At 40.0% G+C, this 576,716-nt stretch overlaps 2 protein-coding genes across 5 annotated transcripts; both read left to right on the top strand.

The window, feature by feature from the left end:
- Positions 1-263,427: 263,427 nt before the first annotated feature.
- On the top strand, positions 263,428-568,724 carry LOC128664000 (leukotriene C4 synthase). 4 transcript variants are annotated; one of them, XM_053718636.1, is made up of 7 exons: positions 263,442-263,585; positions 382,675-382,772; positions 450,180-450,327; positions 475,167-475,266; positions 489,225-489,295; positions 509,463-509,544; positions 566,788-568,724. In XM_053718636.1, the coding sequence occupies exons 3-7, from the start codon at positions 450,246-450,248 to the stop codon at positions 566,897-566,899; spliced, it is 447 nt and encodes a 148-aa protein (XP_053574611.1). In that variant the 5' UTR covers positions 263,442-263,585; positions 382,675-382,772; positions 450,180-450,245; the 3' UTR covers positions 566,900-568,724. The 4 variants fall into 4 exon arrangements, with proteins under 4 accessions (XP_053574609.1, XP_053574611.1, XP_053574610.1 ...); XM_053718635.1 differs by having other exon boundaries at positions 382,675-382,793; XM_053718634.1 differs by lacking the exon at positions 382,675-382,772 and having other exon boundaries at positions 263,428-263,585.
- On the top strand, positions 342,049-344,434 carry LOC128663999 (putative nuclease HARBI1). Its single transcript, XM_053718633.1, has 4 exons — positions 342,049-343,005; positions 343,291-343,369; positions 343,947-344,248; positions 344,338-344,434. The coding sequence occupies exons 1-4, from the start codon at positions 342,339-342,341 to the stop codon at positions 344,340-344,342; spliced, it is 1,053 nt and encodes a 350-aa protein (XP_053574608.1). The 5' UTR covers positions 342,049-342,338; the 3' UTR covers positions 344,343-344,434.
- Positions 568,725-576,716: the final 7,992 nt, after the last annotated feature.

Below are 576,716 nucleotides of genomic sequence, written 5' to 3'. Positions count from 1 at the left end.
TTTTTGGGGGGATTAAAAGAAAAATGGGTATGGTTCACAGGCATGATAGTACCAAAAGATAGTGGGATAACATATACAGGAATTGCCCTGTACTTGTGTTGCAAACTTTGAAATCAGGGTAACCTTTCGAATTGAGTTTAATAATTGGAAGACATGTGGTTTACTCTTATTTTTCGGTGGTTGTTTCTGTATTTACTTATCATTATTTGTCATCTGTTTTTTAGACATGAAATGTATGTAATTTTTTCTCTTATGTCGTGTGAACTGGTTTAATAAAAGAATTAAAAAAAAAAAAAAGTTATAGATGGTTCCGGGGATGTTGGAGGTAAGTGGCTAGGAGCCGGAGGTGATGCTGGAAGAGGAATAGACTGAGCTCTTCTCTGCTCACGCAGTAAACGTGCAGTGTTGCTAGCTTGTAAGTCCTGAACTGCTTGGGCCATAGTTGCCATTTGTTGAGTTAATGCAGAAATAGCTTCAGCTGTTCCTGTGAGTTCCATAGGTGGCTTGGTTATTATATGACAACCCCCAAAGGGTCTTTTTTTATATATTGGAACCCAGTTGCAGTGGAACAGCACTTCCTTACAATCATGACCCTCAGGAAACCCTAGATTTGGGAACAGGGTCCCTGAAAGGTCAGTGGTGGCACAGAGGCCTTTAATAATAAAAGGGCAAAGACAGAGACAAAGTCAACACAATCCAAAGTCGGGGCAGGCAGCAAGCAAGCAAGCAAGGAAACAAGGACAATCCGAAGTTAGGTACCAGGAAATCTGTATAACGAAATCAGAGTTAACACAGATGAAATGCAAGGGAAGAACTCCAGAACCAGGAAGCAAGGAAAATAACCAAGCACTGACGGGGGCATGCTGAGAATTTATAGGGAAACTAAGTCACGTGACCGGTCTCCTGCCCCCAGTAGGTGGACCTGGCAGAGTCAATAAGAGGAGGCCAGGGACTCAGCACCATCTTGGTTTTTCTCAGAGTCCCTGGCCTGCTCTCCTCCATCAGACCCAGACCCCTTCTTCCTTCCTATGTTCAAACGCTGAGTTTGCGTGGCGGCCGCCATTCTACCGCGACGGCACACTCGCCGCAAAACTCAGTGGCAAGAAGGAGAGGGGAAGACAGTGGAGGGCCAGTGATAGGAGGCCCGGGAGGCAGAGACCATCACCGCACCACCTCTAGGATGCCACCGGAAGCCAGGAGCGGGTAAGTGACCGGCTGTGCCGTGTCAATGCCCTACAAGAGGCCCTTTTAAGGGATATTGGTAGTTTATTGTAGGCTAGGTTTTTTTTTTATTTTGGGTGGGCTTTTTTTTTTTATAGGACTATTAGGTGTAATTCTTTTTTATTTTTGATCATTTTGTTTGTTATTTTTTGTAATTTAGTGTTTGTTATTTTTTGTAATTTAGTATTTTTATTTTTTGTTATTAGATATATATAGTAGTGTTAGGTTTTTTTTTAATGTGTATTTTAGTTTTGTTTAATTGGTAGTTAGCTTAATTTTAGTTTAATAGTTATATAAGTTTAATTGTTAGTTTAAACTTAGTTTTTTAATTTGACAGGTAAGTTTTAATTTAATTTAAGATAGGGAAATTGTAATTTTAATATAAAGTTAGGGGGGCGTGGGGTTACTAGTTTAAATTAGTTTATTGAGATGTGGGGGGGGGCTTTCGGTTTAGGGGTTAATAGTTTAATTTAGTATATTTTGTTGTGGGGGGCTTGCGGTTTAGGGGTTAATAGGTTTATTATAGTGACGGCGGTGTTGGGGAGCGGCGGAATTGGGGTTAATAACTTTAGTATAGTGGGGGCAATGTGGGCAGACGGCAGATTAATAATATTTAAATAGTGTTTGCTATGCTGGAGTGCGGTGGTTTAGGGGTTAATATCTTTATTATAGTGGTGACGATATCGGGGAGCCGCGGAATAGGGGTTAATAAATTGTATTAGTGGCGGCGATGTCAGGAGCGGCAGATTAGGGGTTAATAACTTTAATATAGTATTTGCTATGCGGGAGGGCCTCGGTTTAGGGGTTAATAGGTAGTTTATGGGTGTTTAGTGCACTTTGTAACACTTTAGTTATGAGTTTTATCTAACAGTTTTGTTGCGTAAAACTCATAACTACTGCCCTCAGATGGCAGTACAGATCTTGTCGGTATAAGCTGCAACGCAAGCTTTTTAGCCTCACCGCAAAACTCGTAATGGCTGTGGAAGTACCATGAAAAAACGTAATTTTTACGCGTGCGGGACTGATGTTGCATTACATGCTAAGACTTGCGGTACAGCTATACCGACAAGACTTGTAATGGCTGTGTTGCTGTTTTAACACTGACATTTTTTCAGCGTTAAAACTCGAACACACAACTCGTAATCTACCTGTATGTTAGATATTTTCATTGTGTATTGCTCATTCACAAAATAACTGTTTAATTCCAAAATGTCTTCAAATACTCACAAATATGTTGAAAAGGCTAGTTTAGCATTTTCTGAAGTGCCTTTATCTGTCAAAATTGATAAGTAAGACAAAAATCTGTTGATAAGTATCCAGAAATTGGATTTTGATAACCTTTAGCAGAACTATTCCATGTTATTTATAGAGACTTTTTTCACCAAGCCTATAATGCATGTCCAGGTCTGAAAAAACACAAGAAAACAGTCAGCAAGATTACAAGTTTTGAGCCCTATAGGGAAATTAACGGCCGCAGCATTTTCGGCAGTGTTTCACTCCCTATAGTGCTAGTATTACGAGTTTAAAAAAAGCCGGCGTTTGCGGGCGATATTGCAGTGTTGAGCTCCATACCGCACACAAATACCAGCGCTGCTTTGAGCTGCTGTTACGTGCTCGTGCACGATTTCCCCATAGACAACAATGGGGAGAGCCGCCTAAAAAAAAACCTAACACCTGCAATCATGGAGCGTAAAGCTCCGTAACGCAGCCCCATTGATGTCTATGGGTAAAAAGATTTTTATGTTTAAATCTAACACCCTAACATAAACCCCAAGTCTAAACACCCCTAATCTGCTGCCCCCAACATCGCCGCAACCTACATTACTGTTATTAACCCCTAATCTGCTGCACCCAAAATCGCTGCCACCTAACTACACTTATTAACCCCTAATCTGCTGCCGCCAATGTCGCCGCCACTATACTAAAGTTATTAACCCCTAAACCTAACCCTAAGTCTAACCCTAACCCTAACACCCACTAACTTTAACATAATTAAAATAATTCCAAATAAAAATTACAATTAATACCTAAATTATTCCTATTTAAAACTAAATAAATACTTACCTGTAAAATAACACCTAAGCTAGCTACAATATAACTAATAGTTTTATTGTATCTAGCTTATGTTTTATTTTTATTTCACAGGTAAGTTTGTATTTATTTTAACTAGGTAGATTAGTTATTAAATAGTTATTAACTATTTACTAACTACCTAGTTAAAATAAATACAAATTTACCTGTAAAATAAAACCTAACCTGTCTTACAGTAAAACCTAACATTACACTAAAATTAAATAAATTACATTAATCAAATACAATTAACTAAATTACAAAAAATAAAAAAGATATTATCAAATATTTAAACTAATTACTCCTAATCTAATAGCCCTATCAAAATAAAAAAGCCCCCCAAAATAATAAAACCCCTAGCCTAAACTAAACTGCCAATAGCCCTTAAAAGGGCCTTTTGCGGGGCATTGCCCCAAATATATCAGCTCTTTTACCTGACAAATAAAAATACAAACATCCCCCCCAACAGTAAAACCCACCACCCACACAACCAACCCCCCCAAATAAAATTCTATCTAAAAAACCTAAGCAACCCATTGCCTTGAAAATGCATTCAGCAATTTTACATTGCCCAAACCCTAAGCTAAAAATAAAACCCTCCCAATAAACCCTTAATAAAACCTAACACTAACCCCCGATGATCCACTTACAGTTTTGGAAGACCGGACATCCATCCTCATCCAGCCGGCGAAGTCCTCATCCACGCGGCAAGAAGTCCTCAACAAAGTGGGGAGGAGTCTTCATCCAAGCGGCAAGAAGTAATCATCCAGGCGGGCAGAAGTCTTCATCCAGATGGCACCTTCTATCTTCAAGACATCCGGCGCGGAGCATCCTCTTCATACGGTCCCAGCCGTATATACTGTATATACTGTATACAAGATGGCGTCCCATGAATTCCGATTGGCTCATAGAATTCTATCAACCAATAGGAATTAAAGGGTAAAAAAACATATTTGGCTGATGCAATCAGCCAATAGGATTGAGCTTCAATCCTATTGGCTGATCCAATCAGCCAATGGGATTGACCTCACATTCTATTGGTTGTTCCAATCAGCCAATAGAATGCAAACTCAATCCCACTGGCTGATTGGATCAGCAAATAGGATTAAAGCTCAATCCTACTGGATGATTGCATCAGCCAATAGGATTTTTTTACCCTTTAATTCCTATTGGCTGATAGAATTCTATCAGCCAATCGGAATTCAAGGGACGCCATCTTGGATTTAAATCAGTGTTTATTTTTTTGTAATTTAGTTAATTGTATTTGATTAATGTAATTTATTTAATTTTAGTGTAATGTTAGGTTTTACTGTAAGACAGGTTAGGTTTTATTTTACAGATAAATTTGTATTTATTTTAACTAGGTAGTTAGTAAATAATTAATAACTATTTAATAACTAATCTACCTAGTTAAAATAAATACAAACTTACCTGTGAAATAAAAATAAAATGTAAGCTAGATACAATATAACTATTAGTTATATTGTAGCTAGCTTAGGTTTTATTTTGCAGGTAAGTATTTATTTAGTTTTAAATAGGAATTTTTTAGGTATTAATTGTAATTTTTATTTGGAATTATTTTAATTAGGTTAAAGTTAGTGGGTGTTAGGGTTAGGGTTACGTTAGGGTTAGGGTTAGACTTAGGGTTAGGTTTAGGGGGTAATATCTTTATTATAGTGGTGGCGACATTGGGGGCAGCAGATTAGGGGTTAATAAGTGTAGTTAGGTGGCAGCGATTTTTGGGTGCAGCAGATTAGGTATTAATAACAGTAATGTAGGTTGCGGCGATGTTAGGGACAGCAGATTAGGGGTTAATAAGTGTATGTAGGTGGTGACGACATTGGGGGCAGCAGATTAGGGGTTAATAATATTTAATTAGTGTTTGCTATGCGGGAGTGTGGCGGTTTAGGGGTTAATATGTTTATTATAGTGGCGGCGATGTCCGGAGCGGCAGATTAGGGGTTAATAATTTTATTTTAGTATTTGCGATGCGGGAGGATCTCGGTTTAGGGGTTAATAGGTAGTTTATAGGTGTTAGTGTCATTTATAACACTTAAGTTATGAGTTTTATGGTACAGCTTTGTAACGTAAAACTCATAACTACTGACTTTAGATGGCGGTATGGATCTTGTGGTTATAGGCTGTATCGCTCACTTTTTGGCCTGCCAGGCAAACTCGTAATTCCGGCACTGTGGAAGTCCCATTGAAAAAGGATTTTTTAAAAAGTGCAGTACTTACGTTGCGTAACGGCCAAAAAAGTGTGAGGTACAACTATACTTGCAAGACTTGTAATACCAGCGGTAGTGAAAAAGAGCCCTAACAATGCTTTTTCACTCATAACGCACAACTCGTAATCTGAGTGTTTGTGATTGGCTCAAATTTGCTTTTTGATAGATGAAGATATGCCAAAAATGATTGGATTATAGATTGTAACCAACCTCTTTTTTAGGAGCACAAAGGGCATTTTTATGTATAAATAAATCAATGTTATAAAAAGATAATACAAGGAATAGATTAATATTCACTATAGAACAGAACAACTCTGTTGAGACTTTAAAATGACATTGTAATTTTAAATGATGATTCTAATTATTATTATTATTTTTAAATATATCTTCTGATCTTTATAATTCATGTGCAAAATATAAGAGATTTCCTTATCCCATTATATGGCTGCTCCAGCAAATCAGGTTCTGGATAAATATGTTTGTGTTTCTAGCACATGCACTAACAAACGGAGACATAACTTGTGATATCACCATGAATGTTATGGCTCTGGGCCATAAGGCCCAATAAGCAATGAGCAAAATGCTTTGAATTAATTTATTATGTGATGGAGTAGCCTTCCCTGAACAAAAATTTATTTAGGGAGTGTTTAAAAGAAAGCAGGTTAGGGGACAGCTTGACAGTGAAAGGAAGTGTGTTCCAGAGGGTTGGTGCCGCACAAGAGAAGTCCTGCAGTCTAGCATGGGAAGAGGTATAGAAGATGCAAGGACCAGGTCATTGTTGGAGAGCGGACTGGAGTATATTTGTTGATTAGTGAGGACAGGTAGTGGGGAGCAGTGTTGGTAAGGGCTTTGTAGGTCAGAGTGAAAATTTTTAATTAAATTCTGTTGTGAATGGGGAGCCAGTGAAGTGCAGCTGATACAGAGCGACAGGAAATGTGGATTAGCATTAGGCATTTAAAATGAATTGAAGGGGGGGGGGGGAAGGGAGGGAATAGGATATTGCAGTAATCAAGTTGGAAAATTAAAAGGGAGTGAATTAGTTGCTTAGTGGTGTGAACTCTCAGAAACGGATTAATTTTGGAAATATTGTGTAGGTGGTTGAGGCAGGATGAAGAGAGTGACTGGATGGGAGGGAGGAAGGACAGATTTGAGTAAAGTGTAACTCTGAGGCAGCGGAGTAGAGCTAGAGGGGGGATTGGAAGGAGCTCAGTCTTGGACATGTTAATCTCTAGGTGGTGAAAGGCCATCCAGTAAGAAATGCCACAAAGGCAGTCGCTGACATGAGAAAAAACAAAAGGTAGAGAGAACAGGGGTGGAGAGGTAGATCTGAGAGCCATAAGCTTAGAGGTGATATTTGAAGCCATAGCTTTTGATACATTTACCTAGTGAAGTATACATTTAGAAGAGGACCTTGGACAGAGAGTTAAAGTACTCCAACTGACAAAGGCATTGACAAGGAGAAGTTGTTAGCAAATGGCACAGAAAAGGACCTGTTAGAAAAATAAGAGTGTATCCAAAAGCAGACATCAAGTAAGATAAGTATAGAATAATGGCTTTTAATTTTGGCAGAAAGAAGATAGAAACCTTGCTGAGGGCAGTTTAATTTAAGTGTTGGGTTAAGTGGTTTAGCACTGATTCAGCTTAGTTAATTAATAATAATAATTTATTTATTTAACCAGTATTTAACCAAACATATATTTCTAATCTCCATCTAATAAATATGTATATATACACAATAATATTCACACATAAATTACCTAGTATGCCCACTGGTTTTGCAAAGAATGCTTTTCCAATCATGATTGATGATGCAAAACTGATAAAAGATCTTAAGAGAGAGACATAAGGGGCACGATGATCTAAAGCTCTCTAGAAGGTCTCATTAGTATAGTGAGGTCCCTGAAAAAATGTAGAAAGGCAAATTATATACAGTTGTATGCAAAAGTTTAGGCACCCCTGACAATTTCCATGATTTTAATTTATATATAATTGGGTGTTTGGATCAACAATTTCATTTTGATCTATCAAATAACCGAAGGACACAGTAATATCTCAGTAGTGAAATGAGGTTTATTGGATTAACAGAAAATGTAATATGCATCAAAACGAAATTAGACAGATGCATAAATTTGGGCACCCTTGTCATTTTGTTGATTTAAATACCTGTAACTACCTAGCACTGATTAATTGGAACACACAATTGGTTTGGTGAGCCCATTAAGCCTTGAACTTCATAGACAGGTGCATCCAATCATGAGAAAGGGTATTTAAGGTGGCCAATTGCAAGTTGTTGTTCTCTTTGACTCTCCTCTGAAGAATGGCAACATGGGGCCCTCAAAACAACTCTCAAGTGATCTGAAAACAAATATTGTTCAACATTATGGTTTAGGGGAAGGCTACAGAAAGCTATCACAAAGATTTAAGCTGTCAGTGTCCACTGTGAGGAACATAGTGAGGAAATGGAAGACCACAGGCACAGTTCTTGTTAAGGTTAGAAGTGTCAGGCTCAGTAAAATATCGGAGAGGCAAAGGCAAAGGATGGTAAAAATGGTCCAAAACAGCCCACAGACCACCTCCAAAGACCCACAACACCCTCTTGCTGCAGTTGGTGTCATTGCACAAGAAGAAGCTGTATGGGAGAGTGATGCGGAAGAAGCCTTTTCTGCACACACGCCACAAACAGAGTCGCTTGAGGTATGCAAATGCACATTTGGACAAGCCAGCTTCATTTTGGAAGAAGGTGCTGTGGACTGATTAAACAAAGATTGAGTTATTTTGTCATAACAAGGGGCATTATGCATGGCGGCAAAAGAGCACAGCGTTCCAAGACAAACACTTGCTACCCACAGTAACATTTGGTGAATGTTCCATCATGCTGTGGGGCTGTGTGGCCAGTGCCGGTACTGGGAATCTTGTTAAAGTTGAGGATTGCATGGATTCCACTCAATATCAGCAGATACTTGAGAATAATGCTGAGGAATCAGTCACAAAGTTGAAGTTACGCTGGGGCTGGATATTTCAACAAGAAAACGACCCAAAACACTGCTCAAAATCTACTCTGGCATTTATGCAGAGTAACAAGTACATTGTTCTGGAATGGCCATCCCAGTCCCCACCTGAATAGTATTGAAAATCTTTGGGGTGATTAGAAGCAAGCTGTCCATGCTCGGCAACCATCAAACCTAACTGAACTGGAGATGTTTTGCAAGGAGGAATGGTCCAAAATACTTTCATCCAGAATCCAAACACTCATTGCAGGCTATAGGAAGCATCTAGAGGCTGTTGATTCTGCTAAAGGAGGCTCTACTAAATACTGATGGATTATTTCTGTTGGGGTACCCAAATTTATGCACCTGTCTAATTTCATTTTGATGCATATTGCACATTTTCTGTTAATCCAATAAACGTCATTTCACTACTGAAATATTCAGTTATTTGATAGATCAAAATGAAATTGCTGATCCAAACACTCAATTATTTATAAATGAAACTCATGGAACTCAGGGGTGCCTAAACTTTTGCATACAACTGTATATATATATATATATATATATACAGTATATATATAAAATTTTATATATATATATATATATATATATATATATAAATATATATATATATATATATATATATATATATAGGTATTTGTATGTGTGCATGTATATTATGTATGTATGTGTATTCATACATATATACACATGTATACATACACACACACACACACACACCTTTAAGCCCTTCCCAGTCAAACACCTTGTCATATACTTTATTCTTTTAAAACAATGTTAACACCATTTCTTTGCTTTTTTAATAGAAATAGTTGAAATAGCATTGTTGTTCTTTACGCAGAAGAGAATGTTTTTAAATCTTGGGCCAGGGTGCCTGCAAGTTAAATCCATAATCCAAAAAGCAATGAGCTGGCACTAATTGCTCTTTTGTAAATTCAGTGTTTAATCTTGTGCCAGCTCATTGTTTATTATATATATATATACTGTATATGTTTTAAAGGGATATAATAAATGACAAGGTGTTTGACTGGAAAGGGCTCAGATGCACCTCCAGCTTTAGTGAACCTTCGCATTAGCATTCGAATAAACGCCAGAACAGGGTTTTGTAGCACACTCCATATAAGTCTACGGGGAGAGGGAGTTAGTGCAGCTGTGCTATCCGACATCCATATGTTAACGCACCTGAGCCTATCACTTGAGCAAAACGTTTTACTTTTAACTTGTAATATGAGACAATATAAGAGTGCTTTGATTTAACTTGAGCCTTGTTAGTGCTCAAAAGCACTAATATTTTCACACTCACAAATTTGAGTTAAATGGCTCTAAAAAAAACAACAACAAAAAATTGATTAATGGAGGTTGGTCCAGGCATTTGATGGACAGTATTCAGTATTGTTAGAATATTTTTAGGGAAGATTTTAGACTCATTCCAGCGATGCAATTTATTAATTATTCTGTTTTATTCTCTTGACCTGTAATATGTTTTCTAATACATTTCCAGCTACCTTTTCAAAAGAGCTAAACTGAGAGCTTCTAAGTACGTTTTTAAACAGTTTTATACTGGATTTTTATATCAGTATCTGTGCATCTTATTCTTTATAGTAGTGTCTATTACATGCAGTTATATGAAAATGAGTGTATACTGTCCCTTTAATGCTGGGACACTTTTTGTGTATGCAAGTTGTAGAGCTGGCTTGTCTGCTGCTCTTAGTCACTGCATTCCTCTGCTTTGTTTTCCTGCCAGCAATCACTCTTCCCTGCAACTGAATGTGATGTTCAGCAGATCAGGGGAGAGGTCATGTCTTCCCTCCTCCTCCTTCTATCAGCCTGCATTGCCTTCTGTTTGGTCTACAGACAGGGGGAGGGGATCTATTAGTATATAATGAATGTGGGAATTTATGCATAGTTGCCAACATTTTAAGAAAATAAATCCAGGGACACTTTGCAGCAGAGCAAGCAAGCAGCAGCATTGCCAACCTTCTGTTCAACTGCTCCGCCCACTGAAATCTGCAATCAAAACACACCAATTTGATAATAACAGTATAATTATCTACAGTAGTAGCCAAGTAAACCCTAATCATTTACAACACTCCTTACCTAATATGGAGGAGCTCTTTGTAAGAGTTTTTCTTCTGATCTGTGGCAGTTTAAACATCGATCACTCAGAGAATGTGCAGCAAGGAGTCCCTGCCCAGACCTGCTCTGAGTGATCAAAGAGAGTGCTTGCTGCATGCACAGATTCACCAGCAGCTTGCCCCAGCTCTGCTCGCAGCTCTCATAATTTTCTGGAGGGGACATTTCCAGAGACAAAAAAACAGGGACATACAACAAAATCCAGGGATTGTCCCTGGAAATTAGGGACAGTTGGCAATTATGTTTATAGCTACTGATATCACTACAGGGGTCCTGGAGGAGACATAACCACCCCTACATACTGTCTTTCCCTCTGTGTGCACCTTCCTGAAATTTGTACTACTTTAAAGCAAGATTAGAAGAGATTAGAAGAGAACCTCTCCACCCGGAATTGCCTCCAGTGATGCAGCATAATTTAGTAAGATTTAGGATTGCACAAAATCTATCTTGTGCAATTTCATCCCCTGCTTCAGCACAGCCAGTTGCATGAGAGCAGGGCCTGTCAATCATCATGTTCAAGCAAATTCAGGTTGATTTATCTCTGTCACCTCAGAGGATGTGAATTAAGAAGCAAGAACTGCTTTTTAAACGTGTGTTTGAAGGCTCATTTCTGCAAGCCTGCTCCACAAAGTTTCAGATGCTGCAAATGCTGCTTGATAACATTTTTCCCTTGGGGATATTAGGAGGTGGTGTGAGAAATCTTTCAGCCTCCGTGATGCACAATTTGTTTTTTACCCTTCTGATCACATGGCTACACACAGTGGGCAAAATTTGTCATGACTGTAGTAGCCAGAGAGGTTTGCAAATAGAGAACCTGTCTGTGTCCGACTGCAATCCCCACTTGCGATGCTGCATTGCATGGCTAATTTTAAAATTGCACATGAGCTTTGTACAAGAGCAGGGCATATTTATAACACCAAACAAGCCTGTGTTAGGTGATTAATCTTGCTACTTTTTGAATTTAGTATTACATTTGTGGCTAAAGGCTCGCTAATGCAATCCTGCTACGCAAAGTCTCAAAAGCTACAAATGCAGCTTAATACATTTTGAGAGCTGGAACAACCACTGCAGAATATGCTCTGTATATAAATAATCTGTGGTCTTGAACCAAATAGGAAGACTGGTCACAAATGTTTACATTCTGGAGTAATGCAGGAGATTAGTTAGAAGACAAACTAGAAACAGGAACCAAGAAAGTCAGCAGGGTCCAAGCATCATAACAAATGTAACAGGCAGAAGGGTAGTCCAGATAAAGTTGAAAGGGTCAGAATCCAGATAGGCACTCTAGAATAGGCAACTCAGCAGTGGAGCAGGCACGGGACAAAATCCAGGAATCAGGCCAGAGTCATAACAGGGAAGACAGATCAAGAACAGGAAAACAAGGTTTTTCATAAGTTATTATTATTATCAGGTATTTGTAGAGCGCCAACAGGTTCCGCAGCGCTATGAACATGGGTGGTATATAAAAAATGATTACAGGGATCAAATGGGTGAAGGGTCCTGCCGAGAGTTGCACTGTTGTAGTCGGCTCTTCTGAAGGTGGACTACAAACAGCTGGGCTCATAGGCTTACATGCTATGGGGTTTAAGGGGATAGCAGTGGAGATAGGAAGGTTAGTGTAGGTTGTAAGCATCCCTGAATAGTAGAGTCTTCAGGGAGCACTTGAAGCTTTTAAAACTAGGGGAGATTATTGTGGAGCGAGGCAGAGAGTTCCATAAGATGGGAGCCAGTCTTGAGAAATCTTGTAGACGGGAATGTGAGGAGGTAACAAGAGAGGAGGAGAGTAGGAGATCATGAGCGGTGCAAAGGGGGCGGGAGGGAGAGTATCTGGAGACAAGGTCTGAGATGTAGGGGGGAGCAATGCAATTGAGGGCTTTGTGTGTCAGAGTGAGAATTTTGTGTTTAATCCTGGAGGCAAGAGGAAGCCAGTGAAGGGATTGGCAGAGAGGTTCGGCAGATGAAGAGCCTGGCAGAGGCATTCATTATGGATTGTAAAGGAGCTTGGGTATCGTCGGCATACAAATGATATTGGAACCCGTGGGACTTTATTAGGTAACCTAGTGATGACATGTAGATTGAGAAGAGAAGGGGACCGAGGACAGAGCCTTGCGGTACTCTGACAGAAAGTGGTGACGGGGGAGAAGAGGCCCCAAAGAAGGCTACACTAAAGGTTTGACAGGTAGGAAGAGAGCCACGAGAGGGCTGTGTCACAGATGCCAAAGGATTGGAGGGTTTGGAGCAAAAGAGGGCGGTCAACAGTGTCAAAGGCTGCAGACAGATCAAGGAGGATAAGCAGAGAGAAGTGGCCTTTTGATTTTGCTGTAAGTAGGTCGTTGGTAACCTTAACAATTGCTGTCTCTGTAGAGTGATGGGGACGAAATCCAGATTGCAGTGGGTCAAGGAGGGAGTTTATTGTAAGGATATGGGATAGACGTGCATAAACTAGTTTTTCGAGATGCTTTGAGGCAAGAGGGAGGAGGGAAATAGGGCGGTAGTTGGATGGGGAGGTAGGATCAAGGGAAGGTTTTTTGATGATAGGTGTGACCAGTGAATGTTTCAGCGATGAGGGAAATATACAGGTGCTGAGGGAGAGGTTGAAAGTGTGTGTGAGTATAGGGGTAAGGGTAGCAGAGAGGGAGGGGAGTAGCTGTACAGGGATAGGGTCAAGGGGACAGGTAGTGAGGTGAGAGCGCAGTATAAGTGCTGAAACTTCTTCCTCAGTAACAGGGGAGAATGAGGTAAGTTTAAGGTTATGTGGGTTGTGGTTGATTGAGAGCATTTGAGGGGTGAGAGAATGGAATTATATGTTATTTCTGATGGAGTTGATTTTGTTATTGAAGTGGCTGGCAAAGTCTTGAGCTGTCAGAGAAGTTGTATTAGGAGGTGGGGGAGGGCGGAGAAGGGTATTGAAAGTGGAGAACAGATGTTTTGGGTTTAATGAAAGATTAGAGATAAGAGTAGAGAAGTAGTGTTGCTTATGGAGATTAAGGGCAGAATAGTAGGAGTTCAAGATAAATTTGTAATGTTGAAAATAAGCTGAACTCCTAGATTTTCTCCAATGCCGCTCAGCAGTACGGGAACATCTGCGTAGGTATCGTGTCAGAGGAGTATGCCAGGGCTGAGGATGAGTGTTTGATTTCCGAGCTATGGTAAGAGGGGCCAGATTGTCAAGGACGGATGTAAGGGTGGAATTATAGTGGCAGATAGATTGGTCAGGGCAGGAAAAGGAGGAGAAGGATGAGAGGAGAGGTTTGAAAGAATTAGAAAGCTGTTGTTGATCTAATTACATAATGCTTCTGTGAAGTTTGGTGTGAGGAGCAGAAGGAGGGAGAGTTGTAGGGAGGGATGATATGTTGCAAGTAAGGAGATGGTGGTCAGAAAGAGGAAAGGGGGAGTTTGTGAAGTTTGAGAGAGTGCATCGATAGCTAAAGATCAGGTCAAGGGAGTGACCATCTTTGTGAGTGGGAGAATCAGTCCATTGTGACAAACCGAAAGAGGAAGTGAGTTGCAGAAGTTGTTTTGCAGAGGAGGCAGTGGTATAAATAAATGCGGAGTACAACAAAACAATTTTAGGGATCAAATGGGTAGAGGGCCCTGCCAAGAGTTTTTACTGTTGTAGGTGTACCAGGGTCCCACTGGTTTCTGCTTATTCCAATTGCAAAGAGAAGTAAGCATGATGTGTCTTTTAAGTTTAATTGAACAACCACAGTGTCTACATTCCTCAATGTTGCTTGTTTCTTTGTTCTTTTTCAGAAGAGCTTGACCAGCACATTTGGAAACCCCTGCCTGCCTTAAAATGTTTGCCTTGGAGAGACCTTGCTTAAAGGGACAGTCTACACCTCCCCCACACTTCCATGATATCCTGCCCTGCCCTTGCTATAACCCTCTATAACAATACTCTCTCCTCTGCACTTGACACTCTCGCTCCGCCCCAACTTCGCAAAGCCCCACGTCGTCAGCTCCAGCCCTGGCACTCCCAGCAAACAAGCCACCTACAAAAATGCTCCCGCATTTTTGAACATGCCTGGAGGAAATCCCGCTCTGAACCTGATTTCCTGCACTATAAGTTCATTCTTTACTCTTACACCTCTGCCCTTCACTTAGCTAAGCAAACCTACTTCTCTTCTCTTATATCCACTCACTCCTCAAACCCTAAAAGACTCTTCCTTATTTTCAACTATCTCCTCTACCCAGATAAAGAAAAAGGGAGGTTCAATGGCACTACCGTGTGATGTGATGCACTATGCCTGTACCGTCCTAGTGTTAAGTAGCTTATATGCTAAAATTCAACTGGGGTCAGTGGTGCTGGGCCTGCAGCAATCTGGGCCTGCAGGCTAACCAGCCAAACCAAACATTAACTGCTGACGTACGTGCAGCTATCATTTAAATTCAAATCCAGATGCCTTAACTTTGCAATTAAACAAAGTATCTAAAGAGAACTCTCAATGTTGCCATTTTAAACCTATAGTCAATCGTAAACATACAAGTTTTATAAACACAATACGAAGTGACTAGGTTTTCATACAGCGAGTACTGGTATTAGGATCTTCATATTTTGGTGTTTAAATTTGGTTTGAACTGCAGGGTGGAAGACAATTTATCTTTCATTTAATTACCCAGGATTGTATTAACCCTATATAGGATTCATAAGCTGTGCAAATACCATTATGTATAAACTCTCTGCTTATATTTGACCGCTAGGTATCAACAGGTGTTAAAGCAATTACATAATAATACTTGCTAACAGGGATACTATCGAGCAATGTGCCAACACTCCTGATACTTAGTTAACAGTATTTACATAAGCATCCCACGGCCAAGTCACGTTTGATCATCCAAGTATGCACTAACACACTATAATTTGATACCCAAGTATTCAGCCAGCACCCCAATCACTATTACCTCAAGAAGATATCCAAGTATGTCCAATACTTATACTGATCTTTAAATATTTGTTGTGAATGAACTAATTTTACTTGATATTTGTTACCTATACTAATAGTCTATAGACTCTCTCAATCCACGAGGTTTATAAGTGTTACCACTGCCTACTCAGTGCAGCTTATACACGTGATTTGGATCAACTATACTTAGAGATCAATACTGGTTCACACTTTATATATAGGTAACTGAACCTCTGGAACCATTATTTGTGTCACATAGGTACTATATAACCCTAGTATGAGCAATTGTTTTTAAGTTGCACATCCCTTTATTTTAAACTCCATTTTTATGTGTTTCTAATAAAAGTTATGTTTTATTTGACCTGAGACCTTGTATCTCCCTTTGTTGTTCATTTCCAAGTTTGAATATTATCCATTCCTATGCCTATAATGAGTGCTATAAGTGTATTCTAGAATGGGACTCTTCCCATTTTTCTTTTTTGTCTTAATATCTCCTCTACCCACCTGCACCACCCCCTCATCTGCAATCAGTGCTCAAGACCTGGCTGACTACTTTTTCAATACAACACTTACCATCCGAAGAAACATCCCAACACAAGCCTGAATTCTCCCAACTTCGCTCCCAGACACCCCCTCTGCCACTCTCTGCACCCTCCTCCCAACCACTGAGAGTGAATTGGCTTCCCTATTGTCTTCCTTACACCTCACTACCTGCCCACTTGACCTTATTCCTTCACATCTAATACCTTCTCTGTCTCCCACCCTCACTCCGGCTCTTACTCACATATTCAACCTATCCCTTTCTACCAGTTCATTCCCTGCCTCCTTCAAACATGCAAAGGTTACCCCCATCCTCAAAAAAAAAACTCCTTTGACCCTAACCCGCCTGCAAACTACCACACCATATCACTGCTCCCGCTAGCTTCAAAAATCCTTGAAAAACTAGTTTTCGATCGCCTAACCCACTTTCTGTCCTCTAACTTATTGCTCGACCCCAACACTCAACTGAGACTGCCCTCACAAAGGTTACTAACAATCTCCTTTCTGCTAAAAACAAAGGCTACTACTCTATACTCATCTTACTTGACCTCTCTGCTGCCTTTTTTTTTTTCAAATAATTTTTCTTGAAGTCATAAACATATACAACAGAAAGGGTATGCCCCAAGACATTTACAAAAATGTGCATATACAGTATCGTTAGATAAGAATTTACAAAAAGCACCCTGTAGTAAGGGCATTACATATCCATATAGCGCAAAAAGTATTATAAGAGTTGGGCAATCTATAGCAGGACTTCAGTTTTATAATAAAGGCAGTAAAAACAAAAATGGTCCTCTCTGTGCCATATAAAAAGTAAAGTAGAGTATCTATTCAAGTAAAATTAGGGCCAGGGGGGAGTTAGCTTTATAGTTTTATGGGGGGGGGGGATTCAGCGGGCGAGAGCCGCTCAAAATAGAGTGGGGGGGTGGGGGTGGAGATGGAGGGCGGAGCCAATCAGCATGTCAGGTTAGTAAATATGGGGAACTATGTAAAAAGAAGTATGAGTTATAACGTAGTTATTGGGATGGGAATATATGTGAACATCATCCGTCCTTTGGAGGAGTATGGCGTCAGGGCTAGTAGGACATAGCGCTGTTGTATAATATGTATAAACAGATAAGTGCCTGAGATCAGCAAAGACAAGTCCTAAGTAGTGTAAGCCTGTACACATAAAGAACAGTGCTGAAGAAGAAATACAAACATTCAAAACTTCCTATAAACTTCAAAATCTATTAACCATTAAATGCCATATAAACTGCAAAGGCTTTGGAAAAGAACATAAATAAGCTAATTAGGAAGATGTAGCTACCATCTCTATCTTAGTATTAGAATTTAAACAGCTGCTGAGAGGAGGAAAGTCACCACAGTTATTACATAAAGGTCCGTAACCGAGAGGGCATGAGCTCTTAATCACAAAATGTAAATGATGCAAATAGACTATTATTAGCCAATACCAGACCGGTGCTATTCCAAAGTAAATAAAGTTAAGCTCTATGTGGAAGGCTAATGGTAATAATATTACGTGTCTCACTAAAAGCAAGCACAAAAATACACAGGAGTATAGTATAAATATGTAAGGTTGAGCTCCACTTAGAGATATAGAAAATGTACACATAATCCAACATTAGTGAAAACAGACAAAAATTGCATGCTTAGGGAGTTATGAAGTGTCAGAAGGATTTCTCTTCATGGCATATTGAGTGCATACATCATTCTATAACGTAGATAGATTTAGTGAGACATTTAACAAAATAACATATATAGCCCAATATATACAGTAGTTAAATAGCATCATTTGTCAGTAACCTCAAGAGTGGTGAGACATTATATAAAAAGAAGCTGTAGAAGTTCTCTTGCCTCCTGTACTTAGGCAGGAAATCGCTAGCAGCAGCATCAAAGCATAAAGAGGGTAATAGTAAGGCATATGGCTAAAATTCTGTGGTTTTCAACCCTATCTGAAAATATGAGTATGTGGGGTATCTCCAGAAATCAAATGTAAACCAAAAACCTAAAGTACTGCGTAGGGAAGAGGGGGACATGTTATAGAGACAGTAAGGGGGAATTGCTGCATGGTGTTTGTATAGGGCTGAAACAAGTAAGCAATAAGCGGGTAACCAGGTACCCCGTTGTATTGTGCCATTAGTTGCAGTTTGACCAGGATAGTTTGTGGAGCAAGCAAAGGTAAAGAAGCCTCCCTGGGTCCCATGTCAGCCTTCTCGATACAAGCATGTAAGAACCACACTGGCCCGGCCGCAACCAGCAGAACAAGCTTAGATTAGCATACAGGACCCCTCTAAATAAACATACAGTAGCCATATATATTGCAGCATCTTGATATACAGTTAGCGTGTCTATAGTGGGCTTTCCAACTCAGAATGAATTGAAAATATATACAGGATTTGCCTCTATATGGTTTGGGAGTCCTTAGTAAAAATCTAGATCTAGATATAGGTTATAGGAGCAAGTGTCTATAGCGCTGGCATTTTTATACAAATAGGAATCAATAAGCAGGTCGACTCCTGCTCACAACATAGACTTCTATAGGTATATATCAGTGTGGGTTGTATAATGTGACTATACCCTGTGCTAAACTAAATATATGTGAACTGTAAAAGATATTTCTTCAGTGCGATATAACTTATATAATGCATCTTCACCCCAGTCTGTAATAGTGACAACATAGTAAGCATTTAGGGAATTGGTATATAATAGACTAAAATGGAACAATCAGTTATAAACTCAATAACATTCAACCTTAACATACAATCCCCATATAGTCAAAGTTGTCAAAAGAGAGGTAACACTGTAATAATAGGTATAAAAACTTGGTGTACAAACGCATACAGTGCATAATATACAGACAGAGACCTCTGTACGTTTAATTATACCGCATGCCTCAGCATTCTAAAGCCACTCAGTTTTATGTCTGGTGTATGATGAAGGTAAACAGAAAACAGGCAAAGGGCAGTCACAATGAAAGGGGAGAATCCACTTCATAATCTCTGGAAGGTAGAATATTATGCAGTGTGAGACTTTAAAATGTCACTATAACCTCAAGTATTTCTCCTGCTATGGGAGCTAAAGCGATGGTCTGACTAACCGATGCCTGTCAGATCATGCCCCAAGTTAGTGTCTGTGATATTAAAGCTCTCTAGCCATTCTGGGCTCCGGGGTAAAATATTGAAGATCACATGCAGCTCTATCTGTGACTTAAATTCTGAGTAGAGAGTACCTTGTAAAGACCCTGCAAAAATGAATGGGTTCCATGCGTCATTCTCTCCCAGCACTGAAGTCGCTATAATCACACTGTCCGGGGTGCACTGCAGGTCAGCCAGAGCAGATAGGAAGACCGGGGTCCAGCCTCCGGTGAATAGTGCAAGTCCTCTGTTGAACGTACCTCAGCAATGATCCGCGGTGCTCTGTCTCCGTCCACTAGCTCACGAGGCTCCTCTTAGCGACTGTACATATAGCCTGCGTAGAGAAATCCATGCCGGTCTGTGGTGTTTGCAGGGCTGGCGTTGGCACTCCATTCTTAGGCTGTGCGGTTTCGTTGCACTCTTTAGGATCGTTGGTAGTCGCCATTTTAGGTGGAGGCTTACCCTTTTCTCCGCACTGCTCCCTAAGTGTGAGCTTCAAATTATAGAAGTTGTGGTCTAGTTTCTGCATCAATTTCTCAAACGATGCCTGTAGTAGATCCGAAAAGTCTGCCATAATTAGAGGAGCAGTATAAAACCCAAAGTAAAATTGTAGATAAACAAATATCCAGCGATCTCTGCTGCCATGTGGGAAGTCAGATAGGTCGCTGCTTTGCTGAAGTCTTAAAAGATGCTTAAGACCTTATTCCCATACAGTTTGAGTAAGATTACTTATATGAAATAAACTCAAGAGTTAAGTTAATGGATGTAAAATCATATTATATTGCTTTGTTATGCTGTTTTGGCAGCAGAGCTGCAGACAAACACGTCTGCTCGCTCTGATAGTTGGCTCCGCCCCCTCTCTGCTGCCTTTGACACTGTTGACCATTGCCTTCTCCTACGGGCTCTCAGCTCTTTTGGGCTCTCTGACACTGCCCTATCCTGGAGTCACTCATCTCTATAACAGATCCTTCTCTGTCTCTTTTGCTGGTGACTCCTCCTCTCTATTGCCTCTGTCTGTTGGAGTCCCTCAAGGCTTTGCCCTGGGTCCTCTACTCTTCTCAATTTACACTTCTTCACTGGGTAAACATATCAACAGCTATGGCTTCAACTATCACCTCTATGCTGATGATACCCAGATCTACCTTTCCACCCAGGGACGTATTATGGCCTAGACCAACAAGGCCAGTGCCTAGGGCAGCAGATTTGGGAGGGGCAGCACATCTGCCCTATCCTCTATCTAAAAGCCACCACACAGTACAGTGAGCAATAAAGTGCAGGCATTTACAGAGAAGACAAGGCACATGCGCTGATTAAGGTCACTCTTCACAGGTAGTGCTCCTTTAAACCGTTGCTTCATTTAGATCTGCCGGCATTTTTGCAGTGGAAGTGTTCTTAGTGAGATTCTTGCCCGGGGATATGTTAACAAGGTGAGGCTGGAGGAGAAGACCTTGTGCTTATATGCTGCCTCCCTTTGTCAGCTGTGGTGGTTCTGCGAGCACAGTGCTTATTGCAGGTCTTAGTAACTAACAGACTGGATGCGTATGTGCACTGCTTAGATCAGCTTTTGATGTTTAATTATAAACTCTCAGTGCTAATGTATGTTATGTACTAATAGATACCTTTCTCTGCATTCATGAAGACACAGAGTAAATAGTAAACAGAGACTTCAAAAGTTTCATTACTTGAATGATGGAATTACTGTATGTTGTTGCATGTAAAGGGCAGTGATTGTTTCAAAGTGTATTCTTCTTTCCCTCCTTTCCTCTCTCCCTTCCTCCCTCCATTCCTCCCTCAACTCCCTCCATTCTTTCCTTCCCTCTCTTCTTTCTCTCAACTCCCTCCCTTGCTTCCTTCTTTCACTCCTTTCTTTCCCTCCCCCTTTTCTCCTCTCCCTCCCCACTTTTCTCCTCTCTCTCTCTCTCTCTCTCTCTCTCTCTCTCTCTCTCTCTCTCTCTCTCTCTCTCTCTCTCTCTCTCCCTCCCTCCCTACCTTCTTTCCTTTCCCTCCCTTTTCTCCCCTCCCCTTCTTTTCTCTCCCTTCTCTCAGGGAGAAAATGGTATGAGATGCGTGCAATTCAACTCACCTGTTTGCAAGTGTTTTGCTAGCCCATTTTCTTTTGGATTGTTATGAAGAAAATAAACATTTTACACACTGACCCATGACCCAACAAATATTAAGGGGAAAAAGGCCTAAAACTTTGGGGGGGTGGGCAGCAGAATTTTGAGTGCCTAGGGCAGCACAAAACCTTAATACGCCACTGAATTCCACCCCTGCACTCTCTCCTTCTGTCAATTCTCACATCAGCGACTGCTTATCTGGTATTTCCTCCAAGTCCAAGACTGAACTACTTCTAATCCTCCCCTCTAACTTTACTCCAGTTTCTAATTTTTCCATTACTGTTGGCGGCACCACTATCTCCCCATCACCCTAAGTCTACTGCCTTGGAGTCACACGTGACTCAAATATGTCCTTCATTCCCCACATCCAATTGCTCTCTTCATACTGCCGCAACCACCTACGCAATATTTCCAAAATGTGTCCGTTTCTGAGTGCTGAAATTACTAAACAGCTAATCCACTCCCAGGTAATTTCCCGACTTGACTACTGTAATAACCTACTAACTGGCCTCCCTCTCTCCCACCTCTCTCCAAATCAATCCATCCTAAATGCATCTGCCAGGCTAATCTACCTCTCTCGACGCTGTTTCTGCTGAACTCCTGTGAGTCCCTTCACTGGCTCCCCATTCACAGCACAGTTAAATTCAAAATTGTCACCCTGACCTACAAAGCCCTCACCAATGCTGCCCCACCCTACCTGTCCTCACTCGTCAACAAATATACTCCAGCCCGCCCCCTAAGATCCAACAATGACCTGTTCCTTGCGTCCTCTACCATCACCTTCTTTCATGCTAGACTACAGGACTTCTCTTGTGTGGCACCAACCCTCTGGAACGCACTTCCTCGAGCTGTCAGACTTTCCCCTAACCTCTCCTCCTTTAAACGTTCCCTAAAGACCTTTTTGTTCAGGGAAGCTTATCACCCAACTCATTAACAAATGAACTTCACTTACCTAACAGTTGCCCTCATCTATCTCCTCACTAATATCAGTCTCACCTTTGCAGTCCCCACATCCTGTTTCCCATCCTTCTACCCATCTAGATTGTAAGTTCCCATGGGAATAGGGCCCTCAATTCCCCCTGTATTTGTCTGTAAAAAATTTTCTTTTATTGTATTGTTTCTCCGTTGTACTTTTATCCTTGTACCCATGGACAGCGCTGCTGAATTTGTTGGCACTTTATAAATATAAACTATAATAATAATAATAATGCAGTATTACTACCTTATGCCTTGTTGCTGTGCTCAGTCTTGCCATGGTGTATGACTTTTGACATTAAACTGTCTTCAGCAACCTCGCATTTTTAGCAGAGTTTAGCTTTTCCTTAGCACATTTTATTCCTTCTACACAGCTGTTTCTGTTTCAGTTAATGATTGTGTTTCAATGCATACTAAATTGCTGATCATTGTGGTTATTAATGTATCTGGATTTTTAAATTTAAACCGCTAAATATATAATTATATGTTAAAAACCATTAAACAATTACAACTAAGTTAAGTGAAATAAAAACTGTAAAAGGGTCTCCATTATTTCCAAAGAATTTATTAGGAATCAATATATGTTGTAGTAAGAGAAATATATATTATTGGGCACTACTTACTACAGGAGTTTGAGCCTAGTATCTTAGCACCAACATCCCTAAAAGCACTACTACACTTACAAGTATCTAAATTGCCAGAGATAGTGAACACAATGATAACACTAACAAATCCAATCATAGCATGGCAAACAAATTGCAGATTATTAAGATATACCCACACTTTTCAGCGTACCTCCCAATCATGGGTAACCCTGAGTTTTGTGAGGGCTTAAGTTCCAAGGTTTTTTCTAATTGGAGAAGAAACGGGCTAGAGTTTATTATCCAATTAATTGATATAAATGGAATATTTAAAAGTTTTGAAGGACTCAAGCAAGAATATAATATTGCTAACGCAGATCTTTTTGCTTATTTGCAGATAAGAAACAATTGGGAGTCACAAAAGCATGAACTGCTCAATAATACTGGGAATCCTTTAATTAGTGGAACCAAACTATTTAATGATGGATGCTTTTCTATCTCTTATTGGTATGGTATATTAATGGAGGAAGAAGTGAGAGAGAATATTTTAACCTTGCTCAAAAATGGGGAGAGGACGACTGTGAAGTAACACTATGTTAATCCAGAAAAGTATTTAGTGAGCATGGAGGGCAACACCTCTACTCTCCTGGAGAGAATCTCATATTGAATTACCTATATCACCCCAAGTAGTATAGCACGATGGGGTGGAAATAGGAACGTAGACTGTTCTAGATGTAACTACCCGAGGGCTAATATTGTGCATTGTATTTGGAATAAGGTCTCTTTTTGGGTAACTAAGATTATTAAACAACACATTTCCCTTAAAAAGGAAGATATTCTTCTTCTTATGCAAATTTGAAAAGGTTAGTGTCAGATTTATTAATCTTTGCCTCATGGAAATCTAAGAAAAAAACTAGCTTTATCCAGTTTCTCAATAATATAAAAGCAAAATTAACTATAGAACAATATGATTTTATGATCAATTCTGACCTTGATATACAACTGTTTTTTGAGAAATGGGGACATTTCATTCTGTCAATGCCACCTAATCTACAAATACAATACATATATCCCTTTTTCCAAACATCTTATGTACAGAATGCAATGTTAAGTGGAGAATTTAATATGGACTAAGAGAAGAGAGAAACATAGGATGTGTTTTACGTTAATCTTTTTTTATATTATTTTAAATTTCTTCCTTTTTCCACTTTTTTTGGGGGGGGGGGGGGTGGTGATAGGCCAACATTTAACATTTAGCATTTAATATTTAAAATGTAACATTTAATATTTATCTAAGATATATAGTATTTATTTATTTATTTATTTATTTTTTTAAATTTTTTTTTTTTTTATTTAAATTTTTTTATTTGTTTTAACAAGTATAACACTGTCTGGGGATTCACAGATCCCCTACACATTATAGTACAAAGTAAACCATAGAGTGCTAGAATGAAATACAAACAAACAAAAGGAAAAATCCATTAGAAAGGATACAACTGAGTCATTGAAGTATCCGAGATAGAAGTCAGTACATTACGCGAGAAATTATCAAGAGAGGGGGGGGGGGGAAGGGGGGGGTGGAGGGGAGGGGTTCATCCTTGTGGGTGGGGAGGGAAGGGGGGATTGAAGGGTACCTATCGGAATTTGTCTAAGGTGGGAAATATGTGCATTACTATACCCTGACCTGGGGGAGCCATGTGGTGTCGTGTATTTCCGTCCAGTCTGCCCAGACCATCTCAAACAGGTCACTTTTGTCTAGACTATAGAATATATCCCTTTCCATGGTCTGCAAATAGGCCATGTTCCTAAGGATATCCGACCAGCCAGGGGGGGAAGCTTTCTTCCAGCATCTAGCAATACAGGTTTTGACTGAAGATAGAAGGTAGACACAAAAGATCTGTTGGTGTTTGGGGAGGGCTTGTAGGTTTAAATGTAGAAGTGCTGTGGCAGGGCTTTTGGGCAACTGTATCTTGAGAGCAGATAGAGTGCGGAAACACAGATTCCACAAGTGAGACAACCTGGGGCAGTCCCACCAGACGTGGAGCATGGTCCCCTGAGCTCCACATTCCCTCCAGCATTGTGGGGAGGACGTCGGGAACATCTTGGCTAATCGCACTGGGACCAGGTACCATTGGGAAACAACTTTATAGTGCGTTTCAAACATTGTCACACAATGCAAGGATTTTTTGGTCAGGGTAAGAGATCCTTGCCAGGCACTAGCCGAGATTCTAGTGTGGAGGATAGCGTCCCACTTGTTCAAATGCGGGGCCAGGTCCGGGGGTGCCGTGCCCTCTAGCAGACAGTAATGTCTCGACAGAGGTTTGAAGAGTCTGCGCCCACCCTTCCAAGTAGATTCCCATGGAGTAAGAGGGCGCGAAGCAGAGGGGGAAAAGCCCCAACTAGATAGGAAACTATTAATCCTGGTAAGCTCGAAGTGGAGGTAAGGTGGGACATCTTTACCAAGGCTGTCCCTAGACAACCTGAGATAGCCATCTCCACTGGCCGCAGACCAGAGATCCGAAACTTGTGTCACCCCCATTCTAGCCCATGTGTTGGGGTGTGTATCCGGGAGGCCCGTAAATAGGCCAGGGATAGAGGTAATTGGGGAGGGATGCGGCGCGATCAGCTTGCGGTGCCGGATCTTATCCCAAACCGCCAAGCACTCTACAATTACAAGGTTTTGGATGTTCAAGGTTCTGCGACTGTGGACCGGGGTCCAGATTAAATCTTTTAGATAGATATCAAAGGGCAATGAAGCTTGTTCGATATCCCTCCACCTGTCTTGAGATTGCAAAACTCCCCACTGGGAGATATGCGTGAGCATGGCTCCCTCATAATACTTAATTATGGATGGGGAGGCCAAACCCCCCAAGTGAACCGGGAACTGGAGTGTTTTATGGGCTATCCTCAGGGTTTTATTCTGCCAAATGAATTTGGTGCATTCGCTTTGGAATTGCAACAGTAAGTGGGAGGGTACTCTAATTGGTAGGCACCTAAATAGATAGGTGAGCCGTGGGAGGAATGACATCTTGAGAGAGGCTATGCGCCCCATCCAAGAGATGCTCTTGTGATCCCAGGTATTTTTTAACGCTCGCAGATCTGCCAGCAAGGGTGAGAAGTTATCTTTGACCATCTGTTTCAGGTCATTTGATATTTTAACACCAAGGTGTGTGATATTTTTATTAGACCATTTGAAGTCGAATTGCCTCTGGAGGACCGAGATGTATTTTTGGGAGAAACCCCACCAGTAAATTTCTGTTTTGGGGACGTTAAGTTTGTAAAAGGAAAGAGAGCCAAAGGCCTCAAGTATATCCAGAAGTTTAGGGATGGTATGAAGAGGGTCTGCGGAGAACACAGTCACGTCGTCAGCAAATAAGGCAATGTTATGCTTAGAGCCCGAGAGTGTAATACCCATCAAGTCTTTGTTAGTGCGTATAGTTTCTGCAAGTGGCTCTACCGCCAGGGCAAACAGAAGTGGGGATAGAGGGCAGCCCTGCCTCGTACCATTACGGATGGGGAATGGAGTTGAATGGAACCCCATTCCCCTAACCGTAGCTGTAGGGTTGGAATATAGGGCTTGGATAGCTAGGCGTATATCAGAGGGGAATTTGAGGACGTCTAGGGTCTCCCAAAGGTAACTCCATCTAACCCTATCGAAGGCCTTTTCGGCATCTAAAGAGATAACCGAAAAAGGCTTGTTCATTCTTGTTGATTCACAAACTATATTAATGAGGCGCCTGGTGTTATCAGGGCCCTCCCGGTTATGTATAAACCCCACTTGGTCCGGGTTGACCAGGGCAGGAAGAAGTTTGCAAATTCGATTCGCGATAAGCTTGGAATAGATTTTTATGTCCACATTTATAAGCGAAATAGGCCTATAATTGGGGCAGAGAGAGGGGTCTTTATTTGGTTTTGGGATCATAATGATCTCAGCCTCCAAAAATTCCCTTTTAAAGCTTCCTTCTTGCCTGGCACTGTTAAAAAACCTAAGGAGTAACGGCACTAGTTCTTGGCAGTAGGTTTTGTAGAACTGTGCGGGGAATCCGTCAGGGCCAGGGGCCTTAAGAGGTTTGAGTCGCTGGATGACCCGTTTAACTTCCAACTGAGTGAACGGATTAGTCAAGGACTCTTGTTGTTCCGTCGATAGGGAGGGTAGGTTTAAGGAATCGAGAAATTCTCTGATCTGGTTGGTGGAGGCAGGGGCCTTGATCTCAGTACCCTCAAGATCGTAGAGCTTAGAGTAGTAGTCTGAGAAGCAGTCCCCTATCTGTGAGGGGAGCTTGTGAGTCTGGTTGTTGTAAAAGATTTGGTGTATGCGGGACGAGCTGTTCCTCCGGCGTAGTTTGTTCGCCAACAGTGTGTCTGCCCTGTTACCCTTGTAATAGAACATCTGTTTGAGCCTTGTGAGGTTCTCTTGGGTACGTCGCAATTCTAGATGGTTAATATGTGAGCGCACCGCTGAGATCTGAGAAGACAATGCTTCCGTGACTTTGGTTCTGTTAGCAGATTCCAGTAGTCTTAGTCTACAGTGGGCTTGGGCTAGGGAGAGGCCAGCTAATTTCTTAAGGCGGGCTTGCTCACGGATGATATAGCCTCTGGTTACCGCCTTAATGGCACCCCAAAGTGTGTCATCGGCGGTCTGGCCGTTATCGTTGAGTTGGATGAGATCTATAAGATCTCTTCATAACTCCTCCCTGAAAGGGATGTCCGCTAGTATCTTACGTGGGAGAGACCATCTGCTTTTGTGGGGACAAGGATCACTGAGTTGTAAGTCCGCAAGTACCGGGTCATGGTCAGACCATGGGCATAGAGGGATATTGGACTGGAGCACTGAATCCAGAGTCCCGGCCGAGCAAAAAATATGATCCAACCTAGAATAGGTTTTGTGGACCTGGGAAAAATGAGTGAAGTCTCTATCCATGGTGTGTAGAGAACGCCAGATATCGTAATATCCAAACTCGGACATGATTGCTTTGAATCGTGTAGAGAGGAGGGTCAGTTGGGGAGAGGGCCTATTTGGGTTTAACGTCTTACGGTCAAGGTCAGTGTCCCAAATCATGTTGTAGTCCCCTGCTATTATGACTCTGCCTTGTTTATGTTGGTCAATCAATCTCAGAATTTTCCTGAGACAAGCAGGCTGATGGGAGTTGGGTAAGTAGATCGAGACAAGGGTGTGTGTGACGTGGTCTAGCTTACATACTACAACTGTGAATCTGGCCTGAGGGTCTCTTAGTACCTGGATTTCCTCATAAGCTATCCCCCTGTGAATCATGATAGCGGTCCCTCTAGCTTTCTTTGTAAATGAGGAGCACTCAATGGTCGTGTACGATCGAGAGTGGAATCTGGTGGGGGAGGCTAACAGCCAGTGTGTCTCTTGTAAAAACACTACGTCAGGATTGTGGTGACGTAGCATACGGGAGAGTAAGCTCCTCTTGTAGGGGGAATTTAAGCCTCTGGAGTTATGTGTGAATAGTCGTAAACGGGACATTCTCTACCTCCTGTCCAGGAAAGTAAATGGGCAGGGGAGATATTTAGGAAACCTAGAACCCCTTCTCTGTGGGAGGTGTGGGGGGGCTGGGAATTAGGGGAAGTGGTTAGCACGTGAAAAGGAAATGTACTGACAGCACAGGTGGAAATAGTCCACCTAGTTGGAACCCTGGTGTGGGTTAACCAGTGGGGGGGGGGGAGCTAAGAGCGAAAGTGTAACGAGGGGGGCTGGAAGGCCAGCCCCACTCCAATATCTATATAAATAAGCAATAAGAAGGTAAACAAAAGTGCAAGTGATTGAGTATCAACCTGTTCGCCCGTTAAGGGCATAACCTAAACAAAAACATCAATTTTAACATGGAAACCTGACAAGGAACAGTAAATGCAATAGGGTCAAAACACATAACCATAGTATATAGGATAGAATGGAGACAAATATGATTATACAGGTGCATAGTTAAGTCTATGTAGGCCCCACTCAGTATTACATTGGTGTAACCCCCAAGAGTAGGGGGGGGGAAGAGGGAACACATTCCACCACGTCACGTCCGTGTGACCCCAGGCATAGTAAATACTAATGCCGGGTATATTGCGTTAGCTGTAAAGGTAGTAGAAAGCACCTAGGTCTGTAATGAAGTGGTGGAACGCGGTCCCATACAATTAGTAGTTACAATTGCCAACACAATACCCACCCTATTCCGTAGCCTCAAAGTGTATAGGGTATTAAAGGCAGAGGTAAACATATATAGTCGTATCAGGCCTGTGAAGTATGGTGGACCTGTAAATCTGTAAAGATAGAACAATGATCATAATTAAATTTCTGAACACATAACCCTAACATACATGGGTCCATAGGGTATGGCCTAAGGGACCTTAGGAGGGGCGTGTGTGGGGCCAAACCATCTCAGTTTCTCTGCCCTACTGCAAACTTAACTAATAGGCAAAAGTGGACATTCTGTAGCCTATCAGGTTCCTGAGGTGTGGCAAACAACCATAGCCACTTATCATGAGGACCGAGTCTCCAATTGAGTAGGATCTGGAGGCTGGAGTGTTTTAAGTCTCTTCGGTCCTTGTTCTGTCACCGACCACTCTGGGGCCGATACTCTCAGTTTAGATTGGGTCGCGGGAGGTCCCCTGGAGTCCACTGCCATAAGGCCCCATTGACCCAGGAGGGCAGTACCCTGAGCCAGAGAGGCCACCGTAAATGACTTATTGTCCTTTGTGATTATTAATTTGGTAGGGTAACCCCATCTGTATTTGATGTTCTCCCTGCGGAGGATCTGTGTGACCGGCTGAAAATATCTACGGTGTTGTAGAGTGTGTGCAGATAGGTCGGGTAGCAGCTGTATGTCTTTGAACTTCTCTGAGATCTGCGGTTTCCTGAAGGCCGCCTGCATGAGCTTGTCTTTGAATGGAAAACTATGAAAACAGACTATGACGTCCCTCGGTTTCTCCTGTGAGACAGTTCTAGGTCGTAAGGCTCTATGAGCTCTTTCCATGTTATCATTGAATCCGTCTGTCGGGCCCAGCAGGTCCCTAAATAGGTCTTTCAGGAAAGCTTGAAGTTCTGCAGGCTGGATGTCTTCCGGAATTCCTCTGAATCTTACGTTGTTTCTGCGAGACCTATCCTCCACATCAGCTAGTTTAAATTCCAGTTGGCTGATCTGGTCTGCCAGAGATTCGGAGTATGCCAGCAGGTTGGTATGGTCAGTAGCAAGGTCGTCCTGTTTTCTTTCCAGGGAGTCCACTCTGTCCCCAATCTCAGAGATGTCCTTGCGGAGTTCAGCGTGATTGCGCTGAATTTCCTTAGTTATGGAAATGGTTTGATTTGCTAACATTTTTTTGAGGGTATCTTCTGTGATCAGGTGTTGTGATCGGACCTGAGGTGTAAGGTCGGGTTGAGATCCATCCCCAAGGGATTCAGAGTCACTCTGATCTTCCAGAGGATCTTCATTGCGGTGTTTATTTGGTTGTGTGAAGTGGTCTCGGACCGTCTTCTGCCCCTGGCCTGGTGTTTTCGAGTGTCTCTTAGTGTTGTTAGGCATTTTTAAATCAGGAAAGGATCCTGTTCTGAACAGGTAAGCCTGGGATTTAGAGATTGCTAGGGAGATATGCAGGTCCTACAGGTTGACAAATTGGGAAAAGGAAAATACACTTGCAAATTAGTATTACATGACTGAGTGGGGCCGGGCGTCCACTTATGACCTCTATCTCCACATGGCGGTGCCTAGGAGCAGAATACTGCTCCGCAACTCTGAGCAATTAGCTCAAGACACCGACCCACACAGAAACAGGGGCCCAGTGGGGCCTACTGTTATTTACCTTTGCTTTATAAAGAAAAACCTTAGTTAAGCCTAGACAAGGTATTCCCCCTCGGACCCAGGGAAAAGGGGGTACGACCTATTGGAAGGGAAAAGGGATAGAGGAGGTGACCAGCCTACGTGAGCAGGCCGGAAAGGGAGAGTCCGAAGGGGAAGGTTTAGTAAGAGCAAAAATGGAGAACACTTAAGTGGATTAGCAAGCATACACTACCAGAGTCTGTGTCTCCTGTCGATCCACTCACTGGGCAGGAGGCTGGGTTTGACCCCTCCCCTACCCCGCAAACAACTTATGTGCAGTCAACAGACAGGAGAGGCTAGGGTCTGAGCAGTGTGGGTCCCCTTGTACTGAAAGGAAGACGTACAGGTTATATTATGGCAAAGCACTTAAGTAAATTAAAACACTCCACTCTGTGCAAAGGGCCACAGAGAATCATAAGCTGGCGCAGCAGCACAAACAATCACAGTTCCAGATCAATACACTTTATATATACAGTCTGTAGTAACCTGTAGCCTGGGCTGCCTTGTGGTAGTAAGGCCACATGAGGAGCTTATGAATGTCCTGGAAGAAGGTGGCAGGAGAGTGGTAATTCAGGTGCCTGCAACATGTAGGTGTAAGTTTATCAGTGCCCTTAAGCTGTTATTTACTGGGATGGCAGGTTGATACAGTCTAGTGAGAGTTAGTGAGTGTGGACGGTTGTCTGTTCTTGACAAGGACACAGATGCTTAAACTGTCCCTTAAGCAGGGATACAAGGTGTCAGCAACAGCAGCTTACAGGCAGAGGATCTAAAGGCCCAGTTCTGATGTGGCTACCCTCCTAGGTAGGAGACTCTCTCCCCAAGGGGAGTTAGGAACGCAGCAGAGACTTGGCTCTAAATGGCTATGAGATGTTGTGTTGCGTCTCTTAGAGTGATAATGACACCCAAACTACCAGGGGGAACTCAAGGCAAACCTGATTAAGTTGAGGGTCTGGTGGGCCTAGTGGTGCGCAATAGAGGCCTCCTCAGGGTACTCCTCTCCCAGCCCCCAATGTGACACCCTGACTAGGGTAACAAAGTAGTAGTTTCAAGTGTTAGTTGTCCCCCCTCAGTTAGGCACTGTAAAGTCACAAGTAAGGGAATCCCTTGTATAATAAAGGAGTGGCGTGGTTAGGGCTGTAACTCACCAGGTCCCTGCTGAGGTCTCGGCAGATGGCTGCTCCGGCCAGGCCTATTTTATAGGCAAGGTCCTCTCCAGTGTCTCCTCCCGAAGTTAAAAGGGGTAATCTGGGCAGCAGCCCTGCTCAGGTTTCTGTGTCCTTTCCGCTTTGCAGCTTGACTTCAGAGAGAAAGGCCGGGATGACGAAGTGGTGGCAAGATGGCGGCTATTCCCGCCGCTTTCTTTTCCAATACAACCGCCAGGCTGAGCGGGGATCCCAGGCTGTGCCCCGTCCGCGATGATCACCAGTCTCCTTCTGCTGGTCGGATCGGGTCACCCCTGAAGGCCAAACGTGGCTCGCTGCTTTTCCACCAGGGCGCGCCGGTCCCGGCGCCCTGTCTCGCTCACCGTCGACTGCGCTTCCCACCGCTGGCTGCCCGGCTCTCACCCAAACAATACGGCCGGTCCAGGTCAGTGTCGCTAGTGCCGGAGCGGAGCCCCGACCCTCCGGCACAGTCGACAATCGCAGATGGGTAGATGTGTTGAGGGCAGGTAGATGTAACAGCTCCGGTCACTGCCCAAAGGTGTAGATAGTTCTGCAAATGCCCCAAAGCAGGGTGCCTGTCAAGGGTATAGGACAGGACACCTAAGGCTAGTCAGATAGTATTCTTCTTTTTTTTTTTATTTCTTTAGGGCAAAATAGGCTTTAATTTAGTTTTAAACTAATAAGTTGAGAGGAGCTCTAGCCTGAGACGTCCACTCTGCTCGGCAGTTAGCTCCGCCCCCTTTTTTAAAATATTTTTATTGAGGTTATACAGGACAATAACAAAAATACAAAGTACAGTGGGTAATATAATGAACACATCTTAAAATGAGTTGGCTATGTCTCTGTAACCTGAAAAGAGAAAAGATAAGGGAAATATAGTACTACAAGGTCAGCAAAAAAGCACTCATTATATTTTCCATGTCACGTCTCCACCAACTATCAGATTGCAGCTTTCTGGGTTGCTTGACTTTAATGGCTGTGTACGAAGTGGCAGTCTGCAACAGCTCCGGTAGCACAAAAATAATTATCCAGTTATATAAAAACTGGTTTGGTAACCCAGTGACCTGGGGGGGTATTAGTGCGGAAGCCCCTACAGCACTAACAGTCAGACAGGAGAGGCCTCTCGACCTCGTGGCTAATTGTAGTGGAGTAAGCTGAGGAGCATAGGCAGGTCCGGGAAATGCCGTAGATTCCTGAAACTCTCTTCAATAATACAAGATTGTTTATCTTGGGTTCCTCAGCAAGAAAAATAAAAGTTGAAACAAGTTCTTAAATATAGTTTAAGTGTAGATTAAATGCAGGAGCTCCCAACAAACACGTCCTGCCGCAACAGCTATAGGCTCCGCCCCCATATAGTATTTATTTATGCATTTGTGTTATCTTTTTTCATTCTGCACAGAGGAGAGACTGCAGAGATTGATTTAAGTTGAAGCTTGGAAACTACGTCTATGTGTTGTTTACTCTCTTTTTTGATTGTAAGAACGGACAAAAAAAAAGAAAGGTAATAGGAATATATTTACAGATATATTTACTTATATATATTATATATAGCAAAACAGTCCAAATAATTAATACAGGGCAACTCTACCACAACCCCAATTTGTGCAACACTGCTAAAATAATCACATAATTTTATCCCAGGAATATACTAATGTGTGCTTTCTCACATTGTCCAAAATCAGCCATCTTCAGCAAGAGAGGGAAAAGAAAAGAGAGAGAGTGTTTGCCAATTTTAATCTTAATTCAAAAGGGTCTGGCCTATCACATGCCAGTGAAAGGCTAATGGGAGTGTCTTTAAAACCAAGATTAAACATATTAAACAGATTAATTTTATCTGTGCATTCCTTTCTGCTGTGTTCCATTAATTTTAACTGACGTTGTAATTTACCTATCTGTATGCTGTTGGTTAAAGCGGATATTTGTATACTATCTCGTGCTATCATACATTTTCTTTTATCATTATAAATCTGTTTAAGAGTTACTACCTGTGTTAATACCTCTAAGAAACTTTCCCAGTTGGGTTCCTTAGCTTCTGGGATGAGGAATGGGTCATTATATTTATGGATATAATTGTTAAAATAATCACATACCTCCTGTGAAATATAGTTTTTCCCAGACATTTTAGCAGATAGCCGTTAGAACTAAAAAATAAAAATAAAATCTAACTATACTTTCTAGTTCTCTTTTAAAATGTGTTTAACACAGGATGTACAAGGTACTATTGAAATGCTAATTTTACACAACAAAGGGCGTATAGCAGTTTAGCCATCTAGTAACATAGTAACATAGTAGATAAGGTTGAAAAAAGACTGAAGTCCATCAAGTTCAACCTATACAAATTTAAAATACTTAAGCTTAAATAACCCCATTTAAAGGTGACCCATTTAATACTAGCAATCATATCCATGAATTTTGTTTATATACAGAAATGTATCCAGACTATTTTTAAATGTATCTATGGTATTGGCATTCACTACCTCCTTTTGTAATGAGTTCCACAATTTTCTTTTTTTTTCTTATTCTTTTTCTTTTTTTATTAAAAGGTTTTATTATGTCATCAACAAAATACACAGCATGAAAAACAATGTACAACCAGTGACAGACATCCATTCCTGTCTGTCCTGATTGTTTACAGCTGCAACATTTTACTTAACACAGAAAGAGACATGATTAATAGAAACAAGAGTGAAAAAAAAAGGTACATCAGAAAAACAAGAGAAAAAAAGAAAAAAAACACACCAGGGAAATAAATTTAGCTACAGATTTAGAAACAGAATAAATTATCTATTGTGCGACCATCTTATTGTACACGTCAAGCCATCTACTTAATCTCTTACATGTAAGGGTCATTGCTATCATCCTAAGCTAGATTGTGGTTAATAATTAATTCTGGCTACCTCTCACCTAACCGGTATTATTAAAGCTTCTGTTTCCACCCTGCTTGCCAAGGAGATCATGCAGTCTAATTATCAATTTTGCTTGCGAGGCCTCTTGCTTATGTCCTACCTGTCAAGGGTAGCTAATTAATTCATAATAACTGCGGCAAGCTCTTGCCTGCTTGGGACCATCACAGGGTTGCTCTCCATCTAATAATACCCTGACTGCTAGTTGATGGTTGGAGCGTAGATAGAAAGGAAAAAAAAAAAGGAAAAAGAAGAAAAAAGAAGGAAGGGGGGAAATCCTCCTTCTCCTGCTCCCCTCCCATATTTCCCCCCCAATGTTAATCATCTTCAAACCAATCGCTAGGAAGTGACCCCTGATCAATCTGTTGTTGCACCCAGCTAGACGATTTAAACGGCCTAGTGAGTTGATATTGGGCTTGTCTCGGCAGAGAATAGATGTAGTTCTTCCATTTGTTAAAAAAACAGGCAATTTGTTTGTGGCTAGGGTTTCTCAGATTGAGCTGGTCCATGGCGCTCTGATATTGGATAGCATTTAAAAACTCGGCCAATTTAGGGGCTTGCTCGCCCTTCCAGGTCTTTAAAAAAAGTTCCTCACAACCAATATTAGGAGGTTTATAAACTTAACATTAGGGAGTTCTGGGGAGAATTTGCAAAGGAAGAATATCTGCAGCATTTCCAATTTGACTCTTGTTCCCAAAATCTTACTGCTCCAGAAGGAAATTTTTTGCCAGAATTGGAGGATTTTTGGGCATGCCCAAAAACAGTGAACGATATCTGCTCTGATAAAACCACATCTAGAGCAGTTTCCTTGGTCCCTTACCCATTTCACCATTCTATCTGGAGTGAGATAGGCCATATTAATTATCTTCAAGTGTGATTCTTTATGGCTACCTGATACTGTTGCTTTAGCGGCTAATGTCACACTTTGCCCTATTCTGGTATTGTCAATCTCTACTCTAACCCTGGTCCACTTTGCCTTGATATCTACCATATTGCTTTCGCCCAGGTAGTTCAAGAGCAACCTGTAAATTGGAGAGATAGTCCCCGCCCCTACCTGATAATGCTTAATCAGGGCCTTCAATTCTCTGCTATCTAACTCCGGTCCAGTCTCTTGTCTCAGTTCCCCTATCCAATGCCTAGCTTGGAGATAGGCATAGAAGTGCGTTTTTGGAAGGCCATATTCCTGAGAAATGTCAACAAACATCTTGGTTGTAAGTGACTGCTCTTCACATAATTGTGCTAAGTATTTCAATCCCCTCTCAGCCCATGAAGAGTATATCGTTGTACTCACTCCAGGAGGGAAACCTGGGTTACCTATCAGAGGGAGGAACTCTGACTTGACGAAATTTAGTTTGATCTCCCCACACAGTTTCTGCCATGCGGCTATAATAAATTTAAATGAGTAGAGTTGAGCAATATTGCTAGGGAGTTTAGCTACAGGATAGTGTAGAATTGCCTGTAGCGAAAATGGAGCTACCAGGTTAGATTCTATTTCCAAAAATGTCACTCGCTCCCTCCCTACTATCCAGTCAACTGCATACTTACATAGAGCAGCGTAGTTATAGTATTTAATATTTGGACAGGCCATACCACCAAATCTTCTAGGTAGAGTTAATTTAAAGAGAGATATACGGGGTTTCTTATCCTTCCAAATAAATTTATTAAAGATTCTGTTGTGATATATAATATCTTTTTTATACTAAAGAAGGGGAATGTTCTGAAGGTAATACAGTAGTTTGGGGAATAAAACTACTTTAATTAACAGGATCCTGGCTGTTAATGTTAATGGGAGATCCCCCCATAAAATAAGTTTCTCTGCCATATCTCTAATACACTGGTCAAAGTTTAGAGCATACCATAGTTTGGGATTACATGTCAGAACAATCTCCAGATACCTAATTTGTTCCGTTTCATGGAATGGGTGCGGTATAGGATTAGTGGGTTTATTTATCCATAACAGTTCTGATTTCTCAGAGTTAATTTTGTATCCTGAGAAGGTGCTAAATAAATTGAAGATTGATAGTGTTCGTGGGACCGTAACTGCCGCATTGCTCAGATAGAGGAGTAGGTCATCTGCGAAGAGTGACAATACTACCTTTTGCCTCCCTAGATAGATACCTGGTAGCTCTTGCCTCAAAAGAATCGCGAGTGGTTCAAGAGCGATGTTAAATAGTAGGGGCGATAGTGGGCACCCTTGTCTCGTGCCTCTTTTTAGCGGGAACCTATCCGTAGTGTCGCCATTCACAATGATCGATGATAGTGGGGTGAGGTATAGCTGGCGGATAAATTGCTGGACCACTCCGGTCAAGCTGAACCTCTCCAAGGATGTAAAAAGGTAGTCCCAAATAATAGTGTCAAACGCTTTTTCAGCGTCGACCGTAAGAATGGAGATGTCCGGCTTTTGACGCGATCTCTTACCCTCATATTTATTCCAGAAGTAATCCAATACCAGCTGAACCCTACGCAAGTTCTTAACTGGGTTCCTACCTGTCATGAAACCTGTTTGATCAACATGTATGATATGCTCTAAAGACGATTTTAACCTGTTCGCTATAATAGCGGTATCTTGTAGTCTTGATTGAGTAAGGATATTGGTCTATAGGATGTGGGTGACTCTGGGTCTTTATCTTTCTTAAGGATTAATACGATATTAGATTCCGCAAATAACTGTGACTGCGTCTGGCTATTAATATAGTAGTCATTTAATAGTGCGCATAGACTTGTGGGTATCGAATCAATTAAGAGTTTATAGAACTCTGCTGGTAGTGAGTCTGGGCCCGGAGCTTTTCCTATTTTAAGTTTCTTTATCGTGTTAATAATTTCTGCTGTCATAATAGGTTGGCTTAACTTCTGCAATTCCGTTTGTTCTACTTGCGGCAAGATGATTTTCCGCTAAAATTGCTCCTTACTCTGAGCGTCAATAATTTTGTGCGCATATAGATCCTGAAAAAAATCAGAGAACGCCTCCCTAATTCCTGAAGCTTCAGTAAGCCTCTTATCTTTATATTTCAGGGCTGTGATGAAGTTCTTTGCTTGTCTGATGTTGGAGATTTTTGCTAAATACTTTGCTGAGTTTCCTTGGGCCCCTGTGAAAAATGCTTAAGTTCTATATCGCGAGCTATCTTATTATCCTTGTATTTTTTCCATGTAATCGTAGATGGGTCGTTAATATAATCCCTGTAGCTGTTTCTAAGGGTATTCGAGAGTTGTTCTTCTCTTTTTATCCTAATAGTCTTGGCCCTAACCAGGAACTCTTTGATCTCCCCTCTAAATACTGCCTTGGCAGTTTCCCAGAATATCTCTGGTTTGTGACTATACTCTGCGTTCTCCGCCGAAAACTGCCTCCATCTGTTCTGTAACCATGTTTTAAATTGCGTATTATTAGCAAGATAGTGTGGGAAGAATAGTCTGGAATTACATACCGAGAGGGAATCTTTTAAACCTACTTCTAATGTAATGATAGCATGGTCCGACACGACGATTTCCTGAATGTTAGATTAAATACCCATCCGTGTTAGTTGTTTAGATACTAAGAAGAAGTCTATTCTGGAAAAGGACTTATGTACCCCCGAAACACACGTATATTCTCTGGTATCTGGGTTTTGTGCCCGCCATATATCTTGTATCGTGAGTTTCTGGCATAGTCTTCGCAATATTTTCATTTCACGTGACTTCCTAGGAGTGTTCCTTACTCTAGACCTATCTAAAATATGAGAAAAAGCCATATTAAAATCTCCTACCATCACTATTTCTTTCCCTATATGGGGGAACAGTTTTAAACCAATAACCTTCCAAAACTGGATTCCCAACCCCCAGATGTCTAATCATTAGTTTCCTTTTCATAGGTGTAGAGATCCCACCTATGTTCCAAGTGGCCAGCTTTAGTTTAACCATCTATCTTAGCGGGTGTATGAGAAGAGAGCCGGGGAGGGGGAGAGAAAAAAAAATAAAAAATAGGGGAGTACCCCTTCCGAGCCCACTCCTTCCTCCTTGGCCCTGCAAAAGTGCGTATATTGGTATAAACAGTATTGGACTTGAATGTTTAGAGTAGAGTCCTGGGACAGTTTATTTGTTACTCATCTGTTGAGTTCTGCGCCCTAATGGTCCTAAAAACAAATAAAAGCTCCCTTCTTGGGTCCACACTATGTTATGCCATATCTCTTTAGCTATCATTAACATAAACATAATCTCTTTAACAATCATTAACTTTGTTATGGTATTTTATTAAACCCCCATATTCCGACAAAATTGTTGGATATCCTCCACTTTATTGAAAATATTGATTCCAACTTCCCTATCAATAACGATCTTGGCCGGGCAGGGCCGGTGCTAGGATTTTTGGCCACACAGGCGAGGATACATTTTGCCGCCCCCCCCCTCCCCCCAATTACATACCACCCTAGTTAAAGGGATATGAAACCCACATTTTTAGAGCATGACATTTTAAGCGAATTTTTAATTAACACCTATTATCAATTTGTCTTCGTTCTCTTGGTATCTGTATTTAAAAGCAGGAATGACACAGAGACAGTGACACACACACAAAGACGCAGTGACACACAGATACTGTATATAAATACAGATACAGAGACATAATGATAAACACAAACTCAGCTTCTCTAACAGAACTGCACGTAAAGAGATGGTAGAGGAGGGAATGGTTACAAGAACTCTGGGGATTGGCTGCTAAAGCTACAGAAGCATGTCTGGGAAATTTAAATATGCATTGTTGCCATTGAAAGCCTAAACAACTGCCAGATCTGGAAAAGCAAATGCATTGTACAACTTTTTTCAGGTCCCCAGTTACAGCTCCCTCCAACACAAACAAAAAGCATTAACAATTGCTTAGTAAACATAATCTAAAGATAAACCCCAGGTTTGCCACTGTTAAAAAAACAACTTTCTTCCCTGCAGTTGCTTTTTTTAGAAGTGGGCCATAAATCATAAGCACACAAAGTGTGTACAAAACTCACTGAGCTGTGCAATAACAGCTGCTGAGACCCCACATCTCCTCCTGAAAGCTCTTTGATCTCAATAAACACCATTACCTAAGTGGCCATGTTTTAACTCAGTGACTTTGCTCAATACCTTAATCAGATTTCTATTTATAGGTCATGCCATTTACCAATAATTCATAAAAATAAATACGTTTTTTGGAAATTGTTAGTAGAACTTTTATCAGTTCTAGTTAAATAACGTAGAGACAGATTGTTTCCAATGGTAGAAAGAGAATAAGCCAAGGGTGGGAAGTAATTGTAAAAAGAGCAGAATAGATACTAGAGATTTAAGATAAATCAAGAATAAAAAGTACCAACTGTTTATTTGAAATGTATGTTTATTGTGCTGGTGTGTAATGTGCTGGGGTAATTAGTGCACAGCATTTCTACCAGTGTGCAAGATTTCTGTGTGATGGTGCAAAGCTGTCTCTGTAACCATGCAGCTCTCTGTACAATGGTATTATTCTATATATTGATTCTGACTGCTATGATTCACTGCCAGTGCTGCTGTGCCACCCATCCATGATTTTTCCTACCGTAAAGTTAGTATTCTGGAATTTCTGGCTGCTCTCTCTCTCGAGACGAGTCCTCCAGCTCCAGTCACAGTCTCTTCTGCCAGTGCCTGGTGGTCATCTGAATCATCGGGCTCACACGCACCTCGACCTCCTCACGTGGCTCAGAGATGGTGGCTGGCTGCCGCCTGCCTGTGTCACATGGAGACGTTCCGTCTCACTCAGAGTGAGTGACGTGACTTCATCAGGTTAGGCGGCAGTCAGTCAGACTAGAGTCAGCCACTCACTGGCAGATTGCAGGCTGTGTGCTGCGCAAGGCAAGTGAGCTCCGCTTCCGCCTCCCTCGTCATCACCACCAGACCAGTCCTAAACTGAGCTCCTCCGTCCGTCGCGGTGTCTGTGTGATGTTGGAACTTGTGATCATCATGATCAACATGCTATGTCTCAGTGTCTGTCAAGTCAATCACCAATCACATAGGGCTATAATGCAGCGCCGGGGGGGGGCTGAGGGGGGGCTGATTCGGCACATGAGAGATCAAATAAAAAATAATTAATTTTTTTTATCATAGGGCAGCACAGTCGGCAATTCAGCACTGCTCTCAGCGCCCCCCTGCTGGTGCGCACCTAAGGCGGCAGCCTATACTGCCTATTATAAAACGCCGGCCCTGTGGCAGGGTAAACCAATCTGGCTTTGTAATTGGCCTTGATCAGTTTAGAGCAGAATGGTGCCATTTGTCTATGCTTATTCTGGGTCTCTACAGAAAAATCCTGAAATAGAAGGCTCTTGTGTGGGCCCAGCATTATGTTGTTATTTTTACGGTATAGCCTCAGGATATGGAATTTATCCTGAAAATTCAAAAACCTAATAATGACCACTCTAGGTCTAATTGATCCATCCGTGTTCTTTCTAACAGCTCCCATTCTATGGGCTCTTTCGATTGGTAACCTTACATTTTCAATATTGCTACCGACCAACTGGGGCAGTCTGGTAGAGGTGAAGCTAATTAGGTCCTGATATTCTCCTGTCTCTGGTAGTCCCACAACCCTAAGGTTGTTACGACGGGACTTATCCTCTAGTTCTTCTATCTTTTGACTAATTAAATTTAATTTGCTCTCTTGTGAGGTGGTTACTTGCTCCATGACAACTGATCTGTCCTCAAGGTCTGAGACCCTTGCTTCTATTTCGCTCATCCTGGCAGAAAATTGCTTAACTTCACTGGTCAATGTGGCAATCTCCTGTCTAAGTGAATCAAACTGTAGGGTAATTAGTGCTGAAATCTGTTGTAATAGCAGAGTATTATCTTGGTTACCCATACCTACTTCATTATGAACCTCTATGGTACTATCATTAGATTTGGTTTTCATCTCTCTCTGCTTAGGTGGCATGGTGGGTGAGTTAGACTTAGAGTGAGAGATAAACCTTTCCATAAGGAAATCCTTGTGATATATCAAAACTTCTTTGGCTCTCGCCACTAATGTGCCCTATCAATTAAGCTGTGACGAAAAAACTAGTACAGTGCAATGTTATTCTATCAACACCTAGTTCTCATAATAAAGTATATGTGCTGAAAATCAACAAAAAACAAAAACAAAAATCAAACTTGTGATGAGAGTGACTGAAAATCTACTATTGTGTGACCTATCAATTACTACATAAAATTCTCTTTTAGAGCGTGCAAATATTTGTAAACTAAATAGGAGAGATCAAAGAAAGCCAAAAAAGTATTACAGATAATGTGGCAGACTTTGTAGGGTTTAAACTAGTATGCGTCACTTTCCACTATCAAATACACTGTGTGCAGAATTTTTAGGCAAATTAGTATTTTGACCACATCATCTTCTTTATGCATGTTGTCTTACTCCAAGCTGTATAGGCTCGAAAGCCTACTACCAATTAAGCATATTAGGTGATGTGCATCTCTGTAATGAGAAGGGGTGTGGTCTAATGACATCAACACCCTATATCAGGTGTGCATAATTATTAGGCAACTTCCTTTCCTTTGGCAAAATGGGTCAAAAGAAGGACTTGACAGGCTCAGAAAAGTCAAAAATAGTGAGATATCTTGCAGAGGGATGCAGCACTCTTAAAATTGCAAAGCTTCTGAAGCGTGATCATCAAACAATCAAACGTTTCATTCAAAATAGTCAACAGGGTCACAAGAAGCATGTGGAAAAACCAAGGCGCAAAATAACTGCCCATGAACTGAGAAAAGTCAAGCGTGCAGCTGCCAAGATGCCACTTGCCACCAGTTTGGCCATATTTCAGAGCTGCAACATCACTGGAGTGCCCAAAAGCACAAGGTGTGCAATACTCAGAGACATGGCCAAGGTAAGAAAGGCTGAAAGACGACCACCACTGAACAAGACACACAAGCTGAAACGTCAAGACTGGGCCAAGAAATATCTCAAGACTGATTTTTCTAAGGTTTTATGGACTGATGAAATGAGAGTGAGTCTTGATGGGCCAGATGGATGGACCCGTGGCTGGATTGGTAAAGGGCAGAGAGCTCCAGTCCGACTCAGACGCCAGCAAGGTGGAGGTGGAGTACTGGTTTGGGCTGGTATCATCAAAGATGAGCTTGTGGGGCCTTTTCGGGTTGAGGATGGAGTCAAGCTCAACTCCCAGTCCTACTGCCAGTTTCTGGAAGACACCTTCTTCAAGCAGTGGTACAGGAAGAAGTCTGCATCCTTCAAGAAAAACATGATTTTCATGCAGGACAATGCTCCATCACACGCGTCCAAGTACTCCACAGCGTGGCTGGCAAGAAAGGGTATAAAAGAAGAAAATCTAATGACATGGCCTCCTTGTTCACCTGATCTGAACCCCATTGAGAACCTGTGGTCCATCATCAAATGTGAGATTTACAAGGAGGGAAAACAGTACACCTCTCTGAACAGTGTCTGGGAGGCTGTGGTTGCTTCTGCACGCAATGTTGATGGTGAACAGATCAAAACACTGACAGAATCCATGGATGGCAGGCTTTTGAGTGTCCTTGCAAAGAAAGGTGGCTATATTGGTCACTGATTTGTTTTTGTTTTGTTTTTGAATGTCAGAAATGTATATTTGTGAATGTTGAGATGTTATATTGGTTTCACTGGTAAAAATAAATAATTGAAATGGGTATATATTTGTTTTTTGTTAAGTTGCCTAATAATTATGCACAGTAATAGTCACCTGCACACAAAGATATCCCCCTAAAATAGCTATAACTAAAAACAAACTAAAAACTACTTCCAAAACTATTCAGCTTTGATATTAATGAGTTTTTTGGGTTCGTTGAGAACATGGTTGTTGTTCAATAATAAAATTAATCCTCAAAAATACAACTTGCCTAATAATTCTGCACTCCCTGTAGTATAGCTGTAATATATTATCACTACTTGGTTCTAATGCTTCTAGGGAACTTTCTCTCTTGTGTCTCCCCTGTTTCTGTGTTTGGCCACAGACACCAGTATTTACGGTGTATACATGTGTTTCTGCCACAAAACCTCAGTGGTACTCAGATATCCTGGGTATTATGACCCCTTTTCAGTCTACCTCGAACCTTTTACAATGTTTTAGTCAAAACAATAGTATTTCCAATAACAAACTAGCAGTAGTGTAATCACACAATCTTCTTGGTTAAAGGTAAGCAGGAAGGGGTAAGTTTGCACAAGCATGGATAGTATAGCAGTTAGGGGGACATAAAAAGGAGCAGGTTAATTCAAAACAGTATCACAAAAAAAAAACACCCCTAGCAACATTAATAGTTCCTTTCACCAATGGCCCTTGTACAATATCCCCTGTAGCCAATTAAACCAAACAAAGTTAGTAAAAATGGTTAGTACAGTTCCTTATTGCTTGAACGAGTAGTGTCTCAATGTCTCTCCCTAGCCCTTTAACTAGTTCTGGGTGGCTTTACAGGAGCTATACAATCTGGAGGGATTTGAAAACCCCAGATGCAGACTAATAACTCAAACGGTTTCCCAGGAGCCGGGGCCTTGTTAAAGTTTACTCCTATATGCTAAGACCAGACACCTGTTGATTGTAGGACAGTCACTTAGTTTGGAGCAAGCTTTTAATGTTAGTATATGCAGATTGTTAAAGGCCTTTCAGGTTAGGCAGTTATCATAACAGCAGCTACAAGCTATTAGCGTTGTTCCCAAGAGACTCTGGTCTATAGTCACCCATCTTAACTAGACTACTCCAGACACCAGATATACTTAGCAGAGTCTTTAGCGATGGTCAAAGCTTGTCAGGGTAAGGTAGGTATGCAAAAGCGAGAAGAGGGCCGGTACAGAGTGGTAGTGCAATGTTTATAGATGCAGGCAACTTCCGTAGTTCTCCCTTACCCCAATTAATTCAGTGTGTCCTCAACCAGTGCTGCGTTATCTCTCTTATAATATTGCTATTAGGGGTAGGCAGTTCTTTAATGTGGGGCCATATTCTTTGTATTGGATTTGAGCTAGCCCCTTACTTTTAATACAGCAAAGTTCTTCTTGATGTACCGCCAACTTATTCCCATCCAGCAATGTTTCAATATGGTCAAACAAAACGACTGCGTTAGTATAAAGTATTAGGATCGCTCCCCCTGCTCCTCCACACCGTCTAGACAGCTTATATAATTAAGTAACAAGTGTCCGGTACCTTAATGTCCCGCCTCAGCTTCCACAAAAGTGTCCAGGTCCTGGCTGTACCTATAGTACCTTAGGTTCTACCGTCGGCCTTTTGCCTCTGATCCCTGCACTCTGATGTTTGCTTTGATGTGAAATCAGGTGCGGAGGGCTGCAGACTGTTCCGTCTTCGGCGTTAGTTCCGCTGCCTCCTAGGTGCGTTCAATCTGAGGTCCGGGTGGATCCTTCCGCAGCACTTCAGTTCCTGCTGTTCGGGAGGCACCTGAGTCAGGGCGAGGCACTAGTGTAGAAGGTGAGTAGACAATCAAACGCCGGACGGCGTTATGGCTCCGCTTGTGAGACCAGTTGCGATGCAGGATTTCCAGCACTGCCAACTTATAAAATCCAGGCTCGGTGTGTGCCAAACCGGCCAAGGAAACTGGCAATCTTGAGGGGCTGAAAATAGCTCTTCAGAATAGAGCCTTGGGATAGCACTCCACACCACTGCTAGCTCCACCCCCGGAAGTCACCTTTGTTGTGTTTCTTAGTACATATGTGTACCAGACTTCATCGAGTTCCACAATTTTATTGCTCTTACAGTGAAAAAAGTTTCCGTTGCAGGAGATTAAATCTCCTTTCCTCCAACCTTAAATTATGACCTCTTGTCAGAAACAATTTTCTTGGAATAAACAGAGCTTCTGCCATCTCTGTATATGGGCCTTGAATATATTTATACAAAGTAATCATGTCACCTCTCAAGCGTCTTTTTTCTAAAGAAAACAGACCCAGTTTGGCTAGCCTCTCCTCATAGGTTAATTTCTCCAATCCCCTTATTAGCTTTGTGGCCCTTCTCTGAACTTTTTCTAGTTCTGCAATATCTTTTTTTAACGATTGGTCCCCAGAACTGCACTCCAAACTCAAGGTGAGGTCTTACCAGGGCTTTATATAATGACAGAATTATGCTTTCCTCCCTTGAATCAATGCCTCTTTTAATACATGCTAGTATCTTATTAGCCTTTGAAGCCGCTGTCCTGCATTGTGTACCCATCTTTAGCTTGTTATCTATTACTACTCCCAAATCCCTTTCCTCCTGTGTTTGGCTAAGTCTTGTCCAATTTAAAAAATACGTAGCCTGCTTATTTTTACTTCCAAAATGTAGAACCTTGCATTTTTCCGTATTAAATCTCATTTTCCATTTACTTGCCCATAGTTCTAATTTTAGCAAATCCATTTGTAATGAGAGTTCGTCCTACTCTGACCTAATGACCTTATTTAACTTAGTATCATCTGCAAAAATAGAAATGTCACTATTTAATCCTTGCTCCAAGTCATTTATAAAAATATTAAAAAGAACAGGGCCCAGTACTGATCCCTGGGGGACGCCACTGATTACATTTGTCCAATATGAGTATGATCCATTTACTACTACTCGTTCATTAATCTATCATGTCGCACTGTATCAAATGCCTTTGCAAAATCTAAGTGTATCACATCAACTGATTCCCCTTTATCTATATTTTTACTTACTTCCTCGTAGAATCTAATTAGATTAGTTTGACATGATCTATTTCTCCTAAAGCGATGCTGATTAGAACTCATAATCTTGTTTACACGAATATGCTCATCAATATAATCCCTTATAATCCCTTCAAATATCTTCCCCACTATTGATGTCAGACTAACTGGTCTATAGCTTCCTGGATCATCCCTACTTCCCTTTTTGAAGAGTGGCACCACATCAGCTTTACGCCAATCCTGGGGTACCATGCCTGAGGATAATGAGTCTTGAAAAAGTAAGAGTAAAGGTTTGTCTATAACAGTGCTAAATTCCCTTAACACCCTTTGGTGTATTCCATCTGGGCCTAGAGTTTTATTTACCTTAATATTTTCCAGTAGAGGTGGTAATTAGATCTGTTTAGAAGCAGGTTAGCTTTCCAGCAGAGGTGGTAATATAGTTAAGTTTTTAAAAAAATCCAAAATATAGTTTTTAATCAATATTTTCCTAACCACTGCTCAATATTTTTTATTTTAAAATTGTTTTTAAATCCATAATGTAATCTGGGGAACAGACTCCAAATAGTGTGTCTCACACAGCATAATTTGCCAGACTATTTTACCCGCCCCAAATGCAAGGAATTAACAATAGCATATATATAGGACAATGAAACACCAGACTAAACAGAAGTTAAATAAAAAAATATAATTATTTGGTTTACCAGTAACAAAGAATTAAAGTCTAATTTTTGTTAGAAAAGTGCACATTACATGTAATTTAAATTGTAATTTTATGCATAGACAGAGAGCAATTTAGACTTCCTGTAAAGTAAATCATTTTGTATATAAGGAGCAGAAATCCAGCATTTAAAAAAACATTTGAGTCCTAAAATATAGGCCAAACTGAAAGTGCAGGCTAAATTAAACACCCTAATTTCAGAGAAATGCAATCTGGAGAACATAATCTAAATAGTGTGTCACAAACACAGAATAACTTGCCAAACAACCTGCAATCCTGCACTTTCCCCCAGCAGGAAGGAATTCATATTAGCATATGTATAGGGCAAGCTACAGCTAGGTGTAACGCATTTACAGAAATGAATCAGACAATACCTTTGTAAAAAAAATTGTGCAAGAAAATTACAATCTTTAAAAAAATGGACATTATATTCAAAATGTGTCTGATATATTTATAAAGAAGCAGAAGTCAATCATTTTAAACTGACTAGGACAAACATTTAAAGCCCATACCAAGCTTAAAGGGACACTGTACCCAAATTTTTTCTTTCATAATTTAGATTGAGCATGACATTTTAAGTAACTTTCTAATTTACTCCTTTTATCAAATTTTCTTCATTCTCTTGGTATCTTTATCTGAAATGCAAAAATGTAAGTTTAGATGCCGGCCTATTTTTGGTGAACAACCTGGATTGTCCTTGCTGATTGGTGGATAAATTCATTCACCAATAAAAAAGTGCTGTCCAGAGTACTGAACCCAAAACAAGCTTAGATGCCTTCTTTTTCAAAAAAAGATAGCAAGAGAACGAAGAAAAATTGATAATAGGAGTAAATTAGAAAGTTGCTTAAAATTGCATGTTCTTTCTGAATTACAAAAGAAAAATTTGGGGTACAGTGTCCCTTTAAACAAATTGATACCCAAAATATAGGCCTAACTGAACTTCCTGACTTAAAGAGACAGCCTACACCAGAATTTTTATTGTTTAAAAAGATAGCTAATCCTTTTATAACCCATTCCCTAGTTTTGCATAACCAACACAGTTATATTAATATATGTTTTACCTCTGTGATTACCTTGTATCTAATCCTCTGCTGACTGTCCCCTTATCTCAGTGCTCAGTTGGAGTGAGCACAATGTTATCTATATGACACACATGAACAAGTACTGTCTAACTTTGAAAAACATTCAAAATGCTCTGAGCTAAGAGGTGGCTTTCAACGGTTTAGAAATCAGTTTGAGCCTACCTAGATTTAGATTTTCAAAAATACCACCAAGGGAACAAAGCAAATTTTATGATAAAAGTCAATTGGAAAGTTGTTTAAAATTGCATGCCCTATCTGAATCATGAAAGTTTAATTTCGACTAAACTGTCCATTTAAAATTATTGTTTAAACAAACAGTGTATAAATCCATGCAGTGACCACCAATATTATTTGAAGAAAAACACACACCACATATAGGCCTAGATTTGGAGTTTTGTCGGTAACGACCCGAAAAACTAACGCCAGCTTTTTTCTGGCCGCACCATAAAAATAACTCTGGTATCGAGAGTCCACATAAAGGCTGTGTTAGGCTCCAAAAAAGGAGCGTAGAGCATTTTTAACGCAGCTTCAACTCTCGATACCAGAGTTGCTTACGGACGCGGCCAGCCTCAAAAACGTGCTCGTGCATGATTCCCCCATAGGAAACAATGGGGCTGTTTGAGCTGAAAAAAAACCAAACACCTGCAAAAAAGCCGCGTTCAGCTCCTAACGCAGCCCCATTGTTTGCTATGCGGTAACCCTTCCTACGTCTGCACTTAACACTCTAACATGTACCCCGAGTCTAAACACCCCTAACCTTACACTTATTAACCCCTAATCTGCCGCCCCCGCTATCGCTGACCCCTGCATATTATTATTAACCCCTAATCTGCCGCTCCGTAAACCGCCGCTACTTACATTATCCCTATGTACCCCTAATCTGCTGCCCCTAACACCGCCGACCCCTATATTATATTTATTAACCCCTAATCTGCCCCCCACAACGTCGCCTCCACCTGCCTACACTTATTAACCCCTAATCTGCCTGAGCGCTACTATAATAAAGTTATTAACCCCTAATCCGCCTCACTAACCCTATCATAAATAGTATTAACCCCTAATCTGCCCTCCCTAACATCGCCGACACCTAACTTCAATTATTAACCCCTAATCTGCCGACCGAATCTCGCCGCTATTCTAATAAATGTATTAACCCCGAAAGCTAAGTCTAACCCTAATACTAACACCCCCCTAAGTTAAATCTAATTTAAATCTAACGAAATTAATTAACTCTTATTAAATAAATTATTCCAATTTAAAGCTAAATACTTACCTGTAAAATAAATCCTAATATAGCTACAATATAAATTATAATTATATTATAGCTATTTTAGGATTTATATTTATTTTACAGGTAACTTTGTATTTATTTTAACCAGGTACAATAGCTATTAAATAGTTAAGAACTATTTAATAGCTAAAATAGTTAAAATAATTACAAATTTATCTGTAAAAGAAATCCTAACCTAAGTTACAAATAAACCTAACACTAGACTATCAATAAATTAATTAAATAAACTACCTACAATTACCTACAATTAACCTAACACTACACTATCAATAAATTAATTAAATACAATTGCTACAAATAAATACAATTAAATAAACTAGCTAAAGTACAAAAAATAAAAAAGAACTAAGTTACAAAAAATAAAAAAATATTTACAAACATAAGAAAAATATTACAACAATTTTAAACTAATTACACCTACTCTAAGCCCCCTAATAAAATAACAAAGCCCCCCAAAATAAAAAAATGCCCTACCCTATTCTAAATTACTAAATTAAGGTAGGAATATTCAATCGGATTGAACTTGATTCTGATTGGCTGATTCCATCAGCCAATCAGAATATTCCTACCTTAATTCCGATTGGCTGATAGAATCCTATCAGCCAATCGGAATTCGAGGGACGCCATCTTGGATGACGTCATTTAAAGGAACCGTCATTCGTCGTTCAGTCGTCGGCCAGGATGGATGTTCCGCGGTGGAGGTCTTCAGGATGCTGCCGCTTCGCTCCGGATGGATGCCGCTTGGATGAAGACTTCAATCGGATGGAAGACCTCTTCTGGCCCGCTTGGATGAAGACTTCAGCCGGATCATGGGCCTCTTCAGCCCCCCGCTTGGGCTTGGATCAGGACATCGGAGGAGCTCTTCTGGACCGATCGGTGAACCTGGTATGGTGAAGACAAGGTAGGATGATCTTCAGGGGCTTAGTGTTAGGTTTATTTAAGGGGGGTTTGGGTTAGATTAGGGGTATGTGGGTGGTGGGTTGTAATGTTGGGGGGGGAATTGTATGTTTTTTTTTACAGGCAAAAGAGCTGAATTTCTTGGGGCATGCCCCGCAAAGGGCCCTGTTCAGGGCTGGTAAGGTAAAAGAGCTTTGAACTTTAGTAATTTAGAATAGGGTAGGGCATTTTTTTATTTTGGGGGGCTTTGTTATTTTATTAGGGGGCTTAGAGTAGGTGTAATTAGTTTAAAATTGTTGTAATATTTTTCTTATGTTTGTAAATATTTTTTTATTTTTTGTAACTTAGTTCTTTTTTATTTTTTGTACTTTAGCTAGTTTATTTAATTGTATTTATTTGTAGCAATTGTATTTAATTAATTTATTGATAGTGTAGTGTTAGGTTAATTGTAGGTAATTGTAGGTAGTTTATTTAATTAATTTATTGATAGTCTAGTGTTAGGTTTATTTGTAACTTAGGTTAGGATTTCTTTTACAGGTAAATTTGTAATTATTTTAACTATTTTAGCTATTAAATAGTTCTTAACTATTTAATAGCTATTGTACCTGGTTAAAATAAATACAAAGTTACCTGTAAAATAAATATAAATCCTAAAATAGCTATAATATAATTATAATTTATATTGTAGCTATATTAGGATTTATTTTACAGGTAAGTATTTAGCTTTAAATTGGAATAATTTATTTAATAAGAGTTAATTAATTTCGTTAGATTTAAATTATATTTAACTTAGGGGGGTGTTAGTATTAGGGTTAGATTTAGCTTTAGGGGTTAATACATTTATTAGAATAGCGGCGAGATTCGGTCGGCAGATTAGGGGTTAATAATTGAAGTTAGGTGTCGGCGATGTTAGGGAGGGCAGATTAGGGGTTAATACTATTTATTATAGGGTTAGTGAGGTGGATTAGGGGTTAATAACTTTATTATAGTAGCGCTCAGGTCCGGTCGGCAGATTAGGGGTTAATAAGTGTAGGCAGGTGGAGGCGACGTTGTGGGGGGCAGATTAGGGGTTAATAAATATAATATAGGGGTCGGCGGTGTTAGGGGCAGCAGATTAAGGGTACATAAGGATAACGTAGGTGGCGGTCGGCAGATTAGGGGTTAAAAATTTTTTTTCGAGTGTCGGCGATGTGGGGGGACCTCGGTTTAGGGGTACATAGGTAGTTTATGGGTGTTAGTGTACTTTAGAGTACAGTAGTTAAGAGCTTTATAAACCGGCGTTAGCCCAGAAAGCTCTTAACTACTGACTTTTTTCCTGCGGCTGGAGTTTTGTCGTTAGATGTCTAACGCTCACTTCAGAAACGACTCTAAATACCGGAGTTATAAAAATCCCATTGAAAAGATAGGATACGCAATTTACGTAAGGGGATCTGCGGTATGGAAAAGTCGCGGCTGGAAAGTGAGCGTTAGACCCTATTTTGAGTGACTCCAAATACCGGCGGTAGCCTAAAACCAGCGTTAGGAGCCTCTAACGCTGGTTTTCACGGCTAACGCCAAACTCTAAATCTAGGCCATAGCGAGCGGAATCTGTTGGCGCTCTACAAATAACCAATAATAATAATAATAATAACAACATGCCTAGCAGGGACAGCTCTGCTAGAGAACTGGCCCATCAATAACAAAGGAGTATCCATTTTCCAAAAAAAGCAAGAACACACAATGATAACAAAATGCAGGTCAAAAGTAATATCTCTAATTTTCAGAAAAGAGACAATGTATAAATCCCAACATTTGTATACAACCATTCTAAAAATTACTAGTCATACAAAGTTTACCAAACCTAGTAACCAGAAAAAGGCCTCAAATCCCCTATACACCAGGGCTGTTGGGGCCAACCATGATGTGCTGTTTAAATACAACAAAATAAAATAACTTTGCTGTAAAACACCAAATTTACCTTTACTGCACTTACATTTAAATATTTTTGCAGTAACACAATTTTCTTTGACTGAGGCCCAAGCCTGAGGTAAATTAACCATCACCGATGAAACTCTATGGCCTAGATTTGGAGTTTGGCGTTAGCCCTGAAAACCAGCGTTAGAGGCTCCTAACGCTGGTTTTAGGCTAACTCCGGTATTTGGAGTCACTCAAAATAGGGTTTAACGCTCACTTTTCAGCCGCGACTTTTCCATACCGCAGATCCCCTTACGTCAATTGCGTATCCTATCTTTTCAATGGGATCTTTCTAACTCCGGTATTTAGAGTCGTGTCTGAAGTGAGCGTTAGACATCTAACGACAAAACTCCAGCCACAGGAAAAAAGTCAGTAGTTAAGAGCTTTCTGGGCTAACGCCGGTTCATAAAGCTCTTAGCTACTGTACTCTAAAGTACACTAACACCCATAAACTACCTATGTACCCCTAAACCGAGGCCCCCCCACATCGCCGCCACTCGATTACATTTTTTTAACCCCTAATCTGCCGACCGCCACTTACGTTATACTTATGTACCCCTAATCTGCTGCCCCTAACACCGCCGACCCCTGTATTATATTTATTAACCCCTAATCTGCCCCCCACAACGTCGCCGCCAGCTACCTACAATAATTAACCCCTAATCTGCCGACCGCAAAGCGCCGCCACCTACATTATAGCTATGTACCCCTAATCTGCTGCCCCTAACACCGCCGACCCCTATATTATATTTATTAACCCCTAATCTGCCCCCCACAACGTCGCCTCCACCTGCCTACACTTATTAACCCCTAATCTGCCGAGCGGACCGCACCGCTACTATTATAAAGTTATTAACCCCTAATCCGCCTCACTAACCCTATAATAAATAGTATTAACCCCTAATCTGCCCTCCCTAACATCGCCAACACCTAACTTCAATTATTAACCCCTAATCTGCCGACCGGAGCTCACCGCTATTCTAATAAATGTATTAACCCCTAAAGCTAAGTCTAACCCTAACACTAACACCCCCCTAAATTAAATATAATTTTAATCTAACGAAATTAATTAACTCTTATTAAATAAATTATTCCTATTTAAAGCTAAATACTTACCTGTAAAATAAACCCTAATATAGCTACAATATAACGAATAATTACATTGTAGCTATTTTAGGATTAATATTTATTTTACAGGCAACTTTGTAATTATTTTAACCATGTACAATAGCTATTTAATAGTTAAGAACTATTTAATAGCTAAAATAGTTAAAATAATTACAAATTTACCTGTAAAATAAATCCTAACCTAAGTTACAATTAAACCTACCACTACACTATCAATAAATTAATTAAATAAAATACCTATAATTATCTACAATTAAACCTACCACTACACTATCAATAAATTAATTAAATAAAATACCTACAATTATCTACAATTAAACCTAACACTACACTATCAATAAATAAATTAAATACAATACCTACAAATAACTACAATGAAATAAACTATCTAAAGTACAAAAAATAAAAAAGAACTAAGTTACAAAAAATAAAAAAATATTTACAAACATAAGAAAAATATTACAACAATTTTAAACTAATTACACCTACTCTAAGCCCCCTAATAAAATAACAAAGCCCCCCAAAATAACAAAATGCCCTACCCTATTCTAAATTAAAAAAGTTCAAAGCTCTTTTACCTTACCAGCCCTGAACAGGGCCCTTTGCGGGGCATGCCCCAAGAAATTCAGCTCTTTTGCCTGTAAAAAAAAACATACAATACCCCCCCCAACATTACAACCCACCACCCACATACCCCTAATCTAACCCAAACCCCCCTTAAATAAACCTAACACTAAGCCCCTGAAGATCTTCCTACCTTGTCTTCACCCTACCAGGTTCACCGATCCGTCCTGAAGAGCTCCTCCGATGTCCTGATCCAAGCCCAAGCGGGGGGCTGAAGAGGTCCATGATCTGACTGAAGTCTTCATCCAAGCGGGAGCTGAAGAGGTCCATGATCCGGATGAAGTCTTCATCCAAGCGGGAGCTGAAGAGGTCCATGATCCGGATGAAGTCTTCTATCAACGGCATCTTCAATCTTATTTCTTCCGGATCCATCTTGCAGACCTCCGACACGGAACATCCTCTTCTCCCGATGCCTACTAGCCGAATGACGGTTCCTTTAAGGGACGTCATCCAAGATGGCGTCCCTCGAATTCCGATTGGCTGATAGGATTCTATCAGCCAATCGGAATTAAGGTAGGAATATTCTGATTGGCTGATGGAATCAGCCAATCAGAATCAAGATCAATCTGATTGGCTGATCCAATCAGCCAATCAGATTGAGCTCGCATTCTATTGGCTGATCGGAACAGCCAATCAGAATATTCCTACCTTAATTCCGATTGGCTGATAGAATCCTATCAGCCAATCGGAATTCGAGGGACGCCATCTTGGATGACGTCCCTTAAAGGAACCGTCATTCGGCTAGTAGGCGTCGGGAGAAGAGGATGTTCCGCGTCGGAGGTCTGCAAGATGGATCCGGAAGAAAGAAGATTGAAGATGCCGTTGATAGAAGACTTCATCCGGATCATGGACCTCTTCAGCTCCCGCTTGGATGAAGACTTCATCCGGATCATGGACCTCTTTAGCTCCCGCTTGGATGAAGACTTCAGCCGGATCATGGACCTCTTCAGCCCCCCGCTTGGGCTTGGATCAGGACATCGGAGGAGCTCTTCAGGACGGATCGGTGAACCTGGTAGGGTGAAGACAAGGTAGGAAGATCTTCAGGGGCTTAGTGTTAGGTTTATTTAAGGGGGGTTTGGGTTAGATTAGGGGTATGTGGGTGGTGGGTTGTAATGTTGGGGGGGGTATTGTATGTTTTTTTTACAGGCAAAAGAGCTGAATTTCTTGGGGCATGCCCCGCAAAGGGCCCTGTTCAGGGCTGGTAAGGTAAAAGAGCTTTGAAATGTAGTAATTTAGAATAGGGTAGGGCATTTTGTTATTTTGGGGGTCTTTGTTATTTTATTAGGGGGCTTAGAGTAGGTGTAATTAGTTTAAAATTGTTGTAATATTTTTCTTATGTTTGTAAATATTTTTTTATTTTTTGTAACTTAGTTCTTTTTTATTTTTTGTACTTTAGTTAGTTTATTTCATTGTAGTTATTTGTAGGAATTGTATTTAATTTATTTATTGATAGTGTAGTGTTAGGTTTAACTGTAGGTAATTGTAGGTATTTTATTTAATTAATTTAATGATAGTATAGTGTTAGGTTTAATTGTAACTTAGGTTAGGATTTATTTTACAGGTAATTTTGTTATTATTTTAACTAGGTAACTATTAAATAGTTCTTAACTATTTAATAGCTATTGTACCTGGTTAAAATAATTACAAAGTTGCCTGTAAAATAAATATTAATCCTAAAATAGCTACAATGTAATTATAATTTATATTGTAGCTATATTAGGATTTATTTTACAGGTAAGTATTTAGCTTTAAATAGGAATAATTTATTTAATAAGAGTTAATTAATTTCGTTAGATTAAAATTATATTTAACTTAGGGGGGTGTTAGTGTTAGGGTTAGACTTAGCTTTAGGGGTTAATACATTTATTATAGTAGCGGTGAGCTCCGGTCGGCAGATTAGGGGTTAATGTTTGAAGTTAGGTGTCGGCGATGTTAGGGAGGACAGATTAGGGGTTAATACTATTTATTATAGGGTTAGTGATGCGGATTAGGGGTTAATAACTTTATTATAGTAGCGCTCAGGTCCGCTCGGCAGATTAGGGGTTAATAAGTGTAGGCAGGTGGAGGCGACGTTGAGGGGGGCAGATTAGGGGTTAATAAATATAATATAGGGGTCGGCGGTGTTAGGGGCAGCAGATTAGGGGTACATAAGGATAATGTAAGTAGCGGCGGTTTACGGAGCGGCTGATTAGGGGTTAAAAATAATATGCAGGGGTCAACGATAGCGGGTGCGGCAGATTAGGGGTTAATAAGTGTAAGGCTAGGGGTGTTTAGACTCGGGGTACATGTTAGGGTGTTAGGTGCAGACGTAGGAAGTGTTTCCCCATAGCAAACAATGGGGCTGCGTTAGGAGCTGAACGTGGCTTTTTTGCAGGTGTTAGGTTTTTTTAAAGCTCAAACAGCCCCATTGTTTCCTATGGGGGAATCGTGCACGAGCACGTTTTTGAGGCTGGCCGCTTGCGTAAGCAACTCTGGTATCGAGAGTTGAAGCTGCGTTAAAAATGCTCTACGCTCCTTTTTTGGATCCTAACGCAGCCTTTTTGTGGACTCTCAATACCAGAGTTATTTTTATGGTGCGGCCAGAAAAAAGCCGGCGTTAGCTACGCGGGTCGTTACCGACAAAACTCCAAATCTAGCCGTATGGAAATACAAATTTATACAGACAAAGTACACCTGAAATACAGGTTTTCCAAACCATGCATTTTCTTCATAAATATTTAAAAAGAAATATGTATGATATAACCTGTAAAGTTCTAAAATCAAATCAACATATTATCTAATTCCTGCATATTGGCATATGGATTTGTCTAAACTTTGTGGTCGCGAAAACATGGTTATTAATTTATCTGGATTTTTAAATTTAAAACACTAAATATATAATTCTATGTTAAAAAACATTAAACCATTACAACTAAGTTAAGTGAAATAAACACTGTTAAAGTGTCTCCATTATTTCCAAATAATTGATTAGGAATATATGTTCTAGTAAGAGGAATATATTTACAGATATATACACATATATTTTACAGCAAAACAGTCCAAATAATAATTACAGGGCAACTCTACCACAACCCCTATTTGTGCAACACTGCAAAAATAATCACAGACTTAAACACCCAGCTAAGATACAAAGTTGTGTCTGGGGGAAAGGGATTTTAATATCAGCTAGATGAGTATTCCAGGGATAAAATCTGTAAGCTATGTCACCACAATCATAAGCACCTATTTGGTATAATTGTATAATCATGTACTTGACCACAACCCCAAGTTGGGACAGTATGGAAAATGCAAAAAAACTAACAAAAAGAGTCATTTGAAAATTCAATTCACCCTGTACTATATTGAAAACATATTATTAACACATTATTTTATGTTTTACTTTTGAATTTAATGTATTTTTGAAAAAAACTAAATGTATGCTTACCTGATAAATTGATTTCTTCTATGTTAAGACAAGTCCACGGATTCATCCTTTACTTGTGGGATATTATCCTTCCCTACAGGAAGTGGCAAAGAACACCACAGCAGAGCTGTATATATAGCTCCTCCCTTAGCTCCACCCCCCAGTCATTCGACCGAAGGTACAGGAAGAAAAAGGAGAATCTACAAGGTGCAGAGTTGACTGAATTTAAATCAAAAAATACAATCTGTCTTAAAATGACAGGGCGGGCCGTGGACTCGTCTTACCATAGAAGAAATCAATTTATCAGGTAAGCATAAATTTAGTTTTCTTCTATAAAGGTAAGACGAGTCCACGGATTCATCTTTTACTTGTGGGATACAATACCAAAGCTACAGGACACGGATGAACGGGAGGGACAAGACAGATGGTTAAACAGAAGGCACCACTGCTTGAAGAACTTTTCTCCCAAAAATAGCCTCTGAAGAAGCAAAAGTATCAAATTTGTAAAATTTGGAAAAGGTATGAAGTGAAGACCAAGTCGCAGCCTTACAAATCTGTTCAACAGAAGCATCATTTATAAAATCCCATGTGGAAGCCACCGCTCTAGTAGAGTGAGCTGTAATTCTTTCAGGAGGTTGCTGTCCAGCAGTCTCGTATGCCAAATGGATGATGCTTTTCAGCCAAAAGGCAAGAGAGGTAGCCGTAGCTTTTTGACCTCTACGTTTTCCAGAATAGACAACAAACAAAGAAGATGTTTGACGGAAATCCTTGGTCGCATGCAAGTAAAACTTTAAAGCACGCACCACGTCCAAGTTGTGCAACAGACGCTCCATCTTAGAGGAAGGATTAGGACACAGAGAAGGAACAACAATTTCCTGATTAATATTCTTATTATTAACAACCTTATCAGCATGGAAAACAAGATAAGGCAAGTCTCATTGCAATGCAGATAGTTCAGAAACTCTTTGAGCCGAAGAGATAGCAACTAAAAACTAAACTTTCCAAGATAGAAGCCTAATATCTATGGAATGCATAGGTTCAAATTGAACCCCTGAAGAACCTTAAGAACTAAATTCAAACTCCATGGCGGAGCAACAGGTCTAAACACAGGCTTGATTCTAACTAAAGCCTGACAGAACGACTGAACGTCTGGAACATCTGCCAGACGTTTGTGCAGTAGAATTGATAAAGCAGATATCTGTCCCTTTAAGGAACTAGCTGATAACCCATTCTCCCATCCTTCTTGGAGAAAGGACAAAATCCTAGGAATCCTGATCTTACTCCATGAGTAGCCTTTGGATTCGCACCAAATCCATATCTTATGATAAATTTTCCTGGTGACAGGCTTTCAAGCCTGAATCAAGGTATCTATGACCGACTCAGAAAACCACTGCTTGGATAAGATCAAGGGTTCAATTTCCAAGCAGTCAGTCGCAGAGAAACAAGATTTGGATGCTGGAACGGACCTTGAATCAGAAGGTCCTGTCTCAGTGGTAGAGTCCATGGTGGAAGAGATGACATGTCCACCAGGTCTGTATACCAAGTCCTGCGTGGCCACGCAGGTGCTATCAAAATCACAGAAGCTCTCTCCTGTTTGATTCTGGCAATCAAACGAGGAAGGAGAGGAAATGGTGGAAACACATAAGCCAGGTTGAACGACCAGGGTACTGCTAGAGCATCTATCAGTACTGCCTGAGGATCCCTTGACCTGGACCCGTATCGAGGAAGTTTGGCAGTCTGATGAGACGCTATCAGATCCAATTCTGGTGTGCCCCATTGCTGAATCAATTGTGCAAACACCTCTGGATGGAGTTCCCACTCCCCCGGATGAAAAGTCTGACGACTTAGAAAATCTGCTTCCCAGTTCTCCACTCCTGGGATATAGATTGCTGATAGATGGCAAGAGTGAGTCTCTGCCCATTGAATTATTTTGGTAACCTCTATCATCGCTAGAGAATTCTTTGTTCCCCCCTGATGATTGATATATGCTACAGTCGTGATATTGTCCGACTGGAATCTTATGAATCTGGCCGACGCCAGCTGAGGCCACGCCTGAAGCGCGTTGAATATCACTCTCAGTTCTAGAATATTTATCGGGAGGAGAGCCTCCTCCTGAGTCCACAATCCCTGTGCTTTCAGGGAATTCCAGACTGCACCCCAGCCCAAAAGTCTGGTGTCCGTCGTCACTATGACCCACGCTGGCCTGCGGAAACACATTCCCTTGGACAGATGATCCTGTGACAACCACCAAAGAAGAGAGTCTCTGGTCTCTTGGTCCAGATTTATCTGAGGAGATAAATCTGCATAATCCCCATTCCACTGTTTGAGCATGCAAAGTTGCAGTGGTCTGAGATGCAAGCGAGCAAACGGAACTATGTCCATTGCCGCTACCATTAAACCGATTACCTCCATACACTGAGCCACTGATGGCATAGGAATGGAATGAAGAGCTCAGCAGATGGATAGAATCTTTGATTTCCTGACCTCCGTCAGAAAAATTTTCATGTCCACCAAATCTATCAGAGTTCCCAGGAATGGAACTCTTGTGAGAGGAATAAGTGAACTCTTTTTTACGTTCACCTTCCACCCGTGAGATCTTAGAAAAGCCAACACGATGTCCGTGTGAGACTTGGCTAGTCGATAAATTGATGCCTGGATTAAGATATCATCCAGATAAGGCGCCACCGCTATGCCCCGCGGCCTTAGAACCACCAGAAGGGACCCTAGCACCTTTGTGAAATTTCTGGGAGCCGTGGCCAACCCAAAAGAAAGAGTCACAAACTGGTAATGCTTGTCCAGAAAGGCGAACCTGAGGAACTGGTGATGCTCTTTGTGGATAGGAATGTGTAGATACGCATCCTTTAAGTCCACGGTGGTCATATATTGACCCTCCTGGATCATTGGCAAAATAGTCAGAATAGTCTCCATCTTGAAAGATGGGACTCTGAGGAATTTGTTTAGGATCTTGAGATCTAAAATTGGTCTTAAAGGTCCCTCTTTTTTGGGAACCACAAACAGATTGGAGTAGAACCCTTGCGCCTGTTCTGTTTCCGGAACTGGGCAGATCACTCCCTTGGAATAAAGGTCTTCTACACAGCGTAAGAACGCCTCTCTTTTTATCTAGTTTACAGACAATTGAGAAAGATGGAATCTCCCTCTTGGGGGAGACTCTTTGAAATCTAGAAGATACCCCTGGGTTACTATTTCTAAAGCCCAGGAGTCCTGAACGTCTCTTGCCCAAGCCTGAGCAAAGTGAGAATGTCTGCCCCCTACGAGATCCGGTCCTGGATCGGGGGCTACCCCTTCATGCTGTCTTGGTGGCAGCAGCGGGCCTCTTGGCCTGTTTACCCTTGTTCCAAGTCTGGTTAGGTCTCCAGTCTGACTTGGATTGAGCAAGATTCCCCTCTTGCTTTGCGGCAGGGGAAGAGGAAGAGGGACCACCTTTGAAGTTTCGAAAGGAACGAAAATGATTTTGTTTGGTCCTCATCTTATTCGTCTTATCCTGAGGAAAGGCATGGCCTTTCCCTCCAGTGATGTCTGAAATAATCTCTTTTAGTTCAGGCCCGAATAGGGTCTTACCCTTGAAAGGGATGGCTAAAAGCTTAGCTTTTGATGACACATCAGCAGACCAGGACTTAAGCCATAACGCTCTGCGTGCTAAAATGGCAAAACCTGAATTCTTCGCTGCTAATTTAGCCAATTGAAAAGCGGCATCTGTAATGAAAGAATTAGCTAGTTTGAGAGCCCTAATTCTATCCAGAATATCCTCTAATGGAGTCTCAACCTGAAGAGCCTCTTCCAGAGCCTCGAACCAAAAGGACGCTGCAGTAGTTACAGGAACAATGCACGCTATAGGTTGGAGAAGAAAACCTTGATGAACAAATATTTTCTTATTTTTTATCCATAGGATCTTTGAAAGCACAACTGTCCTCAATAGGTATAGATGTATGCTTAGCCAGGGTAGAAATAGCTCCCTCCACCTTAGGGGATCGTCTGCCACGAGTCCCGCACGGTGTCTGATATGGGAAACATTTTCTTAAAAGTAGGAGGGGGAGCGAATGGAATACCTGGTCTATCCCACTCCTTAGTAACAATTTCCGAAATCCTCTTAGGGACCGGAAAAACATCAGTGTGGGCAGGAACCTCTAAGGATTTGTCCATTTTACACAATTTCTCTGGAACTACAATAGGGTCACAATCATCCAGAGTAGCTAAAACCTTCCTGAGCAATAAGCGGAGGTGTTCTAGTTTAAATTTGAAAGCCGTCATATCTGAATCTGTCTGAGGGAACATATTTCCTAAGTCAGAAATCTCTCCCTCAGCCAGCAAATCCCTCACTTCAGAACAGATGGTAACAAAGTATTTATGTACACTGAAATGGAAGCAGCACGTATAACCACTTTAACCAGAGGATCTAGAGACTTTTTGAAAACCATACCCATTCAAGACCATGAGAAGAAATTTGAAAATCTAAAGAGCAAGAATGTAGCCTGGGATCTACATATCACAACGCTATCTGAATATCACAGGGTTAAAAGGATTCCGAGAGGCCTACGGATGAACACCCGCCCCACATTACTACGTGAGAATGAGGAATACTGTGATAAATTTGAGGCAATTTTGAACAAATGCAGTTATGATCTAATAACCCTGACCGTTGAGTATCTACTTAAAGATGTGGAAAGACAAGAAAAAGATATAGAAGCCTGCAGAAATGAATTGGTAAAATCGTTAACAGCTGAAGCCTTGGACGAATTCCTGAAAAAAACAGATGAAAAAATATCTGACCTGAAAAAGCAGATTCAGGAAAGGAAGCGGTTAAAATTTGTCCGGGATGAAGACGACTATATGAAAGGCAGAGTTTACAAGTGGAGGTCGGGTTACTTTGAATCACAGAGGGGATTCCCCAACACGTCACAGCGACGCCAAGGGCGGTACACCAATCAGCAGCAGAGGCGTAAGGAAGGGGGCGGAGCTACAACAGATACGTCATCCGGATCATCATCACCTTTTTTATCCAGCAGCGAAGACAGAGCCACAGAGGTGGGAGGAAACACCGGCGGAGAGCAGTCCAAGCGGATGAAGACGAGGGGACCAGGCAATCGGAAGCCCCCCAAACAGTAATTAACATTTCCAAAACCAAACTGGAGAGCAGTGAGTACGAACTTTTAGAAAAAGGGTTATCCTTTTGTCCCTATAAAGACCTGGACTTCTTTGAACTGAACAAAGATTTATTTAGATTTTTCAGAAGTATAAAATTGAAATTGTTTTTTGGTAATAAACATATTGGCATAAATGACAACATGCTAAGTAAATCTGACAAATGCTGTGCTATCACCCCTAAAAGGTATAATCTACACAAAAAGAGTACATTTACACCTCAGGTACACAACAGCAGTCTAGATACATTCATGAAATTGGTTATGTCTGACATTAAAGAACTAGAAACAAAAGTAACCAAGGACAGAAAAAGAAAAAACTTGAATTTATCTAAAATTGAACGAGAGGCCATTAAGACTATTAAACAAAAAGATAATGAAATCATAATTAAAAGAGCGGACAAGGGCGGAGCCACCATAGTCCTAGATAAAGAGTACTATATAAATGAGATACTGACACAGTTACAAGATACTGACACCTATCAGAAATTAGACACCAACCCTATTTTTAAGATTCAGAAAGAAATCAAACGTATTATAACCAATGCCATTAGAGCAGGTATCATTGATAAAACTATGGGAGAATATTTATATAGAGAACATCCAAAAACCCCTATTTTCTATACTGTACCTAAAGTACATAAAAATATGCAAAGTCCTCCGGGGCGTCCCATAGTTTCCAATGTCGAATCTGCATTTTCTAATATTGCTGTTTTTCTGGATAAATTACTACAACCGTATGTAGAAAGGATGTCTTCATACATTAAGGATACTAGCGATTTTATTAGTAAGTTATCCACATCAGAATTAGATTATTCTAAATGCATAATCTACACATTAGATGTAAAAAGTTTATACACCTCAATAAAGCATGAGAGTGGCATTGGTATAATAAGACATATGCTAATAACATCAGGAGAATATAATTTGCAACAAATTGATTTTTTTGAAGAATTACTGAGAGTGGTGTTATTCTATAATTATTTTATTTTCAGGGACTCGTGGTATATACAAAAGAAGGGAACAGCCATGGGGTCTAATGCTGCCCCATCATATGCCAACCTTTATATGAATTTTTTTGAAGAAAAATTTGTTTATAGCAACCAGCTTTTTCAAAAGTATGGCGCCACCTGGTGGAGATTTATAGATGACATCTTTGGCATATGGTGGGGCAGCAGAGACTCCCTGGTCCGCTTTGTGGATGAGATCAATCATGAGGTAGCAGGCCTAGAGTTCACTTTAAATTTGAGTGAAGAAAGGATGGTGTTTCTGGACACTGAGGTTTACAAAAAGGGTACTGAACTGAAAATTGATATACATTGTAAAGAAACAGATCGCAACACCCTTTTAAGGTACGATAGTTTTCATAACAACAGGTTAAAGGACTCATTACCTAGGAGTCAACTTATTAGGGTGGACAGAATTGTCAGTGAGCAAGAAATCAAAACAATTAGGTTTAAGGAAATGGGCAAAAAGTTCCTTGATAGAGGGTATCCAGCAGTGCTTATTAATCAAGAGATACAAAATGCACATAAAGTAAGGGATAGAGATAAAGCAAGACAAGCTAAAGATGATAAATTGATCTTTATATCCCAGCACAATGAGCATAGCAATAAAATATCTAAGATTATAAGAAGGCATTGGCACATCATCCAGGATTGCAATAAAGAAATAAAAGTATTACAGAACAAACCCATTATGGCCCATAAGCGAGTTAAAAATCTTGGAGACTTTCTAGTAAAATCTGACTTAGGATCTAAACGACCAAATAAAGAAAGATATATCACCGAGAGGAATGTTGGTTGTTATCCATGTTTAGGGTGTGGTAATTGCAATTCTGTCATCAAGGGCAAGGAATTTGTACATCCTATAAATGGTCATAAATTTAAGTTGAAATCACATTACACATGCGAATCCACATATGTGGTATATATAATTAAATGCCCATGTGCCCGTATTTATGTTGGTGAAACGACCCAAAGCATGAGAAATAGACTCAATCAGCATAAGTCAAACATTAGAAAGAAAGATGATAAGGCCCCAGTAGCTTGCCATTTTGTGGAATTTGGCCATCAAATTAGCCAGTTACGTTGGCAAATTATAGATCAAGTAGGAGTGCTCAGAGGAGGAGGAGACAGAGAAATGTTTCTGAAACAAAGAGAGGCATTTTGGATCCACAGATTGGATTCTATGTACCCTAAGGGGTTAAATAGAGAATGGGATCTGTCGGTCTTCCTCTGAGCGAACTCACTTTAAAATTCTCTTCTGGTATTATGATGTCAATAAAACTTCCTGTTAAAAAACCTGTTTAAAAACTTCTCAGTTTAAGCCAGGGTTCCCCTCTATTTTCACTCTTGATTGTTTTATCTAGAGTGTATTCCTCAGGTTAGGGCCATTAATCTATGTATAGTGTATGCAGGACCTTTCTTATATCTAGTTCTCTGTAAGATTAATATAAAGAGTTCATACATTGTACAGAATAATAACAGTGTTGTGTTTAAAGGCTTTGAATCAAAAAAGTTGTAAAAACAATATGTAATGATATTTTTGTAAGTGTACATCAGCTTTTTACCTGTATTTTGTAATCTACCTGTTCTTTGTGTAAATATATTGTTTTTATTTGTGTCTCTATTTATGGATGGCAGAATCTATATACCAAATCACAATTGTATATGCATGTATAAATAAGAGATGAAAAGGTTAATCCAAGCACAAGGTGTGTCATTTTGGATTCTGAATGTGATTGGTTGACACTGCCTTTAAATTAAGAGACAGGTGCATTACTGTGTATGCATGATTAAGAGACTGCGGTCTCGAAACGTCGCATACCTGTCCTGTATGCTTTTAAACATTTAATAAAGAAGATTCGTTTTACTCCATTGGTGCTGTGGACAGTTTGTTTGTTTCACTTCAGAACATTGTGAGGGTACATCGGATATGGCTAATAAAGCATTTGTTGCTTCCCCTGCAACCCCGGTAGCTTAGATAAAACCTCAGTGAGGGTAGTATTCATAACTGCGGCCATATCTTGCAGAGTGAAAGAATTAGACGCACTCGAAGTACTAGGAGTCACTTGTGCGGGCGTTGACGGTTGTGACACTTGGGGAGAATTAGATGGCATACCTTGATTCTCTTCTGACTGAGAATCATCCTGCGACATACTTTTAGTAGCTAAAATATGTTCTTTACAATTTATTGACCTTTCAGTGCATGAGGGACACATACTAAGTGGAGGTTCCACAATGGCTTCTAAACATATTAAACATTGACTTTCCTCAATGTCAGACATGTTGAACAGGCTAGTAATGACTTCAAACAAGCATGAAAACACTTTATTTAGTGAAAAAAAATAGCAATCTTAAAAAACGGTACTGCGCCTTTAAGAGAAAAAAAGCATACACGTTCTGCAAAACAGCCTAAACATGCACCAATTTTTTTAAAATTTTGTATTTAGACCCACTATAGGTAGTTAAGATTGCACCACAAACATTTTTAACAATTAACCCCTTAATTTCCAAACCGGATCGAAAATAGGCCCAGATCCAGAAAAAGACCCCTCAGCACCTTGCCACAGCCCTGCTGTGGCCCTACCTGCCCTCAGGGATCGAAAGTGTGGGGTAAAAGCTTCAATTTGGCAAAAAACATACACTAGGGCCCTCAGGAGATAGAGCTTGCTGCTTGCTGACAAACTAACTGCGCATCTGAGGCGCGAAAATAGGCCCCACCCATCTCACCCGATGTTTCCTGAGCCTTAAAGAACCGCACCAGAGCGGTTATAACTGACCATGTGGGTTCTAAGACCCAAAAATTAAGCCATGTGTGCCCTAATAAAGTTGCCCAAAACGTTTATTGCCCACAAAAACGTTGAAGCACTCCCATCCAAAAAACGTTTGTTCACAAACATTTGCCATTCAGTGTCAACCATATTAGTAATTGGCCCCATATGCAAGCTAAGTAATGTCCTTCTTTTAGCTCTAGGATTACTGCTTACCCTTACCCTCCTGGGTATAATGTCAGCCTTTCTGAAATACACAGTCTCTCCAGAAAAAATATGACTGAACATACCTCATTGCTGCATAGCATGAAACCGTTCCTCACACTGAAGTTTCCTGTACTCCTCAGCTTCTGTGGGAACAGCAAATGGACCTTAGTTACAAATGCTAAGATCATCATCCTCCAGGCAGCAGTCTTCATCCATCTGCTGCCTGAGAGTAAATAGTACAAACCGGTGCCATTTAAAATAACAAACTCTTGCTTGAAGAAATTAAAAACTAATATTTTATCACCTCTTTCACTTTACCCTTCCTAGTACTTAGAGTAGGCAAAGAGAATGACTGGGGGGTGGAGCTAAGGGAGGAGATATATAGACAGCTCTGCTGTGGTGCTCTTTGGCACTTCCTGTAGGGAAGGATAATATCCCACAAGTAAAGGATGAATCCGTGGACTCGTCTTACCTTTATAGAAGAAATATACACTCTTTTCAAATCTGATGACTTCAACACACTCCAGAAAAATTGGGACAGCCGACTGTTTACCAATGTGTAACATTCCATTTTCTTTTAATAACACTTATTAAGTGTTTGGGCACTGAAGACACCAGTTGGTTAAGTTTAGCGAGCAGAATTTCCCCCCATTCAACCATTATGCATGTCTGCATGTCAGCTGCTCAACTGCACGGGGCCTTCGTTGCCTTATTTTGCGCTTCATAATGTGTCACACATTCTTAATTGTAGACAGATTAGGACTGCAGGCGGGCTATGCTAGCACCCACACTCTCTGCTTACACAACCATGCGCTTGTAATCCAGGCAGAATGTGGTTTGGCGTTGTCCTGCTGTAAAATGCAGGGACACCCTGGAAAAGACGACGTCTGTATGTCAGCATGCAGTATCTCACCAAAGTAAGTACACCCCTCACATTTTTGTAAATATTTTATTATATCTTTTCATGTGACAAACATTGAAGAAATGACACTTTGCTACAATGTAAAGTAGTGAGTGTACAGCCTGTATAAAAGTGTAAAATTGCTGTCCCCTCAAAATAACTCAGCACACAGCCATTAATGTCTAAACCGTTGGCAACAAAAGTGAGTACACCCCTAAGTGGAAATGTCCAAATTGTGCCCAATTAGTCATTTTCCCTCCCGGTATCATGTGACTCGTTAGTGTTACAAGGTCTCAGGTGTGAATGGGGAGCAGGTGTGTTAAATTTGGTGTTATCGCTCTCACACTCTCTCATACTGGTCACTGGAAGTTCAACATGGCACCTCCTGGCAAAGAACTCTCTGAAAATCTGAAAAAAAGAATTGTTGCTCTACATAAAGAGACCAAGATAAACGTATTTGGTTCAGATGGTGTCAAGTGTGTATGGCGGCAACCAGATAAGGAGTACAAAGACAAGTGTGTCTTGCCTACAGTCAAGCATGGTGATGGTAGTGTCATGGTCTGGGCCTGCATAAGTGCTGCCGGCACTAGGGAGCTACAGTTCATTGAGGGAACCATGAATGCCAAAATGTACTGTGACATACTTAAGCAGAGCATGATCCCCTTCCTTTAGAGACTGGGCCGCAGGGCAGTATTCCAACATGATAACGACCCCAAACACACCTCCAAGATGACCACTGCCTTGCTAAAGAATCTGAGGGTAAAGGTGATGGACTGGCCAAGCATGTCTCCAGCCCTAACCCTATTGAGCATCTGTGGGGCATCCTCAAACGGAAGGTGGGGGAGCGCAAGGTCTCTAACATCCACCAGCTCCGTGTTGTCGTCATGGAGGATTGGAAGAGGACTCCAGTGGCAACCTGTGAAGCTCTCATGAACTCCATGCCCAAGAGGGTTAAGGCAGTGCTGGAAAATAATGGTGGCCACACAAAATATTAACACTTTGGGACCAATTTGGACATTTCCACTTAGGGGTGTACTCACTTTTGTTGCCAACCGTTTTGACATTAATGGCTGTGTGTTGAGTTATTATGAGGGGACAGCAAATTTACACTGTTATACAGGCTGTACATGCACTACTTTACATTGTAGCAAAGTGTCATTTTTTCAGTATTGTCACATGAAAACTTAAAATATTTACAAAAATGTGAGGGGTGTACTCCTTTTGTGGGACACTGTGTAAATATATATATATATATATATATATATATATATATATATATATATATCCCTGAGCAAATTGGAAATAGGAACAGAAAAATGTACATATCAAATAGGAGAAAACATATGATGGATGCAGGGACCCAAAATGGTTTACAGAGTGCCAGGGAAGTACAAAAGTACGGAGATTCAAACGATATATATACAGATAAAGATCTATGTATACAAGTAACTTCACAGTAGGTAAACATAGGTAAGTATATAACACAATATAATTTAGTATATTTCAATTTAAAGAAGAGGGGAAAATAGGTATCACATACGTATAATGTGAGTGTAATAGCACTGCTGAACGAGTAAAATTGCAACCAGGACATGGTTGGAGGATGTTAAGCCTGGATGCTTTAGATGTAGTGGGTGTACCACCTGTAACGGACTGATAACATGTAAATTCTTCCATCAACCAAGGAGTAGAAAAAAGTATACACACAGGCACAGGATGACATGTACAACAAGCCATGTGGTCTATCTGCTACACTGCCCATGTAGTCTATTCTACGTGGGCAAGACCAGCGACAACCTACGAATACGGATGGCTAATCACAAAAGTTCAATAAGAAGGGCCATCAAGAAGGGTGAGTCGGATCAACCGGTTGCTCGCCACTTCTTGGAGAGTGGGCATAATGTCTGTGACCTGAGATATACATTGATAGATCATGTCCCTGCACTACGAAGAGGTGGTGACAGGGGTAACATTCTACTGCAGAAAGAATCAAGATGGACATACGAATTGGACACCTTGACCCCCAAAGGCTTAAATGTGAAGCTAGACTGGCAGTGTTTCTTCTAAGTAATCTAGGAGTAATCTAGGGGGATGGGTGGATATATGCAGTTGGTCCATTCCATTCCTGTATTATGGTCTATTTGCATTGTTTACATTGCCTTTCTAGCTTAGAGTTCAGGGTTGCTCTTTAGCTTAAGCTTTACCTATGTGTTTATTTGCTATTCAGTATGCTCTTTATGATGATGGTTTAATACATACAGTACATATAGTAGAATTTAGTGATGGTATGTCATTAGGTTTGGGGGTTAGATCCTATCTTTACCTATGTGTTTACCTATGTGTTTACCTATGAGTTTATTTCAGTGTTCACCTATGTGTTTTCTTACCCATCTAGGCTATTTAACCGAATAAGAATAACAGCCTTTAGACTTTAGGTTTTGTACTAAGTGTAATAACGATAACATATTTAGCAGAGATACAGGCTGTGTCTCATCCTAACAGATGTTGATGGTAATGTGGGTAATGTTGCTTATGTTTTTAACTTGTATTTAACTTGTATTTCAGTTGTATATATTAATAACGTATTATCACATTTTTGATTTCACAGGGTTGTGGTGTTTACTATTCGATCACTGACATTTGAGCCTCCAGCCACATACAACGTCTATGATGACGTATACCTGCTGTGGTTGGCACGGGTAGGTGATTGGCGGCTTCCGGGGGTGTGACCCAGTAGAGTGCGGTGTCTCCTCTCAGATGATGTAATTGAAGCGCCGGGTATGCACCGCTGTGAGCCGGATCACGGTGTTGAAGTTTAGGTGATTGTATCATATAGTGATTATTACATTATTTTTCTAATGAATGCATAATTGGTGCGGGGTGGGGTATAAGTATGTCACAGTTCTTTTTTCACTGTTGTTGTAAGTCTGAGGACGGGGGTGAAACCCCCGAAACGTCACGTAGTAAATTATTTGAAAATTAAACGGAGAGTGCCTGCTTCTTTTTGGGATTGTTTGTAGCTTGTGCTGTTCACTCCAGACTATAATTGAGAGTGCTTCACCACTGGACTTTGCTTTATATATATATATATATATATATATATATATATATTCCTGAGCAAATTGGAAATAGGAACAGAAAAATGTACATATCAAATAGGAGAAAACATATGATGGATGCAGGGACCCAAAATGGTTTACAGAGTGCCAGGGAATTACAAAAGTACAGAGATACAAATATATAACACACTATAATTTAGTATATTTCAATTTAAAGAAGAGGGGAAAATAGGTATCACATAAGTATAATGTGAGTGTAATAGCATTGCTGAACGAGTAAAATTAAATAGAATAGAATAACAGGTGAATATTAGAGTGCAATATATAATATTATTCATTAGCACCAAACTGGATACACAAAACTGCCTGTCCAAGATAATGACAATCTATAGAGGACATAGGCATAAAGAGTAAATAGTTTTGTATAATGTATTCAAATGCATAATGATGCAGCAAGGGAGACTCTAATACTCAGTAAAGCAAAAAGGGTTAGGTGTAATAATGGATGCTAAAATTATATTAAGATCGAATATTACTCCCAGAAATTAATAAGGTCGATGGGGTATATTTTCAAAAATACATTAAATTCACAAAGTAAAAGATCAAATGATGTGTTTTCAATATAGTACAGGGTGAATTGAATTTTCTAATGACTCTTTTTGTTTAGTTTTTTTTTTTGCATTTTCCATATTGTCCCAACTTTTTCGGAATTGGGGTTGTGTATACCTACTTCATCCCTGACTTTGCACAAGTGTACCAAGTAGACTTTATGCGGTCTTGAAGGCAAAGGGTGGTCACACCTAATATTGCTTTGATTTAGATCTTTCTAATGTTCACTCACTTTGCATTTTTTTTAATTGATAAAAAATAAACTATAAATATTTCTATTTTTGAAAGCACCCACGCCTAAAGCACTTTCACAGTACTGTATATATACTGTATTTCTCTTGTTAAGTGTATCCAGTCCACGGATCATCCATTACTTATGGGATATTCTCCTTCCCAACAGGAAGTTGCAAGAGGATCACCCACAGCAGAGATGCTATATAGCTCCTCCCCTCACTGCCATATCCAGTCATTCTCTTGCAACTCTCAACTAAGATGGAGGTCGTAAGAGGACTGTGGTGTTTTATACTTAGTTTATTTCTTCACTCAAAAGTTTGTTATTTTTAAATGGTACCGGAGTGTACTGTTTATCTCAGGCAGTATTTAGAAGAAGAATCTGCCTGCGTTTTCTATGATCTTAGCAGAAGTAACTAAGATCCTTTGCTGTTCACATATTCTGAGCAGTGAGGTAACTTCAGAGGGGGAATAGCGTGCAGGTTTTCCTGCAATAAGGTATGTGCAGTTAAAATATTTTTCTAGGGATGGAATTTGCTAGAAAATGCTGCTGATACCGAAGTAATGTAAGTAAAGCCTTAAATGCAGTGATAGCGACTGGTATCAGGCTTATTAATAGAGATACATACTCTTATAAAAGTGTATTTTAAAACGTTTGCTGGCATGTTTAATCGTTTTTTACATATGTTTTGTGATAAAACTTATTGGGGCCTAGTTTTTTCCACATGGCTGGCTTGAATTTTGCCTAGAAACAGTTCCTTGAGGCTTCCCACTGTTGTAATATCAGTGGGAGGGGCCTATTTTGGCATTTTTTTGCACAGCAAAAATTGCAGACACAGACATCCAGCTTCTTCCTGCATGATCCAGGACTTCTCTGGAGGGCTCAAAAGGCTTCAAAAGTCGTATTGAGGGAGGTAAAAAGCCACAGTAGAGCTGTGGCAGTTGTTGTGACTGTTTAAAAAACGTTTTTGTCATTTGTTATTCCGTTTTTGGTATTAAGGGGTTAATCATCCATTTGCAAGTGGGTGCAATGCTCTGCTAACTTATTACATACACTGTAAAAAATTTGTTAGTGTAACTGCATTTTTTCACTGTTATTTCAAAATTTGGGAAAATTTGTGTTTCTTAAAGGCGCAGTAACGTTTTTTATATTGCTTGTAAACTTGTTTTAAAGTGTTTTCCAAGCTTGCTAGTCTCATTGCTAGTCTGTTTAAACATGTCTGACACAGAGGAACCTGCTTGTTCATTATGTTTGAAAGCCATGGTGGAGCCCCATAGGAGAATGTGTACTAAATCTATTGATTTCACCTTAAACAGTAAAGATCAGTCTTTATCTATAAAAGAATTATCACCAGAGGGTTCTGTCTAGGGGGAAGTTATGCCGACTAACTCTCCCCACGTGTCAGACCCTTCGCCTCCCGCTCAGGGGACGCACGCTAATATGGCGCCAATTACATCAGGGACGCCCATAGCGATTACCTTGCAGGACATGGCTGCAATCATGAATAATACCCTGTCAGAGGTATTATCTAGATTGCCTGAATTAAGAGGCAAGCGCGATAGCTCTGGGGTTAGGAGAGATACAGAGCGCACAAATGCTGTTAGAGCCATGTCTGATACTGCGTCACAGTATGCAGAACATGAGGACGGAGAGCTTCAGTCTGTGGGTGACATCTCTGACTCGGGGAAACCAGATTCAGAGATTTCTAATTTTAAATTTAAGCTTGAGAACCTCCGTGTATTGCTTGGGGAGGTATTAGCTGCTCTGAATGACTGTAACACAGTTGCAATTCCAGAGAAATTGTGTAGGCTGGATAGATACTATGCGATGCCGGTGTGTACTGACGTTTTTCCTATACCTAAAAGGCTTACAGAAATTATTAGCAAGGAGTGGGATAGACCCGGTGTGCCCTTTTCCCCACCTCCTATATTTAGAAAAAATGTTTCCAATAGACGCCACTACATGGGATTTATGGCAGACGGTCCCTAAGGTGGAGGGAGCAGTTTCTACTTTAGCAAAGCCTACCACTATCCCGGTTGAGGACAGTTGTGCTTTTTCAGATCCAATGGATAAAAAATTGGAGGGTTACCTTAAGAAAATGTTTATTCAACAAGGTTTTATTTTATGGCCCCTTGCATGCATTGCGCCTTTCACTGCTGCGGCGGCATTCTGGTTTGAGGCCCTGGAAGAGGCCATCCAGACAGCTCCATTGATTGAAATTATTGACAAGCTTAGAACGCTTAAGCTAGCTAACTCATTTGTTTCTGATGCCATTGTTCATTTGACTAAACTAACGGCTAAGAATTCCGGATTCACCATCCAGGCGCGTAGGGCGCTATTGCTTAAATCCTGGTCAGCTGACGTGACTTCAAAGTCTAAGTTACTCAACATTCCTTTCAAGGGGCAGACCTTATTCGGGCCTGGCTTGAAGGAAATTATTGCTGACATTACTGGAGGCAAGGGTCATACACTTCCTCAGGACAGGGCCAAATCAAAGGCCAAACAGTCTAATTTTCATGCCTTTCGAAATTTCAAGGGAGGAGCAGCATCAACTTCCTCCGCTTCAAAACAAGAGGGAACTGTTGCTCATTCCAGACAGGCCTGGAACCCTAACCAGTCCTGGAACAAGGGCAAGCAGGCCAGAAAACCTGCTGCTGCCCCCAAGACAGCATGAAGGAACGGCCCCGTATCCGGAAACGGATCTAGTGGGGGGCAGACTTTCTCTCTTCGCCCAGGCGTGGGCAAGAGATGTTCAGGATCCCTGGGCGTTGGAGATCATATCTCAGGGATATCTTCTGGACTTCAAAGCTTCTCCTCCACAAGGGAGATTTCATCTTTCAAGGTTATCAGCAAACCAGATAAAGAAAGAGGCATTCCTAAGCTGTGTGCAAGACCTCCTAGTAATGGGAGTGATCCATCCAGTTCCGCGGACGGAACAGGGACAGGGGTTTTATTCAAATCTGTTTGTGAATCCCAAGAAAGAGGGAACCTTCAGACCAATCTTGGATCTAAAGATCTTAAACAAATTCCTCAGAATTCCATCATTCAAAATGGAAACTATTCGGACCATCCTACCCATGATCCAAGAGGGTCAGTACATGACCACAGTGGACTTAAAGGATGCCTACCTTCACATACCGATTCACAAAGATCATCATCGGTTCCTAAGGTTTGCCTTTCTAGACAGGCATTACCAATTTGTAGCTCTTCCCTTCGGGTTGGCTACAGCCCCGAGAATCTTTACAAAGGTTCTGGGCTCACTTCTGGCGGTTCTAAGACCGCGAGGCATAGCGGTGGCTCCGTATCTAGACGACATCCTGATACAGGCGTCAAGCTTTCAATTTGCCAAGTCTCATACAGAGATAGTTCTGGCATTTCTGAGGTTGCATGGGTGGAAAGTGAACGTGGAAAAGAGTTCTCTATCCCCACTCACAAGAGTCACCTTCCTAGGGACTCTTATAGATTCTGTAGAGATGAAAATTTACCTGACGGAGTCCAGGTTATCAAAACTTCTAAATGCTTGCCGTGTCCTTCATTCCATTCCACGTCCGTCAATGGCTCAGTGCATGGAAGTAATCGGCTTAATGGTAGCGGCAATGGACATAGTGCCATTTGCGCGCCTGCATCTCAGACCGCTGCAATTATGCATGCTAAGTCAGTGGAATGGGGATTACTCAGATTTGTCCCCTATACTAAATCTGGATCAAGAGACCAGAGATTCTCTTCTCTGGTGGCTATCTCGGGTCCATCTGTCCAAGGGTATGACCTTTCACAGGTCAGATTGGACGATTGTAACAACAGATGCCAGCCTTCTAGGTTGGGGCGCAGTCTGGAACTCCCTGAAGGCTCAGGGATCGTGGACTCAGGAGGAGAAACTCCTCCCAATAAATATTCTGGAGTTAAGAGCAATATCCAATGCTCTTCTAGCTTGGCCTCAGTTAGCAACCCTGAGGTTCATCAGATTTCAGTCAGACAACATCACGACTGTGGCTTACATCAACCATCAAGGGGGAACCAGAAGTTCCCTAGCAATGTTAGAAGTCTCAAAGATAATTCGCTGGGCAGAGTCTCACTCTTGCCATCTGTCAGCGATCCACATCTCAGGCATAGAGAACTGGGAGGCAGATTTTCTAAGTCGTCAGACTTTTCATCCGGGGGAGTGGGAACTCCATCCGGAGGTGTTTGCTCAACTGATCCATCGTTGGGGCAAACCATAACTGGATCTCATGGCGTCTCGCCAGAATGCCAAACTTCCTTGTTACGGATCCAGGTCCAGGGACCCGGGAGCAACGCTGATAGATGCTCTAGCAGCTCCTTGGTTCTTCAACCTGGCTTATGTGTTTCCACCGTTTCCTCTGCTCCCTCGACTGATTGCCAAAATCAAGCAGGAGAGAGCATCGGTGATTCTGATAGCACCTGCGTGACCACGCAGGACCTGGTATGCAGACCTAGTGGACATGTCATCCTTTCCACCATGGTCTCTGCCTCTGAGGCAGGACCTTCTAATACAAGGTCCTTTCAATCATCCAAATCTAATTTCTCTGAGACTGACTGCATGGAGATTGTACGCTTGATCCTATCAAGGTGTGGCTTCTCCGAGTCAGTCATTGATACCTTAATACAGGCACGAAAGCCTGTCACCAGGAAAATCTACCATAAGATATGGCGTAAATATCTTTATTGGTGTGAATCCAAGAATTACTCATGGAGTAAGGTTAGGATTCCTAGGATATTGTCCTTTCTCCAAGAGGGTTTGGACAAAGGATTATCAGCTAGTTCTTTAAAAGGACAGATTTCTGCTCTGTCTATTCTTTTGCACAAGCGTCTGGCAAAGGTTCCAGACGTCCAGGCATTTTGTCAGGCTTTGGTTAGAATTAAGCTTGTGTTTAAACCTGTTGCTCCCCCGTGGAGCTTAAACTTGGTTCTTAAAGTTCTTCAAGGAGTTCCGTTTGAACCCCTTCATTCCACTGATATTAAACTTTTATCTTGGAAAGTTCTGTTTTTGATGGCTATTTCCTCGGCTCGAAGAGTCTCTGAGCTATCTGCCTTACAATGTGATTCTCCTTATCTGATTTTTCATGCAGATAAGGTAGTTCTGCGTACCAAACCTGGGTTTTTACCTAAGGTGGTTTCTAACAAGAATATCAATCAAGAGATTGTTGTTCCATCATTGTGTCCTAATCCTTCTTCAAAGAAGGAACGTCTCTTACATAATCTGGACGTAGTTCGTGCCTTGAAGTTTTACTTACAAGCTACTAAAGATTTTCGCCAAACATCTTCCCTGTTTGTCGTTTACTCTGGACAGAGGAGAGGTCAAAAAGCTTCGGCAACCTCTCTTTCCTTTTGGCTTCAGAGCATAATTCGCTTAGCCTATGAGACTGCTGGACAGCAGCCCCCTGAAAGGATTACAGCTCACTCTACTAGAGCTGTGGCTTCCACCTGGGCCTTTAAAAATGAGGCCTCTGTTGAACAGATTTGCAAGGCTACGACTTGGTCTTCGCTTCACACCTTTTCAAAATTTTACAAATTTGATACTTTTGCTTCTTCGGAGGCTGTTTTTGGGAGAAAGGTTCTTCAGGCAGTGGTTCCTTCCGTTTAATCCTGCCTTGTCCCTCCCATCATCCGTGTACTTTAGCTTTGTTATTGGTATCCCATAAGTAATGGATGATCCGTGGACTGGATACACTTAACAAGAGAAAACATAATTTATGCTTACCTGATAAATTTATTTCTCTTGTAGTGTATCCAGTCCACTACAGTCCTTTTAAGGCAGGTCTAAATTTTAATTAAACTACAGTCACCACTGCACCCTATGGTTTCTCCTTTCTCGTCTTGTTTCGGTCGAATGACTGGATATGGCAGTGAGGGGAGGAGCTATATAGCAGCTCTCCTGTGGGTGATCCTCTTGCAACTTCCTGTTGGGAAGGAGAATATCCCATAAGTAATGGATGATCTGTGGACTGGATACACTACAAGAGAAATAAATTTATCAGGTAAGCATAAATTATGTTTTTATTACTTATAATTATTAAAATGTATTATTAACAAAAATGTAATTCCTATAAATCATTCATTAAAAATAAATACAAAATTATAACTGTATAGTATACTTATAATTTTCATTTGTAGTTATGTGTTTGGATGAAATTTTGTAGTTTTACTAAAACTGATTTTAGTGTCTCAAAACAACTAAGAAATATCGGTACGGTTAGTTTCACTGTAACTTCAAAACTATTGAATGGATTTTCTGTTTTTTCTTTTTTGGAGTTTATAGGTGCTGTCAGTCTTAAATGTGTTTTGTTTGAACATAACTAAGGCTGCTTTGTATATATATATATATTTTAAAAGGACAGTCTACTTGATTGTTATTGTTTAAAAAGATAGATAATCCCTTTATTACCAATACCCACTCCCCAGTTTTGCATAACCAACACTGTTATATCAATATACTTTTTACCCCTTTTTAAGCCTCTGCAGACTGCCCCTTATAACTTGCATTTCAGCCAATTAGTGCTGGCTCCTGCATCGGTCCACGGGAGTGAGCACAATGTTATATATATATGGTATACATGAACTAGCACTGTTTGGCTCTGATAAGTTAATAAAATGCACTGAGATAAGAAGTGGCCTGAAGGGGCTTAGAAATCAGCGTATCAGACTACCTAGGTTTAGCCTTCAACAAAGAACACCAAGGGAACAAAGCAAATTTGATGATAAAAGTAAATTGTGAAAGTTGTTTAAATTACACGCCCTATCTGAATCATGAAAGTTTAATTTTGACTTTACTGTCCATTTAAAAAAAAAAAAAAAAAACAGTTTTTGCTCATGGGAACCATCACTTATTGTTTTTAAGAACATTCCTATTCAAATGGACTGACCCTGCAAAAAAGAAGACCTCCTTACCTTATCTCTCTATCTACACAAAGGCCTCATTCTCACTCTCTCTCAAGATATCTATCTATATATCTATCTATTTATCATCTATCTATCTATCTATCTATCTATCTATCTATCTATCTATCATCTATCTATCTATCTATCTATCTATCTATCATCTATCTATCTATTTTTGTGTGTGTGTATAACTCAGATGTGCAACTAGCACTGCTGATTGGATCAGCGGGCGGGATCCACTCCAAACCAGCAGTTCCCCGCTGGTCCTGAGTGTCACTTCTACTTTGTGTTTAACCATTTTGCTGGGGTTAAACACACAGTAAAACAGGGTCAATAGTCATAAAATTACATGCTTTAATGGATTAGAGTATGTCATTTTCTTACTATTATGGCTTTTTAAGGGATTTAATATTTAAATAACATTACTTACTCATGATCTACCATGCCACATTTTAAAAGTTGCTGTATCCACACAATCTGAAAGACGATGGTTATCACACACAATAACTGTTTAACCAGCTGTGTATACAGCTGTATGCAGACCCTTCTGTAGAATCAGGGAAAGGTAAAATTTGTAATAAAAATAAGCAACGAGGGAACTTCCTAGGTTTGACAAGTGCAGAAGACAGTGAGATTTACAAGAGATCAATCCATTTTTTTTGTTGGTATATTAGCATAAAAAACTAGAGAGGTGGTTCAGCATAAAAATGACAGGGAAGTAAAAATTAAATATCAATAATTCAGTTTTAAACAACTTTCTGATTTACTCCTGTTATCAAATTGACCTCTTTCTCTTGCTATCCTTTGTTGAACTTAGCTTGTTTCTATGATATCACAATGAGGTAGTCTCTCAAGCATGTTTATGACTTGTGCATTCTTTATATAACATTGTTGTAAATACAGTTGCCGTTTAGTGCTCAAGGGCCTGATATTCAAAATCTCGCCGACATGGCGAGAAATCATGCAAAATCTTTGTTTATTTTTTTAGACCTTGTATTTTAATGTAGGAGTCTCTGTTTCACATAAAGAACACTACATAGCAACATAAACATTTCTCAAGTTAACATTTGTGTTTCTAAAAATGTTTAAGGGCCTCGTCATTAGGGATGGGCAAATGTGTAAATTTCCAAATTTCGAATGTTAGAACGAATGTTATTACCGAAATTCAAATTATAAATCCGAATGTTAATAAGAACGAATATTCTTAAAAATTCTATAATCGAATGCTATTTACAGTTTTCGAATGTCACTTTCGAATTCGAAATATTTATAATTATATTGAATGTCCACATTCGAAATTTCGAATTTAACATTCTATTTAACAATTACTATTCAGAAGTTCAATAGTTCATGTGGTAGGGAGGGAATCTAGTAAATTGATACATAATAGATACAAATATATCATTTCGAATGTTTCTATATAGAATATTGCATAATTCGAATATTACATTTAAATAAAACATTATAGAAATACTATTACAAACATATAAATTCAAATTTTTCGAATTCGAATATTGCATAATTCGAATATTACATTTAAAGAAAGCATTAGAAATACTATTACAAATATAAATTTGAATTTTTCAAAACGAATATTTTCTAATGTAATCGTAAAATTCGAAACTAAACATTCGAAAAACGAATGTTAGAATGTTATGTAAACATTTGAAATTCGATTTGAACGAATGAATGTGTTAAAATTTACTTCATTTTTCAAATGTTGCGAAACATTCGCCCATCCCTACTCGCCATACCTACAAGGCTTCTTAGAATATCTTGCCTGAGGGGCAATATCAGGCCTCAAGGCATGTGCATGCTCCAGACCCTATCTAGATATGCTGTCATGGAAAGAAACTAAGTTTAATGATTTAATAATATTTTTAAAAATGGTTCACTTTTGTTTCACTCCCTCTGAATCATAAAACTTTTAATTTTGATTCCCATGTCACTTTTAAATTTAAAAATGGTTTTAAGTATATGCAACTATAAAAATCTAAATGAATATAGAAAAAAATAATACAAATTTATTGTATATTGAGGCTTTTATTTTAATACTATTTAATTATGGCAGTGTAACTTTCGCAGTCTAACTTTTTCTACTTATTATACCCCCTGCAAAACGCAGCAGAATCTGTTGGCGCATTGCAAATAAAGATAATCCTAATAATGAATTACAGCCTTGTAAGCTATTTGTGTAGACGTTTCTATAAAATAGTGGTTCAGTGGTAGGTATACAGCTGACATTCTTGCTATTTTTATTACCATGGAATCCTGTTGCCTGGACTATGGATGGGGTAATAAAGCAAGCCATGAAGTCCAAAGGTTGCCAGGCAGCCAAAGGATTGACACGCATTAAAGGGGCAGTAAACACCTTGTAATAAATAAGTTCTATGCAATAAATTGAAACACTGGATGAGTTTAAAAACTTTTGAATGCATTAATCCTTGTTTGCTGTAATTGTCAAGATTTTACAATTATAAAGGTGTGAATTGTTTGGAGGTAAATACTCTGTGGATCACTAAAGAGCAGAGTTGATACTGTGCATGTTACTCACAGCAGATTCTAACTTCTGTATTAGCATTTATCTTATTTTCTTTTGTAATAACATTTCATGAATATGAGATTCAAAATAGCAAACTAGTATGCAGAAATTTGCTACCTACTTGTCCATAATCATTTCTTAATTGCTAGATGGAAGTGGAAATGAAGAAAATACTAATAATATTCATACATTCTCAATAAAATCTTATTATGCTGTTGTAAATTACATTGAATACATTTGTCTGAAATGGACTGCATTTTCCCACACAGTCTATAACTTTTATGCCTTTTTATTTATTTATTATAATTTCTTTACACATTCTTTCCAAACTCTAACCTTTTGTTTCCTTAACTCTCACCTAATTTTAGTCACTGTTTCATGACTCACTTAGGAGTAATTGCACCACTGTATTAAAGGGATATTACACAGTATGAGATTGTAACATAACATGTTTCATTGTTTATTTTCTCCCCTTTTTCTGTAATTTGACTGAAAATTGTTGGTTTTCTTAATTCCACTGAGTTTTTAATAAAGTAATGGGCGCAGCCATGTTTGAATTTATTTTCCCCTTATCCACATCTCCCGCTGAGGATAACTAGGGACAGATAAAAAATGGGGACTAAAATAGACAATGCAAACAATGCTATGTGAAACAATCATAATGTAACAGGGTTTATAAACAGTTTTACATGCATAGATATTTTATTGTCTGTTTTATATGTAATTTTATATTAGTGCCTAATTGCTTTCAACAGGAAAGATAGATAAGGTGAAAATTTAAAGGGACATTAAACATTAAATAAACACTACATAGAATGTTGCATTCAAAGAAAATATTAGTCTGAGAATGACATGTAGATGTATTTTATAAAGTTTCATCAGCTGTTTAAATAGTGACAAAATCAGTGTCAAGTTTTAATGCCTATAAAACAATGGGGGCTGCCATGTTGTAACTTAGGTTACCTTATCTGCTGTGTCTGATTAGGGACTGTTATAAACAGGTGTTCTGCACTTCCATTTCTAACAGGAACTGAAAAGTGTTTAATGTCATGTTTTTCATTGCGGCGTCCATTACTTTATAGAAACTAAAGTACTTTATAGAAAATAAACTGTTACACTTATATCTGCAATATTTAAACAACTAATATAATTGTGTATAACTACATCTACAAACTATTCTTAGGCTACTCTTTGCTTTGAATGCATCATTATACCTAGAATGTTATGAATATTTCATATCCCTTTAATTATGTTTCTTTGTTACAACACTGAATTGTCATTCTAGAAAAAAAATGAGTTTAAGCCTTCTGTGGCAACCAAAGGGTTAAATAGCACATGTAACCTCTCATGTAATGCCTGCTCATTCTGTAATATTATAAATAAACGTTATACATGTTTACACATTGTAGGTGATTAATAGACAATAATGCTGTCAGTAGGATCTAGGCATGACACTAGCAAACCATTAATAATCCTCTGCTGCTCTCTAGTGTAGAAATGTTGTTATTGTTTTCCATGGCATAAAATAAGTCTCAAGACATAGGGCTAAATTATACTAATGATAGCGTGGGCACAATAACCAATATCTGAAACAACACACGAACAAAGGCACTACACAGGATTTTCCTCTATACTTACTAAATAAGTAAGCGTGTTAAGTAATCAATTTCCCATATATGGAGAGAAAATGGTGCTAGTGCATAAGAATCAAACATGAACACAAAGAGGGATGGCACAAAGAAATAGCGTGCCTACCCCTATCAGGTATGCACATATAGCACTCTAGGCCCAGACTATTGGGCACTCTAAATCCACACGGGTTATTAAAATGTAACCTTTATTAATATAGAATTAAAATAAACAATGACACACACATTAAAAACGTCTCAGACATTGGTTGCGATTGTTTGTGAACAGTAGTAGTCAGGGGAATAAAAGTATCAGTAGGTCTAGCCTATTAATTACTATGATATTGGATACCCCTCAATACTGGTAATAGAAGCTCAATGCAAAAATAATGGATCACCCAGATTGAGTTTATGTCTCCACCGCTGTGATATACTCAATATAATAATGTGCTGCTTGTGTATCACTATTGAGTCCATAAGGTACTCAGTGTAAAGAACAAAACACTCCTGGGTTGAACTCTATCATGTAAGTTAACATTTAGACTAAATAATTCTGATTCTGAACATTCCAGGATTCACCAATGTTCTGTGTTCACTCGCTAATTATATAATAATCACTGGCCAATCAGAATAATCTTACAACGCTCTGTGGTAACAGACCCAAGTAGTGAATTCAGTATACTTTTTGGTGTGATCTACACACCTAAGGTCCAATATCGCATTATATTCAATGCGTATGCACCCACACACTCGTGGTCTAGCCTAATATATCTTGGATTATGTGTCAGATGGATTGTTTTCGCTATATATTGGTCCAGTGATATTCTAAAGCCATATGTTGTCAGCTATTCAAGGCTTTCTTATAGCAAGAGTACTTAGATGTATTATACATCGAGTTTAAATCATTAGGTTTCTGTTCCTTTAAATATTATGGTACTATGTATCTGGCTATCATAGATTAACACAATATATTTTGTATTACAATGCAATTACAGTGCAAAGTCATATCGCCATTGCATGCATTAATATGTGTAGCAAATGCTGTACAGCACTATAATTGTAACAAATTGTAACAAATCTTTACGCTGTATAACTGTGTGCAGCTGTGAAATTTTAAGCATGTGCGCTCTGTATAATACCACTACGTGGCTTAAGTCGTGGGATCCCACTTGCTGCTGAGTCTATTATAATAAAGACCCTTTACCACCGGATATTAACTCAAATTAGGGCAAGAGACTATATGAGTGGCTCTTTAATTAAGTTTTTCTTGGACAGGAATTCTGAGGAAAATGGACAACATGATCATTTTATCTTAAATCTACTGGAATTTGTACTCAATTACAATTTCTTTGTATTTGATGGACAATTTCTCCTTCAAACACGAGGAACAGCCATGGGCACTACATTTGCGCCAACATATGCCAACTTATTCCTCGGGTGGTGGGAAACTGAATTTGTCTTTACAGAAAATAATTAAAACTATACTAACCATATACCCTTATGGATTCGCTTTATTGATGACATCTTCTTCATTTGGGAGGGTACATATTCTGAGTTACAACAATTTCTTGTTAATTTAAATCAGAACCCACTTAATATTAAATTGACACACGAAGCAAGCCTTACTGAAATTAATTTCCTGGATATAACAATCAGTAAAAATACTGAAGGACTGATCAGTACTGATCTATATAGAAAACCAACTGCTACAAATAGTTTATTGCACAGTACGAGTGCACATGCTCCTGGCACAATGAGAAGTCTACCCACAGGGGAATTTTTAAGACTTTGTTGAAACTGTTCAGAAGATCATGTATACAAAATGAGAGCTGCAGAATTGGAAGAAAGATTAATCAAAAGAGGGTATAGTAAGAGATCTTTTAAAAGAGCTAAATATAGAGCCTTACATACACAGAGACAAAATCTTTTGTCCAAAAGAACTAAGACTGATCATGACGTATAATGCACAAACTCCTCAAATCGTAAACATTATAAAGAAACATTGGGACATCCTGATGATAGACCCCACATTAAAAACTACACTGGGAGAAAGACCTTCTTTTGGATTCAGGAGAACTAAAAACATATATATAAGGACATTGTAACAAGTAGCCACTTCCAGAGGAAGAAACCTTTTTTGGCTTTCAATCCAGGAGCACACAAGTGTGGCAATTGTAGTACTTGCAAGTACATACGCAATACAGAAACAATTAGAGATAGATTTGGCAAAAGTCACAAAATAAAACGCTATGGCCTAGATTTGGAGTTCGGCGGTAAAAGGGCTGTTAACGCTCCGCGGGTTTTTTTCTGGCCGCACCATAAATTTAACTCTGGTATCGAGAGTTCAAACAAATGCTGCGTTAGGCTCCAAAAAAGGAGCGTAGAGCATATTTACCGCAAATGCAACTCTCGATACCAGAGTTGCTTACGGACGCGGCCGGCATCAAAAACGTGCTCGTGCACGATTCTCCCATAGGAAACAATGGGGCAGTTTGAGCTGAAAAAAAACCTAACACCTGCAAAAAAGCAGCGTTCAGCTCTTAACGCAGCCCCATTGTTTCCTATGGGGAAACACTTCCTACGTCTGCACCTAACACTCTAACATGTACCCCGAGTCTAAACACCCCTAACCTTACACTTATTAACCCCTAATCTGCCGCCCCCGCTATCGCTGACCCCTGCATTACACTTTTAACCCCTAATCTGCCGCTCCGTAAACCGCCGCCACCTACGTTATCCCTATGTACCCCTAATCTGCTGCCCTAACATCGCCGACCCCTATGTTATATTTATTAACCCCTAATCTGCCCCCCACAACGTCGCCGACACCTGCCTACACTTATTAACCCCTAATCTGCCGAGCGGACCTGAGCGCTACTATAATAAAGTTATTAACCCCTAATCCGCCTCACTAACCCTATCATAAATAGTATTAACCCCTAATCTGCCCTCCCTAACATCGCCGACACCTACCTTCAATTATTAACCCCTAATCTGCCGACCGGAGCTCACCGCTATTCTAATAAATGTATTAACCCCTAAAGCTAAGTCTAACCCTAACACTAACACCCCCCTAAGTTAAATATAATTTTTATCTAACGAAATAAATTAACTCTTATTAAATAAATGATTCCTATTTAAAGCTAAATACTTACCTGTAAAATAAATCCTAATATAGCTAGAATATAAATTATAATTATATTATAGCTATTTTAGGATTAATATTTATTTTACAGGCAACTTTGTAATTATTTTAACCAGGTACAATAGCTATTAAATAGTTAAGAACTATTTAATAGTTACCTAGTTAAAATAATAACAAATTTACCTGTAAAATAAATCCTAACCTAAGATATAATTAAACCTAACACTACCCTATCAATAAAATAATTAAATAAACTACCTACAATTACCTACAATTAACCTAACACTACACTATCAATAAATTAATTAAACACAATTGCTACAAATAAATACAATTAAATAAACTATCTAAAGTACAAAAAATAAAAAAGAACTAAGTTACAGAAAATAATAAAATATTTACAAACATAAGAAAAATATTACAACAATTTTAAACTAATTACACCTACTCTAAGCCCCCTAATAAAATAACAAAGCCCCCCAAAATAAAAAATTCCCTACCCTATTCTAAAATACAAATATTACAAGCTCTTTTACCTTACCAGCCCTGAACAGGGCCCTTTGCGGGGCATGCCCCAAGAATTTCAGCTCTTTTGCCTGTAAAAAAAAACATACAATACCCCCCCCCCAACATTACAACCCACCACCCACATACCCCTAATCTAACCCAAACCCCCCTTAAATAAACCTAACACTAATCCCCTGAAGATCTTCCTACCTTGTCTTCACCATACCAGGTTCACCGATCCGTCCTGGCTCCAAGATCTTCATCCAACCCAAGCGGGGGTTGGCGATCCATAATCCGGTGCTCCAAAGTCTTCCTCCTATCCGGCAAGAACAGGACATCCGGACCGGCAAACATCTTCTCCAAGCGGCATCTTCTATCTTCTTCCATCCGATGACGACCGGCTCCATCTTGAAGACCTCCAGCGCGGATCCATCTTCGTCGTCTAGTCGTCGGAAGAAGAATGACGGTTCCTTTAAGGGACGTCATCCAAGATGGCGTCCCTCGAATTCCGATTGGCTGATAGGATTCTATCAGCCAATCGGAATTAAGGTAGGAATTTTCTGATTGGCTGATGGAATCAGCCAATCAGAATATAGTTCAATCCGATTGGCTGATCCAATCAGCCAATCAGATTGAGCTCGCATTCTATTGGCTGATCGGAACAGCCAATAGAATGCGAGCTCAATCTGATTGGCTGATTGGATCAGCCAATCGGATTGAACTATATTCTGATTGGCTGATTCCATCAGCCAATCAGAAAATTCCTACCTTAATTCCGATTGGCTGATAGAATCCTATCAGCCAATCGGAATTCGAGGGACGCCATCTTGGATGACGTCCCTTAAAGGAACCGTCATTCGTCGTCTAGTCGTCGGAAGAAGAGGATGGATCCGCGCTGGAGGTCTTCAAGATGGAGCTGGTCGTCATCGGATGGAAGAAGATAGAAGATGCCGCTTGGAGAAGATGTTTGCCGGTCCGGATGTCCTCTTCTTGCCGGATAGGAGGAAGACTTTGGAGCACCGGATTATGGATCGCCAACCCCCGCTTGGGTTGGATGAAGATCTTGGAGCCAGGACGGATCGGTGAACCTGGTATGGTGAAGACAAGGTAGGAAGATCTTCAGGGGATTAGTGTTAGGTTTATTTAAGGGGGGTTTGGGTTAGATTAGGGGTATGTGGGTGGTGGGTTGTAATGTTGGGGGGGGGGTATTGTATGTTTTTTTTTACAGGCAAAAGAGCTGAAATTCTTGGGGCATGCCCCGCAAAGGGCCCTGTTCAGGGCTGGTAAGGTAAAAGAGCTTGTAATATTTGTATTTTAGAATAGGGTAGGGAATTTTTTATTTTGGGGGGCTTTGTTATTTTATTAGGGGGCTTAGAGTAGGTGTAATTAGTTTAAAATTGTTGTAATATTTTTCTTATGTTTGTAAATATTTTATTATTTTCTGTAACTTAGTTCTTTTTTATTTTTTGTACTTTAGATAGTTTATTTAATTGTATTTATTTGTAGCAATTGTGTTTAATTAATTTATTGATAGTGTAGTGTTAGGTTAATTGTAGGTAATTGTAGGTAGTTTATTTAATTATTTTATTGATAGGGTAGTGTTAGGTTTAATTATATCTTAGGTTAGGATTTATTTTACAGGTAAATTTGTTATTATTTTAACTAGGTAACTATTAAATAGTTCTTAACTATTTAATAGCTATTGTACCTGGTTAAAATAATTACAAAGTTGCCTGTAAAATAAATATTAATCCTAAAATAGCTATAATATAATTATAATTTATATTGTAGCTATATTAGGATGTATTTTACAGGTAAGTATTTAGCTTTAAATAGGAATTATTTATTTAATAAGAGTTAATTTATTTCGTTAGATAAAAATTATATTTAACTTAGGGGGGTGTTAGTGTTAGGGTTAGACTTAGCTTTAGGGGTTAATACATTTATTAGAATAGCGGTGAGCTCCGGTCGGCAGATTAGGGGTTAATAATTGAAGGTAGGTGTCGGCGATGTTAGGGAGGGCAGATTAGGGGTTAATACTATTTATGATAGGGTTAGTGAGGCGGATTAGGGGTTAATAACTTTATTATAGTAGCGCTCAGGTCCGCTCGGCAGATTAGGGGTTAATAAGTGTAGGTAGGTGTCGGCGACGTTGAGGGGGGCAGATTAGGGGTTAATAAATATAACATAGGGGTCGGCGATGTTAGGGGTAGCAGATTAGGGGTACATAGGGATAACGTAGGTGGCGGCGATTTGCGGTCGGAAGATTAGGGGTTAATTATTTTAAGTAGCTTGCGGCGACGTTGTGGGGGGCAAGTTAGGGGTTAATAGATATAATACAGGGGTCGGCGGTGTTAGGGGCAGCAGATTAGGGGTACATAAGTATAACGTAGGTGGCGGTCGGCAGATTAGGGGTTAAAAATTTTAATCGAGTGGCGGCGATGTGGGGGGACCTCGGTTTAGGGGTACATAGGTAGTTTATGGGTGTTAGTGTACTTTAGGGTACAGTAGTTAAGAGCTTTATAAACCGGCGTTAGCCAGAAAGCTCTTAACTCCTGCTATTTTCAGGCGGCTGGAATCTTGTCGTTAGAGCTCTAACGCTCACTGCAGAAACGACTCTAAATACCGGCGTTAGGAAGATCCCATTGAAAAGATAGGCTACGCAAATGGCGTAGGGGGATCTGCGGTATGGAAAAGTCGCGGCTGAAAAGTGAGCGTTAGACCCTTTAATCACTGACTCCAAATACCAGCGGGCGGCCAAAACCAGCGTTAGGAGCCTCTAACGCTGGTTTTGACGGCTACCGCCGAACTCCAAATCTAGGCCTTAATAAGCTGTAACACAGAGATTGTTATATATTTACTTCTATGTACTTGCAATTTATTTTATGTTGGGATGACTACAAGAAAACTCAGTTTAAGACTCATGGAGCATCTCAGAAATATAAAAAATGCTGCCAAAGACAGAGAAGAACATAAAACACTGACAAGTGTGGCTGCACATTTTCTAAAATTTCATAATTCAAATCAGAATGATCTCCAATGCTGGGGGATCGAAAAAGTCAGTCTGGTATGAGAGGAGGGAATTTAGAGTCAGCTTTATTAAAATCTGAAAGTCGGATATACTTACTAAAAACAGTCCAACCATGGGGTTTAAATGAACAAAATAATTATTATGTCTATTTATAATACTCCAATAGAATAACTTGTGTATATTTTATACACAGTAATAAGTTTCAATACAGAATTTACACTTTAATTACTAAATTAATGGTATAAATAATTGTGTGATTTTGAATCCACTAGAAGAATTAGATCTACTCTATGGCCCCAATTTATCAAGGTCTGGCAGACCTGATCCGACAGTGTGGATCAGGTCCGCCAGACCTCGCTGAATACGTCGAGCTATACGTTCGCCGTATTCAGCATTGCACCAGCAGCTCACAAGAGCTGCTGGTGCAATGCCGCCCCCTGCAGACTCGCGGCCAATGGGCCGCCAGCAGGGGGTGTCAATCAACCCGATCGTACTCGATCGGGTTGATTTCCGGTGATGTCTGTCCGCCTGCTCAGAGTAGGCGGACAGGTTATGGAGCAGCGGTCTTTGTGACTGCTGCTTCATAACTGCTGTTTCTGGTGAGCCTGCAGGCTCGCCAGAAACACGGGGCATCAAGCTACAATCGGCTAGATTATGAGTCTTGCGTTATGAGGGGTGCGGTGCTAATTTGCACGTTATTGTCACTGCTCACTTCCCTACAGCGCTGGTATTACAGGTTTTTATAAACCCGGCGTTAAAAGACAAGAAGTGAGTGTAGAGCAAACTTGTGCTCCATACCGCACTCCAATACCAGCGCTGCTTAAGTCAGCGGTGAGCTGGTTGTATGTGCTCATGCACGATTCACCCATAGACATCAATGTGGAGAGAGCCGGCTGAAAAAAAAGCCTAGCACCTGCAATAAAGCAGCGTAAAGCTCCGTAACAGAGCCTCATTGATTCCTATGGGGAAACTAAATTTATGTTTACACCTAACACCCTAACATGAACCCCGAGTCTAAACACCCCTAATCTTACACTTATTAACCCCTAATCTGCAACCCCTTACATCGCTGCCACCTACTAGACATGTGCGATTCGTTTCGTTTCGATTCGGAAATTCGGAAAATTCGGCAAATTCAGCGATTCGGATCAAACCGAATTTCCGAATTAAAATTCTGCCAAATTTTCCGAATCGAACCGAATCGAATCGAATTGATTCGTAAATTCGGATGGCCATTGGGATTACACTAGACATGTGCGATTCGTTTCGTTTCGATTCGGAAATTTGGAAAATTCGGCAAATTCGGCGATTCGGATCGAACCGAATTTCCGAATTAAAATTCTGCCGAATTTTCTGAATCGAATCGATTCGTAAATTCGGATGGCCATTGGGATTACACTAGTATTGTACAGTATGTTAGGTTAACACCTAATATACAGTATAATACTAGTCTAATCCCACCTAACACTTACCGAAATGCCGAATTTACGAACCGAATCGAACCGAATCGAACCGAATTTCTTCGAATCCGAATGAATCCGAAACGAATCCGAAACGAATTGATTCAGAATTTTCCGAATTCTAATCGATCCGAACCGAACTTCGAAAAATTCCGAATCGATCCGAACCGAACCGAATTTTTTCGCCATGCACATGTCTACCACCTACATTATACTTATTAACCCCTAATCTGCTGCCCCCAACATCGCCAACACCTACAGTATATTTATTAACCCCTAATCTGCCGCTCCAGACATCACCGACACCTACATTATACTTATTAACCTCTAATCTGCTGCTCCGGACAACGCCGCCACTATAATAAACATATTAACCCCTAAACCGCCGCACTCCCGCATCACAAATAATAGTTAAATATTATTAACCCCTAATCTGCCGCCCTTAACATCGCCGCCACCTACCTACATTTATTAACCCCTAATCTGCCACATCCAACGTCGGCACCACTATACTAAATTTATTAACCCCTAAACCTAAGACTAACCATAACCATAACACCTACTAACTTAAATATAATTAAAATAAATCTAAAGAAAACCTACTATTAATAACTAAATATTTCCAATTTAAAACTAAATACATACTTACCTGTAAAATAAACCCAAGCTAGCTATAACTAAAATTCTAATCTAATAGCCCTATCAAAAAAAAAAAAAAAAAAAAGCTTTGCCTAAACTAAACTACCAATAGCCCTTAAAAGGGCCTTTTGCGGGGCATGCCCCAAAGAAATCAGCTCTTTTACCTGCAAAAAAAAAATGCAAACAACCCCCCCAACAGTAAAACCCACCACCTACACAACCAACCCACAAATAAAATCCTAACTAAAAAAAACTAAGCTCCCCATTTGTAAGGGCATTTAGCTCTATTGCTGCCCAAACCCTAATCTAAAGCTAAAACCCACCCAATAAACCCTTAAAAAACCCTAAAACTAACCCCCGAAGATCCACTTAAAGTTTTGAAGAGCCGACATCCATCCTCAACAAAGCCGGGAGAAGTGCTCAGTGAAGCGGCAAGAAGTCCTCAACGAAGCCGGGAGAAGTCTTCATCCAAGCCGGGAGAAGTGGTCCTCCAGACGGGCAGAAGTCTTCATCCAGACGGCATCTTCTATTCTATTCTATTATATTGGCTGTTCCAATCAGCCAATAGAATGCAAGCTCAATCCTATTGGCTGATTTGATCAGCCAATAGGATTGAAGTTCAATCCTATTGGCTGATTGCATCAGCCAATAGTATTTTTTCAACCTTAAATCCGATTGGCTGATAGAATTGCTGCTTAGAAATCCATTACAATAGGAGGTGGCTACTGAGGAACTTTTGAGGTAAAATATCTTTCTTTTTTACATAGAGATGTTCAGGTGATATTTTCTAGACAGCTTTTTACAGCTATGCTGCATCACTTTCAAGTATTTAAACATTTGGGTATTATATCCTTATTTGAAGAAAAAGCAATGCACATGGGTGAGCCAATCACATGAGGCTCCTATGTGCAGCAACCAATCAGCAGCTACTGAGCATATCTAGATATGCTTTTCAGCATAGAATATCAAGAGAATAAAACAAATTAGATAATAGAAGTAAATTAGAAAGATGTTTAAAATTGCATTCTCTTTCTAATTCTTGAAAGAAAAAATTTGGGTTTCATGTCCCTTTAAAGGTAACCTAAGTTACAACATGGCAGCTCCCATTGTTTTATAGGCATTAAAACTTGACACTAATTTTGTCACTATTTAAACAGCTAATGAAACTTTATAAAATACATCTACATGTTATTCTCAGACTAATAATTTCTTTGAATGCAACATTCTATGTAGCGTTTATTTAAAGGGACACTGTACCCAAAAATTTTCTTTCATGATTCAGATTGAGCATGAAATTTTAAGCAACTTTCTAATTTACTCCTATTATCAAATTTTCTTCATTCTCTTGGTATGTTTATTTGAAAAGCAATAATGTAAGTTTAGATGCCGACCCATTTTTGGTGAACAACCTGGGTTGTCCTTGCTGATTGGACAGCAATAAATAAGTGCTGTCCATGGTCCTGAACCAAACATTTGCTGGCTCCTTAGCTTAGATGCATTCTTTTTCAAATAAAAATAGCAAAAGAACGAAGAAAAATTGGTAATAGAAGTAAATTAGAAAGTTGCATAAAATTGCATGCTCTATCTGAATCATGAAAGAAAAAATGTGGGTTTAGTGTCCCTTTAATGTACATGTATAAAAACAAATTATTATCAACCTCTGTTGATCAACAGTTCCCTTATTTCAGAGAGTAGGAATGTTCACAATCCCCTCGGCGGGTTTACCGCGTCTAGAGGGATAATATGAAGAATGATGTGCCTTTATGTGTGTGAAATATTAGGTTTAATCTGCAATACCCTTATAGAGAATAAGAAAGTACACAATCCCCTCGGCGGGTATACCGCGTCCAGAGGGATAATTGTAAGAACTCTACCACCTTAAGCATTATCTGTAAGAACTCTACATACCACCTTAAGCATTGCTCCTCCTTTTCCTTGTATAGCCTTTAAGGTCACTTCTGGCTTCCTTTTACTGCTTGAATATTTTGTTGCAAACTCTAAGTTTTAGATGATCCTTGTCTAAAGTTATTTCAAGCTTCCTGCTTTATCTTTGGAAATTCTATTTACCAACTGCAGCTCAACCACCAGCTGACACTCATCATATCTGGATACCTTTCAGCTATCTACAACGAACCTGCAAGCTCCTCTCTGTTACTAACAGCCATCACTGGACCAGCTGCATTTACAGCTTTGCTTCCTTTAAACAACTTAAACGCAAGTATATGTGTCAGCTCTGAACTTTAACAACTTTTTACTGTTGCTACATAAGCTGTCTGCTGCTACATAAGCTGTCTGCTGCTTCATAAACTGTCTGCTGCTTCATAAACTGTCTGCTCATAAGAATACCTTTTGCTGTTAAGAAACAAACACCTCTAACTGCTTGCTGCATTAACCCTTGAAGTGCATGTTTGCCTCTCATGTTACTACTTTGCTAATTAACGTTTGCCACAGTAAAATCTACTTTCCACAAAGTAACACTAAGGCTTTGTCTAAATCAAACTACTGTACTTAGACTGTTAACCTTGTATATTTATGGGATATCTTATTTAAACCCCATCTGTTTTGCATGTGCTTGCTTTGTACACTAAACTGCAGTCTTCATTTATAACTGCTCATATGTCAGCCCTTTACTCCTGAAACAGAGTTCTTTTTGCTTTTCATAACCTGTTTTTCTATAAAAAGGATAAACAAGGCAAACCACAAGCTCAATTGTAATAACTGCTATTTACCTAATTTGCCCATTTTATTCACCTATGTAATTTGGGTTCAAGGTTTATATCTACAAAAACACTATTTAATCAGGGTTCCATTACAGAACCTTACATAATATTCAAGCCATTGTATACTAACCATTTGTGCTCACAATGGATGCAAATGAGATTAGTAACCAGTTTGCTATTAATCAAAAAATAGATTATTTGGCCAGAGCCCTCACAGAGGTACAAGCAGAAACCACTGCATTAAAATCATTAATTAAAGATATAGTATCTCCAAGACCCATTGATATCCCTGAACCACATATAAATCCTCCAACACCTTTCTCTGGTAAAAGGTCAAAATACAGGGATTTGAGAAATGCATGCTTGCTTCTTTATTCTATGAATCCATAAACATATAATTCAGAAAAGATTAAAGTCTGTACAACAATATAATTTCTTACAGGGGAGCCCAGAGCATGGGCCAACAGATCCTTTGAAATAAATGATCCTATACTGGATTCTTTGGATAACTTTTTTTGTAGCCATGGCCAGCCTATATGAAGATTCTGACAAACGGATAAAAGCTGAGACCAGGTTACGTGCTCTAAAGCAAGGAAAACGCCCAATAGAGGAGTATATCACAGGATTTCAGATGTGGTCTAGTTATTCTCTGTGGAATCAGATACGCCTAAAAAAATCAATTCAGATTGGGGCTGTCAGAGTCCTTAAAAGACGAACTTTCAAGGTTAGACATGCCAGAAACCCTTGAAGCTTTAATAAAATTAAGCACTACTCTGGATAGACGTTTGAGAGAGAGACGTGCTGAAAGAATGCATACTGATCTCATACAAAAGAGACCCATTACTCATTACAGCGAAAGAACAACTTCAGTAACTACCCCCATGGAAATTGGTATGGTAAAATGGCCACTCTCACAAGAAGAGAAAATTAGACGACGAACATCAAACCTCTGCCTCTATTGTGCTGATAAAGAACACGTTGTCTCCATGTGTCCCATATTAAACAAATAGAAGAAGGGTAAGATAGAACTCTTAAGCACTCTAAAATCTAACCAAAAGACATGTCAACTCACTCTCTCTTTCTCATTACAGTGGGATCATCAAGAGGTCAGGAGTAATGCCGTTATTGATTCTGGTGCTTATGGCTATTTCATTGATTCAGAATATGTAAAAATCAATAAAATACTGATTGTATTGAAGCAAACTCCCATTTTAGTAAAATTTATTGATGGATCCTTAATTTGAAATGGTCCTATAACTCACCATACCATACCTCTCTTACTCACAACCCAACAGGGACATACTGAGTTTATTACTTTTGATGTTATTCCCACTTCAATGCACACTATTATCCTTGGTTACCCCTGGTACTCAAACATAACCCTTCCATTGATTGGTCATTAAACACCAATAACCTTCAATCTCATTATTGTTTAACAACATGCTATCCATATTCCACTATAGGTCACATAGTAGTCGTTTTACCTCCTGAGTGTCATGACCTACAAGATGTTTTTGACGTTAAGGAAGCTGAAACACTTCCCCCACACAGAATCTATGACTGCCCCATTGACATCAAACCTGGTTCTGACATACCTTTTGGCCGAATTTTTCCTTTATCACAGAAAGAACTCCAAAAACTACGCACATATCTTGATGAAAATTTAAAAAAAGGGGTTTATAGAACCCTCTACATCTCCATCTGCAGCAGGGTTTTTCTTTGTCCGGAATAAGGACAATACACTAAGACCGATAATAGATTATAGAGCTCTAAATTCTGTGACTATAAAGAACCGATACCCACTTCCACTCATCCCCGACCTTCTGGAACGTCTTAATGGGGCTACAATCTCCACTAAGCTAGAGTTAAAAGGTGCCTACAACCTGATTAGAATGAAGGAGGGGGATGAGTGGAAAACTGCTTTCAGAACAAGGTATGGTTTGTTTCAATATAAAGTAATGTCATTTGGACTTTGCAACGCCCCAGCCACTTTCCAACACTTCATTAACAACATTTTTAGAGACTTGACTGATATATGTGTTATCTACCTCAACGATATTTTAATATTCTCAAAAAACAAACGGGAACATATTAAACATGTTCGCTGGGTCCTCACTAGATTACGTGACCACAGACTATTTGCAAAGCTAGAAAAATGTCATGTTAAGAAAATAAAATTCCTTGGTTACATCATCACCCCAGATAATGTACAGATGGATCCAGAGAAGGTCTCCGCAATTGTAAATTGGCCTAGAACAACATCAGTCAAATCCATGCAGAGGTTTATAGGATTTTCAAACTTCTACAGGAAATTTATCCTCAATTTTTTATCAATAGTGAAGCCTCTAACCACGTTAACCCAAAAGAATCAGAGATTTCAATGGACACCTGCCGCAGAACATGCTTTTCATCTCTTAAAACAAAGTTTCACATCTGCACCCATCCTAAGACTATCGGATCACACATGTCAGTTCGTGCTAGAAGTAGACGCTTCCAATACAGGTACTGGAGCAATATTGTCACAACGGCAAGGCGAATCTTCCAAATCAAATCCTGTGGCTTTCTACTCCAGAACCTTACAACCAGCAGAAAAGAACTGCTCCATTGGGGACAAGGAGTTACTGGCCATAAAATCTGCCCTGGAGACATGGCGACACATCCTAGAAGGGACCTCAAGACCTTTTTGTTATATTTACTGACCACAAAAATCTCGAATATTTAAAAACGAATAAAACCCTTTCTTCACGACAGGTAAGATGGGCACTATTTTTGGATAGATTTGACTTCCATATCACATATTTTAGAACTATGAATGTTAAGGCAGACGCCTTCTCAAGAATGAATGATGACATCCCAGTTCATGAAATGGATAATTACATCATACCCCCCAGCAAAATTATAGGATCCTTAACATCCCTCAAAAAAGATATTCTTAAAGCCTTGGAAAAAGAGGATCTATCTCCTCTATCCTTTCTGACAAAAGCTTCCTCTGGACTTTATTATAATAAGCATATGATATATCTCCCAAGCAACCTCAGAGACTTAATCATGTCTCATTTCCATGACTCGCCGATTTCTGGTCATCTCGGTGTACAAAAGACCATGGACTTAATCAGACGGACCTTTTTTGTGGCCTCATATGAATCAAGATATTTACGAATACATAACTTCCTGTGAAGTTTGTGCCAGGAACAAAAGTAACCGCAAGAAACCTTTTTGGGTATCTAAACCCTTTACCAATACCGGATACACCATGGAGCACTGTATCTATGGACTTTATAATAGATCTACCATCTTCACATCAATACAACACAATATTAGTCATTGTTGATCATTTAACGAAATTAGCTCACTTTATTCCGCTAAAACATCTTCCCACTGCTAAAGAAACTGCCACAGCTTTTCTAACACACATTGTTAAACTTCATGGTTTACCTACAACCATTATAACAGATCGGGGGACTCAATTCACCTAATTTTTCTGGAAGGCATTGTGTAATATCTTGGAAATTGACTCCCGACTCTCCACTGCCTTCCATCCTCAGACGAATGGACTTACTGAAAGGATAAACCAAATCCTAGAACAATATCTTAAATGTTTCATATCCCACTTGCAAGATGATTGGTTCCGATTGTTACCTATGGCAGAATTTTTGTATAACAATTCACTCTCCAGCTCCACCAAAACTACACCATTTTTTGCTACGTATGGTTACCATCCCAAAACCCTACTCATTCTGAACACAGACAGTGTATCACCTGCTGCCACTGATTTTGCTACCGAGTTAAAGGAAGGAATTGATCTCCTGAAGACTCATTTATCTATTGCCAGAACCAATCAGAAATATTATTATGATTTAAGACATAGACCTACTCCTGCTTATAAGATTGGGGATTTAGTTTGGCTCAGTACAAAACGCCTGAAATTAAATGTACCCTCCAAGAAGCTTGGAAATCAGTTTGTTGGTCCCTAATCAATTAAGAACATCGTTAATGCATGCACCGTCACTTTGGATTTACCAGCCTCCTCAAGAGTACATCCTTCTTTTCAGGTCTCCCTCTTGAAACCCTATATTCCGAACCAACCGTATGCGTAACCCTCTACCTCCACTTGACATTGATGACCACGAAGAGTACGAAGTCAGTCCATCCTTGACTCCCGCATAAGACGTCGTAAGCTTGAATATCTGGTGTCCTGGAAGGGTTACGGTCCTGAGGAAAACTCTTGGGTGGCTGTAAAAATTTTACATGCACCCAAGTTACTTTCAGCATTTCATAGATGCTATCCTTTGAAGCCTTTTACTGCTTGAATATTTTGTTGCAAGCTCTAAGTTTTAGATGATCCTTGTCTAAAGTTATTTCAATCTTCCTGCTTTATCTTTGGAAATTCTATTTACCAACTGCAGCTCAACCACCAGCTGACACTCATCATATCTGGATACCTTTCAGCTATCTACAACGGACCTGCAAGCTCCTCTCTGCTACTCTGTTACTAACATCCATCACTGGACCAGCTGTATTCACAGCTTTGCTTCCTTTAAACAACTTAAAGGCAAGTATGTGTCAGCTCTGTACTTTAACAACTTTTTACTGTTGCTACATAAACTGTCTGCTGCTTTGTTAACTGTTTGCTGCTTCATAAACTGTCTGCTCATAAGAATACCTTTTGCTGTTAAGAAACAAACACCTCTAACTGCTTGCTGCATTAACCCTTGAAGTGCATGTTTGCCTCTCATGTTACTACTTTGCTAATTAACGTTTGCCGCAGTAAAATCTACTTTCCACAAAGTGAAACTAAGGCTTTGTTTAAATCAAACTGCTGTGCTTAGACTGTTAACCTTGTATATTTATGGGATATCTTATTTAAACCCCATCTGTTTTGCATGTGCTTGCTTTGTACACTGAACTGCAGTCTTCATTTATAACTGCTCATATGTCAGCCCTTTACTGAAACAGAGTTCTTTTTGCTTTTCATAACCTGTTATTCTATAAAAAGGATAAACAAGGTAAACCACAAGCTCAATTGTAATAACTGTTATTTACCTAATTTGCCCATTTTATTCACCTATGTAATCTGGGTTCAAGGTTTATATCTACAAAAACACTATTTAATCAGGGTTCCATTACAGAACCTTACAATAATAAAAAGAGTACCTTTAAGGTGTTCCCCTCTGCTGCAATCCTGTCCGCGTCCAGAGGGAGAGTATAAATCTTGTGCTGATACCTTAAATACGAATACTTCTGTGTGAACTTCTGTAAGCTGTTTACTTTGGTTCCTCTTTATTGGGCTGTTGGTTCACAAGGCTCCGGTGGCGGTTGTTCATCACCTGACTCCCCTCTGTGTATTAGAGGTTGGAGGTCACGTCCTGATCCAATTGTTATAGGTAGCTTCAATTATAGATTGTGCTATTTAGTAGGAATGTATAGCAATCACGGATTATTGTTATTCATTTAATCGCGTTTTAGTTCACAATTCACATATCAGGGATTGAATCAGTAAACTTTCCCAGCACTGAATGACTATGGATATTGATTATAATCCAGTGGTCATCACTATGTTCATATCACCCTCACATTTGATCATTTTTTGTATTCAGTCTCAGCATGAAGTATGGGAACTATGCGGCACACCCAGTGTGTATATATATATATATATATATATATATATATATATAGAATAGTTTATGTTACATCTTACAGAGTCCTTTACTTTTTAGATAAGTATATATAATTTTATTGGATATTACATAATAACCTAGGAGTCCCAGATAGATGCCATTCAGATCAGTGTAAAAATCAGACTGAGAATTGTTCCTGCGCTTATAAACATCCAGTCTGCAACCAATACACCTTTCATACATATTATGGGCATAACAATATAACATAGTACTGATATAAGTAGATCTTTTTTATAGGGACCCCATTGTCTCTCTCAATGCTATCAATGACCTGCTGTTAATCACTTTTATGACATGATTGGACACAACAAATCAGAATCTTGAAAGGGCAGGACTTCCGGGAAGCAGGGTTTAAATCCCCCAAGAACCGGCGGTTTGTTGCCTTTGAGGGGTGAAACGCTTCAGGGGAGAGCTGAGAGCTTATAGACGCTCATGTTATTTTAACTTGCCAGACATTGGTTGACACTTATGTTGCTTGCAAATCAGCCGCTGCAGTTAACTTTGTTGTATAGTCTGGGTTGTGCCTGACTTAGCTAGTGTACAGGATGGAGGAGGAGGAGGAGGAGAGGAGGACGAAAGAGGAAAAGGAGATATCCCACCAGACAGAGAGGCAGGGAATAGAGCTATCAAACTCAGGACAGATCAACATACAGGGGGTGATCAAGGAGGAGGTTTCACAGGTGCTACTAGGAAAACATACTGATGATGAGCTACAGATAGTTAACCTGTCTTCCTTTCCACTCAATATAGCCCATGTATCTGTATTGAAAAAGGGGCTATTATATTATCCCACAAATAAAATGGATACATTTGAAGTAATAAAAGATATGTATTACTTCAAATAAGAAAATTGGTACTTGCACAAACAATAGGAAAACATACTTAAGAGGGCAGTGAGGTTAACAAGAAAGACAGGCTAACTATTGGGGTTTTGGAGTCTCTATTAGAAGAGAACAAAACACAGAATCCTGACACTGCTATTTCCTCAGTTATTAAATCCCCCTTTAAAACAAAATCTTCCTTTATGCCCATATTGTCACAGGTACTGGCAGTTCATTTCTTTGTGAAAGCAGTTAAAAGAAATAGATAGACTGTCCACTGATACAGGGACCTGTGACAATGTGACCAAAAAGGAAAGGAGGGCCCTTGATGAATTGTTACAAAACAAAAAGACCTACGGCGCATGGTCGTTCTTAGTTGGTGGAACAATTTGCCTGGTTAATTCCGATAACGAACGAGACTCCTCCGTGCTAACTAGTTACGCGACCCCCAGCGGATACCCCATTCATGTAAAACCTGAATTACTGTTCTTAAGCTGCTTGTTATGCTTTTAATAAAAACTTTGCTTTTTATCCCTTTGTAGTAAATATTGTATTAACTTTGAGGAGTTGCTACAGACGCTGCATTACTATATCCCTTGATGAATTGACTAGGGCCACAAATGTGATAGTGAAACCTGCCGACAAGGGAGGAAATTTGGTATTAAGGGATGAAACCAAATATATCATGTAGGTGAAACGCCACCTAGGGATGTGAGATCAATATGAAAGACTGACAGGCAATCCATTAGCCAAGATACAATTGGAACTTTCAAAGATTCTAAGTCAGGCGAAAAGAGAAGGGCTTATCTCTCTATCTCTAATCAGGAATAAAATTATTTGTATCCCAAATTCCCCATTATGTCTACATTTTTTATAATACCAAAGCTACACAAAAACTTTAAAACACCACCAGGTAGACCAATAATTTTGGAGGGGCCACTGAAAAGATAGGCCAAAATGTGGATTTTATACTCGGACCCTTTCTGTCAACCCTTACCTCGTACATTAAGGATACAGCTGACCTTTTGAAAAAGTTACATGGTATAAAAGTACCAGACACAGCAAGTTCCAAAATCATACAGAATTTGTCATCCAACTTCTACAGTTAATTCTAGAAAATATTTAATTTTTTCTTTTGATGGGAGTACATACAGGCAGGAATATTCAAAGAGATGAAAACAGCATCAGTCTGTGAAGAGGTGCACGTACCCAGGTCCTGCCAATGACCTCAAATAATATCAAATCCACAAGTAGAACAGCACCATCCAAAAGGTAAGTTAAAAGTATAACTTTATTGGGACATCACCAAACACAGCACAATAACACGACGTTTCGGTCAGGTGACCTTAATCATGTGGTATAAAAACAAGACCTTAAACCAGTCCTTATATACCCACCTTGGGGGAGGTGATAATTACCTTTGCAGGTGAATTTTAAACATTCTATTTCAGAATCAAACTGCTTAGCACCATCTAGTGGTTAAAAGAGGTCATTATCAATCTTACAAAACACTTGGAAAATTCACAGAAAGGAAGGATTACTAAATATACAAGTATCTGTTCCTATAGATATTCTATGAATATATGAAAAAATGATACAAGAAAGATATACATATATCAAAGGATAATAAACATATGGATTATATACATAATCTTAGAAAAATAACAAACTTACTCAAAGGAATGATCCTATCTGTAATCAACATCAAATAAAATTTGTTTACATTGTAATATTCCAGTCTATCTCTTTATTCATTCCATATGGATTGCAAAGTATATATCCAAAAGGTCTCTCTACTTTTTAGCAATTTCTGTCTATTTCCACCTCTTCTCTTCTAGGTCTCTTAACTTGCTCAATGATCTGAAATCTTAATTGAGAAATACTATGTACAGCAATCAAAAAATGGTTGGAAACAGGGGCTTCTTTAATGCCACAACGTATGTTTGATTTGTGTTAATTTATTCTATCTCTTATTTTCCTAGTCGACTCTCCTATGTAGATTTTAGAACGAGGACATTTTATTAAATAAATGATGCAATCAGAATTGCAAGTAAAGAAGCGTGGTATTTTATATTTCCTTCCATTAAGGGGGTGTACAAAACTATCTCCTCTGATGATATTATTACAATTACAGCAATAAAGACAGGGGAAACAACCTAGTTTAGGAGTAGATAACACTGTTTGAACTTGTCTCTTATTTGAACCTATATCAGCTTTTATTAATGAATCTTTGATGTTCTTACATCGCCTGTATGCAGACATTGGTGTCTCTTGAAAATCCATAACATTAGGATTCAAATCCTTAATAATGGGCCAGTGTTTAATGACCTTATTAATCCTATTACTTAAAGGGTTAAATCTAGATACAAAAATCATACGTTTATTTTTATTCTTCTCCTGTCTCTTGTTTTTATTGTATTCCCCTTTAAGGATAGTTTGTCTAGGAATATCCTCTATCTCTTTTATATAGCGTTCAATCAAGGGCTTTGGATAACCCCTCTGTAGAAATAGATTGCCCATTTCTCTTAGTCTAGTGTGAGCTAGCTGGTCATCTGAAACAATTTTTTTTCACCCGTAATAACTGGCTCTTGGGGAGACTATTAATTAGAGGTGGATAATGTGCACTTTCATATTTCAATAGATTGTTCCTATCGCTATCCTTCCTATATAAATCAACCTTCAATTCTCTACCACTTTTGAATTGTAGTATCCAGAAAATCTATAGAAACCTCGCTACATACCAATTTTAGATTAATATGTCTAGTGGAGATATTGAGGTCAGCTACAAAGGACTGCAATGAGCCAATGTCACCCCCCCCCCATATGCCAAAAATATCGTCTATATATCTAAACCAACACAATCCATATTCTTGAAATGCTTTCTGAGTGTATACAAATCTCTCTTCATAGATATTCATAAAGACATTGGCATATGTGGGGGCGACATTGGACCCCATTGCAGTCCCCTGGCACTGAATGTAAAAAGTATCTTGAAAAAGAAAATAATTGTAGTACAAAACTAACTGTAATAGCTCAAAAAAGAAATCATATTGAAAGTTAGAGAATTTACCACTAGAAATAATGGTTTGTTTCATTGCACCCATGCCACTCTCATGTGTGATTGATGTATATAACGATGTTACATCTAGTGAGAATAAAATAAATGTATCACTTTGTAGTTCCAAAGAATCTAAGTACATACAGGCAGGTCAGAGGCACCGCTATGGGGGCAGTATGTGCCCCAACCTATGTCTGTCTACATTTGGGGGCATGGAAAATGTCAGATGTGTCTGAAACAATAAGTGATGCCTTTGAAAAGCATGTATTAATGTGGGTAAGATATGTGGATGACATCCTAATACTTTGGGATGGTTCAGAAGAAATTCTAAGAAGGTTTGTGAGGGGCCTAAATACCAATAATAAAAATATTCTTCTTACACTAGAAACTAGTCTAACTGAACTTCCCTTCTTTTTTTTTTTCTTTTTGAAAATTTTATTGAAATTAGAAACATACATGGTTTGGTTACAACAAACAAAAAAATAATAAGAAAGGAAATTTCCTATGGCAGGTACTCATTTTACCTGACCATGGCAGGTCATACATCTTATATTACGTACATGAAAAGAAAAAGAGAAAGAGAAAAAACAAGCAAGAAAAGTTAAAAAAAAACTGCAAACAAAAACTGCTTGCCCTTGCTGGCATCTACTGGGAGTAAGGTATTTTGAGCTTGTGTTAATACATTACTATGGTGCACTATTAGTTCACTACACACTTTCCGGTGTGTATTAAGTTCTACGGTGTCAGAATTCTGACTAACATATACCCCTCTTGTGGCTAGGGAAAAAAAAAAAAAAAAAAAAAAAAAAAAAAAGAGGGGGGGGGGGAGGGGGAGAGGAGAGGTGTGGAAGGGATAGGGAGAAAAAGGGGGGGGAGAAAGAAAGAAAGGGGCAGTACAGTAAGTCAATAATTAATAAGTGGGTCCCCCCTCACGCTGGCAGCCCAGTCAAGTGACCACGTACTTGGAAAATCTCCTGTCTGTATTTGATGTATAAACCATTCCGATTTCTGGAAAGTTGCCACTATTTGTTTCTGTAGAGTTACAGGTAGGGAGAGGATCATCCTTTTCCATTTACTAAAGAATTGCCGTATTTTTTTGTTATTAGTAATTTTTATATTATACTGGTCTAATATTATTTGGTGCTGAGCTTTCCGGATAAATTCCGAAAGTTTTAAGTCGTCCCTACCCTTCCAATTGGTAAAAATTACATTTCTGGCCACTAATATCATTGCATTTAGAAATTTGTGATTAATACCAGGTCTAGTATTGCTATAATGGACAAGAAAGATTACCTCAAACTGTGTAATTTCCATCTGGACTCCCATAACCTTGTTACACCAGAAGTTAACTTTGTTCCAGAACTGTCTAACTTTCGGGCACTTCCACACACAGTGGAACAGATCTGCTCTTTCCTGTCTGCATTTAGAGCATACTCCTAATGTTATATTACCACTCCATCTAGCTATACGGTCAGGGGAGAGGTATGCCATATTCACTAATTTAGTGTGGGATTCCCACCAGGTGACTAGGGTAGTTGCTTTCATTGCAAGTTTAATACTGGCAGAGATCCGCTCTTTTTCGGTTATCGGTAAAATCTTATCCCATTTTCCAAGTAGTCTATTTAAGTGAATTTCTCCTTGGGCCTTAGTTAGCATTTTATATATTAATGAGATTCTATTAGTCCCGTCAGCGTAAGATTGGATTGCTCTACCTAATTCGCCTTTTTCCAATTCCATCCCTGTGTCATTTCTCAAGTTCGCTATCCAGTGGCTGACTTGTAAATAGGCATATAGAGAGGACCTTTCCAGGTTATACTTACTTTTCAGCTCTTCAAAGGGTCTTACTATCAACTTTCCTTCCTGGCATATTTGCCCTAGAGACTGCAGACCGGCCTGGGCCCATCTAGAAAAGACTGACATATTCAGCCCTGGTGCAAAACTTGGGTTTCCTGTTAATGGAAGGAAGGTCGATTTGCGAAAATTGGTCCTAGATCCTAAGCAGACTTTTTGCCATGTCCTTATAACATCTTTGATAGTGGTATATTGCATTATATTAGCTGGTAACTTACTTGCTGGATTATGTAAAATTGCCTTTAGAGTGAAGGGGGCTACCAAATATGACTCAATGTCCTGCAAAGTAACGTGGCCTTTCTCGGTTATCCAGTCTAGCGCAAATTTGCCAACAGCTGCATAATTGTAGATTCTAATGTTAGGGCATGCTAAGCCTCCAAACTGTTTAGGGAGTGTTAAAGTTGAAAATGCTATTCGGGGCTTTTTTCCCTGCCAGATAAAGTTATTAAAGGCCCTTTGTAGTGTCTGGGCATCCTTGTTGTATAATAGCAGTGGGAAGTTTTGGAGAAAATACAGCAGTTTGGGAAATATGATAACTTTTATGAGCATAATTCTAGCCGAGATGCTGAGTGGTAAGTTGGACCAAAGTTGAACTTTGTCTTGTAGCTCTTTAATACATTTCGGGAAGTTCAAATCATACCAGTCCCTGGGGTTTCTACTCAGGTTTAAGCCCAAATATTGTATACATATCGTTTCGTGGAACGGGTGGGTTACTACCTGTGTAGGTTTATATATCCATAGGAGTTCCGATTTCTTATTATTGATCTTATACCCGGAAAAGGATCCAAACGACTCAAATATGGATAGAACATGTGGTATCGATTGAGCCGTGTTACTTAGAAATAATAAAAGATCATCAGCAAAAAGTGAAAGCACTATATCCTGCTGGCCTATTCTGATCCCTTTTAACTCCTGCCTTAAGAGAATTGCCAACGGTTCGAGGGATAGATTAAAGAGAAGGGGGGATATTGGGCAACCTTGCCTTGTCCCCCGCCCTAATGGAAAATATTCAGACACTTCACCATTTACTATGATTGCTGACATGGGGTTTTTGTAAATTGTCTGTATAAATTTATGAACCGGCCCTAATATTCCAAATCTCTCTAACGACTCGAAAAGGTGATCCCACCCGATCAAGTCGAAAGCCTTTTCAGCGTCAACTGAAAGTATTGCCAAGTCTGGTTTGATGTGTGCCGCTTTATAAACTTTATTTGCGAAGTAGTCTAGGACGAGCTGTACTTTCCGTATATTTTTGACGGGATTACGTCCTATCATAAATCCTGATTGGTCTGGATGAATAATGTAGTGTAAGCATTTTTTGAACCGGTTAGAAATGATGGTCGTCAACAATTTATAATCCTGGTTCAGGAGGGAGATGGGTCTATATGCAGCGGGGGAAGTGGGATCCTTACCTTTCTTTAAAATCAGAACAACATTGGAAGATGCAAATAGGGGGGATTGTGGTTTATTTTCAATGAAATATTCGTTGAAAAGTGAATGTAGTAGGGGAAGGATTTGCTCTCGCAGAAGTTTATAAAATTCGGCAGGCATGGCGTCCGGCCCTGGAGTTTTACCTCCTTTGAGCTTAATTATAGCATCAGATATTTCTTTTATTGTGATTGGTTCATTCAATCTTTGTAAGTCAGGTTTTGAGACCTGAGGCACATTGATCCCCTGCCAGAATTTCTCCTTATTACTTTGTTCAATTACACTAGGGGAATAGAGGTTTTGATAATAATCTAGAAAAGCCTGTCTTATTTCAGAGCTCTTGTTAAGAATCTTATTTCGATAATTGATGGTTGAAATAAAGTTTTTCTGTTGTCTGGTTTTTATGATTTTGGCTAATATTTTGGCTGATATGCCCTGACTCCCTGCAAAGAAGGCTTTTTGCTTCTGCTCCTCCTCTGCCATTTTTTGCTTGAGAAAGAGGTTATGCTCCCCTCTGATCTTTCTATATTTATCCCAATTAGAAGTAGTTTTATCTTGAATATAACGTGTATATGCGTTTTTAAGTGTGTTGGCAAGTTGTTCCCCTCTCTGATCTCTTTTTTTCTTTAACCTAATAAGATATGCTTTTATTTCGCCTCTAAAGACCGCTTTTGCAGTTTCCCACAAAATTTCAGGTTTATCCATATATTCTTTATTGTGATTAAAAAAACTCTCCATTTTTCTTGGAGCCATGACCTAAATTTGATATTTTGTACCAAATATTGAGGGAAAAAAAAGCGGGCCCTACTATTCCGAGTTGGGGTCTTGTGGTAGATCTCGATTGAAATAATTGCATGGTCCGATAGAGTGATATCGTGTATGTCTGATTTGATGTCGGATTTCATTAATTGACTAGATACTAAAAAGAAATCTATCCTGGAAAGGGATCTGAATGATCTGGACTCACACGTATAACCCTTTTGGTCTGGGTGCTGAATTCGCCAAACGTCTTTCAAAGCAAGTTTCTGACAAAATTTGCGGAGTATCTTTGATTCCCGCGTCTTTTTGTCCAGTGCTCTGCTATTGCATCTATCTAACAAGTTGGAGAATGTCATATTATAGTCACCAGCTACTATAATATTTTTGCCTACAAACTGAAACAGTTTGAGGCCCAATAGTTCCCAGAAATCTCTATCAGTTTTATTGGGACCATAAATATTACAGAAAACATATGTTTTTCTGTTAATTGTAATTTCTAATATTTGGTACCTTCCCTCCGGATCATTATGTATTGATACAATCTGGTGTTCTAATTGTTTATTGATCAGAATAGCTAGGCCTCTTTTCCTTTGATTATAGGAAGTAAAAAGAACCTTCCCTACCCATTTAATCTGTAATTTAGCTGCTTCAGAGGGGGATAAGTGAGTTTCTTGGATAAAAGCCAAATCGGGTTTATGGGAGCCCAGAAGTTTAATCATCAATTTTCGCTTGATGGGTGAGGATATGCCTCCTATATTCCAGGACAATAATTTAAGTTTATTCATCTCCATTTATCAGGCCATATTTTGGTTTGCGGCATACGGAGGGGGGAAGAAGAGGGAAGAAAAAAGCAAGAAAGAGAAGAAAGGGGAGAGAGGAGAGGGAAGAAAAAAAAAAAAAAAAAAAAAAAAAAAAGAGGGGAAAGTACAGAGTGAGAAGCTGAGAAGAGAAAATCCCAGCTAAGCCTGTACCATTATTCAAAGTCCCAGCGAGCCAAGTGCTAACTTTAGCCTGACTCGGCCTCATATTCAAACCTCTGGGGGGGGGTACCATATTTCTCTAGAAGATGAGGGGAAGAAATTCCCTCATCCCCAATGCGTTTAATTCTTAACCCCTTTTTTATGTGCCTCCCTGGGTTGTTGGGAATGGGGGAAACTGAGAAATAACAAGCATCAAGATACCTTATATCTAAAAATAAAAACAATTTCAACATAGAAGCTAACATCAATACAATATCTACATATTTCCCTTTTGACTACCTGCTGATGCTATATCCCAGTCTTGTGACAATAAGCCTTGATTTCGTCCACCTTTGAGAATGTGAGCATGGCGCCATCCCTCTCCAGCACCACTTTCGCAGGGTACAACATTCTAGCCTTCAAATTGGCATTAATGAGTCTGGAGCAGTATGGCGCCATCTCCCGTCTCTTTGTCTGGGTTTCTATCGAAAAACCTTGAAAGAGCAGTATCCTTGTCTGTCCTACCTTAATTCCGTTGTTCTTACGGTATAACCCTAGGAGATGAAACTTATCTTGGAAGTTTAAGTATTTTATTATTACTGGTCTAGGCTTGTGCATAGCTGTGGCTTTGTCCTGTACTGGTCCTAATCTGTGGGCTCTTTCCACTGGGATCACCAAGTTTTCTATCTGGCTACCCACCATTTGCGGGAGTGTAGTGGAGGCAAATTTCAGAAGGTCAGAATATTCTGCCGTTTCAGGGAGCCCAACAACCCTAAGGTTGTTGCGCCGTGACCTGTCCTCTAAGTCCTCTAGCTTAGCTTGTAATGTGTGTAAAGTCTTACTTTGTGTTTCGTTAACCTGTTCCTGGGTAGATAGTTTGTCTTCTAAATCGGAAACTCTTGTTTCCAGTTCCATAAGTCTGGGAGAAAACTGCTTAACTTCAACTGACAGATTACTTATTTCTTGCTTCAAAACATCAAACTGGGGGATCAGCAGTTCGGATATTTGATGTAGTAGAGCTGTGGTGTCAATACTACTCATAGCTGATTCGCTGCAGGTTTCAGGTTCACTGGGTTTAGTCCTCCTGTCCTTCTGTCTGGGTGGCATCGCGGGTGAATTTGGTTTAGAGTGGGACATATATTTGTCCATGAGTAGGGAACCGAAAAAGGACGTTCCCAGTAGTTGTGAGAAAGAAAGTAAAAAATTGAGTCCAGATTATGGTGTTTTCTGTACTATTGTGAGAGAAAAAAAAAGTGGATGTGTCATAGATATAGTGAGGGAAAAAATAGAGGAGTGTAAAGTCTCAGAGGAGAGGGAGAAAACCACACAAAAGACCCCCAAAAATCAATTCAGGTGCACGTGAGTGAATTTTTAATGCGGCGCCATCCAGAGATATAGGACCAGATAAAACAGCGAATCTAAATCTTCCAGCAAATTTCTCTAAACCTTTTAACAGGGTCACCAATTCTAAAAATAGAACCACAGCGAATTGCTTTTAGGATAATTATTTACCACTACTAGTTCTAACACGTACTGAATATTATTTCACAGTTTCACAACTGATCTAACGCCCAAGGACTAATAGAAGCACAAAGGGAAAAGCCCTGTAGGCATTATTCAAATTTAATAGGATGTCAAATAGGGATCCCCTGTGGGAACTCCTATTAAAGCATCTAAACACCCTGACCAGGGTAATTTATCCTGATCCCGGGTATTTAACCAAAATAACCTCAGTATATACCTTTTACTAGAGATAGTGCTCGGCCAGTATAATGGATAGATCTTTGGGCCAGAACAAAAGGCAGCTACCCCCAAGGTTCCAATTGTATATATATGTTCTTGTCCCAGTTAATTATATTCTTGGGATTACCAGGTGTGAAAACTAGCCGCCTGCAAAGCCTACAAAAGGTTATAATGTGCTCATTCCTCTACATGCAATAATTTCCAGAATGATCAGCACTAAACACAACACACTATGCAAAGTAGGACAGTAAGCATACTGGCTATGACCAATGTCTATTACTAACAAGTAGCTGAACCTTAAATTGTAGGATGTGGCACCTTGGCTCACACCCTGCTAAGAGGTCTAACAAGTGCCAACAAGTGACCAGACAAAACAGGCTGTCTTTTTTTCTTTCTTTCCCCCTCTTCCTCCCCCTGTAGCAGATAATAGATCCAGGGGTCTCAGGGGCCTTGATATCAAATGGAGGACTCACAACTCCCTTCTCCTTAGAGTTATATGGATACTTGTTCCAGCTCCTGGGGTAGTCTAGCTATTGGAAAGGAGAAATCCTATAGACAGTTTTGGTAAGTGGTTCTCCCCGAACGCTGCCCAAATACCTGGCCGGGGTTGGGTTCAATTCCCACAGAGTTAGACAATGTTATAACCTTACAGTCCTGAACACCACTTATTCCTCGATCTCCCGTTCTGAATCACGGGACCAGCTGGGCTTAATCTTGTCCGGAGTCAAGTGTTACTAGGCCAGAAGGAGTATAGCTTATATGGGCCTCAGGGGGGTCCGGTACACAGTCTAACTTTCACCCCAGCTTTGGCCTATTAATACAGCCACTGATTGAGCAAAGTAGAGACCTTTCAACCTTGTACCTGGTTTAATGTTATTGACATGTGTTTGCTTATGGGAGCTATCAGCAAACAAATGTGCTCCCAGGTTCAGTTCTCTACAACAAACACAGCAAAACACTCCTTTAAGTTGTTGCTAGCTTGCGCGCTGGTAAGGTAGCTCAGTTATACAGTTCTAATCTTTTAATGGCCTTCCAGGTTTTAACAGCCCTTAGCTTCAATGACCCTACCACACAGAAAAAATGATAGCATATGAAGTATCGTAAGATACGACTCACAAGACTGTGTGGTCCTCCGGTCGCTCTCCGAAGCCGCTCTTAGGATTGTTTCCAGGAGACTGTGCAACTGCGTGTCATCGCTTCTGCAGCGTATCTCTACACGCGTCTTCCGGCGTTGCTGTGTGTCTCAACCTTTCTTCCTGTATCCCTGCGCACCTTGCGCCAGCGACCCGGCGTGTCTGCTGGGTATCTGCCGATCTCCGCCCTTCGGGGCACAGACCTCCCACCTCCGTCGATCCCGGGACCAGCGGCAGCTCACCTCGGTCTCCCTCGACCCAAACAGTTACAGGTAGGGTTCAGAGCGTGGGAGGATTATGTCACTTTCAGTTTTTTTTATCTCCAACCTGGTTGCACGATACTTGCTAGGGATTCCTCCAGCAGGTTATGGGGCCACAGCCCTCTCTGAGTACTGTGTATGTTTTAGACTGTCACCTCCGTCTCTTGTGCTGGCTGTACTTCACAGTTGTAAGGCATACAGGTGTCTAGGCTATCCCCGCCCGACTGTAGTGCCCTCACCGACAGGGCCAATAGGTATATGCAGACTTCCTTGCGACTACTACTGTAGTTCCAGACCCCTTAGGCTATGGGTCAAGGAAAATGGTCGCGTGGGCCCGTTGAACACGGCTCTTTCCTCAGAGCTCCGTGCTAGCGTGTTCTCTGCTAGCTCCGCCCTCACAGGAAGTGCCCTGAACTTCCCTTCTTGGATGTAAAAATAAGGAAAGAAGGAGGTAATATAATGACCGAAAATTTTAGAAAGTCAACAGCCACCAATAGCATTTTGGAAGACACAAGCTCACATCCACAGTCCCTAGCAGGGATAGGCATGGACCAAGGCTGTAGCGGACATTTTCCAAAGTACAGATCTTAGTGAAGGACAGCAAGGTATATTTCAAATTAAAAACATAAAAAAAAAAATCTCTTTACCTAGAGGGTAGTGGATGCATGCTAGAATAGCCATCCAGCAGAAGTGGTAGAGACAGTGAAGTAATTTAAACATGCATGGGATAAGCATAAGGCTATGCTAGATATAAGATAAGACCAGGAACTAATGAAAGTATTCAGAAAATTGGGCAGAATGGTTCCTATCTGCCTGACACATTCTATGTTTCTATAAGTCAGGAGAGTGGCATTACAGATGCCAATTAACTAGTCAGAGCAGTTGCTTTATGATCCCTCCCTCTCTGAATATCCCCACTTCAGCATACCAATGCTCCATACAGTATGGGCAGCACTTTTCATGTACAGCCATCAGCACCCAGAAATAAAATATGTATCTGTGGTGAAGCAGGACTGAATTCCACCTGAGCACAAGAAGGACAGAAATGTTACCATCTATCCTAGTTCTATTGCCTGCAGAGAGCCTGTTTTAACTCTTCACTCTTCCCTAGGTGGTCTCAGCATGCAGATCCCCTGGCAGCTAACACGTTCACTGGGAGCCCCTAGGATTATGGGGAGTCTTGGACCCCTGTTTTAATAGAATCCTGGAGGCTCCTGCTGCTGGGACACTTGATACTGTCTGAGAATGTTGGGAGTCAGAGCAATCAGTTTAAAGAGGTTGCTTGGGGGCTCTGCAGCTCCTGATCAAAGCTACCAACCCACCTTGATGTTAATCACATGATCATCATGGTTGGTTACTTACTTGGTTAGGTTTGTCAGAGTAGGCAGCAGTCTTTTACACACAGACACCAACACTACGCTGCTGCACAGATCAAGGAATCGGGACTGGTCATGACTCAGGGGTTGTTGACACAAGCTGCACTGCAGGCAGCTTGCTTCTTTCCTCTCTCTCACTTCCCTGCTACTGAGTGGCATCACATGGGCGCCCCCAACCCTGCAAAACTTGGTGCCATGTTTGTCAAGGAGGGAGTCAGGACCAGTATTAACTGCTCTCTCCCCACCACAAAACAGGTGGCGGACACTGCAAGGGCCAGTCGCGGACACCAGTGAGAGCCAGACATTTTGCTTGTTTGTAGGTGACCAAATACTTATTTTCCACCATAATATACAAATAAATTATTTCCAAATGTGATTGTCTGGATTTGTTTACACATTTTGTCTCTCATAGTTGAGGTATACCTATGATGAAAATTACAGGCCTCTCTCATCTTCTTAAGTGGGAGAACTTGCACAATTGGTGGCTGACTAAATACTTTTTTTGCCCCACTGTATATATAATGATATCCCAGTCGGTTTAGCACTCACAAGTCTTTTACAGTCCGGGGTGCTCAGCACAAACAGTTGCAAACATCAAAGAAAACAGCAGGCACTCTCCGTATTATAATCACCAAAGTTTTTACTCCATAAAAGTGACGTTTCGGGGTTTTACCCCCCGTCTTCAGACTTGCATAGATTACATAGATGTAAGTCTGAAGACGGGGGTAAAACCCAGAAACGTCACTTTTATGGAGTAAAAACTTTGGTGATTATTATACAGAGAGTGCCTGCTGTTTTCTTTGAGATATATATATATATATATATATATATATACACAGTAGATGATAGATAGATAGATAGATATATATAAATAAATATAACTCCATATGTTAGCACACTCAATGTTTTTGCTTAAGCGCTAACAATTTATTTTCACTGTTTAATAATAAGTAAAAATTGGAGCGCTACAGATTGTGTCCTAGTGATGTTATTGCACCCTAGCGCTACCATTTGTAAACCCCATTGTAATCTAAATTATTATGTGTTAGTCAGATGTTTAGGGTGCCTTTAAAATATCTTTTAAATTACTTAAAGGGACAGTCTACACCTTATTCATCTTAAAGTCTTACCTTAGATTAAAGGGACATGAAACCTAAAAAAAATTTTTTCCTGATTCAGATAGCAAATACAATTTTAAACAACTTTCTAATTTACTTCTATTATCTAATTTATTTAATTTTCTTGGTATAATTTGTTGAAGGAGCAGCAATGTACTAATGGTTTCTAACTGAACACATTAGTGAGCCAATCACAATCTGCTCCTGAGCTTGCCAAGATAAACCTTTCAGCAAAGGATAACAAGAGAATGAAGCAAAATAAATAATAGAAGTAAATTGAAAAGTTGTTTAAAATTGTATTCTCTATCTGAATCATGAAAGAAAAAAATTTGGGTTTCGAGTCCCTTTAAAGTGAAGGTAAAGTTTTACCTATATGTAAACAGTAACAAATTATTCCTAGTTTAAATAATAAAATCGCTAACTTTATTTTTACAATTCATTATATAATTATAAAATAATCTTGCTTTATATTTACCTACCGTTCTGTTTATAACTCCTCCCCACATCCATTTCTTGATCTTAGTGAGAGAGTGACGTATAGAGCGGTCCCACCCGCTCTATACGTGTCTCAAAAGCACGTTCAGGAGGATCCAAATGAACTGCGCATGCGCACAGCATTGACTACAAAGCAATGCGCATGCAGTAATCTGCTATCCCTAAAAAAATTCTAAACGCCTGCTCAGATAATCCCTTAGGTGGATGACGTAGTTTGACGGCCGCCTAACGGCCAGGATTCCAATAGGCAGATAATAAAACGTGACCTGCAAATTAAGAAAAAAAAATATGACGAGTTGAATTTACAACTCAAAAAAGTATGTTTAAAGCTCTAAAACTCAGTTTATACTTCGAATTAAAAAAAAAAAACCTGATGAATGAAAGTAATATTCATTTAGGGTGACTAGTATAATTTAATAATGCGATCGGGCAAACTTTACCTTCACTTTAAGCTGCAAATAGCTTCCTGCAGCCTTTTTATATCATGCAGCAGGAACAGTAAAAAAGTTATTTTAAGGGGAACTTCCGGGAGGCGGCCATGACAGGTCGCACATTACCACTCTGCTCCAGCTTGCACACTGTTTTTTTTGCAAATATAACATCCTAGATGGCTCATCTACTTGCTATATAGCTTGATTTATATGATCCTAAAGATCCTGCTTCAGTTGAGCCTACAATCACCCAACAGAACGGGACCTGGAGCACCCGGAGCATACATTTAGGCTGCAGCCTTTCCTATACCCCCCGGCGAGGCATGCTCGAGCCTTGCAGTTAGGCAGCACTTAGTGCTGATTTTGAAGCCTGTTACATTTAATCTGCCTGGTAACAGATCTACGCAAGGGATTATGGCGTATGCTGCTAGTATTCTATCGGAGCTGAACCGCTTGTTGACTGAGCACCATGCTGCGTTTGAGGCCCTGTTATACAGCACATTACAGCCTGCGGACAATCAATTGCCTCACATGGCTATTCAGACGGAGCCTGTCACGGCAACGCAGGAGTCTGGGAGCACTTGCATTGGCAATCCCGAACCCTGGAACCCACTATCAGCCCCCAAAAGCATGTCAGAGAGTCCGGTGTGTGTCTCTGAGAACCCTGCGAGGTGGGATGGCTTGACCGAGCGGCAAGACAATGGCGGGATGCCTCAGACAAAAGACCTTACAGCTACTACATGGGTGAGCCATTTAACTCCCATACCGCAGCAGCAGGTGCCGGTGCACGCATCAATGTCTAATGCAGCTAGCAGCTTTGTCCGGACCGGTCTACATAGACTGATGAGGGGACTATGTCTATCGCAAGTGCCGGCTCTGTTTATTAATATGGCTAACGGAATCTTGCTACTTATTCAATGGGACCCTGGAGGTCTGACCGACACTGATACTAACCAGAGTGACAAGAGCGGACACTGACTTGCTTTACAATCTCACTGCAACCGCGTTTGTCACTATTGGGGTGCTGAGTTCAGAAGCGGTGTGGTTATTTATTACAGTACTGTAGAGCTCTGTCACCATTTGACTCCTTACTGTTAGTTCATTTATTTTAAGTTCATCTATATATAATATACAGCCCCCCTGTACGTTTTCAGATATCTTACTGAACACTTTGGGGCCTCTCAGATGCTCTCACTGTCCTCACTGGGGATTTTCTGTACATAGGTTGAAGGTCATGTCCTATTGCCAGCGGCCGAGGTAGTGGGATATTTACCTAGTTTGTCCCCTCACTAGCTCACTATAAAGCCTCAGTGTGGGCTATCATTGATTTTGGAACACATCCTTTATTACTAATCAGAGTATAGCTGAAATATATGCTATTTGTACGTAACTTAAAAATAGAGCTTTCATGTGACAGCCTTGGTTATAACTACCTCTCATCTGTTTAACTTTCTTATACAGCCATGGACTCTAAGCTTTTATATTGCAATACCTACTATTTTATATTAAATTGTTACTTTATAATTGTTAGGTCATACCACCTTGTTTAACTATATGTGATGTTATTGCCTACATTTACAGGAGACTATTTAGCTTAGAAAGGGAGATTTCTCCCTTGTGATAGCTCGGTATTTAACTTCTTTTAAAGGGTTTAACTTTATATACTATATGCAGCCTTGGTTTCTAAGCCCCAAATGCAGCTACGCCTATTATTTAACATTTAACGCCTAGTATTTGATTGTTATATCTTAGTCACAGCTCAGGCAGAGTTATAATTATAATTTTCTCTCTATAAGACATCCTACCTTGTATCTATATATGAGATGTTATGCCCCATATGTAAAAGAGGCTCTCATGTAGAGATCCAAAAGTGGTCTCTCTCCCAGATATAGCCCCCTATTTAAGGTGTGATATCTATTCTAGGGGTCCAAGAGTGGCCTCTTCTTCTTTTCAACTAGGGGGCATGTAATATAATTGGCATCTCCTTGGTATAACACATTTCTGCATTGACCTCTATGTTATTATATAATGTTGTACTGAATTTTATATTGTCTCTCTTATTCTATGTATGCCTTTCTCAGAACCTCAATAAAAGAAATATTAAAAAAAAAAAAAAAAAAAAGTTATTTTAAAATAATTAGTGTTTATGGCCACTTTGAAATGGCTGCCAAGTTCAGCCAACTGAGACATCACGATCTGGGCTGTATCTAGGGAGGCACTCTGCTAAATAGCATTGATAGTCTGTTGAATTCAACTACTGAGCCTTTTGTGATTGGATGCCATATGCAGCCTAGATCATGATGTCATCAGTGGGCTGAGCTTTGCAGCCATTTCAAAGTGACCAGAAACAATATTAATTTTAAAATAACTTTGTTCCATTCCTGCTGCTTGATATAAGGTGCAGGAAAAGGTGCAGGAGGCTGTTTGCAGCTTAATCTAAGGTTAGACTTTAAGATCACTAAGGTGTAGCCTGTCCCTTTAAATTAATACAAAACACAAACTTTTTCTTTCATAATTCAGATAAAGCATGCAATGTTAAACAACTTTCTAATTTAATTCCTTCTCCATGTCTGGAGCATTCTATGACAGCAATTTTGCCAGAGTATTTTCTTTAACAAAATACAAAGAAGGACCTTTTTTATTATTATTTATTTATGACCAACAGTGGGTACAGCATATCAAAAACATAATTGACTTCACGCAGGACAACAGAAAGTGTATACTTTCAAAACATAAATGCCTAAGTCAAATACAAAACCAAATACATTATTCCTATTTAAAACTAAATACTTACCTATAAAATAAACCCTAAGATAGCTACAATATAACTAATAGTTACATTGTAGCTATCTTAGGGTTTATTTTTATTTTACAGGCAAGTTTGTACTTATTTTAACTAGGTAGAATAGTTATTAAATAGTTATTAACTATTTAATAACTACCTAGCTAAAATAAATACAAAAGTACCTTTTAAAATAAAACCTAAGCTAAGTTACACTAACACCTAACACTACAAATATAATTAAATAATTAAATAAATTAACTAAATTAAATACAATTACCTAAATTAAATTAGCTAAAGTACAAAAAAACAAACACTAAATTACAGAAAATAATAAACAAATTACAGATATTTAAACTAATTACACCTAATCTAATAGCCCTATTAAAATAAAAAAGCCCCCCCCCAAATAAAATAAAAAAAACCCTAGCCTAAACTACCAATAGCCCTTAAAAGGGCCTTTTGGGGGCATTGCCCCAAAGTAATCAGCTCTTTTACCTGTAAAAAAAAATACAAACAACCCCCCCAACAGTAAAACCCACCACCCACACAACCAACCCACCAAATAAAATACTATCTAAAAAACCTAAGCTCCCCATTGCCCTGAAAAGGGCATTTGGATGGGCATTGCCCTTAAAAGAGCAGTTAGCTCTTTTGCCACCCAAACCCTAACCTACAAATAAAACCCACCCAATACACCCTTAAAAAAACCTAACACTAACCCCCTGAAGATCGACGGGAGACGTCTTCATCCAATCAGCCAATAGAATATGAGCTCAATCCTATTTTGGATGACATCACTTAAAGGTACCTTAATTCAGCTTTAGTCATCGGATGAAAAGAATGCTCTGCATCGGATGTCTTGAAGATGGACCCGCTTCGCGTCGGATGGATGAAGATAGAAGATGCCGTCTGGATGAAGATAGAAGATTCCGTCTGGATGAAGTCTTCTGCCCGTCTGGAGGACCACTTCGCCCGGCTTGGATGAAGACTTCTCCCGGTTTCATTGAGTACTTCGGCCCGACTTGGATGAAGACGTCTCCCAGTAAGTCGATCTTCAGGGGGTTAGTGTTTTTTTAAGGGTGTATTGGGTGGGTTTTATTTGTAGGTTAGGGTTTGTGCGGCAAAAGAGCTAACTGTCCTTTTAAGGACAATGCCCATCCAAATGCCCTTTTCAGGGCAATGGGGAGCTTAGGTTTTTTTAGATAGTATTTTATTTGGGAGGTTGGTTGTGTGGGTGGTGGGTTTTACTTTTGGGGGGATTGTTTGTATTTTTTTTTTTACAGGTAAAAGAGCTGATTACTTTGGGGTAATGCCCCGCAAAAGGCCCTTTTAAGGGCTATTGGTAGTTTAGGTTAGGGTTTTTTTTTTATTTTGGGGGGGCTTTTTTTATTTTAATAGGGCTATTAGATTAGGTGTAATTAGTTTAAATATCTGTAATTTGTTTATTATTTTCTGTAATTTAGTGTTTGTTTTTTTGTACTTTAGCTCATTTAATTTAGGTAATTGTATTTAATTTAGTTAATTTATTTAATTACATTGTAGTGTTAGTGTAACTTAGGTTAGGTTTTATTTTACAGGTACTTTTGTATTTATTTTAGCTAGGTAGTTATTAAATAGTTAATAACTATTTAATAACTATTCTACCTAGTTAAAATAAATACAAACTTGCCTGTAAAATAAAAATAAACCCTAAGATAGCTACAATGTAACTATTAGTTATATTGTAGCTAGCTTAGTGTTTATTTTATAGGTAAGTATTTAGTTTTAAATAGGAATAATGTAGTTAATGATAGAAATATTTATTTAAATTATATTTAAGTTAGTGGGTGTTAGGTTTAGGGTTAGACTTAGGTTTTAAGTTTAGGGGTTAATAACTTTAATATAGTGGCGGCGACGTTGGGGGCGGCAGATTAGGGGTTAATAAATGTAGGTAGGTGGCGGCGATGTTAGGGACGTCAGATTAGGGGTTAATAATATTTAACTAATGTTTGCAAGGCGGGAGTGCGGCGGTTTAGGGGTTAAGATGTTTATTATAGTAGCAGCAACGTTTAGGGCGGCAGATTAGGGGTTAAAAAGTGTAGGTAGGTGGCGACGACATTGGGGAAGGCAGATTAGGGGTTAATAAATATAATGTAGGTTGGGGCGATTTTGGGGGGCAGCAGATAAGGGGTTCATAACTATAATGTAGGTGGCGGCGGTGTCCGGAGCGGCAGATTAGGGGTTAAAAATATAATGTAGGTGTTGGCGATGTCTGGGATGGCAGATTAGGGGTTAATAAGTGTAAGATTTGGGGTGTTTAGACTCGGGGTTCATGTTATGGTGTTAGGTGTAAACATAAATTGTATTTCCCCATTGGAATCAATGGGACTGCGTTACTGAGTTATACGCTGCTTTTTTGCAGGTGTTAGACTTTTTTTCAGCCGGCTCTCCCCGTTGATTCCTATGGGGGAAATCGTCCAGGAGCACGTTACACCAGCTCACCTGATAGAAGAGAGTTGTTGGTCCGCGCCAACCTAGCCCCTATAAGCCTAAGGGTGGTGGTACCTAGTTACCACCTAGTGGATGCTTGAATGAAAAAAGGGGGGTATCCCTAAGGCGCCTTTATACGGAGGCAAGGGGTGTGGTAATGATATACTTCGGATAGAGTACTAGAAAAGGTTTATTACAACAATGTTCACATAAAAGTAAAATCAAATTGAATTTAAAACAATATTAAAATCAGAACAATATGGTCATGGATCCATGAAACTAAAAATAAACTTTAAAATATGATGATCTTGCTCAGATATCTAAACCCACGGGGGGTATACTGCAATGCGGGTAACACAATGATGATAACACAAGTGCACAAGAGTGGAGATAAGTCCAAAAGAGTGAAAAGTCCTTTGTTTTTGAATTGTCCGTGCTGTTCCTGGGTAGTATGAAGTGACTGTATCGTGAGTGTGACGTGTGGAATAGGAAATGTAGAAGCTTGCAAATTATCCAAAAGTTGCAATTAAGTTGGTGCGATACAAAGTAAAATAATCCAGTGTTACAAAGAATAATCCTAGTGGTTGGTGGTGTGCATAGTGCAGTCAATATAAAGCCAAAAATGTAAAAAATGCACAAAATAAAATAAAATAAAATACAATGGTTAAAAAATATATTGAAAAAGCAAAAATCGTGAAAAAAAATGTGAAAAAAGGGTGAAAAAAGAATGTGGATTAACACATTAAAAATTATAGATTGCACAGTAGAAAAATGTAGAATAAAAATAAAAAATGAATGTTCAAATTAGTGATTAATAGCCGTTAGGCTATAAGGTGTTCTCAAAAAGTGTCTTTAAAATCTTTTAAAATCCTGTAGTAACCTAAAAGGAAAGAAAGAACAACAACATTGCACAATATTGTTTTTTACAAGGTTGGGAATATTGAAACAAGGCTTACCATCCAGTCAACGCGTTTCGGCCCGTGCTAGGCCTTTATCAAGACTGTGGTTTGGTGGGGACGGGAGCCTTTTAAAGCTTAAGACCCGGAAGTGTTATTTTAGTCTACTTCCGGTTTTCGCTGTGTTTTATATTGCGTAAATAAGCTTATTTAGTGAAATAAAATGTGTGCTTCATTTCTTATTTGTACAGGTAGAATAGTGATATATGCAAACACATAATAGTCCTTTATATTGATATAAATAGAGGATTTTGGTCCGATTGTTATCATTACAATGCCAATCCGTTTGTGACGTCACTTCCGGTTACGGAACTTCTAATCGTTCCAGCCAATCTGTTTTATTTTCTATATTCTTACTATAGCTATTTTGGTTTCAGAGTCATAATTATCGAATTTTTAGTTTGATATCTTTAAATTAACAATAATTTTTTGATCCGATATTTGGACCTTGTGATAGGCTGTGACGTCACAGTGGGCGTCTGAGGGAGGGTTTGTTTATGTTATCTTACGCTTCGTCACAGTGGGCGTCTGAGGGAGGGTTTGTTTATATTATCTTATGCTTCGAGAATGCTCCTTATATTTTCTTTGGTATAGCTATGGTTGCGGTTACTTCCTATTGGTTATAGCTATAATTGCGGAGCCTATCTTAAGATAGTAACAGGACAGTTTGCTTGTTGTAGTTCTGATGTACAGGACCACTGAATTACGGTGGAACAATGTCATAATGTTATGTCTTTAATCCTGTCCTTCTAGTCTATGTTTGAGGTGCCTCTGTATTACACAAATGACTCTCCCTCTGTATTACTAGATAGATTTATAGGGATCTGGTCTCTTTAATCCTGATATGGATGAGGAACTAGCACTGTTTTTATCGTAGAGAGTGGTCGATATGGAAATAGTACTATATAATATTTACATGAATTATTTACAATTCCGGCTCATATGGAAAGTTGTCCATAGAGTGTATGATAACATTATTTACTATTTACTTGTCTTTGTATCAATTATTGTAAAGCACCCTTGTGCTTCAGCAGTGTCTAAGTCCCTGAGTTGAAGGCAACGGTTTAAGAATCGCCATTATGTTAATTTTTGGAGGAATTGGAAACTCCTAATTTCATTTCTATTTAAATTAGAGGGATGGATCGTTAACACTGGGAGACTTATTGCCTTATTTACCTAAAGGGAGTCTTATCTGATCTCCTATAGTGGTTGAGTCACTTTTATATTAGGATATTTAAAACTACGGAATAGTTTGACTTAGCTGTAAGCTTGGTCCATATAAATATTGCCTGACTTGGCTATGTGTTGTTGTGAGAACAAAGGATCGGTCTTAGGGTTACTATTTAGTCAGATATAAAGAGATCGTTTGGATAATGGAGATGAGTCAAGTGATGGAGATTTCTTTAATTCTCTGTGTGATGGAGCCTACCTGTAGACCAGGGCCGGCTCAAGACATTGTGCTGTCTGGGTCCGAGAATGAAATTACGCCCCCCCCACCCCAATAGTAAAATTTCTGACTAACATATCAACACACTAGCCTGGCCACCCCCTTACTAATGCAACTAATGATTATGCACAATTGTGCAATAAGTGGGAAGGAAGTTAGAGTTATGTCCCACCTTGAATGTCACCCTTGACGACTGATTCTGTGTCTTTGTGCATGAATCGGTTATGCTGCTGCAAACAGAGGAGGACTGGCGACCATTGGCTCAGGGGACATGTATAACCCAGTGGTACAGATATGCCCCTTTCAAAACATTTTTATTCAACATTAGGGGCGCGATCCGATATAGATCGCAGTTTGCGGCGCAAGCGAGGGAACCCACGTTGCCCGCAGTTTCAGCTCGCAACTCGAGCCATCCAATATGCGGCGCCGTCACTTGCTAAAGTGGCGCAAGTCTCACAAACCAGCGATGTCCAGAAATCTGCGTAAGTACAGATTTTTGGAGTCGCCAGTGACTTGCGCCACGTTAGAAACTGCCGGCGCCTATAAAACCTGACTAAAGTCTCAATCACCCGCACTGTCTAACACGCCTCCTAAACATAGCCCGACACGTCTAACACGCCTCCCTAACATAGCCCGACACGTCTAACCCTCTATCCGCTATCCCCCCTCACTATCCTAACAATAAAAAAGCTATTAACCCCTAAACCGCCGCTCCCGTACCCCGCCGCAACCTAATAAAGTTATTAACCCCTAAACCGTCGCTCCCGTACCCCGCCGCCAGCTATATTATATCTATAACCCCCTAAAGTGAGCCCCTAACACCGCCGCCATCTATATTAAAATTATTAACCCCTAATGTAAGCCCCTAACACCGCCGCCATCTCTATTAAAATGATTAACCCCTAATTTAATCTACCTACCCCGCCGCCAGCTATATTATCTATATTAACCCTAAGTATATTATAGTTAATATAGTTATTACATTATATATATTAACTATATTAACCCTAATTATATTAGGGTTAATATAGTTAATATAGTTACTATAGTATTTATATTAACTATATTAACTCTATCTAACCCTAACACCCCTAACTAAATTTATATTAAATTAATCTAATCTAATTCATTTATAAACTAAAATATTCCTATTTAAATCTAAATACTTACCTATAAAATAAACCCTAAGATAGCTACAATATAATTAATAATTACATTGTAGCTATGTTAGGGTTAATATTTATTTTACAGGTAAATTGTTAATTATTTTAACTAGGTATAATAGCTATTAAATAGTTATTAACTATTTAATATCTACCTAGTTAAAATAATTACCCAATTACCTGTAAAATAAATCCTAACCTAAGTTACAAATACACATACACTATCAATAAATTAAATAAACTACAAACATCTATCTAAAAATACAATTAAATTAACTAAACTAAATTACAAAAAATAAAAAATAGATTACAAGATTTTTAAGCTAATTACACCTATTCTAAGCCCCCTAATAAAATAATAAACCCCCAAAATAAAAAAAATTCCCTGCTCTATTCTAAATTAAAAAAAGTTCAAAGCTCTTTACCTTACCAGCCCTTAAAAGGGCCTTTTGTGGGGCATGCCCCAAAGAATTCAGCTCTTTTGCATACAAATACAATACCCCCCCATTACAACCCACCACCCACATACCCCTATTCTAAAACCACCCAAACCCCTCTTAAAAAAGCCTAACACTACCCCCCTGAAGATCTCCCTACCTTGTCTTCACCACACCGGGCCGAACTCCTGATCCGATCCGGGCGATGTCTTCCTCCAAGCGACAAAGAAGAATTCTTCCTCCGGCGATGTCTTCCTCCAAGCGGCAAAGAAGAATTCTTCCTCCGGCGATGTCTTCCTCCAAGCGGCAAAGAAGAATTCTTCCTCCGGCGACGTCTTCCTCCAAGCGGCAGCAAAGTCTTCATTCTTCCGGCGGCATCTTCAATCTTCTTTCTAAGCTCCGCCGCCGCGGAGCATCCATCCCGGCCGACGACTGAACGACGAATGAGGTACCTTTAAATGACGTCATCCAAGATGGCGTCCGCCGAATTCCGATTGGCTGATAGGATTCTATCAGCCAATCGGAATTAAGTTAGAAAAATCTGATTGGCTGATTGAATCAGCCAATCAGATTCAAGTTCAATCCGATTGGCTGATCCAATCAGCCAATCAGATTGAGCTCGCATTCTATTGGCTGTTCCAATCAGCCAATAGAATGCGAGCTCAATCTGATTGGCTGATTGGATCAGCCAATCGGATTGAACTTGAATCTGATTGGCTGATTCAATCAGCCAATCAGATTTTTCTAACTTAATTCCGATTGGCTGATAGAATCCTATCAGCCAATCGGAATTCGGCGGACGCCATCTTGGATGACGTCATTTAAAGGTACCTCATTCGTCGTTCAGTCGTCGGCCGGGATGGATGCTCCGCGGCGGCGGAGCGAAGAAAGAAGATTGAAGATGCCGCCGGAAGAATGAAGACTTTGCTGCCGCTTGGAGGAAGACGTCGCCGGAGGAAGAATTCTTCTTTGCCGCTTGGAGGAAGACATCGCCGGAGGAAGAATTCTTCTTTGCCGCTTGGAGGAAGACATCGCCCGGATCGGATCAGGAGTTCGGCTCGGTGTGGTGAAGACAAGGTAGGGAGATCTTCAGGGGCGTAGTGTTAGGCTTTTTTAAGGGGGGTTTGGGTGGTTTTAGAATAGGGGTATGTGGGTGGTGGGTTGTAATGGGGGGGGGTATTGTATTTGTATGCAAAAGAGCTGAATTCTTTGGGGCATGCCCCACAAAAGGCCCTTTTAAGGGCTGGTAAGGTAAAGAGCTTTGAACTTTTTTTAATTTAGAATAGGGCAGGGAATTTTTTTTATTTTGGGGGTTTATTAGTTTATTAGGGGGCTTAGAATAGGTGTAATTAGCTTAAAAATCTTGTAATCTTTTTTTTATTTTTTGTAATTTAGTTTAGTTAATTTAATTGTATTTTTAGATAGATGTTTGTAGTTTATTTAATTTATTGATAGTGTAGGTGTATTTGTAACTTAGGTTAGGATTTATTTTACAGGTAATTGGGTAATTATTTTAACTAGGTAGATATTAAATAGTTAATAACTATTTAATAGCTATTATACCTAGTTAAAATAATTAACAATTCACCTGTAAAATAAATATTAACCCTAACATAGCTACAATGTAATTATTAATTATATTGTAGCTATCTTAGGGTTTATTTTATAGGTAAGTATTTAGATTTAAATAGGAATATTTTAGTTTATAAATGAATTAGATTAATTTAATATAAATTTAGTTAGGGGTGTTAGGGTTAGATAGAGTTAATATAGTTAATATAAATACTATAGTAACTATATTAACTATATTAACCCTAATATAATTAGGGTTAATATAGTTAATATATATAATGTAATACCTATATTAACTATAATATACTTAGGGTTAATATAGATAATATAGCTGGCAGCGGGGTAGGTAGATTAAATTAGGGGTTAATCATTTTAATAGAGATGGCGGCGGTGTAAGGGGCTTACATTAGGGGTTAATAATATTAATATAGCTGGCGGCGGTATAGGGGGATTAGATTAGGGGTTAATAATTTTTATATAGGTGGCGGCAGTGTAAGGGGTCAGATTAGGGGATAGATAAGGTAGATGACAGCGGTGTAAGGGGTTCTAATTAGGGGATAGATAAGGTAGATGGCGGCGCTTTTAGGGGCTCACACTAGGGGGTTAGTTTATGTAGATGGCGGCGGGGTCCGGGAGCGGCGGTTTAGGGGTTAATAACTTTATTAGGGATTTCAGGGGGGGGGGGATCGCGGTTGACAGGTAGATAGACATTGCGCATGCGTTAGGTGTTAGGTTTATTTTAGAAGATCGCGGTTGACAGGGAGATAGACATTGCGCATGCGTTAGGTGTTAGGTTTATTTTAGCAGCCAGTTTAGGGAGTTACGGGGCTCCAATAGTTAGCGTAAGGCTTCTTACGGCTGCTTTTTGTGGCGAGGTGAAAATGGAGTAAGTTTTCTCCATTTTCGCCACGTAAGTCCTTACGCTGCATATTGGATACCAAACTGCGCTGGTTTGGTATACCTGCCTATAGCCCAAAAAACTACGGGCGACGGCAGAAATATACACGCGTAACTTCTAGGTTACGCCGTATATGTGATACCAAACCAGCGTAAATATTGGCGTCGCCGGCTTTTGCGGGCGACGATTTTTATCGGATCGACCCCTAGAAGAAAAAAAACAAAGAAAAAACACACAGGAAGCAAAATGTATAGGAAATAAAAAGACAGGGCAGTCTAAAATTGCATTTCCTATTAGCCCAAAGACTCCAAAAAAAAACCATGGCCACCCCTACACATGCTCATTGCATGCACCTTGCCACACCAGAAATCCTAATCAAAAGACATGGCTACTGCATACTTTATGCCATTCAATTGATCCAGCTGACAAGAATAGGGTGTAGTAGGGACTTTCAAGTTATAGGCATAGTGGAAATTTCCACTAGTCCCATGTTTATAAAAATAATTTGCAAACAGGAGATAAATTGCACTGTCTCCTCTGTGTGTGTTTGTAATATAATATTTATATATATATATATATATATATATATATATATATATATATATATATATATATACATACATACATACATACATACATACATACATACACACACACACACACACACACACACACACACACACACACACACACACACACATATATATATAATATATATATATATACACATATACTCAAACACATAGATACATACACTGATACACACACACACATAACACTGATACACATATACATACTCATACACACACACATACTCAAACACACTGATACACACAATCACACTGATACAGAAATACACACTGATACAGACCTACACACTGATACAGACCTACACACTGATACAGAAATACACACATACACACTGAAACATACACACATACACACTGAAACATACACACTGATACAGACACACTGATACACACATACACACTGATACACACCTACACACTGATACAGACCTACACACTGATACAGAAATACACACATACACACTGAAACATACACACTGATACAGACATACACACTGATACAGACACACTGATACAGACACACACACACATACACACTGATACACACATACACACTGATACACACATACACACTGATACAGACATACACACTGATACACAGTTATAAACACACATATATACACAGAACAATTTACAAAATGCAGATAATACTCTATTGTAAGAGGCAATGTGACTGCACTACATACTATAAACAACAGTTGATATAACAGAGTTTTCCCACAGCTCCATGTTAGACATATTCAAACACTTATACAGTATTTAATATATTTGTTTGCCAGATAAAAAATATGTTATATAAAGGTGTCACTGATTGTGAATTTCAGCATACATTGAATATTATTGCGCACACTAAATATTTGTTTGAGAGCCAACCATCCTACCTTCTTTTTGCTACTGCTGCAAGGGACAAGTCTGAGTCTTTCACAGGGAGGGGCTAGGCGTGGAGCTAAACAAGCGTGGTGCCGTATCTGCTATAATAAAACTCAGTTTCCAGAGCACCACCCCTTCCTCTCCTCATAGATCAACCTAGGCATAGTTGTGACTTACTATGATAGAAAACAGACACCACACCAGAGGAGTAAAGCGGAGGGGGGGTTGATGTAATAAATGTGTCACAAACAGTAAAACAACTGCAGCGTTCTGCAGAGCTGATGCCTCCGCTCCTTCTTATAATGTTTGAAGTCAGGAGTGGACAGGAGCGGTCTGCCTAGTTCCCAAAATAACTAACTCATGCACTGAAATGCCGCCCCCTGCTAAGTGCCGCCTGGGTCGTTGGATCCACTTGGTCCCATGGTTGGGCCGGCCCTGCTGTAGACTTCATATCTAATGTACGGTAGATGGACAAATAATCTAATCCTTATAGCTAATATCTGCCCTTATATAAAAAACTATAGCTGTTGATTTCGGCTATAGTTTAAGGGAAATACTCCTTGTGTCTTTATACATCTGTTCACTTGGGTGGATATGGAACGACGGGGAGAATGGAGAATTAGTAAACGTGGTGCTGTGAAATAAATAACTTGGAAGGGTTAGAGTTATTTTGGATGATCGCCGGGGCAGCTAGCAATATACTGGTCAGTGTGCTTTGAAAATCTTAAGCAGTTGGGTGGGAGTTTACAGTGTGTCAAGCAAGCTTTTCATATTAGAAGCCCAGAAATTTAGACTAATCTTATGGTTGTTTACATCTCTTTAACCATATTTATGTAGACACATAATTGTTATTGGAGATATAATTCAGATAGTTTCTTATGGGGTTTTTCGAGATGGAGAGACTTGTACTTGATATTTAGTAGTTATATCATATTTAGAAGGTGCGAGAGATCTTCTTTATTGTTCAGCCCTTTTGGGTAGAGGCAGTCCAAGTTGAAAATCCATTTTGATTCAGCTATTAGTAAATTTTTCTCGAAATCACCCCCTCTCCATCTTTTGTTCACTTTTTGAATGCCTACAAATTTCAGATCTTTCACATTTCCCTTATGTTTCAGTGTGAAATGTTTATATAGTGGTGTCTCCAGGCTGCATTTTTCAATTGATAATAAGTGTTCCCGTACCCTGTCTCTGAGATATCTGGATGTTTGGCCTACATATTGTAGCCCACATGGGTACTCTAGCATGTATATGACACCTTTATCATGGCATCGTATCAGGTCATGGATTTTATAATCTTCTCCTGTATTATGACATTTAAATGTGGACGTTTTCGTTCCTTGTTTGCATGCCTTACACGATGGACATGGGAAGAATCCTTTCACTTTTCTTCCCAAGGCGTCTGTCACTCCTGGTCTCTTCTTTTTCTGCATGCTCGGTGCTATTATGCTTTTAAGATTTTTCGTCCTTCTATAGATGAACCTGGGTTTTGGGGGTAATCTTTCTCCTATTACCTCATCCTCCTTTAGGATTGACCAATGTTTGATGAAGATGTTTTCTATGATGCATTTATTTGCACTATATTCAGTGATCATTGGTACATCTAATGGTCCATTGGGTTCTTCTTTAGATCGTTTTGCTTTCATCTTGTACTTTGTTAGCTCTGTACGTTCTATGTTGCCCACTTCTTCGATTTTATTTTTCAATAGGCTTTCAGAATAGCCCCTTTCCAAGAACTTGGTCTTTATTATCTGGGATTGTTCCTCCCATCCTTCCTGTGTAGAGCAGTTCTTTCTAATCCTTAGTAGCTGCCCTTTAGGAATATTCGTCTTCCATTGGTCGTGGTGACAGCTTGTTCTATGTATGTAGTTGTTGCTGTCTACAGTCTTAAAGTGTGTGGAAGTCTCTATCCTTCCTTTGTTCACAGCAATTCTCAGATCCAAAAACACTATCTCTGTGGTACTTGACTCATGTGTGAATTTCAGATTGTTTAGGTTTTGGTTCATGACCTCTATTGTGAAGTCTAAGTCTGTCTTCGTACCCTTCCATATGATAAAGATATCTTCAATGTAGCGGCAGTAGAGGACCAGGTCCGCGCTTGCTGGGCAGGATTCCCAGAATATGCGTTCCCATTTCCCCATATAGAGGTTCGCATAACTTGGCGTGAACCTGGTCCCCATTGCAGTTCCACAGACTTGTTTATAGTAAGTTCCTTTATTACAGAAATAGTTGTGATCCAGGATGTACCTGATAGTACTCAGAATGAATTCCATCTGTTCTGTGTGTATTTCAGGGTCATTTCTCAGAAAAAATTCCACCGCCTCGATCCCTTGCTCGTGGGGAATGCAAGTGTACAGCGATGTGACATCGCATGTTGCCATTATAAATCCTTCTTCCCAATCTATTTGTTCTAAAAGATTCAGTACCTGGGTGGAGTCTTTTAGATATGAAGGAAGCTGTTTGACATACTTTTGTAGTTTTAAATCTACGTACTCCGATAGATTGCTACTCAGGGAACTTATTCCTGATATTATTGGTCTCCCTGGTGGCTTTTGTAGGGATTTGTGGATTTTTGGTAGATGGTATATAATCGGGGTTACCGGATGGCTTATGTTGATGTAGCTGAACTCTTTGTCATTTAGTATCCCCATGTCTTTAGCTTCCTTTAGATTCCGTACAAGTTCTTTTCTGTAGCCCTCTACTGGGTTAGAGGGTAGTTTTTGATATGTGTCTTGATCCCCCAGGATTTTTTCAATTTCGAGATCATAATCTCCCTCGTTCATAATAACGATCCCTCCTCCCTTGTCCGCAGGCTTGATGATTACCTTATGGTTATTTTCCAGTTTTTTAATGGTATTGATCTGTTTGTTAGTCAAGTTTTGGTTCTTGATTTTAAGGTGTTTCTTTTGTAGGTCTCTGATCTCTTTACAAACAATCGTCTCGAAGGCTTCAATAGCTGCCCCCTTACTTTGTGTCGGGTAAAAGCCTTATTTGGGTTTCAGGTCGGTATGGACATATATGTCTGATTTATCTATATTGGGTGTCCCTTTTTGTCCATCCATTGTTGCTTTTGAAAAAAACCGTTTTAGGGTCAATTTTCGTACAAATTCTTTTGTATTCACAAAAGTTTGGAATTTGTCCAGGCTTCTGCTTGGGGCAAATGATAAACCAAAACTTAATATGGAGGTTTCTTCCTCTGTCAGTTCATGTGAACTCAGATTGAAGATGCCATTCGATTTCTTTATGGCTCCTTTGTTATCAGCTTCTGAGTCCGCTGTTTTTTCTGTGTTGTTGATATTTTTTCTTCTTTTATTCACTTTGACCCCCCCTCTTCTTCCTCTGTGGGTCTTCTTCTTGTTTTTGATGTTGTTGGTTGTTCCCATTCCGTGTTTGTTTGTTGTATCGGAAATCTTTCTCCCTTGTGCGGTGGGCCTCTCCCTAGAAAAGAGGGGGACTCAACTTCATCTCTTCTGAGGTGATTTTGGAGTCCTGTATCTATTCTTTTATTCTGGAGTTCAGTATTCTTGGTTTCTCTTCCAGACTGATTATATGGGCCTGTGTTTGGTCTTTCTTTGTTGTTTCTCATATTTCTCGCTTTCCATACTGGGGTATATTGTGACTCCTGCCAACTCTGATCTTGTCTTTGATCCACCCTTTTGTATTCATCTCTGGCTGTATTGTCCCAGTGTTGGTGGTGTGGTCTCTCATAGTGGTCCCTTTGATATGGGCTCTCATCATAATATTGTCTCCTTGATGGATCATAATCTTCATTCTGTCTATAGTCATTTCTATAGTTATTCCTATAGTTCCATCCTTGGGCGTAGTTTCTTCTATTTTGCCAGTGGCTTCTTCTTCTGTCTGGTGAGTAGTCATCTCTCCATCTCATATTTCTACCATGTCCTTTATATTCGTGGTCTTTGAAATTATTATTGCTGTAATATCTGGGTTGCCTCCATTCATCTCTATTTAGATATGGTCGTCTTCTAAAGTACTGTTGTGTATGATTATCTCTGGTTCTATGTGGGTGATGGTTATTTCTGTTGGAATTGGTATTGTATTCCTGTTTGGAAGTATTGTGTCTATTATTATCTGGTGTCTTATTGACTGATACTGTGCCCTCGTTGGCTGTATTCACAATATCATTACTTCCATTATGGTTCTCATCTATTTCTCTATCAACCCTATTGTCTAATTCTCTTTGTAATTTTTTGGTCTTTTTCAGTATGACATCCTCTCGTGTTTTTGTTATCTTTTTTTATTAGGAGTTCTCTCCTACGTTCCCTAGGTTTAATAGTATTTCTTCGTTCTCTTTGATATCCCTGTCCATTTCTAGGGCTAGAGATTCTCTATATTCGATAATTAATTTCATAAGTTGTCTAGAGGTGTTGATTAGGACTAGTCTCCATCTTTCTGAAATGGATTCTGAGAGGGGAAAAGCACATTCCTTATGTGTAATTTACCCCTTGGGGATAATGTCCAACTCAAGACATTTTTTCAAAAATGATATCTCTGCCTTGAATTTCACTTCAGATATCAGTAATTTTTCTAGATCTTTAAATATAGATTGGATGTCTATAGCATCTTCTACACTCTCATCTAGGTATTTTGATTTTCCTTCTGCATTTATATCAATGCAGATATCTTGTTGGATAACCGATAGGGAATCCATTTGAGCTGATTAGCAAAGTACTGTTGCTTTAAAATTATGTGTATCTATGTGCGAAAATAGAGTGGTCTTCTTGAAACCAAGAATACTGAACTCCAGAATAAAAGAATAGATACAGGACTCCAAAATCACCTCAGAAGAGATGAAGTTGAGTCCCCCTCTTTTTTAGGGAGAGGCCCACCGCACAAGGGAGAAAGATTTCCGATACAACAAACAAACACGGAATGGGAACAACCAACAACATCAAAAACAAGAAGAAGACCCACAGAGGAAGAAGAGGGGGGGTCAAAGTGAATAAAAGAAGAACAAATATCAACAACACAGAAAAAACAGCGGACTCAGAAGCTGATAACAAAGGAGCCATAAAGAAATCGAATGGCATCTTCAATCTGAGTTCACATGAACTGACAGAGGAAGAAACCTCCATATTAAGTTTTGGTTTATCATTTGCCCCAAGCAGAAGCCTGGACAAATTCCAAACTTTTGTGAATACAAAAGAATTTGTACGAAAATTGACCCTAAAACGTTTTTTTTCAAAAGCAACAATGGATGGACAAAAAGGGACACCCAATATAGATAAATCAGACATATATGTCCATACCGACCTGAAACCCAAATCAGGATATTACCCGACACAAAGTAAGGGGGCAGCTATTGAAGCCTTTGAGACGATTGTTTGTAAAGAGATCAGAGACCTACAAAAGAAACACCTTAAAATCAAGAACCAAAACTTGACTAACAAACAGATCAATACCATTAAAAAACTGGAAAATAACCATAAGGTAATCATCAAGCCTGCGGACAAGGGAGGAGGGATCGTTATTATGAACGAGGGAGATTATGATCTCGAAATTGAAAGAATCCTGGGGGATCAAGACACATATCAAAAACTACCCTCTAACCCAGTAGAGGGCTACAGAAAAGAACTTGTACGGAATCTAAAGGAAGCTAAAGACATGTGGATACTAAATGACAAAGAGTTCAGCTACATCAACATAAGCCATCCGGTAACCCCGATTATATACCATCTACCAAAAATCCACAAATCCCTACAAAAGCCACCAGGGAGACCGATAATATCAGGAATAAGTTCCCTGAGTAGCAATCTATCGGAGTACGTAGATTTAAAACTACAAAAGTATGTCAAACAGCTTCCTTCATATCTAAAAGACTCCACCCAGGTACTGAATCTTTTAGAACAAATAGATTGGGAAGATGGATTTATAATGGCAACATGCAATGTCACATCGCTGTACACTTGCATTCCCCACGAGCAAGGGATCGAGGCGGTGGAATTTTTTCTGAGAAATGACCCTGAAATACCCACAGAACAGATGGAATTCATTCTGAGTAGTATCAGGTACATCCTGGATCACAACTATTTCTGTAATAAAGGAACTTACTATAAACAAGTCTGTGGAACTGCAATGGGGACCAGGTTTGCGCCAAGTTATGCGAACCTCTATATGGGGAAATGGGAACGCATATTCTGGGAATCCTGCCCAGCAAACGCGGACCTGGTCCTCTACCGCCGCTACATTGACGATATCTTTATCATATGGAAGGGTACGAAGACAGACTTAGACTTCACAATAGAGGTCATGAACCAAAACCTAAACAATCTGAAATTCACACATGAGTCAAGTACCACAGAGATAGTGTTTTTGGATCTGAGAATTGCTGTGAACAAAGGAAGGATAGAGACTTCCACACACTTTAAGACTGTAGACAGCAACAACTACATACATAGAACAAGCTGTCACCACGACCAATGGAAGACGAATATTCCTAAAGGGCAGCTACTAAGGATTAGAAAGAACTGCTCTACACAGGAAGGATGGGAGGAACAAGCCCAGATAATAAAGGACAAGTTCTTGGAAAGGCGCTATTCTGAAAGCCTATTGAAAAATAAAATCGAAGAAGTGGGCAACATAGAACGTACAGAGCTAACAAAGTACAAGATGAAAGCAAAACGATCTAAAGAAGAACCCAAATGGACCATTAGATGTACCAATGATCACTGAATATAGTGCAAATAAATGCATCATAGAAAACATCTTCATCAAACATTGGTCAATCCTAAAGGAGGATGAGGTAATAGGAGAAAGATTACCCCCAAAACCCAGGTTCATCTATAGAAGGACGAAAAATCTGAAAAGCATAATAGCACCGAGCATGCAGAAAAAGAAGAGACCAGGAGTGACAGACGCCTTGGGAAGAAAAGTGAAAGGATTCTTCCCATGTCCATCGTGTAAGGCATGCAAACAAGGAACGAAAACGTCCACATTTAAATGTCATAATACAGGAGAAGATTATAAAATCCATGACCTGATACGATGCCATGATAAAGGTGTCATATACATGCTAGAGTGCCCATGTGGGCTACAATATGTAGGCCAAACATCCAGATATCTCAGAGACAGGGTACGGGAACACTTATTATCAATTGAAAAATGCAGCCTGGAGACACCACTATATAAACATTTCACACTGAAACATAAGGGAAATGTGAAAGATCTGAAATTTGTAGGCATTCAAAAAGTGAACAAAAGATGGAGAGGGGGTGATTTCGAGAAAAATTTACTAATAGCTGAATCAAAATGGATTTTCAACTTGGACTGCCTCTACCCAAAAGGGCTGAACAATAAAGAAGATCTCTTGCACCTTCTAAATATGATATAACTACTAAATATCAAGTACAAGTCTCTCCATCTCGAAAAACCCCATAAGAAACTATCTGAATTATATCTCCAATAACAATTATGTGTCTACATAAATATGGTTAAAGAGATGTAAACAACCATAAGATTAGTCTAAATTTCTGGGCTTCTAATATGAAAAGCTCGCTTGACACACTGTAAACTCCCACCCAACTGCTTAAGATTTTCAAAGCACACTTACCAGTATATTGCTAGCTGCCCCGGCGATCATCCAAAATAACTCTAACCCTTCCAAGTTATTTATTTCACAGCACCACGTTTACTAATTCTCCATTCTCCCCGTCGTTCCATATCCACCCAAGTGAACAGATGTATAAAGACACAAGGAATATTTCCCTTAAACTATAGCCGAAATCAACAGCTATAGTTTTTTATATAAGGGCAGATATTAGCTATAAGGATTAGATTATTTGTCCATCTACCGTACATTAGATATGAAGTCTACAGGTAGGCTCCATCACACAGAGAATTAAAGAAATCTCCATCACTTGACTCATCTCCATTATCCAAACGATCTCTTTATATCTGACTAAATAGTAACCCTAAGACCGATCCTTTGTTCTCACAACAACACATAGCCAAGTCAGGCAATATTTATATGGACCAAGCTTACAGCTAAGTCAAACTATTCCGTAGTTTTAAATATCCTAATATAAAAGTGACTCAACCACTATAGGAGATCAGATAAGACTCCCTTTAGGTAAATAAGGCAATAAGTCTCCCAGTGTTAACGATCCATCCCTCTAATTTAAATAGAAATGAAATTAGGAGTTTCCAATTCCTCCAAAAATTAACATAATGGCGATTCTTAAACCGTTGCCTTCAACTCAGGGACTTAGACACTGCTGAAGCACAAGGGTGCTTTACAATAATTGATACAAAGACAAGTAAATAGTAAATAATGTTATCATACACTCTATGGACAACTTTCCATATGAGCCGGAATTGTAAATAATTCATGTAAATATTATATAGTACTATTTCCATATCGACCACTCTCTACGATAAAAACAGTGCTAGTTCCTCATCCATATCAGGATTAAAGAGACCAGATCCCTATAAATCTATCTAGTAATACAGAGGGAGAGTCATTTGTGTAATACAGAGGCACCTCAAACATAGACTAGAAGGACAGGATTAAAGACATAACATTATGACATTGTTCCACCGTAATTCAGTGGTCCTGTACATCAGAACTACAACAAGCAAACTGTCCTGTTACTATCTTAAGATAGGCTCCGCAATTATAGCTATAACCAATAGGAAGTAACCGCAACCATAGCTATACCAAAGAAAATATAAGGAGCATTCTCGAAGCATAAGATAATATAAACAAACCCTCCCTCAGACGCCCACTGTGACGAAGCGTAAGATAACATAAACAAACCCTCCCTCAGACGCCCACTGTGTCGTCACAGCCTATCACAAGGTCCAAATATCGGATCAAAAAATTATTGTTAATTTAAAGATATCAAACTAAAAATTCGATAATTATGACTCTGAAACCAAAATAGCTATAGTAAGAATATAGAAAATAAAACAGATTGGCTGGAACGATTAGAAGTTCCGTAACCGGAAGTGACGTCACAAACGGATTGGCATTGTAATGATAACAATCGGACCAAAATCCTCTATTTATATCAATATAAAGGACTATTATGTGTTTGCATATATCACTATTCTACCTGTACAAATAAGAAATGAAGCACACATTTTATTTCACTAAATAAGCTTATTTTACGCAATATAAAACACAGCGAAAACCGGAAGTAGACTAAAATAACACTTCCGGGTCTTAAGCTTTAAAAGGCTCCCGTCCCCACCAAACCACAGTCTTGATAAAGGCCTAGCACGGGCCGAAACGCGTTGACTGGATGGTAAGCCTTGTTTCAATATTCCCAACCTTGTAAAAAACAATATTGTGCAATGTTGTTGTTCTTTCTTTCCTTTTAGGTTACTACAGGATTTTAAAAGATTTTAAAGACACTTTTTGAGAACACCTTATAGCCTAACGGCTATTAATCACTAATTTGAACATTCATTTTTTATTTTTATTCTACATTTTTCTACTGTGCAATCTATAATTTTTAATGTGTTAATCCACATTCTTTTTTCACCCTTTTTTCACATTTTTTTTCACGATTTTTGCTTTTTCAATATATTTTTTAACCATTGTATTTTATTTTATTTTGTGCATTTTTTTACATTTTTGGCTTTATATTGACTGCACTATACACACCACCAACCACTAGGATTATTCTTTGTAACACTGGATTATTTTACTTTGTATCGCACCAACTTAATTGCAACTTTTGGATAATTTGCAAGCTTCTACATTTCCTATTCCACACGTCACACTCACGATACAGTCACTTCATACTACCCAGGAACAGCACGGACAATTCAAAAACAAAGGACTTTTCACTCTTTTGGACTTATCTCCACTCTTGTGCACTTGTGTTATCATCATTGTGTTACCCGCATTGCAGTATACCCCGCCGTGGGTTTAGATATCTGAGCAAGATCATCATATTTTAAAGTTTATTTTTAGTTTCATGGATCCATGAGCATATTGTTCTGATTTTAATATTGTTTTAAATTCAATTTGATTTTACTTTTATGTGAACATTGTTGTAATAAACCTTTTCTAGTACTCTATCCGAAGTATATCATTACCACACCCCTTTCCTCCGTATAAAGGCGCCTTAGGGATACCCCCCTTTTTTACACCAGCTCACCACTGACGTAAGCAGTGCTGGTATTGAAGTGAGATTTGGATCTAGATTTTGCTCAACGCTCACTTCTTGTCTTTTAACAACGGGTTTCTGAAAACTTGTAATACCAGTGCTGTATGTAAGTGAGCGGTGAGAAAAAACTGCTTGTTAGCACCGCATAGCCTCTAACGCAAAACTTGTAATCTAGGCGACTATAATAAATAATAATAATAAAATTATTACAGCGTAGGGGCATGTCCAAGCAGCGACTCAGTGCAGTCACACTTTTCTAAGCTCTGGGAGAAAAAGTCTTTAATCCGACTATTAATACTGCAAACCTACAGTTTTTATTATCTGCACAAGTGACGTACTATCTCAGAACAGCTAATATTATTTTTCTACAAATGGCTGTATTAATGATCCCTGAGACAGAAAAGGACAATTGAGGCCTGGATCAGCGGCTAATACACAGGTAGCGTTCCCCCCTAGGAATCTCCTAGGGTAATCAGCCAGATCTAGATAAGCTAAACTAAATACAGCAATGCTGAGATCTTTTGAAGAGGATAACACCCAATCCCATCGGCACATTATTTCCATCAAAGTGAGTGAACGGTGAGAGCTGTTAAATATAACAATTATGGAACCGCAGATTGATGATCCTTCTAGCAACCCAGAGTGCCAAATGGCCAGAATAGAAGCTTTATTACAAGCAATGATTGACAAAGCTCCTTCAGAGCAGGATATTCAATTACTAATAAAGCGAGCACCATCTACAAGAACCATGCTAAATAAACCATGGTACGTAATAGTAGAGCGATATGATCCGGCCTCATCACCAGAAGAGACCCGCTCAACTATCACTCTGATCGACAACACTATTTATACAAGCGGCGTTTCCCTACCATCATCCCTGCCAATAATTCTAAAAGGCAAGTTGAAAGCAGTAAAGAACTAACTACAGAACAAAACACTTTGAGAGGGATCCTCAATATCACAATCTCCACGATGGCGCCTGACATCACACCAGGTAGAAGCATGGCGAAAGTCCTGAATTTACACAGCACAACCACCAGCAAAAAAGGACAGGGTTTATCTTTCACCGACCATTTGCACAGTGTAAAGGATCAGCACAAGACCGGGCAGAGTCTGCAGTTTATACCACCGCCACTCGGGCTTGAGGGGGATCCATTGCTGGCCGGAGATCCTGTTGAAAAAGGCTCTTTACTCTTCATAACAAGCCCGGAGGACATCCTAACCCCCGTGAAAAAGAACAGGGCTTTTGATTTAACAAGAGGCATCAAGGGGACTTTGAACTCTCTCAGATCATTTCCTGATGATAGCATTGCCGGTAGCCTCAGTTTAAATATAGAAACTGCTCCGAATATCCCAATCTTCAATTATGGAGGAGAAACGGTCCTAGCTGTCCAACTGACATATTTACGTGATGGATAGCATAGATGTGAAGCGCCATTGTCAATTGCTTCTCTTTTTAAAAGAACAGGTTGCTAAGTTAAATGAGGTTTAAGTATGTTCTGCATTCTGGTTATTGTTGGGAAAGTTTTGTTCATGTATATCAGATGCGCACAGGAAAACCAACTTGGAAGATTAGAAAATGTAGCTACAATTAGAGTTATAGTAGACATTGTCTATAACATATATTAAATATAACCAACACACTGATTACTGAAATACCATCTATACTAGTGGCGCACATATTCTGGGCTTATACTATCGCCTCCCTCGTGGCTAACGGCCGCGGCGACGAGGGAGAGGAAAAGCTTAGATTGCACAACTATCCTATTAAAAATCAACAAAACTGCCTTCTCTCACATAGATCTTGCTGCAGATTAGATTGCAACTTATATACTACTAATCGAAATCTGCGGTAGGAATACTTATTATAAGCATCATAGTGCCATAATGTCTACTCTAATTATTTACAGGGCACAAACTACATCCTATTGGACATAGAGTTCAATTATAAATGCACCCTAACTAACATCCCACTAAATAGTATTTTTGTATGATTTAGATAAAGTCACTGCAAACGTTAAATATCAAGTATACGTTTACTTATCCTTATTTTGCTAAGGTATTGCTGAAGATAATGAGGATACAATCATTTCTGGTAATTTACATCTCCTCCTTGTTGTAACTTAAGAAACATATTTCACTTTTCCTTGATATACAGAGATGTAATTTTTCTTTTGTGTTTCTTATTTAAACCCCCAACTCTGACCTGATAAAATGTCAAAGGTCCAAGAGAGACCTAATATGTTTGAGGGGCAAAAAAGAGGACTGGACTTTATAAGTTATAATATTGGATATGTTGTATTTATCAATTCATCTGTTATGTAAGTCTAACACTTTGTAAGAACATATAATCTGTTGTCCTCAATAAAAATATATATATATAAAAAAAAAAATTATTACAGTGTAACTCTTGGCAAGGCCCTCTCCCATCAATGCTACCTTTGCACATTATACTTCAGTTTATAGTGCTGCGGAATCTGTTGGCTCTCTACAAATAACTAATAACATAAATTATGCTTACCTGATCATTTTCTTTTCTTCAGATGGAAATAGTCCAGAGCTGCATTCATTACTTTTGGGAATTAAGAACCTGGCTACCAGGAGGAGGCAAAGACACCCCAGCCAAAGGCTTAAATACTCCTCCCACTCCCCTCATCCCCTAGTCATTCTGCGGAGGAACAAGGAACAGTAGAAGAAATATCCGGGTGAAAAAGTGCCAGAAGAATAAAAATACAGACGCCCCACATAAAAAATATGGGTGGGGAGCTGTAAACTCTTTCCATCTGAAGAAAAGAAAATTATCAGGTAAGCATAATTTATGTTTTTCTTCATAAATGGAAAGAGTCCACAGCTGCATTCATTACTTTTGGGAAAAACAATATCCAAGCTATAGAGGTCACTGAATGCCAAGATGGGAGAGTACAAGAGGCAGCCCATTCTGAGGGCACCAGGCCTGAAACCACTACCCAACAAAACCCAACTTCGTCCGAAGCCGAGAACATTAAAAGGAAAAAGCCCCCCAAGGACACTGACCCGCAGATAGTCCGGAAGCCTAGCTAGAGACCGCAATATCAGACTCAACTGAGCCAACAGTCCTCCAGGAGACCCCGTCACCTAGCGGTCAACCCCCAACCACACACCCCGTGTGGTTGGGAACACCAGCCCAAAAACTCCCAAAGCTCATAAAGACTCAAGTGGGTCCATGACAAAAAAGGAGAGGCAACACCCAGACCAACGATAACACAAGGTCTATGACTGGGCATTCAAAAAAGTGATTTATACTCTCAACATCGAATGGAAGCACCGAGACGACAACTGAAGACTTATCCCTCAAGTCATCAGCACTTAGAATGCTGAAGTATTCAACACAAAAACGTATAGCAGACCCAGACGAGGTAAACACCTGAGTCAAGAACACGCAGCCGTCATCAGGACGACCCAGAGAGAGATTACTTACTAAGAAGTAGAATGCGGCTAAACAAGATATCAGATTGTAAAAACTCCAAGACAAAGGGCACCCTCTAGGCAATCCCAGCCGCAAGACCGACACATAGGTCCCAAAAGGGGAGAAGCATAGAACCTCAACTAGGCCCATTACACCCCTAAGGGACAACAATCTCAGGACCTACTCCCAGCCAGGCCAACCCAAGCATCAGTAGGTCTGAAAACAGGGGAACAGAAAAACCCTAACACCCGCATATAAAAGAGCAGAAAAAAAAGGCTTCAGCCATTCCACAGAGCTCGGGAACCCCCCCAAAACTCCATAAAGACAGTTGACAAGGCCGAAGACCCAGAGGAGTCTAGCAAAGGCCCATCTCAACGCAGAGCCAGCAAGACTCCAGATAGAACAGAACAACCCAGAGAGCATGCCTCTCTCCAAATAGGTTAAACCATCTGTTCCATCCCCTGAATCTAGGAAAAGTCCTAAAACAAGGCCACCTCCAAAGGAGAACAAGCCCCCTTAAGAAAAAGGGGGCCATTAGAGACAGAGCACATGCCCACAAGACACAAGGCCACAGGCTGAACAAGAGAGCACTCTCCAATGCAGATGAACTTGGAAGGAATTCCCTGAAAACTTAGCGCACAGACAGGGTGCATTAGCTGCAGCAGTTAGCCTATAACCCTCCGTCTGCAGAACAACAAAGCCATCAGGTTACTTCAGCAAACCATCCAATGGAAACCGTTCATTAAAGCGTAGGCAAAGCCAATGAGTAGCGGCACTCAGGAAATCTGGCCAACCATGACCAGATCTACTAGCGAGACCAAAGGTCATAGCTCAATGTCCCCGAACAGGAGAACCCTGAACCCACCCTAGATCCTGAGAAGATCAGTAACAACCCGCAACGGGATCCACAAGGGAAAACGCTGAGCAAAAACCTCAACAACCGGAAGAACCAGGGCGATGACAGGTTCAAGCCCCCAATTGGTTAAACAAACAATATCCCAGAAATTTTAACACCCCGTCTGATATAGAAAACAGACCCACAGGGAGATATTAAAGTAATATCCAGGAGAACCCAGAAAACAAGAACACCTAGCAAATCCAACCCAAGGAAGAGACCACCCCATGCCGAAGTCCAACTCTCCAAAGGAGCTAAGGCATCTCGAACCAAGACACTAGAGCCCATAGGCGTTCGACTGCCACAAGACGTCCAAGCAAGGGAATACCATGAGGACAAGGTCACTTGATCAAAAGCTAGTCTCCACCTCACCATACGAGACAGAGGAGAACCTGAAAACAAGGATGCAGAGCATCCGCAGATCTGTTAAAATCCCTAAGCAGAGTCCAAAGGAACTCACTCGAAGGGAAAACCAGGTCCCCAAAGGAGACCCAACTCACATGGAGGAATGGACAAAATCCAAAGGGTCTCAAAGAAGAGAGCAACTATCTCCCGAAGGTAAACCCAGGGCCCCATAAGGAGACCTAACCCAAATGGAGAAACGGATAAGTCCAAAGGTCTCACTGACAAGAGAACCACGGAAGAATCATGTCCACCAGGACAATTCCTAGAGCCTCATAAAGGATAACCCACCTTAAACCAGTGGTAAGGAGGTGCTAAACCCCAAAACCTCCCACGTGAGGAAGAATACTCTTGGTCCCGAGAGAATTGGAAGCAAAAGGAGCGACGCAGCGGAATGCCGCTGACCCAGTCAACCAGCTTGAAGGCCGAATCCTTCCAGCCTCACGGACCCACGAGTCATCGTTAGAATGCTTAGCTGAAACTTGTAAAATAAAAACAAGAACACAATAATAAAGTAAGCACTCAGCGCCTCAACAGGACCATCCAGGTAGAACAGGCGCCACATGTCTGCACATGCCACGAAACAGAAGATCTGAACCCAACCAGGACCAGCCTGCAGACAGGGCCATAACTGTCAAGCTGCCTAAATCCTCCCTCAGAGGGGAAGAGAATAACAGACAAAACAGACTAACATGTCCCTTAACAAACTTCCGCAGAAGTAAACGGCGAGAATCGATCCCAGAGAAAGTTCCCGAAGGAAACATATAATCAAAATAAAAGTTATCCTAACCAGATAACCCTAATCTTCCAAAAAAACTGTGAAAGATCTCAACAGCCGACAATCAGATTACGCCATCCCCACGTCTAATGAGGTGAGCCATTCGAAGTAGAATACTGCGGATTCCTGTATCCATTAAGGATAGGATCCTCTAATAACTAAAAAATGAGTAAAACGCAAAGGCGCGCTGTTCTGTAACGAAAGGCACAACACTAGGGGCAGCTACACCCAAAGGGAACTGTATAGGCCCACCCAAGGCCGGGAGACCCGGGACAATCGGGCACAAGCACAAACTCAAATAAACATCTGGGCTTTGCAGACGCATAATCACCAAAAATATGTGAAAGCGAAAACGAGCTGCAACCTACGGGGGGAACAAGCCTCCCTGGAAGGAGGGATAAACCTAATCAGGGTTATCCGCATGTGTAGTAGTAGGGAGCGGTAGGGAACTCGCCTCTTGGAGGACGGAATCCCCAGAGGCGGATGGCTCAGTGGACCCTTGATTCCCACAGTCCGAGGAACAAGGAGCTCTAATACGGCATATTGAACATAACTGATTGACCTGTGTCAACGAGGACAATTCACATTCTTCAAAAGTCGAAGAATCTGAATCTGAAATTTGAACAGTCTCAGCATCAGAATCCTCCATAACTGGATAGGGAATATAATACTGTATAATAATATGGACTAAAGAAAAATCTAAACAGCACCTGACACCCACAATGGCTAGGGCACTCACCACCTCTTAGAACCAGACATTAGCAGACCCAAATTTTTCAGTTGCCACACGGTCAGGAATGCGGAAATGGAAGACAAGAACATAAACACGTCCAGTAACAAGGGGAACCGTACAGGCCAAAAAAAGCACGCCCAACCATAAGGTCGTGTCACTTCCAAAGGCCCCTATGTTCTAAGCCAAAAGCCCAGTTAACACTACACATAAGCAGATTGAATCACATAACAAACATGTTAAAAAAAAAAAAAAACCCTGTTCAATAATCCACCTTGGGAGATATTAACCCTCAATTCCAAGAAACAAAAGGAGCCTCACTGAGGCCCTATATATTATACTTAATAAGTCCCGCAGGATAGCACCTTACAGGAAACAAATAAGATACAGTACATTCTGATCAAATAACATGAAACGATCTTACCGGAATCTACACCGTGAAACAGGAAGACGGCCCTTCAAGTGTGATGAAAAGTAGAAGCGCCTCTGCCATGGACTTGAGAGAAGAAAGCAGGCAGCGAAGTGAAGTTCGACAACGTTGATTGCTTGTGGAGCTGTTAATATGAGTCGGGATGGTTTCGCAGAAAGACTCTCCAGGCATCTCCCACTCTAACTTTCATCCAGGCTCTCACTGAGAGGCTGACAAGATTACTTAAAACTCCCATCCCATGTCGAAGAGTACTACCCTCCATAAGAGACAAAACAACTTCTGACACTTCCCTGCCAACATCCTGTGACAAAAGGCAAATAATGACTGGGGGATGAGGGGAGTGGGAGGAGTATTTAAGCCTTTGGCTGGGGTGTCTTTGCCTACTCCTGATGGGCAGGTTCTTATTTCCCAAAAGTAATGAATGCAGCTGTGGACTCTTTCCATTTATGAAGAAAAATAATAATAATAAAAAATAGTATATTGAAAGCAAGCACTTGTAGTTTGTTATTATTAATGGCCACCAGGTGGCACCACAGGCAACACATATTGCTTAGGTCTGACATATCTCATGCTTCAAAGGGACATTATTCACAAATGCTGCATGATAATGTACCTTCATTTCGGAGAAAAATTAATAATGCAGCCTTACTTTGTAAAATGTGTGTGTATGTATGTATGTATGTGTGTGTGTATATGTATATATATATATATATATATATATATATATATGTATGTGTGTGTGTGTATATATGTATATATGTATATATATATATATATATATATATGTGTGTGTATATATATATATATATATATATATATAAAGAAGAGAGAAAGAGTACCCTTATTGTTCCAGCAGCAAACTATATAGTGAACAATTATTTACTAGTCTCTAGATCTAGTTTGGGTCAGAAACAAAATATATAAAAGACACACTCACTAAAATACGTGAATAAATTATGATCCGGTACCTAAACGGACTGACCTTAAGACTCTCCTTGACAACCCGGGTTGTTGTTATTATTATTATTATATTTTATAAGTTTGGGGGATTTTTGTTCAAATACATTATGTTGCTATTATGCATTTATAAACCGCACAAATTTATTCACGTATTTTAGTGAGTGTGTCTTTTATATATTTTGTTTCTGACCCAAACTAGATCTAGAGACTAGTAAATAATTGTTCATTATATAGTTTGCTGCTGGAACAATAAGGGTACTCTTTCTCTCTCCTTTTTGTATATACCAATAATTTACCCTTACCGTGCACTACACAGAAAAGTGTATCCCTACACAGGATACACTATTAATATTTACTGTGTATATAACTTTGAAATTTATTATACTAGTGGTGCTGGCACATATATTATATTATATTATATATATATATATATATATATATATATATATACACTAGTCCTAAAGCCTGTGTACACGGGACATTTTTTGCAGTACAGCGGTCCCACCCCTTGCTCTCTCTCTCTCTATCCCCCCCCCCCTCTATTTTGCTCTCTCTTTCTCCCCTCTCTTTTGCTCTCTATCTCCCACCTCTTTTGCTCTCTCCCCCCTTTATTTTGCTCTCTCTCCCCCTCTTTTACTGTCTCTCTCCCACTCTTTTGCTCTCTCTCCCCCTCTTTTGCTGTCTCTCTCCCTCTCTTTTGCTCTCTGTCTCCCCCCCCCTCTCGTTTGCTCTCTCTCTCCTCTCGTTTGCTCTTTCCTCTTTTGCTGTCTCTCCTCTCTTTTGCTGTCTCTCCCCCCTCTCTTTTGCGCTCTCCCCCCCCTCTCTTTTGCGCTCTCTTCCCCCTCTCTTTTGTGCTCCCTCCCCCCTCTCTTTTGTGTTCTTGCAGCACTTGTAGTTTGTTATTAATGGCCACCAGGTGGCACCACAGGCAACACATATTGCTTAGGTCTTTGACATATCGCATGCTTCAAAGGGACATTATTCACAAATGCTGCATGATAATGTACCTTAATTTCTGAGAAAAATGAATAATGCAGTCTTACTTTGTAAAATGTGTGTGTGTGTGTGTATGTGTATATATATATATATATATATATATATATATATATATTAGTCCTAAAGCCTGTGTACACGGGACATTTTTTGCAGTACAGTGGTCCCACCCCTTGCTCTCTCTCTATCCCCCTCTCTTTTGCTGTCTCTCCCCCTCTCTTTTGTGCTCTCCCCCTCTTTTGCTGTCTCTCTCCCTCTCTTCTGCTCTCTCTCTCCCCCTCTTTTGCTGTCTCTCTCCCTCTCTTTTGCTCTCTCTTCCCCCTCTCGTTTGCTCTCTTTTGCTGTCTCTCTCCCTCTCTTTTGCTGTCTCTCTCCCTCTCTTTTGCTGTTTCTCCCCCTCTCTTTTGTGCTCTCTCTCCCCCTCTCTTTTGTGCTCTCTCTCCCCCTTTCTTTTGTGCTCTCTCTCCCCCTTTCTTTTGTGCTCTCTCTCCCCCTCTCTTTTGTGCTCTCTCCCCCTCTCTTGTGCTCTCTTTGTGCTCTCTCCCCCTCTCTATTGTGCTCTCTCCCCCTCTCTTTTGTGCTCTCTCCCCCCTCTCTTTTGTGCTCTCTCCCCCTCTCTTTTGTGCTCTCTCCCCCTCTCTTTTGTGCTCTCTCCCCCCTCTCTTTTGTGCTCTCTCCCCCCCTCTCTTTTGTGCTCTCTCCCCCCTCTCTTTTGTGCTCTCTCCCCCTCTCTTTTGTGCTCTCTCCCCCCTCTCTTTTGCGCTCTCTCCCCCCTCTCTTTTGCGCTCTCTCCCCCCTCTCTTTTGCGCTCTCTCCCCCCTCTCTTTTGCGCTCTCTCCCCCCTCTCTTTTGCGCTCTCTCTTCTGCTCTCTTTCCCCCTCTTATTTTCTCTCTCCCCCCTCTCTTTTACTCTCCCCCCCTCTCTTTTACTCTCTCTTCCCTGTATTTTGCTCTTTCCCCTCTATTTTGCTCTTTCCTATCTCTTTTTGTTTCTCCCCCTCTCTCTCGCACCGCCACTTTCGCCCCACCGCCACAAACAGCATGTCAGATGAGGCCAGGTGTGTTTGTCCTTGTGCTGTCTCTACTGCGCATGACAGCTTCGGACAAACACACGTGGCCTTTTATATTATAGGATGCATAAATATGTTTTATCATGTTTTCATCTACTTAGTGGCAAAGGGCTCTAATGCACTTATATATATATATTTATGTGTACATATACATTTGTGTTTATGTGTCTGTCAATACATATATACACATATAAATACATTAATATATATTTACAAAAACAGTACTAAACTGAGGAAAAATGTACAACTTTCAACACTCAAATTCCCTATGGCAAAAAGTTGAACATGTGGAGCAAAATACTGTGGAATTGAAAATAGGAAAATTAAAATATAACTTTTATTCAGGCAATTTTAAAATAATGGTAGTTTATTAAAAACACAAGGAGAGAAAACTAGGCCACGTTCTGCAGGATATGGGCTATAAAAACTTAAATTATGCTTACCTGATAATTTTCTTTTCTTCAGATGGAAAGAATCCACAGCTGCATTCATTACTTTTGGTAAATAAGAACCTGGCCACCAGGAGAAGGCAAAGACACCCCAGTCAAAGGCTTAAAGTCAATGTAAATTTTGATGCTAAAGTGCCCGTTTTTTAAAAATTCGATTAAAACAGGGGCACTTTAATTAATCAAAATTTCACTCCTGTTGTGAAAAAAAACTTGCCTTTTAATCTTGACAGCAGCTCCAGCTTACTCCGGTCGTCGCAAGCCATTTCTGAAGTCAGAAATCATGGATAGGTCGTCCTCCAATCACGACTTCCCCCCCGGGGAAATCAGTATCTGATTCCATGCCATGATTGGAGGAAGCCGGATTCCTAATTTTTGGCCCAGGAAGAGGCTTTGCGACGGGTGGAGGAAGCTGGAGCTGCTGTGAAGATTAAAAGGTAAGTTTTTTTTTTCTCAACAGGAGTGAAATGTAAATTTCAATGAATTAAAGTGCCCCTGTTTTTAGTTGAATTTTTAAAAACCGTGCACTTTAGCATTAAAATTTACAGTCACTTTAAATGCTCCTCCCACTTCCCTCATCCCCCAGTCATTCTGCCGAGGAACAAGGAACAGTAGAAGAAATACCAGGGTGAAAAGGTGCCAGAAGAATAAAAAATAAGAGACGCTCCACGGAAAAAATATGGGTGGGGAGCTGTGGACTGCATTCATTGCTTTTGGGAAAACAATACCCAAGCTATAGAGGACACTGAATGCAAAAAATGGGAGGGTACACTAGGTGGCCCATTCTGAGGGCACCAAGCCTGAAAAACCACACCCCTAAAAACTCTGCTTCGTTGGAGCCTGGTAAAAAAAAACTAGAAGGAAAAGGCCCCAAGGACACTGACCCGCAGATAGTCTGAAGCCTAACTACAGACCGCAAAGCAGACTCACTGAGCCAACACTCCTCCAGGAGAACCGTCACCCAGTAGTTGGTCCCCACACAACCTACTAGTACAGTACCAAAATCCCCAAAAGGGATAGGACAAGCAAAAGGTACAGCAAGATCCATAAAGTAAAAGCCCCCTTCAAAAGAAGGCCAAGTCCACAGAGACCTGAATGGATCCTGAGAACAAGGGGAGATGACGCCCAACCCATAAGGAGCGACCGGGCATCATCAAGGAGAAGAAACATCTCCCAAACATCATGTAACAGCACTGAAAAAGACAACTGAAGACAAAGTCCTCAAAACGTCAGAACTCAGAGACTGAGCAAACAGAAAAAGTACAAGTAGCAAACTCAGAAAGATAAACATTTGAGTCCAGTAACACACTGTCATCCGTAGGAAGACACGGAGAAAACACCATCCGTAAGGAAAAAGCGGCTGAGCAAATAACAGATTGCCCAACCTCCGAGATAGAGGACAAACTCCAGGCAATCCAGGCCTACTCACAGATCTTAAAGGGGGAGAGGCACAGAACCTCTAACAAAAAAGGTCCACTGGCACCCCCAAGACCTGAGGATGAACAACAGATCTCAGATCCTACACCTAGCCGGACTAGGCCAAGAAACGACAGATCTGAAGTAATAGAACAGAAAGGAACCCCAATACCGGCCCCAAAAAGGGCAGAAGAATGGAGACAGCCACTTCACCTAGAGACAATCGAGCAGGCATTAGACCCAAGGAGATCTAGCAAGCAACCCAATGAAAGTCTCAATGTGGATCTAGCATCTCCCCAGATGGAAAGGAACAACTCAAAGAGCAGACCAATCCCTGAACCAGATGAAACATCTGTTCCAACCTCCCGAACACAGGAGAGGCCCCTAAAAAAAGGAACCATACCTCCGGAAGGAAGACAATGAGCCACCTGAAGAGGAGAGCATTGATAAACTCCTGCCCATAAGACAGGAAGTTGTAGGAAGAACCGAGAGAACACAAGGCCACGTTACTGACTAACACAGAAAGAACCCCTCAAAACACCATTGTGCTTAGCACACATACTAGGCGCAAGAGTGACAGCTAAGCAACTGCAAGCCTTCCGCTTGCTAGGCAGGAGAGCCCACCAAAAGGTCACATTAGTTGGCTGTCCCAAGGGAACCGTATCGTCGAACACAAGACAGGCCCCAAGGAGCCCCGGCTCTCAGTATATCTGGCCAAGTTGTAAAACAGAACAGCCAGAACAAGGGCTAAGCCCAAGTACCCTGGAAACTGAAACACCCCCCGCAAGTCCTAGGATCATAAGGTCCTGTAACATCCCACAGCAGGATCCACAAATAGAAAACGCAGAGTAAAACCCTCAACAACTGGAAGATCAGGACAAGAAGCCAGGGCCCCACAAATGTTTACATTAAACAATCTTCCAGGAACATAAATCCCTCGTCTGATATAAAAAAAACAGACCTCCCAGGGAAAAATCTAGATTAACCCAGATAATAAGAGCAAGAAGCCCTTGCAAGTCCCGACCCAAAGGGAAGAGACCACCCCTTGCAGGAGCCCAACACTCTAAAGAGCCAAGGCCTTAAAAAGACACTAGAGCTAACAGGCGTCCAAGCAACATTACCATGATTGTGCTTGAAAAGCGCAGCCAATCTCCCTTAAGGGACACAAGGCGCTGCTCATTTTAGCAACCTCAAAAGGAGGAAAGGTTGAGTAGACCCCGCCGGGGATCGAACTAGCAACCCTCAGTTTGCTACAGTACAGAGTATCCATTAGTATGCTGAGCTAGCTGTCCAGCTAGCCACAAGCTCCAGACACAAGGGGAACAGTGAACACAAGTCACCCGAACAGCAAGCCTCCACATCACCTCAGATTCAAAGCCAATGACACTTCTCTGCCAACCTCCTGGGACAAAAGGCAAAGAATGACTGGGGAATGAGGGAAGTGGGAGGAGTATTTAAGCCTTTGGGTGGGATGTCTTTGCCTTCTCCTGGTGGCCAGGTTCCTATTTCCCAAAAGTAATGAATGCAGCTGTGGACTCTTTCCATTTATGAAGAAAAGTGTACTGTTCTTTAAATTGCCTAGGATGTCGGTGTTAATCCATAGTCATTTTGCCATGCTTAATAACACAGAGATCCAAATATATAATCGTTACTGTGAGTGTGAAAGGTGTCGGGCAGATGAAATAACTGCTGAATAAGTGACTGCAATTAATGTGAATCTGAACACCAGGTAACATAAAGTAATCTCAATTTTAAACTGAATAAATAAATATTGGAATCAACTATGCATTAATACTACTGCTTTAATGCTTATGGGCTATTCCTCTATCAGACCGAACTCGGCCAGTAGTCTTATTATCCTGGCATCGAGCCTGAAAGATAGGGAATATCCCAGAGCAGAGAAAGTAAGATGAGGTAGGCGGTACTCACCATAGGCAAGACAGTCCCCAGTGAAAACGTCAGAGCGGTCCAAGGCAAACCAGTAGAATGGTCAGGCAGGCAGGATTCGGCAACAGTAAAGCAGTCCAAGGGCACACCACTAGAATGGTCAGACAGGCAGGATTTGGTAACAGTAAACAGTCCAAGGGCACACCACTAGAATGGTCAGGCAGGCAGGATTCGGCAACAGTAAAGCAGTCCAAGGGCACACCACTAGAATGGTCAGGCATGCAGGATTCGGCAACAGTAAAGCAGTCCAAGGGCACACCACTAGAATGGTCAGGCAGGCAGGATTTGGCAATAGTAAAGCAGTCCAGCAATTAAAGGGTTAAGAGGCAGAGTTTCAGCAGCAATAAACAATCCAGCAATTATAGTACGATCTATCACACCCAGGAGCACACAAAGCATCACCTATACTTGGGCAGTGATAGATCGTACTGAACAGATTTAAATAGTGCAGGATTGGCGCCACAGCGTGAGACCGCCATCAGTGCTGTGTCGGCTCTGGAGGCGTGCAGTGCTGACGTCATCGCTGCATGCCTCCAGAGCCGACACAGCCCTAGGCAACGAGCAGGAAAGAAGAGGTCGAGCCCATAGCAACGGATGGTGCTGCGTGGCGTGACAACTGCAAGACATATACACTTTCCCATTAACCTGCCTCTGCTCATGTAATGTTGGAACCTGCCTCTGCTCTTTTAATACATGAAGTAATGGTCTGGAGTGTCATGTAAAAGGTGAGATATTATTATAAGTTATGTGCATAGATTAATTCATCTATGTATGTGTAATTTCTATTCTGTAAATTGCATTTGAATCCTGAAATCAGAAATTAATTTCAGACTACTGACTATGCAAAATTACACTTCACAGACAGAGCAAATTCATTTCAAAGGACTTTTGTTTCCACCACTAACTTCCATAGCTGCTCAATATATCTAAGAGAGAGCAAAAGGGAAACATTTGTTTCAATTAGTGAAGTTGATGAACACCTGCAATGAGGTACTCAGTCTACAATATTCAACTCTTTTGAAGCCCAAGTGGATGCACAAAAAACAGGTTTTTCAGGAGAGGTAGCCACTTTGCATGCAAGAGTTAGTCACCCTATGCTGATTTAAATACACAGAAATCCCAGACTTGGTGATAGTTAGATCTTAATAGCAGAAACACGTGTTCTTTGAAAGCATAAGAATCTGGGGGATTTAAAATTTACCCAATATATATATATATATATATATATATATATATATATATATATATATATATATATATATATATATATATATGGAAAGGAAGGGAAAGTGAACTACACAGCGCTGCACCCTGATTGTCTAAAGAATAATTTGTAAAAAAATGCCTATACTGAAAGTAGGATAATACACAGTATATATAGACTTATATTTCTATGCACAGCGATTCATATCACACATAAAATTTGCAGGTCAGGATAAATGATAATTGGAGGTTAACACCAGATAACGAGAGAAACGTAATATGATTCCCAGATGTTATGTCTGATTATCCTTAAGCCTTCAGACTAAAAGTAAGATTATACACAGTATATGTAGACTGGTACTCTAAGCACAGTGATTCATATACTAAAAAAATTATTTGCAAGTTAGCGAAAGCGATCAATAAAGGTTAACACTAAATGACAAGTGAAACACAATTTGATTCCCTGATATTATATCTGATAAACCTTAAGCTGTCAGACAGGTATGTAGGATAATGTATACACTTAATCACCCATAGTAAATACAAAGACCAGGGGAAAAAATATTTATTTATCCACAATAAGTCTCACAGTCTACTTACTTCCAAACCCCCAATCATATGAGGTAAGTTGTAAATGATGGAAGAGACCCGGTCTTGAAGCGTTTTCCTCTGTTGGAGTAGAGCCTTCCTTTTAACGTAAACGCTGTCTAACGTTCCCCTGCTTTTCTTAATCACACTGTCGGTTCTCCTTCCCTCTTTCTCTCCCGTATGCACATTTAGGGGTATAAGAAAAAGCCAGACATAGTGTAATATCGTCAAACAGGCGTTGAATTTATTTAGGAAATGGAGGTACTCACAAGTAAACCCTCAATCTTATATGAGGTATCAGAGCGGCAATAAAATATAGGAACAAAGTGCCAGAAGAACACAGTGTGAACACAGTGCGTTTGTAGACACGTAAGGAACAGCCGAATTCAACACCCAGGTAGCCCATCATTTACAACTTACCTCATATGATTGGGGGTTTGGAAGTAAGTAGACTGTGAGACTTATTGTGGATAAGAAGTTTCGAGTGTCTACACTGTTTATCTTCAAACATAGTGTACTCAGACGGAAATTAACTCTGCTTTTGTTTTAATTCCAAATGGACACTTATATCAATATATTTTTTTAAGTCTCACAGTCTACTTACTTCCAAACCCCCAATCATATGAGGTAAGTTGTAAATGATGGGCTACCTGGGTGTTGAATTCGGCTGTTCCTTACGTGTCTACAAACGCACTGTGTTCACACTGTGTTCTTCTGGCACTTTGTTCCTATATTTTATTGCCGCTCTGATACCTCATATAAGATTGAGGGTTTACTTGTGAGTACCTCCATTTCCTAAATAAATTCAACGCCTGTTTGACGATATTACACTATGTCTGGCTTTTTCTTATACCCCTAAATGTGCATACGGGAGAGAAAGAGGGAAGGAGAACCGACAGTGTGATTAAGAAAAGCAGGGGAACGTTAGACAGCGTTTACGTTAAAAGGAAGGCTCTACTCCAACAGAGGAAAACGCTTCAAGACCGGGTCTCTTCCATCATTTACAACTTACCTCATATGATTGGGGGTTTGGAAGTAAGTAGACTGTGAGACTTATTGTGGATAAATAAATATTTTTTCCCCTGGTCTTTGTATTTACTATGGGTGATTAAGTGTATACATTATCCTACATACCTGTCTGACAGCTTAAGGTTTATCAGATATAATATCAGGGAATCAAATTGTGTTTCACTTGTCATTTAGTGTTAACCTTTATAGGATATGAATCCCTGTGCTTAGAGTACCAGTCTACATATACTGTGTATAATCTTACTTTTAGTCTGAAGGCTTAAGGATAATCAGACATAACATCTGGGAATCATATTACGTTTCTCTCGTTATCTGGTGTTAACCTCCAATTATCATTTATCCTGACCTGCAAATTTTATGTGTGATATGAATCGCTGTGCATAGAAATATAAGTCTATATATACTGTGTATTATCCTACTTTCAGTATAGGCATTTTTTTTTACAAATTATTCTTTAGACAATCAGGGTGCAGCGCTGTGTAGTTCACTTTCCCTTCCTTTCCATTTCCAGTATCCAGTGTGCAGACATTAGGGGGTAATTTCTACACACCTTTTTTAGTTTACTCCAGCAGCTCTTCCCTGTATATTTTGAACGAACTCCCTTGTGCCTCCAGTCCAGTTTTTGCTTTTTGCAATTACTGTTCCCCCTAAATCCCTTCCATATACATATATATATATATATATATATATATATATATACACATATATATAGTTTTCAAATATTTAATATGTGCCTCAGACTGTCCAAATACATTGTATAAATGTGTATTTGTGGATCTGAGAGAAAACGCCTAGCCAGTGGCATGTTGGATAAAGGTCTGCTCTATTGAATAAGTGGCTATATAGTCAATTAAAAATGTTTGACTTATTTCAAAATAACAACATCTGTTGCTTTATTTTTCAGACATGTAATAAACCAACAAGATGTCCTATGAATATTGGTCATAAACATAAATCCAGACACTGAATATTAAAATGATACCCACCAATATACAATATTTATAATAAATGGAAAAGATGACAAAGTCATCTTTGAAAATATTATAGGTGGAAAACTCATGTTTGGACTTATAATCACGTGGTCAGTCAGACTAGATGGGCCATGTATGGAACACATAATTTATTAAAACTAAGAGACTATAAATGTCTAAAAATAGACATTTGATAAAAATATATAAGAATATCTATATATATTGATAATGAAACTGTTTTCCTTTGTCTGTTGTCCCTGATGGCCTAAATCCAGTATTACAACCAAAAGGTATTTGGCTGTTAAAAATGGCATTCCCAGTAGCCAATCGGAGAAAAGTGCGTATCCAAATCTATCGAATGATTAAGAAATTGGGAGGAGTTTGGTCTCAGACAAAAACTCCTTGCACACAGAGAATGGGGCTTTTGGCTGGAATTTTTTCTTGGTGGCTGTTGCAATCCTGCCTGCTGCCATTTTTACTTACAGAGAGACAAGAGTGTGCGAACACAGTTTTCTGTAAGAGAAAGGGCGTGATCCGATATAGATCATAGTTTACGGCGCAAGCGAGGGAACCCCCGCCGCCCGTAGTTTCAGCTCGCAACTCGAACTATCCTATATACGGCGCTGTCAGAGGCTAAAGTGCCGTAAGTCTGACAAACCAGCGATGTCCAGAAATCTGCATAAGTACAAATTTCTGGAGTCGCCAGTGACTTACGGCACTTTAGAAACTGCCGGCGCCTACAAAACCTGACTAAAGTTATTAAATCTCCTGTATGTACTGTCTAACACGCCTCCCAAACATAGCCCGACACGTCTAACCCTCTATCCGCTATCCCCCCTCACTATCCTAACAATAAAAAATGTATTAACCCCTAAACCGCAGCTCCTGGACCCCGCCGCTACCTAATAAAGTTATTAACCCCTAAACTGCCGCTCCCGGACCCCGCCGCCAGCTATATTAAATCTATAACCCCCTAATGTGAGCCCCTACCCCGCCGCCATCTACCTTACCTACCCCCTAAAGTGAGCCCCTACCCCGCCACCATCTATTTTAAAAATATTAACCCCTAATTTAATCCCCCTACACCGCCGCCAGATATATTAACTATATTAACCCTAATTATATTAGGGTTAATATAGTTAATATCGTTATTATATTATATATATATATATATATATATATATATATATATATTAAGTATAATAACCCTATCTAACTCTAACATCCCTAACTAAATTCTTATTAAAATAAATCTAATTAATATTATTAATTAAAATATTCCTATTTAAATCTAAATACTTACCTATAAAATAAACCCTAAGATAGCTACAATGTAATTAATAATTACATTGTAGCTATTTTAGGGTTTATATTTATTTTACAGGTAACTTGGTATTTATTTTAACTAGGTACAATAGCTATTAAATAGTTAATAACTATTTAATAGCTACCTAGTTAAAATAATTACCAATTTACCTGTAAAATAAATCCTAACCTAAGTTACAAATACACCTACACTATCAATAAATTAAATAAACTACAAATATCTAAACTAAAATACAATAAAATAAACTAAACTAAATTACAAAAAAACAAAACACTAAATTACAAAAAATAAAAAAAAATTACAAGATTTTTAAGCTAATTACACCTATTCTAAGCCCCCTCATAAAATAATAAAGCCCCCCAAAATAAAAAAAATTCCCTACCCTATTCTAAATTTAAAAAGTTCACAGCTCTTTTACCTTACCAGCCCTTAAAAGGGCCTTTTGCGGGGCATGCCCCAAAGAAAACAGCTCTTTTGCCTGTAAAAAAAACAAAACACAATACCATCCCCAACATTACAACCCACCACCCACATACCCCTATTCTAAACCCACCCAAACCCCCCTTAAAAAAACCTAACACTACCCCCCTGAAGATCTCCCTACCTTGTCTTCACCCAGCTGGGCAGAACTCTTCATCCGATCCGGGCGATGTCCAATCAAGTGGCAGAGAAGTCTTCTTCCATCCGGGCGATGTCTTCAATCAAGCTGCAGAGAAATCTTCTTCCATCTGGCCTATGTCTTCAATCAAGCGGCAGTGAAGTCTTCTTCCATCCGGAGATGTCTTCAAGCAAAGCGGCATCTTCAATCTTCTTTCTTCGCTCCTCCGCCGCGGAGCATCCATCCGGCACGAAGACTGAACGAGGAATGAGGTACCTTTAAATGACGTCATCCAAGATGGCGTCCGTCGAATTCCGATTGGCTGATAGGATTCTATCAGCCAATTGGAATTAAGGTAGAAAAATCTGATTGGCTGATTGAATCAGAAAATCAGATTCAAGTTCAATCCGATTGGCTGAACCAATCAGCCAATTGAAGACATCGCCCGGATGGAAGAAGGCTGCTCTGCCGCTTGATTGGACATCGCCCGGATCGGATGAAGAGTTCTGCCCAGCTGGGTGAAGACAAGGTAGGGAGATTTTCAGGGGGGTAGTGTTAGTTTTTTTAAGGGGGGTTTGGGTGGGTTTAGAATAGGGGTATGTGGGTGGTGGGTTGTAATGTTGGGAGGTGGTATTGTGTTTTTTTTTTTTTTACAGGCAAAAGAGCTGTTTTCTTTGGGGCATGCCCTGCAAAAAGCCCTTTTAAGGGCTGGTAAGGTAAAAGAGCTGTGAACTTTTTTAATTTAGAATAGGGTAGGGAAATTTTTTTATTTTGGGGGGCTTTATTATTTTATTAGGGGGCTTAGAATAGGTGTAATTAGCTTAAAAATCTTGTAATATTTTTTTTATTTTTTGTAATTTAGTGTTTGTTTTTTTGTAATTTAGTTTAGTTTAGTTTATTGTATTTTAGTTTAGATATTTGTAGTTTATTTAATTTATTGATAGTGTAGGTGTATTTGTAACTTAGGTTAGGATTTATTTTACAGGTAAATTGGTAATTATTTTACCTAGGTAGCTATTAAATAGTTATTAACTATTTAATAGCTATTGTACCTAGTTAAAATAAATACCAAGTTACCTGTAAAATAAATATAAACACTAAAATAGCTACAATGTAATTATTAATTACATTGTAGCTATCTTAGGGTTTATTTTATAGGTAAGTATTTAGATTTAAATAGGAATATTTTAATTAATAATATTAATATTAATTAGATTTATTTTAATAAGAATTTATTAGAGTTAGAGTTAGATAGGGTTATTATACTTAATATATATATAATATAATAACGATATTAACTATATTAACCCTAATATAATTAGGGTTAATATAGTAAATATATATAATATAATAACTATATTAACCCTAATATAATTAGGGTTAATATAGTTAATATAGCTGGCGGCGGTGTAGGGGGATTAAATTAGGGGTTAATATTTTTAAAATAGATGGCGGCGGGGTAGGGGCTCACTTTAGGGGGTAGGTAAGGTAGATGGCGGCGGTGTAAGGGGCTCCCTTTAGGGGTAGGTAAGGTAGATGGCGGCGGGGTAGGGGCTCACATTAGGGGGTTATAGATTTAATATAGCTGGCGGCGGGGTCCGGGAGCAGTGGTTTAGGGGTTAATAACTTTATTAGGTAGCGGCGGGGTCTGGGAGCGGCGGTTTAGGGGTTAATACATTTTTTATTGTTAGGATAGTGAGAGGGGATAGCGGATAGAGGGTTAGACGTGTCGGGCTATGTTTGGGAGGCGTGTTAGACAGTACGGGAGATTTAATAACTTTAGTCAGGTTTTGTAGGCGCCGGCAGTTTCTAAAGTGCCGTAAGTCATTGGCGACTCCAGAAATTTGTACTTACGCAGATTTCTGGACATCGCTGGTTTGTCAGACTTACGGCACTTTAGCCTCTGACGGCGCCGTATATAGGATAGCTCGAGTTGCAAGCTGAAACTACAGGCGGCGAGGGTTCCCTCGCTTGTGCCGCAAACTACGATCTTTATTGGATCGCGCCCCATATCTTTAAGTCAGGCTTATTATTGTGGAATCTCTTACAAATTATATATAAACTTCTCTAGTTGTGGTAAATTAAGCAGAGTAAGTTTGTAATCCATAGTGGGCATAGAATTAGAGTTATCGGCTAATTATGGACTGTGCTGGGATTTTCATTTTTGGTATTTATTGTGAGTAAGGTTCATTTTAGAGATATATTTTGGTTTGCTTTGTAAAGAATATTGTAACAGAATAAGCGTGTATAGTTGATTCATAATCTAGTTTCTACATAAATATAATTCAATGTGTCTATAAAGCTAACTAATCAATGTACTAAGGAGTAAATATTAATTTGAATAAATATATTGTTACGTATATACATTTTATTGTTTGGCAACTGCTAAGATATTAATAAATGATATTGTAAACCTGGTATATACCGACAGGAGGTTGCAATTATTCCTCTATTAATCTTAGGTTTGTATGTACTCTATTGTGATCAGTTTCATATATACATATACGTATATTGTCATATAGGACATTACAGGATTCACAACAACATTTCCTACTGGCAAACTAAAGTTTAAAGGAATATGAAACCCAAATGTAGCCACCAATCAGCAAGCGCTATCCAGGTGCTGAACAAAAAATGAGCCGGCTCCTAAGCTTAAATTCAAATAAAGATACCAAGAGAACAAAGAAAAATTTGAAAGTTGCTTAAAATTGCATGCTCTATCTGAATCATGAAAGAAAAACATTTGGGTTTAGCATCCCTTTAAGTTAAGGTGACCAGACGTCCCTGATTTCCGGGGACAGTCCCTGAATTGAGGAGACTGTCCCCAGAAAAATTATGTCCCTGAAATTGTCCCCGGCTCCTTTTCATTGTCCCCGGCACCTGAACTAACAGCTAAGCAGTGAGAGGAAGTGATTGTGATAAAGTCACTTCCTCCCAGCGTACTACAGGCAGCGCGCGCAAGTAGGAGGGAAGAGTGCATTTCAGCACAGACAGGAGTACTACATACATAGTACAACTCCTGAGTAAGTACTACAGCGGTGCAAATCAGGACGGAGGGAAGAGAGCATTCATTTCTATCCATTCCTGCACAGTAGTACAACCTAAATACTATACAGCGGCGCAAGTCAGGAGGGAAGAGATCATTCCTGCAGTGCACAGTACAACTCCTGAGTAAGTACTGACAGCCAGTCATATAATTCTATGTCTATGACCTATCCTATGTGCTCATCATTCACAGCACACACACACTGTAGTGTTTTACTTGTACCACTCGCACATTACCTTGCTTAATGATATTTATTGGGCATCGTTTATAATTCTATGTGCTTATCATTCACAGCACACACACACTGTAATAATTACAGTGTGTGTGTGCTGTGAATGATGAGCACATAGAATTATAAACGATGCACAATTAAATATCATTAAGCAAGGTAATGTGCAAGTGGTACAAGTAAAACACTGTATTACATTTTTTGAGGACTGTTGTGCTAAAATATTGTAGTGGGAGCATAACACCCCCTACAGTTGTCACTGCATCCTGAGTCTCTCAAATAACCAGCCGTGTTGTTGAAATGAAATCGGTACTAAACTGGTTTGTCTAGACACCCTTGCCTTGGGTGTCACATTTTTCCCCTGCAGATGTGTCAGAGTTAGGGATACTCTAACTTAGTATTACATTTTGAAAGGATTCTATTCATTGTGTATAGTTTAATCTTCATTGAAGAAAGGTGAAAGCTGCATTGTATCCTGTATTGTTCTTGGTCTTTGAATTTAATATTAAAATACATTTAGTTAAACTCTCATTATTCTTTAATTTATTATTTTAATATCTATTTTTTTTTTCAAGTAGACCCCAATGTTTCCATTTACAAAAATTACATTTTTACATTTAAGTTTATCACCATTTTAGTGTGTGTGTGTGTGTGTGTGCTGTGAATGATGAGCACATAGAATTATAAACGATGGCCAATAAATATCATACAGTGTTTTACTTGTACCACTCGCACATTACCTTGCTTAATGATATTTATTGGGCATCATTTATAATTCTATGTGCTCATTGTTCACAGCACACACACACTGTAATACATTGTTTTACTTGTACCACTCACAATCTTTATGGCATGCTCATCACTTGAAAACATTATATACCATATTTATTGGGCTTCATTTATAATATATAGCATGTACTACTCAATTGGTAAAAATATATATGTCATGATACAATCATGTGGAGTAGTTGATACCTGGATTGGCTACCCGACAGAGGTGGTATTGTGTCCCCAGCCTGCAAAAAAGGTTAATGTGAATTGCCTTTTTTTGTGTTAAATCTGCTTTCAGAAAGGCTGTGAGCTGAGACCCCCCTTCTCCCCCCCACACACTCCTTAGACTAGTGTTTTTTGTGTAACTGTGTGTAGGAATGCAGAACGCTCCTGCCCTTGGAGACTGATAGTGGGAGCTAAGAATTCTTTGCATTGGCTGGACTCATTGTAAATTATGACCAGGGCGTTGTCTTTGACAGGACAAAGAAAGTTTGGTTTAAATATGTAACAGAAAGACTTGGTGGGCAGAACTGCCCTGTGGACCAAACCACTAACATCAGGACCGGCATTCTCCACATATCTAAAGGAACTTGGTAATAAGTTAGATATTGTGTAATTCTTTTCATGTCCCATTTTTTCTTTTTAAAGAACTGTAGCTTTGCAATTGTATGTTATTTTGAATGTCTTTATAATTTTGCACTGTGTAACCTGTATTGATATTTTTGTTATTAAACACGTAGAAAATCTCATTCAGTCTTTTGGGCTCTAATATCCAAATTCACACTCCTGTTGAGACAAAGTTAAAGGCACGTTACCTAATTGTTAAATAGTGTGAGTTTTTAGGGGTTCCCCAAAGCTCCCCTTTAATTTAAAAGTTTTGGTGGTGGCAGCAGGGAAATTGTTAATTAGAGCAGTGTGGACAAGATTTGGGGGCTAATGAGGTGTTCCTTTTAAGGTTCTTTTGCAGAGTTGCAAGGTTAAGGGAACCAGAGCTGTGTGCCATTAACCCTTCATGCCCACACCCCTCTATTGTGACGCTGAGAAGTTTTGATTCATCACAAACTGGCTGGCAGCGGTGGGGATATTTAGAGTTTTTTTTGTGCTATTTGTATAGTACTAAAAGAAATTACATGTTTTTGTGTAATTTCCCAAAGACAGAACTCAGTGCCTAATTAGAGAGACATACAGTGCAAAGAAGCAATTCTTTCCCCCTTCCTCTTGTTTGTTTGTTGCTACTCTCATTATGGAAGCATATAGAAAGATGCTGAAAGAATCCCTGGAGCTAATTTGTCAGGAGAGAGCCATTGCAACTTTAGGCAAAACATAGGAGCAGTTGGTCCAGGAACTGCAGCAGGCACAGAGAGGGTTACTATGGAACTGGTAACCCAGGAGATGATACCTACTGCTGTTACCCCTGTGAGTGAAAAGGAGTCTGGGCTACAAACAGCACTCAGGTACTTGGGGGATGCTGATCCCAACCTAAGAATTTAATTGATCCTCAAGTTTCAAGAGGCTGCAGGGAGAGAAAGAAAAGAAGAGAGAGAGGCTGCAGAAAGAGAGAGAGAGAGAAGCTGCAGAGAGGAAAGCTGCAGAAAGAGAGAGAAAGAGAGAGAGAAGCTGCAGAGAGGAAGGCTGCAGAAAGAGAAAGAGAGAGAGGAAAAGGATGCTCAGCGGAGACATGAGCTGGAGGTTATGCAGAGGAACAGAACCAGCCTGTGTCCCCAAACCAGTGAATGCGGGGAAACAGCAACAGAGAGGCCCCGCCTGGAATATTTTCCAATGTTGGAAAGAGACACTGACTTGGATGTTTTTCTGAGGGGCTTTGAGGAGGTATGCAAGCAGTATCAGCTGCCCCCAGAGCAATGGGTTCGCTATTTAGCTCCTCGCCTGAAGGGTAAAGCATTGGATGTATTTGCTTCACTTCCAGGGGAAGATGACCAGGACTATGAGGCCATAAAAACAGCCTTATTAAAAAGTTTTAACCTCACTCCAGAATTCTACAGGAAAAAAAGTGCAGAGGACAGCTGCACAGAATATGTTGCACAACAAGGTCTGCTTTTAAGCAATGGACTGGGGGCCTATAAGACCTCACTCATGAGGCTTTGGAGGATTTGATGATCCTGGAGCAGTTCATGCAAACGCGAAGTCCTGATGCCAGAGTATGGATTCTGGACAGAAAGTGCAAAATAGTGGCAGAGGCTGCAAATCTGGCTAATGATTAAGCCAACAACAGAGCACCTCCAGCAAGGTAGGCAGCTATTCAAGCTGTGTCTCCTAAGTGGAAAAGAGCAAACAAGGTAGCAGAGAGACCATCTCATCTACACCCTACAGCCAGAGGGACAGGGGCCACACCAGGACAGGGGGATACCCGCCAGTGTTTCACTTGTAACCAGATGGGGCATCTGAGTTTCACCTGCCCAGAAAAGAAGAAGCCTGGGGGTGGGAATGTGGCTGGAAGACCAGCATCTGTTTTGTTTGTGGGTGGGATCCCAAGGCAAAAGAGGAGAGAGAACCTACAGAGGGTATCTGTGGGTGACCTGGTGGCAACAGGACTCAGGGATAGTGGAGCTTCGGTTACCTTGGTGCATCCTGAAATGGTAAAGCCGGAGAACATTACATTATACCAGGGAGGACTGTGTCCATTCAAGGAATTGGGGGAGTTTGCCCCGCAGTGCCTGTGGCATGAGTATACCTTGATTGGGGTGTGGGAAAAGGTTTGCAGGAGGTGGGGATTTCTGCGAATATCCCTGTTGATGTTTTGCTGGGCGATGATTTGGGCCGGATGCTTTGTCAGTCCTCCGCAGAAGACAACACCTGCAACCTGGAAGGGCCAGTAGAGGGCCCTGCACCAACTGAGGTACTGTGTGAAACTTTGGGGGACCCAGAGGGGAGGCTGGGGATGCACCATCGATAGCTGCACCAGAGCTGGAGGTATCCCACCAAAGGATAAAGGATGATTCCCTTGAACATGATTGCTGGGAGGGGGGCTGAGGGTTAATGCAGCTCTGCCTTTGTGTACACCAGTAATGTCTTGTTCTGATGAAGACGGATGTATTGGAAATGTTTGTGACAATGTTACTTCTATTGAACCTGGGCGCTGGGAGGGAGAGCCTAGGGAGGGATGTATTGAAAATGTTTGTAAAAATGTTACTTCTATTAAACCTGGGCGCTAGGAGGGAGAGCCTAGGGTTAATGATGATTTACTTGAACCTGTACCAGTACTGTATTGAAAAGGGTTATACTGCCATTGATTGTGACAATGGGATGCCTGATGCAGTGTGTGGGTCAATGTGAGAGAGTAGCAGGGCTGGGCAGAAGGGCAGACTGAGTGTGTATACCCTTCTGTGCTAGAACCAGCATTGCATGGGCAAGGAGGAGTGAATGGCATGGCTGGTGTAGGGGCCAGAGTACATCCTGCCCTGTTACAGAGAGTAAAACAGGATGGGACCCTGGGTGTGGCTGTGGATCTCCCCTACAGGAATGGCAGATGTAAAGAAGAGGGGGAGGGAGATGTAGCTCCAGTGACTAATGGACCGGCTACTCCTACAGAGCATACTGGGGTAGATGTGAATAGTGGAGTATCTGGCCTAAGCATAGCAAGAATTTATCTTCGGTCCCTAGTGAGTTACCCTGAGGGGGTGCTAGATCCCTTAATGAGTGAGAGCGAATGTGTGATATCCTGAAAGGAAATGTCCTCCACGAGAGAAATTGTGTCAGCTGATGCTAATTGTTACAGGGAGCAAATGAATGCTGAAAGTGTGCAGAAAGGGCAGATCTGGTCTTATGAACGAGGAAAGACTAGGATTTAGGTTGACATAGGGGATCAGCGTGGGCTGACCCCCTATTTCCACCATTTTAAAAGGAGAGGTGTCATGATACAATTGTGGTGTAGTTGATACCTTGATTGGCTACCCAGCAGAGGTGGTATTGTGTCCTCAACCTGGAAAAGGTTAATGTGAATTGCTTTCTTCTGTGTTAAATCTGCTTTCAGAAAGGATGTGAGCTGAGAACCCCCTTCTCCCCCCCCCACACACTCCTTAGACTAGTGTTTTTTGTGTAACTGTGTGTAGGAATGCAGAACGCTCCTGCCCTTGGAGACTGATAGTGGGAGCTAAGAATTCTTTGCATTGGCTGGACTCGTTGTAAATTATGACCAGGGCGTTGTCTTTGACAGGACAAAGAAAGTTTGGTTTAAATATGTAACAGAAAGACTTGGTGGGCAGAACTGCCCTGTGGACCAAACCACTAACATCAGGACCGGCATTCTCCACATATCTAAAGGAACTTGGTAATAAGTTAGATATTGTGTAATTCTTTTCATGTCCCATTTTCTTTTTAAAGAACTGTAGCTTTGCAATTGTATGTTATTTTGAATGTCTTTATAATTTTGCACTGTGTAACCTGTATTGATATTTTTGTTATTAAACACGTAGAAAATTTCATTCTGTCTTTTGGGCTTTAATATCCGAATTCACACTCCTGTTGAGACAAGGTTAAAGGCACGTTACCTAATTGTTAAATAGTGTGAGTTTTTAAGGGTTCCCCAAAGCTCCCCTTTAATTTAAAAGTTTTGATGGTGGCAGCAGGGAAATTGTTAATTAGAGCAGTGTGGACAAGATTTGGGGGCTAATGAGGTGTTCCTTTTAAGGTCCTTTTGCAGAGTTGCAAAGTTAAGGGAACCAGAGCTGTGTGCCATTAACCCCTTCATGCCCACACCCCTCTATTGTGATGCTGAGAAGGTTTGATTCATCACAATATAAGTACAGTGCAAAGCAAGACTACTTGTTTGACCTACATCCTACACATGCTGTTTGCAATAAAGATGGAATACAAGATAACTTTTTCCCAGTTATGTCACCTCCTGTATGGTGCAACCATGCAGACTGACTTTCTGTGACCTCATCACATATACAAGTGATAAATATACAATTATTATAAACAGGTCAGACTTTTACCCATCACCCTAACACACAGACTGTACTTCATCAAGTCCTCACTCCCTCAGACTCTTAGCCCCACCCAGCCCCTGTACAGAACATCAGCTTTTTTCTCTTGGTATTCTGTCTGTCTGGTTTACTGTCCCTTTTTAAGATGTCTTTATTATTACAGAATGTGATATTTATTCCTTTGTAAAGACCAAGAGGAAATTTACCATTGAAAATTAGAATTGTTGGGGGCCAGATGTTGACGTCTGTAGCCCTGACGTGTGCAGGCAGCATGCATACGTAGCATATGAGCAGGAGTCGGTACACGTGAAGAGCGAATGACTATCCTGAGCGTACACCCTGGAGCTCGGCTTGGAGGTGGCAGAGGCGGCCTAGGACGCTATCAGCCAAGCAAGCGGAGCAGAGAGAGGGTTTGAGCACAGACCAGAAAAAAGATGAGACGCCTGTTGCGTGTCTATAACCGCTACTGCCTGAAGTTGTCTCATGCTCTTAACGGACAGGTCCTGTTCGAGTCTAGTCGCAGTGAGAGGCGACCATTAGGCCATACAAGCATTTCGTTCAGTGCTTGGTCCGGTAACCAAACAGGCCGTTTAAAAGCTCTCTGGCCAAAGGCTAACCTGTTTTGTCTCTTTTATTGGACATATTCCATTTACCAATAATTCTAAGCATGCACTGTTCAGCTTTAAAATGACTCTGGGGAGTGTGGTGTATGTACTAAACTAAGAGGTTTATATGGCAAAGACACTTATACCCCAATAATATATGGTACATGTAGAGTGAGCTGGAAGGATACATTTCCCTCTTGTTTTCATCCTTTATTTTGGTGGGGGTCTCGAATCATAACCTCACTACCTACTCTGAAATTTGAATCTGTGCAATAGTGGTCAAGAAAAAAAAAGAGACAGAAAGAGGAAGGGAAGGAAAAGGAGGAATAAGATTCAAACACAGTATAGAGGCCACTAAGAGGCTGGTATTTTGCTCCTAACACTGGGTTTATCTATTTTCCCTCTAGCAATGGTTATTCAAGTCTGGGTTCCCTAGAAGGTGGTTGAAGCTCTGCTGGTATGTACCCAAGCTTGTTAAGTGAGCCGGTCAAACCTGTGATATCAGATTAGGGTGAAGTGGAAAGTATAAGTCCCCCCATAAATTGTTTTACAGTGTACTGTCCCTTTAATTAACACCGTACACCTTTTTTTTTTCTTTTCCCTCCTTCCACTAGTTTTATGGAGAAATTTGTTTATTCAGCGAAAGCTAAATCCCCTATAATGCCTCCAAAAAAAAGACAAACAGAAGGTCAAAAGTCAGCCCTCTCTGTTACAAGACAGCACAATAGATGAACACATTTCAACCCACTCAGAATTAGATGTTCAACATTTGTTTAATCAATTTTCAGCATCAATGTTACCTCATCTTGAGCTGATTAGGCAGGATGTGCAGCGTTATCTGTGGAGGTAAGACAGTTTAATAACAGGTTAGATGAGGCAGAGGCTAGAATTTCAGAAATTGAGGACAGAATTAATGCCCGTGAACAGGATACCAAGTATTATGATACGACTATTAAGAAGCTCCAAGAAAGGCTAGACGATCTAGAAGATCATTCTAGAAGAAATAATTTAAGAATTTTAGGGGTTCCAGAAAGTAAAGAATTTATTGATCTTCATAAATTTATAGATGAAACATAGCCACTCTTGCTAGATTTCCCTAACACTCGAGCCAAAATAATGGTTGAGATAGTACATAGAATAGGGCCTGAGAAAACTAGACCGGATGGTGCAATATTGATAAGACCTATAATTGTCAAATTTTCCCACTTAAAAGATAAAATTGATATTTTGAGTTATTACAGGAAAAAAAAGCCTCAGTATGTTTAAATGACAATTTTTTTTTATTATTCCAAGATTTTCTTTTCTTTCCCTCTTCACCCTCCTCTCCTCCAGCTGTTGTTGGGATTGGCACCTTTGCTATTATTAATTAGAATATGAAGGACATTAATTTAGTTTCATGGAACGTTCATGGCATAACTTTGCCTATTAAGCGAAAATCCTTAATAAAACACTTAAATTCATGTAAAGCTCAAATTGCTTTCATACAGGTAACCTATTTATTAGTTAATGAAACCCACACATTAAAAACTGGCTTGGTTGGAGAAGTAGTGGCCACTTCAGGTACTAAAAGAAAAAAAGGTGTTGCAATATTATTCCATAAAAATCTCGAGTAGAAAATAATACATACTGAAACTGATGAGGATGGCAGGTTTATTATTGTCCAAGTAGTAATATCTGAACAGAAATATACGCTTTGCAATATATACGCTCCAAACAAGGAAGATAAAGGGTTCTGGAATAACTTTAAAAAAAAAATTAGTAGGATATATAGGAGACAGTCTTATTACTGCAGGAGATTTTAATTTAATCACACAGTACCCCTTGGATCGCTTACACAGAGTAAAAGAGAAAAACTATCGGCTAGATTTAGAGTTCTGCGTTAGCCGTCAAAACCAGCGTTAGAGGCTCCTAACGCTGGTTTTGGGCTACCGCTGGTATTTAGAGTCTTGTAGGTAAGGGTCTAACGCTCACTTTCCAGCCGCGACTTTTCCATACCGCAGATCCCCCTACGCCATTTGCGTATCCTATCTTTTCAATGGGATCTTTCTAACACCGGTATTTAGAGTCTTGGCTGAAATGAGCGTTAGAAATCTAACGACAAGACTCCAGCCGCAGAAAAAAGTCAGGAGTTAAGAGCTTTCTGGGCTAACGCCGGTTCATAAAGCTCTTAACTACTGTGCTCTAAAGTACACTAACACCCATAAACTACCTATGTACCCCTAAACCGAGGTCCCCCCACATCGCCGCCACTCTAATACATTTTTTTAACTCCTAATCTGCCGACCACACACCGCCGCCACCTACGTTATCCCTATGTACCCCTAATCTGCTGCCCCTAACACCGCCGACCCCTATATTATATTTATTAACCCCTAATCTGCCGCCCCCAACGTCGCCTCCACCTACCTACAATTATTAACCCCTAATCTGCCGACCGGACCTCACCGCTACTATAATAAAGTTATTAACCCCTAATTCGCCTCACTCCCACCTCAATAACCCTATAATAAATAGCATTAACCCCTAATCTGCCCTCCCTAACATCGCCGACACCTAACTTCAAGTATTAACCCCTAATATGCCGACCGGACCTCACCGCTACTCTAATAAATTTATTAACCCCTAAAGCTAAGTCTAACCCTAACACTAACACCCCCCTAAATTAAATATAATTTAAATCTAACAAAATAAATTAACTCTTATTAAATAAATTATTCCTATTTAAAGCTAAATACTTACCTGTAAAATAAACCCTAATATAGCTACAATATAAATTATAATTATATTGTAGCTATTTTAGGATTAATATTTATTTTACAGGCAACTTTGTATTTATTTTAACCAGGTACAATAGCTATTAAATAGTTATTAACTATTTAATAGTTACCTAGTTAAAATAATTACAAAATTACCTGTTAAATAAATCCTAACTTAAGTTACAATTAAACCTAACACTACACTATCAATAAATTAATTAAATACAATACCTACAATTAAATACAATTAAACTAACTAAAGTACAAAAAATAAAAAAGAACTAAGTTACAAAAATTAAAAAATATTTACAAACATTAGAAAAATATTACAACAATTTTAAACTAATTACACCTACTCTAAGCCCCCTAATAAAATAACAAAGCCCCCAAAATAAAAAAATGCCCTACCCTATTCTAAAATTAAAATAGAAAAGCTCTTTTACCTTACCAGCCCTTAAAAGGGCCTTTTGCGGGGCATGCCCCAAAGAATTCAGCTCTTTTGCCTGGAAAAAAAAACATACAATACCCCCCCATCAACATTACAACCCACCACCCACATACCCCTAATCTAACCCAAACCCCCCTTAAATAAACCTAACACTAAGCCCCTGAAGATCTTTCTACCTTGTCTTCACCACGCCGGGTTCACCGATCCGTCAAGAGGAGCCTCCGAAGTCTTGATCCAAGCCCAAGCCGGGGCTGAAGACGTCCATCCTCCGGCTGAAGTCTTGATCCAAGCGGCGGCTGAAGAATTCCATCATCGGGCAGAAGTCTTCATCCTATCCGGGCAGAAGAGGAGATCCGGACCGGCAAACATCTTCATCCAAGCGGCATCTTCTATCTTCTTCCATCCATCGACGAGCGGCTCCATCATCAAGACCTCCGGCGCGGATCCATCCTTTTCTTCCGACGTCTTAACACAGAATGAAGGTTCCTTTAAGGGACGTCATCCAAGATGGCGTCCCTCGAATTCCGATTGGCTGATATGATTCTATCAGCCAATCGGAATTAAGGTAGGAAAATTCTGATTGGCTGATGGAATCAGCCAATCAGATTCAAGTTCAATCCGATTGGCTGATCCAATCAGCCAATCAGATTAAGCTTGCATTCTATTGGCTGATTGGAACAGCCAATAGAATGCGAGCTCAATCTGATTGGCTGATTGGATCAGCCAATCGGATTGAACTTGAATCTGATTGGCTGATTCCATCAGCCAATCAGAATTTTCCTACCTTAATTCCGATTGGCTGATAGAATCCTATCAGCCAATTGGAATTCTAGGGACGCCATCTTGGATGACGTCCCTTAAAGGAGCCTTCATTCATCTGTAGTCCGTCGGGAAAGAAGGATGTTCCGCGTTGGCGGAATGAAGATGGATCCTGAAGAAGAAGATTGAAGACCCCGCTTGGAAGATGACATCGCCCGGATGGAAGACTTCTTCAGCGCCGCTTGGAAGATGACATCGCCTGGATGGAAGACTTCTTCTGCGCCGCCTGGATGAGGACTTCATCGGATGGAAGATTTCTTCAGCGCCCCTTGGAGGATCACTTCTGCCGCTCCGGATCTCCTCTTCGGTTCCATCGGTGGGTCAGCTGGCTGAAGACAACTCAAGGTAGGATGATCTTCAGGGGGGTAGTGTTAGGTTTATTTAAGGGGGGTTTGGGTTAGATTAGGGGTATGTGGGTGGTGGGTTTTAATGTTGGGGGGGTTGTATTTTTCTTTTACAGGCAAAAGAGCAGTTTTCTTTGGGGCATGCCCCGCAAAAGGCCCTTTTAAGGGCTGGTAAGGTAAAAGAGCTTTGAACTTTTTAAATTTAGAATAGGGTAGGGCATTTTTTTATTTTGGGGGGCTTTGTTATTTTATTAGGGGGCTTAGATTAGGTGTAATTAGCTTAAAATTGTTGTAATATTTTTAAAATGTTTGTAACTTATTTTTTTTATTTTTTGTAACTTAGCTTTTTTTATTTTTTGTACTTTAGTTAGTTTATGTAATTGTATTTAATTGTAGTTATTTGTAGTTAATTAATTTAATTAATTTAATGATAGTGTAGTGTTAGGTTTAATTGTAACTTAGGTTAGGATTTATTCTACAGGTAATTTTGTATTTCTTTTAGCTAGGTAGTTATTAAATAGTTAATAACTATTTAATAACTATTCTAACTAGCTAAAATAAATACAAAGTTGCCTGTAAAATAAATATTAATCCTAAAATAGCTACAATATAATTATTATTTATATTGCAGCTATATTAGGGTTTATTTTACAGGTAAGTATTTAGCTTTAAATAGGAATAATTTATTTAATAAGAGTTAATTTATTTCGTTAGATTTAAATTATATTTAACTTAGGGGGGTGTTAGTGTTAAGGTTAGACTTAGCTTTAGGGGTTAATAAATTTATTAGAGTAGCGGTGAGGTCCGGTCGGCATATTAGGGGTTAATACTTGAAGTTAGGTGTCGGCGATGTTAGGGAGGGCAGATTAGGGGTTAATACTATTTATTATAGGGTTATTGAGGCGGGAGTGAGGCGGATTAGGGGTTAATAAGTGTAGGTAGGTGGAGGCGACGTTGGGGGCGGCAGATTAGGGGTTAATAAATATAATATAGGGGTCGGCGGTGTTAGGGGCAGCAGATTAGGGGTTCATAGGGATAACGTAGGTTGCGGCGGTGTACGGAGGGGCAGATTAGGGGTTAAAAAAATATGCAGGGGTCAGCGATAGCAGGGGCGGCAGATTAGGGGTTAATAAGTGTAAGGCTAGGGGTGTTTAGACTCAGGGTACATGTTAGGGTGTTAGGTGCAGACTTAGGAAGTGTTTCCCCATAGGAAACAATGGGGCTGCGTTAGGAGCTGAACGCTGCTTTTTTGCAGGTGTTAGGTTTTTTTTCAGCTCAAACTGCCCCATTGTTTCCTATGGGGGAATCGTGCACGAGCACGTTTTTGAAGCTGGCCGCGTCCATAAGCACCGCTGGTATTGAGAGTTGCAGTGGCGGTAAATTATGCTATACGCTCCCTTTTTGGAGCCTAACGCAGCCCTTCTGTGAACTCTAAATACCAGCGGTATTTAAAAGGTGCGGGGGAAAAAAGCCAGCGTTAGCTACGCGGGTCGTTACCGACAAAACTCTAAATCTAGCCGTTTGAGTCTGAAACAATTTGTATTAAAAACTTTAAAAAAACGTTAAATTTAGTAGATATTTGGAGATTTCAGAATCCTGATTCAAAAGAATACACATGTGAATCTAAATCACACAAAAACTCTCACGAATAGATTACTTCTTAATAGATAAAAAACTTGTGGGCAAGGCGTCAAAAGCATCTATTTCCACAATTATCTTGTCTGACCATGCTCCAATTTTGTTGCAATTACAAACTGACTTGATTAAAAGATTGTCTGCATCCTTCTATTTCCCAAAATTTCTTTTTAATAATGTAAAATTTAAGAACTGGTTAAATAAAAAATGGAAAGAATTTATTTTCAACAATAGAAATTCAGTGCAAAATCCCGAGATTCTGTGGGAAGCATCAAAAGCAGTATTAAGGGGAGAAATAAAATCGTACCTGTGTCAGCTTAAAAAAAGAAATAGTGAACGTGGTACTCAATTATCTAACCCAGTTATTTTTAACCTTTTTTTTGCCGTGGCACACTTTTTTACATTAAAAAATCCTGTGGCACACCACCATCCCAAAATTTAAAAAAAATCCCACATTGTAGCCTAATACAGCATATATATATATACACATACACACAAACACACACACACATACTGTATGTATTGTGCTGTTATGCCATGCCTCCTACAAACTACCCCTGCACTGGGAGTAAAAAACAAGCAAAGTTTAAAAAATATGTCACACTGTTGTCAGTCTGCCGTGGCACACCTGAGGATCTCTCACGGCACACTAGTGTGCCACGGCACACTGGTTGAAAAACACTGATCTAACCAACTGGTTAATGCATATAATGCCTATTTAAGAGAGCTGTCTAGTGAGAGATGGAGTGCATGCTAGAGAAGTGTTAAAAATGAATGTTAAATATTATAGATATGGAGGTAAAATGGGTAAATGTCTGTCTAATATGGTTAAAGCGACCAAGGGATCTAGAACAATGCTGGCAATAAAATACAATAAGAAAAGACTAACCCAAATAAATGATATTAGCGCCGAATTTCTAAGGTATTATAAGGGTATTTTCTCCTCCTCAGTAACTAATTGTCAGGGTTTTTTCCCTGTTGTGTTTGCCATGTGCTGCTGGCAGCCATTTTACTCACCTCTCTTCCTGACCATGGTGCATTGTGGGGGATGCTGCTCATTTCTTGCACTTCCTTTTATGACCAGACTGGTGTGCATCATCCATGTGAGACAGGATGCAGTCTCAGAATTGTGATGTCATCACTTATTATTTAAAGGGCCTCTGTTCAGTATGCTTTGCCTTTGCGTTGTCTCAGACCTGTTTGTGAGAATTCCTGTGTATTACCTGGCTGCCTGACGTCCTTCCTGGTTCCTGATCCCTGGCTTGTTCCTGACTCTGCTGTTTTCATTGTTCCTGATTCCGGCTCGTCTGACTATTCGCTTTGGCTCCTGACTCGGCTCGTCTGACTACCAGCTCTGGTTTTGACTGCTGGCTTGTTTTTTGACTTGTGGACTTTTTATTATTTTTTGCTATTCATAAAGGTGTTATTATTTTTGCACTTCTCGTCTCAGTCTGATTCCTGGCACCCTGACATTATGCAAAGGCCATGAATCCTGATGGTGCTAATAATCCACCTTTACCTGCCATCATTTCTAGGATGGATGAACAGGATCACCGCTTGGATCAATTTGCACTTGCCCTGCAAACCCTGCTGACTCGCACTGCACATTTGGACCAAAGTGTCCTGCAAGTTATGGCTGCTCCTGTTTCGCTGATGCAGCTATTCCTACCAGGAGCATGTCGATATGGAGGCGATCCTATTCAGTGCAGAGGGTTTTTGAACCAGGTGGACATTTACTTTGAGATGTTATCTCAGGCGTTTCCCTCTGACAGAGCTAAGGTGGGATTTCTTATCTTGTTACTCTCTGACACAGCTCTTGCCTGGGCTAATCCCTTGTGGGAGACTAATAAACCTATGATTTCAAATTACCCTGAATTTGTGGCCTCCTTTCAAAGGGTATTTGATGTTCCGGCTCGCTCCTCCTCTGCTGCTAAACAACTTATGTCCATTCAGCAAGGTGCAAGATCTGTTGCTCAGTATGCTATTAAGTTCCGTACGCTTGCCGCAGAGGTAGTTTGGAACAATGAAGCCCTTGTTGCCGCCTTCTTTCATGGGCTCTCTGATGCGATTAAAGATGAAGTTGCTGCCAGAGATTGACCAGAGGATCTCCATTCATTGATGTCTTTTTTGATCCTAATTGACATCAGACTCAGAGAGAGGCCCTCTTTCAAGGAGCGCTTGCGGAAGCCTCCTGTTCCGTTGTCTCCTATGTGTTCATTCCCACCCATGCCTTCCTCTCCTCCCATATCTCCTGGTCCCGAGTCACCAGGTACTGCTGATCCAATGCAGCTGGGATTCACACATCTCTCCACGGCGGAGAAGGAATTAGGAGGAGGGAGGGGCTCTGCCTCTATTGTGGGTTAGAGGGTCACCTATTTGAAGTCTTGTCCTACACGGCCGGGAAACGCTCACACCTACGGTCCTGTCGGGGGCAGACCTTGGGTGCTTTATCCTCGTCCCCGGAACCGCTTAAGGAGAAACCTTTGGTCACGGTTGTCCTTTCCTGAGTGGACTCCTCCATAGTCACTCAGGCTCTTGTTGACTCCAGTGCTGCGGGCTATTTCATTGACAGTGCTTTTGTATCAAAGCACTCAATTCCTGTTTTGCCTCTGTCCGTTCCACTTGCTATTGAGGCCATTGATGGCAGGCCCCTTCAGCCCGCACTCGTTACTCACGAAACTGCTCCGTTGTCCATGGCTGTTGGGGCTCTCCATTTTGAATCCCTCCAGTTCCAGGTGATAAACTCTCCACATTTTCCAGTTCTGGGTTATCCCTGGCTCCAAAAGCACAATCCCAATCTCCCCTGGTGCAGGTCCGAAATTTTGTCGTGGTCCCCACAATGTATTTCCACTTTTCTTAAGAAACCAGTTAAAGTCTTGTGCACTTCTTCGGTATCTCAATTGCCAGATGAGTACCGAGAGTTCCTAGACATGTTTGACAAGGTGCGTGCCAGTACGTTACCTCCTCACCGGTCTTACAATTGTGCCATAGACCTGCAACCCGGACCCATTCCTCATCGGGGCCGGATGTACCCTCTGTCTGTTGCAGATAATTGTGCTATGGAGGAGTATGTTGCTGATGCTCTGTCACGGGGAATCATCCGCAAATCCTGCTCTCCTGCAGGGGCTGGCTTCTTCTTTGTGAAGAAAAAGGGTGGCGATTTAAGACCATGTATCGATTATAGGGGTCTTAATCGTCTTACCATTAAGAATGCTTACCCTATTCAGCTTATTAAGGAACTCTTTGACCGCCTCAAGGGAGCTGCGGTCTTTACTAAACTTGGTTTGAGAGTAGCGTACAATCTCATTAGGATTAAGGATGGCCACGAATGGAAAACAGCATTTAACACCAGGAGCTGGCATTATGAGTATCTTGTAATGCCCTTTGGCCTATGTAATGCTCCTGCTGTTTTTCAGGAATTTAGTAATGATGTCCTACGAGATATGTTGCAACAGTGTGTTGTGGTGTACTTAGACGACATCCTCATACACTCACCCATACTTGAGGCTCATCGTTCTGATGTTACACGGGTTCTTCAGAGACTACGTGAGAACGGCCTGTTTTGTAAACTCGAGAAATGTGAGTTCCATCAGACTCAAGTAACCTTCTTAGGTTATGTTATCTCTGTTGCAGGGTTCTCCATGGATCCTGACAAGTTATCTGCAGTTCTGCAGTGGCCTCGCCCAGTTGGTCTTCGGTCTATTCAACTTTTTTGGGGTTCGCCAATTACTATAGAAAGTTTATTAAAAACGTTTCTTCCTTGGTCAAACCTATCACAGACATTACCCATAAAGAGAATGATCCACTCCATTGGTCACCTACTGCCATTAAGGCCTTTGATAGTCTTAGGAATGCCATTGCTGCCACTCCAGTTCTGGCTAATCCTAACCCTGTCCTGCCTTTCGTTCTTGAGGTGGATGCATCTGAGACTGGAGTAGGCGCTCTCTTGTCTCAACGTCCTGCGCCTGATGGTTCCTTGCATCCGTGTGGTTTCTTCTCTAAGAAATTGTCTCCAGCGGAGTGCAATTATTAAATTGGTGACAGGGAATTACTGGCCATAATTTTGGCACTTAAGCAATGGAGGCATCTTCTTGAGGGTACTAGCGTGCCAGTGCTCATTCTTACTGACCACAAGAATTTAACTTATCTATCTGAAGCAAAACGTTTGTCGCCCCGACAGGCCAGATGGGCGCTATTTTTGTCTTGGTTTAATTATGTGGTCTCCTACCTGCCTGGTAGTAAGAATGTTAGGGCTGATGCCCTCTCTCAACAATTTTCGCCTCTGTCCAAGGAGGAGTCTGTACCTACTCCTGTTATACCTCCTGACCATATTCTGGCTACCATACGTACTAATTTGACTTCTCCCTTGGGGGAGGAGATCCTGGCTGCACAAACCAATGCACCTCCTGAGAAACCTAGTGGTAAGTGGTTTGTTCCTGAGAATCTTTGAACTAAACTATTGCACACTTACCACTATCCTAAAGCCACAGGTCACCAAGGCAAGAACCAAATGATTTGGTCTGTCACTCGACAATTCTGGTGGCCAGGTCGTCGTTCTGATGTTGCTGCATATGTTGCCTCCTGCTCAGTTTGTGCACAGAATAAGACTCCTCGACATCTTCCTGTGGGTCTTCTTCAACCTATTGCTAATGGTGAGCGTCCTTGGACACATCTTTCCATGAACTTCATTGTCGAGCTCCCTGTGTCCAATGGCAATACTGTTATCCTTATGGTGGTTGACCGTTTTTCTAAAATGTCAAATTGCATTCCCTTGATGAAGCTGCCTACCGCTCAGGAGCTTTCTTCAATTTTTGCCCGGGAGGTCTTCCGTTTACATGGGTTACCCAAGGAGATAGTGTCGGACCGGGGTAGCCAGTTTGTCTCCAGATTTTGGCATTCCTTTTGTGCTCAAATGGGGATCCAGCTTTCCTTCTCCTCGGCATATCACCCTCAATCCAATGGGGCTGAGGAACAGTCTAATCAAGCTCTGGAACAGTTCCTCCGTTGTTATGTCTCAGATCACCACAATAATTGGACTTAACTGTTACCATGGGCAGAGTTTGCTCGTAATAGTGCTATTAATGCTTCCTCCAAGTTATCCCGTTCATGGAGAATTATGGGATTCAACCATCCTTGTTGCCCAATTCATTCATGTCTCAGGGTATTCCGGTTTTGCAGGAGCAACTCCGACAACTCCGTTCCACGTGGGTGCAGATTCAGGATTGCCTTCATCGTTCTATGCAGTGCCAAAAGTTCCAGGTTGATCGTAGGCATCTGCCCGCACCTTCCAACCAGGTTGGTGAGAGAGTTTGGCTGTCCTCCCGCAACTTGAACCTTTGTGTGCCTTCCAATAAATTGGCTCCCCATTATGTTGGTCCTTTTCGAATACTCCGACGGGTTAATCCTGTGGCCTACGCTCTTGACCTTCCTCCTGCTATGCGCATCTCCAATTTTTTTATGTCTCCCTCTTGAAACCATTGGTTTGTAATCCATTTATCACTGTGTTGCCTCATCCCCGTCCTATCTTTGTTGACAACCATGATGAGTATGAGGTCAGCAGCATTATTGACTCTCGTATGTCCAGGGGCCGTGTACAGTATTTGGTTCACTGGAGGGGCTACGGTCCGGAGGAGCATTCTTGGGTTCCCTCCTCTGATGTTCATGCTCCTGCCCTCCTCCGTGCATTCCATGCCCTTTGCCCCAATAAGCCTTTTGTGTCCTCCTGCGGGGAAGGGGTCGTTGAGGGAAGGGTACTGTCAGGGTTTTTTCCCTGTTGTGTTTGCCATGTGCTGCTTGCAGCCATTTTACTCACCTCACTTCCTGACTATGGTGCATTGTGGGGGATGCTGCTCATTTCTTGCACTTCCTTTAATGGCCAGACTGGTGTGCATCATCCATGTGAGACAGGATGCAGTCTCAGAATTGTGATGTCATCACTTATTATTTAAAGGGCCTCTGTTCAGTATGCTTTGCCTTTGCGTTGTCTCAGACCTGTTTGTAAGAGTTCCTGTGTATTACCTGGCTGCCTGACGTCCTTCCTGGTTCCTGATCCCTGGCTTGTTCCTGTTTCCGGTTCATCTGACTATTCGCTTTGGCTCCTGACTCGGCTCTTCTAACTACCAGCTCTGGTTTTGGCTCCTGGCTTGTTTTTTGACTTATGGACTTTTTATTATTTTTTGCTATTAATAAAGGTGTGATTATTTTTGCACTTCTTGTCTCAGTCTGATTCCTGGCACTCTGACACTAATGAAGACAATAAAAGAAAGTTTTGGGAATCTTGCAAACTCCCAAATCTTGCTCCTGAAGACTTGATAGGTCTTAATAAGCCTATAGCGCAGGAAGAAATCGAGAAAGCCATTAAACATCGTGCCTGTAACAAAGCTGCAGGACCGGATGCGTTACCAAAAGAATACTACAAAATTTTGCAGAGTAACATCCTGCAAAATCTTGCTGAACTATTCAATTACTATTATATTGAAGACTCGAGCTTCTCAAAAGAATTGTCGAAATCAATAATTACCTTTAATACCGAAGAAAGGCAAAGATCCTGAGGCACTAGACGCTTATCGTCCAATATCTCTTCTTAATTCAGATTATAAAATTCTAACATCTATAATTGCGGTGAGATTACAAAAGTTATTACCTAAAGTGATTCACCCTGATCAAACAGGGTTTATGAAAGGTAGATCATTAATTATTCACTAATCTAAGGAAGTTGTTATTAACAGTAGATTATTATAGTGCGCAGGAGATTAAAATTACACAAATAGAGAATGACAAGGCAGTCATTGCAATCGATGCGGAGAAGGCATTTGATGCAATTGACTGGCACCATCTATTCGAATCCTTAGATCGATTTGGCTTAAAGGGTTATTTTTCTAAATTTGTTCATAACCTATATGATAAGCCATTCTCGGCATTAGCAATAAATGGTCTTCTCTCAGAGAATTTTCAATTAAATAAAGGGACCAGACAAGGTTGCCCGTTGTCCCCGCTTCTCTTCAATTTGAGTATTGAACCTTTGGCTGTTTTAAGAAATAGCTTGTCCGGTATAAAAGTAGGTCCTCTTTATGCGGACGACCTTTTGGTGTTCATCAGTAATGCTAGTAAAAATATTCCAAAACTTATGACGATTCTTCATAGTTTCAGCACTTTCTCAGTATATAAGGTGAACTTACAAAAATCGGAAATACTATGGATACAAAAAAGGGATAATTATAGAGGAGAAAGTCAATTTAAAGAAGTTAAGAGTTTAAGGTATCTGGGTATAAATGTCAACATATCTCCAAAAAAATGGTATGAAGAAAATTGGTCAGGTCTAATAGATAAAGTGCAAAATGATCTCCAGAGATGGGCACATTTTCCTCTTACGTTAGCAGGTAAATTTAACATGGTTAAAAGGATAATTCTTCCGAAACTTCTTTATATTATACAGAACATTCCTTTGTTTCTAAAACCTACAGACATAAGAAGGCTGAACAAGGCATTTAAGGTTTTTCTTTGGGGGAAAGAGAAAGTTAAAATGTCCCTATATAGACTTTCCCAAGCGAGAGAAGCGGCAGGTTTTAATTTCCCCTGTATCCAAAAATATAATTGTGTATGTTTAATGAAAATTATTCCAGACTGGATTTTGGATGCGGGTCACTTTCAATTAAAGGATCTTGAACAGGATCTCTTCTTGCCTTTTTCCCTTAAAGCTGCAATTCCTCTAGAAAGGCCAAATTTACCGGTCCTATTGAAGAAGATGGTCACATTTAAAAATCCTATTCTTGCATGGCAAAAAGTCTGTAAAATATTAAAGATAGACTTTCGGCGTTCTAGATTTCTACCTTTTATAGGTAACCCTGAATTCTCAGAGGGAATAAACAATAGGGTCTTTAGAAACTGGAAAATAAGAGGCTTAGTATATTTATATCAGTGTATTGACCCAATCAGTTGTAGTATTGTTTCATTCGAAGATATTGAATCTCAATTTAAGATAGATAACAAAGACTTTTTTGGTTATCTACAGTTAAGACACTTCCTGAATGCTAGGAAAGAGGTTTCTTTTTTTGCGAATTGGGAGGGTCTTACTGCAGGGGTTGCCTTTTTTCGGGCGGGAATGCACTCCATCTCTTACTGGTACAGACTGCTACTACAAAGAGAGGGGGAGGATAATCTTGCTCTCTTAACTCAAAGATGGGTAGCCGAAATCCCAGGAATTAATAATGAAGTGTTAAGTGAAAGCATCATGAGAGCATGGCGCGCTACCCCACTACTAGCCTGGAGAGAATCACAACTAAAGCTGATTAATCGTACTTATGTAACACCACATGTGTTAAGTTTATGAAATAAAAATCTAAGTGTTTTATGTTCGAGATGTAATTTTCCTAGTGCAAACTTAAGTCATTTAGAGTATTTGGAGCTGTCCAAAGGTACTTAGTTATTGGGCTAAAATATCTTTCTGGCTCTCAAAAATCCTTAAACAACAGGTGTATTTAAAGAAGGAAGATGCATCTTTGATGTCTAATCTGAATTCTACGTTTATACATTTTACAATATTATGCGCTAGGAATATTATTTTCTCATCTTGGAAAAAAAAAAAAAACACCAAATTTTTCCCAATTTATTAATAATATACATACGAAACAAGTTATTGAACAACATGATACTTCCATTGACTCTGAGCAAGAGATAAGGAGATTCTTTAATAAATGGGGCACGTTTATCCAAAGTTTACCAGTAGGTATTCAGAAACAATATATTTTTCTGTTTCGTAATTCAAGCTATGTACAAGAAGCATGTCTTAGAGGAGAGCTGCCCAATTAGACAATTAGAGGATGTTGAATTTAATAGCAGGGAGGAGAGTAGGGGTGCGGTGGGGAGGGGGGAACCCCCCCCCTTTTTTTTTTCCTCTCTCGTCTTTTTTTTTTCTTTTTCTTTTGTCACTTAGTCCTTCGTAACTAAGTTATAAAACGATAAAATCTCCTGTACCTAGGTGCACTGATAATAATGCTGGTTGATTTATTAACATATCAATGTTTTTTTTTTTTATTTGTAGTATACAATGTGGAATTGTTTTGCTTTGTCTTTATGTAAGAACTGATTTGATATTCTCTCGACCTGCGTGGTGAGTAATGGATAATACATTGTATTGTGTGTACCTGGTACTGGTTGTAAATAAACTTTATAAAAAATAAATAAAAAAAAGACCAAGAGGAAGCACAGTACAAAGGCCTGCGGCATAAGGCTGAATGACTAAACTTTAATCACTAGTAATTGATTAACCAGATTACCATGTAAATTCATGTTTTGGAATGTAAAATATCCATAATCTTTTAGGTAATGCTTCCTGCATATCTCCCACATATAACCATCTCTTTGTGACATGCACACAAAACATCCCTCTACAGAATACACACACAGACAGAAGCACACACCCACCAAGACGCAAGCACACACACATATCAAGACACTGACAGACAGACATACACACACACACACACACACACAGATACACACACCAAGACACAGACAGACATACACAGACACACACACAGGCGCACATACACACACTCACACAGAGGCACATACCAAGACAAAGACAGACATATACACACAAACACACCCACACAGATATACACACACACTCACACAGAGGCACATACCAAGACAAAGACAGACATATACACACAAACACATACACACCCACACAGACATACACACACACACACACACAGATACACACACCAAGACACAGACAGACATACACAGACAGGCGCACATACATACACACACACACACTCACACAGAGGCACATACCAAGACAAAGACAGACATATACACACAAACACATACACACCCACACAGACATACACACACACACACACACAGATACACACACCAAGACACAGACAGACATACACAGACAGGCGCACATACATACACACACACACACTCACACAAAGGCACATACCAAGACAAAGACAGACATATACACACAAACACATACACACCCACACAGACATACACGCACACACACACACACACACACACACAGACAGAGACGCACATACCAAGACACAGACAGATATACACACACACACACACCAATAATAGCACAAAAAAACTACCCACATAAGATGATATGATAAAATAATATTAGGAAGGGACTCATGAGCTCAGCATAACTTATGGATGATTCCATACCCCCCCCCCCCACACACACAAATTCTACTGAGTCTATCAGTTACGTATGGTCCTGCAGCTCAGCTATCTGCACTAAGCATTGGGAGCTCTAATCTATGTGTACAACACTAGCAGGTGCTGTTAAAGGGACAGTCTAATATAAATTAAACTTTCATTATTCAGATAGGACTTTTAATTTTAATCAACTTTCCAATTTACTTTTATCATCAAATTTTCTTTTTTCTCTTGGTATTCTTAGTTTAAACTAAACATAGGTAGGCTCATATGCTGATTTCTAAGCCTTTGAGGGCTGCCTCTTATCACATGCTTTTTAAATCTCTTTTCAACACAGAGAGACAGAAAGTACATGTGGGCCATATAGATAACACTGTGATCAGGCACAGGGAGTTATTTAAGATTTAGCACAAAACAATGCTAAAGTTAAGACAATAGATAATAAACAGTCACAGTCGTGATCAGGGGGCTGGAAGAAGGTTCCTAGATACAAGGTATTCACAGAGGTAAAAAGTATATTTATATAACTGTGTTGGTTATGTTAAACTGGGGAATGGGTAATAAAGGGATTATCTATCTTTTAAAACAATAACAATTGGTAGTCTGTCCCTTTAATTGGATAAATTAGGTTGTATTTTTTTTACGCTGGCGGTTACTTTTCCAGCTAGATATGTGCTTTGGATTACTAAATAGGTGTTAAAATATACCAAATAAAAGAAATATAACTATAAAGTGCTAGTTTATCTACAAAGCTCAATGCATTTTAGCCCCCCCCCCCCATTTATCTATAGCTGTAAACATAAGTGAACCTCATAGTTAATTAGTTGCAGACATATATGTTGCATGTATGACATTAATATATAAATTATTTACTCAGTAAAATTACCTATTCTAATAGAATACTTAATTTTTTAGGTAAACTCATTTAATTTTACTATTAAAATGCTGACTACAACTAGAGGACTAGACAAATGATGACAGAATATGTTGCAATTTGAAATATTTTCAAGTTGCAGTAGAGTAGACAATGACAGCAGCGAATGGGTTAACTTATATTCTTATCATAGCTTCATCACACACTTGGAAACAATTATGCAGAATTAGTTTGAAGCAGAGGCGTAACTAGAAACCACAGGGCCCAGGTGCAAGATTCTAAGAAGGGCCCCCCTACCCCCCCCCCCCCCAAAAAAAAAAATAAAAAATAAAAGGTGCATTTGATACACATCTTTCTTTTTTTTTTTTTACATTTAACACAGAAAAAATATGTGAATCAGATAACATGTCTACAAAAGGAGGTGCCCTGTGCCCACCGTCTGTGAGATGGTCTGAGCCCTATTACTGTATATAATGACACTGTTTAATTTTTATGAAAATAGAAAGACTGCTAAATCTCTATGATATGAGATTAAAGGGACAGTCTAGTCAAAAATAAACTTTCATGATTCAGATAGGGCATGCAACCAGTCAACACAGTAGATTTGCATAATCAGAAAATGCAAGATAACAAGACAATGCAATATCACTTATTCTGAAATTCAAATGAGTAGTATATTTTTTTTCTGACAATTTTAAAAGTTATGTCTTTTTCCACTCCCCCTGTACCATGTGACAACAATCAGCCAATAACAAATGCATACACGTACCATGTGATAGCCATCAGCCATTCACAAATGCTTACACACTTTTTCTTGCACATGCTCAGTAGGAGCTGGTGACTTAAAAAGTTTAAATATAAAAAGATTGTGCACATTTTGTTAATGGAAGTAAATTGGAAAGTTGTTTAAAATGGCATGCTCTATCTGAATAATGAAAGTTTAATTTTGATTGAGTGTCCCTTTAAACAACTTTCCAATTTACTTTTATCTTCAATTTTTATGGGGCTCTGCACAACATGTACACTGGTCTTTTCTTGGGGTGTTACTCCAGTATGCTGAGTGAGAAAAGCATTCCTTTAAAATGTCTCTGGGAAAAAATGGCATTAAAATTGTGGTACCCACAGGGCAGAGAGGAGAGAGTATAGAAAATGAATTCTCTCTCTCACGGTCTGTTCCTTGCATTTTACATCTCACTACCTCCTTTTATTATATTTCTCATTTATTTTTTTTCCATGTTACTGTAGCGTACTCACATTTTTATCTCAGCTAATTGCACCTTTCTGTAAAATCTTATCTTCCTTTGTTATTAACTTTCTCTTTTTTCCCTCCTCCTGGTTTCTACTCAGCTATTTTCCTTCCTGTCTGTTTTTTTTATGCCTTTTTGGCCTTCTTTTTTTCACTGCTCTATATCTATATCTATATATATATATATATATATATAGATATAGATATATATATATATATATATATATATATATATATATATAGAGGTATAAGTAGAATGTAACCACTCAGGGAACCTGAGTAGAGGCAAGCGATACTCTTATGAATGCGCTAGTCAGATAATGGAAGGAAGTGTAAGACAGCTATTGGGAGCAAACACTTGACTAAGGAGAAATCCTAGTTAAGTGAGAGAGAACATAGAGCATAGGGTTAACAGCGCTTGCAAATCCTAATACATCAGAAATTAAATATGCAAAGAATGAGTCTCTGGTGAGAGGTTAAGTTCTTAGGCGGTGTGTGGTAATATAGATCCTAGTGTTGTATGAATATATATTGTATGAATATATATATATATATATATATATATATATATATTTATTTTTTTCTCAAAATATCCCAAATCTCATAGGTTGATCTGTCATTATATCAAAAATAAATACACCAGACACAGATTATGGGAAAACTAATAGCTACAGCTTTATTGACATGTAATATAACATATAAAAAAATTATGCTCTCTGCGGTCCGGAAGTAACATAAACGCAAAGACAATACTTTAAATGAGTCTCTGCTTCTGGAAGCAATACCGTCTGCAGCTGCTCTAGCAGTATGAACGATCAATCAATTATGTAGCCTTCTTCTGCTCTGTAGTCCTGCTCACTGGCAAGTCCTCGGTATAAAGCTGCAACAAAAGACATCAAACAAGAAAACAGCAAAAGCATATAGCAATTTATGAAAATGACCTAAAACAATAGTTGGACTTTTGGATACTTGTCTTTTTCTTACTATTACAGTATAGTTGTTATCAAGTAAATATGTTTTTTTTTCTCACCTACATCCCCAGTACTTGCCTTGGCATGCAATCTTCTACCTCTGTTTAAGACAGTGTAGGGATTGCAGAAGTGTAATGGCAATGCACAGCAAAAAGAAAGTGCTATTTCAATGATCTGCTCCAAAAAGAGTTTCCTTTCATGAAAAGTGCTGGAAAGGGATCTTCTGTTGTATGCACAATATGTCATTCTGTGTTTACCATTTCAAGTGGAGGTAGAACTTCAATCAAAGAACATGAAGCCACAAGCAAACACAAAGCCGCTCTAACTGCCCGTGCAGGTTCAACTTCTGTGACATCATTTTTTCGGAAAGTTGAACCCTCTCAGAGTGAATATGACCTAGCTTTACAAGAGGGAGTTTTTTCATATCACACCATTGCCCATAGCCATAGTTTCAGATCAATGGACTGCACTTCAGGATTAAATAGGAAGTTCTTCAATCCTAAATTTTGCTGTGCACGAACAAAGTGGGAAGCAATTGTCACAAACGTATTTGCTCCTTGGTCAACAGATGAGCTCAAACATGACCTTGAGATTGTTGATTTTGTAGCACTTTCGGTAGATGCTTTAAATCATGGTCATATGAAGTTGCTGCCTTATGTGGTTCGCTACTTCAAGGTACAAGAGGAAGCACTTCTGTGGAGACTAAACTTCTTGATTTTGTGGCACTGACAGGTGAAACAGCTGAACTTATTTCAGGTGAGCTGATAGAAATTATAAAAAAATTCCACCTGGAAAATAAAGTTGTGGCCTTCTCTGCCGACAAAACAAACACAAACTTTGGTGGACTACGGAGGCAAGGGAGAGAAAATGTGCACACTAAAGTTAGAGAAGCCCTTCAACGAGAAGTTATAGGTCTTGGATGTCCAGCTCATATTGTCCACAAGATTTTTGGATATTTTCATATATTCACTGTTCGTGTTGAAAGACTGAAAAGTTTTTGTGAGTTTGTGGGGCAAGAATATCAAAATATTCTTGGGCACAGCAATGTCAGGTGGCTCTCAATGTTATCTGCTTTGGAAAGAATTCTTATGCTCTATGAGCCACTGAAGTCATTTTTTCTGTCTTAAGAAAAGTGTCCAGTTGTCCTTAGGAAGATATTTGAAGACCCTACAACCGAACTTTGGCTCAGTTTCATCCACAGTACTGTGTCACTTTTTCATGACACTATAAAATCACTGGAGGGGCAAGATCGCTGTGCAGTGGAATCAGCTGTGATCCTCAACACCCTTAAAAAGAAGCTGTCTGCTAGACATGAGGAAGACTTTGTGCCAGTAATGGTAAGACAACAATTCAAGGAGCTAGAAAGAGATGGGATTTTAACACAAGTTTCCTACTTTAAAATTGCTCACTCTTTTTTTGACGCTACAGTTTAATATTTACATGCTTGGGGAAAACATATAGATGACCTTGAAGACCTTCAATGCTTGCTTTTGAAGAGAGTGCCTGCAAGGTCTGATATTGAGAAGGCTGTTGAACACAAAATATCCAAATGTATCAGTCGATCAAGATGCTTTGTTTGATGAAGTGACTTTTCTTAATGAATTCCTAAAAGAGCAAATACCTGTATGGAATGCATCAGCATCAGCAGTGTTGGTAGCCAGCAAGTGGAATGCAGTTATGACCCATTTCACGAGAATGGAGGTACCCCATGCTAATCTTAAAAAATTAGCTGAAGTAGTCCTCTGTCTGCCAGGCACCAATGCTCCATTGGAAAGAGTTTTCTCACTCATGAATGACATATGGACAGCTGAGAAATCACGATTTCGTGTGGAAACTATCAAAGCAATTCTCATTGTGAAAAATAACATTAAATTGTCCTGTTTAGAATTTGTGGAGAAAATCTCCAAGAACAAAAATATTCTCAGGCAGATTCATTCCTCTGAGAAATATGTAAGTTAATACAAATGTCTGAACAAAGGCCGGGATACACATGAGATACGTATTGTTAAAAGAAAACTGATTTTTGGTGGGGGAATCACAATACTGTTTTTCAAGTTTTTAATTATTGTTCTTAATTGTTAATTTATATTGTTATTGTTGAACCAGAATACTTTGGTAAGAATAAAATACAAAATATGCTTTGAAACTTTTTTCTCTATCTTATGTTCTTAAGATTTTGGTACTCATATCCCTAAAAATTCTAAGAAGTATTTTTTTTTTATCTCAGGGTCGAAATGTGAGAAATAACATATATATCATGCAATCACTCCATAAACAGATACCAAACGCACTGCATATATAATTTGAGGAAAATACGCTAATTAAATAATTTTTACCATTTGCCAATTAAAAAAAAAATGTCCCCGGATTTCATTTTTAAAATATGGTCACCTTACTTTAAGAGAGTAAATGACTAGAAACACAAGGTGAGTGAGATGGTGGGGAAAAACTAGTTCACAGAAAAGCAGATAACTCAAGCCTTCCTCTGAGGAAGCGGAACAAGCACGGTTAAAAAAATTATAATAAAATGCAGCAAAATAAATAATGCTGTATATTGCAATAATGTTACACTTTCAATTATGAAGCGTGTTCTGTTTTGTTACATTTTCCATTTAATGGCCATTTATTAATCTGCTAAATCAATCCAGCCTCAGCTGCCTTTCCACCTTCAGTAGTTATCACCTAAGTTAATATATGCACCAGATTCTCTAAAGCTCCCTCATCTATTCATTCTTTAGAGAATTAAAGGGACATTAAACCCAAAAAATTCCTTTCATGATTCAGATAGAGAATACAATTTTAAACAACATTCCAATTTACTTCTATTATCTAATTTGCTTCATTATTTAGATATCTTTTGTTAAAGAAATAGCAATGCACACGGGTGAGCCAATCACATTAGGCATCTATGTGCAGCCACCAATCAGAATCTTCTGAGCCTATCAAGATATGCTTTTCAGGAAAGAATATCAAGAGAATGAAGCAAATTAGATAATAGAAGTAAATTAGAAAGTTGTTTAAAATGGTATTCTCCATCTGAATCATGAAATAATTTTTTGGGGTTTAATGTCCCTTTAACTGTGTCTCACGGCATGAGAATGAGGCTCCCATAGGAGCCTATAGAAGCGCACTCTCGGAAATGTAATAATTCACAGCAATGAGAATGCGAACTCACGTTCTCATTGCTGTCAACTTGTAATACCAGCGCACAAGCTCCACTTTTAATCTGGCCGTAAGTAAATGCTAGATAGAATGATGCATTCAAAGAAAAGATTAGTCTGAGAGTAACACATAGATGCATTTTTAAAAAGTTTCAGTAGTTGTTTAAATAGTGACAAAATAAGTGAAAATTTTTATGGCCAAATTACGAGTGGAGCACAAGCGATAAGGAGTTTATCACAGATGTTTGCACTCATTGGGCTAACTGGTGGTATTTCAAGTTGGAAAAAAAACGCGATCGCTTGTGCGCAATTGCTATTTACGCTAGAATGATTACTCCATCCTCAGAGCTCTGGTTAACTATTTTGCAAAACTAAGTTTCACAAAACACATCAAAAGTACATTAAAAAAATATAGTTACACTCATAACACTAGCTAATAAAAAATATTGCACCCGTGGGGCGGAGCCTATTCTCATATCGGCTGGACGTGTCTTTGTGAAGCTCCCAGTCTATTAGTGCCTTATTATAACTTTTTTACAGTAACTATAATTTTTTTTACTCATCTGAAGTCATTAGCCTAGCTGGGAGCTGATATATACTCAATATTGAGGATTTGACCGTGTTTCTGTCTATGCTCTATGAGAAAGACATGCGACAGGATCTCTCACAGGCCTGGAAGCCATTTTTACATTTAGTCATGAGGACCATAAGAAGCAATCCTGTGTTGGACCTGCAGCATAGATCTCTGGCTGCCGCAAAATTACCCCCCCCCAAATTCTGGGGTTACAACATCCTGTAATAGGATAACCACTCGAAGGAGCAATCACTGGGCTTTGTGCTTAGAAAAGGACACTTTACTTCATTGCACATTTTTATTGGTATTTGCCAAAATCCACCGCAACACTCTTAACAGAAATCACCATGGTAGGAAAGGCCCTAGAAACAGCAATACCTGCGCTGCTTGAGGATCACTATCAGAGACTCCATAAATTAATTCTAAAAGAAAGAGGAAAACCAATGGCACTACTTCTTTAAGTTAAGGACAAGCTCTAGATCTCTATGTATGACGGACTCTGGAATACATTCCAGATCAGAAATATGTAATAATAGTCTGCGGTGCTGTGTACTATATATAAACTTGGAAAACTGGATGTGATTAAAAGATAACCACTGGAAAGAGTACACTTGTAGCACTCAAGAGCTAGATAAGTATGATGAAATATACTGGAAAGCTCAATATGGCTTATGATTGGGTTTGGAAATAGCCCTACTCTCTAAATATACAAAACCTAACTCAAATTTAAAACTTAACATTTATTGATCACACAGTGCTAAAATTTGCGGAAAACAACAAAAGGTTAAAAACACAAACAGTAATTGGAGCTAAAAATTAAAGTAGAACAAAATGACAGGCTAATTGGACCAATACAAGGGTCACAATATCGCTCCCAAGCGGTGGTTAAATATCTGAAAGCAGCCGATTTCACTATGATCAAGAACCAGCCTTTTGTACCAAGAGAAAAACCCTTGAGAGCGGTTTAGTTAAATAAAGATTCTTATATATAGCCTGATTTTATAACTGGTTATCAAGATAGCACCAATTAAAGTTAGCAACTAAAATACAGGAGCTCGCAACGGCTCCTCACCATTTCCCTGAGTCCCTAACATGTTTCGCCGTCTAACACAGCTTTTTCAAAGGGTTATCGCCCCAATGGTTAGCAAATTTAAAAAGGAAAGCGCCAAAATATTGCTACACAGCCATCGGGTACTACCCGACAGTTTAATCTTGTGGCAGATCTATCCTGTGCCCTTATAGCAAAGGGGTTACCGGCAAAGAATTGATTTGCGACACACCACAAGATCTCCATACTGAGATTTTGAAGTGTATTAACACTATTCAATTATTGTTACCAAACTGTCAGAAAACGTTAACCACTATAAGGATACACAAACAAGATTGGGAATCTTAATTAACTTGTTATATGCAAATAAGCTACATAACTAAAATGTTGTTGTTGCGAACAGTTCACACTATACTGTTTATCGGTTCACACTATACTGATATGTCAGGTTATATTCACAATTAATGTGCCTAAATCCAAACGCTGTTTGTCAAATTACTTAAACTCACATGTGCTATGATAGATTAAATTACAAAATCACTCTCAAACACTATCTAGCTCAGCATTGAGCAGTTGAATTACAGTTTATCAAACATTATAAATCATTCAGCGCCAAATATTGGCTAAATACCAACATCCGATTGTGTGTGAAAATTAAACTGTTAAATTCTAACCTGTGAAAAATAATCAAGCCAAGACATATAATCCAACTTTTGTTTACTTAAATCAAAAATCGCAACTTTGTACTTTTAATAAATAAGCTACGATACCCAATTAAACCTATGTCTATATAAGCACAATCTAAACAGTTACAGTGTAATGACATGTAACACGTATGTCTGTATAAATTAAAACTGGAACCCTGTATCCACAACAAATGAGCTATGATATATAATTGAACTCTTAGCTACAAAAATATTTAACAAACTACTACCATGTATTAATAAATACGATAAATTGTAGCATTAGAGGATTCGATTATCACTACAGAAATACAGCATATGAGACAGATCACGATATTTAGTGCGTGCTCATTTAAAGGCGCAGGTTATTAACTATAACAAACATTAGCCTAACTACCTATATATAATAATATTATTGTATCAATTAAGCTGCACATTCAAATAGGAGTGAGAGACCCGGACTGCCACATACCGTAAAACAATAAACACTATTACAGTGTTTCTATACTATTCTCAAATTGAGGTATTGGAATCCATTGTTTATTACATCAATTTTGATACTGCACACAATTCCAATCTCCCTAACTATAATGTATCTATGATACAATATTAACCAGTCAAACTCCTAGTCGAGTCATAACGTTACCAATTTCAGGCTAAAGTTATTAACCTTTGGATACTATTTAACCCTAGAGTATATTTCAAAAGGCCTTGGTTATCCCTGATTATTTGTAGCGCATAATCGCATATACGTATTTTGTGATTACGATCTTTCTATACACTGATAACTCATCAGTACTGATACCAAGAGTATACACAATCCTCTGAGAGTTACATTTATATTATCATTCTATTCCCAGCCTCTACGGAGGTGATTCTTATATAGTGACCCTTGTATTGGTCCAATTAGCCTGTCATTTTGTTCTACTTTAATTTTAGCTCCAATTACGGTTTGTGTTTTTAACCTTTTGTTGTTTTCCGCAAATTTTAGCACTGTGTGATCAATAAATGTTAAGTTTTAAATTTGAGTTAGGTTTTGTATATTTAGAGACTAGGGCTATTTCCAAACCCAATCATAAGCCATATTGAGCTTTCCAGTATATTTCATCATACTTATCTAGCTCTTGAGTGCTACAAGTGTACTCTTTCCAGTGGTTATCTTTTTAACCACATCCAGTTTTCCATAAATTAATTGGCGAGTGCTACTCACTAAACCCACCATCTGAGCAGGGGGCGTTATGTGTACTGACCTCACCCCCGGAGCCACACAACTCTGACGAAAGTCACATGGCTAACCCACGCGATGCAGTGCAGGGAAGCTCTCTGCTAAAATGCGCTATGACGAACAGCAGACCGGTGTTACCTGAAGATTCCTCCAAAAACCCTCAATCCCGGAACTGTTTGCTGGACAGCAATGACTACCTGACCCCACCGTTGACACGCAAACAATCTGGATCTCTCGATCTGATGGTTCTGAGGACCCTCGCTGTAGAAGACAGTTGTGGTGTTCACCAGAGACAGAATCCTGTACAGACCCCCTTTACCAATCAGCCAGGGGTCATACCGGAACAGAGAAAGTCTGGGATTGGCTAAACCTCTTTACTGAGGGATCTGGAGTAGGATCAACACTGCAAGTTTGGTAGTAACTTGGCCGTCCTAAAAACAAATTGTAATTAGTCGCACCTTGTCCCATTTATCCGCTAAGACCTAACTGCTATGCCTGCTTCTACTTATTGGAAGAAATCTAATTTATATAGGGTCCAGTTTACTTTAATGATGGATTACATGCCGGATGTTTGTGGGACTCCTTTATTTCACTCTGATCAGTATGCTGTTATGGACCGGGGATCTAGGGTTCTTTGTTCATTCTATGCCTTAGTCTAATTCACAATCTTTATTAACTACACAGTTTTGATCTGCCTGTACTATGTATTTACTTATTTAAAAATGCTGATAGTCCCTATACACTCACTTATTTTTCAAGCCATCAATACTGCTAGTTAAATGACTATGTATAGTTGGGGTTTGTTACTCCTAGGATATATGTATTATTATTGTAAAGTTATATTCATAATGCTGGGTACTAGGGAAGGAGTTACTTCCCTCTAAAGTGGGATTGGTATATTCTATAAATCTCTATATTCCATGTATATCTCCTAGCTCTTTTAGGTTGCTAGCGCCTTAGGTAAATGAGGTTATTCATGCTGCTTTGGGGTCTGATTACATCACTAAGTCCCATCCAGTGAGCCTGTTGTCGGCGGCCGAGACAGCAGGTCAAAAACCTTGCCAAGGTCTATACCAGGGTGGCATATTGAGTGACACCAAATAGTACTCATCTACTAGTTCCCTTACAATTTTCCCCGATGCAATGCATTAACGCATATCTAGAATTTAGGAGGAAATTTAAATCTGACTAAAGAGGTACCTCTCTATATCTGAGAATTGTGTCAGCCCTTCCTTACCCCTGCCCTATTTAGAGGTCCCAGCACCATACCAGACACTACTTTTTGACCTTCTTAACTAGCTAACCACTAAATTCAAGACTATTCCAACACTGAGCCATATAATCTATACCCTTTATAAATATGGCTGCCAGCATCTGTACTCTGTCCTTGCTACCTAATATGTCACTTGCTAGTGAACCCCTTACAGTTAATTATATGCTAGTCTATTTTCATACCAATTACTACTTGCTAACCTCATTATAAGCATAGCTTTTACTGTGCACAATAAGGTTTACTGCTTAGCTCTTATGGCGTTATAGTAGTGTCCTTTTCACATTTTACTATAATCTTTGCCCGCACCAGTACTCTTTATTTATCTCCTCGCAAGTCATATAGGCAATATCAGTCGCTAATATTCATCACTCAGGTCCAAAAGCGACCACTTTAAATATCAACTATCCTCCTCTAGTTTATATGAATCTTCTTGGGCCAAAAAGAGGCTTAATGTGTCAAGGGAGGAATTTGCTATAGAAATGTATAAAAAGGGAGGTTATGCCCAGTATCTATAACACTATGTGGTGATTTTGATTGTGCTATGGGCTATTGTCAGTATGTTTTCTTTATTTTTTATTTCATGTTTCTTGTTAATTTAGTTTATGGTTCTTTATATATGCTGTTCACAATGCATAACCTCAATAAAAATTATAAAGATAAAAAAATAAAATAATAATAATAAAAAAAATCAGTATAATTCAAAAAGTAATAAAATGAAATGGCAAGGTTTTAATAAAGCTCTATTAAATTTGAAAAAATAAATAAAAATAAAAATAAATATTGCACCAAGACTTTAACATTAGGGCTTTAAAATTGAGATTCATACATATACATCTCTAAAGATGTATACGTATGTGTATATATATATATATATATATATATATATATAATGTGTACATATGTATTTATATGTGTATATGTATTTACAGGTTAGCAGAAAAAGTAAACTTGGGGGTATACTAAGTGACTATATGTCACAAATGTCTCTGTTCACAATATTGATTGGATGTGTTAAGACCTCCTGAGAGCACTGTCCCCTGTTTGTGTAAATCCCAACCAGGTAGGCTACACGGTGTATATGGATTGATACTGGCGTTACTGAGATGTGAGATTATATGCCATGGCGGGCCCAACTCACGTACCTTTCAGCCGGGTGTGGATCCTTCTGCGGCTCTGAATTCCTCCTTCCGGATAGCGGTGTGCGGGTATAACTGGAGTATAAAAGGAACCAGGTCTCCCTCCTTTTCCTTCCGCTCACCCAAAGAGTTCTTCTCCGTCTGGATCTCCCTCACCGGGTTCCGTGATCAATGCGTGACGTTAGTGTTGGGGGTGTGTGCTCTCCGTCCAATCCGTGGAAGGCTTTGTTTGCACAAGTTATACAAAGTTCCAGCGCAGTGCAAAAACCGGCAAATAACAGTGGCAAAAAGAAAAGAATAAGCACCACTGCTGGGTAAAAACATCAATTTATTCCATTTCGTTTAAAAATATATACAGGACAGCAGTATCTGATAAAGTTGGGTTAGGAAAAGTAATGCATACAAAGGCTTACGCGTTTCAGCATGAAGCCGTAAACATAGCCTGATACTATGCTGACACCCTGCAGTTTAAAAGGCACATTCTAAAAGCTAATTGGGTATCTCAAAACCTCCTCCTTAACCCTTTCACAGTATGTCATTTGCTACATGAGGATAAACATGACAAGGGAATTAGTCTATCTAATACACTAAGTGTAAAATTTGTTAATTTATCCCTGGAATGTTCTAATGCAGATTAGCATATTAGACAACTTGGTGAACAAATATTTCTATAATCTCAAATACTTAAACATTAATTTAATTGTCGGTGTTCAGAAACATATAGGGACCTGTGTAAAACAATCCTATCTGATAGGGAAAAGAATGCACATATTTCATATCATGTATAAAGCTGTCAATACTTAAAATTATACATAAAAATAATTGCATATAAATCCCAATGCCACTCATAGTAGCTGCAGTATATTCAGAGGGTCTGTCTATTTAACTCTATTAGTAATATTTCACCATGGTATGTGGAGTCAATACTCCTTATTATGTGTGAAAAAACATTGAGAATCCAGGCCAAAATGCTTTTGTCCCATAGCTAACATTTCATCAAAATATAAAACCCTGTCAAGAACTAATGTTGACTTACAAAATTAGGACACCAATGTGATGGATTCATAATCTTTTGTAAGAAAGATATGTGTGAACTACTGGCCCTTATATAGGTAAATGTATTCAGGATACTTGAGGGTATTTTAATATAAATAGTCAATTATGGATCTTTACATTAAATAAATTGGGAATACTGGGAGACCTGTGACAAAACTACTCCCAATAGTTTATCAGGTCGTATCTTGAGTTCATGCCGTCTGGATGTCTAGTTTTTAGTCTAAACATCCAGAAGGCCTCTCTCTTCGCTAGTAATTTGTCTACATCACCTCCTCTTTTAGGTGTTTTAATTTTCTCAATGGTACACCAACGTAGCGTGTTGATATCCCCTTTGTGCTTTTACTTGAAATGCCACACCAGAAGGGTATTTGATTTACCTCTGCTGATAGTGGACAGGCGCTCCCTTATTCTAGATTTTTTTTCTAGAGGTGAGGCCTATATACTGCAATCCACAGGTATTGCAATATAGTAGGTAAATGACCTCTGTAGACATACAATTTAGGCAAGACATTATCTTAAACATTTCCCCTGTGATGTGTGAGGTGAACTGCTTAGTTTTAACTAAGTACTCACACAGTTTACATTTGTGGTGACCACAGGGGTACATACCTAGGCTGGTTAGCCAAGAGGAAGGTCTGTCTATTTCTGTTCTCAAAAGCATAGGAGATAATTTTGTTCCCAGGGTTGGACATTTTTTGGAGCTGCATCTCACTCCTGCCTTAACTAGGTCAACTAGTTTCTCATCTGCCTCCAGAATATGGAAATGTTTCTTTACAATCTTGACGATTTCAGGAAATTGCCTACTATAGTTGGTGATGAAATTAACCCCTTGGTGTTGTTCTGCATTCTTGTTTCTATCTTTTAAAAGGGCAGACCTTTGCAAGCCCTCAATTTGTTTCCTAGCTGTTTTTATGGCTTTGTTGGTATAGCCTCTCTCTTTTAATCTGTTTTCCAATTATTTTGCCTCCCGGGAGAAGTCGCTTTCTAACTTGCAGTTTCTTTTGAGACAAATAAATTCTCCCTTGGCTACTGCTCCCATTGTGTGCTTGGGATGGCAGCTTCTCCCATGAAGCAATGAGTTGCCAGATATAGACTTCCTGAAACTTTTGGTAATGACAGTTTTGCCTATTTCCCCCTTGAGAGTAATGTCCAAAAAAATTATGGTGTCTGGATTGGTTTCATAAGTGAAACTTAGTCCCACTTGGTTGCTGTTTAGAAGCTGTACAAATTTCGGGATACAGTCTACCCTCCCCTTCCAAATGAAGAGGAGGTCATCGATGTATCTTCCATATAGGAAAATATCATCTTGGTAGATATTTCTATCTCCAAAGATGTAGAACCGCTCCCACCAACCTAAAAATAGGTTGGCTTAGGAGGGGGTGAATAGCTCAGATATAGAGCAGGTTTTTCCCATGGACCCAGCACTATCCACAATTACAGAGACACAGAACAAAACAAAGGACAGGTACCCCTTAAGAGGGCAAAGGACAGCAAGCAAGTACAAGTAGGCAATGTAATAAATTTGTCAAGTAAGACCTTAAATGATGAACAAATAAAAATTCTCAGTTATGGATTGTCTTTTGCTCCCTCTGAAGATGTTAACATCTTTCAGACCATGACTGATGTTAATAGGTTAGTCAGAAACATCACCCTAAAAAAACATTTTTCTGAACAAGGAGCTGCGTCCGATGTTAGCTTACCGATACGCAATTACAACACACAGATGAGTTCAGTTAGGCTAAATTTTCAAGAAAAATGTGATGTGACAGCACTTGATAACCTAAGAAATGACTCCCTAAGGGAGGAGGGTAACATAACAAGAAGCATAACTATGAAGCCCCAATCCAAATTCTACCCTATTCAATCTAGGGGGGACATAGTGGAAACTTTTCATTCCAGGTTAGAGAAAGACCTTATTAATTTAAAACTCAATAGTAACTCTGTGTGAATAATGTATACCCCAGCGCCAACTTCAACCTTTTGAGCCCAGGGCAGTGATACCTAGCTATCACTAACAAGAATCAAGGAAAAAGAGAATATACCTAGGTGCCAACCAGCGGAGGCTAAGGTTGATTCACTTAAATGGGTTTAATGACAAATAATTACAAAGAACGATTTTAGCAATAATACAATAGGTAAAAATTAAAATACAGTTAAGGTTAAAATGTAGCTGCAGTGGATCCACGCATGTACAATAAATGTGGTATAAACAATAATGTTAAAAACAATTCTTAAAACAAATCCTTGATAAAAATAATCCTAAAACAAATACTTGCAATGTTGCTAATGGAGACTGGCAGTGCAAATAACAAATAATAAATTCCAATGTGCACGAGAACCAAACAGTGCTGAAATAAATCCAAAAAATAGGTCCAAAGTCACAACTTGCAAAAAATAAGTGCTAAAATTAGGTCCAAAGTCATAAACTGTAGAAAAATAAAGTGTCCAAAAATTAAGTGTCACTAAAAAGTGTGGATCCTAAAAAATAGTGTAGTGGATAACCAAAGCTGAAAACAATGATGATAAAATCCAAAAATATGTGAGAAAAAAATGTGAGAAAAAAGGTGCAAAAAAGAAGAATGTGGATGTATCCAATACTAGTGCTCCTGTCCGCTGTGTGTCAACCAAATTGCTGACCAAATAAATCCTATAATAGAAACCTGTGGAAAAAAGATATAACAAATGTGTAGATCTATAACCGATAAATGCTCCAAATGAAATAAGGCTTACCAGTGTCTACGCGTTTCGGCCCTCTCTGGGCCTTTATCAAGACTTTTTTCCACAGGTTTCTATTATAGGATTTATTTGGTCAGCAATTTGGTTGACACACAGCGGACAGGAGCATACAGTATTGTTTATACCACATTTATTGTACATGCGTGGATCCACTGCAGCTACATTTTAACCTTAACTGTATTTTAATTTTTACCTATTGTATTATTGCTAAAATCGTTCTTTGTAATTATTTGTCATTAAACCCATTTAAGTGAATCAACCTTTTCCTCCGCTGGTTGGCGCCTAGGTATATTCTCTTTTTTCAATGGTAACTCCATAAGGTCTAGTATATCCTTCAAAGAAAAATAGGCCCTTAAGTCCTTACAACAAGATAGGGACCTAGTAATTAAAAATGCGGATAAGGGGGGGGGGGCAGTGGTCATAATGGATAGATCTTATTATGTACAGGAGGCCCTTAGACAATTAACCAACACTGAGAATTGCACAACTCTAGCCAGGGATCCCACAAAGCAATTTACAGATAAATTTAGCCACCTGTTGGATGATGGTGTGGAACAGGGGTGTATTGACTCGGTTACAGCACAGTGTCTGTTTGTTGAACATCCTAGAACACCCCTGTTCCACCACCTCCCAAAGGTACATAAATCTCTGGACTCGGTGCAGGGACGTCCCATTGTAAGTGGGATAGGCTCTATTTTTGAACGCCTGTCCGAATGCCTTGATTCGATTCTTTATCCTTTTGTCAAGTCCCTGCCCTCTTACATTAGGGATACCAAGTCAGTATTGAATTTAATGGAAGAAACAACATGGCATAAGGAATATTGTTGGGTCACTGTAGACGCAGTGGCCCTATATTCCTCAATACCGCATGACCAAGGCATTAAGGCCATAGAATACTACTTGAAATTCCATTCTGAATTTTCAGCGTGTTTTCAGAAATATGTGGTTAGGGTGACCAGGTTTTTACTAACCCATAACTTTTTCCAGTTCCAAGACACTTTCTATCTCCAAAGATGTGGAACCGCCATGGGGGCGAAATTCGCCCCCCTCCTACGCCAACCTATTTTTAGGTTGGTGGGAGCGGTTCTACATCTTTGGAGATAGAAATATCTACCAAGATGATGTCTTCCTATATGGAAGATACATCGATGACCTCCTCTTCATTTGGAAGGGGAGGGTAGACTGTATCCCGAAATTTGTACAGCTTCTAAACAGCAACCAAGTGGGACTAAGTTTCACTTATGAAACCAATCCAGACACCATAATTTTTTTGGACATTACTCTCAAGGGGGAAATAGGCAAAACTGTCATTACCAAAAGTTTCAGGAAGCCTATATCTGGCAACCCATTGCTTCATGGGAGAAGCTGCCATCCCAAGCACACAATGGGAGCAGTAGCCAAGGGAGAATTTATTCGCCTCAAAAGAAACTGCACGTTAGAAAGCGACTTCTCCCTGGAGGCAAAAGAATTGGAAAACAGATTAAAAGAGAAAGGCTATACCAACAAAGCCATAAAAACAGCTAGGAAACAAGTTGAGGGCTTGCAAAGGTCTGCCCTTTTAAAAGATAGAAACAAGAATGCAGAACAACACCAAGGGGTTAATTTCATCACCAACTATAGTAGGCAATTTCCTGAAATCGTCAAGATTGTAAAGAAACATTTCCATATTCTGGAGGCAGATGAGAATCTAGTTGACCTAGTTAAGGCAGGAGTGAGATGCAGCTCCAAAAAATGTCCAACCCTGGGAACAAAATTATCTCCTATGCTTTTGAGAACAGAAATAGACAGACCTTCCTCTTGGCTAACCAGCCTAGGTATAAACCCCTGTGGTCACCACAAATGTAAACCGTGTGAGTACTTAATTAAAACTAAGCAGTTTACCTCACACATCACAGGGGAAACGTTTAAGATAATGTCTTGCCTAAATTGTATGTCTACAGAGGTCATTTACCTACTATATTGCAATACCTGTGGATTGCAGTATATAGGCCTCACCTCTAGAGACATAAAAACTAGAATAAGGGAGCACCTGTCCAATTTCAGCAGAGGTAAATCAAATACCCCTCTATAGTGGCATTTCAAGGAAAAGCACAAAGGGGATATCAACACGCTACGTTGGTGTGCCATTGAGAAAATTAAAACACCTAAAAGAGGAGGTGATGTAGACAAATTACTAGCGAAGAGAGAGGCCTTCTGGATGTTTAGACTAAAAACTAGACATCCAGACGGCATGAACTCAAGATACGACCTGATAAACTATTGGGAGTAGTTTTGTCACAGGTCTCCCAGTATTCCCAATTTATTTAATGTAAAGATCCATAATTGACTATTTATATTAAAATACCCTCAAGTATCCTGAATACATTTACCTATATAAGGGCCAGTAGTTCACACATATCTTTCTTACAAAAGATTATGAATCCATCACATTGGTGTCCTAATTTTGTAAGTCAACATTAGTTCTTGACAGGGTTTTATATTTTGATGAAATGTTAGCTATGGGACAAAAGCATTTTGGCCTGGATTCTCAATGTTTTTTCACACATAATAAGGAGTATTGACTCCACATACCATGGTGAAATATTACTAATAGAGTGAAATAGACAGACCCTCTGAATATACTGCAGCTACTATGAGTGGCATTGGGATTTATATGCAATTATTTTTATGTATAATTTTAAGTATTGACAGCTTTATACATGATATGAAATGTGTGCATTCTTTTCCCTATCAGATAGGATTGTTTTGCACAGGTCCATATATGTTTCTGAACACCGACATTTAAATTAATGTTTAAGTATTTGAGATTATAGAAATATTTGTTCACCAAGTTGTCTAATATGCTAATCTGCATTAGAACATTCCAGGGATAAATTAACAAATTTTACACTTAGTGTATTAGATAGACTAATTCCCTTGTCATGTTTATCCTCACATAGACATATATATATATATATATATATATATATATATATATACACACACACAGTATATTTAGCTATACAATAAACGCATTTGTAGCACGTCCGTCGCCGCTGTGCACGCATCCTCAAAGGAATGTTGGCTGCTCAAGACAGCCAAAAGAATGCCCGCATGAAGTATAAAAAAAAAATAAAACTATCTGCCCGCACAAAGTATTAAAATAAAACTAATCACCAACATGAAGTATTAACAAAAAAATAACAACCGCTTGCAAGAAGTATTAAGAAAAAAAATATATAACCGCCCGTAATAAGTATTAACAAAAAAACTTAAATCGCTAAACTCCCACAACTGAAACTACCTAACCCTTACACCGCCAACTAAATAAATTACAATATTAACCTCTAAACCACCAAACCCTACAACGCCAACTAAGTAATTATACTATTAACCCCTAAACCGCCAACCCCCCACATCGCAATAAACCTAATTAACCTATTAACTGCTAAACTGCCAACCCCCCACAGTGCATATAATAACTAATTAATAATTTAACTAATTTAATTACTAAGCCCCCTAACCTAACACCCCCTAAATTAACCCCAATTACTACTAAATTAAAATAAAAAATCCTAACATTAAATTACAAAAAAATAATCTACCATTACAAAAAATAAAAAAAAAGTCTAACATTACAGAAAAAAATAAACAACATTAATATTTATTATTATTATTATTATTATCGGTTATTAGTAGAGTGCCAACAGATTCCGCAGTGCTATAAACAAAGGCTGAGTACAACAAAACATTTATAGGGATCAAACGGCTAGAGGGCCCTGCCAAGAGTCGCACTGTTGTAGTCAGCTCTTAAGAAGGTGATCTACAAACAGCTGGACTCTTAGGCTTACATGCAAGGGGGGGTTCAGGGGGATAGTAATGGAGGAGAGGAACTGGCATAAAGAAAGGTTAGTGTAGGCTGTATGCATCTCTGAACAGTAGAGTCTTTAGGGAGCGCTTAAAGCTTTCAAAACTAGGGGAGAGTCTTGTGGAGCGAGGCACAGAGTTTCACAAGATGGGAGCCAGTCTGGAGAAGTCCTGTAAAAGGGAGTGTGAGGAGGTAACAAGAGAGGAGCAGAGTAGGAGGTCATGAGCAGAGCGAAGGGGACGGGAGGGAGAGTATCTGGAGACAAGGTCTGAGATATAGGGGGGAGCAGTGCAGTTGAAGGCTTTGTATGTCAGAGTGTGAATTTTGTGTTTAATCCTAGAGGCAAGAGGAAGCCAGTAAAGAGATTGGCAGAGAGGTGCAGCAGATGAAGAGCGACATGTTAGGAAGATGAGCCTGGCAGAGGCATTCATTATGGATTGCAAAGGAGCTAGGCAGCAGCTGGGGAGTCCAGAGAGGACAGAGTTGCAGTAATAGAGGTGGGAAAGGATGAGAGAGTGGATTCAAATCTTAGTTGTGTCTTGTGTAAGAAAATGTTTAATTTTAGAGATGTTTTTAAGGTCAAAGCGGCAGGCTTTAACCAAGGACTGAATGTGAGGAGTGAAAGAAATCTGAGTCAAATGTGACACCAAAACATCAGGCATGCGGGGTAGGGGTAATGATGGAATTCTCAACAGTTATAGAGAGATTGGGGGTGGAGATTTTGGAAGAAGGGGAAAATAAGGAGCTCAGATTTGGAGAGATTTAGCTTGAGGTAGTGAGAGGACATCCAGGAAGAGATGTGAGAGACAGTTAGTGACACGGTTAACAAGGAAGGAGATAGGTCTGGTGCAGAGAAGTAGATTTGGGTGTTGTCGACATACAAATGATATTGGAAACCGTGGGACTTTATTAGGGAACCTAATGATGACGTGTAGATTGAGAAGAGAAGGGGACCGAGGACAGAGCATTGCGGTACCCCGACAGAAAGTGGTTACGGGGCAGAGGAGGCCCCAGAGAAGGCTACACTAAAGGTATGGTTTGACAGATAGGATGAGAACCATGAGAGAGCTGTGTCACAAATGCCGAAGGATTTGAGGGTTTGGAGCAAAAGAGGGTGGTCAACAGTATCAAAGGCTGCAGACAGATACAGGAGGATAAGCAGAGAGAAGTAGCCTTTAGATTTTGCTGTAAGTAGGTCGTTGGTAACCTTAATGATTGCTGTCTCTGTGGAGTGATGGGGACAAAATCCAGATTGCAGTGGGTCAAGGAGGGAGTTTAATGTAAGGAAATCGGATAAGCATGCATATACTAGCTTTTCGAGAAGCTTTGAGGCAAGAGGGAGAAGGCAAATAGGGCTGTAGTTGGATGGGGAGGTTGGATCAAGGGAAGTTTTTTTGAGGATAGATGTGACCAGTGCATGTTTCAGATATGAGGGAAATATACCGATGCTGAGGGAGAGGTTAAAAATGTGTGTGAGTATAGGGATAAGGGTAGAAGAGAAGGAGGGGAGTAGCTGTGAGGCGATAGGGTCAAGGGGACAGGTAGTGAGGTGAGAGAGCAGTATAAGTGCTGAAACTTCTTCCTCAGTAACAGGGGAGAAAGAGCTAAGTTTATGGCTATGTGGGTTGTGGTTGATTGCGAGCGTTTGAGGGGGTGAGAGAATGGAAGTATGATGAGAGCTGATTTTGTTTCTGATGGAGTCAATTTTGTTATTGAAGTGGCTTGCAAAGTCTTGAGCTGACAGAGAAGTTGTATTAGGAGGTGGGTGTAATGCTCGTGGGATATTCCACTATCATACCAAACTTGGCCAGTAGTCTTCTTATCCCGGCGTCAAGCTGAAATGATAGGGAATATCCCAGAGCAGAGAAAGTTCGCAAAATGAGGTAAGCAGTACTCACAATAGTAAAATAGAAGAAAGAGAAGGCCGCCTCATGTGTAGAATCACCAAACCAAAAAAGCCAAAGCTTATGCACTCGAGCTAAATTGGTACTCACATTTAAAATAAGCACCCTAATGTGCTAATGGAAGCAGACTGACATAATATGGTGTGTCAGTACACCTACTCCAGGATATCCCCGCCAGGTGTGTCTGTAATGGAGAGTCAAAACAACAAAGGAAACCACATGTGCAGATCAACCAAATAGATGGAACAATGGAGATAATTATGCCAAACGGGTACTCACAATGTCCAATAGCACACCTATCATAGGAGGTGACCTACGTGCTGGTAAATGCAGACTGATAATTTTAGGTTCGGGCGTATCAGCTCACCCACTCCAGGTGTTGCCAATGATATGGTCCAAAAACAGGATAAATACACAAACAGTCCAATATTGGGCAATGAGATGTACGGTAAACACCACTATTTCTCTTGTAAAGGTGTATCCAGTCCACGGGTTCATCCAGCAGAGCTGTCTATATAGCTCCTCCCCTAACTGCCACCCCCAGTCATTCTCTTGCAGCTCTCGACAAGAAAGGAAGTATCAAGAGAGATGTGGTGACTTAGTGTAGTTTTTACATTCAATCAAAAGTTTGTTATTTTTAAACGGTACCGGCGCTGTACTGTTTTTACTCTCAGGCAGAAATTGGAAGAAGACTTCTGCCTGGAGGTTTGATGATCTTAGCGGTTTGTAACTAAAGTCCATTGCTGTTCTCACACATAACTGAAGAGTATGGAAAGAAAACTTCAGTTGGGGGGACGGTCTGCAGATTGCCTGCTTTGAGGTATGTTCAGTATATTTTTTCTAGAGAGATGATAAGGTCTAGAAAATGCTGACAGTGCCTGGTATATTTAAGGTAAGCCTGATACAGTGATTTAACAACAACTGGGATCATGCTTGCAAAAAGGGATAATATTCACGTTAATACCTATATTACTTAGTGTAAAAACGTTTGCATGATTTATAAATAAAAACGTTTTTTCTCTGAGGGTGATACATCTTTATTTGGGGCCTAGTTTCCACATGGCTTGTTAGATTACTCCTAGGAGTAGTTTTTTAAGGCCCTCTGACTTTGAGTGCATGGTGGGAGGGGCCTATTTTCGTTTTCAGTCTGAGACATCCAGCTTCCCTGAAGGAGTCCTCTGGCTTATAGGACCTCTATAGAGGGTTTTGTTCCTGCAAAAATCGTTTTTAAGAGTTGTGGCAGTGTGTTTGACTGTTTGTTAACAGGTTTAATGTTTTTCTAATTCGTTTTTGGGCCTGAGGGGTTAATCATCCATTTGCAAGTGTGTACAATGCTGCTTTAGTCCCTTATACACACTGTAAAAATTTCATAGAGTTTACTAATTTTTTTCACTGTTTTGCAGTTTATGTGGTAGTTTTTTTCTCTTAAAGGCACAGTACCGTTTTTTTATTATTGCTTTTTTCACATTTAGTGTGTGTTTTCCAAGCTTGCTGGTCTCATTACTAGTCTGTTAAACATGTCTGACATAGAGGAAACTCCTTATTCATTATGTTTAGAAGCCATTGTGGAACCCCCTCTTAGAATGTGTACCAAATGCACTGACCTTTCTATAAGTTATAAAGACCACATTATGGCTTTTAAAGATTTATCACCTGAGGTTTCTGAGACTGATAAAAGGGAGGTTATGCCATCTAGCTCTCCCCACGTGTCAGAATCTATAACTCCTGCTCAAAGGACGCCAAGTACATCTAGCGCGTCCAATGCGTTTACTTTACAAAACATGGCGGCAGTTATGAACCATACCCTCACAGAGGTATTGTCCAAACTGCCAGGGTTACAAGGAAAGCGAGACAGCTTTGGGGCTAGAACAAATACAGAGCTCTCTGACGCTTTAGTAGCTATGTCTGATATACCCTCACAATGTGCAGAAGTTGAAGCAGGAGAGCTTCTATCTGTGGGTGACTTCTCGAATTCAGGGAAGGCGTTACTTCAGTCTGACTCTGAAATGACAGCATTTAAATTTAAGCTTGAACACCTCCGCATGTTGCTCAGGGAGGTTTTAGCGACTCTGGATGACTGTGACACCATTGTAGTCCCAGAGAAATTGTGTAAAATGGACAAATACTTTGCAGTGCCTGTTTACACTGATGTTTTTCCAATCCCTAAGAGGTTTTCAGAAATGATTACTAAGGAATGGGATAGACCAGGTGTGCAATTCTCTCCCCCTCCTGCTTTTAAGAAAATGTTTCCTATAGATTCCGCTACACGGGACTTGTGGCAGACGGTCCCTAAGGTGGAGGGAGCAGTCTCTACCCTAGCTAAGCATACAACTATTCCTGTCGAGGACAGTTGTGCTTTCCAAGATCCTATAGATAAGAAATTAGAGGGTTTCCTTAAGAAAATCTTTATACAGCAAGGTTTTATTCTCCAGCCTCTTGCATGCATTGCCCCAGTCACTGCTGCAGCGGCTTTCTGGTTCGAGTCTCTGGAGGAGGCTTTACAGGTAGAGACCCCGTTGGATGATATCCTTGACAGGCTTAAAGCTCTTAAGTTAGCCAATTCATTTATTTCTGACGCCGTTTTTCATTTAACCAAGCTAACGGCTAAAAATTCAGGTTTTGCCATTCAGGCACGTAGGGCGCTATGGCTTAAATCCTGGTCAGCTGATGTCACTTCAAAGTCTAAACTTCTCAAGATCCCCTTCAAAGGGCAGACCCTATTTGGGCCTGGACTGAAGGAGATCATTTCTGATATTACTGGAGGAAAAGGCCACTCCCTTCACCAGGATAGGTCCAACAAGTTAAGGACCAAACAGACTAATTTTCGTTCCTTTCGAAACTTCAAGAGTGGCGCAGCTTCATCTTCTTCTTCTACAAAACAAGAGGGAAATTTTGCCCAGTCCAAGCCAGTCTGGAGACCTAACCAGGCTTGGAACAAGGGGAAACAGGCCAAAAAGCCTGCTGCTGCCTCTAAGACAGCATGAAGGAGTAGCCCCCGATCCGGGACCGGATCTAGTGTGGGGCAGACTTTCTCTCTTTGCCCAGGCTTGGGCAAGAGACATCCAGGATCCGTGGGCTCTAGAGATTGTTTCCCATGGATATTTTCTGGATTTCAAAGCTTCATCTCCAAAGGGGAGATTTCATCTCTCACAATTATCTGCAAACCAGATAAAGAGAGAAGCATTGTTACATTGCGTTCAAGACCTACTAGTTATGGGAGTGATCCACCCAGTTCCAAAGGAGGAACACGGGCAGGGCTTCTGTTCAAATCTGTTTATAGTTCCCAAGAAAGAGGGAACTTTCAGACCAATCTTGGATCTCAAGATCCTAAACAATTTTCTCAGGGTCCCATCCTTCAAGATGGAGACTATTCAAACCATCCTACCTATGATCCAGGAGGGTCAATATATGACTACTGTGGATTTAAAGGATGCTTATCTACATATTCCGATACACAGGAATCATCATCAGTTTCTCAGGTTCGCCTTCCTAGACAGGCATTACCAGTTTGTGGCTCTTCCCTTTGGGTTAGCCACGGCACCAATAATCTTTACGAAGGTTCTAGGGTCCCTTCTGGCGGTTCTAAGACCGTGGGGTATAGCAGTAGCCCCTTACCTAGACGACATCCTGATACAGGCGTCAACTTTTCAAATTGCCAGGTCCCATACGTACATTGTTCTGGCATTCCTAAGGTCTCACGGGTGCAAGGTGAACGAAGGAAAGAGTTCTCTCTCACCTCTCACAAGAGTTTCCTTCCTAGGAACTCTGATAGATTCAGTAGAAATGAAGATTTATCTGACAGAGGTCAGGTTGTCAAAACTTCTAACTCCCTGCCGTGCTCTTTATTCCATTTCTCGTCCTATAGTGGCTCAGTGTATGGAGGTAATCGGATTAATGGTAGCGGCAATGGACATAGTTCCGTTTGCCCGCCTACATCTCAGACCACTGCAACTTTGCATGCTCAATCAGTGGAATGGGGATTACACAGATTTGTCCCCTCTACTAAATCTGGATCAAGAGACCAGGGATTCTATTCTCTGGTGGCTATCTCGGGTCCATCTGTCCAAAGGAATGAGTTTCCGCAGGCCAGAATGGACTATAGTAACGACAGATGCCAGCCTTCTGGGCTGGGGTGCAGTCTGGAACTCCCTGAAGGCTCAGGGTTCATGGACTCAGGAGGAGGCCCTCCTTCTGATAAACATTCTGGAACTAAGAGCGATATTCAATGCTCTTCAGGCTTGGCCTCAGCTAGCTGCGGTCAGGTTCATCAGATTTCAGTCGGACAACATCACGACTGTAGCCTATATCAACCATCAGGGGTGGAACAAGGAGCCCCCTGGCAATGTTGGAGGTTTCAAAGATAATTCTATGGGCAGAGGTTCACTCTTGCCATCTCTCAGCTATCCATATCCATGTTAATAGGTGCAATTGCCATATATTGAATCAGCTGTGTATGTTGTTGGTTTTTTTTGTATAGTGTATATATAGTATATGCACTCTCTCTTATCTTTGATATTTCTGGTACTCACAATAGGCAGGGTAGTGAGTTTGGTAACAGTATAGAAATCCAATGGTTCAAGGGTTAAACAGGCAGAGTTGTCAGGCAGGCAGAGTTCAGCAACTGTATGGCAATCCAGTATGTTAGGGTTAAGCAAGCAGAGTAGTCAGACAGGCAGAGTTCAGTAACAGTATGGCAATCCAGTACTTTAGGGGTTAAACAAGCAGAGTAGTCAAACAGGCAGAGTTCAATAATGTTATGGCAATCCAGTACTTTAGGGGTTAAACAAGCAGAGTAGTCAGACAGGCAGAGTTCAGTAACAGTATGGCAATCCAGAACTTTAGGGGTTAAGCAAGCAGAGTAGTCAGACAGACAGAGTTCAATAACAGAATGGCAATGCAGTACTTTAGGGGTTAAGCAAGCAGAGTAGTCAGACAGGCAGAGTTCAATATTATCAGAATGGCAATCCAGTATACAGTAACAATCACACCCAGGAGCACACTAAGTAACACTTATACTTGGGCAGTGATAGATAGAAAGTGAGCAACTTACAAAGGCGCAGGATTCGCGCCACAGGAGATCCTGATCAGCTTCAGAATGAAAGGAGAGCGCTGCGATGATGTCACCGCTGCACGCACACAGGAGCCGGCTTTACCCTAGGCAACGAACAGAACAGCAGGCGCCGCGTCCCTAGCAACAGCTAGAGCAATAGCACTGTCTGAGTGCTCTCAACAAATGTGAGTACCCTGGTGTCATGATCCGGTGTACATGCGCTCAGGAAACAGACCCTCGGGGCAGTGGTAGGGATTTGAAGACACCGACCCCTGACCCGGGGAAGAGTATCCTGGACATGGATAGATGATATTCTGTGATTCATAGTTGCTAGAAGTTATTGTAGAATAAATGGAGAGTGCAACATTTGTATACAATATATTCTGAGTTCACTGTGACTTATAGTTAGTTAATAGAAGTAACTGCAGGATTCAATGAGAGAAAAATATAGCAAAGTGGAATGTTCAGGCTTCAGAGTAATCTGGTAAAAGATTGACACTTAGATGCAAACTAAGGATTGTTGCAGGTTCACAGTACATAATATTATATAAAGCTGTATGTCAGAGTTAAAGCACAGCTGCACAGGTACTTAGACAAGCTGCAAGTTTAGGCATTAATTACTGTTTGTGCATTTAGATGCAAACTTGGTTTGTTGCAGGTTCACAGTACATATTATTATAAAGAGCTGTATGTCAGTAATTAGCAGAGCAGCACAGGTGAAAGTTAAGTTTAAGGCATCAATTACTGTTTGAACATATATTGGAGAATCACAGGAAAGCTTTTAATTGAACACATAGATGCAGAGTTCAGAATATGTTAACATATTTGCAGCAGGATATTTCAGCAATGACAACTTGTAGCAGAGAAATAGTTATAAAGTTCTGAGTAAGATGCTGTTGTAATTAGAGAGTGATGGTAAGCAAAAGCATAGTTGAATTATAATAAAGTTCAGAGATTGTTAAGTAGCTGTGTCCAGGAAACAGAATGGAGATATTTTTGATACTTGCGGTTTGATGATATTTTGCATAGGTAATAGAAAATGCTGTATCTTGGAATAGCTGGTAAGTTCATGCAGGAAACAGTCACAGACCTCTGTTCAGGATCACACTTCAATGTTAATGCAAGGCACATTAGACCTGAGAAGGCTTAAAAAGAGGCTGAGGTAATCTGGTGCATGAATGATTAATCAGGCAGGCAGGCAAGCTGAATGTGAATACTGCCCAAATGCAGCAGTCAGAGAAGGATTTCTTAAAGGGATAGTGACATTAGGCTGAGATATGTTACAGATTCCCCTCCTTAAAGGCGACCTCCGGGCGCCCAATACAATCCAAAAGGAGAGAGAACAAAATTGATACGGAGAATCGGTAGTAGGTGTATGGAGGTAGTGAGTCCAATCGGAAATCAAGAAAGGAGGGTTGGAGATCTCTTGAAAAAGTTGAATGACGAAGTAAAGGCCATGTAATTCAGGTATCAAAAGATCTTGACAATGATGAGAGCAAAACTTGAAGTCAACTTTTTTGTAGTCATCGTGAGAATGCATGAACGTAACATACAATGAGCTTCCTACCACAGAATCATCCTGAGGGTAGACAGGTGGATGTGCTTCATGATAGATGACCATGTACATAGCCAATGAAAAGGCAGCCAGTCCTAGAGATATGAATAGGCTTTCCTCAGCTTCAGAAATAGAGATGCAGCATTCTGGATTGATAACCAGATTAACCACCTTTGGGTCAGAGATTTGAGTATCCTCAGAATTAACCTCTTGGCTGAGGATTAGATATACTCCAAAAGAAAAAGCTATAGCCACTTCTAACGCAATAGCAGGGCTTTCTTCAAAATAGGAGATAGGAGTGTAGAGTGCAAGATTTGTCCAGTTCTTGCCATCTTCTAATTCAAAATGAAATGTCTCCTTACTGGATTCAGAATCAAAAGTGTTCTCACTAAGAATAGGTATATGAATGTCCACACCAGGGCAAGGTTCAGGAATACCCACATCTGGGCAAGGTTCAGTCATATCCTTAGTAGGATCAGGTGAAGGAATGCCCATGCCAGGGCAATGTTCAGAAGTACCCACATCTGGGCAAGGTTCAGGAATATCCTCAGTAGGATCAGGTGAAGGAATGCCCATGCCAGGGCAATGTTCAGAAGTACCCACATCTGGGCAAGGTTCAGTCATATCCTCAGTAGGATCGGGTGAAGGAATGCCCATGCCAGGGCAAGGTTCAACTATAGAGAAAGAAAAAGAACCCACTTTAGAGCCAGGAACCATACTCTCTTCTGAGCAAAGGGCAAGGCTTTCTTCAGGGTTCATAAACGAAGAATTAACAAGACCCACTTTAGAGCCAAGAACCATACTCGCTTCTGAGTAGAGGGCATGGCTATCTTCAGGATCAAGTATTATTACACCCATTTCTGGGTTAAACAAAGGAATACCCATACCAGGGTCAAAAACAGGAGAGTCCACCTTGATGTCAGGTTTAGTAGTATAATCATGGAAAACAGGAACAGGAATGGGCACAGGGGAATCTTCTTGAAGAACTTTTGTACAAGTTTCAGGTTCAAGAATGTCCACTTGCGAACTTGGTTCAAAGTTGTCCTCACAGGATTGAGTATCAGGAATTCCTGTACAGGAAACTGATGTAGTAGAAAATGTAGGTTGATGCAAAGTATCTCCCAAGGGAAACAATTTCTTAGATGCAATAACAGAAGAATTTTGAGAAGGTGAAGTGTACTGAAATATGCCACACTCAGGTAGATGCGGAGGAATTGTGACACAAGATTCTGACTGAGAAGTTATCTGGAGTTCAGCAGGCATGCTTATTTGAGTTTGAATATCAGAGCTAAATTCTCCAGGGATTATCTCTGGTAAACTGAAAGGTTGTATATCTGGAACAGAATTATCTTTTGCTTCTAGCACAGGGTTTACAGGTATTGAGGCAGCATGAGAGGGATGCAAGAAATCAATAGTTGGAAACAGTTTTTGTAGTTGTTGTAGAGTCTGAGAAGAGATACCATTAGATGCTTTAAGAAGAGACTGATAGTGACTATAGACATCATCCAGCTCGGTGTTGACAGTGTCAGGAGGCAAGAGAGGGTCTGGTACAACAGAATCTAAAACAGGGGAATCAGGCTGAGTTTCCTCTTTGCACTTCTGATTTTCTGTGGGCAGAAGGATTTTCTTCTTCTTCTTCTTCTTTTTCTTAGAGAGCTTAGATTTCTTCCCAGTATGAGGCTTCTTAGGTTGCTGCCATTGTGGCTTGTAGTAAGGTTGAGAACAGAAATCCTCTTCATCACTGGATGCATAATTCTGATGCGATAAATCAGCATAGTAGTTGAGAGGACCTTTACTCCTAACAGCAGTCTGTAAACCAGATGTCCTTTCTTCCAGCTCTGAATCTGTCCAATCTAACGAATCCATGGTAATATCAGAAATAGGAAGATCAGTATTTCCATGAGAGGTTTCATGATGGGAGCTGTCTGTATGATCCATGTTGTAAATATAACAACCAAGGATGTCATTATAGCAAATAGGTTGAGGTCTTGTCTGAGTTTGTGGCGAATTAAAGTTGCGCTCATACCAGTCTAATGCCAATTCAGCTGGATCTGTGAAGTCATCCTCCTTGTTGACATATACAGACTCAGAATCAGTATCATCAGGATAGGAATCACAAACAGGAGGAGTAGATGAAATTCTAGAAAAGTGGTTCTGTCTCTTTAAATCTTTAAAGATATGAATTTTTTCTGCTGAATCGATGGATACATTCTCTTCATTTTCATAGTCAGATTCAGAATCAGTTTCACCAAAATGGTAATCACGAACATGAGGAACAGATGACATTTTAGAAAAGTGGTTCTGTCTCTTTAAATCTTTGAAAGCCTGAATTTTTTCTGCTGAAGCTATGGTTAAATCCTCTTCATTTTCATAGTCAGATTCAGGATCAGTTTCACCAAAATGGTAACCACGAACATAGAATGGGAGTACTGTGTCTTTAAATTTTTTAAAGTTTGAAAATCTTCTGTTTTTCCTTTAGGGATTGCTTGGGTCTGAGTTATGTTGTAATTTGTTATTTTCCTTTGAGGGTCGGTGCATCCACTACCACTGCGGATCCCTTTTTTAGGCATTAACATTCTGTCATGATCCGGTGTACATGCGCTCAGGAAACAGACCCTCGGGGCAGTGGTAGGGATTTGAAGACACCGACCCCTGACCCGGGGAAGAGTATCCTGGACATGGATAGATGATATTCTGTGATTCATAGTTGCTAGAAGTTATTGTAGAATAAATGGAGAGTGCAACATTTGTATACAATATATTCTGAGTTCACTGTGACTTATAGTTAGTTAATAGAAGTAACTGCAGGATTCAATGAGAGAAAAATATAGCAAAGTGGAATGTTCAGGCTTCAGAGTAATCTGGTAAAAGATTGACACTTAGATGCAAACTAAGGATTGTTGCAGGTTCACAGTACATAATATTATATAAAGCTGTATGTCAGAGTTAAAGCACAGCTGCACAGGTACTTAGACAAGCTGCAAGTTTAGGCATTAATTACTGTTTGTGCATTTAGATGCAAACTTGGTTTGTTGCAGGTTCACAGTACATATTATTATAAAGAGCTGTATGTCAGTAATTAGCAGAGCAGCACAGGTGAAAGTTAAGTTTAAGGCATCAATTACTGTTTGAACATATATTGGAGAATCACAGGAAAGCTTTTAATTGAACACATAGATGCAGAGTTCAGAATATGTTAACATATTTGCAGCAGGATATTTCAGCAATGACAACTTGTAGCAGAGAAATAGTTATAAAGTTCTGAGTAAGATGCTGTTGTAATTAGAGAGTGATGGTAAGCAAAAGCATAGTTGAATTATAATAAAGTTCAGAGATTGTTAAGTAGCTGTGTCCAGGAAACAGAATGGAGATATTTTTGATACTTGCGGTTTGATGATATTTTGCATAGGTAATAGAAAATGCTGTATCTTGGAATAGCTGGTAAGTTCATGCAGGAAACAGTCACAGACCTCTGTTCAGGATCACACTTCAATGTTAATGCAAGGCACATTAGACCTGAGAAGGCTTAAAAAGAGGCTGAGGTAATCAGGTGCATGAATGATTCAGGCAGGCAGGCAGGCAGGCAAGCTGAATGTGAATACTGCCCAAATGCAGCAGTCAGAGAAGGATTTCTTAAAGGGATAGTGACATTAGGCTGAGATATGTTACACCTGGTTAGGGTCTATTACTGCGACATCTCCATTGTATTATTGGTACACACAGGCACCTCTCTTGTTTCTACTATTTATCTAGATTTCATAACATCTCTATGTGAGGAGAGTGCAGCCTTCTATCAAATCCTGGGTTCCTTTTCCCTGAGTCATATCAGTTGGATCACCTGCTACAAGTGGAAAGTTATACCCAGAGACTGATTAAGATTCTTTTTAGTACATGTGCATTGGGTCTTATACTGTGATCTACATTAAAATTTGTGTCTACAGATGTTTAATAATCAACAATACATATATAGAAGTCAGCGTTATTCAGGTTAAATTTAACCACAAATAGATCCATATTCATATATTTACATCTGAATGTATCCTACTTACGTTCACTCTTATTTGAATGTATTATTGCTGTAGACCAACATAAGACTCTATCATTACTCTATCATTGCTGTAATCAACATAGCGCCCCCTATCTTGAGCCAAATACGACTGACTCTGTCTATTGTTTATAACAGCTAGAGCGGCTTGACAGTGGGGGTGAGCGGAGAAGAGTATTGAAAGTGGAGAACAGACGTTTTGGGTTTGAAGAAAGAGTAAAGATAAGAGTAGAGAAGTAATGTTGCTTATAGAGAGTAAGGGAAGAATAGTAGAAGTTTAAGATGAACTTGTAATGAAGAAAATTAACTGAACTCCGAGATTTTTTCCAGTGCCGCTCAGCAGTACGGGAACATCTGCATCAGAAAGAGGAAAAGGGGAGTTTGTGAAGTTTGAAATAGTGCACTGATAGCTAAAGATCAGGTCAAGGGAGTGATCGTCTTTGTGAGTGGGAGAATCAGTCCATTGTGACAAACCGAAAGAGGAAGTGAGTTGCAGAAGTTGTTTTGCAGAGGAGGCAGTGGGATTGTCAAGAGGAATGTTGAAGTCGCTAAGAATGAGGGCAGGGGTGTCTGAGGAAAGGAAATAAGGTAGCCAGGCAGCCAAGTGATCTAGAAATTGAGTTGAGGAGCCAGGGGGTCAGTATATGACTGCAAAACGTATACAGAGGGGAGAGAATAAGCAAATTATCTGGGTTTTGAATGAGGAAAATGTAAGGGAAGAAATGGGTTGTATTTTTAAAAGGTGCAATGAGAGGAAAGTAAAATACCTACACCACCTCCTTGTCTACTACGAGACCTAGGAGTGTGGCTAAAGTGGAGATCCCCATGTGACAGAGCAGCAGTGGATGCTGTGTCTAGGGGAGAGAGCCAGGTTTCTGTTAGGCCAGAAGGCTGAGGGAGCGGGAGATAAAGAGGTCATGTATAGAAGTGAGCTTGTTGCAAACAGAGCGAGAGTTCCAGAGTGCACAAGTAAAAGGGCTAGTGGCTTTAGATGCAAGAGGAATGTGAGATGCCAAGGATCACACCACCGCCGAGGACCGCTGCTGAAGACAGCTCGGCACCTCCGCTCCGCGCCGCCTTCGTTCCGGGTAAAAATAGAAGACGATGGAGCCGCCTGGTAGAAGACCTTCTCCACCGGACTTCAGGAACGGTGAGTACCTATTTGGGGCTTAGTCTTAGGCTTTTTAAAATATATTTTTGGGTGGCTTTTTTTTTTTAAGATTAGGGTTTTCTGGGCTGGAAAAGAGCTGATTGCCCTTTTAAGGGCAGTGAAAGAGCTGAAGTTTTTTTTTATTTTGGGGGGTTTAATGGGTGTGGGCGTTTTACTGTTAGGGGGTATTTTTTTTTTTACATTTTTTATTGAGGTAATGAGTAGTAACAACAAAACAGAAAATATGTCCAGGCACAGATCAAAGTTGATAAGAATACTTATACAATTCTCATATAGAAAATAGACTTAAGCCAAAACAGTAAAGAACAAGTATTGCAATTGTAGTTGCCATGCCTAAACCACAGTGGTGAAGGAATATGTACAGCGCCAATACAGGCTAAGGGATAAATATAAACACTAAAATATACAATAAACCACTAGAGAAATCAAATATATACCTGCTAAGGCTAAAAAGGATTTATTACAAATGAATAGGTACCGATAGAGGATAAAATGCTTAAAAACAATGGTAAGATAGAGTCACAAAGTGCTAATGACAATGAAGGGTTTGTTGCAAGTGAAAAATATAGGTACCAATAGAGGATAAATATTTAAACACAATGGTAAGATGAAGTAATGTTCTAAAAAACTCACTCACAAAGTGCAAATGACAATGAGGGTATAAGAAACTATAATGGTGAATTCACATGTGGGTGTGGGTACACAAATGGCAAAGTGTTTATGCAACAAAAATGTGCAAAAATGTGTTTATACAAAAGTTGTGCAACTTGATACAGGCATGGATGTGCAAATGTATTTATGAAAATAATAGTGAACACTAATAATCAAAAAATCACAAAAAATCACAAAGAATCACAAAGATTAATGTAGTCCTGAAAACACTGCAGTGTAAAAATAAGTCACAGGTAACTTAATACCAATAGGTGACAAAATGTGGAAAAAGGTGATGTGAAAACAAAAATAATCATAAAATAATCAAAAAATCCAGTGAAGAAAACAAAAATCAAAAAAACAAAATGATGTTCAACAAAAGATCAAAAGAGAACAAAAAACGGGGTATTTGTAATCCAAATAACAGTCACTTAAAAAGGAATCAAATGAAGGAACCTTGAATCCTGAGGGGGAGAGTTCCCAGGCAAATCCTAACAACAGTCAGCTCTTTATCCAGTGTCCTAAGAATGTCCCTGTGAAAAAAGAAGTAACATAGCGTAACAAGTCCTCAAAGTGGTTAGAAAACTTGGAATAGTGCTTACCAACAGGTCTACGCGTTTCGGCCCCAAAAATAAGGCCTTTATCAAGACTGCTGAAGTGGTAAGCTAAGTGCCTTTAAATAACAGTGTCACTTAAATGACCGGATATGGCTCTAGGGTGCACTTCCGGTTTCGCCATAAGTAAAAAAGAGTTAAATAGAATTTTTACCATGTGTAAAATTTATAAAAATGTATAAAAATGTCACTTGGAGATGGAATAGTCTTATATTTCAAATTTGTGTATCTGTATTCCATATTATTTGATTACATGTGTTTTGAGCTCCCACGATCATGATGTCACTTCCGGTTTACCGGAGTACACATTTTATAAGATCCTACGTTTTGGTGGCATCAGTTTAGGAACTTTAATTAAAGGATATACTTCAGAGATGTATTTTAGTATTTTAGTATATTTGATGCTCAATCACCTATATTTTGGTGGTGACGATTTTATAGTGATTTGATTGGTCATGGCATCGTAATCCATTTCTATGATCCTATTGGTTTAGGAAAAAAGGTGTGTAGGTAATAGTCCTCCTGATTGGGTATTGTGATGTCAAATAACTTTCTGACGAAAGGGGACAATTTTTTCGATAACAGAGGGGATACAAAAGGGTGATAGAGATCAAAAAGCCCATTTTGGCATTGGAGAAGCCCATTAGCTAAAATAAAAGCCATTATGAGTAATTAGCCGTTTCAAAATAGAAAATAGGAAACGGCTCTAGAGTCATTGGAGATACTTAATATATCTTCTCCATTATTAGTGCATAATTCATGTATTCTATATCGAGATATAGTTTTGTATATCTTATCCCATTCCAATGTATATGTGCATAGTAATAAACAATATGCTTTATATTTGATTAAATGAGGTCTATTTTTCTTCTGTAGACTAGTGCTGCTTTAGGTATTTGTGAATGTTTATAAGGTACAGCAGCATAGTGGGAAATATTAAAACATCAAAGTTGGAAAAGGTAATCCAATAGTAACATAGTGGTAGAATAATGTAACAAAAAGGTCACTATAAACCCAATCACATAGTTTAATCATGTTTAAGAGAAGATATGCTTTAGCAGTGCGTGAAATAATCTTACACTGTCTTAAACAAAAGGGCTGTGGTTTTCTAAAAAAGGAGAAGAAGAGAGAGAAGAGGAGAAAAATGTAAGAGAAACTTTATGAGGGTATATCTATATGTCTTGATTTTTATACATACTTAGTTTTATACATACTTATCACTGAGTTCAGTAGTCTCAGTTAAGTCCACAGAGGAAGGTGTGTTAATACCCCTTCTCTGTCCAACAGAATAGGATCTTATATAAGACCTCTAGATCACTAAGGTCATTTGGCGAGCGTTGATTAAGTGGGTGTATAAAAAATCTGTGCACTACCCAATAGTTAAAAAGCTTGGTAGTGACTACTATAGATATAGGAGATATAAGAGAGACTTCTGTGGATTCCTTATGAGCAGAGAGTGATAAACTTCTGGAGTGGATATAACTTATAAGACCAGATACCTGGACTGTATATATTATAGCCCTAGGGGTGTAGGGAGAATCTGACAGAGATAATATTGGATTCAGAATGAAGGGATAATCTAAACCACAGTGGTGCTACATATATATGAATAAGGGCTTTCATTATACAATATAACAAATTCAATAGTAAGAGAGTAGCTGCTGGTATAGGGTATAACACTATGTCTGGAATTTCGATCATAAAGCGTATGACATATAGGGCAAATAACATAAGAAATTAATATATGGTAAATATGGGTGACTAAGACATATAATAAAGAAACCTCTTCTTTTTTTTTTTTTTTTTTTTTTTTTATAAGGATGAGAATGGTCCCCAAATTGCAGTAGGAACCATAGATTGGTTTGTCTATTCAGAGTAGCTTGGGGCAAAACGGGGAGTTAACTTCATGGTTTTGTAGGGGGGAGGGAAATTTAGCAGGCAAGAGCCGCTCTAAATGAGTAAAAATGGAAGGGGAGGAGGGGGGCGGAGCCAGTTAGGATGTCTATCTGGTAGACATTTTGGGTCACCAAACTTTTGGGGTATATAATGAGTAAAGATAACTCCTAACATAGTCATGCGTGAAGTGGAAAAACTAATATATATTTTGGTCTCTATTTCTAGGGGCCATAATGATATAGGCTTGCTATATCAAAAATGGGAAAAGTTTTCCCAACAGTGGTATAAACATGCCACATCCCAAATAGTACTTTAGGAGCACGTCACAGCTAGCTTTGGAGAGGTCTATATCAAGTATAGAACATAATCCAGATTTTGGAAAATTAAAGTATCATACTACAAAGCTGAGTAATACATTAAAGGGTTAAGATAACATGCTTAGTTAAGAACAGGGGGCTAGATACTATGTGGAGATGAGCAGGAGCTTGGTTGGTGTATATAAATATGAGCTAAACACAACAAATAAGGTGTGGACAAACAGAGCAACAAAGTTACTATAATCTTATTTCCGCTAGTTCTGTCCTCTCTCCACCAGTGCAACAACAAAGGCCAAGAAGTTGATCAATGCCTCCCACTCCTCTACATGCTCTAAAAAGTATCTGTCATGGATAGCAGCTTATTCATATAAAAACTTGTCAGTAGGGACCCACGGAAAAGATAGAGTACTAGGTTAGCACATACCCTAAAAGATTAGTTCAAAACATAGGGATCACTGACCTAATTTTGACACAAAACAAAATATAGGCATAATATACTCCCTATAAACCAACCCATGGGGAGATGATGTTAAGTGGGAAGGCCATAAACACCCCTTATAAGTATATGGGGTTACATCAAAATATAAATGTATATAGGCTCTAAAACCAAGTCAGTGTTCGCCATAATTTAAGTTAGTATCTCACATACGCAAGGTCTATGCATGTAGAAGGATTGATGTAATGAGAATCATAAGGATGTGTCTGTATAAGAAATAGTAAGTTTAAGTGTATATAAGCAAGGTGTCTAATTTAGTGGCATTAATCTTCTAGAGAAACCTGTGGTTTTTAGATATGCGTGCAAACCTCAAACATAGTATGGCCACTCATAAACATAAGAATTATATGGCATAAAAAACTAAGAAGAATGTTATTAAACACATACTCCTATAGATAAATTAACTGTCTCAGTAATCAACAAATCTGTGAATATGAACAAAATAACAGCACAACTGATATAGTAATCACTCTTGTGAACCCACCTAAATATCTGAATACTGGACTAGAACAGATAAGTCATATGCTATATATGAATCGGAGACCAAGACATCAAACAGCATTATAGTCATAAGAGGCTCAAGTATCCATAACTAAATGTCTTGTTAGGGATAAAGAATTAAGTTAGAGTTGGTTTATGTTAAGTGACATTACATAAGAGAGAAAGATTTTAATATCCCCTTTGTCAGAATTCCATATTGGAAAGTGTAGCGTGGGGAGGGGGCATCGGAATACATTTCTAAATAATTCTCAAACAGGCTAGGATAATCTGCATAATAAAACAGTAGTGCTGTTATTATATATATTATATATTGCTAGCTTTTTACAGTTAGTATAAAGTAGTATAAAATATAAAAAAACCTATTCATCAACTCACACAAGTAGATAGCAGCCTACCCTATAGCGTGGACAAGTCAGTGCAGAGTAATATATAACCCAAGGGAATTAGTATTTTTTAAAGGTTAAAGAGATGTTTACCTTAGGGCAATGCCCTACAAAAGCCCTTTTAAGGGCTATTGGTAGTTTAGTATTAGATTAGGGGGTGTTTTTATTTTTGGGGGGATTTTTATAGGGGTATTCGTTTAGGTTTAAATTTTTTATTTTGGATAGCTTTGTTTATTTTTTCTGCGCACATGAGAATATCGGATCGGGGTTGCGTATGAGTAGGATGTTAGTTTTTTCCATTTCTTTTGTTCCTTTGACTTCTATGGGGGAACATGTGAATAAGTTTGGCTTTTTGCGCTCGTCGGGTTAGCGTGCAAGCAAAACCAATTTACTTTTAACTCATAATATGAACGCAAACCAATGCATGCAAAAAGCTTACTTCTAGCACAGTTAATGATTGAGGAACGTTAATTAGCCCTCCATTTGTAATCTGGCCCTTAGTGTCTATAAAACAATGGGAGCTGCCATGTTGTAACTTAGAACAAAATATAGAGAAGAGAGAGGCGCCTGTGTGTATCAATAGCGGACAAAATGAGGATACAGAAAGAACCCCTGATACAGGGTACTCACATTTCTTTGAAGCACTCAGACAGTGCTATTGGGTGCAGACTGGGTATTTATACAGCAACCCAGCTAACTGATCTCTCAAATACAGGAACCCAGGAATCACAGGAACATAGGATTGCTGGAATCTCCAGAACTTGATACTTCCAGTGTAAGTGATTGGTATAGAGCAGGCAGTGCAAGGTTCCAATTTGAAGTAAAAACAGTTTATTAAAATATCAAAGATAGTAAAAACAGGAACCAAAGAGGCAGGGTATGCTAGCTAACCCTCCTTACAATTTGCAAAAAATATCTAATCACCTCTATCCCTAAATCATGTGGGATTTTGGAATATAAAGCTCCAACATCACAGGTAAGGCAGAAATATGTACCAGTTTGACTAAACATATTTAATTTATCGAGGAGATCAGTGGTGTCATGGATATAGGCTGGTAAATGAATAACATATTTTTGTAGAAATAAATCGAAGTACTCTGATAATCTATCCATGACACTATTGATACCAGCAATAATAGGTCCTCCATTTAGGGGGTTAGGGGGACAAATTTTCCTCTTTGTCATACTTTTAGAGGAAAAATATCGTTGTAGGGACAATTTTCTTGTGTATCTGTTAAGGTCCACAAAGAGATCAAATGTGTTATGGGAGTTAGGGGGACAAAAAGACAAACCTCGCCCTAGTATTCTCATCTCTTCATCAGTGAGTATATGAGATGAGAGATTGAAAATATCTTCCTTCCATTTTTTAAGCTTTACTTTTTTGATGGTGTTACCTCTCCCTCTTCTTCCCTGTTTGGGAATGGTCTTTTTTTTTACTTTGGACTGATCATAATTCCGTCTCCATAGAGGTGCCAACTGGCGTTCCTCTAAAAAAGGCCCATTAGAGGTAGAGGGAACATAATTTCTCCTTTGTATTTCTGATCACTAAAGGCCCATTAGAGGTAGAGGGTACATCATCTCTCCTTTGTATTTCTGTTCAGAAATATAAAGAAGAGATGAAGTTCCCTCTACCTCTAATGGGCCTTTTTTTAGAGGAACGCCAGACAACATAAGAAACCTCAAATCTGAAAGCAGGTGGGTCTACAATCTAAATTCACTTCAACCTAAAGGGCTGAATGAAGAATTAAATAATGCCCCTTTTCTTTTAAATTGAAATCATCACTGTACATTTCTATTTAAGAGACCAATTTGTGTGAATGTGAGATTGTCAAAAATGTCTATTGATGGATACATTGAGGCCTATTTATGAAAGGTCTGTTGGACCTGATCCGACAGTGCGGTCATGTCCGACAGACCTCGCTGAATGCGAAGAGCAATACGTTCTCCGTATTCAGCATTGCACCAACAGCTCTTGTAAGCTGCTGGTGCAACGCCGCCCCCTGCAGATTCGCGGCCAATCGGCCATAAGCAGGGTGGTGTCAATAAACCCGATTGTACTCGATCGGGTTGAATTGTGGCGTTCTCTGTCCGCCTCATCAGAGCAGGCAGACAAGGTTATGGAGCAGCGGTCTTTAGACCGCTGCTTCATAACTGCTGTTTCTGGCATGCCTGTAGGCTCGCCAGAAACAAGGGGCCTCAAGCTCCATTCGGAGCTTGATAGATAGGCCCCATTATGTTTATTAAGCATACCCCTACTATTTATGGATGTCAGTTATATATGTACATCTGATCGATTGTGATAAGCATTAATATTATGCAAATCAATTCACCATATTTGTTATATATGTGAATAATGTGATGATGTACTAGTACTAAGGATAACATATTGGTGAAAGTTTGAATATATATATTTTTTAGTTTGAGTGGTAGCTGCTGATCACGTAAGCTGTTTAGACATAGTTAATAATTGTAGCTGTGGTATACTGTTACTTTAAGAAAAGACACTCTGGAGCTGGGAGGAAACTCTATGATCAGCAGCCATCTTCTTTATGTTAGTTTTCTCTGTTATTTCAATTAGTGTTGTTGCTTACCTCTGAGCTGAATAAAGACCTGCTCTGTGTACCTACTATCAAGTAGTGCTTATTCCTACTGCTAAATACCCACACAAGAAACATGACATGGTGTCAGAAGTGCTGTCTGAGTAAAGAGATTGTAACAAGGACTTTATTCACAGTTTCTCTAGCATCAGCATGGAGATGTTCAGAGCACCAGACCCTCTGCAATTCACAGGAAATGTAAGTGAAAACTGGAGAAGATGGGAGCAAAGATTTTTAATTTATGCTGAGGCAGTTGAACTTTATAAAAAAGAGCAGAAAACACAGATTGCCATAGCCCTGCATGTTTTGGGTGGGGAAGGCCAAGAGATTTACAACACATTGGAGCCAGCCCTGCCTGCTGAAAGAACCTTAGACTCAGTGCTGACTTTGTTCAGGGAGCATTGTACTCCAAAGAAAAATGTTGTGTTTGAGCGACATCAGTTTTGGTCATATTCATATTATGAGGGGCAGGGCATTGAAAGGTATATGACAGAACTCAGACTAAAAGCCAGAGATTTTGAGTTTGGTGCAATACTTGAGGACATGTTAAGAGACAAATTAGTATTCAGTGTTACAGATACCAGACTTAATGAACGTTTGCTCAGAGAGGCTGACCTTACACTACAAAAGGCAGTGGAGATATGTCAGGCTGCTGAAGCTACCAAATCCCAGGTTCAGGTTATGGCTGCAAACACACCAGCAAGTTCCTACCAGGCTATTCATGCTTTACAGTACAAACCCACACTCACTAGCCAAGCAGAGTCTACTAGAGGCAGCAAGAACAAACCTCACTCTAATGCAAGGACTGAGCAAAAAAGGAATGTGTGCCCTAGGTGTGACAGGGTACATCCACCTCAAAGATGCCCTGCATTTGGGTGTGTTTGTTACACTTGTCACAAAAGGAATCATTTTGCAAAATACTGTAAATCACAGGGCCAGGAGTGTGATAGAGTAAAAACAGTTGAGACTTTATTTATAGGAGCAATATTGAAAGATGTAAAACAAGAACTAAAACATTCTGCATGGTTCTCTGAAGTGCAAATCAATGGTGCACCCATTAACTTTAAACTTGATACTGGTGCTGAGGCAAATGTTCTACCTATCACTCTCTTAAAAAAGATCCCTGCACAGTTCTGCATCAGAAATACTAACACTATGTTAATTGCTTATGGGGGTTCCAAAATCCGTCCAGAAGGTATGGTGCATCTCACTAGTATATGATTAAGGGTATTTGAGCCCGAAACGTCATGATTTTGTGTGCCTTGGTACAATAAAATTGGAATAATTTGTACAATTGGAGGTGCTGCTTGAACTTTCTTCATGTGCATCTCACTGCAGCCACCACCACACATACAGCAGAGCTGGAATTCTTTGTTACGCGATGCTCCTCACTTCCATTATTAGGACAAACAGCATGCCAGGAACTGGATTTACTTCGCAAAGTTCACACAGTATCTACACGAAAACTTTATACAAAAGATGATCTGGTAAAACATTACCCTGATGCATTTCAAGGAATTGGGCAATTTAAAGGAACTTACCACATCTATTTGGACCCAAGTGTTGCTCCAGTCTTACATGGTTGCAGGAAAATCCCATTTGCAATACTGGGCAAGCTTAAAGAGACTCTACTGCAGTTAGAAAAGGATCAGATCATTGCTAAAGTACACACTCCCACTGATTGGGTGAATAGCCTTGTAGTAACAGAAAAGAAAAATGGTACTCAGAGGGTATGTTTGGACCCCCGTGATCTTAACAAGGCTATAAAGTGTCATCACTTCAATATCCCTACTGCAGAGGATGTACAGAGTCAACTGGCCGGGAAAACCATATTCACCATCCTTGATGAAAAGGATGGTTACTGGCAAGTTAAATTAGACAAAGAGTCCTCAGAACTATGCACTTTCAACTCCCCATGGGGGCGCTTTACATTTTGCAGGATGCCATTTGGGATAAAGTCAGCCAGTGAAGTATTTCAGCAGAAAAATATGGAGATTTTTGGGGACATCCCAGGTGTGCATATCATAGCTGATGATATGATTATTGCTGCATCATCAGATGAAGAACATGATCAGATCCTGAGACAGGTGATGAACAGGGCATTAGAACAGAACATTAAGTTCAATCCAGATAAAATCCAATTCAAAGTATCAGAAGTCTGGTATATGGGACATGTCATCACCCCTGCAGGAGTTCAACCTGATGTAGAGAAAGTCCAAGCAATTAGCAAAATGCCTGACCCAGAGGACAAAAAAGGGCTGCAAAGATTTTTGGGCATGGTCTGGTATCTGGCACAATATATACCAGGGGAGGCAGAGATTACTGCTCCTTTGAGGAAGTTACTTTGCAAGGATATTGTTTGGCAGTGGGGTCCAGAGCATACTAAAGCAGTACAGTCTTTAAAGCAGGCACTGATTGAGGCTCCAGTATTAAGATTTTTTGACCCAGCAAAAGCAGTGGTGATTCAGGCAGATGCATCTAAATCAGGCCTTGGAGCTTGCTTACTTCAAGACAATTGTCCTATAGCATATGCATCGAGAGCAATGACTGCCACAGAGCAAAATTATGCCCAGATTGAGAAAGAACTATTGGCTATTGTATATGCTACACAAACGTTTCACCAGTTTATATTCGGCAGAGCAGTTACAGTGCATTCTGACCACAAGCCTCTTGAATCAATACTCACTAAACCATTGAGCAAAGCACCAGCAAGACTCCAAAGAATGCTCTTACAACTGCAACAATACAACCTAAACATCATTTATACTCCTGGGCATGGTATGGTTATTTCTGATACTCTTTCCAGGGCCCCTGTTGATCCACCAGGACAAGAAGAGGACAGTTTATCAGAAGAAAGGGTCGTCTATACATTGTCATCATCAGAATCTATTGGGACTGAGATGTTATCTTATTTACAAACTTCCACAGCAGAAGATGCAGACTTAAACAAACTTAAACAACTTCTGTCTGAAGGTTGGCCACAAAGAAAAAGACAACTCCATCCAAGTCTGCAGTCATATTGGCAATTTAAGCACTTGCTGCGCATGGAAGATGGTCTCCTATTGCTGGGTGAAAAGATTGTAGTTCCTCTGAATGCTCGTAGGAAAATTCTAGAAAGTCTGCATGAGTGCCATCAAGGTATGCAGAGAACCAAAATGCGGGCTTGGATGATCCTGTTCTGGCCCAGCATGTCCAAGGACATACAACAGATGGTAGAGACCTGCAAGATTTGTGCTAGTCACCTACCAGCGAATCAAAAGGAACCATTACTCTCACACAAAATTCCTCACCTGCCTTGGCAAAAACTGGCAGTGGACATTTTTGAGTGGAAGGGATCGTCATTTCTTGTAATAGTAGACTATTTTTCTAAGTATCCTGAAGTACTAAAGTTGTCTGATAAAACTGCAACAACAGTAATTGCAAAGCTGAAAGCAACATTTAGTAGACATGGCATCCCAATAGAAGTTATCAGTGACCATGTACCCTTTGCCAGTGCTGAGATGAAGGCATTTGCTGCACAATGGGGTATTAAGTTTACTCATTCTAGTCCTAGTTACCCCCAATCAAATGGACTGGCAGAAAGAACTGTAAAAACAATTAAACTCATGCTCCAAAATGAATCGGGGGTAGATCCTCATATTGCGCTTCTAGAATTGCGCAATACTCCAATCACTGGAATGGCCTATTCCCCAGCACAACTTTTAATGGGTCGGACACTGAGAACCAAGTTACCGGTTGCAGCTCATGCATTAAACCCCAGATCCCTAAGAATGCACACCAAAAATTGAGGGAGCTACAGCATAGGCAGAAAGTATATTATGATCATGGTGCTAAGCCACTACAAGCCTTCCAAAAAGGGGATGCAGTGCGTATGGAGACATCAGCGGGTTGGCAGCCTGCACAAATATCATCTGTTGGTCCTGAGCCAAGATCATATGTAATTAAAACACCTGATGGCAGACAGTACAGGAGAAACCGGCGTCATCTCCGGATGGATTACACATATGAACAAGATCACTCAGAGCCACAGGTACTTGTACCTGAAAAGGAGAAGAGTCATCAATTACTCACAATACTGACTCAGAGACTGAAGTGCCAGGTTCAGATGCAAATCAAGGAGAATTTGTCCCTATACAGTCTGCAGAAGCTGGACACCAAATATCACGAGCTGGAAGGGCAATACACCCTCCAGAGAGACTAAAAGATTATGTTGTAGGATAAAGTATATTGAGCTATTGGAGCACATTTTTATTGTTTCTTTGTTGTTAAGATGTGTTAAATGTTAAGAGGGGATTTGAAAGTAGTTGGGGAGATGTGGTATACTGTTACTTTAAGAAAAGACACTCTGGAGCTGGGAGGGAACTCTATGATCAGCAGCCATCTTCTTTATGTTAGTTTTTCTCTGTTAGTTCAGTTAGTGTTGTTGCTTACCTCTTAGCTGAATAAAGACCTGCTCTGTGTACCTACTATCAAGTAGTGCTTATTCCTACTGCTAAATACCCACACAAGAAACATGACAGTAGCAAATAAGTTTTATGTTTATGTATGTGTGTGTATATATATATATATATATATATAATATATATATATATATATATATATATATATATATATATATATTTTTTCATTGTTCAACAAAGCAATCAAGCATCAATTCACCTGTGGGAAGCAAGATAAATAGGACCGGATCAATGCAGTAGTCATCGATTAATTGTGCCTGAGGAAGCCCCAAGTGACGTAGGGTGAAACACGTGTAGTGGTTGTTGTATTGGCTGTTGCCTATTTCTATGCTGTTTGGTATTACAGCATTCTAACTCTCTCTTTAAACACGGAGGAGGTCGTTGTAACAGTAACGGCAGTGTCTGTGATTAATTCCCTGTTGGACTTTACTATCTGTCCCGTTTGGCATATGTCAACTTGCTCTATGAAATAAGTAAGGGTATGGGACGAAGCACAGGGGGAAGTGTGATTCTTTTTATGCCCCTTACAGCGTTTGTACTTTTGGCCTCTTAAATATATTTAACTGTGCCACATAGGGAGCAAAGGCATTTATCAGGAGGAACCAGTGGCCATTGTATCTGCAAGCTGCAGTCCAGAATTAAGGACTTATTATTTGGATAATCTCAATAAACCTTTTTCATTTTTTGACTTGGCGGCATAATATTTTACTGGGGACCCCTGTTTCTTGGGTAATGAATGAATTGCATATGCTAGTATCTTAAACCAATGAATATGTGTTTTTTCTTTTTATATATAATTTTCTTTGCACATTGTTTAACATCACAATAAGTTAGTATATTATCTATCAGATATCCGTGATTGTGTGTGTTTGTAAATTTGGAGGCTCTAATATTTTTTTACTAATAAGGCTTAATATGGGTTGCTGGACAAGGTTTACTTTTTTGTTTCTTTTTAGGGCTGTGCATGTTACAAGGTCATAGGATGTGTACCCGGTCCGGCATGAGAGTGCTAACCCCTCCCGTGTTTTGTATATGTCTGGGGAGATTACATAGGCCTGTGCACCCTTAATTTTTACACAGTTGTTTGATTGTGAGCCTGCATTGTGTGGCTGTTTTGGGACCCAGGTTTTTGGAAGAGACCTTGACGAGGTACCTGGGATTTTCCCATTTTGATGCGGTAACTAACTCTTCCATTGCTGTTTTTTATCTTAGTTGTGAGCTTGTAAGTGAGTGCTGGACTTTCTCTGTGTGCTATATTAATTAATTTTTTTGTAATTTTCCCTGTTTGGACCTTGCACCCAGGCCTGCCTGGGGTTAACTGCCTGTGACTCTGGTGACAGTGCAGCTTCCTGAGAGTGCTGTTTTGCACCCAGGGCTGTGCATGTTACAGGGTCATAGGATGTGTACCCGGTCCGGCCTGAGAGTGCTGACCCCTCCCGTGTTTTGTGTGTGTGTATATATATATATATATATATATATATATATATATATATATATATATATATATATATATATATACATACATATGGTTTATCACTTTATATTAACATCTCAAAGTGTTTAATGTCCCTTTAACTTTAATGAAGTTTAAGCTGCTGTCCAGCTGCCTGAAAATGTTCCCCATAGGAAATAGCTCAAAAACAGATGTTTTCTAAGGGAAAAAAATACGGGCAATCCCATAAGCAAATGTAAGACAAAACATTTTTTTTATTTTTTTTTGAGAAATGACTGTTAGATGCCATTCACAGCATAAAAAGATAGGATAGAAATACATATTATAGGTAAAACATAGGCACCTTTATGTTATAGTGTAATGTATATGTCACTGCATATACTGTATATTTATCTCTTTTTTGGTCTTTTCTAAAATGAATTTTCATCCAAGCATGGTCATATATTTCAAGTTGTATTATTTCCTTTTTGATGGTGCTTATTAAAACTTATTTAAACGTAATTCTGCATTTTGCATGGCAGCTTTAGAACTGAATGTTTTTTTATTAATGAGACTACATAACTGCAACATGCTCGTATCTTAAAGGGACAAGTCAACTCCAAATGTTTATTGCTTAATCCCTTAACGACCGACGACGTATGCCATACGTCCTCAAAAAAAAAAGCACTTAACGACCGAGGACGTATGGCATACGTCGTCGGTTAAACAGAGCACTGGAAGCGATCGAAATCGCTTCCAGCTGCTCTAACAGTATTGCAGGCTTGCCTTGATGTCTAGGCATCCTGCAATACTGTTCCCGAGTGCCGGGACCGGATTGATCACTCCCCCACGAGTGATCACTTCCGGTTTCGCTCCACGTGGAGCCCGGCAGTGTTTCAGAGCATCGGAAGCGATCGGACATGCTTCCGATGCTCTGCTTGTGTGCTAAGTGCCTCGGTGGGTCGAGGCACTTAGTTAGTTGTAAAATAAAATAAAAAAATAAATAAATAAAAAACGTAAAAAAAAAAAAGCCCTAAATAGCCCCCCCCCTCCCCCTTCACTACGCATCCAAGAGGGCGATGCCCAGTGCATCATGGGGCCTCTGGGGGTGTCCCTAGCCTGCCTCATCATAGGGGCAAGCTAGGGTCACCCAATCTGAGCCTCCCACCCAAAAAAAATAATAATAATAAAATACCCCATTTGTCTGATCATGTCAATATTTGTAAATATTGACACTGATCAGTGTGGATCTCCCTCCCTCTCCTCACTTTTGTTGGAGAGAGAGAGAGACCTGTTTTTTTGCAGAGAGAGATTTAATTCTTTTATTTGTTAAAAAAATATAGAACCAAAGGCTCTTTTCAGAGCCATTAACCCCTAGCTTGCCAGTGATCACTATAAATCACTGGCATTAGCATAGCTGCACTTTTTTTTGCTGTCTGTGCATTTTTTTAGGGGTTAATTTTTGTTGTTGTATTTTTTTAAAAAACCCAAAGGCTCTTTTCAGAGCCATTTAGCTAATTTAATTTAATTTCCAGAGTCATTAACCCCTAGCTTGCCAGTGATCGCTATAAATCACTGGCAGTAGCATAGCTGTACTTTTTTGCTGTCTGTGCATTTTTTTAGGGGTTAATTTTGTTGTTGTAATTTTTTAAAAATCCAGAGGCTCTTTTCAGAACCATTTAGTTAATTTAATTTAATTTTCAGAGCCATTAACCCCTAGCTTGCCAGTGATCGCTATAAATCACTGGCAGTAGCATAGTTGTACTTTTTTGCTGTCTGTGCATTTTTTTAGGGGTTAATTTTGTTGTTGAAATTTTTTAAAAATCCAGAGGCTCTTTTCAGAACCATTTAGTTAATTTAATTTAATTTTCAGAGCCATTAACCCCTAGCTTGCCAGTGATCGCTATAAATCACTGGCAGTAGCATAGCAGTACTTTTTTGCTAGTTTATTTAGTTAATTAATTTAATTTAAAAAAAATTAGTACATTTTTTCTGTGACAGATACAAAAATGTCACAGAAAATATATAGTGCTGAGGAGGCGTATGCCATCCTTGCGTCAGAGTCAGATGCCTCTATGTCTGACTCAGACCCCAATTTTGACCCTGCCATATGCTCAGATACATCACTAGATGCAGTCTCAACTGATAGTGATGTATCTGTGGCTGCTAGACCCCCTACCAGCCCCCCTGCCAGAAGGAGGCGTGTTGCTGCCATTGCTGCTGAAGAGTGGGTAACACCTCATCTCCAGAGGCCAGATATCCCACCCTTCACAGCAAATGCTGGCATAAATATAGATGTGGCAGGTTTTAGCCCCCAGCAGTTTCTGGAAGTGTTTCTGGGCGATGATGTATTGGGGAACATTGTCGCCCAAACTAATTTATATGCCCATCAGTTCCGTGCTGCAAAGCCTGGAACATATTTGGCAAAGCAGCAATGGGCCCCCATCAATGTGCCAGAATTCAAAAAATTCTGGGCATTGACCATGCTGATGGGCATCATAAAGAAACCCTCCATTCGCTCCTACTGGAGTACTAGCCCCATCTGCTCTACCCCCTTTTTCTCCCAGATTATGTCGAGGAAGAGGTATTAAATGATTCTGCATTTCATGCACTTCAGCGACAACAGCCTGTGCCCCCCTAGGGAGCATCCCCAATTTGACAGGCTGTATAAAATCCGCCCCCTGATAACCCACTTTTCTGCCAGGTTTGCAGAGGCTTATACACCTGGAAGGAATATATGCGTTGATGAATACCTAATGAAGTATAAGGGAAGGCTGGGATTCAAGCAGTTTATTCCTTCCAAGCGCTCCAGATATGGGGTAAAGGTGTATAAGCTCTGTGACAGCGAGAATGGGTATACTCAGGCCTTCCGGGTGTATGAGGGAAAGGATAGCCACCTTGACCCTCCAGGTTGCCCAGAACATATGGGAACCACTGGCAAGATTGTCTGGGACCTGATATTACCCCTAATGAACAAAGGGTATCACTTGTACTTAGACAATTTTTATACAAGTGTCCTTTTGTTCAAGCTACTGTATTGCTTTGATACAGTAGCTTGCGGTACAATTAAAAAGAACCGTGCAGGTTTCCCAGGACAGCTTGTACGCACCCGGCTAAGAAGGGGGGAGACCTCAGCTCTGCGCCAAGAGGAGCTGTCGGCACTTAAGTACAGAGACAAGAAGGATGTATACCTTCTTACCACCATCCACACAGAGAGGACGGTGGTGGTTTCTGTACGTGGCAGAGCTGAGATCATAAGGAAGCCAGTGTGCATCAAGTCTTATAACCGGCATATGGGTGGGGTTGATCTGGCTGATCAGCTGCTGCAGCCCTACCTAATTATGCGGAAGACAAGGGCCTGGTACAAAAAGGTTGCAATTTACCTAATGCAGATTGCAACCCACAACGCTTTTTTGTTGTTAAAAAAAGCAAACCCCAGAGTTAAAAATACTTTTTTACAGTTTCAGCTCCAGATTATTACGGGATTTTGTACCATGATGCACCTGCTCCCCGGGCGGTGATGGGAGAGAGCAGAGTTGGGGCTACCCATTTTATTTTTAAAATCCCCCCTACTGCCGCAAAGCAGAAACCACAAAAAAAATGCAGAGTCTGTACCAAGAGGGGGAAGAGAAGGGAAACCATATATCACTGTCCTGATTGCCCTGGACAGCCTGCACTCTGCATTGGGGACTGCTTCAAGCGGTACCATACAATGGTCAATTTTTAAAAAAATAAATACATTTGCTGTTATATATATATATATATTTATTTTTTTTGGTTATGTTTACAGTTAGATGTTTTTTTGTTTTTTTTACTTTTACTGTGCCAGATTTTTACATTTCACTACTCTATTTTATTCTAAAATTGGGCCTGTTTTTTTTTTAACCAAAACCCCTGTCAAACCTATGCATGGGGGACATAGGTGTTCTCAGGGTGCCTTGCAGAAAACAACCTGAAGTATGTTTTTGTAATAACTTACAACAGTCTCTCCTAAATCATAGTCAAAAAGCAATGTGTCTGTAAAAATGAAAATTGAAAAATTACCACCATACACCTTCTCCAATTTTTTGGGCTAAAACGGTTGCTTCAAAGGCATCAAAGCACACCATATACAATACCTTGGGGTGTCAACATTTAAAAAATATACACTTTGAATGCAATAAATAAAAGTGGGGTATGCGATAGGCCCCAAACTAAAGATAGGCCTATCAGAAGAAATACTCTCATTTTTAATAACTAAAATCACAAGTCATAAAATTGTAACATAACCTTCCCAAAATCCTGGCAAACCTATGCATGGGGGGCATAGGTGTACTCAGGGTGCCTTGCAGAAAACAACCTGAAGTATTCTTTTGCAATAACTTACAACAGTCTCTCCTAAATCATAGTAAAAAAGCAATGTGTCTGTAACAATGAAAATTGAAAAATTACCACCATATACTTTCTCCAATTTTTTGGGCTAAAACGGTTGCATCAAAGTCATCAAACCACTCCATGTATAATACCTTGGGGTGTCAACTTTTTAAATATAATCACATTTATGGAAAACAAATAAATTGGGGTATGTTAAAAGACCCCCAAAAAAGACGATAGGCAAAGAAAATATGTTAAATGTGAAAAAAATCACAAACACATGTCAGACATTTAGCATTGCACCGCCCAAACAAGCCACCAAACCTATGCATAGGTGGTATCACTGAACTCAGGAGATGTTGGTGACCACATATTGGTGTCTTCTTTAGTAGTAACACATAACAGGAGCTGTGAATCCATGTCTAAAGTACAATGTATGTGAAAAATAACACAAAAAAATGAATGCCCAATAGTTTGACAAAGACTAGTGGTTGAATTAGTGTATGGAAAGTGTTAAAATACCTGCATTTGAAATACCCTAGGATGTCTACTTTTCAAAAATATATGGTTTGATTTGGGTAAATTACATTGGCCGGCTTCAGAAATGTCTTAAATAGAACATGGGTGCATGGGATGTGAAAATGGGAAGTGTAAAAAATGGAATGCGCTTCCTAAAAATACGGCCTTCTAGCCCCCAGAGAACCCAACACACCTATACATGGGTGGTATCACTGTACTCAGGAGATGGTGTTGAACACATATTGAGGTGTTTTTTGGCAGTAACACATAACAGGAACTGAGAATCCATGCCTAAAGTACAATGTGTGTGAAAAATAACACAAAAAAATGACTACCCAAACGTTTGACAAAGACTGGTGGTTAAATAAGTTCATGGAAAGTGTGAAAATACCAGCATTTCAAATACCCTAGGGGGTCTACTTCTCAAAAATATAAGGTTTTATGGGGGTAAATTTCATTGGCCGGCTTCAGAAATGTCCCAAATAGGACATGGGTGCATGATGACCGATGTGAAAATTCCAAGTTGAAAAACTGGAATGCGCTTCCTAAAAATAAGGCCTTCTAGCCCCCAGAGAACCCGACACACCTATACATGGGTGGTATCACTGTACTCAGGAGATGTTGTTGAACACATATTGAGGTGTTTTTTGGCAGTAACACATAACAGGAACTGAGAATCCATGCCTAAAGTACAATGTGTGTGAAAAATAACACAAAAAAATGACTACCCAAAAGTTTGACAAAGACTGGTGGTTAAATAAGTTAATGGAAAGTGTGAAAATACCAGCATTTCAAATACCCTAGGGGGTCTACTTCTCAAAAATATATGGTTTTATGGGGGTAAATTTCATTGGCCGGCTTCAGAAATGTCCCAAATAGGACATGGGTGCCTGATGACCGATGTGAAAATTCCAAGTTGAAAAACTGGAATGCGCTTCCTAAAAATAAGGCCTTCTAGCCCCCAGAGAACCCAACACACCTATACATGGGTGGTATCACTGTACTCAGGAGATGTTGTTGAACACATATTGAGGTGTTTTTTGGCAGTAACACATAACAGGAACTGAGAATCCATGCCTAAAGTACAATGTGTGTGAAAAATAACACAAAGAAATGACTACCCAAAAGTTTGACAAAGACTGGTGGTTAAATAAGTTCATGGAAAGTGTTAAAATACCAGCATTTGAAATACCCTAGGGTGTCTACTTTTCAAAAATATATAGTTTGATGGGGGTAAATTCCATTGGCCAGCTTCAGAAATGTCCCAAATAGGACATGGGTGCATGATGACCGATGTGAAAATTCCAAGTTGAAAAACTGGAATGCGCTTCCTAAAATTAAGGCCTTTTAGCCCCCAGAGAACCCGACACACCTATACATGGGTGGTATCACTGTACTCAGGAGATGTTGTTGAACACATATTGAGGTGTTTTTTGGCAGTAACACATAACAGGAACTGAGAATCCATGCCTAAAGTACAATGTGTGTGAAAAATAACACAAAAAAATGACTACCCAAAAGTTTGACAAAGACTGGTGGTTAAATAAGTTAATGGAAAGTGTGAAAATACCAGCATTTCAAATACCCTAGGGGGTCTACTTCTCAAAAATATATGGTTTTATGGGAGTAAATTTCATTGGCCGGCTTCAGAAATGTCCCAAATAGGACATGGGTGCATGATGACCGATGTGAAAATTCCAAGTTGAAAAACTGGAATGCGCTTCCTAAAAATAAGGCCTTCTAGCCCCCAGAGAACCCAACACACCTATACATGGGTGGTATCACTGTACTCAGGAGATGTTGTTGAACACATATTGAGGTGTTTTTTGGCAGTAACACATAACAGGAACTGAGAATCCATGCCTAAAGTACAATGTGTGTGAAAAATAACACAAAGAAATGACTACCCAAAAGTTTGACAAAGACTGGTGGTTAAATAAGTTAATGGAAAGTGTTAAAATACCAGCATTTGAAATACCCTAGGGTGTCTACTTTTCAAAAATATATGGTTTGATGGGGGTAAATTCCATTGTCCAGCTTCAGAAATGTCCCAAATAGGACATGGGTGCATGATGACCGATGTGAAAATTCCAAGTTGAAAAACTGGAATGCGCTTCCTAAAATTAACGCCTTTTAGCCCCCAGAGAACCCGACACACCTATACATGGGTGGTATCACTGTACTCAGGAGATGTTGTTGAACACATATTGAGGTGTTTTTTGGCAGTAACACATAACAGGAACTGAGAATCCATGCCTAAAGTACAATGTGTGTGAAAAATAACACAAAAAAATGACTACCCAAAAGTTTGACAAAGACTGGTGGTTAAATAAGTTAATGGAAAGTGTTAAAATACCAGCATTTGAAATACCCTAGGGTGTCTACTTCTCAAAAATATATGGTTTTATGGGGGTAAATTTCATTGGCCGGCTTCAGAAATGTCCCAAATAGGACATGGGTGCCTGATGACCGATGTGAAAATTCCAAGTTGAAAAACTGGAATGCGCTTCCTAAAAATAAGGCCTTCTAGCCCCCAGAGAACCCAACACACCTATACATGGGTGGTATCACTGTACTCAGGAGATGTTGTTGAACACATATTGAGGTGTTTTTTGGCAGTAACACATAACAGGAACTGAGAATCCATGCCTAAAGTACAATGTGTGTGAAAAATAACACAAAAAAATGACTACCCAAAAGTTTGACAAAGACTGGTGGTTAAATAAGTTAATGGAAAGTGTGAAAATACCAGCATTTCAAATACCCTAGGGGGTCTACTTCTCAAAAATATATGGTTTTATGGGAGTAAATTTCATTGGCCGGCTTCAGAAATGTCCCAAATAGGACATGGGTGCATGATGACCGATGTGAAAATTCCAAGTTGAAAAACTGGAATGCGCTTCCTAAAAATAAGGCCTTCTAGCCCCCAGAGAACCCAACACACCTATACATGGGTGGTATCACTGTACTCAGGAGATGTTGTTGAACACATATTGAGGTGTTTTTTGGCAGTAACACATAACAGGAACTGAGAATCCATGCCTAAAGTACAATGTGTGTGAAAAATAACACAAAGAAATGACTACCCAAAAGTTTGACAAAGACTGGTGGTTAAATAAGTTAATGGAAAGTGTTAAAATACCAGCATTTGAAATACCCTAGGGTGTCTACTTTTCAAAAATATATGGTTTGATGGGGGTAAATTCCATTGTCCAGCTTCAGAAATGTCCCAAATAGGACATGGGTGCATGATGACCGATGTGAAAATTCCAAGTTGAAAAACTGGAATGCGCTTCCTAAAAATAAGGCCTTCTAGCCCCCAGAGAACCCAACACACCTATACATGGGTGGTATCACTGTACTCAGGAGATGTTGTTGAACACATATTGAGGTGTTTTTTGGCAGTAACACATAACAGGAACTGAGAATCCATGCCTAAAGTACAATGTGTGTGAAAAATAACACAAAGAAATGACTACCCAAAAGTTTGACAAAGACTGGTGGTTAAATAAGTTCATGGAAAGTGTTAAAATACCAGCATTTGAAATACCCTAGGGTGTCTACTTTTCAAAAATATATAGTTTGATGGGGGTAAATTCCATTGGCCAGCTTCAGAAATGTCCCAAATAGGACATGGGTGCATGATGACCGATGTGAAAATTCCAAGTTGAAAAACTGGAATGCGCTTCCTAAAATTAAGGCCTTTTAGCCCCCAGAGAACCCGACACACCTATACATGGGTGGTATCACTGTACTCAGGAGATGTTGTTGAACACATATTGAGGTGTTTTTTGGCAGTAACACATAACAGGAACTGAGAATCCATGCCTAAAGTACAATGTGTGTGAAAAATAACACAAAAAAATGACTACCCAAAAGTTTGACAAAGACTGGTGGTTAAATAAGTTAATGGAAAGTGTGAAAATACCAGCATTTCAAATACCCTAGGGGGTCTACTTCTCAAAAATATATGGTTTTATGGGAGTAAATTTCATTGGCCGGCTTCAGAAATGTCCCAAATAGGACATGGGTGCATGATGACCGATGTGAAAATTCCAAGTTGAAAAACTGGAATGCGCTTCCTAAAAATAAGGCCTTCTAGCCCCCAGAGAACCCAACACACCTATACATGGGTGGTATCACTGTACTCAGGAGATGTTGTTGAACACATATTGAGGTGTTTTTTGGCAGTAACACATAACAGGAACTGAGAATCCATGCCTAAAGTACAATGTGTGTGAAAAATAACACAAAGAAATGACTACCCAAAAGTTTGACAAAGACTGGTGGTTAAATAAGTTAATGGAAAGTGTTAAAATACCAGCATTTGAAATACCCTAGGGTGTCTACTTTTCAAAAATATATGGTTTGATGGGGGTAAATTCCATTGTCCAGCTTCAGAAATGTCCCAAATAGGACATGGGTGCATGATGACCGATGTGAAAATTCCAAGTTGAAAAACTGGAATGCGCTTCCTAAAATTAACGCCTTTTAGCCCCCAGAGAACCCGACACACCTATACATGGGTGGTATCACTGTACTCAGGAGATGTTGTTGAACACATATTGAGGTGTTTTTTGGCAGTAACACATAACAGGAACTGAGAATCCATGCCTAAAGTACAATGTGTGTGAAAAATAACACAAAAAAATGACTACCCAAAAGTTTGACAAAGACTGGTGGTTAAATAAGTTAATGGAAAGTGTGAAAATACCAGCATTTCAAATACCCTAGGGCGTCTACTTCTCAAAAATATATGGTTTTATGGGGGTAAATTTCATTGGCCGGCTTCAGAAATGTCCCAAATAGGACATGGGTGCCTGATGACCGATGTGAAAATTCCAAGTTGAAAAACTGGAATGCGCTTCCTAAAAATAAGGCCTTCTAGCCCCCAGAGAACCCAACACACCTATACATGGGTGGTATCACTGTACTCAGGAGATGTTGTTGAACACATATTGAGGTGTTTTTTGGCAGTAACACATAACAGGAACTGAGAATCCATGCCTAAAGTACAATGTGTGTGAAAAATAACACAAAAAAATGACTACCCAAAAGTTTGACAAAGACTGGTGGTTAAATAAGTTAATGGAAAGTGTGAAAATACCAGCATTTCAAATACCCTAGGGGGTCTACTTCTCAAAAATATATGGTTTTATGGGAGTAAATTTCATTGGCCGGCTTCAGAAATGTCCCAAATAGGACATGGGTGCATGATGACCGATGTGAAAATTCCAAGTTGAAAAACTGGAATGCGCTTCCTAAAAATAAGGCCTTCTAGCCCCCAGAGAACCCAACACACCTATACATGGGTGGTATCACTGTACTCAGGAGATGTTGTTGAACACATATTGAGGTGTTTTTTGGCAGTAACACATAACAGGAACTGAGAATCCATGCCTAAAGTACAATGTGTGTGAAAAATAACACAAAGAAATGACTACCCAAAAGTTTGACAAAGACTGGTGGTTAAATAAGTTAATGGAAAGTGTTAAAATACCAGCATTTGAAATACCCTAGGGTGTCTACTTTTCAAAAATATATGGTTTGATGGGGGTAAATTCCATTGTCCAGCTTCAGAAATGTCCCAAATAGGACATGGGTGCATGATGACCGATGTGAAAATTCCAAGTTGAAAAACTGGAATGCGCTTCCTAAAATTAAGGCCTTTTAGCCCCCAGAGAACCCGACACACCTATACATGGGTGGTATCACTGTACTCAGGAGATGTTGTTGAACACATATTGAGGTGTTTTTTGGCAGTAACACATAACAGGAACTGAGAATCCATGCCTAAAGTACAATGTGTGTGAAAAATAACACAAAAAAATGACTACCCAAAAGTTTGACAAAGACTGGTGGTTAAATAAGTTAATGGAAAGTGTGAAAATACCAGCATTTCAAATACCCTAGGGCGTCTACTTCTCAAAAATATATGGTTTTATGGGGGTAAATTTCATTGGCCGGCTTCAGAAATGTCCCAAATAGGACATGGGTGCCTGATGACCGATGTGAAAATTCCAAGTTGAAAAACTGGAATGCGCTTCCTAAAAATAAGGCCTTCTAGCCCCCAGAGAACCCAACACACCTATACATGGGTGGTATCACTGTACTCAGGAGATGTTGTTGAACACATATTGAGGTGTTTTTTGGCAGTAACACATAACAGGAACTGAGAATCCATGCCTAAAGTACAATGTGTGTGAAAAATAACACAAAGAAATGACTACCCAAAAGTTTGACAAAGACTGGTGGTTAAATAAGTTAATGGAAAGTGTTAAAATACCAGCATTTGAAATACCCTAGGGTGTCTACTTTTCAAAAATATATGATTTGATGGGGGTAAATTCCATTGGCCAGCTTCAGAAATGTCCCAAATAGGACATGGGTGCATGATGACCGATGTGAAAATTCCAAGTTGAAAAACTGGAATGCGCTTCCTAAAATTAAGGCCTTTTAGCCCCCAGAGAACCCGACACACCTATACATGGGTGGTATCACTGTACTCAGGAGATGTTGTTGAACACATATTGAGGTGTTTTTTTGGCAGTAACACATAACAGGAACTGAGAATCCATGCCTAAAGTACAATGTGTGTGAAAAATAACACAAAAAAATGACTACCCAAAAGTTTGACAAAGACTGGTGGTTGAATTAGTGCATGGAAAGTGTTAAAATACCAGCATTTTAAATACCCTAGGGTGTCTACTTTTCAAAAATATATGGTTTTATGGGGGTAAATTCCATTGGCCAGCTTCAGAAATGTCCCAAATAGGACATGGGTGCATGATGACAGATGTGAAAATTCCAAGTTGAAAAACTGGAATGCGCTTCTTAAAATTAAGGCCTTTTAGCCCCCAGAGAACCTGACACACCTATACATGGGTGGTATGACTGTACTCAGCAGATGTTGTTGAACACATATTGAGGTGTTTTTTGGCAGTAACACATAACAGGAACTGAGAATCCATGCCTAAAGTACAATGTGTGTGAAAAATAACACAAAAAAATGACTACCCAAAAGTTTGACAAAGACTGGTGGTTGAATTAGTGCATGGAAAGTGTTAAAATACCAGCATTTGAAATACCCTAGGGTGTCTACTTTTCAAAAATATATGGTTTTATGGGGGTAAATTCCATTGGCCAGCTTCAGAAATGTCCCAAATAGGACATGGGTGCATGATGACCGATGTGAAAATTCCAAGTTGAAAAACTGGAATGCGCTCTCTAAAAATAAGAGCTTTTAGCCCCCCGCGAACCCGACACACCTATACATGGGTGGTATCACTGTACCCAGGAGATGCTGCTGAAGACATATTAGGGTGTTATTTGGCAGTAACCCTTAATATTATCAGTCAATGTATTCTTAAATTGCTATTTTGTCAAAAAATCTAATTATTTTGTTTTTCCCCCAAAATTTTGGCATAGATTGGTGGTAAAATGGTTGTATGAAAAAAGTCAAAATACCCCAAGTTTAATACCTTAGGTTGTCTTCTTTTAAAAAATATATACATTTGAAGGGTTATTCAGGGATTCCTGACAGATATTGGTGTTACAATGTAACTATTGCCAATTTTGAAAAAACATGGTTTTGAAATAGCAAAGTGCTACTTGTACATATTGCCCTATAACTTGCAAAAAAAGCAAAGAACATGTAAACATTGGGTATTTATAAACTCAGGACAAAATTTAGAAACTGTTTAGCATTGGTATTTTATGGTGGTTGTAGATGTGTAAGAGATTTTGGGGCTCAAAGTTAGAAAAAGTGCATTTTATTTCATTTTTTCCTCATATTTTATATTTCTTTTTATAGTAAATTATAAGATATGATGAAAATAATCATATCTTTAGAAAGTCCATTTAATGTCGAGGAAAAACAGTATATAATATGTGTGGGTACAGTAAATGAGTAAGAGGAAAATTACAGTTAAACACAAACATCGCAGAAATGCAAAAATAGCCTTGGTCCCAGATGGTCAACAAATTGAAAAGTGGTCTGGTCACTAAGGGGTTAAAAAGATAGATAATCCCTTTATTACTCACTCCTCAGTTTTGCATAACCAACACAGTTATATTAATACACTTTTAACCTCTGTGATTACCTTGTATCTCACAGGCCCATTTATCAAAGGGCTTGCGGACCTGATCCGACACTGCGGATCAGGTCCGCAAGACCTCGTTAAATGCGGAGAGCAATACGCTCTCCGCATTTAACATTGCACCAGCAGCTCACAAGAGCTGCTGGTGCAACGCCGCCCCCTGCTGACTCGCGGCCAATCGGCTGCCAGCAGGGAGCTGTCAATCAACCCGATCGTATTCGATCGGGTTGATGTCCGGCGATTCCTGTCCGCCTGTTCAGAGCAGGCGGACAGGGTTATGGAGCAGCGGTCTTTAGACCGCTGCTTCATAAGTTGTGTTTCTGGCGAGTCTGAAGACTCGCCAGAAACACGGCCCTTCAAGCTCCATACGGAGCTTGATAAATGGGCCTGTGAGTCTCTTCTGACAGCCCCCTGATCATATGGCTATTTATTTATTATCTATTGACTTGCATTTTAGCCTATTAGTGCTGTGTTGCGCACAACTCCTGGAGTGAGAACAATGCGGCACTTTTATGACTTTTTTGCCATTTGCTCACCCAAAGTGTTCAGCTAGCTCTTAGTAATAAATGTCTGCCCCTTCAACAAAGGATACTAAGAGAATGAAGCAAATCTGATAATAAGTAAATTTGAATATTGTTTAAAATTATATGCTCTATATGAATCATGAAAGAAAAATTCTGGGGTTGCTACTTTAAGAGAGTTAAAACCAAGAATTCCCCTGCTTTTTGCGTTTTAGTGATAACCTAAAATCTGGCATCAACATGTTTTTAATTTGTGTTAGGAACTATCCTATGCCTTTGCTCCATCTTCAATAAAAAAAAAATATCCATGCCTCTGTATGGTATGAGGGTGCAGATGGCTTACCTGCATATAATAGGGTAAACATGCATGAGAAAAATGACAATTTAACTCATATATGCTGCTGCAATAAGTAATGAGTTGTCTCATTCTCCTCCAAGTTAAGTCTTAATTTTACCTCACTAGCATGCATGAATTTATTTGATGTATTTATTTGTTTATTTATTATTTTGTTAATAAATTACTTTATCTTTAGTTTCATATTGTGGCACTAATAATTTCAACAGATGTGACAGCGCCCTCTCCCATTGGTTGCCTGATACATAATCAGTATGAGAGGGTTGACAGGTTCCAAAATACTCCACTTTTATTACGACAAGGAAGTTGGTTTCTTATTCAAGTTATTTCTTATTCATGATATTCTGTTTCTTATTCATGGAAGTTGGTTTCTTATTCAATTTTTTTGTCAGACTGCTTTAAATTGACTTTAAAATAAAAATATAGGTTTTATTTAAATAACAAATAGATTACGAGTTTTGAGCGCTATAGGGAAAGTAAAGAACGCAACAAAAGTTGCATTATTTAATCCCCTATAGCGCTGCCATTACAAGTTTAAAAAAACCTGGCTTGTGTGTGCGATATGGAGATTTTAAGCTCCATACCGCACCAAAAACAAGCAGTGTTTTGACGTGCTCGTGCAAGCTTTCCCCATAAACATCAATGGGGAGAACCGGAAAAAAAAATTCTAACACCTGCGATCGCGCAAACAAAAGCTCCGTACAGCAGCCCTATTGATGTCTATGGGGAAAAAGATAATACAGTTTAAACCTAACACCCTAACATAAACCCAGAGTCTAAACACCCCTAATCTGCTGCCCCTGACATCGCCAACGCCTGCCTACAGTTATTAACTCCTAATCTGCCGCTCCCGATATCGTCGCCACCTAAATAAAATTATTAACCCCTAATGTGCCGCCCCCGATATCGCCGCCACTATACTAAAGTTATTAACCCCTATTCCGCCGAACCCCGAAATCGCTGCAACTATATTAAATTTATTAACCCCTATTCCGCCGCTCCCCGACATCGCCACAACTAAATAAAGCTATTAACCCCTAAACCTCTGGCCTCCCACATCACTACCACTAAATAAACCTATTAACCACTAGACCGCCAGCTCCCCACAACGCAACAACCTAAATTAAACTATTAACCCCTAACCCTAACGTAACCCTAACCTTAACTTAACCCTAACCCTCCCTAACTTTAACATAATTAAAATAGAGCTAAATTAAACTTACAATTATTAACTAAATAAACCTATAAACCCCTAAACCGCCAGCCCCCCACATCGCAACAATCTAAATTAAACTATATTAACCCCTAAACCTAACCCTAACGTAACCCTAACACCCCCTAACTTTAACATAATGAAATTAGATCTAAATTAAATTTACAATTATTAACTAAATAATTCCTATTTAAAACTAAATACTTCCCTTATTATAACTAATAGTCATATTGTAGCTATATTAAGTTTTATTTTGAATTCACAGGTAAGTTTGTATTTATTTTAACTAGGTAGACTAGTTAGTAAATCGTTATTAACTATTTACTAACTACCTAGCTAAAATAAATACAAACTTACCTGTGAAATAAACCTAAACCTAACCTGCCTTACACTAAAACCTAACATTACAAAAAATAAAAAAACTACCATTACAAAAAACAAACGAAATTATCCAAAATATAAAGATTATTCCTATTCTAATACCCTTTTAAAGAAAAAACAAAAACAAAATAAAAAAGCCTAATCTAGAATAAACTACCAAGGGCCCTGAAAAGGGCCTTTTGTAGGGCATTGCCCTAAGTTAAATAGCTCTTCTGCTACAAAAAACACCCTCTAAAAATATACATTACACAAAATAACAAACAAATGATTAAAAATAAAAAAAATATTCCTATTCTAATACCCATAAAAAAAAACACCCAGAATAAAAAAACTTAATCTAGAATAAACTACCAATGGCCCTTAAAAGGGCCTTTTGTAGGGCATTGCCCTAAAGAAATCAGCTCTGTTTATGAAAAAAAATACCCACAAACATTACAAACCCCCACCCCCCAAACCCGCAAAATAAAAAAAAACTATCTAAAAAACCTAAGCTACCCATTGCCCTGAAAAGGGCATTGGTATGGGCATTTCCCTTAAAAGGGCATTTAGCTTTTACTGCCCAGACCTAAACTAAAAAAAAAACACCCAAAAAACCCTTTAAAAAGCCTAACACTAACCCCCTGACGATCATCCACTTACAGTTTTTGAAGTATCGCTTGAATGTTTTTCATCCCGGAGTTGAAGTCCTGATCCAGGCGGCTAGAAGTCTTTATCCAGGCGGCCTCTTTAATCTTCATCCCGGCGGCGAAGTCCTGATCCAAGCGGCAAGAAGTCTTCATCCAGGCGGCATCGTCTATCTTGATCCCGGAGGCGCGGAGCGGGTCCATCCGGAAGACATCCAGCGTGGAGTATCCCGTACACTGAATCTTCAATACAAGGAACACGATCCAAGATGGCGTCCCTTGCATTCCTATTGGCTGAAAATTTTGAATCATCCAATAGAATGAGAGCTGCTTAAATCCTATTGGCTGATTTGAACAGCCAATAGGATTTAAGCAGCTCTCATTCTATTGGCTGATTCAACATACAATAGAATTAGAGCTGCTTAAATCCTATTGGCTGATTTGAACAGCCAATAGGATTTTAGCAACTCTAATTCCTATTGGCTGATTCTAATTTTTCAGCCAATAGGAATGCAAGGGACGTCATCTTTGATCGCATCCCTTGCATTGAAGATTTAGTGTACGGCGGCGACCATATAAAGAGGATTCTCTGCACCGGATGTCTTCAGGATGGACCCGCTCCGCGCCTCCGGGATCAAGATAGAAGATCCCGCCTGGATGAAGATTAAAGAGGCTGTCTGGATGAAGATTTCTCACCTCTTGGATCAGGACTTCGCCACCGGGATGAAGATTGAAGAGGCTGCCGGGGTGAAGATTGTTCAAGTGTGACTTAAAAAACTGTAAGTGGATCGTCAGGGGGTTAGTGTTAGGCTTTTTAAAGGGTTTTTTTGGTGTTTTTTTTTTAGTTTAGGGTCTGGGCAGTAAAAGAGCTAAATGCCCTTTAAGGACAATGCCCATACAAATGCCCTTTTCAGGGCAATGGGTAGCTTAGGTTTTTTTAGAATTAGATTTTTTATTTTGGGGGGTTGGTTTGGTGGTTGGTTTTACTGTTGGGGTTGTCTTTGTATTTTTTTTTACAGGTAAAAGAGCTGATATCTTTGGGGCAATGCCCCACAAAAGGCTCTTTTAAGGGCTATTGGTAGTTTATTGTAGGCTAGGTTTTTTTAATTTTGGGTGGGCTTTTTTATTTTAATAGGGCTATTAGATTAGGTGTAATTCTTTTTTATTTTGGATAATTCAGTTTCTTATTTTCCTGTAATTTAGTGTTTGTTAAATTTTGTAACTTAGTATTTTTTTGTTTTTGTATTTAGATACTTTGTAATTTTTAGAGTAGTATTAGGATTTTTTTCATGTGTAGTTTAGTTTAATTTAATTGGTAGTTAGTTTAATTATTATATTAGTTATTTATTTATTTGACAGGTAAGTTTTAATTTAATTTAAGCTAGGGAAATTGTAATTTTAATATAAAGTTAGGGGGTTGTTAGGTTTAGGGGTAAATAGTTTAATTTAGTTTATTTTGATGTGGGGGCTTTCGGTTTAGGGGTTAATAGTTTATTTTAGTATGTTTCATCGTGGGGGGCTTGCGGTTTAGGGGTTAATAGGTTTAGTATAGTGGCGGCGGTGTAGAGCTTAATAACTTTAGTATAGTGGGGCCGATGTGGGCGGACAAAAGATTAGGGGTTAATAATATTTAAATAGTGTTTGCAATGCAGGAGGGCGGCGGTTTAGGGGTTAATACCTTTAGTATAGTGGTGACGATGTTGGGGAGGGGCGGAATAGGGAATAATATTTTTTTAAAGTAGCGGCGATATCGGAAGTGGCAGATTAGGGGTTAATACATTTAATATAGTGTTTGCGATGCGGGAGGGCCTCGGTTTAGGAGTTAATAGGTAGTTTATGGGTGTTTAGTGTACTTTTTAACAGTTTAGTTATAAGTTTTATGTTACAGCTACTAGCGTAAAACTCATAACTACTGACTTTAGATGGCGTTATGGATCTTGTCGTTTTAGGCTGTAACGCTCGCTTTTTTTGGCCAGAACACAAAACTCGTAATACATGCGCTATGGGAATCCCATTAAAAAATGTAATTTTTAGGAGTGCGGTACTGACATTGCATTACAGGCTAAAAGGCTTGCGGTACACCTATACCGACAAGACTTGTAATGGCTGCGTTAGGGAAAATGATGCGTTATGGGCCACAATGCTGCTATTTGACTCATAACGCAAAACTCATAATCTAGGTGAAAATGATTCATATAATGTAGTTACACAGAGGTGAATTCCCTTTATACAAAAACTGGATATACAAACTGGGAAAAAGGGCATGCGTTGGCACCAATACAAATATTACAATTTTGTATAAGTAACTGATATTTTCAAAGGGTTAATGACTATTGGGCCATTGATTTTACTATTAATATATGTAGGGTAGATCCCCCTCCACATGCGCATATTGCTCTACAGAACCCAACATGACCGACAATAGAATAAATAAAACGCATGCGCACTTTAAATTTATAACGATGCTATAGGTATTCCAGCCATTCTACAATGCTAGCGGTCCTGTATTGCTTTGATATTTGCAATATCCGCTTTCAAGATTTAAATAATATATAAAATATGACCCTCACATGTAACTGATAATTGCATGAATATTGAATAGATGGATTTATATTTTTATTCGAAAAAATGCATATTTTCATAATGAAACAAATGAACTTTATTGATATGTAATTCAGAGTGGGCAAAGTGAGTTATACATACTCTAATTTATTGAAATATAAATGTGATTAGTTTTTTTGACAATATATTGTAAATAATATGCTCAATCTTTTAACCATTCGTATGCAAATATAAAATTATTTTGTTGAGGGTTTGTGATCAATATATGATTTTTAATAATCATATATTTTGCTCATTCATCATAGGGAGATTCTATTTTGTATTCAATAATTCTACCACAAAAAAATAATAATGCCCAAACAAATGCATTGTGTGTTACAGTGTATATAATGTTGCTTGTTAATTCTAGGGCTCACACGCTAGATACTTACGTTTACTGCGCAGCCAAGTCTTCTGGTGCAGTATCGATAGAGCGTGTCTTCTTCAACATAAGATGGTGACGTATCCGATGATGTTTTGCTAACTCGCTCATGCGCATTTCGTCTAGGAGTCGTCATCTTCCAACTGGAGTTGTTCAGCCGGATTGGAAATGGCGAACAACACAGTGGGTTTGGAAATACTTTATATTTCAAACATCAATATATTAGAAACGCTAAATATTTGTAGCATAATCTACATTTAAAAAAGATTGATTTAAAGGTATACTATTGTAATAATATGATTCTATTTTTGACTACAGTGTCCCTTTAAGGAATAAAAGCATCTCTGCATGTTCAACTATAAGTCTGTTTCTGCTATCAGTAAGGATGTTTGATGCTAAGCTGAACAGTCTTTCATTTTTCAGACTACTGCATGGGTCAGAAATATATTTTTGGGCCATTAAATCTCAGTTTATTAACTGCCCAGTACTTCAGGGGTTTGTCTAAAGTGATCTCTCCCAGGTAGGCTTCCAGCAGTAAAGTAGCAGCTTTTGGAGCACTTCTCTGACGTACAATAATACAAATAACAGCAATTTGTATTGGCAGAACAGAAGTGAACAATTTTTAGTGAAGTCTCCACTCCAGCTTAAAATGAAATTGGAACATGCAGTTTGAAATACGCCACAAGGTGGCGTATGGGTAGGAATTGGAGGTATCGGTAGGAATTGGAGGTAACTGATATTTCTTTCATGTAATTAGCAAGAGTCCATGAGCTAGTGACGTATGGGATATACATTCCTACCAGGAGGGGCAAAGTTTCCCAAACCTCAAAATGCCTATAAATACACCCCTCACCACACCCACAATTCAGTTTTACAAACTTTGCCTCCGATGGAGGTGGTGAAGTAAGTTTGTGCTAGATTCTACGTTGATATGCGCTCCGCAGCAAGTTGGAGCCCGGTTTTCCTCTCAGCGTGCAGTGAATGTCAGAGGGATGTGAAGAGAGTATTGCCTATTTGAATGCAGTGATCTCCTTCTACGGGGTCTATTTCATGGGTTCTCTGTTATCGGTCGTAGAGATTCATCTCTTACCTCCCTTTTCAGATCGACGATATACTCTTATATATACCATTACCTCTGCTGATTCTCGTTTCAGTACTGGTTTAGCTTTCTACAAACATGTAGATGAGTGTCCTGGGGTAAGTAAATCTTATTTTCTGTGACACTCTAAGCTATGGTTGGGCACTTTGTTTATAAAGTTCTAAATATATGTATTCAAACATTTATTTGCCTTGACTCAGAATGTTCAACTTTCCTTATTTTTCAGACAGTCAGTTTCATATTTGGGATAATGCATTTGATTTAATAATTTTTTCTTACCTTCAAAAATTTGACTCTTTTTCCCTGTGGGCTGTTAGGCTCGCGGGGGCTGAAAATGCTTCATTTTATTGCGTCATTCTTGGCGCGGATTTTTTTGGCGCAAAAATTCTTTTTCGTTTCCGGCGTCATACGTGTCGCCGGAAGTTGCGTCATTTTTTTGACGTTATTTTGCGCCAAAAATGTCGGCGTTCCGGATGTGGCGTCATTTTGGCGCCAAAAGCATTTAGGCGCCAAATAATGTGGGCGTCTTATTTGGCGCTAAAAAATATGGGCGTCGCTCTTGTCTCCACATTATTTTAGTCTCATTTTTCATTGCTTCTGGTTGCTAGAAGCTTGTTCTTTAGCATTTTTTCCCATTCCTGAAACTGTCATTTAAGGAATTTGATCAATTTTGCTTTATATATGTTGTTTTTTCTCTTACATATTGCAAGATGTCTCACGTTGCATCTGAGTCAGAAGATACTACAGGAAAATCGCTGTCTAGTGCTGGATCTACCAAAGCTAAGTGTATATGCTGTAAACTTTTGGTAGCTATTCCTCCAGCTGTTGTTTGTATTGATTGTCATGACAAACTTGTTAAAGCAGATAATATTTCCTTTAGTAAAGTACCATTGCCTGTTGCAGTTCCTTCAACATCTAAGGTGCAGAATGTTCCTGATAACATAAGAGATTTTGTTTCTGAATCCATAAAGAAGGCTATGTCTGTTATTTCTCCTTCTAGTAAACGTAAAAAATCTTTTAAAACTTCTCTCCCTACAGATGAATTTTTAAATGAACATCATCATTCTGATTCTGATGACTCTTCTGGTTCAGAGGATTCTGTCTCAGAGGTTGATGCTGATAAATCTTCATATTTATTTAAAATGGAATTTATTCGTTCTTTACTTAAAGAAGTACTAATTGCTTTAGAAATAGAGGATTCTGGTCCTCTTGATACTAATTCTAAACGTTTGGATAAGGTATTTAAAGCTCCTGTGGTTATTCCAGAAGTTTTTCCTGTTCCTAATGCTATTTCTGCAGTAATTTCCAAAGAATGGGATAAATTTACTCCTTCTAAACGTTTTAAGCAATTATATCCTGTGCCGTCTGACAGATTAGAATTTTGGGACAAAATCCCTAAAGTTGATGGGGCTATTTCTACCCTTGCTAAACGTACTACTATTCCTACGTCAGATGGTACTTCGTTTAAGGATCCTTTAGATAGGAAAATTGAATCCTTTCTAAGAAAAGCTTATCTGTGTTCAGGTAATCTTCTTAGACCTGCTATATCTTTGGCTGATGTTGCTGCAGCTTCAACTTTTTGGTTGGAAACTTTAGCGCAACAAGTAACACATCATGATTCTCATGATATTATTATTCTTCTTCAGCATGCTAATAATTTTATCTGTGATGCCATTTTTGATATTATCAGAGTTGATGTCAGGTTTATGTCTCTAGCTATTTTAGCTAGAAGAGCTTTATGGCTTAAAACTTGGAATGCTGATATGGCTTCTAAATCAACTCTACTTTCCATTTCTTTCCAGGGTAACAAATTATTTGGTTCTCAGTTGGATTCTATTATTTCAACTGTTACTGGTGGGAAAGGAACTTTTTTACCACAGGATAAAAAATCTAAGGGTAAAAACAGGGCTAATAATCGTTTTCGTTCCTTTCGTTTCAACAAAGAACAAAAGCCTGATCCTTCATCCTCAGGAGCAGTTTCAGTTTGGAAACCATCTCCAGTCTGGAATAAATCCAAGCCAGCTAGAAAGGCAAAGCCTGCTTCTAAGTCCACATGAAGGTGCGGCCCTCATTCCAGCTCAGCTGGTAGGGGGCAGGTTACGTTTTTTCAAGGAAATTTGGATCAATTCTGTTCACAATCTTTGGATTCAGAACATTGTTTCAGAAGGGTACAGAATTGGTTTCAAGATGAGACCTCCTGCAAAGAGATTTTTTCTTTCCCGTGTCCCAGTAAATCCAGTAAAAGCTCAAGCATTTCTGAATTGTGTTTCAGATCTAGAATTGACTGGAGTAATTATGCCAGTTCCAGTTCCGGAACAGGGGATGGGGTTTTATTCAAATCTCTTCATTGTACCAAAGAAGGAGAATTCCTTCAGACCAGTTCTGGATCTAAAAATATTGAATCGTTATGTAAGGATACCAACGTTCAAGATGGTAACTGTAAGGACTATCTTGCCTTTTGTTCAGCAAGGGAATTATATGTCCACAATAGATTTACAGGATGCATATCTGCATATTCCGATTCATCCAGATCATTATCAGTTCCTGAGATTCTCTTTTCTGGACAAGCATTACCAGTTTGTGGCTCTGCCGTTTGGCCTAGCTACAGCTCCAAGAATTTTTACAAAGGTTCTCGGTGCCCTTCTGTCTGTAATCAGAGAACAGGGTATTGTGGTATTTCCTTATTTGGACGATATCTTGGTACTTGCTCAGTCTTTACATTTAGCAGAATCTCATACGAATCGACTTGTGTTGTTTCTTCAAGATCATGGTTGGAGGATCAATTTACCAAAAAGTTCATTGATTCCTCAGACAAGGGTAACCTTTCTGGGTTTCCAGATGGATTCAGTGTCCATGACTCTGTCTTTAACAGACAAGAGAAGTCTAAAATTGATTGCAGCTTGTCGAAACCTTCAGTCACAATCATTCCCTTCGGTAGCCTTATGCATGGAAATTCTAGGTCTTATGACTGCTGCATCGGACGCGATCCCCTTTGCTCGTTTTCACATGCGACCTCTTCAGCTCTGTATGCTGAATCAATGGTGCAAGGATTACACAAAGATATCTCAATTAATATCTTTAAAACCGATTGTTCGACACTCTCTAACATGGTGGACAGATCACCATTGTTTAATTCAGGGGGCTTCTTTTGTGCTTCCGACCTGGACTGTAATTTCAACAGATGCAAGTCTCACAGGTTGGGGAGCTGTGTGGGGATCTCTGACGGCACAAGGAGTTTGGGAATCTCAGGAGGTGAGATTACCGATCAATATTTTGGAACTCCGTGCAATTTTCAGAGCTCTTCAGTTTTGGCCTCTTCTGAAGAGAGAATCGTTCATTTGTTTTCAGACAGACAATGTCACAACTGTGGCTTACATCAATCATCAAGGAGGGACTCACAGTCCTCTGGCTATGAAAGAAGTATCTCGAATTTTGGTTTGGGCGGAATCCAGCTCCTGTCTAATCTTTGCGGTTCATATCCCAGGTATAGACAATTGGGAAGCGGATTATCTCAGTCGCCAAACGTTGCATCCGGGCGAATGGTCTCTTCACCCAGAGGTATTTCTTCAGATTGTTCAAATGTGGGAACTTCCAGAAATAGATCTGATGGCGTCCCATCTAAACAAGAAACTTCCCAGGTATCTGTCCAGATCCCGGGATCCTCAGGTGGAGGCAGTGGATGCATTATCACTTCCTTGGAAGTATCATCCTGCCTATATCTTTCCGCCTCTAGTTCTTCTTCCAAGAGTAATCTCCAAGATTCTGAAGGAATGCTCGTTTGTTCTGCTGGTAGCTCCGGCATGGCCTCACAGGTTTTGGTATGCGGATCTCGTCCGGATGGCCTCTTGCCAACCGTGGACTCTTCCGTTAAGACCAGACCTTCTGTCACAAGGTCCTTTTTTCCATCAGGATCTGAAATCCTTAAATTTAAAGGTATGGAGATTGAACGCTTGATTCTTGGTCAAAGAGGTTTCTCTGACTCTGTGATTAATACTATGTTACAGGCTCGTAAATCTGTATCTAGAGAGATATATTATAGAGTCTGGAAGACTTATATTTCTTGGTGTCTTTCTCATCATTTTTCTTGGCATTCTTTTAGAATACCAAGAATTTTACAGTTTCTTCAGGATGGTTTAGATAAGGGTTTGTCCGCAAGTTCCTTGAAAGGACAAATCTCTGCTCTTTCTGTTCTTTTTCACAGAAAGATTGCTATTCTTCCTGATATTCATTGTTTTGTACAAGCTTTGGTTCGTATAAAACCTGTCATTAAGTCAATTTCTCCTCCTTGGAGTTTGAATTTGGTTCTGGGAGCTCTTCAAGCTCCTCCGTTTGAACCTATGCATTCATTGGACATTAAATTACTTTCTTGGAAAGTTTTGTTCTTTTTGGCCATCTCTTCTGCCAGAAGAGTTTCTGAATTATCTGCTCTTTCTTGTGAGTCTCCTTTTCTGATTTTTCATCAGGATAAGGCGGTGTTGCGAACTTCTTTTGAATTTTTACCTAAAGTTGTGAATTCCAACAACATTAGTAGAGAAATTGTGGTTCCTTCATTATGTCCTAATCCTAAGAATTCTAAGGAGAAATCGTTGCATTCTTTGGATGTTGTTAGAGCTTTGAAATATTATGTTGAAGCTACTAAATCTTTCCGAAAGACTTCTAGTCTATTTGTTATCTTTTCCGGTTCTAGAAAAGGCCAGAAAGCTTCTGCCATTTCTTTGGCATCTTGGTTGAAATCTTTAATTCATCTTGCCTATGTTGAGTCGGGTAAAACTCCGCCTCAGAGAATTACAGCTCATTCTACTAGGTCAGTTTCTACTTCCTGGGCGTTTAGGAATGAAGCTTCGGTTGATCAGATTTGCAAGGCAGCAACTTGGTCCTCTTTGCATACTTTTACTAAATTCTACCATTTTGATGTATTTTCTTCTTCTGAAGCAGTTTTTGGTAGAAAAGTACTTCAGGCAGCGGTTTCAGTTTGAATCTTCTGCTTATGTTTTTCATTAAACTTTATTTTGGGTGTGGATTATTTTCAGCAGGAATTGGCTGTCTTTATTTTGTCCCTCCCTCTCTAGTGACTCTTGTGTGGAAAGATCCACATCTTGGGTAGTCATTATCCCATACATCACTAGCTCATGGACTCTTGCTAATTACATGAAAGAAAACATAATTTATGTAAGAACTTACCTGATAAATTCATTTCTTTCATATTAGCAAGAGTCCATGAGGCCCGCCCTTTTTTTGTGGTGGTTATGATTTTGTATAAAGCACAATTATTCCAATTCCTTATTTTATATGCTTTCGCACTTTTTTATCACCCCACTTCTTGGCTATTCGTTAAACTGAATTGTGGGTGTGGTGAGGGGTGTATTTATAGGCATTTTGAGGTTTGGGAAACTTTGCCCCTCCTGGTAGGAATGTATATCCCATACGTCACTAGCTCATGGACTCTTGCTAATATGAAAGAAATGAATTTATCTGGTAAGTTCTTACATAAATTATGTTTTCCAAAGGGTTAATGACCATTGGGTCACTGATTTTACTGTTAATATATGTAGGTAGACCCCCCTCCATGACATGCAATTGTTTTTAGCCTGGCCCAATGGTGTTTAGGACACAGAAATTGATGCCAACACTGGCATAGGTGCTCTAATTCTCATTTTTTAATAACTAACTAATATTTTCAAAGGGTTAATAACCATTGGGCCAATGATTTCACTATGAATATACACAGGGTAGATACCTCTCCATGAAATACAATTGTTTTAAGCCTGGCCCTATGGTGTTTTGGGCACAGCAATTTATGGCAACCCTGGCATAGGTGCATGTTATGGAGGGGGCTCTATCCTACATATATTAACAGTAAAATCAGTGGCCCAATGGTCATTAACCCTTTAAAAATATCAGTTACTTATTCGATAATGAAAATTACAGTACCTATGCCAGGGTTAGCATCAATTTCTGAGCCCAAAACACCATTGGGCCAGGCTAAAAATAACTGCATGTCATGGATGTGGATCTGCTCTACATATATTAACAGTACAATCAGTGGCCCAATGGTCATTAACCCTTTGAAAATATCACTTATTCAACTATGGAAATTACAGCACCTTGGCCAGGGTTGGCATACATTTCTGTGCCTAAAACACCATTGGGCCACGCTAAAAACAATTTCATGTCATGGAGGGGGATCTATCCTGTATATATTCATAGTGAAATCAGTGGCCCAATGGTTATTAACCCTTTGAAAATATCAGTTACTTATTCTAAGATGAGAATTACAGCACCTATACCAGGGTTGGCATCAATTTCTGTGCCCAAAACACCATTGGGCCAGGCTAAAAACAATTGCATGTCATGGAGGGAGATCTACCTTGTATATATTCATAGTGAAATCAGTGGCCCAATGTTTATTAACTTCTGTTACCCAATGTTTAAAAACAATTGCATGTCATGGAGGGGAATCTACCCTGTATATATTCATAGGGAAATCAGTGGTTCAATGGTCATTAACCCTTTGAAAATATCAGTTACTTATTAAAATATGAGAATTAGAGCACCTATGCCAGGGTTGGCATCGATTTCTGCGCCCAAAACAGCATTGGGCCAGGCTAAAAACAATTGCATGTCACGGAGGGGGATCTACCCTGTATATATTCATAATGAAATCAGTGGCGCAATGGTTATTAACCCTTTGAAAATATCAGTTACTTATTCAAAAATGGTAATTACAGCACCTATGCCAGAGTTCGCATCAATTTCTGTGCTCAAAACACCATTGGACCAGGCTAAAAACAATTGCATGTCATGGAGTTATCTACCCTGTGTATATTCATAGTGAAATCAGTGGCCCAATGGTTATTAACCCTTTGAAAATATCAGTTACTTATTCAAAAATAAGAATTACAGCAGCTATGCCAGGGTTGGCATAAATCTCTGTGCGCGAGAACACCATTGGGTCAGGCTAAAAACATTTGCATTTTTTGAGAAAAAGAATGTGATGGCACTACTATTGGTATTTAGGGTTGGGCTAATAATAATGTATGGTTGGCCTTATTAACAGTAGTTATTGCCCTTAGGTGCTGTGTACAAAATCACATATTTACATATACAACCAAAGAAAGTTGCAAAAAAAGTGTACACATTAGTAGCACTCAAACCCACAGAAATATTTATACGTATAGCATTGTGTGTGTGTAAGAAAAAAAAGACACTTTAAAACGTTAAACTTTAATAAGTAATATTAAAAATTGGGCACACTTAAAAAACCCTAGAGAACTAGTAGTTGTAGCAGGTCAATTCGTCTGCAATAATAACAGGTGAAGCTAAATTATAATGTACAGAAGTCAGATATATCTTTGTGAATTCACCCAGAGTATCGGGTGTAATATATCTTTGTATATAAAAAAGTCTCAAATTAATTAAACAGAACAGTGTTTGGTGCACACAATGAGACCAAATTTTGTATTTTCGGTACCTATTAATAATTAGTGTAAGTCACCTTTCTGTTATATTCTTTCCAACTAGGATTATAAGTAAAATACCTCGAGAACCCTGTTTTGAGACATTGGGAGATATTCTCCTAAGCAATTATCATAGTTGTTGCTTGATAATTTTGAATATCCAATAGCTTTATTGTTGTAAATTATACTCCTATAATTACATATAATAGGAGTTGTCACTGTACCGTCCACAAAGTACTATGTATATGGCAACAATTATTGTGCTTATATCAAAAATAGTATCGCTGAATAGTGTGTTATCCAACAGTATAAATGTTTGCATCAGTAAAATTACCATTAAGTAGTGTAGTTTCGAGCTGGATGCTATGATTAAAGATTATATAGGAATTAGATAGTCAGGTGATTTATTTGCTGCCTCTTAATGCGCTGAGGCAAAAGTGAAGCAGTAAAGGAATTGTAATATCTAAATTCCTCTAATTGTGTTAGTGCTTCAATTGTTGTTTATCTAATAAGATCATAAAGATGGAATATGATCGTTGTAACTAAACAATAATGACCTATACACAAAGTAAAAAAAAAATTATTACTTCCATTGTTTTCCAGTACCTAAAGATATTGCTATTAAGTTAATGTGCACGTTAGAAGTAAGCAATCCTTGTTACTGTATGAGGATACTATAACAGCTCAGTAGCGTCTTAGTCAGTGCTGTAGTGTATAATTTTGCACTGCAGTATGGACGGTCTAAATGTACCATTAATTATTACCGTAAGATCAAATAACTAAAGAGCTTATTGGAGCATAACGGTCATAGCATTATTTACTGATCATATAAAGATAACCTTATAGTTATTTAATATACATATATCTACTTAGTTATCCACTAATAGTTTCCTTTGGTCTATATAAGTAACAACCCAAATGTTTAGTCAAGCATTGTGCTTTATAGTGGATTACCGGTTAATATGCTTAAATAGTGGATGCAAGGCTAGTAGCATTGCAAAATGTACAGCTTAACACTATATTTGTCCTCAGTGCCACCAAAAGTAGAGGTATATTAGATAAGGCTACAAAGTGGTTATACAAATGTCTCCGTAGTCATAAAACGGATACAAATTATCAGCTAATGTGAGACATTAGTCTTGAGTATTGTAACAGAGAACTGCTCCTAAGTGGATTCAACTGTCTGACTAATCTGAGTATACGTTCATTGTCAGCTCAGATATCAATTTTAACAAATTAGCTAGTTCTACTAGATTAAAACTGAGGGGTCCCAATTTCCCCTGCTCCTGACATGTTTCGCCGGACATACCGGCTTTTTTGAAAGAGCCGGTGTGTCCGGCGAAACATGTCAGGAGCAATCAGCCAATAGGATTGAGCTCGCATTCTATTGGCTGGTTTTAACAGCCAATAAAATGCGAGATCAATCCTATTGGCTGATTGCATCAGCCAATAGGATTTTTCCTACTTTAATTCCGATTGGCTGATAGGATTCTATCAGCCAATCGGAATTGAAGGGACGCCATCTTGGATGACGTCACTTAAAGGAACCTTCATTCTTCAGTCGCCGTCAGATGGAAGAGGATGCTCCGCATTGGATGTCTTCAAGATGGACCCGCTCCGCTCCGGATGGAAGAAGATAGAAGATGCCGACTGGTTGAAGCCTTCTGCTGGTCTGGATGTCCTCTTCTGGCCGGACCGGATGACTATTTAATTAATTTAATAATAGTGTAGTATTAGGTGTTATTGTAATTTAGGTTAGGATTTATTTTACAGGTAAATTTGTACTTATTTTAACTAGGAAGTTATTAAATAGTAAATAACTATTTAATAACTATTGTACCTAGTTAAAATAAATACAAAGTTGCCTGTAAAATAAATATAAATCCTAAACTAGCTACAATGTAACTATTAGTTATATTGTAGCTATTTTAGGGTTTATTTTATAGGTAAGTATTTAGTTTTAAATAGGATTAATTTATTTAATTGTAGTAAATTTATTTAGATATATTTAAATTATATTTAAGTTAGGGGGGTGCTAGGGTTAGACTTAGGTTTAGGGGTTAATAAATTTATTATAGTGGCGGCGACGTTGGGGCCAGATTAGGGGTTAATAAATATAATGTAGGGTTTGGCGATGTTGGGGGCAGCAGATTAGGGGTTCATAGGGATAATGTAGGTGGCGGTGGTGTCCGGAGCGGCAGATTAGGGGTTAATAATATAATGTAGGTGGCGACGATGTCGGGGGCGGCAGATTAGGGATTAATAAGTGTAAGATTAGGGGTGTTTAGACTCGGGATTCATGTTAGGGTGTTAGGTGCAGACATAAAATTAATTTCCTTATAGGAAATAATAGGGCTGCGTTAGGAGCTGAACGCTGCTTTTTTGCAGGTATTAGTTTTTTTCCAGCCAGCTCAGCCCCATTGTTTCCTATGGGGAAATCGTGCACAAGCACGTTTTGCCAGCTTACTGCTACCGTAAGCAACGCTGGTATTGAGGTGATACGTGAAGCTAAATTTTGCTCAACGCTCACTTTTCTGAGGCTAACGCCGGCTTGAAGAAAACCTGTAATACTAGCGTTGTCTTAAGTGAGCGGTAAGAAAAAAAGGCTCGTTAGCACCGCACAGCCTTACCGACAAAAACTCGTAATCTAGCCGATTGTTATTTAAATAAAACCCATATTTTTATTTTAAAGTCAATTTAATTTGAATACGAAACCATTTTCCATGAATAAGAATTAACAGAATATCACAAATAATTAACAGCTTGAATAAGAAACAATCTTCCTTGTCGTTATTTTATTTGTGCATCAGATTACTTCATGTCAGGAATTTACGTCATTTTTTATCTTGTGGTAGCTGCATTGGAGACTGGGAGCTATTTGAAAACGCGGCAGGTGTTCTGGTAAAATGGTGACCTTGTGAAAACAGCAAACTACGTCACTTCCTGTGATGTATCATCAGCTGTTTCACAAATTTTGGCCATAATGCGCATGCGTGTTTGCATCATCACATACCTGGCCGCATACGTCACTGCTACAATTTTTAGAGCTGTGAAATTCCTGGACCCTTTCAAGAGCGCATGCGTGGGATTTTGAAATCAGTTGTTGTATCAGAAATGGTGTGCTCATGGAAAGCTGTTTCTGACATTGAAGGGAGCGTGTCAGCAGAAGAAGCAGTGGCGATAGCCGAGTGGCAGGGGCTGTTTGTCATGGATGAGCACGGAGAATCAGCTTTAGAGAGGGATTATTATATTTATGAAGAGGATGAGAATGCAAGTAGTTGCAGTGGGGGCGGAGTTCCGAATATTGCCGAGGAGCCTAAGAAACAGCTTTCCATGAGCGCACCATTTCTGATACAACTAATTTTAAAATCCCACGCATGAATCCCAAAATTTGTGAAACAGCTGATGCTACGTCACAGGAAGTGACGTAGTTTGCTGTTTTCACAAGTTCGCCATTTTACCAGAACAAAGGATCATTGTGCTACTGAGTTACTCACACTTGTTTCTTTTTTTCCTGGTATACGAGGTTGAGCATTGTTTTCTTTTCAATATCTATCTGGTGATCATTTTGCGGTTCTCAGAAAGCAGTGGGATGAATAAATTGCCGACTTTAATGCTTGAAGGAGGAGCTAACATAGTCCTTTCTGCTAAGCTCCACAACAATATTTGGGGTTAATTTAGGAGGTAGTTAGGGTTAACAGGAGTCCTTATGGTGAGGAGTATTTATGGTAAGGGCAGCAAGGGTTAATTTAATGTGCAGTTAGGGGTAAATGCAGGGGTCTATTTAGAACTGCTGTTACCCAGGAGTCAAGTCGGGCAGGAGCGCATTGGAACGGAGTTCCTGCACTATTTTTGCAGGTGGAACTAAGTTACCTTTGGACAAAGAACAGGAACACTTCAGTAAACACTGGTACTGCTGGTGGGAGGAGCTGGAGCACAGTCTAGTTAGAGGGATAGTGAGATCCTCTAGTAATGGGCAATACCACTTACTCCAATACACTAAATGCAAGCCTGTCAGCGGTCCTGCTGTGTGATCACCCTGAAATGCGTGGAACACATGGTGCTTACATTTCTGTGTGGCTTGCTCTGGGTTTGTTTAGCTCCCCTCATCAGAAATAGGACTATTGCACCTTAAAGAGACAGTAAAGTCAAAACTAAACTTTCATGATTCAGATAGAGCATGCAATTTTAAACAACTTTCCAATTTACTTTTATCATCAAATTTGCTTTGTTCCCTTAGTGGTATTTTTGAAAAGCTAAACCTAGCTAGACTCAAACTGATTTCTAAACCGTTGAAAACTGCCTCTTAGCTCAGAGCATTTTGAAAGTTTTTCACAGTTAGACAGTGTTAGTTCATGTGTGTCATATAGATAACATTGTGCTCACTCCCGTGAAGTTATTTAGGAGTCTTCACTGATTGACTACACTGCCTGTCTGTCAAAAGCAGTTAGATAAGGAGGCTGTCTGCAGAGGCTTAGATACAAGGTAATCGCAGAGGTAAAAAGCATATTAATATAACTGTGTTGGTTATCCAAAAACGGGGAATGGGTAATAAAGGGATTATCTATCTTTTTAAATAAGAAACATGTTGGAGTAGACTGTCCCTTTAAGTGGGAGAGACTCTGTAAAAAAAAAGGAGTCTCAGGCCAAAAGGCAACCATTTGCATGCGCATTTCACAAGGATCAGTGTGAACGGGCTTTTGCGATACGTGGTGGGACCGCTCTATACGTGACAGCACAGAAACATAGGAAGTAGAGGTTGGGAGGAGTTATCATGGACATGGTAGGAATATATATACAAATAAAAGCTTAAAAAAAAAAAAAAAAGATAAAATAAAGTTAGCGATTATATTATTGTATTGTTAAAGAATGCATTGATGTGTTGTAATCCATAAAACTTTACCTTCACTTTAAAGGGACAGTATACACTCATTTTCATATAACTGCATGTAATAGACACTACTATAAAGAATAAGATGCACAGATACTGATATAAAAATCCAGTATAAAACTGTTTAAAAACTTACTTAGAAGCTGTCAGTTTGGCTCTGTTGAAAAGGTAGCTGGAAAGCCCACTGCAAGTGGCAAATAAGACCCCCCCCCCCTTCTTTTGCATATGAAAAGACCATTTACACAAACAGGAGCAAGCTGGAGAAGGTAGCTGACAGTATTCACATAAAACTTGGTTAGGAGTCTGAAAATAAGAGCAATGTTATTTAAAAATAAGCAAAACTATACATTTATTTAAAAAAAACCTTTATGGGCTATATAAATAGATCATCTACAAAACATTTATGCAAAGAAAAAATGAGTGTATAATGGCCCTTTTTCGATTCATTGCAAAGGAGTTCGTGCACTGATACAGCGGCACTGGTAGGTAATATGATCCTAGAGTGAGGATGTCTGATTCTGCTGTGTGATTCATTGCAAAGGCGGAGTTAGGAGAAGCAGAACTCACTCTAGAATCATATTACCAGTGCTGCTGCAGACTCTGGAAGATAACTGTTTCAAACGAATCAGTTCAGTCTGGTGATTGGTGAACTGATTCATACAGTTCACTGAAAAGAACGATTTGTTCATGATCTGGACATAACTAATATCTGATCTGCTGGAGGAGGTGAGTACAGCTCTGTACTTTACATGAGAGGGGTCAGGGATAGTAAAACAAGGACACATGATGTAATGCCACTGCGTGCTGTATTAAATCAGGGAATAGAATCTGCAGACAATCATGCTTTGTACTGTATTGTGCTTTTCCATATAGTTATTCTAGAGATTTCCTTAAACTATTCTTAGAACGTGCAGAATGTCTTTTATCTGAAAGGAATGGGGCAAAGAATGGGGAAGGAGACCCCCAACTGCACAAAAATGTACCCACTGTATGTATTTTGTTCTAATGGATCATACAGCGTAGCTTTCTAATAGCTTATAAAACCCTGTAGTGTTTTTCCCCTTGCTAAAAACAGTAAGATAAATGTATCCTAAAATGTCTATGTGGGTTATATATAAAATTTAAACCAAAGGAAAAATCTTAGTATAAAACTGTCGATTTGGATACATGAATAGAAAAAGAGTGTAGCTTTCTTTTATACAGCCTTGTAGTGCCCCCCTGCTAAAAACAGTAAGATAAATGTAAAGAGTAATGTGCTAGACATTGCTATGTTAGAGTACAGTTAGCTAAGTCCCAATAATAACATTTGTACAAAATCGACATGAAACAGAACTGACTAGTAATACCCTTCTGTGTCACTCACTTGCACTATATTTCTGTTTGTATTAGCACTTAGTAAAACTAACGTGTAATGTGTACCAATCTGTCAACACAAGCTCAAATATTTCAAAACAGGTTTGTTTTTGAGACAACAATGTTTATGATTTAGCGTTGAATAATTTTTTTCCAATTTGGCACTTTTTATTAAACAAAAGTTAATGTTCAAAACAATTGCTTTTAGTAATCAGAACAATTTTTTAAAACATTTGTTTATAAGGCTTAAAGTGACAGGGTATTGTAAAATATGCTATTTTTTAGTGTTAACAGTTGGTTAACTTGGCTTTTTTTGTAGTTTGTAGAGAACTGGCCCTGACAACTAGTGACCAATTATATCAATAGTCACTTATGTACAATTTTTTACCGTTTTAGCTTAAAGTGAAGGTAAAGTTACCTTGACTCTGATACACAATCCAATTCTTTGTTAAAAATAAATAGGAGTTTCATTCATTATTTTTTTACATTTTTATTCTAAATCCAGTAATCTTAGTTTACATTCCCTATTTTCCGCTATGCAAAAAACAACCCGTTTTTTTTTTGTTTTTTTTTAAATCTCTTGGTCACGTTTTTGATCAGCCAGTTGAAAATTTGGCATTACTTGCTGAAATGCGCATGCGCTTAAGGCTAATTCTTTATCTGAGTAAATGCGTGTTCCCGTTTTGCGCATGCGTACTATTTCTATTTTATGGCCGCATCTAGTGAATAGTTTTAACTGGCAGAGGTATTGTACCATCTTACTGCCAAAACCCAGCTTGGCTAAAGCGCTTGTCCTTTTTGCACTATTGCCAGCAATAAATAAACAGAGAGAGGAGGAAATCGCAGATTCCGACATGCACCGTTGAGCTGAGGATCGTGAACGCGCATTGGCAACACGTATAGAGCGGGTGGGACTGCTCTATACGTCACTCAGAAAATCCGGAAATAGCGGTTGGGAGGAGTAAAGATAGCAATGGTATGGGTTTATATATAGGTTTTAGTTAGCTAATATATAATCTTTTTTTTTTTTTAAAGTTAGCGATTAGCTTATTATAGTGTAGAATTATTGCTTTGCCTCTTCAACATGTTAAAAATTTACCTTCACTTTAAAGTGATGGTAATCTCTCCCCTTTTTAGAAACAGGTCCGGAATGTTAGTGATATTTTAGAGTTTCATTCATCAATTGTAATGAAGATGCTCTATAACCTTTTAATATAGATATGAAATTCAAATACCCAACGCTCTGCCGCCCACTTCAATTTTTCTGTGTCCAATCAGCGCTTTAACTGCAACAAAAGTGCCATAAGGGGAGAGCGCTGATTGGACAACAATTCAAACCGTTCGTTACAACTGATTAATGAAAATCCATCTAAAATATAGCCAACATTCCAGATCTGTTTTTATAAAGGGTAGAGTTTACCATCACTTTAACATTTATTCAATGCAAAATATATTTTCAGGATATTAATCTAAAAGACCATACATAAATACCATATTTATTCTTGATTACAATGTCTATTTAATCAAAATACTTTTTTTTTTAGCAAAGTACTAACTTTTTTTTATTATAAAGGCAGCAATATTTATAACCTATATCTTAACAGAAGCCCAGGAAGGGACTTTTTTATTCTTATTGTGTTTTAAATTACAAAGTCAGTGAAATTTATAATAAAAAAAAACAAGGACAGGATGGAGCTGTTTAACACTTATCTAATAATTTAAATCCAAAAGCCTAACTGCAACATGTTTTAGTGCTTATCTGAAGGGCATGACATTGTCCTTTTTAACTTGCTGCTGACCGTTACCAAAGCAACTTAAAGAAATGAAGTCTGGCAAAATTAGATTAGCTTTCTTAAAGAAACATGAAACACAAAAGTTTTGTTTCATGATTCAATTTAGAGGATACATTTTTAATCAACTTTCCCTTTTACTTATGTTATAATTTTGCTTCATTCTCTTGGCATCCTTTGTTAAAGGAGTAGCAATGCATTACTTATTGCTAGTTGAACACATCGGTAAGTCAATGACAAGAGTCATGTGCAGCCACAAGTCAGGAGCTAGCTCCCAGCTCCTGAGCCTACCAAGGTCATATTTTCAACAAAGAAAACCAATTGAACAAAGCAAATTAGTTAATAGAAGTAAATCGGAAAGTTGTTAAAAATTGTATGCTCTGTGTCACTGGTTTTCATACCTGTCCTCATGCCTTCCAAATTTTGCACGGGTTTGGTATCACATATACGGCGTAACATAGAAGTTACGCTCGTATATTTCTGCCTTTGGCCGTAGTTTTTGGCCCATAGACAGGTATACCAAACCCGCGCAGTTTGGTATCCAATATACAGCGTAAGGACTTACGTAGCGAAAATGTAGAAATCTTACTCCATTTTCACCTCGCCTCAAAATGCAAGCGTAGTAAGCCTTAAGCTGAGTATTGGAGCCCCGTAACTCCCTAAACTGCTTTCAAAATAAAACCTAACGCATGCGCAATGTCTATCTACCTGTCAACCGCAATCCCCCGCTGCAATCCCTAATAAAGTGTTTAACCCCTAAACCGCCGCTCCCGGACCCCGCCGCCACCTACATTAAATGTCTAACCCCCTAATGTGATCCCCCTATACCGCCGCCACCTACATTAAAATTATTAACCCCTAATGTAATCCCCCTACACCGCCGCCACCTATATTAAATATATTAACCCCTAATCTAATCCCCCTACACCGCCGCCACCTATTTTAACTATATTACCCCCTAATGTGAGCCCCCTACCCCGCCGCCACCTACATTAACTATATTACCCCCTATGATCCCCCTACACCGCCGCCACCTATTTTAATTACATTAACCCCAAATCTAATCCCCCTACCCTGCCGCCACCTATATTAAAATGATTAACCCCTAACCTAATCCCCCTACACCGCCGCCACCTATAATAAATGTATTACCCCCTCTTTTACTTGTGAAAAAAAGAACAACCCCCCCCATTACAACCCACCACCCACACACCCCTACTCTAATACCCAACCTTTCCCCCCCCCCCTTAAAAAACCTAAGTCTAACCCCCAAGTGGTCCTTAGTCCTTACCTGTCCTGAAGACCGGCGGAGAAGGTCCTGTTCCAGCCGAAGTCTTAATATAGGTGGCGGCGGTGTAGGGGGGTCAGATTAGGGGTTAATATATTTAATATAGGTGGCGGCGGTGTAGGGGGGTCAGATTACAGGTAAAAGAGCTGATTACTTTGGGGCAATGCCCCGCAAAAGGCCCTTTTAAGGGCTGGTAATAGAGCTGATTACTTTGGGGCAATGCCCCGCAAAAGGCCCTTTTCAGGGCTATTTGTAATTTAGTTTAGGGTAGGGACATTTTAGTATTTTAGGGAGTAATACATTTATTATAGGTGGCGGCGGTGTAGGGGGATTAGATTAGGGGTTAATCATTTTAATATAGGTGGCGGCGGGGTAGGGGGATTAGATTAGGGGGTAATGTAGTTGAAATAGGTGGCGGCGGGGTAGGGGGATTATATTAGGTGGTTAATATAGTTAAAATAGGTGGCGGCGATGTAGGGGGATCATATTAGGGGGTAATATAGTTAATGTAGCTGGCGGCGGGGTCCGGGAGCGGCAGTTTAGGGGTTAATATATTTATTGTTAGGAGTGAGAGGGGGGATTGCGGATAGAGGGGTATACGTGTCGGGTTACTTTTGGGAGGCGTGTTAGACAGTAACGACAGATTGTATACTTTAGTAAGTTTTTTTATGCAGCGGCAGTTTCTAAAGTGCCGTAAGTCACTGACGACTCCAGAAATTTGTACTTACGCAGATTTCTGGACATCGCTAGTTTGTCCGACTTACGACACTTTAGCAAATTCCCGGCGCCGTATATGAGATAACTCTCTGTGCAAGCTGAAACTACGGGTGGCGCAGGTTTCCACGCTTGCGCAGAAACCTGCGCCGTATATCGGATCGCGCCCCAGATGTTCAGGATTACCTTGGGTGAGAGCAGGTAAAATAACCATGGTTACTAATCAGCTGATTATTTCACACGTGCTCTAAATCCTTAAAATCTGACCTGTTAGGGAAGCCAGAGGTCAGGTTTGAAAAACAGTGCTCTATGTGAATCATGAAAGAAAATTTTTGTTTCATATCCCTTTAATGGTCTTAAAGGGGCCGTAAACCTACAAAATAATGTTACATAATTCTGCACATAGTGCAGAATTATATAAAACTAGTCCTAAAACCTGTGTACACGGGCCATATTTTACAGTACAGCGGTCCCACCCCTTGCTCTCTCTCTATCCCCCCTCTCTTTTGCTCTCTCTTTCTCCTCTCTTTTCTCCCCTCTCTTTTGATCTCTCTCTCCCCTCTCTTTTACTCTCTCTCTCTCTCTCTCCCCTCTCTTTTACTCTCTCTCCCCCCTCTCTTTTGTTCTCTCTCTCTCCCCCTCTCTTTTGCTCTCTCTCTCCCCCTCTCTTCCCCCTCTCTTTTGCTCTCTCTCTCCCCCTCTCTTTTGCTCTCTCTCTCCCCCTCTCTTTTGCTCTCTCTCCCCCTCTTTTGCTGTCTCTCTCCCTCTCGTTTGCTCTCTCTCTCTCAATCCCTCTTTTGCTGACTCTCTCCCTCTCTTTTGCTCTCTCTCTCTCTTCCCCCCTCTCGTTTGCTCTCTCTCCTCTCGTTTGCTCTCTCTCTCCTCTCGTTTGCGCTCTCTCTCCTCTCTTTTGCTCTCTTTCTCCTCTCTTTTGCTCTCTCTTCCCGTCTCTTTTGCGCTCTCTCCCCCCTCTCTTTTGCACTCTCTACCCCTCTCTTTTGCTCTCTCTTCCCCTCTCTTTTGCGCTCTCTCCCCCTCTTTTGTGCTCTCTCCCCCCTCTCTTTTGTGCACTCTCCCCCCTCTCTTTTGTGCACTCCCCCCCTCTCTTTTGTGCTCTCTCCCTCCTCTCTTTTGTGCTCTCTCCCCCCTCTCTTTTGCTGTCTCTCTTCCCCCTCTCTTTTGCTGTCTCTCTCCCCCCCTTTCTTTTGCTGTCTCTCTACCTCCTCTCTTTTGCTGTCTCTCTCCTCCTCTCTTTTGCTGTCTCTCTCCCCCCTCTCTTTTGCTGTCTCTCTCCCCCCTCTCTTTTTCTGTCTCTCTCCCCCCTCTCTTTTGCTGTCACTCTCCCCCCTCTCTTTTGCTGTCTCTCTCCCCCCTCTCTTTTGCTGTCTCTCTCCCCCTCTCTCTTTTGCTGTCTCTCTCTCTCTCTCTCTCTCTCTCTCTCTCTCTCTCTCTCTCTCCCTCTATCCCCTCTTCTGCTCTCTCTATCCACCCTCTTCTGCTCTCTCTATCCCCCCTCTTTAGAGCTCTCTGTCTCTCTGCAGCCTCCCCGGCATCTTTCCCCACCCGGCCCGCCACGCCCGCCCCCCGCCCGTGTCACACCCGACCACACCCACGCCGCACCCGCCCGGTCACGCCCATGTCGCACCCGTCCGACCACACCCACTTCACATCCGCCCGGCCACGCCCACTCCACCACACAACGCCAGGTCAGTTGGAAGGCCAGGTGTGTTTGTCCTCGCGCGCAGTCTCTACTGCGCATGACAGCTTCGGACAAACACACTTGGCCTTTTATTATATAGGATAAGCTTAGCACCAACTTTATAAAGCAAAGGACTGCAGAGATATTTTATTAAGAAGTTCCATTTTGTAGAACGCCACTCCTAGCTCTACTCAGCGGGTCTGTTTTTTCCTAAGCGCTTCATGGGCTTGCTGTCTAGTCACAGCGCGCCCGATCGTGCCATTAAACTTAATGTAGCTCACTACCAGACAAATAATTGCTCAGGTACTGTGGCTTCTGATTGGCTCTGACTACTTAAAGGGACATTAAAGTAAAAATGAAACATTCATTATTCAAATAGAGCATGCAATTTTAAACAACTTTCCAATTTACTTTTATTATCGCATTTGTTTTGTTCTCTTGTTATCCTTTGTTGGAAGATAAACCTAGGTTGGCTGATAGGAGCTTAGGAGTGTACACATGTTTAGCAGTTGATGGCAGCGGTGTTTGCAACATTTTATACAGTAAGTATTGAAAAGAATCACCCCCTTGAAAATAATTACATTTTGTTGCTTTGCAGCCTGAAATAAAGACAGACACAGTTTTTGTTTACCCAGTTTTAATTACTCAGTGCAACTTATAACATCCAAGTGAAAGATATAACACCAACATGTCAGGCAAAAATAAAGACAATTCAAAAACAGAATCACTGAGTTGGAAAAAGGATCACCCCCTTGTGTCAGTATTTTGTTGAACCACCTTTTGCTTTAATTACAGCCTTTAGTCTGTTGGGATATGTCTCTACTAACTTTGCACATCTAGACTGTACAATATTTGCCCACTCTGCTTTGCAGAACTGCTCCAGTTCACCTTTTCTCCTTCAACCACTGTGTGGTCATTTTTGCTGTGTGCTTTAGGTCATTGTCATTTTGGAAGGAAAACCTTCTTCCTGGCAGCAGATTTTCCTCAAGAATTTTACAGTATTTTGCCCCATCCATTATTCCTTATATCCTGACAATTGCTCCAGTGCCTGGTGCAGAGAACCCCCCCCCCATAACAGGATATTACCACCTTCATGCTTTACTGTAGGTATTGTGATATTTGGATGGTGAGCTGTATTCGATTTCCTTCAGACATATCGTTTGGTGTTGAGACCAAGTAATTCAATTTTAGTCTCATCTGACCATAACACCTTTTCCATGTGGCATCAGAATCTCCTAGGTGTGTTATGGCAAAGCTCAGTCGTGACTGCATGTGGTCTTTCTTGAGGAGTGACTTTTTCCTTCTTAATATAAGGAAAGTCCACGACTTCATTCCTTACTGTTGGGAAATACTGAATCTGGCCACCAGGAAGAGGCAAAGACAACCCAGCCAAAGGCTTAAATACCACTTCCCCCCCCCAGTCATTCTTTGCCTTTCGTCACAGGAGGATGACAGAGAAGTGTCAGAAGATTTCGGAGTTGTTCCTCAGGAGAGGTATCTACCCTTCGATATGGGACTGGAGTTTTAAGTAGTCTTGTCAGCCTCTCAGTGAGAGCATTGACTAAAGTTAGAGTCTGGAGATGCAGGGAGAGTCTTCCTGCGAACACATCCAGACTGCCTGCTAACAGCTCCTTAAGCAATCTGTGTTGACGTGTTTCACTGCCTGCTTTTTCTTCACTCAAGTCCATGTCAGGAGCGATGCTACAAGACTGTCACACTTGAGAGGCTGTGTTTCTGTTCCACAACATGGAGTCTGGTAAGATCATTTCAATTTTTACATATGTTGAAAACGCTGAAGACAGGGTCACAGTGTGACTCCTTTTATCGTAAAAGAATGTTGGGTTAACATCTCCTAAAGGGTGGTTATTGAACAGTGGTGATTAATCAAATGTGATACTTTGATTTTATGCTGCTTTATGTGTGAGATGTATTAGGCTCATAGACTGTTTGTTATGCGGTAATGGAACACACAGGTTTTTACTTTCACTTTGAACGCTGCGCAGCTTGTAGTTTAGCACGCTTTTTCTCATAGCAGGTGCAGTCCTGCCTTGCGCACGACGTGACCGGGAGTGGTCACACTTTCGTTTTCCCTTTCCTGATCAAGCTAGCTGTCAGAAAAAACATTTCTTTCTCTGTTTGCCTGGGTCTAGGAGGTGGTGAGTGCCCCAGCCATTGGGAGTATAAAGGTGCCGTATTTGTGAAAAATAAAAAGATTGTTTTATTCTGTGTCCTACTGTTATTAGCGCAAGCTATGAAGGATTCTGATAATCTTGAGGGTACTCCCTCTATTCCTTATAGTAATACCTGTCTATATTGTGAGGAGGCCTTAGTATGCCCACTCTCTCAACTATGTTCCATATGCATCAACAAGGTTATTATGTCTAAGAAGGTTAACCCCTTTAGTACTACTGAGCTGTCCACCTCTGAGGACTTGCCGTCCCGTGAGGTGCATACCCATCAGTCATCTCCCTCATCTCATGCAGCTTCCCGTAGCACGCCTGATCCTCCATCTGGAGGGAGCCTTTTACGATCAGACTTTAAAGCGCAGTTAAAGAGGGTGGTGTCTGAGGCCCTTGGTGCTTTACCTCGCCCTGCCAAGCACAAGCGAAAGGTTAAACATAGCTCTCCTGTCCAGGGGTCATCCAGTGATTTATTAGATTTGTCTGTTTTTTAATTATCCAAGGATGGGTCACACTCTGAGTCTTCAGAGGGGGAACTTTCTTGATCGGAGTTTGCTACCTCTCGGCCTTGGGCTGCGGAGGAACCAGCCTTTAGATTTAAGATTGCACACTTACGTTTTCTTCTAAAGGAGGTTCTGTCTACATTAGAGGTTCCAGAGGCCAAGTTGCCTGATGAACCGTTGATCCCTAAATTAGACAGAGTGTACGAGGACAGGGTAGCGCCGCTAACTTTTCCTGTACCTGTAAAAATAGAGAACATTATTAAGAAAGAGTGGGATAGAATTGGATCTTCCTTTTCCCCTTCATCTACCTTTAAAAAAATTGTTCCCGGTCCCTGACTCTCAACTGGAGTTGTTGGGTTTCGTCCCTAAGGTGGATGGCGCTATTTCCACGTTAGCTAAGTGTACTACTATCCCACTTGAGGATAGCTCGTCATTTAGAGAGCCAATGTATAAGAAGAGGGAAACTTTTCTCAGAAAAATGTTTCAGCATACGGGATACTTGTTTCAACTGGCAGCGGCTGTTGCCTTGGTTGCTGGAGCTGCGGCCTACTGGTGCGACTCCTTAGTGGATTTGATCGAGGTGGAGGGTCCCCCCAACGTTATCCAAGAAAGAATTAAAGCCTTGAGAATTGCTAATTCTTTTATCTGTGATGCAAACATACAGATTATTCGCCTGAATGCTAAGATTTCTGGTTTCTCAGTACTGACCAGTTGGGTGCTCTGGCTGAAGTTCTGGTCTGCGGACATGACTTCTAAGTCTAGACTACTTTCCCTTCCCTTTAAGGTAAATATTCTATTCGGTCCAGGCCTGGACTCCATTATCTCCATGATTACAGGGGGCAAGGACGCCTTTCTACCGCAGGATAAAAAGAACAAGTCTAAGGGACAAGGATCTCATTTTCGTTTCTTTTGTTCTAAGAAGTCCCAACACCAGCAGTCCTCCTCTAAGCCCGAGCAAACCAAGAGCACTTGGAAGCCGGCTCAATCCTGGAATAAATCCATGCAGAACAAGAAGTCCACCGAGACCAAGTCGGCATGAAGGGGTGGCCCCCGATCTGGTGCTGGATCGTGTAGGGGCAGACTGTCACTGTTTTCAGATGCTTGGTTCAGGGATGTGCAGGATCCATGGGTCCTGGAGGTCATGGTTAAGGGATACTAGATAGGTTTCAAATTTCATCCACCCAAGGGCAGATTTCTCCTCTCAAGTCTGTCTTCAAAACCAGAAAAGAGGGAAGCCTTTCAGGGGGGCGTGCAGGATCTGTCCTCCTTAGGGGTCATTGTCCCGGTTCCTATCGCAGAAAGAGGTTTGGGATACTATTCAAACCTGTTCGTGGTCCCAAAGAAGGAGGGTACTTTCCACCCGATTCTGGACCTAAAGTGCTTAAACAAGTTTCTAAATGTCCCCTCGTTCAAGATGGAGACAATAGGGTCCATCCTTCCTCTAGTTCAGGAAGGACAGTTCATGACCACTCTGAAGGATGCCTACCTTCACGTTCCAATTTACAAGGACCACTTCCAGTTACTAAGGTTTGCGTTCCTGGATCAGCACTTCCAGTTCATTGCACTTCTGTTTGGTCTAGCTACTGCTCCAAGAATCTTTACAAAGGTTCTAGGGGCTCTCCTGGCTGTTGCCAGAACCCGAGGTATAGCAGTAGCTCCCTACTTGGGCGACATTCTGGTTCAAGCTCCATCTTTTCATCAAGCTCCATCTGACGGAGGACCATTCAGTATCTCTTCTCTCTCTTCTTAGATCTCATGGATGGAAGATAAACTTAGGAAAGAGTTCTCTTATTCCAAGCACCAGGATAGAATTCCTGGGTACTATAATAGATTCAATATCCATGAGGATATTTCTAACAGACCAGAGACGTTACAAGCTAGCTTTGGCATGTCTTGCCCTCAGGACCTCCTTAAGGCCCTCTGTGGCTCAGTATATGGAGGTAATTGGTCTCATGGTGTCCAGCATGGACATAATTACCTTTGCCAAGTTCCATCTCAGACCATTACAGCTGTGCATGCTGAGGCAGTGGAACGGCATTCATTCGGATCTGTCTCAACATATTTCCCTGGACAACTGGTCGAGAGAATCGCTCTCTTGGTGGCTCTGTCCAGATCATCTGTCCCAAGGGACATCCTTTCTAAGATCATCCTGGGAGATTGTGACTACGGACGTGAGTCTATCAGGATGGGGAGCTGTTTGAGGTGCCAAGAAGGCACAGGACCTGTGGTCTCAGGAGGAACGCTCCCTCCCAATCAACATTATGGAACTTCTAGCAATTTACAATGCTCTGAAGGCTTGGCCTCTTTTGGGTTTGTCCTGGTTTATCAGATTCCAATTAGACAATATAACCTTGGTGGCTTACATCAACCATCAGGGTGGAACGAGAAGCTTCCTAGCAATGAGGGAAGTATCTCGGATTCTGGAGTGGGCGGAGGCCCACAGCTGTTCACTGTCAACTATCCGCATTCCCTGTGTGGACAACTGGGGGACAATCCTTTCATCCGGGGGAATGGTCTCTCCTTCCTGAAGTGTTTGCGGAGATATGCAACATGTGGGGGACACCTGAGGTAGATCTCATGGTGTCTTATCTCAATACCAAGCTACCCCGATATGGGTTGAGGTCCAGGGATCCTCAGACGGAGCTAATAGATGCATTAGCAGTGCCTTGGAGGTTCAGTCAAATCTACCTTTTCCCACCGTTACCACTCCTTCCTCGGGTAGTGGCCCGCATTAAGCAGGAGCAGGCGTCAATAATACTGATTGCTTCATCGTGGCCGCAAAGGATGTGGTTTGTGGATCTAGTGAGGATGTCATCTTCTCCTCCATGGAGGTTACCTTGTCGCAGGGATCTGCTGGAACAAGGTCCCTTTGTTCATCAAAATCTAGATTCTCTGAGGCTGACTGCATGGAGATTGAAGGCTTAGTCCTTGCCAAGAGAGGGTTTTCTGAGAGAGTTATTGATACTCTCATTCAAGCTCGTAAGCCAGTTACTCGTTGCATCTATCATAAGGTGGCCAGAACCTACTTATTCTGGTGTGACGAGCGTGAATTTCCCTGGCATAAAATAAAGGTTGCCAGGATTCTATTGTTTCTCCATGATGGACTGGAGAAGGGTCTTTCAGCCAGTTCCCTGATGGGACAGATTTCAACCCTGTCTGTTTTACTGCACAAGAGGCTCTCGGAGCTTCCAGATGTTCAGTCTTTTGTTAAGGCTCTGATTAGAATCAGACCTGTGTTCAGATCTACGTCTCCTCCTTGGAGTCAGAATCTGGTTCTTAAGGTTTTGCCACACACTCCGTTTGAGCCTATGCATGAAATTGACATTAAGTTGTTGTCCTGGAAGGTTCTTTTTCTACTGGCTATTGCTTCTGCACACAGAGTTTCTGAGATTGCCGCTTTGCAATGTGTGCCTCCTTATCTGGTGTTCCACTCTGATAAGGCTGTCCTACGTACTAAGTTAGGGTTTCTCCCTAAGGTTGTGTCTGACCGCAAGATCAATCAAAAGAGTGTGGTTCCTTCCTTGTGTCCTAATCCTTCTTCTTTGAAGGAAAGTTTGCTTCATAATTTGGATGTGGTTCATGCCTTGAAGTTTTATCATCAGGCTACTAAGGATTTTAGACAAACTTCTTCCTTGTTTGTTGCCTACTCTGGGAAGCGTAAGGGTCAGAAGGTCTCTTCGACTTCCTTATCTTTTTGGTTGAGGAGTGTTATCCACTTAGCTTATGAGACAGCGAGACATAAACCTCCTCAGAGAATTATGGCTCATTTTACTAGAGCATTGGCTTCCTCTTGGGCCTTTAAGAACGAGGCCTCTATGGATCAGATTTGTAAGGCGGCTACCTGGTCCTCCTTACCTTCTTTTTCTAAATTTTACAAGTTTGATGTTTTTGCTTCAGCTGAAGCAGCCTTCGGGAGAAAGGTTTTGCAGGCTGTGGTGCCCTCAGATTTAGGGTCCGCCTCTCTTTTTGTACCTCCCGTTATCATTCAATGTCCTCTAGAGCTAGGGTATAAGTTTAACAAACAGTAAGGAATAAAGCCGTGGACTCTTCTTATATTAAGAATGAAAACATAAATTATGCTTATCAGATAATTTAATTTCCTTCTGTATAAGGAGAGTCCACGGCCCCCACCCGTGTTCTCCGATGGGCGGCCCCCTAAATTGTATTTTTCTTCTGGCACCTTTTACACCCTGTTATTTCTCTTACTTTTTCTTGCTCCCTCGGCAGAATTACTGGTGGATGGGGGAAGTGGGAGAGGTATTTAAGCCTTTGGCTGTGGTGTCTTTGCCTCCTCCTGGTGGCCAGGTTCAGTATTTGCCAACAGTAAGGAATGAAGCCGTGGACTCCCCTTATACAGAAGGAAATGAAATTATCTGGTAAGCATAATTTATGTTTTTCTTGCAACCCTCCTATACAATCCACATTTGTGGAGAATCCTTGATATTGTTGTCACATGCACACAATGAACACTCTTTGTCATAAATTCCTACAACTGCTTCAGAGTTGCTGTGGGCCTCTTGGTAGCCTTTCTGACCAGTTTCCTCCTGGCTCTTTCTTCCAGTTTGAAGCCACGTCCTAATCCAGAGAGGGTCTGTGTTGTACCAAATACCTTCCACTTCTTAATAATAGACTTCACTGTGCTTCTTCATTGATAAATCCTTTGATATTGTATTGTATCAATCTCCGTGACTTGTGCCTGTCCACAATATTATCCTAGAGATCTTTTGAGAGTGCCTTGCCACCCATAGTTGATTATTTGCTTCAGTTGCACTACCAGGGACTGAGATGCTCCAGGAAAGCTCTTTTCATGCTGAGCTAATCAATATGCCCACAGATGATCAGTTGAAGGTCAAATGGCTTTGTGTGTGCCATTGAGAAGGTGATTAGCTACACCTGATTGACTTTACAAGTAGTTTTAGGAGGTGGTGATCCTTTTTCCAACTCAGTGATTCTGGTTTTTGAATTGATGATGCCCTCTCAGGTCTTTTGAACAAAAAGCTTCAGTTTAATGAAACGTTTTCGGGGACAACATCCCCTTCATCAGCATAACAAAAAGTGATAACAGTCAAACTTAAATACCTAAGTGAACAAGGAAAACAATCATACACACCTGTGATGACACTCAGTGTTAACAACATGTGAACCGCACGCTATGTGTGTCAATTGCATATCCAGACCGGAAGTGATTACATATTCAATCACTTGCGGTCTCTATCAGTGATTAGCCTAGCCTACCGGAAGTACATTCCTGTACACCCACTTCCGGTATTGCGTATGTGTATTCCGCTATTTACAATAGAATTATTTAAAATATTTGTGTATCAGTCCCACATCAGTAAACTGGGAAAAAATGTGTTTAGGGATATTCCCTATCATTTACTTACTACCAACAGTATTGTGTCCTGCACCTCATATATTACATCCACTATCGTGTTCCAAACTGAAAGGCTTCCGGTCGTGACGTAATACATCACTTCCGGTTTCGGGCTCCATGTGTTTAATGTATTTAATATATAAGAATGACCCCATACTCTAACAGGTGCTTTTCATCCCAGCCTCTGTGTATATGGTGACATATATGGTGACAAATCTCCCCCTGTAAGTTGTATGTGTTTATGTCCCATTCAGGCACTGCCTGCAAACACCTACCATAGACAACTAGTGCTGGGTTCTTATGTTTAACCCCTTACTGTGTTATCCCTAAACTGGGTTCTTATATTTAACCTCTTAATGTGATATCCCAAACTAATACTTTTGCATCCCACAAAAGAATGTTACACTTATATATCTGATATACTCGACAACTGTGACAATGTCACCTTGGCGGTACACTAAATAAAATGTAAAGGAACAATTACTCACTACATAGTAGCAATTGAGTTGCAGTACAAACTATCTCAATTCTTTTCCCATGTCAATGTGTGTATTACTTAACCCATTATGTGATACATGCCACTAGGAAGAAATACAGAGTACACTTAACTGGATTATACAGCACTTCTGTGGCTACTTCACACGTATACACTCAATGGCATGTTCATTTTGGTAACATATCACTGACACATCATACGTAACACAACAAAAATGTACTCCCGACCGCGACCAGCAGTACAGGGCCAAGTTGAAGAACATTTCTCCACAGAGCCTCCCAAGCACCTCTTCATCATCCCAGGAGAAATCAGTTCTCTGTGTTTTAGTCCATGTGTATAACTCCAGATTAGAATTGAATGTGGACACAGATCCCTGTATGGCAATTCATGCAGATCATTTAGCTTGAATGTTGAAGTATTACACACCCAGCTATGGAGTGTGTCACACCAATATACTAAACCCCAGTATTACTAAGTATAAGAGAGCACATAATGTAATGAGTGACCAAATGGAGTTCCACTTGTTTTCCCCACATAGCACAGTGAACACGGGCAAAAGAGTAGATACACTTGTGTGTTGTTGTGCATGTCAGGGAGTGTCCGATGGTAAAAATCCAATTAGAATGCGGATGATGGAATGACTTAGAAACTATCAGACCATTGCATGTGGTACATCCAAGGCACCTATAGGATCCCTTGATGTTAACCCTTACGGGTGCCGTGTAACTCCGTTTTGGATCCGTTTTAACCAACATGTCCCTCAGATTGGTACCCCTTCTGTAGGCCACCATAGGTTCCATGTTCCGTGCGAATGGAAGCTTGGGATCAGAAGAAACTAGCGACCAGTGTTTGCGCAGGATCTTTTCTGTCTCAGTCATATCCGGTGCAAAGGTAGTGGTCATAATTAACTTATTGCTTGCTATTATTTTCACTTCCTGGTCGATGAGGGTCTGTTGAGTGGCTGATGACACCTCTTCCAATGTCTCATTAATGGTGCGGGATTTATATCCTCTTTGCAGGAACTTAGTTTTAGTCAGCTGCAATTGGGAGACCCCTGTGTGGCTGTCAGAATTATTGCGCATAGTGCAAATCATTTGCGACTTAACAATACCCCGTAACAATGCCGGTGGATGGCAACTGTTAGCAGAAAGAATAGAGTTTCTATCAGTTGACTGTATATTGTGGTGCCTAATCCCTGGTCCTGTTTATAGATACTAAGATCTAAGAAATGTATTGTTGTTATGTCACATGTCATCTTAAACCTGACCGTGGTGTTGGAATTATTGAATTCCCTGAACCATTCATCGAGTGCCTGCTGACCTCCGCGCCATACCAAGAAGACGGCATCTATGTAACGCACATAGAACACGATAGAAGGCTGTTCCCTATGCCACAGATATTCATTTTCAAATTGTGACATAAATAAGTTGGCATAGGATGGGACCATGTTCGACCCCATCGCTGTGCCTGCCACTTGAAGATAACATTTCTTTTCGAATCGAAAATAATTTCTGTGTAGGCAAAATGACATAAGTGTCAGAAGGAACTAGATTGGTGGTCCACTGTAGTGTGCACTACTGACAAGGTGCTCCTTAACAGCTGCCAATCCAACCTCATGTGGAATGATTGTGTACAAACTGTTAACGTCTAGTGTTACTAGAATGTCCCCTTGTTCAATCCTAACTTCTCTGAGTTTCCTAATCAGGTAATTTGTGTCAGAGATGTAAGATCTAATGTGCTTGACAGTGGGTTGGAGCAATACATTTATGTATTGAGCTATTGGTTGTGTCATAGACTGTATATCTGAGACTATGGGCCGGCCCGGGGGGTTGTCCAAGGTTTTATGAATATTGGCGATGGTATACAGTACCGGGATTCTCGGGTATTGAGTCGCCCTGTTGCAGTCCTAGTGTCAGTAAACTATCCAGTTCTTTCTTAAAGCGAACCGTCGGGTCCATAGATAATTCACAATATGTACCAGTGTCTGTCAGTTGCTGCAGGATGTCAGCTCTATAGTCCTCATAGTTCAAAAGGACTATGGCTCCGCCCTTATCGGCGGGCCTGACAACAATAGAGGTGTCATCCTGCAGTGACTTAATGGCCATTAAGTGACAGACACTGGTTCTTCAATGTTCTTCAACTTGGCCCTGTACTGCTGGTCGGGAGTACATTTTTGTTGTGTTACGTATGATGTGTCAGTGATATGTTACCAAAATGAACATGCCATTGAGTGTATACATGTGAAGTAGCCACAGAAGTGCTGTATATTCCAGTTAAGTGTGCTCTGTATTTCTTCCTAGTGGCATGTATCACATAATGGGTTAAGTAATACACACATTGACATGGGAAAAGGATTGAGATAGTTTGTACTGCAACTCAATTGCTACTATGTAGTGAGTAATTGTTCCTTTACATTTTATTTAGTGTACCGCCAAGGTGACATTGTCACAGTTGTCGAGTATATCAGAGATATAAGTGTAACATTCTTTTGTGGGATGCAAAAGTATTAGTTTGGGATATCACATTAAGAGGTTAAATATAAGAACCCAGTTTAGGGATAACACAGTAAGGGGTTAAACATAAGAACCCAGCACTAGTTGTCTATGGTAGGTGTTTGCAGGCAGTGCCTGAATGGGACAGAAGCACATACAACTTACAGGGAGAGATTTGTCACCATATACACAGAGGCTGGGATGAAAAGTACCTGTTAGAGTATGGGGTAATTCTTATATATTAAAAACATTAAACACATGGAGCCCGAAACCAGAAGTGATGTATTACGTCACGACCGGAAGCCTTTCAGTTTGGAACACGATAGTGGGTGTAATATATGAGGTGCAGGACACAATACTGTTGGTAGTAAGTAAATGATAGGGAATATCCCTGAACACATTTTTTCCAAGTTTACTGATGAAGGGGAGGTTGTCCCCGAAAACGTTTCACTAAACTGAAGCTTTTTGCTCAAAAGACCTGAGAGTGCATCATCTTTGCAATCTATTATTGGTATTCTTGCACCCAGGCAGGTGACCAGTTGGAGGGTTATCCTGTTTAAAGGGCTGAGGTATGTATGTATGTATGTATATATATATATATATATATATATATATATATGTATATGTTACGGGTAAAGTCAGAAATCTGGGTAATCCTAGGATTTACCTGTATAAACCTGACATTACCCAAGCCAAGAGGCTGTAGGTAAAGTCAGATGTAATGTAATTCCCCATCTACACTATTTTTTTTCCCCTCTGCTTGGGGGGTTCAAGGAAGGTGCCTCGCCAATCCTTTGGCATCCATCCCAAGTGAACCTTGGGTTAAGAGGTTTACAAGGGGGGGCTTTACCCCCCTTGAACCTCCCCGGTGGACGCAAAAAAGATAGTGAAGATGTGTGACTTACAGTGCATCGTATATATGTTTGTTGCAGTGAATCGATGCACAAGATTTATCTTGTTATATTGGGCTTTACCCACAGCCACTTGGGTAATGTCAGGTTTACCCGGGTAATGCTAGGATTACCCAATTTCTTACTTTACCCGCAACATATATATATGGTAAGAGTGCATACATAACATCAGCTTACATATATATATATATAAAATTATTTCTCGCAACATCTGATCCGAATGGTCGCACATCTTAGCAGCTCTGGCTAAAATTTTTCTAAACCCAGGCTTGGCGACCATTCAGACTTCTGGATCTAATCAATATAGAGAGACTAATAGCCCTAGAAACATGATGGGCAAATGATTTAGAGACTTATACATTGAGATGGCAACCTCCCGGCTTTGACGACTATGTCTGACTAGAGCCCTACCAGCAGCCATTTTCCTACCCACATGGAGCCCAAGGAGAGAGCTCAACGCGGCTATCTGATATTCTCTAGTCTCAATACCATATAGGAGCACCATGATATCTGCAACATACATTATCGCAGAGTTGGGCAACCTCCTACGTGGTTATCGGGAGGCTTTTGACCCGGCACTACCGTTGGCGCATCCTGTGGAGGAAGATCCTACTAGACCTGAATGCTACAGAAGCAAAACAATAGTCGGCTGCGCCGGAGACACTGGTTGGAGATCTATGAGTTCAATACCTACTCTGATAGTCGAAGGAAGGACAACAGGCATGGATTCCACGGGTATAGCTGGTTCATCTAGAGCGGACGACTCCGGAGTAGCACAGCCCAACTTAAAGACTCTACTCCCACTTACCGCATGTAACTAGGATGAGTCAGATGCCTACAGCCAGGCGATAAGCAGTTGCATAAAAGAAATATGGCCACAAGCGACATTCCTCACTCTGGTCTCACTACTGTTAAGATCTACCCAGTGGGAAGAATTACGGTCACTTGATGGGGACTTTGGTGTCTCCCTTCGGGTGTCTGGGGTGTTTTACATGATGCCAGCGACTGATGTGGGGTAATGGAGTAGCATATCTCACAAGACGCACGTTATTACTTAAGCCCCTCACATTGTTCTCTGTTTGGGGTTCAAGGACTCACTTACTTGTTTCCCTTTGTTTTGCGTGAGAAGTTGGGCATTTACACTAAAAGGTTAACTGCACTTTGTTTCTTATATGGTTGTCCAACTTTCTGTGCCCTTTTATCCCTGTTGGCAACGTGTGTTTAAATATTGTGACAAAATAAGTACTTGACTTCAGCAGGCTGTTTAGCCCTATTTTATTTATTTGCATAGTTCAGTTTGCTTGTTTTTTGTTCAATACTATATACTGCCTTCACTATTTTAAAAATCAAATCGAGGTGAACCTATACCTACTCTTCTTATGTTATATTGGGTTAAGTCTATACAGCATGTTGAGTGAAAGCTGTGATATTAATTCATGTCTGCCAATGTATATGCCTAATATGAAAGGTCTCACTAACTACTGTTTCTTCTAGAAGAAATCTTTACAGTCCAGCATGTGATTCTGTCTGATAATATTCTATAACTACCTATCTGCCACTTTTCTATATGTACTTGTTAACTATACATTATTGATGCTTTACTAGGCTCACACTAACAGTAGACACAGATGATTATAAAAATATTTGCTCTAGTATCACTAGTTATCTACTCCTATAATGTTGTTGGTTTTGAGCGAGTTTGGGGGCTTGGATGTCTGCGGCCGAGATGTCTGAGTCCACCTGCATACTTATTTACTACAATGTGTAGATTACATATAGACTGAAGATCACAGAGTTAATAGGGGAATACTGACATTTAATGGTTCATATGTGTCTATGCCTTTGCAAAACAGCTCCTAATATTTGTATATTGCCAAAGCTTGATATGCTATAATAGATGTTTTTTTTCTTTTTTAAACAATAGAAGAGGATCAGACAGGGCTCAGGTATTAAGCTTTCTTTTTGTATGCATGACATCACATGTAAAACTTATAATCTATCGTTATGGCTACCGATAAATTGGGCTTTGCAGCTTTATTTCAAAGTATGTGAAATACTTCTAAGGTGGGCTGGACCCACGCTACTGCTGCTGCTTGGGGCTTCCATACCCAAATCATTATTATTAAACTATTTAGATAAAGACATATTCCTGAGTTTAGTTGTTAAGCTTACGTACAGTATTTGCCAAACATGCAATCCGCCTATTATATCCACATACCCCCCCCCCCCCCATGTAATAAACCTCATAGTTTAGGAGGGTTTACTATGCAACTTCTCTAGCCTAGTCTTGTGCTCTCTAGATAGGTTAATCTGTATTGCACTCTGTTTTATTCATTATACACTGTATTGTTATATTGTTCTATGCTAATTGGAACTATTTATCTAGCAACTAAGATGTGTCCCCTTGTTGACTCCAATACTGCTTGCATCCTTTGCACGTCATTTTCTTGATTACTCACAAACTTCTTTTTGGTTAAAATATACCTTACACTATCTCAAGACTTTTATATCTGGGTTCCTACTATAAGCTCTGAGCTGCTCATGATTATAGAAATATAGCTTTAATACCATCTACTAATCAGACAGAGCAGCTATCATTATACACTTCAAAGCAAACAATATTTTACTGATTGCCTGTAGAAACTTATCTTATTTTGTTTTTTACTTGTTGGTTGGCAAGCTTTTGGTGTCTAGGACAGTTAACCCCATTATAGCTTTCCCTACAGAAGTTACTAGTTTTTAAAAATTATATCTTTCCCGATGTGGCTGTATCTCTTAGATATGTTCTTTTAGCGCAGACTGGGCCTGCACTGTAACCTTTCGGTATAGTTTCTCCTCTCATAATATCTGACAAGTTTAGCAGCTTCCTAGACTCTAATATGCTAAATATAACATTACCCTAGTAAGAATTGACCCATTTCTGAGTATTCACTTGAGCCCATTAAGCACAGGAGGTTGTTTTATATAGCTATGCTGTCCTGTCGTATTGTTAGTTGCCATCCTCAAGCAGTGAAACCATAGTTTATCCGACCACCTCCCCCCCCCACGCAATAATATATCACCTAGTTTAGGTGAATTAAAAATGTGGTTTTCTAGTCTATACCACACCCTAAATCCTTTTAATTTATGCAGTACACTAATATATACTTAACAGATTTTACCATAGGCTTAGCATATATTGCTACATACTTTTCACCTAGCTTCTACCACATATTCTAAACTTACCTTGTTGTCCAAATATTTCAACTTTTGCTATTCTTTGAAATTATTTTCTTGTAAGCCTATCCTAACTATAGTTTTAAAAAAATATAAAATAGAGGTTCTTCACCAGGGGTCCACGAGTGGCCCTGTCACATCACTGCTTACCTGCTTTATATTATGCTACAGCATCTTTGCAGTCTACAAGTGGCCGCTTATATCTTACAGTAGGTGTACTGTTTGAACAGAGTCTATTGCTTATATCTAATGGGTAATTTGTCATTTAACTGTTTTATATACCTATACGATCTTGTTTTGGCAGCTTACTCTGTAACAATTTATTCTCCTTTTTATTATATATTGACAATTAATAATTGATTGTTTTGAAAAGAACCTCAATAAAAATTTATAAAAAAAATAAATAAATAAAAATATTTCTCAGTCTCTTTATTAGAATACAACCAGAAAATACAGGATATTTGTATGCAGTAATAAAAAACAAAAAATAATAAGAACAATCAGAGCAATAGCAGGAACCTAGCTCTCATAAACCTAAATAGAATGGAACCCTAATTAATGTAATTGCTAACATCTGTATTTGTCCTACTATTTTATAGCAAAATGACTGATGTGAAAAAGGTCTATTACACTAGGTTTGTGCAAGACATGCTTGAGCATTACAAACACATGTGTTATGAGTTCTGTGATCTTTGGCATTTTGAATGGAATGATGTGATTGAAAGTTGATCTTATTAGCAAGCTTCCAATGAATTAAACTCAAACCCCATGTGTATGTAATGCTCAAGCATGTCTTGCACAAACCTGGTGTAATAGACCTTTTTCACAGCAGGCATTTTGACATGAAATAGTAGGTAAAATACAGGTGTTAGCAATGACATTAATTTGGGTTCTATTCCATTTAGGTTTACGAGAGTCACTTTCCTGCTATTGATCACTATTGCCACTAGAAGCTGTTTTTTCTGGGGGGTTTTAATACTGCATACAAATATCCTGTATTTTCTGGTTGTATTCTAATAAAGAGACTGAGAAAAAAATTATATATAGTCATTATAACATTGATTGTTAAAACAACAAATCTAATGGTGGCCTAAGACTTTTGCACAGTACTGTGTGTGTGTGTATATATATATTTATATATAGAGAGAGAGAGTTCAAGGAAGAGTGCACTCACCAGGACTTTTCAAAGTTTTTATTCCAAAATTGTTACAAAAATTAAATTAATTAATTTAAAAAAAAATGTATTAATTTGCTAATTTCTGCCACCAGGTAGAACTTGATATCTGTGTAGAAGTATGTTCAATTCTTTGCAGTTCCTGTTCCTGATGGTAAAAATTTACATGAACACGTTCCCCAAAAATGTTAAGATGTTCCAGTAACACAGAATCGTTTTGCAATAAGGTTACCCATTTTTGCCAAGGTGCATCATCTACTAATATTGGTGTTATGAGTGGAGCCCCCAAGGAAGCGTTATATGTGAGTAACTGTGGGACAGTGAAGTTAAACTGTAGTGAACTTATCCTCACAGGGTACCCAGTAATAATATAAATCCCTGGTGTGATTTGTTCACTTGAATTACACTTGTCAAACCATACATGCACCTTATCTTTAGGTTTCAAAGAAACAAAACACACCTTTCCTTGCCCTAATGGAAAAATCATATCTTGGGGATTAACTTTCTCCACAAAACCATTGCAATATGAGTGATTATGCCAGCAGGAATCAAAAATTATTCTTGCCTGGTTGGGTAGACATAAAACTTTAGAAGGAAACCTTATGCAGCCAGACATGTCTACCTGTTCCATATGGGAACTATTCCATATGAAATTTGGGAACTCTGACTCATGATGTAAAACATGAGATTCTGTGACAGGTGTTCCTAGTGAAAACAAATGATAAACATTCTGATAGGTACCTCTAGTGGGCACAAGTGAAGTAGCCCTGCATATATTTTCCCTGCAATGTTACCAACTGCTTAACCATAATTCTTTATGTTCTGATGCAAAACTGTTAACAATAGACTGCTCCCACCCTCCCAAAGGTGTATGGTTATTTTCCATAGCCTGTGCTATTAATTTAAAGTCAGTTGATAATTCTGTTTGCATGGAAATACACACAAAATCCCAGAATACTTCCCTTAACTTACTGATTACTCCTATCAGTATTTCCTCTGTATGTTGAATGGCAGGACCCTGAACTTGAATGACTGTCTGTGTCAATGTCTCTACCAGGGTGTTTATCATTTGTTGTGTGTGAATCCCTTTTGCATTTAACATCCCCTGAGACTGTAAGGTTGTTGTTAACCTGGATATGTCAATGGAATTTACTACCCCTAACCTTGTTCCCACACCTCCCAAAACTGTATCCACAATATCCCTCCTAGTCCTTCACCTAGTACCTTCTGCCCACTTAACTAATGCTTTTGCCATAGTGGCAGTAATTCTGGAACAATTTTAGTAATGTGTGGAAACTAGCTAATCTATTATTGTAATCTTCCATGTGATAAATTGAAATGTGGCGTTCCTCAATTCTGGAATTGGCTTGATTGTACTTTTTGAAATGAACCGCTATAAACAACCCTTTTCCCCTCACACATTGGAGTATTGTCATAATGCTTCATAATTGGTGTAGTGATTAAAATAGAATATATCAAAGGTGCAAAAGTAGTTGTTTCCCTTTTTTGGTCTATTCTTAAATATACTTCAATCACTCCACCAAAGTTGGAAGCTGTAACTCTCCAATAAATTCCTTCTCCCATTTGTTGTTCAAATATAACCTTGGTTATATTATAGTTATCACCATTTATAGTGTGAATAGGATTAGCAAATGTTGTAGACACAGAAATACCTTCTCCCACCAGACCTACAGTCCATTTTCCCCAAACCACCAACTTACATTCCCATTCCACTTTATTACCCTGATTGACCCTCCAAAAACCAGTTAAATTGTCTTGATGTTTATCAGCAAATATTTCAATCCTCCCATACGCATTAAAAGTAAATTTTCCCAAACAGTCTTGGTTAAGGTCTTGAGAACTCCAGAAGCTTGTCCATCCTCCATGATGTTGCTAGAGCTCCATGTGAGGTTGTTGATTGAAAGTTCATTACAGTCACAAATTGGAAGTTTTTGCAATAACACCCACACAAATACAAACAGGTTGGTGGCGATCATTCCTCTCAGGTTCCACATAATGAAATCTGTCAAAAAGATTAAGAGAATATCAGTTCTTAGCAGAAATATCTACAGCTGGGACAACTGTCCCTCTATACAATTTACAATTTAATTGGTTAACATGGACCCATTTGTAACCAGGCTGCCTTCTGGTTTTCCCAGGGGTTGATCTTTCTATTTTAATTACAGTATATACCAATTTGTCCAAAATTCTATAAGGCCCTTCCCAATTTGCATCCCAGGGAGATTTTTTGCCAAAATGTTTAATCATGATCAATCCCCCCTTCTCAAACAGAGTTTGAGGTGTAGATGAAAATTAACATTCTGTTGGGGCCATATTAGAGGCAGCAAAAAGTAACAGTGAGCTCAACTGCTCCTGAATTTGGGAGAGATATTGATCTCTAGACACAGATTCTCTCAAAGGGGTAGACAATTGTGGTTCACCTGGGTGGCCTAATGCCATCTTTCTCCCTGTCATGAGCTCATAGGGAGAACACTTGGTAGCATTTGACAGTGTAGCTCTAATAGCCATTAGAACTGCTGGAAGATGTGTGACCCATGATTTACCATACTGGGAAAGCATTTTGGACAATTTTGTTTCAAATGTGCGATTCATATGCTCAACTATACCAGAGGATTGTGGATGATATGGTAAATGAAATCTTGTCTATATTCCCAGTAGGACACAGAGATTTTGCATTACTTGACCTGTAAAATGTGTACCCCTGTCTGATTCAATGAGTGTTGGAAAACCCCATATTGAGAAAACATGTTCCCACAGTGCTCTGGAAGTAGCCTCTGCAGTATCACAACGAAGTGGAATAGCCTCAACCCATTTTGAAAAAATATCTACAATTACTAGGGCATACCTGAGACCCCCCTTTGATAGTGGAAGTGGGCCTATAAAATCAATTTGGATAGCTTTACAAGGGCCATCTGCTACTGGTATTCTCTGTAGAATGGGTCTCTGACCTTTAGGACATGGATTTATATGAGCACAAATTAAACACTCTTGTACACATTTTAAACAGGTTTCTGCTAAATCTGGCCAATTAAATGTTTGCCTTAAATTGTACTCTAATGCACTTTGGCCAATATGCCCAAGAAGAGAATGGGTTTGCTGTGTTATAGGTCCCTGCAAATGACTTGGGACCACAAAAAACAATTTAGCTTGTGGATCAGTGGGATTGGAGTAACATATTAACCCATTACAAATTGAATAACCATTTGGGAGTGCTTGCTCTTCCTGTAACAGAGGGAAAAGGTTAGGATCTTTAGTTTGTTCTGTTTGCAAATTAAAGTACCTCTGGATCTATTATTGTAGTCTTTGCTATGTGTGCCATTGTATCTTTAGATGCAACACGCTCTCTCCATGCTTCCTGTGTCTCACTGTCATTATCATCTGATTGCCATGGTTCCCCATCTAAAGCTGCCTGTTTGGCTTGTGAATGTTCATCTGTGAAATGTGTGTGCCTTAACTTTAACAATGGCTGACTGCAATGGGTTCTGTGTTCCCCAAACTACCAATTTCTTAAATGCTTGACCATGTGACAATGGTTTGCCGGCTGAGTCTACCATTCCCCTTAGATTCCAAATTGGTAAGTACTCTGTCAGTGATCTGGCAACATAGGCACTATTACTGTATATACACATGTCTTGTGTGTCAAACTTGTGGCAAGCCATAGAAATGGCCAAAATCTTGAACCATCTACATAAATTTGTAAATCTTGAGGAGGTTTGTCCCTGAACAATTTATGAGGTGATTCCCTGTGTGTGAATGTCTGTGTGCAGTCATGGGGTTCCCCCTGAGTGTACATTAGTTGGGGTAATGTGTATTTTGCATTGTGTTGTACAGTGATGTCACGATGTTGCAAATCTATTAACCACCTAGTCACTCTTTGTGTTGAAACCACACTTAATTTTTCCAACAACAGTTTTATAGGGGTGTGTGGTGTTTGGAGGATGAGCTTCCAAAATCCCACTATATGCTCAGTAGCCTGAACTGACCAATGCACCCTTAACAAAGACTTGATACATGAGTCATATCCTTTCTCTACTGGAGTAAGACGTCTGGAAAAATAGCCAACAGGCCTCCATTTTTCAGCCTTCTCTTGCAGTAGGACTGTGGAAATAGAAGTGTCAGATCCGTCGCTAGCACTCTCCCACATTGAGGGAGATCTGAGGGCTCCCACCCGCTCCTACCCCGGCGATCAGACCTGCATAGTGACAGGCATCGCCGGGGCTTCCCGTTTTGTGCGGTGACGTCACGCGCAATGACGTGATGACATCACTGCGCAACTTTATTAACAAACTGACAATACAAAGTATAGGGAAAGGGGGCATGCTGCTTAGACGCCTGTATTTCAGGCATCTTAGCAGCTACAGACCCCCAAGACCCACCATTTCCAATGATGTTAGTCTTGGGGATCTGAAAGAAAAAAATATAAAAGTTTAAAAAAAATTTTTTCAAAAATTAAAAAAACAAACAAACCTTCAATCACCTTAGCACCCAGGTGGGAAAGTGCTTAGCACTCAAAGGGTTAATATGCCACAATCATTCTTATGTTGAGCCCATATGTCAGGGAAATCCATGACTGATCTCAGGGTGACTTTCAGTATCTGGCCACACCCTTTCTGAAGGAATCGATGCAATGGATGCTATATGACTGATGTAAGAGTCATCTAATATAACAGGCTTTCTCACTCTAGTATCCCTCCACAAACCATTGTTACACAGGTCCACTATCATCCCTTCTGATCTCATTATATCAGCACCAAGTATTGTACCCTCTGTGTTTTTGCTCTGCCAAATGGGAATTTCCTTAGTCCATTGATTGCCTAGTGTCATAGTCACATTTGGAATAAGGGATGCATGGGACTGGGATCCCCCAAGTCCCACAAGAAATGTCTGTCTTGTCCCCTGTGCGGGACTTAATGGTAAGTCTGTCAGAGTCACTGAAGCTCCTGTGTCTATGAGTAGTTTTGTGTGATAGCCCTCAATCACACCATAGACACAGGGACGTCCAGAATGATCCCTAAAGGTGTTACATATAGGGACCATGTCATCCAGGGCCTGAGGTAGTCAGTCAGAGCAGGATATCAGAGGAGAATTATTTTCATAATTCTTTTCATGATATCCCACTTCCCCTCCCCCCACAATCATAACTCTCAAAGCCTCATGCGCTGGGCCATACAGATTAGTACCAGGCCTAAGCTTTGGGGTGTATTCCTGTCCTGTTTTATCTGGGGGCTTAATCTTGTTATTTTTCCCTACCCAATTCTGGTCATAGCTTTCTTTTGGAGGAGGGATGTAATCCTTCCTGCCCTCCCTCAGTTTCCTTCTGAATTTTCTTTAAAAATCTGCAATCTACTCGTCTGTGCCCATATTTATTGCAATAATGGCAAGCACCTTTAAAGGGACCCTCTGAATATTTTTGTTTCCCTTCGTTAGTGTTTACCACAGCAATCCTGTGTTGCCCTGTGTTCCTTTTCTTTAGAATGTTTTGCCTAGATTACCTATAATAGATAACACACCCTCTAGTGTATTCTTTTCCTCAGCCATCATTTGTATGCTAGGGTCCAAGTATGTGAACTTTTTAATTAAATATTGCAACATATCATGAGGTGTCTGTTCTGGTGAAATTCTATGTGTTAATCTATATCGCCTAGCTTTAGAGTTTTGCGGCCAAAGGGGTGCGTTAGCTACACGTCTTTTTTTCTAGCGCTGCTTCTAAACAACGCTGAAGGGCTGCGTCAGGCTCCAAAAAGGGAGCGTAAAGGCATATTTACCGCCACTTCAACTTCACTTCAACTCTCAATACCAGCGTTGCTTACGGTAGCGGCTAGCTGGAAAAACGTGCTTGTGCACGATTCCCGAAATAGGAAACAATGGTGCAGTTTGGGCTGAAAAAAAACCTAACACCTGCAAAAAAGCAGTGTTAAGCTCCTAACGCAGCCCCATTGTTTCCTATGGGGAAACAGTTTCTAAGTCTACACCTAACACTCTAAAATGAACCCCGAGTCTAAACACCCCTAACCTTACACTTATTAACCCCTAATCTGCTGCCCCCGCTATCGCTGACACCAGCATTACACAATTAACCCCTAATCTGCCGCTCCAGACATCGCCGCAAACATTATACCTATGTACCCCTAATCTGCTGCCCCTAACACCGCCGACCCCTATATTATATTTATTAACCCCTAATCTGCCGACCGGACCTAGTCGCTACTCTAATAAATGTAGTAACCCCTAAAGCTAAGTCTAACCCTAACCCTAACACCCCCCTAAATTAAATATAATTTTAATCTAACTAAATAAATTAAATCTTATTAACTAAAGTATTCCTATTCCAATCGGAATTAAGGTAGGAAAAATCTGATTGGCTGATTGAATCAGCCAATCAGATTCAAGTTCAATCCGATTGGCTGATCCAATCTGATTGGCTGATTGGATCAGCCAATCGGATTGAACTTGAATCTGATTGGCTGATTCAATCAGCCAATCAGATTTTTCCTACCTTAATTCTGATTGGCTGATAGAATCCTATCAGCCAATCGGAATTCGAGGGACGCCATCTTGGATGACGTCACTTAAAGGAACCTTCATTCGTCGGGTAGTCGTCGGGGAAGGAGGATGTTCCGCGCCGGAGTTCTTGAAGATGGAGCCGCTCCTCGTCGGATGGATGAAGATAGAAGATGCCGCTTGGATGAAGATGTCTGCCGGTCCGGATGTCCTCTTCTGCCCAGATAGGAGGAAGACTTCTGCCGGTCTGGATGTCCTCTTCTGCCCCATCGGATGAAGACTTCGGCCCGGTTGGGTGAAGACGACTCAAGGTAGGGAGATCTTCAGGGTGGTAGTGTTAGGTTTATTTAAGGGGGGTTTGGGTTAGAGTAGGGGTATGTGGGTGGTGGGTTTTAATGTTGGGGGGTGGTATTGTGTTTTTTTTTTACAGGCAAAAGAGCTGATTACTTTGGGGCATGCCCTGCAAAAAGCCCCAAAGTAATAGAGCTGTTAACTTTTGTAATTTAGATTAGGGTATGGAAATTGTTTTATTTTGGGGGCTTTGTTATTTTATTAGAGGGCTTAGAGTAGGTGTAATTAGCTTAAAATTCTTGTAATATTTTTTTATTTTTGTAATTTAGTGTTTGTTTTTGTAATTTAGTTTAGTTTATTTAATTGTAGGTAATTTATTTAATTTATTTAATGATAGTGTAGTGTTAGGTTTAATTGTAACCTAGGTTAGGATTTATTTTACAGGTAATTTTGAAATTATTTTAACTAGGTAGCTATTAAATAGTAAATAACTATTTAATAGCTATTGTACCTAGTTAAAATAAATACAAAGTTGCCTGTAAAATAAATTTAAATCCTAAAATAGCTACAATATAATTATTAATTATATTGTAGCTATATTAGGGTTTATTTTACAGGTAAGTATTTAGTTTTAAATAGGAATACTTTAGTTAATAAGATTTAATTTATTTCGTTAGATTAAAATTATTTTTAACTTAGGGGGGTGTTAGGGTTAGATTTAGCTTTAGGGGTTACTACATTTATTAGAGTAGCAGCGAGGTCCGGTCGGCATATTAGGGGTTAATAAGTGTAGGTAAGGTAGCGGTGACGTTGGGGGGGCAGATTAGGGGTTAATAAATATAATATAGGTGTCGGCGATGTTAGGGGCAGCAGATTAGGGGTTCATAGGGATAATGTAGGTGGCGGCGGTGTGCGGTCGGCAGATTAGGGGTTACAAATTTTTATTATAGTGGTGGCGATGTGGGGGGACCTCGGTTTAGGGGTACATAGGTAGTTTATGGGTGTTAGTGTACTTTAGAGCACTGTAGTTAAGAGCTTTATAAACCGGTGTTAGCCCAGAAAGCTCTCAATTACAGCCTTTCCATGGGCGGTAGGAGTTTTGTCGGTAGAGTTGTAATGCTCACTTCAGCCAAGACTCTAAATACCGGCGTTAGGAAGATCCCATTGAAAAGATAGGATACGCAACTGGCGTTAGGGGATCTGCGGTATGGAAAAATCGCGGCTTGAAAGTGAGCATTAGACCTTTACCTACATGACTCTAAATACCTGCGGGCGGCCAAAAGCAGCGTTAGGACCCCTTAACGCTGCTTTTGACGGCTACCGCAGAACTCTAAATCTAGGCGTATATTTGTTCAAATTTAGCTGCAAATACCTATGGGTCATCATTTAATGCTACTTGCATTTCTGCAAGGGAGTGACTGTCTAAATCTCTACTCCCTGTGACTAGTTTACAAACTGCTTTTAATCTGTCCCCATCTGAACCCCATTTATCCTCCTTAACCAATCTGTGTTCAAATTAACTGGGCCTGCAACTGGTGATTGTAATCTAGCCGCAATGCTACCTGGAAGCCAAATCTTTAACATTATACATGCTTCTTTAGGAGAAAGCATGTATTGTTTTATTGCAGACTCAAAATTTGACATGTTAGTAAATACATCTGCTTTTACATCATAAACTGGAAAGAGGGGTTTTAACTTTACCAGTTGTCTCATTACTTTATCTCTATCTTGGTTTTAATGGTAGATGTTACCAGGGATGGTGTTCCAGGAGAGGTGGTAGAGAAAAGTACATTTTGCGATTGAGTTAAATTTCTTCCTCTGGATCTTAAACTGGGTGTTAGTGATAAAGTATCTGTTTGGTGTTCTGGACTTAATGTTATCTGTGGAGTTAGTATGGGAATGTGTTTGCTCTCTGTATTTTGTGTGTTATCAAATCTTTCCTCATTGTGTGGAATAGGCACCCTCCCCCCATCAACATGTGGACTTAGCACCCTCCCCCCATCAACATGTGCCCCATCTTCCTCAGAAGTAGATGGATTATCTTGACCTAATACTGCGATTGGGCTTAAGTTTGCAGGCCCCTGTCTCAATGAAGCTATAAGTTGGCCTCTTGCATCATAATTTTCTTCTAAGGTAGTAATATATTCTGCATTCACACCACATGTGGGACAATTCTCATGTAATCTGTTAACATTGATTTCTGTTACTATGGCTATCAAAGAATGTTCCGTTATTGCTCTATTCAATTGGTCTTTAATTGCTAACAACAGTTTCATGCACATCTGTAACTTTAATTTTTCTTTTGTTAAACAAAACCTCTTTTTATCAATAAGCTTATTTTCATTCTTACATTGCAACCATAAATCTTTCAGTCTTTTAACTACTGTGTATTAGTATTTTCATCAATAACAGGCTCAAATGTGCTACATTCTGCATATTTAACAATTAATTCCATACTCACACTTTGAAGTGTCTTCAGACTGCCAGAAAATCAGATTCACGTCCTGCGTGATATGATTTTCTCTGTGTCCAGTTTGACTGATCCCTAGGTATTAACCTAAATGCTTCTTGAATCTAGTCCTGACCAGGGACTTATTGCTGAAGTGCTCAAACAAAAACAGTATAGCAACAGAAAAACTAGGTTCAATTTTCATCCAAAAATCACACTTGTATTATAGAAAAGAGCATGGATTTGAAGTGTATGTTGGTAAGAAAATTGAATAAATGAATGAACTAAGACTCTTTCGCCTAGATTTAGAGTTCTGCGTTAGCCGTCAAAAGCAGTGTTAAGGGCTCCTAACGCTACTTTTTACTGCCCACTGGTATTTAGAGTCAGCCAGGAAAGGGTCTACAACTCACTTCCGAGCCGCGACTTTTCCATAACGCAGATCCCCTTACGCCAATTGCGTAGCATATCTTTTCAATGGGATCTGCCTAACGCTGGTATTTAGAGTCTTGGCTGAAGTGAGCAGTAGAGCCTCTACCAACAAGACTCCAGCCGCAGAAAAAGTCAGTAGTTAAGAGCTTTCTGGGCTAACGCCGGTTTATAAAGCTCTTAACTACTGTGCTATAAAGTACACTAACACCCATAAACTACCTATGTACCCCTAAACCGAGGTCCCCCCACATTGCTGCCACTCTAATAAAAAATTTTAACCCCTAATCTGCCGACCGCACACTGCCGCCACCTACATTATCCCTATGTACCCATAATCTGCTGCCCCTAACATCGCCGACACCTACATAATATTTATTAACCCCTAATCTGCCCCTCCCAACGTCGCCGCTACCTTACCTACACATATTAACCCCTAATCTGCCGACCGGACCTAGCTGCTACTCTAATAAATGTATTAACCCCTAAACCGCCTCACACCCGCCTCAAAAACCCTATAATAAATATTATTAACCCCTAATCTGCCCTCACTAACATCGCCGACACCTAACTTCAAGTATTAACCCCTAATCTGCCGACCGGACCTCGCTGCTACTCTAATAAATGTATTAACCCCTAAAGCTAAGTCTAACCCTAACACCCCCCTAAATTAAATATAATTTTAATGTAATGAAATAAATTAAATATTATTAACTAAAGTATTCCTATTTAAAGCTAAATACTTACCTGTAAAATAAACCCTAATATAGCTACAATATAATGAATAATTTTATTGTAGCTATTTTAGGATTTATATTTATTTTACAGGCAACTTTGTATTTATTTTAACTAGGTACAATAGCTATTAAATAGTTATTTACTATTTAATAGCTACCTAGTTAAAATAATTACCAAATTACCTGTAAAATAAATCCTAACCTAGGTTACAATTAAACCTAACACTACACTATCAATAAATAAATTAAATCAATTAACTAAAATTACCTACAATTAAATAAACTAAACTAAATTACAAAAAAAACAAAAACACTAAATTACAAAAAATTAAAAAAGATTACAAGAATTTTAAGCTAATTACACCTACTCTAAGTCGTCTAATAAAATAACAAAGCCCCCCAAAATAAAAAAATTCCCTACCCTAATCTAAATTAAAATAGTTAACAGCTCTATTACCTTACCAGCCCTTAAAATGGCTTTTTGCGGGGCATGCCCCAAAGAAATCAGCTCTTTTGCCTGTAAAAAAAACACAATACCACCCCCCAACATTACAACCCACCACCCCCATACCCCTACTCTAACCCAAACCCCCCTTAAATAAACCTAACACTACCCCCCTGAAGATCTCCCTACCTTGAGTCGTCTTCACTCAGCCGAGCACCGATGGACCAAAAGAAGACATCCGGAGCGGCAGAAGTCTTCATCCTATCCGGGCAGAAGAGGACATCCGGACCAGCAGACATCTTCATCCAAGCGGCATCTTCTATCTTCATCCATCCGACGAGGAGCGGCTCCATCTTCAAGACCTCCAGCATGGAACATCCTCTTCCTACCGACGACTACCGATGAATGAAGGTTCCTTTAAGTGATGTCATCCAAGATGGCGTCCCTCGAATTCCGATTAGCTGATAGGATTCTATCAGCCAATCGGAATTAAGGTAGGAAAAATCTGATTGGCTGATTGAATCAGCCAATCAGATTCAAGTTCAATCGGATTGGCTGATCCAATCAGCCAATCAGATTGGGCTCGCATTCTATTGGCTGATCGGAACAGCCAATAGAATGCGAGCTCAATCTGATTGGCTTAAAGGAATCTTCATTCGTCGGTAGTCGTCGGTAGGAAGAGGATGTTCCGCGCCGGAGGTCTTGAAGATGGAGCCGCTCCTCATCGGATGGATGAAGATAGAAGATGCCGCTTGGATGAAGATGTCTGCCGGTCCGGATGCATGCCCCGCAAAAAGCCCTTTTAATGGCTGGTAAGGTAATAGAGCTGTTAACTATTTTAATTTAGATTAGTGTAGGGAATTTTTTTATTTTGGGGGGCTTTGTTATTTTATTAGGGGGCTTAGAGTAGGTGTAATTAGCTTAAAATTCTTGTAATCTTTTTTTATTTTTTGTTATATTATAACTTAGGGGGGTGTTAGGGTTAGACTTAGCTTTAGAGGTTAATACATTTATTAGAGTAGCGGCGAGGTCCGGTCGGCAGATTAGGGGTTAATACTTGAAGTTAGGTGTCGGCGATGTTAGGGGGGCAGATTAGGGGTTAATACTATTTATTATAGGGTTTTTGAGGCGGGAGTGCGGCAGTTTAGGGGGTTAATACATTTATTATAGTGGCGGCGAGGTCCAGTCGGCAGATTAGGGGTTAATAAGTGTAGGTAGGTAGCGGCGACGTTGGGGGCGGCAGATTAGGGGTTAATAAATATAATATAGGGGTCGGCGATGTTAGGGGCAGCAGATTAGGGGTACATAGTTATAATGTAGGTTGCGGCGGTGTCCGGAGCGGCAGATTAGGGGTTAATAATATAATGCAGGGGTCAGCGATAGTGGGGGTGGCAGATTAGGGGTTAATAAGTGTTAGGGGTGTTTAGACTCGGGGTACATGTTAGAGTGTTAGGTGCAGACTTAGAAACTGTTTCCCCATAGGAAACAATGGGGCTGCGTTAGGAGCTTAACGCTGCTTTTTTGCAGTTGTTAGGTTTTTTTTCAGCCCAAACTGCCCCATTGTTTCCTATGGGGATATCGTGCACGAGCACGTTTTTCCAGCTAGCCGCTACCGTAAGCAACGATGGTATTGAGAGTTAAAGTGGCGGTAAATATGCCTGTACGCTCCCTTTTTGGAGCCTAACGCAGCCCTTCAGAGAACTCTAAATACCAGCGTTATTTAAAAGGTGTGGGGGGAAAAAAATCACGCCTAGCTAATGCACCCCTTTGGCCGCAAAACTCTAAATGTAGGCGTTTATTTCTTAGTGTCTGTTTGCTATACCTTTAGTTATATGCTAATAATCCTCTTAATAATCCATTTTGAATTATTATACCTACTATAAAATATTAACACACAATCACTAGCTTAATTAAACTACCTGCAAGGACATAATTCACAAGTCTTGCTGCAATGCAACTTTTTATTACAATGAGGCTATATAAACATTAATACAATATGCAGATTAACTATTATTACACATATGCAGATCACTTATAAATACACAGCACTGAATTAAACATCAATATTACACTAATACATGTGCCCGTCCTATATGAGAGTGTGTGGTGTGCTGTAATAGAGGTTTTTAGCAGAGAGATACTCCTATGTTATCCGAGCAAAATCCCAAAGACAAGAGGAAAAATCCACAGTATGTTGAGTCTTCTGCTGTAAGTTTGTTATCCCTCCCCCATGATGATGTCACTCAAATAAAAAACCCCTGTCCTGTCTAGGAATATTTACCCAGCATGCTTGGGGGATGGCACATGGTCACACAAAATGATCTGTTATAGCTTTATCATTAACCAGCTGGTCATCCTTAGGATATGAGTAATGTGATCGCTTCATCTGAGTACATATGAATAAGGAGTTAACCCCTTCCTGATTACACAGCTGAGTTCTTACAGTATTATGTCATATTACCCCTTTCTGACCACATCTGAGTTCTTACAGATTATGCCATTATTACATAGTGTTGTTTTTTTTGTGGTAATTTAGTACTTTTAATAAGGTTTAATAGTATATTTAAATAATTTTAGTACGGTTAGGTTTCTTTAATATGCAATTTAGTTTATTTAATTGGTATTTTAATTTAATTGTAGGATAATTGTTAGGGTAGGTTAATTAATAGTTTAAAAAAGTTTCTTTTAATTATACAGGATACGATAGGGATGTTGTAATTTTAATTTAAAGTTAGGGGGTTGTAAGGTTTAGGGGTTAATAGCTTAATTTAGTTTTTGGCGATGTGGGGGGCTGACGGTTAAGGGGTTAATAGGTTTAGTTAGTGGTAGTGATGTGGGAGGCCAGAGGTTTAGGGGTTAATACGTTTATTTAGGTTGCGGCGGGGTCGGGGAGCGGCGGGATAGGGGTCAATTACTTTATTTAGGTTGCGGCAATGTCGGGGAGTGGCGGAATAGGGGTTAATAACATTATGTAGGTGGCAAATTAGGGGTGTTTTAGACTGGGGGTTTATGTTAGGGTGTTAGATGTAAACGTAACTTGTTTTCTACCATAGAAATCAATGGGTTATATTTTTTTGTCTTGCAGCATCGAACATAAGCTTTCGCTGCTTTGACTCCCATTGATTTCTATAGCATTCAAAGCCTCCAGGGTGGCAGATTGAAAACCAGGTACAATGCGTCGGAATAACCGCAAGCGTACCTGTTAAAATTTGATAGCTGGGAAAAAGTGTCAGATAGAGCTGAATGTATATTCGGAACATCTGTAATGACGTAAACATCGATCTGCGTCGGATTTAGACCGGCAGATCGTATGTTACGTCACACATTTCAACATTTGCCGGTCTGTAAGCTTTGATAACTAGGTTGGATCAATCTCGCAACAATTACGCTGCGGAATTCCGGCGTATTTGCGGTTGACTGCTTGATACATATCCCCCAAGAGGTCACAATTTAAGGTTGGAGGAAATGAGATTTAATCTTCAGCAACAGAAAACTTTTTTCACTCTAAGAGCAATAAAATTGTGGAACTCATTACCAAAGGAGGTAGTGAATGCTAATACCCTGCCTAGATACATTTAAAAATTGTTTGGATACATTTCTGACTAGAAAAACAAATTCATGGATATGATTGCTTGTATTAAATTGGTCACCTTTTAGTGGGATTATTTAAGCTTAACTGGAACTTTTTGTAAGTATTTTATATGTGTATAGGTTTAACTCGACGGACTTCTGTCTTTTTTCAACCTCATCTACTATGTTACTATCGCCTAGATTACGAGTTTTGCGGTAACAGGGGTGCGTGGCTAACGAGCCTTTTTTTTTAAGGCTCCCTTAAGACAACGCTGGTATTACAGGTTTTTTTAAACCCGGCGTTAGCCGCAAAAAAGTGAACATAGAGCAAAATTTAGCTCCACATCTCACCTCAATACCAGCGCTGCTTACTGTAGCAGTAAGCTGGCTAAACGTGCTTGTGCACTATTTCCCCATAGGAAACAATGGGGCTGAGCCGGCTTAAAAAAAATCTAACACCTGCAAAAAAGCAGCGTAAAGCTCCTAACGCAGCCCCATTGATTCCTATGGGGAAATGAATTTGATGTCTCCACCTAACAACCTAACATGAACACCGAGTCTAAACACCCCTAATCTTACACTTATTAACCCCTAATCTGCCGTCCCCGACATCGTCGCCACCTGCTTTATATTATTAACCCTTAATCTGTCGCTCCGGACACCGCCACCACCTACATTATCCCTATGAACTCCTAATCTGCTGCCCCCAACATCGACAAACCCTACATTATATTTATTAACCCTTAATCTGCCCCCCCAACGTCACTGCAACCTACCTACACTTATTAACCCCTAATCTGCCGCCGCCAACGTCGCCGCCACTATAATAAAGTTATTAACCCTAACACCCCCCTAATTTAAATATAATTTTAATAAATCTAAATAAAATAACTACAATTAAGTAAGTTATTCCTAATTAAAACTAAATACTTAACTATAAAATAAACCCTAAGCTAGCTACAATATAACTAATAGTTACATTGTAGCTAGTTTAGGATTTATATTTATTTTACAGGCAACTTTCTATTTATTTTAACTAGGTAGAATAGTTATTAACTATTTAATAGCTACCTAGTTAAAATAAGTACAAATTTACCTGTAAAATAAATCCTAACCTAAATTACAATTACACCTAACACTACACTATCATTAAATTAATTACATAAACTAACTACAATTAACTACAATTAAATAAAATAAAATAAAGTATGAAAAACAAAAAACACTAAATTACATAAAATAAAAAAATAATTACAATTTTTTAAAACTAATTACACCTAATCTAATCCCCCTAATAAAATAAAAAAAAAAACCAAAATAATAAAATTCCCTACCCTATACTAAATTATAAATAGCCCTTAAAAGGGCCTTTTTCTATTGGCTGTTCCAATCAGCCAATAGAAGGGACCTCAATCCTAATGCCGCTTGGAGGACCTCTTCTGCCTGGATCGGATGAAGACTTCTGCCCCTCTGGAGGTCCACTTGTGCCCGGCTGGGTGAAGACGTCTCAAGGTAGGGTGATCTTTAAGGGGGTAGTGTTAGGTTTTTTAAGGGGGGATTGGGTGGGTTTTAGAGTAGGGGTGTGTGGGTGGTGGGTTTTAATGTTGGGGGGTATTGTATTTTTTTTTACAGGTAAAAGAGCTGATTACTTTGGGGCAATTTAAGGGTTATTTGTAATTTAGTATAGGGTAGGGAATTTTATTATTTTGGGGGGCTTTTTTATTTTATTATGGGGATTAGATTAGGTGTAATTAGTTTAAAAAATACTTTTTTTATTTTCTGTAATTTAATGTTTGTTGTTTTTTGTACTTTAGTTTATTTAATTTAATTGTATTTAATTGTAGGTAATTTACGGCTAGATTTAGAGTTTTGTCGGTAACGACCCGCGTAGCTAACGCTGGCTTTTTTCTGGCCGCACCTTTAAAATAACTCTGGTATTGAGAGTCCACAGAAAGGCTGCGTTAGGCTCCAAAAAAGGAGCGTAGAGCATATTTAACGCAACTGCAACTCTCGATACCAGAGTTGCTTACGGACGCGGCCAGCCTCAAAAACGTGCTCGTGCACGATTCCCCCATAGGAAACAATGGGGCTGTTTGAGCTGAAAAAAAACCTAACACCTGCAAAAAAGCCGCGTTCAGCTCCTAACGCAGCCCCATTGTTTGCTATGGGGAAACACTTCCTACGTCTGCACCTAACACTCTAACATGTACCCCGAGTCTAAACACCCCTAACCTTACACTTATTAACCCCTAATCTGCCGCCCCCGCTATCGCTGACCCCTGCATATTATTTTTAACCCCTAATCTGCCGCTCCGTAAACCGCCGCTACTTACATTATCCCTATGTACCCCTAATCTGCTGCCCCTAACACCGCCGACCCCTATATTATATTTATTAACCCCTAATCTGCCCCCCACAACGTCGCCTCCACCTGCCTACACTTATTAACCCCTAATCTGCCGAGCGGACCGCACCGCTATTATTATAAAGTTATTAACCCCTAATCCGCCTCACTAACCCTATAATAAATAGTATTAACCCCTAATCTGCCCTCCCTAACATTGCCGACACCTAACTTCAATTATTAACCCCTAATCTGCCGACTGGAGCTCACCGCTATTCTAATAAATGTATTAACCCCTAAAGCTAAGTCTAACCCTAACACTAACATCCCCCTAAATTAAATATAATTTTAATCTAACGAAATTAATTAACTCTTATTAAATAAATTCTTCCTATTTAAAGCTAAATACTTATCTGTAAAATAAATCCTAATATAGCTACAATATAAATTATAATTATATTATAGCTATTTTAGGATTAATATTTATTTTACAGGTAACTTTGTATTTATTTTAACCAGGTACAATAGCTATTAAATAGTTAAGAACTATTTAATAGCTAAAATAGTTAAAATAATTACAAATTTACCTGTAAAATAAATCCTAACCTAAGTTACAATTAAACCTAACACTACACTATCAATAAATTAATTAAATAAAATACCTATAATTATCTACAATTAAACCTAACACTACACTATCAATAAATAAATTAAATACAATTCCTACAAATAAATACAATGAAATAAACTAACTAAAGTACAAAAAATAAAAAAGAACTAAGTTACAAAAAATAAAAAAATATTTACAAACATTAGAAATATATTACAACAATTTTAAACTAATTACACCTACTCTAAGCCCCCTAATAAAATAACAAAGCCCCCCAAAATAAAAAAATGCCCTACCCTATTCTAAATTACTAAAGTTCAAAGCTCTTTTACCTTACCAGCCCTGAACAGGGCCCTTTGCGGGGCATGCCCCAAGAAGTTCAGCTCTTTTGCCTGTAAAAAAAAACATACAATACCCCCCCAACATTACAACCCACCACCCACATACCCCTAATCTAACCCAAACCCCCCTTAAATAAACCTAACACTAAGCCCCTGAAGATCTCCCTACCTTGAGTCGTCTTCACCCAGCCGAGCCAAATTCTTCATCCAAGCGGAGCAAGAAGAGGTCTTCCATCCGATTGAAGTCTTCATCCAAGAGGCATCTTCTATTGTCATCCATCCGGAGCGGAGCGGCAGCATCCTGAAGACCTCCAACACGGAACATCCATCCTGGCCGACGACTGAACGACGAATGACGGTTCCTTTAAATGACGTCATCCAAGATGGCGCGCTCGAATTCCGATTGGCTGATAGGATTCTATCAGCCAATCGGAATTAAGGTAGGAATATTCTGATTGGCTGATTCCATCAGCCAATCAGAATATTCCTACCTTAATTCCGATTGGCTGATAGAATCCTATCAGCCAATCGGAATTCGAGGGACGCCATCTTGGATGACGTCATTTAAAGGAACCGTCATTCGTCGTTCAGTCGTCGGCCAGGATGGATGTTCCGCGTCGGAGGTCTTCAGGATGCTGCCGCTCCGGATGGATGACGATAGAAGATGCCTCTTGGATGAAGACTTCAATCTGATGGAAGACCTCTTCTTGCTCCGCTTGGATGAAGAATTTGGCTCGGTTGGGTGAAGATGACTCAAGGTAGGGAGATCTTCAGGGGCTTAGTGTTAGGTTTATTTAAGGGGGGTTTGGGTTAGATTAGGGGTATGTGGGTGGTGGGTTGTAATGTTGGGGGGGGGTATTGTATGTTTTTTTTTACAGGCAAAAGAGCTGAACTTCTTGGGGCATGCCCCGCAAAGGGCCCTGTTCAGGGCTGGTAAGGTAAAAGAGCTTTGAACTTTAGTAATTTAGAATAGGGTAGGGCATTTTTTTATTTTGGGGGGCTTTGTTATTTTATTAGGGGGCTTAGAGTAGGTGTAATTAGTTTAAAATTGTTGTAATATATTTCTAATGTTTGTAAATATTTTTTTATTTTTTGTAACTTAGTTCTTTTTTATTTTTGTACTTTAGTTATTTTATTTCATTGTATTTATTTGTAGGAATTGTATTTAATTTATTTATTGATAGTGTAGTGTTAGGTTTAATTTTAGATAATTATAGGTATTTTATTTAATTAATTTATTGATAGTGTAGTGTTAGGTTTAATTGTAACTTAGGTTAGGATTTATTTTACAGGTAAATTTGTAATTATTTTAACTATTTTAGCTATTTAATAGTTCTTAACTATTTAATAGCTATTGTACCTGGTTAAAATAAATACAAAGTTACCTGTAAAATAAATATTAATCCTAAAATAGCTATAATATAATTATAATTTATATTGTAGCTATATTAGGATTTATTTTACAGGTAAGTATTTAGCTTTAAATAGGAATAATTTATTTAATAAGAGTTAATTAATTTCGTTAGATTAAAATTATATTTAATTTAGGGGGGTGTTATTGTTAGGGTTAGACTTAGCTTTAGGGGTTAATACATTTATTAGAATAGCGGTGAGCTCCAGTCGGCAGATTAGGGGTTAATAATTGAAGTTAGGTGTCGGCGATGTTAGGGAGGGCAGATTAGGGGTTAATACTATTTATTATAGGGTTAGTGAGGCGGGAGTGAGGCGGAATAGGGGTTAATAACTTTATTATAGTAGCGGTGAGATCCGCTCCGCAGATTAGGGGTTAATAAGTGTAGGCAGGTGGAGGCGACGTTGAGGGGGGCAGATTAGGGGTTAATAAATATAATATAGGGGTCGGCGGTGTTAGGGGCAGCAGATTAGGGGTACATAGCTATAATGTAGGTGGCGGCGCTTTGCGGTCGGCAGATTAGGGGTTAATTATTGTAGGTAGCTGGCTGCGACGTTGTGGGGGGCAGGTTAGGGGTTAATAAATATAATATAGGGGTCGGCGGTGTTAGGGGCAGCAGATTAGGGGTACATAAGTATAACGTAGGTGGCGGTCGGCAGATTAGGGGTTAAAAAAATTAATCGCGTGGCAGCGATGTGGGGGGACCTCGGTTTAGGGGTACATAGGTAGTTTATGGGTGTTAGTGTACTTTAGAGTACAGTAGTTAAGAACTTTATGAACCGGTGTTAGCCCAGAAAGCTCTTAACTACTGACTTTTTTCTGCGGCTGGAGTTTCTCTTGTTAAGTGTAGTCAGTCCACGGGTCATCCATTACTTATGGAATATATCTCTTCCTAACAGGAAGCTGCAAGAGGATCACCCAAGCAGAGCTGCTATATAGCTCCTCCCCTCACATGTCATATTCAGTCATTCTCTTGCAGCCTAACTAAAGATAGGTCGCTGTGAGAGGTCTGTGGTGTTTTTTAACTTAGTTTATTTCTTCAATCAAAAGTTTGCTATTTTAAATGGCACCGGAGTGTGCTGTTTGTTCTCAGGCAGCATTAGAAGAAGAATCTGCCTGCGTTTTCTATGATCTTAGCAGACGTAACTAAGATCCACTGGCTGTTCTCATCTGAGGAGTGAGGTAACTTCAGAAAAGGGGAATAGCATGCAGGGCCCCCCTGCAAACGAGGTATGTGCAGTAAATTATTTTTCTGAGGAATGGAATTGACTGAGAAAATACTGCTGATACCAATGTAACGTAAGTTCAGCCTTAAATGCAGTGATAGCGACTGGTATTAGGCTGATGAGTGTGTGTGTACACTGAATGTATTTTTCTAAGGAATGGAATTGACTCTGAAAATACCGTTAATACTGAAATAATGTATGAGCCTTAACTGCAGTAAAAGCGACTGGTAGCAGGCTTATTAATAACACTTCATAACTTTTAAAATGTATGTTTAAAACATTTACTGGCATGTTAATCGTTTTTTGTGAGGTACTTGGTGATAAAACTTATTGGGGCATGATTTTTACCACATGGCCATCTTTGTTTTCTGCATAGAAACAGTTATCTGAGCTTCCCCACTGTTGTAATATGAGTGGGAGGGGCCTATTTTAGCGCTTTTTTGCGCAGTAAAAATTCAGTCACAATCTGTCTACTTCATCCTCCATGATCCAGATCGTCTCTAGAGAGCTCAGAGGTCTTCAAAATTCATTTTGAGGGAGGTAATCAGTCACAGCAGACCTGTGACAGTGTGTTTTGACTGTGATAAAAACGTTAATTATTAAATTGTTATCCGTTTTTGGGTATTAAGGGGTTAATCATCCATTTGCTGGTGGGTGCAATCCTTTGCTAACTTAATACATTTACTGTGAAAAATTGGTTGCTATAACTATTTTGGTTCATTGTTATTTCAACTGTGACAGCTTTTTGTGCTTCTTAAAGGCACAGTAGCGTTTTTTATATTGCTTGTAAATTTATTTAGAAAAGTATTTCCAAGCTTGCTAGTCTCATTGCTAGTCTGTTTAAACATGTCTGACACAGATGAATCTCTTTGTTCACTATGTTTAAAGGCCAATGTGGAGCCCAATAGAAATTTGTGTACTAATTGCATTGATGTTACTTTAAATAAAAGTCAATCTTTATATGTAAAGAAATTATCACCAGACAACGAGGGGGAAGTTATGCCGACTAACTCTCCTCACGTGTCAGTACCTTCGCCTCCCGCTCAGGAGGTGCGTGATTTTGTGGCGCCAAGTACATCAGGGAGGCCCTTACAAATCACTTTGCAAGACATGGCTACTGTTATGACAGAAGTATTATCTAAATTGCCAGAATTAAGAGGCAAGCGCGATAGCTCTGGGTTAAGGACAGAGCGCGCGGATGAGGGGAGAGCCATGTCAGATACTGCGTCACAGTTTGCAGAACATGAAGACGGAGAGCTTCATTCTGTGGGTGACGGATCTGATCCAGGGAGACTGGATTCAGAGATTTCTAATTTTAAATTTAAGCTTGAGAACCTCCGCATATTGCTAGGGGAGGTATTAGCGGCTCTGAATGATTGTAACACGGTTGCAATTCCAGAAAAATTATGTAGGTTGGATAGATACTATGCGGTACCGGTGTGTACTGACGTGTTTCCTATACCTAAAAGGCTTACAGAGATTATTAGCAAGGAGTGGGATAGACCTGGTGTGCCTTTTTCCCCTCCTCCCATATTTAGGAAAATGTTTCCTATAGACGCCACCACACGAGACTTATGGCAGACGGTCCCTAAGGTGGAGGGAGCAGTTTCTACTTTAGCTAAGCGTACCACTATCCCAGTGGAGGATAGTTGTGCCTTTTCAGATCCAATGGATAAGAAATTACAGGGTTACCTTAAGAAAATGTTTGTTCAACAAGGTTTTATCTTACAGCCCCTTGCATGCATTGCGCATGTCACTGCTGCGGCGGCATTCTGGTTTGAGTCTCTGGAAGAGGCCATTCGCACAGCTCCATTGGATGAAATTATGAACAAGCTTAAAGCACTTAAGCTAGCTAACGCATTTGTTTCTGATGCCGTCGTACATTTAACCAAACTTACGGCTAAGAACTCCGGATTCGCCATCCAAGCGCGCAGAGCGCTATGGCTTAAATCCTGGTCAGCTGACGTGACTTCTAAATCTAAATTGCTTAATATTCCTTTCAAAGGGCAGACCTTATTCAGGCCCGGCTTGAAAGAAATTATAGCTGACATTACGGGAGGTAAGGGCCATGCTCTACCTCAGGACAGGGCCAAATCAAAGGCCAAACAGTCTAATTTTCGTGCCTTTCGTAACTTCAAGGCAGGAGCAGCATCAACTTCCTCCGCTCCAAAACAGGAAGGAGCTGTTGCTCGTTACAGGCAGGGCTGGAAAGTTAACCAGTCCTGGAACAAGGGCAAGCAGGCCAAGAAACCTGCTGCTGCCCCTAAGACAGCATGAAGAGAGGGCCCCCTATCCGGAAACGGATCTAGTGGGGGGCAGACTTTCTCTCTTTGCCCAGGCTTGGGCAAGAGATGTCCAGGATCCCTGGGCGTTGGAGATCATATCTCAGGGATATCTCCTGGACTTCAAAACTTCTCCTCCACGAGGGAGATTTCATCTTTCAAGGTTATCAGCAAGTCAAATAAAGAAAGAGGCGTTTCTACGCTGTGTACAAGACCTCTTACTAATGGGGGTGATCCACCCAGTTCCGCAGACGGAACACGGGCAAGGATTCTATTCAAATCTATTTGTGGTTCCCAAGAAAGAGGGAACCTTCAGACCAATCTTGGACTTAAAAATCCTAAACAAATTCCTAAGAGTTCCATCATTCAAAATAGAAACTATTCGAACCATCCTTCCCATGATCCAAGAGGGTCAGTACATGACCACAGTGGACTTAAAGGATGCCTACCTTCACATACCGATTCACAAGGATCATTATCGGTACCTAAGATTTGCTTTCCTAGACAGCCATTACCAGTTTGTAGCTCTTCCCTTCGGATTAGCTACGGCTCCAAGAATCTTTACAAAAGTTCTGGTCTCACTTCTGGCGGTACTAAGACCGCGAGGCATAGCGGTGACTCCGTACCTAGACGACATTCTGATACAAGCGTCAAGTTTTCAAACTGCCAAGTCTCATACAGAGATAGTTCTGGCATTTCTGAGGTCGCATGGGTGGAAGGTGAACGTGGAAAAGAGTTCTCTATTACCACTTACAAGGGTTCCCTTTCTAGGGACTCTTATAGATTCTGTAGAGATGAAAATTTACCTGACAGAGGCCAGGTTATCAAGACTTCTAAATGCTTGCCGTGTCCTTCATTCCATTCCACACCCGTCAGTAGCTCAGTGCATGGAAGTAATCGGCTTAATGGTAGCGGCAATGGACATAGTACCATTTGCGCGCCTGCATCTCAGACCGCTGCAATTGTGCATGCTAAGTCAGTGGAACGGGGATTACTCGGATTTGTCCCCCCTGCTAAATCTGGATCAAGAGACCAGAGATTCTCTTCTATGGTGGCTTTCTCGGCCACATCTGTCCAAGGGGATGACCTTTCGCAGGCCAGATTGGACGATTGTAACAACAGACACCAGCCTTCTAGGCTGGGGCGCAGTCTGGAACTCCCTGAAGGCTCAGGGACTATGGACTCAGGAGGAGAAACTCCTCCCAATAAATATTCTGGAATTAAGAGCAATATTCAATGCTCTCCTAGCTTGGCCTCAGTTAGCAACTCTGAGGTTCATCAGATTTCAGTCGGACAACATCACGACTGTGGCTTACATCAACCATCAAGGGGGAACCAGAAGTTCCCTAGCGATGTTGGAAGTCTCAAAGATAATTCGCTGGGCAGAGTCTCACTCTTGCCACCTGTCAGCGATTTACATCCCAGGCGTGGAGAACTGGGAGGCGGATTTTCTAAGTCACCAGACTTTTCATCCAGGGGAGTGGGAACTTCATCCGGAGGTCTTTGCTCAACTGATTCATCGTTGGGGCAAACCAGATCTGGATCTCATGGCGTCTCACCAGAACGCCAAGCTTCCTTGTTACAGATCCAGGTCCAGGGACCCGGGAGCGGTGCTGATAGATGCTCTGACAGCCCCTTGGGTCTTCAACATGGCTTATGTGTTTCCACCATTTCCGATGCTTCCTCGTTTGATTGCCAAGATCAAACAGGAGAGAGCTTCGGTGATTCTGATAGCGCCTGCGTGGCCACGCAGGACCTGGTATGCAGACCTAGTGGACATGTCGTCCTGTCCACCGTGGTCTCTGCCTCTGAGACAGGACCTTCTAATTCAGGGTCCTTTCAACCATCCAAATCTAATTTCTCTGAGGCTGACTGCATGGAGATTGAACGCTTGATTCTATCAAAGCGTGGCTTCTCTGAGTCGGTTATTGATACCTTAATACAGGCTAGGAAGCCTGTTACCAGAAGAATTTACCATAAGATATGGCGTAAATATTTATATTGGTGCGAATCCAAGAGTTACTCATGGAGTAAGGTTAGGATTCCTAGGATATTGTCCTTTCTACAAGAGGGTTTAGAAAAGGGCTTATCTGCTAGTTCGTTAAAGGGACAGATTTCTGCTCTGTCTATTCTTCTACACAAACGTCTGGCTGAAGTTCCAGACGTTCAGGCTTTTTGTCAGGCTTTAGTTAGGATTAAGCCTGTGTTTAAGACTGTTGCTCCGCCGTGGAGCTTAAACTTAGTTCTTAACGTTCTTCAAGGCGTTCCATTTGAACCCCTTCATTCCATTGATATCAAGCTGTTATCCTGGAAGGTTCTGTTTTTGATGGCTATTTCCTCGGCTCGAAGAGTCTCTGAGTTATCTGCCTTACATTGTGATTCTCCTTATCTGATTTTTCATTCAGACAAGGTAGTTCTGCGTACTAAACCTGGGTTCTTACCTAAGGTAGTTACTAACAGGAATATCAATCAAGAGATTGTTGTTCCATCACTGTGTCCTAACCCTTCTTCAAAGAAGGAACGACTTTTGCATAATCTGGACGTAGTCCGTGCCCTGAAGTTCTATTTGCAGGCAACTAAAGATTTTCGTCAAACTTCTTCCCTGTTTGTCGTTTACTCTGGACAGAGAAGAGGTCAAAAGGCTTCGGCTACCTCTCTCTCTTTTTGGCTTCGTGGCATAATACGTTTAGCCTATGAGACTGCTGGACAGCAGCCTCCTGAAAGGATTACAGCTCATTCTACTAGAGCTGTGGCCTCCACCTGGGCCTTTAAAAATGAGGCCTCTGTTGAACAGATTTGCAAGGCTGCAACTTGGTCTTCACTTCACACTTTTTCAAAATTTTACAAATTTGACACTTTTGCTTCTTCTGAGGCTATTTTTGGGAGAAAGGTACTTCAGGCAGTGGTTCCTTCTGTTTAATGTTCCTGCCTTGTCCCTCCCTTCATCCGTGTACTTTAGCTTTGGTATTGGTATTCCATAAGTAATGGATGACCCGTGGACTGACTACACTTAACAAGAGAAAACATAATTTATGCTTACCTGATAAATTTATTTCTCTTGTAGTGTAGTCAGTCCACGGCCCGCCCTGTCTTTAAGGCAGATCTAAATTTTAATTAAACTCCAGTCACCACTGCACCCTATGGTTTCTCCTTTCTCGTCTGGTTTTGGTCGAATGACTGAATATGACATGTGAGGGGAGGAGCTATATAGCAGCTCTGCTTGGGTGATCCTCTTGCAGCTTCCTGTTAGGAAGAGATATATTCCATAAGTAATGGATGACCCGTGGACTGACTACACTACAAGTGAAATAAATTTATCAGGTAAGCATAAATTATGTTTTTGTCGTTAGAATTCTAACGCTCACTTCAGCCACGACTCTAAATACCGGAGTTAGAAAGATCCCATTGAAAAGATAGGATACGCAATTGACGTAAGGGGATCTGCGGTATGGAAAAGTCGCGGCTGAAAAGTGAGCGTTAGACCCTTTTTTGACTGACTCCAAATACCGGCGGTAGCCTAAAACCAGCGTTAGGAGCCTCTAACGCTGGTTTTCACGGCTACCGCCAAACTCCAAATCTAGGCCTTAGTAAATTAATGTAATGATAGTGTAGTGTTAGGTGTAATTGTAACTTAGGTTAGGATTTATTTTACAGGTAAATTTGTACTTATTTTAACTAGGTAGCTATTAAATAGTTAATAAGTATTTAATAACTATTGTACCTAGTTAAAATAAATACAAAGTTGCCTGTAAAATAAATTTTAACTCTAAGATAGCTACAATGTAACTATTAGTTATATTGTACCTATCTTATGGTTTATTTTATAGTTAAGTATTTAGTTTTAAATAGGATTCATTTATTTAATTGTAGTAATTTAATTTTGTTTTATTTAAATTATATTTAAGTTAGGGGGGTTAGACTTAGGTTTAGGGGTTAATAAATTTAATATAGTAGCGGCGACATTAGGGGCGGCAGATCAGGGGTTAATAAATGTAGCTAGGTGTCGGCGATGTTAGGGACGGCAGATTAGGGGTTAATAAAATTTTACTAGTGTTTGCGAGGTGGGAGTGCAGCGGTTTAGGGGTTAATATATTTATTACAGTGGCAGCGATGTCCGGTCGGCAGATTAGGGGTTAAAAACTTTATTTAAGTGTTTGCGATGTGTGGGGGGACTCGGTTTAGGGGTTAATAGGTAGTTTATGGGTGTTAGTGTACTTTGTAGCACTTTAGTTAAAAGTTTTATGTTACGGCGTTAGCCCATAAAACGCTTAACTACTGACTTTTATATGCGGTAGGAGTGTTGACAGGAGAGGGTCTACCGCTCACTTCTTCCAAGACTCATAATACCGGCATTAGGCAAATCCCATTAAAAAGATAGGATACGCAATTGACGTAAGGGGATTTGCGGTAAGCTCAAGACGCAGAAGAAAAGTGAGCGGTACGTCAGCGGGCGTTAAAAAGCAGCGTTGGGACCTCTCAACGCTGCTTTTAAGGCTAACGCAAGACTCGTAATCTAGCCGTATGTTAGAATCTCTTTAGTTTTATTGTTATTGTAGTCTAGTTTTAGTCAACAAAATTAACACTGCCCACGACATGCTTTTAAAGATTCTCTGACAAACGGGACTGTTATCCGGACATTTGTCTGTCAGATTATTATCTGTCACACACGCATTCTGTCTGAGAACCTTTAAAAGCACGTTGTGGGGGGTGGGACCCATGGTTAGATAGTTTTGCTTCATCTGAAGCTGCTTTTGGAAGGAAAGTGCTTCAGGCAGTTGTTTCTGTCTAGGGTCCAGTTTTCTGTTTTTAAATTGCATGACCTTTTATGTCGTCAAGCTCCGGCCCCTTAAACAAACAAACACCCAATACCAACCTTTCAACACCATCATAAATAAAAGACACCAGACTTAGCTATTGGTATAAATTGGCCGCAGCCGTTTATTCAATAAATAACCTTGTAAAAAACTTTAATGACTTAATAAATAAAGTGCAAATAACTGTAAACATTTCACACATCAAAAACAAAACAGCGGTGCTAGTCCTTCCTGCTTTTTCCTAACTTTTACTATGGCCGTAGCTCCTTTAACTGGACCCAACCATGCAATGGTACTTCTTGGCCACATCCTTATTCGAAACCTACGGAATCTCAAAGGATTGCTCAAGCGGAAGGAGGGAAAACAATTCAATAAACTCCCGTTTACATATCCTATCTTTGACTTCCGAAGTCAGATGCATCCCTAGGGGGCCAATAAAGCAGAGGCAAGAACGGGACATCGCCGTGTCTGCCACTCTCATTTCCGGCCCATCAGCCGACTTAGAAGCACTACCAGTAATCACCGATAGCCCAGGACCCTGGGACACCAGAGGAGCAAGTCCACCAACTCCTGAGGAACCTACTTCCGCGCCAACCTCTAGTCTCCCCAAAACTGGCGCACCCGACGAACCCGGAGCCGGGACCCATGACCTCACCACAGACACATCATTAGCAGGTACAGACCCCTCCAATTTGAACAACAAATCCCTCAAACCTGCGACCACCCTTACAGCCACAGCATCACTAACACTCCCTGTAACATTCCCCCCCACATTTGTCAACCCTGTCTCACCTGTTGAAGCCTCTGCCGACTACAATCCCTGCGGTGACTCTCCTGTAGAAACTTGGAGCCCGCCACTACGTGGCTCCGTTCTGTGCTGTATGCCCTCCTGCAGTATGGCCGCCGCCCGTGTATGTTGGTCCGGCTGCCGTGGATCCTGTAAAACAACAGCACGTGAAATCATATTCAGGGGAGGAAAACCCTTACTCTCCCGTCTCACCTGATGCAGGCTGGCTCCCCTAGCCGTAGGCCCCCCTACCCCTCTTAGGAGCTCCGCCTCCTTCACCCCCCGACCAGGGGGCCTCAGCCCCTGGCCGTCGTCTAGCCCCCCTCTAGAAATCCCCACCTGGCCCAGCATCCTAACTGGCCGTCTATTCCCCCCCCCAAACCCCCGAGTGGGCGCCGTACCGGATCTGGCTCCACTCTGTATCCTAGGCCTCTCCACCCCTTTTTCCCTACCCCTTCCTCTCACCTCTCCACCAGCAGCTTGCAAGGCGTCACGCTGTCCGCTGTCATCAGGCTCTATACAAATGGAATCTGTCCAAGAGCCATGCAGGCCAAAGAAATCCTCCTCCAGGCCGTCAATAGTGTCCGCCGCCGCCGGGCCAGGCCATGGGCCAGGCCGTTGCGCTGCAGGGGTAGCATCTGTAAAAGAAAAACTCACACGTGAGCCACCCACATCAACATTACTACTCTTCCCGGCATTAAAGGGGGCCCCTGGGGAGGTACACACAGAAGAGGACCTAATTTCTGCCCCACCAAAATGGCTAACCACTTTACCACTAGTTCCAGGAGAGGGGGGGACAAACTCCTCATCTGATGAATTGAGGAACAACCCCACAGCCCCAGAATCTAGCTCAAAATCCTCCATCTCCTCCCCAGATCCATACTCACAATCCATCAAAAACCCCTGAGACTTGTCCTCCCCTACCTGCCCCTTCACACTCAATTGAGTCGCTCTGGGCCCTTCAGACACACCCTGATCCTGCTAGGCCCAGCAATGCCCGGATCACTCCCTGCCACTTGGCCCCTAGTAACAGGCCTCTCCTGGCCATGCACAGCTTGTTTTTCACCTGATCCGCCTTGCGAGGCCGTCACAGCCACCATCCGCAGCTCCGGATCACCGCCGCTCCTCCCCGCCGATGACGTCACAGCCTGGGGCCTTGAAGGAGTAGAGGCGCCACCAGCCGACACCGCAACTGCCGTCTTCTTGCTGGAGCTGGATCCAGTCTTTCGTCCCCCAGCCGCTATGCCGCTATGCCGCTCACCTCAGGACTAAGCCTGGACGGAGGCCTCGAAGGCCTAGACGACCGCTTCCTGGGTGGCACCTTCCCTGCATCCGGACCGGAGACAGAAGCCCCCAGCAACGACCGGACCTGCGACTCCAGCCAGGTAGGTCCTCTCTCTTCCGCCGCCTCCCTAAGGCACCCTAAGAGCTCTTCCACCGCAGCCATATTCCATGCAGGGCGGGAGAACCAAGCAGAGGGATGTTTTCTCTATCACAAAATTAACAGTCTGCTGGTTTTCCCGCTCTGCATGCCCTTTTAACATCTCTCCTACGGCTCCTCCTATAGAACTTCCTATCTCCACATAAGGGCCTCTTCCTCCCAGGTCACAGCTTCCTCCGTCAATGCCCTGCAGCCTACAGGAGCCACTTTTATTAAATATATATATATATTTTTCTTATGGTTTAGAAGGATGTTTTATCCCTCCATAATTTTTATCCACAGCTTGGGTATTGTTTCTCAGGAGTAATGGATCATGGATCATCACCATGAAAGAAAGAAATGTATTAGGTAAAATATAAAGTATGTTTTCTAGAAAGAACACTATAAGTTACAAAAAAAGGGCAACATCAAGTTAATATGGTGCTTGGGACAAGAATCTTTACTGCATAAATTCCAGCAAATGGTTAAAAATAATTAGCCCATTAGAAAAAGGACACAAAACACATATTTTTTTCTTTTATGATTTAGATAGAGCATGCAATTTTAAGCAACTTTCTAATTTACTCCTATTATGAATTGTTCTTCATTCTTTTGCTATCTTTATTTAAAAAAGCAGGAATGTAAGCATAGGAGCCGGCCCATTTTTGTTTCAGCACCTGGATAGCATCTGCTGATTGGTGGCTACATTTACCCTGTTCTGTTTTTTAAGGGTTAAAACACTACCATCTCCAGTGGTATTGGTTTATTCCCAAGTGCAATACAATCTATTAGTGGTTTTCCCATTGAGTATGACCAAATATTTGACAAATTATGTTGGATTGGAAAGTCTGATCAGCTATGACTGTACTATTGTTAGATTAAAAATGAAACTGCTAAGCATAATTGCTGTTTGTTGTATTTTTCCCCAAAGCTATATTTTTAAAGCTGCCCAAGATAGTGCATTGCAATGATATAAATGAGTCTTTGTTTAAATAGATTTTAGAAGTATATACATATATATATATATCTGATGCAGAACAACTGTATTCTGTTTTACCCAGAATTCCCTGCTGCAGTAACATAAGGCTTCTAATTTCTCTGGTTGAGCACAGTGAGATAATTTACATAAATGTGAGTGTTCATATATGAAATTAAAAATAGAAACATAGAATTTGATGGTAGACAAGAACCAAAAGGCCCATCAAGTCTACCCATATTGCATGTATAGTGTAGACGTATTCATTTCTTAGGATAGACTTTTGAGTGTCACAGGCATTTTTTAATTTATTTAATTTCCATAAGTTCACCCCTTCTATTGGAAGTTTATTCCATAATTACAAATGTTATTATAACATGTATAGAACATGGAGGTGCCACAGAGCCACCTAAAATTTGTATTTCTTGCTTTTAACTTTCTGGATGTTTCTGCATATATCTAAATTCAATTAGCCTTATCTAGCTCCTAAAAATTGAGTGCCTGACTTCGCTATATGTCTGCTGCCTCCCAGTAGCATCGCGAGGTGCACAAGGAGACCTTAGCACCCTAGCATAATGGCTGACTCCACATGTGCCCCCCAACCTGTGATCATCCCTTATTTCTCCTGTTAAGTGTAGTCAGTCCACGGGTCATCCATTACTTATGGGATTATGTCTCCTCCCTAACAGGAAGTGCAAGAGGATCACCCAAGCAGAGCTGCTATATAGCTCCTCCCCTCTACGTCATACCCAGTCATTCTCTTGCACCTAACTAATAGATAGGACGTGTGAGAGGACTGTGGTTGTTATACTTAGTTTTTATTTCTTCAATCAAAAGTTTGTTATTTTAAACAGCACCGGAGTGTGTTGTTTTTTCTCAGGCAGTATTAGAAGAAGAATCTACCTGAGTTTGTATATGATCTTAGCGGTCGTAACTAAGATCCACTTGCTGTTTCTCGGCCATTCTTTGGAGAGAGGTACTTCAGAACAGGGGACAGCGGGCAGGGTTCACCTGCAAGGAGGTATGTTGCAGTATATTATTTTCTAAGGAATGGAATTGACTGAGAAAATACTGCTGATACCGATGTAATGTAAGTGCAGCCCTAAATGCAGTAATAGCGACTGGTATCAGGCTGATATGTATGTATGTTTACACTGCGGTATTTCTAGGGAATGGAACTTCACTAAGAAAATACTGTATACATCTAACTTATATTTAAGCCTCTACTGCAGTGAAAGCGACTAGCAGCAGGCTTTTTAATAACATTTATTAATTTTACATTAAAACGTTTACTGGCATGTTAATCGTTTTTCTCTGAGGTACTTGGTGATAAAACTTTATGGGCATTATTTTTCCACTTGGCTGTCGTTTATTTTGAATAAAATCAGTTTACTGAGCTTTCCCACTGTTGTATTATGAGTGGGAGGGGCCTATTTTGGCGCTTTATTGCGCAGTAAAAATTCAGTCATAGTCTTCCTATTTCTTCCTCCACGATCCAGGACGTCTCTACAGAGCCCAGGGGTCTCCAAAACTTGTTTTGAGGGAGGTAATCACTCACAGCAGACCTGTGAGATTGTGCTTTGACTGTGATAAAAACGTTTATTTCAAATTGTTATCCGTTTTTGGGTTACTAAGGGGTTAATCATCCATTTGCTGGTGGGTGCAATCCTTTGCTAATTTTATGCATTTACTGTGAAAATTTGGTTGCTATAACTAATTGCTTCATTGTTATTTCAACTGTGACGTTTTTTTGTGTGCTTCTTAAAGGCACAGTATCGTTTTTTTATATTGCTTGTAAACTTATTTGAAAAGTATTTTCCAAGCTTGCTAGTCTAATTGCTAGTTTGTTTAAACATGTCTGACACAGAGGAATCTCGTTGTGCAATATGTTTAAAGGCCAATGTGGAGCCCAATAGAAATTTGTGTTCTAATTGCATTGATGCTACTTTGAATAAAAGCCAATCTGTACATGTAAAGAAAATTTCACCAGACAACGAGGGGAAAGTTATGCCGACTAACTCTCCTCACGTGTCAGTACCTTCGTCTCCCGCTCAGGAGGTGCGTGATATTGTGGCGCCAAGTACATCAGGGCGGCCTTTACAAATCACTTTGCAAGACATGGCTAATGTTATGACTGAAGTATTATCTAAATTACTAGAACTTAGGGGTAAACGCGACCACTCTGGGGTGAGAACAGAGTGCGCTGATAATATTAGAGCCATGTCTGATACTGCGTCACAATTGGCAGAACATGAGGACGGAGAGCTTCATTCTGTGGGTGACGGATCTGATCCAAATAAACTGGATTCAGACATTTCAAATTTTAAATTTAAGCTTGAGAACCTCCGTGTATTACTAGGGGAGGTATTAGCGGCTCTGAATGATTGTAACACGGTTGCAATTCCAGAGAAATTATGTAGGCTGGATAGATACTATGCGGTACCGGTGAGTACTGACGTTTTTACTATACCTAAGAGGCTTACAGAGATTATTACCAAGGAGTGGGATAGGCCGGGTGTGCCTTTTTCCCCACCTCCTATATTTAGAAAAATGTTTCCAATAGACGCCACCACACGGGACTTATGGCAGACGGTCCCTAAGGTGGAGGGAGCAGTTTCTACTCTGGCTAAGCGCACCACTATCCCGGTGGAGGATAGCTGTGCTTTTTCAGATCCAATGGATAAAAAGTTAGAGGGTTACCTTAAGAAAATGTTTGCTCAACAAGGTTTTATATTACAACCCCTTGCATGCATTGCGCCTGTCACGGCTGCGGGGGCATTCTGGTTTGAGTCTCTGGAAGAGACCATTAGCTCAGCTCCATTGGATGAGATTATTGACAAGCTTAGAGTCCTTAAGCTAGCTAATTCATTTATTTCTGATGCCGTAGTACACTTAACTAAGCTTACGGCTAAGAACTCCGGATTCGCCATTCAAGCGCGCAGAGCGCTGTGGCTTAAATCCTGGTCAGCCGATGTGACTTCTAAATCTAAATTGCTTAACATACCTTTCAAAGGGCAAACATTATTCGGGCCCGGTTTGAAAGAGATTATCGCTGACATTACTGGAGGTAAGGGCCATGCCCTGCCTCAAGACAGAGCCAGACCAAGGGCTAAACAGTCTAATTTTCGTGCCTTTCGTAACTTCAAGGCTGGAGCACCATCAACTTCCTCCGCTCCAAAACAGGAAGGAACTGTTGCTCGCTACAGACAGGGCTGGAAACCTAACCAGTCCTGGAACAAGGGCAAGCAGGCCAGAAAGCCTGCTGCCGCCCCTAAGACAGCATGAAGTGAGGGCCCCCGATCCGCAAACGGATCTAGTGGGGGGCAGACTTTCTCTCTTCGCCCAGGCTTGGGCAAGAGATGTCCAGGATCCCTGGGCGTTAGAGATCATATCTCAGGGATATCTTCTGGACTTCAAAGCTTCTCCTCCAAAAGGGAGATTTCATCTTTCAAGGTTGTCAGCAAACCAGATAAAGAAAGAAGCGTTTCTACGCTGTGTACAAGACCTTTTAATAATGGGAGTGATCCATCCGGTTCCGCGGTCGGAACAAGGACAAGGGTTTTACTCAAATCTGTTTGTGGTTCCCAAAAAAGAGGGAACCTTCAGACCAATCTTGGATTTAAAAATACTAAACAAATTCCTAAGAGTTCCATCGTTCAAAATGGAAACTATTCGGACAATCTTACCTATGATCCAAAAGGGTCAGTACATGACCACAGTGGATTTAAAAGACGCCTACCTTCACATACCGATTCACAAAGATCATTATCGGTACCTAAGGTTTGCCTTCCTAAACAGGCATTACCAGTTTGTAGCTCTTCCCTTCGGGTTAGCTACAGCTCCAAGAATCTTTACAAAGGTTCTGGGCTCTCTTCTGGCGGTACTAAGACCGCGAGGAATATCGGTAGCTCCGTACCTAGACAACATTCTGATACAAGCGTCAAGTTTCCAAACTGCCAAGTCTCATACAGAGTTAGTTCTGGCATTTCTAAGGTCGCATGGGTGGAAGGTGAACGTAGAAAAGAGTTCTCTATTGCCACTCACAAGAGTTCCCTTCTTGGGGACTCTTATAGATTATGTAGAAATGAAAATTTACCTGACAGAGACCAGGTTAACGAAACTTCAAAACGCCTGCCGTGTCCTTCTTTCCATTCAACGCCCGTCAGTGGCTCAATGCATGGAGGTAATCGGCTTAATGATAGCGGCAATGGACATAGTTCCTTTTGCACGCCTGCATCTCAGACCACTGCAATTATGCATGCTAGGTCAGTGGAATGGGGATTACTCAGATTTGTCCCCTATGCTGAATCTGGATCAAGAGACCAGAGATTCTCTTCTATGGTGGCTTTCTCGGCCACATCTGTCCAGGGGGATGCCCTTCAGCAGACCAGATTGGACGATAGTAACAACAGACGCCAGCCTGCTAGGTTGGGGCGCTGTCTGGAATTCCCTGAAGGCTCAGGGATCATGGACTCAGGAGGAGAAACTCCTTCCAATAAACATTCTGGAATTAAGAGCGGTTTTCAATGCTCTTCTGACTTGGCCTCAGTTAGCAACTCTGAGGTTCATCAGGTTCCAGTCGCACAATATCACGACTGTGGCTTACATCAACCATCAGGGAGGGACAAGGAGTTCCCTAGCGATGATGGAAGTCTCAAAGATAATTCACTGGGCAGAGTCTCACTCCTGCCACCTATCAGCGATCCACATCCCAGGAGTGGAGAACTGGGAGGCGGATTTTCTAAGTCGCCAGACTTTTCATCCGGGGGAGTGGGAACTTCATCCGGAGGTATTTGCCCAACTGCTTCGGCGTTGGGGCAAACCAGATCTGGATCTCATGGCGTCTCGCCAGAACGCCAAGCTTCCTTGGTACGGATCCAGGTCCAGGGACCCGGGAGCGGTGCTGATAGATGCTCTGACAGCACCTTGGGTCTTCAACATGGCTTATGCGTTTCCACCCTTCCCGATGCTTCCTCGATTGATTGCCAGAATCAAACAGGAGAGAGCATCGGTGATTCTAATAGCGCCTGCGTGGCCACGCAGGACCTGGTATGCAGATCTAGTGGACATGTCGTCCTGTCCACCATGGTCTCTGCCTCTGAGACAGGACCTTCTCATTCAGGGTCCTTTCAAACATCCAAATCTAGTTTCTCTGAGACTGACTGCTTGGAGATTGAACGCTTGATTCTATCTAAGCGTGGATTCTCGGAGTCAGTGATTGATACCTTAATACAGGCTAGGAAACCTGTTACCAGGAAAATTTACCATAAAATATGGCGTAAATACTTGCATTGGTGCGAATCCAAGAGTTACTCATGGAGAAAGGTTAGGATTCCTAGGATATTGTCTTTTCTACAAGAAGGTTTAGAAAAGGGTTTATCTGCTAGTTCTTTAAAGGGACAGATCTCAGCTCTGTCCATCCTTTTACACAAACGTCTGTCAGAAGTTCCAGACATTCAGGCTTTTTGTCAGGCTTTGGCCAGGATTAGGCCTGTGTTTAAAACTGTTGCTTCGCCGTGGAGCTTAAACTTAGTTCTTAACGTTTTACAGGGTGTTCCGTTTGAACCCCTTCATTCCATTGATATCAAGCTGTTATCTTGGAAAGTTCTGTTTTTGATGGCTATTTCCTCAGCTCGAAGAGTCTCTGAGTTATCGGCCTTACATTGTGATTCTCCTTATCTGATTTTTCATTCAGACAAGGTAGTTCTGCGTACTAAACCTGGGTTCTTACCTAAGGTAGTCACTAACAGGAATATCAATCAAGAGATTGTTGTTCCATCATTATGCCCTAACCCTTCTTCAAAGAAGGAACGACTTCTGCACAATCTGGACGTCGTCCGTGCCCTGAAATTTTATTTGCAGGCAACTAAAGATTTTCGCCAAACTTCTTCCCTGTTTGTCGTTTATTCTGGGCAGAGGAGAGGTCAAAAAGCTTCGGCTACCTCTCTCTCTTTCTGGCTTCGTAGCATAATACGTTTAGCCTATGAGACTGCTGGACAGCAGCCTCCTGAAAGAATTACAGCTCATTCTACTAGAGCTGTGGCTTCCACCTGGGCCTTTAAAAATGAGGCCTCTGTTGAACAGATTTGCAATTCTGCAACTTGGTCTTCACTTCACACCTTTTCGAAATTTTACAAATTTGACACTTTCGCTTCTTCGGAGGCTGTTTTTGGGAGAAAGGTTCTTCAGGCAGTGGTTCCTTCCGTGTAAAGAGCCTGCCTGTCCCTCCCGTCATCCGTGTACTTTTAGCTTTGGTATTGGTATCCCATAAGTAATGGATGACCCGTGGACTGACTACACTTAACAGGAGAAAACATAATTTATGCTTACCTGATAAATTCCTTTCTCCTGTAGTGTAGTCAGTCCACGGCCCGCCCTGTTTTTATGGCAGGTCTAAATTTTAAATTATACTCCAGTCACCACTGCACCCTATAGTTTCTCCTTTCTCGTTTGGTTTTCGGTCGAATGACTGGGTATGACGTAGAGGGGAGGAGCTATATAGCAGCTCTGCTTGGGTGATCCTCTTGCACTTCCTGTTAGGGAGGAGACATAATCCCATAAGTAATGGATGACCCGTGGACTGACTACACTACAGGAGAAAGGAATTTATCAGGTAAGCATAAATTATGTTTTTCCCAGCACAGCTCTGCCCACACCCCCCAACTCTGCCTGGCCCTAACTACAGTACACCCAACCCTGTCTGTGGACCCGCACAAAACTTGTCTGCTTCCTGCTTTCCTTGAAGCTTTTTCTAATGTACCCATAAGCTTTTGGCTTTATATGTTTTTATGCTGCACACTTTTTGAATATATCTGCTTTTTTATTTTTATTTTTTTATTTAAGGTATTTAGTAATATACAATTCTTATCATGTCATCAGGAATACCATTTCTACATCATAAAGACAATCCTCTGTCTAAAATGAAAAACAAAAAATACACAAGTAACCTATGAGACAACACATCTAAATACCCAGATAACACTCCAGTGTATTACCCAATAATTGGTTAGATGAACTTATACAAAAGAATCATAACATGTGGAAAGTATTTTAATGACCATTACTAGTGCAAGAATAGTAAACCCAATTGATACCTTAGTTTTTTATTATATTTGTCAGGATTTCTGTAGTACCTCTTTATCAGGATAAACTGTCTAGTAGGGTGATACTTGAAACTGGAATACTTAGAATAATGGCATCTAATATGAGAGACACAATTCTATATTATAACAGAACATTTTAACTCTCTTCAATTAGAAAAAAGTGGCGGATTAATACCACTAAAATATTCACCAAAATGGGTGGATGAAGACTAAATGATAAAGAATAGTCTGTTGTATGTACAAACTTACGCCTAGATTACGAGTTTGGCGTTCGCCTTAAAAAGCTTTTTAACGCCCGCTGGTATAACGAGTCAGGCAGGAAAGGGTCTAGCGCTCACTTTTCTTCCGCGACTCGAGGCTACCGCAAATCCCCTTACGTCAATTGCGTTTCCTATCTTTTTAATGGGACTTGCCTAACGCCGGTATTATGAGTCTTGGAAGAAGTGAGCGGTAGACCCTCTCCTGTCAAGACTTCTACCGCATTTAAAAGTCAGTAGTTAAGAGTTTTATGGGCTAACGCCGGAACATAAAACTCTTAACTAAAGTGCTACAAAGTACACTAACACCCATAAACTACCTATTAACCCCTAAACCGAGCCCCCCACATCGCAAACACTATAATAAATTATTTAACCCCTAATCTGCCGACCGGACATCGCCGCCACTTTAATAAATGTATTAACCCCTAAACCGCCGCACTCCCGCCTCGCAAACACTAGTTAAATTTTATTAACCCCTAATCTGCCTGCCCTAACATTGCTGACACCTACCTACATTTATTAACCCCTAATCTGCCACCCCCAACGTCGCCACTACTATATTAAAGGTCTTAACCCCTAAGCCTAAGTCTAAACCTAACCCTAACACCCCCCTAACTTAAATATAATTTAAATTAAACAAAATAAATTTAACATAATTAAATAAATTAATCCTATTTAAAACTAAATGCTTACCGATAAAATAAACCCTAAGCTAGCTACAATATAACTAATAGTTACATTGTAGCTAGCTTAGGATTTCAAAGGCAACTTTGTATTTATTTTAACTAGGTACAATAGTTATTAAATAGTTATTAACTATTTAATAACTACCTAGCTAAAATAAGTACAAAATTACCTGTACAATAAACCCTAACCTATGTTACAATTACACCTACTACACTATCATTAAACTAATTACCTAAACTACCAACAATTAATTACAATTAAATTCAATAAACTAAATTACAAAAAAAAAAACCCACTAAATTACTGAAAAAAAATTACAAGAAGTTTAAACTAATTACACCTAATCTAAGCCCACTAATAAAATAAAAAAGCCCCCCAAAATAATAAAATGCCCTAACCTAAACTAAATTACAAATAGCCCTTAAAAGGGGCCTTTTGCGGGGCATTGCCCCAAAGTAATCAGCTCTTTTACCTGTAAAAAAATCAGTTAATAGAATGCGAGGTCAATTCTATTGGCTGATCCAATCAGGCAATCGGATTGAGCTTCAATCCGATTGACTGATTAAATCAACCAATCAGATTTTTCCTACCTTAATTCCGATTGGCTGATAGAATCCTATCAGCCAATCGGAATTCAAGGGACGCCATCTTGGATGACGTAATTTAAAGGATCCGTCATTCGTCGTTAGTCCATCGTGCTGGAAGGATGCTCCGTGCCGGATGTCTTCAAGATGGAGTCGCTCCTCGTCAGATGGAAGAAGATAGAAGAAGCCGCTTGGATGAAGCCTTCTGCCGGTCCGGATGTCCTCTTCTGCCCGGATAGGATGAAAACTTCTGCCAGTCTGGATGTCCTCTTCTGCTCCAATGTCGGGGCCGGATGTCCTCTTCTGCCTGGATAGGATGAAAACTTCTGCCAGTCTGGATGTCCTCTTCTGCTCCATCGGATGACCACTTGTGCCCAGCTGGGTGAAGACGGCTCAAGGTAGGGTGATATTCAATGGGGTAGTGTTAGGTTTTTTAAGGGGGGATTGGGTGGGTTTTAGAGTAGGGGTGTGTGGGTGGTGGGTTTTAATGTTGGGTGTAATTAGTTTAAACTTCTTGTAATTTTTTTTTTCAGTAATTTAGTGTTTTTTTTCGTAATTTAGTTTATTGAATTTAATTGTAATTAATTGTAGGTAGTTTAGGTAATTAGTTTAATGATAGTGTAGTGTTAGGTGTAATTGTAACTTAGGTTAGGATTTTTTTTACAGGTAATTTTGTACTTATTTTAGCTAGGTAGTTATTAAATAGTTAATAACTATTTAATAACTATTGTACCTAGTTAAAATAAATACAAAGTTGCCTGTAAAATAAAAATAAATCCTAAGCTAGCTACAATATAACTATTAGTTATATTGTATCTATCTTATGGTTTATTTTATAGGTAAGTATTTAGTTTTAAATAGGAATAATTTATTTAATTGTAGTTATTTTATTTAGATTTATTTAAATTATATTTAAATTTAGGGGGGTGTTAGGGTTAGACTTAGGTTCAGGGGTTAAAAACTTTATTATAGTGGCGGCGATGTTGGCAGATTAGGGTATAATTAATTTAATATAGTTGCGGCGATGTTGGGGGGGGCAGATTAGGGCTTAATAACTATAATGTAGTTGTCGGCGATGTTGGGGGCAGCAGATTAGGGTTTTAGAAGTATAATGTAGGTAGCGGCGGTGTCCGGAGCGGCAGATTAGGGGTTAATAGTATAATGCAGGTGGCGACAATGTCGGGGGCGGCAGATTAGGGGTTAATAAGTGTAAGATTAGGGGTGTTTAGACTCGGGGGTTCATGTTAGGGTGTTAGGTGCAGACATATTTTTTATTTTCCCGTAGGAAACAATGGGGCTGCTTAGGAGCTGAACACTGCTTTTTTCCAAGTGTTAGGTTTTTTTCAGCCAGCTCAGCCCCATTGTTTCCTATGGGGAAATCGTGCACAAGCACGTTTAGCCAGCTTACCGCTACCGTAAGCAAAGCTGGTATTGAGGTGAGATGTGGAGCTAAATTCTGCTCTACACTCACCTTTCTGCGGCTAACGCCAGGTTTAAAAAAAAACTGTTAAACCAGCGTTGGCTTAAGGGAGCGGTGGAAAAAAAAGGAGCGTTAGAGCCGCAAGCCTTACCGACAAAAACTCGTAATCTAGCAGTTAGTCAATTTGGGGGGGGGAGGCAAGCTATTAGCGCAGACTGCATCCTTTCAGACCATGTTTTATAGACTTAAGTTAAAATTAGATAATAAATCAAACCGCAATCTGACAAGTTATATCTTGGACCCTTAAGCTGCAGTGACACCAATTGGCTATAATATCTAATAATATAGAGATGGATCTTATAATATAGAAGTAGAATGGCATGAATACAATGGCTGAAACTCCTGTATACATAGGTTTTAACACTCCTGGGATTAATCTGTTACTGTGCAAGATAGACTGCACTAATGGGGAAAAAACTAGGGATTTTTCCCAGTTAAGGTAGAGAAAATAAATTTGAAGATTTTCTACTATACTATATAGCCATATTGTAATGTATACTCATCTAAGAGAATATCCTTTTACACAGGGGTGGAGTGTGGGGTGATACGCTTAGTAATCATAAACTTGGAGGAGCAAAGCATTTCTCTTTGAGGGGTAAAGTTATATGTGAAGCGAGCTATGACAGTAAAACACAACACTGAGCATTACAGCCAAAACATACATGGTACATATTAATGTTGGAGTGTAATGCAGTATGTTCAGGACCCAACAATTTCTCTAAGTCAAACAGATCTAGTAGGTAATAGATACTTCCTATGTGAGCATTGTTTGTATATAGGTACACAAAGAAAGCTAAATAATAAAAGTAGCTAGATCCACATGAACTATTATGAACGATAATAGCATAGAAGGCATCATTCATAGATAGGTAAAGATTATATAACTAGGCTCCAAGGAGTTGATTTCTGTCAACATACAAATGCCTGTTTATAAAGTGATAAAGATTAGATAATGGTATAGAGAAGGGAACTATCTTCATGCACAACATATGTGTTCACTACTAAAATAGAAACTACCTTTAGGAGCATTGTTTACATATAGGTACACATAATTAACTATATAGGGTAAATAGCTAGATCAAATAGTCTTAATGTGCATAGGGTGATTAGCTCCTATATGTAGAGATCTATATTAACCATTATGAACAATAATAACATATTAAGCATAGTTTATAGTCTGGCAAAGATTATATCTATCTAGGCTCCTAAATTTTTATTTCTATGAGCATATAAATGCCTAATTATAAAGCGATATGGGATATATAGTGCTGATAAGAGGGGAACTATCTTCAGACTATATATATATATTCACTACTAGAATAAATATGGAACATAATGAACATTCAAAGACAGTCAATAAACATTTCTAAGGCTTATATATAGGAATGCAAATTAACAATAACTTCAGCAGTTTAACCCCTATGAGATATAGCAAGATTAGGTTAGGCTTCAGTTTGTCAACATATCCGGTAGCTTGCAGTTTGATGAAAACATATACCAACCCACAAACAGTGTGCATTCAACTGCAGCTGAGTGATTGTCCTGTAACCAGAAATACATGTGTGTACATGGTCTTATGGGCCCCAGTCATTAATATACCCTAGTTTAGCCTAATGTGATCTGTATATTTTAAAGAACAGTGAGCATCCAAAGTTAGCTTATAGATATCAAGGACTGTATATATATATATATATATATATATATATATGTATATATATATATATAGCTGTTTAGATATGTAATAAAAAGCATATTGAGAGAACTAAAGGCAAAAGGCGAAACACCCTGGGAGAGGCAGAATAGTGCTGAGTAGTAGAGTTCCGGTTTGTGGTGAAAGACCGTCCAGTAATAGACATTCTCATGCTTTTAGCCTTCATCTAGGGTTCAGTCAATTCCCTGTCAGGGTCTGGGCATGTGTCCAGTACATTAAGATCAAAGGTCTCAAAATGTAAATAGGGTATTAAGACTTCACATGTAACAAAGCTTACCTCTATCCTACTACTAGACTGAGGTCATGATTAAATTACCCCACTCACTTTCTCATAATGCACTTACAAATCCGATTAACATTGTTATAGGACATGTAGGCTAAGTCCCAGAACTTTGTAGGAGTATTACCGTGGCACAGACATCTAGGTTCCAGAGCCGGTTGTTCAGTGGGAGTACTGAAGCAATAAGAAAGCCACAATGTCCGTTGCAGTACTCTAATGAGTACGTGGCATTCTGTAAAATTACATAAATATCAAACTCAAAACCTAACAAGAAAGGAGAGAAACACTCTAGAGACACTCAAAAAAGAAAAAAAGATTAACCATTAAGCCGTCCAACAAGGGCGGAGGTGTTGTTCTTCTAGACACCCAAAAATATATACAAGAGGCAAATAGATTACTTAATGATGCAGATAATTGCCAAGAACTTAAAATGGATCCAACAAAAACATACCTAGGGAGACTTACACAGATTCTAAATGATGCCAAAGAAAAAGGGATTATTCTGAACAGGGAATACAATTTTCTAAATCCAAAATTTCCAAAAAAAAGTTTTTTAATTACCTACCTAAGGTACATAAAGATATTGTTAATCCACCCGGGTGACTGATTATATCAGGCATCGGTTCAATCACAGCAACCTTGTCACAGTATATAGACACATTTTTACAACACTATATCTAATTATTGCCTTCATATCTTAAAGATACCACAGACATATTACAATGTCTCAATCAAATCTATTGGGAAGAGGGTCTAATAATGGGAATATGTGACGTCTCTTCCCTATAAAACACGATTTAGGAATAGAAGCCACAAATACATTTATGACCAGGGATATCTCTCCAAGAAATGGTCAAAAAAGAGTTTATTCTAACAGGAATTAAGTTTATATTGAATCAAAATTATTTTTCATTTAATAATAAATTTTATCTACAAACCAGAGGGATCGCTATGGGCATGAGATTCGCCCCCAGCTATGCTAACCTTTTCCTAGGGAAGTGGGAGGAGGAATTCATCCACACGCATAGGATGGGGCGAGTCTTGTGCTTTATAGGAGGTATATTGATGATATTATTTTTATTTGGCAGGGCTCCCTGCCAGATTTCAACTTTTTTTTAGCAGAGATGAATAAAAATAACATAGGTGTAAGTTTTACTCATACATTCAGCTCATAGATAATCACATTCCTAGATGTAGACATTGAGAAAGTGGAGAATAATTTAGTCACAAAGACACACTTCAAGCCAGTTGACGCCAACAATCTAATACACTCAAAAAGTTGCCATCTTGGCCTATGGAAAGACAACATCCCCAAAGGCCAGTGTATGAGAATTAAACAAAACTGTTCAATACTATCCAATTATGAAGATCAGGTCCAAATACTTGAGAGAAAATTTCTAGAAAGAGGATATGATCAAACGCTGATAAAAAAATCTAGAGAACAATTGGGTAGGAAAGACAGAAATAGCTTACTTACTTATACTAAAAAGAAAGTGAACTCAATGTACTCTTGGTGACAGATTTTAACGGTGATAATCATATTTTAAAGAAAAGCATGAAGAAACACTGGCACTTGATACAAACTGACCCCATTATAGGTGACAAGATATCCAAGTCCCCTAAAATTGTATACAAAAAAGCTAGAAACATGAAAAGTATACTAGCTCCAAGTGCAGAACAAAGACAGAGACCTACAAGGTAATTTACTGCATGTTTTTATTTTCCTTGTTTTGGTTGTAGGTCCTGTAAATTTTGTACCAAATGTAAAGAGATCAGATCAAGACAGAATGACTTTACGCATAAAATTAAAGAAACCATAAGATGTCAGGACAAAGGCATAGTTTATTTAATTGAATGTACCTGCCATAAACAGTATATTGGGGAAATGACTAGGACCCTAAGAGAGTGGATACACGAACATTTGCATTGCATTGAGAAGGGTAAACTAGACACCCACCTATATACTCATTTCCGTGAAATTAATAAAAACAACTTGAGAGATTTTAAATTCTGGGGGATATCGAAACTAAAGGCAAATTGGCAAGGGGAGCAAAATCTACTAAGAAAAAAAGCCGAGTTTATCTACAACATGAAACCTTACATCCCTTTGAGTTAAACTCAGAACTAGACATATCACCATTACTGATTACCTGAAGTCAATTACAAAACTTTAGATAATCTCTTGTTACAATTTTTTATTTTTATTTTTTAGTTCTTGGTAGATTATGGATAGACTCGATGTAAGTCATTGTGCCCTTGATAGGTCCATCTAGATGATGAGAGATTTTAGATTACAACTTTCTAAAATATACTATTGATGTAATTGGAGCTAATAAAATTAATATCACCATTATTAGCGCTATAATGACTATATTTATAAAAAAAATTCTAGGAGATGTACGTATATGGATTTTATGCTTGTGAGCTGAAGAGGCTATCCTCTATAGAGAAACAAAAACAAAACCCCCAAAAAATCATATGAAAAATAATATACTGTAATTAACTTTGGGTTGATGAATTATGTTTTTTTTAAAAAGCCAATGCAACAAGTAGAATTGATATTATATTGTTTTTATTAATCAAGGTTTTATCTATTGTACCATATAAGACAATGCAACAAGAATAAATAGTAGCGGTTTTTATAAAAGTGGTGTCATACAAATGGAACAAAGAAAGTAATCCACCTTAAAGAATAGAAGAATAAACATTCCACCTTAAAATTTCAAAGTGTCATTAACCAATAAACTCACAGAAAAGGGTATTTAAAGAGAGTTGATAATGACCAGAAACATGTTTTGATAAAGCCCTGTCAAAGGGCGAAACAAGTTAACACTCACACTACTGGAGCACCAGCACTTTAATCTAAATCAAAAGAGTCTTTGTTTTGAACGGCCGTTCATCACCTGTACTCACTCTGATGATTCAGAGTGTGCTTTGGGAATACCACTTACACGGACACGAATACCAGATGTCATAGACGTACCAGCATCGCCTGCTCTGAGATTAACGGTTGAAGGAAGAATGCTAAGCAAAAACAATCATTGTGGTGGTGGGTCCATAAGTAACCGATTAGATCCCTGAATTGTTTGAAGCTATCTAGTATCCGCCTAAACAAATTACAGCAAACAGAGAGTACCCGGGTAAAGCTGCGAAGGTAGCGAGGGGCCTCTGGAACACTTCAACTAAGATTGTGAAACCACTTTTTTCGTGCTTAGAGGTAATTATTAACCATCATTTTTAAGGACTAATCAAAGGCACTGCTCAGGACATATAATAGAGACACCTAATAAAGACATAATTATCTATCGGCATAAAAATCTGCAGGATAAGTTAGTGTTGCATTGGCTTTTAGATTAGATATGTTAATTGCACTAATATGTCTTCAGTAAACTTTGTGTAGTCTTTTTTTAAAGATACTCTGTATAGGCAGCCATTTTTAGCGCTAAATTGACATATTGTATTTATGTATCTAAGTTAGTTTCTTTAAGCCTATCTGCATAATTTATATTGTATACTTATCAGAGTCTCTGTGACCGTCATTTGGTACTAACAATATCAAGCAACAACACATATATATATAACTACGGTATATTATTGCACACCACACATTACTTTAGCATTTATAATCACAGATCACTATAGCACTTTACATCGACTATTACTACAGCACTGACCCTGTGTTTTTTATCTTATCATCATATTTTTGTTTGGGAGACGTCCCAGTGTTTTAGTAATTATAAAATGTTTCTCTGCCTATAATTTAATTTAACCTTTTTTGGTCATTTTAAAAATAAATTTGTCAAATAATAGAGATTAGCTTCAGATGTCACTTTTTTATTAACTAATAATTCTTAGTAGAATCTCATTCTTATTGGATTGTGACTTATTTCACTAATTATTATTGTATAATTAGATATTAGCAATATTTCAACCTTCAGTCTTGTACTGCTCCTTTGTGGAGCGCTCCATATTTTACATATATTCAGGTCTTTTACTATTTTAAACTACCCAGTGAAGGTGCATTTTAAATAGGAGCTTGTAGAAGACAAGTCTAAGCTCCTTAATTTCGCTAGTTTTTAATTTTACATGGCATTTTTTGTCTCCTGCTCTGAGTGTATACTCCTAGTAATATTTACAGTTGATAGCTCAGATCTTGTGCATCCCTGTGTGTTTTCATATGGTGCTGGCGAGATAGCATTGTAGCCTGGCTCGAGGTCCTCCATGTTTCCTAGCATAGTCTCACCCTGTTGCAGATGTGAAGCTTGAGGAGCGTGGTACTTGGACGGTGGTCTGTACCGGGACAATCGTCACCTCCCCCAGCAGGCAGAAAGTCAGAATTGTAAACAGGTAAGGCCTCAACGGACAATGCAACCTGGTGAGAACCGACCACATTTTTCAGGGTTTCCACAAGGACCTCTTGATGGATATCGAGATGGCTCTCCAACTCTCTCAATAGGTATATAGCTGACGCCATGTTGAAGACCTTGGGTATGAGGTGCTGGATTAGACTTGAAATTGCAGGGTGGTGGAAGCTACTCTACAGGGCAACCCTAACCTCAGTGGTTTTGCGCAACAGCTGTTTCTTCCCTTTGCTTATGTAGAACTCCTCTGGCGCTGTTAGAAGCAGCTTGGGCTTTAACATCAAAGTAAAGTGTTGGTCGCGCTGTTATAGAGCCTCAAACTGTTAACACAAGGTCAGTGCCTTCATTAGCTGGGTTTTATGTTCCCTTTGGACAGCCTTAATGTACATGAGAGTCTAGGGTAACTGCTTTTTAGGCTTGATAGTGATGGAGTTTCAGGTAAAAGCTGCCATCTCGTTTTGGCGCTTCTTCGCCCCCACGTCTGCTTTTTTATCTGCAAATCATCTGCAAGTTTGCTCCTGTTTTGAACCTTAAACGCTGGTTGTCAGGTGAAACTGCAGACGCTACCCTGCAACCCCTGGATGGATAATCTGACTGTGAAAATCTGCTTCCCGTTTGTCCACTCCTGGAACACGAACTGCAGATATATGACAAAGATGTAACTATGCCCAATCCAGAATTATCTGAACTTTTTTCATTGCCAAGGAACTCCTGGTTCCCCCCTGGTGATTGATATATATACCACAGTTGTAACATTGTCTGACTGAAACTGAAGGAAGGATTTTTTCCTTAGCTGGGGCCAAAAGAGAAGAATTCTGTGAATTGCTCGGAGTTCCAAAATATTTATGGGCAACTTCACCTCCCAAGATGCCCAAACTCCCTAAGCAAGATGAGAACCCTATACTGCACCCTAACTGGACAGACTGCATCTGTCGAAATTACAGTCCACAAAGGAGGCACATATCTTGCTCCCTGAGAAATGTGCTGGGGAACTAACCACCATGAGAGAGATTGCATTGCTAGAGCACTTAGAGAAATAATTTGTGATAACTGGTAGTGAACCCTGTTCCACTGATTTAGCATGCAAAGATGAAGAGGCCTCATATGAAGCTGAGCATAAGGCACCACATCTGATGCTGCCACCATCAAACCTATTACTTCCATGCAGGAAGCTACTGAAAAGGCTGAGCCTGCCTGAAGTTTCAGACAAACAGACATTAATTTTGAAATCCTTGTCTATGTTAGAGACAGTCTCATGGGGACTTAATCTATTTGAAATCCCAGAAAAGTCACTTTTGTCTGAGGAATCAAGGAAATTTTTGGCAAATTAACAGTACTGTGCAAAAGCCTTAGGACTTGTTAGTGGTTAATGACTATATTTAATTATTTCTCAGTCTCTTTATTAGAATACAACCAGAAAATACAGAATATTTGAATGCAGTATTAAAAAACAGAAGAAAAAAAAAACCAGCTTCTGTAGGCTAAAAGTATTTAGTGTGACCTCCCCTTACACTTGAGCAATAGCAGGAACCTGGCTGTCATAAACCTAAATGGAATGGAACCCTAATTAATGTAATTGCTAACGCCTCTATTTGTCCTGCTATTTCATGTCAAAATGACTGCTGTAAAAAAAAGGTCTATTACACCAGGTTTGTGCAAGACAAACTTGAGCTTTACATACATATGTGGTATGAGTTTAATTCATTGGAAACTTGCTAATAATACAAACTTTCAATCTCATCATTCCATTCAAAATGCCAAAGATCACAGCATTAGGCTGACATAAAATCATACTTTTGCATCTGCAAGGCCATTCTGAAAGGGAAATCATCAAACAAACTGGATACTCAAGATATGGTGTTCAAGCTGTTATAAAGAAATTTGAAAAATCAGGAGAGGTCAAGGACAAAAAAGGACTGGAAGGCCAAGAAATCTTTCAAAATCTGATGAGATGTTTCTCAGAGTTTCTTCTTTGAGAGACCAGAAGAAGTCCAGCAAGCTCCTGGCTCAGCATCTGGAAGCTTCATCGGGAAGCCAAGTTGACATGAAGAAGCTTGTTCAGGAATGGTCTTAGGGGAAGGGTAGCAGCCAAAAAAATTTTTACGTAATGGGAACAGGGTGAAAAAGCTAAGATATGCTAAAGCTCACAAAGTTTGGAATGAAGACCAGTGGAAAAGAGTATTATGGAGTGACAAATCCAAGCTTGACATTTTTGGGTCCAATTGTCGACAACGTGAGAAGAAGAGTTGGAGAGACATGGAAGAATAAGTGCTTGAAGCCTTCATTGAAACATGGTGGAGGGTCTTGGGCTGTATTTCTGCCAGTGGTGTTGGTGATATTGTCCAAATTGATGGGATCAAGAATGCTGAAAAGTAAAGAGAGGTTTAAATTCATGATGCCATTCCTTCTGGAAAGCGCCTGATTGGAAATGGTTTTATTTTTCAGCATGATAACGGTCCCAAGCACAATGATAATGCAGGGAAATCATATTTGGAGAGAAAAATAGCTGATAAAACACTGACAGTCCAGATCTGAATATTATAGAGGCAGAATTGGATCACCTGGAGAGAGAAAGAAAATAAAGACAACCTAAATTTAAAGAAGAACTTAAGGAAGTGTTGAAAGAAGCCTGGTATAATATACCAGAATAGTACTTCAGAAAACGTCAAGACAGTCTCCCCAGAAGTGTTCAAGATGGGCTTAGTGCCAAGGGAGGTCACACTAAATACTGAGTTTTGCCTGAAGACGCCATTTTGTTCTGGTAATTGTGTTTTTTTTATATTTTGTGTACATATTTCCTGTATTTTCTGTTTGTATCTTAACAAAGAGACCAGTAAATAAATATGGATGGTAATTAACAATTTGCTAAAACAAGTTGCAAAGTACTGTATAACCATGAAGCTGAAGAAATGACAACAGTTGGTTGACATGAGATTCTCCTAAAAGTATAGATGGAGCTTAGTTATTGTCCAAACAACAGACCACAGATTAGACTCCTGTTCTACAGTCCAGTCTCCAAACCCACATCAGATTGCCCCTAACCATGTAGACGCCTGCAAAATCCCTCAGAATCTGACTCATATCAGACTCAAAATATTGGTTTAACTATATATACATAATTACACATAATTACACGTAGACACACACACATATAGTTACACATACTTATATACTTACACATAATTACACATGCACACATATATTTATAGACACACACATATATATTTACACATAATTACACAAACAAACACACACATATATTTACACATACACTATCCACATATTTACACATACGTACACACATATTCTTACACAGACACATGTATAATTAGACATGCACAGGCACACATATATACTTAAACAGACACAAACACACAAATATACTTACACATAATTACACACACATGCACACATATATACTTACATACACACATATACGTACACGCACACACATATACTTACACATAATTACTCATACACACACTCACACATATATACTTACAAACACACATCACACCAATCACAGAATCACTGCGTAGAATGTAACAGGTGTAGGTTTATGAAGTTTGCAGTATGCATTTCCAAAACAGGAATAGCAAAATCTTACATGAAAAGGGGTCAAAATATATTTAAAAAGTGTATTGCAAAGTTTTTTGTGAATAGGCATTATTAAAGGGACAGAGGCCAAATTATTAAAGGTCTTACGCTCTCCATATTCAGCATTGCACCAGAGCTGGCTCACCTGAACTCCACGTTAGTGAGCACAGTGTTATCTATATGACACACATGAACTAACACCCTCTAGTGGTGAAAATCTGTCAAAATGCCCTGAGACAGCCTTAAAGGGCTTAGAAATTAGCATATGAACCTCCTAGGTTTAGTTTTCAACCTCTGAGGAAGCGTTAGTGAAACGCCGCGTCAGGGGTCTTTTTTTAATTAGCCTCACTTGTTGTAAAACTATTAGAATAACAGCATGCTGAATTAATAGAAAAATATAGACTTAGTCGCTATAGGCTCTTATGCCTAGATACATGTACTTACGCTGAATACTAAAACCGAGTCTAGCCAGACATAGTATTACAATCTAGCTTCGGTCCGGTGGTTGTTAGTGTTTAATACAGAGATAGGTTCTGTTTATCTCGAAGTTGTTGTGCGTTACAACCTTAGGTGGTATTATAATATTAACAATTAGCACTAGCTAATACATACGAAACAAAGGATTTGCCTCTAACTAGAGCTTAGATTGAACTAAGCTATATAGCGCTTGGCATATTTTCACATTTTCTCATGAATCATATGTTATAAGCTACAATTTACTAGCCCTTTATTTGGTGGAACAATACAATCCAGGGGGCAACAATAATTTAGTAAGCTTGCAACATAATAGATTGTGATTTGTAACAAAACGATTAACTTGAATATACCTAAGGCTATTCTTTGTATACCTAGTAGTAATCAAAATACCTACCTAGTAATTATTTATTAAATATTACAAGCACTATCCCCATAACCTGAGATAATCCAATGACAAAATAAGCCACATTACAATACAATATATTTAGTAATTATACTATTCCATGTTATATCCACCACAGTGTGTAGTCTAATAAAATACTTGGTTTAGTTACTTATAAACTTCTTAGTATTGTTCTAGGCTGTTACTTTGATAGGTGCACAGTAGATTGGTGACACCTCAATTTATCAGAAGTTTTAGATTGTTATCTGACAAGCAGGTGTTTACTGAGCGTAAGATGATTTCTATATAGTTGGGCACAATAATTTGGGAATTACTAAAGAGCCAATAAATACCAAAGATGATCTGATCACTCAGCAAGACTCTTTAGTACACTGCTCCTTAGAAATCTACCGCTATTAGCCATACTAAGTTCTGTTACAATTCTCCTAGATAAAAGCATAAGCTGTTGATTCCACTAACACAGTGAGTGTGCTTTTAATTTTTGAGGGCAGCATCACCATCCACATAAGCTGTCTTTTTTAAAAGATACTAATAAAGGTTATATTTTATACACAATTATATTCGTGTTCTTGACGTCATAGTAATCTACAATTCATAATTTACATGATATTATCTCAGTGCATATAAGCATCTTTCCTTTTGGGTGACTAACCTGCTTATCCAGCAAGGTGTAGTCACAAACTGTACTTAAGAATACCAAGAGAACAAAGCAACATTGGTGATAAAAGTAAATTGGAAAATTGTTTAAAATTACATTCTCTATCTGAATCATGAAAGTTTATTTTGGACTAGATTATCCCTTTAAATATTTTATGAAGTATGCAAGTTTGAGTTGTATGTCTCTTTAACACCTTAATGACAGAGGACGTGCAGTTTACATCCTCAAAAAAAAGGCAGTTAACGCCTGAGGACGTACCCTGCACGTCCTCGGTGTGGAAAGCAGCTGGAAGCGATCCTGCTCGCTTCCAGCTGCTTTCCGGTTATTGCAGTGATGCCTTGATATGGACCATGTATGGCCATCCGATGCAGATAGAGCCACTCTGTGGCCCCCTCTGCACCGGACATCGATGGCCGGTATCGTTGGTGGGTGGGAGCCGACATGGGGGAGGCGGGTGGCGGCCATCGATGGGCCCAGTGATGTGGAGGGGGCGGGATCGTGGGCGGGGATGACCGGGGGCGCGCACGGACGTACGCGTGCACGATAGGGAGGGGGCGGGCGCGTGCACGGGGAGGGAGTGGGTGGGAACCGCTACACTACAGAAAATATGCACCATAGGATTTGGTAATCAGGGTTTATAAAATCTAATAAAAAGAAAAAGAAAAAGCTAAATCAGGGGGTGTTGGGTTGTTATATGGGAGGGAAGCTACACTACAGGAAAAAACTGGGAAAAAATAAAAAATAAACATTTTTTTCTGCATACTGGGTACTCAAGATGGCCCCCAAAAAGGCAGAGGGGGACGGTTAGAGAGATGTTTGGGGGGATCAGGGAGGTTGGGGGCTAAGGGGGATCCTAAACAGCAGCATATGTAAATATGCTATACAGTTTTTTTGTAAAAAAAACAAAGATTCCCTTTATTTTTGTACTGGCAGACATTCTGCCAGTACTTAAGATGGCGGGGACAATTGTGGGGTGGGGGAGGGAAGGGAGCTCTTTGGGAGGGATCAGGGGGTGTGATGTGTCAGGTGGAAGGCTGATCTCTACACTAAAGCTAAAATTAACCCTGCAAGCTCCCTACAAGCTACCTAATTAACCCCTTCACTGCTAGACATAATACACGTGTGATGCGCAGCGGCCTTCTAATTACCAAAAAGCAACGCCAAAGACATATATGTCTGCTATTTCTGCACAAAGGGGATCCCAGAGAAGCATTTACAACCATTTGTGCCATAATTGCACAAGCTGCTTGTAAATGATTTCAGTGAGAAACCTAAAATTGTGAAAAATTTCAAGTTTTTTTTAATTTGATCGCATCTGGTGGGGAAATGGTGGCATGAAATATACCAAAATGGGCCTAGATCAATACTTTGGGTTGTCTACTACACTACACTAAAGCTAAAATTAACCCTAGAAGCTCCCTACATGCTCCCTAATTAACCCCTTCACTGCTGGGCATAATAGACGTGTGGTGCGCAGTGGCATTTAGCGCCCTTTTAATTACCAAAAAGCGACAACAAAAGCCATACATGTCTGCTATTTCTGAACAAAAGGGATCCCAGAGAAGAATTTACAACCATTTATGCCATAATTGCACAAGCTGTTTGTAAATAATTTCAGTGAGAAACCTTAAGTTTGTGAAAAAAATTGTGAAAAAGTGAACGATTTTTTTATTTGATTGCATTTGGCGGTGAAATGGTGGCATGAAATATACCAAAATGGGCCTAGATCAATACTTTGGGATGTCTACTAAAAAAAAATATATACATGTCAAGGGATATTCAGGGATTCCTGAAAGATATTAGTGTTCTAATGTAACTAGCGCTAATTTTGAAAAAAAGGGGTTTGGAAATAGCAAAGTGCTACTTGTATTTATGGCCCTATAACTTGCAAAAAAAGCAAAGAACATGTAAACATTGGGTATTTCTAAACTCAGGACAAAATTTAGAAACTATTTAGCATGGGTGTTTTTTGGTGGTTGTAGATGTGTAACAGATTTTGGGGGTCAAAGTTAGAAAAAGTGTGTTTCTCTTGTTAAGTGTATCCAGTCCACGGATCATCCATTACTTATGGAATATATTCTCCCTCCCAACAGGAAGCTGCAAGAGTCCACCCACAGCAAAGCTGCTATATAGCTCCTCCCCTAACTGCCATATTCAGTCATTCTCTTGCAAGCCTCAACATAGATAGGAGGTTGTGAGAGTCTGTGGTGCTTTCTACTTAGTTTATTCTTCAATCAAAAGTTTGTTATTTTTAAATGGCACCGGAGTGTGCTGTTTATCTCAGGCAGTATTTGGAAGAAGAATCTGCCTGCGTTTTTCTATGATCTTAGCAGACGTAACTAAGATCCATTTGCTGTTCTCACACATTCTGAGGAGTGAGGTACTTCAGAGGGGGAATGGCGTGCAGGTTTTCCTGCAGATAAGGTATGTGCAGTAAAATATTTTTCTAGGAATGGAATTGACTAAGAAAATACTGCTGATACCGAAGTAATGTAAGTAAAGCCTTAAATGCAGCGATAGCGACTGGTATCAGGCTTATTAATAGAGATACATACTCTTGTAAAAATGTGTTTTAAAACGTTTGCTGGCATGTTTAATCGTTTTTTAACATATGTTTGGTGATAAAACTTATTGGGGCCTAAGTTTTTTCCACATGGCTGGCTTAAATTTTGCATAGAAACAGTTTCCTGAGGCTTTCCACTGTTATAGTATAAAAGTTACAGTTGGTGCAGTTAAAATTACAAACAGTGACATTCAGCTTCCCTCAGCAGTCCCCTGCATGCTATAGGACATCTCTGAAGGGCTCAAAAGGGCTTCAAAAGTAGGAGCTGTTATGACTGTTTACAACATATTTTTCGTTTTGTTAATCTGTTTTTTGTATTAAGGGGTTAATCATCCATTTGCAAGTGGGTGCAATGCTCTGCTAACTTGTTACATACACTGTAAAAATTTTGTTAGTTTAACTGCCTTTTTTCACTGTTATTTCAAATGTTGGCAAAATTTGTTTCTCTTAAAGGCACAGTAACGTTTTATATATTTGCTTGTTAACTTGATTTAAAGTGTTTTCCAAGCTTACTAGTCTCATTATTAGTCTGTTCTAACATGTCTGACATAGAGGAAGCTCTGTGTTCATTATGTTTTAAAGCCATGGTGGAACCCCATCTTAGAATGTGTACCAGATGTACTGATTTCATGTTAAACAATAAAGATCATTTTTTGTCTTTAAAAACATTATCACCAGAGGATTCTGTCGTGGGGGTAGTTATGCCGACTAAGGCCTCGCTTCCATTGAGTCGTAATTCAGTTTGCGTGCACTCGCAAACCGTTAAATATGCTGTCGAAAGCAATAGCGTTTAACGACTGTTTCCAATGGCGCGTTATACCTTAATATCGGCTTCCGGACTTCGGCTGCCGAAAAGATTTTCGCGTCCCATAGAAAGTAATATAAGCCGTTAATCGATAAATTATACCAGGTTTCCATTGAAAGCGCTAACCGTTAATACACTGTCGGAGGCTGTCGATACATTGAGACATATTACCCCCAGCTCAACTAGGTGTAAAGGAGGAAAAAAGAGCTTTTTGAGGCCTGTTTCTCATTGAAATTGAAAATCAAAAAAAAATTACATATAGAAATATAATTTTATCTAATAATAATCTTCTCCTACATGTATATATGTATGATAATTGTATATATATATTTGACCTATATAAATCATATAATTTTAATAATTACTTTTAACTGTTATGATAAAGGCTGATATATTTAAATTGAAAAATATAATAATTACATTCAGTGTCTTTGAATTTCCGATATGTAACTACATATATGTTGAAATTATATTTCATATCAAAAATAAAAGTCATGAGTAAGTATATACTTTCAAACTGTTCATTAAATTAAGGATTAGATGAGATGAAGATAAGCCCTCCCCCCCATGTTATTCATTGCAATCACCAGTTTCACATATGTTAACAAGCAACACACAGCTATAAAAAAAAGACCACACCTAGCCTAACCTCAGAACAGATATTTCAAAATGCAGGGTGAGAGAGAAGCTGACAATGCTGAAGTTAGACAGCGTAGGCCTGACATCCCCAGAGTGAGGCTGGATATAGAAACCCTGAATGAGCAGCAGGTGTTTGAAAGTTTCAGGCTCAACAGGGAGAAAATATATCAGTTATATGCCCTGTTGCAAGATAGGCTGGAAAGCCAGGGCTATTCAAGCAGGGCTGTCCCTGGAATGACCAAACTACTAGGGGCACTTCATTTTTTGGCTTCTGGATCCTTTCAGGTGACAGGGGGCATTGTAACTGGGGTGCATAAGTCCACTCTTTCTAAGCATCTTTCAAAAGTTATTGATGGACTTTATGATAATTGCAGAAAATTTATTTTTTTCCCCACATCACCCAGAGGTTGGCGTGATGTTAAGAGGGACTTTTTTCTTTTAGGTGGCATACCCAATGTCCTTGGGGCCATTGACTGCACTCATATTGCCCTAAGACCCCCTGTGCGCAGGGAGATAATATTTAGAAATAGGAAACACTTCCACTCCTTAAATGTGCAGATTATATGTGATGCAAACATGCGCATATTAAATGTTGTGGCAGGGTTCCCAGGAAGTAGCCATGATGCCTACATCCTCAGGAATTCTGGTGTGTGGAGATTGTTTGAGACAAATCAAATGCCTGAAGGACATCTCCTCGGTAAGTGTTTATGTATATATTATGATGCCTTCATGTGTTCAATATTTTGACATTTTATTGTTTCATTGCTTTATAATCCTTTATGTATGTGTCTAAGGGGGTGAAATTGATTAAATAAATAAATTGTTAATCATTTAAAAGATATATATTAACTATGTCATAGTAAGACATATGCATAACATTATTTCATGTCATACATTGCTTTATGGAAAGATGTGTGTTTATCTATCTATCTATATCTATATCTATATATATATACTGTATATCTATGCATTCATATTTTAGCAGATTCTGCATATCCTCTTAAAAAATGGATTTGGACACCATTGAAAGAGAACCAGGTTGTTGGGCCTGCTGAATTAAGGTAAAATATATATTTATTTTCTGCTCATGTGTGTCAGAAATATTGATTGTGCCTTGCAAAATGCTCACTATAATCTGTAGAAAAGTAGGACCAGTACACACTTCATAGGAATGTCCCTTTAAATCACTCTTGGGTGAATGTAGGTGCAAACCTGGAGGACCTCCTTTTCCAAAGTCCCAGTAAATGTAATGAAATAGAACACACAGGTAGCACTCTATGTGGAGCAACAGCACCTTTATTGAGCAACGTTTCGGGGCTCCTGCCCCTTTATTAAGCTATATATCTGTGTTTGTGCACATACATTTGTTGCTTGATTATCTTGTGTGTGTGTGTATATATCACTATCACAGACATAACAATGTTGTACTGAGTGCCTTTAAAGGGACAGTCAAAATACAAATCATCTATTATCAGTGAAGCATTTATAAATCTCTCTGCTTCAATATAAATATATTTATATATATATAAAATGGTTTAAAGATTTATAAGATCAAACCAGGAATGTAGTTAGCTCATTAGTATTTGATTTGTCTTCACATTATATATTATAATCATATTTCTTGTTCTTTTAATACAGATATAATGAAGCACATATCCGAACACGTGCTATAATAGAACGACTGTTTGGTGTTCTAAAAATGCGCTTTCGCTGCCTGGACAGATCAGGGGGGGATCTCCAATTCAGTCCGGAAAAAGCTATTAAAATCATAGTGGCATGTTGCTGTCTACACAACATGGCACAGGAGCATGGGATGTTGAACGACTTACTTCCAACACCACAGCCCCCAGGTGAAATCTTTGAGCCTGATGTAATTAATCATCCACAACCCCTCAATGCCCATTTGGAGAGATCTGCAACTATTCAAGAATTCTTTTCAGGTATTTTTATAGTATTGTAATGAGACCTTTTAGTTATTTATGATTATGTTTTTTAATAATACACATTTTTTTCTTTTAATGTTTTACAGATTGAAGATTCTCAGAAATGGAATACCACTCCCCTCCCTCTCTCCTCATCCCTATATTTACCACATTTTCCCTAAATAAATGTATACTTTACTCAAATATAGTCATGGTGAATGTTTATTTATTTCCAGCTATGTACTAATCAATGCATTCATCTTATGATTTATGTATAACATAATTATCTAAAATATCATTTTAATTATATTCCAAATATGACTTTGTTCTCTTGGTATAATTATTTAAAGAGCAGCTATGCACTCCTGGTTAATAAAATTGAGTTCATGGGTGAACCAATGACAGACAGGATATATACTGTATGTTGGCAACAATAAACAGCTCCAACATAGGTTCTATGCTGCTCCTGATCTTACCTAAATAAAACTATAATCAAAGGATACTAAGAATATTAAGAAATATAAAGAATATAAATATATTAGATTTGCTTTTAAATATATATGTTTTAGCAAAATAATGGAATTTATGTCACTTTAAATAAAAAAAGGAAGAGTGTGTTCACAATAAAACATTAATGAACCAGATAAATCATTCAATTCCAATCAACTTACATATGTACTCATAATCAATTTAATCCTTTTATGTTTCTTATTTCAATCATGTATTTAAGTTTAGGAGCCATTCCATTTAATGCTCATCACCTGTGGTGCACTTGCTGATTGTTGCCTACATTTAGACAACAATCATCAAGCGCTCCCCATGTGCAGATTCAAAATGGGTAGATTCCTAAGATAACATTCCTGTTTTATTAAATTACAGATGATAATTAAGTTAAATAGATTATAGGATTACATATTTAAGTATATAAATACTGCATGCTCTAATTCCTGAGTTTTATTTTTAATAGGCTATCCCTTTAAGAAATATATCAGATGCTCATTTCAAAGAGACAAATCCAGATATAATATAATCCTTAAAATAAAGATACATTATCAATACATACAATCCCCTGAGATTGCACACTTGAATGGCATGGTTACCTCATAGAAAATAATATAGAAAAATAAGTCAAAGGAAAAAATCTTTTTATCATGAAGATGAGTTTTATTATTACAGATTTACCCTCATTCAAATGTAATTTTCAATGTGAAAATCATATTTATTCAATACAAAACGATGACACATTAAAGTTATAATGTGTCATAGTACTAATATTTATAAAATATATGTAATGTCATGTCTGCTAAAGCAGATAATACATTTGCAATATTTAGACTATTAACCAAAATACATAAGTGCTTAATATGACATACTTCAAGAGATATGAAGTATTGTCTTTAACATGGAGTTATTGAAACAATTTAAAAGTGCATTGTGCATTGGTCCCAGGGAGAGTCTGTGTCTGTTCATATGATGTCAATTAAAATGTATTAATCACCTCTATATCATGGCAATCACATATATGTTGTGTATACACCAGTGCTTAAATATCATAAAGATACATTTATCTAATTATTCTAAATATTGAATAATAATCTTGACAAAAAGGAGTGCGTTAGTCATGATAGGTATATATTTCAGATATTACATTCCACATAGGACTAGAATGAATGCAAGGTGTTTGGCCATATCAACAGGAAGGAGTATTTACTTTTCAACTCTTCTATAACTGTATAAGCCTTATTAGCTTCATCTGAAGGAGCAAACAACATATGCTTGTGGAATATAAATCATAACATTTACACATGTCACGTTGACCAATGTTAGATAGCATATACTGTATAAATTTCAGACACGTATCCCCAAGTATTCTTAAACGGCATAATATCCTCAATAAAAGGACACATACATTTATCAACAATTTACACCTGCATATTAATTGACATCATGTGAAATAAAAATGAATAAAGCTGTTAATGTTTTTGAAAATAAACAGCTATTAAAACAATTTTGAAATATATTTTCTAATTTTGATTAGAAAAATATATGCATATTTATGAGATGGAAATCACACTTAAGAAAGTGCTTCATAAAAAAATTAGATATTATATATCTTGAAAGAATTTAAAAAGAAAAATACTTCTTAATGCTTGCGGCGGGATTTGGCCTTTGGAGGAGAGGTACTTGGGATGGAAGTGTGGCGTCTTGGGCGACGCACACCAGCTGGCTGGGAGGCTAAAAGATGTGATTCAGGGTCCTGCAGGGAGATAACGGAGGATGCGAGTGAGGAGGGAGTTTGCGGCCTATCTGCAACCCTCTCCACTGCCTCTGCCAGGCGGACGAGTGCAGCATTATGTATGTCCATCTGGCTCTGTAGCCTCCTGAAATCCTGCTGCTGCTGGAGCCTAGTAAGTCTAAGCTCCCTGTGAATGAGCCTCAGTAGAGCATCCTGCTGGGACTGCGCGGGGATATTGGATTCCATGGGGGGCACTTGTGGCTGTATAGGTGTCTCCGGCACATATTCCTGGCTCTGTGTGAGGTTGTCGTCACTCAGTCTTGGGGACTGTGTGGGTGGCTCAATATCCAATTGAGGACAGACATTGGTGGGGGGTGGTGGTGATTGTTGTGGTGGTGGTAGTGGTGGCGGCATTTGTTGTGCCATGGGAGGGTGCTGAATGTGTTGTTGAGGTGGCATATAGTACATATGCTGCGGTGGAGGATGCATCTGCTGATGCTGTGGTGATGGAGGATGCATCTGCTGATGCTGTGGTGATGGAGGATGCATCTGCTGATGCTGTGGTGATGGAGGATGCATCTGCTGATGCTGTGGTGATGAAGGAGGCATCTGCTGATGCTGTGGTGGTGGAGGATGCATCTGCTGATGCTGTGGTGATGAAGGAGGCATCTGCCGATGCTGTGGTGGTGGAGGATGCATCTGATAATGCTGCGTTGGAGGATGCATCTGATAATGCTGCGTTGGAGGATGCATCTGATAATGCTGCGTTGGAGGATGCATCTGATAATGCTGCGTTGGAGGATGCATCTGATAATGCTGTGGTGGAGGATGCATCTGATAATGCTGTGGTGGTGGAGGCTGCATCTGATGATATGTCCTCCCAGATGAATATGGGGATGGGCCAGGAACATTTTCAACCTCATAGGCCAGTGGCTGTTGCTCATCTCCTTCAAGTATGCTGAGGTAGGAGTATCCAGCTTCAATAACATCCCCCTCCTCCTCACTGAATTCCGGAACATCACTGGCCTCCGGTCTTGTTGAGGACTCATACTCATGTTCCAATTCTGAAAAATAAATTGTAATTATAAATTAATCTGATGAAACATCTAACATTTGAAAATCAATTTTATAGATATAGTTATATATATATATATATATATATATATATATATATATATATATAATTTCTGTATGAACTTAAACATATTTAACCAGAGGTGTATATTTAAAGATTGTGCCTCTAAGCGACTCTTTGTATTACACATAGTCCATATATATGATATAGATAGAAAGAATTTAAATCTATACCCTTGCTTGTTTGAGCAGATAGCCACTCCAGAAATCAGGATGAATATATCCACTACAACTATGTTAAGATGCCATTAAAGGGGCAATGAAGTACAAATTAAACTTTCATGATTCAGACAGAGCATGCAAATTTAGTCAACATTTAATATTTTACTCCTATTATCATATTTTCTTCCTTCTCTTGGTATCTTTATTTGAGAAGCAAGAATGTAAAGCTTAAGAGCCAGACAATATTTGTTTCAGAACCTGGGTTGCTGTTGCTTATTGGGTGGCTAAATGTAGCCACCAATCACGAGCGCTAGCCAGGGTTCTGAACAAAAAATGCAAAGTCTCCATAGCTTACATTCCTACTTTTTCAGAAAAAGATACCAAGAGAACAAAGAAATATTTATAATAGTAGTACATTAGAGAGTTGCTTAAAATTGCTGCTCTATCTGAATCATGAAATAAAAAAATTGGGTTTACTATCACTTTAAGTTACTGTGCAAATTAGACTTTGAACCATGTAAAACATTACTTGTACTAATCCTACCTAGGTATGTTTTCCACTGATGCTTGAACACAATTGATTACTAAACATATATAATATATGAACATTCTATATTCTGTATTACACATGTGTATGATTACATTTATATTTTAAAAAACAAAGCCGATATATATTTCTGATGTTAACATATATTTGTTAGAAATAAAACATTTATTACATATGATATTTAATATTCACCTTCATGGACCTCTTCAGCTGGCACTGATGTGTCCATTGTCCCCTTACATCCGTAAACAGATTCATCTGAGATGACATTGGCCATCATCTCCTCCCATGACCTTAGGTGTATCCTCTTGCTAGGACCACCACCTGTCCCACGTGCATATTTGGCCTGCTGTGCCAGCTTAGCTTTGGTTTCCCTCCTGCAGTCATGATAGCGGTGTTTAATGCTGGCAATAGAACGATTACGTCCTAAGCAGCTGACTGCCACTCGAATCTCCTCCCACAGCTTATTCCGGACAGCCGGCCTCAGGTTAGGGTTCTCCAGCTGAGCTGCCCTCTCCAAGTAGGCCTCAACAAGAGCCTCCTTCTCCTCCTCAGAGTACCTCTCCTCTCTAAGCCTGCCCTTCACACCTGAAGGGCCAGCAGACACAGACTCTCCCTCCTGTGACTGGGGACCGGCCCTCTCTACCTCCTCTGTCCCTGCAGGCTGTGACAGGCTACCACCAGCCCCACCCCCAGTTGCCACAGTCTGCCCCACTTTCCCTTTTCTTTTTGTGCCTAGCTGAGGCTGACTCCTCCTCACTCCTCCCACCTCCATTCCTCTTCCACCCTCTCTCCTTCCCTCCTCTGCCAGGGTTTGAGGAAGGACAAATCCTCCACCCAAACCTCGGCCCCTATTCCTGCCCATACTACTCCCTACTTCCCCCCTCCCCCTCCCTCTATCCACCCTCACCACTGCCCTCCCCCTAGCCACCCCCTTCCCAACTCCACTAGGCCTATCCATCCCTTTCTCCTTCCTCCCTAACTCTAACCTAACACTAAAGTCCCTAGCTTACCTAACTACACTAAGTCACCTAACTAAACCCTATATTAAATAGCCCCAAAACTAACTACCTAACCTATCTAGACCCTAACTATCTCTATTCTATATCCCTCAAAATAAAAATAAAATGTGGGGGTGAAAATAAACAAAGGGATGTAAATGAAAAAGGAAAAACTAAGGAGGATTAGAACAAAATTATAGACAAATAATAAGGGATGCAAATGAAGAAAGGGGTGAGCTATATAGTCAAATGAAACAAAAAATATGGGATGTAAAAAATAAATAGGATGGGAAAAATGTATATATAAAAAAAAAAGTTATATAGTGAGGAAGGGAAAGGTAGTCAAAGGGGGGATGGGAAGTGGAATAAGGGGATTAATGAAAGGAGTAATAAAGGAAGATGGGGATATGGGGGTTAATGAAAAAAAATATGTGAATGTGTTTGTATCAAATAAAAGTGTGTATGTGTGTGTGTGTGTATTTGTGTGTATAAACTAATGTGTGTTAATTAACTAATGTATGGATGTGTGTGTGTGTTCCTAATATTATATGAGGCCTACAATAAGAATATATGAAAATCAAATATCAAACTCTCCACTAACTCTCAAACAACTCTCAAAAACCCAAAACTCCTACCAACGCAACTAGCTCCCGTGTCTTTCTCTCTAGAGGCGATCACAGGTAAAGAGCGCAGGCGCAAACCGGTATTCTTATAGACAGAGGTCGGGTTACCATGGCAATGCACTTGTTATGGCGCGCTTTTCGACAAATCCGACATCGGTTGGCAACGCAAACTTACGTACGGCCGAAAAGAGCGACTGCGCGCAACACGCTAATCTTTTCAATGGAAACCTGGTACTAAAATGGAGCCGTAAATTACCTTTAGCTGTCGTCCGCTTCGGTAGCTTACGGCTCCATTTTTAACGACTCAATGGAAGCGAGGCCTTACTCTCCCCACGTGTCAGACCTTTTGACTCCCGCTTTAGGGACTCACGCTCAAATGGCGCCAAGTACATCAAGGGCACCCATAGCGTTTCTTTACCAGGGGATTCTGTCGAGGGGAAAGTTATGCCGACTAACTCTCCCCACGTGTCAGACCCTTCGACTCCCGCTTCAGGGACTCACGCTCAAATGGCGCCAAGTACATCAAGGGCGCCCATAGCGTTTATTTTACAAGACATGGCAAAGGTGGTGAATAATATTCTGGCAGCAGTATTAGTCAGACTATCTGAAATTAAAGGAAAGCAGTTAGCTCTGGGGGTAGATACAGAGCATACAGACGCTTTAAGAACCATGTATGATACTACCTCACAATATGCTTAGTCTGTGGGTGATTTTTTTTTTTTTGACTCAGGGAAGATGATTTAACCTGATTCTGATATTTCTACATTTAAAATTTATGCTTGAGAACCTCCACTTGTTGCTCAGGGAGGCTTTGGCTGCTCTGAATGAATGTGTACAATCGCAGGGCCAGAGAAATTGTGTAGACTGGATAAATAATATGCAGTGCCGGTGTGTACTGATGTTTTTCCAATACCTAAAGAGGTTTACTAAAATTTTTTTTAATAAGGAATGGGATAGACCAGGTGTGCCGTTCTCTTCCCCTCCTATTTTTTAGAAGAATGTTTTCTAATAGTTACCACCACACGGGACTTCTGGCAGACAGTTCCTAAGGTGGAGAGAAGAGTTTCTACTCTAGCTAAGCGTACCACTACCTCTGACGAGGACAGTTGTGCTTTTTAGATCCAATGGATAAAAAATGTTTATTCAACAGGGTTTTATCCTGCAGCCCCTTGCATACATTGCTTCTGTCACTGCTGCTGCGGCGTTCTGGGTTGAGTCTCTTGATGAGGCTTTACAGTTAAGCGACTCCATTGGATGAATATATTTGACAAGCTTATGCTAGCCAATTCCTTTGTTTTCTGATGCCTTGTTCATTTGACTAGACTAACGGCTAAGAATTCTGTTTTTTACTATACTGGCGCGCAGAGCGCTATGGCTTATATCATGGTCAGCTGTCGTGACTTTAATAAATAAGCTACTTAACTTCCCTTCAAGGGGCAGACCCTATTCGGGCCTGGTTTGAAGGAGATTATTGCTTATATCACTGGAGGAAAAGGTCATGCCCTTCCTCAGGATAGGTCTAAATCAAGGGCAAAAAAAAAAAAAAAAAAAGTCTAATTTTCGTACCTTTTAAAAACTTCAGGGCAGGTGAGGACAAAATTTAGAAACTATTTAGCATGGGTGTTTTTTGGTGGTTGTAGATGTGTAACAGATTTTGGGGGTCAAAGTTAGAAAAAGTGTGTTTTTCTCCAACATTGGTGTGTCCGGTCCACGGCGTCATCCATTACTTGTGGGATATTCTCCTCCCCCACAGGGAAAGGCAAGGAGAGCACACAGCAAGAGCTGTCCATATAGTCCCTCCCAGGCTCCGCCCCCCAGTCATTCTCCTTGCCGCTCTGAACAAGTAGCATCTCCTCGGGGATGGTGAGGAGTTTGTGGTGTTTAGTTGTAGTTTTTTATTCTTCTATCAAGAGTTTGTTATTTTAAAATAGTGCTGGCATGTACTATTTACTCTGAAACAGAAAGAGATGAAGAGTTCTGTTTAAAAGAGGATTATGATTTTAGCAGACAGTAACTAAAATCAGTTGCTGTTCCCACACAGGACTGTTGAGATGAGAGAACTTCAGTTGGGGGGAACAGTTTGCAGACTTTTCTGCTCAAGGTATGACTAGCCATTTTTCTAACAAGACTGTGTAATGCTGGAAGGCTGTCATTTTCCCTCATGGGGATTGGTAAGCCATTTTCTTAGTCTCAAACAGAATAAAGGGCTTATTATGGGCTATACACTGGTAGACACTCTTAAGGGCTAAATTGATTGCTTTATTTAAGTATTATATGCAGTTTGAAGTTGAATTTCACACTTTTATAACATTGGGGAACGTTTTTTAGCACCAGGCACTTGTTAAGACACCTTCCCAGTCAGGAAGGGCCTTTCTCTGTAGTACTTCTAGCGCGCCAATGCTTGTTACTATGCAGCAATTGACGGCAGTAATGGATAACTCCATAGCTAATATTTTATCCAAAATGCCAGCATTTCAGAGAAAGCGCGATTGCTCTGTTTTAAACACTGTAGAGCAGGAGGGCGCTGATGATAATTTTTCTGTCATACCCTCACACCAATCTGAAGTGGCAGTGAGGGAGGGTTTGTCAGATGGGGAAATTTCTGATACAGGTATAATTTCTCAGCAGGCAGAACCTGATGTTGTGACATTTAAATCAAAATTAGAGCATCTCTTCGCATTACTTAAGGAGGTGCTATCTACTCTGGATGATTGTGACAATCTGGTCAACCCAGAAAAATTGTGCAAGATGGACAAGTTCCTTGAGGTCCCGGTGCACCCTGATGCTTTTCCGATACCTAAACGGGTGGCGGACATAGTGAATAAGGAGTGGGAGAAGCCAGGCATACCTTTTGTCCCTCCTCCTATATTTAAGAAATTGTTCCCTATGGTCGACCCCAGGAAGGACACATGGCAAACAGTCCCTAAGGTCGAGGGGGCGGTTTCTACTCTAGCCAAGCGCACGACCATTCCTATTGAGGACAATTGTGCTTTCAAAGATCCTATGGATAAAAAATTGGAGGGTTTGCTTAAAAATATTTTTGTACAGCAAGGTTACCTCCTTTAACCTATTTCGTGCATTATTCCTGTCACTACAGCGGCGTGGTTCTGGTTCGAGGAACTGGAAAAGTCGCTCAGTAGGGAGACTCCGTATGAGGAAGTCATGGACAGAATTCACGCACTTAAGTTAGCTAATTCCTTTATTTTAGACACCGCTTTGCAGTTAGCGAGGTTAGCGGCGAAAAATTCAGGGTTTACAATTGGGGCGCGTAGAGCGCTCTGGCTAAAGTCTTGGTCGGCGGATGTATCTTCCAAGACAAAATTGCTTAATACCCCTTTCAAAGGTAAGACCCTTTTTGGGCCAGAATTGAAAGAGATTATTTCAGACATCACTGAGGGAAAGGGCCATGCCCTCACACAAGATAAACCTTTCAAGGCTAAGAATAAGTCCAATTTTCGTTCCATTCGCAATTTCAGGAACGGACTGGCTTCCAACTCGGCAGCCTCTAGACAAGAGGGTAACGCTTCCCAGACTAAACCAGCTTGGAAATCAATGCAAGGCTGGAACAAGGGTAAACAGGCCAAGAAGCCTGCTGCTGCTACCAAAACAGCATGAAGGGGTAGCCCCCGATCCGCGACCGGATCTAGTAGGGGGCAGACTCTCTCTCTTTGCTCAGGCTTAGGCAAGAGATGTTCAGGATCCCTGGACACTAGAAATAGTCTCTCAGGGTTTTCTTCTGGAGTTCAAGGAACTACCCTCAAGGGGAAGGTTCCACATGTCTAACTTATCTTCAAACCAAATAAAGAGACAGGCATTCTTACATTGTGTAGAAGACCTGTTAAAGATGGGAGTGATACACCCAGTTCCAACTGTGGAACAAGGTCGGGGGTTTTACTCAAATCTGTTTGTAGTTCCCAAAAAAGAGGGAATTTTCAGACCAATTCTGGATTTAAAAATTCTAAACAAATTTCTCAGAGTTCCATCGTTCAAATGGAAACCATTCGAACAATTTTATCTACAATCCAGGAGGGTCAATTTATGACTACCGTGGATTTAAAGGATGCGTATCTACATATTCCTATCCACAAAGATCATCCAAGGATTTTCACAAAGGTGCTAGGGTCCCTTCTAGAGGTTCTAAGACCAAGGGGTATTGCAGTGGCACCTTATCTGGACGACATTCTAATCCAAACGTCGTCTCTTTCCAAAGCAAAGGCTCATACAGACATTGTTCTAGCCTTTCTCATATCTCACGGGTGGAAGGTGAACGTAGAAAAGAGTTCCCTGTCTCCGTCGACAAGAGTTCCCTTCTTGGGAACGATAATAGATTCTTTAAAAATGAAGATCTTCCTGACAAAAGTCAGAAAGTCAAAGCTTCTAAAGCTTGTCAAGTTCTTCACTCTATTCTGCAGCCTTCCATAGCTCAGTGCATGGTAGTAGTAGGGTTGATGGTTGCAGCAATGGACATAGTTCCTTTTGCTCAAATTCATCTAAGACCATTACAACTGTGCATGCTGAAGCAGTGGAATGGGGACTATACAGACTTGTCTCCAAAGATTCAAGTAGACCAGATGACCAGAGACTCACTCTGTTGGTGGTTGTCACAGGATCACCTGTCTCAGGGAATGAGTTTCCGCAGACCAGAGTGGGTCATTGTCACGACCGACGCCAGTCTATTAGGCTGGGGTGCGGTCTGGGATTCCCTGAAAGCTCAGGGTCTATGGTCTCGGGAAGAGTCTCTTCTCCCGATAAACATCCTGGAACTGAGAGCGATATTCAATGCTCTCCGGGCTTGGCCTCAACTAGCGAAGGCCGGATTCATAAGATTCCAGTCAGACAACATGACGACTGTAGCTTACATCAACCATCAGGGAGGAACAAAGAGTTCCTTGGTGATGAGAGAGGTATCCAAGATCATCAAATGGGCGGAGGATCACTCCTGCCATCTATCTGCAATTCACATCCCAGGAGTAGACAACTGGGAGGCGGATTATCTGAATCGTCAGACTTTCCATCCGGGGGAGTGGGAACTTTTTGCCAAGTTGACTCAATTATGGGACATTCCAGACATGGATCTGATGGCGTCTCGTCAGAACTTGCTACGGGTCCAGATCCAGGGATCCCAAGGCGACTCTAGTGGATGCATTAGTGACGCCTTGGTCGTTCAACCTAGCTTATGCATTTCCACCGTTCCCTCTCCTTCCCAGGCTTGTAGCCAGGATCAAACAGGAGAAGGCCTCAGTGATTCGGATAGCTCCTGCGTGGCCACGCAGGACTTGGTATGCAGACCTGGTGAATATGTCATCGGCTCCACCATGGAAGCTACCTTTGAGACAGGATCTTCTAGTGCAAGGTCCATTCGAACATCCAAATCTAGTTTCTCTCCAGCTGACTGCTTGGAAATTGAACGCTTGATTTTATCCAAGCGCGGGTTTTCAGATTCAGTGATAGATACTCTGGTCCAAGCCAGAAAACCTGTGACTAGAAGGATTTACCATAAAATATGGAAAGGATATATCTGTTGGTGTGAATCCAAGGGATTCTCATGAATTAATATTCCCAGGATCCTCTCCTTTCTAACAAGAAGGTTTGGATAAGGGATTGTCAGCGAGTTCTCTAAAAGGACAGAGATCTGCTTTATCTGTCTTGTTACACAGACGACTGGCAGCTGTGCCAGATGTACAAGCTTTTGTACAGGCTTTGGTCAGAATCAAACCTGTTTACAGACCTTTGACTCCTCCCTGGAGTCTAAATTTAGTTTTTTCAGTTCTTCAAGGGGTTCCATTTGAACCCTTACATTCCATAGATATCAAGTTACTATCTTGGAAAGTTCTGTTTTTGGTTGCTATTTCTTCTGCTAGAAGAGTTTCTGAACTATCTGCTTTGCAGTGTGATCCACCCTATCTGGTGTTCCATTCAGATAAGGTTGTTTTGTGTACCAAGCCTGGTTTTCTTCCAAAAGTTGTTTCCAACAAGAATATTAACCAGGAAATAGTTGTCCCTTCTTTGTGTCCGAATCCAGTTTCAAAGAAGGAACATTTGTTACACCATTTAGATGTAGTCCGTGCTTTAAAGTTCTATTTAGAAGCAACAAAGGATTTCAGACAAAACTTCTTTTTTGTTTGTCGTTTATTCTGGTAAGAGGAGAGGACAAAAAGCTACTGCTACCTCTCTTTCTTTCTGGCTGAAAAGCATTATCCGATTGGCTTATGAGACTGCCGGACGGCAGCCTCCTGAACGAATCACAGCTCACTCTACTAGGGCTGTGGCTTCCACATGGGCCTTCAAGAACGAGGCTTCTGTTGATCAGATATGTGAGGCAGCAACTTGGTCTTCTCTGCACTCTTTTGCCAAATTCTACAAATTTGATACTTTTTGCTTCTTCGGAGGCTATTTTTGGGAGAAAGGTTTTGCAAGCCGTGGTGCCTTCTGTTTAGGTAACCTGATTTGCTCCCTCCCTTCATCCGTATCCTAAAGCTTTGGTATTGGTTCCCACAAGTAATGGATGACGCCGTGGACCGGACACACCAATGTTGGAGAAAACAGAATTTATGCTTACCTGATAAATTACTTTCTCCAACGGTGTGTCCGGTCCACGGCCCGCCCTGGTTTTTTAATCAGGTTTGAAAAATTTCTCTCTCTATACACTACAGTCACCACGGCACCCTATAGTTTCTCCTTTTTTTCTCCTAACCGTCGGTCGAATGACTGGGGGGGGCGGAGCCTGGGAGGGACTATATGGACAGCTCTTGCTGTGTGCTCTCCTTGCCTTTCCCTGTGGGGGAGGAGAATATCCCACAAGTAATGGATGACGCCGTGGACCGGACACACCGTTGGAGAAAGTAATTTATCAGGTAAGCATAAATTCTGTTTTTTCCATTTTTTCCTCATATTATATAATTTTTTTTATAGTAAATTATAAGATATGATCAAAATAATGGTATCTTTAGAAAGTCCACTTAATGGTGAGAAAAACGGTATCTAATATGTGTGGGTACAGTAAATGAGTAAGAGGAAAATTACAGCTAAACACAAACACAGCAGAAATGTAAAAATAGCCTTGGTCCCAAACGGACAGAAAATGGAAAAGTGCTGCGGTCATTAAGGGGTTAAGTATGGTGGAGTTTATCTAACCCTGCAACATGCTACACAGTGATTGCTTAGATTAGTGCACAAGTTAACTTACACCTGTCTCTAATTAGCCACAACTTAGGTGACCAGAGATCCTGCATTTTTCAAGACAGTCCCAGGTTTTGAGCATTTGTCCCTAAGTTCCACAGGACAATGTGTCCCCCACAGCTGGCAGCACAACTGTACATCTGGCTGCTGTAATTCCCCTGACAGCACAGCTATCCCCCACACTGAAATGTTAAAATATGCTGACACATTCTTATCCGGTCTTCATTTCTGAGCATTTGATAAAGATGGACATACCAAGGCCATATAGCTTGATATGTGTGAAACATACAACAATGAAACACCACATATGCAGAGGCAACAAAGTTTGATAAAAAATATATTAAAACTGATGAAAAGCATAAGCTTTTAACAAGACATCCTTATAAATCGTATGTTTCTCGCCTCTTAGCAATGGATGTAGCTAGTGTTTAGTGTGTTGCAAAAGGTCAATAGTTTCAGAGACAGAGAATGTGACAAACCAAATAATATCACAAGTCTATCCATTTAGTTAAGACTCCCAAAAATTAGAAGTCTGTGTATTAAAGTTGAAGCCCCCGCAAAATAAAAGTAACAATATAAAAGCAAAGGCAACGCCCCCGTATTGCTTAACAGTCCCTCGTCTGATACCGTGTGAGCTTTCACAAAGATAGAATCACTATTCTACTGGCTGATTTGTAGCAAGGTGAGCAAACTCATGTGGAGGAGTTCAATCTTTATTTGTTTACACATAAAAGCATTCTTTCTCTTGTAAGGTGTATCCAGTCCACGGATCATCCATTACTTGTGGGATATTCTCATTCCCAACAGGAAGTTGCAAGAGGACACCCACAGCAGAGCTGTAATATAGCTCCTCCCCTAACTGTCATAGCCAGTCATTCTCTTGCAACTCTCAACAAGCTAGGATGTTGTAGGAGAGAGTGGTTAAATATAGTTAGTTTATTTTCTTCAATCAAAAGTTTGTTATTTTTAAATAGTACCGGAGTTGTGCTATTTTATCTCAGGCAGTAAATAGAAGAAGAATCTGCCTGAGGTTTCTATGATCTTAGCAGGTTGTAACTAAGATCCATTGCTATTCTCACATATGTCTGAGGGGATTACACAGATGAGGTAACTTCAGCGAGAGAATGGCGTGCAGTTTATTCTGCTATCAGGTATGTGTAATTTTTTCTAGAGATGGAAAACACTAGAAAATGCTGCTGATACCGGATTAATGTAAGTTAAGCCTGAATACAGTGATTTAATAACGACTGGTATCATGCTTACTCCCAGGGGTAATACCCTTATGATATTGCAATCTAAACGTTTGCTGGCATGTTTAATCGTTTTTATATATGCATTGGTGATAAAACTTTATTGGGGCCTAGTTTTTTCCACATGGCTGGCTTAAATTTTGACTAGAAACAGTTTTACTGAGGCTTTCCACTGTTATAGTATAAAAGTTACAGTTGGTGCAGTTAAAATTACAAACTGTGAAATCCAGCTTCCTTCAGGAGTCCCCTGTATGCTATAGGACATCTCTAAAGGGCTCAAAGAATTTCCAAAGTCGTTTATTGGGGAAGGTAGGACCACAGCTTGCTGTTAAAAAAAAAAAAAAAAAGTCTATTTCGTTTTTTTGATCCGTTTTTTGAACTAAGGGGTTAATCATCCATTTGCAAGTGCATCCATTATGCTCTGCTAGCCTATTACATACACTGTAAAAATTTCGTTTGATTTACTGCATTTTTTCACTGTTTTTCAAATTCTGACAATGCAGATCTAGTGGACATGTCATCCTTTCCACCATGGTCTCTGCCTCTGAGACAGGACCTTCTACTTCAGGGTCCTTTCAGCCATCCAAATCTAATTTCTCTGAGGCTGAGTGCCTGGAGATTGAATGCTTGATTTTATCAAAGCGTGGCTTCTCCAAGTCAGTTATTGATACCTTAATACAGGCACGAAAGCCTGTCACCAGGAAAATGTACCATAAGGTATGGCATAGATATCTTTATTGGTGTGAATCCAAGGGTTACTCATGGAGTAAGGTCAGGATTCCTAGGATTTTATCTTTTCTCCAAGAAGGTTTGGAAAAAGGATTGTCAGCTAGTTTCTTAAAGGGACAGATTTTTGCTCTGTCTATTCTTTTGCACTAGCGTCTGGCAGATGTTCCAGACGTTCAGGCATTTTTTCAGGCTTTAGTTAGAATCAAGCCTGTGTTTAAACCTGTCGCTCCACCATGGAGCTTAAACTTGGTTCTTAAGGTTCTTCAAGGAGTTCCGTTTGAACCTCTTCATTCCATAGATATCAAACTTTTATCTTGGAAAGTTCTTTTTTTTTGGTAGCTATTTCCTCGGCTCGTAGAGTCTCTGAGCTATCTGCCATACAATGTGATTCTCCTTATCTGATTTTTCATACGGATAAGGTAGTCCTGCGTACCAAACCTGGGTTCTTACCTAAGGTGGTATCTAACAAGAATATCAATCAAGAGATTGTGGTTCCATCCTTGTGTTACACAATCTGGACGTGGTCTGTGCTTTAAAGTTTTACTTACAAGCTACTAAAGATTTTCGTCAAACATCTGCTTTGTTTGTTGTCTACTCTGGACAGAGGAGAGGTCAAAAGGCTTTGGCAACCTCTTTTTCTTTTTGGCTAAGAAGCTTAATCCGCTTAGCCTATGAGACTGCTGGACAGCAGCCTCCTGAAAGGATTACAGCTCATTCCACTAGAGCTGTGGCTTCCACTTGGGCCTTTAAAAATGAGGCTTCTGTTGAACAGATTTGCAAGGCGGCGACTTGGTCTTCGCTTCATACTTTTTCAAAATTTTTGAAATTTGATACTTTTGCTTCTTCGGAGGCTATATTTGGGAGAAAGGTTTTACAGGCAGTGGTTCCTTCCATTTAAGTTCCTGCCTTGTCCCTCCCTTCATCCGTGTACTTTAGCTTTGGTATTGGTATCCCACAAGTAATGGATGATCCGTGGACTGGATACACCTTACAAGAGAAAACACAATTTATGCTTACCTGATAAATTTATTTCTCTTGTGGTGTATCCAGTCCACGGCCCGCCCTGTCATTTTAAGGCAGGTAATTTTTAAATTTAAACTACAGTATCCACTACACCCTATGGTTCCTCCTTTCTCGGCTTGTTTTCGGTCGAATGACTGGCTATGACAGTTAGGGGAGGAGCTATATTACAGCTCTGCTGTGGGTGTCCTCTTGCAACTTCCTGTTGGGAATGAGAATATCCCACAAGTAATGGATGATCCGTGGACTGGATACACCACAAGAGAAATACATTTATCAGGTAAGCATAAATTGTGTTTTTGAATGGATAGATAGCCGTGGTCATCAACCAATGGAATGTCTGTGTCTTCCTGGAGGAGTTTTGCTATGTTGGGGCCAGCCAAGGAACACAGCTTCTGTAGCAGCAGCTTTACAAAAACTACAAGAAAGACAGCAACAATTAGTATGACAAATAGTATCAAACCACATAAGATCTTACTGCCCACTGTACCCAACCAGTCTAAACCATGAAAAGTTTGCCCTTTTACATTCCCTTTTCCTGTTTTTCCTACATTTCTGGTATACCATTACTATCTTGTTTAACAGAAAGACTGGTGTCATTTGTAAAAATAGTGCCTTGACCAGAAACAAGCATGCATACTCTTCCTTTTCACAAATCTATGGCTTGACGATGTTGTGATGCAAATGCATTTGTACTTGTTTCTGGAACAGTCTACACTGATCATATACTTATATACATATACCTATATACTTATTTTTACATAAAGATCCCCCCCCCCGGAAAATCCTCATGCACCGTGTATTATTATGAGGTTCATATTCAAATTTAAGTATATTTAAACTTTTTCTGCGGTATCTTGCTTATAAAAATGGATTCCAAACTCCTCCTTCCTCCTACATCATCACTATGGGTCCGATTTATCATGGCCCAAATGAGGCCGTATACACCTGTTTTTGCACAAGCCTTCAGGCTCGCTGGAAACAGGAGTTAAGAAGCAGCGGTTTTAAGATCGCTGCTCCTTAAATCGTCCACCACCTCTGAGGTGGCGGACAGCAATCAGCCTGATCAGATACGATCAGGTTAATTGACACCCCCTTCTAGCTGCTGATTGGCCCCAAATCTGCAGGGGGCGGCATTGCACAAGCATTTCACTAGAAATGCTTGTGCAATGATAATTACAGTAGCTGTCAGCATTTATCGATGTGCGGCGGACATGATCCGCTACAGCGTATCATGTCAGCTGCACTTTGATAAATCGGCCCCTTTTTCCTTTTTTTTGTGGGTACACTTGTGCTTGTCTTAGCAATGACGTGTTCTGTGAGTCATCGTGCATGCGCAATAAGGGAATTTAGCAAACAGAACCTGTACAAGGACATCAGGGTATGGTACCCTACCCTTCTGTGATCAGTATTGGACCAGTTTGCTCTACAATCTTATCATCTGGCGGAACTAATGTTATGTGCGCAAACGTTATGGATTTGTATGTGAAGTGATATTGCAGTGTACACAGAGCGCATACGCAAAACACAATGAACCAGTCTTTCTGAAATACAACTTATTAAGACACAGGAATGATTACGTAATGCATAGGAGGCCATTTTAATAAGCAAGACATCACAGAAAAAATATGCTTAAAATCCCCTATATTTAACCTCCAGCATAATACATTATGCCGGAGGATTGTCGGAGGGGGTGGGGGATCTTTTGGAAAAAGTAAGTATATGATCAGTGTAGACAGTCCCTTTTAAGTTGTTCTATGGCATCTGTAGTACTATCATTTAGAATTTCATATAATAAATCTAGCAAAAGATTTAATCTATGATTAACGCTGACAGTCCCATTCTAAGGAACAAGACAGCACAGGTTCTTTCACCAACACAGTTTTGCATCGTACCTATTGAGCTTTTGCTGTATAATCACCCTGAATGAAATGTGAAAGTATGAAATATGCAGGTGCAAACTTTCCCAAATAGCCAGTTTAACATCATCCAGCGGTAAACCCAATGACCACATAACAATATGTTCTCCTTGAAAGGGCTTTAGGTTTCTCAGAGAACATACTCACATGCATGGAGCTAAATAGAGTTGCCATAGTTCATTTTAATTTAGAATCTTGCTTAAAGTTAGGGTATAAATTGTATGATTACTAAATTACTAAGAACCTTTTGCTTAAAAGGAAACATGTCAACAACAACAGGGGCATTATCGCAGACAGAATGACCAACATTGTAATCTTTACTTTGGTTATCATACCTAAAACAAAGAGCAGCATTAGGAGAATATCATCAAATAATCTGCTAATCTTGAGGGTCTTATAAACATTTCTCCAAACTAGCTGGCCCTCTAATGACAAGCTGTCCTCATATGTAGAAGGGATTGGGGTTGGTGGCAAACCATGTTCCTGTGTAGGGGGGTGGTGTAAACAAATTCAACAGAAAGTGCTTAGTTTGTAATCAATATACTCTTGTTTTGCCATCTGAATATAAGTGTTAAAAGTCTCCCTTTGTGACATTACACCTTCAAGGATTACCAGAATGAAAACCAGAGACGTAGTGGGAGGAATGATATATGACAGGATTTACTTTGCTTTTGAGGTAACCCAACTAGCAAAGGGCTATGGCAGCCAGGCCAATAAATGGTTAGTATATCAAAAATCAATAACTAAAACCAACACAAGCTATCATAGAAAACCTTTACACTTAAGTAATAAAAACAACTAAGTATATGATAAGCCAATAAGCTACACTATTACAAAACCAGTTTGAGCTGATTGCCAAAAAAATTGTCAATAATGAACTAAAATTGCTAAGTTAATAGAACAATGATTGCACAGTTAGTCTTTATCATCTGGCTTGCAAGTAAAAGGATTTGTCTCAGGATGGTACAAGTTTCCAATATGAGACGTGGAACAAAGTCTTGACTTCAGCAACTTTTACAGCGGTGTTGGTGGTAAGTAGCACTTAAAAAAATTTCCTTTCTACCTCGGTTCTAGAACAATTTTTATGTATGTATTTTTTTAAAAAAAAACAAAACAGTATATATACACACACACACACAGTATACAAGTAGCAAAAGAAAGAGCAGGCACTCCAGGATTCAATCATGCAATCTTTACTTCATAGCAAGAAAGCAGTAAGAGCAACGTTTCAGGGTTCACACCCCTCTTCAGGCTCAATACAAATTAACAATAATTACACCTTAAATAGCCAAACAAATCCCACCCACCTCTGACATCATGGACACTCCCCTTATTACACATTGTAATCCCAAATTAAAGGTATATCACCTATCACAGTGCACAAACATACCAAACACAAAAAGGAAGAAAAATAATAAAAAAAAAAAACCTCTATAAAGATCTAATAATCATTTGAATTTCATAGATATATATAGATATAAATATTTATTTAAGAATAAATAGAACATATTCTATGTGAAGAACATTCGAATGTGAAATATTTATATTTCATGTCGGGTTTGTGCACTTGCTTAATAGAGATCGGGTTTGCTCGCGAGTATGAGAAGCAACACAAAGTCTCTCCCTTCTTTTGCTTCCTTTATTTTTACGAGAAAAAACAGCAAGAACTGCAGTGGAAAATGTTTACTGAATACACCAGCCTTGGAGGAGATATTTCAGCTACACCCATAGAATTCCCCTGTTCAGCCCAATAGCAGGGACTTTGTGTTGCTTTTCTTATAAGGACATCGGAGTGACTCCAGTGTTTCCGACACCAGAAGTTTCAGTCTGCTGGGCGACTGCAACAATCCAGCCTGCCTGATATGCACTCTTAGATAGGTACCTCTGAATCGTGAGTGCATTTCTTATACATTATTGCTTTGCCTTTCCTGATTGGACTGTGCTAGGCCATGTGGCGCTCCTGTGTGTTTATATTGTTGTATATTTTTTATATTGGGAGAAGAGCCAGATCCTGTACAGAGTGCTGCCTAGGCCAATATTATTTTTGGACACTATACCCACAGGGTTAAAAATGAACTGATGTTATTGTCCATTCACTGATGTGTTTTTTTCTTACACTTATTTCCTGTTCATATTATATTCGAGGGCGCTCCCTATGTTTATCTTTCCTTAACAGATAAAAGTATCTGACTAAAAATAACAATGTTAGTATCAGTCATATATGTACTAAATCATTAGCTCTTTTAGAATAAATATATTTTGTATTTGAGTGAATCTCCCCACTTAGGGGTGTTGCTATACTATATTATCAGGCATGACATCATCAGTTTCAGGAGGGTCTAGTAAACCCTCAGCAAATTTTTAACAACCTTTTGAAGGGAAAGTGGCATTATTTATTTGCATTGAGTCACCAAGAGAATCATATTAATGAATTAAGTCTGTTAATTCCTGTAAAGATAATTCCTTTTGCTACGGCAAAACAAAACGTACATGATTATATATAGTTATAGATATATACAGATATATACTGTATATAGATTTTTATATAGGAATATTTATTTATAAATACATAGAACACATTCTGCTATGTGCAGAACATTTGAATGTGAAATATTTACAGTAACACTTTATTAAATATGAATATTTAATAAATAGGCTTTTATATGTTTTCATCTACTTGACTGCAAAGGTCTCCATTGCATGTGTATGTATATATAATATAATATATATAATATATGTATGTATATATATATATATATATATATATATATATATATATATATATATATATTTATGTGTTTATATGTGTATATATGGCTGCAAATACATATATACACACAGTAGCAGACCTACTCTGCAAAGGGCCCTGGTGAAAAATAATTTTAGGGTCTTCTAAAAGTAACTTAGTAGTAAGCAATAGTAATATATATACTGCTCTGTATAAGGATTTTAAGGATGGATAGATAGATAAATAAATAAATAGATAGACTGGCAACTTGCATTAATAAAAGGTTCCCCTGAATTAGGATTGTACACATTCTACACTATCTAGCAGGTGCACCAATGTTAGTTTAACCCCTCTATACACATATAAATACATATGTACACACATACTGACTTTTGCCTGAAGAAGCCATTTTGTTCTGAAAATTGTGTTTTTTTTTTAATATATATATATGTATTGTGTACATATTTCCTGTATTTTATGTTTGTTTTTCAATAAAGAGACAAATAAATAAAGAAAAATAAATATGGATGGTCATTAAACTTTTCTAAAACAACAAATCTAATGGTGAGACTTTTGCACAGTACTCTACATATTTAGACATGTATATGTCTGTATCTCAATGTTAAAGACCTAAAACTCATATCTTTGAGCCTTTAAAACTTTTCTGTGCAATATTTTTTATGTTATTATTAGTGTAACTGTACTTTGAAATGTATTTTTGATGTCTTTTGTGACTTTTTTTGTTTGGAAAAACAGTTAACCAGAGCTCTAAGGTCATGCTAACCCGACGCGGGTTAACTTTAATTGCACTCAAGCTATCACGTTTACTTTCTATTTGTAATACAAGCAAAAAAACAACAACGCGCACATAGAGCCGTGATAATCCCCTTTTCCCTCCCATGCAACAGTTAGCGTGCCACTCATTATCAAGCCCTTTATTTTTCCACCCTCTTAACCCCTTCACTACCGGGACATTCAGAGAAAAACGTGGCCAAAATACTGGAGAATGTTTAGCATTTTTGATATCACTCCATTTGAACAGAAATAGAGACTTGATTTTTTTATTTACCTGTCAAAACTATATATATATATGTTTTAAGTAGACAACCCAAGGTATTGATCTAGGCCCATTTTTGTAGATTTCATGCCACCTTTTCACCGCCAAATGGGATCAAATAAAAAAAAATCGTTAATTTTTTCACAAACTTTGGGTTTCTCATTGAAATGATGTACATATTGCTTGTGCAATCATGGCACACATAGTTGTAAAAGCTTCTCTGGAATCCCCTTTGTTCAGAATTAGCAGACATATATGGCTTTGCCATTGCTTTTTGGTAATCAGATGGCCTCTAATTGCAGTTGCACGCCTCACTTCTATTATTCCCGGCAGTGAAGGAGTTATTTAGGTAGCTTGTAAGGTTAATTTTAACTTTAGTGTAGAGATTACCCTCCCATCTGACATTTCTCACCCCCCTGATGCCTTTCTGATCACTCCCAAACAGCTCTCTTCCCACCCCCACCCCACTTGTCACCTCATCTTAAAGTGATGGTAAACAATTGACTATTGCCTATAGTGTTTTACTATTATCGCATTGTTTAAAGTAGAACCGTCAAAAAATAAAGTATTAAAATTAACTGTAAAACCTTAAAAAATGTATATAAAGTACAGACTGGACGATATTTTTTTCTACTTTTACCCCGCCCACTGAGATATTTTTCCCTTTCAACAAGTGACGAACATTGCGATACCACCCACTACATATGTCACCATCATTGCGTGCTCCCAATAGTTCATTAATTAATATATTGTAGTTTAGAATACATTAACAATATATAATATTACCAGAAAAGTATAATACGCTTACTTCGCAAATGAAAATTGTGATCTATGAATGAAACTCCAATTGAATGGTTACATACAGTATGTCACTCATTCTATTTCTCAGAGCCTGTACACAAGCGCACCGGTATCGTGAAACACGCACAAAGAATGAAGGGGGGATCAGAAGTAAACTAAGACTGCGCAACTACACGCATGCGCATTGATACCGCACATAAGACTAAAGCGAGCCAGTTGGACAGTATTCTAAATGGATACATGAAAACACACAAAAAATAAAAAACGTATTGCGGTAATAGGTTGTATTACACGATTGACAGGCAGCGACATTATACTAATGGAAAATAATTATTGCAGGTAAGTTAGCGAGAAATAAAAAGCGCTAATAAATTTATTTTAATGATTCCTGTCAAATCATAAACAGTAAATAAAGTGAGTTTACCATCACTTTAAGTACTGGCAGACAGTCTGCCAATATAAAAAAAAAATTACATTACTAATTAATTTTTACATTATGTGTATATATATATATATATATATATATATATATATATAAAAATATATTTGTATGCAGGGTAGAAACCCCCCTAACCCTCCAATCTCCCTGACCCCCCAAAAAGCTCTCTAACCCTCCCTTGCCCTAACTATTGCCGCCATCTTAGGTACTGGCAGCTGTCTACCTATACCTATAACCCTTTTTTTGTAATCTTTTTTTATTTTTTATTTAATTATATTTTAAAAAATATTTTCTGTAGTGTAGTGACTCTCCACCTTACTCCCTCACTCCCGCGATCATTGTTTAGGGCCCCCTACACCCCCCAAAACCCTTTTATGTAGTATAGCTGCCCCATACCTTCCTGCCCCTTTATTTTTTTTTCTGTAGCGTAGAAAAAACAATTGCGTTCCAGTTCCATATGCTTCAGGAACTCCAGCTCTCTCCAGTTCCTCAAGCTCCAGGCTTCCTGAAGCTCAGTCATATACATATGTCTTGCTGTACGATGAGCAAAGTACTGCAAGACATATACATATATATATATATATATATATATATATATATATACGTCTATATGGGTGAAGGGGTTAAATAATAGTTGTATTGTTAAGCAGCAACATGCAGTAGTTGTATAAAATGTAATCAGTAATATTGTCACGTCATTTCAGTGAATTTAGTACACAGCATTTAATGTATTACTGTTAAGCTATGCCCAGGCTGAAAGTATTGTGAAAAGTAGTCACATTCTTTCTGTAAAATAAATCATAAGGAAGCTTTGAATTCCATAAGAAATATATTTTAATATTTATTTGTATTTTCTCCAACATTGGTGTGTCCGGTCCACGGCGTCATCCTTACTTGTGGGAAATATCTCTTCCCCAACAGGAAATGGCAAAGAGCCAAGCAAAAGCTGTCCATATAGTCCCTCCTAGGCTCCGCCCACCCCAGTCATTCTCTTTGCCGTTGCACAGGCAACATCTCCATGGAGATGGTTAAGAGTATGTGGTGTTTAGTTGTAGTTTTTTATTCTACTATCAAGAGTTTGTTATTTTAAAATAGTGCTGGTATGTACTATTTACTCTGAAACAGAAAAAGATGAAGAGTTCTGATTGTGAGAGGAAGATGATTTTAGCAGCAGTAACTAAAATCGTTTGCTGTTTCCACATAGGACTGTTGAGATGAAGTAACTTCAGTTGGGGGAAACAGTTAGCAGACTTTTCTGCTTAAGGTATGACTAGCCATATTTCTAACAAGACTGTGTAATGCGGAAGGCTGTCATTTCCCCTCATGGGGACCGGTAAGCCATTTTCTTAGTCTCAAACAGAATAAAGGGCTTAATATGGGCTATAAAACTGGTAGACACTTTTATGGGCATAATCGATTGCTTTATTTGGGCATTTTGTACATCTTTATGTTTGAAATTCACACTTATAAACTTGGGGAACGTTTTTTAACGTCAGGCACTGAGTTAGACACCTTTCCAGTCAGGAAGGGCCTTCCCAGTTGTAGGCTGAGCCTCATTTTCGCGCCATTACTGCGCAGTTACTTTTGAGAGCAAGACATGCAGATGCATGTGTGTGGATCTGAAAGTAGTTGGAAAGGTTCCTAGATTGCTTCATTTGGTATCGTATTCCCCCTGGGTTTGGTAAAGTCGCAGCAAAGGCTGTAGCTGGGACTGTAGTGGGGTTAAAACTGTGACCGGCTCCGGTTTCTTTATTTTAAGGGTTAAATTTGGTATGCAATACTTTGAATGCTTTAAGACACTGTGGTGAAAATTTGGTAAATTTTGAACAATTCCTTCATACTTTTTCACATATTCAGTAATACAGTGTGCACTGTTTAAAATTTAAAGAGACAGTAACGTTTTTGTTTTAAAACGGTTTTTGTACTTTATTGACAAGTTTAAGCCTGTTTAACATGTCTGTACCTTCAGATAAGCTATGTTCTATATGTATGAAAGTCAATGTGTCTCCCCCTTCAAAATTGTGTGATAATTGTGCCATAGCGTCCAAACAAAGTAAGGACAGTACTGCCACAGATAGTAAAGTTGCCCAAGATGATTCATCAGATGAAGGGAGTAGACATAGTTCTACATCATCTCCTTCTGTGTCTATGCCAGTTTTGCCCACGCAGGAGGCCCCTAGTACTTCTAGCGCGCCAATGCTTATTACTATGCAACAATTGACGGCAGTAATGGATAACTCCATAGCAAATATTTTATCCAAAATGCCTGCATATCAGAGAAAGCGCGATTGCTCTGTTTTAAACACTGAAGAGCAGGAGGGCGCTGATGATAATTGCTCTGTCATACCCTCACACCAATGTGAAGGGGCCATGAGGGAGGTTTTGTCAGATGGGGAAATTTCAGATTCAGGTAGAATTTCTCAACAGGCTGAACCTGATGTTGTGACATTTAAATTTAAATTAGAGCATCTCCGCGCACTGCTTAAGGAGGTGTTATCTACTCTGGATGATTGTGACAACCTGGTCATTCCAGAAAAATTATGCAAGATGGACAAGTTCCTAGAGGTTCCGGTGCACCCCGACGCTTTTCCTATACCCAAGCGGGTGGCGGACATAGAGAATAAGGAGTGAGAGAAGCCCGGCATACCTTTTGTCCCCCCTCCTATATTTAAGAAATTATTTCCTATGGTCGACCCCAGAAAGGACTTATGGCAGACAGTCCCTAAGGTCGAGGGGGCAGTTTCTACTCTAAACAAGCGCACTACTATTCCTATTGAGGATAATTGTGCTTTCAAAGATCCTATGGATAAAAAATTGGAGGGTTTGCTTAAAAAGATTTTCGTACAGCAAGGTTACCTCCTGCAACCCATTTCGTGCATTGTTCCTGTCACTACAGCAGCGTGGTTCTGGTTCGAGGAACTGGAAAAGTCGCTCAGTAGAGAGACTCCGTATGAGGAGGTTATGGACAGAGTTCACGCACTCAAGTTGGCTAATTCTTTTATTTTAGATGCCGCTTTGCAATTAGCTAGACTAGCGGCGAAAAATTCAGGTTTTGCAATTGTGGCGTGCAGAGCGCTTTGGCTAAAGTCTTGGTCAGCGGATGTATCTTCCAAGACAAAATTGCTTAATATTCCCTTCAAGGGTAAAACTCTCTTTGGGCCAGAATTGAAAGAGATTATCTCAGACATCACTGGGGGAAAGGGCCACGCCCTCCCACAAGATAGGCCTTTCAAAGCCAAGAATAAGTCTAATTTTCGTTCCTTTCGCAATTTTAGGAACGGACCGACCTCCAACTCTGCATCCTCTAAACAAGAGGGTAATGCTTCACAAACCAAACCAGCCTGGAAACCGATGCAAGGCTGGAACAAGGGTAAGCAGGCCAAGAAGCCTGCTGCTGCTAACAAAACAGCATGAAGGAGTAGCCCCCGATCCGGGACCGGATCTAGTAGGGGGCAGACTCTCTCTCTTTGCTCAGGCTTGGGCAAGAGATGTTCAGGATCCCTGGGCACTAGAAATAGTTTCTCAGGGTTATCTTCTGGAATTCAAGGAACTACCCCCAAGGGGAAGGTTCCACATGTCTCACTTATCCTCAAACCAAATAAAGAGACAGGCATTCTTACATTGTGTAGAAGACCTGTTAAAAATGGGAGTGATACACCCAGTTCCAACGGCGGAACAAGGAATGGGATTTTACTCAAATCTGTTTGTAGTTCCCAAAAAAGAGGGAACTTTCAGACCAATTCTGGATTTAAAGATCCTAAACAAATTTCTCAGAGTACCATCGTTCAAAATGGAAACCATTCGAACGATTCTACCTACAATCCAGGAAGGTCAATTTATGACTACCGTGGATCTAAAGGATGCGTATCTACATATTCCTATCCACAAAGATCATCATCAGTTCCTAAGGTTCGCCTTTCTGGACAAACATTACCAGTTTGTGGCCCTCCCATTCGGGTTAGCCACTGCTCCAAGGATTTTCACAAAGGTACTCGGATCCCTTCTAGCGGTTCTAAGACCAAGGGGCATTGCAGTAGTACCTTACTTGGATGACATTCTGATACAAGCGTCGTCTCTTTCAAAGGCAAAGGCTCACACAGACATCGTTCTGGCCTTTCTCAGATCTCACGGATGGAAGGTGAACATAGAAAAAAGTTCCCTGTCTCCGTCGACAAGAGTTCCTTTCTTGGGAACAATAATAGATTCTTTAGAAATGAAGATTTTCCTGACAGAAGTCAGAAAGTCAAAACTTCTAAACGCTTGTCAAGTTCTTCATTCTATTCCACGTCCTTCTGTAGCTCAGTGCATGGAAGTAGTAGGATTGATGGTTGCAGCAATGGACATAGTTCCTTTTGCGCGAATTCATCTAAGACCATTACAACTGTGCATGCTGAAACAGTGGAATGGGGACTATACAGACTTGTCTCCAGTGATTCAAGTAGATCAGAAGACCAGAGACTCACTCCGTTGGTGGCTAATCCTGGACCACCTGTCCCAGGGAATGAGCTTCCGCAGACCAGAGTGGGTCATCGTCACGACCGACGCCAGTCTAGTGGGCTGGGGCGCGGTCTGGGAATCCCTGAAAGCTCAGGGACTATGGTCTCGGGAAGAGTCTCTTCTCCCGATAAACATTCTGGAACTGAGAGCCTCAACTAGCAAAGGCCAGATTCATAAGATTCCAATCAGACAACATGACGACTGTTGCTTATGTCAATCATCAGGGGGGAACAAGGAGTTCCCTGGCGATGAGAGAAGTGACCAAAATAATAAAATGGGCGGAGGATCACTCCTGCCACCTATCTGCGATCCACATCCCAGGAGTGGAAAACTGGGAGGCGGATTATCTGAGTCGTCAGACATTCCATCCGGGGGAGTGGGAACTCCACCCGGAGATCTTTGCCCAGTTAACTCAATTATGGGGCATTCCAGACATGGATCTGATGGCGTCTCGTCAGAACTTCAAGGTTCCTTGCTACGGGTCCAGATCCAGGGATCCCAAGGCGACTCTAGTGGATGCACTAGTAGCGCCTTGGACCTTCAACCTAGCCTACGTGTTTCCACCGTTTCCTCTCATTCCCAGGCTGGTAGCCAGGATCAAGCAGGAGAGGGCTTCGGTGATCTTGATAGCTCCTGCGTGGCCACGCAGGACTTGGTATGCAGACCTGGTGAATATGTCATCGGTTCCACCATGGAAGCTACCTTTGAGACAGGATCTTCTTGTACAGGGTCCATTCGAACATCCAAATCTAGTCTCCCTCCAGCTGACGGCTTGGAAATTGAACGCTTGATTCTATCAAAGCGTGGGTTTTCAGATTCAGTGATAGATACTCTGGTTCAAGCCAGAAAACCGGTAACTAGAAAAATTTACCATAAAATATGGAAAAGATATATCTGCTGGTGTGAATCCAAGGGATTCTTATGGAATAAGATCAAAATTCCTAAGATTATTTCCTTTCTACAAGAAGGTTTGGATAAGGGATTATCAGCGAATTCTCTAAAGGGACAGATTTCTGCTTTATCTGTCTTGTTACACAAACGACTGGCAGCTGTGCCAGATGTTCAAGCATTTGATCAGGCTCTGGTTAGGATCAAGCCTGTTTACAGACCTTTGACTCCTCCCTGGAGTCTAAATCTAGTTCTTTCAGTTCTCCAAGGGGTTCCGTTTGAACCTTTACATTCCATAGATATTAAGTTGTTATCTTGGAAAGTTTTGTTTTTGGTTGCTATTTCTTCTGCTAGAAGAGTTTCTGAGTTATCTGCTCTACAGTGTTCTCCGCCCTATCTGGTGTTCCATTCAGATAAGGTTGTTTTGCGTACTAAGCCTGGTTTTCTTCCAAAGGTTGTTTCCAACAAAAATATTAACAAGGAGATAGTTGTACCTTCTTTGTGTCCTAATCCAGTTTCAAAGAAGGAACGTTTGTTACACAATTTAGATGTAGTCCATGCTCTAAAATTCTATTTAGAAGCTACAAAAGAGTTCAGACAAACATCTTCTCTGTTTGTCGTCTATTCTGGTAAAAGGAGAGGTCAAAAAGCGACTTCTACCTCTCTTTCCTTTTGGCTTAAAAGCATCATCCGATTGGCTTACGAGACTGCCGGATGGCAGCCTCCTGAAAGAATCACAGCTCACTCTACTAGGGCTGTGGCTTCCACATGGGCCTTCAAGAACGAGGCTTCTGTTGATCAGATATGTAAGGCAGCGACTTGGTCTTCACTGCACACTTTTGCCAAATTTTACAAATTTGATACTTTTGCTTCTTCGGAGGCTATTTTTGGGAGAAAGGTTTTGCAAGCCGTGGTGCCTTCTGTTTAGGTAACCTGATTTGCTCCCTCCATTCATCCGTGTCCTAAAGCTTTGGTATTGGTTCCCACAAGTAAGGATGACCCCGTGGACCGGACACACCAATGTTGGAGAAAACAGAATTTATGCTTACCTGATAAATTACTTTCTCCAACGGTATGTGCGGTCCACGGCCCGCCCTGGTTTTTTAATCAGGTTTGATGAATTATTTTCTCTAACTACAGTCACCACGGCACCCTATAGTTTCTCCTGTTTTTTCCTCCTGTCCGTCGGTCGAATGACTGGGGTGGGCGGAGCCTAGGAGGGACTATATGGACAGCTTTTGCTGGGCTCTTTGCCTTTTCCTGTTGGGGAAGAGATATTTCCCACAAGTAAGGATGACGCCGTGGACCGGACACACCGTTGGAGAAAGTAATTTATCAGGTAAGCATAAATTCTGTTTTTTTTAATACTTTTCTTTAACCCTTTGATTGCTAAGCACTTTCCCACCTTGGTGCTAAGCTGTTTAAAAGTTTTTTTTGTTTTTTTTAACTTCCCCCCCAGATCGCCAAGATTAGGCGAATACCTTTCCAATGGTGGGTCTTGGGGGTCTGTAGCTGCTTAGATACAGGCTTCTAAGCAGCATGCCCTCTTTTCCTATTCTTAACATTGTTATTTTTAAATAAAGTTGCGCAGTGACATCATCATGTCATTTTGCGTGACGTCACAACGCATAACATGAAGCCCCAGCGATGCCTGTCACTATACAGGCCCGATTGCCGGGGTAGGAGCGAGTGGGAGCCCCCAGATCTCCCTCAAGGTGTGAGAGTGATAGCACCTGAGTGGGAAACTCTGCGATGGCACTGAAAGGGTTAAACAACTTTATAATTTACTTCTATTATCCAGTTTGCCTTGTTCACTTCGTTATCATTTGTTGAATATTATACCAAAGCAGGATCAGGAACAGCAATGCATTACTGGGATCTAGCTGCTGATTGGTGGCTGCACATATAAACCTCTTGCCATTGGCTCATCCAATGTATTCAGCTAGTTCCCATTAGTACATGAAGCAAATTTGATATTAGAAGTAAATTGGAAAGTTGTTTAATATGGTATTCTCTAAAAAGTGCAATATAAAAAGACAATACAGTAACACTTATTTGAAATAAGCAGTAGATTTCTTTCCTTAAGGCAGGGAGAGTCCACAACTTCATTCCTTACTGTTGGGAAATACAACACCTGGCCACTAGGAGGAGGCAAAGACACCCCAGCCAAAGGCTTAAATATGCCTCCCACATCCCTCCAGTCATTATTTGCCTTTCGTCACTAGAGGAGGATGGCAGAGAAGTGTCAGAAGATTCGGATAGTCCTTAACGGGTATGTTCCCTTCAAGAGAGGACTGGAGTTGTAAGTAATCATATAAACCTCTCAGTAAGAGTATTGAAGAAAGTTAGAGTCTGGAGATGCAGGGAAAGTTTTTTCTGCAAAGCCATCCAGAATGTCTATCTAGCAACTCCTGAGCAATCAGTGTTAACGAGTTACACTGCCTTCTTTTCCACACTCAGGTCCCTGTCAGAGCATCGCTACAAGGCTGTCACACTTCAGAGGCTGTATCTGTTCCACAGCATGGGTCCTGGAGGGTAAATCTGTGTTATATTCATATAGCAGGGACGCCTTATATAGGGTTATAATATGACTCCTTTATACCTCAGTAGGATCGAGGGTTAATATCTCCTCAGTGGGAGTTTATTGAGAACAGTTTGGGGAGTTTATATATTGCTTTGTGAAGAATGTTTTCAGGGCTCATTTAAACTGTGCACTTTTGGCTGGAACAGGCAGGTTTTACTTTCGCTTTGTAAGTTGCGCAGCTCCTAAAAGCAGGGTAAGTTCTGCCTTGCGCACCATGTGACTGGGTGCGGCTTTATTCACTTCCTTACGACCTTGCTGCAGACAGCACTCATGAGAAGCGTTTCTTGATAACTTGTCTGAGTCTAGGAGGTGGTGAATGCCCCAGCCATTGGTTTTGTAAAGGTGCTTTTCTATATTTAAAATGTTTATTTTCGTGGCGGAATTACCTGCACTGGTGTGAGGAGCGTTGTTTTTCTTGGCATAAGATTAAAGTTGCACTCCACAGGAATAATAATAATTACCAGTTCATTTATTGCAGCATAAGCACAACTGAAGCAGCGACATTTCGGACTACATGTCCTTAATCATGCCATACATAAATCACTTCCCCTTCCACCTTATATACCCAACAGGGCACACCCACTTACAAATAATTAACCCTCTGTATTCCACAACAATACTGACTTTTCCCACAGCATACGTAGATATCCTAACTATTTTCATACAAATGTGTAAATACATACTAACATTTTATTCTCTTTTTACAAATAAAAGGGAGAAATACAAATACACAGCTATTTGGAGAAATCTTTATATAACAAGTAATTGCTTTTATTTAAATTTTTATACAAAGGGGTATCTTTTGTACAAAAAGCAACAATTCTTGAACAAAGGATACCCAGGGACATAACTATCACTTATCTTTAAATCTGTGTATAGACCTCAATTTGCTTTTTTTTAATAAATCTACCTTAATCCTTCCATCTTCCTTAATCACTAGAGTGTCCAAAAAAAGCTAGACTCTCCTCATTATGGACAAACGTGAATTTAATTTTTAATGTGTCAGAATTTAATGATTCCACAAATTGCAACAGGCTTCCAATGTCGCCCAACCATATGCCAAACACATCATGAATATAGCGTGAAACGACCCATAGAGTGAGGGATAGGATAACTGAACACAAGTTGAGCATTAGGAGAAAAAATCTAAAGTCACCAGTAGCTACCCATTTTTTAAAGGCTCAGCATGGAGTCAGCCAACTTAGATTCCAAATAATAGAACATATCCCCCCTGTAGACGGGGGGGGGGGGGGGGGGGTGATAGAGAGTTATATCTCAAACAAAGGGAGGCATTCTAGATATTTAATTTAAATTCATTGGTACCAATGGGTATGAATAAAGAGTATGATCTGTCAGTATTTTTATAAAAATGAAGGTACTTGCAAACTGAGGTCTATATACAGATTTAAAGATAAGTGATAGTTATTTCCCTGGGTATCCTTTGTTCAAGAATTGTTGCTTTCTCCAACATTGGTGTGTCCGGTCCACGGCGTCATCCTTACTTGTGGGATATTCTCTTCCCCAACAGGAAATGGCAAAGAGTCCCAGCAAAGCTGGTCACATGATCCCTCCTAGGCTCCGCCCACCCCAGTCATTCTCTTTGCCGTTGCACAGGCAACATCTCCACGGAGATGGTTAAGAGTTTTTTTGGTGTTTAAATTTTGGTAATTTTTGAACAATTCCTTCATACTTTTTCACATATTCAGTAATAAAGTGTTTTCTGTTTGAAATTTAAAGTGACAGTAACGGTTTTATTTTAAAACGTTTTTTGTGCTTTGTTGACAAGTTTAAGCCTGTTTAACATGTCTGTACCTTCAGATAAGCTATGTTCTATATGTATGAAAGCCAATGTGTCTTCCCATTTAAATTTATGTGATAATTGTGCCATAGCGTCCAAACAAAGTAAGGACAGTACTGCCACAAATAATGATATTGCCCAAGATGATTCCTCAAATGAGGGGAGTAAACATGATAGTACATCATCTCCTACTGTGTCTACACCAGTTTTGCCCATGCAGGAGGCCCCCAGTACATCTAGTGCGCCAATACTTATTACCATGCAACAATTAACGGCTGTAATGGATAACTCCATAGCAAATCTTTTATCCAAAATGCCTACTTATCAGAGAAAGCGCGATTGCTCTGTTTTAAACACTGAAGAGCAAGAGGACGCTGATGATAATTGTTCTGTCATACCCTCACACCAATCTGAAGGGGCCATGAGGGAGGTTTTGTCTGAGGGAGAAATTTCAGATTCAGGAAAAATTTCTCATCAAGCTGAACCTGATGTTGTGACATTTAAATTTAAATTAGAACATCTCCGCGTACTGCTTAAGGAGGTGTTATCTACTCTGGATGATTGTGACAATTTGGTCATTCCAGAGAAATTATGCAAGATGGACAGGTTCCTAGAGGTTCCGGTGCTCCCCGACGCTTTTCCTATACCCAAGCGGGTGGCGGACATAGTAAATAAAGAGTGGGAAAAGCCCGGCATACCTTTTGTTCCTCCCCCTATATTTAAGAAATTATTTCCTATGGTCGACCCCAGAAAGGACTTATGGCAGACAGTCCCCAAGGTCGAGGGGGCAGTTTCTACTCTAAACAAACGCACTACTATTCCTATCGAAGATAGTTGTGCTTTCAAAGATCCTATGGATAAAAAATTGGAAGGTTTGCTTAAAAAGATTTTTGTACAGCAAGGCTACCTTCTACAACCAATTTCATGCATTGTTCCTGTCACTACGGCAGCGTGGTTCTGGTTCGAGGAACTAGAAAAGTCGCTCAGTAGAGAAACTCCATATGAGGAGGTTATGGACAGAGTTTACGCACTTAAATTGGCTTTAGATGCCGCTTTGCAATTAGCAAAATTAGCGGCGAAAAATTCAGGGTTTGCTATCGTGGCGCGCAGAGCGCTTTGGCTAAAGTCTTGGTCAGCGGATGTGTCATCCAAGACAAAATTGCTTAACATTCCTTTCAAAGGTAAAACTTTATTTGGACCTGATTTGAAAGAGATTATTTCAGACATCACTGGGGGAAAGGGCCACGCCCTTCCACAGGATAGGTCTTTTAAGGCTAAAAATAAACCTAATTTTCGTCCCTTTCGCAGAAATGGACCAGCCTCTAATTCTGCATCCTCTAAGCAAGAGGGTAATGCCTCACAACCCAAACCAGCCTGGAAACCAATGCAAGGCTGGAACAAGGGTAAGCAGGCCAAGAAGCCTGCCACTGCTAACAAAACAGCATGAAGGAGTAGCCCCCGATCCGGGACCGGATCTGGTGGGGGGCAGACTTTCTCTCTTTGCTCAGGCTTGGGCAAGAGATGTTCAGGATCCTTGGGCGCTAGAAATAGTTTCTCAAGGTTATCTCCTGGAATTCAAGGAACTACCCCCAAGGGGAAGGTTCCACAAGTCTCACTTATCCTCAAATAAAGAGACAGGCATTCTTACATTGTGTAGAAGACCTGTTAAAGATGGGAGTGATACACCTAGTTCCAATAAAGGAACAAGGAATGGGATTTTATTCCAATCTGTTCGTAGTTCCCAAAAAAGAGGGAACGTTCAGACCAATTTTGGATTTGAAGATCCTAAACAAATTTCTCAGGGTACCAGCGTTCAAAATGGAAACCAATCGAACGATTCTACCCACCATCCAGGAAAGTCAATTTATGACTACCGTGGATCTAAAGGATGCGTACCTACATATCCCTATCCACAAGGAACATCATCAGTTCCTAAGGTTCGCTTTTCTGGACAAACATTACCAGTTTGTGGCTCTTCCATTCGGATTAGCCACTGCTCCAAGGATTTTCACAAAGGTGCTAGGGTCCCTTCTAGCGGTTCTAAGACCAAGGGGCATTGCAGTAGTACCTTATTTGGACAACATTCTAATACAAGCGTCGTCCCTGTCAAAGGCAAAGGCTTATACGGACATCGTTCTAGCCTTTCTCACATCTCACGGATGGAAGGTGAACAAAGAAAAGAGTTCTCTGTCCCCGTCAACAAGAGTTCCCTTCTTGGGAACAATAATAGATTCCTTAGAAATGAGGATTTTTCTGACAGAGGTCAGAAAATCAAAACTTCTAAGCTCTTGTCAAGTGCTTCATTCTGTTCCTCGTCCTTCCATAGCGCAGTGCATGGAAGTAATAGGATTGATGGTTGCAACAATGGACATATTTCCCTTTGCACGAATTCATCTAAGACCATTACAACTGTGCATGCTCAAACAGTGGAATGGGGATTATACAGACTTGTCTCCAATGATTCAAGTAGATCAAAAGACCAGAGATTCACTCCGTTGGTGGCTGACCCCGGACCATCTGTCTCAGGGAATGAGCTTCCGCAGGCCAGAGTGGGTCATTGTCACGACCGACGCCAGTTTAGTGGGCTGGGGTGCGGTCTGGGAATCCCTGAAAGCTCAGGGTCTATGGTCTCGGGAGGAGTCTCTTCTCCCGATAAACATTCTGGAACTGAGAGCGATATTCAATGCTCTCAGAGCTTGGCCTCAACTAGCAAAGGCCAAATTCATAAGGTTCCAATCAGACAACATGACGACTGTTGCTTATATCAATCATCAAGGGGGAACAAAGAGTTCCCTGGCGATGAAAGAAGTGACCAAAATAATTCAATGGGCGGAGGATCACTCCTGCCACTTGTCTGCGATCCACATCCCAGGAGTGGAAAAATGGGAAGCGGATTTTCTGAGTCGTCAGACATTTCATCCGGGGGAGTGGGAACTCCATCTGGAAATCTTTGCCCAAATAACTCAATTATGGGGCATTCCAGACATGGATCTGATGGCGTCTCGTCAGAACTTCAAGGTTCCTTGCTACGGGTCCAGATCCAGGGATCCCAAGGCGACTCTAGTAGATGCACTAGTAGCACCTTGGACTTTCAACCTAGCTTACGTATTCCCACCGTTTCCTCTCATTCCCAGGCTGATAGCCAGGATCAATCAGGAGAGGGCCTCGGTGATCTTGATAGCTCCTGCGTGGCCACGCAGGACTTGGTATGCAGACCTGGTGAATATGTCATCGGCTCCACCATGGAAGCTACCTTTGAGACAGGACCTTCTTGTTCAAGGTCCATTCGAACACCCAAATCTGGTCTCCCTCCAACTGACGGCTTGGAGATTGAACGCTTGATTCTATCAAAGCGTGGGTTTTCAGATTTGGTGATAGATACTCTGGTTCAGGCCAGAAAACCTGTAACTAGAAAAATTTACCATAAAATATGGAAAAAATATATCTGTTGGTGTGAATCCAAAGGATTCCCATGGAATAAGATAAAAATTCCTAAGATTCTCTCCTTTCTTCAAGAAGGTTTGGAGAAAGGATTATCTGCAAGTTCTCTAAAGGGACAGATCTCTGCTTTATCGGTCTTACTACACAAAAGACTGGCAGCTGTGCCAGATGTTCAAGCTTTTGTTCAGGCTCTGGTTAGGATCAAGCCTGTTTACAGACCTTTGACTCCTCCCTGGAGTCTAAATCTAGTTCTTTCAGTTCTTCAAGGGGTTCCATTTGAACCCTTACATTCCATAGATATTAAGTTACTATCTTGGAAAGTTTTGTTTTTGGTTGCAATTTCTTCTGCTAGAAGAGTTTCAGAGTTATCTGCTCTGCAGTGTTCTCCTCCTTATCTGGTGTTCCATGCAGATAAGGTGGTTTTGCGTACTAAGCCTGGTTTTCTTCCTAAAGTTGTTTCTAACAAAAATATTAACCAGGAGATAGTTGTACCTTCTTTGTGTCCGAATCCAGTTTCAAAGAAGGAACGTTTGTTACACAATTTGGACGTTGTCCGTGCTCTAAAGTTCTATTTAGAGGCTACTAAAGATTTCAGACAAACATCTTCCTTGTTTGTTGTTTATTCTGGTAAAAGGAGAGGTCTAAAAGCGACTTCTACCTCTCTTTCCTTTTGGCTTAAAAGCATTATCCGATTGGCTTATGAGACTGCCGGACGGCAGCCTCCTGAAAGAATCACAGCTCACTCCACTAGGGCTGTGGCTTCCACATGGGCCTTCAAGAACGAGGCTTCTGTTGACCAGATATGTAAGGCAGCGACTTGGTCTTCACTGCACACTTTTGCAAAATTTTACAAATTTGATACTTTTGCTTCTTCGGAGGCTATTTTTGGGAGAAAGGTTTTGCAAGCTGTGGTGCCTTCCGTTTAGGTGACCTGATTTGCTCCCTCCCTTCATCCGTGTCCTAAAGCTTTGGTATTGGTTCCCACAAGTAAGGATGACGCCGTGGACCGGACACACCAATGTTGGAGAAAACAGAATTTATGCTTACCTGATAAATTACTTTCTCCAAGGGTGTGTCCGGCCCACGGCCCGCCCTGGTTTTTTAATCAGGTCTGATGAATTATTTTCTCTAACTACAGTCACCACGGTACCATATGGTTTCTCCTATATATATTTCCTCCTGTCCGTCGGTCGAATGACTGGGGTGGGCGGAGCCTAGGAGGGATCATGTGACCAGCTTTGCTGGGACTCTTTGCCATTTCCTGTTGGGGAAGAGAATATCCCACAAGTAAGGATGACGCCGTGGACCGGACACACCGTTGGAGAAAGTAATTTATCAGGTAAGCATAAATTCTGTTTTTTGTACAAAAAATACCCCTTTGTATAAAAATGTAAATAAAAGCAATTACTTGTTATATAAAGATTTCTCCAAATAGCTGTGTATTTTAAGAACGAAGCCTCAATGGATCAAATTTGTAAGGCAGCTACCTGGTCCTCCTTACATACTTTTTCTAAATTTTACAAGTTTGAATTGTTTGTATTCGGCTGAAGCAGCTTTCGGGGGAAAGGTTTTGCAGGCTGTGGTGCCCTCAGATTAGGGTCCGCCTCTTTTTTGTTCCCTCCCGTTATTCCTTCAGTATCCTCTGGAGCTTGGGTATTGTTTTCCCAACAGTAAGGAATGAAGTCATGGACTCTCCATGCCTTATGGAAAGAAAATGTATGCTTACCAGATAAATTCCTTTCTTTCCTGGCAGGGAGAGTCCACGACCCCGTCCGTAGGTTATTCTTTGTTTGGGCGGCTCCCTTTTTGTTTTTCTTCTGGCACCTTTATACCCTGATGTTTCTCCTACTTTTCCTTGTTCCCTCTGCCGAATGACTGGGGATATGGGGGAAGTGGGAGGGATATTTAAGCGTTTGGCTGGGGTGTCTTTGCCTCCATCTGGTGGCCAGGTGTTGTATTTCCCAACAGTAGGGAATGAAGTCGTAGACTCTAACTGCCAGGAAAGAAAGGAATTTATCTGGTAAGCACACATTTTGTTTTTGTTCTGACAAATTAGTTTTTTCTTCCATTTTTCCGGCCCTTTGTATCATGTGACAAATATTAGCCAGTCACAGACTATTATATGTATACCCTGTGAGCTTGTGCACATGCTCAGTAGGATCTTGTTCCCCAGAAAGTGTGAATATAAAAAGATTGTGCAAAATTTGATAATGAAAGTAAATTGGAAAGTGTCTTAAAACTGCATGATCTATCTGAATTATAAAAGTTTATTTTGACTTGTGTCCCTTTAAGATAAGTATTTAAAACAGCAAATTCATTATTTTATTTCACTTTAGCTTTTAAATGCAATAAAAACATTCTTGCTAGCTTTGAGTCTGGATATCTGCCAATGAACGTCTTATCTCTTTTAGAAGCTATGAAAAGTTCCTCTGTGCAAGACAGAAGATAAAATGCACTTTAACCATAGACTGGCAGGACTTACAAGAATATAAATGACTGAACTCGCCAAGTAAGCAGTTTGCAAAGCAAGGTATTAATACTGATATACTTTAAGTTGTTACACATCTCAGTGGAACTGACCTTCATGTAGTGATAATGGTTTCCAAAAAATAGGAATAATGTGTAATGATATGTGTAACCCAACAATGGGCTAGATTACGATTTGAGCGCAAATTAGTGCTCCTGCACGCGCATTAAATTTGCTAGACAGAGACTTTATGCGTACATTGGGTTCGTATTACAAGTTAAAAGTTTATACATGAGCGCTAACCTGACGCACGTAAAAAGTGGAACTTAGAATATCACAACCGTGTTAAAGTGACACTCAAGTCAAAATAAACTGTTATGATTCAGATAGAACATGCAGTTTTAAGACACTTTCAATTTACTTCCATTATCAAATTTCGCAATCGTTTTATATTCACGCTTTCTGTTGAACAAGATCCTACTGAGCATGTGCACAAGTTCCCAGGGTATACGTATACTAGTCTGTGATTGGCTGATGTCTGTCACATGATACAGGGGGCCAGAAAATGGGAGAAAAAATGAATTTGTCATAAAAAAATCTACTGCTTATTTGAAATTCCGAGTAGGTGTTATTGCATTGTCTTTTTAATATGCAATTGTTAATTATGCAATTCTACTGGAAAGTGGAAAGAAGCCCAACACCCATACACGCGCGCTAACCTGATTTCGTTTAACTAAGTGCGCTAATATTTCACATTTTAATGTTCTTCACATAGAAGAATATGTTGTATTTATTCTTAAATATTTCAATGTATATCTGCTGTTTCCATCTAAAGGGGAGGAGAGTCCACGGCTTCATTCATTACTTTTGGGAATAAAGAACCTAGCCACCAGGAGGAGGCAAAGACACCCCAGCCAAAGGCCTAAATACCTCCCCCACTCCCTTCATCCCCCAGTCATTCTTTGCCTTTCATCACAGAAGGATGGCAGACAAGTGCCAAAGATTCGGAGTAGTCTCTTATGGAGGGTAGTACTCTTCGAAATGGGACTGGAGTTTTAAGTAGTCCTGTCAGCCTTTCAGTGAGAGTCTGGGTGAAAGTTAGAGTCCGGAGATGCAGGGAGAGTCTTTCTGCAAAACTCATATTAACAGCTCCACAAGCAATCAGCATTGACGAGTTTCGCTGCCTGCTTTCTGCACTCAAGTCCATGTCAGGAGCGATGCTTCTACCTGTCACACTTTAAGGGCCGTGTTCCTGTTCCACAGCATAGATTCTGGTAAATTAAAAGGCAAGCGAGTGTATAAACTCTATGGCAGCAGGGAATATAGCTCACCAAATAGATGTTCCTTCCCCAAGGGACATTAAAAATGACAAAATATAAAAGAGTGTGGTGGCGCAAATGAATGCTAATCCCCTTCAAATGATATATGTAATACTCATAAATATTTAAATTCCTAAAAGGAAAATAAGAATCTGACCATGTACTATGACATAAATATTATTTTATTACAAAACTAATATCGTTAAGTTGAATAAACAGATCAAATGAACTAAATAATCAATCTAAAGACAATCTAAAACATATGTTAAAAGGATGACTCAGCTATATAATAAGCTACAATTATATACTGAATGCGGTAACAATATAGCGTTGCAACGCTAACAATCTAAAATACAATGTAGCAATTATAAACAAAATAATTAAAATACATATACAAAGTCCTGTGCACAAGTCTTGGCCAAGATATAAGAAATATATGTTGGTAGGCTAATAAATAATTAATAGAATAGCCAACAAGCTTATAGCTTAAAAACTTGTTCCGTGTGTGTTTGTTAAAGCGTGGTATTCCAAAGTGCTATTAGCTGCAGTTTGTCATATAATAATTCAGATGTGATGAACAAATAGCTTGATAGGCACAGCGTACAGCTCAAATGATCTCCGTATGAAGAAAAACAGGTACTTGGAGCTTAAATGATCTCAGTGTGAAGTAAAACAGGTACGTGGAAGTCCAACGTATATGTCACAGTGGTAGGTTGTCACAGCAATTAGTGTCAAAGCAATTAGTGTCACAGTTGGCTAATGCCAGGTGATAAACAGTGTGGTTAGGTCGTCTGTAATTCCGTTAAAGTACTCACAGTGCACTGCGGTTATCAGGACTCCAGTAGTCGGGACTCCGATTTCCAAGATGGTGGTCAGTACTGACCGTTTGTTTGTTGATTTGGCTGCAAGTGGGTATTCGGCTTTGCCCCGGTCTCTCCTTAGGTGCTCTTACGTTCAGCCCCTTTTGAACCAACTCGCCACCAGATTTTTCTTAGATAGGTATTTACCAGCAGATCTCAGGTCCTATCGAGACACACTTAGTTCTGCTTCTTTGCCGTGGTCCTAGTTCTCGATTCAATCAGGTTTCTACGCATTTCGGCTGGGAAGCCTTTTTCAAGATCCTGGTAAGATGGTTTCATTTTTTATACATAATGATAACACAGAAGATTATGGAATCAAGGGTTAATATTCCTGGTAAGGGGATTATTGAACAGGGGGGGTTATACATGATATTGTTTATTGTGTCATTTGCTGCATTATGTGCGAGTTGAGGCTCTTGCAATGGTGGAACTTTCAGGTTGACTTCCAGGAGTAATTGCGTGGCCGGTTTTGGTGTGTTTTCTCCTTTGTGCAGGGGCGGTCCTGCAAAGCATCCCATGTGACCGGGTGAAAGCTGCCTGTTTATTAAGTTAATCTAGTCCATAATAAAAGCGCAAGCTATGGAGGACTCTAACGCGTTAGAGAGTGTTTATTGTGAGAAGGTTCTAGTAGATCAGCCTGCTCAACTATGTTCCACATGCCTCGATAAGGTTGCGACATCTAAAAATAAAGGGATGTCTAGTACTACTGAGCCATCCACCTCTGAGGGTTCCCCATCCCGTGAGGTGCGTTCCCTGCTTTCATCTCCGAGTGCACATGCAGCGCCCCAGGGTCCAACCATTACTCCTACGGGAGAGATAAGTTGGCTGTCAGATTTTGCGGATCAACTGCAAACAGCGGTATCAAAAGTGATCCATGCCTTACCACATTCTGCTAAGCGCAAGCGTAGGACGTATCATGGTGGCCCAGCCCAGGGGTTGTCTACCCCTTTGGAAATATCAGAGGCATTATACAATGACGAGGCATACTCTGATTCTTTGGAGGAGGCTCCTTCTGGGTCGGAGTCCGTGTCATCTCATCCTCCGGCTGCGGAGGAGCCTGACTTTAGGTTTAGGATAGAGAATTTGCACCTTTTTGCTGAAGCAAGTGCTTGCTACTCTGGAGGTTCTGGAACCAAAGCTTCCGGAGGAACCTTCGATTCCTAAGCTTGATAAGGTATACGAGGACAGGGTGGTGCCTCAGACCTTCCCGGTTCCTGTTAAGATGGCTAATATTAAGAATGAATGGGAGCAATTAGGTTCTTCCTTTTCCCCTTCTTCCTTTAAGAAACTGTTCCACGTCCCAGACTCTCAACTGGAGCTGTGGGGGACTGTCCCTAAGGTGGATGGTGCTATTTCCACGCTCGCAAAGCGGACAACTATTCCTCTCGAGGATAGTTTGTCGTTTAAAGACCCCATGGATAAAAATTTGGAAAACATGTAAGGGAAAATGTTTCAGCACATGGGGTTTGTTTTTCAACCGGCAGCGGCTGTAGCCGCGGTGCCCGGAGCTGCGACATATTGGTGTGAATCCATGTGTGATATGGTCTAGAGGGAGACTTCCATCAACGAGATACAGGAAAAGATTAAGGCGTTGAGAGTCACCAGTTCTTTCATTTGTGATGCCAATATGCAAATTATTCGGCTGAACGCAAGGGTTTCAGGATTCTCCATTTTAGCTTGCAGGGCTCTGTGGCTAAAGTCTTGGTCTGCGAACATGACCTCTAAGTCGAGGCTGTTGTCTCTACCTTTTCAAGGAAAGATTCTGTTCAGTCCAGGATTGAATTCGATCATATCCACAGTTACGGGAGGCAAGGGAGCTTTCCTACCGCAGAATAAGAAGGCTAAGCCTAAAGGATCTACTTTAAGTCCCTTTCGTTAGGACAAGGCCCAGTGTCAGCAGCCCGCCGTGAAAGCGGATCAGCCCAAGGAAACTTGGAAGCCTGCTCAGTCTTGGAACAAGTCCAAGCAGAACCAGAAGCCCGCCGAGACAAAATCAGCATGAAGGGGCAACCCCGACCAGTCTATGGACCAAGTAGGGGGCAGATTGTCTCTCTTCTCCTAAGCCTGGTTGCAGGACGTTCAGGACCCTTGGGTTCTGGAGGTTGTCGCCCAGGGTTACAGGATAGGATTCAGGTTCCATTCGCCCAGGGGCAGATTTCTCCTGTCAAACCTGTCTTCAAGACCGGAAAAGAGAGAGGCCTTTCTAGAATGTGTGAGGGCTCTCTCCTCTCTAGGTGTTATCGTTCCAGTATCCCAAGCAGAAAGGGGTCTAGGGTACTATTCAAATCTTTTTGTGGTTCCAAAGAAGCCCGATTCTGGACCTAAAGTGTTCAAACAAGTTTCTGGCTGTCCCATCATTCAAAATGGAAACAATCAGATCTATTCTGTCCCTAGTTCAAGAGGGGCAGTTCATGACAACAATAGACTTGAAGGATGATTACCTTCATGTTCCAATTCACAGGGACCACTTCAAGTTACTAAGATTTCCGTTTCTGAACCAACACTTCCAGTTTGTGGCCCTTCCCTTTGGTCTGGCGACTGGCCCCGAGAATCTTCACAAAGGTTTTGGGGGTGCTACTTGCAGTGGCCAGATCCAGGGGCATTGCTGTGGCACCCTATTTGGACAACATCCTAGTCCAGGCGCCGTTGCTATGCCTCGCAGAGGATCATTCAAGGGCTCTTCTTTTCTTGCTCCAATCTTATGGTTGGAAGATAAACTCAGGAAAGAGTTCCCTGGTTCCCAGCAACAGGGTGGAGTTCCTGGGCACGATAATAGACTCTATGTCCATGAAAATATTTCTCACAGATCAATGAAGCAGGAAGATTGCGTCCACCTGTCTTGCCCTGTCTCGGTGTATGGAGATGAACGGGCTCATGGTCTCCAGCATAGACGTCATCCCTTTCGCCAGGTTCCATCTCAGACCTCTTCAATTATGCATGTTGAGACAGTGGAACGGTGATCATTCAGATCTATCACAGCGGATATCCATGGATGCTCGGACCAGGGACTCCCTCTCTTGGTAGATCTGTCTGGAGCATCTGTCCCTGGGGACATCCTTCTTGACACCGTCCTGGAAAATTGTGACCAAAAAACGCGAGTCTCGCAGGATGGGGAGCTGTTTGGGGTGCCAGGATGGCACAAGGAAAATGGACCCGGGAGGAGTCTCTCCTTCCGATAAATATTCTGGAACTTCTAGCAATTTAAAATGCTCTGAGGGCGTGGCCTCCTCTAGGGTCATTCAGCTTCATCAGATTCCAGTCTAACAACATTAGCTCGGTAGCTTACATCAACCATCAGGGGGGTACACAGAGCTCCCTAGCAATGAGGGAAGTGTCTCAGATTTTGGAGTGGGCAGAGTCCCACAGCTGCTCGCTTTCATCGATCCACATTCCAGGTGTGAACAACTGGGAAGCGAACTTTCTCAGCAGGCAATCCTTTCATCCGGGGGAATGGTCTCTTCACCCCGAAGTGTTTGCAGAGATTTGGGGAATGCTGGAGATAGATCTCATGGCATCCAGACTCAATTGCAAGCTACCCCGATAGGGGTCGAGATCAAGGGATCCCCAGGCAGAGCTGATAGATGCCTTAGTGGTGCCTTAGGGATTCAGCCTAGCTTACATTTTTCCACCGTTACTACCTCGTGTAGTGGCACGCATCAAACAGGAGTGAGCTTCGGCCATCCTGGTTGCTCCATTGTGGCAGTGGAGGACGTGGTTTGTGGATCTGGTAGGGATGTCATTCTCTCTGCCATGGAGGTTACCCTGTCACAGGGATCTGCTGGAACAGGGTGCCTTTCAATATCAAAATATCATTTCTGGGGGGCGTGTCTTGATCGTGGCCATGAGCAGCAGCACTTTTATGAAGCTCTTCAAATACATTCAACAATACATTACATATCTCCTCTCAAATTTGACATCTGGTCTTGAAACTTATTCAGCTTACAACTGAGAAGATGCGGAGCTGAATGATACCTTTATGTGTGGGATTCTTCCCGCTAGCTTCAATCTAACGGAATATATATTGTAGGCCGCGATACCATTAGACATATACTTTACCCCCCTCGGATACTTAAATCATCCGAGTAGAGCAGTATTAATCTGCTATTATTTTCAGCATGAGCAAGAACATTATATAAAGAAGATATAATGGAGGAGCTCCATGATATATTGCAGGCTAAAATAGAGACTTTGGGACAATTGATCAATTGCAGATTTAGTGATCTTAGAGCCCTTTGCAAGACAACAACAAGTCTGATAGGCTCATTGCCTGAAGTGCAAGGGGAGGTCTAGGAGAAAACAGACGCTACATCGCTTAATAAATATACAGATCTGAGGTCTGGACAGACACCGCATGCTGAGTTGCACAGCTCTAATCAAAGGCTCTCTTCCAAAGTAATATGGAAAGAGGGGCAGTTTGAAAGCTTCATACCTGGGATCCATGACGCAGACTGTTCTTCATTGCCCTCGGTTCCCCCGGGGGGATGCGGCCGGCCCCCGCTGGGGTGTCGAGGGTTTGGCAGCCAAGCAGGAGGAGAGACCTCTTGATATTACCGGGCACTCAGGTGTAGATGGCTCTCTGGCTCGCAGCATACAGCGGAACGACTACAGCGCATGGTTTCAGACGAGTGAGCCGTTGCGGACACGATCCGCCATGTTTTCTATTAGAGACTACTCAACGGACTGGTCTGCACTACAGGTCAGATACATCTTACACGGGGACTTTGTATCAGGCTAGATTATATTTCAAATTGAGTATAATCTATATCCCAAGAGCTACATAAAAGTAGGAGTGGGTTAACTCTGGACGCTATGCAGTTGAGGCCATGCTCTTTCATTCCCGCATCAGGCTTCTAGATATTTGGGACTTGCAGATACTATAGTGAGAATTATGCGCTCAGATATATAGGTCCCTTTAGCTACACACATAGCCATATTACTTTTTATTGCCTTTACACAACTCTGTGTTTGGTGATTATTTTATGCAAGTACTGGGTAATTGTTAATATTGGTCTCTTTAACTTTACAAATAGCTAAGTCACTTGTTATTCTCTATGTAATCTTATATTTAGTGATTACAGTTTGCAAGTAAGGGGCAACATCGTATATGGGATTGGGTTTGCTTTTAATAATGTATACAGATTTGCCTTTGCTATAGAACATGTACTTTTATGTATAATTGTAATCGCTGAGTCAGACTGCATTTCTTGGCCTCTGGGAGTAGGTGTTCTGCCTCTCATATCCAAGAACTACACAGCATATATTTAAAGTATACTAAGCCTCTATAGTCGTTCTCTTTGCAATATATATAGCTAAAGATGTATAATTAGCCAGTCACAAAGTAAGTGTCAGTCTGAATAGAAAGAGATGTAGGGACGCTATTTCATTATATATCATAATATTTCAGGCTTGCCTAATGTATACCACATATTTGTTATAAGAATCCTAAAATAATTTTGTGTATATATGACAGTTCCCTAATAAACTTCCATATGGCGACGTGCCACAAATAGTGTTAACATGGCGCAAGTAATGAGTAACACTATATATGAGACTAGAGTTTTCATTAATGTGGCATGCAGACCCTACTTAGCATGCTGAAGGGGTATTTTTATGTGATATGTGTGAATAAATTGTCTCACAAACTTTAGAGAAAAATAAAATAAAGGGAATGTAGCTCTATTCTTGTAAACAGCAAATATATATAACTTAATATACTCGCATGCACAAGGTGAGCATTTACTTTAGTAATTGAAATGAAAGTATGGACTATACCTCTATGAATGATAATAATAATTCTTATATGAGAAGCTTATAAAGCTTCTACTATATAAACAATGATTCGTTTATGATCAAAAGAAAAAATGAGAAAAAATTCCTTTATATTCAGGATATGAAATAAGTTGATAAAGTTCAAATCTTAGTAAAGTAATGTTCAAATAACTTTCCTTTAGTTTCACGCACTCACACAAACACTCTAAAATATATATACAATGATCCAACACACACGCAATATTGAGCAGCAAGGAGGAGGTTAATTCAGTGAAAATACAGCTCAGGTAAGTAATGACACTTAGCGTATATTTGTAAACCTTAAACTTTGTATACAATACGATACCAATACCAGCGTGGTGATAAGACCAGATTTCCCCAGAAACGATGGTGAAGCGTGGAGAGCGGTATTAGCAGCAGAGTAAATACTAAACCGGAGAATATTAGAAAGCGGCGTCCGGTAGCAGCATGTGTGAGTGCGGCTTCAGCTGTGAGTGATAGAGTTCCGGAAGCGTAGGAATATGATTAGTAGTAACGGTCCCAAAAAAGGAATCAGGAAAGAAGTGCAGCAAACTTTGAGTACAATCAGCCTTCAAAAATTATTAAATACTTTAGACCTGAAAGGGAAAAATAAACTGCTCGAAATGAGCAATAGCAAAGGATGAGAGAATCCACTTTAATTTTCAGGCACTGAGTAATGGAGAAGCACTTCCTTAAATAGGAGGAAGTGCTGATAGTCAGAAAGTCTTAAAGGGATATCACATCCCCCCCTTCTCAGGGAATCACCCTCGGGGATTCCAGACCAGTCTATGGACCAAGTAGGGGGCAGATTGTCTCTCTTCTCCTAAGCCTGGTTGCAGGACGTTCAGGACCCTTGGGTTCTGGAGGTTGTCGCCCAGGGTTACAGGATAGGATTCAGGTTCCATTCGCCCAGGGGCAGATTTCTCCTGTCAAACCTGTCTTCAAGACCGGAAAAGAGAGAGGCCTTTCTAGAATGTGTGAGGGCTCTCTCCTCTCTAGGTGTTATCGTTCCAGTATCCCAAGCAGAAAGGGGTCTAGGGTACTATTCAAATCTTTTTGTGGTTCCAAAGAAGCCCGATTCTGGACCTAAAGTGTTCAAACAAGTTTCTGGCTGTCCCATCATTCAAAATGGAAACAATCAGATCTATTCTGTCCCTAGTTCAAGAGGGGCAGTTCATGACAACAATAGACTTGAAGGATGATTACCTTCATGTTCCAATTCACAGGGACCACTTCAAGTTACTAAGATTTCCGTTTCTGAACCAACACTTCCAGTTTGTGGCCCTTCCCTTTGGTCTGGCGACTGGCCCCGAGAATCTTCACAAAGGTTTTGGGGGTGCTACTTGCAGTGGCCAGATCCAGGGGCATTGCTGTGGCACCCTATTTGGACAACATCCTAGTCCAGGCGCCGTTGCTATGCCTCGCAGAGGATCATTCAAGGGCTCTTCTTTTCTTGCTCCAATCTTATGGTTGGAATATAAACTCAGGAAAGAGTTCCCTGGTTCCCAGCAACAGGGTGGAGTTCCTGGGCACGATAATAGACTCTATGTCCATGAAAATATTTCTCACAGATCAATGAAGCAGGAAGATTGCGTCCACCTGTCTTGCCCTGTCTCGGTGTATGGAGATGAACGGGCTCATGGTCTCCAGCATAGACGTCATCCCTTTCGCCAGGTTCCATCTCAGACCTCTTCAATTATGCATGTTGAGACAGTGGAACGGTGATCATTCAGATCTATCACAGCGGATATCCATGGATGCTCGGACCAGGGACTCCCTCTCTTGGTAGATCTGTCTGGAGCATCTGTCCCTGGGGACATCCTTCTTGACACCGTCCTGGAAAATTGTGACCAAAAAACGCGAGTCTCGCAGGATGGGGAGCTGTTTGGGGTGCCAGGATGGCACAAGGAAAATGGACCCGGGAGGAGTCTCTCCTTCCGATAAATATTCTGGAACTTCTAGCAATTTAAAATGCTCTGAGGGCGTGGCCTCCTCTAGGGTCATTCAGCTTCATCAGATTCCAGTCTAACAACATTAGCTCGGTAGCTTACATCAACCATCAGGGGGGTACACAGAGCTCCCTAGCAATGAGGGAGGTGTCTCAGATTTTGGAGTGGGCAGAGTCCCACAGCTGCTCGCTTTCATCGATCCACATTCCAGGTGTGAACAACTGGGAAGCGAACTTTCTCAGCAGGCAATCCTTTCATCCGGGGGAATGGTCTCTTCACCCCGAAGTGTTTGCAGAGATTTGGGGAATGCTGGAGATAGATCTCATGGCATCCAGACTCAATTGCAAGCTACCCCGATAGGGGTCGAGATCAAGGGATCCCCAGGCAGAGCTGATAGATGCCTTAGTGGTGCCTTAGGGATTCAGCCTAGCTTACATTTTTCCACAGTTACTACCTCGTGTAGTGGCACGCATCAAACAGGAGTGAGCTTCGGCCATCCTGGTTGCTCCATTGTGGCAGTGGAGGACGTGGTTTGTGGATCTGGTAGGGATGTCATTCTCTCTGCCATGGAGGTTACCCTGTCACAGGGATCTGCTGGAACAGGGTGCCTTTCAATATCAAAATATCATTTCTGGGGGGCGTGTCTTGATCGTGGCCATGAGCAGCAGCACTTTTATGAAGCTCTTCAAATACATTCAACAATACATTACATATCTCCTCTCAAATTTGACATCTGGTCTTGAAACTTATTCAGCTTACAACTGAGAAGATGCGGAGCTGAATGATACCTTTATGTGTGGGATTCTTCCCGCTAGCTTCAATCTAACGGAATATATATTGTAGGCCGCGATACCATTAGACATATACTTTACCCCCCTCGGATACTTAAATCATCCGAGTAGAGCAGTATTAATCTGCTATTATTTTCAGCATGAGCAAGAACATTATATAAAGAAGATATAATGGAGGAGCTCCATGATATATTGCAGGCTAAAATAGAGACTTTGGGACAATTGATCAATTGCAGATTTAGTGATCTTAGAGCCCTTTGCAAGACAACAACAAGTCTGATAGGCTCATTGCCTGAAGTGCAAGGGGAGGTCTAGGAGAAAACAGACGCTACATCGCTTAATAAATATACAGATCTGAGGTCTGGACAGACACCGCATGCTGAGTTGCACAGCTCTAATCAAAGGCTCTCTTCCAAAGTAATATGGAAAGAGGGGCAGTTTGAAAGCTTCATACCTGGGATCCATGACGCAGACTGTTCTTCATTGCCCTCGGTTCCCCCGGGGGGATGCGGCCGGCCCCCGCTGGGGTGTCGAGGGTTTGGCAGCCAAGCAGGAGGAGAGACCTCTTGATATTACCGGGCACTCAGGTGTAGATGGCTCTCTGGCTCGCAGCATACAGCGGAACGACTACAGCGCATGGTTTCAGACGAGTGAGCCGTTGCGGACACGATCCGCCATGTTTTCTATTAGAGACTACTCAACGGACTGGTCTGCACTACAGGTCAGATACATCTTACACGGGGACTTTGTATCAGGCTAGATTATATTTCAAATTGAGTATAATCTATATCCCAAGAGCTACATAAAAGTAGGAGTGGGTTAACTCTGGACGCTATGCAGTTGAGGCCATGCTCTTTCATTCCCGCATCAGGCTTCTAGATATTTGGGACTTGCAGATACTATAGTGAGAATTATGCGCTCAGATATATAGGTCCCTTTAGCTACACACATAGCCATATTACTTTTTATTGCCTTTACACAACTCTGTGTTTGGTGATTATTTTATGCAAGTACTGGGTAATTGTTAATATTGGTCTCTTTAACTTTACAAATAGCTAAGTCACTTGTTATTCTCTATGTAATCTTATATTTAGTGATTACAGTTTGCAAGTAAGGGGCAACATCGTATATGGGATTGGGTTTGCTTTTAATAATGTATACAGATTTGCCTTTGCTATAGAACATGTACTTTTATGTATAATTGTAATCGCTGAGTCAGACTGCATTTCTTGGCCTCTGGGAGTAGGTGTTCTGCCTCTCATATCCAAGAACTACACAGCATATATTTAAAGTATACTAAGCCTCTATAGTCGTTCTCTTTGCAATATATATAGCTAAAGATGTATAATTAGCCAGTCACAAAGTAAGTGTCAGTCTGAATAGAAAGAGATGTAGGGACGCTATTTCATTATATATCATAATATTTCAGGCTTGCCTAATGTATACCACATATTTGTTATAAGAATCCTAAAATAATTTTGTGTATATATGACAGTTCCCTAATAAACTTCCATATGGCGACGTGCCACAAATAGTGTTAACATGGCGCAAGTAATGAGTAACACTATATATGAGACTAGAGTTTTCATTAATGTGGCATGCAGACCCTACTTAGCATGCTGAAGGGGTATTTTTATGTGATATGTGTGAATAAATTGTCTCACAAACTTTAGAGAAAAATAAAATAAAGGGAATGTAGCTCTATTCTTGTAAACAGCAAATATATATAACTTAATATACTCGCATGCACAAGGTGAGCATTTACTTTAGTAATTGAAATGAAAGTATGGACTATACCTCTATGAATGATAATAATAATTCTTATATGAGAAGCTTATAAAGCTTCTACTATATAAACAATGATTCGTTTATGATCAAAAGAAAAAATGAGAAAAAATTCCTTTATATTCAGGATATGAAATAAGTTGATAAAGTTCAAATCTTAGTAAAGTAATGTTCAAATAACTTTCCTTTAGTTTCACGCACTCACACAAACACTCTAAAATATATATACAATGATCCAACACACACGCAATATTGAGCAGCAAGGAGGAGGTTAATTCAGTGAAAATACAGCTCAGGTAAGTAATGACACTTAGCGTATATTTGTAAACCTTAAACTTTGTATACAATACGATACCAAAACCAGCGTGGTGATAAGACCAGATTTCCCCAGAAATGATGGTGAAGCGTGGAGAGCGGTATTAGCAGCAGAGTAAATACTAAACCGGAGAATATTAGAAAGCGGCGTCCGGTAGCAGCATGTGTGAGTGCGGCTTCAGCTGTGAGTGATAGAGTTCCGGAAGCGTAGGAATATGATTAGTAGTAACGGTCCCCAAAAAGGAATCAGGAAAGAAGTGCAGCAAACTTTGAGTACAATCAGCCTTCAAAAATTATTAAATACTTTAGACCTGAAAGGGAAAAATAAACTGCTCGAAATGAGCAATAGCAAAGGATGAGAGAATCCACTTTAATTTTCAGGCACTGAGTAATGGAGAAGCACTTCCTTAAATAGGAGGAAGTGCTGATAGTCAGAAAGTCTTAAAGGGATATCACATCCCCCCCTTCTCAGGGAATCACCCTCGGGGATTCCAGACCAGGTTTAAGGGGGTAACGATGATGGAATGACTTCACCAGACGAGGGGCATGAACTTCCGAATGAAGATGCCAGGAATCATCCTCTGGACCATAACCCTTCCATCTGATAAGATATTCTAATCTTTGTCGTCGAATCCTAGAATCCAATATAGATTCAACTTCAAATTCCTCTGGAAGATCCACTGAGATAGGAGGTGGAAGATCAACTGTCGTACGTGTCATTGAATCAAAAGGTTTTAGTAATGAAATATGAAAGTGGGATGAAACTTGTAGTCCTTGGGTAACGTGAGCTTGACCACATTGGGATTTATTACCTGCTCCACAGGGTAAGGTCCCAGAAATTGGTTAGCCAATTTCTTGCTAGGGACCTGAAGTTTGAGGTTTTTAGTAGAGAGTAATACTAGGTCACCTATTTTATATTCAGGTCCAATTGAATGTTTCCGATCATAGTATTTCTTTTGGTATTCCTTAGCTTCGGCTAGATGTTTTTTCAATACTCTTAATCGATCTTGAAGCTTGGAAGAAAAATCTAAAGCTGAAGGGGAATTTACTGTTTTGTGGGACAAGGTTATAGTATTAGGATGGTACCCATAAGTTGCGAAGAAGGGGGATGTTTTGGTTGAGGAACAGAATGAATTATTATGAGTAAATTCAGCCATAGGAAGGTAAATTAGCCAGTCATCTTGTAAATGTGAAATATAAGAACGTAAAAAGTGTTCAATAGTCTGGTTGAGTCTTTCTGTCAAGCCATTTGTCTGAGGATGAAAAGCAGTAGTGTAGCGATGATCAATTTTCAGTAATTTACACAAAGATCTCCAGAACGAAGAGGTGAATTGGGTACCCCTGTCAGTAATAATATTAGAGGGTAAACCATGTAGTCTTACAACCTGATCAAGAAATACTTTAGCTGTAGTCATGGCAGTTGGTAATCCCTTAAGTGGAATAAAACTACTACCATGGTCAACTACTACCATGATAGTGTTATATTGTTGTGATGCAGGTAACTCCACTATAAAATCCATGGCAATAGTACTCCATGGTTTATCTGGAATGGGCAGAGGTCTAAGTAACCCTATGGGTTTTTTATGTTCAATTTTATTTCTAGCACAATTCTCACACCTAGAGACATAATCATAAATGTATTTATTCATTCCTGGCCACCAAAACTTACGACGGGTAAGTTCAATGGTTTTCTGTATCCCTGGGTGACCAGATATGGTGTCATCATGGGTATGTGTGAGAATGGAAGATCTTATTTTCTCAGGTATGTATAACTTTTCTTCATGATAAAAAAGACCTGTAGTAGGATCTTTGGAACAATTTTGTAATGGTATTGAATCATGTTTTAGAGCGTTGTAAATCTCTTCTTCTAAAGGTGTTAAAGTACCTATTATCTTTTCTGGTGGAATAGTGAAGTTAGGTTGTTCATGTGGAAGTAACTCATAAATACGTGAAAGTGCATCTGCCTTTGTGTTTTGACTCCCAGGTTTATAAGTTATTAGAAAGTTAAAGCGATCTAGAAAGAGTGACCATCTTGCTTGCCTTGCTGTTAAAGTCTTATTCTTTTTTAAGTATTCTAAATTTTTATGATCAGTATATATAAGGAATGGAATTACTGATCCTTCTAGTAGGTGTCTCCATTGTTCTAGAGAACACTTAATAGCAAGGAGTTCTTTGTCTCCAACACTATAGTTAGCTTCAGCACAAGTCAACGTTCTTGAATAGAACGCAATGGGATGAACTTCACCTGTCTCCTTATTTTGTTGGGAAAGAACAGCCCCTATGCCTGTATTAGATGCATCAACTTCCAACAGGAACTGTTGATCAAATTTAGGCAGTGTTAGTATTGGAGCTGTTGTGAACATTTCCTTAAGACTATCAAAAGTCTTCTGGGCTTGTTCAGACCACTTAAAGCGCTGTTTTATGCTAGTTAATTGTGTTAATGGTTTTATCACTGAGGAGAAGTTTTTTATAAATTTACGGTAATAATTTGCGAAACCAATAAATCGCTGTAATGCTTTTACTGTAGTGGGTTTAGGCCAGTCTTTAATAGCGGATACTTTTTCAGGATCCATTTCTATTTTGTTTGGGGTAATTATATAACCCAAAAATTTTATTTTTGAGACATGAAAAACACATTTTTCTAGCTTTGCATATAACTTATGCTCCTTGAGTCGAGTAAGAACCCACCTAACATGTTTTTCATGTTCTATGGGAGATTTCGAATAAATCAGAATATCATCTAGATATATGATGACACAGATATCCATTAGATCATGAAAAATCTCGTTGATAAAATGTTGGAAGGTTGCGGGAGCATTGCTCAAACCAAAGGGCATTACGTTATACTGGAAAAGACCATAGCGGGTTCTGAACGCGGTTTTCCATTCGTGCCCTTCCTTTATGCGAATAAGATTATAAGCGCCCTTTAGATCTAATTTCGAGTAGATCGTGGCCTCATTTAATCTTTCGAGTAACTCTGGTATGAGAGGTAAAGGATACCTATTTTTAATTGTTATTTCATTCAATGCCCTGTAGTCTATAATGGGTCTTATTGTCCCATCTTTGTTGCGTAATAAAAATAATCCTGCAGCAGCAGGGGATGTTGAGTGTGAGATGAACCCTTTTCGCAAGTTTTCATCTAAATATGATCTTAGATATACCAATTCTTCTTGCGAAAGAGGGTAAATCTTACCATGTGGTATCTGAGATCCCGGTATTAAATCAATGGGACAGTCAAATTCCCTATGTGGTGGGAGGTTTTCTGCCTCCTTGAGGTCAAATACCTCTGCCAGGTCCTGATAAATTTGTGGTAGCTCATGTTCCATAGTAGAGATTACCTGATAGGGAAAACAAGTCTTTGTACAATAATCAGAGTCAAATTTTATTTGTTGTGATGACCAGTCAATATGAGGATTATGTATTTGTAACCAGTTAAAACCTAAGATAATAATATGCATGTAGATAGGTATGAGGTCAAAAGTAATATATTCAGAATGTCCTTGGTCAGTTGTTATGAGTAAAGGGATTGTCTGATGAGTAATGGGGCCCTGTTGTATAATAGAACCATCAATAAGTTTAACAGAAACAGGATGTGTCTTGACAACAGTTGCAATTTTATTGAGCTTAACATATGCTATGTCTATATAGTTTCCTGACGCCCCAGAATCAATCAAAGCGTTAGAGCGCACGTTTTTCTGATCCCACTGTAAAGAAAAAGTGAGAGTGAGATGGGGGTTTTGAGAAATGTGAAAAATATTGTTTTTGAAACTACCCTTACCCTTTTTCTGTCTCAATAGAGATGGACAATTTGTGACGGAGTGGTCTTTTTGTCCACAATAAAGACAGAGATTTTCTAATCTACGTCTAATTTTTTCCTCTGGGGTTAGAGGACCCCTTATAGTTCCAATTTCCATAGGAACCTGGTTTGAAACAGCTTTTTCCATGGTTGTAAAACAGGGATATGAACGTCTGGGCACCACTTCATAGGAAGCTTTTTCAGCCTTTCTTTCACGTAACCTTCGGTCCAAGGTGGTGCTTAATTTCATCAACCCATTCAGTGTGTCAGGCATCTCTAATCGTGACAATTCATCTTTAAGGGATTCAGAGAGACCCAATCTGAATTGATTCTTTAAACTGATCTCGTTCCATTGAGAGTCATCTATCCACATTTGAAATTCAGTAATATATTCTTCAATGTTTCTTTTCCCTTGTTTCATAGATCTTAATTTATTTTCAGCTGTTATTTGAGTGTGGGAATCCTCATACAAGGCAGTCATAGCTAAAAAAAATTCTTCAAGCGAATCCAATATTGAATGTTCACTTTCAAAAAATCTATTGGCCCAGGAGCGTGGCTCCCCCTGTAGGAAGGAAATAGTGGTACAGACCTTTATCCTTTCACTATGATATGTTTTAGGTCTAAGTGAGAAAAGAAGTTTACATGCACTTTTAAAATCCCTGAATTCGCTGCGTTTGCCAGAAAATGGTTGTGGGTATTGTATGTGAGGTTCAGCAATTCCTGCTTCTTTCCCTGACATACAATCTTTTATTATGGTTTTGAGAGCTTTATTTTCAGTTTGTACCTCTGTTAATGCTCTAGCAAGATATTCTAATTTCTGATGAATATTAGAAAATTCATTTTTAATTTCATTAGGATCCATATTCCAAAAAATAAAAAAAAAAAACTTTCTTTTTAAGGCCTGAAAATTCTGTGATATGTGTGAATAAATTGTCTCACAAACTTTAGAGAAAAATAAAATAAAGGGAATGTAGCTCTATTCTTGTAAACAGCAAATATATATAACTTAATATACTCGCATGCACAAGGTGAGCATTTACTTTAGTAATTGAAATGAAAGTATGGACTATACCTCTATGAATGATAATAATAATTCTTATATGAGAAGCTTATAAAGCTTCTACTATATAAACAATGATTCGTTTATGATCAAAAGAAAAAATGAGAAAAAATTCCTTTATATTCAGGATATGAAATAAGTTGATAAAGTTCAAATCTTAGTAAAGTAATGTTCAAATAACTTTCCTTTAGTTTCACGCACTCACACAAACACTCTAAAATATATATACAATGATCCAACACACACGCAATATTGAGCAGCAAGGAGGAGGTTAATTCAGTGAAAATACAGCTCAGGTAAGTAATGACACTTAGCGTATATTTGTAAACCTTAAACTTTGTATACAATACGATACCAATACCAGCGTGGTGATAAGACCAGATTTCCCCAGAAACGATGGTGAAGCGTGGAGAGCGGTATTAGCAGCAGAGTAAATACTAAACCGGAGAATATTAGAAAGCGGCGTCCGGTAGCAGCATGTGTGAGTGCGGCTTCAGCTGTGAGTGATAGAGTTCCGGAAGCGTAGGAATATGATTAGTAGTGACGGTCCCAAAAAAGGAATCAGGAAAGAAGTGCAGCAAACTTTGAGTACAATCAGCCTTCAAAAATTATTAAATACTTTAGACCTGAAAGGGAAAAATAAACTGCTCGAAATGAGCAATAGCAAAGGATGAGAGAATCCACTTTAATTTTCAGGCACTGAGTAATGGAGAAGCACTTCCTTAAATAGGAGGAAGTGCTGATAGTCAGAAAGTCTTAAAGGGATATCACATTTTATGGATCACTGAGATCACGGAGACAGACTGCAGTTACTAGTCTCTGGTGATAAATAATAGACTAACCCCCTTTTTGTATGTTATCTTGCCATGGGGATACTAGTATTGTTTACTTTTATTTTACCCTAGTTGGAGCTTGCCTGTTCCCAATTATTCCTATACAAGGTATCTTATATGTTCATTTTAAATTTACCAAATATTAGGTTACCACTTAGGCATATAGATACTGAGTAAAACCTCCAACGTCATCTGTGTATTTTGGTAGTTCCTCCTCACATCTATGAAAAGATATGATTCTGAGTATTTTTTATTTACATGTAGTATCATCAGTTAATTTTAATAATTATACAAACATTGTTTGGGTCCAAGAGAGACCATATATGCTAGTTGAGACCCTCCCCAGTTTAAGGTTTTATCTTCAGGGTACAAAAGTGACCCGGTTTAGGTTAGGAGGTGTTACATCACACTATAGTCTTCTTTTTACGTTAAAAATTTACCTCTCATCTCTGACTATATGGTATTATGCTGAATATTTTAATTGCGAATATCATTCTAGTGGATAGCTTAACTAAATAAAGAGGTAAAGGGGTGGTAATTTCAAAACATAAAATAAAATCTAAGGTATCATGAAAATAACTTAAATAGATAATATGTATGACATAATTAAATTTTGGACATGTCATGTTACAACCCTCAGTAGTTTTATTCATATATTTAGACATATTAGCTAAGAGGGGGTTCTTGTATTGTACTTTTTCTTTTCTCTTCTACTTCACAGGCATGTTATGTTACTGAGTTGATTTACACGATGTTATGTTTTACATTATGTATCGCCAAATACCTTAATAAAAAACTTTGATTTAAAAAAAAAAAAATCTCGTTTCTCTGAGGCTGACTGTGTGGAGATTGAACGTTTAGTCTTAGCCAAGAGAGGGTTTTCTGAAAATGTGATTGACACTCTAGTACAGGCAAGGAAGCCAGTAACTCGTCGCATCTACCATAAGGTGTGGAGGACGTAATTACTTGTCCTGGTGTAAGAAGCATGGATATCCTTGGCACAAGGTGAAGTTATCCAGGATTCTGTTCTTTCTCCAGGAGGGTTTGGAGAAGGGTCTTGCCGCTAGTTCCTTAAAGGGACAGATTTTGGCATTATCAGTCTTGTTGCACAGGAGACTCGCTGTCTAGAATCAGGCCTGTCTTTAGGCAGTCTGCTCCCCCATGGAGCTTAAACTTGGTCCTTAAGGTATTGCAGAGGGTTCCGTTTGAGCCTATGCATTCCATTGACATTAAGATTCTGTCCTGGAAGGTTCTCTTCCTGTTGGCTATTGCATCGGCACGCAGAGTATCTGAGCTCGCTGCCTTGCAATTCGAGCCTCCTTACCTGGTTTTTCATGTGGATAACATCAATCAAGAAATAATTGTTCCTTCTTTGTGTCCTAACCCTTCGTCTTCTAAGGAGAGGTTACTTCATAATCTGGATGTTGTTTGTGCCTTGAAGTTCTATCTTCAGGCTACAAAGGATATTATATGAGACCGAAAATGAAGAGTAGGCGTGTCCAAAGAAACCCCATGCAGATCCACGGTGAGTCCTCGGTGTGAGATGGGTAATGCTGGAAGTATTTGAAAAAAGGATCCACCAAGGAAACAATGTTGATGTAGAATAAAACTTCACTTTTATTGTAACCAATCCAGTAAAAATGATCAGAAAGACAATCTAGGGGGACAATCTCAAGGAGTGGAGTGTAAGCAACCGGCTTACACATTTCGGCCACACCTGACCGTAATCATAGCCTGCTGGTTACCTGCTACCTGTGCTCTTTAAAAATAGTAAAACCAATGTTTATTGGCTAATACAGAAAACACTCCTCTCTGACTATACATGTCTATTTACACTTATTTAAAAGAACATTGAGAACTGATAATATGCAAACTGAATAGATGTACTAACCTCATAAATATATATATATGCATATAATAGAATAAATAACAATAAATAATGAATAATAAATTCATTGTATCAACAAATCATTATATCATTAAATAAATATACACATATATCAATATAAATACAAAATCTTTGACATTGTCTCATTTCTCCATTATATCTAATAATAATAATAGAGATGGAGGAATAGACAAAATGATGAAATACATATCTGTATATACAATAATATCACAATGATTGTTAAAAAGGGGGGGGGATATACAATATAAAGTACAATATATATACAATATATATATTACAATATTTATATACAATATAAAGTATTTTATGTATTAAAGGAAACAAACTGATAATTTATTCCCAATATTTAATGAGATCATAGTCTGAATTGAAACCATGGGGAAAGCGTGTGTTTAACTTAAAAATCCAAAACATCTCATGTTTATTTAGCAATTTAAGTCTGTTACCACCACCCTTTGGGGTAGACACCTTTTCTATAACACACCACTTAAATGTGGTCAGGTCTTTGTGATGTGTATTGACAAAATGTTGCACTATATATGTGGTAGATTTACTCACATTAATAGATGACATGTGTTCCGTGATTCTTGAGGAAACATCCCTAGTGGTTAAACCCACGTACTGCATCTGACATTGAACACAAGTGATTAAATAAACCACATAAGTACTGCAACAGTTGTGACAGCCCTGAATTTGGTAGCTGTCCCCTGTGGATGTCGAGACAAAAGAATTAGATAGTTGAGCAAGGTCACACGGTTTGCACTTACGATGTCCGCACCTAAACATACCATGGTGAAGTAACCATGAACTTCGAATTGGTTCAATTGCCGGTAGTTTAGTTGGAGACACGTAACTGCCAATAGTCTTACATTTTCTGTAGGAACATCTAAGTCCCTTTTGAACTAAGTTCTGTAACTTGTCATCAGCTGATAAAATAGAAAAATGTTTTTTTTACAATCTTGCAAATATCTTCATATTGTGTACTGAACTCAGTCACAAAAGTGACTCCTTTGTGAGCATCCTTATCCTGATCTAGTTTTTTATCCACAAGAAATAGTTGCCTGTCCAATTTGTCTACCTCACATCTGGCTTTTGCAATGATATGAGATGTATAGCCTCTAGCTTTTAGTCTATTGGTCAGACTCAGCTTCATGCATGTAGTCCTCATGAATTGAGCAATTTCGTCTAAGCCAAATAAATTGGCCCTTCGTCACTGCATAGGGAACATGGCGAGGATGACAACTAGTAGCATGAAGAAGAGTGTTGCCAGTGATTGGTTTGCGATACACCCTAGAGTATATTCGGCCTTCACCCTTAGCTGATAGAGTAATGTCAAGAAAATTAATAGACTAATTTTGAAATTCATGGGTGAATCTCAAACCAATAGAATTGTCATTGAGGTAATTCACAAAGGCCAAGGCTTGTTCAGAAGTACCTATCCAGACTAGCAGAAGGTCATCAATGAAGCGCTTATAAATCTGGATATTTCCCCTGTAGGGATTAGTATCTCCACTGCTTCCACCAACCCAAAAATAGGTTGGCGTAAGAGGGGGTAAACTTGGCCCCCATAGCAGTCTCACATCTCTGGAGATAAAACTTTTCCTCAAAGGAAAAGAAATTGTGTGACAATAAAAATTGAATGACCCTAACTACAAAATCCTGAAAGGGAACACTATAGTAAGTATGGTGTCTCATGAAATATTGAATAGCTTTTAAGCCATCCCTGTGTGGAATAGAGGTGTACAATGCCACAGCATCGATAGTTAGCCAATTTGACTCAGGGGTCCAGGTGATACTATTCATAATGTAGAGTACATGTTTAGTATCCCTAACATAACTTGCTAGTGAAGTGACCAACTGTTGTAATATACTGTCCAACCAAAGGGATAGATTTTCCATTAAAGAATTTACTCCACTAATAATGGGACGCCCAACAACATTTCGGTAGATGATGGAAAAGTGGAACTCGAGGGGACTCAACAATTAAAAATTGTGCAGTATCCTTATCAAAAAATCCATCCATTAATCCATCATCCACCAACTCTTTTAAATCCTTGGAAAATCTGTTAGTAGGATCATGGGGAAGGGCCAAGTAGTTAATAGGATCATCAAGTTGTCGAAGTGCTTCATTAACATAATCAACCCTATTTAGTACCACAATGGACCCACCCTTGTCCACAGACTTGATCACAATTTGTTTATTGGATTGAAGCTCGTGAAGAGCCTCCCTCTCGCCAGCACTAAAATTTGAATGTTTACTATTCTGTGTGTATTTCAAAGTTCTAAGGTCTTTCTCAACCCTTTTTGAAAACGTTTCAACTATAGGACCCCTATTATGTATAGGGTAGAACTCGGATTTATTTTTAAATTTTGGATATTTCAAAGAATGCTGAGGAGATGGACAGTCGTCCCAAGCCAAAGCTTCCAGGGACAAGACATCACATTGTTCTGAAAAATTAAATTCAGCTTCAACCGATGCAAACTGATCCAGAGATATTTCTGTGTTATTGACATTGTCATCAGAATTTGGAGATGTAGAAAAATATTTATGAAGTGTAATGTTACGAATAATCTATTAACATCAATGACTGTCTGAAACAAATTAAAGTTTAAAGTGAGAGATAATATAAGACCTAATCCCAAAACCTTGGTTTGTGTCGATGTTAATAAAGTATTGGAAAGATTTATCACTGGGTGGGTTTGTACTTTGTCTGACCCCTGTTCTCCCTCAGTTGGTATCTTTCTTGTACAGGTTGGGATTGTGTACCCCCTCCCCCTTTTATCAGCTGATGACAAGTTACAGAACTTAGTTCAAAAGGGATTTAGATGTTCCTACAGAAAATGTAAGACTATTGGCAGTTACGTGTCTCCAACTAAACTATCGGCAATTGAACCAATTTGAAGTTCATGGTTACTTCACCATGGTATGTTTAGGTGCAGACATCGTAAGTGCAAACCGTGTGACCTTGCTCAACTATCTAATTCTTTTGTCTCGACGTCCACGGGGGAGAGCTGCCAAATTTAGGGCTGTCACAACTGTTGCAGTACTTATGTGGTTTATTTAATCACTTGTGTTCAATTTCAGATGCAGTACGTGGGTTTAACCACTAGGGATGTTTCCTTAAGAATCAGGGAACACAAGTCATTTATTAATGTGGGTAAATCTACCACATATATAGTGCAACATTTTGTCAATACACATCACAAAGACCTGACCACATTTAAGTGGTGTGTTATAGAAAAGGTGTCTACCCCAAAGGGTGGTGGTAACAGACTTAAATTGCTAAATAAACGTGAGATGTTTTGGATTTTTAAGTTAAACACAAGCTTTCCTCATGGTTTCAATTCAGACTATGATCTCATTAATTATTGGGAATAAATTATCAGTTTGTTTCCTTTAATACATAAAATACTTTATATTGTATATACATAACATGATCATTGTAAATAATATTATAATATATGCCCTGGTATGTATCCCCCCCCTTTTTAACAATCATTGTGATATTATTGTATATACAGATATGTATTTCATCATTTCGTCTATTCCTCCATCTCTATTATTATTATTACATATAAGGGAGAAATGAGACAATGTAAAAGATTTTGTATTTATATTGAAATATGTGTATATTTATTTAATGATATAATGATTTGTTGATACAATGAATTTATTATTCATTGTTTATTGTTATTTATTCTATTATATGCATATATATATTTATGAGATTAGTACATCTATTCAGTTTACATATTATCAGTTCTCAATGTGCTTTTATAAGTGTAAATAGACACGTATAGTCAGAGAGGAGTGTTTTCTGTATTAGCCAATAAACATTGGTTTTACTATTTTTAAAGAGCACAGGTAGCAGGTAACCAGCAGGCTATGATTACGGCCAGGTGTGGCCAAAACGCGTAAGCCGGTTGCTTACACTCCTCTCCTTGAGATTGTCCCCCTAGGTTGTCTTTCTGATCGTTTTTACTGGATTGGTTACAATAAAAGTGAAGTTTTATTCTACATCAACATTGTTTCCTTGGTGGAGCCTTTTTTCAAATACTACAAAGGATATTAGACAGCCTCTTCAACTTCTTTGTCTTTTTAGTTAAGGAGTTTGATTCGCTTGGCCTATGAGCCAGCAGGACATAAGCCTCCTCAGAGGATCACGGCTCATTCAACTAGAGCTGTGGCTTCGTCTTGGACCTTCAAGAATGAGGCCTCTATGGAGCAGATTTGTAAGGCGGCTACCTGGTCCTCCTTACACACTTTTACAAAGTTTTACAAATTTGACGTTTTTGCTTCTGTGTAAGCTGCTTTTGGGAGAAAGGTTTTACAGGCTGTGGTGCCTTCAGATTAGGGTCCGCCTTTTTACCCTCCCAGTTTCATTCAGTGTCCTCTAAAGCTTGGGTATATGTTCCCAAAAGTAATGAATGAAGCAGTGGACTCTCCTCCCCTTTAGATGGAAAACATAAATTATGCTTACCTGATAATTTTATTTCTATCATGGGGAGGAGAGTTCACAACTCCCGCCCGTAACTCCGGTGGGTGGACCTAAATTTAATTTATCTTCTGGCACCATTTATACCCTGATATTTCTCCTACTGTTCCTTGTTCCCTCGGCAGAATGACTGGGGGATGATGGGAGTGGGGGGTATTTAGGCCTTTGGCTGGGGTGTATTTGCCTCCTCCTGGTGTCCAGGTTCTTTATTCCCAAAAGTAATGAATGAAACCGTGGACTCTGCTCCCCACGATGGAAATAAAATTATCAGGTAAGCATAATTTATGTTTTTTTTGGTAAAATATGTATCTATATAGGTATAGATATATAACGGATATATATATATATATTTATATGAATATGTATTTAAAAATACTTAGAACATATTCCCCTATGTGAAGAACATTGGAATGTGAAATATTTACAGTATAAAATGCAGTTAAAACACTTTATTAAATTTGAATATTGCATAACTAGGATTTTACATGCTTTCAGCTACTTGACTGCACACACACACACATATATATATATATATATATATATATATATATATATATATACTTTATATATATGTCTATATATAGATACATATGTATTTATGTGTTTATATGTGTATATATGTCTGTAATTTTTGGAGAAAAAAATGTGATTGCGATTTGATCGCGATTTTATTAAAAATTACTATAACACCTTAATTTTTCATTAAAAAAGTTTATTTATTTGTGCCGAACGACTTGAAAATGTTGGAACTTATGACCACTGTTTATTGTTTTTGTATTTGTAAAAATTGATGAATAAAAATAATTTCACCATAAAAAAGTTTATTTAACACTACAGAATATACATGTTTCTTAATGTCCAATACACTCTTGGAGCATAAAAATTTAAACCACAAAATAGTTAAAATAAAATTAGCTGCCTGTGCAGTGGTTACATAGTAGCAACTAGCCAGTTCTTAAGTCTTCTGACACACCATTGTCATGTTTTCTTGGACAGTCATTCTAACTGTGGTATGATTAACATATGAAGCATTGTATGCATGGAGAAACCTGAAAAGTGCTGAATTTACAGCAGTATGATTTGTGTACATGACAGTATATACTGCAGTAAAGGTAGTACAATGCACACAAAGCTTAATGATTACATTACATACATAGCAAATGTAGCAGAGTAACTGTCCACAGTGTTCAAGATAACATGAGGGATGTGGCACTAATGAAACAGCCAGTCTGGCTGAGAAACGCGTTGCAACTGTTTTTAACATTTGTTTTAACTCATTTGGGGTGAAATTGTATACATCCCATGATTTTAACAAACAACTATTTTAATAAATTGTTGTACTATATGGAAGCCTGAGCCTTTATTCATTTGGACATTCTGAATCCATCATCCTGTTGCATGATCAGTGTAGCTGGGTCTCTGTGATTCCCCAGCTTGTATCAATTAGCACACTGGTGCTGCTCATTTTGTGAGTATCATTTCATCATTTTGATTTGCTTCATCATCACTCTTGCAATGTTGCACTAGGAGGCGCCCTCTCTCTTTGTAATTCCTTTCACAGATATCTGGGTTTTTTTTGCCATACATAGTTCAAAGATTTCCTTATGCCGCTGTTTCGCTGCAACACTCGTTCCACAAGTCTGGCAGATTACTTGGTTCTGTATCACATCATCTTTTCTGAATCCAAAATATTCCCAAACAACTGAGGTTGAATTTTTCTTTGGCACCAACAATTCAACATCAACATCATCCTCCGTATTGTTGGACATGGACAGCTCTTCAGAACTCATCTTGAATTTTATGTACAGCGTGCCACACAAAATACCAGCTGGCACAAAAAATTAGATGTGAACTACCGTAGTCTACTGCACACACTGCAAGCTGCCACAGAAAATGAGGAGTTTATACTACCGCACACACTTGCCAGTATCAGTAGAGTGGCACTGGCAACTGTGGCACAATGATAGACAAGAGACTACAGGCTTGCACTTGAATAAAAAGACAGACAACAATTGAATGGCCTTGATTGATGATGCAGATAGCTGTTAGCTTAGGTCTGATGATGCTAGTATAGCTTCTTCAAGTTGCAGAGATGACGCAGCAGAAGCAGTCTTAAAAAAGCTTCCTAAAGATTTTCCAATCCCTATTTTTTTTGGATCAATAATGAGGATGATCTTCTTCTGCATTCTACAGCAATAAAGACAAGAGACAACAAGCTTGCACTTGAATATAAAGAAGACAACAATGGACTTGATGATGCAGTCACCTTGATTGAAGAGAACACAGGCTTGCTGCACTTGAATATAAAGAGGACAGCAATGGGCTTGATGATGCAGTCACCTTGATTGAGAAGAGACAAGAGACCACAGGCTTACACTTGAAATTAATTGAATATAAAGAAGACAACAATGGGCTTGAAGATGCAGTCACCTTGATTGAAGAGAACACAGGCTTGCTGCACTTGAATATAAAGAAGACAACAATGGGCTTGATGATGCAGTCACCTTGATTGAGAAGAGACAAGAGACCACAGGCTTACACTTAAAAAGAATGGAATATAAAGACGATAACAATGTGCTTGATGAAGCGGTCACCTTGATTGAAGAGAACACACTCAGGCTTGCTGCACTTGAACAGAAAGAAGACAAAAATGGACTTGATGATGCAGTCACCTTGATTAAGAAGAGACAAGAGACCACAGGCTTACACTTCAAATGAATTGAATATAAAGAAGACAACAATGTGCTTGATGAAGCGGCCACCTTGATTGAAGAGAAAACTGGCTTGATGCACTTGAATATAAAGAAGACAACAATGGGCTTGATGATGTAGTGACATTTACCTGGATTGAGACCACAGGCTTGCACTTGATTATAAATAAAACAACAATTGGCTTAATGCTAACGTAGTCACCTTGACTGTGAAGAGACAAGAGACCACAGGCTTACACTTGAAATTAATTAAAATCGCTTTCACTGGAGAAGACTGACCTTGCAGTTGTAGAATACACTGGCTCTGGAGGACTGACCTTTCTGTTGTAGAAAACAATGGCTTAGTTTGGATGACTGACCTTGCTGTTGTAGAAGATACTGGCGTTTGATGTTTGACCTTGCTGTTGTAGAAGACACTGGCTTTGGATGACTGACTGACCTTACTGTTGTAGAAGACACTGACTTTGTAAGACTGACCTTGCTGTTGTAGAAGACACTGACTGAATGGCTGACCTTGCTGTTGTAGAAGACACAGGCTTGCAGAGTTGCAGTGCACTTGCAGGATGACTTTGCTGAAACAGGCTGCAGGATGTGGATGACCTTGCTGTTGTAGAAGAAGAAACAGGCTTCAGGATGTGGATGACCTTGCTGTTGTAGAAGAAGAAACAGGCTGCAGGATGTGGATGACCTTGCTGTTGTAGAAGAAGAAACAGGCTGCAGGATGTGGATGACCTTGCTGTTGTAGAAGAAGAAACAGGCTGCAGGATGTGGATGACCTTGCTGTTGTAGAAGAAACAGGCTGCAATCTAGAACAACAGCTGTTGGCTGACTTTGGTGAACTTGATACTAGTAGGAGACGACACACAGGCAGTATTTGCTGTTGGTTGAAGAATGAACATAAAAGATTTTTAGAATAAGGTGGTGGGAGGGAGGAAAAAATAGACAACATAGAATAGGGGTGGTCAGGGGAGACAAGTTCTATTTTTTGTAAAGACAACAAACCAACACAGTCACAGGCACAGTAATGGACTGGGAGAGACATTAAGTAAAAAAAACTTTTTTTCTTAATTTAATTAATTTATTTTGGCATCTGAATCAATCAAGAGCAATAGAGCATGCAATTTTAAACAACGTTCGCACTTGAACTGACTTATATTAGCTTTGCTATTTTCTTATTTATTAAACACAATGGTTAGGCAAAATTCATTCAGGGCTGCTATTTTGTGGATGCACAATGCCCATGGACAGGTTAATAGGGCATTGCACACATGACACAATGAATGCAGATTGCACATATTAAGCATCATGCTATTTTGGATATTTTGGATCACCAAAATGCATAATGATTTTTTAATGTTGCAGCACTAGCCTAGCAGCAATGATAAAGAAAACAAACTGCTTGCATTGCAGCTGAGCTTACAATAAAAAATGATTCCCTTTCCAATTTTTTTTTCTTAAAACTTTTTACAAAAAAAATTACTTGCATTGCACTGCAGCAGCATCTATCCATAAAGAATGACAAAATTAAAATTTTATTAAACAAAAATTACTTTTTTGGGAACATAAATTACAGAATAGAATAGAGATTAATAGATAATTTTTGATTAATTTAAAAATATTATTTGTGTTATGGATTATGGTACAGTACTACTAGACTGCAAACTGGTATAATAAGGGAGGGTAATGTTAATGTATTGTACATTTAAAATTAAAAGCACTTATAATTAAAGGAAAAATATTATTTAAAAAAATGGTTGTGCACTGCACCACTGTGTGATTCATGATCTACTTTCTGGGAATCTACAGTCACTCAACTAAATTATAAATAAATATAATTATAAATATTATATAATAATAATTAAATGTATCATCTATCTAGTAAGTAACTCTATATATCATTCATCCTGTGTAATCAATCTACTACATAGATGATAAAGATAGAGTAGTAGATATTATTTATATATATTTTTGTATCATGTTGAATATATTATTATTTACAATTCACTTCACAATACATCCTACAAGCAAGTGCAACCCTTAATGAACATATATAAATAAAATATATTTTATTTACTCACAACTTTAAGCTGTCCCACTGCCACACCACCGCTTGACCATCGCCACACCACCGCTTGACCACCGCCACACCACTCCCAGATGACTCTCAGATGAATGCCTGTTGCTCCCACACACTCTGCAATCTCTGCAAAAATGGCCGTTTTGCGGGCATCCTCAGGTCAGCACACTAGTCCGCATCTCATCCTCCCTCTCCGCCTCAGTTTTCATGACGAACAGAGCATTTTTATTTTCAAAAAATCACACACTCTTGCGGTTTTTAACCCCTTGAGTGCTAACGACGGCTCTGAGCCGTCGCAGAGTTTCCCACTCTGGTGCTAACGACGGCTCAGAGCCATCGCTAGCACTCTTCTACCTTAAGGGAGATCTGGGGGCTCCCTCCTTGGCGATCGGGCCTGCATAGTGACAGGCATCGCCGGGGCTTCACGTTTTGCACAGTGACATCACGCGCAATGACGTGATGACGGCACTGCGCAACTTTGTTAACAATTTACAATACAAAGTATAGGGAAAGGGGGCATGCTGCTTAGAATCCTGTATCTCAGGCATCTAAGCAGCTACAGACTCCCAAGACCCACCGTTGGAAAGGTAATCGCCTAACCTTTCCAACTGTGTAAGTCTTGAGGATCTGGAAAAACAAATACAAAAGTTAAAAAAACATTTTTATAAAAAAATAAATAATAAAACATTTTTTAAATCAGCTTAGCACCCAGGTGGGAAAGTGCTTAGCACTCAAAGGGTTAAACTGCAGCGATTAATCACGGTTTAAAACCTCATCCACGATTAATCGTGCAGCCCTAATATAAACCTATAAATGAATCTGTACACACATTTAAATATATATATATCTTTATGTTAAAGCCCTTTGCACCTGATACCTTATATCTTTGAGCCCTTGGGGCCTATCTATCAAGCTCCGAAAGGAGCTTGACGGCCCGAGTTTCTGGCGAGTCTTCAGACTCGGCAGAAACCGCAGTTATGAAGCAGCGGTCACAAAGACCGCTGCTCCATAACCTTGTCTACCTGCTCTGAGCAGGCGGACAGGAATCGCAACAATTCAACCCGATTGAGTACAATCGGGTTGATTGACACCTCTCTGCTGGCGGCCGATTGGCTGCGAGTCAGCAGGGGGCGGCGTTGCACCAGCAGCTCTTGTGAGCTGCTGGTGCAATGTTAAATGCGGAGAGCGTATTGCTCTTCGCATTCAGCGAGGTCTTGCGGACCTGATCCGCACTGTCGGATCAGGTCCGCAAGACCTTTCTTAAATATGCCTCCATATATCTTTTTTCTGCAATCTTATTTTTTTTTATAATTTTTATTAGACTGTTATTATGAGTGTATATGTACTGTACACTGTATTTTTTATGTGTTTAGTGCAACCTTTTAGTCGAGTGTAACAGTTAACTAGAGCTCTGAAGTTGAGCTAATTCAATGTATGCTAAAACACACAAATAAGGGGAGTCCCTCATAAATAAGGGTTATTGGTATATCCTGTCAGAAAAAAGATTTATTACACAATCAATACATAGACATTCACATAAAATGCAAGTAAATGATCTAGGGTACCTCTGGTATACCAGGAATTGAAATAGTATGGTGCCGGCACTAAAAGTTAAAAGAATACTCCTAGTAACATAGGGAAAAGTTCATGAAGAAAAGTTGATCTCCTAAAAACCATAGACAATAAAATTCAGTGAAGATAGGTCCAAAAAATATTCTCTCTAAGTAGGTACCTAACTAGAAGAAACCCCCCCCCCCCCCCCACAAAATAGTGCAACACTGTTGGTATATACATATAATACTGGGGATAAAAGTACTTACCGGATAGTTTAAACAGCCTATGCTTTTTGACCTATATTGGTCTTTCCCATAGCCTTGAGATATACAAACAAAAACTAGACCTTTTAATGAGGCTTCCTTATCAATTTTATGTTTCTGGGCATTTGGCCATGGATGTAGCTAGTGTTACTGTGATGCATAGTTTGATGTTTTGAGATGTTTTGATGTTTTGAGAGACAAAGGCTTCATATAGGCAACTATCACAAGTCTATGCATTTAGCTAAGTTCCCAAAAATATATATTTGAGTTATTTAAAATTCAAGATGACGCTCTAAGCTACATGACCTGCGAATCATTCTTTGTAATCCATCTGCTAAATTATGTATGTGGGGCCCAATATGTGGGCTGCACTTGTCGCAAAGTGAAAAAAAGATGGGGCGAACATGCTGCCAATATCAAGAACAAGTCCAAGAACCACAGTGTCTCGAGACATTGCTTAATTGCTCATGTGACACTCAAAAACCCTATGAGCATTTTGTCAATTAAATCTATCTCTAGAATTCAAGGAAATGCCTTTATGACCCTTAGGAGACGTGAATCCTATTGGATCACTAAATTACAGACTCTTCAACCTAATGGCTTGAACAAAAATCTAGACTTGGCAGCGTTTACATAAACATCCAAGGGACATTGCCCGCCTATAATATTTATATCATTGCTGCACCGAGTAGAATCTGGTGATAACAGGCTCTGTTTGAGCTGATTAGTAACAGTAGAAGGTTTTCCCATACATACATTTTATCTCTCCTTCTCTCATACACACTACACATCACTCTTCACATGGTTTATGTTGCACATATGGGTAAGACACACCATAGATGACTAAATCACACACAACTACACATACTGAATGGTTTAGGTGTGTCACTTTTTAGGTTATTTTGCCTAGATAGTGCTGGACTTATGTCGGTATATTAGGTGGATGCTTGAATTCACGACCATATAGTTATCACATCCCAGTTTATTAATTTGACTAGCCATTGCATGATCATTTTTTTAGGGTCTGCTTTAATCTAGTCCTGTTTCACATACACTAGGTTCTCTTCTTCTATAGCCCATTATATAATGGGTGGGCACGATTTTTCACAAAGGATTAGGTGCCGATCTCTGTGCCGCCCTCACTACCATTAGTTTACACCCATTTGACATTAGAAAGATAGTTTATTTTCCTCTCACACATTAGGTATCATTGCCCCTTCCACATCATCCACACGTATGCCACATTATGTCGCTTATGGACTAAGGGGTAGCTTATCTTCCTCTTATACAATAGGTATCACAGCCCTGTTACATCACTCACCGTGACACCACTTCACGCCCCTCACGGGCCTTCCCTTACTACAGGTTTTCACCATTGAAACTTTATATAGGTCAAATTGTGTCTGTACACACATGTTGTGTTTTAACATATGGAATCCCCTTTTAGTTTGTCCCACTATAATCCTGCTACATATTTTGTATGAATTCCTACTAAATGTTGTGCAAAGTTGTTGCGCTTGTGATGACAGTTTACCCAATAGTCACTGATCTTGTCCTGAGGTTTGTGCACTTCTGGGGGAGGGACTTGTACCTTTCAGCCTTATAGTGTCTCCATCGGTCTTACTACCAGTATGGATATAGGGACCAGCTGTTCTGATTAATTGCTTATTTGATGTTTTTGACATGCTGAAACACGGCTTTGTATATATTTATTTATATATTTTTATTGTTAGTCTAATGCTTACTGGCATTGATTGGACTGTCAAATTGTGTGGAAGTGTGACGTATCTCGCAGACATGCTATTATACACGCCCCACTAGCCATTGTGGTTTGGATTAATACACACACACCTCTCTGATGACACTGTCAGTGTATCTGGAGCAGCAATGTTAAACATACATCACTATCCAGAGCTGTCAGATAAGTCGGATATGATCTACTATTTTTACATTTTATCTCTTTTTTTATATAGAATCTATTGGTCTGTTGAAATTACCAAGACTATGCAAATCAGATTTATTATATTATTATAATCAGTTGTGGTTTAACGTATACACAGAAGAAGATCCGCTAATGGTTTTAATACATTTTTTCATACATTAGATTCTCATTATATTAAATGTACAGCTTTGCACAGGGCACAATAATCGTTCTATTCATTTTTAATAGATAGGTACATGCATTTAGCCCATGTTTTTATGCAATAGGGTTTAGCCTAGTCTTTATGGTGATTTAATTACTAAAATTATGTTTCAGCTGTGTAGAGGCTAGGATGTGGTTGTCAATGAACATTTTCACACAGACGGTATAGTGATCAAGGGGGGTGGGTCTGTCCTAATTAACCTATCATAGGCACTTAAAGGGTTTATATAGCAAGTGTATCAATTTATACTTTTATTGTATAGCCTGAGGAAACAGCCTTAGAGGGGCAGAGAAATGTGTCGCTTTGTTTTAATAAAATTTTGCTTTTATGATACACTTGCTGTTATCCTGGGACTTTTTCATATTGTGTGGCTGGTGAGATGAATCTATCAACGCCTGAGCACAGTTTACTGGGCGACTGAGAGGTCCCAGCTAGCCATTGCTGCACCTGGAGGTGCGCTTCTCATTGTAAGTGTGACCAAGAAGTGTGATTTTTGCCTGTATATACTGTACTAGGCTATGGTAGTTGTGTTTCATCACTCACAGGAACAGATGCCTTGTCTGTTGTATATTTGATCGAGTGCTTCCTTTGCCAGCACACAGTGAGCTGGACCACTGCCAATTGATCCAGTCTGCTTCATCTTCACCATTGGGTGCTTTATCCTTGTGAGTACCCTCCTTTATCACATTGAATTTTCATCTTTATAGACGTTACTAGGCCATGTTGGCACCTCTGTGTCCTCCTTCTTTTCAGCTATAAGCTATATATAAATGTTTTATTGCTTTTGTGAAAGCTGATTTTGTGTGCTTGATAAATGTAAGGTGAGAGTGGGTTTGTGTTAGAAATATGAGTTTTGGAATGCCCAAACCTTTGGAGTGGAATTAGATATCTTGCTCAAAATTGCCAGTTAGATCTGGACTGTGAATCAGAAAAATGTGAAGTGATTTTTTTAGTAGCTTTTGAGATATTTGAGATTGAAAAAAACAGGGGTATGAGTTGAAAATCCCCTACACCTAATATTGGATATACAGAATTGTTTATCTAAGAATCGGCTGCATGTATTTGATTGAAACTTGATATTTGAATAGATCGTGTGGTGAGGGTCTGCTGTTACATTGGGTAAAAATTTGTGTGATTTAGTAGTTTTTGAGATAATTTATCTCAAACTAAACTAAAATTCAAGGTGGCGCCATAAGCACATTATTGTGTGTGTATGTTTTATTGGTTTTGTAAACGATATTCATTACTACTAAATGCTGCACACAGCTCCCGTCACTTTCTCAAACATGGCAATTAGATCTAGGAGAAGTGTTATTGATATGAATATTATACTTTAACAAAATAATTATATTGTGAGATCCTTCTCTTATAATTCCTTTTACTAGAGAGGTGGGTAGGGTGATGCTAGATCAGTATAGTAACAAATCTATTTTTATTAACTTTTTTAACAAAATAAATATAACTGCTGTTTCCGGCAAGCCATTCGGAGCTTGATAATCCGCCCTCTGTGTGTTAGGGAAAATGAGCTTAAGAAAACTAACCAAGGGATGTTGTACAAGGAAGATCAAGAGGATAAAAGAAGCTGTGTGTACATGAGAAATTAGGGCAAGAAAATGTAAAGGAAGTGTATCTCAGAGCAGTTTGAGGCTGAGAAGACCAATGTGGATAAGAGAGCAAGATAAGCGGAAGAGAAGTTCTTTGTATGGGAAAAAGGAGAGGTGTTAAAAATAGACTAGTCTGAGAAAGGTAAGGCAACAGATTACAGGTACATATTAAGGTAATTGAGAATCATTAATACTGATGTGATGTAGACATGGTTGACAGAAGACAATACTGTGTGTGAGGGAAATGAAATGACAGGGAGGAACGAGGAGATGCTTTTTTTTGATGATTTGAAGAATGATGTGATGGTTATGTCATTACTGATGTCATTGATGTCCCTAGTGATGCCATTGATGATTTAGATATCATTTATTGGTGTAGGATTATTTTAAAGATTGCCATTGATAATGTCATAGGTGATGTCACTAGTGATTTTTTAATATTTATTTATATATCTATATATATAGATAATTCAATAAGCCAGCACTCACTGTCCTGTGTAGATTCAAGCCGGGGTGCATCCCAGAATAAAATCCACAAAACAGTCCATAGAGAGCACTCTCCATGTAGCAAAATGGTGTTTAATCCGTGTAAACATTTTTGGGGCGTAACCCCATCATCACACATGTGGACAAACAATAATATTAAGTGCACTTACCTAAGGTTACTATATATATAGGACTAGAGGTCTGCACACCACCTGCTTCCCCACGACAGCGCCATGCCCGAGACCGGAAGTGGTCCCCAATGACATCATCACGTCAGCGGCGTGCCAGTCCGCTGATGGAAGTGACAAGGCTGTGTGAAGAGTTACAGAAGTACACAGTACAATGTGTTAGCCAATATTGGCAGTGTATATCAGTAGTGTTTGATAGATGTGTATGTTAAAAATGCACTCAAGGAAACAGTTACGGTATTGATGCTAGTACATGGCATTCTCAAAATAGACTTAAGGATATCATAGAAAAGAAAAGAAAAAGGAAAAAAGAGAGAAGTAACACTGGGGTAAAGAAAAAGAAGAAGAGAAAGAAAAATAGACTATAGAAAGGAAGGACGTAAAGAGAGGCAACAGACAAAATAACCTAAGATACATTAAAATAAATATAAATGTAACAACTCCAACACGGGTCACAATCTAGCTACAGCATCCAATTATCAGGACATATTCCATATCAACTAGATATTAGTGAAAGCCACCCAAATAATGGGCATGGGATTGGGCCATATGAGGTACTACAATGGTATATCCACCTAGAGTTATATGTGAACTAATGATCAAAATGGATCAATGACGGTTCTCTTATTGGGGAGAAAACAAAAATAGGGGCCAGAAAGAATAAAGACAAGAGTAAAAATAGCAAAGGAGAAAGCAAGAAAATAGAGAGAAAAGAAGATTAGAAAAAGAGGGAAAGAGGACAATATGAGGAGTGTGGTCAGAAGTGTTATATACAAAATTGGGTATGTAAAAAAATTGCTAAAAAAATTACAAAAAAATTCAAAACCCTGCAAGAAGCTACAAGAAGTCCTGAAAAATGAAAATAAGGATTATTTCAGCAGTTGTATATCATATTATTAGCAGGTTTACGGTTATAGAAAACAGTGCCTATCCAGATGTGTATTGAGTCCATTCGGGATCAGAGTGCCCAATTCATAGGTCCATCTTGCCTCTTTTTGCAAGAGTACATTGCAAATGGTACAGCCTATACATCTGAAGCATCCTGGTTTGCTATGCAGCCATGTAGTTTTCTTGTTGCAATGTACCGGGTTTTTATGTACCTGAGTGTCCTTGTACCAGAGTGTCCTTTAGTGATCTGGCCCTTTTGAACCCTACCCATTTCTACCAGAAAACTACATGGCTGCATAGCAAACTGGGTGGCTTCAGATGTATAGGCTGTACCACTTGCAATGGACTAACTATGGGTCCCTATTTTACCCACCCACACAAGAAAAATAAATACTTTCATAAATATAGGTTAATATGTACCATGACACATGTCATGTATTTGTTATATTGTAATTGTGGTCTATTCTATGTCGGAAAGACCACATATGACCTCTGAACAAGAATGGCCAATCACAGATCCTCTATCAGGATGGCCATAGATCGGGGCCACATGGATCAACCAGTGGCACAACATTTTTTACAGAAGGGTCATTCAGTGAAGGATTACCGTTACACCCTCATTGACCATGTCCCACCACTATACAGAGGAGGGGACAGGGGGAAAATGCTCTTGCAAAAAGAGGCAAGATGGACCTATGAATTGGGCAGTCTGATCCTGAATGGACTCAATACACATCTGGATTAACACTGTTTTCTATAACAGTAAACCTACTAATAATATGATATGCAACTGCTGAAAGAAACCTTCTTTTAATTTGTCTGGACTTTTTTTTATTTATTTTTACTTTTTTGCAGCTTCTTGCAGTGTTTTGAATCTTTTATCATTTTTTGAGTTATGTGTATTTTTTTGTAATTCTTGGTAATTTTTAAATTTTTTTGCAATTTTTTACATACCAAATTTTGTGTTTAACACTTCTGACCACACTCCTCATATTGTCCTGTTTTCCCTTTTTTTCTATTCTCCTTTTCTCTCTATTTTCTTGCTTCCTCCTTTGCTCTTTTTACTCTCCTCTTTCTTGCCCCTATTTCAGTTTTCTCTCCGATAAGAGATCCATCATTGATCCATTTTTACCATTGTTCACATATAACTCTAGGTGGATATACCATTGTAGTACCTTATATGGCCCAATCCCATGCCCATTATTTGGGTGGCTTTCACTAATATCTAGTTGAAAAAGGACTATAATATTATCAGTATAACTGAAACTTGTTGGGATGATTCACATGACTGGGCAGTTAACTTAAAGGGATATACTTTATATAGAAGGGACAAGAATGATAAAAGGGGTGGAGGAATCTGCATGTATATTAAACCTAACCTTAAACCTACAATAAGGGAAGATATTTATGATGATACAGGTGACAATGTGGAGGCCCTGTGGGTTGAAGTAAAGAGTGTAGGAAAAATCATAAAAAAAAATATTACTTGGAACAACTACTTAGCCTGAGGAAACAGCCTTTGTAGCTGAGGAAACAGCCTTTGTAGCTGAGAACTAGTTGCAACTGTTTTAAAACAATTGTTTTTATATTGGGGTGTTGTCAATTCACATCCCTTGAATTTTTAAATAAATTGTTATTTTTATGGAAGTCTAATCCTGATTGCTTGTTTGGAGATATTGGTAACCATCATCCTGCTGCAAGATCAGTGTAGCTGGGTCACTGTGATTCCCCAGCCTGCCTCAATCAGCACATAGGTGCTGCTCCCTTTGTGAGTATACAATCTTCAAGTTTGTCCATTTGTGCCATTTATATTACATTATTGCACTAGGAGGTGCTCCCCCATCTCTTTTTTTATTTCTTGTTCAGATTCTACATTTGTTTCCATTCAAGCTCCATCATCTAATCGCTGGATCAGTGTAGCTGGGTCACTGTGATTCCCCAGCCTGCCCCAATCAGCACATAGGTGCTGCTTATTTTGTGAGTATTTTTCTTGCACAAATTCTATTTTTTGTTTATTATCTTGCAATATTGCACAAGGAGGCGCCCTCTTTTCTTTGTGATTCATTTCCACAGATGTAAGGCTGCTAATAACAGTGCTATAATTATGGGAGATTTTAACTACCCTGATATAAACTGGGCCAATGAAACTAGTAATTCAGCTAAGGAAGATAGATTTTTAAATGTTCTCAGGGATAACTTCTTGTTACAATTAATAGAGAAGCCAACTAGGAATAAAGCTATATTGGATTTAGTGCTATCAAACAATACAGATATAATATCAAACATAGAAGTCAAAGAACATTTGGTTAACAGCGTCATAAGGATTGTCTTAAAGGTTTAACTAAGGCTTTTAATTTTAAGAAAGCAAAATTCAACTATATAAGGAAATCATTAAATAACATAAACTGGGACAAAATATTCTCTAATAAAAATACAGAGGATAAATGGATAACATTTAAAACTTTGTTAAATAAATATACATATCAACATATACCATACGGTTAGAAAAATAAAAAATCCAAGCCAATATGGCTAAATAAAAATGTGTTAAGAGAAATTAGGAAAAAACGTATTTCAATTATTCAAAGATAATAGTACAGACTCAACATACCACACTTATAAGGAATGTAACAAAGCATGCAAAAAGGCAATCAAATTAGCCAAAATTTGAAAATGAAAGATTAATTGCAAAGGATTCTAAGGGGCCTATGCAGGCTCGCCAGAAACAGCAGTTATGAAGCAGCGGACACAAAGACCGCTGCTCCATAACCTGTCCGCCTGCTCTGAGCAGGCGGACAGACATTGCCGGATCGAGTATGATTGGGTTGATTGACACCCCCCTGCTGGCGGCCCATTGGCCGCGAGTCTGCAGGGGGCGGCGTTGCACCAGCAGAGCTGCTAGTGCAATGCTGAATACGGCGCTTGTATTGCTCGCCGTATTCAGCGAGGTCTGGCAGACCTGATCCGCACTGTCGGATCAGGTCCACCAGACTTTGATAAATTGGGGCCTAAGTCTAACCCTAAAAGGTTCTTTAAGTACATAAATAGCAAAATATCTAAAAACAATATAGGTACATTAAAATGTGTGGAGGGTAGCATGATTAACAGTGACAGGGAGAAGGCTGAGGTACTAAACCAGTTATTTTCTTCAGTACACAAGAGAGGAATCAATGGAGGATACTTTAGAACAAACTAGAACATGCCAGCCCATACCATTAACTGGGTTATGTCTAGAGGATATCAGGAAAAAACGATAATATTAAGGTAAATAAAACTCCAGGCCCAGATGGAGTACACTCAAGGGTATTAAGGGAACTTAGCACTGTTATTGACAAACCACTAGTCTCAATTTTTCAAGATTCGTTATCCTCAGGCATAGTACCCCAGGATTGGCGTAAAGCTGATATGATGCCACTCTTTAAAAAGGCAGGGATGATCCAGAAAGCTATAGACCAGTTAGTCTGACATCAATAGTGGGGAAGTTATTTGAAGGGATTATAAGGGATTATATTGATGAGCATATTTGTGTAAACAAGAGTTCAAATCAGCATGGTTTTATGAGAAATAGATCATGTCAAACTAATCTAATTAGATTCTACGAGGAAGTTAGTAAAAATATATATAAAGGGGAATCAGTTGATATAATTAGACTTTCCAAAGGCATTTTATACAGTGCCACATGAGAGATTAATGCACATAATTAAAGGACTGGGAATAGCTGAAAATGTTAGCTCATGGATAAATAACTGGATAAAAGATAGGGAGCAACGAGTAGTAGTAAATTGATCATACTCAGATTGGACAAAGGTAATCAGTGGAGTCCCCCAGGGATCAGTACGGGGCCCTGTTCTTTTTAATATTTTTATTAATGACTTAAAGCAAGGATTAAAAAGCGACATCTCTATTTTTGCAGATGATACTAAGTTTAGTAAGTTCATTAGGTCAGAGCAGGATGAACTTTCGTTACAAAGGGATCTGCAAAAATTAGAAGTATGGGCAGGTAAATGGAAAATGAGATTTAATACGGGAAAATTCAAGGTTCTACATTTTGGAAGTAAAAATAAGCAGGCAATGTATTATTTAAATGGAACAAGACTTAGCCAAACAGAGGAGGAAAGGGATTTGGGAGTAGTAATAGATAACAAGCTAAAGATGGATGCACAATGCAGGGCAGCGGCTTTAAAGGCTAATAAGATACTAGCATGTATTAAAAGAGGCATTGATTCAAGGGAGGAAAGCATAATTCTGTCACTAATATAAATCCCTGGTAAGACCTCACCTCCGATCGCAAAAAAAAATATTGCAGAACTAGAAAAAGTTCAGAGAAGGGCCACAAAGCTAATAAGGGGAATGGAGAATTTAAGCTATGAGGAGAGGCTAGCCAAACTGGGTCTGTTTTCCCTAGAAAGAAGGTGCTTGAGAGGTGACATAATTACTTTATATAAATATATTCAACGCCCATATACCGAGATGGCAGAAGCTCTGTTTATTCCAAGAAAATTGATTGTGACAAGAGGTCACAATTTAAAGTTGGAGGAAAGGAGATTTAATCTCCTGCAACGGAAGCATTTTTTCACTGTAAGAGCAATAAAATTGTGGAACTCATTACCAAAGGAGGTAGTGAATGCCAATACCCTAGATACATTTAAAAATTGTTTGGATACATTTCTGGCTAAAAACAAAATTCATGAACATAATTGCTTGTATTAAATGGATCACCTTTTAGTGGGATTAATTTAAGTTCAACTGGAGCATATTAGATTTGTATAGGTTGAACTCGATGGACTTCGGTCTTTTGTCAAACTTTTGTCAACCTCATATACCATGTTACTATGTTATATGGAATATGTCCTGATAATTGGACGCTGTAGCTAGATAGTGACCCGTGTTGGAGTTTTATATTTATTTTTATTGTATCTTTGGTTATTTTGTCCATTGCCTCTCTTTATGTTCTTCCTTTCTATAGTCTATTTTTCTTTCTCTTCTTCTTTTTCTTTATCCCAATGTTACTTCTCTCTTTTTCCTTTTTCTTTTCTGGTTTCCTATGAAATCCTTAAGTCTATTTTTAGAAGGCCAGGTACTAGCCTCAATACCGTAACTGTTTCTTTGAGTGCATTTTTAATATACACATCTATCACACACTACTGATATGCACTGCCAATATTGGCTTACACATTGTAGATAATACACAATGTAGGTTTTGATTTGACACTTTGTAATTGTGTATGTTACCATAGTAACTCTTTGGCTTCACACGGCCTTGTCACTTCCGGCAGCGGACTGGCATGCTGCCGACGTGATGATGTCATTGGGGACCACTTCCGGTCTCAAGCATGGTGCTGTCGTGGGGGAACCAGTGGCGTGCAGACCTCTAGCCCTATATATATAGTAACCTTAGGTAAGTGCACTTGATATTATTGTTTGTCAAGTTGTCTGAAGACAGGGTCACGCTCTCTATGGACTGTTTATATATATATATATATATATATATATATATATATATATATATATATATAAAACTAGTACCCCCCATCTAACTGAAACAATATTTTTTGTAATTTCAGTGGGAAACCCTGGGTTCTTGACAGTTTGCTATAGGCTCTCTACGGCACCACAGTAGTTGTGCATAGAACAATTTTATTTGGGTGTAAAATATATTACAATCATTTTTCAGAGGCTTCATATATTGCTCACAGTGCATGTCTATATACTGTTACTATTTTACTACGGTGTACCCCTCATCTGATTGTTATTGCAGTGGGGGCACTGTGGGTACCTGGATGTTTGTTATAGGCTCGCTACAGTACCGTAGTATTTACTTAGCATAACTTTTCATTTTGGTGTAAAATATATAACAATAATATTAATAATTTCTCAGTGGCTACCATGACTAGTAGCAGCAGCAGCAGTAGCAGTAAGGGTCGTCTAAGCCAACCTATAAAACAAAAGTGGACAATCAGGGTAACTGAATGTGAAGTTGCTGAATTGACATTGTTTGGTTCCAAGCCTAGTAGTAGGATTTAGAGAGGTTTTGAGGTTTCCACGCAGCCTCCATGTACACGTCAGCTCTTTAGACCGTCTACTCCCAAAACCACCTGCACCAGTGTTCGCACCATTGTCATGATCAGTTCTACCACTGCCAGTCCTGCCACTCTCCTGATTGCCTCCCTCTGAGAAAGCACTGTAGCAGTTGCAGAAGCAGGTTAGATGCTGCAGGAGTAGTATATGATATCACTGTGCCAAGCAGTCAGGGAGAAGAGGGAAGTATTGAGCAGTATTCCCCAGTCTCTGTTTTGGAGCGATGAGGATATTACAAAGGCTCCTAGCTGTTATAGCTTTTACCCTGGACCATTAGGAACTTGATTACGAGAATGATGAGATGGTGGAAGAAGATATTCCACCACAGAGTCCTTGCGTGACGGGCAGCAGCACAACTTCCTCCCTCTTTTAGGCCAGCAGTCTCCTACTCTATTGTCTCCATCGTCACCATCATCCCCTGCCAGTTCCTACAACAGCCTCACCCACTACTCATGTAGCCAGTTCCACTAGTAGTGCAATCTGTTAGTACTAGAATCACTCCACCTGGTGGTAAAGGCTGCTATCCCTGAAGGCAACTCTAAATTTTCAACTTTTCTTGAACAGTGAAGAAGGATTGCAGACTACTTCCACGACAGTGTTAAAGCCAGTAAGCTCTTTAGACAGAAACAGGAAAAGGGTAGGCTTTGCACCCTGGAACATATCTTGGAGCAGCAGATGGCTATCCATTCTATGGCTTCCGATCAATACATTGGCATAGAGAGTCCATTGAATGGAGCAGCTGCATTTTGCTTAGAGGCAGTAGATTGGTGGGACACACTGAAGCTACCTCAAGAAAGGGGAGTACAAGTGCCTCAGACATGGTAAAAGTTTTTTTTTGTGAACCTCCTATTCCCCCTTTAAGCAGACTCTCTGGGCTGTCAAGACGACAAGAGAATTGTGGTGCCTTCCCTGCCTACAGTAGCTCAGGAGCTCCTTTCTTGTCCTCCAACCACCGTGCAAAGTGAGTAACTGTTTTCATAAACAGGTATATTACTGAACCCTCATCACTCACAAATGTCATCACAGCTCATGGAGCAAATAGCATTTCTCAAATTTAACATTCCAAAGCTAAGTTACCCTGCCCCTAGCATTCACACTAATTGATTTTAAAATATATTCTACTTCTGCTCCTGCCCTTCCTGCTCTGTGGTAGTCATCTGTCAATAGCTAATCCTCAGGGAATTGCTGGCTGCTGTATCCAAGGGGCTCTAGGCACGTTTGTCGTCCTCCTTCCTTGAAGGTGTATTGTTGAGTTTTATGTACTGTTATCAAAGGCAATTAACTTCAAAAAGCATGTGAAACCATTCTATGAGTAACACCTACTGGCCTATCCCCTGCCTATTGTACCTACTGGATTGTTAACTGCCTATGGCATCTGCTGGCCTGTTCCCTGCTTATTATACCTGCAAGCCTGTTCCCTCTAACTATGGTAAATGCTGGTTTGTTCCCTGCCTATTGTACCTTCTGCTTATTGTACCTGCTGGTCTTTTCCCTCTGCTTAATGTACCTGCTGGTCTGTTCCCTCAGCTTACTGTACCTTCTAGTCTGTTCCCTCTGTTTATAGTACCTGCTGCTCTGTTCCATCTGCTTATTGTACCTGCTGGTCTGTTCCCTCTGTTTATTGTACCTGCTGGTCTGTTCCCTCTGCTTATTGTACCTGCTGGACTGTTCCTTCTGCTTATTGTACCTGCTGGTCTGTCCCCTCTGCTTACTGTACCTGTTGGTCTGTTCCTTCTGCTTATTGTACCTCCTGGTCTGTTCCCTCTGCTTATTGTACCTTCTGGTCTGTTCCTTCTGCTTATTGTTCCTTCTGGTCTGTTCCCTCTGCTTATTGTACCTGCTAGTCTGTTCCCTCTGCTTATTGTACCAGCTGGTCTGTTCCCTCTGCTTATTGTACCAGCTGGTCTGTTCCCTCTGCTTATTGTACCAGCTGGTCTGTTCCATCTGCTTATTGTACCTGCTGGGCTGCTCCCTCTGCTTATTGTACAAGCTGGTCTGTTCCCTCTGCTTATTGCATCTGCTGGTCTTTTGCTTATTATACTGGCTGTTCTGTTCCCTCTGCTTATTGTACCTGCTAGCCCGTTCCTTCTGATATATTGTATCTGCTGGTCTGTTCACTCTGTTTATTGTACCAGTTGGTCTGTTCCTTCTGTTTATTGTACCAGCTGGTCTGTTCCCTCTGCTTATTGTGCCTGCTGGTCTGTTCCCTCTGCTTATTTTACCTGCTGGTCTGTTCCCTCTGCTTATTGTACCTTCTGGTCTTTTCCCTACAGAGGGAACAGACCAGCTGGTACAATAAGCAGAGGGAACAGACCAGCTGGTACAATAAGCAGAGGGAACAGACCAGCAGGTACAATAAGCAGAGGGAACAGACCATCTGGTACAATAAGCAGAAGGGACAGACCAGCAGGTACACTAGGCAGAGTAACAGGCTAGCAGGTAGAATAAGCAGAAGTAACAGACCAGCATGTACAATAAGCAGAGGGAATAGACCAGCAGGTACAATAAGCACAGGAAACAGACCAGCAGATACAATAAGCAGAGGTAACAGACCAGCAGGTACAATAAGCAGAGGGAACAGACCAGCAGATACAATAAGCAGATTCAACAGAGTAGCAGGTACAATAAGCAGAGGTACAGACCAACAGGTATAATAAGCAGAGGGAACAGCCCAGCTGGCACAATAAGCAGAAGGGACAGACCAGCATGTGCAATAAGTAGAGTGAACAGACCAGCAGGTACAATAGGCAGAAGGAACAGGCTAGCAGGTAGAATAAGCAGAAGCAACAGAACAGCAGATACAATAAGCAGAGGGAACAGACAAGCTGGTACAATAAACAGAGGGAACAGACCAACAGGTACAATAAGCAGAGGGAACAGACCAACAGGTACAATAAGCAGAGGGAACAGACCATCTAGTACAATAAGCAGATGAAACAGACCAGCAGGTACAATAAGCAAAAGAAACAGACTAGCTGGTACAATAAGCAGAGGGAACAGACCAGCAGGTACAATAAGCAGAGTGAACAGACCAGCAGGTACAATAAGCAAAAGAAACAGACCAGCTGGTACAATAAGCAGATGGAACAGACCAGAAGGTACAATAAGCAGAGGGAACAGACCAGCAGATAAAATAAGCAGAGGGAACAGACCAGCAGGTACAATAAACAGAGGTGACAGACCAGCAGATACAATAAGCAAAGGGAACAGACCAGAAGGTACAATAAGCAGAGAGAACAGATTAGCAGGTGCAATAGGCAGAGGGAACAGACCAGCAGGTACAATAAGCAGAAGGAACAGACCAGCAGGTACAATAAGCAGAAGGAACAGACCAGCAGATGCAATAAGCAGAGGGAACAGACCAGCAGGTACAATAAGCAGAAGAAACAGACCAGCTGGTAAATAAGCAGAAGGAACAGACCAGAAGGTACAATAAGCAGAGGGAACAGACCAGCAGATAAAATAAGCAGAGGGAACAGACCAGCAGGTACAGTAAGCAGAGGTAGCAATACCGAAACGTTGCTGTTAATGCTGTGTTGTACCCAATAAACACAATTGTTTGCTGCTACTCTTTTTGGAGTGTGTTTGGACAGTAAGCAGAGGTGACAGACCAGCAGATACAATAAGCAAAGGGAACAGACCAGAAGGTACAATATGCTGTTCCCTCTGCTAAGTGTACCAACTGGGCTGTCCCATCTGCTTATTGTACCTGCTGGTCTTTTCCCTCTGCTTATTGTAACTGCTGGTCTGTTCCCTCTGCTTATTGTATCTGCTGATCTGTTCCCTCTGCTTATTGTACCTGCTGGACCGTTTCCTCTGCTTATTGTACCTGTTGGTCTGTTCCCTCTGCTTATTGTACCTGCTGGTCTGTTCCCTCTGCTTAGTGTACCAGCTGGGCTGTTCTCTCTGTGTATTGTACCTGCTGGTCTGTTCCCTCTGCTTAATGTACTAGCTGGGATGTTCCCTCTGCTTATTATACCTGCTGGTCTCTTTCTTCTGCTTGTTGTACCTGCTGGTCTGTTCCCTCTGCTTATTGTACCAGCTTGTCTGTTCGCTCTGCTTATTGTACCTGTTGGTCTGTTCCTTACGCTTATTGTACCTGCTGATCTGTTCCCTCTGCTTATTGTACCTGCTGGTCTGTTCCCTCTGCTTATTGTACTTGCTGGTCTGTTCCCTCTGCTTATTGTACCAGCTTGGCTGTTCCCTCTGCTTATTGTACCTGCTGGTCTGTTCCCTCTGCTTATTGTACCTGTTGGTCTGTTCCCTCTTCTTATTGTACCTGCTGGTCTGTTCCTTCTGCTTATTGTACCTGCTGGTCTGTTCCCTCTGCTTATTGTACTTGCTGGTGTGTTCCTTTTGCTTATTGTACCTGTTGGTCTGTTCCTTCTGCTTATTGTACCTGCTGGTCTGTTTCCTCTGCTGATTGTACCTGCTGGTCTGTTCCCTCTGCTTATTGTACCTGCTTGTCTGTTCCTTCTGCTTATTGTACCTGCTTGTCTGTTTCCTTTGCTTATTGTACCTCTTGGTCTGTTCCCTCTGCTTATTGTATCTGCTGATCTGTTCACTCTGCTTATTGTACCTGCTGGTCTGTTCCCTTTGCTTATTGTACCTGCTGGTCTTTTCCCTCTGCTTATTGTACCTGCTAGCCTGTTGCTTCTGCTTATTGTACCTACTGGTCTTTTCCTTTTGCTTATTGTACCTGCTGGTCTGTTCCTTCTGCTTATTTTACCTGCTGGTCTGTTCCCTCTGCTTATTGTACCTTCTGGTCTGTTCCTTCTGCCTATTGTACCTGCTGGTCTGTTCCCTCTGCTTATTGTACCTGCTGGTCTGTTCCTTCTGCTTATTGTACCTGTTGGTCTGTTCATTGTGCTTATTGTACCTGCTGGTCAGTTCCCTCTGCTTATTGTATCTTCTGGTCTGTTCCCCTTGCATATTGTACCTGTTGGTCTGTACCATCTGCTAATTGTACCTGCTGGTCTGTTTCCTCTGCTTATTGTACCAGCTTGCCTGTTCCCTCTGCTTATTCTACCTGCTGGTCTGTTCCTTCCGCTTATTGTACCTGCTGATCTGTTCCCTCTGCTTATTCTACCTGCAGGTCTGTTCCCTCTGCCTATTGTACCAGCTTGGCTTTTCTCTCTGCTTATTGTACCTCTTGGTCTGTTCCCTCTGCTTATTGTACCTCTTGGTCTGTTCCCTCTGCTTATTGTACCTGCTGGACTGTTCCCTCTGTTTATTGTACCTGCTGGTCTGTTCCCTCTACTTATTGTACCAGCTAGTCTGTTCCTTCTGCTTATTGTAAATGCTGTTCTGTTCCCTCTGCTTATTGTACCTGATGGTCTATTCCTTCTGCTTATTGTACCTGCTGGTCTGTTCCCTCTGCTTATTGTACCTGCTGGTCTGTTCCCTCTGCTTATTGTAAATGCTGTTCTGTTCCCTCTGCTTATTGTACCTGCTGGTCTGTTCCCTCTGCTTATTGTACCTGCTGATCTGTTCCCTCTGCTTATTGTATCTGCTGGTCTGTTCCCTCTGCTTATTCTACCTGCTGGTCTGTTCCTTCCACTTATTGTACCTGCTGATCTGTTCCCTCTGCTTATTGTACCTGCAGGTCTGTTCCCTCTGCCTATTGTACCAGCTTGGCTGTTCTCTCTGCTTATTGTACCTCTTGGTCTGTTCCCTCTGCTTATTGTACCTGCTGGACTGTTCCCTCTGTTTATTGTACCTGCTGGTCTGTTCCCTCTACTTATTGTACCAGCTAGTCTGTTCCTTCTGCTTATTGAAAATGCTGTTCTGTTCCCTCTGCTTATTGTACCTGATGGTCTATTCCTTCTGCTTATTGTACCTGCTGGTCTGTTCCCTCTGCTTATTGTAAATGCTGTTCTGTTCCCTCTGCTTATTGTACCTGCTGGTCTGTTCCCTCTGCTTATTGTACCTGCTGATCTGTTCCCTCTGCTTATTGTATCTGCTGGTCTGTTCCCTCTGCTTATTGTACCTGCTGGTGTGTTCCCTCTGCTTATTGTACCTGTTGGTCTGTTCATTCTGCTTATTGTACCAGCTGGTCTGTTCCCGCTGCTTATTGTACCAGCTTGTCTGTTCGCTCTGCTTATTGTACCTGTTGGTCTGTTCCTTCCGCTTATTGTACCTGCTGATCTGTTCCCTCAGCTTACTGTACCTTCTAGTCTGTTCCCTCTGTTTATAGTACCTGCTGCTCTGTTCCATCTGCTTATTGTACCTGCTGGTCTGTTCACTCTGCTTATTGTATCTGCTGGTCTGTTCCCTCTGCTTATTCTACCTGCTGGTCTGTTCCTTCCACTTATTGTACCTGCTGATCTGTTCCCTCTGCCTATTGTACCAGCTTGGCTGTTCTCTCTGCTTATTGTACCTCTTGGTCTGTTCCCTCTGCTTATTGTACCTGCTGGACTGTTCCCTCTGTTTATTGTACCTGCTGGTCTGTTCCCTCTACTTATTGTACCAGCTAGTCTGTTCCTTCTGCTTATTGAAAATGCTGTTCTGTTCCCTCTGCTTATTGTACCTGATGGTCTATTCCTTCTGCTTATTGTACCTGCTGGTCTGTTCCCTCTGCTTATTGTAAATGCTGTTCTGTTCCCTCTGCTTATTGTACCTGCTGGTCTGTTCCCTCTGCTTATTGTACCTGCTGATCTGTTCCCTCTGCTTATTGTATCTGCTGGTCTGTTCCCTCTGCTTATTGTACCTGCTGGTGTGTTCCCTCTGCTTATTGTACCTGTTGGTCTGTTCATTCTGCTTATTGTACCTGCTGGTCTGTTCCCTCTGCTTATTGTATCTGCTGGTCAGTTCCCTCTGCTTATTGTATCTTCAGGTCTGTTCCCCTTGCTTATTGTACCTGTTGGCCTGTTCCATCTGCTAATTGTACCTGCTGATCTGTTTCCTCTGCTTATTGTACCAGCTTGTCTGTACCCTCTTCTTATTGTACCAGCTTGTCTGTTCCCTCTGCTTATTGTACCTGCTGGTCTGTTCCTTCCGCTTATTGTACCTGCTGATCTGTTCCCTCTGCTTATTGTACCTGCTGGGCTGCTCCCTCTGCTTATTGTACATGGTGGTCTGTTCCTTCTGCTTATTGTACCTGCTGGTCTGTTCCCTCTGCTTATTGTACCTGCTGGTCTGTTTCTTCTTCTTATTGTACCTCTTGGTCTGTTCCCTCTGCTTATTCTACCTGCTGGTCTGTTTCCTCTGCTTATTGTACCTGCTGGTCTGTTCCCTCTGCTTATTGTACCTGCTTGTCTCTTCCTTCTGCTTATTGTACCTGCTTGTCTGTTCCATTTGCTTATTGTACCTCTTAGTCTGTCCCCTCTTCTTATTGTATTTGCTGATCTGTTCACTCTGCTTATTGTACCTGCTGGTCTGTTCCCTTTGCTTATTGTACCTGCTGGTCTGTTCCTTCTGCTTATTGTACCTGCTTGCCTGTTGCTTCTGCGTATTGTACCTACTGGTCTTTTCCTTTTGCTTATTGTACCTGCTGGTCTGTTCCTTCTGCTTATTGTACCTGCTTGTCTGTTCCTTCTGCTTATTGTACCTGCTTGTCTGTTCCCTTTGCTTATTGTACCTCTTGGTCTGTTCCCTCTGCTTATTGTATCTGCTGATCTGTTCACTCTGCTTATTGTACCTGCTGGTCTGTTCCCTTTGCTTATTGTACCAGCTTGTCTGTTTGCTCTGCTTATTGTACCTGTTGGTCTGTTCCTTCTGCTTATTGTGCCTGCTGATCTGTTCCCTCTGCTTATTGTACCTGTTGGTCTGTTCCTTCTGCTTATTTTACCTGCTGGTCTGTTCCCTCTGCCTATTGTACCAGCTCGGCTGTTCCCCCTGCTTATTGTACCAGTTCGACAGTTCCCTCTGCTTATTGTACCAGGTGGGCTGTTCCATCTGCTTATTGTACCTGCTGTTTTTTTCCCTCTGCTGGTCTGTTCCCTCTGCTTATTGCACCTGCTGGTCTGTTCCTTCTGCTTATTGTACCAGCTCGGCTGTTCCCTCTGCTTATTGTACCAGCTTGACTGTTCCCTCTGCTTATTGTACCTGCTGGTCTGTTTCCTCTGCTTATTGTACCTGTTGGTCTGTTCCCTCTTCTAATTGTACCTGCTTGTCTTTTTCTTCTGCTTATTGTACCTGCTGGTCTGTTCCCTCTGCTTATTATACTTGCTGGTGTGTTCCTTCTTCTTATTGTACCTGTTGGTCTGTTCCCTCTGCTTATTGTACCTGCTGGTCTGTTCCTTCTGCCTTTTGTACCTCTTGGTCTGTTCCCTCTGCTTATTGTACCTGCTGGTCTGTTTCCTCTGCTGATTGTACCTGCTGGTCTGTTCCCTCTGCTTATTGTACCTGTTTGTCTGTTCCTTCTGCTTATTGTACCTGCTTGTCTGTTCCCTTTGCTTATTGTACCTCTTGGTCTGTTCCCTCTGCTTATTGTATCTGCTGATCTGTTCACTCTGCTTATTGTACCTGCTGGTCTGTTCCCTTTGCTTATTGTACCTGCTGGTCTGTTCCCTCTGCTTATTGTACCTGCTTGCCTATTGCTTCTGCTTATTGTACCTACTGGTCTTTTCCTTTTGCTTATTGTACCTGCTGGTCTGTTCCTTCTGCTTATTTTACCTGCTGGTCTGTTCCCTCTGCTTATTGTACCTTCTGGTCTGTTCCTTCTGCCTATTGTACCTGCTGGTCTGTTCCCTCTGCTTATTGTACCTGCTGGTCTGTTCCTTCTGCTTATTGTACCTGTTGGTCTGTTCCTTCCGCTTATTGTACCTGCTGATCTGTTCCCTCTGCTTATTGTACCTACAGGTCTGTTCCCTCTGCCTATTGTACCAGCTTGGCTGTTCCCTCTGCTTATTGTGCCTCTTGGTCTGTTCCCTCTGCTTATTGTACCTGCTGGACTGTTCCCTCTGCTTATTGTACCTGCTGGACTTTTTTTATATTTAAATTAAGGTGAAGAAGATATGAGTGCTGGGTGGCTGCCTGGCACAGACCAATTAACCAAAAGACTGAAAAAAAATTAGGTATATTAATGCTGAGTGAGCCTGACAGACACAGGCCTGATAGTAAATGTAATTAGATTACACTAGAAAAATGATTTAAATATAAATTTTTAAATTTAAAATAATGTTATAAACGGATATTAACACTGGTGGCTGGCACAGAGCAATGAACCAGAGTATATGATAGAAAATGAAAAAAAATTACACTAGCAAAATAATTAAAATTTTTGGTTAGTTAAATTTAAACTAATGTTGTTAGGGAGATATCAGTGGTGGCAGTAATCACAGCATATGCTGTGAGCCTTAAACACACAGGCTGAAAGCCAGGCAAATGCTAATAAAAAAAATACGAAAAAAAAAAAAACGGCATGAAATATAGCTATAAAAAGGGCTTTTTGGGGTGCTGTTCTTGCAGCAGAGATGAGTGGAGTCCTTCTGGACTGTAGTGGACACTAAATACACTAGCCTAGCTATGTTTTTCCTATTAATGTCAGGAGCAAAAACACAACACGTCCTCTCATTAAGAAAGCAAGGTCGTTATGAGTCTAAAATGGCGGATTCCGAGTAGCTGGGAGGGTCTGTGAGGGAGTGTCTGATGTTGATTGGCTCTAATGTGTCAGACGGCTGTGACATACAGGGTCAAAGTTTCCTCAATGATGACACATAGGGGCGGATCGAACATCGCCATGTGTTCGCCCACAAACGCGAACAATCTATGTTCGCTGTGAACCGTTCGCGGGCGAACAGTTCGGGACATCACTACTTATTGTACCTGCTGGTCTGTTTCCTCTGCTTATTGTACCTGCTGGTCTGTTCCCTCTGCTTATTGTACCTGCTTGTCTCTTCCTTCTGCTTATTGTGCCTGCTTGTCTGTTCCCTTTGCTTATTGTACCTCTTAGTCTGTTCCCTCTGCTTATTGTATCTGCTGATCTGTTCACTCTGCTTATTGTACCTGCTGGTCTGCTCCCTTTGCTTATTGTACCTGCTGGTCTGTTCCCTCTGCTTATTGTACCTGCTAGCCTGTTGCTTCTGCTTATTGTACCTGCTAGCCTGTTGCTTCTGCTTATTGTACCTACTGGTCTTTTCCTTTTGCTTATTGTACCTGCTGGTCTGTTCCCTCTGCTTATTGTACCTGCTGGTCTGTTCCTTCTGCTTATTGTACCTGTTGGTCTGTTCATTCTGCTTATTGTACCTGCTGGTCTGTTCCCTCTGCTTATTGTATCTTCTGGTCTGTTCCCCTTGCTTATTGTACCTGTTGGTCTGTACCATATGCTAATTGTACCTGCTGGTCTGTTTCCTCAGCTTATTGTACCAGCTTGTCTGTTCCCTCTGCTTATTGTACCAGCTAGTCTGTTCCTTCCGCTTATTGTACCTGCTGATCTGTTCCCTCTGCTTATTGTACCTGCAGGTCTGTTCCCTCTGCTTATCGTACCTGCTGGTCTGTTCCCTCTGCTTATTGTACCTGCTGGTCTGTTCCCTCTGCTTACTGTACCTGCTGATCTGTTCCCTCTGCTGGTCTGTTCCCTCTGCTTATGGTACCTGCTGGTCTGTTCCATCTGCTTATTGTACCTGTTGGTCTGTTCATTCTGCTTATTGTTCCTGCTGGTCTGTTCCCTCTGCTTATTGTATCTTCTGGTCAGTTCCCTCTGCTTATTGTATCTTCAGGTCTGTTCCCCTTGCTTATTGTACCTGTTGGTCTGTTTCCTCTGCTTATTGTACCAGCTTGTCTGTTCCCTCTGCTTATTGTACCAGCTTGTCTGTTCCCTCTGCGTATTGTACCTGCTGGTCTGTTCCTTCCGCTTATTGTACCTGCTGATCTGTTCCCTCTGCTTATTGTACCTGCAGGTCTGTTCTCTCTACTTATTGTACCAGCTTGGCTGTTCCCTCTGCCTATTGTACAAGCTGGGCTTGTCTGTTCCCTCTGCTTATTGTACCAGCTGGTCTGTTCCCTCTGCTTATTGTACCTGCTGGTCTGTTCCCTCTGTAAATGCTGTTCTGTTCCCTCTGTTTATTGTACCCGCTGGTCCGTCCCTTCTGCTTATTTTACCAGCTGGTCTGTTCTCTCTGTTTATTGAACCTTTTGGTCTGATCCCTCTGCTTATTGTACCTGCGGGTCTGTTACCTCTGTTCGTTGTGTTTCTATTACTCTGTACAAGATACAAACTCTTAAGGGATAAATCCTTCCCAGAATTAATGAAAGAAATAACAGACTTTCCACAGATGTCTGAACAGGAAAGACTATGCATACTTTTAGAAGTAAAAAACAAAGTTACCAGGATTATAGTAGTAAAATATGTAACAGACTGTCACATGACCAGAACCCCAATCAGATTAAATGAACTGTCATCATATTTACTCGTCTATACTCATATTGGCTGTGTGAAGCTGGGCCCCTGGAATCGGCACAAATATAAAATCCACTGTGTTTCGTTTTATATGTTTGTGCTGTTTTGTGCCATAAAAATTAAGATTTGTGTTGCTTTTATTTTTAAAATAATAGCAATTGTTTTTTGAGTTATTGACAATTAATTAAAGGTCACCAAAGGTCACAAAGCCCCCCTACAACAGCTAAAATACATGAAACTGGGCTGATTGTTTAGTGCTGTGTTTGTGCTATTTAAATCTCCTTTCTATCTTGTTTTATTTTTGATTTATCAATGATTTAATAAAGGTCACCAAGCCCCCCTACAACGGCCAAAAGAAATTAAACCGGGCTTGTTGGTTAGTGCTGTGTTTGTGTTTTTGCTGTTAACATTTTTATTTGTGCTGCTTTTGTTTTTAGTATGTTTTTGTCAGTGAAAATGATGTAACCCACCATCCAATTCACCTCAGCTGCGTAAAGTTGGCAGTCCATGTTGTTTTCCATTTTTTTTTTCATTTAAATGTTTTTATTAAGGTTAATAAACAATTACAGACATCAAAGATTGCATACAGTTACATATTTAAGCTAAAAAGTATATAAGATGAGTACATTTGTATAAACTTCCTAAGAGGCAAATAGATATCAACTAAAACTCTGTAAAACAAACCTGCGGGCATAGAATAAACTTACAATGTGGCATGAACATTTTAGTGAGCAAATATAAGCAGTAAACTATGCCTAACTATAAACTTAACTATAAGTCCCACATCTGTCTGGGGGATCTCCCAAAAAGGCCAGATATGATACCACACAAACAGATAAAGGTAGTCTCTGCTGTCTGATATATATTATCCTACCCCACATCGAAATGCCAGAGTATTAGTCTCAGAGGGGTTTAAAAAAAAATTGGTGGAATTCCCATGTTGGTTACTTCGGCTTCACTGGAACAAAGTACCAGCAGTAGGATCAAATAAGCTCTCCTCTGTGCAGAACATCCAAACAAGCGGGTAAGGTCCCGTGATCGGGTAGCTAGGGCCCCTCGCCCCCAACCACAGCACATCAGGCAGGATCGTTGGATAAACATGAAGATTGCTCTGTGTGGGTTTTGACTTGTCGGATAGATGAGCTAATTGGACTATGGCCCGTTCCTCAGGATTGGCCGCATTCAACGAGGTTTAGCTGTCCCACAACATCCCAATACATTCAGGATCCTGCTCCCGCTGTTTTAAGAGTAATAGCTCATCTGTAGGTAATTGCCAGCGATCCAGGAGTTGAATCTCATCCAGTTTAGCAATCTTTCCCAAGCGCCCAACCTGCTTTATCAGTTCCACTTTGAGATCTGTAAAGAGAGTTTGTAGTACTTGCTGGATATCTTCCATGTTGAATAGTGGTGAAAATCAAGTAAAGTAGCCCTAATAGTTCATAGGTATAGAACAAGGGCTTGTAGCAATATTAGTATCTGCGTACTTTTTGACCCAGAGGCCTGGGGGGGAGGGGAATGTGTGCAGGACCCTCAGCCACACTATTCTCTATCTCAGAATCGGTGATGGTCTAAATAACAGAAGTCATGCACGGCTTACTGAAATAACATAGGTCAGGGTGTCGTTCATCCGCTCCTGGCAGAGGCAGGGCAGAGTATGTAGACAATCTTAGCTTCTAAATATGAAAGTCCTTGTAAGATAGCTCTTCTTGTTTGAAGCTAAAAAACAAGTTTAATAAAATATAAGCTTCACTGAGACACATCCTGTCGCTCAAAGCGTAGGCTCCGCCCCTGGCACTCGATGTTTTTAAAATGTGAATTTGTGCTGTGTTGTGCAGATTTGTGCTGCAAGAATTAACATTTGTGCTGGTTTGGTTTTGGAGATATAAGCATTATATATGATCAAACTCCGCCCACTTTGCACCAAGCAATATTACATTTTAAAAACAAATATACCATTCGTTTGTGCTGAAATTATGCTGATTTTTAGTAAAAAAATTAACATTTGCGCCGGTTTGGTTTTGGAAATATTGAGCATTATATTTTTTCAAACCAGGCCACTTTGCAATCCAAAAAAAGCAAATATGGCATTTCTTTGTACTGCTTTTGTTCTAATTTGTGCCGCAAAAAGTTTGTGCCAATTTGGTTTTGGAAATATTGAGCATTATATATAATCAAACTCCGCTCACTTTGCACCCCACATTATTACATTTAAAAAACAAATTTACCCTTTGTTTGTGCTGTTAAAATTACTTAACTTCCTTTGAGTCTTTCTGCTTCCTGTGCGTCAGAAAGCAAGTTGAGAGGTGACATGACCTCCAGGCCTTGCTCCCTGACTGAATGAAGCCAGTGGGTGCGGTGTTGAGTGACACAGAACTCTCTGGTAGCACAGAGATGCCATGGACCAGTCAGAGAGATCTCTTTGATCTCCTCACCAGCATGGAGCGTGGCATAGCGCCCCCCCTTGGAAGAGTGTTTGTGTATATGATGATGATTAGGGTGTGCCCAGGCACATCCGACACACCCTTTGTGCATACCTGTGCATCTATTGTTGACTAGTGGTTTAAAAGTGTTTTGCTCCTTTAAAATGCCATGCACCTACTGAATGAACCAGAATTACATAAGACATGTTTTACCATTTCAATTGACAATTGTATTTTTTTTTTTCCAATTGGCTGATAGAATTCTATCAGCCAATCGAAATTCAAGGGACGCCATCTTGAATGACATCCCTTAAAGGAACCTTCATTCTTCAGTAGCCGTCGTCAGAAGAGGATGCTCTGCGCCGGATGCCTTGAAGTTGGAGCCACTCCGCATTGGAAGGATGAAGATAGAAGATGCCGTCTGGATGAAGACTTCTGCCCGCCTGGAGGACCACTTCTTGCCGTCTGGATGAAGACTTCTCCCGGCTTCGTTGAGGAATTCTTGCCGCTTGGATGAAGAATTCTCCCGGCTTCGTTGAGGATGGATGTCCGGTCTTCAAAAACTGTAAGTGGATCCTCAGGGTTAGTGTTTTTTTAAGGGTTTATTGGGTGGGTTTTATTTTTAGCTTGGGGTTTGGGCTGAAAAAGAGCTAAATGCCCTTTTAAGGGCTATGCCCATCCAAATGCCATTTTCAAGGCAATGGGGAGCTTAGGTTTTTTTAGATAGGATTTTATTTGGGGGCTTTGGTTGTGTGGGTGGTGGGTTTTAGTGTTGGGGGGTTGTTTGTATTTTTTTTACAGGTAAAAGAGCTGATTTCTTTGGGTCAATGCCCCGCAAAAGGCCCTTTTAAGGGCCATTGGCAGTTTAGTTTAGGCTAGGGGTTTTTTTTATTTTGGGGGGGCTTTTTTATTTTGATAGGGCTATCAGATTAGGTGTAATTAGTTTAAATATTTGATAATTTCTTTTTTTTTTGTGTAATTTAGTGTTTGTTTTTTTGTAATTTAGTTAATTGTATTTAATTAATGTAATTTATTTAATTGTAGTGTAAGGTTAGGTGTTAGTGTAACTCAGGTTAGGTTTTATTTTACAGGTAAATTTGTATTTATTTTAACTAGGTAGCTAGTAAATAGTTAATAACTGTTTACTAACTAGCCTACCTAGTTAAAATAAATAGAAACTTACCTGTGAAATAAAAATAAAACCTAAGATAGATGCAATGGCCTCTAGTTATCAAGCCGTCTACTTACCTGCCTTCGCCAGCCCCAATACGCCCGCCTAAACTCGCCTCACATCGCCACCGCGGACCTGAATACGTTCGCCAAAGTTATCAAAGAAGCTGTCAAAAAGCACCAAGTATGGGGCGATGAGCAGCGGACTGTGATAGTTATCACTCATCTGATCTCGCAGCTCTTCGTTTTTTTCCCAGCTTTATTGATAAGCTGTCACTAAGCACCCACACTAAACTACACTGTTCTACCCCCTATACCGGTGCCCCCGGAGCCCCCCGCAACTAAATAAAGTTATTAAACCCTAAACCGCCGCTCCTAGACCCCACCGCAACTATAATAAATGTATTAACCCATAAACCACCGCTCCCGGACCCCGCCGCCACCTACATAATACCTATTAACCCCTATCCTGTCCCCCCTATACCGCTGCCACCTATAATAAATTTATTAACCCCTATCCTGCGGATCCCGGACCCCGCTGCAACTAAATAAATTGTTTAACCCCTAAACCGCCGCTCCCGGACCCCGCCGCCACCTATATTAAACTTATTAAACCCTAATCTGCCCCCCTACACCGTCGCCACCTATAATAAATTTATCAACCCCTATCCTGCCCCCCCTACACCGCCGCAACCTATAATAAAATTATTAACCCCTAAACCTAAGTCTAACACTAACCCTAACACCTATCTTAAATATTAATTAAATAAATCTAAATAAATATCACTCTTATTAAATTAATTATTCCTATTTAAAACTAAATACTTACCCATAAAATAAACCCTAATATAGCTACAATATTACTAATAATTATTTTGTAGCTATTTTAGGATTTATTTTTATTTTACAGGCAAATTTAAATTTATTTTAACTAGGTACAATAGCTATTAAATGGTTATTAACTATTTAATAGCTACCTAGATAAAATAAAGTCAAATTTACCTGTAAAATAAAAACTAACCTAAGTTTCAATTACACTTAACACTACACTATCATTAAATAAATTATTCCTATTTAAAACTAAATACTTACCTGTAAAATAAACCCTAAGATAGCTACAATGTAATTAATAATTACATTGTAGCTATTTTATGATTTATATTTATTTTACAGGTAACTTTATATTTATTTTAACTAGGTACAATAGCTATTAAATAGTTAATAACTATTTATAATGACCTAGCTAAAAGAAATACAAAATTACCTGTAAAATAAATCCTGCTATTACGAGTCTTGCAGGTATAGGTGTACCGCACACTTTTTTGGCCTTACGGCAAACCAACTTACGTCAATTTCATAAAGGCTTTTTTCTATGGGACTTCCATAGCGCCGGTATTACGAGTCTGCCTGGGAGGCCAAAAAGTGAGCGGTACAGCCTCTACTGCCAAGATTCCTAACGCATTCTAAAGTCAGTAGTTATGAGTTTTACGCTACAAAGCTGTAGCATAAAACTCATAACTAAAGTGCTAAAAAGTACACTAACACCCATAAACTACCTATTAACCCCTAAACCGAGGCCCTCCCGCATCGCAAACACTAAAATAAATTTATTAACCCCTAATCTGCCATTCCCGACATCACCGCCACCTACATTATACTTATTAACCCCTAATCTGCTGCCCCAACATCGCCAACACCTACATTATATTTATTAACCCCTAATCTCCCTCCCCCAATGTCGCCACAACCTACCTACACTTATTAACCCCTAATCTGCCGCCCCAACGTCGCTGCCACTATAATAAACATATTAACCCCTAAACCACCGTACTACCGCCTCGCAAACACTAATTAAATATTATTAACCCCTAATTTGCTGTCCCTAACATCGGCGCCACCTACCTACATTTATTAACCCCTAATCTGCCGCCCCAAACGTCGCCACCACTATATTAAATGTATTAACCCCTAAATCTTTGTCTAACCCTAACACCCCCTAACTTAAATATAATTTAAATAAATCTAAAGAAAATTCCTATCATTACCTAAATTATTCCTATTTAAAACTAAATACTTACCTATAAAATAAACCCTAAGCTAGCTACAATATAACTAATAGTTACATTGTATCTAGCTTAGGATTTATTTTTATTTTACAGGCAAGTTTGTATTTATTTTAACTAGGTAGAATAGTTACTAAATAGTTATTAACTATTTAATAACTACCTATCTAAAATTAATACAAATTGACCTGTAACATAAAACCTAACCTAAGTTACAATAACACCTAACACTACACTACAATTAAATAAATTCCCTACATTAAATACAATTAAATAAATTAAATAAAATTAGCTAAATTACAAAAAAAAACCCACTAAATTACAGAAAATAAAAAACAAATAACAAGATCTTTAAACTAAGTACACCTAATCTAATAGCCCTATCAAAATAAAAAAGCCCCCCCAAAATAAATTAAAAAAACCCTAGCCTAAACTAAACTACCATTAGCCCTTAAAAGGGCCTTTTCGGGGCATTGCCCCAAAGAAATCAGTTATTTTACCTGTAAAAAAAAAATACAAACAACCCCCCAACAGTAAAACCCACAAAACCAACCCCCCAAATAAAACCCTAACTAAAAAAAATAAGCTCCCCATTGCCCTGAAAAGGGCATTTGGATGGGCATTGCCCTTAAAAGGGCATTTAGCTCTATTGCTGCCCAAAGCCCTAACCTAAAAATAAAACCCACCAAATACACCCTTAAACAATCCTAACACTAACCCCCGAAGATTCCTTTACTGGGAGAAGTCTTCATCCAAGCGGCAAGATGTCCTCAACGAAGCCAGCAGAAGTGGTCCTCCAGACAGGCAGAAGTGGTTCTCCAGACGGGCAGAAGTCTTCATCCAGACGGCATCTTCCATCTTAATCGTTCCAATGCGGAGCAGCTCCATCTTCAAGACATCCGGCGCGGAGCATCCTCTTCCAACGACATTAGGGGGTGTTAGGGTTAGGGTTAGACTTAGATTTAGGGGTTAATACATTTAATATAGTGGCGGCGACGTTGGGGGCGGCAGATTAGGGGTTAATAAGTGTAGATAGGTTGCGACGACATTGGGGACGGGAGATTAGGGGTTAATAAATATAATGTAGGTGTTGGCGATGTTGGCGCAGCAGATTAGGGGTTAATAAGTATAATGTAGGTGTCGGCGATATCGGGGGCGGCAGATTAGGGTTTAATAAGTGTAAGATTAGGGGTGTTTAGACTCAGGGTTCATTTTAAGGTGTAAACATAAATTTTGTTTCCCCATAGGAATCAATGGGGCTACGTTACTGAGCTTTACGCTGCTTTTTGACAGGTGTTAGACTTTTTTTCAGCCGGCTCTCCCCATTGATGTCTATGGGGAAATCATGCAGGAGCACGTATAACCAGCTCACCACTCACTTAAGCAGCGCTGGTATTGGAATGCAGTGTGGAGCGCAATTTTGCTCTACGCTCACTTCTTGTCTGTTAACGCCGGGTTGATAAAAAACCAGTGAGGGGTGACAATAAACTGCAAGTTAGCACCGCTCCCCTCATAACGCACAACTCGTAATCTAGCCATATGACTTTTGTGTCTTGGTATGTGACAGGCAGGTATTTTGTCCACCTCTTCTACATAAGATGTTTTGAGATTGTTGGCCTCAGCAGTCTGATATAGATTGCAAACTGCACTGCATATATATCTCAAACGTGTTTTCTTTCCAGCATCATCTAGTCTGAAATAGAAAATCCCTTCACATTATGCCTATAAGGACAGTTGTAAATGTTGTCAAAAACTTTCATTTGTATGCAGGTGGTTAGAAAAGCATTGTGAAATTTCTGATAAATGCTATGCATACACACATTTTATACACACACACATATACATACATATATATCCTATCAAAGCAAGAAAAATTCCATCCCAATAAATCGATATGCTTTTCAAGTATCCCAGATGGGTGTAGTATTTTGATGCGTCATATCAAAATATTAATTTGGCTATTTATGAAACTCTTCTAATAACAAACTGTTGAATGATTTTTAGATTAATTTTTTTTCTAGTCTGAGGAAAATGGACTAATTTCAACCACAATTAATTTGTCCAATGAAGGGTTTTATGCAAACTGTACGGGGCCTTTGTTGCCTTATTTTGCGCTTCATAATGTGCCACACATTCTCGGAGACAGGACAGGACTGCAGGCAGGCCATGCTAGCACCCGCACTCTTTGCTTACACAAACATGCGCTTGTAATCTGGTCAGAATGTGGTTTAATGTCCTGCTGGAAAATGCAGGTTCGTCCCTGAAAAAGACAACATCTGGATGGCAGAATATATTGATCCAAAATGTAAACATATCTTTCTGCATTAACGGTGCCCTCACAGATGTGTAAGTTACCCATTCCGTGGGTGTCACGCCGCGCCGCTCTAGCTGTTGCTAAGGGAACGGCATCTCCTTCCCTGCTCGTTGCCAGGGGCAGTGTCGGCTCAGATGCGTGCGACGTTGACGTCATCGCCGCACGCTCCTGATGCCAGTCAGACCTCAGTAGCGCGAATCATACGCCTATTTAAACTTCCACAAACGATCTGTCACTGCCCAAGTATAGGTGTTACTCCTGGGTGTGACAGATCGTTCTTTTTAAGTGCCTGATTACTGTTGCTGAATACTGCCTGTCTGACTACTCTACCTGCCTTAACCCTTAAACTGCTGGATTGATTACTGTTGCTGAATCTGCCTGTCTGACTACTCTACTTGCCTTAACCCTTAAACTGCTGGATTGATATCTGTTGCTGAATACTGCCTGTCTGACTACTCTACCTGCCTTAACCCTTAAACTGCTGGATTGATTACTGTTGCTGAATTTGCCTGTCTGACTACTCTACCTGCCTTAACCCTTAAACTGCTGGATTGATTACTGTTGCTGAATCTGCCTGTCTGACTACTCTACCTGCTTTAATCCTGTTGCTGAACCTGCCTGTCTGACTACTCTACCTGCCTTAACCCTCAATCTGCTGGACTGCTTTGCTGTTGCCAAACCCTGCCTGCCTGACCATTCTAGTGGTTTATCCTTGGACGACTTTGCTGTTGCCAAACCCTGCTTGCCTGACCATTCTAGTGGTTTATCCTTGGACTGTTTTGCTGTTGCCAAACCCTGCCTGCCTGACCATTCTAGTGGTTCATCCTTGGACTGCTCTGCTGTTGCCGCTGGGGGCTGTCCTGCCTGTGGTGAGTGCCGCCTTCCTCATCTCACTAACTTTTTCTGCTCTGGGATATTCCCTTTCATTCTGGCTCGACGCCGGGATAACAAGACTACTGGTCGAGTTTGGTCTGATAGAGGAGTATCCCACGAGCGTTACATTGACAGACGCTGGCTTTTGGACTGGACGCTGATATGGCTGTTTTTTCCAAAAACTATTTAAAAAGGTTGACTTGTCGGACCACAAAACATGATTCCACTGGCAATTTGGAGGAAGTGTTTTATATTTCTTGCACTGGGTGTTTTGTATGCTTTCTAAACCAGGAAGTTCCCCTCTAGAACTTTGGAGGCAGAGCAAAGGTTAGGAAGATAGGTAAAGAAAGCGCTACGCAAAGCTACTACAAAACTGTTATGGATATTATATGGGAGGCTGTTATGTCAAAGAAAATACATGAAGCGTGTACAATAAACACTAGGGGGCCCATTTATCAAGCTCCAGATGGAGCTTGAGGGCCCGTGTTTCTGGCGAGCCTGCAGGCTCACCAGAAACAGCAGTTATGAGCAGTCGGACAGACATCGCCAGAATTTAACCCGATCAAGTACGATCGGATTGATTGACACCCCCAATTGGCTGCGAATCTGCAGGGGGCGGAGTTGCACCAGCAGCTCACAAGAGCTGCTGGTGCAATGCTGAATACGGAGAGCGTATTGCTCTCCGCATTCAGCGAGGTCTGGCAGACGTGATCTGCACTGTCGGATGAGGTCCGCCAGACCTTTGATAAATATCCCCCTAGAAGTATAATGTGTAGTCAAAATTTTATTTGGTCTAAAATATAAAAAAGTATATTTATATCAATTCATATAAAATTCTCAGTGTGGTCTAATCTATGCATAAAGTTTTAATTGCCACATCTAGAGAGTTCAATAAATAAATCACAGAAAAAAAAGGTTGGCCAACTTAGAATATAAAAAAGGTACCCAAAGTATAAAATGTATACATAGATGCAATATAGATATAAAATTCAATACAAAAACAATATGAAAATGCAATTAAATGGTGTAAATCACAGTTTAGGAAATATCACAATGTGTGTGTGTATATATATATATATATATATATATATATATATATATATATATATATATATATATATATATATATATATATATATATATATATATATATATATATATATAGGATTGTTCATCCAGGTTAATAAACTGTGAAGGAAAATGTTCCAATACATTTAAAATGCAGCTGAGTGCTTCTTATATATGCACAAGTTTAGTGTGTTTAGATTGGAGAGTTATGAATCCCAAATGAAACAGATTTTAAACACAGCTGGCGTGCTTATCCATCTGCTATATCCTGCAGCACTATTGAAATATGCCCTCTGACCTTATTAAGCCGTGATGAATGTCCCGGTCTTTGATGGCAGGTGCAGCACAACTATGATCCAAGTGCCGTTCTTTCTGGCTGATGTCCTTGTCCTGTGGTGTCAATTGTAGATAGCTGATTCTGGAGCCTCAGAAACTTTCCTTCAGCGTGAGATGCGGACGCTGCGGTGATCACGTGACTTGTGGAAGTCTGCTCTACGGCAACAGAGAGTGTTCAAAGGAGAACACTGTAAACTGATTATCCTTAATAGGTGTATTGCAACGCGTTTCGGCTGTGGTTTCAGCCTTTATCAAGCATACACCTATAGGCAATTGTGGGGAATTTATATCCAGCCTGCTAAATTGGTTTCAATTAATTTAATTGCACAAATGTGTGAAGATTTATTGTATTCCTTATACGTCTTGGTAGCTTTGGTTTCCTCTTGTTCCTTAACTGTTTGTAGAGTTGATTCAAATTTAAAAGTCCTTTTAAATGTGATCAAAACCAGATCCAATATTTATGAGCGTGCGATATGGTGGCGATAAGCTCCATACCGAAAAAAATCCAAGGGCTGAGAATACGTGCTTGTGCACGCTTTCCCCTATAGACATCAATGGGGGAAGGTGTTAGAAAAAAAACTAAAACCTGAAGTGCGGAATGGCGATCGCCGTAACACAACACCATTGCTGTCTATGGGGAAAAAAAAGTTACGTTTAAACCTAACACCCTAACAAACACAATGGCCTCTAGTTATCAAGCTCCGTAAGGAGCTTGATGGCCCCTGTTTCTGGCGAGTCTTCAGACTCGCCAGAAACAGCAGTTATGAAACAGCGGTCACAAAAAGCAGGCGGACAGACATCGCCGGAAATCAACCCGATCGAGTACGATCGGGTTGATTGACACCCCCTGCTGGCGGTCAATTGGCCGCGAGTCTGCAGGGGGTGGCATTGCACCAGCAGCTCTTGTGAGCTGCTGGTGCAATGCTGAATACGGCAAGCGTATTGCTCGCCCTATTCAGCAAGGTCTCAGGGACATTAAATACCTGAACCGGCTAGTGGTTGGTTGAGTGTCACGTTTGACTGCATGTTAGAAATATGGCAAAAGAATGGTCCAAAAAGTTAAAAGAAGAGATCATCATCCTTCACAAACAAAGAACAGGATACAAAAAGATATTAACAGCTGCAAACAGATTTCTGAGAAGGCAGGTTGAGAAAAACCCTTGAGTGACTGCAAAGGACCTGCAGCAAGGCCTGAGGTTTCAGTTTTCACAGAAAGGGGTGTACTAAACGCAGAAGGTTTCCATGCCAGAACTCCAAGATCTACACCACTACTGACCCAAAAGCACAAGAAAAGTTGGCTCGAATATGCTCAAAATCATATAAATAAGCCACTGAAATTTTGGGGTTGTGTTCTGTGGAGCAATGAAAAAAAACTGGACCTTTTTGGCCCGATGGATCAGCGGTAAGAATGAAGCATACACTGAAAAGAACACTCTGCCTACAGTTAATCATGGTGGTGGCTCTGTGATGCTCTGGGGCTGCTTTGCATACTCTGGCACTGGAAACCTGGAGCGTTTGGAAGGCAAGATGGATTCATTGAAGTATCAGGAAATCCTAGGAGAAAACGTCATGCTGTCTGTGAGCAAGCTGAAGCTTGGACGTCATTGGACCTTCCAAAAGGACAATGATCCCAAACATACTTCAAATTCCACCAAGGCTTAGTTGCAGAAGTCCAGGAAGTTTTTACAGTGACCATCACAGTCACCTGACTTGAACCCCATAGAACATCTCTGGTGGTATTTGAAGAAGGCGGTTGCAGCACGCAAACCAAAGAATATTACTGAACTGGAGGCCATTGCTCATGAGGAATGGGCTAGAAGTTGGTGTCGGTTTATGCATCTTGTTTGCAGCAGGACATAACAGCAAAATGGGTGCTCTACTAAGTACTAAAGATGCTTGCCATGAAGGGGTTGAATAGTTTCGAGACTGCAGAATTCATGAAAAGTTGCATTTTCAGTTGAATTTGGGGAAACCACTTGAAGCATTTGTTGTGTTAAGCTATTTCAATTGCTTTTGTTTGATTTGTTCATTGCAAGCAGCTGAAAGTCTGTAAATTTAGACAATAAACCTGATTTGCAAGGGGGTTAAATATTTTGATTAGAAATGCATATATATTCAAAATTATTCAACCCCTTCATGGCAAGCATCTTTAGAATATATATCTATATATATATATATATATATATATATACATACAGTATATACACACACGCTCACATTTAGACATTTTATTTTTATATGCTTTTGATGTGTTTTGTGCAACTTTTTTTTTTAACCCTTTACTTCAGGTCTCAAGACATTAAATATTCAGGTGCAGATTCATCTTTCTCTTGAGCGCAGCCTATAACTTTCAACTTGTAATATGAGCACAAGTTAGTGCATTTGCAATCTTAGTTGAACATACAGGTTGTACTAGAGCGATTAATATCAAGTCACACGCTAATGTTAGCACAGTCCATCGATGTTTGCGTATTGCGTCCAGCGCTATAATTAGCGCGCCACTTGTAAGCTGGCCATCTGTATACATATTTCTGCAGTTGTAGTGAATTACATATGAAGTCATTTTATTTTTAAACAAATTCTCTCCTATTCCTGTTCCTATTTGTATATTCCCCACAACAGGGTTAAAAATATACAGCACCATTCAGAATGTGGATTAGTAGCAATTAAGGTCTCCCACTAAAACATCTTCCTTGCAGATCATTAATATTGCATGAAACCGTAAGCAATCCTGTGTGGTTTATGTGCAAGCATTACTCTGCCTGTCTAAAGCACAGGAATATTCTGCTTCCTGACTCCTTGAACTAAGTATTTTGTTCCTAATAGACTGTGGGTTTGGGAATTGCCTGTTCTGCATTAGAAATGTGATCATTTGATAACACAGTAGTGTTTCAATCAGGTTACTGTAAATGTAATATATATAGAGAAGCCGGGAGTTTAACAATACAATGACATTTTGTTAATGCAGCAGGTCCCTGACACAAGAATTTTGAAGCACTCCATGTTTTAAAAAGAAAACCACATCAACAAGACAATGCCGTCATCTGCAAACTTGCAAACACCGGAAAGCATTGTCCTGCTTGGTGCCGTCACCCTCCTTGGGATACTGGAACAAGGTAAATAACACAGTGTGGCCATTGTTTCTTTCTAGCCTTTTTGTAGTTGAAGGTAACCGTGATACATTGTCAGCATTTTGATTTAGCCCTGTGATTACAAAGAGATATTTTCTTAATTATTTGTATCTATTTTGCTGCCAAAGTGAAATGATAATATATGTGACAGGCTCCCATCTGCTGCGAGTAACATAATTGTTTTGCCACATTTATGTTCATAACACTGGAGATTTCATAAGTAACTCTGGCTTTTGGCTTATAGTAAATTAGAAGATTGATGAACTGACAGTTCTTTAGAATTTCTAGTTATTTATTGTTGTTTAAAGTGGAATATATCAATTACATTTTATGTAATATATACAGTATGTAAAAGAACAGATGTGAATTAGTGCCTATTGTGCTGCTCCTTCATATGCTTGTACCAAGCCGCTGTGCTCCACCAATAACTTTATATCCTAAAGGGACATTTTATTTAAAATGATTCTATCATGAGCAACAATTAAACATGTTAAAAGTCTATTTTTACTAGACATGAACAAAAAACATTCGGCTAGATTATGAGTTGTGCATTAAGGTAAAAAAAGCAGCGTTAACAGGTCCTAATGCTGCTTTTTTACTCCCGCTGCTATTACGAGTCTTGCAGGTTTAGGGGCACCGCACACTTCTTTGGCCTTACCGCAAAACGACTTACGTAAACTTTGTAAACTCTTTTGTCTATGGGACTTCCATAGCGCCGGTATTACGAGTCTGTCCTGGGAGGCCAAAAAGTGAGCGGTACACACTCTACCTCCAAGATCCCTAACGCATTCTAAAGTCAGTAGTTAAGAGTTTTATGGTATGACGCTGTAGCATAAAACTCATAACTAAAGTGCTAAAAAGTACACTAACACCCATAATCTACCTATTAACACCTAAACCAAGGCCCTCCCACATCGCAAATACTAAAATAAAATTTGTAACCCCTAATCTGCCGTTCCGGACATCGCCGCCACTATAATAAACCCCTAAACCTCCACACTCCCGCCTCGCAAACGCTAGTTAAATAATATTAAACCCTAATCTGTTATCCCTAACATCGCCGCCACCTACATTATATTTTTTAACCCTAATCTACCCCTCCGGACATCGCCGTCACTATAATAAACATATTAACCCCTAAACCGCCGCACTCCCGCCTCGCAAACATTAGTTAAATATTATTAACCCCTAATCTGCTGTCCCTAACTTCGCCGCCACCTACCTACATTTATTAACCCCTAATCTGCCACCCCCAAAGTCGCCGCCACTATATTAAATGTATTAACCCCTAAATCTAAGTCTAACCCTAACACCCCTAACTTAAATATAATTTAAATAAATATAAATAAAATTACTATAATTAACTAAATTATTCCTATTTAAAAATATATACTTACCTATAAAATAAACCCTAAGCTAGCTACAATATAACTAATAGTTACATTGTAGCTAGCTTAGGGTTTATTTATTTTTTTACAGGCAAGCTTGTATTTATTTTAACTAGGTATAATAGTTATTAAATAGTTATTAAATATTTAATAACTACCTAGCTAAACTAAATACAAAAGTACCTATAAAATAAAACCTAACCTAAGTTACAATAACACCTAACACTACACTATAATTAAATAAATTTACTAAATTAAAAACAATTAAATAAATTAAATTAGCTAAAGTACAAAACAAACACTAAATTACAGAAAATAATAAACAAATTACAAGATATTTAAACTAATTACACCTAATCTAATAGCCCTATCAAAATAAAAAAAGCCCCCCCAAAATAAAAAAAACCCTAGCCTAAACTAAACTATCAATAGCCTTTAAAAGGGCCTTTTGCGGGGCATTGCCCCAAAGTAATCAGCTCTTTTACCTGTAAAAAAAAAATACAAACAACCCCCAACAGTAAAACCCACCATCCACACAACCAACCCCCCAAATAAAATACTAACTAAAAAAACCTAAGCTCCCCATTGCCCTGAAAAGGGCATTTGTATGGACATTGCCCTTAAAAGGGCAGTTAGCTCTATTGCAATCCCAAACCCTAACCGAAAAATAAAACCCACCCAATACAACCTTAAAAAAACCTGACACTATCCCCCTGAAGATCGACTTACTGTTCTGAAGACCGGACATCCATCCTCAAGGAAGCGGCAGAAGTCTTCATCCAACCATCCTCTTCATCCGGAGTCTTCTTACTGAATGAAGGTACCTTTAAGTGATGTCATCCAAGATGGCGTCCCTTAGATTCCGATTGGCTGATAGAATTCTATCCGCCAATCGGAATTAAGGTTGCAAAAATCCTATTGGCTGATGCAATCAGCCAATAGGATTGAGCTCGCATTCTATTGGCTGAAGACTTCAGATGAAGAGGATGCTCCATGTCGGATGTCTTGAAGATGGACCCGCTCCGCGTCGGATGGATGAAGATAGAAGATGCCGTCTGGATGAATATTTCTGCCCGTCTGGAGGACCACTTTGCCCCGCTTGGATGAAGACTTCTCCCGGCTTCGTTGAGGACTTCGGCCTGGTTGGATGAAGACTTCTGCCGCTTCCTTGAGGATGGATGTCCAGTCTTCAGAACAGTAAGTCGATCTTTAGGGGGTTAGTGTTAGGTTTTTTTTAAGGGTGTATTGGGTGGGTTTTATTTTTAGGTTAGGGTTTGGGCCTGCAATAGATCTAACTGCCCTTTTAAGGGCAATGCCCATACAAATGTCCTTTTCAGGGCAATGGGGAGCTTAGGTTTTTTTAGTTAGTATTTTATTTGGGGGGTTGGTTGTGTGGGTGGTGGGTTTTACTGTTGGGGGGTTGTTTGTATTTTTACAGGTAAAAGAGCTGATTACTTTGGGGCAATGCCCCGCAAAAAGCCCTGTTAAGGTCTATTGATAGTTTAGGCTAGGGTTTTTTTTATTTTGGGGGGGCTATTTTTTATTTTGATAGGGCTATTAGATTAGGTGTAATTAGTTTAAATATAATTTTCTGTAATTTAGTGTTTGTTTGTTTTTGTACTTTAGCTAATTTAATTTAATGGGGAGCTTAGGTTTTTTTAGTTAGTATTTTATTTGGGGGGTTGGTTGTGTAGGTGGTGGGTTTTACTGTTGGGGGGTTGTTTGTATTTTTACAGGTAAAAGAGCTGATTACTTTGGGGCAATGCCCCGCAAAAAGCCCTGTTAAGGGCTATTGATAGTTTAGGCTAGAGTTTTTTTTATTTTGGGGGGGCTCTTTTTTATTTTGATAGGGCTATTAGATTAGGTGTAATTAGTTTAAATATACATTTCTGTAATTTAGTGTTTGTTTGTTTTTGTACTTTAGCTAATTTAATTTAATTTATTTAATTGTTTTTAATTTAGTAAATTTATTTAATTATAGTGTAGTGTTAGGTGTTATTGTAATTTAGGTTAGGTTTTATTTTATAGGTAAGTATTTAGTTTTAAATAGGAATAATTTAGTTAATTATAGTAATTTTATTTAGATTTATTTAAATTATATTTAAGTTAGGGGGTGTTAGGGTTAGGGTTAGACTTAGGTTTAGGGGTTAATACATTTAGTATAGTGGCGGCGATGTTGGGAGCGGCAGATTAGGGCTAATAAATGTAGGTAGGTTGCGGCGATGTTAGGGACGGCAGATTAGGGGTTAATAATATTTAACTAATGTTTGCGAGGCGGGAGTGCGGCGGTTTATGGTTAATATGTTTATTATAGTGGTGGCGAAATTAAGGGCGGCAGATTAGGGGTTAATAAGTTTAGGTAGGTGGCGGCGACATTGGGGGCGGCAGATTAGGGTTTAATAAATATAATGTATGTGTCAGCGATGTTGGGGGCAGCAGATTAGGGGTTAATACATATAATGTAGGTGGCGGCGGTGTCCGGAACGGCAGATTAGGGGTTAATAAGTATAATGCAGGTGTCGGCGATGTTGGGGGCGGCAGATTAGGGGTTAATAAGTGTAAGATTAGGGGTGTTTAGACTCAGGGTTCATGTTAGGGTGTTAGGTGTAAACATAAATGTTATTTCCCCATAGGAATCAATGGGGCTGCGTTACTGAGTTTTACGCTGCTTTTTGGCAGGTGTTAGACTTTTTCTCAGCCGGCTCTCCCCGTTGATTCCTATGGGGAAATCGTGCACAAGCACATACGACCAGCTCACCGCTGACTTAAGCAGCGCTGGTATTGGAGTGCAGTAAGGAGCACAATTTTGCTCTACGCTCACTTCTTGCCTAATAACGCCGGGTTTGTAAAAACCTGTAATACCAGCGCTGCAGGAAAGTGAGCGGTGAGAGAAAACTGCTCTTTAGCACCGCATAGCCTCTAATGCAAAACTCGTAATCTGGCCGATTGTTTTGGATTTTTTAGCAGAAATTCATATGAGTAGCTGTCCGGTTCGTTGGAATATTCATTGAAAAAAATGTTTTTTTTAATGAAATTCATTTACCATTATTTCCAACAGTAAAAGCTCAAAACTTACATTATGGAATGCAAACAATATCTTTTAAGGCCAACAGAACTTCAAGGCAAGAGCGGCATCAACTTCCTCTAATGCAAAACAAGAGGGAACTTTTGCTCAGTCCAAGACGGTCTGGAGACCTAACCAGACCTGGAACAAGGGTAAGCAGGCCAAAAAGCCTGCTGCTGCCTCTAAGACAGCATGAAGGAACGGCCCCCTATCCGGTAATGGATCTAGTAGGGGGCAGACTTTCGCTCTTCGCCCAGGCGTGGGCAAGAGATGTCCAGGATCCCTGGGCGTTGGAAATTATATCCCAGGGATATCTTCTGGACTTCAAGGCTTCCCCCCCAAAAGGGAGATTTCGCCTTTCACAATTATCTGCAAACCAGATAAAGAGAGAGGCATTCTTACACTGTGTACAAGACCTCCTAGTTATGGGAGTGATCCATCCAGTTCCAAAGGAGGAACAGGGACAGGGATTTTACTCAAATCTGTTTGTGGTTCCCAAAAAAGAGGGAACCTTCAGACCAATTTTGGATCTAAAGATCTTAAACAAATTCCTCAGAGTTCCATCATTCAAGATGGAGACTATTCGTACCATCCTACCTATGATCCAGGAGGGTCAATACATGACTACAGTGGATTTAAAGGATGCTTATCTTCACATTCCGATACACAAAGATCATCATCGGTTTCTCAGGTTTGCCTTCCTAGACAGGCATTACCAGTTTGTAGCTCTTCCCTTTGGGTTAGCTACAGCCCCAAGAATTTTTACGAAGGTTCTGGGGTCGCTTCTGGCGGTCCTAAGGCCACGGGGCATAGCAGTGGCCCCTTATTTAGATGACATCCTGATTCAGGTGTCAAACTTCCAAATTGCCAAGTCTCATACGGACATAGTGTTGGCATTTCTGAGGTCGCATGGGTGGAAGGTGAACGAGGAAAAGAGTTCTCTATCCCCCCTCACAAGAGTTTCCTTCCTAGGGACTCTGATAGATTCTGTAGAAATGAAAATTTACCTGACAGAGTCCAGGTTATCAAAACTTCTAAATTCCTGCCGTGTTCTTTATTCCATTCCTTGCCCTTCGGTGGCTCAGTGCATAGAAGTAATCGGCTTAATGGTAGCGGCAATGGACATAGTGCCGTTTGCACGCCTACATCTCAGACCGCTGCAACTCTGCATGCTCAGTCAGTGGAATGGGCTTACACAGATTTGTCCCCTCTACTAAATTTGGATCAAGAGACCAGGGATTCTCTTCTCTGGTGGCTATCTCGGGTCCATCTGTCCAAAGGTATGACCTTTCACAGGCCAAATTGGACAATTGTAACAACATATGCCAGCCGTCTAGGTTGGGGTGCAGTCTGGAACTCCCTGAAGGCTCAGGGATCATGGACTCAGGAGGAGTCACTCCTTCCAATAAACATTCTGGAACTAAGAGCGATATTCAATGCTCTTCAGGCTTGGCTTCAGCTAGCGACAATGAGGTTCATCAGATTTCAGTCGGACAACATCACGACTGTGGCTTACATCACCCATCAAGGGGGAACAAGGAGTGCCCTAGCGATGTTAGAAGTCTCAAAGATAATTCGCTGGGCAGAGATTCACTCTTGCCACCTATCAGCTATCCATATCCCAGGTGTAGAGAACTGGGAGGCGGATTTTCTAAGTCGACAGACTTTTCATCCGGGGGAGTGGGAACTGCATCCGGAGGTGTTTGCACAATTGGTTCATCGTTGGGGCAAACCAGAACTGGATCTCATGGCGTCTTGCCAGAACGCCAAGCTTCCTTGTTACGGATCCAGGTCCAGGGACCCCAAGGCAACGCTGATAGATGCTCTAGCAGCGCCTTGGTCCTTCAACCAGGCTTATGTGTTTCCACCGTGTTCTCTGCTCCCTCGCCAAAATCAAGCAGGAGAGAGCATCAGTGATCTTGATAGCGCCTGCATGGCCACGCAGGACTTGGTATGCAGATCTGGTGGACATGTCATCTTTTCCACCATGGACTCTGCTGCTGAGACAGGACCTTCTACTTCAAGGTCCTTTCAACCATCCAAATCTATTTTCTCTGAGGCTGACTGCCTGGAGATGGAACGCTTGATTTTATCAGTCATTGATACCTTAATTCAGGCACGAAAGCCTGAAAATCTATCATAAGATATGGCGAAAGGAACAGATTTCTGCGCTATCTATTCTTTTGCACAAGCGTCTGGCGGATGTCCCAGACGTTCAGGCATTTTGTCAGGCTTTAGTTAGAATCCAGCCTGTGTTTAAACCTGTTGCTCCACCTTGGAGCTTAAATTTGGTTCTTAAAGTTCTTCAGGGGGTTCCGTTTGAACCTCTTCATTCCAAACTTTTATCTTGGAAAGTTCTTTTTTTGGTAGCTATTTCCTCGGCTCTTAGAGTTTCCGAGTTATCTGCCTTACAATGTGATTCTCCTTATCTGATCTTCCATGCAGTTCTGCGTACTAAATCTGGGTTTTTACCTAAGGTGGTATCTAATAAGAATATCAATCAAGAGATTGTTGTTCCGTCTTTGTGTCCTAATCCTTCTTCAAAGAAGGAACATCTATTACACAATCTGGACGTGGTTCGTGCTTTAAAGTTTTACTTACAAGCTACTAAAGATTTTCGTCAAACATCAGCTTTGTTTGTTGTCTACTCTGGAGAGAGGACAGGTCAAAAGGCTTCGGCAACCTCTCTTTCTTTTTGGCTAAGAAGCATAATCCGCTTAGCCTATGAGACTGCTGGCCAGCAGCCTCCAGAAAGGATTACAGCTCATTCTACTAGAGCTGTGGCTTCCACATGGGCCTTTAAAAATGAGGCTTCTGTTGAACAGATTTGCAAGGCGGCGACTTGGTCTTTGCTTCATACTTTTTCAAAATTCTACAAATTTGATACTTTTGCTTCTTCGGAGGCTATTTTTGGGAGAAAGGTTTTACAGGCAGTGGTACCTTCCGTTTAAGTACCTGCCTTGTCCCTCCCTTCATCCGTGTACTTTAGCTTTGGTATTGGTATCCCACAAGTAATGGATGATCCGTGGACTGGATACACCTTACAAGAGAAAACATAATTTATGCTTACCTGATAAATTTATTTCTCTTGTGGTGTATCCAGTCCACGGCCCGCCCTGTCATTTTAAGGCAGGTATTTTTTAATTTTAAACTACAGTCACCACTGCACCCTATGGTTTCTCCTTTCTCTGTTTGTTTTTGGTCAAATGACTGGATATGGCAGTTAGGGGAGGAGCTATATAGACAGCTCTGCTGTGGGTGTCCTCTTCCAACTTCCTGTTGGGAATGAGAATATCCCACAAGTAATGGATGATCCGTGGACTGGATACACCACAAGAGAAATAAATTTATCAGGTAAGCATAAATTATGTTTTTAATATTGTTAAAAAGGTTAAAAAAATATGGTGACTTACGGTGGGCGGAGCTAACAAATGGCAGCAAACGCTTACAGCGCTCCACATCTAGCTGCTCTTATTTGCCTTTTTTGGCCAGTAGCATCCACGATCAGACCCCGTGAGCATAGCCTCTGCCTTGGGGAGCCTCCGGTTGCAACAACCGCCGGAGCAGTACGTGTGTGGGGCCCTTCCAGCACCCCCAGCCCTTGCTGAAGTCCTCAGCTTGCAGTCTCACTGCACAGACGCCATCTTGGACGGCCATTGATCGGCACCCTGTGGGACCCTTCTGAGGCTCAAAGAAACAACTGGTGCCTGGAACAACAAGCCAAATAATCAGCCCAGCACTGGAAATTAGACCGGCCTGAACATCACAGCCACATTGACACAGGGGTAAAGTACCATAGACACCTGCTAGCCTGCTGTGGCACCAGATAGCAGCATAACCTTTCATTACACCCTTGGACTTTGCAAGCTTATACAGTCATTTTACACACTCAGAGAACCCTGAGCCACAGTGGCACCTGCTAACCAAGTGAACACCTACATTGAGTCTCTTTTTCTCATGAGTTTACTCACGTGTGCTTTTGAATCTGTTGGGGACTTTTTCATGTATTCAGTAAAACATGAGCCACAGTGACACCTACTGACCAAGTGAATAAACACATCAAGTTTTTCCACTATGGAACTGCTAGTGCATCTTCTGTTTGACCACTGTCTCATATTTCTATGAAGGTGGATAGATACAAGGCGACAAGAAACTGTGCCATGTCGCTGAGGTAAAGCCCTCCCTCTTCACATTCTGACTCACAGTCTCTCTTATAGGAGCTTAAAAGTTTCTTTCTTCCGAAGATGGAGAACTTGCAGGCAGGGATGGACACTCTGACCGCAGAAGTCCGCCAATTCTCAACAAGACTCACCGCGGAGGAGCAGAGGATCTCAGATGTAGAAGATCGCCATGCTGAATCAGCCATCACAGTCTCTCGCCTGGTGAGACAAAATACTCAGATGCAGGAGAAGATAGATGATCTGGAAAACAGATCATGGCGAAACAATCTTCGGATTGTTGGAGTACCCGAGTCCATCCGCAATAAAGATCTGCTGGAGTTAATTGCTCTCACCCTGCCCAAATTACTTGACATGAATAAAGACAGCTTACCTGTGGATGTAGAGCGTGCACACAGGATAGGACCGAAAAACACCAACAGGCCCTTAAATCCTAATCTTAAACTGAGACAAGTCATCTTCAAGCTCCTTCACTACTAGGATAAACTGGCGCTTCTACGCGCTTATCGACTGAAAAGGGACGTTTCTATTGAGGGCAGTAAGTTACTTATATTCCAGGACTTCTCGGCAGAGGTGGCGAAGAGAAGAAAGGACTTTGCCCCATTATGTAGCCAGCTGTACACTCAAGGCAGACTGGTTTCACTTCTTTATACAGCGAAGCTTAGGCTCCATACAGTCCAAGGGCCCAAATTCTTTCTCTCCCCTCAAGCATTACAATCCTATCTGGACACTGAGTAAAAGATGGAAGATGGATGACTGTAACATACACTCTTAAAGATGGTTATCATGCTTGTGACCTCCCATGGTGGTGTTAGATGTCGAACCATGGCAGCGTTTTACTGCTGTACACAACGCTATATCATTTGATATATTGCTAACTGTTTGTTTTGTTATTTGTTTGTTTGTATCTGTTGTTAATACTTGACTGTTTACTTACATTACTTTTCTTAATATTTTCAGAGACCAGTCGTTCTGTCTGCGGCCACTCCTCCAACTTACCCAAGAATCATTCTAGGGACCCTGTTTCTGATTTATACTATAAGTTTAGTTACATCCTCCACATTTCTACCTACATAGTGCCTCTAGATCTTTAACAGAAGAAGATATAGACACTCAGCTTACTTTGGCCCATGCCAAAAACTTCTCCCCCCCAACTGCACATATATACTATATTCCATCACAAGCCTTTCTGACCCCCGAATACAATGGCAGAGACATTTAAAATAATATCCTGGAATGTAAGGGGAATCACCTCCCCTGCTAAATGCATTATGATTCTCCAGCATCTACAACCTATACATGCAGATATAGTCCTCTTACAGGAGACCAGATTAACTGCCCTAGAAAGAACATGAGAAATTAAAAACACGTTGGGTGGGACAAGTTCTTTATTCTCCCTCTGAGGGCAGGAAAAAAGGGGTAGTGATCCTGATACGTAAAGGCCTTTCCATCACATTAGCTGATCCTCTAATAGACATAAGAGGTAGATATCTCTTTGTGACCATAACGTTAGCCACATCAGTATATGTATTAGTTAACATCTATGGACCAAACACCCTATCCGCACAATTCTGGCAGGAAATCCAGGATAAGTTATTGGGGTATTCTGAGGCCCCCTTGATTGTGGGTGGGGACTTCAACCTGACCCAGGCTCTCCCATTAGATCGCTACAGAGACCCAACAACTCACATAACCCCTAGTCCTATTCCGGGCACCAAAAAAGAGACTATTCTGATCTCGACATTTAAAGAAACACTAAATATTATTGATCTTTGGCGTACTCGCAATCCCTTGGTTTGTGACTACACTTGATTATTCAAAACACACAACGCTCTCTCCAAAAATAGGGATTACTCCTGTGATTATTTCAGATCACGCCCCCATTTGGTTGCTGCTCCAACCCACCCCACAAGATTCCCCACAAAAAAGTTGGAGTTATCCTATATACCTATCACATAGCATAGATTTTCAGAAATACCTCCAGTCCCAATGGGCAGACTATGTAATTAATAATGCACAACACAAAGAAAACATGGACCTATTTTGGCACGCGTCTAAGGCAGTTATGCAGGGCCAGGTCACTTCCTACGCAGCTCAGTACAATAAGACTCAACGCAACCCATCTCTGATCTTGACTAGATTAACTGACGCATACAACACCTATTTGCAATCCCCAACCAGGACTACTAGACAGAACTATTACGACTTAAAGCAGGAAAGTGACTCCTTCCTGCAACAACAGGATGCCCTCTTTCACGCACACAGACAAGGCCGTTTTTATAGACATTGCAATAAAACAGGAAAACTTTTAGCCAGGGCAGTCAAAAATATTACACCAAAATCTATAATCACCACAATCCAATCTCCCTCTGGCCTAAAATCAGATACTGAGACTATCTTGTCCGAATTTACATCTTATTACCAATCACTCTATAAAAAACAGCTGATAGAGACCAACAGCAAAGCTTTTGGGGAAACATTTGCGTCCCTAATTTGAATGACAACTACCGCAATCTTTTGAATGCTCCAATTTTGCCACTGGAAGTTTCCAGAGCCATTCAATTCTCTAAGTTGGGTAAGGCGGCAGGGCCTGATAAGATACCCATTGAGTATTACAAATCGCTTAGAGCTGAGGTCTCCCCAGTGCTAGCCATTTTATTTACAGATTACCTGACAGGACCATCTATCCCCATCAGCACCTTTACTGAGGCTCACATATGTGTTATCCCTAAACCTAATATATGGAAGAATGAAAACAGCATCAATCTGCAGGGAGGTGCACGTACCCAGGTCCTGCCAATGACCTCCAATAATGTCCAATTTCACAAAAAGAACAGCACCATCCAAAGATGAGTAAAAGTGTATCTTTATTGGGACATCTCCAAACACAGCACAGAACACGACGTTTCGGTCAGATGACCTTAATCATGTGATTAAAAACAAGACCTATAACCACTCCTTATATACCCACCTTGGGGGAGGTGATGATTACCTATACAGGTGAATTTTATACATTCTGTTTCAACATTGAACTCTTTAGCACCCTCTAGTGGTAAAACAAGGTCATTTATCATTCTTACATATTACTTGGTTAACTCACAGGCAAAAAACAGAAAAAAAGGGATGACAGTATATATATATATACATACATAATTCCTTATAACATTTCAATAGATATATGAAAAAATGCAAAACCCCCTGAAAAAAGATATGATAATATCCCACACATATATGATTAAAATAAATGTTTCCAATAACATAGCCAGACTATTGACAGAAATGAATGAATCTCAAGTGGAACACTCACATTGTAATGTTCCAATCTATCTCTTTATTCATTCCATATGGAATGAGGGATTGCAGAGTATAAATCCAAAAAGTCTCTCTACTTTTTAGTAATTTTTGTCTATTCCCCCCTCTTCTTGGTCTCTTAACTTGCTCAATTATCTGAAATCTCAATTGAGAAATACTATGTCCTGCAGTCAAAAAATGATTGGCAACAGGGGCTTCTTTAATGCCACACCGTATGTTAGATTTTTGTTCATTTATTCTATCTCTTATTCTCCTAGTCGACTCTCCTATGTAAATTTTGGAACAAGGACATTTAATTAGATAGACTATATAATCAGAGTTGCAAGTAAAGAAGCCAGGTATTTTATATTTCCTTCCAATAAGAGGGTGAAGAAAGCTATCCCCTCTAATGATATTATTACAATTACAGCAATTGAGACAGGGGAAACATCCTAACTTGGGAGTAGATAACACTGTTTGAACTTGTTTCTTTTTTGGACCTATATCTGCTTTTATTAATGAGTCTTTAATATTTTTACATCGCCTGTATGCAGGCATAGGTAACTGTTGGAAATCAATAACATTAGGGTTCAAATCTTTGATGGTGGACCAATGTTTCTTAATAATGTTATTGATCTTATTACTTAAAGGGTTAAATCTAGATATGAAAATCATACGTTTATTTTTATTCTTCTCTTGTCTCTTGTCTAAATTATATTCTCCTTTAAGAATAGTTTGTCTGGGGATATTTTCTACTTCTTTAATATGGCGTTCAATCAAGGGCTTTGGATAACCCCTCTGTAGAAACAGATTACCCATTTCTCTAAGTCTACTGTGAGCTAGCTGATCATCTGAAATAATTTTTTTAACTCTTAAGAGCTGACTCTTGGGAAGACTGTTGATAAGAGGTGGATAGTGTGCACTTTCATATTTCAATAGGTTGTTCCTATCACTTTCTTTCCTAAATAAATCAACCTTTAGTTCTCTACCATTCTTTTGAATAGTAGTATCCAAAAAATCTATAGATACCTCACTACATACCAATTTAAGTTTAATGTGTCTAGTTGAAATGTTGAGGTCATCTACAAAGGACTGCAGTGAGCCAATGTCACCCCCCCATATGCCAAAAATATCGTCTATATATCTATACCAACATAATCCATATTTTTGGAATGCTTTCTGAGTGTATACAAACCTCTCTTCATAAATATTCATAAAGACATTGGCATATGTGGGGGCGACATTGGACCCCATCGCAGTCCCCTGGCATTGAATGTAAAAAGTATCCTGAAAAAGAAAATAATTGTGGTATAAAATTAACTGTAGTAGCTCAAGAATAAAATGACATTGAGAATTAGAGAATTTACCACTAGACATAATGGTTTGTTTCATAGCGCCCATCCCGCTCTCATGTGTGATTGATGTGTACAATGATGTTACATCTAATAAGAATAAGATAAATTTCTCACTTTGTAATTCTAAGGAATCTAACTTTGTTATAAAATCCCCAGTATCCCTAATGTAAGACATAGATTGAGTAGCAAACGGTCTTAATACTCTGTCAAGATATTTAGATACATTAGATAGAATAGAATCTGTGCTGGCTACTATGGGGCGTCCAGGTGGAGCAGAACTATCTTTGTGTATTTTGGGCAGTGTGTAAAGGACTGGTATAGAGAATGAATCAGGTATTAAATACTTCTGTTCTTTTACAGAAATAAGTCCATTACACACTGCCCTATTCACACAATTAACAAGACATATCTTGATCCCAAAAGATGGATCAGTATTCAAAACCTTATATACATTCTGGTCTGAAAGTTGTTTCTCAATTTCTTGTATATAGTATGTTTTGTCTAGGATGACAGTTGCGCCGCCCTTGTCGGCCTGTTTACAAATAATATCTTTGTTCTCCTTTAATTTAGACAGGGCAAGCCATTCAGCCTTAGAGAAATTCTTATGCCTATTAGATGTTATAGATACACAATTTTTTTCTTTCAATATATTGATATCCCTTAACACTAGCTGTATAAATGTTTCAATGCTATTGTTATAGACATTAGGTGTAAAAGAACTTTTGTTTTTAAGATCTAAAGTGTTTAAAGATAAGGGATTTTCATCATGCAGCAATTCATTACATCTCAATATGTCATTATTCTTAGACTCTAATGTTGCAAAATATGCCTTTAACTTAATATTCCTAAAAAAAGAAAAAAGATCACGTTGTAATTCAAAAAAGTCACATTTAGTAGCCGGACAAAAAGATAGTCCTTTCTGAAGTACTTCTCTTTCGACATCATTAAGAGCATATGCAGAGATGTTTACCGTTAGTTCCGGTTGCTCTGACGTTCTTTGCTGCGAGTTATTCTCTGAGCTTTTGGTGCTTTCGCAGCTGACTTCTTCTTGCTTGCGGCGGTGTTTGCGGCTGCCTCGCTTCCGCTTCCGCTCCCGTCTGAGTCCCCCGACGTATTAGCTGATGATGATTGGCTAGTGTCGTCATTACGCCAACGGCGTTGTCTCCTCCAATGGGGTGTGCCTGATCTTTTTCCATCATCCTGAGTGTCCTTCTTCCAACGATACACATTATCGTTTCTGTAATCTTCTTCGTCTCTATGAAACTTTTGTCGTTTCCGGCTCTCAATCGTTGTCTTTAATTCTGTAATAGTTATCTTGACAGATGTCAGAAGCTTGTCTAGATCTTCAGATGACAAAGAGGCTTTCAATACACTCTCCAATCTCGTCAACTCTTCTTTCTGCACATCTAAGTCTCGCTGTAAGTACTCCACAGTTAGTTCCAGCAAATCAAAAGAACACTTGTTGAGTATGTGAGTAAACTTTTCACAATATTCTTTATTTTCACACATCAGAGTAGGTCTAGCATTCATACGTAACCCTCTAGGGATCCGTCGGACTCGATAGTATTCTGCCAATGTAGTGGCATGTAGGTCATAGGCTAGATTCTTTTTGGATATTCTTTCATATTCTCTAGATGAGTTTTCAACCGGTGGGGTTTGTAAAAAGGTTCTTGAACCCCGCACCAGGGTAGTAATCCATGAGGCTTCCAAGTCACTGTAAGTAAACGTTTTGCTTAGAGGTTCAGTCCCATTTAATTCCATTATGCTTGTAATATAACACAGCAGCAGTGATGCACGTAATCCAAGGCAGTCAATATATCAAATATATGGAAGAATGAAAACAGCATCAATCTGCAGGGAGGTGCATGTACCCAGGTCCTGCCAATGACCTCCAATAATGTCCAATTTCACAAAAAGAACAGCACCATCCAAAGATGAGTAAAAGTGTATCTTTATTGGGACATCTCCAAACACAGCACAGAACACGATGTTTCGGTCAGATGACCTTAATCATGTGATTAAAAACAAGACCTATAACCACTCCTTATATACCAAGACCTATAACCACTCCTTTTATACCCACCTCCCCCAAGGTGGGTATATAAGGAGTGGTTATAGGTCTTGTTTTTAATCACATGATTAAGGTCATCTGACCGAAACGTCGTGTTCTGTGCTGTGTTTGGAGATGTCCCAATAAAGATACACTTTTACTCATCTTTGGATGGTGCTGTTCTTTTTGTGAAATTGGACATTATTGGAGGTCATTGGCAGGACCTGGGTACGTGCACCTCCCTGCAGATTGATGCTGTTTTCATTCTTCCATATATTTGATATATTGACTGCCTTGGATTACGTGCATCACTGCTGCTGTGTTATATTACAAGCATAATGGAATTAAATGGGACTGAACCTCTAAGCAAAACGTTTACTTACAGTGACTTGGAAGCCTCACGGATTACTACCCTGGTGCGGGGTTCAAGAACCTTTTTACAAACCCCACCGGTTGAAAACTCATCTAGAGAATATGAAAGAATATCCAAAAAGAATCTAGCCTATGACCTACATGCCACTACATTGGCAGAATACTATCGAGTCCGACGGATCCCTAGAGGGTTACGTATGAATGTTAGACCTACTCTGATGTGTGAAAATAAAGAATATTGTGAAAAGTTTACTCACATACTCAACAAGTGTTCTTTTGATTTGCTGGTACTAACTGTGGAGTACTTACAGCGAGACTTAGATGTGCAGAAAGAAGAGTTGACGAGATTGGAGAGTGTATTGAAAGCCTCTTTGTCATCTGAAGATCTAGACAAGCTTCTGACATCTGTCAAGATAACTATTACAGAATTAAAGACAACGATTGAGAGCCGGAAACGACAAAAGTTTCATAGAGACGAAGAAGATTACAGAAACGATAATGTGTATCGTTGGAAGAAGGACACTCAGGATGATGGAAAAAGATCAGGCACACCCCATTGGAGGAGACAACGCCGTTGGCGTAATGACGACACTAGCCAATCATCATCAGCTAATACGTCGGGGGACTCAGACGGGAGCGGAAGCGGAAGCGAGGCGGCCGCAAACACCGCCGCAAGCAAGAAGAAGTCAGCTGCGAAAGCACCAAAAGCTCAGAGAATAACTCGCAGCAAAGAACGTCAGAGCAACCGGAACTAACGGTAAACATCTCTGCATATGCTCTTAATGATGTCGAAAGAGAAGTACTTCAGAAAGGACTATCTTTTTGTCCGGTTACTAAATGTGACTTTTTTGAATTACAACGTGATCTTTTTTCTTTTTTTAGGAATATTAAGTTAAAGGCATATTTTGCAACATTAGAGTCTAAGAATAATGACATATTGAGATGTAATGAATTGCTGCATGATGAAAATCCCTTATCTTTAAACACTTTAGATCTTAAAAACAAAAGTTCTTTTACACCTAATGTCTTTAACAATAGCATTGAAACATTTATACAGCTAGTGTTAAGGGATATCAATATATTGAAAAAAAATTGTGTATCTATAACATCTAATAGGCATAAGAATTTCTCTAAGGCTGAATGGCTTGCCCTGTCTAAATTAAAGGAGAACAAAGATATTATTTGTAAACAGGTCGACAAGGGCGGCGCAACTGTCATCCTAGACAAAACATACTATATACAAGAAATTGAGAAACAACTTTCAGACCAGAATGTATATAAGGTTTTGAATACTGATCCATCTTTTTGGATCAAGAAATGTCTTGTTAATTGTGTGAATAGGACAGTGTGTAATGGACTTATTTCTGTAAAAGAACAGAAGTATTTAATACCTGATTCATTCTCTATACCAGTCCTTTACACACTGCCCAAAATACACAAAGATAGTTCTGCTCCACCTGGACGCCCCATAGTAGCCAGCACAGATTCTATTCTATCTAATGTATCTAAATATCTTGACAGAGTATTAAGACCGTTTGCTACTCAATCTATGTCTTACATTAGGGATACTGGGGATTTTATAACAAAGTTAGATTCCTTAGAATTACAAAGTGAGAAATTTATCTTATTCTCATTAGATGTAACATCATTGTACACATCAATCACACATGAGAGCGGGATGGGTGCTATGAAACAAACCATTATGTCTAGTGGTAAATTCTCTAATTCTCAATATCATTTTATTCTTGAGCTACTACAGTTAATTTTATACCACAATTATTTTCTTTTTCAGGATACTTTTTACATTCAATGCCAGGGGACTGCGATGGGGTCCAATGTCGCCCCCACATATGCCAATGTCTTTATGAATATTTATGAAGAGAGGTTTGTATACACTCAGAAAGCATTCCAAAAATATGGATTATGTTGGTATAGATATATAGACGATATTTTTGGCATATGGGGGGGTGACATTGGCTCACTGCAGTCCTTTGTAGATGACCTCAACATTTCAACTAGACACATTAAACTTAAATTGGTATGTAGTGAGGTATCTATAGATTTTTTGGATACTACTATTCAAAAGAATGGTAGAGAACTAAAGGTTGATTTATTTAGGAAAGAAAGTGATAGGAACAACCTATTGAAATATGAAAGTGCACACTATCCACCTCTTATCAACAGTCTTCCCAAGAGTCAGCTGTTAAGAGTTAAAAAAATTGTTTCAGATGATCAGCTAGCTCACAGTAGACTTAGAGAAATGGGTAATCTGTTTCTACAGAGGGGTTATCCAAAGCCCTTGATTGAACGCCATATTAAAGAAGTAGAAAATATCCCCAGACAAACTATTCTTAAAGGAGAATATAATTTAGACAAGAGACAAGAGAAGAATAAAAATAAACGTATGATTTTCATATCTAGATTTAACCCTTTAAGTAATAAGATCAATAACATTATTAAGAAACATTGGTCCACCATCAAAGATTTGAACCCTAATGTTATTGATTTCCAACAGTTACCTATGCCTGCATACAGGCGATGTAAAAATATTAAAGATTCATTAATAAAAGCAGATATAGGTCCAAAAAAGAAACAAGTTCAAACAGTGTTATCTACTCCCAAGTTAGGATGTTTCCCCTGTCTCAATTGCTGTAATTTTAATAATATCATTAGAGGGGATAGCTTTCTTCACCCTCTTACTGGAAGGAAATATAAAATACCAGGCTTCTTTACTTGCAACTCTGATTATATAGTCTATCTAATTAAATGTCCTTGTTCCACAATTTACATAGGAGAGTCGACTAGGAGAATAAGAGATAGAATAAATGAACATAAATCTAACATACGGTGTGGCATTAAAGAAGCCCCTGTTGCCAATCATTTTTTAACTGAAGGACATAGTATTTCTCAATTGAGATTTCAGATAATTGAGCAAGTTAAGAGACCAAGAAGAGGGGGGAATAGACAAAAATTACTAAAAAGTAGAGAGACTTTTTGGATTTATACTCTGCAATCCCTCTTTCCATATGGAATGAATAAAGAGATAGATTGGAACATTACAATGTGAGTTAGTTCCACTTGAGATTCATTCATTTCTGTCAATAGTCTGGCTATGTTATTGGAAACATTTATTTTAATCATATATGTGTGGGATATTATCATATCTTTTTTCAGGGGTTTTTGCATTTTTTCATATATCTATTGAAATGTTATAAGGAATTATGTATGTATATATATATACTGTCATCCCTTTTTTTCTGTTTTTTGCCTGTGAGTTAACCAAGTAATATGTAAGAATGATAAATGACCTTGTTTTACCACTAGAGGGTGCTAAAGAGTTCAATGTTGAAACAGAATGTATAAAATTCACCTGTATAGGTAATCATCACCTCCCCCAAGGTGGGTATATAAGGAGTGGTTATAGGTCTTGTTTTTAATCACATGATTAAGGTCATCTGACCGAAACGTCGTGTTCTGTGCTGTGTTTGGAGATGTCCCAATAAAGATACACTTTTACTCATCTTTGGATGGTGCTGTTCTTTTATCCCTAAACCTGACCGGGACCCTACCCTCCTCCTATAGACCCATCTCACTATTAAATAGCGACTACAAGCTTTTTACCAAGATCCTAGCGGATTGCTTAGCCAAATTAATGGGACATATAATTGGATAAGACCAAACGGGCTTTATAAAATCTTGCACTTCTTTTAGAAACATACGAAGGACGCTAGCCATAATATCCCACTTTTGGCAAAACCGACAGGGCACCCCATCATAGTCCCTGCCAGATGCCTGCCTGTTAGCGGTAGACGCTGAGAAGGCATTTGATAGAATAGAATGGGAACATTTATACACATGCAATTTCCTCCAATCTATCCACAATTTATACAATCGCCCAACAGCATCTCTACTCATTAATGGAAGGATCTCCCCCACGTTTATACTAGAAAGTGGAACCAGACAGGGCTGCCCCCTCTCCCCCCTGTTGTTCGACATGGCCATAGAACCCCTGGCATGTTATGTTAGTCAAAACTCTTCTGGTCTCCAGGTAGGAAACCACAGACTGCACATCTCCCTAAATGCTGGCAACCTCCTTCTTTATTTGTCTGACCCAGACATGGGGATCCCCCATCTCTTGAATATTTTTCTTGCATTTGGATCCTTTTTGGGATACAAGATTAATGTTGACAAGTTGAAGGTGGCTCCGTAACACCCAGAACCTTAATATAGAGCGATTCTGTCTTAGAGTCACGGAAGGCTCTTTCAAACATCTAGGCATCACCTTATATACAAATCTAAACCTCATTTACCATTTAAATTTTCCCCAGAGTATAAAAGCTATCACAAACTTACTCAAAAACTGGAATGGCCTCCCCATCTCCCTTACAGGAAGGATAGGTCTAGTGAAAATGATAGCCCTTCCCAAGATCCTATACCCCCTTCAAATGCTTCCCCTCCTGCTTACTCGTTGTGACATGCACACACTTACATCTAGCATAACTAACTTCATATGGAAGAGAAAAAAAAGAGAATTATTGCTCTCAAACTGGCGCTACCTGCACACCGGGGTGGACTCAGATTACCAAATAAACTGTGGTACAACTGGGCAACACTGGCTAAATTGGTCATTGACTGGCTAGCGGGCACCAATTTCTTTGGGGATCCACATCTGGAAAATCAGCTCTTACCACATTACCATCCTGCTTTTCTCTCACACAGAAAATTTTCTTCTCTTCCGTCATTTATAAGTCAAAATATACTATTCAGGGACCTTCTGAGAGCCTGGGCCAGGATGTGCAGACTATGGAACACTTCACAACATTTTAGCATTTACTTGACTTTAATGGGCAATGCAGACTTCATACTGGGACTCTCCACCCAAGTCTTTTCTAGTGGAAAACCAAGGGTATTCTTAATATCTTGCACCTATTGAATCGCACAACTTGTCAACTACTCTCTTTCCAAGAACTTAGAGATAAATATAACCTGCCCGCTAGAGATGCCTTTGCCTATTTTCAGATTAGATATTACATCCGAGCACTCACAGCACAGGGCTTAGACTGCTGGGCCAACATGAATATAACCTCACTATGTACACTAGCCCGTCAAGGATACACATTCTATCACTTCTATATACTTCCTCATTATGGCACACTTTGAACCTACTGTTATGTCTCAAATGGAGGGCAAATGGAAAAACTTTTTTAAAACTGACAATGCTGTCGAGAATCTACAGGAAACCTTTTCTAGGGTTCATAGAGCAACACTTTCTGCAAGCTTCAGAGAGTCACATTTTAAATTAATGCATTTAGCATATATCACTCCAAAACTGCGTAGTAAGTGGGTTCACAATGCCCGGGACATTTGTAATAAGTGCCAATTCATTTCACCTGACATTATACACCTAATATGGTGTTGCCCTAAATTACAGAGGTATTGGGGGAGAGTATCCTTCTGGCTCTTCAAGATATGTAGATATCATATAACTTTTACATTAAACCAAATTCTATTTTTGGAACAAGAACACACGCAGAAAAGCCTTAACCCCTTCATACAGATGGTAGTTTTACTGTCAAAATGTAGCCAGATCCACTCCGATAGTGGCAGTCAGCCAGCCAAGGAGGTGTGGTGGAACAACGGTTCCGGATAGGTAGCCAAGGAGGTGTGGTGGAACAACGGTTCCAGATAGATAGTTAGAGCAAATCCCACATATGGTATAAAGGATAATGTCAATGAGAGGAGTCGGCAAGTAATGAATTAAAAGAATGTTTATTAGTCAATAAAAATCAGCAACGCGTTTCTCAGCTAAAAACTAGCCGTTTCATCAGGCTGTATAAAATACCTCACTCCTCTTGCTCAATATAACAAATACAGGAACCAATAAAAAATGCAGCAAACCAAACACCCCCTCCCCCTGAAAGTGCGGTTATGAGTAAGAATTGCTCATCCAATCGTATGTAAAAATGAAAATAAACCCTAAAAGGGGGGTGTGTGGTAGTCCCGCCCATTGATGTCAACCTGTTACATATCCAATAACACTTGCAGCCATACAACAAGTGATAAATGTAAATACACAGTACTTCCAAAAAACATAACATATAAAGGGCTATGTGCAAATAATAAATGGCATACAAATACTAATAAAATAATCTTATACAAAAAATAATAACATTAAATCGATAATAGCTCAAATAGTAAAAATGATTCTAAAAGTGTGGAAATACACAAAATTAATAATAGTAATAATATGAAATAAAATTACATATAAATATACTTGATACATAGCAACATCAGATAAGTGGTGATCGAGTACAATTCATCATCTAAACATAACATTAAAACAACATTAACCCAATCTCATGTATCATGTATCACACTGAAGTGGCCGTACCCATTGGGGATATAGGAAATATTACAGACCCCAAATAGGTCACCCCTAAATAGTGACTAATACAAATATATAGATATAAATATATAAAAAAAATATATTATATATGTGACCCCAGAGAGATTGTTTTGTGTATCTGTGACCCCAGAGAGATTACTTTGTGTATCTGTGACCCCAGTGAGATTGTTTTGTATATCTGTGACCCCAGAGAGATTGTTTTGTGTATCTGTGACCCCAGAGACATTGTTTTGTGTATCTGTGACCCCAGAGACATTGTTTTGTGTATCTGTGACCCCAGAGACATTGTTTTGTGTATCTATGACCCCAGAGAGATTGTTTTGTGTATCTGTGACCCCAGAGAGATTGCTTTGTGTATCTGTGACCCCAGAGAGATTGCTTTGTGTATATGTAACCCCAGAGACATTGTTTTGTGTATCTGTGACCCCAGAGAGATTGTTTTGTGTATATATGACCCCAGAGACATTGTTTTGTGTATCAGTGACCCCAGAGAGATTGCTTTGTGTATCTATGACCCCAGAGAGATTGCTTTGTGTATCTGTGACCCCAGAGAGATTCTTTTGTGTATCTGTGACCCCAGAGAGATTGTTTTGTATATATGTGACCCCAGAGAGATTGTTTTGTATATCTGTGACCCCAGAGAGATTGTTTTGTGTATCTGTGACCCCAGAGAGATTGCTTTGTGTATCTTTGACCCCAGAGAGATTCTTTTGTGTATCTGTGACCCCAGAGACATTGTTTTGTGTATCTATGACCCCAGAGAGATTGTTTTGTGTATCTGTGACCCCAGAGAGATTGCTTTGTGTATCTGTGACCCCAGAGAGATTGTTTTGTGTATCTGTGACCCCAGAGAGATTGTTTCGTGTTTCTGTGACCCCAGAGAGATTGTTTTGTGTATCTGTGACCCCAGAGAGATTGTTTTGTGTATTTGTGACCCCAGAGAGATTGTTTTGTGTATCTGTGACCCCAGAGAGATTTTTTTGTGTATTTGTGACCCCAGAGAGATTGTTTTGTGTATCTGTGACCCCAGAGAGATTGTTTTGCATATCTGTGACCCCAGAGAGATTGCTTTGTGTATCTGTGACCCCAGAGAGATTGTTTTGTGTATCTGTGACCCCAGAGAGATTGCTTTGTGTATCTGTGACCCCAGAGAGATTGTTTTGTGTATCTGTGACCCTAGAGAGATTGGTTTGTATATATGTGACCCCAGAGAGATTGTTTTGTGTATCTGTGACCCCAGAGACATTGTTTTGTGTATCTGTGACCCCAGAGACATTGTTTTGTGTATCTGTGACCCCAGAGACATTGTTTTGTGTATCTATGACCCCAGAGAGATTGTTTTGTGTATCTGTGACCCCAGAGAGATTGCTTTGTGTATCTGTGACCCCAGAGAGATTGCTTTGTGTATATGTAACCCCAGAGACATTGTTTTGTGTATCTGTGACCCCAGAGAGATTGTTTTGTGTATATATGACCCCAGAGACATTGTTTTGTGTATCAGTGACCCCAGAGAGATTGCTTTGTGTATCTATGACCCCAGAGAGATTGCTTTGTGTATCTGTGACCCCAGAGAGATTCTTTTGTGTATCTGTGACCCCAGAGAGATTGTTTTGTATATATGTGACCCCAGAGAGATTGTTTTGTATATCTGTGACCCCAGAGAGATTGTTTTGTGTATCTGTGACCCCAGAGAGATTGCTTTGTGTATCTGTGACCCCAGAGAGATTCTTTTGTGTATCTGTGACCCCAGAGACATTGTTTTGTGTATCTATGACCCCAGAGAGATTGTTTTGTGTATCTGTGACCCCAGAGAGATTGCTTTGTGTATCTGTGACCCCAGAGAGATTGTTTTGTGTATCTGTGACCCCAGAGAGATTGTTTTGTGTTTCTGTGACCCCAGAGAGATTGTTTTGTGTATCTGTGACCCCAGAGAGATTGTTTTGTGTATTTGTGACCCCAGAGAGATTGTTTTGTGTATCTGTGACCCCAGAGAGATTTTTTTGTGTATTTGTGACCCCAGAGAGATTGTTTTGTGTATCTGTGACCCCAGAGAGATTGTTTTGCATATCTGTGACCCCAGAGAGATTGCTTTGTGTATCTGTGACCCCAGAGAGATTGTTTTGTGTATCTGTGACCCCAGAGAGATTGCTTTGTGTATCTGTGACCCCAGAGAGATTGTTTTGTGTATCTGTGACCCTAGAGAGATTGGTTTGTGTATCTGTGACCCCCAGAGAGATTGCTTTGTGTATCTGTGACCCCAGAGACATTGTTTTGTGTATCTGTGACCCCAGAGACATTGTTGATTTACTTGTTAGTTTTAATAAAGTTGAACTCCTTAAAGAAGCTGGGCTTTTACACTTATTGGGTGCATATCTTAGAGCAATTCTAGCTGTAGCGTTGCTTAACCACCTATTCAGGATACATTTTGATACAGTATCACACTATGGGGCTTTCTCTTTTCTGTTTAATTTGAGGCTTTCTCTGCCATTCAGGAAGGTAGACGTTTTTACCAGCCATCTCCTGCATTTTCCCTCCACATTTGAACTGTGTTGTTATTATCTTAATATCTTAATCTATACCCGTTTTCTTTTATATATATAACACTGAAGTGTATTTATATTGTTTGACACTGTTTTTATGTATTGGGTCTACTTGCTACCAGCAATGTTTTCATACTGTTTACATTTTATAAACACACAGTAATTCTTTTTTCCTTGCAGCATACTTTGCTCTACAAGTTATTGCAGCCAGACGGAAATATAGTGTCTCGCCACCCAAGACAGCTGGTCCTCCTGAATTCGAAAGAGTCTTCCGAGCTCAGTAAGAGGAATTATTCAGGTTTTTAACATATATAGATTTCATTACATTTATAGCAATATATGTTTAAAGGGACACAACAGACCCCTCAAAAAAAGAAGTTCTAAAAAAACTAAAACTTAAAATAAAAGTCAATCCTAGCGTTTGTGAAATGCTAGAATTGACTATTGATACAAATAAAGGGGACTTTCATTCATGAAGTATGTGCAGTAAATTCGGCTTGGCGCCCTTGGGAGCCGGATTTCATGCACGTTATTTGCTAAGAGATGGAAACGTCACCTCTAAGCAAAACAGCGATCTGCCGTGGGCTGCCTTAGCAGCTCAGAGCGGCGATCGTTTGAACAAATAAAAGAGCTTTCTGCATGAAGTATATTTTACTTCATGAATAAAAGTCCCCTTTATTTGTTTCAATAGTCAAGCCTAGCATTTCACAAATGCTAGGGTCGACTTTCACTTTAATGGATCATAAAACTTAAATGCTCAATAAAATATTTTTAATCTCCTCCTGTGGAGTCCCCCAGGGATCAATACAATGCCCTGTTCTTTTTAATATTTTTTATTAATGACTTGGAGCAAGGATTAAATAGTGACATCTCTATTTTTGCAGATGATACAAAGTTGTGTAAGGTCATTAGGTCAAAGCAGGATGAACTTGCGTTACAAGGGGATCTGAAAAAATTAGTACGGGCAGGTAAATGGAAAATGAAATTTAATACAGAAAAATGCAAGGTTCTACATTTTGGAAGTAAAATAAGCAGGTAATGTATTATTTAAATGGGTTTTGAGAGTAGTAATAGATAACACGCTAAAGATGGGTGCACAATGTAGGGCAGCAGCTTCTAAGGCTAATAAGATAATAGCATGTAACAAAAGAGGCATTGCAGACCTAGAAAAAGTTCAGATAAGGGCCACAAATCGAATTAGGGGAATGGAGAATTTAAGCTATGAGGCGAGATTAGCCAAACTGGGTCTGTTTTTTCTAGAAAAAAGGCACTTGAGAGGTGACATGATTACTTTATATAAATATATTAAAGGTACATATTCAGAGATGGCAGAAGCTCTGTTTATTCCAAGAAAACTTATTGTGACAAGAGGTTAAGGCTGGAGGAAAGGAGATGTAATCTTTCTCTGTAAGAGCAATACAATAGTGGAACTCATTTCAAAAGGAGGTAGTGAATGCAAATACCTAAGATACATTTAAAAAATGGTTTAGATACATTTCTGGCTAGAAACAGAATTCAGGGATATGATCGCTTGTGTTAAATAAGTTCATGGGATTAATTTAAACTCAAATCAAGCTTTTTTGTAAGTATATTAGATTTGTAAAGGTTGATGTCGATGGACTTCAGCCTTTTTTCAACTTCATCTACTATGTTACTATGTAGCTCCTGTATTTAAAGGGACACGAAAAACATATTTCTCCAACATAGGTGTGTCCGGTCCACGGCGTCATCCTTACTTGTGGGATATTCTCTTCCCCAACAGGAAATGGCAAAGAGCCCAGCAAAGCTGGTCACATGATCCCTCCTAGGCTCCGCCTTCCCCAGTCATTCTCTTTGCCGTTGTACAGGCAACATCTCCACGGAGATGGCTTAGAGTTTTTTGGTGTTTAAATGTAGTTTTTATTCTTCAATCAAGAGTTTGTTATTTTAAAATAGTGCTGGTATGTACTATTTACTCTGAAACAGAAAAGAGATGAAGATTTCTGTTTGTAAGAGGAAAATGATTTTAGCAACCGTTACTAAAATCGATGGCTGTTTCCACACAGGACTGTTGAGAGGAATTAACTTCAGTTGGGGGAAACAGTGAGCAGACTTTTGCTGCTTGAGGTATGACACATTTCTAACAAGACTTGGTAATGCTGGAAGCTGTCATTTTCCCTATGGGATCCGGTAAGCCATTTTTATTAAATAAGAATAAAGGGCTTCACAAGGGCTTTAAAGACTGGTAGACATTTTTCTGGGCTAAAACGATTGATATATAAGCATTTTTAATACTTCATAGTTTTGAGGAGTTATTTTATTCTTGGGAATCATGTAAAATAACCGGCAGGCACTGTATTGGACACCTTTTTCACTGGGGGCCTTCTCTAATCATAGGCAGAGCCTCATTTTCGCGCCTCTATTGCGCAGTTGTTTTTGGGAAGCAAGACATGCAGATGCATGTGTGAGGAGCTCAGATACATAGAAAAAGCTTACTGAAGGCGTCATTTGGTATCGTATTCCCCTTTGGGCTTGGTTGGGTCTCAGCAAAGCAGATACCAGGGACTGTATAGGGGTTAAATGTATAAACGGCTCCGGTTCCGTTATTTTAAGAGTTAAAGCTTTCAAATTTGGTGTGCAATACCTTTAAGGCTTTAAGACACTGTGGTGAAATTTTGGTGAATTTTGAACAATTCCTTCATACTTTTTCACATTTTCAGTAATAAAGTGTGTTCAGTTTAAAATTTAAAGTGACAGTAACGGTTTTATTTTAAAACGTTTTTTGTACTTTGTTATCAAGTTTATGCCTGTTTAACATGTCTGAACTATCAGATAGACTATGTTCTGTATGTGGGGAAGCCAAGGTTCCTTCTCATTTAAATAGATGTGATTTATGTGACACAAAATTTAGAGAAAATGATGCCCAAGATGATTCCTCAAGTGAGGGGAGTAAGCATGGTACTGCATCATCCCCTCCTTCGTCTACACCAGTCTTGCCCACACAGGAGGCCCCTAGTACATCTAGTGCGCCCATACTCCTTACTATGCAACAATTAACGGCTGTAATGGATAATTCTATCAAAAACATTTTAGCCAAAATGCCCACTTATCAGCGAAAGCGCGACTGCTCTGTTTTAGAAAATACTGAAGAGCATGAGGACGCTGATGATATTGGTTCTGAAGTGCCCCTACACCAGTCTGAGGGGGCCAGGGAGGTTTTGTCTGAGGGAGAAATTTCAGATTCAGGGAAAATTTCTCAACAAGCTGAACCTGATGTGATTACATTCAAATTTAAATTGGAACATCTCCGCGCTCTGCTTAAGGAGGTGTTATCTACTCTGGATGATTGTGAGAATTTGGTCATTCCAGAGAAATTATGTAAGATGGACAAGTTCCTAGAGGTCCCGGGGCCCCCCGAAGCTTTTCCTATACCCAAGCGGGTGGCGGACATTGTAAACAAAGAATGGGAAAGGCCCGGCATACCTTTTGTCCCTCCCCCTATATTTAAGAAATTGTTTCCTATGGTCGACCCCAGAAAGGAATTATGGCAGACAGTCCCCAAGGTCGAGGGGCGGTTTCTACTCTAAACAAACGCACTACTATCCCTATAGAAGATAGTTGTGCTTTCAAAGATCCTATGGATAAAAAATTAGAGGGTTTGCTTAAAAAGATGTTTGTTCAGCAAGGTTACCTTCTACAACCAATTTCATGCATGGTTCCTGTCACTACAGCAGCGTGTTTCTGGTTCGATGAACTAGAAAAGTCGCTCAATAAAGATTCTTCTTATGAGGAGATTATGGACAGAATTCATGCTCTCAAATTGGCTAACTCTTTTACTTTAGACGCCACTTTGCAATTGGCTAGATTAGCGGCGAAAAATTCAGGGTTTGCTATTGTGGCGCGCAGAGCGCTTTGGCTAAAATCTTGGTCAGCGGATGCGTCTTCCAAGAACAAATTGCTTAACATACCTTTCAAGGGGAAAACGCTGTTTGGCCCTGACTTGAAAGAGATTATTTCTGATATCACTGGGGGTAAGGGCCACGCCCTTCCTCAGGATAGGTCTTTCAAGGCTAAAAATAAACCAAATTTTCGTCCCTTTCGCAGAAACGGACCAGCCCCAGGTGCTACATCCTCTAAGCAAGAGGGTAATACTTCTCAAGCCAAGCCAGCCTGGAGGCCAATGCAAGGCTGGAACAAAGGTAAGCAGGCCAAGAAACCTGCCACTGCTACCAAGACAGCATGAGATGTTGGCCCCCGATCCGGGACCGGATCTGGTGGGGGGCAGACTTTCTCTCTTCGCTCAGGCTTGGGCAAGAGATGTTCTGGATCCTTGGGCGCTAGAAATAGTCTCCCAAGGTTATCTTCTGGAATTCAAGGGGCTTCCCCCAAGGGGGAGGTTCCACAGGTCTCAATTGTCTTCAGACCACATAAAAAGACAGGCATTCTTACATTGTGTAGAAGACCTGTTAAAAATGGGAGTGATTCATCCTGTTCCATTAGGAGAACAAGGGATGGGATTCTACTCCAATCTGTTCATAGTTCCCAAAAAAGAGGGAACATTCAGACCAATCTTAGATCTCAAGATCCTAAACAAGTTTCTCAAGGTTCCATCGTTCAAAATGGAAACCATTCGGACAATTCTTCCTTCCATCCAGGAAGGTCAATTCATGACCACGGTGGATTTAAAGGATGCGTATCTACATATTCCTATCCACAAGGAACATCATCGGTTCCTAAGGTTCGCCTTTCTGGACAAGCATTACCAGTTTGTGGCACTTCCATTCGGATTAGCCACTGCTCCAAGAATTTTCACAAAGGTACTAGGGTCCCTTCTAGCGGTGCTACGACCAAGGGGCATTGCAGTAGTACCTTACTTGGACGACATACTGATTCAAGCGTCGTCCCTACCACAAGCAAAGGCTCATACGGACATTGTCCTGGCCTTTCTCAGATCTCACGGGTGGAAAGTGAACGTAGAAAAAAGTTCTCTATCTCCGTCAACAAGAGTTCCCTTCTTGGGAACAATAATAGACTCCTTAGAAATGAGGATTTTTCTGACAGAGGCCAGAAAATCAAAACTTCTAAGCTCTTGTCAAGTACTTCATTCTGTTCCTCTTCCTTCCATAGCGCAGTGCATGGAAGTAATAAGTTTGATGGTCGCGGCAATGGACATAGTTCCTTTTGCGCGAATTCATCTGAGACCATTACAACTGTGCATGCTCAGTCAGTGGAATGGGGATTATACAGACTTGTCTCCGACGATACAAGTAGATCAGAGGACCAGAGATTCACTCCGTTGGTGGCTGACCCTGGACAACCTGTCACAGGGGATGAGCTTCCGCAGACCAGAGTGGGTCATTGTCACGACCGACGCCAGTCTGGTGGGCTGGGGCGCGGTCTGGGAACTCCTGAAAGCTCAGGGCCTTTGGTCTCGGGAAGAATCTCTTCTCCCGATAAATATTCTGGAACTGAGAGCGATATTCAATGCTCTCAAGGCTTGGCCTCAGCTAGCAAAGGCCAAATTCATACGGTTTCAATCAGACAACATGACGACTGTTGCGTATATCAACCATCAAGGGGGAACAAGGAGTTCCCTGGCGATGGAAGAAGTGACCAAAATCATTCAATGGGCGGAGACTCACTCCTGCCACTTGTCTGCAATCCACATCCCAGGAGTGGAAAATTGGGAAGCGGATTTTCTGAGTCGTCAGACATTTCATCCGGGGGAGTGGGAACTCCATCCGGAAATCTTTGCCCAAATTACTCAATTGTGGGGCATTCCAGACATGGATCTGATGGCCTCTCGTCAGAACTTCAAGGTTCCTTGCTACGGGTCCAGATCCAGGGATCCCAAGGCGACTCTAGTAGATGCACTAGTAGCACCTTGGACCTTCAACCTAGCTTATGTATTCCCACCGTTTCCTCTCATCCCCAGGCTGGTAGCCAGGATCAATCAGGAGAGGGCATCGGTGATCTTGATAGCTCCTGCGTGGCCACGCAGGACTTGGTATGCAGACCTGGTGAATATGTCATCGGCTCCACCATGGAAGCTACCTTTGAGACAGGACCTTCTTGTTCAAGGTCCGTTCGAACATCCGAATCTGGCCTCACTCCAACTGACTGCTTGGAGATTGAACGCTTGATTTTATCAAAGCGAGGGTTCTCAGATTCTGTCATTGATACTCTTGTTCAGGCCAGAAAGCCTGTAACTAGAAAAATCTACCATAAAATATGGAAAAAATATATCTGTTGGTGTGAATCTAAAGGATTCCCATGGAACAAGATAAAAATTCCTAAGATTCTATCCTTTCTTCAAGAAGGTTTGGAGAAAGGATTATCTGCAAGTTCTTTGAAGGGACAGATTTCTGCTTTATCTGTTTTACTTCACAAAAAGCTGGCGGCTGTGCCAGATGTTCAAGCTTTTGTTCAGGCTCTGGTTAGAATCAAGCCTGTTTACAAACCTTTGACTCCTCCTTGGAGTCTCAATTTAGTTCTTTCAGTTCTTCAGGGGGTTCCGTTTGAACCCTTACATTCCGTAGATATTAAGTTATTATCTTGGAAAGTTTTGTTTTTGGTTGCAATTTCTTCTGCTAGAAAAGTTTCAGAGTTATCTGCTCTGCAGTGTTCTCCTCCTTATCTGGTGTTCCATGCAGATAAGGTGGTTTTGCGTACTAAACCTGGTTTTCTTCCGAAAGTTGTTTCTAACAAAAACATTAACCAGGAGATAGTCGTGCCTTCTTTGTGTCCGAATCCAGTTTCAAAGAAGGAACGTTTGTTGCACAATTTGGATGTAGTTCGTGTTCTAAAATTCTATTTAGATGCTACAAAGGATTTCAGACAAACATCTTCCTTGTTTGTTGTTTATTCTGGTAAAAGGAGAGGTCAAAAAGCAACTTCTACCTCTCTCTCTTTTTGGCTTAAAAGCATCATCAGATTGGCTTACGAGACTGCCGGACGGCAGCCTCCTGAAAGAATCACAGCTCATTCCACTAGGGCCGTGGCTTCCACATGGGCCTTCAAGAACGAGGCTTCTGTTGATCAGATATGTAAGGCAGCGACTTGGTCTTCACTGCACACTTTTACTAAATTTTACAAATTTGATACTTTTGCTTCTTCTGAGGCTATTTTTGGGAGAAAGGTTTTGCAAGCCGTGGTGCCTTCCATCTAGGTGACCTGATTTGCTCCCTCCCATCATCCGTGTCCTAAAGCTTTGGTATTGGTTCCCACAAGTAAGGATGACGCCGTGGACCGGACACACCTTTGTTGGAGAAAACAGAATTTATGTTTACCTGATAATTTATTTTCTCCAACGGTGTGTCCGGTCCACGGCCCGCCCTGGTTTTTTAATCAGGTCTGATAATTTATTTTCTTTAACAACAGTCACCACGGTATCATATGGTTTCTCCTATGCAAATATTCCTCCTTTACGTCGGTCGAATGACTGGGGAAGGCGGAGCCTAGGAGGGATCATGTGACCAGCTTTGCTGGGCTCTTTGCCATTTCCTGTTGGGGAAGAGAATATCCCACAAGTAAGGATGACGCCGTGGACCGGACACACCATTGGAGAAAGTAATTTATCAGGTAAACATAAATTCTGTTTTTTTTCATGATTGAAATAGAGAGTATAAAAAAAAGCCAATTTACTTTGTTTTCTTGCGGCTAGATTATGAGTTGTGCATTAGGGTAAAAAAGCAGTGTTAAGAGGTCCTAACGCTGCTTTTTTATGCCCGCTGGTATTATGAGTCTTGAAGGTTTAGGTGTACCGCACACTTGTTTGGCCTTACCACAAAACGACTTATGTAAACTTCGTAAAGTCTTTTTTCTATGGGACCATAGCGCCGGTATTGCGAATCTGTCCTGGGAGGCCAAAAAGTGAGCGGTATACCCTCTCCTGTCAAGAGTCTTAACGCATTTAAAAGTCAGTAGTTAAGAATTTTATGGTACAACGCCGTAACAGAAAACTCATAACTAAAGTGCTAAAAAGTACACTAACACCCATAAACTACCTATTAACCCCTAAACCAAGGCCCTCCCGCATCTCAAAAACACTATAATAAAAATTTTAACCCCTAATCTGCTGTTCTGGACACCGCCGCCACCTACATTATTTTTATGAACCCCTAATCTGCTGCCCCAAACATCGCCGACACCTACATTATATCTATTAACCCCTAATCTGCCTTCCCCAATGTCGCCGACACCTACATTATATTATTAACCCCTAATCTGCCGCTCCGGACGCCGCCGCCACTATATTAAAGTTATTAACCCCTAAGTCTAACCCTAAACCTAACACCCCCTAACTTAAATATAATTTAAATAAATCTAAATAAATATTCCTATCATTAACTAAAATCCTATTTAAATCTAAATACTTACCTATAAAATAAACCCTAAGCTAGCTACAATATAACAAATAGTTACATTGTATCTAGCATAGGGTTTATTTTTATTTTACAGGCAAGTTTGATTTAATTTAACTAGGTAGAATAGTTATTAAATAGTTATTAACTATTTAATAACTACCTAGCTAAAATAAAGACAAAAGTACCTGTAAAATAAAACCTAACCTAAGTTACACTAACACCTAACACTACACTATAATTAAATAAATTAACTAAATTAAATACAATTACCTAAATTAAATTAAATTATCTAAAGTACAAAAAAAAACAACACTAAATTACAGAAAATAATAAACAAATTACAGATATTTAAACTAATTACACCTAATCTAATAGCCCTATTAAAAAAAAAAAAGCCCCCCCCCCCCCACAAAATAAAAAAAAAACCTAGCCTAAACTAAACTACCAATAGCCCTTAAAAGGGCCTTTTGCGGGGCATTGCCCCAAAGTAATCAGCTCTTTTACCTGTAAAAAAAAATACAATCAACCCCCCAACAGTAAAACCCACCACCCACACAACCAACCCCCCAAAGAAAATGCTATCTATAAAAACCTAATCTCCCCATTGCCATGAAAAGGGCATTTGGATGGGCATTGCCCTTAAAAGGGCAGTTAGCTCTATTGCAGCCCAAAGTCCCTAACCTAAAAATGAAACCCACCAAATACACCCTTTAAAAAACCTAACACTAACCCCCTGAAGATCGACTTACCGGGAGAAATCTTCATCCAAGCCGGGCCGAAGTCGGCAGAAGAGGATGCTCCGCGTCGGATGTCTTAAAGATGGACCCGCTCCACGCCGGATAGATGAAGATAGAAGATGCCGTCTGGATGAAGACCTGCCCGTCTGGAGGACCACTTTGCTCGGCTTGGATGAAGACTTCTCCCGGCTTCGTTGAGGACTTTGGCCCGGCTTGGATGAAGACTTCTCCCTGTAAGTCGATCTTCAGGGGGTTAGTGTTAGGTTTTTTTTTAAGGGTGTATTGGGTGGGTTTTATTTTTAGGTTAGGGACTTTGGGCTGCAATAGAGCTAACTGCCCTCTTAAGGGCAATGCCCATCCAAATGCCCTTTTCAGGGCAATGGGGAGATTAGTTTTTTTAGATAGTATTTTATTTGGGGGGTTGGTTGTGTGGGTGGTGGGTTTTAATGTTGGGGGGGTTGTTTGTATTTTTTTTTACAGGTAAAAGAGCTGATTACTTTGGGGCAATACCCTGCAAAAGACCCTTTTAAGGGCTATTGGTAGTTTAGTTTAGGCTAGGGTTTTTTTTTTATTTTGGGGGGGCTTTTTTTTTAATAGGGCTATTAGATTAGGTGTAATTAGTTTAAATATCTGTAATTTGTTTATTATTTTCTGTAATTTAGTGTTTGCTTTTTCTTGTACTTTAGATAATTTAATTTAGGTAATTGTATTTATTTCAGTTATTTTATTTTAATATAGAGTAGTGTTAGGTGTTATTGTAACTTAGGTTAGGTTTTATTTTACAGGTACTTTTGTCTTTATTTTAGCTAGGTAGTTATTAAATAGTTAATAACTATTTAATAACTATTCTACCTAGTTAAAATAAATACAAACTTGTCTGTAAAATAAAAATAAACCCTAAGCTAGCTACAATGTAACTATTAGTTATATTGTAGCTAGCTTAGGGTTTATTTTATAGGTAAGTATTTAATTTTAAATAGGAATAATTTATTTAATGATAGGAATATTTATTTAGATTTATTTAAATTATATTTAAGTTAGTGGGTGTTAGGTTTAGGGTTAGATTTAGGTTTAGGGGTTAATAACTTTAATATAGTGGCGGCTACATTGGGGGCGGCAGATTAGGGGTTAATAAATATAATGTAGATGTCGGCGATGTTGGGGGCAGCAGATTAGCGATTCATAACTATAATGTAGGTGGCGGCGGTGTCCGGAGCGGCAGATTAGGGGTTAATAATATAATGCAGGTGTCGGCGATGTTGGGGGCAGCAGATTAGGGGTTAATAGGTGTAAGATTAGGAGTGTTTAGATTCGGGGTTCATGTTAGGGTGTTAGGTGTAGACATAAATTTTATTTCCCCATAGGAATCAATGGGGCTGCGTTAGGGAGTTTTACGTTGCTTTTTGGCAGGTGTTAGACTTTTTTTCAGCCGCCTCTCCCTGTTGATTCCGATGGGGAAATCGTGCACGAGCACGTTACACCAGCTCACCACTGACTTAAGCAGCGCTGGTATTGGAGTGCGGTAATGAGCTTCTTGTCTTTTAACGATGGGTTTCTGAAAACTCGTAATACCAGCGCTGCATGTAAGTGAGCGGTGAGGGAAAACTGCTCGTTAGCACCGCACAGCTTCTAACTCAAAACTCGTAATCTAGGTGTTAGTATCCTTCATTGGAAAGTAGGTTGGTAGGGTTAGGACCATGCACGTATATGGAGCACTTTGGGGATATAGTGTACCATACGTGTGCACAATACCTACCTAGGCATCTCTTCAACAGAGAATAACTTGAGAAAAAAGTCAATTTGACAATAGAAGTAAAATTGATTATTTTTTTACCTCTTAACAGCGATGTACCCTAAAGTTGTGTGTCCCAAGAGGTTTTCAGGCCTATTAAAATGTGGATATAAATATATATATATATCTAATATATATATATATATATATATATATATATATATATATATATAAATAAAAATATATACATAGATACATAAATAGATATAAATGCAGAGTGATAGATATATAGATAGAGATATAGACAGATATATATATACAGAGAGAGAGGGAAATATATATATCGAATGAGATGTAAACAATTATATTTTATGTAAAATAAATTATATAATGGTATGAAAATATACTTTTTAATATAATTTTAGCCAATAATTTTTTTTGGCTTGTATTATTTAATAACATTTCATAAATATATACGTACAGAGAGAAGCACACTCACAGGAACGAACAACTGGCTCAATATGATTGTTAGCCTGTTCTCTGGTGATTTACCACCTGGGTGCAGCTTCTTTTTAGCCCAGTAATGCTTTTCACAGAGTAGAACATTTGTGTAGTATATCAGTCTGATCCCGCCTATTACGGTCAGTCCAGCGCCAAAATACCAGGCAATTCCTCTCTGAACAAGGAACACAGCAACCCCAGATAATCCTCTAAGCACACTGAAAAAGGAGTGCACATCTGGTTGCCCCTTTTTCCCTTAGGGAGACTACATACATACAGAGAAGCACACTCACAGTAACGAACACCCGGCTCATTACCATTGTTAACCTGTTCTCTGGTGAGGTACCAACTGGATGCAGCTTCTTTTTAGCCCAGTAATGCTTTTCACAGAGTAAAACTTTACTGTAGTATATCAGTCTGAACCCGCCTATTACGGTCAGTCCAGCACCGAAATACCAGGCAATTCCTCTCTGATCAAGGAAAACAGCAACCCCAAACAATCTTTTCAGCCTTTATTGGGCCTCGTCAGTGAGGTGTAGCCATATTACTCTAAGTACACTGAACAAGGAGTCCAGATCTGGTTGCTCCTTTTTCCCTTAGGCAGACTACATACATACATAGTAACATACATAGTATATGAGATTGAAAAAAGACTGAAGTCTATCGAGTTCAACCTATACAAATATAAAGTACTTACAAAAGCTCCAGTTAAGCTTAAATAATCCCATTTAATGACCCATTTAATACAAGCAATCATATCCATGAATTTTGTTTCTAGACAGAAATATATCCAAACAATTTTTAAATGTATCTAGGGTATTAGCATTCACTACCTCCTTTGGTAATGAGTTCAACAATTTTATTGCTCTTACAGTGAAAAAACGTTTCTGTTGCAGGAGAATAAATCTCCTTTCCTCCAACCTTAAACTGTACAGAGAGAAGCACATTTACAGGAACGAACAACCGGCTCAATACCATTTTTAGCCTGTTCTCTGGCAAGGTACAACCTGGATGCAGCTTCTTTTTAGCCCATTAATGCTTTTCACAGAGTAGAACTTTCCTGTAGTATATCAGTCTGATCCCGCCTATTACGGTCAGTCCAGCGCCGAAATACCAGGCAATTCCTCTCTGAACAAGGAACACAGCAACCTCAGACGATCATTTCGGCCTTTATTGGGCCTTGTCAGTGAGGTGTAGCGATATTTCTCTAAGCACACTGAGCACGGTGTCCACGTCTGGTTGCCCCTTTTTCCTATAGAGAGACTACATACATACAGAGAGAAGCGCACTCACAGGAACAAACAACCGGCTCAATACCATTGTTAGCCTGTTCTTTGGTGATGTACCACCTGGGTGCAGCTTATTTTTATCCCATTAATGTTTTTCACAGAGTAGAACTTTCCTATAGTATATCAGTCTGATCCAGCCTATTATGGTCAGTCGTGCGCCGAAATACCAGGCAATTCTTCTCTGAACAAGGAACACAGCAACCCCAGACGATCATTTCGGCCTTCATTGGGCCTTATCAGTGTGGTGTAGCCATTCATAAATATATTATTTAGTAAAGTTACAGCAATATTATCATTTCTACTGAAAATTTTAGATTGGAAAAAAAAATATGAAAGATTGTAGAAATAAATAAATAGAGTCCATTCTCTAAAGCCAGTGTTTGAAAAAAAAAAAAGTTTATGAGTCTTGAAACAAATCTTTCTTCATTTTCTTGGTATCTTTATTTGAAAAAGTAGGAATCTAAGCTTAGGAGCCAGCCCATTTTTGGTTCAGACCCTGGATAGCGCTTGCTGATTGGTGTCTACATTTATCCACCAATAAGCAAGTGCAACCCAGGTTCTGAACCAAAAATGGGCCAGCCCGTAAGTTTACATTCCTACTTTTTCAAATAAAAATACCAAGAGAAAGAAGAAAAATTAATTCATAATAGGAGTAAATTAGAAAGTTGCTTAAAATTACATGCTCTATCTGAATCATGAAAGTTTAATTTTGACTTTAGTGTCCCTTTAAGCCCTTATAACTTTTTAATGCAATATTTTTCTTTAATAATTTTTATCAGACAGTATTAATATGAGTGTAACTGTAATGGTAAATGTATTTTTGATGTGTTTTGTGCAAGTTTAACCAGAGCTCTGAAGCAATGCTAACCCGACGTGCGTTAAATTTGATTGCACTCAAGCGAACGCATTTACATTCAACTCATAATATGGGGGATATTTATCAAAGGTCTGGCGGACCTGATCCGACAGTGCGGATCAGGTCCGCCAGACCTCGCTGAATGCGGAGAGCAATACACTCTCCGTATTCAGCATTGCACCAGCAGCTCTTGTGAACTGCTGGTGCAACGCTGCCCCCTGCAGATTCGCGGCCAATCGGCAGCCAGCAGGGAGGTGTCAATCAACCCGATTGTACTCGGGCAGGTTATGAAGCAGCAGTCTTTAGAAACACAGACCCTCACGCTCCATCCGGAGTTTGATAAATGGGCCCCTATGTGTGCTATTTCTGTTGCACACAAAATGCTGAGAAATACCCATTATCGCTTAGGCGCTACAGTTAGAGCACCACTCGTAATCCAGCCCTTAGTAAATACAGGTAGATAAACCTTTATCCAGAAAAGGTTTGGATTTCAGAATAGTTTAAATGTTCAATATTTACATCTTTAAAGTTAGAGAGTTTGGAGAGGAGATGGGACCAAGGGGAAAAACAACAATATCTTATGAAATTTAGCCAATAAAAAAAAACTATCACAGGCAGAGAAGATTGTGACTTACAGGTGGGGAAAATATTATTTTTTTATACATTTTATTTAAAAAAATAAAATCATTTAAAAGTTTGGATTTTGGAATTCCGGATTTGGGGATTTGTACTTGTAGCTGCTATTAATAATGATTGCACTTTGTATTACTATTTTCAGGGTAAATTGCTCTGAATATTTCCCTATGTTCCTGGCAGCACTCTGGATGACTGGGGTATTCTTCCATCAAGGTAAAACTGCAGTAAAATAAATACATATTTGAATTAGTATTAGTGCAAATAATAATGCACAATCTAGTATTAGAAGTAGATAGTTACATATAAAAAAGCATCTTACTTTTAACGGATAACGAAGACGAAGAGATTGCTATAAGCATGCTCATTGCGCTCCTATTGCGAGTGAAGGGTTAAAGGAACAGTCAGCACTAAAATTGTTATTGTTTAAAAAGATAGATAACACCTTTACTTCCCATTCCCCAGCTGTGCACAACCAACACTGAGATATTAATATACTTTATAACCTTTAAACCTCTACATTTCTGCCTGTTTCTAAGCCACTACAGACAGCCTCTTATCACATGCTTTTTATTAGCTTTTTCGCAACAGGAGACTGCTAGTTCATGTGAGCCATATAGTTAACGTGCTTTCTCCCTAGGGTTGTGGATGACACAGCACTAATTATCTAAAATGCAAGTCAATAGATAATAAATAAAAAGTCATCACAGAGGTTAAAAGTATATTAATATAACCATGTTGGCTGTGCAGAACTGGGGAATGGGTAATAAAGGGATTTTCTATCTTTTTAAACAATAACCATTTTGGAGTTGACTGTCCCTTTAAGTGTTGCAATCCAAAATAGAGCGTAATATTTATCGCTTTTTAAGAACTGAATTAAACCATTACTATTATATCACAAAAAGACATGAAGAACTCCACTAATTGCTCACCATCGGCTTAGTGCTCAATGTATAAAAATAAATAGAGAATTATACAGAGAACATAATACAGAGGTCAGTCATTAACGGAAAAGAAAACAAGATTATAAGTTTCTGATCAAATAAATGTATCATTGGTAATTTGTTTATTTTTATTCATCCTCAACCCTAAATGTACATTATGAATTTTATTTACTATTAAAGTAATAATTTAACCTGCTGCTGATAGGGCCATGTCACGTCCACCCGTACTTGTGCAAGTACAGGTGAAACTGTGCAGGTGTGGTTTGCAGTGCTCAGCATAGTTTTTGTAGTTTTTAAACATCATTTATGTTATTTTGAAATTCATCTAACACCCCTGTTTTATGCCTGAGACATCCCTAGGACTACCTAAAAACGTTAGAACAGTAGTCTAGATTACTAAAGGAGTGCCATTTATAGAGCAGGAAGCGTTATCCTTATTGCGACCCTGCGCTAAGAATAGCGCACAATCTGGTATTACAAGAAAACTGTAAAAAGGTTTACCAGAGAATCTTAAGAATGCTGATTTTCTTCATAAATGGAAAGAGTCCACAGCTGATATTCATTACTTTTGGAAATTTAATTGATAGAGCAGGAAGCGTTATCCTTATTGCGACCCTGCGCTAAGAATAGCGCACAATCTGGTATTACAAGAAAACTGTAAAAAGGTTGGAATGTTGATTTTCTTCATAAATGGAAAGAGTCCACAGCTGCATTCATTACTTTTGGGAATTTAGAACCTGGCCACCAGGAGGAGACAAAGACACCCCAGCCAAAGGCTTAAATACTCCTCCCACTTCCCTCATCCCCCAGTCATTCTTTGCCTTTCGTCCCAGGAGGTCGGTAGAGAAGTGTCAGAAGTTTTTCGATAGTCTCTTATGGAGGGTAGTACTCTTCGGCATGGGACTGGAGTTTTAAGTAGTCCTGTCAGCCTCTCAGTGAGAGCATGGGTGAAAGTTAGAGTCCGGAGATGCAGGGAGAGTCTTTCTGTGAAACCATCCCGACTCATATTAACAGCTCCTTAAGCAATCAGCGTTGACGAGTTTTGCTGCCAGTTTTTTTCTCTCAAGTCCATGGCAGAGGCGACGCTACTATCTGTCACACTTGAAGGGCCATGTTCCTGTTCCACGGCGTAGATTCCGGTAAGATTGTTTCATTTTACTTTCATCATGGATGTATTGTAATTTCAACTGTTTATCTGAGAGGGGCTACAACCTTTCGGGGATAACTTTAACATAGGGTCTCAGTGAGGCTCTTTTTTGTATCTAGGAATCAAGGGTTAATATCTCCTGAGGGGGATTATTGAACAGGGGGGTTGATAATCATGTTTGTTATGTGATTCTGTCTGCTACTGTGTAGTGTTGCTTCGGCTGATGGCTATTTTGGAACATAACGGCCTATGTCTAGTGACGCAGCATTTTTGGTCGGGCACGCTTTTGCATGGACTGCACGGTTTACCTTGTGACCACATTTCTGTTTTCCTGACCGCGTGGTGACTGAGAAATCCTGGTCCGCTGGTGTCTGGTTCTCTGGAGGCGGCAGTGTCCCAGTTATGGAGGTTTCTTGGTGACAGATGTCTCTGATTCAGACTCTATTTCTTGCGAAGAATATGAATTGGCCCTGGTGATAAATGCCCATCAGCTATGTTCCGAATGCCGTTTTAGAGTGCTCTGTTCCTCGGGATCGGGGAATCGGGTGCCCACTGAGCTATCCGTCTCTGGGGATTCTATTTCTCACAAGACGAGTTCCCTACCATCAACTCTTACAACGCATGCAGGTAACCCAAACGCTACTTATCCTTTCTAGGGAGTGTGGCCTGTTCCCACCGGAGGTTACGGCATGGTTCCGCATGGCCATATCTTTGGCGCTGGCGCATCTGCACCTCCCGGGAGTGTGCTTACGATTTTGTCCGTGTTTGGTTAACTGGGGCTTATCAGGCGTGGGATCGCCTGGTCTAGTTCAGCCTTCTGGGGGAGCGACTGCCCCTGAAGCCTCAGGGGGTCAACCTTTGGGGCTGGTGTTTCCTTTTGTCCCGGCGGAGGTATGTTGCGCCTTTCATTATAGACTGGTGCACTATCGTGTCCTACTAAGGCAAGTTTTTGGCGTTGCTGGAGGATCCCACTCTTAATGGGTCTGGGGATTCTCAGTCTTACTCCGACTGGCTTGCATACATAGATATAAGGGGATGAAGTAATCTTCTTTGTTATTTGTGTATCCTTTTCCAGTTCTGAGTTTGGAAGTCTCGGGCCCCTGTTGGGCTGGTCCTGCGGGTCTGTCCGTTCTTCCTGCCTTATCTTTTATTTTCATCCGGTGAGGATGATTTTTATTTGGTTTAAAGCTCATGTTGTAGTGTTATTTTTCCTTCAGGAACTTTCCTCTCTGAAATTGATATTCACTCTGTTTACAAAAGTCTGTCTGACTGTTCTGTATCCCTCCATCATCGAGGGAGACTCTATGTGGCCTTGACAGTGCTGGGGCCCTTGGTTTCAGGCTGGTCCTGACTGGGTACAAATCCTTCTGTCTTTGAGGCCTAGTTTAGACACGTGGCACCTTTTATGTCTCGTTGGTCCGGGGAGGGCGCCCAGTGATCACAATATGATTGTGTGATTGTCTTGTTTTACAAGCTTCAACTAGCATCCTGAGAGGACTTGAGGGTCCGTGGTTGCTTAGGGGCATGGTGGATTGGTTCAGTCCTCATTCGCCTTTAAATCTAGTGGGCCAGGACTCCGTTGAGATCTACGGCGACATGCTCAGTCGTATCCAAATTTTTTGGGAACTAGAGTATTCCTTCCTGTTGTGGGTTGGAGGCTTGGAGGATTTAGGTCCTCATACCACCTTCTTACAGTTTTGCCTTTCATGGTCTCTTTGGAAGTGTCCTTTTAGGACTTATTCCTTTTAGAGGTTCTCTTCCTTTGGGTCGAGACTTTCTGGACTTCGTCCAGTTTTGTGTGGGGGCTTTGGCTGCTTAGTGATTTAGTGAAGGCCGTGAGGCTCTGTCTTCCTTTCTGGAGTTAGTCGTCTCCATATCAGGGGCGATAGGAGGTGTTGTCTATTTTTCCAAGCTTTTTGCTTAGGGGATCTGCCTGGGTTTGGAATGCTTTCCATTCTTCTCCCTGGGGTGTGGTCCTCTGGAACATTGATCTGAAAGGATATTGGAGACTAGCCTTTCTTCTACTCTCTTTCGGGTGACTCTGTTCTCATTTTTATTTCCCTTAGTGCTGCCCTTGGGGCCTTTGGGCTCTAGAAAAATTGTGTGACTTTGTCCCGGCCTAGTACCTTGCTGGGGGGGTGTTGACCTCTGGCTAAGGGTGTTCTCTTCCCTTTGGGCTGGGAATTACGAGTCCTGTACCCGTTTTCTTTGTTTCCCGGGTTTTATCCCCTGTGAGGTCTGATTGCTTCAGACAGGGTATCTTGTGTTCCCTGAGGGTGTCATTCATTCTAGGACGATTCTGGGTACCGAGTCTGGAGTTCTTGTCTTGGATCCTTCTTGGATATCTGGAAACTTATGATCCGATGGATTGGTTCGGGACAACCCAGTCTTTTTCAGGGACCCTATGTTGCGACATAGGGGGATAGCTCATTGGGCTTCCAAGCAGGTAGGCCAGAGTTTTCATCCACCTTCGGGTACTGGTTATAAACTTTAAGGCCTGACTTGTCCTTCAGAGGGAGTGTGCTCCTCTATGGGGAGTTTTTTTTCTCTGTTGGGTCAACAGTGGTGTCTGGATGATTTTTCATTCGGTCCATGTTTTGATCATACTATGGCTTCATGTCTTGTGGACATGTACGCTGTTCTTATCTGTGCCCTTCCCTTTGGAGGGGATAGTTTATCTTCCTTATGAGTTGGGGTTTCCTGTCTCTGGAGGGTCCTTGTCCTGCCCTGTGTGTAGGAGGTTGGATCAGGTGGCTTATTTCTGTAAGGACAGCATCTGCTGCTCTGTGGGCTCTGTTCCACCTGTTGGAAATTGGTCTCTCTATGTACTGAGACTGTTTAGGAGAGTTTTGACAGGTCTTCCTACGGTTCTATTGCACTTTTCTCTGTTCCAGGTCCTATGGGGTTCTCCTTGGGAGTGCCTAATTTTGGAGGAGCAGATTGGATTGGCACCAGAGCTCTGTTGGGGTGGGTGAGTCCCCCCTTTTTTTTCCAAATCCTTAGGGGTTTGTGGTTGGGGTCTTCTGTCCCCCTGTCTATCAAACATGTCTGTCGCTTGGGCTGGTCTGGTGTTGGAGCAGGATCTGAGATCTGTTGCTCTGCTATTTTGTCCTCGGAGCATTCGAGGTACAGTAAGCCTTTTTGGGATTTGTGGGAAGGACTGGCGGGCTCTTTGATAGCCTGCGACATCCGCTAGTTAGTGGATACTTAGCAATCTGAATGAACCTATCTTCAGCTGCTTCTACTTGCCCTGCAAGTATTTAAGTTTCAGAGTCATTTTTAGATGACTGCAGCGTGCAGTGTTTTTTGCTTCAGATGTTGTTCGTCAGACCTATTGAGCTTGCTGCACGAGGTTTCGTTCAGAATATTTCGGTATTCTGAGATACCTTTTTGCGACTTGGGGACTTTCGTCTTCAGTTGCTTCTAGAGTGCGGTTGTACTGTGTTAGGGGAAGATCCTCTCTCTGTTTCAGACTCCCGGCTTTATCCCATGGTTTCTGAATTTCTGGGGTCTGGGCGTTGCCTCCCCTTGTTTCTATGAGACTGGTTGGGTCTCTGTTAGCCTGACCCGGTTTCTCTGGTTTTTGCTCTGTGTTTTTATTTAGGACTCGTTGTGCCCTTTTTAGGGTTTTTTTTCTGGAGCTCCTTATGCTAACTGGAAGCTAGCTCAGCATACTAATGCACTGTGGCTACTCTGCACTGTAGCAAACCGAAGGTTTCAAGTTCAATAACTAGCGAGGTCTACTCAGCCTTTCCTCCTTTCAAGGTTGATAAAATGAGCAGCGCCTTAAATGGGATTAGCCGTGCTTTACAAGTACAATCATGTTTTCTCCGTGCCTATTCTTCTTTGTGGAAGAATAGGGTAGTTTGTTCCCTTTCTTTAGTAAGGGGTGTGTTGTTTGGAGACCGACTGCTGGGGAGGTGTCTCTTGGAGGCTGTTGACTCAGTTGAGTCTAGTTCCTGCGGTCTCTAGCAAGGCTGTGGACTATCTGTGGGTCAGTGTCCTTGGGCCTTTTCCTTTTGTTCAAAGTTGTCCTCGGCTTCGGATGAAGCAGGATTTTGTTGGGTAGGGGTTTTCAGGCCTGGTGCCCTCAGAACGGGCCGCCTCTTGTACCCTCCCGTTTTTGCATTCAGTGTCCTCTATAGCTTGGGTATCGTTTTCCCAAAAGTAATGAATGCAGCTGTGGACTCTTTCCATTTATGAAGAAAAACTGAAATTATATTTACCTGATAATTTTCTTTCTTCTACTAGCTACGACGAGTCCACAGATTCATCCTTACTTGTGGGATATTATCCTCCTGCTAACAGGAAGTGGCAAAGAGCACCACAGCAGAGCTGTATATATAGCTCCTCCCTTCTCTCCACCCCCAGTCATTCTCTTTGGCTATAATAGTAATAAGAAGAGGTAAAGTGAAAGAGGTGTTAAAATTTTAGTTTTTATTTTCTTCAAGCAAGACTTTTTTATTTTAAATGTTACCGGTGAGTATTATTTTTCCTCAGGCAGCAGATGGAAGAAGATTTCTGCCTGGAGGTTGATGATCTTAGCAGTTGTCACTAAGATCCAGATGAGTTCCCACAGAATGGCTGAGGAGTACTAGAGAAGCTTCAGTGTGGGGAACGTTTTTCATGCTACAAACATTGAGGTATGTTCAGTCATTTATTTCTGGAGAGACTGTGATATTTCAGAACAGGCTGACACAGTTCCCATGAGGGAAGAGGTAAGCAGTAATCCTATAAATAAGAAGGGGTATTACTGGAGACCTGTGTATGAATGATTATGGGCTAAATGCAGCAAATGATGGCAGCATGGTTAGACACTGGGGCAGCATAACGTTATATTGCAGTTTTATGTTCACTGTTACTGAGCATTGTATTGGAGGTTTTTCACATGGCTTTATTTGTTATTTGGGTTGCTAAAACCCACATGGCTAGTTCCTATACCGCTTCCTTGCGTTTTTTTAGGCTGAGAGACATCGCATATGATGGGCGGGGCCTAATTTTCGTACCTCAGATGCGCAGTTGATCTTCACAAGAAGGCAGCAAACTTCAGCTTCGGTTGGGCCCAAACAGAGACATAGGCTAACGGAGTCATAGTGAGACTTGTCAGACCCCTGAGGGCAGGTAGTCGCCACAGCAGAGCTGTGGCGAGGTGCAGGGGGTTGTTAATTTGTTTTTTATAAAGTTTTGGGAATAACGTTTTTCTTATAGAGGGTTAATTTGTCCCTTACTTGTGTGTGCAATCTTAGCCTACAATATAAGAAGGATATATGCTAATATTGTGAGCGTTTTAGCATTTTAAAGCAGATTTGGAAAAATTGTGCGCTTTTTTACTTTTGAAAGGCGCAGTACCGTTTTTCAAAATTGGTGTTTTTTTCAATAAATAAAGTGTTTTCAAGACTTTTTGTGGTTATTACTAGCCTGTTCAACATGTCTGACAATGAGGAAAGTCAATGCTCTATGTGTTTAGAAGCCATTGTGGAACCCCCACTTACATTGTGTCCCTCATGTACTGAAAGGTCCTTACATTGCAAAGAACATATTTTAGGTGATAAAAGTATGTCTAAGGATGATTCTCAGTCTGAAGAAAATCAGGTTATGCTATCCAATTCTCCCCAAGTGTCACAACCTTTAACGCCCACTCAAGCGACGCCAAGTAATTCTAGTGCGTCTAATTCTTTTACTCTACAAGATATGGCTGCAGTTATGTCTACTACCCTTACAGAGGTATTATCTAAACTGCCAGGTTTACAAGGTAAGCGCAGTAGGTCCGGTATTAAGGTAAATGCTGAGCCCTCTGATGCTTTATTGGCCATTTCCGATGTACCCTCACAGTGTTCTGAGTTGGGGGTCGGGGAATTGCTGTCTGAGGGAAAGCTTTCAGATTCAGGAAATGTGTTTCCTCAGACAGATTCAGACGTGATGTCCTTTAAATTTAAGCTTGAACACCTCCGCCTATTACTCCGGGAGGTTTTAGCGACTCTGGATGATTGTGACCCTATTGTAATACCACCAGAGAAATTATGTAAGATGGATACATATCTAGAGGTACCAACTTACACTGATGTTGTTCCAGTCCCTAAAAGAATTTCGGACATTGTTACTAAGGAATGGGATAGACCAGGCATTCCGTTCTCTCCCCCTTTTAAGAAAATGTTTCCCATATCTGACACCATTCGGGATTCTTGGCAAACGGTCCCTAAGGTGGAGGGAGCTATTTCTACCCTAGCTAGGCTGACCATGCGTCCCGTTTTGAAAGGGACAGTACCGTTATTTTATGTTTTTTTCCCTGTCCCGTCGTTTCTTTATTAATAGTAATTTTGTCCCATTTTGAGGGTTATCAGACCGTGCGGGCAGCGCAAGTGTAATTTTTTATTGCACACACACCATTAAAAAAATGTTAAACTCCCCGCCGGCGGGGAGAGCAGTTTTTTAAGAAACTATTTTATTTTTTTTAACTGCAGCCGGGTTGGGGTTGGGTGGCCGTGCCCACATGATCCACAGCATGCAGTCTTAACAGTCTATGCCGCCCGCGCTCTTCAAAATTAGGGGCGTGTCATTGATAGGCGCCTATAAAGAGTCAGTGACAGCAGGTCAGTACTCAGTCGTGAGCTGTCAGACTGAGCCTAGGAGGGAGACTGGTCACTAGTCAGCGTGAGGGAAGTTAGATTACTAGCTAGCTCAGCTGCAGTAGTGCCAATACTTTACTAGTAACTTACACTCAGGACAGGCTCAGCACAGGGGTCGCAGGAATCAGACTAAAAATATCTGAGATTCAGTCAGTCATCATCTGGATCTGATGTGATGATCAATCATCTGCCTTTAGCCACTGCCTCACCATCATCCGAATTATAGGCTGACCTGACCATCACCAGACACCAGAGAGATAATTCTTGTTGCCATCTTCTTCTTGTTTGTGCCACAGACGTGTGAAGTGAACATACAAACTAGTGTTATAGTCTGGTCTGGAAGTAGATCGATTCAACTGTCTACAGTCTATGTTCTGAACTTCAGCTTCTGCAAGAATTGTGCACGGCCAAGATAAGACCAGTGTCTGTGTCTGGCAATCAATTAAATTAAATTAATTTTCATTTATTATATCATATGCTTATTATTATAATGCTGCTGCAGTGCTGGTTGTAGTACAGACGTTATAAAATAACGGTTATTATCAAGTAACTATGTAGTTCCACATTTTTATCAGTTCTTCCACCATTTACATGTGTAACAATGATTTTGGGCAACTCAGCTAAAACAAATCTACAACTACTATCCAGATATTCAAACCAAACGCAAGTTCAGAGGCTTTTACCCTTTAAAATCAGTTAATATGTGGGAATTTGCCTTGACAACATAGGATAATCTTACTTTTTTAAAGCATGTTTGTTGTTTGTATGATAAATTAAATTGTAATACTTTTGTTCACAAGCTTCAGAATCAGTTCTTATTATATAAGCATGTTCTTTTTGATTTTCTTTGTTTAAACAACAAATTTGGCTTGGGTATCCATCTGTTTAAAAGTGACAATGAGTCTGCTACAAGTTCCATAATATATATTAATATTAATAAATATTGTGTGGGGGGCATGATGGATGTGATCTAATGGAGGGAACCTTCATCTTTATAATGGTTATTGGATAAGTAATGTTATTTCCCTTAACAACAGTTATAATAAAAAGCATTTTATAGGGTGTCTTTATAAGTCAAAACATTTGTGCTTTATTTTTATATAGATTTGCCGATTTTCTGTGTGCATCAAATTTAAAGTAAAAATAATTTCATATACATGATACATTAGCCCATGGAGTGTGAGAAGTTTTATTATATGGTGTTGAAAGACCGAAATTTGCTGTGTAAATTTGTTTTATCAGATAAATATTCATGGTACAATCATGATGAAATACAGTCCCCCTCTAGCTCTACATCTACCTAAATTTTTTTTGTATGAGTTATTTTGTCACTGAAGGATAATTGTTGGCTCAATAGTTTAAATTCATGTCATAAAAGTTAACTTTTGTTAAAATCTTACTTTTTTTTCATATAAATAAAGAATATTAACCCCGTCCCGTTTTTGACCGCTCAATGTCCCGTTTTTGTCTCACGGAAATATGGTCAGCCTAACCCTAGCTAATCGTACAACTATACCTATTGAGGACAGTTGTGCTTTCAAAGATCCTATGGATAAAAAATTAGAGGGTCTTCTAAAGAAATTGTTTATTCATCAGGGTTTTCTTCTACAACCTATAGCATGCATTGTTCCAGTTACTACTGCAGCAGCTTTTTGGTAAGAGGCTCTAGAAGAGTCTCTTAAGGTTGAGACCCCATTAGATGATATTTTGGATAGAATTAAGGCTCTCAAGCTAGCTAATTCTTTTATTACCGATGCCGCTTTTCAAATGGCTGAATTAGTAGCGAAAAATGCAGGTTTTGCCATTTTAGAGAGTAGAGCGTTATGGCTTAAATCTTGGTCTGCTGATGTGTCATCAAAATCTAAGCTTTTAGCTATTCCTTTTAAAGGTAAGAGTAGACCCTATTCGGGCCTGAACTGAAGGAAATTATTTCTGACATTACTGGAGGTAAAGGTCATGCCCTGCCTCAGGATAAGACTGTTAAGATGAGGGCTAAACAAAATAATTTTCGTTCCTTTCGAAACTTTAAAGGTGGACCCTCTACTTCTTCTTCCGCCACAAAGCAGGAGGGGAATTTTGCATAATCCAAGTCAGTCTGGAGACCTAACCAGGCCTGGAATAAAGGTAAACAAGTCAAGAAGCCCACTGCTGCTACCAAGACAGCATGAAGGGGCAGCCCCTGATCCGGGACCAGATTTAGTAGGGGGCAGACTTTTTCTCTTCGCTCAGGCTTGGGCAAGGGATGTTCAGGAACCCTGGGCATTAGAAATTGTGACCCAGGGGTATCAGTTGGAATTCAAGGATTTTCTCCCAAGAGGGAGATTTCATCTTTCACGTTTGTCTGTAGACCAGACAAAAAGAGAGGCGTTCTTACGCGGTGTAAAAGACCTCTATACCATGGGTGTGATTTGTCCAGTACCAAAACTGGAACAGGGACAGGGGTTTTACTCAAATCTATTCGTGGTTCCCAAAAAAGAGGGAACCTTCAGATCGATTTTACATCTCAAACGCCTAAACAAATTTCTCAGAGTCCCATCGTTCAAGATTGAGACTATACGAACAATTTTACCAATGATCCAGGAGGGTCAATATATGACCACCGTGGACCTGAAGGATGCGTATCTTCACATTCCTATCCACAAGGATCATCATCAGTTTTTAAGGTTCGCCTTTCTGGACGAACACTATAAGTTCATGGCCCTTCCCTTCGGGTTGGCTACATCTCCCAGAATCTTCACAAAAGTGCTAGGGTCCCTTTGGCGGTTCTCAGGCCGCGGGGCATAGAAGTGGTGCCCTATCTGGACGATATTTTGATCCAGGCGTCAACTTATCATCTGATCAAATCTCACATGGGCATCGTGTTGGCATTTCTAAGAACTCACGGTTGGAAAGTGAATATAGAAAAGAGTTCACTAGTTCCACTAACAAGAGTTCCATTCTTGGGAACTCAGATAGACTCGGTAGACATGAAAATATTTCTGACGGAGGTCAGAAAGTCAAAGATTCTAAATACTTGCCAAGCACTTCAGTCCATTCCTCGGCCATCAGTGGCTCAGTGTATGGAGGTCATTGGATTAATGGTAGCGGCAATGGCCATCTTCCTGTTTGCTCACTTTCATCTCAGACCACTGCAGCTGTGCATGCTCAGACAGTGGAATGGGGATTATGCGAATTTATCTCCTCAGATAAATCTAGATCAAGAAACCAGAGACTCTCTTCTTTGGTGGTTGTCACAGGATCATCTGTCCCAGGGAATGTGCTTCCGCAGGCCAGCATGGGTAATAGTGACAACGGACGCCAGCCTCTTGGGCTGCGGTGCAGTCTGGAATTCCCTGAAGGCTCAGGGTGTTTGGATTCAGGAAGAGTCTCTACTACCAATCAATATTCTGGAACTGAGAGCAACATTCAACGCGCTTCAGGCGTTGCCTCAGTTGGCTTTGACCAAATTCATAAGATTTCAGTCGGACAATATCACGACTGTAGCATATATCAATCATCAAGGGGGAACAAGGAGTTCTCTAGCGATGATAGAGGTTTCAAAGATAATCCGATGGGCGGAGGCTCACTCTTGCCATCTATCAGCAATCTATATCCCAGGAGTAGAGAACTGGGAAGCGGATTTTCTAAGTCGTCAGACTTTTCATCCGGGGGAGTGGGAACTCCATCCGGAGGTGTTTGCATCATTGATTTGATAATGGGGCACACTGGAATTGGATCTGATGGCATCTCGTCAGAATGCCAAACTTCCTCATTACGGGTCCAGGTCAAGGGATCCCCAAGCTGTACTGATAGATGCTCTAGCAGTACCTTGGTCGTTCAACCTGGCTTATGTGTTTCCACCATTTCCTCTCCTGCCTCGTGTGATTGCAAGAATCAAACAGGAGAGAGTTTCGGTAATCCTAATAGCGCCTGCATGGCCACGCAGGACTTGGTATGCGGATCTAGTGGACATGTCCTCTCTGCCACCGTGGAAACTTCCGTTGAGACAGGACCTTCTCATTCAAGGTCTGTTCCAACATCCAAATCTAAATTCTCTGCAGTTGACTGCCTGGAAATTGAACGCTTGATCTTATCTAAGTGGGGTTTCTCTGAGTCAGTCATTGATACTTTGATTCAGGCTCGCAAGCCTGTCACTAGAAAGATTTACCATAAGATATGGCGTAAATATCTTTATTGGTGCGAATCCAAGGGCTACTCATGGAGTAGGGTTAGGATTCCTAGGATTTTGTCCTTTCTCCAAGAAGGATTGGAGAAGGGATTATCAGCTAGTTCCTTGAAGGGACAAATTTCTGCTTTGTCAATTCTACTACACAAGCGTCTGGCGGATGTCCCAGACGTTCAGTCTTTTTGTCAGGCTTTAATCAGAATCAAGCCTGTATTTAAACCAATTGCTCCGCCATGGAGTTTGAATTTAGTTCTCAATGTTCTTCAAGGGGTTCCGTTTGAACCTATGCATTCCATAGATATTAAGCTTTTATCTTGGAAAGTTTTGTTTTTAGTTGCTATCTCTTCTGCTCGAAGAGTTTCTGAGCTTTCTGCGTTACAATGTGATTCGCCTTATCTTATATTCCATTCTGATAAGGTGGTTTTGCGTACTAAACCTGGATTCCTTCCTAAGGTTGTTTCAAATAAGAATATTAATCAGGAAATTGTTGTTCCTTCTTTGTGTCCTAATCCTTCTTCTAAGAAGGAGCGTCTGTTACATAACTTGGACGTGGTTCGGGCCTTGAAGTTTTACTTACAAGCGACCAAGGATTTCCGTCAAACATCTTCTTTATTTGTTGTTTATTCTCTTTCTTTTTGGCTGAAAGGCATTATCTGCCTGGCATACGAGACTGCTGGACAACAGCCTCCTGAAAAGGTTACGGCTCATTCTACTAGAGCTGTGGCTTCCACATGGGCTTCTGTTGAACAGATTTGTAAGGCTGCGACTTGGTCCTCCCTTCATACTTTTTCCAAATTTTCCAAATTTGATACTTTTGCTTCTTCTGAGGCTATTTTTGGGAGAAAAGTTCTTCAAGCAGTGGTGCCTTCCGTTTAGGTATCTGTCTTGTCCCTCCCGTTCATCCGTGTCCTGTTGCTTTGGTATTGTATCCCACAAGTAAGGATGAATCCGTGGACTCATCATATCTAGTAGAAGAAAATTACATTTATGCTTACCTGATAAATTGATTTCTTCTACGATACGATGAGTCCACGGCTCTCCCTGTCATTTTAGACAGATTATATTTTTGTTTTCAAAACTTCAGTCACCTCTGCACCTTTTAGCTTTTCTTTTTTCTTCTTATACCTTCGGTCGAATGACTGGTGGTGGAGAGAAGAGAGGAGCTATATATACAGCTCTGCTGTGGTGCTCTTTACCACTTCCTGTTAGCAGGGGGATAATATCCCACAAGTAAGGATGAATCCGTGGACTCGTCATATCGTAGAGGAAATCAATTTATCAGTTAAGCATAAATTTCCTTTTTCTTCAGATAGAAAGAGTCCACAGCTCTCCGCCCATATTTTTTCTGTGGAGCGTCAGATGTTTTTGTTCTTCTGGCACTTTTTCACCCTGATGTTTCTTCTACTTTTCCTTCTTCCTCGGCAGAATCACTGGGGAATGAGGGAAGTGGGAGGAGTATTTAATCCTTTGACTGGGGTGTCTTTGCCTCCTCTTGGTGGCCAGGTTCTAAATTCCCAAAAGTAATGAATACAGCTGTGGACTCTTTCCATCTGAAGAAAAGATAATTATCAGCTAAGCATAATTTAAGTTTTTTTTCTTGGATAGCGCAGGGTGCACTATTATCTCTCATATTACAAGTGGTGAGTTAAAAAGCGCTCTAAGAGCCTTGGAGAAAAGTGTTAATGCTTGAGTATATACTGTATATGTGTGAGTATATGATTGTGTCTGCATATAAGTGTGTGTGTATATATATATAAAAAATATTATAGCTACAAGAAAAAGAAATATACGTTTGTATATTCGTGCAGAGAGGGATTTCATCACTCTTTTGTTGCTCAAGGCGGGTTTCCCAGATGGAGAGACACCCACACCACAGACAAGCCAAGGAATAGCGGCCAACAAGATATTATAATTCAGAGACTATGGGGGGTAGTTATCAATGTGTCAACTTTCCTGCCTTTGCCAGCCCAATACGCCCGCCTAAGCTCGCCTCACATCGCCGCTGCGGACCTGAAAAATTTCGCCTAAGTTATCAAATAAAGCTGTCAAAAAGCCGCGCACCAAGTACGGGGCGATGAGCAGCGGACTGTGAGAGTTATCACTCATCCGATCTCGCTGCTCTTCGGCTTTTTCCCAGCTTTATTGCTAGCCTGTCACTAAGCACCCACACTATCTACACTGTTCTACCCCCTATACTCTATAATAAAGTTATTAACCCCTATCCTGCTGATCCCGCACCTCGCCGCAACTAAATAAATAGTTTAACTCCTAAACCGCCGCTCCCAGACCCTGCCGCAACCTATATTAAATTTATTAACCCCTAATCTGCCCCCCTACCCCGTCGCCACCTATAATAAATTTATTAACCCCTATCCTGCCCCCCACTACACCGCCGCCACTGTAATAAATTTATTAACCCCTAAACCTAAGTCTAACACTAACCCTAACACCCCCCTAACTTAAATATTAATTAAATAAATCTAAATAATATTTCTATTATGAACTAAATTAATCCTATTTAAAACTAAATACTTACCTTTAAAATAAACCCTAATATAGCTACAATATAAATAATAATTATATTGTAGCTATCTTAGGATTTATTTTTATTTTACAGGTAACTTTCAATTTATTTTAACTAGGTACAAAAGCTATTAAATAGTTATTAACTATTTAATAGCTTACCTAGCTAAAATAAAGAGAAATTTACCTGTATCGGAACAGCCAATAGAATGCGAGCTCAATATGATTGGCTGATTGGATCAGCCTATCGGATTGAAGTTGAATCTGATTGGCTGATTCAATCAGCCAATCAGATTTTTCCTACCTTAATTCCGATTGGCTGATAGAATCCTTTAAGGGACGCCATCTTGGATGACGTCCCTTAAAGGAGCCTTCATTCGTCGGTAGTCCGTCGGTAAAGAAGGATGTTCCGCGTCGTCGGGATGAAGATTAAAGACCCCGCTTGGAAGATGACATCGCCCGGATAGAAGACTTCTTCAGCGCCGCTTGGAAGATGACATCGCCCGGATGGAAGACTTCTTCAGCGCCGACTGGAGGATCACTTCATCGGATGGAAGATTTCTTCAGTGCCCCTTGGAGGATAACTTCTGCCGCTCCGGGTCTCCTCTTTGGTTCCATCGCTGCTCGGCTGAGTGAAGACGACTCAAGGTAGGATGATCTTCAGGGGATTAGTGTTAGGTTATTTTAAGGGGGGTTTGGGTTAGATTAGGGGTATGTGGGTGGTGGGTTTTAATGTTGGGGGGGGGTTGTATTTTTCTTTTACAGGCAAAAGAGCTGAATTCTTTGGGGCATGCCCCACAAAAAGCCCTTTTAAGGGCTGGTAAGGTAAAAGAGCTTTGAACTTTTTTAATTTAGAAAAGGGTAGGGCATTTTTTTATTTTGGGGGGGGTTGTTATTTTATTAGGGGGCTTAGATTAGGTGTAAGTAGCTTAAAATTGTTGTAATATTTTGAAATGTTTGTAACTTATTTTTTTTTATTTTTTGTAACTTAGCTTTTTTTATTTTTTGTACTTTAGTTAGTTTATGTAATTGTAATTAATTGTAGTTATTTGTAGTTAATTTATTTAATTAATTTAATGATAGTGTAGTGTTAGGTTTAATTGTAACTTAGGTTAGGATTTATTTTACAGGTAATTTTGTATTTCTTTTAGCTAGGTAGTTATTAAATATTTAATAACTATTTAATAACTATTCTAACTAGCTAAAATAAATACAAAGTTACCTGTAAAATAAATATAAATCCTAAGATAGCTACAATGTAATTATTAATTACATTGTAGCTATCTTAGGGTTTATTTTACAGGTAAGTATTTAGTTTTAAATAGGAATAATTTATTTAAGTATAGTATAGTGTTAGGTGTAATTGTAACTTAGGTTAGTTTTTATTTTACAGGTAAATTTCTCTTTATTTTAGCTAGGTAAGCTATTAAATAGTTAATAACTATTTAATAGCTATTGTACCTAGTTAAAATAAATTGAAAGTTACCTGTAAAATAAAAATAAATTCTAAGATAGCTACAATATAATTATTATTTATATTGTAGCTATATTAGGGTTTATTTTAAAGGTAAGTATTTAGTTTTAAATAGGAATAATTTAGTTCATAATATAAATATTATTTAGATTTATTTAATTAATATTTAAGTTAGGGGGGTGTTAGGGTTAGTGTTAGACTTAGGTTTAGGGGTTAATAAATTTATTACAGTGGCGGCGGTGTAGTGGGGGGCAGGATAGGGGTTAATAAATTTATTATAGGTGGCGACGGGGTAGGGGGGCAGATTAGGGGTTAATAAATTTAATATAGGTTGCGGCAGGGTCTGGGAGCGGCGGTTTAGGAGTTAAACTATTTATTTAGTTGCGGCGAGGTGCGGGATCAGCAGGATAGGGGTTAATAGCTTTATTATAGAGGGCGGCGGTATAGGGGGGGAAGGATAGGGGTTACTAGGTATAATGTAGGTGGCGGTGGGCTCCGGGAGCGGCGGTTTAGGGGTTAATACATTTATTATAGTTGCAGTGGGCTCAGGGAGCGGCGGTTTAGGGGTTAATATGTATAGAGTAGCTTGGGGTGGGCTTCGGGAGCGGCGGTTTAGGGGGTAAACACTTTATTTAGCTGCGGCGGTGTAGGGGGGACAGCTTAGGGGTGTTTAGACTCGGGGTACATGTTAGGGTGTTAGGTGCAGACATCTCCTATAGAAATCAATGGGATGTCGGGCAGCAGCGAACTTGTACTTTCGCTATGGTCAGACTCCCATTGATTCCTATGGGATCCGCCGCCTCCAGGGTGGCAGTTTGAAAATCAGATACACTGGGCCGGAAAAGTGCCGAGCGTACCTGCTAGTTTTTTTATAACTAGCAAAAGTAGTCAGATAGTGCCGCACTTGTGTGCGGAACATCTGTAGTGAGGTAAGAATCGATCTGTGTCGGACTGAGTCCAGCGGATCGAAGTTTACGTCACAAAATTCTACTTTTGCTGGTCTCTAGCCTTTGATAACTAAGGCGAATCAGCCTCGCCACAAATACGCTGCAGAATTCCAGCGTATTTGAGGTTGACGGCTTGATAACTAGGCCCCTATTTATTAAGTCAAATAAAAGACATCAGATCAATCAGTGATGCATCACTATAATAAGCAAATATACTATTCATATTTCCACATAACAAATACAATATATGACCTAGGTTATGGCGAAAGCCACTAACATAAATCAACTAACTACATAAACATCTGGCCTCCAAATATAGGTAAATTATTCAGTGTCAACAAGAGGGCTTGTATGCAAGCGTAGGATACAACGGACTGTCCTGCCACTTTAAATTCCTTGAGGCAACAGGCCTATAATAGAGTCCAGCACACTTAGCAGAATTACCTCTCAGTATTTACACCAAGCAGAGGTTACGAGGTAAAGGCGTCCTCTCAAATCTGCTTTGTGTGTGAAAGCAGATGTATGTATGTGTGTGCATGTATGTGTATATATATATATATATATATATATACTGTATATTTGTGTGTATATATGTATGTATGTGTGTGCATGTATGTGTATATATATATATATATATATATATATATATACTGTATATTTGTGTGTATATATGTATGTATGTGTGTGCATGTATGTGTGTATATATATATATATATATATACTGTATATTTGTGTGTATATATGTATGTATGTGTGTGCATGTATGTGTATATATATATATATATATATATATATATATATATACTGTATATTTGTGTGTATATATGTATGTATGTGTGTGCATGTATGTGTATATATATATATATATACTGTATATTTGTGTGTATATGTATGTATGTGTGTGCATGTATGTGTATATATATATATATATATATATATATATATATACTGTATATTTGTGTGTATATATGTATGTATGTGTGTGCATGTATGTGTGTGTGTATATATATATATACTGTATATTTGTGTGTATATATGTATGTATGTGTGTGCATGTATGTGTATATATATATATATATATACTGTATATTTGCGTGTATATATGTATGTATGTGTGTGCATGTATGTGTATATATATATATATATATATATATATACTGTATATTTGTGTGTATATATGTATGTATGTGTGTGCATGTATGTGTATATATATATATATATATATACTGTATATTTGTGTGTATATATGTATGTCTGTGTGTGCATGTATGTGTATATATATATATATATATATATATATATATACTGTATATTTGTGTGTATATATGTATGTATGTGTGTGCATGTATGTATATATATATATATATATATATATATATATACTGTATATTTGTGTGTATATATGTATGTATGTGTGTGCATGTATGTGTATATATATATATATATATATATATATATACTGTATATTTGTGTGTATATATGTATGTATGTGTTTGCATGTATGTGTATATATATATATATATATATACTGTATATTTGTGTGTATATATGTATGTATGTGTGTGCATGTATGTGTATATATATATATATATATATATATATATATATACTGTATATTTGTGTGTATATATGTATGTATGTGTGTGCATGTATGTGTATATATATATATATACTGTATATTTGTGTGTATATATGTATGTATGTGTGTGCATGTATGTGTATATATATATATATATATATATATATATATACTATATATTTGTGTGTATATATGTATGTATGTGTTTGCATGTATGTGTATATATATATATATACTGTATATTTGTGTGTATATATGTATGTATGTGTGTGCATGTATGTGTATATATATATATATATATATATATATATATACCGTATATTTGTGTGTATATGTATGTATGTGTGTGCATGTATGTGTATGTATATATATATATACTGTATATTTGTGTGTATATATGTATGTATGTGTGTGCATGTATGTGTATATATATATATATATATATATATACCGTATATTTGTGTGTATATGTATTTATGTGTGTGCATGTATGTGTATATATATATATATATATATATATATATATACCGTATATTTGTGTGTATATGTATGTATGTGTGTGCATGTATGTGTATGTATATATATATATACTGTATATTTGTGTGTATATATGTATGTATGTGTATGACTTAAGTGGTGTTAGCACACCTAATATTAATAAATTAATAAATTAATTTTCTTTCAGTTTCTTGCGTTTCATAGAGCTTTCTTAAAGGAAGCATGTTGTGTCTCTAAATCTAAGACTTCAATATAAGCCATAATTTAAAGTGAAAGAAAAGAGTGCACATTCCTGCTCCTGTTTAATTCACTCCTTGTCCTATTTGATAAACACAACACTAGTGTTAACCCTTATGTCTTCCACCATGTTATAGAGAATTTAAATGTGTTTTTTGTTCTGTTTTGTTTTTAGCAAACTGAGAAGCCATAAGTAAAGTTCTACATTATATTGTTCACAATTGATCTTATTTTTGTTTGTAGGTACAGCTGCAGTCTGTGGACTACTGTACCTTGCTGCGCGGTTCTGCTACTTTGAAGGCTATAAAACATCAGCACAGGGGAGGTAATGTATCATTTAAAGTGCTGCATAAGCAAATTCCAGGCTCTTAAAAAAAATTCACTGGTCATTACCTGAGGAGGTAGTGAATGCCAATATCTTAGATTCATTTAAATGGGTCACCTTTTTTAATGGGATTAATTGGAGCTTTTTTTTAAAATATATTACGATTTGTATAGGTTGAACTCGATGGGCTTCTGACTTTTTTCAACCTCATCTACTATGTTTACATTATATAGAACTCACAGCAAAATGTATAGGAGAGAGGAAGGAGAGTTCACCAGGACGGAGAGCTGATGTTTTGTGTGGTAACATACAATATTATATACAGGCTCTTTCTGTGAAAATGAGACATTCATTTATACTCACGGCAGGATAGTTTTAGATCTTAACATTTGTGGTGGTGGTGGGAGGGGGGCAGTAGTGGCTATAAATTAGGGGATATAGTTTAGAGTCTGATGGGTCTGTACACCCAGTATACTACTTTTCAGTGGTTTTGACATGTTAAAAAGGCTGCTTTAGACTTTTTTTAAATGAAAAGGCCAAGCTCATAAACAGTGAGTAGTGGTTATGAGTATCTATACACTAATAATAAGCAGACTGGGTGTGCCTGGCTATGTCTGCTGAGGTGTGCAGAGTACTGCATACAGAAAGTAGAGATGCAGTGCAGCATTCTAGGCATTTCGCATAATAGTGGCTATAAAGAAAATACAGCTGGCTCACAGAGGGAGTTTCTTAGGACCACATGCAGCAAGTAGCCCACCACTGCCTTAAGCAAAATTTAAACAGTAGGCCCCTAGATGTTAGCATCGCTCCAAATATTACCCAGGTGCCTTCTGGGACTGGGGGTCTGGGCTGTGTGATTGAGATATAAGGTTGGACCGGAAGGTGTTCTATAGGTGGGGCAGTGTCCAGAGAGGGTGCAGTCATGGGTGCACTATAGGTGTGGTTGGGGTGGTCAATGGTTGAGCCAGACCAGTGGCGGTTCCAGAAACCTTATGTGAACACTCCTGAGTAGAGACCTGGGTGTTCCGTGGGTGGGGACAGGGTTGGATCTCTTTTAGCAAAATAACGTTAAATTATTAACGAATGTTGAGTACAAACTGACTTCAATATCTACCTCAATTACCTCCAGAGCTATGTAGCAGTTAAACTATTTTTTTTGTGTGTTGAATCTTCCTAGCCTTACTGCACCTAATAATAGGGCTCCCACAGCCTTTAGTGATATCCATCCAAAAGGAGCATGTGACAATTATATTGGTCTCCTTGCAAGGAACCATCAGCATCCATAAATTATTTTTCTTTCATAAGGTGGTGAGAGTCCATGAGCCATTACTCCTGGGATTCAACTCCTGCCCAATAGGAGGAGGCACAGATTCCCAAAGCTTTAAGAGCACTTAATCCCTCCCACCTCTCTGGTATTCTAGTATTTTATTTGCCTGCATAGACAATTTTATTCTAAGTATATGACTTTAGCAGTGCTGACCAGAAGGGCTTTATCACTTAAGTTTATGTCAGCAAATAGAGTGTCCAAATATAGAGTTTTATCTCTCCTTTTAAAGGAAGAATTTATTTGGACCTGGTCTTGATATTATCCTTTTCAAAATCAGCATGAAGGTATGGCCCCAATCCAGATTCTTTTCTGGTAGGGGGCAGTTTACGCCTTTTTTAGAAGGCCTTTCACAGTCTGTCCAAGATCTCTCGGTTCCAAACATTGTGTCCCAGGATTTCTGAATAGATTTCAACTCAAAGCCTTTTCAAGGAAGGTGTCTTCTGTCTCCTTGGCTTTGTCATCTCGAAGGAGGGTTTTGCCATGGATCCTTCTAAGCTCACAGCAGTTCTGGAATGGCCTCAACCAACTTCATTAAAGGAAATACAGAGATTCTTGGGGTTCTCCGATTATTACTGCAAGTTTATAAAGAACTTTTCCCAGATAGTTGCTCGACTCACTGAGTTGACTAAACCGAACAAAGACTGCGAAAATTGGCCTCCTGAAGCCATGAATGCCTTCTCTCTTCTGAAAAAAGCCTTTTGTTCTGCTCCTGTGCTCTGCCATCCTGATCCTGACCTGCAGTTCTTTTTAGAGGTTGACGCCTCCGAGATTGGAGCTGGGGCAGTCTTAACTTCCAAGTTGCACTCTGTAGCCTTTTTCCCTAAATGCTTTACTCCTGCTGAGAGGAATTACGATGTGGGTAATCTTGAACTCATAGCCATAAAGATGGCCCTGACTGAATAGCGTCATTGGCTAGAAGGTTCCATCAACCCCATTCAAATTCTCACTGATCACAAGAATCTGACTTACCTAGAGACTGCTCATTGACTCAATCCTCGACAGGCCAGGTGGGCCTTGTTCTTTTTCCCATTTTAACTTTGTGGTCTCTTACTTTCCTGGGACCAAAAATAAAAAGGCTGACATCCTTTATCAGTCTAGTGATTCTTCTGAAGCTCCTTTTTAACACATCATACCCCCCTCCTCTGTGGTTGCTCAACTTAAAACCTCTCTTCTTCAAAGACTGCAACGTGCACAGTATAGAAAGCTTCCTGAAGCCCCCACGGCTCCTGATGTCTTCTTTGTACCTCTAAACCTATGCACCCATGTGCTTTCCTGGGCTCATGATAGTAAACTGTCAGGACATCCTGGTTTGACAAGAACTTTCAAGCTTCTTTCCCAACATGTATGGTGGCCTACCATGAAGTCTAACGTTTAGGATTATGTGAAAGCCTGCGTGACTTGTGCTGCCAATAAGACTCCCCGATCCTTGCCTCCTGGCTTACTACAACCATTGTCCATTTCCAAACAACCTTGGACACACATAACAATGGATTTCATTGTGGATCTCTCTCCTTCTGACCATCATACAGTCACCTGGGTTGCGGTGTATCAATTTTCCAGATTGGCTCATTTTGTACCCTTAAAGAAACTGCCATCTGCCCAAGAATTATCATCTCTTTTTCTCTTACATGTGGTACGATTACATGGCATTCCCGTGAATATTGTTTCCGACAGAGGCCACAATTCTCTACTTTTTGGAAAGCCCTTTGCAAGTTGATTGGAACCACTGTTTCCTTATCCTCTGGCTACCATCCTCAGACCAATGGGCTGACAGAGAGTGAATCAAGATCTCGAAGCCTATCTCAGAGCTTATGTTAATTCACTTCATACCAATTGGTCTGCATTGTTGCCCTTAGCCAAACTGGCAAAGAACACTCATTGGCACTCTTCTCTACAATGTTCTCCATTTCAAGCCGAAGCAGGTTTCCAACCTTGTGTCTTTCCTCTTTCCGCTCAGTCAACAGGGGTGCCTGTCGCAGACCAACATGTTACTAACCTCACTACTCATTGGCAATGTATTGACTCTCTGTTACATTCAGCTGTCTCCAGATACAAGAGATTTGCTGATCATCATCAAGCTACTGTTCATGCCTTTTTAGTAGGAGAAAGTGTCTGGGTCTCTACTCGACATGTTCGTCTACGTCAACCCAGTCATAAATTAGGGCCCAGATATATCAGCCCTTATAGAGTCCTTAAAAGACTGTTTCCTGTTGCGTACAAAGTGACCTTGCCCAGATCCCTGCTTATGCACCCAGTCTTTCACATCTCACTACTCAAGCCCTATATCAAGAACAGATATACTCGACTCAGACCTCCTCCTCCTCCGCTCTTAGTTCATGGTGAACCTGAGTACAAGGTTGTTAAGATACTGGACTACAGATACAGGCGCAGGCAACTGCAGTACCTTGTGCATTGGAAGGGTTACTCTGTGGCAGATCGTTCCTGGATTCCTGCCCGTGATGTGCATGCTCCTTCTTTGGTCTCCAGGTTCACTCTGCTCATCCCTCCAAGCCACATTAGGGTCCCGGAGGTACCCTTTGAGAAGGGGGCTCTGTCACGCAGCTCCGCTTCCTTTCCTGTGGCCATTGCCATGGATTCAGTTGGCTCTTTCCGGTTGCTGGAGTGGTTGCTAGGGACACGGTGGTGCTCTGGGCGCACTTGCTGAGACGTCATCCCTCTGAGCCTCCTGGAACTGTTCCTTGGCATGAACCTCGGGCTATGTAAGTACCTCTGTTCTCTACTTACATTGCCCAAGTATAGGTGTTGCTTTTCGTGCTCCTGGGTGCTGTGTACTTAATTACTGGACTGTTATTTTGTTGCCGAACTCTGCTTGTTTGACCACTCTGCCTGTTAACCCCTAAACTGCTGGATTGATATACTGCTGCTGAACTCTGCTTGTCTGACCACTCTGCCTGTTAACCCCTAAACTTCTGAATTGATATAGTGCTGCTGAACTCTGCTTGTCTGACCACTCTGCCTGTTAACCCCTAAACTTCTGAATTGATATAGTGCTGCTGAAATCTGCTTGTCTGACAACTCTGCCTGTCTTACCCTTTTACTGTTGGATTTCCCTTTTATACTGACTCCTGCCTGTTCCTGGTCCTTCATTGGTGTACCCCTAAACTGCTATTCTGCCGGATTTCCTTTCTATTGCCGCTACGGACTGCCCTGCCTACTGTGAGTATTGCTTACCTCATTTTACATACTTTCTCTGCTCTGGGATATTTCCTATCACTCCACTTGACGCAGGGATAAGAAGACTACTTGCCAAGTTTGGTTTGATAGAGGAATATCCCACGAGCATTACACCCTCATTCTTGGTGACTTCAACCTCCCTGTTGATAATCCCACTGCCTCCTCTGCAAAAAAGCTTCTGCAACTCACTTCCTCTTTCGGCCTGTCACAATGGACTGACTCTCCCACTCACAAAGATGGTCACTCCCTTGGTCTGATTTTCAGCTATCGATGCACTATCTCAAATTTCACAAACGCCTCTTTTCCTCTTTCTCACCATCACCTCCTCACTTGTAACATCATGTAGATCAGCAACAACTCGCTAGCTCTCTCGAACCTCTCCTCTCTTTCATCCCCTCCTTTTCCTGCCCTGATGAATGTATCTGCCACTACAACCCCACCCTTACATCGGTCCTTGACAATCTGGCCCCACTTACCATAGCTCGGAAATCATACACTCATCCTCAGCCCTGGCATACTCCTCTGACATGGTACCTATGCAGATGTTCCCGTACTGCTGAGCGACACTGGAGGAAATCTCTGAGTTCAGCTGACTTTCTTCACTATAAGTTAATCTTGAACTCTTACTATTCTGCCCTTAATCTATATAAAAACATTACTTCTATACTCTTATCTCTACTCTTTCTTCAAACCCAAAACATCTGTTCTCCACATTCAATACTCTTCTCCGCCCACCTCCCACTACAACTTCTCTCTCCGCTCAAGATTTTGCCAGCTACTTCAACAACAAAATTGACTCCATCAGAAATTAAATTGACTCACAACATACTACCGCCCCCCTCCCTAAAAGCTCACAATGATCCAAAACCCACATAGCCAAAAATTTAGCTCTTTTGTCCCTTTTACAGAGGAAGAAGTTTCAGCACTTATACTATCCTATGACCTCACTACCTATCCCCTCTACCTCATCCCCTAACAGCTACTCCCCTCCCTCTCTTCTACCCTTACCCCTATACTCACACACATCTTCAATCTCTCCCTCAGCACTGGTATATTTCCCTCATCTCTTAAACATGCACTGATCACACCTATCCTCAAAAAACCTTCTCTCGATCCAACCTCCCCATCCAACTACCGCCCTATTTCCCTAATCTCCTTAGCTTCAAAGCTTCTTGAAAAGCTAGTATATGCACGTCTATCCCATTTCCTTACATTAAACTCCCTCCTTGACCCACTACAATCTGGGTTTCGCCCCCTACACTCAATAGAGACAGCAAGTGTTAAGGTTACCAACTACCTACTTACAGAAAAATCCAAAGACCTCTTCTCTCTACTTATCCTCCTTGATCTGTCTGCAGCCTTTGATACTGTCGATCACCCTCTTTTACTCCAAACCCTCCATTTCGTCGGCATCTGCAAGACAGTTCTCTTGTGGTTCTCTTCCTATCTGCCTAACTGTACCTTTAGTGTAGCCTTCTCTTGGGAATCCTCTGCCGCGTTACCTCTTTCTGTGCGGGTACCTCAAGGCTCGGTCCTCAGTCCCCTCCTCTTCTCAATCTACACGTCCTCATTAGGTTCCTTAATAAAGTCCCACAGGTTTTATTATCATTTGTATGCTGATGACATCCAAATCTACCTCCCTGGACTAGAACTATCTCCTTCCTTGCTAACCCGTGTCACTAACTGTCTCTCTCATATCTCATCTTGGATGTCTTCTCACTACTTCAAGCTAAATCTCTCCAAAACTGAGCTCCTTATTCCCCCCCCCTCTTCTTCCAAAATCTCCACCCCCATTTCTCTATAACTGTTGATAACTCTATCATTACCCCAACCCCACATGCCTGATGTCTTGGGGTCACACTTGACTCAGATCTATCATTCACTCCTCACATTTAGTCCTTGACTAAAGTCTGCCACTTCCACCTTAAAAACATCTGTAAAATTAAACATTTCCTTACACAAGACACAACTAAGATTTTAATCCACTCTATCCATCCTCTCTGGGCTCGCCTAGCTCCTTCACAATCCATAATGAACGCCTCTGCTTGGTTCATCTTCCTTACACGTCGCTCTTCATATGCTGCACCTCTCTGCCAATCCCTTCACTGGCTTCCTCTCACCTTCAGGATTAAACACAAAATTCTCACCTTGACACACAAAGCCCTCAACTGCACTGCTCCCCCCTACATCTCAAACCATGTCTCCAAATGCTCTCTTTCCTGTCCCCTTCACTCCGCTCATGATCTCCTACTCTCATCCTCTTTTGTTACCTCCTCACATTCCCGTTTACAAGATTTTTCCAGACTGGCTCCCATTTTATGGAACTCTCTGCCTTGCTCCACAAGACTCTCCCCTAGTTTTGAAAACAGTGCAACCCACTTGACCCCTGTAAAAGTTATTTTGTATACCACCTATGTTCATAGCGCTGCAGAATCTGTTGGTGCTCTACAAATACCTGAAAATAATAATAATAGCTTGTGGACTCTCACCACCTTCTGAAAGAAGACAACATTTATGCTTACTTGATAAATTAATTTCTTTCATGGTGGTGAGAGTCCACGAGACTATCCCATTTTCATTTTATAAGTAATTATTTTTTTCTGGGGGCAGTTTTAGTTTGCACCCCATTTTCCCTACTTTGTCCTTTCCTAGCTTTCTACTTCTCCTTTCTTGTCGATACATCAGACTAGAATACCAGAGAGGTGGGGGATTAGGTGCTCTTAGAGCTTTGGGAATCTTTGCCTCCTCCTAGTAGCCAGGAGATGAATCCCAGGAGTAATTGCTCGTGAAATCTTATCACCATGAAAGAAAGAAATTTATCAGGTAAGCATAAATTTTGTTTTACATTTAAAATGCCCTTATACCTGTAAATAAACAAGGGTTTGCATGAGCATATATAAAACTTGCAAGCAATTGTGAGTGCATTGTGATGCTGGTCTGGTGCAGAATGTCTTTAGCATTATGAGGTTTCTAATAACGGATTTTGTTTTGTCACATGCAGCACTTGTGTTGAATTTTATCCATGCAGAATTACCATGCAATTGTTACAGTTTTACAGGATTGTGTAGTAAAAGGAACTTGGTACTTAAAGGGACATCGAACACAAAAAAAATCTTTAATAATTCAGATACAGTATGCAGTTTTAATAAATTTTCTAATTTACTTCTATTATCAAAATGTCTTTCTTCTCTTGGTATCTTTTGTTGACATAATCTCAGAAGTGTACGTGTTTGTGGAGCACAATATAGTAGCAGATTTGCAAGAATGCTATTCATTTGTAAGAGCACTCGATTGCAGCACCATTTTCTGCCATGTAGTGCTCTAGACACCTACCTAGGTATCTCTTCAACAAAGTATAACATAAGAACAAAGCAAATTTGATAATAGACATAAATTGAAAACTTTTTTTAAAATGGTATGCTCTATCTGAATCACAAAATAATTTTTTTAGGTTTCATATCCCTTTAACCTTTTAAAGCCGTTATGCCGTTCCATTCCGTCATAATTAGACTGGGCTTTAAAGCCGTTATGACGGAATGGAACGTCATAACTAACGGCTGTCCTGAAGCCTTCTGTGCTTCAGGGATTTAATCGCGGTCTGGAGGGCGTTCCTAGGATTGTAGGGACGCCCCCCAGATGCGATCCAATAATTGAAATCTCGCGATCGTATGCACGATCGCGTAGTTTCAATTTGTCTACATCGGAACAGTTGTTCCGATGTAGGCACTTTAACCCTGTCACGAAAGGGTTAAAGAGTCAGTATTTATTTTTATACTATTGTTTATAATTTTAATGATTAAATAAATTATAGTTAATTTAATTAAGGTTATACTATCAACTATAGTGTGGGAAACCAGGGAAATCATTAAATAAAATTATGATCTACTTTTTGGGTACAGCAATCTTGTTTTATTTGTCCATACCAGGCACATCACAATGCTATTCGACACGTCCGCTGTTGTCATTATAATAGATGAGTGAATTTTATTTTCATGCATAAGTGCAGAGGGTTGGCTGCACTGGAGGTTCCAGAGACCCTATTATGGGGGGGGGGGGCAAACACTCCTGTGAGTGAAGTCATGGGTGTTGCTTGGGCAGGGTCAGGCACAGCAGAGTCACATGTCTTTTAAGGGTGGAGTGGGTGGTGTCTGGAGCAAGGCCTTTCTATGTGCCTGCATAATATAGATTAGATTAGATAGGTAGATAGATAGATAGATAGATAGGTAGATAGATAGATAGATAGATAGATAGGTAGGTAGATAGATAGATAGATAGATAGGTAGATAGATAGATAGATAGATAGATAGATAGATAGATAGATGATAGGTAGGTAGGTAGATAGATAGATAGATAGATAGGTAGATAGATAGATAGGTAGATAGATAGATAGATAGATAGATAGATAGATAGGTAGATAGATAGAATGTACAACTTTGCTGTGTTGGCCCCAATAAAGCATCTCCTTGTTTTCTCTATTTTGCATCTTGTGAATTTATGAAAAACATGTCATCCAGCAGTGCTAGTTTCTTTGTTTTTTTTTATGGCACAGACTGAGGGTTTTTTCCGGGATTGCTTCCTGTTTCTTGTTTTCATCCCTAAAGTTATGCAGTAAACAGGCTGTTTGTCCCTTTCCTGACACGTACAGTAGGTTTACATGACAATATCTTTTGTGCAGTAGCTTGATGTAGATTTAAAAGGAGAATTAAAGAACGGTTAAGTCAAAATTAAACTGTACATACTGTATATCAAAAGAATGAAGCACATTTTATAATAACAGAAATACAATGGAAAGTTGTTTAAAATGGTATGCTCTATCTAAGTCATAAAAGAAAAAAAATGTTTCATGTCCCTTTAAGTCTTAAAGTTTTTTAAACATTAGAAAACGAAATACATTTTATAAGCATAGCATTGAGGTTATTCCCAGCCTCCCTCTAGTCATGGGTGTGGCCATGTTGGAATCTGTCTTTTACTACATTCCAGTGCTGACATTGGGCTAGATTACGAGTGGCACACTAACAATTGTGCGCGAGTGATAAGGGATTTACCATGGGTGTTTGCGCGCATCGAAAGTAGCACACGTATTACAAGTTAAAAGTAAACGCGTTTGATTGAGCGCAATTTCATTTAACATACATGAGGTTAGCGTGACTTCAGAGTTCTGGTTAACTGTTACTCTCAAATTAAAAGTTGCACAAAATACATACAAAAATATATGAATTTATATTGTATTATATGTATGTATTATATGTGTATATATGTGTTTACAGATATATACACACACACACATATATATATATATATATATATATATATATATATATATATATAAACAGCATTGGAGCCCTTTGCAGTCAAGTAGCTGAAAACATGAAAAATCATATTTATGCAATATTCATATTTTATAATCACCTAAATTACAAGTTGTGCGTTCGTGTTTTAACGCTTAAAAAATAGTCATTTCAGTGTTAAAACAGCACCGCAGACAATACAAGTCTATAGCTATACCGCAAGCCTTTTAGCCTGTAATGCAACGTCAGTCCCGCACACGTAAAAATAAAGTATTTTCATGGGACTTCCATAGTGCAGCCATTATGAGTTTTGCGGTGAGACTAAAAAGCTAGCGCTGCAGCCTATACCGACAAGATCCGTTTCGCAATCTGAGAGCAGTAGTTATGAGCCTGTTACATAAAACTCATAACTAAAGTCATAACTAAAGTGTGCCCTCCCGCATCACAAATACTATATTAAAGTTATTAACCCCTAATCTGCCGCTCCCGACATTGCCGCCACTAATACAATTTATTAACCTCCCGCATCGCAAACACTTTTAAATGCCACTTTAATTTGTGCTAGATTCCCCTGGTATGTCTTCCTGCTTCTGCCTCCCTGACTGCTTTTAAACGCCCCTATAATTTGTGCTAGATTCCCCTGGTATGTCTTCCTGCTTCTGCCTCCCTGACTGCTTTTAAACGCCCCTTTAATTTGTGCTAGATTCCCCTGGTATGTCTTCCTGCTTCTGCCTCCCTGACTGCTTTTAAACGCCACTTTAATTTGTGCTAGATTCCCCTGGTATGTCTTCCTGCTTCTGCCTCCCTGACTGCTTTTAAATGCCCCTTTAATTTGTGCTAGATTCCCCTGGTATGTCTTCCTGCTTCTGCCTCCCTGACTGCTTTTAAACGCCCCTATAATTTGTGCTAGATTCCCCTGGTATGTCTTCCTGCTTCTGCCTCCCTGACTGCTTTTAAACGCCCCTTTAATTTGTGCTAGATTCCCCTGGTATGTCTTCCTGCTTCTGCCTCCCTGACTGCTTTTAAATTCCTATTTCCTCCGTCTCCATTTTGTCTACCTGTAATCATTTTATCATATACTGTCTAAAATTCATTCATCCTGACACCACCGCCCCCCCCTCCCACACACACACACACACACTTTAATTTGCAAGTGTGTAACTCCTGGCTAGCTAAGACTACCTGTAACAGCTGCATAGAATCATTTCATTACTCTTACTGCTACATATAGAGCATGCATAAGGCTCATTCTTGAGCCGTGGCTCTATGATTCTAAGTAGCGGAGTTACTCACTGGAGTTAGAAACTGGAGGTGGAAACAGCAGACCAACTAACAGGTAAACCTAATAATTATACTTCCACACAATGCTCTCTATGACTTTTCTGCTCTCTCTGTCTGCCCTTCTCCTAAAAATCACTGCATGTCCCTATAACAACAATCCCCACACTATCCATATCTCACCCTCCCTTCTCTCATCCCCTATGCTGTCCTCTCATGAACTACTTTATTTCCTTAGAAACACTTCCCCCTCTAACTCTCCTGTGTCTAATCATAACCGCTCCTACAAATCTCACTCTCACCTTCTGTCACTCTCACTGCTACTACTCGGCTAGATTACGAGTTTTGCGTTATGAGGGGTGCGGTGCTAACTTGCACGTTATTGTCACTGCTCACTTCCCTACAGCGCTGGTAATACAGGTTTACAAAAACCCAGCGTTATCAGGCAAGAAGTAAGCGTAAAGCAAAAATGAGCTCCATACCGCACTCCAATACCAGCACCTGCAAAAAAGCAGCGTAAAGCACTGTAACGCAGCCCCATTGATTCCTATGGGGAAAACAAATTTATGTTTACACCTAACACCCTAACATGAACCCCTAATCTTACACTTATTAACCCCTAATCTGCCGCCCCCAACATTGCCGACACCTACATTATATGTATTAACCCCTAATCTGCCGCCCTTGACATCGCCGACACCTACATTATACTTATTAACCCCTAATCTGCTGTCCCCAACATCGCCGACACCTACATTATATTTATTAACCCCTAATCTCCCGCCCCCAATGTCGCCGCAACCTACCTACACTTATTAACCCCTAATCTGCCGCCATCACAACGTCACCGCCACTATAATAAACATATTAACCCCTAAACCGCCGTACTCCCGCATCACAAACACTAGTTAAATATTATTAACCCCTAATCTGCTGTCCCTAACATCGCTGCCACCTACCTACATTTATTAACCCCTAATCTGCCGCCCCCAACGTCGCCACCAGTGTACTAAATGTATTAACCACTAAACCTAAGTCTAACCCTAACACCCCCTAACGTAAATATAATTAAAATAAATCTAAATAAAACCTACTATTAATTACCTAAATAATTGCTATAAATACTTACCAGTAAAATAAACCCTAAGCTAGCTACAATATAACTAATTTATTAAAACCTAAACCTAACCCTAAATCTAACCCTAACACCCACTAACTTAAATGTAATTAAAATAAATCTTAATAAAACCTACTATTAATAACTAAATAATATCTATTTAAAACTAAATACTTACCTGTAAAATAAACCCTGAGCTAGCTACAATATAACTAATAGTTACATTGTATCTATCTTAGGTTTTATTTTTATTTCACAGGTAAGTTTGTATTTATTTTAACTATGTAGACTAGTTAGTAAATAGTTATTAACTATTTACTAGCTACCTAGTTAAAATAAATACAAATTTACCTGTAAAATAAAACCTAACCTGTCTTACACTAACACCTTACCTTACACTACAATTAAATCAATTATCTAAATTAAATACAATTACCTAAATTATAAAAAAAATAAACACTAAATTACACAAAATAAAAAAAGAAATGATCAGATATTTAAACTAATTACACCTAATCTAATAGCCCTATCAAAATAAAAAAGCCCCCCCAAAATAAAAAATAACCATAGCCTAAGCTAAACTACCAATAGCCCTTAAATGGGCCTTTACTGTTGGGGTGTTGTACAAACAACCCCCCAACAGTAAAACCCATCACCCACACAACCAACCCCCCAAATAAAATCCTAACTAAAAAAACCTAAGCTCCCCATTGCCCTGAAAAGGGCATTTGGATGGACATTGCCCTTAAAAGGGCATTTAGCTCTTTTTCAAGTGCCCAAACCTCTAATCTAAAAATAAAACCCACCCAATAAACCCTTTTAAAAAGCCTAACACTAACCCCCGAAGATCCACTTACAGTTTTTGAAGACCCGACATCCATCCTCAACGAAGCTGCAGAAGTCCTCATCGAAGCCGGCAGAAGTCTTCTTTCAAGCGGCCGAAGTCTTCATCCAAGCCCGCAGAAGTCTTCATCCAGACGTCATCTTCTATCTTCATCCATCCGGCGCGGAGCGGCTCCATCTGTAAGACATCCAGCGCGGAGCATCCTCTTCAATTGAAGTCTTCTTGCAGAATGAAGGTTCCTTTAAATGATGTCATCCAAGATGGCATCCCTTGAATTCCGAGTGGTTGATAGAATTCTATCAGTCAATCGGAATTAAAGGTGAAAAAATCCTATTGGCTGATGCAATCAGCAAATAGGATTGAGCTCACATTCTATTGGCTGTTCCAATCAGCCAATAGAATGCGAGCTCAATCCTATTGGCTGATTAGATCAGCCAATAGGATTGAAGTTCAATCCTATTGGCTGATTGCATCAGCCAATAAGATTTTTTCACCTTTAATTCCGATTGGCTGATAGAATTCTATCAGCCAATCGGAATTCAAGGAACGCCATCTTGGATGAAGTCATTTAAATGAACCTTCATTCTGCAAGAAGACTTTGATTGAAGAGGATGCTCCGTGTCGGATGTCTTGAAGATGGAGCCGCTCCGCACTGGATGGATGAAGATAGAAGATGCCGTCTGGATGAAGACTTCAGCCGCTTGGATGAAGACTTCTGCCGGCTTCAATGAGGACTTCTGCCACTTTGTTGAGGATGGATGTCGGGTCTTCAAAAACTGTAAGTTGATCTTCGGGGGTTAGTGTTAGGCTTTTCTAAGGGTTTATTGGGTGGGTTTTATTTTTAGATTAGGGGTTTGGGCACTTGTATAAGAGCTAAATGCCCTTTTAAGGGCAATGCCCATCCAAATGCCAGGGCAATGGGGAGCTTAGGTTTGTTTAGTTAGGATTTTATTTGGGGAATTGGTTGTGTGGGTTGTGGGTTTTACTGTTGGGGGGTTGTTTGTATATTTTTTTTTACAGGTGATAGAGCTGATTTCTTTGGGGCAATGCCCCGCAACAGGCCTTTTTAAGGGCTATTGGTAGTTTAGTTTACGCTAGGGTTTTTGGTTTTTTATTTTTTTTATTTTGATAGGGCTATTAGATTAGATGTAATTAGTTTAAATATCTGATAATTTATTTTTTTATTTTGTGTAATTTAGTGTTTGTTTGTTTTTTGTAATTTAGGTAATTGTATTTAATTTAGGGAATTGATTTAATTGTAGTGTAAGGTTAGGTGTTAGTGTAAGACAGGTTAGGTTTTATTTTACAGGTAAATTTGTATTTATTTTATCTAGGTAGTTAGTAAATAGTTAATAACTATTTAGTAACTATTCTACCTAGTTAAAATAAATACAAACTTGCCTGTAAAATAAAAATAAACCCTAAGCTAGCTACAATGTAACTATTAGTTATATTGTAGCTAGCTTAGGGTTTATTTTACAGGTAAGTATTTATAGGAATTATTTAGGTAATTAATAGTAGGTTTTATTTAGATTTATTTTAATTATATTTACGCTAGGGGGTGTTAGGGTTAGGGTTAGACTTAGGTTTAGGGGTTAATACATTTAGTACAGTGGCGGTGACGTTGGGGACGGCAGATTAGGGGTTAATAAATGTAGGTAGGTGGCAGCAAAGTTAAGGGTGACAGATTAGGGGTTAATAATATTTAACTAGTGTTTGTGATGAGGGAGTGCAGCGGTTTAGGGGTTAATTTGTTTATTATAGTGGCGGTGATGTCCGGGGCGGCAGATTAGGGGTTAATAATTTTATTTTAGTGTTTGCAATGCAGGAGGGCCTCGGTTTAGGGGTTAATAGGTAGTTTATGGGTGTTAGTGTACTTTTTAGCACTTTAGTTGTGAGTTTTATGTTACAGCTTTGTAGCGTAAAACTCATAACTACTGACTTTCAGTTTACGGTATTGATCTTGGCGGTATAGGGTGTACCACTCACTTTTTGGCCTCCCAGGCAGACTCATAATACCAGCGCTATGGAAGTCCCATTGAAAAAGGACTTTTTGAAAGCTGCAGTAATTACGTTGCGTTACGGCCAAAAAAGTGTGCGGTGCCCCTAAACCTGCAAGACTCGTAATACCAGCGGTAGTGAAAAAGAGCCTTAACGCTGCTTTTTCACTCATACCGCAAAACTTGTAATCTAGCCGACTGCTTTCTGCTTGAGATGTCTCTCCTAACCCTGGCCCTGCAGCAATCAACACACTTTTACATTCTCGCTCCATCTCCCACTGCAAAATTCTAGGTCACGCAATACCAACAATCTCATCTCCATTAACACAAAGCGCCTATCCCCTCCCTTTTCTTGTGCCCTCTGGAATGCTTGTCCGTCTTTAACAAGCTTACAACTCTTCACGACCTGTTTGTTTCCAACACTTTCAACCTTTTAGCAATTACTGAAACCTGGCTATCTTCCTCTGACACTGCTTCCATTGCTGCTCTCACACACGGTGGTCTCCACTTAAGCTACACACCTAGGCCAGGTGAGAGACACAGTGGCGGTGTTGGCATCTTACTCTCCCCCTCCTGCTCCTATCAGTACCTATCCCCATTTCCATCTCTCTCTTTTTCTTCCTTTGAAGTCCACTGCATTCGCCTTTTCTCCCCCCTCTCTCTCAGAGTGGCAGTTATCTATCGCCCCCCTGGACCAACCTCCCAATTCCTTGACAACTTTTCTGCCTGGCTTCCTTACTTTCTCTCTACAAATACACCTAGGGGACTTCAACATCCCCATTGACAACTCATCTGCCCCTGCTGCCTCTAAACTTCTCTCAATCACTAACTCCTTCGGCCTCTCACAATCTACCCTATTCCTTACCCATCGCGATGGACACTCGAAGGATCTGGTATTCTCCTATCTTTGCTCTCTCTCTGATGTTGCCTGTCGCCCATTTTTCATCTCAGACCACCATCTGCTTACCTTTAATCCTAATATAGATGCTAAACCTACTTCCCCCTCTCGCCCCCGCACCAGTAGAAATCTGCACACTGTGGACCCTCCCCATTTCTCCAATCTTATTCAAATATGCCTCCCCCACACTTCCACGATATCCTGCCCTGACCTTGCTATAGCCCACTATAACAATACTCTCTCTGCTGCACTTGACACTTTCACTCCGCCCCAACCTCGCAAAGCCCCACGTCGTCAGCTCCAGCCCTGGCACTCCCAACAAACACTCCACCTGCAAAAATGCTCCTGCACTGCTGAACGTGCCTGGAGGAAATCCCGCTCTGAACCAGATTTCATGCACTATAAGTTCATTCTTTACTCTTACACCTCTGCCCTTCACTTAGCTAAACAAACCTACTTCTCTTCTCTTATATACACTCACTCTTCAAACCCTAAAAGACTCTTCTCCATTTTTAACTTTCTCCTCTACCCACCTGCACCACCCCCCTCATCTGCATTCAGTGCTCAAGACCTTGCTGACTATTTTTTCAATAAAACACTTGCCATCCGAAGAAACATCCCAACACAAACCTGCAATCTCCCAACTCTGCTCCCAGTCACTCCCTCTGTCACTTTCTGCACCCTCCTCCCAACCACTGAGAGTGAAGTGGCTTCCCTTTTGTCTTCCTCACACCTCACTACCTGCCCACTTGACCCTATTCCTTCACATCTAATTCCTCCTCTGTCTCCCACCCTCGCTCCGGCTCTTACTCACATATTCAACCTATCCCTTTCTACCGGCTCATTCCCTGCCTCCTTCAAACATGCAAAGGTCACCCCCATCCTCAAAAAACCCTCCCTTGACCTTAACTCCCCTGCAAACTACTGCCCCATATCACTGCTCCCGCTAGCTTCAAAATTCCTTGAAAAACTAGTTTTCAATCACCTAACCCACTTCCTGTCCTCCAACTCATTGCTCAACTCCCTGCAATCTGGCTTCCGTCCCCAACACTCAACTGAGACTACCCTCACCAAGGTTACTAACGATCTCCTTTCTGCTAAAAACAAAGGCTACTACTCTATACTCATTTTACTTGACCTCTCTGCTGCCTTTGACACTGTTGACCATCCCCTTCTCCTACGGACTCTCAGCTCTCTTGGTCTCTGTGACACTGCCCTCTCCTGGATTCACTCTTATCTCTCTAACAGATCCTTCTCTGTCTCTTTTGCTGGTGACTCCTCCTCTCTATTGCCCCTGTCTGTTGGAGTACCTCAAGGCTCTGTCCTGGGTCCTCTACTCTTCTCTTACACTTCTTCACTGGGTAATCTTATCAACAGCTATGGCTTCACCTCTATGCTGATGATACCCAGATCTACCTTTCCACCCCTGCACTCTCCCCTTCTGTCAATTCTCACATCAGCAACTGCTTATCTGGCATTTCCTCCTGGATGGCCTTTCACCACTTAAAAATAAACATGTCCAAGACCGAACTACTTCTAATTCCCCCCCTCTAACTCTACTCCAGTTTCTAATTTTTCTATCACTCTTGGCGGCACCACTATCTCCCCATCACCCCAAGTCCGCTGCCTCGGAGTCACGCTTGACTTAAATCTGTCCTTCATTCCCCACATCCAACTGCTCTCTTCATCCTGCCGCAACCACCTACGCAATATCTCCAACATTCGTCCGTTTCTGAGTGCTGAAACTACTAAACAACTAATCCACTCCCTGGTAATTTCCCAACTTGACTACTGTAACAACTTACTAACTGGCCTCACTCTCTCCCGCCTCTCTCCCCTCCAATCCATCTTAAATGCATCTGCCAGGCTAATCCACCTCTCTCGATGATCTGTTTCTGCTGCACCTCTCTGTGAGTCCCTTCAATGGCTCCCCATTCACAGCAGAGTTAAATTCAAAATTCTTACACCAAAGCTGCCCCACCCTACCTTTCCTCACTCATCAACAAATATACTCCTGCCCGCCCCCTAAGATCCAACAATGACCTGCTTCTTGCGTCCTCTACCATCACTTCCTCTCATGCTAGACTACAGGACTTCTTTTGTGTGGCACCAACCCTCTGGAATGCACTTCCTCGAGCTGTCAGACTTGCCCCTAACCTCTCCTCTTTTAAATGTTCCCTAAAGACCTTTCTGTTCAGGGAAGCTTATCACCCGACTTATTAACAAACTAACTTCACTTAACTAACAGTTGCCCTCTGTCTCCTCACTAATATCATTCTCACCTTTGCAGTCCCCACCTCCTGTTTCCCATCCTCCTACCCATCTAGATTGTAAGTTCCCACAGGAATTGGGCCCTCAATCCCCCTGTATTTGTCTGTAAAATGTTGTCTTTTATCGTATTGTTTCTCCATTACCCATGGGAAGAGCTGTGGAATCTGTTGGCGCTTTATAAATAAAGAATAATAATAATTTAAATATTATTAACCCCTAATCTGCTGTCTGCCCACATCGCCCCCACTAAACTAAAGTTATTAACCCTTAATTCTGCCGCCACTATAATAAACCTATTAACCCTTAAACCGCAAGCCCCCCAGAACAAAATATACTAAATAAACCTATTAACCACTAAACCTTAAGCCCCCCTAACTTTATATTAAAATTACAATTTCCCTATCTTAAATTAAACTTACCTGTCAAATAAAAGAACTAAGTTTAAACTAATATAACTATTAAACTAAAATTAAACTAAATACCAATTAAATAAACTATATTACACATTAAAATTTTTTTACATTTATGGATATATTGATGCACACATGAGGCGCCCCTCTTGTTCTTTATTATAATCTAATCTACCCATTGCCCTGAAAAGGGCATTTGTATGGACATTGCCCTTAAATGGGCATTTAGCTCTTTTGCATTGCCCTGAAAAGGGCATTTAGCTCTTTTACGAAAAGCCCAAACCCTAAACTAAAAAAAAAAAACACCCAAAAAAGTTTAAAAAATCCTAACACTAACCCCCGATCCACTTACAGTTGCTGAAGTCCCGCTTGAAGGATCTTCATCCCGGCGGCTCCATCTTCATCCCGGCGACGCGGAGCGGGTTCATCCTGAAAACATCCGGCACGGAGCATCCTCTTCATACGGTCGCCGCTATATACTGAATCTTTAATGCAAGGGACGTGATTCAAAATGGCGTCCCTTGCATTCCTATTGGCTGATTTGATTTTGGAAATTCAAATCAGACAAGAGGATGAGAGCTACTGAAATCCTATTGATTGTTCAAATCAGCCAATAGGATGAGAGCTACTGAAAGTCGATTGGCTGATTTGAATAGCCAATAGAATTTCAGTAGCTGTCATCCTATTGGGACCCTAGGACCCTTGCATTTTGAATCGCATCCCGGCAGCGACTGTTTGAAGAGGATGCTCCGCGCCAGATGTTTTCAGGATGGACCTACTCCGCGCTGCCGGGATGAAGATAGAAGACGCCGCCAGGATGAAGATAGAAGATGCCGCCTGGATGAAGATGGAGCCGCCTGCCGCCTTGATGAAGATGGAGCCGCCTGGATGAAGATGTAGCCATCCTTCAAGCGGGACTTCAGCAACTGTAAGTGGATCTTCGGGGGTTAGTGTTAGGATTTTTTTAACTTTTTTGGGTGTTTTTTTTTTTTTAGTTTAGTGTTTGGGCTTTCCGTAAAAGACCTAAATGCCCTTTTCAGGGCAATGCAAAAGAGCTAAATGCTCTTTAAAGGGCAATGCCCATACAAATGCCCTTTTCAGGTCCTTGGGTAGATTAGGTTGTTTTTTTGTAGATGTTTTTTTATTTTTGTAGGTTTGGGAGGGTGGGGATTTGTAATCTTAGTGGGTCTTTGTAATTTTTTTTCAGGTAAAAGAGCTGTTTAACTTAGGGCAATGCCCTACAAAAGGCCCTTTTTAGGGCTATTGGTAGTTTATGTTAGATTAGGTTTTTTATTTTTATTAAATGGGTATTAGAATAGAAATAATTTTTATTATTTTTGATAATTTGTTTGACATTTTGTGTAATGTATTTTTTTCGTTTTGGGTGGGTTTTTATTTTTAGATTAGGGGTTGGGCATTTCATAAAAGAACTGAATGCCCTTTTAAGGGCAGGAAAAAGAGCTAAATGCCCCTTTAAGGGCAATGCCCATACAAATGCCCTTTTCAGGGCAATGGGTAGATTGGGTTTTACTTTATTTTTATTTTGTGGGTTTGGGGGGTGGGGTTTGTATACTGTTAGGGGGCGGAAGATTAGGGGTTAATAGCTTTATTTCTGTGGCAGCGATATCGGGAGTGGCAGATTAGGGGTTAATAACATTATGTAGGTGTCGGCGATGTTGGGGGCAGCAGATTAGGGGTGTTTAGACTCGGGATTTATGTAAGGGTGTAAAAAATTTCCCCAAAGACATCAATGGGGCTGCGTTATGGAGCTTTTCATTCCGTGATCGCAGGTGTTAGGTTTTTTTTTCTGACCCGCTCTCCCCATTGATGTCTATGGGGAAAGTGTGCATGAGCACGTCAAAACGGCGCTTGTATTGTGTGCGGTATGGAGCTCAACACAGCCATATTGCACGCACAAGCCGGCTGTTTGAAAACTTGTAATGGCTGTGCTATAGAGGGTTAAATAACGCAACTTTTTTGCATTCGTTAATTTCCCTATAGCGCGCATAACTCGTAATCTACCTGAATGTGTTTAACTGTGTTTGAACTGCAAGTATTTTACATTCCATTGTTCTGTACATAGGGGAATATGTTCTACGTATTTTTAAATAGATGTTCTTATATATATCTGTATATATGTATACATATATATATAATTATATATAGATATATATAGTCCCCGAAAACCATCATATATATATATGTATGTATGAATAAATACAAAATATTCTTCTATGTGAAGAACATATTTCATGTCAGGTTAGCACACTTGGTTAAACGCGATTGCAGGTTTGCATGACTTGTTGGGTGTTTTTTTCATGTTTTCACGCTCCATTGAAGTCTATGGGGGAATACGTTAACGCGTCACCATATTCTAACTTTGGCTTTTTGCGCAAGTCGGATTATTGCACAAGCAACATTTTTTACTTTCAGCTTGTAATACGTGCGCTACCAGACACACGCAAACAGCTTACTTCTAGTGGAATTAACGCTCTATTGGGAATGATAAATAGCACTCCACTCGTAATCTAGCCCATTGTTGGAAATAGTTTCTACAAACTTCCTACACCACATGAATCTTTGGGTGACTTTGGTCCCACCACTATAAACCCCATTCTCCCTCGCTTTCCATCACCCTATCACCCTTATCGTGACTTCCACCAACAGTTAGACACATTTTTACTTTAGGTGAGTTTTGGAAAGCCCCAAAAATAAGAAAAACTATTACTAGATATACAAATCCCCTAACTGAATTTAAAAGATAAGTCTTCAAAAATACTGCAAAATAAACTTTGCAAGTTTAAGGCTTAAAATAATAATTTTTAAGCATATTTAAAGGGACACTGAACCCAATTTTTTTTCTTTCGTGATTCAGATAGAGCATGACATTTTAAGTAACTTTCTAATTTACTCCTATTATCAATTTTTCTTTGTTCTCTTGCTATCTTTATTTTAAAAGCAGGAATGTAAATCTTAGCAGCCAGACCATTTTAGGTTCAGCATCATGGATAACGCTTGCTTATTGGAGGCTTACATTTACCCACCAATAAGCAAGCATAACCCAGGTTCTTAACCAAAAATGGGCCAGCTCCTATGCATCACATTCCTGCTTTTTAAATAAAGATAGCAAGAGAAGGAAGAAAATGTGATAATAGGAGTAAATTAGAAAGTTGCTTAAAATTGCATGTTCTATCGGAATCATGAAAGAAAAAAATTTGGGTTTAGTGTCCCTTTAATGTGAATTTCATAATACGTGTTCAAATAGGGAATTGCAAAATGTTTAAAAACATACAATTCATTAAAATGAAAGTAAAAATAAACAACCAAAAATATAGATATACATAAAGTTCAGTTCAAAATTCATCATAAATAAACATGTTTTTGGATCCATGTCACTCAAAATGCATAAAAAATCCAGTGTGATTAAAATACACACTGTTAATAAAATGTTCAGCCCCAGTGGTATCCAGTGACAAGATATTACATGTGTATAGAAGGAGGTATACATAGCATATTTCCAGAAAAGTACACATTACAGTACTAGCCTCAATTTAATTTAAAAAACTTTTTGTCTACATTTTGTTTCCAGATAAAAACCCATGTTTTAAATGCTTTTTCATGTGAATGCTAGGAAAGCTTTGAGTACAATGTCCCTTCTTCTAAAAAACTTAGCACAAATAAAATCCTTAGTGCCAAATGGTGTATAGATATATGTAGAATAATGTTAAAACTTATGAGGCAGGAGTAAAATTCCAGGCTTGGATTTGGAAACTCTTGCATGAAAATTATTCAGTTTATAGACAATATATTGGGCCTATTTTTGCATTTCTTTTTGTTTTTTTTGTATTTTAAGACCTCATTTTAGTTTTGCCTAAGGCTTTACTCATTCTAGAGCATTGGTTTCAAACCTGTCCTCAGGCCTCGCTAACAGGCAAGATTTTGAGGAAATCTGTACTAGAGATCAGGTGAAATAATCATCTGATTTGTAAACATGGTTATTTTTCGTTATCATCCAATGTAATCCTGAAAATTTGGCCTGTAAGGGAGGCTGGTTTAAAAAACAGTGTTCTTGTGTTAGCTTCTGATTGCAACTAAGAATTTTGATTTACATTTTTTCAGAACATTGACTGTCCCTTTAAAGCAGTGCTTTCCAAACTGTGTGTCGGGACACACTAGTGTGTCGGCAGCAGTGTGTAGGTGTGTCCCTGGTTCAGCACCAATTTCTTTTTAATTTTTTTTTTTTTGGTTTCTGACTTTCCGCCTGCCTGCTACGCATATCCCATGGTTGACACGTGATTGATACCTAGGGGGATACAGATCATCTTAACCTATTGGCGCAGCTCAGTGGGAACTGAAACTATTCCCATTGGCAGCACATTGGCTCCTGACTGCACATGTAGTCTCCTTAATTGGCTCATGACTGCATGTGTAGTCTCCTTAATTGGCTCATGACTGCATGTGTAGTCTCCTTAATTGGCTCATGACTGCATGTGTAGTCTCCTTAATTGGCTCATGACTGCATGTGTAGTCAGTGAGTGGGACAGCAGTGTGTTTGCAGCGTGGGCAGTAGTCAATCGGACTCACCGAACTCTGAGGGCGGCAGCTTAAATGCTGAGCTGAAGTCAGTGGGTTTTTTGGCAACTAGCTCCCAGTAGTGCATTGCTGCTCCTGCTCTTGATATATGGATAGGAAGTGGAAGCTTAAAAATGCTTGATGATGAAAAGCGAGTGTCTTTATCTAATATTCCACTAAATATTCAGAAATTGTGTTCATCCCATCAACCTCATACATCCCATTAAAATAGTAAGTAGCTATTTGTTTTATTAAACTTGTTTTTATTCTTGCAGATACTTACTGTTACTTGTAAATACATTACGTTATTATATCATTTATGTATGTGTCTGTATCTCTTAAAACAAGCTAGTTTAACCTCCTTTTTGCTAGTACAACTGAATTACTGTGTCGCGAAATGATGTAGGTCTAAAAAGTGTGTCACCAACATAACAAGTTTGGAAAGCTCTGCTTTAAAGGGACATTGCACTTCAAATTTTCATATGAAAAAGAATAGTAGAGCAGCCTCTAGTGGCAATAATCTAAAACTCCTCTTTGATATTTAAATTGCTAGTATTGTAGCAGTAAAATGTATATATATTATTTGTTATATTTGATTTCCAAACTATCCAGGAAGGGGGTAGTTAATTTAGTTAGGCTGAGTAGGATAGATTTAGAGCTTCACCCAATTAACTGTGGACAGCAGTAAAATGTTGCCTAAAAAGACCTTAGCAGCTGTTGCCCCTGGCTACCTCTACCGGTAGCTGATTTGTTCATTCTAATTAGCAGTGAGAGTTTTGCCAGTACATAGGAAACTTACCACAAGCATTTCTTCAGTAGCATTATCACACAGGGAGTGATGATCAAAGACTCGCCAGCATGGAGAGAAATATTGCAAAATCTTTGTTGTTTTTGTTTGATTATATTGCAATGCATGTGTACCTCCTTCAGCACACAGGAGACAGCATTTGACACAACACTGCAATATAAATATTGCTCAAGCTAAATAGTTTTTGCCTTTCTAACATTCTTTCAGGGACCTCAAAGTACTGACAAGACTAATTTCATAAATAATAAATAGGCCCAGCACTGAACACAATCTTTCTTAGTTCCAATCTTGTTGTAGGTGCACGTAGCAGGGGTTACTGCATTCCCCTCTCATATAGAGCACCAATCCATATAATAAAGCCACAGCACCACAAATATCTTCAAAGGATATTACCTTTATTTAATAGAAAATACGCAACGTTTCGGCCTCATAGGCCTTAATCATGCAAAATGATTAAGGCCTATGAGGCCGAAACGTTGCGTATTTTCTGTTGAACAAAGGTAATATTCTTTGAAGATATTTGTGGTGCTGTGGCTTTATTATAAATACTAATTTCACCAGAGGGGAGAGCTTTAGGACATTGGACCTTGAAACATATGGACACAAAAACATTTGGGGCTGGAGGTTGCCTTCTGTTTGGCAGAACAACTTTACAAACAAATGAAACTTTCATGATTAAACAACTTTTCAATGTACTTTTACCATCAAATTTTCTTTGTTTTCTTAGTATTCTTAGTTGAAAGCTAAACCTAGGTAGGCTCATATGCTAATTTCTAAGCCCTTGAAGGAAGCCTCTTATCTGAATGCATTTGACAGATTTTTTTACAGCTAGAGGGCGTTAGTCCATGTGTGCCATATAGATAACATTCTGCTCATGCTGTGGAGTTATTTGAGAGTCTGCACGGATTGTCTGAAATGCAAGTCTGTCAAAAGATCTGAGATAGGGGGGCAGTATGCAGAAGCTACAGGGAGTGCAGAATTATTAGGCAAGTTGTATTTTTGAGGATTAATTTTATTATTGAAAACAACCATGTTCTCAATGAACCCAAAAAACTCATTAATATCAAAGCTGAATAGTTTTGGAAGTAGTTTTTAGTTTGTTTTTAGTTTTAGCTATTTTAGGGGGATATCTGTGTGTGCAGGTGACTATTACTGTGCATAATTATTAGGCAACTTAACAAAAAACAAATATATACCCATTTCAATTATTTATTTTTACCAGTGAAACCAATATAACATCTCAACATTCACAAATATACATTTCTGACATTCAAAAACAAAACAAAAACAAATCAGTGACCAATATAGCCACCTTTCTTTGCAAGGACACTCAAAAGCCTGCCATCCATGGATTCTGTCAGTGTTTTGATCTGTTCACCATCAACATTGCGTGCAGCAGCAACCACAGCCTCCCAGACACTGTTCAGAGAGGTGTACTGTTTTCCCTCCTTGTAAATCTCACATTTGATGATGGACCACAGGTTCTCAATGGGGTTCAGATCAGGTGAACAAGGAGGCCATGTCATTAGATTTTCTTCTTTTATACCCTTTCTTGCCAGCCACGCTGTGGAGTACTTGGACGCGTGTGATGGAGCATTGTCCTGCATGAAAATCATGTTTTTCTTGAAGGATGCAGACTTCTTCCTGTACCACTGCTTGAAGAAGGTGTCTTCCAGAAACTGGCAGTAGGACTGGGAGTTGAGCTTGACTCCATCCTCAACCCGAAAAGGCCCCACAAGCTCATCTTCGATGATACCAGCCCAAACCAGTACTCCACCTCCACCTTGCTGGCGTCTGAGTCGGACTGGAGCTCTCTGCCCTTTACCAATCCAGCCACGGGCCCATCCATCTGGCCCATCAAGACTCACTCTCATTTCATCAGTCCATAAAACCTTAGAAAAATCAGTCTTGAGATATTTCTTGGCCCAGTCTTGACGTTTCAGCTTGTGTGTCTTGTTCAGTGGTGGTCGTTTTTCAGCCTTTCTTACCTTGGCCATGTCTCTGAGTATTGCACACCTTGTGCTTTTGGGCACTCCAGTGATGTTGCAGCTCTGAAATATGGCCAAACTGGTGGCAAGTGGCATCTTGGCAGCTGCACGCTTGACTTTTCTCAGTTCATGGGCAGTTATTTTGCGCCTTGGTTTTTCCACACGCTTCTTGCGACCCTGTTGACTATTTTGAATGAAACGCTTGATTGTTCGATGATCACGCTTCAGAAGCTTTGCAATTTTAAGAGTGCTGCATCCCTCTGCAAGATATCTCACTATTTTTTACTTTTCTGAGCCTGTCAAGTCCTTCTTTTGACCCATTTTGCCAAAGGAAAGGAAGTTGCCTAATAATTATGCACACCTGATATAGGGTGTTGATGTCATTAGACCACACCCCTTCTCATTACAGAGATGCACATCACCTAATATGCTTAATTGGTAGTAGGCTTTCAAGCCTATACAGCTTGGAGTAAGACAACATGCATAAAGAGGATGATGTGGTCAAAATACTCATTTGCCTAATAATTCTGCACTCCCTGTAATATACAAGGTAATCACAGAGGTAAAAAGTATATTACTATAACAGTGTTGGTTATGCAAAACTGGGGAATGGGTAATAAAGGGATTATCTATATTTGTAAACAATAACATTTTTGGTGTTAACTGTCCCTTTAAGATTAAAAAGCAGAAGGCTGGGGCCCGGGGCAACAGCAGCAGAGAGCTTTTTGAGGGAACATTTGACTAATATACTGGTGATTTAAATACTATTTAAAGAGGTTACATTATTACCACTAAGGATTTGTTGGCTTTCCCTTTAACTGTGTTTCTACTGTTATATAGACAGCTGTAAGTGTTTAACCCCTTAATGACCACAGCACTTTTCCATTTTCTGTCCGTTTGGGACCAAGGCTATTTTTACATTTTTGCGGTGTTTGTGTTTAGCTGTAATTTTCTTCTTACTCATTTACTGTACCCACACATATTATATACCGTTTTTCTCGCCACTAAATGGACTTTCTAAAGATACCATTATTTTCATCATATCTTATAATTTACTATAAAAAAAAATATAAAATATGAGGAAAAATTGAAAAAAACACACTTTTTCTAACTTTGACCCCCAAAATCTGTTACACATCTACAACCACCAAAAAACACCCATGCTAAATAGTTTCAAAATTTTGTCCTGAGTTTAGAAATACCCAATGTTTACATGTTCTTTGCTTTTTGTGCAAGTTATAGGGCCATAAATACAAGTAGCACTTTGCTATTTCCAAACCACTTTTTTCCAAAATTAGCGCTAGTTACATTAGAACACTAATATCTTTCAGGAATCCCTGAATATCCCTTGACATGTATATATTTTTTTTTAGTAGACATCCCAAAGTATTGATCTAGGACAATTTTGGTATATTTCATACCACCATTTCACCGCCAAATGCGATCAAATACAAAAAATCGTTCACTTTTTCACAAATTTTTTCACAAACTTTTGGTTTCTCACTGAAATTATTTACAAACAACTTGTGCAATTATGGCATACATGGTTGTAAATTCTTCTCTGGGATCCCCTTTGTTCAGAAATAGCAGACATATATGGCTTTGGCGTTGCTTTTTGGTAATTAGAAGGCCGCTAAATGCCACTGCGCACCACAAGTGTATTATGCCCAGCAGTTAAGGGGTTAATTAGGGAGCTTTTAGGGAGCTTGTAGGGTTAATTTTAGCTTTAGTGTAGTATAGTAGACAACCCCAAGTATTGATCTAGGCACATTTTGGTATATTTCATGCCACCATTTCACCGCCAAATGCGATCAAATTGAAAAAAAAGTTAAATTTTTCACAATTTTAGGTTTCTCACTGAAATAATTTACAAACAGCTTGTGCAATTATGGCACAAATGGTTGTAAATACTTGTCTGGGATCCCCTTTGTTCAGAAATAGCAGACATATATGACTTTGGCGTTGCTTTCTGGTAATTAGAAGGCCGCTAAATCCTGCTGCGCCTCACACGTGTATTATGGCTAGCAGTGAAGGGGTTAATTAGGGAGTTTGTAGGGAGCTTGCAGGGTTAATTTTAGCTTTAGTGTAGAGATCAGCCTCCCACCTGACACATCCCACCCCCTGATCCCTCCCAAACAGCTCCCTTCCCTCCCCCACCCCACAATTGTCCCCGCCATCTTAAGTACTGGCAGAAAGTCTGCCAGTACTAAAATAAAAGGGTTTTTTAAAAAAAATTAAAAAAATTTTTTTTAGCATATTTACATATGCTAGGGTGTAGGATCCCCCCCCTTAGCCCCCAACCTCCCTGATCCCCCCCAAAACCGCTCTCTAACCCTCCCCTCTGCCTCATTGGGGGCCATCTTGGGTACTGGCAGCTGTCTGCCAGTACCCAGTTTGCAAAAAAAAAGTGCTTTTTTTATTTTTTTTGGGCTTTTTTCTGTAGTGTAGCTTCCCCCCCCACACAGACAAACCCCCACCACCTTGCTGATCTTTTTTTTTTTAAAATATTTCGAAATTTATACATTTTTTATTAATTCATTTTCTGTAGTGTAGCGGTTCCCACCCGCTCCCTCCCCGTGCACGCGCCCGCCCCCGCCCTCCCGTGCACGCGCGCGCGTCCGTGCGCGCCCCTGCTCGTCCCCGCCCACGATCCCGCCCCCCCTGCACATAACCAGGGCCATCGATGGCCGCCACCCGCCTCCCGGTCCGGCTCCCACCCAACAGCGCAGGGAGCCACCGATCTCCGGTGCAGAGAGGGCCACAGAGTGGCTCTCTCTGCACCGGATGGCTACCAAAGGTTATTGCAGGATGCCTCCATATCGAGGCATCACTGCAATAACCGGAAAGCAGCTGGAAGCGAGCAGGATCGCTTCCAGCTGCTTTCCACACCGAGGACGTGCAGGGTACGTTCTCAGGCATTAACTGCCTTTTTTTTGAGGACGTACCCTGCACGTCCTCGGTCGTTAAGGGGTTAAGAAGGGTCATTTGCATCACGTAATTGTTAGTTCTACTGCTCCTTTTCTGAATGTCATTAATAGAAGGCCAGGTAATATGCATTAAACTAGAGCAACAGTCTTAAAGAGGGGGATGTGAAAGCATTTAAGTGGAGGGTAATTGAAACCATCAGGCGACCCCCTATTGGGGGGGGGGGGGGACACAAGAATGAGCTCCTGGCTAGGCAGGAAGCCTTTTGAATCTTTAAATTACAGACCCAGGTCCCTGATGGTTTCAACTCAGAGTTCAATTTAATTAACCATTGAACTACTGTTTGAGCTTTTTATCTGTATACTCTGATTTCTATCTGCATACTTTGATATGTATCCTTTATGGTACAAATATCATGGCCCTTTAGTGAAGCTTATATATTGTAGTTATACACCATTGTCTATATAAATAGGGTATTGTGTTGTGCCCATTCCTTAGCACTGGTACCCTTTACACATTCTACTAATGTATATATCTTTGGCTGCTATCCTCCCTGCTTCCATCTACACCATAGATTTTATGTATATAATGAAAATAGCCAAAAGGTTTTGGTTACCTCAGGTGTAAATGGTATCATACCTGTATTGAACAAACATAGGAATTTATATATGTTAATAATCTCATGTGAAAACTATTTAAAGCCTCTTTTGCTATGAAGCTTGCCATATGCTAGTCCTCATACATATAATGTTAAAGCCCTACCTATCTTGTTGTGTTATAACCAGTATGTTCATAATGAATATTGAGTTAGGTGACTAAGGGGTTAAAAAAGGAGGTTTTGTTCCGCCCTTTCAATTAACCAATACTTGTGCAGTACATCTTTTTTAAGCTGTTAGCTTTTCATTGTGCAGCAGGTTTATGATTACGGCAACACGCCGAAACTAGTCAGACCAGCCTGCTTTTTATTGTCTTGTGTTTTGGTGCTATGGATCTTATCCGAATTTGAATAAAGAATATGGATTTTTAACGCTCAAGGATTTCTGCTTCCTTTTTTGTTTTACAACACTCTTGCTGTAGTCTGATGTAAAACAGCCAATCAGTTAGAGCTATTTGGAACTCTTGGGAGTTGGTATCTTGTGTAAAAGGGAAGATTAATGGATATTCGTACCTCATAGCAGCTGGAATATATTTGCAGTGTGTGTGTTAAAGAGTTCAAGCTAGTTATGGATTTCCCATGAGAGGAATATTTTTTTCAAATTTTCTTTTATAAATGTTATTATATACATAAAGATACAATATAAATCCTATATTCCACAATGTACTGTGATATAGAACAGGATTACAGCGGCACAATACAAAGCTTTATCATAATACATCTCTGCATTCCATCACTGTAATAACAGTGTACCAAGCATTAACTCTATTCATACAAATAACCTCTAAAACATTATTTGCATTTGAAAATCTGTGAAGAAGTAACTGAAGTGAGGCTGGGAGTTGAAATTAGACTTGTGCAGTAAAGTGATGTAGGGAATAAAGAATGTTATGGAGGAATTGTAGTACACCTCTTCAGGGCAGTCAAGAGGGAAATCATTTCTTAGGAGGCTGTGAATCAGCATGTGACATTCCTGGATGGTCACCTTATCATTCTTCAGCACTAGGTGATTCATGGAAGACCATAAAGTATCCTAAAGATGGGACATCCAAAAACATTTAATGTGAAAATGGCATAATGTAGCTTAATGAGTAAAAAAGTGCCCAAATGTTAATCAATTGCTGAAATTTTGCACAACCCAAGATTTCCATTATCTAAACCTATCCTAGAAGTTTCATGGATTTTGGTTTCCTATGAGTGACATTAAGCTTGTTTTTTGGGGAGCTTAATGTGGCTTAAGGTACAAAATGTAACTTAGATGTTAACCAATTTTCCTCCAACTTCCCAAAATACAATAATCTATCTATTCAAACATATTCTGAAAATGTTAGGGCAATTGGTAAATCATACCAAAAGTTATTCACATTTAACTATTATTTTACAATCCTAAAACATTTAACCCCTTAATGACAACTGACGTACCAGGTACGTCATGCAAAAACTTACTGTTAATGACAATAGACGCACCTGGTAAGTCAGTTGTCTAACAGAGTGCTGGAAGTGATCACAATCACTTCCAGCAGCTCTGAGGGTATTGCAGTGATGCCTCGATATGGAGGCATCCTGCAATACCCCTTTACAAGCCTCCGATGCAGAGAGAGCCACTCTGTGGCCCTCTCTGCACCGGTAGCGATGTTGCCGATGGTGCCGTTGTCGGGTGGGAGGAGGGAGCGTGCACGATGCGCGCGCGCGTGTGCACGATGCGCATGCTCGATGCGCGTGCACGATTCACGGGAGTTGCATGGGGCGCGTGCACGTGCACGCGCACGTGCACACATTAGCCACATTAGCCACACTGACAATGAAGGAACTGGAAGGGGAAAAAAAAAAAGTTACATTTTTTTTTTTTTTACATATAAAAGGATCTGGGAGGGGGAGGGGGTGGGGGTATTGTGGGGGGGCTGCTACACTACAGAAATAATTAAAAATAAAAATAAAAGTAATTAATAAAATTTAAATACTTTGGTTTGTGGGGCCAAACTGGGTACTGGCAGACAGCTGCCAGTACCCAAGATGGCGGTAATTAGGTAGGGGAGAGGGTTAGAGAGCTGGAGGGGGGGATCAGGGAGGTTGGTGCTAAGGCAGGGGTCCATCACAACTAAAATATTTTATTATTTTTATTTAAAAAAAAAAAAAAAACTCTTTTATTTAGTACTGGCAGATTTTCTGCCAGTACTTAAGATGGCGGGAACAATTGTGGGGTGGGGGAGGGAAGAGAGCTGTTTGGGAGGGATCAGGGGGTGGGATGTGTCAGGTGGGAGGCTGATCTCTAAAATTAACCCTGCAAGCTCCCTACAAGCTACCTAATTTAACCCCTTCACTGCTGGGCATAATTCACGTGTGGTGCGCAGCAGCATTTAGCGGCCTTCTAATTACCAAAAAGCAGCGCCAACATCATATAAGTTTGCTATTTCTGAACAAAGGGGATCCCAGAGAAGCTTTTACAACAATTCCTGCCATAATAGCACAAGCTGTTTGTAAATAATTTCAGTGAGAAACCTAAAATTGTGAAAAATGTAAAGTTTTTTTTTTTTATTTGCTCGCATTTGGCGGTTAAATGGTGGCATAAAATATACCAAAATGGGCCTAGATCAATACTTGGGGTTGTCTACTACACTACACTAAAGCTAAAATTAACCCTACAAGCTCCCTACAAGCTCCCTAATTAACCCCTTCACTCCTGGGCATAAAACACGTGTGGTGCGCAGCGGCATTTAGCAGCATTCTAATTACCAAAAAGCAACCACAAAGCCATATAAGTTTGCTATTTCTGAACAAAGAGGATCCCAGAGAAGCATTTACAACCATTTGTGCCTAATTGCAGAAGCTGTTTGTAAATAATTTCAGTGGGAAACCTAAAGTTTGTGAGAAAATGTGTGAAAAAATGAACTTTTTTTTTTATTTATCGCATTTGGCGGTGAAATGGTGGCATGAAATATACCAAAATGGGCCTAGATCAATACTTTGGGATGTTTTCTAAAACAAAATATATACATGTCAAGGGATATTCAGGTATTCCTGACAGATATCAGGGTTCCAAAGTAACTAGTGCTAATTTTGAAAAAAAAAGTGGTTTGGAAATAGCAAAGTGCTACTTGTATTTATTGCCCCATAAATTGCAAAAAAAGCAAAGAACATGTAAACATTGGGTATTTCTAAACTCAGGACAAAATTTATAAACTATTTAGCATGGGTGTTTTTTGGTGATTGTAGATGTGTAACAGATTTTGGGGGCCAAAGATAGAAAAAGTGTGTTTTTTTCTCATATTTTTTTTTTTTTTTTTTAGTAAATTATAAGATATGATGAAAATAATGGTATCTTTAGAAAGTCCATTTAATGACGAGAAAACGGTATATAATATGTGTGGGTACAGCAAATGAGTAAGAGGAAAATTACAGCTAAACACAAACACTGCAGAAATGTAAAAATAGCCATTGTCATTAAGGGTAAGAAAATTGAAAAGTCATTAAGGGGTTAAAGTGATGGTAAATTCGGCCAAAGTGCTCCACATATTTGTAAAGGTCTTATCCTAACTAGCATATCGATATGCTTTTTTATTAATCAATTCATCAGCACACTGAATACTTTTACTTTTACTCCTGCTATGCCTTTCTCTAAGATTTTTGAAGCTCCTTCTTTGAGTGGCATCTGTTCTAGCCAATCAGAGCCTCACCATGCGCCCCATGTAAAAGTCTATCTGCATGCTCCAGTACTCGGAACGCTGTCATCTTATTGAAATGCGCATGCGCTACAAACAACTTACGATATTTGCGCAACAGAATAAGGGAATTTCCATCTTAATATGAGTAGAGTCCACGGCTTCATTCCTTACTTGTGGGAATACAGAACCTGGTCACCAGGAGGAGGCAAAGACACCCCAGCCAAAGGTTTAAATACCTCCCCCACTCCCCTCATTCCCCAGTCATTCTTTGCCTTTCGTCACAGGAGGATGGCAGAGAAATGTCGGAAGATTTGGAGTAGTCTCTTATGGAGGGTAGTACTCTTCGCTATGGGACTGGAGTTTTAAGTAGTTTTGTCAGCCTTTCAGTGAAAGCATTGACGAATGTTAGGGTCTGGGGATGCAGGGAGAGTCTTTCTGCAAAACTATCCAGGCTCGTATTAACAACTCCTAAGCAATCAGTGTTGACGAGTTTCACTGCCTGCTTCTATCATTCAAGTCCATGTCAGGTGCGATGCTACAAGACTGTCAAACTTTAGAGGCTGTGTGGCTGTTCCATGGTAAGATCATTTCATTTTATATCATATGATAACGTAAGAAGACAGGGTCACAGTGCGACTCCTTTATCTGTATGGAATCAAGGGTTAATATCTTCGGAAGGGGATTATTGAATAGGGGGGATTTATACATGATTTGCTTTATTATATTTTATGCTGCAACATGTGTGAGATGAGGCTCTGGCAGATGTGGGAACATTAAGGTTTTAATTTTGTTTTGGATAACTGCGCAGCCTGTCAGTTTGGCACGCTTTTCTTCCTGCAGCACGGGGAGTCCTGCATGACATTCAATGTGACCAGGTGTGGCCTTATTAACTTCCTCTTTCCTGACTGTGCGGTTTACAGGGGAAGAAGTGGTTTCTCTGTGGGGCCAGGGTCATTGGAGGTGGTGAGTGCCCCAGCCATTGGTGGTATAAAAGGTGCCATTTACTTTTTCTATAGTCCAGTTTAAGAGCGCAAGCTATCGAGGACTCTGATGCTTTAGAGGGTACTCCCTCTTTACCAAGAGCTAATAACTGTTTTTATTGTGAGGAGGCTACGGTATATCCGCCTGCTCAACTATGTTCCACATGCCTTGATAAAGTAGTTATATCTAAAAAGACTAAGATGTTTAGTACTACCGAGCCGTCCACTTCTGAGGGGTCTCCATCCCGCAAGGTGTGTTTCCTGCAATTATCTCCAGTTACACATGCAGCTCCCCATTGCACGACTAATCCTCCTTTGGGAGGGGCCCTCTTACCGCCAGATTTTTTTGAACAGTTGCAAATGGCAGTATCTGCGGCCTTTAGTGCTTTACCTCGCCCTGATAAGCGCAAGTGAAAGGTTAAATACTGCTATCCTTCCCAGGGGACATCTACAAACTTGCTGGATTTATTTGACACTAGATTATCCGCTGATGAAGACGCCTCTGATACTTCAGAGAAAGCTTTTTCTGGGTCGGAATCCGCTGCATCTGAGCCTCCGGCTGCGGAGGAACCTGACTTTTGATCTAGGATAGAGCACTTATGCTTTCTGTTAAAGAAGGTGTTGACTACGTTAGAGGTTCCGGAACCAAAGTTACCCGGGGAAACTTCTATTCCTAAGCTTGATAAGGTTTACAAGGACAGGGTAGTGCCACAAACTTTCCCGGTTCCCGTTAAGATGGCAAATATTATTAAGAATGAATGGGAAAGACTTGGATCCTCTTTCTCCCCTTCTTCTTCCTTTTAAAAAATTGTTCCCGGTTCCTGACCAATTAGAGTAGTGGGGGTCTGTCACTAAGGTGGATGGAGCTATCTCCATGCTTTCTAAGCACACCACTATCCCGCTTGAGTATTGTTAATCGTTTAAGGAGCCCATGGATAAGAAGTTAGAAACTCTGTTGAGAAAGATGTTTCAGCACACAGCGTAGTTGCTGCAGTGGCTGAAATCTCTACCTATTGGTGTGACTCTCTATTGGAGATGATCAAGGTGGAAACTCCCCTTGATGAGATCCAGGAAAGAATTAAGGCTTTGAGGGTAGCTAATTCATTTATTTGCGAGGCAAACATGCAGATTATTCGCTTGAATGACAAGACATCAGGCCTTTCTGTTCTGGCCCGTAGGGCTCTGTGGCTGAAGTTGTGGTCTGCTGACAGGACTTCAAAATCTAGATTACTTTCTCTTCCATTTAAGGCAAAGGTTCTGTTTGGTCACTGGGGGCAAGGGTGCCTTCTTACCGCAGGATAAGAACAAACCTAAAGGACAGGGTCCTAATATTAGTCCCTTTTGTTCGGATAAATTCCAATGCCAGCAGCCCTCCGCGAAGCAGGATCAGTCCAAAGGAGCTTGGAAACCATCTCAATCTTGGAACAAGTCCAAGCAAAACAAGAAGCCCGCCGAGACTAAATCGGCATGAAGGGGCGGCCCCCAATCCGTTGTTGGATCGTGTTGGGGGCAGACTATCTCTCTTTGTGGAGGTTTGGCTGGGAGACATACAAGACCCTTGGGTTCTGGAGGTCATTGCTCAGGGTTACACGATAGGTTTCCAAAACTCATCCACCCAGGGCAGATTCCTCTTATCAAACCTGTCTTCAAGACCAGAAAAACAAGATGCTTTTCTAGGGTGCATGAGGGATCTCTCCTCCCTAGGAGTGATTGTGCCAGTAACTCTATCAGAGAGAGGTCTGGGATACTACTCAAACCTTTTTGTGGTCCAAAAGAAGAAGGGTATGTTTTGCCTGATTCTAGACCTAAAGTTTTTAAACAAGTTTCTGTTGGTGCCATCGTTCAAGATGGAGATGATAAGGTTGATTCTGCCCTTAGTTCAAGAGGGACAGTTCATGACTATGATAGTGTGATATACCTTTAAGGTATATCCCTCCCACTCCCTTAATTCCTTTATAAGGAGGTTCTCAGCTCTCACTCAGTGCCTGATTATTAAAGTCATACAGCCTCTGTCTGAGGTTGTGTTACCTGAGACACCAGGTCTTATTAGCTTTAAGTGGTTTATTCCGCTATTCCTCACCAACCTAACTCTGTTACTCTTGAAGTTACAGCTTTACCTACTTGATTCTCTTTTTTGGCACTCACCTCTCGGCACTGAACTTCAGACGAGCCATTCTGAGAATATCGCTGAGAAAACGCTGTAGGAGACGCTGCCGTGCAGGACCGGAAGTAAGTCACACACTCTCTCACTGAAACCGCAGCACACAGCGTTCCGGACCGCTCCTCTCTGAGGTAAATCTAAAGCATACCAATCCGTTGTAAATATCGCTACAAAGTCTTTTTGTGGGCACAACTCTTGATTACAAAAGGATCACTCAAGTAATTGTTTATTATTTGGAACTACACTAAACTTTGTACTTTGATCTGAACTCAACGTGTTATTCTGATATAATGTATCTAAACTGAGGAATGACTGTTTTGTATATATTTTATGTGAGTGAGTGTGTGTGAAGTTATCAAGCTGCCGCTTAAGGATTACAAATATCTCTGAATAACCTTTATGTGTCTATCAGCAACTCTGACATTAGGTTACAAATACAGGGAGTTTCATAAATCATTATGTGATTCTCACAGTATTACATCTTACTGTGCATTAAAAGCGCTCACTGTGTCTCAACCTTCATTACAGCTTATTGAAGGGTCTGTTCACAAAAGAGCAACAAACTAAAATGTATTAAATAGCCTGATACTATTGTGGATTCATTACAGATAGACTTGAAGGATGCTTACCTTCATGTGCCAATACACAAGGATCACTTCAAGATTTGCCTTTCTGGACCAACACTTCCAGTTTGTGGCTCTCCCATTTGGTCTTGCTACTGCCCCAGGAGTCTTTACGAAGGTTCTAGGGGCTCTAATCGTGGTGGCGAGATCCAGGGGTATTGCAGTAACTCCATACTTGGACAACATCCTGGTCCAAGCTCTGTCTTGCCGGCTGGCAGTAGATCATTCAAGAGCTCTGCTACTTCTTCTTTAATCTCATGGATGGAAGATAAACTTAGGAAAGAGTTCTCTGGTTCCCAGTACCAGAGTGGAATTCCTGGGCATGATAATAGATTCCATATCCATGAAGATATTCCTTACAGACCAGAGACGTTGCAAAATTAATTTCAATTGTCTCCTTAAGGACATCTGTGGCCCAGTGTATGGAGGTGATTGGGCTCATGGTGTGCAGCATAAATATCATTCCATTTGCCAGGTTCCACCTCAGACCTCTTCAGCTGTGCATGCTGAGGCAATGGAAAGGCGATCACTCGGATCTATCCCAACAGATTTCTCTGGACAACCGGTCGAGAGAATCGCTCTCTTGGTGTCTCTGTCCAGATTGCCTGTCCCAGGGGTCATCCTTCTTGAGACTATCCTGGGTGATTGTGACTACGGACGCAAGTCTATCAGGATGGGGAGCTGTTTGGGGTGCCAGGAGGGCACAGGGTCAGTGGACTCGAGAGGAATCTCTTCTCCCAATCAACATTTTGGAACTTCGAGTGATCTTCAATGCTCTTAAGGCTTGGCCTCTCCTGGGTTCGTCCCAGTTTATCAGATTTCAATCAGACAACATTACCTTGGTGGCTTACATCAACCATCAGGGGGGAACGAAAAGCTCCCTAGCTATGAGAGAAGTATATCGGATTCTGAAATGGGCAGAGGCCCACAGCTGCGCGCTGTCAGTGATCTACATTCCAGGTGTGGACAACTGGGAAGTGGACTTTCTCAGCAGACAATCGTTTCAGCTGGGGAAATGGTCTCTTCATCCCAAGATGTTTGCGGAGATTTGCAACAGATGGGGGACGCCTGTGATTGATCTCATGACATCCAGACTCAATGCCAAACTACCCAGATATGGGTCGAGGTCCAGGGATCCTCAGGCAGAACTGTTAGATGCCTTAGCAGTGCCCTGGGGGTTCAATCTAGTTTACATTTTTCCTCCGTTACCACTTCTACCTCAGGTAGTGGCCCTCATCAAGCAGGAGCAAGCTTCGACTATTTTAATTGCTCCATCCTGGCCTCCAAGGATGTGGTTTGCGGACCTGGTGGGGATGTCGTCATCTCCTCCATAGAGGTTACCTTGTCGCAGTGATCTGCTGGAACAGGGTCCCTTTGTTCATCAAAATCTGGATTCTCTGAGGCTGACTGCATGAAGATTGAATGCCTAGTCCTAGCCAAGAGAGGTTTTTCTGAGAGAGTAATTGATACTCTCATTCAAGCTAGAAAGTCGGTCACCCGTTGCATCTACTATAAGGTGTGGAGGACCTACTTATTCTGGTGTGAAGAACGTGGATTCCCCTGGCATAAGGACAAGGTATCCATGATTTTTCCCTTTCTCCAGGACGGCTTGGAGAAGGGACTTGCCGCTAGTTCCTTAAAGGGACAGATTTCGGCGCTATCTGTGTAACTACACAAGAGGCTAGCTGAGCTTAATGATATTAAGTCTTTTGTTCAAGCTCTGTCCAGAATCAGACCTGTGTTTAGACATTCCGCTCCTCCTTGGAGTTTAAATTTGGTCCTTAAGGTTTTGCAGAGGGCTCCATTTGAGCCCATGCATTCGGTTGACATTAAGTTATTGGGGGATATTTATCAAGCCGTCAACCTGAAATACGCTGGAATTCTGCAGCGTAATTGTGGCGAGCTTGATTCGACCTAGTTATTAAAGCCTACAGACCGGCAAAATTTGAAATCTGTGACATAACATACGATCCACCGGTCTCAATCCGACACAGATTGATGCTTACGTCATTGCAGATGTAATACACATTCGGCACTATTTGACACTTTTTAAAAGTTATCAAATAGTTAACCGGTACGCTCGTGGCTATTCCGGCCCAGCGTACCTGGTTTTCAATCCGCCACCCTGGATGCCGCGGATGCCATAGGAATCAATGGGAGTATAAAAGCAGCGAAAGCTTATGTTCGCTGCTGCCAGATATCCCATTGATTTCTATGGTAGAAAACCATACACCTAACACCCTAACATAAGCCCCGAGTCTAAACACCCCTAATCTGTCGCCCCAACATCGCTGCCACTAAATAAAATGTATTAACCCCTATCCCACCGCTCCCGGACCCCACCGCAACTAAATAAAAGTATTAACCCCTTAACCTCTGGCCTCCCACATCACTACCACTAACTAAACCTATTAACCCCTAAACCGCCAGCCCCCCACATCGCCATAAACTAAATTAAGCTATTAACCCTTAACCTAACAACCCGCTAACTTTACAATAAAATTACAACATCCCTATCTTTATAATAAATTTAAACTTACCTTTAGAATTAAAAGAAACTATATTAAACTATTAATTAACCTACCCTAACTATTATCCTACAATTAAATTAAATTATATTAAACTATTAATTAACCTACCCTAACTATTATACTAAAAATACATTAAACTACCAATTAAATTAACTATATTACATATTTAAAAACCTAACCCTACTCAAATTATTTAAATATACAATTAAAAATTTCTAAATTACAAAAAAATAAACACTAAGTTACAAAAATAAAAAACACCAAGTTAAAAAAAATAAAAAAACCACAGTATCAAAAATAAAAAATATGCCTAATCTAATAGCCCTATCAAAATAAAAAAGCCCCCCCAAAATAAAAAACCCTAGCCTAGAATAAACTGCCAATGGCCCTAAAAGGGCCTTTTGCGGGGGATTGCCCCAAAGAAATAAGCTCTTTTTCCTGGAAAAAAAATACAAACACCCTCCCATCAGTATAACCCACCACCCACACAACCAAACCCCCCCAAATGAAAACCCTATCTAAAAAAACTAAGCTCCCCATTGCCCTGAAAAGGGCATATGTATGGGCATTGCCCTTAAAAGGGCATTTAGCTCTTTTACTGCCCAAACCCTACTCTAAAAATAAAACCCACCCAAAAAACCCTTAAAAAAACCTAACACTAACCCCCGACGATCCACTTACAGTTTTTGAAGTTCGGCTTGAAGGATTCATCCAGCTGGCAAGAAGTCTTCATCTGGGCGGCCTCTTCCATCTTCATCCATGCGGCGGGGAGCGGGTCCATCCTAAAGATGTCCGTCGAGGAGCTCCTCTTCAATGCGGTCACCGCTGTAAACTGGATCTTGATTGCAAGTGACATCATCCAATATGGCGTCCCTTTCATTCCTATTGGCTGAAAGTTTCCAATCAACCAATAGGATTAGAGCCACTAAAATCCTATTAGCTGTTCCAATCAGCCAATAGGATTTGAGCAGCTCTCATCCTATTGGCTGTTCCAATCAGCCAATAGGATGAGAGCTCAATCCTATTGACTGATTGGAACAGCCAATAGGATGAGAACTGCTCAAATCCTATTGACTGATTGGAACAGCCAATAGGATTTTAGCAGGTCTAATCATATTGGCTGATTGGAACCTTTCAGCCAATAGGAATGCAAGGGACACCATCTTGGATGACGTCACTTGCATTCAAGATCCAGTTTACGGTGGAGACCGTATTGAAGAGGATCTCCTAGGATGTCTTCAGTATGGACCCGCTCCATGCCGGATGTCTTCAGGATGGACCTGCTCCTTGCCGGATGGATGCAGATAGAAGAGGCTGCATGGATGAAGACTTCACCGGATGGATGAAGATGGATGAGGCCGTCCGGATGAAGACTTCTTGCCGGCTGGATGGATCCTTCAAGCAGAACTTCAAAAACTGTAAGTGGATCGTCGGGGGTTAGTGTTAGGTTTTTCTAAGGGTTTTTTGGGTGGGTTTTATTTTTAGAGTAGGGTCTGGACAGTAAAAGAGCTAAATTCCCTTTTAAGGGCAATGCTCATACAAATGCCCTTTTCAGGGCAATGGGGAGCTTAGGTTTTTTAGATAGGGTTTTTATTTGGGGGGTTTGTTTGTGTGGGTGGTGGGTTTTACTGCTGGGGGGGTGTTTGTATTTTGTTTCCAGGTAAAAGAGCTGATTTCTTTGTGGCAATGCCCCGCAAAAGGCCCTTTTAAGGGCCATTGGTAGTTTATTGTAGGCTAGGGTTTTTTATTTTGGGGGGGCTTTTTTATTTTGATAGGGCTATTAGATTAGGTGTAATTCTTTTTTATTTTTGATACTGTGGTTTTTTATTTTTTGTAACTTAGTGTTTTTTATTGTTTGTAACTTACGGCTAGATTTAGAGTTTTGTCGGTAACGACCCGCGTAGCTTACGCTTGGCTTTTTTCTGGCCGCACCTTTAAAATAACTCTGGTATTGAGAGTCCACAGAATGGCTGCATTAGGCTCCAAAAAAGGAGCATAGAGCATATTTAACGCAACTGCAACTCTCGATACCAGAGTTGCTTACGGACGCGGCCAGCCTCAAAAACGTGCTCGTGCACGATTCCCCCATAGGAAACAATGGGGCTGTTTGAGCTGAAAAAAAACCTAACACCTGCAAAAAAGCCGCGTTCAGCTCCTAACGCAGCCCCATTGTTTGCTATGGGGAAACACTTCCTACGTCTGCACCTAACACCCTAACATGTACCCCGAGTCTAAACACCCCTAACCTTACACTTATTAACCCCTAATCTGCCGCCCCCGCTATCGCTGACCCCTGCATATTATTATTAACCCCTAATCTGCCGCTCCGTAAACCGCCGCTACTTACATTATCCCTATGTACCCCTAATCTGCTGCCCCTAACACCGCCGACCCCTATATTATATTTATTAACCCCTAATCTGCCCCCCACAACGTCGCCTCCACCTGCCTACACTTATTAACCCCTAATCTGCCGAGCGGACCGCACCGCTATTATTATAAAGTTATTAACCCCTAATCCGCCTCACTAGCCCTATAATAAATTGTATTAACCCCTAATCTGCCCTCCCTAACATCGCCGACACCTAACTTCAAACATTAACCCCTAATCTGCCGACTGGAGCTCACCGCTATTCTAATAAATGTATTAACCCCTAAAGCTAAGTCTAACCCTAACACTAACACCCCCCTAAGTTAAATATAATTTAAATCTAACGAAATTAATTAACTCTTATTAAATAAATTATTCCTATTTAAAGCTAAATACTTACCTGTAAAATAAATCCTAATATAGCTACAATATAAATTATAATTATATTATAGCTATTTTAGGATTTATATTTATTTTACAGGTAACTTTGTATTTATTTTAACCAGGTACAATAGCTATTAAATAGTTAAGAACTATTTAATAGCTAAAATAGTTAAAATAATTACAAATTACCTGTAAAATAAATCCTAACCTAAGTTACAATTAAACCTAACACTAGACTATCAATAAATTAATTAAATAAACTACCAACAATTACCTACAATTAAACCTAACACTACACTATCAATACATTAATTAAATACAATATCTACAAATAAATACAATGAAATAAACTTGCTAAAGTACAAAAAATAAAAAAGAACTAAGTTACAAAAAATAAAAAAATATTTACAAACATTAGAAAAATATTACAACAATTTTAAACTAATTACACCTACTCTAAGCCCCCTAATAAAATAACAAAGCCCCCCAAAATAAAAAAATGCCCTACCCTATTCTAAATTACAAAAGTTCAAAGCTCTTTTACCTTACCAGCCCTGAACAGGGCCCTTTGCGGGGCATGCCCCAAAGAATTCAGCTCTTTTGCCTGTAAAAAAAACATACAATACCCCCCCAACATTACAACCCACCACCCACATACCCCTAATCTAACCCAAACCCCCCTTAAATAAACCTAACACTAAGCCCCCGAAGATCTTCCTACCTTATCTTCACCCTGCCAGGTTCACCGATCCGTCCTTGGAAGTCTTGATCCAAGCCTCGGAAGTGTTGATCCAAGCCCAAGCGGGGGGCTGAAGAGCGACGTCCATCCTCGGGCTGAAGTCTGGATCCAAGCGGCGACTGAAGAAATCCATCCTCGGGCTGAAGTCGGAAGTCCATCAACTGGATGAAGTCTTCTATCAAGCCGCATCTTCAATCTTCTTTCTTCTGGAGCGGAGCGGAACCATCTTCTTCCAAGTCGACGCGGAACATCCTCTTCAACCAACGACTAGACGACGAATGACGGTTCCTTTAAATTACGTCATCCAAGATCGCGTCCCTCGAATTCCGATTGGCTGATAGGATTCTATCAGCCAATCGGAATTAATGTAGGAATATTCTGATTGGCTGATGGAATCAGCCAATCAGAATCAAGTTCAATCCGATTGGCTGATCCAATCAGCCAATCGGATTGAACTTGATTCTGATTGGCTGATTCCATCAGCCAATCAGAATTTTCCTACCTTAATTCCGATTGGCTGATAGAATCCTATCAGCCAATCGGAATTCGAGGGACGCCATCTTGGATGATGTCCCTTAAAGGAACCGTCATTCGTCGGGAAGTCGTCGTCGGAAGAAGATGGGTCCGCGGTGGAGGTCTTCAAGATGGAGCCGGTCCTCATCGGATGAATACCTGGTTAAAATAAATACAAAGTTACCTGTAAAATAAATATAAATCCTAAAATAGCTATAATATAATTATAATTTATATTGTAGCTATATTAGGATTTATTTTACAGGTAAGTATTTAGCTTTAAATAGGAATAATTTATTTAATAAGAGTTAATTAATGTCGTTAGATTTAAATTATATTTAATTTAGGGGGGTGTTAGTGTTAGGGTTAGACTTAGCTTTAGGGGTTAATACATTTATTAGAATAGCGGTGAGCTCCAGTCGGCAGATTAGGGGTTAATGTTTGAAGTTAGGTGTCGGCGATGTTAGGGAGGGCAGATTAGGGGTTAATACTATTTTTATTATAGGGTTAGTGAGGCTGATTAGGGGTTAATAACTTTAATATAGTAGCGGTGCGGTCCGCTCGGCAGATTAGGGGTTAATAAGTGTAGGCAGGTGGAGGGGACATTGAGGGGGGCAGATTAGGGGTTAATAAATATAATATAGGGGTCGGCGGTGTTAGGGGCAGCAGATTCGGGGTATATAGCTATAATGTAGGTGGCGGCGGCGTGCGGAAGGCAGATTAGGGGTTAATTATTGTAGGTAGGTGGCGGCGACGTTGTGGGGGGCAGGTTAGGGGTTAATAAATATAATATAGGGGTCGGCGGTGTTAGGGGCAGCAGATTAGGGGTGCATAAGTATAATTTAGGTGGCGGTCGGCAGATTAGGGGTTAAAAATTTTTAATCTAGTTGTGGCGATGTGGGGGGACCTCGGTTTAGGGGTACATAGGTAGTTTATGGGTGTTAGTGTACTTTAGAGCACAGTAGTTAAGAGCTTTATGAACCGGCGTTAGCCCAGAAAGCTCTTAACTACTGGCTTTTCTCTGCGGCTGGAGTTTTGTTGTTAGATTTCTAACGCTCACTTCAGCCACGACTCTAAATACCGGAGTCAGAAAGATCCCATTGAAAAGATAGGATACGCAAATGACGTAAGGGGATCTGCGGTATGGAAAAGTCGCGGCTGAAAAGTGAGCGTTAGACCCTTTTTTGACTGACTCCAAATACCGGCGGTAGCCTAAAACCAGCATTAGGAGCCTCTAACGCTGGTTTTCACGGCTACCGCCAAACTCCAAATCTAAGCCTTAGTGTTTATTTTTTTTTGTAGTTTAGAAATTTGTAATTGTATATTTAAATAATGTGAGTAGGGTTAGGTTTTGAAATATGTAATATAGTTTTAATTGGTAGTTTAATGTATTTTTAGTATAATAGTTGGGGTAGGTTAATTAATAGTTTAATATAGTTTATTTTAATTCTAAAGGTAAGTTTAAATTTATCATAAGATAGAGATGTTGCAGTGTTTAGTGACAGGGTATAAATAAAGTTGGTAAAAAGCCGAATAGCAGCGAGATCGATGACTGCTAGGTAACAGTCCGCTGCTCATCACCCCGTACTTAGTGCGCAGCTTTTTTTATAAATATGGAGATCGTATTCAGGTCCACGGCTGCAAAGGCCTCATTGTCTTGGAAGGTTCTTTTTCTACTGGCTATTACTTCGGCACGCAGAGTCTCTGAGATGGCAGCCTTGCAATGTGAGCCTCCAAACCTAGTTTTTCACGGTGATAAGGCTGTTCTTCACACTGGGTTGGGTTTCCTCCCTAAGGTGGTGTCTGATCGCAACATCAATCAGGAGATCGTGGTTCCTTCCTTGTGTCCTAATCCTTCTTCGAAGGAACGATTGCTTCATAATTTGAATGTGGTTCGAGCTTTGAAATTCTACCTTCAGGCTACGAAGGATTTTAGACAGACTTCAGCATTGTTTGTTGTCTATTCTGGGAAGCGCAGAAGGCTTCTGCCACTTCCCTATCTTTTTGGTTGAGGAGCATTATCCGCTTAGCATATGCGGGATATAAGCCTCCTCAGAGGATTATGTCTCATTCAACTAGAGCTGTGGCTTCTTGGGCCTTCAAAAATGAGGCCTCTATGGAGCAGATTTGTAGGGCGGCTACCTGGTCCTCCTTACATACTTTTTCAAAGTTTTACAAACTTGACGTGTTTGCTTCAGCTGAAGCAGCTTTTGGGAGAAAGGTTTTGCAGGCTATGGTGCCCTCAGAATAGGGTCCGCCTATCTTTTTACCCTCCCGTTTTTTCATTCAGTGTCCTCTAGAGCTTAGGTATATGTTTCCCACAAGTAAGGAATGAAGCCGTGGACTCTCCTCATATTAAGATGGAAAACATAAATTATGCTTACCTGATAATTTAATTTCCATCTGTATGAGGAGAGTCCACGACCACTGCCCGTTTTTTTCCGTTGGGCGGACCAAAATTTTTGTTTGTTCTTCTGGTGCTATTTATACCTTGATATTTCTCCTACTGTTCCTTGTTCCCTCGGCAGAATGACTGGGGGATGAGGGGAGTGGGGGAGGCATTTAAGTCATTGGCTGGGGTGTCTCTGCCTCCTCCTGGTGGCCAGGTTCTGTATTCCCACAATTAAGGAATGAAGCAGTGGACTCTCCTGATACAGATGGAAATTAAATTATCAGGTACGCATAATTTATGTTTTTCTTTTGCGGTTTCGACTTATTCTGTTGCGCAAATAGCATAATTTGCTTGTAGCTCATGCGCATTTCAATAAGACTTTTACATGGGGCGCATGGTGAGGCTCTGATTGGCTACAACAGATGCCACTCAAAGAAGGAGCTTCAAAAATCTTAGAGAGAGGCTGAATTCTATACAGTAACACAGCAGGAATAAAAGTAAAATTATTCAGTGTGCTGATGAATTGATTAATAAAAAATCATATCAATATGCTTTTTAGGATAAGTCCTTTACAAATATGTGGAGCACTTTGGCCGGATTTACCATCATTTTAATGTCTTGTAAGCAGCTTAATGTAAAAATTGTGCCTTAACATCAATCAATTGCCTTGAAACTTGTCACAAACTCAGTTTTTCACTATCCAAGCCTATCCTAAAAGTTTCATGGATTTTGGTTTCCCACAAGACAAATGAGTGACAATAAGCTTGTTTTTGGGAAGCTTAATGTGGCTTAACGTAGAAAAATGAACGTAGATGTCAACCAATTTCCCCCAAAGTTCACACAATACAATATTCTATCTATTCAAACATATTCTGAAAATTTCAAGACAATTGGCTAAACATACCAACAGCTGGAAATACACTGACTGCCATTTCTTTTACAGATGTTTTTGTGGCATGCTAAAAATGTAGTGAAGGCTAACAGGGAACTAATTCTGACTAAGCTTTTTACTGCTTTAAAAAAACAACTGTTTGCTTAATCATTCTCTCCCAATGCTTTACCACATGTATTTCAATAAATATTTATAGTAGTTGAAGTGCTGATGTTTAGTGTTTGAGTACAACAATATTTCCCTCTATCACTAAAGTACAGTCTCTGGTTCTGTGTTACTGCAACCATTGGTCTTTTCATCTTAAAGTGACAGTGCAATAAAAAATAAACTTTAATGATTCAGAAAGAGCAATGCAGTAGTAGAAAAAACACTTTACAACTTCACTTAACAAATTGGCTTCTTTTTCTTGGTATCTAATCTTTGGCAATCCTGGGCATGTTATTATCTATATGTGTAAGGCACTAACAGATTCCACTGTGCTAAACAGGGGTACAGTAAATAAAGACAGGGAAGACAGACTGGGATAGAAGGATTTCAGGGCCCTTCACACTATGGGGCCGATTTATCAATCTCGAATGCAGCCATTTACAGCTGTTTCGGCGCGAGCCTTCAGGCTCGCCAGAAACAGGAGTTAAGAAGACCGCTGCTCCTTAACTCGCCACCAACTATGAGGCGGCAGACAGCTATCATCCCGATCGGATAAGATAGGGTTGATTGAAACCCCCTGCTAGCGGCCAATTGGCCACAAATCTGCAGGGGTGGTATTGCACAAGCATTTCACAAGAAATGCTTCTGCAATGATAAATGCTGACAGCGTATGCTGTTGACATTTATCGATGTCCGCCCGCACAAAGATAATTCAACCCCTATAGATCTTATAATCCAAGTGGAAAATATACTTTAGTGATGCAGTAAATTATTATTTCTTTCCTAATACATGGAGAGTCCACAACGTAATTCCAATTAATAGTGGGATATTCATTTCTGACCAGCAGGAGGAGGCAAAGAGCACCCCAGCAGAGCTGTTAAGTGTCACTTCCCTTACCCATAACCCCCAGTCAACATAATTGCTACCCTAGTTATATAAAGCCAGAGTTGGTTACTGTTCTTTCTTTTTCTACAGGTTTCTGTATGTGTCCTTTCACGCCTTGTGAGCTGTCTTCCTGCCCGACAGCTGGATTTGCAGGTAAGTGCTCTTGCCTCCTAGGTACTGGAGACTTTTACTATATATTTCTTCATTAGATTTCTGGGGCATATTTAATCCTTTATGGAGGATTTTTTGGGGCAGTGTGCAGGTACTTTTGTATGTGGAGACTAAGGGGTTAATAACTTCCCTTACTGTTTATGGAATGATACATCTGGGGCTCAAGATGTTTTTATTTAGTGGCCTTCTCAGGATGAGATATATCATTTTTATTAGGGACTTTGTATGTTTGACACAACAGCAATTTTCACTTTTCCAGTTTTAATTTCCGAAAGAGACGCGCACTTTTAGGTTATTGCACAGTTCTCTTTGTGCCGGTCATGTGACTGTAGGCTTTACCGCTTGAGACACTGAGCGGAGCGGCGTCATGCTGATGCTAGTTTTTCTCCTGTGAGGTGGAAAGGCGACTCATTTTCCATTTATGCAAGGTGTTTCTGTGATATCTGGTGAAGGTTCAGGTAGGGCACCTCAGGCTGACTGAGGTGAAGAGGCGCAATTTTTGCTTTTGTTATTTTATATTTCTGCGCTCTGAGTCTAAAAATTTTTTCTCAAAGTGAAGATTGTCATTTTTTTATTTAGTGTTCATTCCTTTAATTTTGGGGGAAATTACTCAGCTATCGACACTGAACAGGAGTCTGTTTCTCTTGACAAATGTTTATTATGTTTAGAAGCCCAAATTGTTTTGCCTATGCAATTTTGTTCCTCATGTTTAGCTAGAACTTTAAAGTTTAAAGATAAATTCTCAGGATAATGCTGTTCAGGATATGCCATATCTTTCTCCTCAAACGTCCCAAGCCTCAGTGGCATCACATACAGTGCCCTGTGGTTCCTCTCAGCCTCCTGGAGGCATGTATTTGCCTATAGATTTTGCTGCACAGATATGTCCTGCGGTGTCTGCGGCTTTATCTGCTTTTTCCATGACGGGTAAGCACAAGAGATATTCAAAGCATATTTCTGGTGTCTGTTCCATCTTCTTCTGCGATGGTTGACCTCCCCCATAAGTCGGATGAGGAGGGTACCTGGATTGCTTCTGAGGGTGAGATCTCAGATTCTGACAGTATAAATTCTTTGACTGATTATGAAGAAGTAAACTTCAGATTTAAGCTTGAACACCTTCATTTTCTTCTAAAGGAGGTACTGGCTACTTTGGACGACTCTGATTCTTCTGCCGCTGTCAATCCTAAAAAATCTTGTAAGCTTAATAAATACTATGATGTTCCTTCCTCTGTGGAAGTGTTTCCTGTTCCAGACCATGTGTCGGAGATCATAGCACAGTAATGGGATAAGCCAGGGATTCCTTTATCTCTGATGCCAACATGCAAGTCATTAGACTGGGAGCCAAGATGTCTGGCTTCACTGTTCTAGCCCACAGGGCTCTGTGGTTGAAACCTTGGTCAGCTGATGTTACCTCTAAGTCCAAGCTCCTGTCGCTACCTTACAAAGGTAAGACCCTGTTTGGTCCTGGTCTGGCGGAGATAATTTCTGAAATTACGGGTGGAAAAAGGGTCTTCTCTGCCAGAAGAAGAATAGACCTAAGGGGTGACAAAATTCAAATTTTCGTTCCTCTCATAACTTCAAAGGTCAAAAGTCTTCCTCTTCCTCCTCCATGCTGGAGCAGTCCAAGTCCTCTTGGAGATCCAATCAGACTTGGAATAAGGGAAAGCAATCAAAGAAGCCTTTGTCTGAGACTAAGTCAGCATGAAGGGTCTGCTCCCAGTCCAGGATTGGATTTAGTGGGGAGCAGACTTTTCTTGTTTCGACAAGCCTGGATATGCGATTGCTCAGACCCTTGGGCTGTGGACATAGTATCTCAGGTTTACAAAATAGAGTTCAAGACTTGTCCTCCCAGGGGCAGATTCCCCCTTAAGATTATCTGCAGATCAGGTAAAAAGATAGTCAATCTTAAGCTGCGTTCAGGACCTTTCCTCCCTGGGATTGATTGTTCCAGTCCCAGTAAGGAAACAGGGTCTAGGATTTTATTCAAATCTGTTTGTGGTTCCCAAAAAAGAGGGAACTTTTTGACCTATTTTAGACCTAAAATGTCTCAACAAATTTCTCAGGGTATCGTCCTTCAAAATAGAAACCATTCGTTCCATTTATTCTTTGGTCCAAGAGAGTCAGTTCATGTTGACCATAGACCTGAAGGACGTGTATCTTCATGTTCCCATTCACAGGGCTCATCACCAGTTCCTAAGGATCGCGTTTCTAGACAAACACTTTCAACTTGTTGCTCTTCCGTTTGGTCTTGCCACAGCTCCCAGATTTTTCAAAAAGGTTCTGGGGGCTATCTTGGCAGTTGTCAGGTCTCAGGGAATTGCAGTGGCGCCTTACCTGGATGACATATTGGTTCAGGCATCATCTTTTCAACTAGTAAACTCTCATACAGAGTTCTGGTTGTCTTTTCTACATTCCCATGGATGGAAAGTAAATCTGGAGAAGAGTTCACTTGTTCCAACTACAAGGGTTTGTTTCTTAGGGACCATCATAGATTCCCTATCTATGAAGATTTTTCTGATGGAGGTCAGAAAATCCTGCCACTCTCCAGTCTACTGTTCGTCCATCAGTGGATCAATGCATGGAGGTAATTGGTCTGATGGTCGCTTCCATGGACATCATTCCTTTTGCTCGACTTCATCTGAGATCTCTACAATTATGCATGCTCAGGCAATGGAACAGAGGCCATTCAGATCTATCTCAGAAGATAGATCTGGATCCGTTAACAAGAGACTCTCTCTTGGTGGATTTCTCAGGATCATCTGTCTCAGGGCACATGCTTCCAAAGACCTTCCTGGGTGATTGTGACCACGGACGCCAGCTTGCTAGGCTGGGGAGCAGTCTGGGGCTCGTTAAAGGCTTGAGAGGAGTCTTCTCTACCCATAAACATCTTGGAGTTGAGAGCGATCTTCAATGCCTTAATGGCTTGGCCTCAGTTGTCTTTAGCCCGGTCTATCAGATTCCAGTCGGACAACATCACCTCAGTGGCTTACATCAACCACCAAGGAGTTCCTTGGCCATGAAGGAGATGACTCGCATTATTCAGTGGGCAGAGGCCCATGATTGTCTTCTATCTGCCATCCGCATTCCAGGAGTGGACAACTGGGAGGCAGATTTAATGAGCAGACAGACTTTTCATCCCGGGGAGTGGGCTCTCCATCTGGAGGTGTTTTCCAGGTTAACCCTCAAGTGGGGGGTGCCAAAGTTGGATCTGATGGCGTCTCGTCAGAATGCCAAGCTTTCAAGGTATGGTTCAAGGTCAAGAGATCCTCAGGCCGCCCTGATAGATGCTCTGGTGGTTCCTTGGGATTTCGGTCTAGCATACCTGTTGCCTCCTTTTGCTCTTCTTCCATGAGTAATTTCTCCTATCAAGCAGGAGAAAGCATCTGTGATTCTAATAGCTGCTGCATGGCCTTGCAGGATCTGGTTTGCAGACCTAGTGAAGATGTCATCTCTTCTTACTTGGAGGTTACCTCTGAGGAAGGTCCTTCTAACTCAGGGTCCTCTCCTCCATCCAAATCTAGTTTCTCTGAAGATGAATGCTTGGAGATTGAATGCTTAGTTTTGGTTAAGCGTGGATTTTCTAAGTCAGTCATTGATACTATGCTTCAGGCTCGCAAACCGGTTACTCGTAAGATTTACCATAAAGTATGGTGCAAATACCTATATTGGTGTGATTCGAAGGGCTTCTCTTGGAGTAGGGTCAGGATTCCTAGAATTTTGTCTTTTCTCCAGGAAGGTCTGGAGAAGGGTTTGTCAGTCAGTTCTCTGAAGGATCAGATTTCTGCACTGTCTATTCTTACACAAACATCTGGTGGATGTGCCAGATGTTCAGTCTTTTTGTCAGGCCCTGGTCAGAATCAGGCCTGTGTATAAACCTGTTGCTCCTCCTTGGAATTTGAAACTTGTGCTTAAAGTTTTGCAGCAGGCTCCGTTTGAGCCAATGCATTCTGTAGATATTAAGTTGTTATCTTGGAAGGGTTTTTTTCTTATTGACATTTCCTCTGCTCGCAGAGTTACTGAACTCTCGGCTCTGAAGTGTGATTCTCCTTACCTTATTTTTCATGCGGATAAAGCGGTCCTTCGTACTAAGTTGGGGTTTCTCCCTAAGGTGGTTCCGTATAGAAATTGTTGTTCCTAATCCTTGTTCTCATAAGGAACGTCTTCTAAAGTCACTTAGCAGCAGTTATAAATGAGCTACTAGAGTAGCTTTAATGCTGTCACTGTCTGGTTCAATAAAAGGAGCTGTACAGATACATCCCTCTAATTGTAAATGTGTGAGGCATGACATAGATGCATAGATAAAGTGCAGCGTAATGTTACGCTCTTTAAATGGATATGAACCACTTTGCGATTGTAATATTTAGGGCCAGATTAAAAGTTTTGGCTTGCGCGCTAACCCGAAGCGCACAAACAGTCGAACTTTGAATATCACAATCACGTTAACGTATTCCCCCATAGAAGTCAATGCAGCAAAAAAGTGGGAAAAAACCCTACTCACGCACAAACCCGATTGCATATTCTGTGTGCTAACCTGACATGAAAATATGAATATTTTACATTCCAATGTGCTTCCCATAACAGAATATGTTCTATTTATTAATAAATACATATTTCTACATATATCTAATGGTATTTTGGCACAATATATATCTATACCTATATATATATATATATATATATATATATATATATACACACAGTATATATATATATATATATATATATAATATACACAATTATATATAGGTATAGATATATACAGACATATATATATATATATATATATATATATATATATACAGTATATATATATATATATATATATATATATATATATAGCTATATATATATATATATATGAATGTGTATTTAAAAATACTTAGAACATATTTCTCTATGTACAGAACATTGAAATGTGAAATATTTACAGTAAATACACAGTATAACACTTTATTAAATATGAATATTGCATAAATATGATTTTTCATGTTTTCATCTACTTAACTGCACTTATATGTCTGTATGTGTGTAAATATGTATTTATGTGTTTATATGTGTATACTGTATATGTCTGTAAATGCATATACACACATATAAATACATCTGTACACGCAGATAAACAAATATATATATATATAGATACTTCACTTCCACTTCTAGTGGAGTTAGCGCTCAAGCTGTCCCTTTAAAACCCTCTGTCTTTGCTGGATTTATTACACTGTTTTTAACTCTTGTGAACTAACTGTCTACTCCATTAATCTGCTCTTTCCTGTCCCCAGCATGTGCATCTCTCTATTATCAAACTTTGCTTAATGAATGAATTAATTGCCACCCAATTTCCTTTCTTGAACCTATCCCTCTGATCTTGTAGCAATTCTTAGTCTTCTCACCTGGGTGTAACTTATCTCCCTGTCTCCAATCAATTAAACTCAGCTGTCTGCTGTAGCCTTATAAATTTAAGACCAGCTAGGGGAGAGCGTTTGCTGGGGCCTGAGCATTTGCAGAGTATTACATCTCTCTAAGCTCCCATCTGTCTAAGTGACCATCTTTAAGTGGCAAGGCTGAGGATTAGACAAGAATTGAACCCGATTTGAGGAAAGTTTGAGGCAAGCTAAATATTTTCATTCAAAAAAATATTTTGCACTTAACATTCTGCTATGTTTTCAGGACTGCTTTTCCTTTTAACAGTCTCATGTCTATTCCGCAAGCATGCTCACATGCTCATACCTTACCCTTCTCCACATGCAGTTTTTATAGGCCTCTCTCTCCTTTCTTCTCAATACCTTAGCTCTTATGAACCAATTTCTATTTTAAAATCTATATCAACAAACTTCACCACCTCACAAAAATACCCCCACTGCTATAAATCTCATTCTCACCTACTCTTACTTTCCATCTTGATGCTATTAGCATCAGACGACATCTCTCCAAATCCTGGGCCCATCCTTATCCCCACCATTACCCAATCACGCACTCCTTATAGAAACTTTAATAAAAGCAACACACATAACCTCATTTCCATCCAATGCATCCCACACGCACACACTCCTTTCACCTGCGCACTATGGAACTCTCGCTCTGTCTGCAACAAACATACAGCCATTCATGACCTGTTCATATCAAATGCTTTCACCCTTTTAGCAATTGCAGAAACCTGGTTATCTCCTTCTGACACTGTTTCCATTGCTGCTCTCACACATGGTGGCCTTCACTTTAGCCATACCCCTAGGCCAGGTGAGAAACGTGGCGGCGGTGTTGGCATCCTGCTCTCCCCCTACTGCACTTATCAATACCTACCTAATAATCCCATCTCTCTCCTTCTCCTCCTTTGAAGTCCACTGTATTTGCCTGTTCTCCCCCCTCTCCCTCAAAGTGGCAGTCATCTATCGCCCTCCTGGACCAACCTCCCAATTCTTTGACAACTTCACTGCCTGGCTTCCTCACTTTCTCTCTTCAAATATACCAACCTTAATTCTTGGGGACTTCAACATTCCCATTGACAACCCATCTGCCCCTGCTGCCTCTAAACTTCTTTCACTCACATCCTCCTTCGGTCTCTCATAATTCACCCTACTCCTGACTCACCACGATGGACACTCCATCGACCTGGTATTTTCCTACCTCTGCTCTATATCTGACACCACCTGTCGCCCTTTTCCCATTTCAGACCATCACCTGGTCACCTATAATATTAATGCAAAAGCTAAACCCACTTCTCCATCCCGCCCCTGCACCTGCAGAAATACACATGCTGTGGACCCGCTCCAATTTTCAAAAATCATTCAAAATCTCCTCCCCTACACTTCCACTATAACCTGCCCTGATCTCGCTACAGCCCACTATAACAAAACTCTCTCCTCTGCATTAGACACACTTGCCTCTCCCCAGCTGTGCAAAACACCACGCCGTCAGTTACAGCCCTGGCATGCTCAGCAAACATGCTATTTGATGCTCCCGTACTGCTGAGCATGTCTGGAGGAAAACTCACTCTGAACCTGATTTCATACACTATAAGTTTATTCTTCGTTCATACACTTCTGCCCTTCACTTAGCCAAGCAAAACTACTTCTCTCATATCGACTCTTTCCTCAAACCCTAAACGACTCTTTTCCACCTTTAACTCTCTCCTCTACCCACCTGCTCCACCATCCCGGCTGTCTTTAGTGCTCAAGCCCTGGCAGACTACTTTTTAAAGAAAACACGTACTATCCGAAGCAGCATCCCAACACAAATCTGCAATATTCCAACAACAGGCTCAATTACTCCCTCTGCCACCCTCTGTATCTTCCATCCAGCCACTGAGAATGAAGTTTCTTCCTTACTTTCTTCCTCACGCCTCACTACCTGCCCACTCGACCCTATCCCTTCCCATCTAATACCCTCCCTATCTTCCACCCTCACTCCTGCTCTTGCCCACATCTTCAACCTATCTCTCTCTGCCGGCTCATTCCCATCTTCTTTCAAACACGCAAAAGTCACTCCCATACTCAAAAAACCATCCCTCAACCCTAATTCTCCTGAAAGCTACCGCCCCATATTACTGCTTCCACTAACATCAAAACTCCTTGAAAAACTAGTTTACAATCGCCTAACCCACTTCCTGTCTGCCAACTCCTTGTTTGACCCACTGCAATCTGGATTCCGCCCAAAACATTCAACTGAGACTGCCCTTACCAAGGTTACAAACAATCTTCTCTCTGCAAATAATATTGGCCACTATTCTATACTCCTCTTACTCGACCTCTCAGCTGCCTTCGACACAGTTGACCACCCCCTCCTCCTACAGACCCTTAGCTCTTTTGGCCTCTCTGACACTGCTCTTTCCTGGATTCACTCCTATCTTTCTCACAGGTCTTTTTCTGTGTATTTTGCCGGTGACTCCTCCTCTCCTATGCCACTGTCTGTTGGAGTACCTCAAGGATCTGTTCTGGGTCCTCTACTCTTCTCCATCTATACTTCTTTGCTGGGTAAACTTATCAACAATTATGGCTTCAAATATCACCTCTATGCTGATGACTCCCAGATCTACCTCTCCACCCCTGCTCTCTCTCCATCTGTCCTTTCCCATGTCAGCGACTGCTTATCTGGTATTTCTTCCTGGATGGCCTCTCACCACCTAAAGATTAACATGTCCAAGACTGAGCTCCTTCTTATCCCCCCCTCAAGCTCTACACCGACTTCTGATTTCTCTATCCCTGTTGACGGCATCACCATTTCCCCATCACCCCAAGTCTGCTGCCTCGGAGTCACACTTGACTCAAATCTATCCTTCGTCCCCCATATCCAATCGCTTTCTACATCCTGCTGCAACCATCTACGCAATATTTCCAAAATTCGCCCTTTTCTGAGCGCTGACACCACAAAGCAAATAATCCACTGCCTTGTTATCTCCCGACTTGACTACTGCAATAACCTACTCGCTGGCCTTCCTCTTTCCCGCCTCTCCCCCTTCAATCCATCCTAAATGCCTCTGCCAGGCTGATCCACCTTTCCCGTCGATCTGTATCTGCTGCACCTCTCTGCCTTTAGGCATGTATATGTATGTATCTCTATGTTAAAGCCTCTCATATCTTTGAGCGCTTATAACATTTTCTGGGCATTTTTTTTAATAGTTTTTATTAGATAGTGTTATTATGACTGTAACTGTACATTTTAATGTATTTTTGGTGTGTTTTGTGATACAGTTAACCAGAGTTCTGAGGACACGGTAATCATTCTAGCTTAAATCACGATTGCGTTCACACATTTACTTTCGACTTGTAATACGAGCTATAAACCTGAAGCACACAAATGCCTGCGATAAACATCTTGTATATACACCTGTATATTAATCTTGTAATATACAGTCCGAATTTTGAGATTTCAAATTCAGATAATTACAGGGGTACACTGTATACGTCACAAACCAAAATCTGCTACATATCTTTCTCTGACTGGCCTCAGCACAGGTGATACTACAAAACTATGTAAGTTTTACTAATGAAATGGCAGCAGTTTGTTTTGTCTACATCAATAGCAAGTCCAGATAAGGCAATTGGTGGGAGGGGTTTAGCCCTTTTTAAAACAATTGCCACAAATAAGGTGTTAAGGTATTTAGACAAAATAGGACATTCAGCTAGTATGTTAATTTATTGCAACACTAAGGGAAAAACTTGTAATTGCATGTTTTCTTGCCTTCACAATTTATACTATTCACTACTTTTCTTTCTCTATTTCAGGCTGGGTCCTATGTATCTCAATGCCGGAGTACTCTGGTGTCTTATTGGCCTGTCTGCAATAGGAATACTCCATACAATGTCTTCACATTATCTTGGTATTAAGATACTGTGAGTCTGTGAATGATTATACAAGCTGACCACCAATGACAGGATAATGTCATAATAATACATTAGAATTGACTCTTTCCAACTCTACAAAACATCACTTAACCAAAAGATTATTTAGCCTGGGATGAATATTAGTCTGCATTGTTAAACTTTAAGCCATGATGATGAGTCTGCAAGATGGCTGGTTTGTGAGTAATGTATTTATACCTATAAAGCAAAATGGAATCTGTCAGGCTGTCTCCAGTGCAGTTGGGTGTCGCAGTCATCTAATTACTGCTTTATTTATCTACAACCCTTTTTATTTTTAACACTACAACCTTTGTTATGCATGTACATTACATATCAGCAATTATAAAACATTTAAACATTAATTTTGTTTTAAAAGTTTGCATTGTTTTTCAGACCAGAGGTATACATGTGTCACCAGTTAGGGGCATATATAAATAACTCCTATAGCGATCAAGAAATCACTGTATAGTATGTTTTAGGGTCATAATATAAAGTCTGCAGTATGAACTAAAGTCTCTCAGGGGACAAAGAAAAAAAGGTTTTCACATCACAGTTTAATAATTGGGAAAGCAACAATTCAAACAATTTAATATTTATTTATTTTTTAATGTTTATAATTACATTTTTTACAATAAATAAAACAGACTTTAATATTCCATAATCCTAACAAAGAAAATATAGCGCACACTTACTAATTTACTTTTTTGCTACAGTCACAAATTCCTGATTAGAGGAGTTTTGTATTATGACTTAAAGGGACATTAAACCCAAAAATTGTCTTTCATGATTCAGGTAGAAAATACAATTTTAAACAACATTCCAATTTACTTCTATTATCTAATTTGCTTCATTCTTTAGATATCCTTTGTTAAAGAAATAGCAATGCACATTGTTGAGCTAATCACATGAGGCATCTATGTGCAGCCACCAATCAGAAGCTACTGAGCCTATCTAGATATGCTTTTCAGGAAAGAATATCAAGAGAAGGAAGAAAATTAGATAATAAAAGTAAATTAGAAAGTTGTTTTAAATTGTATTCTCTATCTGAATCATGAAAGAAACAAAATTGGGTTTAATGTCTCTTTAAAGGGACAGTTTACTCAAAAAATTTCTCCCCTTTAATTTGTTCCTAATGATCCACTTTACCTGCTGGAGTGTATTAAATTGTTAACAAGTATTTCCATTACCCTTATATTGGCATTTGAAATAGTTTATTTAGCCTGTGGTATCCCCACCCATCCTGAAAGTTTTTGGCCTCAAGGCCAAGCTGTGTTAACACAGCCAGTAGAAGAAATTACACTCCCAGTGGGTTAAAGAAGAGATAATGTAATACAATGTTAATTTTCCATTGTTCTCTCCAAGTATTGGTGATTGGTTTATGGACAGATATAAGATAAAGAAGCATGTATATGTACACAATGTGATAAAGTAATGAGATCTGATAATACCTACAAGCTCAACCCATTTTATTAGGTTGTGGCTTAAACACACAAAATCAGCTCATTCTTATACACAAAAAAGCCTCAAAAAAGCAAATCTCATACATTTTATACTCCGCAGCTGGTAAAAAAGTAATTGGAAACACATTAAGGGAAAAACTATTTTATAGTATACTGGAAGTAGATCTTTGTTAACCTGAAAGTTAAACCCCATAACTATTTTGTGTGGAAGTAACTGCCAAGCACACACAGGTCTGGCCTGGCTAAGACAAATTATCGTCTCATACTTCAGTTAGTGTAAAATTCCTATACAGTGTTGATTTTTCTTTAATACCTTTTGTATATAAACAGCAACAATAAAGATGTGAGATTATCATACAATCCATGTATTTATCTAATAACAGGCACCACCATCTGGTTACTTTTCAGCATTTAAAAAAACAACTTTAAAGTGCAAAACTTTTGATACATAAATGTACTTTTATAAACATATTAAGTTAAATATATCAAGCTGCAATTGACACATTGTCTGTACAATCTCGCCCCCTTCAATCAAGCAACTAAGTGCATGAGAAGAGTCTGTCAATCACCCAGAACAAGTGAGGTGGTGAAGAGGATAAAACGCAGAAATGGTTTCTTAAATTTGTGGTTGCAGGCTTGCTCATGCAGGAGCAGCTTGACAGATTTTACCCATAGGAATCAGAAAATTGTTATACCACTCATTCACTAGAGTTACCAGCCAGGAGGAGGCAAAAACACCCAACAACAAAGCTTTAAGTATCCCTCCTACTTCCCTCTCCCTCCCAGTAGTTCTTTGTCTCGTCAAAGAGCAGGCAAGGCTTGACGTGTTCAGGATTTATTAAAGAATTTCAAGGATATTAATCCCAAATTTTGCCTAAATGAATAATTCCTAGGAGAGAGGGATTTAGGAGAGTACTGGCTGTGCAGTGTAAATCTCTCCTCTGGAGTTGTGGTCACAAGCCCGCCATGGTTGTCGCTGGGACAGTTTCTTTAGCTCTGTTTATATAAATAAAGTATTCATTAGATCATCAGCTCAAAAAGTACAACCACATTTTTGTCTATGCGACCTTAATCATGTAAATTGCATAAATAAAAAGAGAGAAGCGTGCAATGAAAAATATCATAATAGCTTGTTCTATGGTTAGTTACCACCCTATGAGCAGCCTTTCTTTGCTCAATATGTGCCTTTCACAGAGAACTCTCCTGTAGTACATCAGTCTGATCCTCACTAAACAGTGCAGTCCAGTCCTGAAATACCAGGCAATCCCTCTCTGAACGATATAAATGGCAAAACCCCATACGTACATTTCGGCTTAGTGTGTGCCTCATCAGTGAGGTGCAGCCGTGTCCCTTTAGGCACACCGAGCAATGTGTCCACATCTGGTTTCCCGCATCATGCTTATGGAGATATCCTCAGGGTCATAATTTGCATGAATAAAAAGAGAGACCCTGGGAACGAACAATGGCATAATAGCTTGTTCTATGATTAGCTGCCACCCTAGGAACAGCCTCTTTCACAGATGTGATGCAGGAAACCAGATGTGGACCCGTTGCTCAGTGTGCCTAGAAGGATATGGCTGCACCTCACTGATAATGTCCACTCTAGGCCGAAACGCACGTCTGGGGTTTTGCCATTTTTCTGTAATGAAAGGCTTACATACAAACACAAATAGAGAGAAGCAGCCGTGGCTTAGAGGCAAGATAACAAGCCTAGGATAAGAGAGGACCCAGGTTTAAGTCCCTGGCTTTACCCCAAAGGGGTGACCACGCCCGCTGTCTGCATGGAATGGTGGGAACCATGACAGTTTCCTCCCCTGAAAATCACCCCCCGGGCGTGAACAGGCTGGGTAGAGACCACTTTGAGTTCGGGGGTAAAGTCAGCCTCATCATCGGACATGTCAAGGATGTCAGTATAGGATAGGTATCCAGACCTAAAATGTGGTCATCATCTACATCACTGGGAAACACTGTACCAATAGTGGTCTTGGCAGCCTTCTTCCTATTCTTTTTTGTATTGGCTGCTGTCAAAGTACTTGCAGCTTGCAATGCTTTCTGGAACATCACAAGATCCTGCTTGCAGTCCATTTGAGGCATACGTGCAGTTAGGTGGCAGTACTTTGTCAGGACAGAACGTAATGCTGGTGCTTGCCGGTACAAAAATTATCATGGTTTCAGGATTAGGCAAATCATCAGAAAGTTGAGAAGACGCTTCAAGGGCAAGAGGTAGAGGCATAACCAGAGTCTCAGGGACTTCAGGACTAGCAAGAGCAGGTTCCGTAGGTCTACAGTAAATAACAGTTTCAGAGGTTAGTAGATTATTCTGAACAGCAGAACATGGACAGCCATGACAGCAACCTTGGCACCTCACAGAATTGCATGTAGAACAAAGAGGGTGAACAAAAACAGTGCCTGTTTAGAGAGCTGGAGACTGAGGTGAGCGAATAGGGCAATTGGAGATGAAGTGCCCTCTTTCCCCGCAGTAAAAGCAAAGGCCATGGCTGCTCCTTCTGGCTCTTTCTTAGGGAGCCTGCCTATTCCGGATTACCCCTATCTCCCTGGGCTCATGAGCACATGTGATCCAGGCAAAGCAATATTCAGAGTCCAGCCCCAGTGCTGCAGGCAGGTTAAGGAAAGGTAATGAAAGGCTTACATACACACACACACACACACACACACACACACAAATAGAGAGTAGCCGCAGTGGCTTAGAGGTAGGAGAACAAGCCTATGATAAGAGAGGACCCAGGTTCAAGTCCCTCGCTTGCCCCCAAAGGGGCGACCATGCCTGACTGTCTGCATGGAACAGTGGGATCCATGACAGATGTCCCATATTTTTGGCGAGCCTTCAGGCTCGCCGGAAACAAGTTATGAAGCAGCGGTCTAAGGACCGCTGCTCCATAACCCGTCCACCTGCTCTGAGGCGGTGGACAGAAATCAACCCGATCGAATATGATCGGGTTGATTGAAACCCCCTGCTAGCGGCCGATTGGCCGCAAATCTGCAGGAGGCGGTGTTGCACCAGCAATTCACAAGAACTGCTGGTGCAATGATAAATGCCAACAGTGTATGCTGTCGGCATTTATCGATGTGTGGTGGACATGATACGCACAATAATAAATTGACCCCAAGGAGTAGTTTCTGTGGAGAAACTGCATTGCCTCGTTCTCTACCCCAATGCCTAAAAGTACAGATTTGGAATGGTTGATCGTAAAATTTGAATAGTAGCCATATAAAGTTAAGGAGTGTATAATTATGGGAATTGTAGTTCGTGGGGAAGTGACAGAGAAAAGGACATCGTCTGCATATAACGATATTTTGTATTGATTTTTCCCAATTGAAATGCCTTTGCTGAGTGTGTTGTTTCTTATATGAGAGTCTAACACCTCGATTGCCAGGGCTAAAAGCAATGGGGAAAGAGGGCAGCCTTGCCTTGTACCATTTCGGATTGAGAAGCTTGGGGATATTGTATTGTTAAATTTATTTTAAATATTTTTATTGAGGTTTTCAAACAATATAATCATGTACATACAATGTGAGAAATAACAGATTGTCAGCTGTTACATTGCAATAATATCTTAACAATAAAAAACAAAAAGCATTAGAACAGCATAAATGTTGCCGTATGAATAAGGGTTAGAACCTCACTTTTCAAAAGTTAACGTTCAGCTCATAATAATATATATAAAAAAAAGTGATAAACAATATTGTTGAGCTTGGAGGGTGAGATAGGGTCAATGTTATGTTGTTCTACAAGCTATGCTTATAAGAAGGGAATTAGGGTGCGGTATAGGCGAGGCAAACCGCATATTTAACCCTTCTGGTATAGGAGGTTTATTATAGTGGGGGGGGGAGGTGATATTTTGTGTATGGTAAGCAAATTAGTAATCAGAACGCCATATCAATTTTGCATGGTCCATGCAAGTTGTTTAACTATATATGAAAACATAGCTATAAATAGAATATGCTGCATAGGTTAATTAATATAGGATGGTAAAGAAAAGAGAATCATCGTGTGGTCCCGTAGTAATAAAAGGTCACTATCATCAGCTTAGGTGTATTGGCAGAAAAAAGGAATTAGAGTGGTTTCTAAAAAGTACAGGGTCAATATATGGTTTATTATAGCAGGTATGGATGTATATATACATTTATAAACATAAGTACCATCAAGTAGAGAATGTTGTATATCTGGATGCACGTTGAGTGTAATACTGACAATTAGGGAAAGCAAATATCCCAAAAAAGGAGCAACAAGGAGATGTATTGTGACATTATACCTGTTTCTAAACAGATACGTTCAATATAGTATGATTTTTGTTAGTACTGGGGGAAATATGGATATAGCTAGACTGTAGTAAAAAGAGAGAAAATGATATTTATTCACTTCTCCTATTTATATCCCACCTACTGGGCATGGGCCCTATACCCAGCAATGGTGTTTCTAATCCGCTAGCAGAAATCTGTGGTTAGAGGAAAAGAAATACAGTAAATGCTATGGATTTAAACCATATTAAATAAACAGGTTAATACATCATAAATAAAATCCAACTATTGAGGGAGTACAGATAAGAAAATATGATTACTCCAGAGACATAATGAGGACAAAAGTATTGTTAAATGTAATGGTCGCTGAAGGGTTTGTATATAATAAATAAATAATTAAATAATTATAAATAAATAATTGGCTGAACCCAAAATGGGATAATGTGGAGCGCAAGAAAAAACAATCTAGCCTGTCAAAGGCCTTTTCTGGGTCCATGGCTATGATAACTGCTTGTATATTCTCTTGTTTTGCGTATTCTATTAATTATATGATTTTGTTGGTGTTATCACAGGCTTTTCTGCCGGGTATAAAACCTACTTGGTTTAAATGTATGAGTTGTGGCAGGAATTTATTGATTCTCTTGGCTAGGAATTTGGCATATATTTTAATGTCTAAATTCAATAGTGAAATTGGGCGAAAGTTGGAAGGATTATCTATTGATTTCCCAGGTTTGGGAAGGACTGGGATTCTAGCTTCCAACATAGCACGAGGTAGGGTTTCTCCATTATCTATGTGATCAAAGAGGGATAATAGATGGGGGCACAGGATATTACTAAATATTTTTAAGTATTTGGCTGAAAAGCCATCAGGACCTGGGCTCTTTCCTGTTTTTCAATAACTTCTAGCAACTCTTCCCTGGTTATGCTTTTTTTTTAGATTTTAGGTAATGGCTTTTTAAAATTTCTCCACTCTTCACAGTAGCCGGCAGCGTTAGCGCTCCACACTCTCAGTCTGTTATAGGAGCACTAAGACGTCGCCTGGAGTAGGTACTTTCTCCATGATGGATTAAAAGAGGGCACACTACAGAGGCATTCTGGAACACCGGGGGTTAAAGGATTTTAGCACCATTTGGCTTTTTGGCTTGCATGCTGCCTTTTCTTGTTAGTATGGCGGCGGCCCTCATAACGACAGGAGCCCTGTGTCTCTTGGACACAATCTCGGTATAGGAAGGGGTAAGACCTTATGCCAACACGTTGCGCTTAGCGCAGTTCAGGTATTCAGCAAAGTACGGGGGTAAATCTCATAGGGAACTCTGCGCTTAAACTTTTCATACCCCTTGTGTTATTTTGCACGGGATAGGATACCCTAAGCTAAGAGCACAGGGGTTTTAAGTGTTTTTTTGGGACAGTTTTACAAGCAGTTTTGCCGCTACTTGTTAGTTGGTTGGTCATTTATTTTTAGCACTGACTAGGGTAGAGGGCTGATATGTTTCAGATAACCCTTATCCCCATACTGTTTCCCTACCCATTTACTGTCTATCTTTCCTTGTTAGGGTATGTTCCCTATTTTCTGACCATATCTGTACTCTGGTATATATTTACTTTTGAGAGCATTTTATTGTAGATTGCTGTGCAATAGTCTGTCTTTACTTGGAGAGGATACTATAGAATATTCTATTTCTCTCTACTACTGTGATATATTGCTGTACAATAGAGATGATTCTACAGTATATACTTTCTTTCTATTACTGTTCTTTAAATAGTATACCCTTACTACAGTATAGGATACTACAGTATATTCCATATCCTGCACTGCTGTCATAAAATTGCTGTGCAATGGTAGACCTTTACTTGTGAGAGGATACTACAGTATCATAGAACCAAAAGGAGCAGTGTGGGAGAAATTTCACAAAAACTGAATATATATATATATATATATATATATATATATATATATATATATATATATATATATATATATATATATATATATATATATATATATATATCAGGAGAGTGAAAGTCCAGTGGAGAGATCCGGTAAAAACGTAACTTTTATTAGGTCATTTAAAAGCAACAAAAGTTTCCAAAAGGTGCATTGTTAGACAGAATACCCCAGTCTGATATATATATATATACTAATTAAATATATATATATATATATATATATATATATATAAAAGGAAATCAGGAGAGTGAAAGTCCAGTGGAGAGATCCGGTAAAAACGTAACTTTTATTAGGTCATTTAAAAGCAACAAAAGTTTCCAAAAGGTGCATTGTTAGACAGAATACCCCAGTCTGATATATATATACTAATTAAAAAAAAAAAAAAATATATATATATATATCTCAACTCTTTAAGAAGCACAAAAAAGCCCGTAGCTCCAAACATGGACTTGAGGTATACACACACACAAATAGTTAATGATGATGATCACGATGTAAAGTTGTGTCCATATATCAAACATAAGGACAGCTGTAGCTGGATAAACATATATCAAGGAAATTAATCTGTAACAACTTGCAACAGAGGTGTCTCACCACCACAACAGAGTCCTTGTAAACTTACAGTTGTAGCCACTAATAGTGTGATTACCGCAGGAGTTCTCCGTCCTCCTTACCCACAGAGTCTCTATTCGCAGCTCCGCACCACTCCAAAGCTCCACCTCTATCTGGGATCCGATATGCTATGACTACAGCGTAATGCCGAAACGCGTAAGCCTTCCAGCCCAGAGGTGTTTATGCATCTCATTTACTACTAGACCTTTATTTTTAGGTATCACTTCTCAATAAATGTTACATTTTACATACTTTTTGGATTGCTCTTTTTGCTCATTTTGGTTTGGGATACTACAGTATCACCCATTTCCCCCTTTTACTGTTAAATATTTTCTTACAATGGTATACCTCTGTTTGTTAGAGGATACTACAGTATATTCTATACATTTTACTACTGTTATATATTGCTGTGCAATAATACTCATTTCATTGTGAGAGGATACTACATGATATCCCATTCCTTTGTACTACTTTGTTGTATATTGCTGTACGGATGTGGCTCAGTCTTACCACAGTTAGCATATTTAAATTATGTTTCTTACACTTTCTTAAGGAACACTAAATACACTAGATTTGTAAAACCACATGCATAATAGAAAGACAATGCAATAGCACTTTCTCTGAATTTTTAAAAAAATGCTGATTTTTTTTCTGAAAAATGTATTGTTTTCCCGTTTTACAGGGAGTGCAGAATTATTAGGCAAGTTGTATTTTTGAGGATTAATTTTATTATTGAACAACAACCATGTTCTCAATGAACCCAAAAAACTCATTAATATCAAAGCTGAATATTTTTGGAAGTAGTTTTTAGTTTGGTTTTAGTTTTAGCTATTTTAGGGGGATATCTGTGTGTGCAGGTGACTATTACTGTGCATAATTATTAGGCAACTTAACAAAAAACAAATATATACCCATTTCAATTATTTATTTTTACCAGTGAAACCAATATAACATCTCAACATTCACAAATATACATTTCTGACATTCAAAAACAAAACAAAAACAAATCAGTGACCAATATAGCCACCTTTCTTTGCAAGGACACTCAAAAGACTGCCATCCATGGATTCTGTCAGTGTTTTGATCTGTTCACCATCAACATTGCGTGCAGCAGCAACCACAGCCTCCCAGACACTGTTCAGAGAGGTGTACTGTTTTCCCTCCTTGTAAATCTCACATTTGATGATGGACCACAGGTTCTCAATGGGTTTCAGATCAGGTGAACAAGGAGGCCATGTCATTAGATTTTCTTCTTTTATACCCTTTCTTGCCAGCCACGCTGTGGAGTACTTGGACGCGTGTGATGGAGCATTGTCCTGCATGAAAATCATGTTTTTCTTGAAGGATGCAGACTTCTTCCTGTACCACTGCTTGAAGAAGGTGTCTTCCAGAAACTGGCAGTAGGACTGGGAGTTGAGCTTGACTCCATCCTCAACCCGAAAAGGCCCCACAAGCTCATCTTTGATGATACCAGCCCAAACCAGTACTCCACCTCCACCTTGCTGGCATCTGAGTCGGACTGGAGCTCTCTG

This window comes from Bombina bombina, chromosome 6 (genome assembly GCF_027579735.1).
Source record: "Bombina bombina isolate aBomBom1 chromosome 6, aBomBom1.pri, whole genome shotgun sequence".
Taxonomy (NCBI): Eukaryota; Metazoa; Chordata; class Amphibia; order Anura; family Bombinatoridae; genus Bombina; species Bombina bombina.
The sequence above is the reverse complement of the archived record's forward strand: the minus strand, read 5'-3'. Positions and strand labels throughout refer to the sequence as shown.

Bases quoted from the DNA above. Each gene is read 5' to 3' on its own strand.
- LOC128663999 (XM_053718633.1), top strand. From the start codon at position 342,339: ATGCAGGGTGAGAGAGAAGCTGACAATGCTGAAGTTAGACAGCGTAGG. The intron at 343,006-343,290 runs GTAAGTGTTTAT...TTCATATTTTAG, and splicing joins GCCTGAAGGACATCTCCTCG to CAGATTCTGCATATCCTCTT. The intron at 343,370-343,946 runs GTAAAATATATA...CTTTTAATACAG, and splicing joins GTTGGGCCTGCTGAATTAAG to ATATAATGAAGCACATATCC.
- LOC128664000 (XM_053718634.1), top strand. From the start codon at position 450,246: ATGCCGTCATCTGCAAACTTGCAAACACCGGAAAGCATTGTCCTGCTT. The intron at 475,267-489,224 runs GTAAGAGGAATT...TACTATTTTCAG, and splicing joins GAAAGAGTCTTCCGAGCTCA to GGTAAATTGCTCTGAATATT. The intron at 509,545-566,787 runs GTAATGTATCAT...TCTCTATTTCAG, and splicing joins AAAACATCAGCACAGGGGAG to GCTGGGTCCTATGTATCTCA.